Source organism: Schistocerca piceifrons, chromosome 6 (genome assembly GCF_021461385.2).
Source record: "Schistocerca piceifrons isolate TAMUIC-IGC-003096 chromosome 6, iqSchPice1.1, whole genome shotgun sequence".
Lineage (NCBI taxonomy): Eukaryota > Metazoa > Arthropoda > Insecta > Orthoptera > Acrididae > Schistocerca > Schistocerca piceifrons.
In genome coordinates, this window is record NC_060143.1 from 518,123,245 (window position 1) to 518,699,960 (window position 576,716).

Here is a 576,716-nt window from a genome sequence, read left to right on the forward strand (position 1 = left end):
GAGCCCCTCAGGAAAATAGCGGGTAGGTCGGGGAAGAATGCCAGTGTGCACTCGGTGTGCTTGCCGGGGGGTCTCGTCCGTAATGTGGAGGAGGCCCTTCCGGTAGCTATTGAACGCACTGGGTGTGACCGGCTGCAGATAGTAGCACATGTCGGAACGAATGACGCCTGCCGCTTGGGTTCTGAGGCCATCCTTGGTTCCTTCCGGCGGCTGGCTGATTTGGTGAAGACAACCAGCATCGCACGCGGAGTGCAAGCTGAGCTTAATATCTGCAGCATAGTGCCCAGAGTCGATCGCGGTCCTCTGGTTTGGAGCCGTGTGGAGGGTCTAAACCAGAGGCTCAGACGACTCTGCGACTATAATGGTTGCAAATTCATCGACCTCCGTTATTGGGTGGAGAACTGTAGGGCCCCCCTAGACAGGTCAGGCGTGCACTACACACCGGAAGCAGCTACTAGGGTAGCAGAGTACGTGTGGCGTGCACACGGGGGTTTTTTAGGTTAGAGGGACCCCCCCTTGGGCGAAACGATAAAATACCTGACGGCTTACCAGAGAGGACATTATCATCGTTGATAGAGAACGTCCGTCCTCAGAGACCAAAAACAGGAAAAGTTAACGTAATATTGGTAAACTGCAGGAGTATCCAGGGCAAGGTTCCTGAATTAGTATCTCTTATTGAAGGAAATAGTGCGCATATAGTATTAGGAACGGAAAGTTGGTTAAAACCGGAAGTGAACAGTAACGAAATCCTAGACACAGAATGGAATATATACCGCAAGGATAGGATAAACGCCAATGGTGGAGGAGTATTTATAGCAGTAAAGAATTCAATAATATCCAGTGAAGTTATTAGCGAATGCGAATGTGAAATAATCTGGGTTAAGTTATCAAAGGTGGGTCAGATATGATAGTCGGATGCTTCTATAGACCACCTGCATCAGCAACCGTAGTAGTTGAGCGCCTCAGAGAGAACCTACAGAACGTCGTGAAGAAGTTTCGTGATCATACTATTGTAATAGGGGGAGACTTCAATCTACCAGGTATAGAATGGGATAGTCACACAATCAGAACTGGAGCCAGGGACAGAGACTCTGGTGACATTATCCTGACTGCCTTGTCCGAGAATTACTTCGAGCAGATAGTTAGAGAACCAACTCGTGAAGCTAACGTTTTAGACCTCATAGCAACAAATAGACCGGAACTTTTCGACTCCGTGAATGTAGAAGAGGGTATCAGTGATCATAAGTCAGTGGTTGCATCAATGACTACAAGTGTAATAAGAAATGCCAAGAAAGGAAGGAAAATATATTTGCTTAACAAGAGTGATAGGGCACAAATCGCAGAATATCTGAGTGACCACCATCAAACGTTCATTTCTGAGGAAGAGGATGTGGAACAAAAATGGAAAAAATTCAGAAACATCGTCCAGTACGCCTTAGATAAGTTCGTACCGACTAAGGTCCAAAGCGAGGGGAAAGATCCACCGTGGTATAACAATCATGTACGAAAGGTACTACGGAAACAAAGAAAGCTTCATCATAGGTTTAAGAGTAGTCGAATCATAGCTGATAAGGAAAAGCTGAACGAAGCGAAAAAGAGCGTAAAGAGAGCAATGAGAGAAGCATTCAACGAATTCGAACATAAAACATTGGCAAACAATCTAAACAAGAACCCTAAAAAGTTTTGGTCATATGTAAAATCGGTAAGCGGATCTAAATCCCCTATTCAGTCACTCGTTGACCACGATGGCACCGAAACAGAGGACGACCGAAGAAAGGCAGAAATACTGAATTCAGTGTTCCGAAACTGTTTCACTGCGGAAAATCGTAACACGGTCCCTGACTTCAGCCGTCGCACGGACGCCAAAATGGAAAATATTGAAATAAACGATATCGGAATTGAAAAACAACTGCTATCACTTAGTAGCGGAAAAGCATCCGGACCAGACGAGATACCCTTAAGATTCTACAGTGATTATGCTAAAGAACTTGCCCCCTTTCTATCAGCAATTTATCGTAGATCGCAGGAAGAACGTAAAGTACCTAGCGACTGGAAGAAAGCGCAGGTCGTTCCCATTTTCAAGAAGGGTCATAAATCAGATGCGAATAATTATAGGCCTATTTCGCTTACGTCAATCTGTTGTAGAATAATGGAACATGTTTTGTGTTCTCGTATTATGACGTTTTTAGATAATACAAATCTCCTTCATCATAACCAACATGGATTCCGCAAACAGAGATCATGTGAAACTCAGCTCGCCCTATTTGCCCAAGAAATTCACAGTGCCGTAGACACTGGCGAGCAGATTGATGCCGTATTCCTGGACTTCAGGAAGGCATTTGATACGGTTCCGCACTTACGTTTAGTGAAAAAAATACGAGCTTACGGAATATCGGACCAGGTTTGTGATTGGATTCAGGATTTCCTAGAAGAAAGAACACAACATGTCATTCTTAACGGTTCAAAATCTGCAGATGTAGAGGTAATTTCGGGAGTACCGCAGGGAAGCGTGATAGGACCTTTATTGTTTACAATATACATAAATGACTTAGTTGACAACATCGGTAGCTCCGTGAGGCTATTTGCAGATGACACGGTTGTCTACAAGAAAGTAGCAACATCAGAAGACTCGTACGTACTCCAGGAGGACCTGCAGAGGATTAATGCATGGTGCGACAGCTGGCAGCTTTCCCTAAACGTAGATAAATGTAATATAATGCGCATACATAGGGGCAGAAATCCATTCCAGTACGATTATGCCATATGTGGTAAATCATTGGAAGCGGTAACGACCGTAAAATACTTAGGAGTTACTATCCGGAGCGATCTGAAGTGGAATGATCACATAAAACAAATAGTGGGAAAAGCAGGCGCCAGGTTGAGATTCATAGGAAGAATTCTAAGAAAATGTGACTCATCGACGAAAGAAGTAGCTTACAAAACGCTTGTTCGTCCGATTCTTGAGTATTGCTCATCAGTATGGGACCCTTACCAGGTTGGATTAATAGAAGAGATAGACATGATCCAGCGAAAAGCAGCGCGATTCGTCATGGGGACATTTAGTCAGCGCGAGAGCGTTACGGAGATGCTGAACAAGCTCCAGTGGCGGACACTTCAAGAAAGGCGTTACGCAATACGGAGAGGTTTATTATCGAAATTACGAGAGAGCACATTCCGGGAAGAGATGGGCAACATATTACTACCGCCCACATACATCTTGCGTAATGATCACAACGAAAAGATCCGAGAAATTAGAGCAAATACGGAGACTTACAAGCAGTCGTTCTTCCCACGCACAATTCGTGAATGGAACAGGGAAGGGGGGATCAGATAGTGGTACAATAAGTACCCTCCGCCACACACCGTAAGGTGGCTCGCGGAGTATAGATGTAGATGTAGATGTAGACGTTTTCAATTGGTGAGAGATCTGGAGAATGTGCAGGCCAGGGCAGCAGTCGAACATTTCCTGTATCCAGAAACACCCGTACAAGACCTACAACTTGCGGTCGTGCATTATCCTGCTGAAATGTAGGGTTTCGCAGGGATCGAATGGAGGGTAGAGCCACGGGTCGTAAAACATCTGAAATGTAACGTCCACTGTTCAAAGATCCGTGAATGAAAACAAGAGGTGACCGAGACATGTAACCATGGCACCCCACACTATCACGCCGGGTGATACGCCAGTATGGCGATGACGAATACACGCTTCCAATGTGCGTTCACCGCGATGTCGCCAAACACGGATGCGACCATCATGATGCTGCACACAGAACCTGGATTCATAAAAAAAATGACGTTTTGCCATTCGTGCACCCAGGTTCGTCGTTGAGTACACAATCGCAGGCGCTCCTGTCTGTGATGCAGCGTCAAGGGTAACCACAGCCATGGTCTCTGAGCTGATAGTCCATGCTGCTGCAAACGTCGTTTAACTGTTCGTGCAGGTGGTTGTTGTCTTGCAAACGTCCCCATCTGTTGACTCAGGGATCGAGACGTGGCTGCACGATCCGTTACAGCCATGCGGATAAGATGCCTGTCATCTCGACTGCTAGTGATACGAGGCCGTTGGGATCCAGCACGGCGTTCCGTATTACCCTCCTGAATCAACCGATTCCATATTCTGCTAACAGTCATTGGATCTCGACCAATGCAATCAGCAATGTTGCGGTACGATAAACTGCAATCGCGATAGGCTACAATCCGACCTTTATCAAAGTCGGAAACGTGATGGTACGCACTTCGCCTCATTACACGAGGCATCACAACAACGTTTCACTAGGCAACGCAGGTCAATTGCTGTTTGTGTATGAGATATCGGTTTGAAACTTTCTTCATGTCAGCACGTTATAGGTGTCGCCACCGGCACCAACCTTGTGTGAGTGCTCTGAAAAGCTAAACATTTGCATATGACAGCATCTTCTTCCTGTCGGTTAAATTTCGCGTCTGTAGCACGTCATCTTCGTGGTGTAGCAATTTTAATGGCCAGTCGTGTACACGATATTTTGCACCATAAATCACATTTGTACAGTAAAATACGAGAAATTCCCCCTTATAGTGGGATGTTAAAGCAAAATTGTAACAAATAGTCCTAAACATTTCCATGCTTTAGCAGAAGCGTAATAAATCGACCCACTCCCATACATCGCCATTCTACAGAAATAATATAACAGATTGCCCTCCACAAGACCATGTTAAAGCAAGAATGTATCAAACTGCCCTCCTCATCTACATGTTACAGCAAAAATGTAACAAACCGTCCTCATGCCACAGTAAAAATATAAAAATTGCTCCATCCATCATGATGTTACCACAAAATTTTTAACAAATGGCCCCTTATATCATCATGTTGCAAGAAAATTGTAACAAATAACCCCATATGTTGCTATATTTACAAAAAAACATGTGAGTTCCTTATATGGTGATTAAAGTAATTTGTAAGACAGGCTTGTTCTTTCCCAAATGGGGAGGTTGGATGAGAACAAAAAAAAAAAAATTGTTGTAAAAATGGTTTATTGATTTATGCATGTACAGAAATAAAAGATATGCATCAGTTCAGCCTGCATTGACCACTTCAGTAGGATGGAAGAGCTGATCTTCTAGTTGTCTTGAGGCTTTTCAGTCTCCTATCGTAGATACTGTGAGATCGGTGTATCGGCAGCAGCAGGGAAACAGAAGTCTGTAGTGGATGGCTGCAGCAAAACAATGGTTGTACATAACAATTCTTTATTATTCTTTTAAACTCAATTACATGTGCGTACCCTCATCCCAGGCGCAGCCTCTATTGTTCTCGTCATGGTGCTGCAGATTCAGCAATCATACTTGCAGTTCACGCAGGCTGCTGAGAGGCAGTCTGGTTACACGGCACACTGGAATCTGTGGTTGCGGTAACTGGTCGTAACACTTGTCATCTGCTGTCAGCAGTCGGCACCCTAGCTGTGTCATCTAGCGTTGTGGCCTTGTGTCCCAGCGATGTGACATAGCAGTGTTGCCGAAGGGACCAACCCACATCTGTTGGCTGAGACAGTGCATCAGACAGCATCCCACCCCAGTGGCAGAGAGCTTGGTGGACCTCTGTTTGTGCCTCAGACGACACAGTGGTGGCTTGATCCTGGTGACATAGACCGTGGAGGTGTCAGAGTACAGGGTTCCCAAGTGGCTGTGAGGACAGGCAGCAGTCAGGGTTTCAAGGCCTCGTGACAACGGTATCGGCGGTGTTGTAAGGACAGTGTTGTCATTACGACTCCATCTGGCACAGGAAGACTGTCATAACATAGCCTAGCTCTTCGATTGACGATGGGTTGGGACTGGGAGGAGTTGAGCAGCTATAAAGAATGTCACTGCCACATTGTTCTGTGTCGTCGAACTCTCTCACTGATAAGGAAGCTTCCCAAAGGGTGGTCAGTAGTTGAAGGCGTGCTCATTGCCTCACAGAAGCGAGCTGAGATATGGAGGCAGTCATGCAATGGAGGGAGCTCATGTCGGTGTAAGTCACAGACTCGCGATGATTGGTGATTAGAACTTGGTACTCCGCTACTGGCCCTGCTTGGTTCATTACAGGAAGATAATTATTTTTTACCATTTTGTGGACATTCTCTATTTTGTAGTAGTAGTAGTAGTAGTAGTAGTAGAAGCAGTAGCAGCAACAGCAGTTCTTTTCATGATATTCTGTAAGCACGACGTGTGGTATATACTCTGTCTTTCATCAGTGGCACTGCATATTGGAGTTATTCTCTCTGGAATTCTTTGTATAATGTCCAGGTGCCATTTCAAAACCAGTTACATCCTCTTCCTGCAAGGTTTCTCATCTTTGAGTGAAGTATCCAGCTTCAACTCTGTGGGTAGTTTGTCAACACCTTCTACTGGTTGACTTCTAATAGGGAATCCACTTTTTTGACTCTCAAATATCTACTTAAGTAACCGACCTTCACACTCTTCATGTAGTACACAGGAGGCGACCATCTGCCTTCGAACGAGATATTTTCCTACATCAGACTTGTTCTGGTAATTTTATATAATTTGCTAGCCACTGCTACGAACATCCCATTTTTTATAGTTTCTAAGGCTCAACCATTTGATGTTCTTCATATTTGAGACTCTTCTCTTCCATTTATTTCCTCATCTCAAGCTACAGTTGGAGAACTTAAACAAAATAATATGTCTAGCAGGCAAGGGAGTTGTAGTAATGTTAGTGGTTGTATGCCAAAATATTTAGAAAGAAATTGACAACAGTTGAAATGCCTCTAAGTACAGGAGAGCCTTGCTGATGATCGTAATAAAACATATTAATGTGGGGTGTGTTCAGTGATAGATATGACTGAAGCTAGTTGCATAGTGCCATGTCTGCGATGATGTACTAATAACAATAACTGCATGTCAATGCAGCATAGAGAAGACACCGTGCACGGTCCACTGTGTGAATGGATTGCCTTTGACTCAAAGGTGCTGGGGCTTTTGTTGGGCGCTTGTTAGCCATTTGGTGTTACATTACTGAGCACTCAGCACGTCATCATTTCTCAATAAAATACGCAGCCATGACTTGAACCAGATGTGAAGTGCAAAATCAGCACACTGCTTCACAGCACACACACCAGCCATCTAGAATACTCACTACTTGAAATGTGTAACACCAATGTAATTCCAAGGTTTTCCTATAAAAATAATGTTTAACCACTCCTCCATATAACAGACATCTTCAGTGATGTATACAGGGGTATATGGCTCCAGAATATCTGTTTTGCAAATTAAAGACTGTATTCACAGATATTTTAGTGGTTCTGTGGTCTTAACTTGTAATATATATAAGTTGACAGTGACCATTGCTCCGCATTCATTTTATTGATGATGAACTGACAGTAGAGGTCAGTGTATTCTTTTTTTTGGTTGTGAAGATAATATATTTATAAGGGTACAGATGTCGAGGCATATATCAACACTTCCTGCCACGAGGAAATGTAAGTATTGGCACTGACGGTGTTGAATAGAAAATAGATGAAAAAGAAATATGCTTAACGAATAATCCTTCTCTTTTTTTCCTTGGAAGTGTGGTGAATTGATTGCTGCAGCATCCAGCTGGCGTGGAAACAGTGCTGTTCAATCAACCAAAGTTTTAGACATCAGTGACTGTAAACGTACCGTATCGGTGTCATTATGATATTGAATCAGGAGTACTGCCTGGTGGTGGTATTTGAAAACCGTCGAGTTAGTGACATCAAAGCAATATTACCCATGAATGAGTGGTGTGGAATATGTGACTTGTCAATGTATATTTCATCTTCGTTAAATGGAAACGTTCACTCTCCATCAGTTACACTGGGTGATACTACAATCTCTGCAAGGGACTTCTCTAGAACAGTTGAAATATTAAACAACAGAGACAACATATATGTCCAGAAGCAGACTTAGGAATTTAATATATACCAGCTAAGCAATAAAGCATGAGGTGCAGTGTCAACTAAGGTGGCAGCCATATGTCCACCCATTCTATGAGAAGTGGTGGAGTAATCTGCTCGAGTTAGCTAGCCAAACTCTCCACCCACTGGAACAAATCATAGCTCAGCTCTACGATTCATGCTGTGCGTCAATGGAAATTGAAATGAATGAATCAAATTTGCCAGATGTGGGCTCAGAGTTACGGCCTTATTTAAGTTTGTTTATATACCCAGCGATATATAAGTCTTAATAAATAAAAAAAGTTTGAGACTTATAAATGTGTTATGTATTTCTCTATAAAAACCCCTGCATCCTAACGGTTGCCATGATGACCAAGTTCAAATGGTTCTGAGCACTATGGGACTTAACATCCGTGGTCATCAGTCCCCTAGAACTTAGAACTACTTAAACCTAACTAACATAAGGACATCACACACATCCATGCCCGAGGCAGGATTCGAACCTGCGACCGTAGCAGTCGCGCGGTTCCGAACTGAGCGCCTTAACCGCGAGACCACCGCGGCCGGCGATGACCAAGTGGACAGGGTATTGTAGTAAGTGACTGGTCCTGTAATGATACCACAAACCAGGAGAAGAAAAGGAATGATTCATTACTCTCTGATAACATACCTACACTCTTTGATTGTCAGGTCATCTGATCGCAGAAAGACTAATCTTATTTTGTCGCTGCTGACACATCCTGAGGGAATTCGCTTCGAACGTGTATATGACTTTTCAAAACCTCCATATAATCCCAAATATTATTAGAGAAAATGTTTCCTCATGGAAGCAGGTCGAGATGGAGTAAGCTACCAGACATTTAGCGAACTGATATCCCACCACCTGCGACAGTAAAACCGAACAATTTAATGACATTGTAATGAAAAACTAGGATCCAATAAGCAAATAGTTTTGTATCCGCCATCATATGAAAGCTACTGCCTTTTATTTACAGGATTCTGAAGCAGTTGGTAAGGGAATATGCGAACCTCCGTATCAAATCCAAGAGGGACACATAAATTTAAAACATATTTACTACGTGCATATAGGAGCCAAAAAGACATTCAATGAATTTGTTAACATATGCGGGGATCGCTAGAATCACACACAGTCTGGCTTCATGGTTATAGATAAAACGAGGAAACTGAATGACGGTAGATATAAATGAAACTTATATGAGTTCCTGCTTAAAACGTAGTGCGCCAACATGCAACGGATCAGTTTGCTGTAAAATATAGACAAATTTGCATGTTTGTCGTACATTTCTTCTGAGGGTGTGAAGCACATGCATTTATACATCGATGGGAAAATCAAGGCAATCGATGCAAAATTAATGGAAATGGAAGGTTGCATTGAGACAGTAGCTAGAAAAGATGAGGTGCTGAATGCCGGAAATGAAGAAGTCAATGCAGTACTAATAAATGCACTTAGTTTTTATCAGGGCAAGACATATGAAGCAGTTTCAGAGTATACATATAAGTTGCATGCCACCATAAACGTGACTTAGTATACAACATCATGTCGCTGACAAAGTGTACAGTTCAGAATGAGATTTTCACTCTGCAGCGGAGTGCGCGCTGATATGAAACTTCCTGGCAGATTAAAACTGTGTGCCCGACCGAGACTCGAACTCGGGACCTTTGCCTTTCGCGGGCAAGTGCTCTACCATCTGAGCTACCGAAGCACGACTCACGCCCGCTCCTCACAGCTTTACTTCTGCCAGTATCTCGTCTCCTACCTTCCAAACTTTACAGAAGCTCTCCTGCGAACCTTGTAGAACTAGCACTTCTGAAAGAAAGGATACTGCGGAGACATGGCTTAGCCACAGTCTGGGGGATGTTTCCAGAACGAGATTTTCACTCTCCAGTGGAGTGTGCGCTGATATGAAACTTCCTGGCAGATTAAAACTGTGTGCCCGACCAAGACTCGAACGAGGGGGGGGGGGGGGGGGTTCCTTGGCACCTTCCTGTATCCGCCCCCCTCAGCTCTCGGAGAAAGGAAACAAGTATAGTGCAGTTGCGTGTTTTTCTTTCAAGAGAACTATTTAAAAAGACGGTATTACGCAGATTTTTAACAGGCTACTTACAATCACCATTCGTCTCTCAAAATATTAAAAATACACCATACCCCCAGTGCTAGCCCACCTCCCTCCTACAAACTACCGTACGGGTACCATTGATCGTGGGTGCATGGTTTAAGCGTCTGGATGACCGTTACATTTATAACCGGTGGATAATAAGGGAATTAGGCTAATCACAGTAGCCATTAGGGCCACCCCTATCCCGTGTCTCTGTGGCGTGTCACACTAGCTGAGTGCCCGCTGCTTCGCTCGTGCGGACTCTATGCTCTGCAAAGATTTTTTTTTTGTTTTTGCTTAACTGAATTTTTATGTTGTTCAAAAATTGCAACACTTTCCAAACTTTTCACGCTAATTAAGGCCATACAAGCATGGCATTTCCCGAATGTATATCTGACCAAAATGCGATTTTTGTTCATCATGCCTTTTGCGTTCTTGTGAAGATATTTCCACAGAAAGTTGCAATCCCTTACACAATTCTTAATATCAGAACGAAAAGTGAATCAGCAATTTTCGTAGATTTAGCTTTAAATTTTTATAAACAATTTTTTTTTTAATTTTCACGACCTACTTTCCAAAAGCAGTGAAATGCATTCTTTTAAATTTCTAACAGAGAAGCCAAATACAAATTTTCATAGGTTTAGCTTTGAAGGTGATTTCATAATTAAATAATTTCGTAAAACTTTCCATCCCCTATTTCACATCTTTAGTGGGTTGGATTGCCAAAAACACCGAACACGTATCTTTTTTTAATTTCTGACCGAGAAGTCAAATTCCAGTTTATATAGATGTAGCTTTAAGAATGTTTATCAGTTTCTTTGATAATGATAACTTTCAAAAAATCTTTCACCCACTATTTTACCTCCTTAGTAGCTGAATTTCCAAAAATTCTGAAACACGTATTTATTTATTTCTGACTGAGAAACCAAATACCAGTTTTTGTAGTTCTAGCTTTATAACTGCCTTAACAGCGACGTATTTTCGGAAAGCCTTCCATCCCATATTTCGCCCCCTTAAGAGTGGAATTTCGAAGAATTTCTTCTTAATCGATGCCTAGAACATAAGATACACAACCTCTCCAAATTTCAAGTTTCTATTCTTAGCGGTTTGGGCTGAGCGATGATGAGTCAGTGAATGAGTCCGGCCGTGTTTCACCTCCTTAGGGGTTGAAGTTCCAAAACAGTGAAACGCATTTTTTTCATTTCTAACCGAGAAACCAAACACTAATTTTCAAAGATTTAGCTTAAAAATACTTTGACAATGAAAATAGTTTCATAAAACGTTTCATCCTCTCTTTGACACGCTAAGGGGTTGAATTTACAAAAACCCTGAAACAAGTGCTTTTTATTTGTACCCGAGAGATCAAATACGATTTTACGTGGATGTAGCTTTAAAAGTACTTTATCAGCTCGATAAAAATTATTTATTTAAAAAAAACCTTGCACCTAATAGTTCACCCCAATAAGGGTTACCTTTCCAAAAAAAATTTAATTTCTTTATTTTCGATCGAGAAAGCAAATACCAATTTTCGTAAGTGTAGCTTCAAAATTGCCATATTAGCGACATATTTTCAAAAAAATCTTTCATCCCCTCTTTCACCCCCTTAGTGGTGGAATTTCGAACAATCCCTTCTTAAACTATGCTTACAGTTAAAGATCAACACCCTCTCCAAAACTGAAGTTTCTATCCTTAGCGGTTTGGGCTGGGCGATGATGCGTCAGTGAGTGAGCGAGTCAGTCAGTCGCTACATGGCCTTTTGTATATAGAGATGGCGAAAGCCTCCAAAACCATAGCCCCGCCACAGACGTCTATATGCCATACTGTACTTGTTCCCTAGTGGCACAAGTATTCCGCAGTAGAACGCGACCAACGAGACCTTTTAGGCTCTGCGCGAGGGTCTGACTTACTCCACGATTTGAGTAAATCTCCACGTCGTCTGCTAAAGAGGCCTAGAATTATTTTAAATTCGACAATTTTGAGAAGGAATCCATGGTAGATTCAAGTCCTTGTTTTACGATATTTTAGACAGCCAACATGATTTTAATGTAGTATAAGCTGATGGCTCGAAACAATGGGGCATCCACAGCTGTCCAATCGTTTTATTCGACCACATGACCCAGTTTTCTAATCAGTACATTATATTTAGCGCAGAAGTGCATGTGATGAGCTGTTATCCAAGCAAGAGGACTATTACCTGCACTGATTCATTCAGTGCCCTACAAACATCGGAGCAGATGTATTCAGCGAAAGAAATTATAGAAACAGCGCAGGAGAAACTACTCCCTCTCCAACAGCGAGGGAAGCATGTATCACCTCGCTCGATACCATGTGGGAATCTGTGGAAACGGCAAAGCAGACCAAGGAGGCCTGCAGGGAATACGATGTGTCATTCCCCTGCAGGCTGTCACCTCGCTGTTGTCAGAGAGCCATGACCATTGGAGGAGGAGTGGCTAGCAATGAGGGAGGACGAGCTGCCGTCAATGAGGGCACCCAGCCGGCCTTAACCTACCTCATACCTGCCGCACCGGTACGCTACAGTCATCCTGACGTTCCTCTAAATAGAGTGAAGTCAGGTTGCGAGGTGCCGGGGCTAGCAGTGTATTTAACACTAAATTATTCTAGAATCTTCATATGGAAATGATGCTTTAAGCCCCCCTTTTCTAACTCCGACTTTTGCTGTTGCACATGGATTAAGAAGAAGCGCGAACTGACTGTAATCGACCCTACAAGTGGAGTAGAAAAGAGTTTGGCACGTGCAATAGTTTAATTTGATAGAAATTAATTTGATAAAGGAAAGTTTCATTAACGTAGTGACAAATGAAAGGGTTGCTCATCGATCAACAGAATGAAAGTTCTGCCCAAAATAACAATATGATTTATTATGACTAAACTCAAAATAATAAACAAAACACATGAAACATTTACAATATATCTCAAATTGGATACTCAAATAAATGCTGTGAAGTTGTCCATAAACTAGATCGTGATATTTATGACCAAGTGGAATGTGGAGCCCATTCCTTGCAACTCAAATCTTAAGAGAAACACCCAGCCAACCCAACATTAATTGCTGCCACAGTAGTGGGGACTCAGACAATGAACACTCAAGACAGAAGCACGTTAGAAAAGACGAACAGGCGCGCTCTGCTGAGCTCTGACTGTCACATAGCTAAATTCCCTAATCTGCCGGTGCTGCGGACATACATTACCAAGCTGTCTTCTTAACTGCAAGGACACGATCTGACATACCGGAGGTGATGGCTGGTTGCTTCGACGTCCCGTCGTGGTGATGATAATGTCGCGAGCATAGCCCGAAACAAATTATCCTGGTCTGGTTGTTCCAGACTAAAGTCTTCCTAGCCACGCAAATGCGCCTCTGTGGGACACGAAGAAGGCTCGCTACGCAATCACTGACGGTACAGTGATTGATTTTAACAAGCGAAGTCACACAGTAACTCCGATACAGTCAACTTTAGCCAAAACTGCTCAAGACGGACAACATAGGCCGCTTGTACGCAGAATGCTCAATTGCCAACTGTACTCGGAAAGTTACGTTGGAGTCGAAACTTCAGCAACTTCGTCAAACAGTTACAATTAAATGAAAGTATATCAGACAGCCAACGGAAGGCAGGCTGTCCAGAGCAGCGAGAGCTCAGTCTTGTAACCTACTCCGACCGAAAGGCGAGAGCCGACTCCCTCAAGAGCAACTGTACAAGCCGAACACAGAACATCCCCGCCCCCACGACAGTGGCCGTGGTTAAAACGTGCCAATCAGCAACTCGAAAACCGGCGGAAAATTCCACTCTATTGCCAAAGCACTACTATTCCACCAATGGAGTTATTTGGCGCCAATTTCTGCGCCGATTTTGCTACGTCACGGAGGTATCCCCTGAGCAAGCCAATCACAGTTATTATTTTGCAGAAAACGCGGGAATTTGCCCAACAAGACTGCCTGGGAACACAAGTCATTCCCACGCCTCGCTGGTAGCCCGTCAGAAAGTGTTTTCACTAACTTTCTGCGAAGTAACGAAATATCTAACCCCAGCCGCTCCTTCAGGCCCATATGGGCGTGTCGCTTCGCTCTTATGACAATGTCGGCGTCTGGAAACGATCCACTCGACTCCCTCACACCCGTGGGCATAACCCTTTCAAGATCAGCAGACTCCGCCTGTCACCAGACCACCTGGGTGACGAGAGACGCTGCGTGTGAAGTCCGCGTGTGAAGGAATAGCAACTTTTCACCACATGCAATTAGAGACGAAAATATTCATATCTTCTGAGTTCTCAGTACTAGCCTTGTAATGACAATACTCGGTTATACTTCCCCAAATCGAATTACTCAGAGTAAGATATAAACATGTGAGGGGGCAAATTACTGTGTGCATCTAAAGGCATGCCACCTCTCAAGGTACCTCATGGCCTCATACTCCAGCGAGAGGACCCACAGTCAATGTCTGTAGTATACAAATTACTGTTCTCCGCGTTTTAATTGAGTGCAGAAGAATTTTGCTGGGGACGTGACCACTACAATCAGCTGACGACAAACGCGTGTAGTAAAACTTTAAGAATTCTGTGTAGCGTCTTAGACCAGGGGTGTCCCACCCGCGGCCCCCCAGGCCAGTGCGCCCCAAATCGAGTACCAGTGCGACCCAAGAAATGAGCGTCCATCACACGATAGTTTAAAAAAAATCTGTAAAATTTCGTTTACGTATAGTTATGGTGAATACTTTCAATATGAAATGAGGTGACCCATTGTGTGATGGTGCACTCCCAAAGAAGACAGTTCCCAGGCAGCCTTGAAGTACACTATTTATTTCTCTAAGGAAACAGCAAGAAAACGCTAACAACAGAAATTGAATGCAAAAGAACACAAGATGTCGTCCTGACATAATTAGAATACTGTTACTCAGTGAATGTACACTGGTGTCCAAAACTAGAGCAACAAACAGAACTTTTGCAAGGCTGCGTTTATTTTGCTACAAACAGTGTAAACAGGTAATAGTAAAGCAGAAACTACGTAAAGAATACAGAACGTAATCAACCGCAACATCCATACGGTACACAAAAATGTTCTTCGTTTTTTTCCAACTTAACGCATCTGCACAGACATTCCGACAACTTGTTAATGTGCTCAGTATGGGGAGTGGCCACATGTGGCACCAATACAGGCCTGACAACGTCGGGCCATGCTGTGACTGATGTCATCGGTCTCATGTTGAGACAATAACGCCCATTCTTCCTGCAGTGGTTGGTGGATGCTCCATGATGCCACCCGACTACCTAGTGGATCCCAGACAAGCTCTATGGGATTCAAATCAGCAGAGCTAGCAGGCCACGCCATGCGTGCAATACCTACTGTTTCCAAGCAAACATCAACCACCTGTGGTCTATGAGGTCGTGCATTATATATTCTATTAGTACGAAGTCTGGGCCCACAGCACCTCCCAACAACCGCAAATGAGGTTCAAGATCTCGTCATGATATCTGACGGCAGTTAAATCTTGCCGATTCTCCCATACAATTTCATGAAAAGAGGTTCGAGTGGTAAACATGATCCCTGCCCACACCATTAGGGATCCTCCTCGATATCGGTCTTTTTGCACAATGTTTGGGTCCCTAAATCGTGTTCTACGTTCCCTCCAGATGCGAATCCATCGAGAATCGCTCTCCGGAGTAAACAAGGACTCATCTGTGAAAATAACATTGGCCCACTGTTCGACTGCCCATCGTGGCATGTTGATGACTCCACTCTAGATGTTCTCTTCTGTGAAGACGCGTCGGAGGTAGACATACAGCAGGCCTCCGACAATAAACACCACTCTGCCGAAGCCTTCTACACGCCTTTTGCCTCGATACAACACGTCCAGTGTGTGCTGCCAGCTCACATCGCAGATGCCGTGCAATACTAAGGCGGTACTGTCATGCCCTCACAGCCAAATAATGGTCCTCTCTTCTGAAGTCACACGTAGTCGGCCCTGCCCTGGTCTTCAGGATAGAGTTTCGGTCTCTGTAAACTGTCGCCACATCCGAGAAACAACAGAACGATTCACATTAAGGCGTCGGGCCTCATCAGTTTGCGATTTTCCAGTTTCCATTCTTCCCCTGGCCCTCCAACGCAGACTCTGGTAGGTATCCTCTCTGTGCCATACTGCACCGTCTGTGATTGTGTACACAGCGATTGTGGATGTGGTGCTACCCCGCAAACACTACCTCGATTCATAGGTGGCCTGACGTCAACGTTGCCATGGTTGCCCGTTCACCGTAATGCCATCTTCCATGCAGAGCACGATCGTAAGGACACCTGGTTGACAGTTTGTATCATTATATCGCGAATTAGACACAGGGCGGGGAAACAGCGGTTTGTTGCTTTAATTTTGCACACCAGCGTAGTTCTACGAAGGTGTAAGAGAAAATACACAGTCTGTCACCATCGATTACTCTCCAAGGTCGGAATCAGTTGTGGTCACGCTCGGCGGCGGACTGGCGTTGTCTTCAGTCCGGTAGTGCTGTGTCGGTGACTCGTTTACTCGGCGGTATACTCGGAGGCAAACGCTTAAAAAAAAGAAAGAAAGAAATGACCTTGAAAGGCCACAGGCCTGCTATCTCGCACGTCACATCTACTTGTTTAGCCTAGCAGACAGAATAAAAACGTGATGCACCTCTGTCATAAATTAAACGATCAGCCAAGATTAACCGATTACTACTTGATCCCACAATTTAAACAGAAGACAAACATGATTGCGATTTCAAAATCGTACACCCCGTGACGCTACTGGCTTGCTCCCAAGATAAAAGCAGGAGGGCATATACCCGGAGCTCCTGCCGGACACGCCTGCCAGTGGCCAGAGCTTCGCACGCCCACCTCGCCAAAGCCACTCCAACGCAGGTGAGTCGCCTGACAACCTTCGGCAGTTCGTCCTCAGATTCCCGCCTACAACATGCATTCTGTTGTGCCGGGAGTGACTGGCATATTATTATTATTATTATTTTAATTTTTTTTATTTTAATTTAATTTTATATTTTTTTAGCGGCCCGTCGCGAATTCCTCTCTTATGCCAACCTCTTCATTTCACAGTAGCACTTGCAACGTACCTCGTCAATTATTTGCTGAATGGGTTTCAGTCTCCGTTTCCCTCTACAGTTTTTACCCTCTACAGGCTCCCTCTAGTACCATGGAAGTCATTCCCTGATGTCTTAATTGATGTCCTGTCATCCTGTCCATTCCCTTTCTCAATGTTTTCCATATATTCCTTTCATCTCAGATTCTGCGCAGAACCTCCTCCTTCCTTAAATTATCAGTCCACCTAATTTTCAACATTCGTCTGTAGCACTACATCTCAGACGCTTCGATTCTCTTCTGTTCCGGTTTTCGTGCCGTCCATGTTTCAGTAACATCCAATGCTGTGCTCCAAACGCACATTCTCAGAAATTTCTTCCTCAAATTAAGGCCTATGTTTGACACTAGAAGGCCTCTCTCGGCCAGGAATGCCCTTTTTGCCTTGCCAGTTTGCTTTTGATGTCCTCCTTGCTCCGTTTGTCACTGATTATTTTGCTGCCTAGGTAGTCGAATTCCTTGACTTCATCACCTTTGTGACCATCAGTCCCAGTCAAGTTTATCGCTGTTCTTTTCCCGCTGTTTTCATTTCTGCTACGTCTCATTACTTTCGTCTTTCTTCGGTTTACTCCCAGTCCATATTCTGTACTCTAGATTGTTCATTCCCTCCAACAGATCATGTAATTTTCCTTCACTTTCACACAGGGTAGTAATGTCATCAGTGAATCTGATATCCTTTCACCTTGAATTTTAATTCTACTCCTGCAGTTTTCTTTAATTTGCATCATGTTTTTTTGATGTGCAGATTGAACGGTAGGGGCGAAAGACTACATCCCGGTCCTCACCCTTTTAAATCCGAGCACTTAGTTCTTGGTCGTCCACTCTTCTCATTCCCTCTTGGCTCTTGAAAATATTGTGTATTACCCGTCTTTCCCTATAGCCTACCCTTCTTTCTTTCAGAATTTCGATCATCTTGCACCATTTTACATTGTCGAACGGTTTTTCCAGTTCGACAGATCCTATGAACGCGTCTTGAGTTTTCTTTATAAAATAAATGGCTCTGAGCACTATGGGACTTAACTGCTGAGGTCATCAGTCCCCTAGAACTTAGAACTACTTAAACCTAACTAACCTAAGGACATCACACCCATCCATGCCCGAGGCGATTTTTCTTTAGTCTTGCTTCCATTATCAACCGCAACGTCAGAATTCCCTGTCTCTTGCCTTTACCTTTCCTAAAGCCAAACTGATCCTCATTTAACATATTCTTAATTTTCTTTTCAGTTCTTCTGTATGTTATTCTTGTCAGAAACTTGTATGCATGAGCTGTTAAGCTGATTGTGCGATAATTCTCACACGTGTCAGCTCTTGCAGTCTTCGGAATTGTGTGCATGATGTTTTTTCGGAAGTCAGTTGATATGTCGCCAGATTCATATATTCTACAGACACCAACGTGAATAGCCGTTTTGTTGCCACTTCTCCCAATGATTTTAGAAATTCTGGAGGAATCTTATTTATCCCTTCTGCGTTATTTCATCTTAAGTCCTCCAAAGCTGTCTTAGTTTCTGATTCTAGAACTGGATAGTAACATACTGGGTGTCCCAAGAGGAGTGGTCAGTATTCAGGAATATGACAGAAAGGATCATTCGAACCAAGTTAAACTAGTACACACCGACTCTAAAATGGCTACATTAAGAGCTATGAGCTCTACTTCATGCTCTGAAACAAATCAAACCTCTTTTACTGAACAAGCTCATGTTTACTAGAAATTTCTTGTTGGCTTGGTTCACACTACATTCTACCTAAATGTGGAAAGCAAAGAGGAGGAGGAGATTAATGTTTAACATTCCGTCGACAACGAGGCATTAGGGATGGGGAAAGCAACGTGTTTCTTCAAATTACCTAAGATGAAGAAGTGCCCACAGCTCTTAAGGTATCAGTTTTTCGGACTACGATTACTAAACGTTTTTTCTTTGAATGAGCGTTCTTGTCAAGTCCCAGAATATTGACCATTCCACCTTGGACGCCTATACTTCAGAATGATAGACTTGTGATACCATTTTAAACTTCAAAGACTTCCTGTAATGATGCAAACTGACGAAAATAATTGTACTATAGTAAAATTTTAGTAGCTTTTGGTAATGGAAAACTTTCACAGACTGAGGATTTTAGTCCAGAGGCAAGTTAAAGTTTAGTTCGTTTCAGTTTGTATTCCTGTTACCCCAGCAGCTCGTGGCCTTGCGGTAACGTTCTCGCTTCCCGCTCACGGGATCCCGGGTTCGATTCCCGGCGGGGTCAGGGATTTTTGCTCCCTCGAGATTACTTGGTGTTCTTGTGTTGTTTTCATCATCATTCATACCCATTACGGTCGGAGGAAGGCAATGGAAAACCACCTCCGCTAGGAGCTTGCCCAGTCGGCGGTGCGGGTCCCGCATCGTTCACTACGCTCCTCGGTGTATGGGACTTGATCATCATCATACCCCAGCTAACTTTGTTACTATATGGTTCAAATGGCTCTGAGCACTATGCGACTTAACTTCAGAGGTCATCAGTAGCCTAGAACTCGGAACTAATTAAACCTAACTAACCTAAGGATATCACATACATCCGTACCCGAGGCAGGATTCGAACCTGCGACTGTAGTGGCCGCTCGGCTCCAGACTGTAGCGCCTATACTCAAACAATCAAATGTTGTTCAGGTGAACTTTGTAAAATGTGGACTCACTTTGTAATCAATTTCTCGATAGTGGTAGTCTCCCATATAGATTTAAATATACTGTTTAGTGTTTTCATTTATTTATTTTTCACATCTTGTTCCAACAGCCCAAACTGAAGAGCAAATTTCGATGGCCATGGAACGAGTCAGTGCATGAATTTTACATCAGAAAAGTTAATAAGAGATAAAATAAAATATGCACAATTTCCATGCTGACGACTAGCAGTTAAGTATACGAGTACATTGAGTGGGCAAAAGTCGTCGGATAGCGATACACACATATACAGACGGCGGTAGTATCGCCCACGCAAGGTATAAAAGCGCATGCATTGGCGGATCTGTCATTTGTACCCAAGTGAGTCGTGTGAAAAGGTTTCCGACCTGATTATGGCCGCACTATGGGGATTAACAGACTTTCAACACGGAATGCCAATTGGAGCTAGAGGCGTGGGATATTTCATTTCGGATATCGTTGGGCAGTTCAGTATTCCGAGATCCACAGTGTCAAGAGTGTGCCGAGAATTACAAATTTCAGGCATTACCTCTCATCACGGACAGCACAGTGGCCGACGGCCTTTACTTAACGACCTAGAGCAGCGTCGTTTGCGTAGAGTTGTCAGTGCTAACAGACAAGCAACACTGCGTGAAATAACTACAGAAGTGAATGTGGGACGTACGACTAACGTATCCGTTAGGACAGTGCGGCGAAATTTGGCATTAATGAGCTGTGGCAGGGGAAGACCAACGCGAGGGTCTTTGCTAACAGCATGACGTCACCTGCAGCGCCTCTCCTGGGTTCGTGACCACTAGGCGACGGGAAAACCGTGGCCTGGTCGGACGAGTACAGATTTCGGTTGGTTCGGTGATGATATGGTTCGAGTGTGGCGTAGACCTCACGAAGCCTATGGATCCAAGTTGTCAACAGGGCACTGTGCAAACTGGTGGTGGCTTCATATTGGTGTGGGCTGTGTTTAAATGGAATGGATTGGGTCGTCTGGTCCAACTGAACCGATCAGTGGCTGAAAATGGTTACGCGCGATTATTTGCAGACAATTTCCTGCCATTCGTGGATTTCGTGTTCCAAAACAAAGATGGAATTTTTACAGATGGCAATGCGCCATGTCACCGGGACACAATTGTTCGCTAGTGGTTTGAAGAACATCTTGAACAATTCAAACGAATGATTTGGCCACCCAGATCGCCCGACATGAGTCCCATAAAATTTATGGGACACAATTGAGACTCAGTTCGTGCACAAAATCCTGCACCGGCCACACTTTCGCAATTATGGAGGGCTTTTTGAGGTAGCATGGATCAGTATTTCTGCAGGGGACTCCAGCGACTTGTCGAGTCAATGCCTTGCGGCCCATATCGTCGCTAGAATGAGTCATCATTTGTCTCTGTGCCGCTTATGTACTCTTCTAAGCCCATCACATTCCCGTGGCGTTGCCAGGTGTCGCTCAATCTCGCAGCGGACAGTGGTCACAAATCATCCAAGCTTACAACAATGGCAAGTAGTATGCCTACCGGAATATTGGTCGAGGTCCAGTGACTGTTAGCAGAATATGGAATCGGTGGGTTCAGGAGGGTAATACGGAACGCCGTGCAGGATCCCAACCGCCTCATATCACTAGCCGTCGAGATGACAGCCATCTTATCCGCACAGTTGTAACGGATCGTGCAGCCACGTCTCGATCCGTGAGTCAACAGATGGGGACGTTTGCAAGACAACAACCATCTGCACGAACAGTTCGACGACGTTTGCAGCAGCATGGACTATCAGCTCGGAGACCATGGCTGCGGTTACCCTTGACGCTGCATCGCAGACAGGAGCGCCTGCGATGGTGTACTCAACGACGAACCTGGGTGCAGGAATGGCAAAATGTCATTTTTTCGGATTAATCCACGTTCTGTTTACAGCATCATGATGGTCGCATCCGTGTTTGGCGACATCGCGGTGCACGCACATTGGAAGCGTGAATTCGTCATCGCCATACTGGCGTATCACCTTGCATGATGGTATGGGGTGCCATTAGCTACACGTCTCGGTCACCTCTTGTTCGCATTGACGGCGCTTTGAACAGTGGACGTTACATTTCAGATGTGTTACGACCTGTAACTTTAATCTTCATTCGATTTCTGCGAAACCCTACATTTCAGCAGGATAATGCACGACTGCATGTTGCAGGTCGTGTACGGGCCTATCTGGGCACAGAAAATATTCGACTGCTGCCCTGGCCAGCATTCTCCAGATCTCTCACCAATTGAAAACGTCTGGTCAATGGTAGCCGAGCAACTGGCTCGTCACAATACGCCAGTCACTACTCTTGATGAACTGTGGTATCGTGTTGAAGCTGCATGGGCTGCTGTACCTGTACACGCCATCCACACTCTGTTTGACTCAATGCCCAGGCGTATCAAGGCCTTTATTACGGCCAGAGGTGGTTGTTCTGGGTACTGATTTCTCAGGATCTATGCACCCAAACTGCGTGAAAATGTAATCACATGTCAGTTTTAGTATAATATATCTGTCCAATGAATACCCGTTTATCATCTGCATTTCTTCTTGGTGTAGCAATTTTAATGGCCAGTAGTGTATAAAAATCTGCTTGAACAATGAAATATAACAGGTTTTTGAGGGTGCATGTGCACCATAAGCTACTGGTCTGAATTGATGTATCGCCTTCGTTCAGCTAAGTTTCATGAACGCGTCATTAACATGTCCCAAAGAATAGACACCACGCATTCATATAACTGATAAAGTTAGCTGGGCAATGATTTCACCTTCTCCACTCAGTTCCGCTTCGAGCACCGAGCGGGAAGGTTCTTGTTTATTTCAGATGCCGCAGCGTCGCTTGTGTGGAGTTTTCCTCGTCAGTGTTGTTCTGTCTACCGAGTGTTTCGTAGCGCCTCGACTCCGCCTTATTTTCTGTTTAGTGTTCGTCTATTTGCAGCGGCGTCGGGCGCTCCCCTGTGGCTACCATGGTTTCCACATGTATTCCACGAAAAGGTACTGTGAGATTTACTTTCGATAAAACAACGTCACACGTGCAGTCCGCGTCTCTAGAAATCCACGATTGGCTTGTCGATACAATCCATGAGAACTCTGATCACGTCCACACCGCTTGTTTTGACGCAGACGAGAACGTGTTTTATGTGAAATTTATGGATCCCCTTCACGTTGAAAGATTACTGTCGCGAAGTGGTTCTCAAGTCCCGTTCAAGCATCGCTATAATTATGTTAACATGGTGTCACCCGCAGATGCTGAAATTGACTATATCAATTTTCGAGTCTTCATCCTCCCGCCGGGGGCTGATGACAATTTTCTAAAGGACAAAAAAAAAAAAAAAAATGGTTCAAATGGCTCTGAGCACTATGGGACTTAGCTTCTGAGATCATCAGTCCCCTAGAACTCAGAACTACTTAAACCTAACTAACCTAAGGACAGCACACACATCCATTCCCGAGGCAGGATTCGAACCTACGACCGTAGCGGTCGCGCAGTTCCAGACTGCAGCGCCTAGAACCGCTCGACCACCCCGGCCGGCTCTAAAGGACATATCGACTCCTTACGATAACTTGGAAAACGTCCGTCGTGAACGTTGATCTGCTCAACTCTGATCACAGTGTTAAAAGTGAGTGGTTACCGCGTTACCGGTCAAGAGGGAACCCGCTTCCTATGTAGTGAAAGTGGACACGTTCGCTCTAATTGCCCGCGGAGGGTTTTTGTATTAAAGCCGTCATTAGTGCAGCGTCGCAAATTGACGGTTACTGATCTCGTTCCTTCCACTCCCGACGTCGGACCTACTTCTTCTTCGGCTCATAATGAACAAAAAGTCAGTTCCGATAACCGTGTAAATGAATATCCGCCTTTACCTCCGCGACAGGTTCAGATTCCATCGCCCTCAGGAGAGTAACAAAGAAGCGACGTCGCATTCAAATTGGCGAGGGTGAGGACTTGGCTTCGCCTTCTGCCCCAACCTTCTCCGCATCGATTGTGTCTCCTGCTCCTGTCGATCCTACGATACATCCCGTCCGTGGTACGGTGGGTGGCGAAGAAGTTACCTCCAGCATCCCTCCTGCTCGCGATGTGCCTCCTTCTGAGCCGCCTGTGTGTGGAGAGGGAGCGGAGTCCCCCCTTTGTCTTTGGGTCCTCGTTACAAGTCCTCCTGCTCCTTCGTATTCAGCCGCCTACAGTTTCCTGAATTTGCAGCCTACAAAAAAATGGTTCAAATGGCTCTGAGCACTATGGGACTTAACTTCTGAGGTCATCATTCCCCTAGAACTTAGAACTACTTAAACCTAACTAACCGAAGGACAACACGCATATCCATGCGAGCTAGAACAAATCTCGAGGAGAATAAAATTAGCGACCAAGTATCATATTTTGCATTGGTAGGTCCACAGAATGCTTCCGCCTTAGTGACTGGACCTGTATGAGATGACCCTTCTTCTGTGGGGCAGGAAGCTGTGCCTATGACCCCTTCCATATCCCCTTCTGCAGAGGCCGCCATGCCACGTAGCCGACAGAAACAGCGTATACAACCTGACCGTGCGGTGGCACGTAAGAAATTTAAGAAAGAAGGTTGTGATTACGGGGATTCTGGTCCCCCGATTGATTTATTTGTGGGCTTCGCAATAGACCTTGACGCTCAGCTGCCTATCTAATTCTGCTCGGTTCGTTCCGTACATCCCTGTATAACTGTGATTAGGGACCCAAGCCTACACGTTACTTTCCTTCAATGTTAATCGTGTGGAATCAGAATTGCGATTGGCTTCGATACTCCACTTCATTTATGTGCGGACATAGTCTTCTTACAGGAGGTGTTATTTAGACATTTATCCTTACCTGGTTTTCTTGTGATCTTTAATATAACATCTGAATGTTCTACGGGGGCCGCCTTATTCTGTCGCGAAAGCATTCCTGTTGCTGAGGTGGAAATGTTGGATTCTGGCAGGGGCATTGGTTGTCAACTTTTGAATTATACCTTGGTTCTTTTATATGCCCCTTCTGGCACTGGTCGCGCAGTGGATCGTTCGCGTTTTTCTGAAGAGGAAATTGTTTATTTGTTGCTTAAGAGTCCTCCGGGCATTCTGTTGGGTGGTGATTTTAGCTGGGTGTTGGGTCCTGCAGATCAATCTCCAGATTTTAATTTCTATCGTGAATTACATGAATTGGTCCACTCTTAATGCCTGCAAGACGTCTGGACATGTAAATACCCGACGTTAGTTAAAATTACCCACTTTACTCCCACTTCTAGCAGCAGATTAGATAGGTTTTACTTATCAGACAACCTGCGCGATTGTACTCTTAATGTTGAAGTCACCTCAACTTCCTTTACGGATCACTGTACTGTGTCTATAACTCTCAATTTTGAACGGCGACCAGTCAAATGGTTTCGCACTCCGTAGATGTTAAACGTCGCTCACCTAGCTGACTCCTCTCTCGATGACGTGATGCGTGTGGGAGCGTACTCTACGGTCCACTGGGAAGTACTCTTCCACCCTTGACTGGTGGACACAGCTGGCAAAATCGAGGCTCAGGCAAACATTGATACTTTTCCGTGCTGCCAAAGCGCGAGACTTTCGGAGAACTTACTAATATTACTGTTCCATCCTGTGTGAACTTCGTGATGCTGCGGATCACGTCCCTCTACGAATTATGTAGAGGCGCGTAAAAGCAAAATTGTTGACCTTGAAGAGAATATAAATGGAAGGTTTGAAAATGCGATCCAAGACACGTTCTTTGGTGACGGAAGAACTGACTTCCATATATCATTGCTTCAGCATCAGACCCGCCGCCGACGCCCTTGTATTCATTCTCCCACAACAGATTATGGACGTATCGTAATGGAGCAAGCCGATATAGTGCGTAGCTTACGCCAATACTATGTAGACATCTACGACATCGACGAGTCCAGTGAAACCTTCCACGATCCGCCAGGCAGAGTAATGCAGACACAATTACACCTGAACATAATGAAACGCTCTTAGCTGCCTTTCAGCCTGCGGAAGTTTGTATACGTATTGTGGGATCGCCTTCTCAGAAGTCCCCGAGTCTGCATGGAGATCTCAAGGAATTATAGGTGCGCTCTTGGCCGCTGTTGGGTGCTACCTTTACCTGGAAGGTAGCAGAATTAAATTCCGACTTCGCATCATTGCCTCTGCTGCTGCAACATCACTGATGTCTCTACAAGTGCATTGCTCTGAAGAACTAGTCGATATTGTTTCAGGTGTCACCATGAAGACCTCAGTAGCAGCCATCTTTGCTATCACCATGGTGCTGAGCGTGCAAGCGGGTTACCTGTCCTGCGGGAAGGGCGAGGTGTGTCCTGAGGGTCATTGTTGCATGATCGGTAAGTGCTACAGACTCTCGCTCACCAATTGCAGCTACCGGAGGAGCCAGCAGCGTCTTTACCCCGTTCATTATAAAAAAATATAACAGATGTACTAGAGAGACTGCCTACTTATCCAACCTCTTCAGGAGTACTGCTGCGTGGTGTGGGATCTTTACCAGATAGGATTAACAGAGTACATCGAGATAGTTCAAAGAAGGGCAGCACGTTTTGTATTATCGCGAAATAGGAGAGAGTGTCACTGACATGATAAAGGATTTGTGGTGGGAATAATTAAACAAAGGCTTTTTTATTCCGGGGGGGATCTTCTCACTAAATTTCAGTCACCAACGTCGAATGCGAAAATAGTTTGTTGATGCCGGCCTATATAGGAAGAAACGATCATCATAATAAAATGAGGGAAATCAGAGCTCCCACGGAGGGATAAAGGTGTTGTTTTCTTCCGCAAGCTGTTAGAGAGTGGAATCATAGTGTGAGAGTGGTTCCAAGAACCCTCTGCCAGGCACTTAAGTGTAATTTGCAGAGTAGCCAAGCAGAAGTAGATTCGGATGTAGAAAATCTTTGACGCTCTACTGTAGTATTTTTATCATACCTTTTATAAAAGTTAGAGTGAGGTCCTAGTATTTACAAGAGATATATTTCAAAGAAGTGTGACACTGTAATATAGTTCTATGCACCTTGCAGTTGAAAGCAGGCAACAGCACTGCCAGCTACAGGGGTTCTTCTTTCGCCGACCGTGCTATAGGGTTTGGGAACCGGGACGAAATTTCTTTGGAGACGCATCTTTGAACTAAGCAAAAATGAAATGAGGAAGGGCAAAATAAAATTGGAGTAGAAGGGGGAAGAAGTAGTGGATAAAGACAAGCAGTAGTAGTAGTAGAAGAAGAAGAAGAAGAAGAAGAGGGGAAAGGATTGTAGGTCACAAAAATTGTAAAGGGGCGGATGTGTGTGAAACTAAATCACGAGGAGATTCAAAGTGGACTCTGTTGGGCGAAAGGGGGGAGTTCCACAACTAGAAACGGCTAAATACACTCTAAGACAAAAAACAAACCGCAATCGTCATTTCACTGTACCTATGCTATATGGACTGTAAGACAAAACGACGCACCACGAAGGAATTATTCAAATACGGCGGAAATCGATCTATGTGATGTACATATACAGACAAACAAATGACAGTTTCAGAACAATCGGATGGTTTATTCAAGGGAAAGAGCATCAAAAAGTAAGCAAGTCAGTTACACGCTGGCCCTCACGCAAGCAGTTATTGGTAGATTTGTTGCATGTCTCTCTGAGGGATATCGTACCAAATTCTGTCCAACTGGCTAGTGAGATCGTAAGATTGTCAAAATTCCGAGCTATTTGGAGGCACCTGCCCATAATGCTCCAAACATTCTCAGTTGTGGAGAACTCCGGCAACTTTACTGGCCAAGGTGAGATTAGGCAAGCACGAAGACAAGCAGTACAAACTCTCGCCGTGTAAAATGTAAGCCCAGTTTGGGTCGCCAGAAGGGCAACTAAACTGAGCGTCGAACAAGTTACACGCTGGCCCTTATGCAAGCAGTTATTGATAGAGTTGTTGCATGTCTCTCAGAGAGATACCGTGCCAAATTCTGTCCATCTGGCTAGTAAGATCGTCAAAATTCAGAGCTATTTGGAGGCACCTGCCCATAATGCTACAAACATTCTCAATTCTGGAGAACTCTGGCAACCTTACTGGCCAAGGTGAGATTTGACAGTCCGAGGCGCCTCCAGACAGGTCTTCGCAGGTAATCGGTGCTAAGTTCGAAGCTGGAGGCATCACTGAAGACAGTTCTACTCCAGTCAATGAGATTCCAGGCTAGATACGTGTCTAGTGACGACCTAGACAGGGATGGAATACCAACCTAACTGTCGCCTGCCGTAAGAGCGTGATGGTCTGGGGTGCCATTTTATTCCACGGTTGGACACCTTTGGTTGTCATCCGCAGCACCCTTACAGCAAAGCGATACGTCGGCGATGTATTACTCCCTGTTTCGTTGCCCTTCATGGCAAGTCATCAGCAACATAATGACCGCCCGCACAGGGCGATAGTTTCTATAGCTTGTCTTTTTTTTTTTTTTTGGAAAAATAAATGTTCTGGACTGTGCGAACGCAATATCGACTATCAAATTTATTTATGAACATAGCATCGTTACAACAATAAACAGTTCTAAAAAAAAATCAGTATGAGTTGCCAAACGTAAACAAAAATTGAGATAAGTGTATCAGGTAAGAAACTAAGAGAAAATGGAAAACTATAATGAGAAAAGAGAAACAAATGGGATTCTTCCAGCGAAAGTATTCACTGTAAGTGAAGCATCCTCTGATATCCGTACAATAACGCAACCGATAAAGTGTGGGCAAAATGTTCGCGGTACTGCGGTGAACATTGCAATCGTTGATCAGATTCCCACAGGTAGGCCATGTACTACACGGCGCCACTGAGTTGTAACTCAAAAATGGCGTAGGCAGTGTGTCCCAGGAGCCAGGCCACGGCGGTGCACTTCTTCTTTGGGTGCAGTTTAAGGTCAGGACGGATAATCCACATTGGTGTCACACTAGTAGGTGCAGTGTGGTTGATAAGCCCCACCATCAGTGGGCACAACTCCCATACTCCCCATACGTAGCGGCACGCTATACGGTGGTCTCTGGTGTCGGCAGCTCCACACTGGCTGCACGCGTTCGTCTGGCTGAGGTGAATGTCTGCTAGACGCTGCTTACAAGGGAACATCCCCATCACACCCCCCTCAGATTTAGTTATAAGTTGGCACAGTGGATAGGCCTTGAAAAACTGAACACAGATCAATTGAGAAAACAGAAAGAAGTTGTGTGGAACTATGAAAAAATAAGCAAAATATACAAACTGGGTCGTCCATGTGTAAGATAGGCAATATTAAGGGCAATATGAGGCGAGGAGCGCCGTGGTCCCGTGGTTAGCGTGGACAGCTGCGGAACGAGAGGTCCTAGGTTCAAATCTGCCCTCGACTGAAAATTTTGCTTTCTTTATTTTCGCAAAGTTATGATCTGTCCGTTCGTTCATTGACGTCTCTATTCACTGTAATAAGTTTAGTGTCTGTGTTTTGCGACTGCACCGCAAAACCGTGTGATTAGTTGACGAAAGGATGTGCCTCTCCAATGGGAACCGAAAACATTTGATCGCAAGGTCATTGGTCAACCGATTCCTCCACAGGAAAACACGTCTGATATTTTGTATACGACACTGGTGACAGCGTGTGCGTGCCGGCCGAAGTGGCCGTGCGGTTAAAGGCGCTGCAGTCTGGAACTGCGAGACCGCTTCAGTCGCAGGTTCGAATCCTGCCTCGGGCATGGCTGTTTGTGATGTCCTTAGGTTAGTTAGGTTGAACTAGTTCTAAGTTCTAGGGGACTAATGACCTCAGCAGTTGAGTCCCATAGTGCTCAGAGCCATTTGAACCATTTGAACAGCGTGTGCGTCACATGACAGGAATATGTTGTCGACCCACCTAACTAGTACACTTGGCGAATGGGTGAAAAGATTCTTCTACCTTGCCCGATGTAGGTTTTCTTGTGGATGTAATAATCACTCCAAAAAAAAGTCGCATTCTGGAGGACGACGGTTCAATCCCGCGTCCGGCCATCCTGATTTAGGTTTTCCGTGATTTCCCTAAATCACTCCAGGTAAATGCCGGGATGGTTCCTCTGAAAGGGCACGGCCGACTTCCTTCCCCATCCTTCCCTAATCCGATGAGACCGATGACCTCGCTGTCTTGTCTGCTTCCCCAAAACAACCAACCAACCAACCAAAAAAAGTGATGAAAACATAAGAGTTTTTCGCATAAACTGAAAATAAAAAGTTAAAATTTTCGACCGAGGGAAGATTCGAACTGAAGACCTCTCGTTTTGCAACTGTTCACACTAACCACGGGACCACGGCGCTCCCAGTCTCATATTGCCCTTTATAGTGGGTGTATTACACATGGACGACCCAGTTTGTATATTTTGCTTATTTTTTCATAGTTCCACATAACTTCTTCCCGTTTTCTCGATCGATCTGTGTTCAGTTTTTCAAGGCCTATCCACTGTGCCAACTTATAACTAAATCTGTGGGGGGTGCGATGGGGATGTTCCCTTGTTAGTTGGAAAGGTGTCACTGACGACTCGGTACCACAACGAACTGATGTCCGACGGCAGGAATGGGTTGTTAATATTAGCCCATGCCTGCTTCAAGACGACCGCTGGTATCCGTATTTCCAGTTTGTGCGCTGGTGGACAGCCTAGGAGAGCTTCATAGATCCGTCGCTCCGACGTATTCCGATCTGTAGCCGCCTCCAAGACATAACTGCGTGCGAGATAAAATTCCCTGACGTAGCGGATGCCCACTACTGAAACTGGAGCGCATTGTGACTGAGGCCGGTATCGATCCAATATGGCTGCCGTTGTCCCGTTCGGATGGTCGGTCTGCAGCGTTTTTGTTCGGTGGACGAGGAGTGCCGTGCACTTCCGCCGGAGATCGATCAATCCCAGTCCCCCGAGTGACCGATCGAGGTCACAGGCGGTGGCTCGCACTTTGAAGATGGAGTGTCGCCAAAGCAGCCAGTAAACTGCTTTCGTAATCGAATTTCCCAGAAGTTTCGGGGCAGTCAGCAGCTGAGCGACATACCACGCCTTGGCGAGGATCGTCGTGTTAATGACCGGCACCGCCAAGTGAAGGTTCAGACGTCGGTTGGCGTGGCAACGGCACAATCCCCTGATGGTGTGGAGGAGTCGCCTCCACGTGAGTGTCTGCATTAGTCTGAGGGCAGGCACACACCTGCAGTCCCAGCAATTTTTCGTGCTTGCCAAAGCCTAGCTTGGCCTGCAAGGTCACTGGATCTCTCCTCAATCGTGAACGTTTGGAGCATTAGGGACACCGCACTGGAACCAGCTCGGGATTCTGAAGATTTAACGCGCCAATTGGACAGAATTTGACACGATATCCGTCAGGAGAACATCCAACAACACCGTCAATCAATACCAAAGCGGTATAACGGCTTGCATAAGGGCCAGGTTCCGTAGAAATGTTGGAACACGTGAGGCAATACTGACCCTACGACTTATCTTAGAAAATAGATTAAGGAAAGGGCAAACCTACGTTCCTAGCATTTGTAGACTTCGAGAAAGCTTTTGACAATGTTGTCTGGAATACTCACTTTCAAATTCTGAAGGTGGCAGGAGTAAAATACAGGGAGCGAAAGGATTTTGTACAGAAACCAGATGGCAGTTATAAGAGTCGAGGGGCATGAAAGGGAAGCAGTAGTTGGGAAGGGAGTGAGACAGGGTTGTAGCCTATCCCCGATGTTATTCAATGTGTATATTGAGCAAGCAGCAAAGGAAACAAAGCAAAAATTCGGAGTAGCAATTAAAATCCATGGAGAAGAAATAAAAACTTTGAGGTTCGCCGACGACATTGTAATTCTATCAGGGCCAGCAAAGGACCTGGAAGAGCAGCTGAACGGAATGGACAGCGCCTTGGAAGGAGGATATAAGATGAACATCAACAAAAGCAAAACGAGGATAATGGAATGTAGTCAAATTAAATCGGGTGATGCTGCGGGAATTAGATTAGGAAATGAGACGCTTAAAGTAGTAAATGAGTTTCTCTATTTGGGGAGCAAAATAACTGATGGTCGAAGTACAGAGGATATAAAATGTAGACTGGCAATGGCAAGGAAAGCGTATCTGAAGAACAGAAATTTGTTAACATCGAGTATAGATTTAAGTGTCAGAAAGTCGTTTCTGAAAGTATTTGTATGGAGTGTAGCCATGTATGGAAGTGAAAAGTGGACGATAAATAGTTTAGACAAGAAGAGAATAGAAGCTTTCGAAATGCTGAAGATTAGACGGGTAGATCACATAGCTAATGAGAAGGTGTTGATTTGAATTGGAGAGAAGAGAAATTTTTGGCACTACTTGACTAGAAGAAGGGATTGGTTGGTAGGGCATATTCTGAGGCATCAAGGGATCACCAATTTAGTACTGAAGGGCAGCGTGCAGGGTAAAAATCGTAGAGAGAGACCAAGAGATGAATACGCTGAACAGATTCAGAAGGATGTAGGTTGCAGTAGGTACTGGGAGATGAAGAAGCTTGCACAGGATAGAGTAGCATGGAGAGCTGCATCAAACCAGTCTCTGGACTGAAGACCACAACAACAACAACAAGGGCCAGAGGTGAAACAATGCGTTATTGACTTGAGCAATTTGTGAAGCTCCTTCTCTTTAATAAATCATCCAGTTTTTCTGAAATTGTAATCATTTGTTTATCTGTACATGTACATCTACTGATTTCCGTCCCATTCGGATAACTTCTTCGTTGTGCGTCGGTTTTTGTTTTCTTTTTCGTTTTTTGTATTAGTGCGTGCACTGCAGCGGTCCATTTCAGTATGAGCATCTGTGCAATGGGCTCACAGTGGCAAGCCAGTCATACTTTCTCTATACAGATCGTTACTTAACATAAAAATGTTTTTCCTCTGTTGCCTGGTGGCACAGCTGTGAACCCTAACTGCTGTCTGACGGCGACTCCTTCTTGTTACAGGCGGCGGCAGGTTCGGTTTGCCCACCTGTTCCCTGAAGGGTGTGAGTGGTGACTCCTGCCGGCCGAACAACCAACCACAGGACTTCTGGCTGTCCGCCGATCCGGGCGATAAGGGTTCCCTGTACACGGGCGTCTACAGGTACGTCTGTCCCTGCCTGATCGGCCTACAGTGCGCCGATGGAACCTGTACCTACTAGCGGGCGTCTCAGACGCTCACCGACTCACTGCGACAACTTCATCGCCATCAGTACGAAGACGCAAACTGGAAGATTCGTTGTTGGGAATAATCAGAGGTTGTAAACCAGAGGCAACGTAAAATACGTCACGGCAGTCACATGGAAAAGCGCCAATTCGACAAAGATTTCATCTCCAACAGACCTCACAGGCCCCTCCACCCCTCCCATCTCTCGTCAACCATGAAGTCATTTTAATGAATTTGCAATTGCCTGACTGTGGATACATTATTATTGCTAATCGAGCATTATCTCTCTGCGTCATTCCTTCCTTTCTCCCTTCCGAGCCTGTATCTTACCATTTCCCATATCGTATTCAGTCGCTCAGTTCTTCGTCTGTAGTTAGTACCAACTAAACTCAGATATTGTGTTAGGAGCACTATTCGCACTGAAATTACTCATCAAGATGTGCTTCTGGAACACTTTACATGTTTTAAGGGCATCTTGCATTACGTGAAGACCCAGAGAGTAATCGAACTAGAAGAAACTACATTTCAGCATTACTAGAAATGACAGGAAAACGCATGCAAGTGTTGCTAACTTAGTCATCCCCCCATTATTTCATTCAACAACTGAGTACTTTACGTTAACCCACTATCCACACCACCACCAAAACGAAACACACGAAGCATTGTATGTGACTTTCAAATCAACCATTTAGTTACGAGATCCATCTGGCATATAGACATACCTAGCGATCGCTGCCTTTTTCTGGCCCGCACAGGTTCCTACGTCTCAACTGTGCTTTCAGAAGAATCTACCATTTTACATGTAACCAGTATACAGTTGGAATACGTTATGTAGATTATATCGAGTGAGGTGACACTACAGTTGTGGGACTTGGGTTTCACATTCTGTGCGAGACTAGTTGAAACTGACCCTCTGTCCATCCCAGTTTAGATGATCTGTGGTTTCTCTGAATCCCCCAAGACAAATGTCGAGATAGTTCTTTTCGGGAATAAAAGAGAAAGCATTGGCCGATTTCCTGCCTCATTCTTGATCCATGTACAGTCAGAGTTTCCATTCCGATACCTAGTCAGCTTTAGGTTGAACCCTAATTTCGTCTATTTATCTTTTCCCATAAACGAATCTAGAAATCTGAGAAGTATGCAGGGCGTTATTGGCATCTGCAAAGAAGACAACAACATTATTGTCATTAAATTCCATTTTAACACGGTAATGCAGTCTAATGTGGATTTCAGGTGTTGAAATTGCAGTGTCTCTCATGATTTGGAGTCGCGTCAAAACGCTCACAATGGCAGAAAATGCCTGACTCTTGCAAGTTACACACCTGGTTCAGTGATGTAAAGTACACAGAGCGACACCTCTTTTCTTACATTCCTTGTACTTTTTCTTGCTATTCTGTGGAAATCATTAAATACAAACCGTGATAAATTTCATAAAAATTTCTTCATTGGTTTCCATCTCATCATTCATCTTTATTTGGTCCCCATTCCTTGCCAATAAATTATGTGGATGGGAAATTAAATACAAATATTGTTTTTTTCTGTGAAGGGATCATTTCAGACTGTGTCCATGCTATGAAATTACTCTGCTCATGACTTAATTTTATGTTACTGTACATTAATTTGACTACCTTGTACACTGAAGCGAAGAAACATCTGTACTATTATATTTGTTTGTTAAAGGTGTTTGTAGGACAGGAGAATAATCAATAATAAAAAAGCTATATATGGTGACATAAAGTAATTTATTTCTCATTCCTTCATTTAAAATGACTGTTGGCGTCAGTGATACATTTTGCTGGAATTAATTAATTTAATGGTTGAAACCTTGTCCCTATTACACTTCAGCACATCTGACAAATGGTTCAATATATCAAAAGGAGGTTTTGGTAATGAGAACACACAAGGAAAAGAGTATTTTCCTCTAAGGTTATTATGTGCAACTTTCTCTCACTGTTACACACTTAGAGCAGATCCTCTTTGTTGCGCACACTAACAGATAACCTAGATGCACTACGTATACCCTTATAGCAACAAATTAAAGACAGCGCCAATCCCTCAGTTCCGATCATATTTTGCATGAAGTATCTCTTTGGTCTCATGTAAATCTGAAGAGTGGGAATCCGCTCCCAACTGTGAACAGCACTGTCCCACACTCGCTTTCTGCCATTTGGTTGAAAGGAACCGAGCTCAACGGTGAGTCTGATGTCAGATAGCCCACTCTAATCAGTCAGAGAATGACAGGGAAAAATGGAGTAAGGTATATTTATTACGAGCTTAGCGCGCGTTGCTTTGCTCGCATAGACTTTATGGTCTCCACGGATGTTTTTGGTTTTCATTTCATATTGTTCACAAATTGTAACTCCTTCCAAGAATTTCAAGCTAATTATGGCCATAGAAGCGATTCTGGCAACTGGAGTTCAAGGTTTTTGTTAATCATGCCTTTTGAATTCTTGTGGTGATATTTCCACAGAAACTTTAATTCGCTAATACATATTTCTTTACATGCAAACGAAGAGTGACATACCAGTTTTCATAGAATTAGCTAAAACTTTAACACAACGAAATATTTTCCTAAAAGATTTTCATCCCGTGTTTCAACCCCCGGTAGGTTTTTTTTCCAAATACAGTGAAAATTTTCAAATAACTTCCAGGAATTCAGCCAGGTAACACTTTCAGCGACCGCCGATATTTCGGCGGGAGAACACCCCGCCATTTTCAAGGCAAACTGCAACGGACAGGCGACGTACATGCAAATTTAATACCTCGGTTCTCGGACCCAAGCAGGAAAGATAACACACACACACTGAACACTAGTGCCACCAAAGATGGCCAAAGTCAGAGCTATCGAAAGTGAGACTATGAATTCGCAGGTGAGGTAGCATTGAGTCTGTCCCTCTGTTTCTTGACAAGGGAGAGAGCCGGATTCCAAACAGAGTTTAAACAGAAACCTCCATCCCTGTTAACAAGGTTGCTCGCTAATTTAATCTCAACTGCCTCCCGAATTACACTGTCCCAATAGCTGGACGTGCATGCCAATATCTCGGTGTTATTATATAACATGGAGTGACCAGTATCCAAGCAATGTTCGGCAATAGCAGATCTATTTGGCTTGGAGGTCGGAAAACACATTTCACATCGTATTTCCGTAAAATACGACCGATCTTATTGGACGTGTTTCCTACGTAAGGCAAGAAGGCAGTAGACTTAGGTGTTGACTCAGAATTATCATCAATCACCTGATGTACAGTTGGTCGATAGCGCAACGCACGTTCAATCTGTCTATCACTGTAACCATTTTGACGAAATGTAACTTCAAGATGGGACAGCTCAGCTGGCAAAGTCTCAGCGTCAGAAACGATATGTGCCCTGTGTACCAAGGTACGAAGTACCCCTTCACGCTGAGCCGAATGGTGACAACTATTAGCTTGTAAGTACAAGTCGGTGTGAGTACGTTTCCTGTAGACTGCATGTCCCAATGATCCATCATCCTTCCTCCTAACCAACACGTCGAGAAAGGGAAGGCAACCATCCTTTTCCACCTCCATCGTAAAACGAATGTTCGGGTGGATCGAGTTCAGATGTTCTAGAAAGACATTCAAATTCTCCCTACCGTGAGGCCAAACAACGAAGGTATCGTCAGCGTATCTATAGAAACAGGCGGGTTTTAAAGGCGCCGACTCCAATGCACGTTCCTCGAAGTCTTCCATAAACAAATTTGCGATCACAGGAGACAACGGACTACCCATCGCAACTCCATCTGTCTGCTCGTAATACTGGTCATTAAATAAAAAGTAAGTGGATGTCAACACATGCCTAAAGAGATTAGTTAAATCAGCACCAAACCTGGCTTCAATTAACCGCAACGAATCAGACAGAGGAACACGAGTGAAGAGAGAGACCACATCGAAACTCACTAAAATATCAGATAAACGTTGACTGTGTATATTTTATCACAGACACAGTCCCTTTGACAGTTCAGAGACGTCACTAAACCCGCCCAAAGATGTAAACAACCATGCATGAGCAGCGCCTATTAGACGGAGGGGTCCAACAGCCGATCAGTTCCAGTCATTCCGCCAGGAAGGAGGTACACGGCTCGTTTTGTATGAAATTCAACTATGCCTCTATGGTCAACACCGCGGTTCGATTGCGTCCGCATTGTTATCGTGTGCCAGGAAGCCCTCTCAACAAGAGAAGTGTCGAGGCATCTCGGAGTGAACCAAAGCGATGTTGTTCGGACATGGAGAAGATACAGAGAAACAGGAACTGTCGATGACTTGCCTCGCTCAGGCCGCTCAAGGGCTACTACTGCAGTGGATGACCGCTACCTAAGAATTCTGGCTCGGAGGAACCCTGACAGCAACGCCACCATGTTGAATAATGCTTTTCGTGCAGCCACAAGACGACGTGTTACGACTCAAACTGTGCACAATAGGCTGCATGATGCGCAATTTCGCTCCTGACGTCCATGGCGAGGTCCATCTTTGCATCCACGACTCTATGCAGCGCGGTACAGACGGGCCTAACAACATGCCGAATGGACCGCTCAGGACTGGCATCACGTTCTCTTCACCAATGAGTGTCGCATATGCCCTCAACCAGACAATCGTTAGAGACGTGTTTGGAGGCAACCCGGTCAGGCTAAATGCCTTAGACACACTGTCTAGCGAGTGCAGCAAGGTGGAGGGTCCCTGCAATTTTGGGGTGGCATTATATATGGCCGACGTACGTCGCTGGTGGTCATCGAACTGCTGTACGATACGTGAATGTCATCCTCCGACCGATAGTGCAACCATATCAGCAGCATATTGGCGAGGCATTCGTCTTCGTGGACGGCAATTCGCGCCCCCATCGTGCACATCTTGTGAATGACTTCCTTCAGTGTAACGACATCGCTCGACTAGAGTGGCCAGCATGCTCTCCAGACGTGAGCCCTATCGAACATGCCTCGGATAGATAGAAATGGGCTGATTATGGACAACGTGACCCACCAACCACCCTGAGGGATCTACGCCGAATCGCCGTTGAGGAGTGGGACAATCAGAACTAACAGTGCCTTGATGAACTTGTACATAGTATGCCACGACGAATACAGGCATGCATCATTGCAAGAGCACTTGCAACTGGGTATTAGACGTGCCGGTGTGTACAGCAGTCTTGACTACCACCTCTGAAGGTCTCGCTGTGTGGTGGCACAACATGCAATGTGTGGTTTTCATGAGCAATAAAAACAGTGGAAATGATGTTTATGTTGATCTCTATTCCAATTTTCTCTACAGGTTCCGGAACTTTCGGAACCAAGGTGACGCAAAATTTTTTCTGATGTGTGTATTTTTATTTCTAACAGAGGAGCCAAAAATAAATTTTCATAGATTTAGTTTGAAAATGCTTTGATAATCGGCCCTATTTCACTCTCTTATGGGGCTGAATTTCTAAAACATTGAAACCTATATATATTTTATTTCCAGCCCAAAAGTCCAGTACCAGTTTTTATAGATGTAGCTTTAAAAATGCTTTAGTAGTTCTTCAATAATGATTTATTTTCAAAAAAAACTTATACCCACTATTTAACCTCCGTTAGTGGTTGAATTTACAAAGAAGCTGAAACACACAGTTCTTTATTTCTGACCGAGAAACCAAGTAACATCAAAATTGCCATAATAGCTACATATTTTCAGAAACATTTTATCCCCTATTTCAACCTCCTAAGGACAATAATTTCGAAAAATCCCATCCTAAACGACGCCTACAGTATAAGATCAACACCCTCTGCAAATTTCAATTTTCTATCCTTTGCAGTTTGGGGTGGGCGATGATGAGTTAGTGAGTGACTGAGTGAGTGAGTCAGGACACTACCTTTTACATAGACAGATTTTGTCTATGCATTCATTTCATCTGGTTTTCTGGCCCTACCATATATTTAACAAGACATGCGTCGTGAGTTAACATTACAATACGAGTGGTAGATGAGCAGTACATAGTAATAGTAGTACAAAAGTGGTGCTGGTGGTAGTAGTAGTAGAAAATACAGTAACCATTACAATGTTTATAGTACATGAGCAGTACATAATAATAATAGTGATAATAATAAATCGCTCCCGCCTCACGGGCGTCTTATGAAAGCTGCACAATATTTCAACAATACAGCTGCTCGTCATCTTCAGGTGCTTACTGACGTGTTGCTGCAGTGATTCGCCAATACATCAGCCGGTTCGCTAGAAAATGGCAGGTGCCAAGGCGTGGTGCTGTAACGTCATCGTAGACGACTCATAGAACACGGCGACACCCAGTGCCCCCTGCCGGAGAAACGGTCCACGGTCTCCGCTTGCGCGACTCTGGGAAAATCGAGGCCGGAAGCCGTGGTCCAGCGCGCTCGCCGCGGGAATGTTGGGGCCCAGTTTAACTGTGCGGACTCAGATTCCCCGTTTGAGTTGACTCACATTCCTTCGTGTACGGCCGTCGATGTCTTACTACTCCCCAGTACTGGTTCCCATGCCTTTCTGAGCTGAAATCCCGTTTGCCTATTAATCAAGTCGTTCCTTACAAGTACATACACTACTGACCATTAAAATTGCTACATCACGAAGATGACGTGTTACAGACGCGAATTTTAACAGACAGGAAGAAGACGCTGTGATATGCAAATGATTAGCTTTTCAGAGCATTCACACAAGGTTGGCGCCGGTGGCGACACCTACAACGTGCTGGCATGAGGAAAGTTTCCGACCGATTTCTCATACACAAACAGCAGTTCACCGGCGTTACCTGGTGAAACGTTGTGATGCCTCGTGTAAGGAGGAGAAATGCGTACCATCACGTTTCCGACTTCGATAAAGGTCGGATTGTAGCCTATCGCGATTGCGGTTTATCGTATCGCGACATTGTTGGTCACGTTGGTCGAGATCCAATGACTGTTAGCAGAATATGGAATAGATTTGTTCAGGAGGGTAATACGGATCGCCATGCTGGATCCCAACGGCCTCGTATCAGTAGCAATCGAGATGACAGGCATCTTATCCGCATGACTGTAAGGGATCGTGCAGCCACGTCTCGATCCCTGAGTCAACAGATGGGGACGTTTGCAAGACAACAACCATCTGCACCAACAGTTCGACGACGCTTGCAGCAGCATGGACTATCAGCTCGGACACCATGGCTGCGGTTACCCTTGACGCTGCATCACAGACAGGAGCGCCTGCGATGGTGTACTCAACGACAAACCTGGGTGCACGTATGGAAAAACGTCATTTTTTCGGATGAATCCAGGTTCTGTTTACAGCCTCATGATGGTCGCATCCGTGTTTTGCGACATCGCGGTGAACGCACATTGGAAGCGTGTATTCGTCATCGCCATACTGGCGTATCACCCGGCGTGATGGTATGGGGTGCCTTTGGTTACACGTCTCGGTCACCTCTTGTTCGCATTGACGGCACTTTGAACAGTGGACGTTACATTTCAGATGTGTTACGACCCGTGGCTCTACCCTTCATTCGATCCCTTCGAAACCCTAAATTTCAGCAGGATAATGCACGACCGCATGTTGAAGCTCCTGTACGGGCCTTTCTGGATACAGAAAATGTTCGACTGCCGCCCTGGCCAGCACATTCTCCAGATCTCTCACCAATTGAAACCGTCTGGTCAATGGTGGTCGAGCAACTGGCTCGTCACAATACGCCAGTCACTACTCTTTATGAACTGTGGTATCGTGTTGAAGCTGCATGGGCAGCTGTACCTGTACACGCCACCCAAGCTCTGTTTGACTCAATGTCCAAGCCTTATCAAGGCCGTTATTACGGCCAGAGGTGGTTGTTCTGGGTACTGATTTCTCAGGATCTATGCACCCAAATTGCGTGAAAATATAATCACATATCAGTTCTAGCATAATATATTTGTCCAATGAATACCCGTTTATCATCTGCATTTCTTCTTGGTGTAGCAATTTTAATGGCCATTAGTGTAGATTGCGTCTTTAATCAGGGAGGAATTCTTGGACCCGGTGTTACTAAAGCATGGACTGAATACAGTGCGCGAAGGCTCTGGTGAGCACTGAGAGAATCTGACGAGATGACGCAATTTGGAAGCCAGTGCCGCCAAATGTATGAATGGCCTGATAAAGGGCGTAGAGCTCCGCGATAAAAAAAATCGAGCACTGCTCAAGAAGCCGATAATGAAAAGGATCATCAAAAAAATGGTTCAAATGGCTCTGAGCACTATGGGACTTAACAGCTGTGGTCATCAGTCCCCTAGAACTTAGAACTACTTAAACCTAACTAACCTAAGGACATCACACGAAGCACGACCGATGATGAGCTCGTACCTATGTGGAACTTAGCAGGGAGCAAAAAACAAAGCTGTCGAAGCAGAAAACGAAAGCGAACTTCGGGAGGCAATAGTAAAGACGGGCGAAGCCCATACTGGCTGTCAAGAGTATAGTCGAAAAACAGAGGATAGGTGACCGGGCATAGAAGACAGACGGCTCACTTAATGACTGAGGAGAACATCTCGTCAGTAGGACGACAGAAAGTCAGCAACCTCAGCATAAAGACACTCAACAGGACAAGTACAGAAGGCACCAGTTGTTAAACGTATCCCGCAATGGTGGATGGTGTTGAGACGACCTAAGATGGATGGACGTGCGGATGAAAATCCAGTTTCGAACGGACAAGGGACCTGTATAAACGGAGGAGGCTGGTCCTATCCGCTCCCCACCAGGTACTGCATAAAACACGTAGAACATTGAGGCAGCGATACAACGAGCTGCCACGTAAGAGTTGTGAGAAGATGAGAATTTCCTATCAAACGTAAGTCCCAAGAATTTCGTTGCATCCATGAACGGAAGAAGGAATTGGCCGAGATTGGGGAAGAAACTCCCGAGACCGTCAGAAGTTCATACAGACAGTCTTGTTTGCGGAAAATCGGAAGCCATTTGGATTGCTACTTTATGAATGAATAAAAAAGTAGTCCCAATTTTAATTAATGGCTGACAATATTATAAATAATTTTACATATATAAATATATCTGTATATTCACTGAAAGAAACGATGTACTAATGAGATGATATATTAATTATGCATCAATTATTTTGTAAAGAAGTATCTATGAATTAAAATGTGTAAAGAAAAGTCTGTGAAATAAAATGTAGTAGGTACTGAAAAGTAAAAGCTTTAATGAGTATAGATGGATGTAGCTTTGTTTCTTTTAAGTAAAACATTTTTTAGAGGCACAGCAGCTGACTCGATATTTGGGTCTTCGCGTTTCGTTCCATAGCTAGCCAGACGGCTATAGGACTCTACGTCTCGCTGCAGTCTGTGGCCTCTTGTAAAAAAAGCCCGCTCGTGTGGCATAACCTGTACAGGGCATAATTGGTGTTGGGGCAGTGACAGTTTCAAGATTTACTTCATATTCCATAGACCCATTGTGAGGAAATCCTCAGGGCTGTACAACATATCAAGAATACATACCGTAGTACATATCTGCAAATAATAATAATAATAATAATAATAATAATAAAAGAAATGTAGCTGAACTTCCACAAGATCCTATGTGAAATGATTCTCATGGATGTGAGATAAGTTAAAAAAATGTGAACATATTTTCGTTTAAGAGGTAATACCAAAACTTGACACAAGTGTAAAAAATATCGCTGAGGTGCAGTAGATAATTCTAAGGATATTACAGCCACGCACCATTAAACAGAAAGCAGTTTGCAACACTTATTGTGATCCAGAATGAAATTTTCACTCTGCAGTGGAGTGTGCGTTAATATGAAACTTCATGCCATATTAAAACTGTGTGCTGGACCGACGTACCCCATCCTGTGGCTAAGCCATGTCTCCATAATATCCTTCTTCTAGCGTTGGCGGAACTCAACTCCCATCCCAACATGGAAATCCACTTGGCCCGTCACATCTTTAATGATGCCGGGCCGACTTACCTAATGCCGATAATCACCGATTCGTCCTCCTCCACTGACCACCTCCTTACAGAGGGAGACCTCATATACAATTGCTGTCATAAAGTGGACCCCTCCCATTCCCCCCGTCCATTCCTACCGCTGCCAATGCTGCCTCAAGTACAATGACCATGTTACCACTGCCTGCAGGAGCCCCCTACCTGTCCCCAATACAAAGCTTCCCACTTCTTAAAGAACTGCCACAATCTCACCTCTCCCCCCTCCTGCATCACCTGTAACGAAGCCCATCCTATCTACTCCTTGAAGTGTAAAGCGAAACCTCCTTCTGTCACCCCTGAGCTCACCGTCCCTGTCTGTCCCGTTGATGACCCCATCCACCCCAATGACTCACTCTGCCCTCCCCCTACTGCAGAGGACATCATCCATTTCATCACCATTGTGCTCCAAAACATCCACCCCTTCCAACACTCCCACACCCTTTCCAAAATCGCCCTCGCTGCCCATTCCATCTTACCACCTATGCCACCTACTCCCACAACCAGGGCCACTTCACCTTCATCCCCCTCACCACCCTCGTCTAAATCTCCCCTGCCATGGTGTGACGACATTACAGTATCCTGTACCATAATATCTGCTACCTGCCCACCCACAAACTCCCCTTCCTCCACACCCTCCATCAGCACCACGTTGATGCCTTCATCCTAAATGAATCCTTCCTTCAACCCCGTATCTCCATCTCCACAGCTCCTTACACCCTTCACCGCACTGATAACTCATATCCTCTGGCATGTGGCAGGGTTGCTCTCGGCCACCTCAAACACCTCACTGTTCAGCCCGAACCTCTCCTCAACAATCCTGCCGAGCATCTCACCCTCATACTCTTCTTCCACACCCTTACCGTCACATGTGCCACCATTTATGTCTGCCCTCGTATCCCCATCCTGTACGATTTCCTGGTCCACACTGACCGCACCTTCTCCACCTATGTGATTGCCTCTGACCTCAATATCCACAGCCGTGCTCCTGCCAAACTCTATCGGTGGCATTGGTTTTTCACCACCCTCCAGGGAGACCTGGTTCCCCTCCCCCAGCACACTCAACCCGAATCCAACACCACTCCTGATGCAGTCCTTGCCTTGAGCAGATCACCGTGAATGTCCTTGACCTTATTGGCAGTGACCATGCTCCCGTCCTCCTCACTATCTATGATGATCGCCATCCCCGCCCCGCTCCTCGCCCTGACATCCCTACTAAACTTGTACACGATTACTCCTGTGCCAACTGGGATGCCTACCAGGACTCCATACACACCTAGGTTGAACACCATGACCTTACCCTACAAACTCCTGGTAATATCTCCCACACTGCTGCCTTCCTGCACTAGACCTTGTCTGACACCGTCGCCACCCATATCCCTACCAAAACCATCCACCCTCTCAGCCCAGCCCTACCCGAAAAGGCTGTCCTTCTCCTTTGTGAATCCCACCACCTTTACCGTTCTTTCCTTTGGACTCATGACCGGGACACACTCTCCTGCCACCAGCAATTATAACGACACGACTGCAACATGCTTACTTCAAAAAAATGCTGTACTTGGTGACAGACATGTACACAACTTAACACCACGCTCCCAATAAACTCCTCCAAGTATTGGTCTGCTTTCCACCACCTTACTGGGAAGCACTCTACCTCACAGTACCCTCTCCTCCTTGATGACCACCTCTTTCCTGAAAACCTCACTAAGGCCAACCACTTTGCCTCCCACCTATCTGATGTTTTTTTTTTCCATCGCAGTGATCCCCAATTTCATTATTCCCTCTTCCCCAACATCATCGTCTGTACAGATACCTCTGTTCCTCCCCTTGCTCCTAGCTTCCAGTACTTGGGCCACACACCACCATCTGAACGTAACACTCCCGTCACTACACAGGACCCCAGCCTCACTCTCCGCACTAAATGCAACACTGCTCCAGGCCATGACCACGTTACCTACTGCCACCTCAAACACTGCCCTTCCTCCTTCCTTGCAGTCCTTGCCACCCTCTACAACGTTATCCTTGCCACTGGCTTTTATACGAACCTGTGGAAAACCTCCCGTATCCTGATGGTCTCCAAACCCAACAAGCCTCCATCTGATGTCTCTTCCTATCACCCCATATGTCTCACCTCAGTGTTCAGGAAGCTCTTCGAATCCATCCTTATCCAGTGCATCCATCACCACCTCCACCAAAACCACCTCCTCCCCAACACCCAATGTGGCTTTCGACCTTCCTTCTCTGCCGATGACCAAATCCTACACCTCACTCATCTCCTATCCCTCCAGCTGAACTCCTGTCACTCTGCCATTTTTGTCTCCCTCAACCTCAAAAAAGCCTACAACCGTGTCTGGCATTCCCGTCTCCTGTTTAAACTCCAGACCTATGCTCTTCCTGTCAACTATGTCTGTCTGATTGCCTCCTTCCTCTCTCGCTGCCCCTCCTATGTTACCATCCATAATGCCGATTCCCGCACACTCTACCCCTCCGCAGGTGTGCCCCTCTCCTCTACATCCTGTACACGGCAGATATGCTCCAACCCCTCCCCCCTTCCTGCAGTATGCAGATGACACTGCCTTCCTTGCCCTCGCTCCTACCCTTTAACAGTCCCAACCCCTTTTCCAGAATCACCTTGACCTTTTTGGCACATGGTGTAACCAGTGGCTCCTGAAAATCAATCCTTACAAGACCCAGGCAGTCATTGTAGGTTGTACCACTCACTCCATCCTTGATTTTTCCCTTACCATCTGCACCTGTCCTGTCTGTTTCTCTCCCACCCTCACCTACCTTGGCCTCACCACTGACCATCATCTCACCTGGATCCCTCATCTTCGCTCTATGCAATCCAAAGCCCACAACCGCCTCCAACTTCTCAAACTCCTCTCTGGCCGGACGTGGGGGCTGAACGACTGTACCATCCCCCACACCTACAGCTTCTTAATCTGTCCCATCCTTTGTTATGCCAGTCCCACCTGGATATTTGCCCTCCCCCCCAAATTCTATAAGTCCCTCCAGATCCTCAAGCGCCATGCACTCCGCCTCGCCTTCTGTATACGCCTCCCATCCCCCATGCCGATCCTCTATGACCTAATTTGTTTCCCTCACCTGCTCCTTTTCCTCGAACATATCCGTGTCCTCTCAAACTCCCACTGACTTTATCCCACTGATCCCCTGGTTGCTCCTCTCCTCTCCAACCCCCGTCCTCTGCTGCACCTTCACCTTTGTGTCTCCCCTACCCTCCACCTCTACACTCTTCATCTCCTTTCCCTAAGTGGCTTCCATTGACTCCCTCTCCTGGATGATGACCTCTCTCCCTCCATTTATCCCTCCTATCAACTCTGATCCTCACCTCCCCCTCCCTTCCTCCGTCCTTTTCCTGGGCTCCCTCTTCCCCCCTCCCATCATGTCTTTTTTCCCCTCTTCCATGCTTACACTCTCTTTGACTCCCTTCTCTCCCCAGAGTCCTTTTGCATTCCCCTCCTCTGCCTTTTCCCACTCCCTCTTGCGTCTGCCCTGTCTCCCCTTATGGGTCTTCTCCCTCCGTCAGCTCCTCCCCCCCACTTTGTTTTTCCTCTCGTCCCCCCTTTTTCCCCTCACCTGTCAAGGTCCCCCCCATCTGCCAGTGGCTGTGGTGTGTCATCTTTGTGCCAACTTTTTAGTGCAGTGTTTTAAGTGTGTGTTAAGTGTTGTGCTTCTTTTCCAAAGTGTTGCGAACAGAAATCATACTGTTGCTGGGTGTGACTTTTCATATTTCTTGTAGACAGAAACCAGACTGCCGCCGTGTTTTGTTTATTTGGCTGTCTCCTATTTTACCTGTCTGCTTCCCGTGTATTTTACTAGCATCGCCAACCCTTTGTTTTATGTTTTAATTTCCACAATTTTCCACCATTTTACAATTTAAGTCGCCATTTTTATCACCTGCTTTTATTGTTTATTATCTACTTCTTATGTTGTTTTAAAAATTCTGTGGGCTGAAGAGTTGCGTACTAAGCTGCTGCCAGCCCGCTGCCTTCAGGGGGGGGGGGGGGGGGGATTAAAATTCAATGAAGGAAAAAAAAAAATATTTTTCAATGTAGTTTCCAAGTAGATTAATGCACTTGGACTAACGATATTCCAATGACTTGATCCCATCTCGAAAATGACTTTCCTGCAGGCTTGCAAAATAGTTGTCAACTCTGACTATCAATTCTTTGTTTGAAGTGAATCTTCGTCCACCAAGAAAAATTTTCAGTTTTGGGAAGAGATGGAATTTTTATGGAGCCATATCAGGTGAATAAGGTGGGTGTGTCAACAATTCATACCTTAGTTTGTGTAGTTTTGCCATGGTGATGGCACATTTCCGTGAGGGCACATTGTCTTGATGGAAGATGACTTTCTTCGTTGCTAAACTTGGCCTTTTTTTCACACATCTTTAATTGCAATTTGTCCATGAGGTTAGCATAGTATTCTCCAGTAATTGTTTTCCCAGTGGGGAGATAATCTACAAACAGAATCCCCTTCACATCCCAGAACACTGATGCCATGACCTTTTCCACCAAAGGTATTGTCTTTGCTTTCTTTGGTGGCAGAGAATCAGCTTGCTTCCACTGCTTCGGCTGTATTTTTGTCTCTGGGATATAGTAGTGCACCAAAGTTGCATCTGTGGTCACAAACCAGCGCCAAAAATCTTGTTCATTTCTCCTAAAAGAGGCCAAACATTGTTCTGATATGTCCATTCTCATGCATTTTTGATCCAGCATCAAGAGCCGTGGCACCCATCTTGCAGATAATTTTTTCATTTCTAATTCTTCAGTTAAAATGTGATATACCCTTTCAGATGACATCAGGCAAGCATGAGCAATTTCACACATTTTCAATCAGCTATCCTCCATTACATTTTGTACACTTTTGCAATTATTTCTTGAGTAGTGACACACCTTGGCTGACCACTGCATGGATCATAATCTAAACTCTCCTGGCCAAATTTAAATTCATTTGTCCACTTGTCAACAGTTGAATATGAAGGAGCAGAGTCCCCCAGTGTATTTTGGAAACTGGCATGAATGTTCTTTGCTTTCATATCTTTCTTTCGATTTTTTCCATCTTTGCAAATCACTTCATGGGAACAACAAGAACAGCTCTCTTCCAAGACCACTGATGTGGCATGTATTTACAGGCAACAGTCAAATGAACAACTCGTTGTGCTACTGCTGACCTCTCGTGGTGATTCCGAGAACTTTTCAAACCACCCTCTTACATTGCAACAAAGGCATGTTGAATTTTACAAGACTAGTGGATTAAATTCCATTTACAAAAGTTTTATACAACATATTTCATTAATGTGTATCGAAAGGTATAAAGAGATATTGTGAATAAAACCTGAAAAATATACTGTAAAGCAATAAAAAAACAAAATCATGCCATAAGAGTCATGAGGTACCCTCTCCAGAATTACATTTGAGTGAACGAATAACCTAAAGAGCTTTATGTTAAACAACCAAATATTTCTGTCTGTTACAAAAGTGGTCATTAAAAGTTTTAAAACCTGAGATTTTTTTTGATGAAGATTGTTCTGGTAGGACAATATAAAAATCATAGATAAAAAGCTAAAGCAATTTTCACATATGATAGTACTCTACCTCTTCACAGCAGGTCATCTACTAAAATGTAAAAAGAAAACCATTAGATTAAAAATAAAATGGAATTACATTTGCCAACTGATGTTGAAATCAATAACCATTGGGTAGATAAAAATCACCAGTCTCTTGTACAGGGAATGGCCAGTGCAGACATTGTAGCTTCTCAAGATCAACCTCTTCAAAATCCATGCAATAATTATACAGCGAACCACCTGCACTTTTCATCTCCATGACTTTTACCTTACCATTTATAACCATCCTATCCAGACAACTAATATATTAAAATATCTTGTAATAACCCTTGACTGACAACTAATGTGGAACTCTCACCTGCTAACCATCCAACAGAAAGCTCACAATAGACTAAAACTATTAAACCTACTAGCAGGCAAACTTGGGGATTACACCCCTCAACTGTTCACCACACTTACAAAACCCTGATCCAACCCATCCTCTGCTATGCAAGTGCCGCATGGATCTTTGTCCCACCAAAGTTCAATAAGTCCCCACAAATCCTTGGACATCAAGCACTCTGTCTCACTTTCTGCATATGGTTACCTTTCACTATGTGGATCCTCTACTGTCTCATCAAATTCCCACACCTCATCATCCAGATTCAACACCTCCACATCTTCTGTATTGTCTGCAAACTAGATTCCAATAACCCCATTGTCTCCCCTCTGATCACCAACCCTGGTATGATGTCATTCCTTTACAGACACGTCCCACCATACCCTATCCCAATGAAATTTTAACCAACACCTTCTTCATGACAATGAACTCCACCCCAATATTTATCCCTCCTGCCAACTTTAACTCTTCCCCACCTACCTCACTCCACATCAGGGCTCCTTTCTCCATGTCCCTCTCCATCCATCGCGATCCCCTTCCTCCTTTTACAGTTACCCTACCCACACACCAGTCTCCTCCCCATACACTATATTACGCACCTTCTGTCTTTCCACTATCCACACCAACACCTACCTTCATCTCCATAGTTTTTCTACCCCTCAGCTCTGTGGAACGTATCCTCTCCTCCTGAAATACTTTTTTCCCAGTGCAGGTTCCTCAGATCTTATGTGAAAGTGCAGTACTTCAATGTCATTTCTTAGAAGAATTTCTCACAATTCTGTGATGTGCTTTTAATGTGTATATATATTTTTTTTGTTTTTTTAGACCCCCCCATATTTGATTTTTTAATTTAAAACAGAAAATCATCCTCATGTTCTTTTTTCTTCTTTGTTGTATTTTTAAAATGCTCTTGGCTGAAGAACAAAATAATATACTGCTGACAGAGGTTGAAAATACTTCTTCAGTTGTAAAGTTCTTTTATTATCACATGACCAGTTTCAGGCTCTTATAAGACCATCTTCAGGTGTTGTAACTTGGTGCTGTGATCCCCGAGCGCCACAGTGGACATGAACTAGGCGTGGTGTGCTGCTGACAGCCCACATATGGGTCAAGGGGATGAAAAAAAAATTGGACACATCTTTTCTTTTTGACAAGCTGGTCTTATAAAAGCTCGAAAAATGGGTATTTCTTATTAGCAGAAGATCTATGATGGCCAAATATCAAGACTTCCTCCAGAAAGTCCGTAAACCATCCCTCCTTAGCTCATTTCAGCAATCTCTTATGTGCTGTGATAGAATATTTGTCCAAATGTTTGGTTCTTTAAAATAAAGTTCTTTAAATTATTACCTCATTTAAATGGCACAATTTTATGTTATTTTATTTTACAGTATATTTTTCACGATTTATTTGCAATATCTCTTTTTACCTTTTGACAAACATTAATGAAATATGTTACATAAAACTTTTGTAAATGGATTTTATTTCATTACTCTTATTATAAAATTCAAAATGCTTCTGTTCCAATGTAATCCCACAGGGGATGTGACATGTCTTTTATGACTTTATCTCCTTGTAACTTCTGTTGCTTGTTTTTATGCATTTATTAGTTTGCTACGTAATTTGCATATTCCAGCTGTACTGTATTTTAAGATTCATTTACTGTTTATGGTCCTCAATAAATGTAAAATATAGAATTTTGTATTTGTTCCTATCACAAAAGCTTGTGTCCTTTGTCACAATTTTATGCTCTGACATGTTAGTGCCTGTGTGAATCTTCTGGAAATAGTATGTTATTGCTATGTCCCCATTTATATCAGTCTGTATAATTATATTTTATACATATTACGTACCTACTTTGATTGAACCCATTTTTGTATTTTAGCACTAATGATGAATACATTGTAGATGGACCCTAGATCTGCAATCAATTATGGATTTTTGTGACTGTCTGCTGTCCCTTAAATCTGAATATTCAAAGGACAGAGTGCGCAAGGCATCCAGTGGATTCCAAATTAGGCACAAAGTACATTGTTTGTTACATTCCATTGTTTGGTGGAGTTGCACACTAACATAGCACTGTCCCAGAGAGTGTCGCTTACTTTTTATCACATGGGCTGCATGCATATTATCCATAATGTCTGACATCATGATAAACGTTGTCCTAGGTGTAAATTGCACAGCACAATGGCAGCATAACAGCAGCACTATGGGTGCCCAATACTCAGAAATGATGAAATTAGATATGAACCAAGTTGTCCAGGGTTACCAGTGTGGTTCTACAGGGTATAGGTGATGACAGTTATCAATAATCACACAACCCAGATACAATGTAGAACACTTTTACTATCACACATAGCATGCACAAGATGGGCAACCGAATATAACAAAGCCGTAACCCAGACTGTCTCTCAGAGAGTTGCTGCCCAGGGTTCTGAATGACCTCCAGTTATACTATTTGTCAGTTCAGTGTTCCAACACTGTAATTTTGATTGGTACTGATGATTCAGCTGAACTAGAAGAAATGGAACTGGGATCTTATGACCAGAGTGAGAGCCTCAGTAATAAAAAAAACTCAAAATTCCACTCATAAGTAATTGCATTTGAGGCTGCACCAGAAGAGAGTTGAATAGGGTAACTTGTGAATGTTAGTTATAATGGACAGGAAAATTCAGATTATCAACAAACTCCCCACTGATCACAAGAAATTACCAAAAGATTGACAGAAACTAAATGGTTGCTGAAGACAATCCTTTAGAATATGGATGATTGAGTATAACCAGAAAAGTAGTACCTACTACACTATTGAATAATAGGGAATTTTCAAATGTACCAGAATTAAATTCCTTTGCATAAGTCAGATGGTTGAACTTTGTAACAAATGTTCTACTTTAAATGCGATTTCTTTCTTCTGCTACTGCTAGTTTGTCTAAAACTGACATGGTGAGACCATGGCTGTGTACAATTAATGTAGGTTAATTCTTACAAAGAAGAAAACAGCAACCAGCCACTATTAATACTGGTATTTATTTAGGTAAATAGCGCCGTTACCAGTTTCAAACTGGCAAGTTCATCATCAGACGTCTGTTCACATGATTTTCAAGATACACTTTACATTATCGACTGTTTTCAATTTTTACTATTCCACTGTGGCGAAGTATTTTTGGTGTGTTGTTGCCCTACGGTAGAAAAACAATGTTAGAAGCGCCCTATGTGAAAATAACTAACCTCCTAACGATGAAATACAGCATAAATAAATATGTGAGGTTAAGTGGTTATGGTACCATAAATTTGAGATTATTAGTAATATTGTCTGAGAGGCCATTAATATGTAACATAAACACAAGTGTCCCAAAACATCTTCTTTAATTGCTTGATGACATTTAAACCATTTCCTGGTGAGTGGCTTCAGAAACTATTGGGGGACGTACAGACTCTGAAGCTAAATAAAGTAGTTACTGCTAACTGTCATACTGAGCAAAAAGTGATTATCAGATATACACAGCTTAAACAGAAAAATATTTATGTAGGTTGTGGGTTAGAATTCACTCATGGTGACTTGTGTCTGTAGTAAGAGCTGACTAAAAGTGAACTGTGTGGCTGCTGGTATAAGTGGCCCTCCTCAATGTCACAACACACTCCTCCAAGTGTACAATATTGCAGTACTCATGTTGTTAAGTAGAATGACACAACGTTCCTTCAGACAGGCATGCATTTCTGAAGGAACAGGCACTGGGGCAACGACAGCTGTTGCAAAATACATCAGCTGTATAAGAGAATTATGACAATTAAAATCTGTGCTGGACTGGGACTTTAAACTGGATTGCCTGCTTTACACCACTGGTTGTCTTAATTGCTTTGGCTACCCATGCATGACTCATGGCCAGACCCGAATTTCCATGTGTCAATGTTCCTGTTTCAATTAAAATATCCTCCCCTGTATGGGAATTACTGAGTAGCTGAGAGGTCAGCGCAACGGACTGTCAATCCTAAGGGACCGGGTTCGATTCCCGGCTGGGTTGGAGATTTTCTCTGCTCAGGGACTGGGTGTTGTGTTGTCCTAATCATCATCATTTCATCCCCATCAATGAGCAAGTCACCGAAGTGGCATCAAATCGAAAGACTTGTACCAGGCGAGCGGTGTACCCGACGGGAGACCCTCGTCACATGCCATATTATTATTATTAAAACTCTTGGTCAGTGGCATGAAATGGAGAAGGCAATAGCAAACCACTCCATTAAATACCCTAAGATTGTTCCAAGTAGAAAGCAACCATGGAAATCAACATTAATGAGGCATTAACTATTGATCATGGATCTCTGAACACAGGAGAGGTAAGAGAGATTATTAGGTCATTGTCAAATGAAATCCTTCTAAAACTACCAAGAAGATAGGAATGTAGAAAGTCAAACACTATTGAAAATGGGAAAGCTGGATGAAGTGAAAGACCATATGAGGAAGAATGAGATAAATATATTAGGTCTATGTGAGACAAGCTGGGAAGGGAATAAAGATTTCTACTGCAATGAGTTTAGAGCAATTTGTAGTGGTGATGAGGAAAGAAGAAAGCAGACAACAGCTATTGTAATAATAGGAAAGTGTTCAAATAATGTTTATCATGTTTGTCAATGGTGGCAAGAAGTAAATGGTGCATCTGTGGCCTGGGTTACAATTCAGACATATTTCCCAACATCAGCTCATGACTTGGATGAAGTTTAGACTATGAAAGAAGATGCTGAATACCTTTTAAAACTGACAAAAAACAGATAATGTTGCAATAATGGGTGGTTTTAAAGCAGTGGTTGGATACCATAGGGGCAATAAGACAGTATTGAATTTGACCTTGAGGGAAAAAATGAAAAAGGTGAAAATTTGGTATATTTCTGCGACTAAAATATGGTTATTGCAAACACTTTATTTGAAGTTTCTCATAGAAGATACATGGATGGCACAGGACAAAAGACAGTCTGAGCTAAATTATATAATAATAAAGCATAGCTATAATAATCAGAAAAAATCATGCCACAGCCATCCAGATCCAGACAAAGATACTGACCATACGCTTGTATTAGCCAAGTGCATCAACAGATTTATAAGACACAAGAAATCTGTCAAAATGAAATGGAGGGTAGAACATTTGATAGAACATCTAACAAAGATGGCTTTTGAAGAAAGAATGAATAAAACAGTTAACGGAAGTGATGAGCCAATACAGTGAAACAATATCAAGATGAGGATAACCGAACCAACAAATGAGGTTTAAGGAAAAAGAAAATGAATCCAGAAAATCTTTATTGACAATGAATAAATACTAAACCTAATTCAGGACAGGAATAATCACTGGAAGAAGAACAATGTAGATGATTACCAAAGAATTAAAAAATCATATTACAGCCAAATGAGAGAAGAAAAGGAGAACTGGATCAAAAGCATCACTGGAGAGATGGAGCAAGATCAGAAAAAGGGTAAACAGGATCAAATTTATAAGAAAATCAGAACCCTTCAGTAAATACCTAGAATGAAATCTATAGTCTCTAAAAATGAAGAGGGAATATTAGTGATAGACAGTAATGAGATATGTGCTCATTGAAAAGAATTCATAGAAGAACTGTATGATGATAAGGACTTAAAAAAGAATGAAAATAACTAATTGAATAATCAATGAGTGTGAAAGGGAATTGGACAGTCCTCCAACCACAAAACTTCAATGTGAACATGTCCTTCAGGGTCACAAAAAAGAAAAAAACAACTGGTTGACATCCCTGCAGAACTACTGAAAAAAATTAGGTGACTACATGAAACAATTATTCACAGTCATAAATGATTGCTACGAAAGAGTATTCATGCAAATTCAGAACCAATATCATACCTTAAATAGGAAAGGCAATTGACTGCACCAGAATATTATCAAGGTTATCAAATACCTACAAAATACTCCTTAATAAAGTTAAGGAAAGGAAAAGTAGACAAGTATATGGAGAAACCAATTTGGATTTAGAGATGGGAGAGGAACAAGAGAAGCAATTTTGGCCTTGTATATGCTGTTGGAGAGAAGGACGGATATTAATCAAAGAACCTGTCTCACCTTCATTGACTTAGAAAATGCTTTCGATAATGTGAACTGGGAGCTGCTGTTTAGAACTACAAAGAAAATAAGACTGGCTTGGAAGGACTGATGAATTATTAATCAGCTGTATCAGAACCAAAGCACAAAAATAAACATCAATAAGGCAGATGAAGTGACCAGGATTAGAAAAGGAGTTACACAAGGTTGTCCCCTACCTCTGTATTTATTTAAAAAGTTCATTAAGGAAGCTAATCAGATTGTGAAGGAGAAGACAAATGGTACAGAAGCCAAAGGTGGAAGGATACACTGTGTCAGATCTGCTGATGATGTTGTAATAGCTGCAGACAGAAGACAATAGCTGCTTAATGCAAATAAAGGATTGCAATGGCAAACAGGCATTTATGTATATGGAAAACATTTCAATCAGAAAACATAGGAATAAAATGCTAGAGAATCTTTTTGCAAAATCATTTGTATTGAGTACACTACTCCATAGAGGTGAAAGATGGACTTGGTAAATTAGAAAGGAGCTGACTTGACAAGAATGAGTTTGATGGGAAGAAAACCCAACCTTAAACATAAAATTATTGAAGGAAATAGAAAGGAAAAAATTAAAAATTGTTGGACATGTCATCAGACATAATACCTTCATCAGGAACATTCTTGAAGGTGAAGTGCTGGAAAAGAAAGGAAGAACATGGCCCATGATGAAGTATTTGGAAGATGCCAAGAAGAGCACAGGATCTGACAGTTTCATGGAACTGAAATGAACATCCAATGACAGTGCTTACAATGACAAGGAATTTGCTACTACCAAAGCAAAAATGCCATCAGGATAAAATTGTGTCATAAAACATAAGGAATAGCATCAATTTTTTTGGTGCACAAGATATATTAAATACCCTGACAAGGCTGTTGAATGCAATGTATCAAACAGTTCTCACTTAATAACATACATCAGAAAACACACATAATCTGTATTTAATAAAATGTATAACAAAAGTATACAATTAAAATGACAGATGTTTAATAAAAAATAATTGAAAAGCTGTTTTACAGTGTAAGACAGTCAGTATATAAGTGAGGAGACAATAAGTGGCAAGGGACAGAATGTTCTGTGTTATGCAGGATATGCTGATGGTCTTAGATGGGCAGCAATGACATACAGTGGGCCTAAATCCTATCTACTGTCTGCAGGTAAATAAAGAATCAAAATAGTGGCAATAGGAATGGAAACCACAAGGAAATGGCCACAAAATGGTATCACCAAACTCATGACAGACCCAAAAACATGTTTTAAATTTTAGTTACCCATTTCATTGTATCATTAACCTTAGTACTGTTATGATTATTTCAAATCTTCAAAGGGCAATGGTTTTTAAAAAGTTAAAAGTTTCTACCCTCATATTCTGTTTAATATTGCTTGTGACTTGAACAGAGTCTGGCTCCAGTTTCGATAAACTACTTTAACATGTTGAAATGTCCTAATATGAATGCATATGGGCATGGAACATAAAAACAAAATTTAGAAATTTTCAAACAAAAGACAAACAACACGCCTGGCTCAAAGTAATGACAGTTTACTGTAAGATAACTGTGGGAAAGCAAATTTAAGCTCTGATAAAAGTACATGCAGTACATGTAAGGACAATAAGGCCAGTAGAGAAGAAAATGATGTCAATTGTTACCAAGTGTTGGTACTGGAATAGTCCATCTGACAAAGCCAGCAGTCTAGTTTCTGTTATTACAGAGAAGAGGACGTTACAAAAGAGGGTATGTGGTCCACCCCCTCAATGAAGCTCAACAGAAAACATTGCACCCCGGTAGTTTTTGTTTTATGGGCACTAGACCATGGTCAGATGCTTATTTCTGTGGCTAGTGTTTTGTATCCTGATGCTGGAGATATTACCAGGTACTATAAAGACTCAGGCAGCAATGTCAAACTTAAGCAAGCTCAGTAAGACAAAGTGTTGACGTGTATCCATGCAACAGTTGGTTCATAATGGCAGTGGACTGCTACCTAAGATCACAGAGTTATGTTAACATGTGTTCTAGAGGATACGGTGGGGAAGAGTTGGTACTGTTTGCTTCATGTAGCACTGTGGCCCGCATGTCCAATTTCAATCCTCCTCCTCTTCTGTTAGTACTGTTTTTGTGATTTTGAATTTCTATGACCTCTTGTACATCTTAGTATAGTAATGATTTTACCATTATTCCAAAGTCACAAGTTGACCATTCTATGAGTAACTCACTTTAAAACAGCTCTTGGTAAAGTTTCTTGCAGTGTAAACTACTTGAAAATGTGCTGCTTTCTTTTGCTTCCCATAATGTTTGGTCACATTTTGGCTGTTTTCCTCCGTATACAAAGTCACATCAATACCTACCTCTGAAAAACTAGTACTTTTACTGCCCACTGATGTTTGCAATATTTTTGACACCTAGAAGTATGAGGTTTATGGAAGAAATTTGACCGGTTCCCATTCGCTCACCGAAGTTAAGCACTGTCGCGCTCGGCGCGTACTTGGATGGATGACCATTCAACTGTGCCGAGTGCTGTCGGTAGTAAAAACACAAGAACTCTATGTCAGATTAACGAAATAGGTACTTTTTAGGATTTTGATGCCGAAATAGACAAAATTAGGCGTCAACGTCGAAATACGCAATTTTAGATCCCATAGAACTAACGGTATTCAGTTTAGTTAGTCATGAAACGCATGAGTACCAACTTATATGCAAATTGGAGCTTAGGCAAAAAAATAGGTTTTAACCTAAAGATCCGTGATCTATTTTTTTACATATGAATAATAAAACACCTATAAAGAGTATTCAGTATTAACAGGGATAGCGATATAAAAAAATAAAAAAAGACCGAAATGTTAGGCAAATACGAAGCATGAGTGCATATCAACTAGCCACCTTGCTGCACGCTGGGCAGAAAATATTTTTTTCCATCTGTCGTGTAGTGTGGAAAAACTTGGAGCCACTGTCTTATATGATGAAATAGACACTTTTTAGGATATTAAAGCCGAAATAGGCAAAAATAGGCACTAACGTCGAAATAGGCTTTTTTAGGTCCTATAGAATTAACGCTATTAAGTGTAAATAGTCATGAAACGCATTAAGTACAAATTTTTATGCAAATAGGAACTCAGGAACAACTTAGGTTTTTACCTAAAATCCGCGGTCTAATGATAACAGTGAGCGGCGCGTAACGAAGCAGTTTATACAGAATAAAAACCTCATTCCGCCTCTGCAAGTCGGGCCTGAAATCCCTTGGCGGACGCGTTCACGGATTACTGCACGTCTATAGCCAATGTAGTTCACGACAACCATGTTACACTAGTGGAAGAGAACTTGAAAGGTGGCTACACTGAGTCACAGCGCCAGAGATTGCGCCGAAGACTATTATTCCGCCGCCTCCACTGGGCAGTAGTAGTTCAGGGGATGTTGAGAGCAGTCGTTGTTATGTTGGGCGAGAGAGTAGACGCTGTTTGGTTGGTGTAATGTATAGATGGAAGAAGTTGCAATTGTCAGAATATATTTGAGAAAGGAGATGGGCTTTTGATTTATGATGCTGGTCTAATGGAATATTTTCGTCAATATATAATGAGGTAAAAAGGTATTACAGTGTACTTTAATGACAATCCTTCTTGCTCACAGGTACAGTCAACAAAGCACCTGGCTCGTGTTCATTTATTAGACTTGTAATTCTGGTTTCTATGTGCAATTATAGTATTTCTGGTTTTCCAATTAGTTCATTGTAAATGGTGTTTAAAATATTTTGTCGTATTGAGAAAGAACCGAGCCAGATACATGTGTGTTGCGTCACACTACCACACACAGAACAGTTACACTTGTGCTTTGTTGTTTCGTAGCTTTTATAGTTGCAGGGGACTTAATTAATCAATTGTGTTAATGTAAATTCCTTGTCATTCTTTATTTTTATTTTATGCAGTCAGATTGCGTGCTAATGCTAGTCAGGGCCAACCAGTTACGAGGCTTCGTAACTGGTCACACAGCTACTAAAATTATTGCATTTATTCATAAATATTAGTCCTTTTTTATAATTAAGCCCCCATTCAAACTAAATTAAACTCCGCCCGAACAGGCCATGGAGGCTCAATGGTACCGACCGGCCGCCGTCCCATCCTCAGTCCGTAGGCGTCACTGGATACGGATTTGGAGGGGCGTGTGGTTAGCACACCTCTCTCCTGACTGTATGTTAGTTTACGAGACTGACTAGTGGAAGAGAGCTTATGCATTTTCATGAGGCACCGGGATGAGGATGACTCCATTAATGGTTGGTTGGTTGATTTAGGGGAGATGACCAAACAGTGATGTCATCGGTCCCTTCGGATGAGGGAAGGGTGGAGAAGGAAACTGGTTGTCCCGTTTCAAAGGAACCATCCTGGCATTTGCATGAATGGATTTAAGGTAATCACTGAAAACCTAAATCAGGACAGCCAAACACAGGTCTGAAAAGTCATCCTCACGAATGCAAGTCCAGTGTGCTAACCACTGCGCCATCTCGCTCGGTATTCCAGTAATGAAATCTTAGAAAAAGTGCAGATCCAATTCTCCCACTTCAATCCCTGTAAGGCAGGTAGTGTTGACCATCATTAAAGAAATGCTGCCAGAAGCAGTATAGATCACTAGCGCGTTATTTAATAACACTCTACAGACTACATGTGGAAACATGCAGAGGAGGTTGCCATTCCCAAACTGGGTAAGGATCCAAGACTTCCACATGACTATAGGCTGGTAAGCCTTCTGCCAGCATTTTCAGAAGTTATATACAAAATGGGTGCATGGACGCATTAAGGATGAGGGCCTCTTACTGGATGAGCAGCATGGACTTTGGATGGGGTGCTCAACGCAGCAGCAACTTCTTAAGTTAGTGGAGCAGGCAAAGTAGCATCGCCAGAAGACAGTAAGAATTTGCAGAACGACCTGCAGAGAATTGATGAATGGTGCAAGTTCTCGCAGTTGACCCTGAACGTAAATAAATGTAACATATTACGCATAAATAATAAAAGAAATTCACCACTGTATAGCTACACTATTGATGACAAACAGCTGAAGACAGCGTCTGCCGTAAAATACACTATTGGCCATTAAAATTGCTAGACCACCAAGATGATGTGCTACAGACGCGAAATTTAATCGACAGGAAGAAGATGCTGTGATATGCAAATGATTAGCTTTTCAGAGCATTCACACAAGGTTGACGCCGGTGGCGACACCTACAACGTGCTGGCATGAGGAAAGTTTCCAACCGATTTCTCATACACAAACAGCAGTTGACCGGCGTTGCCTGGTGAAACATTGATGTGATGCCTCGTTTAAGGAGGAGAAATGCGTACCATCACGTTTCCGACTTTGATAAAGGTCGGATTGTAGCCTATCGCGATTGCGGTTTATCGTATCGCGACACTGCTGCTCGTGATGTTCGAGATCCAATGACTGTTAGCAGAATATGGAATCGGTGGGTTCAGGAGGGTAATACGGAACGCCGTGCTGGATCCCAACGGCCTCGTATCACTAGCACTGGAAATGACAGGCATCTTATCCGCATGGCTGTAACGGATCGTGCAGCCACGTCTCGATCCCTGAGTCAACAGATGAGGACGTTTGCAAGACAACAACCATCTGCACCAACAGTTCGACGACGTTTGTAGCAGCATGTACTATCAGCTCGGTGACAATGGCTACGGTTACCCTTGACGCTGTATCAGAGACAGGAGCGCCTGCGATGGTGTACTCCACGACGAACTTGGGTGCACGAATGGCAAAACGTCATTTTCTCGGATGAATCCAGGTTCTGTTTACAGCATCATGATGGTCGCATCCGTGTTTGGCGACATCGCGGTGAACGCACATTGGAAGCGTGTATTCGTCATCGCCATACTGGCGTATCACCCGGCGTGATGGTATGGGGTGCCATTGGTTACACGCCTCGGTCACCTCTTCTTCGCATTGATGGCACTTTGAACAGTGGACGTTACATTTCAGATGTGTTACGACAAGTGGCTCTACCCTTCATTCGATCCCTGCGAAATTCTACATTTCAGCAGGATAATGGACGACCGCATGTTTCAGGTCCTGTACGGGCCTTTCTGGACACAGAAAATGTTCGACTGCTGCCCTGGCCAGCACATTCTCCAAATCTCTCACCAATTGAAAACGTCTGGGCAATGGTGGCCGAGCAACTGGCTCGTCACAATACGCCAGTCACTACTCTTGATGAACTGTGGTATCGTGTTGAAGGTGCATTGGCAGCTGTACCTGTACACGCCATCGAAGCTCTGTTTGACTCAATGCCCAGGCGTATCAAGGCCATTATTACGGCCAGAGGTGGTTGTTCTGGGTACTGATTTCTCAGGATCTATGCACCCAAATTGCGTGAAAATGAATTCACATGTCAGTTATAGTATAATATATTTGTGCAATGGATACTCGTTTATGACCTGCATTTCTTCTTGGTGTAGCAATTTTAATGGCCAGTAGTGTATCTAGGCGTAACTGCCCAGTGCGACCTTAAGTGGAATGACCATATAAAATAGGTAGCGGGAAAAGCAGACTCCAGACTCAGATTCGCCTGAAGAATCTTAACGAAATGTAACTCATCCACGAAAGAAGTGGCTTATAAGGCGCTTGTTCGCCCTATTCTTGAGTACTGTTCATCTATCTGGGATCCTTATCAGGTAGGACTGATAGAGGAGTTAGACAAGATCCAACGAAGAGCGGCGCGTTTTGTCACGGGATCGTTTAGCTGGCGAGAGAGCATTACGGAGATGCTAAACAAACTCCACTGGCAGACGTTACAAGAGAGGCGTTGTGCATCACGGAGAGATTTACTACTGATGTTTCGGGACAGCACTTTTCAGGACGAATCTGACAACATATTACTTCCCCCACATACATCTCGCGTATTGACCACGAGGAGAAAATTCGAGAAATTAGAGCCAATGCTTACCGACAATCATTCTTCCCACGCATTATTCGCGAGTGGAACGAGGTTGGAGGGATAAGATAGTGGTACCGAAAGTACCCTCCGCCACACACCATTAGGTATGATGTAGATGTAGATGAACACCCTCCAGCAATCTGCCAAGGCCTCGCCGGCCGAAGTGGCCGTGCGGTTAAAGGCGCTGCAGTCTGGAACCGCAAGACCGCTACGGTCGCAGGTTCGAATCCTGCCTCGGGCATGGATGTTTGTGATGTCCTTAGGTTAGTTAGGTTTAACTAGTTCTAAGTTCTAGGGGACTAATGACCTTAGCAGTTGAGTCCCATAGTGCTCAGAGCCATTTGAACCATTTTTTGCCAAGGCCTCATTGCTTCATGCCGCTGTTACACGTGCCAAAGCTTGACATACCGGCTATTAGGTAGGCTGATCAGCGTATAGCTTATGCTGAAATGTCAATGTTACGCTGTCATTTTTCCACTCTACGTGTATTTGAAAATTATTCGGTCATAATGAGTTTTTTTAAACTTTGGTGTATTTTCAGTAGTTACTGCGATGGAATCCACAGATATTTATCCGACGGGAGGCGGGGGGGGGGGGGGGGCGGCAAGTCTCTAAAATTAGCATTTTTATTTTTTTTCGAAATTTGTGGTAAGTTCCTATGGGATAAAACTACTAAGGTCATCGGTCCCTAGGCTTACACACTGCTTAATCTAACTTAAAATTACGCTAAGGACAACACACTCTCCCACGCCCGAGGGAGGACTCGAACCTCCGACGGGAGGAGCCGCGCGAACCGCGGCAAGGCGCCCAAGACCGCACGGCTACCCCGCGCGTCCTAGCATTTTTATATAAATAATCAGTTTCGAGACATGTCATGCTACTAGAACTAAATTTTAAGCAGAAAACAATTATTATATCCCAGCGAATTGAACTATATGAGAATTATGTAATAACTGACAGCTATGTAGCCCTCCCCCCTTCCGGAAAGGGGGCTGTGTGGACTAGGGAGGCAGCGATATTTGTCGAAAACCCTGTACCACCATCACCTGTTATGAGAACATTTACTGCTACCAGTGTATATGTTTACTAGTCATAACTAAGCACAAGAAGTTTTTGAATTACAGTCTCTGTGTGGATACATATATGACGTTACACCCTTAATTTGGTTTACATCCCACGAGTCCCATTTGAAAAATGAGGGCGTTCGCGTTTGTAAATAAGGTAGGAGACAGGTGCCCACGACTGCAGATACATATCACTTACATCAGTTTGTTGCATAATTGTGGCATATTTGCTCGCACATAATATGATCTTTCTGGAGATGGAACGCTACTCTGTGAGAATGAAATTGAGTTCTACAAGTGCCAGTAATATGTTTCCCACATTATCGTTTGGTTCACAAGAGCTGGAAGATTGTAAGAAGCAGATCGGTGATACGGCTACGATGTATAAGATCTGCAGGTGGTAGCCGCGCAGGGTAGCCGTGCGGTCTGGGCGCCTTGTCACGGTTCGCGCGGCTGTCCGCGTCAGAGGTTCGAGTCCTCCCTCGGGCATGTGTGTGTGTGTGTGTGTGTGTGTGTGTGTGTGTGTGTGTGTTGTCCTTAATGTAAGTTAGTTTTAGTTAGATTAAGTAGTGTGTAAGCTTACAGTTTGGTCCTACGGGATCTTACCACATATTTCCACAAAATGTTTGCGAGTGGTAGTAACAAAGACTGGCAGCTAACCCTCAACATAAACGAAGGTAGTCAAATGCAGCCATCGCCTGCAGGTCACGCAACAACCATTGTAATTATGTTCAGTATATAGACAGAATCGAGCATTATTTGATTTATTTCAACCGATTTCGATCATCATGTCGCCACTATGCCAATTAATATCTAAAGGCTGAAAGTGCTGGCCTCTGGCCATCGAGACGCCACCAAAATAAATTGAAGAGTGCGCGACCTGTCGGCTCTGTTCCTTACATAGACGAATGTAATGTAATCCGCATAAATAGACACGAGGACAGGGAACGAAACTGGCTCTGCCGTTTTGTGAGGAATAATCCCGGTATTTGCCTTCAGGGAGCACCGTATGTAAAATTGCGATCAGGGAACCTGTGAAAGGATAACAACACTAAGATGACCACAGTTCAATTAAAACGATAATAAAATAAATTTTTTTTTTTACATTTAACATAAATTTTAAAGAGTGAAACAAATAAATCAGATATAAAGGCACACAGGGCTAGCACTATAAAAACTTGAAAAGGCTTACAGTTGGTTCGTTGCGCCCCAGGCCTGGGAAAGAACTGAACTAGATTCATAAATCTAATATAGTGTAAGGACTATTACTAATTTAATTTCCTTACAATTTTACTGTAAAATCTAAAAAACACAATAAGCCTATGAGTTTACAACCGGCAAAGTGTTAGATGCCTCGAAAGAAGCTGAGTCATCGAGCCTTCATCCGACAATTTCTTTTCTATATTAAATTATTGCTTCAGCTTGTTTTTTCTCTCCCAACTGAAAAGCTAAACGCTCTGAACACTAGTTCATAAACTTTCCAAATGTAAATTACAGGAAACTTCAATTTAAGTTCTTCTATTATTAACATTAGATCTTACATTATCTGGCTGAACAAGTGCAAACGATATGCATGGTCCTCTACATCCTCAAGCAATGTTTTCTTTGTTTGTTTCGTTGGGTTTATTAGCAATAACATGAGCTGCTACAGTGATTATTTTTTTTGTAAATTATTGTTTTCTTTTCACGCTTACGAGTGGAATTGGAGCGTAACATTCTGGAATCAAAATTACAATACTATTTAGTAATAAGGAATCAATATTTTTTCATACTTTTTGTCACTTTTCGTAATTTAGATAAACAACTGAAAAGGATTTCATTCTCATCGTATACTTCCACCATCCCAGCATGACTTTATTGCAGTCTTGTTCCCCTTCGAATACAAAAGACGAATTAGTGCAAGACACACCACTCTATCAGAGGGCTTCGCCACTTTGGTTTGGCGCCCCCAGCGGCGCAGAGATTTCAGAGTGTACCTTCAAATGAGCAAGAAATTAATTACTTAGCTTATTAGTCCTTAAGTGACATGCAAGGGTCCTACTATTGTTAGTTTGCTCACTGTTGTGTGGAAAGGTGTGTGACACCGCGGCATAGCACTTACGTAGCTTTTCTCAGTTAATATGTTATCTGTATATTTAAATCTGTTTTTATTTCTTTAGCTTCAAATATTGTGTAATGAGGAAACTTAGCTCCTGTTTATCTATTACAGAGATGGCGGCAGAAAGACCATCTACATCGAGCATTCTAAAGGGAAAAGACCCTAATTTTGAGATTGGTCTTCAGGCTCGGCTTGTCGCGTGTCTAGACGGTAATAGTGACGTGGAAGAATCTTACGAAATTGAAAGCTGTCATAGCTCAGATTCTGAGCAAGAGTCAAGAGTTAGATAATGTGCCAGGGATGGAATATAGGCCTACTGATGGTAGCAATAATCGCATCGATGATGAAAATGCTCAGAGTCATAGTGGGAGTGATGATTCTTACACATGTTTTTAAGGAAAAAGTGTATCAAGTGGAGGAAGGAACAACCTCCATTGAATGTAAGAACGAGGCGCCGTAACATAATCGTCCATGTCCCTGGACTTCGACCACTGGCTAGAAGTTTGGGAGAAAATCCAGAAATAGAATCCGTTTGGGAACTTCTGTTTCCTGAAAATATCCTGTCAGAAATAATCACAAGGACAATACAAAAATATCAAAAATGAGAACAAATTATGTGAACCATCGGAGACTGGCTTATCTTCATGACCTTGACATGAACGAACTGAAAGCATTCATTGGTATTCTTGTGTATAGAGAGTTTTCCAAAACAGGAAACGGGTTCCTAGACAATATATGGAGATGGTATCTGTTCATTCTATGTCCGAAAGAACAGATACCATTGGTGACCATGCAGCGCTATAGAAAGAAACGATAATTAAATCAAGACTCTACGCTGTCGACAGGCGTTGATATACATCAACGGGGACAGTTGAAAATGTGCGCCCCGACCAGGACCCTAACATGATAGGGAGGAAAGAAAGAATGAAGACCTTGCTGCAGCAATTTCAAAGATTTTTAATCTGTTTATTGATTACAGTCAACAGTGTATTACCTTGGGAGCCACAGTGACTGTGGATGAGATGTGAATACCATTCAGAGGGCGTTGCACCTTCGTTGTGTACATGCAAAGAAACCGGCAAATATAGCATAAACGTAATGTGTCTGGCTGATGCAAGAACTCATTATCTTTATAATGCATACATCTACTATTGTAGGGGGAGTGACAGTTCAACTTTATCAAATGAAGATAAAAGGCTGAAAATACCAACTCAATCTGTACTGAGACAGGTGAAACCAATAAAAGGAACTCTTAGAAATGTGACGGCAGATAATTGGTTTGGATCCACAGAACTGGTTCAACAACTTGTTAAGAAGGAACTGTCATTTGTGGGCACACTAAAGAAGAATAAAACAGACATCCCTCATAACTTTCTTCCTCAAAGAGGAAGTTTGGAGAAGACTGCCGTTTAAGGCTTCACTGAAGAGATGTGTGTTATGTTCCGAAGAAGGGGACCCTGTAGTCCTGGTCTCCGGTGCGCATCATTCTGAGAGCCTCGATCCAGAGAGTGGTAAACCAGAAATTCTCTCTTTCTGTAACGTAACAAAAGGCGGTTTGGATCAAAAATGTGCAGCTCATACCACAAGCCGAAGGACAAGAAGGTGGCGTGCAGCAATTTATTTCGCACTGGTAGATACTGCCTGCGGAGTAAACACTTACCGCCTATACCAGTCTTTCAAGATGACTCCAGACACAACGCGTCTTGACTTCATGAAATCGTTAGCAAAGGCGCTAAAACATCCCCTTATCACACGCCGTTTGCAGATGAGAGGACTCCGACATAATACGTCTTGTCTTCACCCTTATGACACAGCGACTGCAGATAAGATGTCTTCCAAGGAATTTACCGTTTCGATAAGACGCTTACTGCAGCTAGGTGATGAAGTAATATCCGCAACTTCAGGCTCCTGGGGACACCTTTGAAAAAAGAAAAACCTGTAATTTTTGCCCTCCGAAATTGAAGAGGAAGACTAAATATCCTTGTCAACAGTGTGGGCGTCAGTATGTCTTGAACGTGCACGAAAAATGTGTAAAATGTGCTTTGAAACAAAAAAATAAGAGAGCTTTTATTCAGGTAGTCACAGACTTAAGTCTAAAGTTTAATGTGCCCATTTTTTCTCAATATGTGATATTTTTTCTTGATAATAATTACTTTTGGCAATACAATAGTTTCCAGCAAAGATGGCTCACGTTTATTTGAAATAAACTTCCGAGGCCTGACAGACCGCAGCTTGTTAATTACGTGAGAAATATTAGTCATGTTAGACCTCGTTTCTAATTCTGTTTGACGGTCTTTTATAGGACGTAGTTCACTGGTTTTGTGTGGTAAATATCATTGCAGTAGAATGCTACATCGGTACTATTCTGGGTGCCCTAGTTATGTTAAGGTTTGCAACACTTCTGCTTCGTTCCCTCACTTTGTGCAATCCGTGATTTGTGCATTCACGCTTCTATAGCGACGGCGTTGTTTCCGTCGCCTCTGACGCCACCCGTGAACGTCTTCCGCATTGCGGAGCGGTCAGTACTGCCTTGCCTGCTGCTGCTCAAACATTTTCCTGCTAGTGGCGTGGTAATGCTCTTCTCGTTCACTGGGTTCATACTTTGAAACTGTCTGGATGCGCTACTAGTCTATACAGTGTCTGGCCAGTTTGGTTTTTATCCAGGTTTTACTTCTGTAGTTTCCGCCATCCCTGACATTTTAACTATGAGCTCTCGCTTTTTGCACTTTACCTGTTTATAGCTTGACGTGAATGGTGGACACAGGCTCTAAGGCAGTTACCTTTCCGCTATTACGTGTTAAAAACAATCTCTGTAATTAATGGGCGGGCCGCTGGTGGCCGAGCGGTTCTATGCGCTTCAGTCTGGAACCGCGCGATCGCTACGGTCGCAGTTTCGAATCCTGCCTCGGGCATGGATGTGTGTGAGGTCCTTAGGTTAGTTAGGTTTAAGTAGTTCTAAGTTCTAGGGGACTGATGACCTGAGATGTTAAGTCCCATAGTGCTCAGAGCCATTTGAACCATTTGTAATTACTGTATAACACTACTTTTCAGTATCTACATCTACATCTATACTCCGCAAGCCACCTGACGGTGTGTGGCGGAGGGTACCTTGAGTATGTCGGTTCTCCCTTCTATTTCAGTCTCGTATTGTTCGTGGAAAGAAAGATTGTCGGTATGCCTCCATGTGGGCTCTAATCTCTCTGATTTTATCCTCATGGTCTTTTCGCGAGATATACGTAGGAGGGAGCAATATACTGCTTGACTCCTCGGTGAAGGTATGTTCTCGATACTTCAACAAAAAAAAAAAAAAATGGTTCAAATGGCTGTGAGCACTATGAGACTTAACTGCTGATGTCATCAGTCCCCTAGAACTTAGAACTACTTAAACCTAACTAACCTAAGGACATCACACACATCCATGCCCGAGGCAGGATTCGAACCTGCGACCGCAGCGGTCGCGCGGTTCCAGACTGTAGCGCCTAGAACCGCTCGGCCACTCTGGCCGGCGAAACTTCAACAAAAGCCCGTACCGAGCTACTGAGTGTCTCTCTTGCAGAGTCTTCCACTGGAGTCTATCTATCATCCCCGTAACGCTTTCGTGATTACTAAATGATCCTGTAACGAAGGGCGCTGCTCTGCGTTGGCTCTTCTCTATCTCTTCTGTCAACCCTATCTGGTACGGATCCCACACCGGTGAGCAGTGTTCAAGCAGTGGGCGCACAAATGTACTGTAACCTACTTCCTTTGTTTTCAAGCTGCATTTCCTTAGGATTCTTCCAATGAATCTCAGTCTGGCATCTGCTTTACCGACGATCAACTTTATATGATCATTCCATTTTAAATCACTCCTAATGCCTACTCCCAGATAATTTATGGAAATAACTGCTTCCAGTTGCTGACCTGCTATATTGTAGCTAAATGATAAAGGATCTTTCTTTCTATGTATTCGCAGCACATTACACTTGTCTACATTCAGATTCAATTGCCATTCCCTGCACCATGCATCAATTCGTTGCAGATCCGCCTGCATTTCAGTACAATTTTCCATTGTTGTAACCTCGCGATATACTCCCGCATCATCCGCAAAAAGCCTCAGTGAACTTCCAATGTTATCCACAAGGTCATTTATATATATATTGTGAACAGCAACGGTCCTACGACACTCCCCTGCGGTACACCTGAAATCACTCTTACTTCGGCAGACTCCTCTCCATTGAGAATGACATGCTGCTTTCTGTTATCTAGGAACTCTTCAATCCAATCACACAATTAGTTTGATAATCCATATGCTCTTACTTTGTTCATTAAACGACTGTGGGGAACTGTATCAGACGCCTTGCGGAAGTCAAGAAACAAGGCATCTACCTGGAAACCCGTGTCTATGGCCCTCTGAGTCTCGTGGACGAATAGCGCGAGCTGGGTTTCACACGATCGTCTTTTTCGAAACCCATGCTGATTCCTACAGAGTAGATTTCTCGTCTCCAGAAAAGTCATTATACTCGAACATAATACGTGTTCCGTATCCCTCGATTTTTCAGACCACGGTGAAGAGTTCTTTGTAAAAAAAAAACTTTTTTTTATTAATTATTGTACAGGTGACCTGAACATGTGTCCTCAATTGACGTGAAACCGGTCGTGACTTTCGTTAAACGTATTTCGCAGCCGGTGCGGCTCATTTCTCTCAAAACAATACATTCGGTTGTCCTTTGTTAGCACCACTTAAACTCCGTCATCCGTCGGGTGTAGGTCTGGTACACTGTGTCCAGTGCCACGACCGCCGCCCTTTTTTGTCGTATCTGAGCTTCTCTGCATTTTACTGGAATTTCTCAATCATCTTAGTGGGCTTGTTTCGTCATCCATCATCGCCAGGCCATGCTGGCGAGCATTGAGCAGCGACGATGCAGCATAATCGCACCATAATGGCGTTGCTTAAAAGACAAATTCGTATGGAATAGCTGAAGGCAGTCGTACTGAAAATCAGGGCAGGGAGCGGTTAAGCATTTGCACGAAACCGAAAGTTGGAGGACGGGCAGGACGCTTTGGGTACGAGAATCTGCGACAGCAGCTGCTGAGTTATGGCGCATTGTGCGGGTCGTACGTCGGCACTTTGCATGCAAACTGTGGACGCCGTCATACACCGCGGCCCCACCACGCCCACGAGCGAAGCTGGTGGCTGCGAAAGGACGCAGCGCCGCCCCCTGAGGCAACGCGCAGGGGACTCAACGCAGCGAACAAACATTAATCGATGAGTACTTCAGTTTCCTGGAAAAGGATCACCCACCTAGACGGAATATACATTTCAAGAAAAAAAAGGAGGAATTACCGAATGGGACGGAAATCGGTAGATATGATTTACATATACAGACAAACAAATGATTACCATTACAGAAAAAATTCATGATTTATTCCAGAGAAATAGCTTCACAAATTGCAAACTGAGTAAGTCAGAAACGCAATGGTCTACCTCTGACTCTTATGGAAGCATTTATTCTGCTTGGAATTGATTATCGTAGCCTTTGGATGACCTCTTAAAGGATATCGTGTCAGTGTAAAGGTTCAAATGGCTCTGAGCACTATAGGACTCAACTGCTGTGGTCATAAGTCCCCTAGAACTTAGAACTACTTAAACCTAACTAACCTAAGGACATCACACACATCCATGCTCGAGGCAAGATTCGAACCTCCGACCGTAGCGGTCGCGCGGTTCCAGACTGTAGGGCCTAGAACCGCTCGGCCACACCTGGAGGCCGTGCCAGTCTGTCCAATTGGCGCGGTAGATCGTAAAAATCCTGAAATGATTGGAGGCCTTGCCCGAAGTACTCCAAACGTTCTCAACTCGGGAGAGATCCGGCGGCCTTATTGTCCAAGGCAGGGTTTCGCATAAACGAAGACAAGCAACAGAAACTCTCGCCGTGTGCGGGCGGGCTTTAACTTGCTGAAATGTAAGCCCAGGATGACTTGCCAACAAGGGCAACAAAGTGGGGGGTAGAATATCGTCGACGTACCACCGTACTCTACGGGTGACGTGGATGATAACCAGTCCTACGAAGAGGAAGGGCATCCCAGACCACTACTTCTGGTGTCGGGCCGTATAGCGGGCGGCAGTCACATTGATATCCCACCGCTGTCCGGGGCGTCTCCAGATACGTATTCACTGGTCACCGGGGCTCACTTCTAAGCCAGACTCATCACTCAAGAAGATTCTACTGCAATCAATGGCTGGTCACTGAGGCTCACGTCTAAGATAGACTCATCACTCAAGAAGATTCTACTCCAGTCAATGGCTGGTCACCGAGGCTCACTTCTAACCCAGACTCACCACTCAAGAAGATTCTGCTCCAGTCAATGGCTGGTCACCGAGGCTCACTTCTAAGCTAGACTCATCACTCAAGAAGATTCTGCTCCAGTCAATGGCTGGTCACTGAGGCTCACTTCTAAGCTAGACTCATCACTCAAGAAGATTCTGCTCCAGTCAACGGCTGGTCACTGAGGCTCACTTCTTAGCTAGACTCATCACTCAAGAAGATTCTGCTCCAGTCAACGGCTGGTCACTGAGGCTCACTTCTAAGCTAGACTCATCACTCAAGAAGATTCTGCTCCAGTCAATGGCTGGTCACTGAGGCTCACTTCTAAGCTAGACTCATCACTCAAGAAGATTCTGCTTCAGTCAATGGCTGGTCACTTAGACTCACTTCTAAGCTAAACTCATGACTCAAAAAGATTCTGCTCCAGTCAACGGCTGGTCACTGAGGCTCACTTCTAAGCTAGACTCATCACTCAAGAAGATTCTGCTCCAGTCAATGGCTGGTCACTGAGGCTCACTTCTAAGCTAGACTCATCACTCAAGAAGATTCTGCTCCAATCAATGGCTGGTCACTGAGACTCACTTCTAAGCTAGACTCATCACTCAAGAAGATTCTGCTCCAGTCAACGGCTGGTCACTGAGGCTCCCTTCTAAGCTAGACTCATCACTCAAGAAGATTCTGCTCCAGTCAATGGCTGGTCACTGAGGCTCACTTCTAAGCTAGACTCATCACTCAAGAAGATTCTGCTCCAGTCAATGGCTGGTCACTGAGGCTCACTTCTAAGCTAGACTCATCACTCAAGAAGATTCTGCTTCAGTCAATGGCTGGTCACTTAGACTCACTTATAAGCTAAACTCATGACTCAAGAAGATTCTGCTCCAGTCAATGGCTGGTCACTGAGGCTCACTTCTAAGCTAGACTCATCACTCAAGAAGATTCTGCTCCAGTCAACGGCTGGTCACTGAGGCTCACTTCTAACCTAGACCCATCACTCAAGAAGATTCTGCTCCAGTCGACAGCTGGTCACTGAGGCTCACTTCTAAGCTAGACTCATCACTCAAGAAGATTCTGCTCCACCGAGCGAGGTGGCGCAGTGGTTAGACACTGGACTTGCATTCGGGAGGACGATGGTTCAATCCTGCATCCGGCCGTAATGATTTAGGTTTTCTGTGATTTCCTTAAATCACTCCAGGCAAATGCCGGGATGGTTCCTCTGAAAGGGCACGGCTAACTTCCTTCCCCATCCTTCCCTAATCCGATGAGACCGGTGACCATGCTGTCTGGTCTCCTTCCCCAAAACCAACCAACCAACTTTCTGCTCCAGTCAACGGCTGGTCACTGAGGCTCACTTCTAAGCTAGACTCATCACTCAAGAAGATTCTGCTCCAGTCAATGGCTGGTCACTGAGGCTCACTTCTAAGCTAGGCTCATCACTCAAGAAGATTCTGCTCCAGTCAATGAGATTCAAGACCGAAGCCGTGTCTGGAGATGCTACGGACAGCGGTAGGATACAACCTGACTGTTGCTCGCCATATGGCCTGACGACCACAAGTGATGGTGTCGGTGCCATTTCTTTTCATAGCAGGACCTCTTTGGTTGTCACCTGCGGCACTCTTGCAGCACAGCGCTAGGTCGACGATATTCTACGTCTGCTTGTTTGCACTTCAAGGCAAGCGATACTGGGCATACATTTCGGCGAGATACTGCCCGCCGACACACGGTCCGAGGTTTTTTCTGCTCGTCTTCGGGTTTACCAAATCCTAAATTGGTCACCTACGTCGCCAGATCTCTACCCAGTTGCGATCGTTAATGCATTACGGGCGGGGCCCTCCAACCATCTTGGGATGTTGATGATGTAAAGCGCCAATTGGATAGATTTTGGCAGGATAACTTTCAGGAGGTCATCCAACAACTCCATAAATCAATGCCAAGCCAAAAAACGGCTTGTGTAAGAGCCACAGACGCACCAACGTGTTACTGACTAGCTCAACTCCTGAAACACTTTCTCTTGAATAACTCATCCAATTTATCTGCAAGCGTCTTTTTTTGTGTCTTAGAGTGTATCTTAAAAAAAATTGGCTCATCGTACAGGAAATCATGTGAAATTGTACTAAAAGCTTTCTCCAAAAATTACTTTGAAAAACGATTCGTGGAAGTAACATATTAGATCTCCTGGTCACCAACAGACCCGAGCTTTCGGCTCAGTAAGAGGGGTGTTTGAAAAGTCCGTGCAAAGTCCGAGAGATGGCACCACCGGCGCATATCGAGGTCATGTTTAGCTAGTAGCATCTTTGGGAAAAAAGCACACCAAGTTTCAGCCATATTGGTCTATTTCTTTGTGTTTGGCGTTCGTGTGAATCAAGGAAGTCGAGTGGTTCTCAAAAAATGGACGAAGAAGAATTTCGTGTGGTGATTAAACATTACTATATGAAAGTCAAAACGCCTCAGGAGACTAAAGAAAAGCTTGATAAACATTACGGTTACTCTGCAACTTCGATTAGAACAATTTATAAGTGGTTTCAAATTTTTCGGAGTGGCCATATGGGCACAAGTAATGCTGAACCTTCTGGACGCCCTGTGGAGGTTACGACTCCAGAAATCTTTGATAAAATCCATGATATGGTGATGAAAGACAAAAGAGTTAAGATGCATGAGATTGCTAGTGCTGTGGGCATCTCGAATGAACGGGTACATAATATTTTGCATAAACATTTACACATGAGGAAGCTATCCGCAAGATGGGTTCCGCGATTGCTCACGCTTGACCAAAAACGGAATCTTGTGAAGTGTTGCAAGGATGGTTTGCAGCTGTTCAGGAAGAATCTGCAGGATTTTAAGTGTCGTTTCGTCACTGTGGATGAAACATGGATACATTACTATACTCCTGAGGCCAAACAACAATCTAAACTATGGGTTATCAAGAGAGAATCTGCACCAAAAAAAGGCGAAGACCAGTCCTTCGGCTGGAAAGGTTATGGCGACTGTCTTTTGGGATTCGCAAGGGATAATCCTCATCTACTATCTGGAAAACGATAAAACTATTACAGGTGCATATTATTCATCGTTATTGCACCGTCTGGAAACCGAGCTGCAAGAAAAACGCCTGCGATTGGACTGCAAAAAAGTCCTTTTCCATCACGACAATGCACCAGCACACGTCTCAGCAGTTTTGGTTGCAAAACTGATGGAAATAGGATTCCAACTCGTTTCACATCCCACCTATTCTCCAGACTTGGCTCCCTTGGACTACTATTTGTTCCCCAATTTGAAGAAATGGCTGGCAGGACGACGACGACAGTGACACACAGTACCTCCGCCACACACCGTAAGATGGTTTGCGGAGTATAGACGTGGATGTCAACGTAGAACTGTCTGTCACTTTGTGATACAGACCTGTTGAATCCTCCTCTCTTTTATCTTTCAAAGGTGGACTGTAAGCATTCGATCTCCGTCCAGTCGTCTGGTTCAGGGAGACAGCTGTGTCATCAGCAAAATCTAAATTTTCACATGATGGAACTCAGAAATTAATAGATGACGGCATAGTAATGACACCAATGAGCAATCAGTGTAGACTCGAGGAACAAATGGAAGCCCTGTACTCATGTACCGGAAACACAAGTACAGTGTGTGGAATATGTACAGATAATCTGCAGATGAAATTCCTCTTCAGCATTTTTGTTTACTGAGGATTTAAGTAAGTAACGTAAAAGTTATTTTTCTGAAAGAAAGAAAGAAATAGCTGCAGAGAATGTGAAGAAACAGAAGAAGAAATGCTCATCGAAAGGACAAATTCAGCGTGCAGAGAAGTCAAAATAGTGTTCGGGAAATTAAAAGCAAAGGTTCGAGAAACATTCATTTGTTAAACGCAGAGGAGAGGATGAATAAATGAAAATAGTACACTGATGGCTTTCACGAGAGGAAGAACAGTGTGATCACATAATAGATGAAATGAGAGTTACTTTGTAAGACTAAGACACAGAGGATCTCATACTGGACTAAGGATTTGTCAGAGCTTCGCACACCTTAAGATCAATCAGGAGTGAAGGCACAGACAACTTCTTTTCAGAATTTTTACAGTCGCTGTGAGTAGGGGTGTAGAATTTATGACACTGGAGATATGCCGTCGGATATTCAGAAGAATATCTTCTACACAATCCCGAAAATAGCAAAGCCAGCTAATTACAAGAATACAACCAGTGTAATACCTCATGCACCCAAATCGACAACAAGAATAATATACAGAAGGAAATTGAGGCTATGTTACATGACCATCATTCTAGCTTTAGGAAAGGTAAAGGGGCACCCGGGAGGCAGTTCTAACGTTGCACTTGATAATGGAAGTACAGTAAGACGTAAGTAAAAAATCAAGTCTCTTTCATGGGTTTTCGTCGGCATAGAACAAGTGATCAACGTAAAATGGTGCAAGACTGGATTTTTCGGACAAGTAGATATGGTCTAGTCGTAACATGCAGCATGTGCAAGAACCAAGAGGGAACGATAAGAAATGTAGACCAAGACAGAAGTGCTCGGATTAAAAAGGGTGTAAGAGAGGGATGTATCCCCTACTGTTCAAGAAGTATGTCAAAACATCAATGATGCAAGTAAAAGAAAGGAGTGGCATTGCTGCCCACAGTGAAACTGGGGAAGAATTATGGGCCTCTTTTTTGATTATTGTCTCATCCTCCTCGTCCCTTACTGGCGGCCGGAGGGGAGAGCAGAATTCCTAAAACGACTAATTTAGGTATAAAATGGAACAACATCCAACGATGTGGCGTGAGAACAGCTATAGAAGTATTGGGAAAAAGTAGAATAAATAAAAATAAGAAAGGCTTAAGCGTATGGAATACAGAAATAAAAGCCTACTTGAATTTAATGCAAAGTGTCTCAGAAGACTCAAGAGAAAAATACAGACAGCAACAATACAAAGCGAGAGCAAAAATAAGGAATGCACATAGAGAGAGCTGCAATAGGTCTGACACCCAAATAGAAAATGATGATATCGGACGTATGGACTTCTCTTGTAAGCAGTTGAGAAATCCGAAAAAAATTGGAGAGAGATGATGTGAAGATTGGCATAATAGAAATTCAGGATTGCGTGTAACACTATAAAACTATTTGATGCAAAGCTAATCGGGTGAAAGAAGAAGATGAGATGATGGAAACAAACGGCTTAGATCCCATAACTATAGAGGAGTTGGAATAAGCATTAAGGAAAATACAAAGCAGAAGGAATGCTGTGAATACTGAAATACGAGGAATGCTACTGAAACATCGCTTTCTGCATTTGATAAATATATGCTGGCATGGCTTGGAAATAGGATACCGTAACAGTGGAGGAAAGAAAACGTTGCATCTGCCTTACAGTAAGGAGACAGATCCAGAAAAAAAGAAGCAATGAGTATTTGGACACCGGATACAAAATATATGCCAAAATACTTAATGTCTGTCTGCAACCCATATCAGAGGCCAAGTTAGCTGAGGTTCAAATTGCGATTATGAAATACACACACAATAAATGAAATATTCCAGAAGCAAAGAGAATGTAAGCTTTCTGTGTTGTGCTCGTGAATTTAGGAAAGGCGTTCAGTGAGGTAGACAGGAAGACACTGTGGGAAATTTTACAAAGGCATGGATACCCTAAACATCTTATGTCAGCTCTAACATTCTGCGGGGAGTCTATTTGTTATAAGTCGTGTCTCCCTACCACTTTCGCGCAACGACGCTCTGAGCGTGTTTTTTAGGGAATTGACTAGTTTGAACCTGGTACCTGTTGCTGGTAAGGAGACGCCAGACCACACATGACATGTAGAGTTCAGAAGAGTTCAGTGAGACTAGCGATGATATAATCAAATACTTAATGATTGCAGTGTCAGCTCCACTGCACTCCCTGTAAAAGAATCTCAATACTAATTAAATTTAGTGGAAGGGGTTCAAGGCTTTACTATTTTTAGTTAGCTGGTGAAATAACGTCGAAAAAGCAGTTAAGTTTACCATTGGAATTTTTATTCTACTCACAAAACATTGTTTATAAATTGCACTATTGATAAAAGGAAATATTTTAATACAGGATGATAAAAACCAACTGTGTTCAACAAAAATGTGAACGAACATTCCCTGAATGGGTTTCCAAGTTCTGCAATGTATCGAAGGATGACCTATGCCATATCATATCTATAATCTAGGTTTAAATTAAGTTTCATAAAAGAGAAAACTATGAAAAATGGTCTACAGAGTCTCTCAATTATCTTTAATTACTTATTTAACTTGTCGTAAATTACAGTGGCTGATGTGGCTTCTCAATAATTATATAACAGAAAAATCACCGTGTTTCAGATTTTAACTTCTAGTTGCAAATGTGAATACCATGAGCTTTAATTGACGATCGACATTAGTATTATGCAAAAAGGGGATGTAACAGATGAGACATCTGCAGTTCTGAGTGAAGCCTTATGCGACATCACGTGCGTTAATTACCTTGTCGTTGGTTAGGCAGCGTCAGGGGGCGGCAGGCGGCAGGTGGCGCAGCTCCACACACCTCACCATCTCGGAAACAACTCTCTCCTAACTTCTCCTTACTACAATTTACCGAAGTTGGTTTAAAAAAAGGGTATCTGGCTGTGTTTTCAAGTGATCAATCAGGGTCTCAATGTTAACCGTAAGCTCCGCCTACAAAAATTCTGTCTATCCTATGAGAAACGTTATACTTTTTATGGTGGGGCAATGTTTTTAACGTTTGCAACGTAACAGAGACGCGTATAGTCTCACGCTAAAACTTTCAGCTGGTGTGGTCCTTTTAGTGTTATCGTAAGATCGCTACTGTTCTTCTGGAGGGATTTATCTTTTAACATGGGCAGGGGGGTGGTGTTTGCGGTCGGCTGGCGACGTGGGTGTCCGTCCCTTATCGTTGGGCCTCCTAGCCTACACGACTCTGCTCTCGGCTTCTGTTCCCGTTTCCTCCCTTGGAACTGCGTCTGTTTCACGGTAGGAAGGTATGACATGCATTTAGGCATTCTTGTGTTAGTCTGTGCTATTCCATTTGCTCACTCGTTGATCATATTACTTTGGTTAATTTAATGCCAGGATTTATTCACAGCTATGTCACATACTGCCGGATTTGCTATGATGTCAGGGTTTTCATGGAAGGTGTTGGATTTGCCTGACACCTTACATATCACCACCCTAGAACTTAATTTTTGCACTGAAGTTAGGCAATGATTGAATCGTTGTCTAAGTCACTCAAAAATTATTCCTTTATCTAAATTTTGTTGCCTGCTGTTCAGCCACGTTATTCTAGTTCTATGCTAGTTTGTATTACTAATTTATATTTTTATATTCTTCCACATTATTCTCAAAAATATGTTTATATTGACAAGAGAAGAATATTTTTATGCTGTTATCATTATTAATTTTTAATTATTTTCTTTCTTTATTTAAGTGTGAAGTTTGTTTTTTAAGAAGTTTGTTATCTTTCACATCGATTTTCTTAGAAATATTTTTTTTTATAAATGTAGTAATTAAGTATAATCTATTGCTAACACATTTTCTAAATACCATGTACAAGTAAAATGTTTTTGTTTCTAGACACTCATTTCAACATTGTTTCACTAACAAATAAGAATTATTTACAAGAATTGCTTGACAAAGAAATATACATACACAAGTATTTAGATATTATCCTAACAAATGGTACAAATCTTAAAAAAAGGGAAAACACCCAACAAGATAATTTTTTATCCTTTGTTTTTATAAGGAGAAAATAAGTAAAATATAGTTATTCTTTTATTTTTATGAGGAGAAAATAAGTGGCATATAGCTTTAGTGTTTATTATGCCTTACTTTTGTTCTTTATATACTGTCCATTTCAGAACTAATGACTTATTTTTATCGATAGTCTATTTTTTACTTAAGTCCATAGTCAATGAATGTTATTTTGTAGTTTATTAACTGTCTGGTGTGCTTTATTCATTTAGTTTTTCGCACGTGTCTTCTGCACAATTCCTACATCACATGCTTTCACACATTTTCAGTATCCTATGTACGTTTATGCATGAGGTTCACGAATGTTTTTGCACGAAGTTGATGGACTTGAACGAGATGGATGTGGTCAAGTATTTGATGTACAGCCTCTTTCGTCATTCCTTGTTGGTTTTGCAACTGTGTGTTGCTGTTGTGGAGGTCCCATAATGGAATGGAGCTGTGAGTGCATAATTTCGTGGTTTACTGGCTTTGTATGCGTGAAAGTCATCGTTATGTGTCGCTGAAAGCGGTCGTTTTTCGTTGTAATACTTCACAGACGACTAGTTTACAATAGGATAGGGATTTGGGAAGGTATGTCGTCTATTCTTCAGCCATATTCTTTCTTGGTCTCAATCTTGCAAATCTTCAACTTCTGTTCTTCCTGCTTTTTCTCTCCTTCTTATTTGATTCTTGGTTCTTCTCTGGGCAGGATATCGGAATATTTATTGATAACTACTCGCTTTGAAGTTCTCCTCTTAGTAACAGTTTGATAAATTGTTTGGACGTGTCAGCTCTACTTTGTGGAAGTTTTCTTCAGTTTCGTGCATCAGTGTGCTGTTTAATAGCAGTAGTGTGACTTTTACACATATTTTTTGCCAGTGGTAGCTTGCAAAAGCGGTCTTCTCGTCAGGCCGTTTTTTGCTCGCTCCACTGAGTCGTGGCGTCCCGGGACCTTTCTGGCCTTCCGTGTTGTATTGTGTCCCAGCAGGGTTCGCCTTAGCTGTAGATTTACTGCCGACTTCGGATACAAGTACCCCTTGGTGGTTTCGCTGTCCTTTCCCTTCTCTCGACGCTTCTGCCTTGTAGGAATCGTGTATTGCTAATTACATCCTTTTCTTTCTTGATACTTCTCTCATTGCAACTTGTGGGTCGTTGCATTTGCTTCTTGCTGGGGTTTTTACAATGGTTCTTACAAAAAGTTTTACTTATAATCATCTAACATATGTCTAGTACCTACATTGTTTTACGCCTTTTTAAAAAGCTTTACAAATTTCGGCGCCCTTTCCATGTTACAATTCTAAGATATTTTGAGTCTTAACTTCTACAAGAATCCTCAAATTCATTTTTTTATTTTTGTGTAGTGTCATGGTGTATAGCATTTTAGTATCTCATGCTGTTAGACTATCTACGCTTTATCCCGTCACCTTAATCTATGCTACTATTGGTGTTATTTTTGTTTTTGTTGCTGGCCGAGGTGGCCGAGCGGTTCTAGGCACTGCAGTCTGGAACCACACGACTGCTACGGTCGCAGGTTCGAATCCTGCCTCGGGCATGGATGTGTGTGATGTCCTTAGGCTAGTTAGGTTTAAGTAGTTCTAAGTTCTAGGGGACTGATAACCTCAGATGTTAAGTCCCATAGTGCTCAGAGCCAATTGAACCTTTTTGTTTTTGTTTTTATTGAAACTACTTTCTTTTCCCCACCTTCCTCTCTCTTCATTCTTCTTTCTTCTGACGATCTTATCTGCAACATAAACTTGAAATATTGTGCTAATTATTTGCCAGTAATAAAATTAATCTTCAAACTTTTTGATATGGCTCACATGGTGAAGCCGTAAAGTTTCGCCTGTTTTTGGGTTCATTAGTTCCACAGCATTATCATGAGCAATTTGGCTAATTATGACCGGTCCTTTGTATGCAGCATAAAACTTATGTATTTTGTGTTTCTGTTTTGCTGGAGAGATGGTGTGTTTTTACAAATACTTTTTGGCCTACTGAGAATGTTCTTTTAATTGCTGTTCTATTTCCTCTTTCTTTTCTTTTAATGGCTGCCTTTCTAATGTTGGAGAGTGCTGTTGCTATGACTTGTTTGTGCTGTCTATGTGGTACAATAGGAAATATAACATATTCTCTGGTTGTGTTTGGGGGTTCAATATTTTTAAGTACAGTAACTGGAGGTAGTAGTGTAGTGCTATGTGGCATTTCATTTATTACTTCTTGAAAATCTTTAACGTATATATCCCAAGTGTTGTGTCTTTTGCCTGCATTTAATCGCCATAAAGTGCCTATGTCCTTCGTAGATCGTTCTGCTGGATTTACGCTAGGTTTGTACTTGTATATGTAGATGGGTTTTATTTTGTGTTGTTTTAACGTGTTCTGCCATTCCACTGATTTGTATTGTGGGCCATTATCCGAAATTATTCGTTCCACTCGACCTACTTGTCTGAGAAAATCTTGTCTAAATGCTTTACTTATAGTAAGACCTGTTACCCATTTTAATGGTGTCAAGGTAACATATTTAGAAGTAAGTTCCAAAACGACAAATATGAAAATATATCCATTTTTTGTGCATGGGAGAGGCCCCATCAAATCTGTTGCAGCTATTTGTTTTAATTTTTTAGAGATTATTGGAAACATAGGTAGTTTGGAAAGTAACGTGTTTAGCCCTCATACATTTTTTGCATTTGACTAATACTGTTCTAATTCGTCTTTCCATATTAGGAAAATGGCTTGTTTGTTTTATTTTTAAAAAGCATTTCTTTGGTCCAAAGTGGCCATTACTTAAATGTGTATACCATATGTACTTATTAATTAGTTCATCTGGGATATAAATTAACCATTCATTCGTTGCAACATTTCGTCTAAAAAAATAAAACATTGTTTTTTACGAGATAATGCTGTCGAATGTCTGGAAAATCCTTACTTCTCCACTTGTGTTTGATTCCTAGTATTTCGGGGCCCTTGTCCTGTTCTTTGCCTATGTTTTTCAATGCTGTCGTAATGTAGTTTTCGAAAGGTACTTGTTTCATATAGTACATTGTAAACTGGTCTTCTGCTGCTTCCAAACCTATGTTATTGGATGCACCCTGTGTACATCGTGATAAAGCATCTGATAATACATTCGTTGGGCCTGGTATGTGTGTAATAGTGAAGTCAAATTCTTGTAGTATTAACATCCATCTGGCTAACCTCCCATGAGTTAGTTTGGCGGATAACAGAAATTCTAATGCTTTGTGGTCAGTGTAAACTTTTGTTTTTCTTCCGTACTGGAAGAATCGAAAACATTGGAGGCCCCATACAATGGCCAATGCTTCCAGCTCCGTGACTGAATAGTTTTTCTCGCTTTTTGTGAGTACATGACTGGCAAATGCAATTGTTCTGTATGATCTTAGCCCTGGCTGTTCGTATTCTTGGAATAAAACAACTCCTAAACCTGTTTTCACGCTATCAGTGGCCATACAAAAATTTTGTGTTAGATCAGGACGTGCTAAAATCGGTGCTGTTGTTAGTGCATTTTTCACTTTTAAAAATTCTTCATTGGCTTGTTGATTCCATACCCATGGCGTGTTTTTTTACAGTCACTGCACATAGGCGTGGTGTTGCGAGAGAGTCGATCCAAATAAATTTTTTCTAGAATCCGGTGATACCTAGAAATGCTGTGAGAGTTTTCTCATTATATGGAGTACAGAATTCTTTGATTGCCGTTAGTTTTTCTGGGTTGCGCATTACCCCTTTCTCTGAAATTATGTGTCCTAGGAATTTGACCTCTCGCCTTCCAAATTTGGATTTTGATATACGTATTTACTGTGACCCCATGCTCTTTCATGATCTGTAAAAACTGATTTAATGTTTCGTTGTGAAGTTCCCAAGAGGGTTCTGCTGTAATCATATCATCAACATAACAAGTAATTTTTACTAAAATTTCAGGACTGAGTATAGTATTAAATCTCCTAATAAACGCTGCTGATGATATGTTTAAACCAAATGGCAATCGTTTAAATTGGTTACATCTACCGAATACGATAAATGCTGTAAATTTTCTACATTCTGGGGCCAATTCTATTTGCCAGAAACTACTCCGTAAATCAATTGATGAAAATATCTTAGCACCGTGGAAGTTTTGCACCAATTCCTCTCATTTTTCTGGGCGATCTGTCTCAGTGATTATGATTGTGTTGATCTGTCTGGAATCAAGCACTAACCTGATGCTCCCATCTCGTTTTTGTACAATATGGAGCGGGCTGTTATATGTGGAGGTAGCTGGTTCAATAATATCGTCATCTAACATTTTAGATATCTCCTGGAATACTTTATTCCTGTAGCTTAATGGGATTGTATAGGGTGGCACTCTAAATGGTTTGTGCTGTTTTACTTCAAACTTGTCCTGAAAGTATTTAATACTGCCAGTCTTAGGTAAAAATACCTCTGCTTTATCTCGTAAAATACCCTCTAATTGTCTTTTACTGTCTTCTGAAATACCTTGAACTTCTTGCAATTTTTCGTCGATTTCTTTGTGGACTTCTAACATGAGTTGAGGCGATTCCCCCTTTTGTGCATACCATTCTAATTCTTCATCCTCTTTATCTCGCATCATTCTTAACTGTTTGTTTATAACTGGTATTTCTTCTAATTTCAGCTTTTGCTCAAAGAGAAGTGTGACATTCCCGAATGTTACGCTACCTTTCCCCATATCTATTTCGCTCGTCTCTCATTTAAAAAATCTGCACCTATAATCAAATCTACAGTTAGTTTAGGTATAATCACGAAGCTGGCTTCGATCTTTTGACCTTGGCACGAAAGAGTTAACCTTGTTTGTCTCGTAACTTCCGCAGTATTGTTTCTAATAGGACCTCTTACTTTAATCTTACGTGTTTTCAGAACTGGCAATTCCTCATTGGCATTACACTGCAAGAATAAATTTTCTGAGATCGCGGTCAGTTCACTTCCGCTATCAATTACAATATTGACTGGGATATGCTTTACCATGGCCTTCACAATTGCTTGAATTTGAAAGGGTTGGTTCCGTTCTTCTTCTTGCATCAACGAATCCTCCACTGAATCATACATGAGTCTTTTCAGGAATTTCCCTTGTGAATTCGAACTTTCTGTAGGATAAGCTTCGACTGCTACTTCTCTCTCTTTTATTTCCTCTTCTCTATTTCTTCCTTCATTTACGCTTTCTTCAACATCATCTACTTTTTCCTCATCCTCGTCTATCTTCTCCTTCTTCGTCGCTACTTCCACATAATCGCATTGAAATGCTCTAATTATCGCTTCATAACTTCCTTCATTATGTACGTTGGGTTGTGTGCCCACTAGTAACGTATTTTCAACTTCTGTCAACTGCGCATTATCCTCATTGAATTCGCTTTCCCTGGTTTCCATCTGAAATAGCTCTGCAATACTCATTACTTCGTCCTTTCCTCCTACATTCGTTGTGCATGCCTCTGGTTATTCATCTTCCTCGTCAGTATTCTCCGAATTAATTTCGTCCCAACACGATATTGTTATTTTCCTGTCTTCGTTTTCATCTGGTCCCTGCGGATTTGTTTCTTCCTTCTTCTCTTCTCGTGATAGGTATTTACTTCTCTGTTCAAGGTGCTGCAATTATCCTGGGTCGGTGCGTCATTCTCTTTGGCATGGGCACTTAGCTGTCAATTCGAACGTTTTTCGGGATTTGGTGGTCTTACCTTCACCTCTTCTATCTGTATCCTCTTTTCTTGCTCCGCTTGTTCATATTGGTTTCTTTATTGATAATTTGTCGGTCTATTGGTTCTCCAATACCCGTTCTGGTTGTCATTGTTCCCTCTTTAATAGTTGTTGCCGTTCCTGGGTGAATTATAGTTGTTGCCGTATTCTCTTCTAAATCCATAACCGTTTTTTTTTTTTTTTGTTGAAATCTGTTGTCGTTTCTTGGTGCGAAGTTATCACGTGGTTCGTAATTATTGTTTCTTCGTACTGTGTCTTGTGGATTCAACTGCTTTTTGCTTTCGTTTTCACGTGAACTTCGTCATTTTCTTGCGTCATCTTCCGAAAATATAAACTCTGGTTCCCTTAGAATTCCTTTAAGTGCTTCGACGTCATTGCCTCCGCGACCTATTAATGATTGCTGGTATTTCAATGGTAACTTCATCGCGCATAATTTAATCAGCTCTCCGTCACTGTATGGTACAACTAAGCATCGATTTTTCTTTGCCATTACTTCGAAAAATTTCACGGGGCTCTTCTCTCCTGGATTTTCAAAATATGGGTTCTGTAATAATTCGTACTTCACTCTGTTCTGTGCTTCGCTGGACCAATATCGTGAGAGAAACTTCTCTCTGAAATCTTCGTACGATCGGCATGTCGCTGCAACATTCTGCATGGTTTCTGCGACTGTTCCTGACATGTGTGCACATATAAAGTCTAATTTGTGTGCTAACGTCCAGTGTTCTGGTAATCCTACTCGGAATTGATCAATAAAATTTCGTGGATGTAATGAGTTTCCTTCTCGAAAGTGTTAAAATTTTCTGACTGTGAGGAAATGATCGTTGTCGTACTTCGTCATGGTTCCATATGAAATTCGCGATTCTTCGCCACTTTTGTTTCTGATCATTTCTCCTGTCGTTCTGTCCGGTTGTGGTAGATCCATTGGATATTGTCCACTGTAACTTTCGCCTACTCTTGCGTAATATCGTTAAAGTGGTACACAATACTTTTCTTCCATCGGTTGTGAACGTGTAGCTGAATGCATTGCACTGTACTCTTCGCGACCTGGCTTTCCATCGTCACGTATTGGTTCGGTATCTTGTCTGGCTACCGTTGCCGCTTCATTGCACGATCCAGACTGTCCTGAAACACATACATTTGTGGTTCTGAATGTGTTTGTGGTGCCGTTTGTTCATCAAGAATTCCGAAACGTGTTTGTTGCTGTGCAGGCTGTCTGATTTCATGTATGTTACTTTCCGCCTGTGATTGGAATCGCAAATGCGTAATATCTTCGTTAATTGCTTGTTTTTCCAGTGCTGTTACAGATATGGATGTGGTTGCAGACTCAGTGCTTGTTCGATCTTGTTCACTACGCTCTTCAATAGTTTGCAACAACTCTGTACGCAATTTCTGAAATTGTTGCTTTGTTTGCGCTTCTACTTTGACTATGCGATTATCATATCTTTTCAGCGCTGCTTTTGTGATACGTTTGTGTAACACACTGTTTTCAATAATTTCACGCGCTGTACCTGCTGCTTGTCTAGTAATTACGTTTATCTGTTTCTCTAGTTTCTTGACTTCTCCATGGGTGTTGTTACGTAATGTTTCGATCTCGTCCTGAATGTCACTACGCAATGTTTGTACGTCCGCTTGTACCTTGTCAATGTCCGTTCTCAATTGATTGTGACCTGTTATTAAGTTTCCTATCACTTCTCGAGATTCTTTTGCCTCGTCTTCAATATGACTTAGGTGTAACTGAATTTTTTTGTTTTGTTCTTTAATCTCACGTATTTGTCTCGTGGTTTCTGCAATTTGTTTCGTTGTTTCTGCATTCTGAATTTTAATTTGGTTTGCAATTTCTTTATTTTGTCTTGTCATGGTTTCCGTCATTTGTTGTAATAATTCTGCCAGATTTGTGGGTCCTATTGCGTTTTCTTCCGACGTCCTACACTCTGTACTTTCGCCCAAGTGTTGGTTTGCAACCGATTGCATTGAACTGTGTGGTGACACGCTTCTGCCCGAATTCCTTGTACTCTGTGGTGAGGGAGATATGATTACTTGTACTATGGGTTCTACGTATTCAAGACACAAGTTAGAATCCTCATCGACTGTCTCTCTACTTTCCTGCTCCTCTGTCGTATGCTGACCTACGTTTTCTATGCCTTGGCGTACATTATCCTCGTTATAGTGCGTTATCTGTCCTATTTCTCGCGATACTGCATCGTCTGCTGTACTGTCCTCTATTCTCTGTCCATTTTCATGCCGGGTCTCTACCTCAATTCGGTCAATGTCTCGATCTGCCATTGCTAATCTTTCCGAATCCCTTATTTTCTGTTTTAAAAGCAATTCATGCGCCCTACTTCTCAACATGCGCTCATACGATCTCACGCGTTTCATACACTTTTTGTTCACACGACTTGACACTTATTATACCCAAGACTGATAATCCATTCACTTACTTGTTGGGTCAGAACCAACTTGTCAACCCATGTATCCGCTATCTGTGCGCTTTCATTGGAGAGAAAACTTAATTCTAACAATATTACAATTCATAACTTAATTATGCTATTGTCTCTGCTAGAATGTCTCACTTTCTATTCAATCCTTTCTTACTATCTATCGCTGCAGCTACTGTTTCCAACTATTTATGCCTTTCAAAAAAAACATTTTATTACGAAAATTTTTTAACAGGATATTTTTCTGACTTAGTTGGGCATGTGGTCGACCTTCAATCATGGTATTTTACCATCCTGGCAGGGTCGCCATTCTCTAACGTTCTGTGTGGTGTCTGGTTGTTCTACATCGTGTCTTCCTACCACTTTCGCGCAACGACGCTCTGAGCATGTTTTTTAGGGAATTAACTAGTTTGAACCTGGGACCTGTTGCTGGTAAGGAGACGCCAGACCCCACATGACATGTAGAGTTCAGAAGAGTTCAGTGAGACTAGCGATGATATAATCAAATACTTAATGATTTCAGCGTCAGCTCCACTGCACTCCCTGTAAAAGAATCTTAATACTAACTAAATTTAGTGGAAGGGGTTCAAGACTTTCCTATTTTTAGTTAGCTGGTAAAATAACGTCGAAAAAGCAGTTAAGTTTACCACTGGAAATTTTATTCTACTCACAAAACATTGTTTATAAATTGCACTATTGATAAAAGGAAATATTTTAATACAGGATGATAAAAACCAACTGCGTTCAACAAAAATGAGAACGAATATTCCCTGAATGGGTTTCCAAGTTCTACAATGGATCGAAGGATGGCCTATGCCATATCACATCTATAATCTAGGTTTAAATTAAGTTTCATAAAAGAGAAAACTATCAAAAATTGTCTACAGAGTCTCTCAATTATCTTTAATTACTTATTTAACTTGTCGTAAAATACAGTGGTGGATGTGGCTTCTCAATAATTATATAACAGAAAAATCACCGCGTTTCAGTTTTTAACTTCTAGTTGCAAATGTGAATACCATGAGCTTTAATTGACGATCGACATTAGTATTATGCAAAAAGGGGATGTAACAGATGAGACATCTGCAGTTCTGAGTGAAGCCTTATGCGACATCACGTGCGTTAATTACCTTGTCGTTGGTTAGGCAGCGTCAGGGGGCGGCAGGCGGCAGGCGGCGCAGCTCCACACACCTCACCATCTCGGAAACAACTCTCTCCTCACTTCTCCTTACTACAATTTACCGAAGTTGGTTTAAAAAAAGGGTATCTGGCTGTGTTTTCAAGTGATCAATCAGGGTCTCAATGTTAACCGTAAGCTCCGCCTACAAAAATTCTGTCTATCCTATGAGAAACGTTATACTTTTTATGGTGGGGCAATGTTTTTAACGTTTGCAACGTAACAGAGACGCATATAGTCTCACGCTAAAATTTTCAGTTGGTGTGGTCCTTTTAGTGTTATCGTAAGATCGCTACTGTTCTTCTGGAGGGCTCTATCTTTTAACATGGGCTGGGGGGTGGTCCTGGCGGCTGGCGACGTGGGTGTCCGTCCCTTATCGTAGGGCCTCCTAGCCTACACGACTCTGCTCTCGGCTTCTGTTCTCGTTTTTTCCCTCGGAACTGCGTCTGTTTCACGGTAGGAAGGTATGACATGCATTTAGGCATTCTTGTGTTAGTCTGTGGTATTCCATTTGCTCACTCGTTGATCATATTACTTTGGTTAATTTAATGTCAGGATTTATTCGCAGCTATGTGACATACTGCCGGATTTGCTATGATGTCAGGGTTTTCATGGAAGGTGTTGGATATGTCTGATACCTTACACAGCAATAAAGAGCCTGTATTTGAACACAGATATTTCTGCAAATAGGAAGAGAACAGTAAGTATTAATTTTAAGTTAAAGATTTAGACAAAGATATGCGAATGCACAGCACCACTGCCGGATTTGCTATGATGTCAGGGTTTTCATGGAAGGTGTTGGATATGCCTGACACCTTACACAGCAATAAAGAGCCTGTATTTGAACACAGATATTTCTGCAGAAAGGAAGAGAACAGTAAGTATTAATTTTAAGTTAAAGATTTAGACAAAGATATGCGAATACACAGCACCACTCAAATGTGGCAAAATACACTTCCAACTCTAGGTATTATCGAAGGACATAGTGAATTTATTAAGAAACTGCTATTTGTTGACGACCTGGTGCATATTGATAAAGTGGAAGATGGACTGCAAAGAGCATTACATGAGTTACAGCTCTGCTCAACTCAATATAATACACAATTTTCCATAAGGAAATCAAAAGTGATCGCTTTATAGGAAGAAACCCCACAAGGGCTAAAATAATGATCAATAATGAAGTAATTGAACAAATCTTTAAATTTCGCTACTTTGGATACAACGTATCTTTTGATGACAACAGAGAAATATATGTATGTTAAATAAGTTCCAAATGATTTGGGGGACAATAGAAAGAACACTAAAAAGTAAACCTGGAAGTACGCCCAGCTGAGGTTCTATAAAGTCTCTATGCCGCTTTATGGAAATGATTCATGGATATATGGGAAAAGATAGTGTAATCAAGAGCTTTTATTTCAAGAAAATGATTTAAAAGACTGTATTATGTACGTTTTTAACAGGATTGGAATTGGAAGTTTTTTATGGCTACTTACATGTCACCATTCGTCTTCCAAAATATCAAAAATACTTCAACTCTACCCCCCCCCCTCCCCTCTTCCCTGCCCCCACCCCGTATGACCCCCTCTTGCAAACTATCGTATGGGTGTATAAGTCGCGTACAAACAGCGGAAATGAAATTTCTACCTTTGTAAAAGGATGTTCTAAACAAGAGCTATTTAGAGTGAGAAGATTGGGCAAGAGTTGCAAATATACAACCTAAGCGATAAAACACAACATAAAAAACAGATAGACCATCTAGAACGTATGAGCGAAAGAAGACTACCAAAAGCACCAATAAGATACAAGCCAATGAGAAGAAGAAATTTGGGACTGACCAAAGAAACGATGGAAATAAATCCCATGAAGTCGTAACAGCTCACTAAGGTCAAATACATGATGAGAAGAAGAAGAGGAAGGCGAATTTCATGAAGATTTTATTACATGAAACGTTTTATTACATAAAACGTTTAACTTCTTTGTTTGTTTTACAAATTGAAACAGGAGTAGGGGGCCAGGATGAGAATGTTATAGAGCTCACAGCAGGTCGCGATGACATTACAGGATGATAGACAGGGTGGTGAGAACGGAGCACCAACTTCTCGATCGTTGTGGAGTCATACAGGCAGCGAAAATAACAACAGATTGATTTAATAGAACTCTTACAGCAGCCGAACGCTTGTACTTGGCACCCGCCACCAGACAGAGATCAGAAACCAATTGTTCTTGTTGTGGTCTTCAGTCCAAAGACTGGTTTGATGCAGCTCTCCATGCTACTCTATCCTGTGCAAGCTTCTTCATCTTCCACTACCTACTGCAACCTACATCCTTCTGAATCTGCTTAGTGTATTCATCTCTTGGTCTCCCTCTACGATTTTTACCTCCACACTGCCCTCCAACACTAAACTGAAGATCCCTCCAGGCCTACAGATGTCCTACCAACCGATCCCTTCTTCTAGTCAAGTTGTGCCACAAACTTTTCTTCTCCCCAATTCTGCTCAATACCTCCTCATTAGTTATGTGATCTATCCATCTAATCTTCAGCATTCTTCTGAAGCACCACATTTCGAAAGCTTCTATTCTCTTCTTGTCCAAACTATTTATCGTCCATGTTTCAATTCCATACATGGCCAACCTCCATACAAATACTTTCAGAAACGACAGAAACGACTCGATATTAACAAATTTCCCTTCTTCAGAAACGCTTTCCTTGCCATTGCCAGTCTACATTTTATATCCTCCTACTTCGACCATCATCAGTTATTTTGCTCCCCAAATAGCAAAACTCATCTACTACTTTAAATGTCTCATTTCCTAATCTAATTCTCTTAGCGTCACCCGACTTAATTCGGCTACATTCCATTATCCTCGTTTTCCTTTTGTTGATGTTCATCTTATATCTTCCTTTAAATATACTGTCCATTCCGGTCATCTGCTCTTCCAGGCCCTTTGCTGTCTCTGACAGAATTACAATATCATCGGCGACCTTAAAGTTTTTATTTCTTCTACGTGGATTTTAATACCTACACCAAATTTTTCTTTTGTTTCCTTTACTGCTTGCTCAATATACAGGTGGAATAACATCGGGGATAGGCTACAACCCTGCCTCACTCCCTTCCCCACCACTGCTTCCCTTTCATGCCCCTAGACTCTTATAACTGCCATCTGGTTTCTGTACATATTGTAAATAGCATTTCGCTCCCTATATTTTACCCCTGCCACCTTCAGAATTTGAAAGAGAGTATTCCAATCTACATTGTTGAAAGCCTTCTCTAAGTCTACAAATGCTACAAACGTAGGTTTGCCTTTCCTTAATCTATCTTTGAAGGTAAGTCGAAGGGTCAGTATTGCCTCACGTATTCCAACAATTCTACGGAATCCAAACCAATCTTCCCTGAGGTCGGCTTCTATCAGTTTTTCCATTCGTCTGTAAAGAATTAGCGTTAGTATTTTGCAGCCGTGACTTATTAAACTGATAGTTCGGTAATTTTCACATCTTTCAACACCCGCTTTCTTTGGCATTGGTATTACTATATTCTTCTTAAAGTCTGAGGGTATTTCGCCTGTCTGATACATCTTGGTCACCCAGATGGTAGAGTTTTGTCAGGGCTAGCTCTACCAAGGCTGTCAGTAGTTCTAATGGAATGTTGTCTACTCCCGGGGTCTTGTTTCGACTTAAGTCTTTCAGTGCTCTGTCTTCACGCAGTATCATATCTCCCATTTCATCTTCATTTACATCCTCTTCCATTTCCATAATATTGTCCTCAAGTACATCGCCCTTGTATAGAGCCCTATATACTCCTTCCACCTTTCTGCTTGCCCTTCTTTGCTTATAACTGGGCTTCCATCTGAGCTCTTGATATTCATACAAATGGTTCTCTTTTCTCCAATGGTCTCTCTAATTTTCCTATAGGCAGTATCTGTCTTACCCCTAGTGATATGCGCCTCTACATCCTTACATTTGTCCTCTAGCCATCCCTGCTTAGCCATTTTGCACTTCCTATCGATCTCATTTTTGAGACATTTGTATTCCTTTTTGCCTGCTTCATTTACTGCATTTTTATATTTTCTCCTTTCACCAGTTAAATTTAATATTTCTTCTGTTACCCAAGGATTTCTACTAGCCCTCGTCTTTTTACCTACTAGGTCTTCTGTTGCCTTCACTACTTCATCTCTCAAAGCTACCCATTCTTCTACTGTATTTCTTTCCCTCATTCCTGTCAATTGTTCCCTTATTCCCTCCCTGAAACTCTGTACAACCTCTGGTTCTTTCAGTTTATCCAGGTCCCATCTTCTTAAATTTCCACCTTTTTTCAGTTTCTTTAGTTTTAATCTACAGTTCATAACCAATAGATTGTGATCAGAGTCCACATCTGCCCCTGGAAATGTCTTACAATTTAAAACCTGGTTCCTAATTCTCTGTCTTACCATTATGTAATCTACCTGAAACCTGTCAGTATCTCCAGGCTTCTTCCATGTGTACAACCTTCTTTTATGATTCTTGAACCAAGTGTTAGCTATGATTAAGTTGTGCACTGCGCAAAATTCTATCAGGCGGCTTCCTCTTTCATTTCTTAGCCCCAATCCATATTCACCTACTACGTTTCCTTCTCTCCCTTTTCCTACTACCGAATTGCAGTCACCCATGACTATTAGATTTTCGTCGCCCTTCACTATCTGAATAATTTCTTTTATTTCATTATACATTTCTTCAATTACTTCATCATCTGCAGAGCTAGTTGCCATATAAACTTGTACTACTGTAGTAGGCGTGGGCTTCGTGTCTATCTTGGCCACAATAATGCGTTCACTATGGTGTTTATAGTAGTTTACCCGCTCTCCTATTTTTTTTAAAATTCATTATTAAACCGACTCCTGCAATACCCCTATTTGATTTTGTATTTATAGCCCTGTATTCACCTGACCATAAGTCTTGTTCCTGCTGCCACCGAACTTTACTAATTCCCACTTTATCTAACTTTTACCTATCCATTTCCCCTTTTAAATTTTCTAACCTACCTGCCCGATTAAGGGATCTGACATTCCACGCTCTGATCCGTAGAACGCCAGTTTTCTTTCTCCTGATAACGACGTCCTCTTGAGTAGTCCCCGCCCGGAGATCCGAATGGGAGACTATTTTACCTCTGGAATATTTTACCCAAGAGGACGTAATCGTCATTTAATCATGCAGTAAAGCTGCATGCCCTGGGGAAAAATTATGGCTGTAGTTTCCCATTGCTTTCAGCCGTTCGCAGTACCAGCACAGCAAGGCCGTTTTAGTTAGTGTTACAAGGCCAGATCAGTCAATCATCCAGACTGTTGCCCGTGCAACTACTGAAAAGGCTGCTGCCCATCTTCAGGAACCACACGTTTGTCTGGCCTCTCAACAGATACCCCTCCATTGTGGTTGCACCTACAGTATGGCTAACTGTGTCGCTGAGGCACGCAAGCCTCCCCACCTCCCCCCACCCCCCACCCCCAACGGCTAGGTCCATGGTTCATGGGGGGAGGGGAAACCACTCAGCGATAGTAAAAGCAAAGCCACCTTAGTTCCCGCAGACTGCGACAGGAACAGCAACCTCGACCTCGCGGTAAGTTTCCACAGATTTTAGACGAAGCAAAGAAACCGGATAGCCGCATCCGCACGCTCCGAGCTTATCACCCAGCTGGAGTGAGAGCACCTCATTTCAGATCCAGCGGGCCTGCCGATAAGGTAAGGAACTGCATGGCTTGAACATGTAGCGTTTAGCGTTATACGCGTTCCTCGTGCACATCTCTACGAAATTTTTATATGGTGTTTGCCGCAATCGAATTCATTCCATTTTCGCGAGGTCCTTATCATATCAGAGAACTTAATAACACCTTCAGTTTCAAAAGACAATTAACGACGTATGTACTGAAGCAAGTATAGTGTCTATCTTTGTCTCTGTACGCACTCGTTACCCAATTACATCTTTCTTTTCAACCAGATCTTTCTCTTGAGCTGACGCAGCGTACTCAAATTTTCCTCCCTCAGATCTCGCTGAATAAAAAAACTTAAGTTTTTTACTCCTGTAGCTACTTTCTTGTGTCCGCCACTGCGACTATTATTGTTATTATAGTGGGAACAGCATCAGCAGCAGCAGTTTAGTAATAATACTGGTAGTATCAACTTAATTCGTTGTTACTACTATTTATTCACACTGTCTCTACGTGTAATCAAATCATTTTTAATTCTGGTAAAGTTATTATATTACTATTTGTCATATTAAAATTGTTATTTCGTAGATAACTACGATGTAAAAAGAAACTGTATGTGTGGAATTCAGGTCTGATGTGAGAGAGGGTTGCGTGTCATCTGGTTGTCACTGTCAACCTGTAGTATGAGAAGCAAGGAGAGGATCCTGTTTGGTGGCCAGTATTCTCTTTCCGTAACACAACTGCACGTATGTATTAAGTGGGTCCTTTATTCATAAGAATAAGATACACAACTGGCCATTAAAATTGCTATACCACGAAGATGACGTGCTACAGGCGCGAAATTTAACCGACAGGAAGAAGATGCTGTGATATGCATATGATCACCTTTTCAGAGCATTCACACAAGGTTGGCGTCGATGGCGACACCTACAACGTGCTGACATGAGGAAAGTTTCCAACCGATTTCTCATACACAAACAGCAGTTGACCGGCGTTGCCTGGTAAAACGTTGTTGTGATGCCTCGTGTAAGGAGGAGATATGCGTACCATCACGTTTCCGACTTTGATGAAGGTCTGATTGTAGCCTATCGCGATTGCGATTTATCGTATCGCGACATTGCTGCTCTCGTTGGTCGAGATCCAATGGCTGTTAGCAGAATATGGGATCGGTGGGTTCAGGAGGGTAATACGGAACGCCGTGCTGGATCCCAATGGCCTCGTATCACTAGCAGTAGAGATGACAGGCATCTTATCCGCATGGCTTTAACGGATCGTGCTGCCACGTCTCGAACCCTGAGTTAACAGATGGGGACGTTTTCAAGACAACAACCATGTTCACGAACAGTTCGACGACGTTTGCAGCAGCATGGACTATCAGCTCGGAGACCGTGGCTGCAGTTACCCTTGACGCTGCATCACAGACAGGAGCGCCTGCGATGGTGTACTCAACGACGAACCTGGGTGCACGAATGGCAAAACATCATTTTTTGGATGAATCAAGGTTCTGTTTACAGCATCATGATGGTCGCATCCGTGTTTGGCGACATCGCGGTGAACGCACATTGGAAGCGTGTATTCGTCATCGCCATACTGGCGTATCACCCGGCGTGATGGTGTGGGGTGCCATTGGTTACACGCCTCGGTCACCTCTTATTCGCACTGATGGCACTTTGAACAGTGGACGTTACATTTCAGATGTGTTACGACCCTTCATTCGATCCCTGCAAAACCCTAGATTTCAGCAGGATAATGCACGACCGCATGTTGCAGGTCCTGTACTGGTCTTTCTGGATACAGAAAATGTTCGATTTCTGCCCTGGCCAGCACATTCTCCAGATCTCTCACCAACTGAAAACGTCTGGTAATGGTGGCCGAGCAACTGGCTCGTCACAATACGCCAGTCACTACTCTTGATGAACTGTGGTATCGTGTTGAAGCTGCACGGGCAGCTGTACCTGTACACGCCATCCAAGCTCTGTTTGACTCAATGCCCAAGCGTATCAAGGCCGTTATTACGGCCAGAGGTGGTTGTTCTGGGTACTGATTTCTCAGGATCTATGCACCCAAATTGCGTGAAAATGTAATCACATGTCAGTTCTAGTATAATATATTTGTCCAATGGATACCCGTTTATCATCTGCATTTCTTCTTGGTGTAGCAATTTTAATAGCCAGTAGTGTAGCTACTTAAGCTACTTGTTGTGGTACAAGATCTTCCATAATAGTCCACAGTAGCCTCACTGCTGGTGAAATACAAGTCCCCCTGTGTACACTACTCTGGTCCCTAGGTACTGACTATCTCTGCGCTAGAGGCTGAGCTGACGACTCGACTCGTTGACTCACTGGATGACTGACTGCGGCCTCTGTTCCGAGCGGCGTTCTAAATACTGGCGACCAAGAGGGCGTTGGCGGTACGTTTCTTGCGAGTTTGTCGTTGGCCTCTCTCGCTGCTTGTGCCACACTATCGATCTTCTCATAACCTCTTTGCTGCCTGGTATGCTGGCGACGTCTTATGCCAACAGAGGGTCAGAGGCCATAATGTGATGAGGTTAAATAAAAAATAAATTATAGCAACTTGAGGGTCATTCCTGACTCTCATTTAGATGGAAACTACAAGAGATACAGAAAACCGATAAAACCATGAGAATTCCAGCTACAGTCATTTTTGCATATAGTCACAGTCATTCGTTAGTCACTCATGTCAACGATGAACCAAAGCCTGCACGCCACCCTTGTGAAAACCTGAACCAGCTTGAGAAAGTCATTGTCTGACAGCTTTGACAACAGGATCAGAGTCTGGCAAATGTTGGCCACGTAGACAACTTATGAAGGCCAAAGAGATGGAAATCTCATAGTGCTATTTCAGCAGTGTCAGGCGGATGTTGTAGGGCAGACCAACGAAATCTGACAATGAATTCCATTGTCGAAAAGCTGTTGTGAGTGCTGCTGTTATCGTGTTGCAAACGAAACCTGATCTTCCTCTCTGGTTTAGAACTTTCTGGGAATTCTTCCAGTCAGGTTAAAATACACAATTGACAAACCACTTCATTACAGTGGTGATAAGGCCGACTTAAACAACTATCGTACAATTTCCTTACTGCCTTTTTTCTCCAAACTATTTCAAAAAGTAAGATACTCAAGAATGCTGGCACACTTAAGTGTGAACAATTTGCTTACCGTATCACAGTTTGGATTCCAGAAGCGTTGTTCGACTTAAAATGCTATTTATACATTCACTCATCGAATAGTACAAGCCTTAAACAATAAAATATCGACAGTTGGTATTTTTATGATATTTCCAAGGTTTTTGATTATGTAGATCATGTACTGTCTCAGAAAAACTCCAGTTTTATGGAATTGATAGCTTCACATACAAACAAAACGCAAAATGTTGTGCTGAATAATTCAGACAGTGTCGACAGATACAAAATTTTAGTGACAGGGGAAAAAAGTCACAAAAGGAGTCTCACAGGGTTCAATTTTGAAGCCACTCCTATTCCCCATTCAACAAGCAAAACTGGTAGTTTTTCCAGATGATACTAGTATTATAATAAATTTCATTAGAGCGAAAGCAACAGCAGAGTTGGATAAGTATATATTTTCTAAACAATTATTAAGTGGTTCTCCGAAAGTGGACTATCCCTAAATTTTGAAAAACATACCAAACAAGGAAGTACTGATCTCACAGAAGCGAGCAGTAACAATAATATGTGGTGTTCTGCCACGGACGTCATGTCGGTACCTCTTCAAGGATGATTCAAATGGCTCTAAGCACTATGGGACTTAACATCTGAGATTATCAGTCCCCCAGACTTAGAACTACTTAAACCTAACTAACCTAAGGACATCACACACATCCATGCCCGAGGCAGGATTCGAACCTGCGACAGTAGCAGCAGCGCGATTCCGGACTGAAGCGTCTAGAACCGCTCGGCCACAGCGGCCGGCCTCTTCAAGGAGCTAGGTGTTTTAACTGCGTCGTCACAATATATACATTCCCTAGTGAAATTCGTCATAACTAAGCCACCAAAATTCGAGAAGAACATTGATGTCTATACTTACAAAACTAGATGGAAAAATGACCTTCACTACCTATTGTCAAAGGTGGCAGTGGCTCAGAAACGAGTTCAATATGCAGCAATAAAGATTTTTGATCATTTACCCAAAGTCTGACAAGTAGCAGAGAACGTTTTTAAATCTAACTTAAAATCACTCCTCCTATACAACTTCTTCTATTCCATTAACGAATTTCTTCTTAAGAAATGATAACCAGTGAAAGAAAATAATAAATAAAGAAAATAAAAGAGTGTAGTTGCATTAGTAGGACTAAAAATAATGAAGCATTCATTAATGTTAACACCAGTCGTGTATACATATCGTATTAAATGCCTCGTTCCACATAATTTGTATAAAAGAGTCATTCAAATGATGTATGGAACATGCAACTAACTAACTAACTATTAGAGGTTTCAGCTTAGTCAGTCTCGTCTTGTAGCGTACTGAACTGTCAGCTCCCTTAAGCTCCATAACATCCAAGGCAACCATGCTCGTGCTCCTCCATAAGATAGTGCGCATCACTTTACTGACGGCTGTGTCTTGAACGTCATCTTTGTTGGAGAAATCGAATGTTGCCACTCTACGGACTGTATTTTTGATTCCGGCTCGTGTTGTCGAAGCCATTTCTCATCTCCGGCGATGAGGGTGTCCACAAAACTTCCACATTTAGCCTCGTATTAGTCCAGAAGGTCCCGTCATATTTTCATTCGATGATTCTTTCGGCACTGCTTAAGCATATGAGGGACCCATCTCCCACTCACTTTGACAGTCAAGTTTACTTAAAATCGTGTCTGAGACATTACAGCAGACATTCAGCTTTGCAGACAATTCCTTAGCCGTCGCGAATGAGTTGATAGACGCTCTGAGTGAAGGCAGCTAAGCGGGGTGGACAGAGTCCTTCTTAATGTTACATCCATCATCACTGAAACGGAGTACCCATAACCTCACACTACTCACATCCAATGTATCGTCTCCATATACTTCCAGCAAGAATTTAAGGATTTGAATTAGTGCAGTTCGTTCAGAAATGAGGAATTCAATGACACATCTGTTTTATACGCATCTCGATGTCAGAAACCATTTCCGAACGTTGGTGTTGCCTGTCGCAGGACAAAGAAACCAACAAGAGATTAATGGAAGGACTCAAAAATTAGTAGTCAACGTACGTAATATAGTTCGAACACTGGGTCAATACGTTAGTTCCGGAAAGACCCTCGTTGAGAACAAACGGTGAACACTATGTTTCTTTATTTATCACCTTTTTATTCCATTAGATGAAGAAATCCGTCGGCTTGAATTTTATTGTGAAGTTACACTTCCTAACTCAGTATGATGTTGGTTTAAACTACATCCATTTAAAAGCTACCTTGTAATTTACTTAGAATTTTGTCGAAGGATACGACATGGTATGCAAAGCACTCTGCTTTTGAAAAATAATGTTAAGCTTTCCCTTAAGGGAGAATGCAAGCATCGTTTACACGGGACAACAGCTGCTTTTAGAAATTAATGAACAGATAAAACCACCATACACCGCGTATTACCTGCTTTGTTACTAGTTTCGGTCTTCTGAATCGAACATCTCCAGATATTCATTGCCCTCGAACTTGAAAGTTCTAAGCCCCACTCAACAAAGTGGTGTGAGTTGGATCCAACTGACACAACATTTGACGACCGTGATGAAAGGAGTTTTGGACCTTCAATGTGTTGCCATCAGGTCAATGAATGTCTGAACATCCTCACGTCGGAAGAGCAAACCAAGTAAAAATGCGAATAATACTCGTCCTGTAGCGGTTCATACATTCATTTCCGTGTCCGGTCAGCACTTCCTGTAGCGGCGTATTTGTACAGAAATATATTTTTCCTTATTAGTTTACCTGGAACAGAACGATTCAACAACAAAAGAAATACAGTGCTTTATTTTTGTGCCATGACTGGTAAATGTTGCTTCATCAATAAACAAGATACATGATACATCTGGAGTGTGCTGTCTTAATGCCCTTGTACATAAGTTAAAACGATTCTCATAATCGTTTCCATGCAGCTCTTGATGGAGATTGAAGTGATAGGGATGGAACCTATCTCGATGGAGAATGCGTAGGACATTTGCCCGACTCGTGCCACTTTCTCGTGCGATTGCGTATCAACTGCAACAGCAGCAAGAACATTAATTTCCCCATCTTCTGTCGTCACTTGTTTCCTTTTGTTATGCTGTATGTATGATACACTACAATTTTCACGTAACTGCTTGAAGAGGTTGGTAAATAATTGCCGAGTTGGTTGACGTTTATTAGAGTGTCTTGCTGCATACACTGCACAAGAACGAACTACACTCTCGATACACCATGAGCATGCTGGTTTTTTCTGCGTTGGTAAAACCCATCGTCCACTCACTACCTACTGCTTGGACTGTCACACACTAACTGACTAGCAAAGTCACACACAAGGAACACATAAGAACACTGTAAGCAAACATAACAGCATTGTGCCCAGCAGCTGCCCAGGTTCATTGGCACAAACGAGTGTCGGTGTGTAAACTTTTCGTGGCCGGCCTCTGTGACCGAGCGGTTCTAGGTGCTTCAGTCCAGAACCGCGCTGCTGCTACGGTCGCAGGTTCGAATCCTGCCTCGGGCATAGATGTGTGATATCTTTATGTTAGTTAGGTTTAAGTAGTTCTAAGTCTAGGGGACTGATGACCTCAGACGTTAAGTCCCATAGTGCTTAGAGCCATTTGAACCATATGAAACTTTTCAAAATACGATATCTCCTAACCAACTCGCATTAGAATCCTGCAAAAAACCTCACTGACATTCTAATTTACCCGATTTTTAGTTTGTTAATGTCAACAGGCATTGTTCCATTTAAAAAGCGTACGTTTGCACAAAAATACATTTTCTAAGTATTATTACGATCTGTTGATTGGCTAACAGTAGGAGCCCCTGACTACCAATCCATTCTGTGAAAACCGCCCATCAATAGCACTTTCCATTTCCGCAATATCTGTGGTGCAAATTTTAGGTGATTCACCATGTGTATCTGAACTGTTGTTGTCAGTTTGGTGTGTTGTCGATTCTGATGAGAAGAACCCTACCACCGTACTGTTCACAGTAACCCATTCTCTTGCTCTACCTTCCAATTCACAACGAATCCTTTTCCCGTTATACCATTTTCTGCTGCTGTTTTTATTACCCTATACTCGTCGGACCAGAAATTTGCGTTCTTTCGATTTTACTTCACTGATCCCCGCTATGTCTAAATTGAGTCTTTGCATTTCCCTTTTCAGATGTTCTAGCTTTCCTAGCACGTTCAAACTTCTGGAATTCCACGCCTTGCCTTGTAGAACGCTACCCTTTCGTTGTTTATTCTGTCTTTTTCTCGAGGTCACCACCCCCTTGTCAGTCCCCTTCTGGAGATCCGAATTCATCTTTGAATACTTCACTTAATTTTTTTTATTACAGAGGGCAGCCAGACCTCTGACCCAACACACTGTGCTACCGTGCCGGCATCCCTAGACCACGAGTACATCTGCTTATTAATGTTAAAATAAAGGATGAAACATTCCCAATTATTGTGGACTTAATTTTTAATGGTTCTGACAAATTCATTTACATAATCGATTATTTGTTGGATGTTTTCGAATCTCTATCTTGCCCTACAGTTGTTCACTTCATTTGGCCTCTTGGGAGCGCTAGTCTGCTTTTTTTTCTCTCTTTGTACCGGCCATCAAGTATGGTTTTGCTTGCAAGATAGAAAAAAAAAATGGTTCAAATGGCTCTGAGTACTATGCGACTTAACTGCTGAGGTTATCAGTCGCCTAGAACTTAGAACTAATTAAACCTAACTAACCTAAGGACATCACACACATCCATGCCCGAGGCAGGATTCGAACCTGCGACCGTAGCGGTCGCTCGGCTCCAGACTGTAGCGCCCAGAACCGCACGGCCACTCCGGCCTGCTGCAAGATAGCACAATTCCTTCAGCTTACTTCGTGTTCCCCAGTGCTTATGTTAAGTTAATCGCTAATCTTGCTTCTGTTACTGCGTATTACTTTCGTCTTTCAACAGTTTACTGTCTATTCATTTTGTGTGCTCATTAGACCATTTATTCCATTCAACATGTCCCGTGATTCTTCCTCGCTTTCACCGAGAACAGCAACGTTATTGGCAAATTCCATCACTGAAATTATGTCATATTAAATTTTAACTCTACTCTTAATGTTTTCTTTATTCCCGTTATTTCTCCTTCGATGTATAGATTGAAAAGCAGGGACGAAGCACGCAACCATTTTGAATCCGAGTACTTCGTTCTTACTCTTCCTGACAATAGCCCTATCACACGGGACAGAATAAACTAAATGAACAGGCACACTGGTGAAATCTAGTACATTCCACCATCAGGACACAGAAAAAGGACAAAAGTATCAGAACATGTGCATTTTCAACTTTTTCCCGGTTAGTGATTAATCGATTATATTTCAGGCATGTAACCATGCAAATTCCAGGTGCTGTAGTAATATAGATGTGAATAACTGAAGGAATTATTGCATGGAGAAATGCGGAAGAGGCTTTTATCCACGTGATATTTCAGCCCCGTTTCTTACGGCCACTTTCTGTAAGTCAAGAGTCTCTTGGGTCACATCATGGATGGCCGGAAAATTCGTGGCCGGAATATCGGCGGAAGACGTGGAATTTACAGGGCTGCATGCCCGAAATTTAATGGATTATGTCAGAACTTGTTACAGCACTAATCCAAAGAAAATATGAGTAACAATGTAGCAAAAACATCGAGCACATGTCACTGCACTGGTTTACGAAGAAACAAACATAACCTTGTAAACAGGCTCGTAAATCAGATAGTACGCCTCTATCCGAATGAACACGCCACGGGTTAACTGGGACAAAGGAATGCTTAGTGAGACCCAAGCGTGGTTTATAACCAGGTGAACTAAAGAAGAGTATGACTGACAAGGGGACTCTCCATACTGTAAATCACGTATTTTGATGCGCTTCAAATATGTTGTAGAGGCACGTACCCTGAGTACCTGGCTATCCGGTTTTTTTAGCGGCGGGCCTTGGTTTTTGAGAAAATCGATTTTGAAGTTCATTGCGTGCTTTGTACACCTGTAACATTACATAAATTCCGAGCAAGTCAGCGTAGCGCAGCGGTAAAGTTTCACGGCCACCGCGCTGGAGGTACCGTCTTCGAATCCTGCTTGTGTACTTTTTTCCTTCAAATTCGACCGAATTTTTGAATTTTATTTCAAAGAATATCAAAAAACAGTATAAGGTGTGCGAAATTGTAAAGATATATTGTTATTAATTTTTTCAAATGTTCATTCCGTTTGTGGTTTGCAGTTGGAGTTCCGAATGTACGTACAATGGTCATTTCTTGTATTACCTTAAATCGATCTCCACCCATTATCGTCCCCTCTCCCGTGAATACCGTTAGCCGTAACGGGAACCCACGCTCCTAGTTTCCCCTAATGAGGATGCGAGTTGCATTCCTTTACGTTCGCATCTAACTACAGCGTCAGTTGCTCGCAAAGCGTCTCTAGTGCCGTGCGTTAGAAAAATTCTGTGAAATGGAAGAACCAAGCGTTTCTGCAGTAGTGCAGCCAGAAGAAGATCCACAAGTAGAAGAGTTGAACCAAGAATCAAACGGCGAAATCACAATTGCCATTAAATATGCCGAAAATCTACTCCGCGAGCAGGATTCGAACACGGTACCCCCAGCGCGGTAGCCCTGAACCTTTACCGTTGCGCTACGCTGACTTGCTCGGAATATTTGTAACGTTAAGGGTATGCAGAGCGCGCAATGAACTTCAGAATCGATTTTCTCAAAAACCAAGGCCCGTCGCCAAAAAACCGGGTAGACAGGTACTCGGGGTAAGTGTCTCTACAACATATTTGAAGCGCATCAAAATCCGTGATTTACAGTATGGAGGGTCCCCTTGTGAGTAGGAGGGAAACCTGGGATCACTGGAAATAACAGGCGACAGGCGTTGTCTGCAGAGAACTAGCCGCAGCTAGACAGGCTGCATCGCGGCGGTAACGTACGTCTTGTCGCTCGATGAAATAGCAGAAATACCAGTGTTTAATGGCCGATTTTGCTGACTGCAGTGAGACATGGAATTTTAAAGCCGAAAGCATTTATCGAGTGCGAGTTGGTCAATTAGAAATGGAACGACACAGTAAAAAATGAATCAGGGAACAAACTGCTACGGTAGATATAATTATAATAATACGAAGCCCTGCAGATGTATGGCAGTTGCACCAATGAAGTACTGTAGTGGATTCGAAGAGATACAAAGAGGTGACAAAGGTAAAGGGTTAGCGACATACACGTACACAGATAGCGGTGGTATCGTGTACACAAGGTATAAAACGACAGTGCATTGACGGAGCTGTCATTTGTATTCAGATGATTCATGTAAAGAGGTTTTGCGACGTAAATTAACAGACTTTGAGCGCGGAATGGTAGATTGGACTAGACTCATGGCACATTCCATTTCGAAAATCGTTAGGCAATTCGGTATTCCGAAATCCGCAGTGTCAGAAGTGTGTCGAAAACACCAAATTTCAGACATTACCTCTCATCATGGACAACGCAGAGGCCCTTCACTTTACGACCAAGAACAGCGGCGTTTGCGTTGAGTTGTCAGTGCTAACAGACAAACAACACTTCGTGAAATAACAGCAGAAAACAATGTTGGACGTACGACGAACGTATTCGTTGGGACAGTGGGCGAAATTTGGCGTTAATGATCTGTGGTAGCAAATGACCGATACGGTTGTCTTTGCTAACAGCACGTCATTGCCTGGAACGCCTCTCTTAGGCCCACGACCATATCAGTTGGACACTAGACAACTATAAAACTGTGGCCTGGTCAGATGAGTTCCGATATCAGTTGGTAAGAGCTGATGGAAGATATCGAGTGTGGCGCAAAGTCCACGAAGACCCAAGTTGTCAAAAAGCTGGTGGTGTTTCCATAATGGTGTGGGGTCTGTTTACATGGAATGGACTGGATCCTCTGGTCCAACTGAACCGATCATTGCTGGAGATGGTTCTGTTCAGCTACTTGGAGACCATCTGAAGCTATTCATGGACGTCATATTCCCAAACAACGATGGAATTTTTATGGATGACCGCCACATCTCCGAGCCAGGATTGTCTGCAATTGGTTTGAAGAACATTCTGGACAATTTGAGCGAATTGTCTGGTCACAGCGATCGGCTGACCTGAATCCCATCGGACATTTATGGGACATAATCGAGAGGTAAGTTGCTGAACAAAATCCTGCACCGGCAACGCTTTTGCAATTACGGATGGTTATACAGGTTGGATGGCTCAATATTTCTGCAGGGGACGTCCAACAACTTGTTGAGTCCATGCTACGTCGAGTTGCTGCACTATGCCGGGCAAAATGAGAGCCGGCCACTGTGGCCGAGCGGTTCTAGGCGCTTCAGTCCGGAACCGCGTTGCAGCTACGGTCACAGGTTCGAATCCTGCCTGGGGTATGGATGTGTGTGATGTCCTTAGGTTAGTTACGTTTAAGTAGTTCTAGGTCTGGGGGAATGATGACCTCAGATGTTAAGTCCCATAGTGCTTAGAGCTGTTTGAACCATTTGAGCAAAAGGAGACTCGAGACGATATTAGGAGGCATCCCAAGACGTTTGTCGCCTCAGTGTAAACCGCTGCGGCGACGGCTTGGGGGAAGGCGTGTGGATGATATTAGGAAGTGCTGTAGCAATATAGATGTGAATAACTGAAGGCATTATTGGATGGAGAAATGTGGAAGAGGCTTTTATCCATGAGTGTAGGCTCGGAGACTCTGAGGAGATTAGAGACCAAGCAAGTGGCGCGACAGTTTGGTGCACTAAACGACCACTGCACGATCATCTCTGGTTCGTATAGCCATTAACTTAGACAGCTGCCGTTAAATTGCTGTGATAAGGCCAGTGGCTGTGGCCTATCTTCGAGGCCTCCATGACGTAAACTTTCAACAAGATAACGCAAGACTGCTTGATGGCTGTGCTGTAATATCTTAATACAGATCGTGTTCACTGTTGCCCTGGCCTGCACTTCCTACAGATCTCACTCACTGAAAACATCTTGTCACGCATTGCCGAGAAACTGGCACACCACTGCGATTGATCATATATGGCATAGAGTTGAAGCAGCGTGTAATGACACAGCCCTTTTCAGTTCTACTCACTGACCAATCAGATCAGAGCCAATGTTGTTGCCATGGTTTTCAGCTCCATACGCTTAAGGGGACATTGTATATGCTATGTCACCAACGTTAAATTATCGAATTTTGTGACCCATTACCTCGGAAACGCTTTAAGACACCAACTTACAATTTTCCATAATTATTGAATGCTCTTTTCTAGATACACTGAACTGGAATTATTACTAAAATTGTATTGTGGGGCATGTTATCTTTGTTTTTACAAAACCTCAATTTTTTGACAGAATTTTGTAAGTAAATGAACATAAAAACAAAACAACTCAGGATATTTTAATTATTCGAGTTCCATATGTGTTGAATCTCACACTTGGCATGCTGCGAAAATTTCATGTCTCTGCCATCAGTACTTCTTTAGAACATGGGTCATTTATTGCAAAAAATTTAGTTAAGAAATATTGAGGTTGAAAACTTTTTTATTACAGATTCTTATACAGACTTACATTTCTGCGTCTTTTATTCACTAGAATTGCCCTGGCCCATAGTCTGTGCCTTCTTCAGTGTCACAACAGCCCAGTGCTTGCCTTCTCCTTTTCTTTCTTGCTTCTTTTGTCTTTTGCTAAGGGGCTAACTCTGCTTCACGTACACAAAGCTCATCCAGTTCCCACAGTCCTTTAGCTGTGTTCTGTCCAAATCTTACCCCTGCCTTCTCCAGAACCTTAAGTCTTTCGTAGTTCCCACCATTAAAAGTTATTACAGCATCAGACACTGCTAACTTTAGAGTCATAAGGCCAAAAACTACATTTTTAGACAAACAGCACCACACAACATTATTGAAGGACTCATTCACATTCTGGATTTTCCCAAGTAAACATTTCTTTAGTAACCCAGGAGTTGCCAAATCTCTGTAAATAGGTTTGATTGCCTCCATTACTGCCAAAGGAAGAGAATGTTTATGTGTAAATTCATGCAGGGTGCCAGAAAATTCAGCTTGCCTATATTTACACCAAGTGTTTGGTGGAAGTTGACACAAAGCATGACATGGATTTTATCGGTTGATACTCAATGAAAGAAAGTGCTCCACACATCTCTTTTCATCTTCCCTAAATTGTCACAGTTATCTCTAATGGCCTTCCCATAATATTCCTGTAATTCATCAATTACTTTGTCCATTAGTCTTCCAGCGCATTTTATTGTCTTGCCATCAGACAGGTTTGTGTTACCCCGCTTAGTTTTTAGGTTATGCTGACGTGTTCCCATCCTTTTATTGGCGTGTCTTACACACTCAAGTTTTTGTATAGGAACAACCTATGGCTTACCGTTTTGTACTGCAATGAAAGCCTTGCTGTCTCCATCACCTATGTAACTCACATATCTGACACCTCTCTGCTTCTACGAATGCTGGAAAATGTTAACTGCTCCTTTTACCCCCATTCCGCCGCTTGTGCCATCATAATTTTTTATACACTGCTGCTTATGAAGTAATCTGTTCTTCTGGTTCACTGTACAACCTTTGTAGTACTTATTTAGAACTTCAAAATCCAAAACTTTTCCAGTGTCAATACTTATTGCAGATGTAAAACCATTTTTAGAACTAAACCCACGCTTTTGCCAGGATCCATCCACAGCAATGCTGATGTCTGTGTCACCCTCATTTTGTTCAACAGCTTCTGATGTAGCAGCAACCATTGAATCTTCAGCCACACAGCATTTACAGAGTCCGCAATTGCTGTTACATATGTCGTACACCTAGAAGGTGTTTTTGGCAAACTCAACGCGGTGCAGAGAACATTACCAGCCCTTGCACTTTTACCAATGGATCTAAGGCCATAGAACAGTCTCACATTAGTTTAATACAATTCATTACCTGAACACTTTGTGGAAGTATGAAATGCTTTTTCGTTTTTGCACTTCTGACATTTAATAATTAATTTAGACAAGTATTCTAGCTCCAATATCCTCATAAAGTTTAACTTCACCACCGCAAAGACAGCAAGAGACAGTCTCAGAAAGAAATTGTGAAAGGATTTGTAGATCAATAATGACGTTGTCCATAATATCATTACTAAGGGGCGTGATCACTTCAGAAACATTATCGTCCTTTCTTTCACTGCTAGCACACGTGTTTTGATGTTACAATGTGTGTGAATTCCTAAGGGACCAAACTGCCAAGGTCATCGGTCCCTAGACGTAAACACTACTTAAACTAACTTATGCTAAGAACAACACACACACACACACACACACACACACACACACACACACACACACACATGCCCGAGAGAGGACTCGAACCTCTGGCGGGGGGGGCCGCGCAATCCGCGACATGGCGCTTCAAACCGCACGGCCACTCCGCGCGGTACGTGTTTTGAAGTACTTCAGAAGAAGATGCAAGTGTCACATATGTTACCCGCAAATATGCTTTTCTTGAAGTTATTTTTACTCTTAGTCATTTAATTTACGTATAAAAAGCAATAGAAGTTAGCTTACTGCAAAAATAGCCGATAATAACACTACTTTCAACGAAAACTAGTATCAGAAACATAGGACTGATTTTTTTTATTCATAATGCCAACTTCTGAGACGTAGCAGTAGGCGCAAAACAAAGCAATCCACAGCCTTCTAGACTATGTAGTTCCCAAGATATGACTGCTCAACTGTGGCAGTATATGCGTAGCTGCAAAATTTGACAGTCACATGTCAACATTCGTATTATTTGAAGGTCTCACAATTGTCTGATTTTAATGTATTATGTACCAAAATGTTCAGGGAAGTCCAAAGTACATATAGAATAGAAAACAGAAAATGTCAAATTTCAACGAATTTCAGATAGGCTACAATGTCCCCTTAACTGCACACCTTGTATGTCTCCAAATCATCTACAAATAACGTAATCTGCGTACTATATTGTACAAGTGCACTAAGTAAGATTTCATTATTTTGCTGGTGTTGCAATTTTAATGTGCAAAAGCGTGTTTTCGATATTTTAGGTTAAGAATATCTCGCAAAATATTTCCAAATTCTGTTGGATAGAATCTAGAAGTCATACAGTGCATGAAATCACATAGCTGAATCTAAGTTTAGCGCTCCAACAACTGATAAAACGATCCAGGACTAGCAACAAGAAGGAAATCGAAGCATAAAATGTCACAGCAGAAGAAGTTCTCATCAAAATGGCCTGATGTACAGATCCATTTGAAGATATGGATTGAAGACTAAGCGGCAAATCGAAATTCTGACTACACACTAATGGTTCTAATAGAGACAATAAGAATCGTTATATGCGTATGCACGCTTTCATGGCGATTCCGTTAATAAAACATCCTCGGGTTTCAAGCCGCGTCGAGTGGTTTACTTCCCACGAGCTTTCGGCAGAGATATCCTCTGCCATTGTCCACTTGACAATGGCAGAGGAGATCTCTGCCGAAAGCTCGTGGGCAGTAAGCCACTTGACGCGGCTTGAAACCTGAGAATGTTTTATTAATAAGAGTTGTTAGAAAACCAGTTACTGACTTCAAAGGAAGACATAACTAGTGGTTCAGGTACATAAAACGTGATGCAATAAAGTTGTTTACAGTTACAAGGTTGCATGAAAGATGTTTGAAATTATGAGCAAAATATCCCCAACTTTCATCATTTTGTCATCCATTAATTGAAGACAACTCAGTTTGTGTAGGGATGTATTACAAACACGTACAGTCTACACTTTCAATGTCCCAAGTAATTGAACTGTTGGTAAGAAAGGGGGTAAAAATTTTAATTGTCTAGGCAAGTAGTCCTTAAACGAGACATTACACTGTTTAACCAGCTCGATTTTCAGACGAAATCGGATTGCCTGCCGTGCTGATTTTCAGATGCTAAACAATGTAAAAAGAAGAAAGTGCGAGGAATGTTAATCAACGTTCATGAAAAGGGTTAACTGGGTCAAAATGGGTTGAAAAATTGGTTTTAGATAGAAACTTCCTGGCAGATTAAAACTGTGTGCCGGACCGAGACTCGAACTCGGGACCTTTGCCTTCAGCGGGCAAGTGCTCTACCAACTGAGCTACCCGAGCACGACTCACGACCCCTCCTCACAATTTTACTTCCGCCAGTACCTTGTCTCCTACCTACCAAACTTCACAGAAGTTCTCCTGCGAACCTTGCAGGAGTAGCACAACTGGAAGAAACCAGCGTACACTCCGCTGCAGAGTGAAAATTTAGTTCTGGTTTGAGATAGTCTGAAGCACGAGACCAGGTAGACTCATCAGCATATCTGAATTATTGATCGGAAATAATATAGAGCAGCTTCAGTGATCACATCCCAACTAAAGGCAAGTGATGTCGGCATTAAAAAAACCCTTCAAAGTTGTCATGAGAGACGAATGGAATCAATGGATAATTCTTTGAGGGAACAATATGACACCAGTAAGTTGAGTAAACTAAGTGGGCATTGGAGAACTATGTGTTTACATAAAATATCCTGGAATAATATCGAGAGAAATGCTCATATTCTAAGCACGAAATTAAGGTGAACCTTACACTTGAGAACAGGCTATACATAGGGAAGTACAGCAAAAAAATAGCGTTAAAAAGGGAGACAATGCGGGGAGTCTGCCCCAGGCGATAGTCGAGTGTGCTTCCATTATTAGGCTACGTTAAATCACGCAAGCAGCGAAGGCCAAGACAGTTTCACAACTACGCCGATGAGGCTGTTTCCTGTGCAGCCGTAAGTTTCGTAAGCTGATAAGGCTCTTCCGCGTACCCGAACAACGCAAAGTGGCTCAAGGCTTTCAACTATAATCTGACTCTCTTCCCCTGAAACGTTCCGTCAACTTGAACGACAAACAATATCCTCGTTGGTGGTAGACCGCATTATTTGGACTGCGTCTCAGGGATTGTGTGTTACGGGGAAGAGCGGAGATCAATTGCTGTTCAGAGGTGGCGTTTCCATTTGGATTTTACACCGTCAGCAACTGCTATTTGTGGAGGTCTGCGGATAAGAAAAATGCTACCTGCATTCCTTACGCAACCGCATATTTTTTTACAGACATCCGCGGAGATTAAAATATTTTAAGTAACTTATCCCGTTCCATACTATGGAGTTGTGATGATAGACTTGCATCTGGGCTGAATTTTATCTGCTGAAGTCGGACCTCGTAATTCACATTACAGAGACTAAGTATGTAGAGGCCTTTCGTGACCACGTTTTAATGAAATTTTAATACATGTTCTTGATACGTTCCTTAAGTTGCACGTCTATGTCGTAATAAGAAATGTATTTTGTGAAATTTTCTGCAGATTACTTCTTCACCATTGGGAAGTCAAATGAATCTGTCGTCACATCTTGGATACTGTTAAATGTTAGCTTGAAAGTTGGCTGCTAAATTGCAACTTTTAATATTTAAGTTGCTCTTCTCACAATTCGATTTTTTTCGTATACTAGTTACTACAGACTTACTGGAAAGATGCATTGCTGTACATAGTATGCATTCCGAACAAATCAGTTATTTTTTGGCCAGTCTCTGAGGTATTTAGGGAGCTTTCTTTGAGTTCCGACTGTGCTGTCTACATCTACATCTACATGGTTACTCTGCAATTGACACTTAAGTGCCTGGCAGAGGGTTCATCGAAACATTTTCATACTACTTCTCTACCATTCCACTCTCGAATGGCCCTTGGGAAAAAGGGACACCTAAATCTTTAAGTTCGAGCTCTGATTTCTCTTATTTTATTATGATGATCATTTCTACCTACGTAGGTAGGTGTCAACAAAATATTTTCGCATTCCGAAGAGAAAGTTGGTGATTGAAATTTCATAAATAGATCTCGCAGCAAAGGAAACTGCCTTTGTTTCAGTGACTGCCACCCCAACTCGCGTATCATATCAGTGACACTATCCTATTGCGCGACAACACGAAACGAGTTGCCCTTCTTTGCACTTTTTCGATGTCCTCCGTCAATCCTACCTGGTAAGGATCCCACACCGCGCAGCAATATTCCAGCAGAGGACGGACAAGTGTAATGCAGGCTGTCTCTTTAGTTGGTTTGTCGCATCTTCTAAGTGTTCTACAAACAAAGTGCAGTCTTTGTTTCGCCTTCCCCACAGTATTATCTATGTGGTCTTTCTAATTTAAGTTGCTTGTAATTGTAATTCCTAGGTATTTAGTCAAATTAACAGCCCTTAGATTTGTGCGATTTATCGGATTTCGTTTAGTACCCATGTGGATGACCTCCCACTTTTCTTTGTTTAGTGCCAATTGCCACTTTTCGCAACATACAGAAATCCTTTCTAGATCATTTTGTAATTGGAATTGATCGTCTGATGATTTTACTAGACGGTAAATTACAGCGTCATCTGAAAACAATCTAAGGGGGCTGCTCAGATTAGCACCTAGATCATTTATGCAAATCAAGAACAGCAGAGGGCCTATGACACTATCTTGCGGAACGCCAGATATCACTTCTGTTCTACTCGATGATTTACCGTCCATCACTACGAACTGTGACCTCTCTGAGAGGAAATCGCGAATCCAGTCACACAACTGAGATGATAATCCATACGCACGCAATTTGATTAATAGTCGCTCGTGAGGAACGGTATCAAAAGCCTTCTGGAAATCTAGCAATTTAGAATCGATCTGAGATCCCTTGTCGAAAGCACTCATTACTTCATGGGAATAAAGAGCTAGCTGTGTTGCACAAGAACGAAATTTTCTGTATCCGTGTTGGTTATGTATGAATTATTCATTTTCTTCAAGGTGATTCATAATGTTCGAGTACAGTATATGCTCCAAAATCATACTGCAAATTGAGGTCAGTGATATGTGTCTGTAATTCAGTGGGTTACTCCTATTTCCTTTCCCGAATATTGGTACGGCCTGTGCTACTTTCCAGTCTTTAGGAACAGACCTTTCATCAAGTGAGCGGCTGCATATGATTGCTAAGACAGGCGCTATTATGTCTGCATACTCTGAAAGGAACCTGATTGGTATACCACATGGACCGGAAGACTTGCCTTTCTTAAGTGATTTGAGTTGTTTCGCAACACCTAAGATATCTACTTTTATGTCACTCATGCTAACAGCTGTTCTGGTTTCGAATTCTGGAATATTTACTTCGTCTTCTTTCGTGAAGGAATTACGGAACACTCTATTTAGTAACTCCGCTTTAGTGGTACCATCATCGGCAACATTTCCATCGCTATCGCGTAGTGACGGTATTGAATTTTTTTGCCACTGGTGTACTTTAAATACGACCAGAATCTCTTTGGATTTTCTACCATATTTTGAGACAATGTTTCATTGTGAACCTATTAAAAGCATCTCGCATTGGCGTCCGCACTAAATTTCGAGCTTCCGTGAAACTTAGACAGTCTTGGGGATTTTGCGGTCTAGTCGGCTCAGCATCCGCCTCGCTCAGAATGCCGGAGTGTGAGTTTGAAGACTTGTGTTCTGATGTGCTCGAGGTAGGTGGTGTTTTGGTGTCTGACGCCGTTGGCTGTTGTTCGGCTGTTGGTGATATGTAGCTTGGCTGTTTTGCGATACAGTTTGGGATGCGTATTGCAGACGCAATATTAGTATTATCCTCGCGTGGGCTATGGCACACGGTTAACTAGGAAATTACTTATTCTGAATATAGTAAAAGATAATCTCTAAACAAATGGATAAGGTTGCACGTTTGTTTTCTGTCGTATTTGATATGAGCACTGGATTGTCGTCTCATGTAACTTCCGATCTAGGTAATGTCTAACACATCTCACACAGAGTAAACGATGAACGCTAATAAAACCGACAAACTGCAGGGATGGATTCCTGACTGGAAATAGAGGGAAAGAGGTGCTATGAACATGAACATGAACATGGACGGTGTGCGGGCAACGACAATAAATCGCGCCGGAACACAGTACAGAGCAGCATCGCACCCACGTCACAACAGATGTTCAAAGTGGCCTTCATGGGATGCAACGTACTTGTTCACACGTCGCATCATGGGTTGTCGCACTCTTTCGCGCGTTCCACCTCTATCCGAATAGCGTCACAGGCGTCGGGAACATACTGTTGAAGGGTCTGCATTTCGGATGCACCAGGGGATAAAAATCCTGGGAGCTTAAGACCGATGATCTAGTAGGCCACGCTACAAGGCCTCCGCGTCCTATTAAACGTCCTGGGAAGATGTTGTTGAAGTGTCGGCGAGCTGCAATTCGAAAGTGGGGTGGGGCTCCGGCATGCAGAAACCGCATATCCTGTCGTATTGCCAAAGGAACATTCTCATGCAACCCAGGCAGAGAGTTACGCCGGAAGTCCAGGTACGTTCCTTCGTCGAGGGGTTCTGGGATAAAAACCGGTCGAAGTATGTGGTCGCCAAGAATCCCTGCCCGCGCCGGCCAGTGTGGCCTAGGCGCTTCAAAAAAATGGTTCAAATGACTTTGAGCACTATGGGACTTAACATCTGTGGTCATCAGTCCCCTAGAACTTAGAACTACTTAAACCTAACTAACCTAAGGACATCGCACACATCCATGCCAGAGGCAGGATTCGAACCTGCGACCGTGGCGCTCACGCGGTTCCAGACTGAAGCGCCTAGAACCGCACGGCCACACTGGCCGGCTAGGCTCTTCAGTCTGGAACCGCGCGACCGCTACGGTCGCAGATTCGAATCCTGCCTCTGGCATGGATGTATGTGATGTCCTTAGGTTAGTTAGGTTTAAGCAGTTCTAAGTTCTAGGGGACTGATGAGCTCAGATGTTAAGTCCCATAGTGCTTAGAGCCATTTGAACTATTTGAACCAATCCCTACCCGCAAATTGCTGCGAACCATTGCTGATGAGACGGCTCAACAAATCCCTGAGGATGGCCTGTCGCCCACAGATGACGGCTCAGCAGATTGATGATGCCAGTTCTGGTAAAAAAAAAAAAAAAGTGTGTGTAATATTATGGGACTTAACCGCTAAGGTTATCAGTCCCTAAGCTGACACACTACTTAAACTAAATTATCCTAAGGACAAACACATACACCCACGCCCGAGGGAGGACTCGAACCTCCGCCGGGACCAGCCGCACAGTCCATGACTGCAGCACCTTAGACCGCTCGACTAATCCCGCGCGGCCAGTTCTGGTAAAGGCTACTTCGTCGGTAAAGGGGACTGATGACAGAAATCCCATAATTATGATGGTCTGGTGCAAAAGCCATCGACAAAATCCTAACTGCTGAGGAAAATCTGCTGCTGATAATCCTTGTACTCGTTGCAGGAGATAGGTATAGTAGCGGCTGTCATGCAGTATACTCATATTGCATACTTTAGTGACCAGCGAGACATGTCAGTACAGAAAAGGATTCATATTCCGCACAATCGCTTTCTCTGCACCGTTAAATGCCGGGATGGTCCCTCTGAAAGGGCACGGCCGACTTCCTTCCCCATCCTTCCCTAATTCGATGAGACCGATGACCACGCTGTCTGGTCTCCTTCCCCAAAACAACCAATCAACCAATCTGCACCGTTACGTAATCTCTCACCAAAACCAGAGGCAACACGAGTTTTCTGTTATTTTGTAAGATATATGTCAACGGACACACTTGCAATTCTACAGGGTGTTTCAAAAATGACCGGTATATTTGAAACGGCAATAAAAATTAAACGAGCAGCAATAGAAATACACCGTTTGTTGCAATGTGCATGGGACAACAGTACATTTTCAGGCGGACAAACTTTCGAAATTACAGTAGTTACAATTTTCAACAACAAATGGCGCTGCAAGTGATGTGAAAGATGTAGAAGACAACGCAGTCTGTGGGTGCGCCATTCTGTACGTCGTCTTTCTGCTGTAAGCGTGTGCTGTTCACAACGTGCAAGTGTGCTGTAGACAACATGGTTTATTCCTTAGAACAGAGGATTTTTCTGGTGTTGGAATTCCACCGCCTAGAACACAGTGTTGTTGCAACAAGACGAAGTTTTCAACGGAGGTTTAATGTAACCAAAGGACCGAAAAGCGATACAATAAAGGATCTGTTTTAAAAAATTTCAACGGACTGGGAACGTGACGGATGAACGTGCTGGAAAGGTAGGGCGACCGAGTACGGCAACCACAGAGGGCAACGCGCAGCTAGTGCAGCAGGTGATCCAACAGCGGCCTTGGGTTTCCGTTCGCCGTGTTGCAGCTGCGGTCCAAATGACGCCAACGTCCACGTATCGTCTCATGCGCCAGAGTTTACACCTCTATCCATACAAAATTCAAATGCGGCAACCCCTCAGCGCCGCTACCATTGCTGCACGAGAGACATTCGCTAACTATATAGTGCACAGGATTGATGACGGCGATATGCATGTGGGCAGCATTTGGTTTACTGACGAAGCTTATTTTTACCTGGACGGCTTCGTCAATAAACAGAACTGGCGCATATGGGGAACCGAAAAGCCCCATGTTGCAGTCCCATCGTCCCTGCATCCTCAAAAAGTACTGGTCTGGGCCGCCATTTCTTCCAAAGGAATCATTGGCCCATTTTTCAGATCCGAAACGATTACTGCATCACGCTATCTGGACATTCTTCGTGAATTTGTGGCGGTACAAACTGCCTTAGACGACACTGCGAACACCTCGTGGTTTATGCAAGATGGTGCCCGGCCACATCGCACGGCCGACGTCTTTAATTTCCTGAATGGATATTTCGATGATCGTGTGATTGCTTTGGGCTATCCGAAACATACAGGAGGCGGCGTGGATTGGCCTCCCTATTCGCCAGACATGAACCCCTGTGACTTCTTTCTGTGGGAACACTTGAAAGACCAGGTGTACCGCCAGAATCCAGAAACAATTGAACAGCTGAAGCAGTACATCTCATCTGCATGTGAAGCCCTTCCGCCAGACACGTTGTCAAAGGTTTCGGGTAATTTCATTCAGAGACTACGCGATATTATTGCTACGCATGGTGGATATGTGGAAAATATCGTACTATTGAGTTTCCCAGACCGCAGCGCCATCTGTTGTTGAAAATTGTAACTACTGTAATTTCGAAAGTTTGTCCGCCTGAAAATGTACTGTTGTCCCAAGCATATTGCAACAAACGGTGTATTTCTATCGCTGCTCGTTTAGTTTTTATTGCCGTTTCAAATATACCGGTCATTTTTGAAACACCCTGTACTTACACCGTGTTGACGGGCCACTTGCGTGGAGCTTGTGTTAGGTTTAGTCTCAATAACTTGTAGAATCCGGCCCTCTAAATCTGGCGCAGGCACAGCCCACAACCTCCCTGCACGCTCCTCTGTCTAAAGGGACCCATGATCACACAAACGTCCAAATAGGGTTTGAAATGTTGTGTGATGTGATTGGTGTCTACGAGGGTACTTGCTCTGGTATAGCCGTGCTGCCTCTCGACCGTTCCATCTGCGTGGTCGTGCACAAACACCATCTCGGCTTGTTCCCGACATGAATACCGGACCGTACTGCTGCTTACAGTACGTTGGATCAGTTACACAGCCTGCAACACACGTGGAACACACGGCACGTGGACAGAGGAACTTCGTTCGTCACCGCCACCTGCCGTGTCAACGATGCAATTCCGGACACATGTTCATAGGACCTTTTTTCCTACATTTCCAATCAGGAATCCGTCACTGCAGTTTGTCGGTAAATAGTCACTCTGAAATTCTTTAAAAACTATCACTTCTTTTAATTGAGATATTTTCTGAACTGGAAGAAATGTAACAAGAACTCTCAACACAATATTATGATCCGACGCACAATTATTTTTACTACTGCAAACTGTAGAAATATTTTCGTTATAATAAGACTGCACTCTACGAGGAATCAATAACGAAAGGGCCGGCCGAAGTGGCCGTGCGGTTCAAGGCGCTGCAGTCTGGAACCGCAAGACCGCTACGGTCGCAGGTTCGAATCCTGCCTCGGGCATGGATGTTTGTGATGTCCTTAGGTTAGTTAGGTTTAACTAGTTCTAAGTTCTAGGGGACTAATGACCTCAGCAGTTGAGTCCCATAGTGCTCAGAGCCAAATAACGAATGGGGCTTTAACATGGCCGTAATTAGCTGTATCTTTTTCTTTAATGACCAGCGAGTCATGTCCGTATTGGGAAAGATTCATATTCCGCGCTATCGCTTTCTCAGTACCATTACGTAATCTCTTACCAAAACCAGAAGTAACGCGAGTATTATTTCGTAAGATATATGTTACAGTGCACATACTTACAATACGGTCTTGCTGATCATTTACAGTGAATGAGTGGTTCATACGTAACTATGAGCAATTGGTAGAACACCTGGGGATTTCTTGCTACAGTTAATATGAACAGTGGTAGTAATCACTACAAATACGATATTTCGTATTTCTTTGCATGCTATTCAGCGAAAAAGGTAGCTACAGTAATTGACGCTGCCGACATAGACAGAATGCTTTACTCGACAGAAAATGTGCTTATTTGACGCCTTGTATCTGTAATTCGTTGCAACAGATTGGATCCACACGGTCACTGCACTGCATTCGGCTATAAGTCCCAATGATTTACATTTCTTTATGCTTAATGAGATCTGGTGCCTCTGCTCATATCCACTTAAATTCGATTTCCTTTTGCTATTACATTGCAAATCGTTGTGCAAACATGAAAGTGTTACCTTTTGTAGGCAATTTTCAACAAATTCTTTGCAATCAGATCGAATTAGTAATTTGATTAAAGTGTCTTAACATCGTGTTTAATTGGGAATTATTCTTAATTCAGCGTATATCCGGACTTCCTTTCACAGAAAATCCGTCTTTAAAACTTAGAAGGAAACTTGCAAGCTATATAGTTGGTTTATCAAATGTGCTTCCGTTGCCCATTACACTAAATCAAGTTAACGTTCCACACTTCTCATTGTAATAAGTTTCGCAATTTGTTCTCGTGTTTACGAGGAACGATGATAGAGTCACTAGTTTTATACTGAACATTGTGACATGTGTGATATTACTAATAGCAGTCAGGCTATGAATGGTGTGTGCTGGAACAGCTGCCTCGAGACACCTTTCCGTAATCATGCAGGTGACCCCTGACAATGTAAATGAAACGGGAATGAAACAAGAGTGGAATGTCCTGGATGGGATAACAACAGCATGGTAAGAATACGTTGCTACTTACCATATAGAGGAAACATTGAGTCACAGAAGGCGCAACGAAAAATCAATCTTTTTCATGGTGCGTGTCTGCGATTCAACGCGTCTCCTACACTCCTGGAAATTGAAATAAGAACACCGTGAATTCATTGTCCCAGGAAGGGGAAACTTTATTGACACATTCCTAGGGTCAGATACATCACATGATCACACTGACAGAACCACAGGCACATAGACACAGGCAACAGAGATTGCACAATGTCGGCACTAGTACAGTGTATATCCACCTTTCGCAGCAATGCAGGCTGCTATTCTCCCATGGAGACGATCGTAGAGATGCTGGATGTAGTCCTGTGGAACGGCTTGCCATGCCATTTCCACCTGGCGCCTCAGTTGGACCAGCGTTCGTGCTGGACGTACAGACCGCGTGAGACGACGCTTCATCCGGTCCCAAACATGCTCAATGGGGGACAGATCCGGAGATCTTGCTGGCCAGGGTAGTTGACTTACACCTTCTAGAGCACGTTGGGTGGCACGGGATACATGCGGACGTGCATTGTCCTGTTGGAACAGCAAGTTCCCCTGCCGGTCTAGGAATGGTAGAACAATGGGTTCGATGACGGTTTGGATGTACCGTGCACTATTCAGTGTCCTCTCGACGATCACCAGTGATGTACGGCCAGTGTAGGAGATCGCTCCCCACACCATGATGCCGAGTGTTGGCCCTGTGTGCCTCGGTCATATGCAGTCCTGATTGTGGCGCTCACCTGCACGGCGCCAAACACGCATACGACCATCATTGGCACCAAGGCAGAAGCGACTCTCATCGCTGAAGACGACACGTCTCCATTCGTCCCTCCATTCACGCCTATCGCGACACCACTGGAGGCTGGCTGCACGATGTTGGGGCGTGAGCGGAAGACAGCCTAATGGTGTGCGGGACCGTAGCCCAGCTTCATGGAGACGGTTGCGAATGGTCCTCGCCGATACCCCAGGAGCAACAGTGTCCCTAATTTGCTGGGAAGTGGCGGTGCGGTCCCCTACGGCACTGCGTAGGATCCTACGGTCTTGGCGTGCATCCGTGCGTCGCTGCGGTCCGGTCGCAGGTCGACGGGCACGTGCACCTTCCGCCGACCACTGGCGACAACATCGATGTACTATGGAGACCTCACGCCCCACGTGTTGAGCAATTCGGCGGTACGTCCACCCGGCCCCCGCATGCCCACTATACGCCCTCGCTCAAAGTCCGTCAACTGCACATACGGTTCACGTCCACGCTGTCGCGGCATGCTACCAGTGTTAAAGACTGCGATGGAGCTCCGTATGCCACGGCAAACTGGCTGACACTGACGGCGGCGGTGCACAAATGCTGCGCAGCTAGCACCATTCGACGGCCAACACCGCGGTTCCTGGTGTGTCCGCTGTGCCGTGCGTGTGATCATTGCTTGTACTGCCCTCTCGCAGTGTCCGGAGCAAGTATGGTGGGTCTGACACACCGGTGTCAATGTGTTCTTTTTTCCATTTCCAGGAGTGTATATATTGAGTAGCCATCTCTCCTTCGTATGTTGTTGTTGAAACATGGATGAATCAGATGTATGGCACGTGCTGGTACAAGGCGACATGACGATCTTTCTGATTTGTATGTAAAATCAGAAACATAGCTATGTCAATGTCGCAGAGGTCAACATCGCAACCAGCGATTGCAAGATACTGCGCCTTATTGTTAATATACGGAGTGAACATAAAACCGACAAACTTTAGGGACGGATTCCTGACTGAAAATGGAGGAAAAAAGATACTGTGAACACGTATCCCGAAATGCATCGCTGCCACGGTAGACGACATTGACGAGTGAAAGTTCCTCTGACCATGTGCCGTGTGTTCCTTGTGGTGCAGGCTGTGTGATTGACGCAGCGTACTGCAAGCGGCAGAATGGTCTGGTATTCATGTCGGGAGCAAGCCGACACGGTGTTTGTGTGCGGCCTAGCAGAAGGAAACGGTCGAGAGGCAGCACGGCTATACAAAAACAAGTAACCTCACAGACTCCAATCACATCGCAAAACATACCAGTCCCTTTTTGCGTGTTTGTGGGTCCTTTCAGACAGACGAACGTGCATGGAGTGGCGGACTGTGCATACACCAGATTTGGACCATCAGGTTCTGCAGAATATTGAGACTAACCCTAGTATAAGCTCCAGGCAAGTGGTCCGCCAACATGGTGTAAGCCAAAGTACGATTACGTGTATCCTGCACGGTAACCGCTACTATCCTTGTCACCTGCAGTCCTATGGAGGTCACTCTGATCATCTGTTGTGACGTGAATGTCATGCAGCTCTGTACTGTGTTCCGGGACGATTTGTTGTCGTTGCACGCAAATCGTCCATTTCCGGACACATGTTGGTTCAAATGGCTCTGAGCACTATGGGACTCAACATCTATGGTCATCAGTCCCCTAGAACTTAGAACTACTTAAACCTAACTAACCTACGGACATCACACAACACCCAGTCATCACGAGGCAGAGAAAATCCCTGACCCCGCCGGGAATCGATCCCGGGAACCCGGGCGTGGGAAGCGAGAACGCTACCGCACGACCACGAGCTGCGGACGGGACACATGTTCATAGGACCTTTATTCCTCCATTGCCAGTCAGGAATCCGTCCCTGCAGTTGTCAGTTCTATTAATTTTCCTCCCTCTTATAGGCAACCCGTTCTGAGCGTATAATAGGCCTAATGATGGCTTACACAAAAATACGTCATTATTATAGATCGCTTGTTACGCAAAAATAGACCAAATACCGCAATACTGGCACCACCCTTTAATTTTTAACACTCAAGTCATTGTTGGTGCAGATATACGCTTATGCTATTGTTGCTGTAGTCTCAGTCTGAAGACTAATGCTAGTAGCCTCTTCTGTGCAAATATCTTCGTCTCTGCATAACTACCGCAACTATATCCCTTTGAAGCTGTTTATTACAGTGAAGTCTTGCTGAGCATGTGCAATTTTTACCCCCGCACTTCCCTTCATAACCATTTTAACTATTCGTTGACGACTCAGCAAACGTCCTATCAACTATATCTCTTGTTTTAGTTTTGCCACAAATTTCTTTTTTGCTCAATTCGATTCAGTACGTCCTAATCAGGTACTCGAACCGTTATCAAACGCTTCTACTATCTTTTTGTCTGAACTATTCGTTGTCCACGTTTCGCTTTGGTACTAGGTTAACATCCACAGAAGAGACTTTCTAACATTTAAATTTATATTCTTTTATAGAAACACTTTTCTTGCTATGCCAGTCTGCATTTCACATCCTCTCTACTTCTACAATCGTCAGTTATTTTGATGCCCAGTTAGTAGCACTCGACACTAAATAATGAAAAGTGCGAGGTCATTCACGTAAGTACTAAAAGGAACCCGCTAAATTTCGGTTACACGTCAAATCACACGAATCTAAAGGCTGTGAATTCAGCTAAGTGTGTAGGGATTACAGTTACGAATAAATTAAATTCGAACGATCACGTAAATAATGTCGCAGGGAAAGCGAACCAAAGAGTGACATTTATTGGCAGATAAAGGACTACTACAGAGAGTGCTTACACTACGCTTGTCTGTCATCTTACGGAGTATATGACTGACGGAGGACATCGGAAAACTCTAAAGAAGGGCAGCTCGTTCTCTAGTAACGAGAGAAAGAGCAGTGAGAGCCACGGATACGGTAAGTGAGTTAGGGTGGCAGTCATTAAAACAAAGGTTTTTCGCTGCGGCAGGATTTTCTCACGAAATTTCAATCACTAACTTTCTACTCGAAATGCGAAAATATCTTGTTGATCCCGCCTGCGTAGGAGAAATGGTGGTTGTTCAAAATGGTTCAAATGGCTCTGAGCACTATGGGACTTAACTTCTGAGGTCATGAGTCCCCTAGAACTTAGAACTACTTAAACCTAACTAACCTAAGGACATCACGCACATCCATGCCCGAGGCAGGATTCGAACCTGCGACCGTAGTGGTCGCGCGGTTCCAGACTGTAGCGCCTGGAACCGCTCGGCCACTCCGGCCGGCAAATGGTGGTTGTAATAAAGTAAAAGGAATCAGAGTTCGCACGGAAAGATTTAAGTGTTCGTTCTTCCCCTGCGCATTTCGAAAGTGGAACTGCAGATAAATAGCTTGAAAGTAACCGTTTCGATTAACTCTCTGCCAATAACTTGATTGTAAATTGCTGAGTAATCATGCAGATGTAGATGTAGAGTACTCATCTACTCCATCTATTGTCTCATTTGCCAATGAAATTCTCATTTAATTCGACTACATTCCATTATCCTTGTTTTGCTTTTGTTGAGGTTCATTTACAAACCCATGGGTTACAACCACCCCCTACTAAAACTACTTACACGTACTTGTAGTGAGTATTACTAATATTTGCTATTCAATGTTCAAGAGGAGATATTACATCAGTACTTATCTTTATTTGCCCTCAGCGTCTACGGAAAAATTACTGATAACAGTCTTCGTCATATCAATGTCCATCTGTGTTTTTTGTTAGAAAAGACTGAAAAACTTTAGTTGATATTTAACCGTAACATTTTTATTTCGACAATTTTTAATCACACGTCTTGATTACATTAAGATCTGTTCTCAAAATCACTACATACAATAATTTTTACCCAGAATAGAGACATTTTAGTAACACTTTTCCAAAACGAAAGACATTCTATACGCGCTATACAAGTTCTTACAGAACTCAGCCTGTCTGGCCCACACTGAGGGTTCACCAGAATTGCAGTGAGTGGTCTGACGCAAGTTTCGATATATACATATGAAACAGCACTGCTTCCGGAATGTTCTAGAAACTTCAGTGCATCAAAACAGTAAGTTGTACAATTTCTACTTTTTGCAACAGTTTCAACAGTTCTGAAGCAAGTAGAAACAAAAGCCGTTTAAAGAGTTACGAAATAAATTCAATAATTTTCATAATGCACCATGCCACAAAAATTGTTTGCATTTAGTTTTTACATCGAAATAATTTATTTCCGAAGAAGCTAAGTGTATTATTGTAATGATGGTTCTTAGTTTGATGAACAATAAGGTCCTGTTTATCGTTACATAAATTGGGAAATAATCATACATACGTGGCATTAGCTATGAACGATTTGAAGCAAAAATGAAAACCAGATATACGTTTTGCGCCGCCCGTTGTGGACGAGCGGTTCTAGGTGCTTGAGTCCGGAACCGCGCTGCTGCTATGGTTGTAGGTTCGAATCCTGCCTCGGGCATGGAAGTGTGTGATGTCCTTAGGTTAGTTAGGTTTAAGTAGTTCTAAGTTCTAGGGGACTGACGACCTCAGATGTTAAGTCCCATAGTACTCAGAGCCATTTGAAATATTATACGTTTTGCATGGGTACATGCTCTATTTTAAATTTGGGTCGTTATAAATTTGTAGGATAACTAATTTGCTTAACTCAATATTGTAACACAGAAACACAAAAAAAATGTTACTAATTTAAGGAAAAATTTAGAACAGTATAAAATTTCGGAAATGCACCAGCCTGTTGCGTAATTAAGTGAAAAACATAAATTTCGTACTTTACAGCTGATAATTGAAATAAACAGTACCGAAAAGAAGATGGAATCAGAACCTTCGGTTGACCCAGTTGCGTAAATTTTGGTTTATTACAGCGTCTTCAGACTGTGCTTCGCGAGTCCCAGGGGAATTGCGGTGGTTTCATAAAAATAGCAATTTGGTTTATTTGCTTTCTGGCATATGCGCTAGTAGTGATATCTAGCGAGCCTACAAGTAAGTGCTGTTACTATGGCAGCGTGATAAATGGCACTCTAGTATTGTGGAAGAAGATGTTGGTTTGATAAAGATATGCATTTCGTTTCCCCGTTCTTCACATGGTTGTGGAAGACAGTGACTTTCAGTTGAGTCAAGAGTTACAGTATGCGTTTGTGGACCATGTAACTGATCTCAGTGACTACTTTCTGAAGTAGTTTCCAGGCGTTGATCAATGTAACTGAGTCAAATATCCTTTCAGTAAAGAATTTCCATCAACACTTAGCACTGAAGAACAAGTCCCTTCTTCTCGTCAATATTTCCCACGTGTTTCCGTCCACGTCAGTGCTACTGAAGACCTTTCCATTTCTTATCTTGTCATTAAACCTTCAGCATTCTTCTACAGCAACACACCTCAAGCGCTTCGATTGGCTGCTTTCCCGGTTTTCCTACAATCTATGAACCACTTCCATACAATGCTGTGCTCCAAATGTACATCCTCAGAAATTTCTTCCTCGCATATAGGTTGACACCTCGGGCTGCATAGGACGGGGTTGGGTGACCGCTCTAAGAGCAATTCAATATTCACCAAACAATTGGCACTGATAGAATATAACCTTACCACTTACGCAGTTGAATCTACATACTGTGAGGTAAGTAGTAGGGAGCTGCGGTTACGATGACATTTTTAATATCAAATTGATATTTAAATTAATTAAATTGATAAATTAATCACGCCCGGCCGCGACCACCCCCGCCCCAGATGACGTCACGTGTTTTTCTCAGCCTGCCCGTGTGCCCCACGGAAAAACATTGAAATGGAAGCACGGCGAACCTGTTAAACAATCTCTTACCAATACCTTCTTTGTAATGATCCCAGACACTAGAACAAGACTTTAGAATTGATAGCACAGTTGATTTACGTAAAATGTAATAACCTCAATCCGTCAGGAGCTCATCTTGAATAAAAACCACCCGTTTCTTGTTCTTAACCGTCTCTTATATCATCACAACAGATTCATATCTACTATACACTGATAAGGCGTGCTAACCTCCTCGACATTCGCGCATCTGGAGAAATCTTGTGCTCTTGGATGGTTGTGGGACAGCAGTTACAGCCTCGGTTCGCACTGTTACTACACGAAACGTGGTACGTAGCGGTCTGCTTCTGGTCAACTGCATATTAAATCGGTTCCAGTGCTGCAGGGAGCGTTGGTCAAAGACAATGCGAGGATGTCTTTCGGTCTCTAGCTTTATCCTAAGAATGCGAGAATGTCCTGTGACTCCCATCCAAATAGAGAAAGATCGTAAATTATGCACTACGATCGAAGTGCTAGAGATATGTAGGTCGCTGTCTGGTATATTTTGGTGTGTATGTTCGAGAATTAACAATGAATGAACGTATTGGACAGTCGCGATGGTAGTGGTGGGGCTGTTTAATGATGATACAGAAATTGGTACACATGCTGCTGCGTCAGTGGTCAGTGTTGAAATTATGATAAAATTACTAAAATTGATCATACTGTCAACAATGATGCTCATCATTACAGTACATCGATGGTGTCTTTTCCATCCCAGCACTCCCTGGTACGCTGTTGATTACCACATAATGACTGACTCACATGGCTTGTTTGAGATGGAGAAAGAGTCTTGGTGGAGGAGGCAACACCTACCGGGGATGGTTAACACTGGAACAGTGATCGTGTGCATGGCAGCAATATGAGGATTCACTCAAACAGAACACAGCGCCATCAGCTGTCCTGTCACTGTGAATGATGACTTTAAATGTACAGGTCGTCAGTCACCTTCAGACAGCGGTTTGGGAACGCTCCACAATGCCTCAAAACTCTTCCAGTTTCCTTATGTTGTGACTGTCTTTTATTTCAATCACACAGTACGTGGGTGCGTTGCGGCATCAGCAGCACCAACATGATTTACACCATGCAATGTCTAGTTTTCTGGGAAAGCCAGAGGACCCAAACGTCTTAATGTCAGTTTAGAGTCTGACACAGACGTCGAAATCATGGCAGAAAAAGAAAATGTATGGCAGTGTACAAAGTGTGTTACACCATAAAAAGCAGTGTATCAAACAATGAAACAGGGACCCTCTCCTGTGATTGATAAACTGTGAGAGGTGGTTCTCATGCAGTACAGGCGCTGAAGCTTTACACTTCTCTGTGCAAGCGACATCCACCAGTGGTGACCTGCTCCAGTGAATCAATACCTGTATATTTAATAGGATTGCTGCATATGCTCGATGCCGGCACATAGATGGTATTCGTTTTCGATATATCAGAAGAGGGAGATGCGGTAAAAATGTATTGGATGAAGTTAGCGGAGCTTCTACAGTTCGTAATTTTTCTCTGTTGGATGGTACATAATAACGATGATAGAATGTTGGGGTGATAGACATGAATGGACCCTGAGGGATGCGGACCTGCAGTACCTGTATGATGTTTCCCGATAAGAAACACCACCATAACTGTTCCTACAGTCTATCATACTACGTCATGTTGCAGGAGCAGGCTTCGTTTGGCGCTGACCTTACACATCGTTCCCATTTTCACCGAGAGGTCAAAACACGGTCCTATAGCATTAACTCAGCTCACTCTGTTTCTACACGGGTTGCAGAATGCGGTGGATATAGCTCTCTCCGACTTCTGGGTAAAATTTATCTTGCTATCAACTGCAGTGTGTATTACAGTACGTCATTCCATATCAACGACGTCTTTCCTATCCCGACTGTCCACTGAGTACGCTGATGATTACCGCATAATGATTGACAGAACATCAAATACGTGCTACTTGACACTGTGCAACATGGTATCAAATATAGAGGTCATCACCTCCATACAGTTGTTTGGTAGCTTTCCTCAGTGCCACAGACTGGTCCTATTTCCATTTGCGATGCCCTGCAGAAGTTTTTATTTTTTTTCTCCAGTAAGGTGACAGTACCTCTTTTTATTTATTCTACCCCAAGCGTGTTGTGAGCAGCACCTACCAACGATGGTCAACACCAGAACAGTAATCATGTACATGACTGCAAAATGAAGGAACAATGCTTTTCGAAATGGAACACCGAGATATCCGCTACCCTATCGATGGTGAAGATGAGATTAACTGTTCGGGTTATCACCTTCAAATAGCTGTTGGAAGCGCTCTACAATACCGCAAACTCTTCCAGTTTGCATATGTCGCGATGTCTTTCACGTTTTTGTCAATGAGAAACGTCGATATGGCCACCCTACAGTACAGGAGATGAAACTTTACATCGATCTGTGGAAGCGAGTTCGATCACGACCAAGATGCAAAGAGACTGTCTAAAAAATAGTGCTGGAGTTTCTCCTGTTCGGGATCCTTAGCAGATAGGTTCGAAAAACGTGACTCGTTTCGAGATATGAGAGTGGTGCGATAATGGTTCACCAGTGGCTGTAATCATTAAAAGACGTCTCTACAAGATACAAGTTCGTGGCAGAATGGATAGACTTGATTGCAAATCACAGTCAGCATTTCTACCTGAAAGCGTAACACTAGCAGTGACTCGTGTGTGTCGCTGTAGACTCAAGACCACTTTTTATGCAGGGTGACGGTAACATAGTCGTTACGATCGTGTTTTTAATAGCGCAGTTCTTACGCAAAATGTATGTTGTGGGCTGTAGAGTCCCTCTGTGGTCAGCTTCAAATGTCAGTTCTCAGTAGTGTTCCTAGAAAAGAACATCGTCTTCCCTCCGCGGATTCCTATTTGACCTATCTGGTGAGTGCAATCCAACTACTGCCAAATATATATATATATATATCATTTGTAATAACCCTGTATATATATATATATATATATATATATATATATATATATATATATATATATATATATATATATATAGGGTTATTACAAATGATTGAAGCGATTTCACAGCTCTACAATAACTTTATTATTTGAGATATTTTCACAATGCTTTGCACAAACATACAAAAACTCAAAAGTTTTTTTAGGCATTCACAAATGTTCGATATGTGCCCCTTTAGTGATTCGGTAGGCATCAAGCCGATAATCAAGTTCCTCCCACACTCGGCGCAGCATGTCCCCATCAGTGAGTTCGAAAGCATCGTTGATGCGAGCTCGCAGTTCTGGCACGTTTCTTGGTAGAGGAGGTTTAAACACTGAATCTTTCACATAACCCCACAGAAAGAATCGTATGGGGTTAAGTTGGGAGAGCGTGGAGGCCATGACATGACTTGCTGATCATGATCTCCACCACGACCGATCCATCGGTTTTCCAATCTCCTGTTTAAGAAATGCCGAACATCATGATGGAAGTGCGGTGGAGCACCATCCTGTTGAAAGATGAAGTCGGCGCTGTCGGTCTCCGGTTGTGGCATGAGCCAATTTTCCAGCATGTCCAGATACACGTGTCCTGTAACGTTATTTTCACAGAAGAAAAAGGGGCCGTAAACTTTAAACTGTGAGATTGCACAAAACACGTTAACTTTTGGTGAATTGCGGATTTGCTGCATGAATGCGTGAGGATTCTCTACCGCCCAGATTCGCACATTGTGTCTGTTCACTTCACCATTAAGAAAAAATGTTGCTTCATCACTGAAAACAAGTTTCGCACGGAACGCATCATCTTCCATGAGCTGTTGCAACCGCGCCGAAAATTCAAAGCGTTTGACTTTGTCATCGGGTGTCAGGGCTTGTAGCAATTGTAAACGGTAGGGCTTCTGCTTTAGCCTTTTCCGTAAGATTTTCCAAACCGTCGGCTGTGGTACGTTTAGCTCCCTGCTTGCTTTATTCGTCGACTTCCGCGGGCTACGCGTGAACCTTGCCCGCACGCGTTCAACCGTTTCTTCGCTCACTGCAGGCCGACCCGTTGATTTCCCCTTACAGAGGCATCCAGAAGCTTTAAACTGCTCATACCATTGTCGAATGGAGTTAGCAGTTGGTGGATCTTCGCTGAACTTCGTCCTGAAGTGTCGTTGCACTGTTATGACTGACTGATGTGAGTGCATTTCAAGCACGACATACGCTTTCTCGGCTCCTGTCACCATTTTGTCTCACTGCGCCCTCGAGGGCTCTGGCGGCAGAAACCTGAAGAGCGGCTTCAGCCGAACAAAACTTTTTTTCTACGTATCTGTAGTGTGTCGTGACCATATGTCAATGAATGGAGCTACAGTGAATTTATGAAATCGCTTCAATCATTTGTAATAGCCCTATATATATATATATATATATATATATATATATATATATATGGCAGTAGTCTTTCATTGCGGCGATATCTTTTAACGAAATTTCAATCTCTCAGCTACACAGGGCGAGACGGGCTCTCACGATGTCTTTCATAAACGCTACTATGATATAGCTTTGCGTTGCTAAAGGGGGACCTGTCATAGTGTACAAAACATCTACGTTCTCTTGAATTATAGCTTCTTGTTGTCAAACGTAAAATGAACGTGTTTCTTCTTTTCCGACATGTGAGCCAATGGTGTAAAAGACTGTATGAAATGTTTTTAATACCCACTTGAATTACAGTTTATTTACAAACATTGAACGCGAGAGACGCTCTCAGGTCGTGTAATTTGTACAACAAGCTGAAAGAAATTGCTTAATGTAGATTTTTTTTCTTTAGAGTTGATATTCTTGCTTTTTCGTTAGTCCGATGACTGTTTCGAGATGACGTGGACATTCTGTGGTGATCGGTAAATGAAGATCCGTTCCTCACTTACGGCGATTCAAATAAAGCTTTAAAACCTCTAAGACGAATACAGTCAACGGGACTAGAAGAACAAGTGTAGATCCCAGAGAGCTGAACAGCTAGAAACAGGCAAACAAACATTCGTCTGGAAGACTTTTTGACTTGGAGGAATCTGTCGAACGGTTACATTGTAGGCCGATGTTAGTTTTAATACTGCAACTAGGAAATCATTTCTGTGCTCACCTTGAAATTTATTGTTAGAAATGGCACCTCATGATGTAGTTACTGAGTATGAAACGTTAAGTGTACAGTTTGTTCCACGAATCGAGAACTTTCCCACTCAGGGACGTACGATATTATTTTGTAGTGTCGTTCTAAACTGTGCTGGTTTGTAGCACAAACGAGTACTTGGAATCTGTGAATACAATTAGAATTAAAAATTTCTCGTCCCCACGGGCGCGTTGCAGTTAAATGCGGATCTGTTAGCAGTCGTCTGTAGCGTACAACTGCCCTTAGCAATACCGTTGAAATGTTAGCCTGTCGCAAGATGACAGTTACATCCACCGAAGACAAGAGAACGCGTGTTAAGTGCGCGAACACGGTACACTCACTTCTGGAGAATGCCTACCAAGTGCACGTGACCTTATATAGGTTCACATCATATCTGAGTCATGTGTAACACCGGATTGCCTTCCCGTCAAAGGCAGCAAGCTAGCATCACATTTAAAACTACGAGCGTTATGCAGAAAGTAAGTTTTCTAGTCAGATAAGAGAATACAAAAAGTAAATGCTGTACCGCCGACTGGATAGGCATTTGGTGTAGACGTAACTGAAATTCATGTTGGAACTTCGATCATTTCCTCGTGTCGAAGAACTGTTTCCTGTAATGATAACGAAGTGATAACACTTCAATTGAGAGCATCCTGGAAAGCTTAAATCTAATGTCTTATCGGCAGCCGGCCGTCGTGGCCGAGTGGTTCTAGGAGCTAGATGTTAAGTCCCATAGTGCTCAGAGCCATTTGAACCATCTTATCGGCAAGGAAAGCCTTCAGGTGCAAAACGAAAGGGGAATTTGGATTTAATGTCCCGTCAACGAGTTCAGTGGAGAAGGAGCGAAAGCTCGGATAGATACATGAGCAGATGCACTTTTCGCTCTAAAGAGGTTTAGTGAACAAATCCTCACGCATGTAGAACGTCTACAAGTATTAGAAGGGTACTAATTTTCTTCCCACATATTCTAAATGAAATGGTCTTCAGAGGTACAGAATACCTCAAAAATCTGAAACAACTAAACTTATTATAAACATGAAAACGTATATACATTGAAGTTTATAAGAAGCCATGTGTCATCAAACAGGGACACGTTTGCTACACTACAGTGATCACAATATTGTAAAAATAGTTAAAATGGCTCTGACAAGGGAACCTTCCCATCGCACCACCCTCAGAGTTAGTTATAAGTTGACACAGTAGATAGGCCTTGAAAAACTGAACACACATCAATCGAGAAAACAGAAAGTAGTTGTGTGGAACTATGAAAAAAATAAGCAAGATATCCGAACTGAGTAGTCCATGAGGAATATAGGCAACGTCAATGAAACTCTGGGCTAAGGAGCGCCGTGGTCCTGAGGTTAGCGTGAATAGTTGCGGAGCAAGAGGTCCTTGGTACAAATCTTCCCTCTACTGAAAATTTTATTTTCTTTATTTTCGCAAACTTATGATCTGTCCGTTCGTTCATTGACGTCTCTGTTCACTGTAATAAGTTCAGTGTCTGTGTTTTGCGACCGCACCGCAAAACCGTGCGATTAGTAGACGAAAGGACGTGCCTCTCCATTGGGAACCGAAAACATTTGATCGCAAGGTCATAGGTCAACCGATTCCTCCACAGGAAAACACATCTGATATATTCTATACGACACTGGTGACGGCATGTGCGTCACATGACAGGAATATGTTGTCGACCCACCTAACTTGTACACTTAGCGAATGGGTAAAAAGATTCTTCTACCTTGCCCGATTTAGGTTTTCTTGTGGATGTGATAATCACCCCCAAAAAAGTGATGAAAACGTAAGAAAATAAAAAATTAAAATCTTCACTCGAGGGAAGACTTGAACCTAGGACATCTCGTTCCGCAGATGGTCGCGCTAACCACGGGACCACGGCGCTCTTTCAGTCCCACTGCCCTTGATGTTGCCTATCTTTGCATGGACTACTCAGTTTATATATTTTCTAATTTTTTTCATAGTTCCACACAACTTCTTCCTGTTTTCTCGATTGATCTGTGTTCAGTTTTTCAAGGCCTATCCACTGTGCCAACTTATAACTAAATCTGAAGGGGGTGCGATGGGGAGGTTCCCTTGTGAGCACTATGGGACTTACCTTCTGAGGTCATCAGTCCCCTAGACTTAGAACTACTTAAACCTAACTAACCTAAGGACATCACACACATCCATGTCCGAGGCAGGATTCGAACCTGTGACAGTAGCGGTCGCACGGTTCCATACTGTAGTGCCTAGAGCCGCTCGGCCACTCTGGCCGGCCTCAATACTGTACTGAAGATGTGCCGATGTCAGATTTTACATGACACTCACCTTAAACTGGTTCTAGTAAGAAATTCATCTATGACCACCAATAAAATATTTAAGCTCCTCTTAAACTGCCTTTCTATTTGCACCGAAAATTTTTATAGCTGCTGCCATTTTATTGTGCCCTCCTGAATAATGGACATCTTTCTGGGCCAAAGTCAGTTATTTTCTTCTTGTTTTGGTTCCATCAAATGAGCTGTTGGTTAAAAAAAGTGTTACGAGTGTATAATTTTGATAAATTTCATTAAGGAATAAATATATTCGAAAGCAGTAGCCGCTGTTCGTTCAACATGTCCCTGCACGACGTTTCTGAATTCAAACCAGAAATAATTCGTATTACACGCTTTTGGACTCAGAAAACATCAGCTTAGATTTATGGGTTACCAAAAACATTGTCCCGTATGCAATTATGGAATTAAAGGTAGCGAAGTAAGCCAGCTTTCTCATTTTGGTGTCACCCACCTCTGACATCAGAATTCTGGAAGCATGGAAAAACGAATCGTTACTGTCAAAAATGGTTCAAATGGCTCTGAACACTATGGGACTTAACATCTATGGTCATCAGTCTCCTAGAACTTAGAACTACTTAAACCTAACTAACCTAACGACATCACACAACACCCAGTCATCACGAGGCACAGAAAATCCCTGACCCCGAAGGGAATCGAACCCGGGAACCCGGGTGTGGGAAGTGAGAACGCTACCGCACGACCACGAGCTGCGGATTCGATACCGTCCTTTCTGATCAAATCTTTGAGGGGAGCGAATGCAAGCCTCCCTAGAAATTACACAATGGATTTTTGGCCTAATTTTCATAGCCAAAAGAGTGGAAAAATGGGCGAATGTGGTATCAAATTCACTAGAATTAGGTCTAGTTCTTCAGAGAAATATTTAATTGCTTGAAAGAAGTGGAGGTAATTCATAACAAGAAGTCGAAATTAAAATGTAAAATAAAACATCTGAAAAAGACGGTCAAATGTTTTGTGAAATTATTTGCGTGAAAGTAAGAAATAAAATAGATTAGACCAGTGGTCGTTAAACTGCGGCCCCAATCAACTACTCAGCTGTTTCTTTTTTTTGTAATATGCACCTAGAAACTAACAGGTGCATCTAAAATCGTACAACTAACGTTAAAAGATTCTTAAAGGTGGAGTTCATCTGCTCAGCAACAAACAAAAATGCTTACAGGAACAGTAATATTCTAAGATGTCCTTAGTTTCAACTGACGTTTGATGAATTCGACTGAGAGCTAAATAAAGATGGCCGCTTATTTCAGAGACCTAAAAATAGTGGTTAATGTATGTGTTTAATTGTTTGTCTTCCAAAACTGACATCTCACGGGCATGCGCGAGTCGTACCAACTTAAATTTTCGCACGGAAGTAACACGGATGCGTGAATGTGCATTGGAGAGACGGTCGTCTTCAAACGGGATATTTATGTGTAGCAATGGACTCTAATTAACGCTGTTGTAATGAAACGTATGTCTAGAAGAAACCTGTCATTTAGATCATTTATAAAAGCTTTTATGTTCCAATGAAATGTAAGTGCAAATACTATTCTTAAATAAACCCATTCGTAAACATAGCAAAACCAACGACACATCACCAAGCAACTAAAGAGTGAGCCGACAGGGATGGCCGTGCGGTTCTAGGCGCTACAGTCCGGAACCGCGTGACCGCTACGATCGCGGGTTCGAATCCTGCTTCGGGCATGGGTGTGTGTGATGTCCTTAGGTTAGTTAGGTTCAAGTAGTTCTAAGTTCTAGGGGACTGATGACATTCGAAGTTAAGTCCCATAGTGCTCAGAGCCATTTGAACCATTTTTGAACTAAAGGGTGAGGCAGCCCTGCTATATCCAGAATGAATAAATATATCAAGGTGCGGTTTTCGTCAAGCTATGGCGGAAAATATGGTGAATTTCCTGACGTTCGCAGTGTAAGTTGGCTGTTTAGGTTTTTATGTTGGTAACGCCATGCAGCGCTCTATATGAAAATCACTGACTGTGCTGTGTGCAGCCTGTGGCTGGTTTGCATTGTTGGAATTTGCTATTGTAGTGTTGGGCAGTTGGCTGTTCACAGCGCGTAGCGTTGCGCAGTTGGAGGTGAGCAGCCAGCAGTTGTGGATGTAGGGAGAGAGATAGCCGAGTTTTGAGAGCGGATGATCTGGACGTGTGTCCATCAGAGACAGTAAATTTGTAAGACTGGATGTCATGAACTGATATATATAATGACTTTTGAACACTACTAAGGTAAATACATTGTTTGTTCTTTATCAAAATCTTTCATTAGCTAACTATGACTATCAGTAGTTAGTCCCTTCAGTTGTTAGATTCTTTTATTTAGCTGGCAGTATTGGCGCTCGTTGTATTGCAGTAGTTCGAGTACCGAAGATTTTTGTGAGGTAAGTGATTCATGAAAGGTATAGGTTACTGTTAGTCAGGGCCATTCCTTCGTAGGGATTTTTGAAAGTCAGATTGCGTTGCGCTAAAAAAATATTGTGTGTCAGTTTAAGCACAGTCATTTATAATTTTTCTAAGGGGTCGTTTCAGCAGGTAATTTTTATCGTTTATAGTAGCCGAATTACGACAGCGGTTTCGCTTTTCCCAATGGAGATATATACTTTTTATTCTGAAGCAGTTGAAAGAAGCTTCTAAGAGAACTAGCACGACATAAGATGTACGGGTCTTGATCAGACAGTATCAAGATCACAGATCTGTAAACGTGTCCCGCCTTCAGGGGAAGAGGTCCCACAAACGTCTGCCCTATTATACCAAACTAGCTCAGTGCCCGCTGCTTCACTCGCGTAGACTGTATGGTCTGCAATTTTTTTTAAATTTTCGTTAAGCGAATTATTATGTTGTTCATAAATCGTTATAAATCGTAGCACCTTCTAAACTTTTCACTCTAATTAAGGACATACGAGCATGGTCTTTTCTGAAATAACTTCTAATTAAAAAACGGTTCTGGTAGCTGGAGTTCAAAGTTTATGTTAATCGTTCTTTTGTGTTCTTGTGGTGGTATTTCCATAGGAACTTTCACCCCCTAACATATATTTCTTTGTATCTAAACGAGAAGTGAAATACCAGTTTTCATAGATTTAACTTTAAACCTTTTTAATATAACGAAATACTTTCCTAATTTTCATCACCTGTTATAACCCCGTAGGAGTTGAAATTACTAAAACTGAAGCACATTTTTTGTTTATTTCTAACAGAGAAGCCAAATACAAATTTTCATAGATTTAACTTTGACAATACTTTCATAATTGTTTCATAAAACTTCTCATTCCCTAGTTCACTCCAGTAGGGGGCTGAATTTACAAACACTGGCACACGTATTTTTTATTTGTAACCGAAAGCAAATACCAGTTTTCGTAGATGAAGCTTTAAAAACAATTTATTAGTTCTTTAACGATGATTTATTTTCAAAAAACGCCTTCACCCACTATTTCACTCCCACAATAGTTAAATTTCCAAAAATGCTGAAACTCTTATTTCTTAATTTCTGACCGAGAAACCAAATACCAATTTTTGTAGGTCTAACTTCAAAATTGCGTTGATGGTGACATATTTTCAAAATTCTTTCGTAAGAGGGTGGAATTTCGGAAACTCTCTTATTAAACGACTCGTATAGTATAAGATTAACACCCTCTGCAAATTTCAAGTTTCTGCCCTTGGTGGTTTAGCCTGGGCGATGAGTCAGCCAGGACATTGCCTTTTATATATAAAACTTTGTGTTCTGCCTTACGGCAGGTCTTTCATGGGGGAAGGCCTGTCAGAGAGGTCCACCGCACGAGCGTCTAGGGAAGTGATTCCAGTGGTGGTTTCCCGTTGCCTTCCACTGATGATGTTGAAATGATAATGAGGACAACACAACACAACACCCAGTCCCTGAGCGGAGAAAATATCCGACCCAGCCGGGGATCGAACCCGGGCCTCTTGGCGTGACAGACCGCCGGCCTGACGCTGTCGTCCGTTGGGGTGGATATATACAGGGTGAGTCACCTAACATTACCGCTGGATGTATTTCGTAAACCACATCAAATACTGACGAACCGATTCCACAGACCGAACGTGAGGAGAGGGGTTAGTGTAATTGTTTAATACAAACCATACAAAAATGCACGGAAGTATGTTTTTTAACACAAACCTACGTTTTTTAAAATGGAACCACGTTAGTTTTGTTAGCACATCTGAACATATAAACAAATACGTAATCAGTGCCGTTTGTTGCATTGTAAAATGTTAATTACATCCGGAGATATTGTAACCTAAAGTTGACGCTTGAAACCTCCGACGTTCAGTTGCGTGTTGTAACAAACACGGGCCACGGCCAGCGAGCAGCATCTGCAGGGACATGTTTACGATTACGACCGTGTTTACGAGTGTGGCTGTAGTGCACTGTTGTGGTTTGGTCTAGCTGTCGCAGTGTCCGCATATAGCGCTTGCTGCTATTGTTATTCTGCATTCGTCTCCGCACGCAGACCAACTGTAGTACACAGTGTTACCAGACGTCTGTGATAGTGTAGTGTTGTAGGAACTGTGACCATGGTGTATTCGAACTCTGAAAAGGCGGAGATGATACTCATCTATGGCGAGTGTCGACGAAATGCAGCTGAAGCCTGCAGGGTGTATGCAGAACGGTACCCGGACAGAGAGCATCCAACGTGCCGCACATTGCAAAACATCTAACGCCAACTGTATGCAACAGGTATGGTCGTAGCATGCAAACGGGTCTGTAACAGGCCCGTCACAGGAGAAGCTTGTGCAGTTGGTGTATTAGCTGCTGTTGCCATGAACCCACACATGAGTACACGGGACATTGCGAGAGCTGGTGGACTGAGTCAAAGTAGTGTCATGCGCATACTGCATCGTCACCGCTTTCACCCGTTTCCTGTGTCGCTACATCAGCAATTACATGGTGAAGACTTTAATCATCAAGTGCAATTCTGTCAATGGGCATTAACAGAGAATGCGTTGCAGTTCTAGCTGTTTACCGATGAAGCGGGTTTCACAAACCACGGGGCAGTGAATCTACGGAACATGCATTACTGGTCCGTGGACAATCCTCGCTGGCTCAGACAGGTAGAGCAACAGCGACCGTGGACTGTAAATGTATGGTGCGGAATTATTGGCGACCACCTCATTGGTCCTCACTTCATTGCAGATGCAACATACGTCGTGTTTGTACAGAATGATCTGCCAACGTTGCTCGAAAATGTCCCTCTGGAAACGCGGCGACGTATGTGGTATCAGCATGATGGTGCACCTGCACATTCCGCGATTAACACTAGGCTGACCCTTGACATGATGTTCGACGGGCGTTTCATAGGACGTGGAGGACGCATAAATTGGCCAGCCCGTTCTCCTGATCTTACACCTCTGGACTTCTTTCTGTGGGGTGCGTTAAAGGAGAATGTGTACCGTGATGTGCCTACAACCCCAGAGGATATGAAACAACGTATTGTGGCAGCCCGCGGCAACATTACACCAGATGTACTGCGGCGTGTACGACATTCATTACGCCAGAGATTGCAATTGTGTGCAGCAAATGATGGCCACCACATTGAACATCTATTGGCCTGACATGTCGGGACACACTCTATTCCACTCCGTAATTGAAAACGGAAACCACGTGTGTACGTGTACCTCACCCCTCATGATAATGTACATGTGCGTCAGTGAAAAAGACCAATAAAAAGGTGTTAGCATGTGGACGTAATGTGCTGTTCCCTTTGGATCCCTACGTAATTCGGTGCTCTCCGATACACACGATCGAACAGCGGAGGAGTGGTACTCAAGCGTCAACTTTAGGTTTCAATATCCCCGGATGTAATTAACATTTTACAATGCAACAAACGGCACTGATTACGTGTTTGTTTATATGTTCAGATGTGCTAACAAAACTAACGGGTTTCCACTTAAAAAAACGTAGGTTTGTGTTAAAAAACATACTTCCGTGCATTTTTTTATGGTTTGTATTAACCAATTACACTAGCGCCTCTCCTCACGTTCGGTCTGTGGAATCGATTCGTCAGTATTTGATGTGGTTTACGAAATATATCCAGCGGTAACGTTAGGTGAGTCACCCTATATATATATTCTCTGAAGAGCGTCTGTCATTACGTGTGGAAAATGAAGGAACATCCGTCATGTTGGAACCATACTGATTGCCTTATGTCGAGTGGGATGCCTTGCGATAACTGTGGCAGCAGCACACCTTAGGAGCTCGTTATACTTGAGTGTATTTAGATTACCATCAGTAAAACAGGGACCATTAATGCGGGTCTTGTAAAACATGCACCAAACGTTGATAGACCAAGAGCGTTGTTTTCATCCACTTCTTTGAGTCAGCGTGGATTTTTAGCTGACGATTAGTGCATATTGCGAAGATTGACTTGACCATTGTTTGTAAATGATGTTTCTTCCTTTTGCATAGATACGCTGCATCATTTTGCACATTTGGTGGATCACCTACGGGGAACTGTAACCAGTTTTGGAAGTTATTGCTATGAAGCTGTAGATGCAGCGAAATGATACGGAATGTAGGGACCTGATACAGTATATACATTGTGAATGTCTCAGTAGCTGTGCGAGGAAGTTTTTCTGTTGGCTGCAACAGCAGAAGACAGACTGATGGGCTTTAAGTAAACATAAGAACCACATTTGTGCTGCGTGTTTGCTTATATCTGATGTAATAGGTCTGACGTTTGTGTAACTTCTTCTCCTGACGGCGGGAAACTGGTTTGCTGCGCAGTTATCCTGATACTATTTGATCAAGTCCGAGGGCGGCCAAGGTTTCGGGTCGCGGTCCATGCCCTGACTCGAGTGCCATCGTGCTCAGCTTCACTTCAAGTTTCTTCACCTCCCCCGCCCCCACCCCTCACAACAACGCCATTCCCATACCTCAGTGTGTTTGAGGGGAGGGGGGGGGGGGGGGAACTACGATCACGCCGCATTTAAATGGCACTGCAGTCTCACTGCGTACGACTTGGTTTTATATTTCACATTTCTCAACAACATAGACAAAAAACAAAACAAGTTTTCAGTATTATTCAGTTATTTGTGGGGCGCTGAAGACATAATTGTTATCTGAAACAAGCTGTCGGCATACGGAAAGACGTAAACATTTTCACAAATTTTCGCATTCAAGTTGCCAACTAATCACGACTTGTTTAGTTTCATAATCGATAAGAGGTCTTTCACACAAATATGTCTATCGAAATGTTGCAGTACTTTTCAACCTTAATATGGAGACGTTGAAACTCTGCCTGAGGAAAGCAACGTAGACGTCCGGGACAATTTTACAGTGAAAGGATTTGTCATTAAACGGGGATTCCATTGCAGGTCAATCAATTATATCTACACATGCACAAGGTTGCTTTCAACTGAAACGGCGAACCGCCTCGGATACATCTCGAAAACTGATGTAAGCTGTAAGACTGTCAGTGTCCTCAAAACGGTTAGTAAACTATCTTCGTAATTCTTCCAAGGTCACAATGAATTCCTCAAAGCTATCGATTTCCTTAACGGCAGTGAGCTTAGGGAACTGGACTGTGTTTCTCAAAATGCGTCACTGCTATAACCCGTTTGTCTTTTTTTTTTGTGGTTACCAAATGAGAAAGAAGTTGTTCCTCATCTTCCAATATCTTACTGTGGGCAGTCTGCAGTCAATCCACTTAACGTGCGATGACTGCAATCCATTTCTGATGTTCTAACTTTCGTTCCTGCACTCCTTTTTCCTTCATAAATTCAACAATAGCGGCTTTTAAATCGAAAAATCATTCCAGGCTTGCCCCTTGACTTAACCAACGCACATTGCAGTAATATATAAAGTCTCCAAACTCCTCGTTCAGTCTAATCGAAAACTGTTCCGATTTACTGGAATAATGTATGTAACTTCGAAAATTTTAATGTTCCTACCACCAATATGTTCACGTGTTGCATGACTGCAAGTTTAGCCCAGAGTGCTTCTTCATCAACATCAACAGTGAACAGTGAATCCCATATGTCAATGGTTGATATTCTTTGTTCTTCTATTGTCAAAATCTTTAAACTCTTTTTGCACAGTATTATAATACCATTTTCTAGCAAATATGCAGTCCCCTTCGCTTATGTGACTGCATAATATATATTGAGAATTCTCACCCCTCTCTTCTGCCATTTCCATGCATTTTTAAGAACTTTTGAAGATCGATCGTTAGACTGCCTCTTTTTTGTGCAAACATCCAGATGACGCGTGAGCTTCCCTCATACCACGACCAAATAGCGAAGGGTAAACACCATTGACATCACGATTCTGCCGAACTGAAGAGAGTTGCACCGATCGGAAATTGCACACCGCGATACTATATTAAATGTCGCGCTGTACCAGCTATTTCCGGGAATGAACGAGCAATGCCGAGACAGGCGGAGCCACCCGTGGTGTATTGTCGTCTGGAAATGGGAAAAGTGCTAAATAAATATTTTCTTCCTTGTGAAAAGAGACGAGGTGACAAAGCACAGAATCCAATAAACTAAGATAATAGCCGTATCCGTGATGCAACAAAATCAAAGAATGTACACTTTTCATTGTTAACATTGTGCAAAGACTGTAATACTATTAACACTTACTTCTGTTAGCGTCTTTGGAAGAATAAGAAGCAAACTTGTACGCTAACATTGTATTACGTAGATGGAAAGGTTTGTGAAGTAATAATTTCCGTTTGTTTTAAGAGAATCATTGTTCAGTAACATAAAATAACTGATTTTATTTAATGTTCATATGTGTGTAAAGCACATTTTCTCCGAGTTATTGTCACCTTCAGTTTTGGAGATGTACGTTAGCTGTTGGTAGCAATCGCTGCAGCATTCTCTAAATTCACCTAAAGCTGGGCGTGGCGCTCACATATTCGCTAAAAACTAGTTTCATTAATCAAGAGAAGTAAAATCTGCAAGCAATAGAAGCACATACGGTCAGAATTTTAAACTGCTTCGGGTACACCAGGACGCAGCTAGCCGCATTATGTTAAACGACGCAGCTCATTTTATTTTGCCGTTCTCAGCTACTTGTAAATGTTGTCTAGGGCATTAGCAGCCGTACATGCAGAAACCACATTTACCCTGAAAATAAGATAGCTCATGTATTCCTATTTAATCTGCTGTTTAAGAGAATAGTCGTCGTCAAAGTGTTATGAAGCTAGCCACATCTTTAAGCAAATAGTCATTGTTGTGAGACGTTCGACGTAACTTCTACTTTAGCTACTACTGCTACACGCGCAAACAAAGTTGACACTCGGCGCGATGGCTCATGGGAGCGACCGTAAAGGCATTTCCCATTTACAGTCGCTCCCATCAGCCAACGCACCCAGTGTCAACTTTTTTTGCGCGAACAAACGTGTACTATTACGTGAAATGGAGATCGTTTTCTTAACACTGTTGTATAGTCCAGCTTATATGAACTTCATATTAAACTTAAAGAACTTTCAAAACAAAGATATTAATAATAACAACAACCATTCACCTTTTATGTTTTTTGTCAAGTTTACAGAAATTAAAGTGCAACATTTTTCGCCTTTATTTATCGCTTACATTTTTAATAAGTTGCGATTTATTTCAGTGGCCCACACACTCGGCCCGCGTGAAGTTTGGCACGCCGTGGCCGGCCCTAAACAAGTCCCATTCTGTTATGTCGTACAGGTTCTCTTAAAATCTTCTTTCAAATTCCACAGAAGAAAGTATACAGTTGCACTAGGTAAATCCAATTCGACGACTAAAAACGATAAAAGTTACTTGTGAACATCAGGAAATTTACCATATTGTCCGCCATAATTTGCAAAAACCACACCTCAATATATTTACTCCTTCTGGATTTATTTGAGGCGTCCTGTCTTAGCCACGTAATCCTGTATGGTGCCACAACTGTTACATGGCCGAAGTTGGCAGCGGTCTTTAACAAACCACAATCAACAATAAATGTTTCGGATGGCGCCAACTTAAAAAAAAAATACCGCGTAGTCTCCTGTTGCGTGGCCAAGACATATTTTTGTCTTTATTCTCAATCAGCAATTGGTTTGCTGTACCTGGTTTCTTGCATCAATTGTTTCTTTAATCTATTTTATTTCTTACTTTTAGACTAATTATTTCACAAAATTTTTGACTGTATTTGAACTTTTTTTCCAAATGAATCATCGCAGTATTTGCCTTAAGCTACTTTGGGAAATTTATAGAACTTGAGTGTGAATGGTCTGACGAAGATCCGAACCGCCGTTCTCCGGAATACAAATCGATTTTCTTACCTCTGCGCCACATCGTTCGGTGGCATCGGAAAGAGGCGATTAGGTCGGTAATGTAGAGGAGAATCAATAACAAGTTCCCAACCGAAGTTTTGAATGAGTCGTTGCATTGTAGTCGGCTGCAAGCATGGGCTTTATCGCGGATACAGATAAAACTCCGTTTCGACATGACGTCGCTTGTTTTGGAGTGAGCGACGCGGTTTACGTAAAGTGTCGCTACAAGTATTGGTGACGACAGATTTCCATACGACAGAACATCTGTCATCTTTAGGTCGAATCTGTCCCTCAAGGCCGTGCGCAAGTGCTTCCAACTGGAAATTTGTGGTAAGGTCTTGTGGGACCAAACTGCCAAGGTCATCGGTCCCTAAGCCTACACACTACTTAATCTTACTTAAACTAACTTACGCTATGGACAACACACACACACCCATACCCGAGGGAGGACTCGAACCTCTGACTGGGGGAGCCGCACGGACCGTGACAAGGCGCCTGAGACCGCACGGCTACCCCGCGCGGCGCTTCCAACTGGCGAGAATCGCTCTCACTTTGGACTTCGATCACGGATGGGTGGCTACATCCAGTCCGTGGATTGCAGTTTTGTTTCCACTCACGGTGCGATTCGAAAAAAAAAAGCCAAAAGCAGTAACGCACTCCTCTGAGGAGTATCCTACGTTGATGATTATATGCATCGCATCTACTCAAAGCTCCAACATGGGATTAATGCCACGGGAAAAATGGTCATGACAGAAAATACGTCTTCTTCACGATGGCGATGTGCTACTGAGAAAGAATTCTTTTCTCTCTTTGTGGAGTATAATCTTGGTTGATCGTTAAGTGAGAACAGAACTCTGAGCCAAAGAGGGTCTCAAACCGAGGCACTTGTTTATCTCAGACAATAGCCTACCAAAATCGTTGCTCCGACAATTACTCAAAGCTACAATTTATCACAGGCAGTGCGCAATCTACCAGCGGAGGGTGTTCTGTTTTGGAACACTGTTTGGTGTTTCGTCTCTAGCCAGCTCTGTAGTAGAAGTTAAACGTATTTCCTCACTCCATTCGGAAATGACAGCATTCACCTTGTATGTACCGTAGCGTTTTCCTGAAATCACAAAAATTACTCCGGATAAGTAAGGTTTTTACAAATCTGAAAATCTGTTCCAAGGTGCAGCGTGGTCAGGTACCTACGAACAAATGTTCTGTTCAAATTTAGAAGTGTTCAGTCTAGAAAATCTCGTTAATACTGTATCTAATAGTCTGTGTATTACATTAATTCTCTAATACACACCAACAATCTGTAAGTGAAATCAGGTTAGTGAGAGGCATCATTAAAAATCTCTTACAATTTGAAAACATTCCGAAATATAAGGTGTTGGCAACAAAGATATTATTATTTTCAAGATAAGGAAAACAGTTGAAACATAAAAAAAATTCGCTTAATTTGCAAATATCATGTGTCCCATAGAAGACCTTCTGTTTCAAGGTCAAGATAGTTTATGACCAACAATGTATGGCTTAACTGTCGCCTTTTTGTGTAGCTAGTTTCAAAAATACACAGAATTTGGTTCACCATAAAACTCTGTAACGGAAGAATTAACAATATTTTCCAAATAACTTTAATATGCTATACACTACATAAATATTTAGAGCTGCTAATATTTACAAACGCTGCAAAAATAAAATCTCATATCACACAACAACCAAAACAGTATAAAACGCCGGAAATTGTCTGTGGCAATGTGTAACGCTCATTCCTGCGTCACCAGATTGAAACGTCGACCAGAAAACATCATGTGTTCCTGGGTACGCTATTCTCCAGGTACAACATTCTCCCATACATACTTTGTATGAATTTGGTTAGCGAAAGTTGGATCTAAGGAGACAATAGGATGCAAAAGTACTCTCAAATCGCATTCTGCATCGCTCAGAGAAATTGTACAAAAAAAAAAAAAAATATATTGTCACTGTGAACCGTAAGGTATTTTTAATCTTCACTTCTACCATTGAGTCCTATCCTCATGAACCATGGACCTTGCCGTTGATGGGGAGGCTTGCGTGTCTCAGCGATACAGATGGCAGTACCGTAGGTGCAACCACAACGGAGGGGTATCTGTTGAGAGGCCAGACCAACGTGTGGTTCCTGAAGAGGGGCAGCAGCCTTTTCAGTAGTTTCAGGGGCAACAGTCTGGATGATTGACTGATCTCGCCTTGCAACACTAACCAAAACGGCCTTTCTGTGCTGGTACTGCGAACGTCTGAAAGCAAGGGGAAACTACAGCCGTGATTTTTCCTGAGGGCATGCAGCTTTACTGTATGGTTGAATGATGATGGCGTCCTCTTGGGTAAAATATTCCGGAGGTAAAATAGTCCCCCATTCGGATCTCCGGGCGGGGACTACTCAAGAGGACGTCGTTATCAGGAGAAAGAAAACTGGCGTTCTACGGATCGGGGCGTGAAATGTCAGATCCCTTAGTCGGACAGGTAGGTTAGAAAATTTAAAAAGAAAAATGGATAAGTTGAAGTTAGTCATGGGTGACTGGAATTCGAGAGTAGGAAAAGTTAGAGTAGGAAACATAGTGGGTGAAAATGGATTGGGGGAGAGAAATGAAAGAGGAAGACGTCTGGTAGAATTTTGCACAGAACATAACTTAATCATAGCTAACACTTGGTTCAAGAATCATAAAAGAAGGCTGTATAAATGGAAGAATCCTGGAGATACTAGAAGCTATCAGATAGATTATATAATGATAAGACAGAGATTTAGGAACCAGGTTTTAAATTGTAAGACATTTCCAGGGGCAGATGTGGACTCTGACCACATTCTATTGGTTATGAACTGTAGATTAAAACTGAAGAAACTGCAAAAAGGTGGGAATTTAAGGAGATGGGATCTGGATAAATTGACTAAACCAGAGGTTGTACAGATTTTCAGGGAGAGCATAAGGGAACAATTGACAGGAATGGGGGAAAGAAATACAGTAGAAGAAGAATGGGTAGCTCTGAGGGATGAAGTAGTGAAGGCAGCAGACGATCAAGTAGGTAAAAAGACGAGGGCTAGCAGAAATCCTTGGGTGACAGAAGAAATATTGAATTTAATTGATGAAAGGAGAAAATATAAAAACGCAGTATATGAAGCAGGGAAAAGGGAATACAAACGTCTCAAAAATGATATCGATAGGAAGTCCAAAATGGCTAAGCAGGGATGGCTAGAGGAAAAATGTAAGGATGTAGAGGCTTATCGCACTAGGGGTAAAATAGATACTGCCTACAGGAAAATTAAAGAGGCCTTTGGAGAAAAGAGAGCCACTTGTATGAATATCAAGAGCTCAGATGGAAACCAAGTTCTAAGCAAAGAAGGGAAAGCAGAAAGGTGTACGGAGTATATAGAGGCTCTATACAAGGGCGATGTACTTGAGGACAATATTATGGAAATGGAAGAGGATGTAGATGAAGATGACATGGGAGATACGATACTGCGTGAAGAGTTTGACAGAGCACTGAAAGACCTGAGTCGAAACAAGGCCCCGGGAGTAGACAACATTCCATTGGAACTTCTGACGGCCTTGGGAGAGCCAGTCCTGACAAAACTCTACCATCTGGTGAGCAAGATGTATGAGACAGGCGAAATACCCTCAGACTTCAAGAAGAATATAATAATTCCAATCCCAAAGAAAACAGGTGTTGACAGATGTGAAAATTACCAAACTATCAGTTTAATAAGTCACAGCTGCAAAATAGTAACGCGAATTCTTTACAGACGAATGGAAAAACTGGTAGAAGCCGATCTCGGCGAAGATCAGTTTGAATTCCGCAGAAATGTTGGAACACGTGAGGCAATACTGACCCTACGACTTATCTTAGAAGACAGCGTAAGGAAAGGCAAACCTACGTTTCTAGTATTTGTAGACTTAGAGAAAGCTTTTGACAATGTTGACTGGAATACTCTCTTTCAAATTCTAAAGGTGGCAGGGGTAAAATACAGGGAGCGAAAGGCTATTTACAATTTGTACAGAAACCAGATGGCAGTTATAAGAGTCGAGGGACATGAAAGGCAAGCAGCTGTTGGGAAGGGAGTGAGACAGGTTATTCAATCTGTATATTGAGCCAGCAGTAAAGGAAACAAAAGAAAAATTCGGAGTAGGTATTAAAGTCCATGGAGAAGAAATAAAAACCTTGAGGTTCGCCGATGACATTGTAATTCTGTCAGAGACAGCAAAGGACTTGGAAGAGCAGTTGAACGGAATGGACAGTGTCTTGAAAGGAGGGTATAAGATGAACATCAACAAAAGCAAAACGAGGATAATGGAATGTAAACGAATTAAGTCGGGTGATGCTGAGGGAATTAGATTAGGAAACGAGACACTTAAAGTAGTAAAGAAGTTTTGCTATTTGGGGAGCAAAATAACTGATGATGGTCGAAGTAGAGAGGATATAAAATGTAGACTGGCAATTGCAAGGAAAGTGTTTCTGAAAAAGAGAAATTTGTTAACATCGAGTATAGATTGAAGTGTCAGGAAGTCGTTTCTGAAAGTATTCGTATGGAGTGTAGCCATGTATGGAAGTGAAACATGGACGATAAATAGTTTGGACAAGAAGAGAATAAAAGCTTTCGAAATGTGGTGCTACAGAAGAATGCTGAAGATTAGGTCGGTAGATCACATAACTAATGAGGAGGTATTGAATAGAATTGGGGAGGAGGTTGTGGCACAACTTGACAAGAAGAGGGGACTGGTTGGTACGACATGTTCTGAGGCATCAAGGGATCACAAATTTAGCATTGGAGGGCAGCGTGGAGGGTAAAAATCGTAGAGGGAGACGAAGAGATGAATACACTAAGTAGATTCAGAAGGATGTAGGTTGCAGTAAGTACTAGGAGATGAAGAAGCTTGCACAGGATAGAGTAGCATGGAGAGCTGCATCAAACTAGTCTCAGGACTGAAGACAACAACAACCATTGAGTCTGTCACCAAAGACCACTGCAAATTGTCTTCCTTAGCATGCATATTTCTCAGCTCCAGACACCCTCTTAAGTTCCTTACATAATTTCAGCAAAGTTCAGAACGAAAGTTGGTGGCTGATGGATTCCATGCTTCCTATCTAGTATCAAATCACACATCCTTTTTTCAACAATGCAGTTTAATGCTGAACACTTTAAACTAAAGTAAACTAAACTCCGTCCGGACAGGCCTTGGAAGGCCCAACGGCACCGACCGGCCGCCGTGTCATCCTCAGACCACAGGCATCACTGGATATGGATATGGTGGGGCGTGTGGTCAGCACACCGCTCTCCCGGCCGTATTACAGTTTACGAGACCGGAGCCGCTACTTCTCAATCAAGTAGCTCCTCAGTTTGCCTCGCAAGTTCTGAGTGCACCCCGCTTGCCAACAGCGCTCGGCAGACCGGATGGTCAAACACCCAAGTGCTAGCCCAGCCCGACAGCGCTTAACTTCGATGATCCAACGGTAACCGGTGTTACCACTGCGGCAAGGCCGTTGGCACTGAACACTTTATAGTGATGCGCAAACCTTATAGTGATGTTCTTTTAGAAAAGATATGTGCAATACAGATGCATCTGTGCATTGCGAATAAAAGTAATAATAATAATATTTTTTGAGTCATCAGTCTTGTGACTGGTTTGATGTCTCCTACAAACAATTTCTCTCCTGTGCCAACCTTTTCATCTCACAGCAGCCCTTGTAACATCCATCCTCAGTTATTTGCTGGATTATCCCAGTCTCTGTCTCTCACTTCAGTTTTTACCCTCTTCAGATGTATTCCCTGATGACTTAACAGATGTCCTACCATCCTGTCCGTTAGTCTTGTCAGTGTTTTGCGTAATTATGTCCCATAATTACGTCCCTTTCCTCGACGAGTCTGCGGAAAATCTCCTCATTCCCTAAGAGTCCACTTAATTCTACTGTAGCACCACATCTCAAATGCTTCCATTCTGTTCAGTGCCGGTTTTTCCACAGTCTACGTGTCACTACCATGAAATTCTGTCCTCCATACGTACATTCTCAGAAATTTCTTCATAAAATTAAGGCCTATGTTTGATACTATTAGTAGCAGACTTGTGTTGGCCAGGAATGCCTTTCTTGCCAGTGATAGTCTGCTTCTTACGTTCCCCTTTGCTCCGTCCATCATGTGTTATTTTGCTTCCTAGTTAGCAGAATGCCGTAACTTCGTCGACTGCGTTATCAGCGATTATGATGTTAAGTCTTCCCCTGTTCTCGTTTCTGCTAGTTCTCATTATCTTCGTTTTCCTTCGTATTTCTCTCAATACGTATTCTGTACTCATTAGACTGTTCATTCCATTCATCACATCCTGTAATTCTTCTTCACTTTAACTGACGATTGCAATGTCATCAGCGAATCTCATCGGCATCCTTTCACCTTGAATTTTAATCCTATTCTTGAACTTTTCTTTTATTTCCTTCAGTGCTTCTTTGACGTGCGGATTGAACAGCAGGGGCGAAAGATTACATCCCTGTCTTACAACCTTTTTAATCCGAGCACTTCGTTCTTGGTCGTCCACTCTTATTGTTCCCTCTTGGCTCTTGTACATATTGTATAGTACTCATATTTTCCTACAGCTTACCCCTATTTTTCTCAGGATTTCGAACATTTTGCACCATTTGACACTGTCGAACGCTTTTTCCAGGTCGACAGATCTTATGAACGCGTGTCTTACTTTTTCTTCAGTGTTGCTTCCATTAGAAATCGCGTAGTCAGAACTGCCTCTCCAGTGCCTTTACCTTTCCTAAAGCCAAAATGCTCATCATTTAACAGCTCCCCGTTTTTCTTTCAATTCTTCTGTGTCTTCTTGTCATCATGAGCTGTAAAAGTGAACGTGCAATAATTCTCGTACTTGTCGACCCTTGCGATCTTCGGAATTCTGTGGATGATGTTTCTCCAAAAGTCTGATGGTATATTGCCAGTCTCGTACATTCTACATACCAGCGTGAATAGTCGATTTGTCGCCACTTCCCCCAATGATTTTAGAAATTCCGATGGAATGTTATCTATCCCTTCTGCTTTATTTGATTTTAAATCTTCCACAGCTTTTCTAAATTCTGTTTCTAATACTGGATGCCGTATCTCTTTCCTAGCGACTCCTGTTTCCTCTTCAAAATGGTTCAAATGGCTCTGAGCACTATGGGACTTAACTGCTGTGGTCATCAGTCCCCTAGAACTTAGAACTACTTAAACCTAACTAACCCAAGGACATCACACACATCCATGCCACAGAAGTTATGCGCCCCCCCCCCCCCCCCCAAAAAAAAAAAACCATGGAAATCGCATGGGGAGAGATCGGTACTCTATGGAGTGTAATCGAAACAACGTTCGCAATATGAAGGCGGGCATTATCTTCGAACAGAATGATGCCATCCGGCAACATTCAAGGGTGTACCGGCTACGATTTTTGCAAAGTGTCCTCGTACCGCTGTGAGTTAACTGTGGCTCCGAGTAGCAGAAACTCAATAAGCAGCGGGCCCTTGCCGTCGAAGGAAAAGTTCATCGTGACTTTCCCGGAGATGGCGTGCATGTTATACCGACTGCGCTGCAGAAGTTCCGCTGGGAAGCCCTTACACATCCTCCATACAGTCCGATCTCTCCCTGTGCGATTTTCATAGTTTTGGAGTCTTCGCAAACATTTCTCCACAAGAGCATTAAGGGTCTTGTCTCACAATCGGATACGTGTATTAACAGTTATGGCGATTCCGTCTGCGGTAGTAAACAGTTTACCACTTCTTTTCCACCTGTCTTGTTTTCGTTTGACTGCGCCTTATAACTTCAGTATCGACGCTGAAGGCTTGACTATGGTGTAGAGATTGGCAAGCTCGTTCATCCTTGGGAACTAGTTCACTGGCGATTGCTCTTTTTTGGGAACCGTTCGTTTTTACTCGTTCACCGTTCATTGTGCTTGGTACATGATTCTTATGAAAAACTGAAAATTAGTAGCCTAGGTGACTGAAGATGGAAGGCGCCAAGAGGGGAGTTGCCTCCCCCTGGAGTACAAAATTTTTATTCATAACAGAATTCTCACACAGTTTAGCCAACTGTAGCGTTGTGTGGCTGATCGCAGTGAAATAATATAAGGTGGCGCACGAAAAACTGGCCCCGAGTACAGACTGCTCGCCAATAATGCACGATTTGTTGACCGCTACGAGCAGAATAGATAAACATGTAATAATTAGGCAGTGAAGAAATAACAAATAAGGTAATCCAAACAACTTCGAAACAACAAATGACGAATGGTAAGCGACAATGAGCAGTCTAGTACTCGGGGCCGATTTTTCGTGCGCCACCCTGTGCCACTGAAATAATATTGTAGGAGTTATCATATTCTCTTTACAAAATGTGACACCATACACTCGATTACGAAGCGCGGGCTTCATTCGGCTGTAAGTCGGTCTGTCTTGGATAACAATGAACATGCTCTTTTACCTGGGATCAAAAAAAGACGGAAAATGGCCACTCGTGTGTGCCGTGCCGCCGTCTACGTCTACATCTACATCCATAATCCGCAAGCCACCTGACGGTGTGTGGCGGAGGGTACCCTGAGTACCTCTATCGGTTCTCCCTTCTATTCCAGTCTCGTATTGTTCGTGGAAAGAAGGATTGTCGGTATGCTTCTGTGTGGGCTCTAATCTCTCTGATTTTATCCTCATGGCCTCTTCGCGAGATATACGTAGGAGGGAGCAATATACTGCTTGACTCTTCGGTGAAGGTATGTTCTCGAAGCTTTAACAAAAGCCCGTACCGAGCTACTGAGCGTCTCTCCCGCAGAGTTTATCTATCATCTCCGTAACGCTTTCGCGATTACTAAATGATCCTGTAACGAAGCGCGCTGCTCTCCGTTGGATCTTCTCTATCTCTTCTATCAACCCTATCTGGTACGGATCCCACACTGCTGAGCAGTATTCAAGCAGTGGGCGAACAAGCGTACTGTAACCTACTTCCTTTCTTTTCGGATTGCATTTCCTTAGGATTCTTCCAATGAATCTCAGTCTGGCATCTGCTTAACCGACGATCAACTTTACATGATCATTCCATTTTAAATCACTCCTAATGCGTACTCCCAGATAATTTATGGAATTAACTGCTTCCAGTTGCTGACCTGCTATATTGTAGCTAAATAAGGGATCTATCTTTCTATGTATTCACAGCACATTACACTTGTCTACATTGAGATTCAATTGCCATTCCCTGCACCATGCGTCAATTCGCTGCAGATCCTCCTGCATTTCAGTACAATTTTCCATTGCTACAACCTCTCGATACACCACAGCATCATCTGCAAAAAGCCTCAGTGAACTTCCGATGTCATCCACAAGGTCATTTATGTATATTGTGAATAGCAACGGTCCTATGACACTCCCCTGCGGCACACCTGAAATCACTCTTACTTCGGAAGACTTCTCTCCATTGAGAATGACATGCTGCGTTCTGTTATCTAGGAACTCTTCAATCCAATTACACAATTGGTCTGATAGTCCATATGCTCTTACTTTGTTCATTAAACGACTGTGGGGAACTGTATCGAACGCCTTGCGGAAGTCAAGAAACACGGCATCTACCTGTGAACCGGTGTCTATGGCCCTCTGAGTCTCGTGGACGAATAACGCGAGCTGGGTTTCACACGATCGTCTATTTCGAAACCCATGCTGATTCCTACAGAGTAGATTTCTAGTCTCCATAAAAGTCATTATACTCGAACATAATACGTGTTCCAAAATTCTACAACTGATCGACGTTAGAGATAGAGATCTATAGTTCTGCACATCTGTTCGACGTGCCTTCTTGAAAACGGGGATGACCTGTGCCTTTTTCCAGTCCTTTGGAACGCTACGCTCTTCTAGAGACCTACGGTACACCGCTGTAAGAAGGGGGCAAGTTCCTTCGCGTACTCTGTGTGAAATCGAACTGGTATCCAATCAGATCCAGCGGCCTTTCCTCTTTTGAGCGATTTTAATTGTTTCTCTACCCTCTGTCGTCTATTTCGATATCCACCATTTTGTCATCTGTACGACAATCTAGAGAAGGAACTACAGTGCAGTCTTCCTCTGTGAAACAGCTTTGGAAAAGGACATTTAGTGTTTCGGCCTTTAGTCTGTCATCCTCTGTTTCAGTACCATTTTGGTCACAGAGTGTCTGGACATTTTGTTTTGATCCACCTACTGTTTTGACGTAAGACCAAAATTTCTTAGGATTTTCTGCCAAGTCAGCACATAGAACTTTACTTTCGAATTCATTGAACGCCTCTCGCATAACCCTCCTCACACGTCCTTTGCACGTGTCATAACAAAAAATCTTGCCTTTTTACAAGTATTTCTTCTGCTGTTTATCGAAATAGTGAAGTAAGCCGATACGCCGTTTTGTTACCTGAAAAGATGCATGTATTACATACCATGTAATTTTTATGTAGTTTACGTAATTACAAAATGCATTTTAATTACCGGTCGTGGACGCTAAATAGAATACGAAAAGAACCAGACGTTCAGAGTTCAAAAAAGGTTTGAAACAGATCCAGAATGGGCGTGCGAAGCGAACGAAACGAACAACAACTCGATACTGAACTATGAGCAGTCGGCAGTGGAACTGCCACGAGTGGCCACGCGAAGAAGGACGAGTCCGGCCGAGCGAGACCGAGACCGAGACAGACGGGAACGTGACCGAGGCTGGAACGAGACCGGCCGACGTGCCGTTCGCGAACGAGACCGACCGTTTCCCGTTCCCGGGAACTATAAGCAGAAATCCGCGACCGAAGTGAACTATGAAAGACCTTTCCCCAGAATTCGTTCCTCGCTCGTTCCGTTCATCTTGGTGAACCGTTCCTTTGGACCCGTTAGTTCGCGAACGACCCGTCTCTACTATGGTGCGACCAAAGGATGTAATCATAATATTTACCATGACAATTGCTTAAGATAGGACCTTAGGTCTCATATCTCGCACCTTGCATACAGCAAGTCAGCCTAGCAGGTAGAATAAAAACGTGATGCACGAAAATAAACCACTACAGTCCCTGAAGAGGTCCGTGTTACTGGTCCACATCACATGCATTGCTCCTCTATGGTGAATTAAAAGCTCAGTCAGTTTTAAGATTAAGTGATTGCTACTTGACCCCAGAATTTAAACAGAAGACAAACACGCTTACAGTTTCAAAACCGCTCATTCCGCAGCCGGCTTGCTCTCGAGATAAAAACCGGAGGGAAACACGGGCAAACAAACTAATCCGCCGGAAAACAGGCGCAGTGAGCAGATAGCGCCCTCCTGCAGCCCCCATCCGCCTCGCTACCTTGGCACCGCCCGCATCCTCGCCAGTATATACCCGGAGCGCCGGCCCCGCACGCAAAGCAGTCCCGTCTGTTCGCGGCCAGACACCACCGCCCACTTAGCCACAGCCATTCGCTCCAACGCAGGTGAGTCGGGTGAGAGAACCTTCGCCAGTTCGCCTCACTTATCGTTAGGGACGGTTCGGCACGAAACAAGAATAAGCAATAGCATTTCACGGCATTCGGGTAGGGTCACATGACACCCCTCGCTTCCTACTTTGGAGACTCCGTACTGGATTTCATTGTATTTTGTTGTTTTTGGATTAAAACATGCGTGATATGACAACAGGCCGTTTCAAGTCAATGGTGAACTGATGATTTATCACAAACGTCACTCTTGGTACGATTTGTTACATCTGAATGTCAGTTAACTACACATCAACAATGAAAAGCCTTCAGGAGAGCGCAAGATAAACAGTAATAATGCTGTGAACTGCCTGTGAACAGCGTGATCTTATGGTTATAGACATGTAGTCTTCGTGGTGGAGGAAGTAGGTTGGCGCTTTGCTATATGCTAATTTTTTCCAACATTTTCGTGCTTTCAACAGACTCTGGTCCTTTCTCATACATTAAATACAAGTGTGTTTTGCAATACTCGATGTTATTAGGTACAGGGTATTCGAAAATGCCAGTTAAAAACTTATAGGACTTGTAGAGGGGAGTGAGTAGATGAAGTTTTTAATTGGAACCTATGTCCGGAAACATAGCGTTTCCATGCTATAACCATTTGAAAACATGTGACAACGCGACCACTTTTACGAGTAACTGATTAGGCGTGACCCAGTACATCACTTGTTCTACAGTTCCACTCACCAATAGCCAAAGAAATTGCTCGTGTACTCGTCGAAGAGTTCTCTTCAACGTGATGCAGTACGAGCTCTCCATATTCAGGTCGTCCGGCGTCTCCTTGGAGACCACTGTCATGCCTGCTGACGGAGGAGGTTGGTTGGTTGGTTGTTGGGGGAAGGAGACCAGACAGCGTGGTCATCGGTCTCATCGGATTAGGGAAGGATGGGGAAGGAAGTCGGCCGTGCCCTTTCAGAGGAACCATCCCGGCATTTGCCTGGAGTGATTTAGGGAAATCACGGAAAACCTAAATCAGGATGTCCGGACGCGGGATTGAACCGTCGTCCTCCCGAATGCGAGACCCTGGATTCTGCAAACGCGTACTCGACCATGTTCCTCTAACATTCAAGAAAGCCCATCCGATGTAAAAAAAAAAAAACCTCCATAACTACCCTGTTGCATACCTACAGTGTACAGTGGGACAGTTATTGAACTATATGAAATAAAATCGCCGTAACTTCTGAACGGTTTGCGTTAGGACGTTCAAACTGCACGGTTGGCCACGGGGCACTATAGGAATTAGTATGATTCAGATGGCTCTGAGCACTATGGGACTTAACATCTGAGGTCATCAGTCCCCTAGAACTTAGAACTGCTTAAACCTAACTACCCTAAGGACATCACACATAACCATGCCCGAGGCAGGATTCGAACCTGCGACCGTAGCGGGCGCGCTCCAGACTGAAGCGCCTAGAACCGCTTGGCCACACCGGCCGGCTGAATTACTATGCGCATGCATGGATCGGTTTAGCGACGAAGCCCACTTTCATTTGGATGGGTTCGTCAATAAGCAAAACTGGCGCATTTGGGGGACTGAAAGTCCTCATTCCTCGATCGAGAAGTCTCTGCGCCCTCGGTGGGTGACTGTGTGGTGTACAATGTCCAGTCACGGAATAATCGGTGCGATATTCCTTGATGGCGCGGTGGCTACCGTATGGTATGTGAAGGTTTTGGAAGATGATTTCATCCCCGTTATCCAAATTGGCCCTGATTCGACAATAAGTGGTTCCTGAAAGTCGGATCTGGAAACCATCGGAGCAGGATAGTGTTTGATGTCCTGGAGGAGCACTTTGGGGACCGCATTCTGGCTCTGGGGTACCTAGAGCCCACTGGCACGGGCCTTGATTGACCGCCGTATTCTCCAGATTTGAACACATGCGACTCTTTTTTGTGGGGCTACATTAAAGACAAGGTGTACAGCAATAACGCCAAAACCATTACTGAGCTGAAAGCAGCAGTTCAGTATGTCATCGACAGCATCGATGTTCCGACACTTCAGCGGGTCAAGCAGAATTTCGCTATTCGTCTGTGCCACATCATCGCCAATGACGGCAGGCATATCGAACATGTCATAACCTAAATCCGAATCTCTGTAGTGACGTTTGCATGTTGAATAAAGTGTGTGCACGCCGTAGTTTATAACTAATTTACGTTTATTTTCATATAGTTCAATATTTGTCTCCCTGTACCTAGCAAAAACAGTTTTCAAACGACTGTGGTACGGAAACGGTGTGTTTCCGGACATGGGTTCCTATTCAAAATATTATGTACTCGCTCCCCTCCATTCCTAGAAACTTGTAACTGGAATTTCTGAACAGACTGTACAAGAGTTAGCTCTCTGAGGGAAGATTTGCTTCGATTTCATTATTTCAGTCCGATTAAAAAACGAAAGATGAAACTCCTGCAAGCGAAGCGACCAGCAATGATATTTGTACTCTAGTTTGTAATAATACTTTGCTGTTCGCTTCGAACATTTCACAGTGTTTCGAGAGTGTAGATTGGCAGGAACCGAAGAATACAGCTTCAATTGCTGCGACTGAAACACGCAGCAATCATGTTTCTAGTCTCGCTTGTCAGAAATACTTTGCTTTTTAACTTCACCTTTCACAACTCGCCAAATGATCATTTAGGAGCAAAGTAAGAACACACAATTGTAGCAAGCAATACTATGCGCCAAGACTGCTATTCAATGCATTGAGTGCTATAAATTACAAAAAAATTTAGGTGAATCTTACAGTACGTGATTGTTCCATAAGCAGAAACCAGCAACACGACCACTCACGTATTGAAAATAAGGACAAACCTTTACTTCCCTCCCCTTGTTCACAAAAACAGCGGCAGTGACAAAATTTCATGAGTCATTTGCTCACGAGTTGTTACTGCAGTGTTTCACATATAAATGTTCTGCTTTCTTAATATCTACACAGGGCCTACAAAACACTAAAGACAAAAATGTCTACACCACTCCGCACACAGGCTCTTACGAAACGAAGCAATCCTATTGTTTCTCTCTACTCTCAAATGCTATTGGTTATTCTTGTTTCGGGCTGAGATGCCCTTAACGATAAGTTGCCCTCTCTGGTTCTATAGTCTGTCGTGCTGGCTGTGACTGGTATAACTAGATACGTAACATAATTTGCAATATTGGACATGTAGAGTAACGATTTTAAACTTTTAAGTCTTCCTGGTAACGATGCAAATTGACGAAACTAATCGCACCATAGAAAACTTTCACAGATTTATGAGTTTTCGCTTGATAATTTCAGTCCAGAGGCGATTTAGACATTTGTTCGTTAGATTTTGTATACCTGTTACCCCAGCTACCCTTGTTTCTATACTGAAACAGTATAAATATGTTGTTGAGCTGGGCTTTGCAATATATTCACTTACTTATCTAATAAAGCTGTCCATAGTGATATTTTCCCAGACAGGCTTATGATACGTACCTCAACCGGTAAAAATGGAACCCTTTGTAGGATCACTTTGTGCTCCGTCTACCTGTTACTGTCCGACCCTTAGGATCCCTTTTTTTCAGGGACAGGTAGAGGTATCATTTTGAAATTTATGTCGCATACTAAGGTCTACAGTCCCGTGGCGATGTAAAACATATATGCTTCTAAGCCAACGCAATCAAACGATACGACTATTTACGCCTCGTATTTCGATAGTCGTAAATTCACTCATCAAAAACCAGACTACTTGTCATTGACCTAAAATAATAAAATTTGGCAGGAAACTAGGTTTCACAGTACAGGTAAATGAAAAAAATCCTCCTTAAAAAATCAGAAGATGGAGTACTCAAACAATGAATACGTCGATAAGCTTTCGATGCATCCAATAACCAAGCTGTGTCTGTAAGGACCCTTTTTACTCAGGAACAGGTAGAGATATCGTGTTGAAATTTATGACAAATACTAAGTGCTATTGTTCCTTGGCGGTTACATAATTTAAACTTCTAAGTCAATGCAGTCAAAAGATACGGCCATATATATCACACTTTATTACTCGCAAACTCACTTATTAGAACGGATGCAGGATGAAGAAAAAATACCGCACTTGCGATTACTCATGCAGATTAAAGACACAGTTTTATCTAGCAAAATTACCTTGGGTGCATTTTGGAAAACGTATTAACATGGAGAACTGGCTAAACTATCACATTGTGCAGCGCATCGGAATGGCAAGAGCAACGTGTATCATCCCACACCACTTTGCAGCCACCGTAGCGCACTGAGGTACTTACTCAACTGCTCCTCTTTCCGGACGCGGATTACTTCCTGCAAGCAAAGACGAACTCTGTGAGGTGGATTTGTGGACACACGCAACACTACTTGTTCATTGATGGCGAGAAATGTATCCTTGACTTTTGACAGTTTCTTAATGAACGCCACTGTCCAGTTGTCCGCAATCCAAAATACAGACAATTTTTCTCCAATTTCCTCTGCAGTGTCTTCCTTAACCCATCCCAGGGCTTGATGTTCCTGTCATGAAGAGTTGATCCCCACCTCTTCCAATCTTGGAACCGATATATTCAGTGGTATTCGGAATTTTCTTCTTAGTCTGACGTCTTGCTGCGCCCTCCTCCTCGCGTGATGCGTGTTTCCTGAAATTCTCGGTGGTATTAATGACAAACATAAATAAATAAATAAAAATAAAAAAGAACGAAAAGAAAAATAATTAAATGAACAATGTACAGTGTACCTCTACTCCACGCCAGAAGACGGCGTTCCACCTAGCGGAAGACGATGGACATTTTATAAATAAAGCGATATGGACTGACTAGCTTCACTCGTGAAGCTATTTTCAACTTCCACAACAGTCACTATTGGTCTTGACACAACCCGCATGTCATGCGTGAATGTGGCTTTCTGGCACGTTTCACTATAAGTCTGTGTGCTGGAATCGTGGGAGAAGTGCTTTTGAACTCTTACCTATTGCCTGACAAGTTGAATGCACCCCTGTAATGTACTTTTCTTTGCAATACTTTGCCTGACACATAAGGAAACGTTCCACTTGGCGTTCGGTGGCAGGTATAGCTTCAGTATGAAGGCGCACCTCCACACTTTGGAATGAATGTGTGTAACTCTTTAAATGAAGCTTTTCCAGGGAAATGGATTGGTCGTGGAGGTCCAATGTTCTGGCATCCACGTTTCTCGGACCTTCATTCACTAGACTTTTATTTGTGGGGTCACTTAAAGGACCAAGTTTATAGTACTCCATCCACGGACATACACGATCTAATAGTTCGCGTGCATGACGCTTCAACAATGGTGGATGCGGGTTTGTTGCGTAGAGTCCAACATAGTATGATACACCGAGTGACGAAGTGTTTCTAAATGTAAGGTGGTCGCTTTGAACATCTTCTCTAAAGAGAACGTTGCTCGTACGGTACGTACCACCTCTGTGAAGATAAGGCTGGACTTCAAACGTACAGAATGGAACTATTGTACATAGCATAATGTGTAGTCTAGTGCGGCTTACCTATAGTGCTTTTTGTATCTCATCGGATACAGACGATGTTAGTGTAGCCACTGTCATTTTCAGTTGGTTTTATTTGTATCACGGACGAAACACAGTGGACGTTTACCACTGTACGAAGTTCACGTTATGTCTTAACGTTAAATAAATGTAACGCTAACCGAAAGAAATATACAAGATACGCATTGCGGATGCAATTTATACTTTAGCTGAAAGAAATAAACAAAAGCGTTTGCTACGAACGCCACTCGAACAGGATAAGTCCACAGATCCTTTCCCCAAGGCAGCTCCTCGGCCCATTGAGTTAATGGGTTAGCTGTTGCACATCGTAGAGAAAATGCTGCCTGTTATTGGCCACGTTACACGCAGTTATATCGTTGCCAGAGCCTCGTTTTTGAAATCGCGTTTCTATTAAACCTATTGGCGAGACTAGGTTTTGCTAGATGCGCTTTTGTCTTGAACTGAGCTGGGGAATCGTATGCCGACCTCCAATTGCGGCATTTATTTGTCCGCCATGTTTACAAATCTGTCCTTGTGGTCGTGCGGATTCGGCGTGGTAGCTCAGCGTGATCGGTCATGGGAGAGGACGGTAACAAGAAACTAAGTTTTTATCGACAGAATAAAATAGATGTCATGTGATATCCTCGATCGGATTCCACGTTAAAATCAAATGGTTCAAATGGCTCTGAGCGCTATGGGACTTAACTGCTGTGGTCATCAGTCCCCTAGAACTTAGAACTACTTAAACCTAACTAACCTAAGGACACCACACACATCCATGCCCGAGGCAGGATTGGAATCTGCGACCGTAGCAGTCACGCAGTTACAGGCTGTAGCGCCTAGAACCGCACGGCCACTCCGGCCGGCCTCCACGTTAAACTGTAGGTCCCCTCTCCTGGTTGGATAAATGGGGTACCTTTGGAACATACAAGTCGTCGAAGCGGCGTCCAGTAGGTACATTTGTGCCAGGCTATTGAGCTAAAAAGGATAATTATTATTATCTATATACACTGAAGAGCCAAAGAAACTGGTACGCTTGCCTAATATCGTGTAGGGCCACCGCGATCACGCAGAAGTGCCGCATCACGACGTGACAGGGACTCGACTAATGTCTGAAGTAGCACTGGAGAGAACTGACACCATGAGTCCTGCAGGGCTGTCCATAAATCCGTAAGAGAACGAGGAGGTGGAGATCTCTTCTGAACAGCACGTTGTAAGGCATCCCAGATATGCTCAACAAAGTTCATGTCTGGGGAGTTTGGTGCCCAGCGGAAGTATTTAAACTCAGAACAGTTTTCCTGTAGCCACTCTGTAGCAATTCTGGATATGTGGGGTATCGCATTGTCCTGCTGCAATTTCCCAATTCTGTGGGAATGGACAATGGATATGAATGGATGCAGGTGATCAGACAGGATGCTTACGTACGTGTCACCTGTCAGAGTCGTATCTAGACGCATCACTCCAACTGCACACACCCCACACCATTACAGAGTCTCCACCAACTTGAACATGCATTCATGAGGTTATCTCCACACCAGTATCATCCAGTCATCTACAGTCCAATGTCGGTGCTGACGGGCCCAGGCGAGGCGTAAAGATTTGTGTCGTGCAGTCATCAAGGGTACACGAGGGGGCCTTCGGCTACGACAGCCAATATCGATGATGTTTCGTTGAATGGTTCGCACGCTGATGGTCCAGCATTGAAATCTGCAGCAACTTACGGAAGGGTTGCACTTCTGTCACGTTGAACGATTCTCTTCAGTCGTCGTTGCTCCTGTTCTTTTTTCGGTCGCAGCGATGTCGGAGATTTGATATTTTACCGGATTCGTGATATTCACAGTACACTCGTGAAATGGACGTACGGGAAAATCCCCACTTCATCGCTACCACGGAGATGCTGTGACCCATCTCTCGTGAGCCGACTATAACACCACGTTCAAACTCACTTAAATCCTGATAACCTGTCATTGTAGCAGCCATAACCGATCTAACAACTGCGCCAGACACTTGTTGTCTTATATAGGCGTTGCCGATCGCAGCGCCATATTCTGCCTACTTACTTATCTCCGTATTTGAATACGCACGCCTATACCAGTTCCTTAGGCGCTTCAGTTTCTGTGGAACCCTCAGACCGCGAGTCCAAGACGTACTTGTCCGATTATACACTGACGGAAAAAACCTCAACACAAAAAAATAGTTAATGTAGAGTAATGAAACTTCGGGAAAGGTAACATATTTAAGTGATTAATACTGCAAGATTACAGTTTAATGCAAGCTCAAGGTAGTCCATTGCAAATTTGCACGTTAATAACTGGTGTAACCGCCAGAATGTTGGATGCAAGCACGCAAACGTGAAGACTTTGTGTTTTACAGGCGGCGGTTGTCATTTTGTGGGACGGATTCCATGCCTGCTGTACTTGGTCGGTCAATACGGGGACGGTTAATGCTGGTTGCGAATGGCGCTGGAGTTGTTGTCCGATGATGTCCCATATGTGCTCGATTGGAGACAGATCTGGTGATCGAGCAGGCCTGGGCAACGCATCGACACTCTGTAAAGCATGTTAGGTTACAACAGCAGCCTGTGGATGAGCGTTATGCTGTTGGAAAACACCCCCTGGGAAAATCGCACCCCAAACCATAACTCCATTTGTAGTCCCAGTGTACCTAGCACACAGACAGGTTGGGTACATGGTCTTAACTGGTCCTTCTAACCAATACAGGGCCATCACTGGCATCAAGGCAGAACCAGCTTTCATCAGGAAACACGACAGTCCTCCATCCTGCTCTCCAATGAGTTCTCGCTTGACACCACTGAAGTCGCAAATCGTTTTGTGGGCGTCATACTGTTATCTCGCTAATTCATATTTATTGCACTGAGAACTGTGGCAACCAGTCCGATTAAAATTTGTTATTGAAGATGAGGCACTGGAACAAGTTTTCCGGTTAGATATTTAGGCTGTGGTATCAACTTAAGTAACGATAATGACGTACAGAATAGGAGCACTAAATTTCAGCACATATATGGAATTACAAATAATACCTGAAAGATCAAGACGAGGAAAGACATAAAAAAAAGTTTTGCAAAACAATGGCTGTGCCTGTCTTGCTCCGTGGCAGTGAAACTTATACTGAAAAGAAAATAAAGACAAAAGCGCCATGCAAGAAATGAGATTTTTGAGATCTGTTGAAGGTTGCTCGAGAAGTTAATTTGTAAGAAATGAGAATATACGTTGAGATCTAGAAACATAGACTAAATGACAAAGTGGAAGAATAAAAGGAGAAACAGAGGCAACATCTTAAACACATGGAAGAAGACAGAATTCCAGTCACTGTAAAGAAGTACAAGCCCCCAGGAAAACGAGAAGAATAGTGACTTTCAACAGTACTAATAAAACAGCTCAAAATGTAAAAGTATTCTTATACCACAACCTTTTATAAACCTAGGAAGCAACTGCATTACACATCACCTAATATCCGGAACTGTTATTTCGCAGCCAAATAACAGTATAATTACGTACATCCGCAATGAATTTTTACATTGCAGTGGAGTGTACTTTAAACTGAAACTTCCAGAAAAGTTCAGACTGTGTGCCAGACCGACAATCGAACCCAGAACCTTCGTTTTCCAAGGGCAACTGCTCCACTGAGTGAGCCATCAAGACACCATTCATGATCCACCCTCACAACTTAACTTCCAACAGTACCTCTCGCCCAGTTCTTTCCAAATTTCGCAGAAGTTACGTCGCATAATTTGCGGGACTGCTACTCATGGAGTTGAGTGCCCATTTGTAACAAAGTTTTAGTCAGCAGGAAAATTTCAGTATAGTTATAGTTGATGAGGTTGCAAAACTACGTCGGTTATTGTTTTACCTGCCACATGTCTTTAACTGAAAGGAGACTACCGTGGCAAAAAAGCAAACGGGATGAAAGAAAAAGTAGAATATTCTATATTCAAAACTGAAGATGTAGTTTATAGCATTTATATAGAAATGAATACATTAGGACAAAGTACACAGAAAAGGGGGAAACACACAGTACATCGAAATAACTCGTTAAAACCGGTTGTCAAGGAATCTGTGTCTTCGCTCGTGGGTCTTAAAGGAGGAAAACCTGTTGTTTATCTTACTGCCTCCCGGACATGAGAAAATACAGTCCCAAGAACGACGCCAGATAAATTGTTTATCACTTCTTCTCCGAACACTACATCAGAATACGACGTAATAAATATGTGGCAATAGAAAAGCTGATGACACGCGCCATCACAGCGTACCAATCCAAACAGTTTATAGGTACAACGCAAAGAAAGAAATCTATCAGCTTCTGAAAGAAAAAGGATCATTTCAATCGGAGTTCCACGTAAAATAGTGTTACAATAGCGCGGAGGAAGTAATAGGTAAAGATGCGGTAGAAGAAATCTCCAAACAATGTTCTCAAAACACTAATAGCTTGCATTCTGTAATTCTCCATACACCAACCGATTTAGAATCTTATCACGAGCTCTGATCGTTCCTTTGGACGGCTCTGATCACAGCTTGTTTTATAATAATTCAATTTTTCTAGTGAAGTGCATCAAACACGGAAGGCTAGCATCAGATCGCACTTTTCTCTGCGGGCGCGCGGATGTAAGTGACAAGACGGGTAATAGGCGTCCACACTGACTGTACACTTAAGTATCTAAATTCATCGGAGAAAAGTAGAAGCAGGTTCACATTTTTTTTTGTGTGAATTTAAAATCTTTACTCAAATTGAGAACCATTCTGAATATTTTCGGCAGGGGATACAATCCCTTTCCTATTTCCTATGTAACCTAACAAAGCTGGCTGTAATGATATGAAGTGTTCGTCAATTCTGTAAAGAAATTATCGGCTAACAGATATGGTCCAACAGCGCAGTGCTTTTCCAACATTGGTACTACAGAATGTTGCATGCCTTTTTGTTCCACGGAAGTGATAAAACCAGACAAGGTGGTTAAGCCAGAGGTCTCGGATTCAGGAGAATGTTTGTTTAAATTCTCATCCGGCCATCAATATTTATGTTCTTTCTTGTGATTTCTCCGAATCACTTAAGACTAATTGCAGGCTGGTTCCTTTGAGGGAGTACGGCGTATGTCCTTCCCCAACCTGAGTTTGTGCTCCATCTATATTGACGCCGTCGCCGACAGAATGCCAAACCTTAATCTTTCTTCCCCTCTTCGACTGGACAATATAAACTATTTAGTTCACTTACCAAGTTATAAGGGCGACCAAAAATTTTACATTGAACCAGTATTACCATTTTTACATGCCCAGAAAAGCAGTATGATAGAAAATCGACTTTATCAGCCATTTGACTTCCGTTACTGGCTAAGGCTTGCCCCAATCTACTCATTACTATCATCATCTGAACACATCCAAGTCGGTCCTGCTTGTTGTCCAATGATATCCAGCCACCATCCCACAGGTTGCCTTTCCAGACTATCCTCATTGCTTGGAACCCAGCGGAGAATTTTCTTGGTCTACGGAAGAAAATACATTCGACAAACTAAATGTCCCGCCTACCTCCATTTCACTGTGATTGCACTCACAATTAAGCATCCCACTCCAATCTGTTCACAATTTGTTTGCTTCACTCACTCCTGGTACAAGGTGGGCAAATAAAAGTGGCCCGGAAAATACTTCACGCACCTTAAGGCAACCCAGTTTACACCATCTGCGACAAGTTGGGTTGCCTTTCTTAATGTGCATTTAGTACTTTCTGGTCCAGTTTCACTTTGCCCTTCCTGGAAATTCAGTAACGTAACTCTTAAATTGTTCTCTGAGGAGGCGTCACGCCTTTAAGTGTTTAGGCTTTAAAAGTCTACGTCTGTTTGTCATGTGTCCATGCACGCAATACCTTCTGACTGCAACTTTTAATTTTGAGAAGCATCGAAAACTTTGCTTTTAAGCTCCTACTTAGGTTAGAAAAAGCAGTCCAACCACTTCAGCTCTTCTGTATATTTCTTTTTCTGTTCATTGTCATTGTCGTCATCCGTCCTGAAAACATAAGCTCATCAGTTGGGTCTTTAACTCCGCTGCTAGTATGTACGGTTCTCTCCCCGATATCCTGGCCTTACATTATTATAGTGCCATAGAAACTGATTTTGTGTCTGCTTTCAAACTTGCTTTACCAAGCCGTCGTTTTCATTGTTAGAATCTATCTGCACTAGAGATAAACAGTACTTCCTTTAGGACTGCTAAGAACAGTTTTGGTGATATGGATTTACCTTGCCTGATCTCATTCAATTTTGAATTTCTCATATCATGATGAGGTGTAGTGAAAGCTGTAGACTCGCATATACTCATACACTACGCTCAGCATATTCACATTAGATGCTATTTCAACGGAAACTATTGTAATTTCTATTACTGTATTCTTCTTAAGAATCTGAGCGATCGAGCCACGTTGGTTACCATGTTCAGGTATTGACAAATTTGACATTTCTTTAAAATCAAGCAGAATGAAGTCTTTCCGTTTGGAGCTGACCAAGCCACTGCCACCCTTTGAAGGATGTTTCGTCACATTCGTTTTTAAATATTTTTTTTTAAACAGAGACCATACGACACAAGGGCAAGGAAACGATTTCCTAACAGGCATCATTCATCACGACGATCGTTTTTTCCTCTCGATCGACGAATGCGGGAGACTGTTTAATTAGAAAGAAGAAACAAGGGACCTGGCAACATGAGGACCACTCCCACACCCAATTTTGAATAAGAGGCGCTGGAACATGTTGCAGTGGATCCCACTAGAAGTACTCGAAATGGGCGCTGCACATACTAGCGTGAGGCGAATACTCCATGAACAAAAATTACACCCATATCACCCAGAACGAGTCCATGAAATGCTTGTAACTGACTTGTCACCAAGAATCGCACTGTGTCAGTGGTTGCACCAACAATGAATTGATCGAGCACATTTCCTCCAAATAGAACGAGGCCTCATTTGATCATGCTGGTATTTCAAACAGCAGGAATAGCCATGTGTGGGATGAGGAAAACCCCTCACGATGTAGTAGAGTCAAACCATCAGGTACGTTTCGCTGTGAATATCTGGCCTGGCATCGTAGGTGACAATCTCGCTGGGCCATATCTCCTACCTGACCGTCTGAATGGCCACCTGTATTTGAGATTCGTGCAAAGAAGTCTACCTGAGTTGCTGGAGACCGTTCTCTTGGCTGTTCGTGAGAGGATGTGGATAATTGCACAGCCTCACTTCAGTGTGCATGTCCGCAACCATCTCATTCTGGATTGGAAGGAGAGGTGCTATTCCATGGCCTGCGAGGTCACCTGACCTGAATTCCCTTGACTATTTCCTGTGGGGACATTTAGAGTCATTTGTGTATGAGACCCTAGTGGCTGTTGTAGTTGTTGTGGTCTTCAGTCCTGAGACTGGTTTGATGCAGCTCTCCATGCTACTCTATCCTGCGCAAGCTTCTTCGTCTACCTACTGCAACCTACATCCTTCTGAATCTGCTTATTGTATTCATCTCTTGGTCTCCCTCTACGATTTTTACCCTCCACACCGTCCTCCAATGCTAAATTTGTGATCCCTTGATGCCTCAGAACATGTCCTACCAACCGGTCCCTATTTCTTGTCAAGTTGTGCCACAAACTCCCCTTCTCCCCAATTATATTCAATACCTCCTCATTAGTTATGTGATCTATCTAATCTTTAGCATTCTTCTGTAGCACCACATTTCAAAAGCTTCTATTCTCTTCTTGTCCAAACTATTTATCGTCCATGTTTCACTTCCATACATGGCTACACTCCATACAAATACTTTCAGAAACGACTTCCTGACACTTAAATCTATACTCGATGTTAACAAATTTCTCTTCTTCAGAAACGCTTTCCTTGCCATTGCCAGTCTACATCTTATATCTTCTCTACTTCGACCATCATCAGTTATTTTGCTCCCCAAATAGCAAAACTCCTTTACTACTTCAAGTGTCTCATTTCCTAACCTAATTCCCTCAGCATTACCCGACTTAATTCGACTACATTCCATTATCCTCGTTTTGCTTCTGTTGATGTTCGTTTTATAGCCTCCTTTCAAGACACTGTCCATTCCGTTCAACTGCTCTTCCAAGTCCTTTCTGTCTCTGACGGAATTACAATGTCAACGGCGAACCTCAATGTTTTTATTTCTTCTCCGTGGATTTTAATAGCTACTCCGAATTTTTCTTTTGTTTCCTTTACTGCTTGCTCAATGTGCAGATTGAATAACATCGGGGACAGGCTACAACCCTGTCTCACTCCCTTCCCAACAGCTGCTTCCCTTTCATGTCCCTCGACTCTTATCACTGCCATCTGGTTTCTGTACAAATTGTAAATAGCCTTTCGCTCCCTGTATTTTACCCCTGCCACCTTTAGAATTTGAAAGAGAGTATTCCAGTCAACATTGTCAAAAGCTTTCTCTAAGTCTACAAATACTAGAAACGTAGGTTTGCCTTTCCTTAAGCTGTCTTCTAAGATAAGTCGTAGGGTCAGTATTGCCTCACGTGTTCCAACATTTCTGCGGAATCCAAACTGATCTTCGCCGAGATCGGCTTCTACCAGTTTTTCCATTCGTCTGTAAAGAATTCGCGTTACTATTTTGCAGCTGTGACTTATTAAACTGATAGTTCGGTAATTTTCACATCTGTCAACACCTGTTTTCTTTGGGATTGGAATTATTATATTCTTCTTGAAGTCTGAGGCTATTTCGCCTGTTTCATACATCTTGCTCACCAGATGGTAGATTTTTGTCAGGACTGACTCTCCCAAGGCTGTCAGTAGTTCTAAGGGAAAGTTGTCTACTCCCGGGGCCTTGTTTCGACTCAGGTCTCTCAGTACTCTATCAAACTCTTCACGCAATATCGTATCTCCCATTTCATCTTCATCTACATCCTCTTCCATTTCCATAATATTGTCCTCAAGTACATCGCCCTTGTATAGACCCTAGTGGATACGGGTTGGAACTAGTTACCAGAATTGTAGCTGCTTGAGATGTGATTCGAAACACACCAGGAATTTTTGTTAGGGTGCGTCAGAATCTTGTTCGCTGATATCACGCTTCCATTGAGATTGATGGCTGTCAGTTTCAGCACATATTATAAGACACAGTACAAATGATACGTTCATTCTGTCAGTGACGGTATTTTCAATTAACAGTAAGTAACGTAGATAAAAAAGAGCACAGCAATGCGATTTTATTCCTATTATCTCCTTAAGCCGGCTTATTCGAATCCAGTTTCCCCTACCTCAAATTGTTCAGTGGATCATCTTCTATGTCCTGTTAAACTTTTGCACGCTCTTAGTGAAGCACCCTGTACATCCTCATACATTTGCGCTCGGTTGCATATACGCTGCAGCAACGCCATCAAACAAAAACTTTTGATCGCCCACTTCACAATCAGTGCAATTTAGCAAGTGAGAAATAGGTCAGCGATTATTACATGTGAAAAAATACATTCGAGATAAAACATTATGACCATCTGCTTAACAGCGTATTTGTCAACCTTTCCAAAGGAACACAATATAGCAACAATTCAGCGCAGAATATATTCGAAAGGTATGTGTTACACCGGAGCCAAGGTAGCCCCTAAGGGCCGGCAACCCATATTACACCACAGTGGACGAGGTTGTCTATGCCCAAGGCGTACCAAAAGCACCATGGTAAACACCGACTATTTACATACATGATAATGGAAACAGACATTCCGAGCACTATTTCCTGCAGGGGGAGCTCGAACCACGGCCTGCAGGAAGTATCACTACGCCAAAACCTGATTAGCTGGAGACAGTTATTTAGGGGCTGGAACCTGCCCCAAAGTTCAGTTCACGCCGGATGCCGACCTCGTGTACTGCGACCATTGAAGATTACGTCTTAGTCTCTGAATTGGACTGTTACTAGTGTGTGTGTGTGTGTGTGTGTGTGTGTGTGTGCGCGTGTGTGTGTGTGTGTGTGTGTGTGTGTGTGTGTGTGTGTGTGTGTTTTACCACGAACCTTTGTGGAAAATTAGAAGTGAACTTTTGTTTTCCTCAATTAGAAGACTTTTACTGGCATCGTTATTGTTAGCTTTCGTTTATTGTTTGGTCATCAACCTTGTGAACTTACATCAATAAAAGTTGTGTTTGTGAAAAATTGCGGATTGTCAGTCACAACAGTATGCAACACCAGATGTCTACGCACAGATCACACTCCCGTAAATTACGGCGGTTTATGGGTGCGGAGCTGGAACTCATTGGAGTTCCAGACGTGTTCCACTGCATTCGGATCAGGGGAATTTGGTGGCCAAGACATGCTTGTCAAACCACTGTATGACGACTAAGATCCAGTGTCCACTGCATTTGTAATTCACGATATCGTTTGGTCAACAGGAGAAGACTGCACCTGCCATCCGAGAATGAATAATGGACTTCCTGAAATATTCTGTTTCATCCCATATCATTTGTCAGAGACTAGCAGCAGTCGGACTAGGGAATTACCGCCTCATGGAAGGGTTGTCATTAACGCCAGAACACAGACAGCTACTGTAATAATTGTTATTTTATTGTTATCAATCTAGATGTAGGCCTTAGACCATTTTCAAGTACAAAAACTTATTTAAATGTCAAAAGACATCGAACTGGTATGAAGTACAAGACCCCGGCAGAAAACCATAGGATTTGTATTTCATACCAGTCTGATGCCATTTGACATGTAAAACAGCTTTTTTACTTAAAATGGCCTTGAGCCATGCTGCGGCTTGCGTTGGTGTTGTTTGTAGGTTTCCGTCCTCTATTGGAGACGAGACCGTATCGGTTAGTTGAGATGGTTGCGCTTGTTTATCTTCTTCTCGTGTTGACTGGTGCCACTTGGTTTCGCAAGTGTTGCATGTCCGCTAGTGGCAGCAGCGGCGGTTATCGATATGTAGTAACAGTGGCTCTACCTTTGGGGCGACGTCGTTGTTCTTCTGGGTCGTGTCAGTGTGCAGTTCGGTTGGGGACTGAGCAGGAGCGAACACGCCGGGAATGCTGGTGGCACACATGGACTCCCGGATCGAAGGCCTGTGGTCACGACCTCGTTGTAAACCGGATCCTGCAAGCTTTAAGTTGAGTGCATTTGGATTCAAGTAAAGAAACCTCCACCATTTTGAGATCGTGCGATTCTCCAGTGACTTGGGTTCGTGTTGCTGCTCGTAGTGTTGCCAAGGTGAAGAAAAGCGAGTGGAATGCTTGGGGAAGGCGGATATGATTAGCTTTCCTGGACTTCTAATTACTATTTATTGCGTTGAGTTTGTTACTATTTGTTAAGTTCAACCAACAGTATTTTTCCTGCCTCTTGGCCGCAAACGCCCCAGTTACCTGCCCTGGGCATTAGTGTATGTAACAGAAGTGTACATTTCCTCGCCTTCCCGCTGCTGTCCAGTGAGGCGTTTAGTTTTGACAGCTTTGTTGGTTGTAGGTTGGTTGGCGGTTCTTCTACTCTGGTGGTAGTGATTCCTTCCTCGTTCCAGGCACTCTATGCAGAGTATTCTGCGGGCTGAGTCCAGACCTCCGGTCCCGCCTTTGGCGTATTTTTACATCCTTGCATTTGGTTTATCGGACGCCAGGTAGCCTCAGCAAGATTATCGTTAGTCATTCGTTAGACTGTCACTAGTCTGAGTTACCATCTTATGAAGTGAATGCAACTCTTGGCTGACTATCTCATCGCTCTCGAAAGTGTTTTTTTCCTACTCAGAGGACGATTCTTGGTGTACCGTCTGTGACTGGCCCTTGTGTTTTATTATTCTATTTCCTGTTTTATTGTATGTTTCTAAATTTTTTATATAATTGCCATTCTTGGCGTTACAGCAGGTTTAAATGATTGTGCTACCACGTTTACCATCATTTTGTCTCACCCGTTTGGTGATCAGTTGTTCGTCCTTTTAAATTAACCTTTGCTGTTGTATTTGCTGTTTTACAGTATGTTCGTTAAATTTTTTTATAATTGCCGTTCTTGGCGTTAAAGGCCTTCAGCCGTGACTGTGGTTACTTGCCTTAAAATTCTAATTGGGATCACAATGGCTTGTTTTTAAAACATTGTTTGCTGTATATTGGAAGATTATTTGCTGTTTCTGTATTTTATGCTCATTTGGTAAATTGTAACGCACTGAAAGCACTATTAATTACACAGTTGTTTATTCCTTCATTAATAACGTGTGATATGTTTATTTATTGCTGAGTCTGGAATTACTGTTTTAAAATAACCATGTGTAATTGCCAAAGGGAACGAACAGTAACTGATCGTAACGGAATCCTGCCTTCCTTGACTACCAGGTTCCAGGCCTATAGCCGAAATCTGGATTGTATAACAATAAAATAAAAATAATTACAGTCGTATGGCTGCAGCGTCATTCAAAAATGATTACCATGACTACGGCTCCAGCCAAAATAAAAATTAACAGACAGCTGTGTTGGGAGTGCTGCCGTGGTCGGGGGCATGGACTGCTGACGAATGGCGCCGTATTGTAGTCAGCGACGAGTAGCTGTTCTGCACTACCGTGAATGATCATCATCGAAGACTACCGCGGCGACCTGGGGAAACGTTATATTTTCATATTATTAATATAATCATCAAACATCAGTAGAAAAAATTCTTAACAGCTTAAGGACTCGACCAAACTGGTCTTCGTCTCCCTGGTTCGTCACGTTACTGTGTAGATAAGCCAACTCGACTACAAAACTCAACTGTATGGCTCGTTGTCGTACACGGTTGCCCCGCATACAGTTTCAGAACCATATATTTTAAGAAGATCAAAACACCTCTTCGACCTTGATATTTCACCATTTTGTTCTATCGCCGAACTTCAATGTTTGTATTTCATCTGTATAGAGGAATACACCGTATTCTGCATACTTTACTACACTAGCTCCACCGTGTAAAACTGAAAGAAGACTCAGGAACGCAAACTTACTGTCGACACCAAGATATGTGTAAACGGAAAGGGTTGCTGACAATTGACAACGGATACCGGACAAGTATAATGCATTCATTTTCACACTGAGGTGACAAAAGTCGTGGGATGCCCTTGATAACGTGGCGGAACTCCTTTTGCCCGGCACAGCGTAGCAAATCGACGTGGCACGAACTCAACAAGTTGTTCGAAGTCTCCTGAGCCATGCCGTCCATAATTGTGAAAATGTTCCGGATGAAGGGTTTCGTGCACAAATTGACCTCTTGATTATGTCCCATAAATTTTCGATGCGTTTCCTGTCAGGCGGTCTGTACAGCTCGCTCGAAATGTCCAGAATGTTCTTCAAATCAATCTTGAACAGCTGTAGCCCAGTGACATGACGCATCGTTGTTTGGGAACATGAAGAACATGAACGGCTGCAAATGGTCTCCACGTAGCTGAAAGTGATCATGCCCAATCAATAATTGGTTCAGTTGGACCAGAGGATCCAGTCCATTCCATATAAACACAGCTTGCACAGTGACTTGTTGACAACTTGGATCCTTGGCTTCGTGGTGTCTGCACGACACTCGAAACCTGCCATCAGGTCTTACCAACTGAAATCAGAACTCGTCTCACCAGGCCACGTTCTTCAGTCGTCTTAAGAGTCCAACCGGTATCGTCACGGGCGCAGAAGAAACTCTGCACGCGATGTCGTGCCCCTAACAAAAGCACTCGAGTCGGTCACCTGCTGCCATAGTCCATTAACGTGAAATTTCGCCGCACTGTCCCAACGGATACGATCGTCGTACGTCCCACATTGATTTCACCTGTTATTTCACTCAGCGTTGCTTGTCTGTTAGCACTGACGACTGTTTCTGCTGTTTTTTCACTCAATGGTGCACGTCCGTTAGATCTGACAACACTAAGCAAACGCTTTTGCCATTGGCCACTGCGTTGTCAGTGGAAAGAGATAATGCCCGAAAATCGGTATTCTCGGCAGGCTCCTGACACAGTGGACCAAGAAATATTGAATTCCCTAACGATTTCCGAAATGGAATGTCCCTTGCGTTACCTCCAACTGCTATTTCGTGATCAAAGTCTGTTAATTCCTGTCGCGCGGCCATAATCACGTCAGAAACTTTTTCACATAAATCACCTGAAGACAAATGACATTTCCGCCAGTGCCCTTCCCTTTTACACCTTGCGTACGCGATACTACCGCCATCTGTAAATGTGTATATCGGTGACCCATGACTCTTGTGAAGTGGGTGTATATTGTGATGGGGGTTGGAGGTGTCCATTTCTGTAGTTCATTAACGGGTGTAAGAGGGGCGTTTGAAAAGTCCGTGCGAAGTCCGAGAGATGGCACCACCTGCGCGTATCGAGGTCATGTTGAGTTGGTAGCATCTTTGGAAAGACCGCACTCCAACTTTCAGCCATATTGGTCTATTTCTTTGTGTTTGGCATTCGTATGAATCAAGGAAGTCGAGTGATTGTCAAAAAATGGACGAAAAAGAGTTTCGTGTGGTGATTAAACACTACTTTATGAAAAGCCAAACGTCTCAGGATATTAAAGATAAACATTACGGTGACTCTGCACCTTCCATTAGAACAGTTTATAAGGGGTTTCAAAATTTTCTGAGTGGCCATATGGGCACAAGTGATGCTGAACGTTCTGGACGCCCTGTGGAGGTTACGTCTCCAGAAATCATTGATAAAATCCACGATATGGTGATGGATGACAGAAGAGTTAAGGTGTGTGAGATTGCCAGTGCTGTGGGCATCTCGAATGAACGGGTACATGATATTTTGCATAAACATTTGGACATGAGAAAGCTATCCGCAAGATGGGTTCCGCGATTGCTCACGATTGACCAAAATCGGAATCGTGGAAAGTGTTGCAAGGATGGTTTGCAGCTGTTCAGGAAGAATCTGCAGGACTTACAGCGTCATTTCATCACTGTGGATGAAACATGGATGCATTACTATACTCCTGAGTCCAAACAAGAATCTAAACAATGGGTTACCAAGGGAGAATCTGCACCAAAAAATGCGAAGACAATTCCTTCGACCAGAAAGGTTTTGGCGACTGTCTTTTGGGATTCGCAGGGGGTAATCCTCATCGACTATCTGGAAAATGGTAAAACTATTACAGGTGCATGTTATTCATCGTTATTGGACCGTTTGAAAACCGGCTGCAAAAAAAAAAAAAAAATCGCAGGCGATTGGACAGCAAAAATGACCTTTTCCATCACGACAATGCACCAGCACACACCTCAACAGTTGTGGTCGTAAAATTATTGGAAATAGGATTCCAACTCGTTACACATCCCCCCTCCCCCCACCTATTCTCCAGACTTGGCTCCCTCGGACTAGTATTTGTTCCCCAATATGAAGAAATGGATGGTGAGACAAAGATTTCATTCAAACGAGGAGGTGATTGCAGCAACTAATAGCTATTTTGCAGACGTGGACAATTCCTATTATTCGGAAGGGATCAACAAATTAGAACAGTATTGGACGAAGTGTATAAGTCTAAAAGGAGACTATGTCGAAAAATAAAAAAAGGTTTACCCCAAATACGTAAGTAGTTTTTATTTTTGCACGGACTTTTCAAACGCCCCTCGTACAAGGAAGCGAAAGAGAAAAGATCGAGTACTCTTTTTCGACAGTGTTCTGTAAAGGTTCACATATCCCAATATTGCAAAACAACGCCGAAAACGCTGCTATGCAACAAATCGGTATGATTTCCCGTGAACAAGCTGTCAACCAAAGAATATAGTATTTACTGACGCCGCTGTATTACGCCTTTCATGCGACTGAGCAGAATCAGAGATGGTTATTTTCAAGAAGTACGTGAGCATTTTTAAATTAATAAAAAGTCTACTACGGATACCAGGGAGGGGTCAAGTGTGGGGCTGATCCCCCCCTCCCCGCATCCCTTGCAGACGGCTATGCATGTACATGTTCTACTGATGTGATTCGATTATACAAAAGTAGAAATAAAAGTAGAAATAATGTGTCTGAAGTATCCAGTAAAAGAAATTATACTAGCGAAACAACGTGTGCAGTACACGTTTGCACACTCATCGTGTAGTGCCTGGCAGAGTGACGTGCCCGCAGTCAACGCTAAAGAAGCGTGACAGACGGTGCCACACACACACACACACACACACACACACACACACACACAGCATGTACTGCACTGCTTGAGAAAGCTCTGCTCTTGCGCGTCCGACTCACAGATGACGCCGTTTCCAGGAACGTTAAGACACGCTAGTTACTCGTTGCTCGTGAGGAAGTCGTCGCCTACGGGCTTTATTAGACAACAGCGTGCATAGAACTCTTCAGTCCACCGCATCGGCCTGTAAGCTACAACACATACCACCAGCGACGTATAGGAGAAACTCCGACTGTTGTTTTTTCTCTCACCTGCGGGAGCTGGTAAGGTTTAATGCGTTTTCTTCTAGTGGTTTCTGAAGTGCAGTTAGTTCTGCACGGTAGTCAGAAACAGTCTGCGAAGCTTCTAATGGTGTTGTAGTGTACGCTGTACTGAGAAATAACTGTCAAGGAAAACAGTCGATGCGTTGCGCCGTTTTCGAGTTAATTAGCATCGAGGTTAGCCAATCGGGCCGTTATGAGCGCAAATTCAAGCGACCCGCCAGAGATGGTGTTGCCGAACATATTCTTCGTTTGTTTTAATAAAACCGAACAAGAGTGCCATACAGAAATTCAACTTAGGTCGGTAATAAGAATCTAACCTGAACCAAAGTCTCAACGGTGTCGTGAGAATACCTGACACCAATTGCATCTGGCGGGCTGCCTGATTTTTCGAGCGCAACGGCCATATTGGCCAACTTTGAATACTAATTAACTCGGAAACGGCCCAACGTATCGGCTGTTTTTCTTGACAGCTACTTCGCAGCACAACCTACCCTGCAACACCATTACAAGATTTTCAGACTGTTTCTGACCACCTTATATTTATTTAACATACTAGGATGACGCATAGGTTCAAAGCGTTTTTGTTTTGCATGTTGGTAGTCCGGTTGCTGTGGGTTTATTTATCGACTGTCATTTTTTACCTGTAGTTCACTGTTACTACTTGAGTTTACATATTGTGGTTTGGAGGTAATGAGTGGAGCTGTGGACGCTAGAAAATAGAGTGCCAAGTGAAGAAATTGGAACATTTCCAGCATAATTTTCGGTTAGCATTCAGTAGAGGGATGACAACGGAGGAGGCAGCCAGAAATTGTGGACGGTATATGAGGATAATGCCATTGGACAGCCGGCCGCTGTGGCCGAGCGGTTCTAGGCGCTTCAGTCTGGAACCGCTCCACCGCTACGGTCGCAGGTTCGAATCCTGCCTCGGGCTTGGAAGTGTGTGATGTCCATAGGTTAGTTAGGTTTAAGTAGTTGTAAGTGGCGGGGACTGATGACCTCAGATGTTAAGTCCCATAGTGCTTAGAGCCATTTGAACCGTTTTTGAGCCATTGGACAGAGCACGGCAAGAAAATGGTTTTCTAGTTGTAAAGAGGATCATTTGGACATTAGCAACTACCCAGTAATGACATTGGACAGAGGACGGCAAGAAAATGGTTTTCTCGTGTTAAAGAGGATTCTATAGACATAAGTGGCTATCCATGTTCAGAAAGACCATCGGGGTTTAATGATAGTTCAGATGCATTAGTCCACAATGTTCCACTTCAGGGTACTCGAGAAGTGGCAAATGTGAAGAACTGCGATCATTCCACCATCGTGCTACATTTTCGAACAATGGGGAACGTTCAAAAATCAGGCGTATGGGTGCCGCATGCTCTAAGCCAAAATCACTAAAATCATCGGTTGGCCACATGTGCATTTCTGCTTACTCGTCATCAACTGACTCGCGCCAACACCGACCATTCCTATCCCGTATCGCTACTGGTGACGAGAAATGCTATCTTTATGTTAACAAAGGAAAAGAAAGAAATGGTTGAGCCCAAACAAAGCAGGAGCTCTCCATTCAAAGGCCTTCGCGTATTCACAAATGGTAATGTTATACATTTGGTGGACTTACCCGAGGTGTACCCATCACTGCTGATATTTACCGTCAACAACTGAGACATCTTGCAGACAAAGTCCAAGAATAACTATCAGAAAGACTGCGTGAAGTGATGTTACTCCACGGTAACCACCGCCCGCATACTGCCAGACACAAAAAACACTATCTATAACACCCTACAAGGAACTTCCTTCCCGAATGGAAATGCGCTCCGAACAAGGCTTGATGAGTTCTTCGCCTCACAACCACCTCTTTCTTACTGTCGTGGAGTCGAAAAGTTACCCTTCCGTTGGCACACTGTTGTAAATGGTAAAGGAGAATATATTATTGATGAATATAGTCTGTGTTATGTGTATCTGTTGTGTTTATTAAACGTACTAAAAACGCTACGAACTTAAGCACGAACTTTATGGAACTAATTTCCCTGACACACCCAGTTCGTTAAAGAATCGAACTTTCACGTACAAAATAGCTTCTGACGGCTATTTGCTTTACAAATGAATTAATGTGTTTAATAATTGGCGTTAAACACGTAACACACCTTTTAAGAAAAGCCAATTTTCCGCGCATTCCAAACTAATGTCATTCCTCGTTATCTATGTCTCGTATAATGATATTTGTTGCAGGCATATTCAGTGACATATGTTTATACTGCCTGAAAAATGTGTTGCGGATAGAGTCAGTAACAAAAGAGAAATAAATTAAAACGTATGACTGATGCTGAAGTTTTGCGGCATGAACAACGAAAGTGCAATAAGCGATAAACTTTTTCCCTTTGATTACTGTGTAGAATGCATCAGCGAGAAAAAGTTCCGAAAAGGTTTGAAATTATGTGTAAAGTTTGTTGCAGGTCATTAAGAGTTCTCCTTCTCAAATTGTGGATGAATATAGTCTGGGTAATCTGCGTGTCCTGAGGTATGCTGCCTCATAATGTATAGTAAGAGTCTAACTAACTTCAGTACTAAACTTACTGTGTTCAATGTGTAACGTAAGATTACACCCCTTAAAGAGTAGATTTTGATAGCATTTTAATTTTTTAATTCGGTCAATAATTATGTGAATCACGAAAATCAAATTTTTGTTGCCCCTGGCAGCTGTTACGTAAGTAACTGGCATCTGCAGCCAGATGAAGGGTTGACCGTTTTAGCCGCTTAATAGTAAAGATCATTTTTATGTATGGCGACGGCGCTATATACTCGCAGATATATTTAACATGTGGCCCATGGGTACTTCATTTCTGACGATGCTCGCGGCTGTCGAGTGAAACATGTAAACGAAAGAAAGTTACATGCGACTTGTTGCTGCCTACAGGTTAAATATAGATCACGATTAACCAATGAAAACACGCAGCAACTCATTTCCGTAGTCATGCTCTCATCTACTGATAGTTCATTACTAAATCATTAACAGATGCGAACCTCTATCCGAACGGGCCTTGGAAGGCCTAACGGTACCGACCGGCCGCCGTGTCATCCTCAGCCCACAGGCATCACTTGATGCGGATATGGAGGGCATGTGGTCAGCATACCGCTCTCCCTGCCGTATGTTTATGAGACCGGAGCCACTACTTCTTAATCTAGTAGCTCCGCAGTTTGCCTCACAAGGGCTGAGTGCATCCCGCTTGCCAACAGCGATCGGCAGACCGGATGGTCACCCATCCAAGTGCGAGCCCAGCCCGACAGCGCTTAGCTTCCGTGATCTGAAGGGAAGCGGTGTTACCACTGCGGCAAGGCCGTTGACAACAGATGCGGAACAGCATTCACTAAACCGCTTGGACAAGAAGCCTTTGTCTCGCATTGCAGTCATGAAGTAGAATGATTAGAACGAAAATTTCTCGTCTGTCATTTATGTCTGTCCTTTTCGTCCCTTCCGGTACATTACACAACCATTCGATGTGCACAATGCCGACCATTATTCTGCAATCCTTCCAACCGCATCTGTTTATCCTTTCAGCAGACTCTGCGGAACAGTTTGTGTAGTGATACAGTAGTAGTACCAACTGAATGCACTGAGAAACTGACAGTCTCGCCCAATACGATGATAGCAGAACATGAGTAATAGTTCTCTCTGCTAAATTTCTAGCATGTTGTCTTTACACTTATATGAAAAATGTTCTATCAAACAATTGAGTAACCTGTTGTGATTGTCTCCCGTTTGTACTTTAGACGTCTTTTCAGTTCCGTGCTGGTAGACAGCTATTTCGAGCCCTGCCAAGTTTCCTTCTCTTCTTACCTATGCGTAGTACCTCCAAGTCCCCCTTCATTCATTTTAGTGGATGGTCTATCTCAAAAAACTGCTGGGCCACCACTGATTTCTCATAGTCACTTAGCCTAAAATCCCAAGAAAAACACGTATCAAAGTAGAGAGATAGTCGTGTACTAATAAGGAGGAGCAGGATAAGATTGGTGTTATATGTCCCATCGACAACGAGGTAATAAGAAACGAAACACAAGCTCGGAATAGGGAAGGATGGAGAAGGAAAGCGGCCGTGCCCTTTCAAAGGAACAATCCTGGCTTTTGCCTTAAGCGATTTAGGGAATCACGGAAGCCTAAATCAGGATGCCCGAACGCGGGTTTGAACCGTCGTCCTCCGGAATGATGTGCTAACCAATGCGGTATCCGATCGATGTGCTCTACTAAACCAGGATAAATGGGTCCTCAGTAATGCGATATAGTAGTCTCACCCATCACCTGAGTAGTTCCCCGCTTCCACGTCAGAAGAATTCTGCTGGATTTAAGGTGAATGAGTCAAAAAAATGTTCAAATGTGTGTGAAATTTTATGGGACTTAACTGCTAAAGTCATCAGTCCCTAAGCTTACACACTGCTTAACCGAAATTATCCTGAGGACGAATACACACACCCATGCCCGAGGGAGGACTCGAACCTCCGCCGGGACCAGCCGCACAGTCCATGACTGCAGCGCCCTTGACTGCTCGGCTAATCCCGCGCGGCGGAATGAGTCAAGAAATCTGAAAGCTTCTTCGGTTTCGAAGAACACCTGCGGAAGAATTTTGAAAATACAGGCAGCTTCTGGAGTTCGACAGAAAACAGGGGATGTGGTTCAGCTACCAACCAAGGTCTTCAAGAGCTGCTTTCATCACTTGAACAGCACGCAGTGGTGTATCATAGTGTTGCAGCAACAGCAGATGCCGGCTTGTGTTGTTCATTTTTATTGAAGCGCAGCAGCCAGCCGTCTGGGTTGTTAGCAATAAACGTAACCGCTTAGGGCTACGTTTGTACGAAAGGATTTTCCGTATACAACACCTTTTTTATCTCTCCGAATACTGATTTAAATCATTTTTTATTGGCTTAACTACAGCATTTACCGTCACCAACGACGATCTTGGATAGCAAAATGTTATGTTATGTAGCTGAATGAATACCATCAAACATAAGTATAAAAAAGATCACATGGAGAGCTTTGACGTCTCTACTGCATTTTCGAAACTAGTCCATAAAACACCAAACTGTTATGACTGTTGAGTGGTCGTAGCCGATAACATGCGTTAATTTTCAGGTTGAATAACGAGAATCATCATGGACTGACGTGTCAGACAACCGGTAATTTTTCTGGAAATGCTGAATTTTTCACATGACAAAGGCCTTGTTTCAGCCTAACGAACTTACCTCGCCGCACTCTCTTCGATGGCAGCCTCTGCGCAAAGTGCATAAATGTTTTCAGCCGTCTGCTTTCTCTCTGCTCTAACATACATATTTGTTCTTTTTTTAAATTCATTTTTATTTTTGATTTTTTTAGGGTTCCAACTTCAGGATCACCTCGGTGTCTGTCGATCCTTCTGTTAAGATCCTTTATCTCAGAAACAAGTAGATGTACGAAGCTGTTATTTATGTCGTGTACTAAGATCTATAGCACCTCGGTGGTGAATAAATAAAAGCTTCTAATCAATGCAAACAAAAGATAGGCCACTAATGCCACTAATTTCGATACTTTAAAACCGTCTCATCAAAATCTGTATGAAGTATCTATCCACAAGTCTACCCTGATGGTTTAACGGTAAAGAACGTGGCTAGAAACCGGGAGGTCGCGGTGTCGAATATCGTTCGGAATACGGAATTTTTAGTCCTGCTACCCTTGGCCTCTCAAAAATGGGAGGATTTTCCAGAAACAACACGTACTTGGAAGTGCACGTTTAACCGTAGATCCCCTTTCCCCGATTATGTAAGTGGCGTAAGTCAGGGAGATGCAAGTCGTCGAGGATTTGCACCACGCGATTCAGTCACACGAAATTATTACACTACTGGCCATTAAAATTGCTACACCAAGAAGAAATGCAGATGATAAACGGGTACTCATTGGAAAAATATATTATACTAGAACTGACATGTGATTACATTTTCACGCAATTTGGGTGCATAGATCCTGAGAAATCAGTACCTAGAACAACCACCTCTGGCCGTAATAACGGCCTTGATACGCCTGGGCATTGAGTCAGACAGAGCTTGGATGGCGTGTACAGGTACAGCTAGCTGCCCATGCAGCTTCAACACGATGCCACAGTTCATCAAGAGCAGTGACTGGCGTATTGTGACGAGCCAGTTGCTCGGCCACCATTGACCGGACGTTTTCAATTGGTGAGAGATCTGGAGAATGTGCTGGCCAGTGCAGCAGTCGAACATTTTCTGTATCCAGAAAGGCCCGCACAGGACCTGCAACACGCGGTCGTGCATTATCCTGCTGAAGTGTAGGGTGTCGCAGGGATCGAATGAAGGATAGAGCCACGGGTCGTAACGCATTTGAAATGTAACGTCCACTGTTCAAAGTGCCGTCAATGAGGACAAGAGGTGACCGAGACGTGTAACCAATGGCATCCCATACCATCACACCGGGTGATACGCCAGTATGGCGATGACGAATACACGCTTCCAATGCGCGTTCACCGCGATGTCGCCAAACACGGATGCGACCATCATGATCCTGTAAACAGAACCTGGATTCATCAAAAAAAAAAAATGACGTTTTGCCATTCGTGCAGCCAGGTTCGTCGTTGAGTACACCATCGTAGGCGCTCCTGTCTGTGATGCAGCGTCAAGGGTAACCACAGCAACGGTCTCCGAGCTGATAGTCCATGCTGCTGCAAACGTCGTCGAACTGTTCGTGCAGATGGTTCTTGTCTTACAAACGTCCCCATCTGTTGACTCAGGGATCGAGACGTGGCTGCACTATCCGTTACAGCCATGCTGATAAGATGCCTGTCATCTCGATTGCCAGTGATACGAGGCCATTGGGATCCAGCACGACGTGCCGTATTAACCTCCTGAAAACAGCGATTTCATATTCTGCTAACAGTCATTGGATCTTGACCAACGGGAGCAGCAATGTCGCGATACGATAAACCGCAATCGCGATAGGCTACAATCCGACCTTTATCAAAGCCGGAAACGTGATGGCACGCATTTCTCCTCCTTAAACGAGGCATCACAACAACGTTTCACCAGGCAACGTCGGTCAACGTCTATTTGTGTATGAGAAATCGGTTGGAAACTTTCATCATGTCAGCACGTTGTAGGTGTCGTCACCGGCGCCAACCTTGTGTGAATGCTCTGAAAAGCTAATCATTTGCATATCTCAGCATCTTCTTCCTCTCGGTTAAATTTCGCGCCTGCAGAACGTCATCTTCGTGGTGTAGTAATTTTAATGGCCAGTAGAGTGTATTATCATCTACGTACATAATTGAATTGGAACGGAACTCTCAGAGAGCGTGTCCTACTCACAATTGTTCAGTTTTTTTATTCTTTTTGTGCTTTACTTCGTACATGAAACAAGTTGCCTCAGATCTTAAAAATGTACAGGGGCCGCAATAATGTACGGAAACTTCTCGAGAAATGGATTCTTGAACGTAAAGGCAAATGTTAGTCAAGCCTGCATGTTGTGCTGTTGTATTTGACCACGAACGGCACTGAGCATTGTCCTAAATACGAGTACGTTGCAAGTGTCAGTCGCTGTCAGAACAGCGTTCCGTGTAATTCTGAATGCATTACGTCGCAGCTAAGTGAATTCAAACGTGGGCAAATTCTTGGTGCTCGTGTGGTGGTCAGAGTCGAAAAACGCGCAGATGGCGATTCCACTGCCGGCAAGAGTCACCTCGTTTCGCAAATCTTGCCGCGGCGATTCCCACGCTGCGTCTCGCATTCCTACGCGATGTCCGTCCTCCAGACCCGCAATACGAGACTGGAATTCCCTGAAGACGGCAGCACGTTCGCCAGATCGCGATTCCGGTGATGAAGCGCTGTAATAGCTGCCCGCCAAGGTCACAAATAATGTGCGACTCGTCCGTTTCCGGACGTGGACTGTGGCGAAGCAAAACACTCCTCTGTTTGCTCGCGCTACGGCGATTCAGACTGTAGACAAACTTTGCCTTGTAAAGGAAGTGGATTGAACGCTTATTTGTTCGTGCTGCAGTTCCGCGGCATCGTTTATGTGTGGATGTTAATGGCGACCATTTCGAACACCTACAGAGATGTTTTTAAGTTAGACTTTAAGCTACACTTTCACCAAAAATGAGAGAACTCCTTCAATTAGTTTGCAAGTAATGAACTTTTAAACAGTGGATACATTTTCTTGGACCCCTCGGTGTAGAAGATCATTCTTCTTCTTCTCTTTCGTTTGTCCTTCGAGGTTTAGGTTAACGAAATCCTCTTACATAAGATGGGAAAGGAAATGGAAACATGGAAGGGCGGACCGACGTTAATCACATCACTTTTTTCTTTTGTCAGTTCACATTTATTTACGGAACATATTACGGTAATGAACGGAGTACAATCTTAACCAGTCTTCAGAAAGACGAAACATGAAAGTTAAGTGCCAACAGTTACAAGCCAGCAAGATTTTCTTTTACATGCATGGAATGAATACAATACGGAAGCGATAGCAAGATAAATAGAAAAGCACAACAAACATTGGGTTATAAAAAATGGTTCAAATGGCTCTGAGCACTATGGGACTTAACATCTGAAGTCATCAGTTCCCTAGAACTTAGAACTACTTAAACCTAATTAACCTAAGGACATCACACACTTCTATGCCCGAGGCAGGATTCGAACCTGCGACCGTAGCGGTCGCGCGGTTCCAGACTGAAGCGCCTAGAACCGATCGGTCACACCGGCTGTCAACAGACGTTGATCACTAGAGAAAGTAAACTTAGTTTCCAAATATTAGCACAATAAGTACGGGCTTAAATAGTCTGATTTAGAAAATCTGAAGGTTAATCAAAAATCGGACAATATTACCCATTTCAGGAGAGACGTGAAATATTTGGCGGAAAATATTAACGTAACAGCTTGTAAGTAAAAGCGTAGGCTAAACAAACTTAAGAAATACGCTGCTAGCGCGGACAGCTCCACTAAAGTAATGTCGGGCAGCCACAAACACTCCCGAAAAACACCATGCCGTTGTGTAACAGCAACAGATCCTCGCAGCCAAGTCCCGCTCCGCACAGTAGACTCGCAACTCATAAAACTAGGAGCTGTTAACAAACGCCATTCAGCTGAACCATGAGCTAAAAGGTACAAGTTAAGAAAACGTAATTCGCCCAGGCCTTAACAACTTAATGACATAAAACCTTTAAATCTGCCATAATAATCAAACAATAACGTTACTCAAAACTGCACAGCAAACACTGCTTAACAACATAAAACGGTAAAATGATGGGGTAATAAGCGTCCCCTACAAAACAAATTAACTGAATAGGGTGAAATCATTTATCTCAGAAAGTTGCTCGAAATAGAAAAAGAATAAATCACCGAGGCTTCACAGCGAGGCTGAAATTTCCATGAGAAAGAGGAGCTTCCCTTTAGAAGACGGTACTTAACTGCTAGTATTTACAAGTAAGGCTCTCTTCCATGGCACTTAGATTTCAGAACGATATAAAACACAATTTGAACAACATGCAATAGCTCGAGGCTTGCTAGGCCTAAAGCAAGAAAGGATTTTCCGTTGGGGTTGTCTCCCTTGGCCTTTCGAGTTTCTCCTCCACCACGAGGCATTGGTTCATAGACATCTACATCTACATTTATACTCCGCAAGCCACCCAACGGTGTGTGGTGGAGGGTACTTTACGTGCCACTGTCACTACCTCCCTTTCCTGTTCCAGTTGCGTATGGTTCGCGGGAAGAACGACTGCCGGAAAGCCTCCGTTTGCGCTCGAATCTCTCTAATTTTACATTCGTGATCTCCTCTGGAGGTATAAGTAGGGGGAAGCAATATATTCGATACCTCATCCAGAAACGCACCCTCTCGTAACTTGGACAGCAAGCTACACCGCAATGCAGAGCGCCTGTCTTGCAGAGTCTGCCACTTGAGTTTGCTAAACATCTCCGTAACGCTATCACGCCTACCAAATAACCCTGTGACGAAACGCGCCGCTCTTCTTTGGATCTTTTCTATCTCCTCCGTCAATCCGATCTGGTACGGATCCCACACTGATGAGCAATACTCAAGTATAGGTCGAATGAGTGTTTTGTAAGCCACCTCCTTTGTTGATGGACTACATTTTTTAAGGACTCTGCCAATGAAAATCAACCTGGCACCCGCCTTACGAACAGTTAATTTTATATTATCACTCCACTTCAAATCGTTCCGTACGCATACTCGCAGATATTTTACAGAAGTAACTGCTACCAGTGTTTGTTCCGCTATCATATAATCATACAATAAAGGATTCCTTCTCATTTAATCTCCAGAAAGGAGGGTTGCCTCATCTGCCAGCTTCGCCATTCCGAAGTCTTTCTTCTCCGCCGTAGCTGCCATTAAGGTCTTCACCCGTAACCCTGGACATGGGTTTCGGTTTTATATGCCACGGGATTGGGTCCCTGCCTGAACTCAGCCATCCTATCACTCCGTCCTACTGAAGTTTAGGATGCCCACCCCCGCGACGTGGACGTGCCAGACAGGAATTACCCCACTGGAGGAATAGGGAAGGGGACTCTGCCTCCCTGGAGCCGGGTTAATGATTGTGTATGGTGCCACAATCAATGCTAGTAATGGTATTTGGAAGTATTTGGTGGTAATGGTATTTGGAAGAGACAGAGGAATCAAAGGGAATATTGCTTTGAATGGAGAACCCCACCCAAAGTGGTAGACAGTTTCACTTACTTAGGGAGTGAAATATCTAGTGATGGAAGAATAACCAACGAAATTAATAGGAGGTTACAGAAGGGAGGCAAGTTCTAATAAACAATAAAACACCTGATTTGGAAGAAGGGAGTTTCAGGAAAAGCAAAACTGCTTATGTATAAAAGTTATTACTTCCCTGTTTGCACCTATGGAGGAGAAACATGGACAATGACAGAAAGGGACTGGAGCAGACTGCAAGCAGGGGAAATGAAATTTCTCAGAGCAGTTAAGGTAAAAACAAGAATGGACAGAGTAAGGAATGTAGATATTAGAAAGAACCTTAAAAAAGAAAGTACAAAGGAAGAAATCGAAAAAAAGGAGATTAAGAGGAAATTATGGAAGAACTAAAGATGGACGGAAAAAGACCTAGAAGGCGACCAAGAACACGGTGGAAAACGGGAGTGAGAATGTCTGTGGAAAGGAGAGGTGTGACGTGGCAGCAAGTGGAGGAAGAAAAGTGGTGGGAGGACCGAGCCAAATGGAGAAGACCCGTCAGCACCCAGACCTGGCAGTAGCTGGAGTGGGATCCAGATATAGTATAGACATAGTTCGACAAATTTCCTGAAAATAATTAAAAAATTAAACAATAAATCCCAGAAAATATCCCAAGGCATTAAAAACAACCACTTAATAAACCAGATTTACCACAGAGCTTATGAACAGTTTAACAGCACTAAATACCAAAGCTCATTAGACACGAGGGTAAAGACAAATGCCCTACCCACTCACAGGAAAATAACCCTAATTTCAGAGGTACCAGATTTATGGTACCAGACAGCTTTTGACGTAAACAACTAACAGTAAAGCAAAACTTCAAGTAGCACTTATAATGGCGAGCAGCCACCGTTACGCGTGCGGAACAAGCATTAACCATTAAATGGAGCAAACTCAAACAGACCAGTTGTGGTTAGAAATAATTACAATGGGCGAATTTTGCTTTTGTGATAGATAAAGCGAGAGTCACAGAGGCGGGCACATCTCAGCGCGAGCGATACCAACCATTGTGACACAAAGAAGTTGTTATTCCATAATTTCAATCAAGTGCAAAATTCCAACATCCAAAAGCGCACAGCATGGACATAAGGGAAGACAATTCAGCTGAAGCACATTGAAGGGTGCGGTGAGAACTTCGATGCAGCCACTAACGGTACACTCACAGCCACCCGATCTCCGTACAAGCAGAGCCAACGGCCCACCCAGCCGTCGGGTCGACCAATGTCCCTGTTGCCCTCTCGCCACATACCCAAACACACTCCTCTGGACACACTCCTGCATGTTTTCAAGATAATGCACCGGAAGCTAAGGGTAATTCCTGCCATCTAGCGGGACGCCCACGGGTGAAGGTGGAAGGAAAGGTGAAATGAAGCCGCCACAGCTAAGTTACGATAAACATTCTCCGGTTTCACAATCTTATATTCGTTCAGACCATATAGCTGAGTTTTAATCATTTCACTGCAACTCCAATTTACTCTTTGATGAGGAATAAGGGAATAACACGCAACACAGCAACTTTTGTTTTGGGGAAATAGGATTTTGCAAGTACTGCGTGTGTTGACAGAATCACACTATCTGATCAGATGTATCCGGGTACCCATATGTAATGTGGAATTGGCCACTAGGTGTCATGAGAGGCGAAGGCAATATAGGAGGTGGGAACTACTGTGTTCTCGGCGGAGAAGCAGTCGATCAGGAGAGTTCAGTGACTTCGAATGAGGACTAGTCACTGGAAGGAAGGAAAGAAAATTAGAGTTTAACGTCCCGCCGATAGCGCGGTCATTAGAGACGGAGCAATCCCTGACTACGAATGTATAGGGAAGGAAATCAGCCGTGCTTTTTTGATTGGATATCGCCTGAGGAACGAACCCACCAGCGACATTTCAACGTTTATAAAGTTGCCCAAGTCGACTGTTGGCGGTGTGACTATGAAATGAAAACGCGAAGGAACAACCACAGCTAACCTAGACCAGAGAAACCCCACATAGTGACGGACTGGACCGTCGAGCATTGCAGAGAACGGCCGTAAAAACAAGCGCATGAAGTCAGCGACAGGAATCGCTCGTGAATTCCCAAGTGCTACCAGCAGTCCAGCCAGCATAATCACTGTGCGTAGGGTGTTAAAAAGAATGGGGTATGACGATCGAGCAGCTTCTCGTAAGCCACACACTTCTCGCGCTTGAGGTGGTCCACAGAGGAACGCCACTGGACATTGGATGACCGGAAACGAGTGATGAATCTCGCTATACCTTGTGAGAATCCAATGGAAGGGTTTGGGATTGGCGAATGACTGAAGAACGATACCTTCCACCATCTGTAGTGCCAACAGTGAAGTATGGTGGAGGTGGTATTACGGTACCGGGGTGTTTTCAGTGGTTAGGGTGTGGTCCTCTTACTGTACTTAACAATACAGAAGGATATGACCACATTTTACAGCACTGTGTACTGCACACAGTAGAGGAACAGTTCGGAGACGACGATTAATAGTATCAGAATGACAATTCACGCTGCCATAAAGCAGCGTCTATGAGGCAGTGGTCTGTGGGTGATAACAGTCCTGAAATGATCTGGCCTGCCCAAAGATCAGATCTGAATCCAATAGAAGACCTTTGGGGTGACTCACAGCATCGACATGGGTCCAGGACCCATCCGTTCAAAGTCGCTACCTTCTCTAGTTTCGTCTCTTGAGGAGGAATAGGCTGCCATTCCCTCACGGACATTCAGATGTCTCGTTGAAACTGTGGACAAACCCAACATTAACGTCTACTGACAGGGGTCAGGATACTTTTTATCGGAGTATATTGATTCAAGAAAATGTTTAGCTTCTTTGTTCAGTCTTCTTTGTTTAATCTTTTTCTTCTGTCGTGCGTTAGGCCTTCCTCGCCCTGTTCTGGCTACATTTGCTCCTTCCATCTTTTTACTGGTCTTCCAGTTGTAACACGCCCGGGAGGAAAGGGGGTAGATATGCAGTGCTAACAAAAGCTAGCCTTTAGCACTCGAGACTCTACAACACTCCCTAGACACATCGACGGTACTGGATATTTAACGGCCCATGTGCCTAAACCGATTGATCTGCTGCTATCTGCACTGCCTGCTATGATGTGTCCTGTAGTAACTATTGTCTAGCAGGGAGGGGAGCCAATCACACCAACAATACCAAGTTGATCTGGTAGAATTCGCTGTATTCTCTTAAACACTCGCACAGGGTGGGGCTGCACTGTTCACAATTAACATTATTCCACAATGGACGTGATCAGTATTTGTACTCCAAGCACATGTCCGCTGTGACGTATAAGGTTGCTGTCTAAATGATGGCATCCAATGCAAAAGCACGGTGCATATAACACAAAATAATCACTGTTCAACGGATGTTTTTATCGGTCGACGATTGGCACAGTTCTTCCAACAGTACTAAACAATTCAATAGCGTGACCGAATCGCTACGCGAATGTTCCATAAAATTTCGGGTATGATATACGATATGCGTCTCTTTCACTTGATATCTTCCCGTCTCCTCCAAATCTATTTTGTTACGCAACCTTCCCTTCTACAAGAACCTATGAAACCTTCCCTTAGGATTTCTATCTCTTGCTTAATAATAACAAATGAAATCTTCCCTTTGAAATTAATTCTCTTTCTCAATCTTCGCATAGAAATTTAAATGCTGCTTATTAAAAGTGATTTGCTGATTATTTCGACGAAACATAGAGTGTGTCGTCGTCGTGGTCCTCAGTCGTTACCTGCAATAACCCAAAACTGTTCCTTACCCTTTTTACTGTTACTGTATCGCCATCTGACTGCTACATCGAATTGCGACATGAATATACTTACTCTGTTTTACTATACTCTATTAGCTGCTGGTGGGCTGTCATAATAAGTGTCTGTATTTATTACCAAAGCTGACGTTATTCTTTAATTAATTTGACTGAAGTTACGTAATTCATAGCTAAACTTTTTCTTGACAACAATAAACTTTTTCAAAGTTTTACGTTGATGGTTTTTGGGATGGATTATCATCAGTAATGCAATATTGCTGGCAAACATTAATTATATTCTGAATGAAATGATTTTACAAACGTTTAAATGTGAGTTACTTTTTACAATAATCTTACAACTAGCGTTGCGCAAACATACCTTCAGTAGTCCTGAGTTTCTCAAAAAAATAATTCAATAACATTAGTTCATCTTATGATAATAGTTAGCTGATGTCTCTGTACATCCGTTTATAATCTCTTGTAAATCATAGCTGGTGGCTGGCAGGCACACCGCTCCTCTCAAACCTCTCGCTTCAGACGTACTACCGACTCGCTTCACATCTTGCTTACTACTGACTTTCTACGAACACTAAAGTGCGGTCTCTCCCGCCAACAATGCTTTCTGGTGCAGACAATCCCTGCTACCATTACAAAATGTATCAACGCGCGATCTTTTCCGCTGTTTTCTTAAAATGGCTTCAAATGGTTCAAATGGCTCTGAGCACTATGGGACTCAACTGCTGTGGTCATAAGTCCCCTAGAACTTAGAACTACTTAAACCTAACTAACCTAAGGACAGCACACAACATCCAGCCATCACGAGGCAGAGAAAATCCCTGACCCCGCCGGGAATCGAACCCGGTTTCTTAAAATGTATCCATATGCGGTCTCTCCCGCCCTTTTTAAAATTATATCAATGTGCGGTCTCTTCTGCCAACAATACTTTGATGCAGACATTCCCTGCTACCACAGTTATTTCCAAAATGACAAATATTAATTATTCCTACTTAATCCTATCAATAAAATATAAACATCTTTCATAAATAGTGGTTTGACAATGGACAATAGAAATATACACGTCTTAAACACTTAGAAATTGCAATTAGGATGATATCAGTTCACATTATTTTTCCGTAACTGTCGCGACGCGGTTGATTGTTCTCCCGAGATGACGCAGGAAACCGAGAAACATCACCTTTTGGATAAACAATGATACTGCAACGCGAATACTGGAATTAAACGCAAAACTTGTGTGGCAGACATTTTCAATTACTTCACCATAACTTGTAAGATGTGCGCTGCAGCCACGGCATCAACCGCAACATCCGCCTACACTCCACGAAAGCTACGCCTCGACTCTCCACTGTTGAGCTACGCTCGACAGAGAGGCAACTATCGATAGTCAACAGTACAATTCTATGCTTACACAGTCTTCCAATGCATCTTTTACGTTGCAGAGTTGTTGTTGTTGTTGTTGTGGTCTTCAGTTCAGAGACTGGTTTGATGCAGCTCTGCATGCTACTCTACCCTGTGCAAGCTTCTTCATCTCCCAGTACCTACTGCAACCTACATCCTTCTGAATCTGTTTAGTGTATTTCTTGTACTAATGTGGTAGGCGTGGGCTTCGTATCTATCTTGGTCACAATAATGCGTCCACTATGCTGTTCGTGCCGGCCGAAGTGGCCGTGCGGTTAAAGGCGCTGCAGTCTGGAACCGCAAGTCCGCTACGGTCGCAGGTTCGAATCCTGCCTCGGGCATGGATGTTTGTGATGTCCTTAGGTTAGTTAGGTTTAACTAGTTCTAAGTTCTAGGGGACTAATGACCTCAGCAGTTGAGTCCCATAGTGCTCAGAGCCATTTGAACCATTTGAACTATGCTGTTCGTAGTAGCTTACCCGCATTCCTATTTTCCTATTCATTATTAAACCTACTCCTGCATTACCCCTATTTGATTTTGTATTTATAACCCTGAATTCGCCTGACCAGAAGTCTTGTTCCTCCTGGCACCGAACTTCACTTTCCCACTATATCTAAATTTAATATATCCATTTCCCTTTTTAAATTTTCTGACCTACCTGCCCGGTTAAGGGATCCGACATTCCACGCTCCGCTCCGTAGAACGGCAGTTTTATTTCTCCTGATAACAACGTCCTCCTGAGTAGTCCCTTTCCGGAGATCCGAATGGGGGACCATTTTACCTCCGGAATATTTTACCCAAGAGGACGCCATCATCATTTAACCATACAGGAAACCTGCATGCCCTCGGGTAAAATTACGGCAGGGGCTGTCAGTGTGATATGCGTTCTGAATGTTGTATTTGCAGATTTTCTGATTTGCAAGCAGGGTTATTCATGTTATCAGCATTAATGAAGTACTGAAATTTTCTTTGAGACACCAACATTACTTCAACTCAGTTTTGTAATATCATGTGCTGCTTTACACCTTTGTAGGTCAGTTGCAAACCACATATGTACAGGAGTGGGATTATGTTCTTATAGGCTACATTTTTTTATCGTTAGATGTAAGTGTCTCTCTTATGTAACAAACTTTTGGCTGCATGATGGTACATACATTAAAAAAAATTTAAAAAGAAAGTTACACCATCTATCATCCTGTTTCCAAAAACCTGTTGTCCATGTTACTAAGATATAATATCGCTAAGGAAGTCTTTATAGACCGGACTGCTACACTTGTTATGAAAACACTTGTGATACCACCACCCTGAAAGTCTGTGTCTCTCTCTCTCTCTCTCTCTCTCTCTCTCTCACACACACACACACACACACACACACACACACACACACACACACACACACACACAACAACAACAACCACAAGTTCAGTGACCTAATTTTTTGTATCCAATAAGTTTAATATTGAGTTCTAACATTCCTATTTCACTGTCAAGATATTGTTTTCATTATCTGCATCCGTATCTTAGAGAGATTACCACTGGCTACAAAAGTTACTAAACTGCCAGTACAAAATGATACATTTGTCTCTGACTGTGAACCAAATACAAGTACTGCAGAAATCGCACCCTATGGAAAAATTAGATGCTTTCAGAAATGTAGCTGTTTGAACCTTGCTAACTTACCAGGAGGAAAGGATATGGGAAGGGGCTTAGGATCCAGAAGCGCATTTAATTTTCACTCTAATCAAGTGCGACTTCAGTTCCATTACGGAGGCTGTACAACATGATGGTATAAAAATGTACTCTCTTTGACTTCTTTAAAACGCTTTCACGAAACAACTGTATCTGTAACAACCAGATGGCGAATCAAATCCTGTACAATGAATCCTAGGTATGAAAGCAGGCAACTGACTACTAACTTAACGTTGAGCTGCCTATTCTCATTTACAGAATACTTTTAGTAGATAGTGGCTAATACTCCTACATACAGAATAACTATGTCAAAAACTCGTTCATGCAGATTGTTTACGCCTGAACATGAAACACGCATTTATTTTAACTTTGTATTCTCTATGTATACGGCATTCGATACTCTGCTAAACGTGGAGCAGGGTTAAAAGTAATTATAGTCTTCATATTCACACGACCGACTGGCTAATTCTTAACTGATGAACCCGCATGATACCTAGGAATCTCAAACCAAAGATGGCATATGTAGAAAAAATTATTTCTGAAACAAACTTACTGGGGTTGCTTTGTTTAATCCAACCCTGAATGGCAGTTTCTTGTCGCCTAATTTACTCGCCCATTGTTCCATGTCCCAATATTTCCCAATTTGTGATCGTATTATCGAATACAACAGGTTCTTGAACAACATTCAATAAACTGTGACCTAATTCTGTTACCGACGTATCACCACAATCACTCATTTTCAGGTTTGAACTTAGGTACACTCGCGTCGTCTGCTTGTACTTGAATGCGAAAACAAATGACGCTATACATTCGATATGACCGCAGTTGAATTATTCGATCCATAACTTTGCAAAAAATCTTCTATGTTAACTTAATTAACTTCATGTTTTTCTGTTATCGAGAATGTATTTTCAGCTGCTTTAGACGTGATCGTTCGTGTTGACAGGGGAAAGTAGCGCACACTGCACGTACTAATAGATCTGAGACAAAATTCGCATCACGGTGTAGTAATTAAGCCGCGTTTCCACTGTCTATGAAAATTTGCATATGCATTCACCCACAAATTGTCAGTTAAAGGGTGAAAAACGTTCTCTGTCGACCTAAGCTTATTTGCTGTGTCTGCAGCCGTACTGAGAAAAGCATCTTAGAACTCTATGAGCCTACAACTCATGACAAATAATAAAGTTTGCAAGTTAGCGAAGTTGCGCAGCAGTTGGCACATTGGAGCCGTATACGACTGGACGACGGTTGAGATCCCCGACATGCTATGCACTTTATATTTTCCGTGACTTCCCTAAATGACTTATGGGAAATTCCGGATTGGTTCCTATGAAAGGACACATACGGTTTTCTTCCCCATGCGTTTCTAATAGCATCGCTGTCGATGTGATCGTAAAAAATCTAACCTTCTTTCCTTCTTCAATCTCATATGGGACTTGCGCGCGCGTGCCCACACACACACACACACACACACACACACACACACACACACACACAGACCGAAAAAGGCAGCAGTGATGAGCGCAATGTCTGTTGCGGGTTCACCGCTATCTGTAAATCATTTTTCGCTTTCTTCGCCTTCATTTCTCGAAAATGCGAAGTACGTGCAGCAATGAAGAATGTCGCCACGAGAAGTTACTGATCGAGTCTCAGAAGAGGCGACAGTTTGCGCGCACTTGTGTGGATAATCGGCAACTGAGACAAGGCTAAAGCGTGTGCTGGACGCTCATTGTTATGTGATGAGGACTGCGAGATAACTTCACGGATATCGGCGGAAGGACGAACAAAGAGTGAATCGCTGGCTTGAGTGCGTCCTTTCACGGAAGAGTTGTGTTACAAATCGCGCTGTCCCAGCGCCAGGTGTTTAAAACAAAGGGCGTCGCTATCCGACGTTCGTGAGTGGACTTGGAGAGAACCACAGGAGCACCTCGCAGCGTCTGTCCTTCTCACACCGGCCGTGGTGGTGGCGTAGTCGATCCGCATCTTCACCTGTAAGCAACTATAAGTTGTGTGAAAGAGGCTGCATTGCATTGTGCCATATAGGAAAGTTTCTTTCCGTTCCAGCAACTGACGGGGTACGGGATTAGTGATTACTTTGTGCCTCCGTGCGTGCAACAATTAGTGCAATCAGTCTCTATGACAGCAGTGCACTAATAGGAGAAGAGCATTTAGTAGCTTAAGCACTGGAAACAGATTACTGAATTTTCGCGGGGTAACAAGCAGCTTAACAAATGTCAAAAAATGGTTCAACTAACCTAAGGACTTCACACACATCCATGCCCGAGGCAGAATTCGAACCTGCGACCGTAGCGGTCGCGCGGTTCCAGACTGTAGCGCCTAGAACCGCTCGGCCACTTCGACCGGCCCTATACCCGTTTCTTTCACGCTTCGATGTATTTGACGTTTTGAAGGTAAGCCAGGAAAAGTTTACAAAACATTTGAAATTGTGTTTATTGTTGCAAATCCATGACTGCCCTCTTTATCAAACACTGGACAAGTACAGTCTACGAAATTTGCACTCCGTTTTAAGCAAAAGTTAGTTTTCACGCATCTCAGTGTTTATGACATCATACATGGTAAACCTTTTGTCGTACAGTTAGAGAATTTTGCAGGTACATTCAGGGGTATATTTGGCTACTGTCTCTAAACTTTGTTCCGAACAGATGGCTCTGAGCACTATGGGACTTAACATCTGTGGTCATCAGTCCCCCAGAACTTAAAACTACTTAAACCTAACTAACCTAAGGACATCACACACATCCATGCCCGAGGCAGGATTCGAACCTGCGACCGTAGCAGTCGCGCGGTTACGGACTCAAGCGCCTTGAATCGTTCTGCCACCGCGGCTGTATAAACAGCGAAAATTTAGTAAGCGATAATTTTTTCTTCGTTTCATTATCTACATCTACAACCACATGGATACTCTGCAAATCGTTGATGGAGCCACCATCACAATAATTCTCTATTATTCCACTCTCGAACAGCTCGAAAGAGAAAACGAACACTTACATTTTTCTGTGCGAGCTCTGATTTCCCTTTTTTTTATTATGATAATCGTCTCTCCCTACGTAGCTCGCCGTCAACAAAATATTTTCGCATTCGGAGGAGAAAGTTGGTGACTGAAATTTGGTGAGAAGATTCCGCCGCAAGCATCGAGTACCCTGTACAAATGCTGCATTTTTACATTTCACGCTGTATCATTACAATATGAACCCGACAGAATTGATCTGGAGCCGAGTTAAGGGATTTCTCCAGAGAAATAAATGTGGTGTCACTGCCAGACACCACACTTGCTAGGTGGTAGCCTTTAAATCGGCCGCGGTCCGTTAGTATACGTCGGACCCGCGTGTAGCCACTATCAGTGATTACAGACAGAGCGCCGCCACACGGCAGGTCTAGAGAGACTTCCTAACACTTGCCCAGTTGTACAGCCGACTTTGCTAGCGATGGTTCACTGACAAAATACGTTCTCATTTGCCGAGACGATAGTTAGCATAGCCTTCAGCTACGTCATTTGCTACGACCTAGCAAGGCGCCATTATCAGTTGCTATTGATATTGTAAATAATGTACAGACAAGAGCTACGTTCAACATTAATGGATTAAAGTTAAGTATTCCACCAAGTACCACCGTTTTTCTGAAGTCTAAATACCTTGTCCTGTTCCAGACCTCACGCCAGCCTGCGTGAGCTAAAACGCGTTCCTTTCGGCTTCCTCTCATAGTGGGTTGGCTCTCTTGCCAATCCGCAGCAATAATAACACTGTTAAGCTGGAACTAAAGCAGGCAGCCTTCTCACATGTCACTGCCGACCGCTGGAGGGATATAGAACGGCATGTCATAAAAGAAGAGGAGAAAATGCGGCGGCTGGGTGGCTTCGTTGATTCTGCTGTTGATCGACTCGTTATAAAACGTAGAAAATGATAATTCCAGTTGCGCGGGATTAGCCGAGCGGACTAAGGCGCTGCAGTCATGGTCTGTGTGGCTGGTCCCGGCGGACGTTCGAGTCCTCCCTCGGGCATGGGTGTGTGTGTTTGTCCTTAGGATAATTTAGGTCAAATAGTGTGTAAGCCTAGGGACTGATGACCTTAGCAGTTAAGTCCCATAAGATTTCACACACATTTGAACATTTGACAATTCTAGAACTGAAATGTGTTTTTCGGATAAGGGAGGAAATAAGTGACTACTAGACAACTGACTGTAATTAATACCTTCAGTAGCTTCAGTATTAAACAACACGGTCAAATCGCCGCAGGATGCTTTTGTATCACACATAGCTCCCTCAAAAACATTATCCTGAGTTTAAGTTAGAAATTTGCATCAATCTTGTTTGTAATTAGAATGCCATGTTAGGTGAGAAAGAGAGCGTTTTATGGTTTCCGTCTGATCGCCTAAGAAGCGGGCGACATTGCTGGAGTTTTGGCGAATATTGTTTCATTCTCTTTAAAAGTTAAAGGACATTCGAAGCTATATTGTTTCTTTGCTCGTCTCTTTTTACGTCTCAACTGCAACTGCTCACATTGCAGGTTACCTGGATCAGGTGGGTGGCCAGAGCTGTCCAAGTTTAATCCGCCGTTGAAACTGTTCATCTACATCTACATGGATACTCAACAAATTACATTTAAGTGCCTGGCAGAGGGTTCATCGAACCACCTTCATAATTCTCTATTATTCCAATCACGTATAGAGTTCAAAATGGTTCAAATGGCTCTCAGCACTATGCGACTTAACTTCTGAGGTCATCAATCGCCTAGAACTTAGAACTGATTAAACCTAACTAACCTAAGGACATCACACACATCCATGCCCGAAGCAGGATTCGAACCTGCGACCGTAGCGGTCGCTTGGCTCCAGACTGTAGCGCCTAGAACCGCCCGGCCACTCCAGTCGGCACGTATAGAGTGCTGAAAGAATGAACACCTCTATCTTTCCATACGAGCTGTGATTTCCCTTATTTTATCGTGGTGATCGTTCCTTCCTATGTAGCTCGGTGTCAACAAAATATTTTCGCATTCGGAGGAGAAAGTTGGTGATTGGAATTTCGTGAGAAGATTCCGTCGCAACGAAAAACGCCTTTCTTTTAACGATTTCCAGCGCAAATCCTGTATCATTTCTGTGACACTCTCTCCAATATTTCGCGATGATACAAAACGTGCTGCCTTTCTTTCAACTTTTTCGATGTACTCCGTCAGTCCTATCTGGTAACGATCCCACACCTCGCAGCAGTATTCTAAAAGAGAGCGGACAAGCGTAGTGTAGGCAGTCTCCATAGTAGGTCTGTTACATTTTCTAAGTGTCCTGCCAATAAAACGCAGTCTTTGGTTAGCCTTCCCCACAGCATTTTCTATGTGTTCCTTCCTGTTGTCACGCATTATCGCCCAGTCTCCGAGCGTGCAACACAGCGTAAGCCATATTCTTACGATCTTACTTGGCTGTACTGGGTGCAGCTTGGCTTCCGGTCCACGTGAAACGAAATCGAATGAGATTCAAGAAAACGGGGAGGAATATATGGCGCAATGTTTACATCAGGTTTAGTCGTATTATGAACAGAGTGCAGAAACACTGCCCAACATATCTGCGCAAAGCTTCATCGGATTTTCACTGTGGTTTCCATATCGCGCCCGATAGGACCTTACTTTTCGAATATCGCTCGTACAAAGAGATAGTTCGCGGTGCCGGATTCCCCACGTTACGTAGAGAAGACACGCAGCCAGCTGCTGCGCAATGGGCTGGTGACGTAACGCGCGAGGGAAGCACGCTGAGTCGTCCGCGGGCAGGCACCGGACAGAAACGCTGAGCACCTGCAATGCTACGACCCCCACGCTGCAGCCAGGAGGCCGTTCCCACACGGGGAGGCTCGTTTGCGAGGCCGGTGGTTAGCTAGAGAGGAGGGGGCTAGCTGATGGCTGTAGCTGCTGGCTGCCGGCTCCCGCGTGACGTAGCGAGACCTTGCCCGCGCCGCCGGGCGGCCAGTTCCGCGGGAAATCCTCGCGACCGGGTGCGCATGCGCCCTCTCGTCTCGTGAGGCGACAGTTCACCACTTGCCGCCGGCGGCTCCAGCGCGCGTGGCCACGGCTGATGCTCGCAGCCCAGGTACGTAGAGCGCCAGCGGATCGTCTTCTGCGTGCGTTCTACACCACCGATTTTCTGGCCAAATTCGACTACTCGTCACAGGTGCGCGTCACAGGCCTTGTAAATCAGCGGCCAACCACATCTCGAGTGGATCAGTGACGTCAGTGATCAATTTGTTCCGATGTGTCGAGTTCTAAAATCTTTAATATGACGCAGACCGGGCATGTACAGAAATAGGAGCTTCGTCTGCTAACACATGGACATAATCTATAATCTCCGAGCTCACTCCTGTCATTGTAATGGGTCTTCTATTTCTTAATCTCTATCTTGTTGTTCGCTTTGTTTTCCTAACACATTGCGGAGATTGCTCGATGCCCTTGTATTTTAACATTTTGTATTACTTCTTTATTACACTGTGTTAACAAAAGTCATGTGATACATCAATTATTAAAAAACAGTCTTAATCGCATTTATTATTATTATTATACCGCCAACCGGTTTCAACCCGACGTAGGGGTCATCTTCTGGGCGTTTACACTGTGAAATTATAGATATCCGTCAGAATGACTCCATTATACAACAGCTAAAGTTACGTAAATTTGAAATATGTTACCCATTGGTCGACTGCTGGTGGTGTCACTCCTGTCTACATAAGGGCGGGAAACTGCGAGACTAACCCTTCTTATGGGCTCAAATAGCGGGCTGAGATCACGTGAATAGACAGCAACACCCCCAGCGGCGAACAACGGCATTTAATACAGTTTATTACATGTAATTACTAGCCACCTTGGTTTAACATAGATGTAAGTGACAGTAAATAACAGAAACGGAACCATTCCATTTAAAAAGAGTTACAATTATAGTGTTAATTTAAAATAATAACAAATGTTCCATAGTCAACTCGTAAAATTCGTAAACATATGTTACATTATGTGCCATAATATAAATTAAAACAATTTTTGACACACAAAAACTGGTGTCGCCTTGTATTATAATATATCTATTCGTACATTTACGTAGAAAACATTTGAGTCAATTTACTAAAACGGCTAATATGTAAGGATTACAACGCCCTCTACTCCTTGTGGTGAGGACGATGTTGCCATGGATTATAAAACGTATATCAGGCGCCCTCTGGTCTGTGTAGCGAGGACGCCGTCGTCATGGTAGCAGCTAGTGTGTTCGTATGGTGTTATCTTTGCCCTGGCCATAATGGCTGCAGATGGTCTCCAAGTAGCCGAACAGTAGCCGAGTCAGTGATCGGTTCAATTTGAGCAGAAGATCCAGTCCATTCCATGTAAACAGAGTCCATACCAATCTGGAGCCACCACCCACTTGTTGACAACTTGGGTCCATGGCTTCGTGGGGTCTGAGCCACACTAGAACCTTACCATCAGCTCTTACCAACCGAAATCGGGACTCGTCTGAGCAGGCCACCATTTTTCAATCAACTATGGTCCAACGGACGTGTCACGAGCGCAGGAGAGGCACTGCAGGTGATGTCATGCTCCTTGCAAAGGCACTCGCGTCGGATGTCTGCTGCCAAAGCCCCGTAGTGTCAGCTTTCGTCCCACAGTCCTAACGGATACGTTCGTAGTATGCCCCACATTGATTTCTCCGGTATTCCACGCAGCGTTGCTTGTCTGTTAGCACTGACAATTACGCAAACGCCGGTACTCTACATCTACATCTACATGGATACTCTGCAAATCACATTTAAGTGGCAGAGGGTTCATCGAACCACCTTCACAATTCTCTACGTCGTTGAGTGAAGGCTGTCGGCCACTGCGTCGTTCTTGGTGAGGGGCAATGCCTAAAATTTAGTGTTCTTGGCACACTCCACGGATCTCGGATTATTGAATTCCCTACCGATTTCCAAAATGGAATGTCTCATGCGTCTAGCACCAAACGGCTCTAAGCACTATGGGACTTGTGAGGTAATCAGTAGGCTGGACTTAGAACTACTTAAACCTAACTAACCTAAGGACATCACACACATCCATGCCTGAGGCAGGAGTCGAACCTGCGACCGTAGCGGTCGCGCGGTTCCCGACTGAAGCGCCTAGAATCGCTCGGCCACAGCTGTCTTGCTCCAGCTACAGTTCCATGTTCAAAGTCTGTTAACTCCCTTCGTTCCATCACGTTGGAAACCTCTTCGCATGAATCACCAGAGTACAAAAGACAGCTCTGCCAATACACTGCCCCTCATATACCTTGTGTACGCTATACTACCGACATCTATACATATACATATCGCTCTCCCATGACTTGTCACTTCACTGTAAGTCACTTTCGACTCTGTCTGTCTGTTGAGTACAATTTTGAAATTGATTTTGAACTAATTTCCCGACGGGCTACAGACTTGAATTTTTAAATGGCTCTGAACTGGATGTCAATGCAATATTAACACACTTTCTTGTCTATCTGATCCACCTAGCTCCCATAGGGTGAGGGTGGAGTTGAAAGGGTTGGTAACGCCTGATATCTCAGCTGCCCTGTAGGACTGGTGTGTTGTGCACATAGTATCGGAACGCGACCCAGGTAGTACGGCACGAGGAGTAACTCGATGACGGCTGCTAGACGGCACTGCTACATCAGTGAGCGCTAGTGTCGCCTCAGCAGCAGTAGAGTCGTGTCACCGCACGGCCACGCCCACCTCGCTAGCCAGTTAGTGCTCGCAGTCACGTTCTAAAGTTCGCGGTCAGGTTTGTTCTCGCTACACTCTAGTTTCGTTCTCATTACACATGTCTGGTTTGGTCTCTGATTTCACTATGCCTTAGGTTTCCACACTTGACTCATTTTATTCTGCAGTGTCGTCAGTATCGTCCATTTTTCTCTTGTTGTCCCGCTGTTCACAGTCAGCTAACTCCTGTCTACAGTTGCTGGCCGTTCAGCCAGTCTATTATTACATTAATATAATACATTTTTAGATCTGACTAAAATGTCTAAAATAGTTTCTCATTGCCCCATATAGATTTCTAAACCCACACGGATAGTTCCAAAAATTTGTGAATGCGTATGATTAATGTATAGCTATGAAAATACTTGTAACTTTTATAATAAGAAACATCGGGCACAGTAGATAATGGTTAGGATATGAACAATTCATGTATCAATTGTGATCTGCACGTGGCACATACATTTCATTACAAATGTTTACAGGTATTCTCAGAGCTATTAAAAATTCACAATCGCATATTTTCAGAACAATGAGTGTGGGGATAGGAGAAATTATTTTATACTTTTCAGTCTGATTTAAAAAGGCATTATATTAAAAATTTATTTTAATTTTTCCTTCTAGCGCTCTTCCTCAAAGAAGACGAAATATCAAAGCAGTAAAGTAAACACATTTAACAATACTTGGACAATAAAATAAATAAATAAGAACATAAATGAATGAACATTTTAATGAAAATTGTTTCAACGGTGAAATAACAATTGGCACTCAAAACGAAAACGAGGGATAAAGTAAAAATTCGATATTTTCAGTGTTCTAAATATTGTTTGCTGTGTACGTACGTGTAAATTTTCTTGATCAACTAAATTTAGATGTTTTGAAATGTTAGGACGACCCATTTTATATTCTTCCAGTTTTCAGTAATGTGGAAAAATTATGATATGACATTCGACAAGAACATCCACTATAAATTTTGCTTTTGTCATTAGTGAACTCGATTACCTTTCTTGTTCTTTCATTCTGTTACTATATCTCGAATCAATAAAAAAAGATGGCCCCTCATAACCTCACTTTCATTGTTCAGGTGCCGAAGTGCACAGAAGACAGCTCTAACAACACATTTTTGACAGTGTCGTGTAAACGAAAACGATCAGTGATTATTCATGTTTAGTGTTGTTATACTGTTTAACGTGAAGGGGGCGTAAACAGCCACACATGTTGAGTGGTCACTGTGAAGAACACAGAGATGCCAAGTACGAATGTGATACAGTGTTATCAGCGCCTGACAGAGTGTGAAAGGGGCCTTGTTGTGGGGCTTCACTTGGCTGGCCGGTCGAATGATGAAGTCTACAGATTTTTGAGACACTCAGATGCGAGAGTGGCGAGATGTTGGTCCACATAGATACGCGACGGCAGCCATACTCTTCATCAATGTTGCAGTCTGCCACATGTTATCAAAACAAATGAGCATCTCTGTACTGTACACGAAGCACGTATTAAACCTTAACGTCTGCGACGCCACCAGAGAAGAAGTAATGGACTCCCTGCAACATTCTGTAGCAAGCCACACCATCGGCTGAAGACAAGTGGCTGCCATTCTAGGGAACTACCGTCCTATGCGTGGACTGCCGTTAACAGCACAACACAAGCGGCTGCATTTGGGGTGGTGCTGAGACCGTAAACCATGTACTGTTCACGAATGGCGTCGCAATACGTTGTGCAATGAACTGCAGTTTTGTACTACCCCAGAAGACCATCGTTGGCAAATATGACCTGGAGAGCGGTCGCATTCTTCCTTTGTTTTGGTGAGGCACAGAAGTGCTAGGCTCGGCGTCATGTTGTGGGGAGCCGTTGGGTACGACGTCAGGTCACAGCTGGAAAACCCTGATGGTACAACGGTATCTCACGGACATCCCGCATCATCATGTGTTACGTATCTACATCTACATCTACATTTATACTCCGCAAGCCACCCAACGGTGTGTGGCGGAGGGCATTTTACGTGTCACTGTCATTACCTTCCTTTCCTGTTCCAATCGCGTATGGTTCGCGGGAAGAACGACTGCCGGAAAGCCTCAGTGCGCGCTCGTATCTCTCTAATTTTACATTCGTGATCTCCTCGAGAGGTATAAGTAGGAGGAAACAATATGTTCGATACCTCATCCAGAAACGCACCCTCTCGAAACCTGGACAGTAAGCTATACCGCGATGCAGAGCGCCTCTCTTGCAGAGTCTGCCACTTGAGTTTGCTAAACATCTCCGTAACGCTATCACGCTTACCAAATAACCCTGTGATGAAACACGCCGCTCTTCTTTAGATCTTCTCTATCTCCTCTGTCAACCCGACCTCGTATGGATCCCACACTGATGAGCAATACTCAAGTATAGGTCGAACGAGTGTTTTTTAGGCCACCTCCTTTGTTGATGGACTACATTTTCTAAGGACTCTCCCAGTGAGTCTCAACATGGTACCCGCCTTACCAACAATTAATTTTATATGATCATTCCACTGCAAATCGTTCCGCACGCATACTCCCAGATATTTTACAGAAGTAACTGCTACCAGTGTTTGTTCCGCTATAATATAATCATACAATAAAGGATCCTTCTTTCTATGTATTCGCAATACATTACATTTGTCTATGTTAAGGGTCAGTTGTCACTTCCTGCACCAAGTGCCTATCCGCTGCAGATGTTCCTGCATTTCGCTGCAATTTCCTAATGCTGCAACTTCTCTGTATACTACAGCATCATCCGCGAAAAGCCGCGTGGAACTTCCGACACTATCTACTAGGTAATTTATATATATTGTGAAAAGCAATGGTCCCATAACACTCCCCTGTGCCATGCCAGATGTTACTTTAACATCTGTGGACGTCTCTCCATTGAGAACAACATGCTGTGTTTTGTTTGCTAAAAACTCTTCAATCCAGCCACACAGCTGGTCTGATATTCCATAGGCTCTTACTTTGCTTATCAGGCGATAGTGCGGAACTGTATCGAACGCCTTCCGGAAGTCAAGGAAAATGTCATCTACCTGGGAGCCTGTATCTAATATTTTCTCGGTCTCATGAACAAATAAAGCGAGTTGGGTCTCACACGATCGCTGTTTCCGGAATCCATGTTGATTCCCACAGAGTAGATTCTGGGTTTCCAGAAATGGCATGATACGCGAGCAAAAAACATGTTCTAAAATTATACAACAGATCGATGTCAGAGATATAGGTCTATAGTTTTGCGCATCTGCTCGACGACCCTTCTTGAAGACTGGGACTACCTGTGCTCTTTTCCAATCATTTGGAACCTTCCGTTCCTCTAGAGACTTGCGGTACACGGCTGTTAGAAGGGGGGCAAGTTCTTTCGCGTACTCTGTGTAGAATCGAATTGGTATCCCGTCAGGTCCAGTGGACTTTCCTCTGTTGAGTGATTTCAGTTGCTTTTCTATTCCTTGGACACTTATTTCGATGTCACCCATTTTTTCGTTTGTGCGAGGATTTAGAGAAGGAACTGCAGTGCGGTCTTCCTCTGTGAAACAGCTTTGGAAAAAGGTGTTTAGTGTGTCGTGTGTCGTGTGGCAGTTTCATGATGCCATTTTTCAACTAGACAATGAATGTTCACAAATGGCAAGTATCTCTCTCTATAAACCGTCTATGTGATGTCGATGTTCTCCTGTGGCCGGAAGGATCGGCAGCCCTGCTCTCGATAGGACATGTATGGGACTAGCTCGGACGTCAACTCTCTCAGTATCCAGATAACTGGGGACCAGTTACAACACGGTTTGGTGACACCCTTTCCAGCCGAATCATTGCATGAATTCAGGCATGAGGAGCTGATAAGTGGCCTCATACTGCCAATATCTTTGAGAATGTGACTATTATGTAGTCACTGCATCAAATTCACTAATCCTCACAACCAGTGGGGCTTCATGTAGTTTCCTCGTCTCCTCCTGGGTACTCATTTCTTTATTTTGAGGCCGTGATCACAGAACTACCATATGAGATATTTGCGCGGTTAAACTAATGCCCCCGTAGGCAGGCCTTGATCATCGCATGCCGGTCCGGCCCCTTACAAGGACATTGAAGCAGGTGGTGTATCGGTTTCCGCCGGGAGTTAGGTGTTACGAGCGATAAACCTGTGCGCCATTCCGCACTTCTGTTTGGTGTGTGAGCTGTGCAAGAACTGTAACTGAAACATTACAAAGCAAAAGTAGAGATTAGAGTGGCCAATACTGATACTGTTCCTCGATGTCAATAGTGCAAACGGATTTTTACAGCATGAAATGTTCTTTTTTTCGGGCGAAGCTTGGCTGCATTTGTCGGGATGTTTGTACTCGCAGAACAATCGACGTCGGAGTTCTGAAAATGCTTGCAAGTTACATCAGGAGCCTTTACATAACGTAAAAACAGGAGGACAGTATGGTATTGGTGCAAGTGCAACGCGAATTAGTGGAACGATTTTTTTTCCAGCAAACTGTTACTTCCCTTATGTATGTAAACAACTGTAAAGTTTTTTTTCAGATAGACAACTAACTACTAATAAAAAGACCCACGGTTATTTCACGCAGAACGATGCCAGTCCACATGTGACGTAATTACGAGGTGTTTTTGATGACAGGCACTATCTATTTGGCGCTATATCTGGAAAACATGGTGGATCAAACATTTCGAATTCCGATTCATGGGCAAGGGCATCCCTGTGGGACGGCCCAAAGTCGTCAAAGAGAATCGTTTTGTGTGCCTGTCTAGTCTGGTCTTCATTCGACTCTGCTTCACACGACTCAGTAGCGAAGAGTCGTAGTATAAACTGGTGTACGCAAATATTGATCGCATATTGAGATATCTGATTGTTGTAACGATACTGAAGAGAAACGAAGAAATAACGGAGCAGCTTTTCGTTGCGACTGATTCATCAGCTCTAGGCGATGAGCCTCAATTACATCCTTGAATGGCGCTTTTGCTGTGTAGGTCAATACAAAAGCGAAATAAAGACAGTTGACGGACTTTCATTAATACCAATCTATATTTTCCACTGCCTCCGTCTGCGGAGTAATCATAGTATGAATTTGTTACAGAAACGAAGGCTTCTGACAAAATAAGCCACTAAAAATAGATGTTAAGCAGTCTTATTGCGTACAACCTATGTACACGATCTTCACACATTTTCAAAGACGCGAGTTTTGAGGTGAACGTTGCTGACGTATACCATCCTACGATGAACGTATACTATGTAGTCATTCTTGTTGCTGATGTTACTGTTTGAGAATATGGTGGTGTCTTCGACAGATCGTAGCTGGAGCTAGTATATGAAGAGACAATAATTTAACACAACGTAGCAGACACACAGTAGACTGAAGTGGCAAGAAAAACGACGGGATTTAGCAACAGAACAAATGGCGTTATTCGCATTACTAATACGCGATTACAGTGGTGGTCTTCTGATCAATGATCTCGTAAATGAGCAATGGATAGAAAGATATTGCTGGATCACTCAAAGCTTGTAAATCTGATGTTGCTTCTTGAAGAGTGTCGGAATATTCAGTCAGATCTGCTTATTACTGTGTATAAAAATCATATTTTTGTTATTTAACCCAAGATCATCAGAAGAGTGGTTATAGATGAAACACTGTCCAAGTGTTCATAAAATATCTCACAAGTGATGTGGAAAATCTGGATAAGGTGGTGTTTCGTCCACTTACCATTAATCAGGTATAAGGTTATTAAATTTGATTTGTGATTATGAATACAGGGCGAAGCAATGAATTACAATTCGTACCAACGCTGGGATACGAACCTGGGTCTCCTTCTTACTAGGGAGATGTGCTAACCACTGCGCCACCCTGGCACTGCAGCTAACAGCTGCGCGGCTTGCCGTAGAACGTCTCCCTCCCTAACACAAACGCCAATTCACGCCTCAGCCAATTTTGATGTTCCCCTTTTTAACTCATATCAGGGAGAGTTACTAGGGTAAGCCATACAGCTGTGTTAGGTTAGAAAATGTTGTTACACTTGACCATGAGATAGACATAAGTCGCAGACAGATGGTGCACAGATTTCTTCTTTTGGGATGGGGGGGGGGGGGGAGGGAGGGGGAGGATCAGCAAAAGCATCAGGCACCCTAACGCCAATAAAACTGCCAGTCCCGATGCGTAACAATGCCTACACCCTATGAGGAAGCAAGGAAGATTAAAGTTTAACTTCCAGTCGATAACGCGGTCATTAAAGACGGAGCATAAGCTCAGATTGTGTCTGTGGTGTCACCGCCAGACACCACACTTGCTAGGTGGTAGCTTTTAAATCGGCCGCGGTCCGGTAGTATACGTCGGACCCGCGTGTCGCCACTGTCAGTGATCGCAGACCGAGCGCCACCACACGGCAGGTCTAGAGAGACGTACTAGCACTCGCCCCAGTTGTACAGCCGACTTTGCTAGCGACGCCACACTGACAAATACGCTTTCATTTGCCGAGACGATAGTTAGCATAGCCTTCAGCTAAGTCAATTGCTACGACCTAGCAAGGCGCCGTATTCAATTGATATTGAGATTCTATTAATGTATCATCAAGAGCGATGTTCTACAATTATGGATTAAAGTTAAGTATTCCAGAAGCTACGTACTTTTCTTTATAGCATTCATTACGTATCCTATTTCAGACGTCACGCCAGCCTGCGTGAGCTTAACGCGTGCATTTCGGCCTCCTCTCTGAATTAGTGTGCGTAGTGTTGGCTAACTGCCAACACTACAGTGCCAAAGATGGAAAAGGAAATCGGCCGCGTCCTTTCAAAGCAAACACCCCGGAATTTGCCTGGAGCGATTTAGGGAATTCACGTAAACGTTAATCTGGGTTGTCGGACGTGGATTTGAACTGTCGTTCTCCCGAACGCAAGTTCTATGTACCAACCACCGTGCCACCTCGTTCGCTGACCCTGTAAGAGTAATATCTGTTTACTATAATTATCAATAGTCTCCTCTTTGGAAATTAAATAATGTTCTTTTCTTTCTTTTTCTACTGAAAATTAACGTCTTAATTATCTCAAAAGTCATTCCACTCCATTCTCAAACTCTATGGCACTGGTACAGCAACCGTGGTAATGTTATAGAAAGAATTCAGTCGTGGCTGCAATAAAGAATGATCTTTCCTCTACTAAAATTACATATGCTGCATGGCCTGTCACCTCAAATATTAAGGAACCTAGTAACTGTAAATTCTTTAGCTATCCAGCTTCCTAGAAAAGAATTTATATAAAAGAGTCGTCTGTACTATCAGTACAGACTCCTTCTCCGCAAGGGAGTACAGGCACACCTGTAACACATCCGCTCTGAGAACCAACAGTGACTACACATGCCTCAACAACACTGTTTTAAAAATTACAATTTGTTTTCTATCTTCTTCGCCGTTGGATGCGAGATTGTTCCCGTGGTATTATCTTCCACGTCAGCACATTCGCCCGGCAACCAGCTTAGGTCGTGACATTATCTTTGGCGGCCAGAATACATGAATACGAGAGTATTCGCGTTGCAGGCCTGCAGGAACAGGGATTAACCTTCCGAAGAACTGCGCTATACAGCAAACATGAGCTGTCATCTTTGTGTCAGTGCCTGTGCTAGTGGTATAGGGAAATTGTAATGTGTCACACGTCGGGTGTAGGTTTTAATACAAATATATGTCCGAAGTGCGGGGACACGCAACTGAATTGAAGCGTAAAATTTTGTTTAGCAGCCGCGCAGGTTAGCTGCGCGCTCTAAAGGACCTTTTCACTGTCCGTACGCCTACCCCCGTCGGAGGTTCGATTCCTCCCTCGGGCATGGGTGTGTGTGTTGTCCTTAGCGCAAGTTAGTTTAAGTTAGATTACGTAGTGCGTAGGCTTAGGGACCGATGACCTCAGCAGTTTGGTCCCATAAGACCTTACAACAAATTTCCAAATTTTTGCTTTGCGAGTTATTATTTAATTACAATGTTGAAATTTAAATGACGATATTCTGTGTGTTCCCGTCAGAAGAGAGAAACGGAAACTATTTAATGTTATTCGTTAAGCGCCGAAGTATTTTAGGGATGATTTCAATTTTGATGTACTGTTACTCCACAATTTTTCACCAAGATGGCGATGACCGTTGGACACGTTCCTCTGTATGAAGGAGGTCGCCGTCAGCAGAGGGATACCCATAATACAGGGTGTCCGAAAAGTCTTTCCCTGATTACATAAATTGATAACTCAGGCTAGAAGTAAGATACAAACCTGAAACTGGTGTCTAATTGTTTACAAACTATGGTTCAAATGGCTCTGAGCACTATGGGACTTAACTTCTGAGGTCATTAGTCCCCTAGAACTACTTAAACCTAACTAACCTAAGGACATCACACACATCCATGCCCGAGGCAGGATTCGAACCTGCGACTGTAGCGGTCGCGCGGTTCCAGACTGTAGCGCCTAGAACCGTTCGGCCACTCCGACCGGCTTACAAACTGTCAAAGTTTTTTATTTTTCACACATCAGTAAACTTCCACATGAGCGCCCTTGGTAGCACGTAGCACATCTAGGCGATATTCAATTTCCGTCCACACATTAGCCAACATCACTGGAGGGATCGATTCAACGACTGTGGTTATCCGTTGCCGCAGGGTTTCAAGATCTGGTTAACGTGTTCGGTAGACCTCGTCCTTGACATAACCTCATAAAAAGAAGTCTAATGGGGTTATGTCAGGAGAGGTTGGAGGCCAAACAGTTGGCCCATCACGACCAATCCATCGCCCAGGAAAGGTCATATCGAGATAGGCACGGACGTCCAAACCCCAATGAGGCGGTGCACCGTCTTGCTGAAACAAGACATCGGGGTGATACTGAAGCAGCTGAGGAACAGCATACAGTTGCAACATGTCCAGATACACTGCAGATGTGATGGTAGCCTCATCGAAGAAGAATGGCCCGATAATTAGACCGTGCAATAGCGCGCACCAAATATTCACCTTTGGACTGCCTCTGGTGCACTCCATGGCATCGCCAGGGGGTTGTGAACCCCAGATTCGCACATTATAGCGATTCACTATTCCACTGACAAAAAAGGTCGCTTCGTCGGAAAAGGAAATTCGTCTGAGATAACCATCATCGCCCTCAATACGCATTTCGACTGCAAAGTCATATCGACGTGTACTGTCATTGGGCAACAAGGCCTGAACGATTTGCACTTTGTATGCACGAAACAATAAACGTTTGGGTAAAATGTCATGGAGAGAGCTTTTTGGCAGCTGTAATTCACGTGAGGCCCTGCGCACCGATTTCTTCGAACTTCGCAGAAAAGACTGCCTTACAGCTTCCACCCTGTCTGCTGAGGTTCTTGGTCGACCAGACCTCGGAAGCTCAGCAACGGATCCTGAGTTCTTGAACTTCTCATACCAGGCTTTAATGCTTTGGATTCCTTCCAAATGTTGTCTGGAAGTGTCTCTGCACTATGGTTGGTGATCGTGTCTCATGGTTCCGCAGGACACACTGTGCCTTCTCGTGATTGGTTAACATGGCTTCTTGGGCACTGCACCTCATACACTACTTACGTACTGCGAACCTAAAACAGAAAAAAAAACCTTGATAGTTGTAAACAATTCGACACAAGTTTCATATTTGTATCTTACTTCTAGCCTGAGTTATCAATGTATATAATCAGGGAAAGTCTTTCCGGACACCCTGTACATGGGTTGCATAAAAATGTGGAAACACTTCGATAAATGCTTCCTTGAGAACAAATACAGATGCTAGTGAGGTCTAGAGGCCGTGCTGTTGTATTTGGCCACGAACGGGACCTGTGCAATGTCCTCAGTACGTTTCACGTGTCAGTAGTGGTCAGAAAAGTGTTCTGTTTATGCATTATGGTGAAGATAAGTCTATTAGAACGTCGTACATTGCTGGTGATCGTATGGTTGACGCTCCGGTAACAAAGACATAAAGCCCAAGTATTTGGTGTTCAAAGTGGCTCCGTTTCGAAGATATACACAGCATAGAGGGAAAACGAAAAATATTGTCCGGCAACTGACAACGCGGACGAAAGTGTATATCGAGTGATCGTGACAAACGGTCACAGAATTCGATTGTGACAAGAAATAAGAGGAAGGCAGCAGGAAAGGTCGCTGCAGTGAACCCTGTGAGCACTAAAACAACACTAAGGGAGTTCCATAAGCAGAGACTGGAATTCCAAAACGATTCATAAGTGACGCAAATGCCCGCAACAGGAAAACCTGTTGTCGAAGCCATAAAACTAGGAATATGAAGCAATGGAAGAAAGTCGTTTGGTCGGGTGAGTCTTATTTCACACTGTTCCCAACTTCTGACCGTGTTTACGTCCCAAGAGTGAAACGTGGTAGTGGTTCTGTGATGATTTTGCCAGCCATATCGTGTTATTCCAGGGGCACCGCTGATAGCCTGCAGGTCGGATTAATGCCAAAGATTTTCTGACAATTTTGGATGATCAGTTCCATCCCATGTTTCAATGTTCGATCCCCAATGGTGATACTGTGTTCCAAGACGGCAGAGCACGCGTTCACACAGCTCGTATCACTAAGGACTGCTTTTGCGAGCACAGGGATGAGTTGTCGCATATCCCCTGGCCATTACAGTCACCACACCACAATATCCTTTGTCGTCTGCTTTGGCGCGAAGGATATATGATCGCTATCCACCCCCATCACAGTCACCTGGAGTTGATCCACTACTGCGCAGGAAGAATGTGAAACGTCACCTTAGAAAATTATGAATGACTGTGCTGGTAAACCTCTTACGTTATTTGATTTTCAAATAGCTGAGCAAAATTGAACGTGCTCAGACATTTCTCTCTTTACTTATTCTGATCATCAATAAACAGACACACAATGTTTTTATTTTTTTTAGCACAACGCAATTTCACTTTCAATAATCCCTACAAAATAATGGTCCTGGCTAACAATAACCTATACCTTTCATGAATCACTTACCTCACAAAAATCTTCGTTACTCGAACTAATGCAATAGAACATGCGCCAATACTGACAGCTAAATAAAAGATTCTAGCTACTGAAAGCGTAAACTATTGATAGGCATACTTAGCAAATGAAAGATTTTGATAGAGAACAAACAATGTATTTACCTTAATAGTGTTCAAAAGCCATTTTATACCACTACTGGCGGCTCACCTCCAACTGCGCAACGCTACGTGCTGTTCACATCCAACTGCCCAACACTACAATAGCAGATATTCCAACAATGCAAACCAGCCACAGACTGCACACAACACGGTCAGTGATTTCATACAGAGTGCTACGTGGCGTTACCATCATAAAAACCTAAACAGCCTACTTACAAATGGTATAAGATTCCCTGGAAGCCGGCCGGTGTGGCCAAGCGGTTCTAGGCGCTTCAGTCTGGAACCGCGCGACCACTACGGTCACAGGTTAGAATCCTGCCTCGGGCGTGGATGTGTGCGATGTCCTTAGGTTAGTTAGGGTTAAGTAGTTCTAAGTTCTCAAATGTTAAGTCCCATAGTATCGAGAGCCATTTGAACCATTCCCTTAAAAAAAAAAAATAAAAACTCAGGACCAGTATTTATCCTTCAGTGAAAACTAGAAGCTGCTTTCCTATACTGCGTCAGGCATGGTAACGTATTGTGTTTGTAGTGCTTCTATATTTCTATCCACCCGCTGTGTGATGTTGTTGGCCTTACGAGCAGCCAGGTAAAAGATCTACAAGGTTCCCTCAGAACGCACTTCTAAGAGTGACCTAGTTTGTTTGTAGGATCGTACATTGGGGGTAGTAATAGGAAATAGTGCCAAACACAACAAACAGTACGTCGATTTCTTGCTGGGACCGATCTTTAAACATGACTCGACAGGATCACTGGACCTCATCCTCGTCAGTTATCTGTGTACCCAGCCAACACGCAACGTCTGTGTCGTGTACATAATGGAGCTCATGCTGGCCGCCTTATTGTCGAAAGTCCTGTAGCGTCCGCAGCTTGGAATAATGCATGCGACGTGAAAGCAGCCACAGGCCGACGACGTTCTCTAGACAGAACAGCAGGCTCCATTCTAGAAAACATATTCAGGAATGGAAATCACGCAACATTGTAACTGTGAACGGTTTCGAGCGATGTCGATCTATTAGTTAGTGCCAGCTCTTCAGTGTACTTACAGATCCAAAGTAATCACTCAATTTCTCGATCTGTGTGTAGGTTCACTGCCGGAAATAAAATGCGACAACCTCAAGGACAAGATCATTTTATTGAAAAATGAAGTAACAGATACACTGCTGGCCATAAAAATTGCTACACCAATAAGCAATGCAGATGATAAACGGGTATTCATCGGACAAACATATTATACTAGAACTGACATGTGATTACATTTTCACGCAATTTGAATGAATAGATCCTGAGAAATCAGTATCCAGAACAACCACCTCTGGCCGTAATAACGGCCTTGATACGCCGGGGCATTGAGTCTAACAGAGCTTGAATGGCGTGTACAGGTACAGCTGCCCCTGTAGCTTCAACAAGATACCACAGTTCATCAAGAGTAGTGACTGACGTATTGTGACGAGCCAGTCGCTCGGCCACCATTGACCAGACGTTTTCAGTTGGTGAGAGATCTGGAGAATGTGCCGGCCAGGACAACAGTCGAACATTTTCTGTATCCAGAAAGGCCCGTACAGGACCTGCAACATGCGGTCGTGCATTATCCTGCTGAAATGTAGGGTTTCTCAGATATCCAATGAAGTGTAGAGCCACGGGTCGTAACACATCTGAAACGTAACGTCCACTGTTCAAAGTGCTGTCGATGCGAACAAGAGGTGACCGAGGCGTGTAACCAATGGCACCCCACACCATCACGCCGGGTGATACGCCAGTATGGCGATGACGAATACACGCTTCCAATGTGCGTTCACCGCGATGTCGCCAAACACGGATGCGACCATCATGATGCTGTAAACAGAACCTGGACCCATTCGAAAAAATGACGTTTTGCCATTCGTGCACCCAGGTTCGTCGTTGAGTATACCATCGCAGGCGCTCCTGTCTGTGGTGCAGCGTCAAGGGTAACCGCAGCCATGGTCTCCGAGCTGATAGTCCATGCTGCTGCAAACGTCGTCGAACTGTTCGTGCAGATGGTTGTTGTCTTGCAAACGTCCCCATCTGTTGACTGAGGGATCGAGACGTGGCTGCACGATCCGTTACAGCCATGTGGATGCCTGTCATCTCTACTGCTAGTGATACGAAGCTGTTGGGATCCAGCACGGCGTTCCGTATTACTCTCCTGAAACCACCGATTCCATATTCTGCTAACAGTCATTGGATCTCGACCAACGCGAGCAGCAATGTCGCGATACGATAAACCGCAATCGCGATAGGTTACAATCCGACCTTTATCAGAGTCGGAAACGTGATGGTACGCATTTCTTCTCCTTACACGAGGCATCACAACAACGTTTCACCAGGCAACGGCGGTCTATTGCTGTTTGTGTATGAGAAATCGTTGGAAACTTTCCTCATGTCAGCACATTGTAGGTGTCGCCACCGGCGCCAACCTTGTGTGATTGCTCTGAAAAGCTAATCATTTGCATATCACAGGATCTTCTTCCTGTCGGTTAAATTTCGCGACTGTAGCAATTTTAATGGTCAGTAGTGTATATTGCAACAAATTCAGACCAAATGAAACAAGTCACAGTAAACTGCGCCGAAACAATTGCATCAATACACAATGTACACTGCCGGCTGTGGTGGACGAGCGATTCTGGGCGCTTCAGTTCGGAACCACTGCAACTGCTGGTCGCAGGTTCGAATCCTGCTATGGGCATGGTTGTGTGTGATGTCCTTAGGTTAGTTAGGTTTAAGTAGTTCTAAGTTCTAGGGGACTGATGACCACAGATGTTAAGTCCCATAGTGCTCAGAGCCATTTGAACTATTTTTGTAGTATCACTAGCTGCTGTATCAATAACTTATCAATACTGATAACGTAAGGCCCTGATGAAGGCTAGCTGCAACGCTGGCCGAAACGTTGGCGCATTTTAAATTATGACGATGCGGTCTGATACCCTGAAGAATTTTATTGAAGAATACTGATACCATTTACGTAACTACTGAAATATGTCTTTTCGTCATGATAAAGATTTCGGTGTATTCTGTTAAAACATCGCAACTAGTTCTTAGCTGCCTACTATACTGAGAAAACATGCGCTCAAATGAGTGGTAAGAACTCCAAGTACAGACGGTGACGTTCGCGAGGCGCAAATTGCCTTCGCAATTCACGCGTTCAGAAAATGAGCCGCCGGTCCACAGCTTACAGTCCTGCTGTCTGTAGGCTAAACAACACTCCCCTCCCTATCTGTTCCACTGTCGCTTCTCGATGTTTACATCTCTCTTTCCAGCATGTCTCAATAGCATGGTTCCTTTCCGAGTGTTACAGGATACATTCTGTAATGTTTTATAGATTGCCATCTTCGTTAACCTGTGAAATCTTATTTTTTTCCTCTGATTAATATGCGAAATATTTGTTTTACTGAAGTAAGTGTAACTCTTTCGTGTACAATTTATTTAAATTACACAGGTCTACAAATTTATATTTGGCAGTTTTTTCTTAATTATTTAACAATTTCTAATGTTTTTGTTATGCTAAGTTCAGAAATGCTTAAAGGTTTTCCTCTATGAGATAAGGGAGTGTTTTTCACAAGAAATGATGAAGATTCAGAAAATTCTTACGCAACCCACACATTCAAAAATACTTTATTAAAAAAAGCATGATAAAGTAAGGTACTACGAACATTATAATGAAGTATTATGTTCAAAAAATGGCTCTGAGCACTCTGCGACTTACCATCTGAGGTCATCAGTCCCCTAGAACTTAGAACTACTTAAACCTAACTAACCTAAGGACATCACACACATCCATGCCCGAGGCAGGATTCGAACCTGCGACCATAGTGGTCGCGCGATTCCAGACTGAAGCGCCTAGAACCGCTCGGCCAACGCCAGCCGGCAAGTATTATATTCTTCAGGACTAATACAAAGGTATAAATCTTAATTGTCTTCTTTTTCCCCACATATATACGTTGCGTTTTCGTCTATGCACTGACTAAGGACACATCCGGCAGTAGTCAGCTGTCTGTCCTGCTGACGTCCTACCGGCATTGGTAGCCCCCATTCCATTTCTCCCTGTTCCTCCCGCACAGTAGTTAGATATTCTAGGAAATAGCTGACGCCGGATTTCAGAATGTGCAACTGTAAGCTCATTGGTGTATCCAATACTTTCAAAAAGAGCTGTGCTCAACCGAACCTGAGGTTGGGTAGTTTTGGTATCTAGGATACATGACGTAGTAAACGGTGGAATTACTGATATACTGATAGCATTGGTAGGGAAAGAAATATCAATGATTGTGTGAGAGAGAAACTGGGAGCCTATGACTTCTTTGTTTTGTTTGTTTGGTTTGTTTTTTAATTAGAAACAATATATAGTTCAGTGTTAGTCTACTGCACATATGCAATCCTTACAAAATACAGGTTGTTCGGAAATTTCCGTTACAAACTTTTAGGACTTGTAGAGGGGAGCGAATACATAATATTTTGAACAGGAATAGCTACATACGAATGTCTTACACAAATTCTAAATCTGAGTCAAAACTGCATACGATTTAACATCTTTAAGATCTTTACGGGAAATTACACCCAAAAATACACCACAAAAACCTTGACTATTAAGAAAAAAATTTCATTGGCTATCAGTGTTATTATGTCAAATATGGTGTATCCCTGGGGTTCAACGATTGTGGTATGGCTCTTCAAATGGTTCAGATGGCTCTGAGCACTATGGGACTCAACTTCTGAGGTCATTAGTCCCCTATAACTTAGAACTAGTTAAACCTAACTAACCTAAGGACATCACACACATCCATGCCCGAGGCAGGATTCGAACCTACGACCGTAGCGGTCCCGCGGTTCCAGACTGCAGCGCCTAGAACCGCACGGCCACTTCGGCCGGCTATGGCTCTTCCTTACCACCTATATCCTCATGATTGGTCTTGTTTAATCAACGTACAAATTCACAACTTGATTCACGCCTGTAATTAGGGTCGAGTATGATTTTTCACAGACTACACTGAACGGAAGCCCTTTCCTTAGGTTTCACAGTTTAGACCGAGGCGAATGGAAGCGAATGGAAGCATTTGCAGACAATTCGTTCGTGCTCACTACCATTCGCTGATATCTGTGAAAAAGCGCTTACCCTAGAGGGGACGGAAACCAACACTAGTACATTGCTTCATTATTTTTTGGTGCTGCTAATCGGAATACAGGGTATAACACTATATACACAATAATTAGAGCCACGATCCAACACTTTGATTTTCAGAGAAAATTAGTTTGCATGGTGAGTGCACAGTTTTTGACGAAGTTAACAGATTGGTGAAGGAAATGAACAATTTAGGATTCTCAGTGGGTAGTCTGGTTATTAGCAACTGAAGACATTTACGTTAGTTATGGTTTCGCGTTTCAGTAGCTGGTATTTGTTTTTTATGTCTGCCCTGACAGATGCGAAGCACTTTCAGGATTTCATTAAAGTACTTATAAATGGGAAATGTGCTTACAACCTGTCGCGTAGGTTACTTGATAAAATGTGATATACAATTTGTTGGAGGGCAGACAGCGTGATCCCGTGTAAACAATTTTTACTTGCCATCAAAACATCTGTAACATAACAGTGATATGTCAGCTTTGTAGTTACAGATACGGTGAACGTAAGCTACGAGAACTGTCAGTCATTCGTATGTTTTTAATTTTACCAATCATAATAGATACACATCATCACTTATTCGCTTTAAAGAAATTGGCTGTGCTGCGTCCTTTTGATAAAACGAATTACAAAGTTTGTGCTTATTCACTCTGTTCCCTCCTGATGCAAGCACCTAATGAATTTATCGTTTTCACGTCCCCATTAGGACGTTTGACTGCTTCGACAGTTTTTACTAATCACATTTCTTTTTCGTCTACATTTTTGCTGTGGCTCTCTTAAATCCCAGAAGCAACTCAACCATGTACTGTTCAATCAGCTACATTACATTCTCTTTGGACCTCTCCATCGCTCACGCAACTCATGTCAAAAATAACAACAAAAGTAGAAAAGATAGCAGGTGATAGATTCCTTTGCCGGCAGGAATGGCCGAGCGGTTCTAGGCGCTACAGTCTGGAACCGCGTGACCGCTACGGTCGCCGGTTCGAATCCTGCCTCGGCATGGATGTGTGTGATGTCCTTAGGTTACTTAGATTTAATTAGTTCTAGGTTCCAGGGCACTGATGACCTCAGAAGTTAAGTCTCATAGTGCTCAGAGCCATTTGAACCATTTTGATAGGTTTCTTTACTGCTGGTACGGAAGCGGAGGAAACGCGAACTTCAAATGATGGTTCGAAAAAAGACCGACAATCAGGGGAACATGAGCGAACAGAAGCAAATGGGAAACGAACATGCCGTTTCTTCAAGCGCGCCTATCGTTTACACCAGAGTTTTCTCGATCACTGTTGCACGTTCGCCGGCCGAGGTGGCCAAGCGGTTCTAGGCGCTACAGTCTGGAACCGCGCGACCGCTACGGTCGCAGGTTCGAATCCTGCCTCGGGCATGGATGTGCGTGATGTCCTTAGGTTAGTTAGGTTTCAGTAGTTGTGAGTTCTATGGGACTGATGACCTCAGAAGTTAAGTTCCATAGTGCTCAGAGCCGTTTTTTTTGGTTGCACGTCCGCTTCTGTTCGATTCGGTGAAAAGGGGCATTAGAGAGACTGGTGGGTAGATTAATTGCACCGCCACAAGAAGGAAACAGCCTAACAAGAGACCACGTGACAACTTAGCTTCTGAACAGCATGTTCAAAAATGTTCAAATGTGTGTGAAATCTTATGGGACTTAACAGCTAAGGTCATCAGTCCCTAAGCTTACACACTACGTAACCTAAATTATCCTAAGGACAAACACACACACACCCATGCCCGAGGGAGGACTCGAACCTCCGCCGGGACCAGCCGCACAGTCCATGACTGCAGCGCCCTGGACCGCTCGGCTAATCCCGCGTGGCTGAACAGCATGTATGACACACTTACGCGTAATCTAATCGTAGAATATAGTGATAGTAAAAGTAAGTATAAAATTTTGGTCTCCGTTAGTTAGTAAACGTATCCTGTACTGGATACAGGCAACAAAACTTCTGGAAGGAAGAATCCAAACGTTGAAAATTGACGTTCGCTGACGAGTTTACATGTTAAGGCGTGAACCGCACCGTCAGATAATTGTTTTCCGATCGTTGTTTCACATCTACAGAGAGTCAGTCTGCTGTTTCGATTCAGTCAGCGCGTATGACCGCTTCTCGTTATTTAAATACACGTGGGAAACTTACTGAACTGTGCAGTATTTCTTCTTCTCTTCGACCAGACCAGACGTCATTTTTAAAGCAATTACGAACCTGAAAACACAAGCACGTTTGAAGTGATCATGCGTTTACGTGGGAACGATTATCGATTGTGGAAGACGAAATCCCGATATAACCAAGCAGAAGCGGCATTAGGAAATAATAAATCCGGCTTCTGTAGACCCAAGTAAATTTAGTGCTTACCTACTCAAAGAGCCAAAGTAGCTGGTACGCCTGCCTTATATCGTGTAGCTCCCCCGCGAGCAAGCAGAAGTGCCGCAACACGACGTGGCATGGACTCTACTAATGTCTGAAGTAGTGTTGGGAGGGAACTGACGCCATGAATCCTGCAAGGATGTCCATAAATCCGTAAGAGTACGACTGGGTGGAGATCTCTTCTGAACAGAACGTTGCAAGGCATAATTGACATGCTCAATAATGTGCATGTCTGGGGAGTTTGGTGGCCAGCGGATGTGATGAAGAATGTTCCTGGAGCCACTGTGTAGCAATTTTGGACATAGGGGGGGGGGGGGGAGTCGCATTGTCCTGCTGGAATTGCCCACGTGCGTCAGCATGCATAATGGACATGAATGGATGCAGGTGATCAGACAGGATGCTCATGTACGTGCCACCAGTCACAGTCGTATCTAGACGTATCAGGTGTCCCTTATCACTCCAACTGCACACGCCCCACAACATTACAGAGCCTCCACCAGCTTGAACAGCCCCTGCTGATATGCAGGGTCCATGTCATGAGGTTGTCTCCATACTCGTACACGACCATCCGATCGATACAATTTGAAACGAGACTCGTCCGACCAGGCAACATGTTTCCAGTCATCAACAGTCCAATGTCGGTGTTGACGGGCCCAGGCGAGGCGTAAAGCTTTGTATCGTGCAGTCATCAAGGGTACACGAGTGGGCCTTCGGTTCCGAAAGCCCATCTCGATGATGTTTCATTGAGTGGTTCAAATGGTTCAAATGGCTCTAAGCACTGTGGGGCTTAACATCTGAGGTCATCAGTCTCCTAGACTTAGAACTACTTAAACCTACCTACCTAAGGACATCACACACATCCATGCCCGAGGCAGGATTCGAACCTGCAACCGTAGCAGCCGCGTGGCTCCGGACTGAAGCGCCTAGAACCGCTCGACCACCGCGGCTGGCTTGAGTGGTTCGCACGCTGACACTTGTTGACGGCCCAGCCATTGAAATCTGCAGCATTTTGCGGAACGGTTGCACTTCTGTCACCCTGACGATTCGTTGGTCGCGTTCTTGCAGGATCTCTTTCCGGCCGCACCGATGTCGGAGATTTGGCTCTGAGCACTATGGGACTTAACATCTGAGCTCATCAGTCCCCTAGACTTAGAACTACTTACACCTAACTAACCTAAGGCCATCACAAACACCCATGCCCGAGGCAGGATTCGAACCTGTGACCGTAGCGGTCGCGCGCTTCCAGACTGTAGCGCCTAGAACCGCTCGGCCACCCCGGCCGGCACCTGCTTACACTTAAAAATATAAAACAATGTGTGAATAATTGAAAAGCTCATAGACATTCACATTTCATCATTTTTAAGTGCTTTTATGTCAGCCAGAAGATGGTCATCACTGTCTATAACTGCTCATCGTTACAAACAAAGGATATAAGTTTCCCTTATGAGTCCGCGATCATTGTGAACATTTTGCGAGTAAAACCGTCAACATCGATTAATAAAATTTCTTTATTCACTACACCGTTTCGGCCACTGCCATCATCAGATGCCAAAACTCTTAGAACTTGCTAAAGAAGGTTTAGTATTAGTATTGAAGCCTATGCCTAATCAGGGGCTTCAGTATAATCTCGATTCTTACTTATGACAGCTTCCCATCGTCTTGGTAACTTCTGTATTTCGGATAGGGCACCTTCATTGTTGAGCTGTCTGATTTCTCGGGTCACCTCACTGGAAGCTCCATCAGTTGTATCAAATCGTTTTCCACGAATTTGTTCCTTTCATTTAGGAAACAAATCAAACTCTGATGGGTTCATGTCAGGACTGTGTGGTGGATGGGGAAGTATTTACCATCCTTATTTGCCGATCGTTTCTCTCACTGGTGGGGCAACGTGCAGGTTTGCATTTTCGTGCAAAATGAGTACGCCAGCTGCAAGTATGTCAGGCCTTTCTTGACGAATTTTCGGGTGCAAAACATTTTGCAGTAACAGCTTGTGGTATGCACCTGTTATTGAGGTTCTCTGTGACACTCTATAGCTACGACTCCATTCGTGTTACATGTCAAGATAATGACCAGTTTCACCTTTGACTGTTGGCGCAGGAATTTTTTTGTGCGTAGAAATTCGGAACTTCTCCATTGCGACGGCTTAGACTTCAGTTTTGGCTCAAAATTTCGTACCCATGTCCCATCAAGTGCAACAGTTGTTTTCAGAAACATTTCTCCTTCGATTTGATAACGCCGAAGCAATTCTTCTGCGACTTTTTCGCGATCTGGTTTCCACTCTTCAATTACATCATGCGGAACCCATATGGCGACAGCTTTTCTCATCTTTAAATTTTCTGTTATGATTCTGTGTACTGAAGTTGTTCCTTCCGTTAGGAAACGAATCAAACTCTGGTGGGTTCATATCAGGACTGTGTGGTGTGTGGGGAAGTACCGGGTGACCAAAAAGTCTGTATAAATTTGAAAACTGAATAAATCACGGAGCAATGTAGATAGAGAGGTACAAATTGACACACATACTTGGAATGGCATGGGGTTTTATTAGAACCAAAAAAATACAAAAGTTCAAAAAATTTCCGACAGATGGTGGTTCATCAGATCAGAATATCAATAATTAGCATAACAAAGTAAGACAAAGCAAAGATGATGTTCTTTACAGGAAATGCTCAATATGTCCACCATCAGTCCTCAACAATATCTGTAGTCGAGGAATAATGTTGTGAACAGCACTGTAAAGCTTGTCCGGAGTTATGTTGAGGCATTGGCGTCGGATGTTATCTTTCAGCATCCCTAGCGATGTCGGTCGATCACGATACACTTGCGACTTCCGGTAACCCCAAAGCCAATAATCGCACGGACTGAGGTCTGGGGACCTGGGAGGCCAAGCATGACGAAAGTGGCGGCTGAGCACACGATCATCACCAAACGACGCGCGGAAGAGATCTTTCACGCGTCTAGCAATGCTTTTTTTTGGTTCTAATAAAACCCCATGTCATTTCAAGCATCTGTGTCAATTTTTACCTCTCTATCTACATTATTCCGTGATTTATTAAGTTTACAAATTTATACTGACTTTTTGATCACCCGGTATTTCCCATCCATATTTGCTAAGCGTTTCTCTGTCTGGCCTCATATGCAATCTCCTCGCTCGTTTTTCGTCTACCCTCTCTCAAAATGTCATTAACAATAACCTGAGAGCTGTAGGCTTTTGAAGTTTATGGCCTTCCACTTCTTGGGTTGTTATCAGTGCTTACCTGACCTTCAAGGAAACGAGCAGACCACCATGGTACGCTATGATCTACTACAGTATTCGCACACACCTCTCTCAAAGCGTTGTAAATTTCCATTGGGTACTTTCCACCTGCTGTCCGCGTGTGGAATGGGGAAGACGCGCCATCTATCAGAGTTTGACCGAGGCCATATTGTGATGGTGCGAAGGCTCGGCACGAACATTTCGGAAACCGCGCATCTTGTTGGATGTTCGAAGAATGCTGCGGTAAGCGTCTTCAACAAGCGGCGAAACCAAGGTGAAATCACGTCCAGACGTTGTGGGGATGTGTGGCCACTCTTCATTACAGATGTCGGACGTCATAGGCTGGGCACACTGGTAGAACAGGACAGGTGGCGAATTGTGGCGGAACTAACATCAGTCTTTAACACCGGGCAGAGTACAAGTGTGTCTGAACACAAATTGCACCGAACACTCCTAACAAATGGGCCTACGCAGTCGACGACCCATGCATGTGCCAATGTTACTACCACGACATCGGGAAGTATGACTGAAATGGGCATGTGACCATTGGCACTGGGTATTGGCGCAATGGTAGAGCGTTGGATGGTCTGATGAATCCCGATACCTTCTTCATCATGCCAAGGGGCGTGGGGGGGAACGGGAGGGGGGGAGGTGGACGTATCCGTCGTCTTCCAGGGGTACAGCTACTTGACAACTATACTGCGCAACGGAGAAAAACTGGAGGCTGCTCCTTCATGTTCGGGGAACATTCACGAGAACATCCATGGGTCCAGTGGAGCTCGTACAAGGCACCACGACAGCCAAGGAGTATCGTACACTGGTTCCCGACCATGTACAGCAGTTCATGACGATCGTGTTTCCCAACGGTAGCGAAATTTTTCAGCAAGATAATGAGCCTAGTCACAAGGCCAGGAGAGTGATGAAGTAGTTCGAAGATCAGAGTGACGAGTTCCAATTGATGTGCTGGCCTCCGAATTCGCCAGATCTGAAGCCGATCGAACACATCTGCTATTTAACTGATCGTCTCATCACATCTTATCGGCTCACTCCCTTGATTTTACGGGACTTAGGTGACGTGTTGGCAGATGCGGTGCCTCAAGCGACCTATCGAGACTTCATTGCTTCCATGCCACGACGTATCGCCGCTGTTCCGTGCCAAATGTGGACATGCCATCAATTAGGTAGGCGATCATAATTTTCCGGCTGATCAGTGTACGATCGTCACGCCTAAAGTCGCGCTCACATCTTGACATGAATTTCAACTTGATCATGCCACCGCAGTACTCGCACGTACGCTGTGCGCAGGACTTTTGAAATAACCCTCTTAATCGAATTTTGAATTTGTTTCTTTTAGTATTACGATACTAGCAGCAGAAATCACCATAGATCCATGTGAAAAAGCGAAATTCATACTGAATCTCCGCAACTAATATAGATACTGAAAGAGAATTAAACGTAACTTAGTAAGGATTTTTTCTCAGTTCATTTGAGTGAAAACAGAATTAAGTTATCTTAAACAGTTTAGGAAATACCAAAGGTGAACAGCAGTGTTTCTAAAAACAGCCTTCCGAAATTCCTCCACCAGTGCAGACGAAGTAAATATTCCAGAATTCGAATCAACGACAGCTGCCAACATGAGTAACTTAGAAGAAGTAGATATCCTCGGAGTAGTGAAGCGACTTAAATCACTTAATAAAAGCAAGTCCACACTGTATGCCAAATAGGTTCATCTCAGAATTTTCTGATGCAATAGGTCCATACTTAACAATCATATAAATCCTATCGCGCGAAGAAAAATCCCTGCCCGACGACTGGAAAGTTGCACATGTCACACTACTACTCAAGAAAGGTAGCATGAGTAATCAACTAAATTAGAGGCCCATATCATTAACGTCGATATGCGGCAGAATTTTGGAGCATATATTGTGTTCGAACATTATAAACTACCTCAAAGAGAACGGTCTATTGACACATAATCATCACGGATTTAGAAAACATCGTTCTTGTGAAACTAGCTCTTTACAGACACGGAGTGAAGAGTGGTATCGACAGTGGATTTCAAACTGATTCCGTATTTCTGCATTGCCAGAAGGCTTTTGACAGTGTTTCATACAAGCGGCTTGTAGTGAAATTGTATGCTTATCGAATTTCGTCTGAGTAATGTGACTAGGTTTGTAATTTCTTAGCCGGCCCTAGTGGCCAAGCGGATCTAGGCGCTACAGTCTGGAACCGCGTGACCGCTACGGTCGCAGGTTCGAATCCTGCCTCGGGCATGTATTTGTGTGATATCCTTAGGTTGGTTAGGTTTAAGTAGTTCCAAGTTCTAGGGGACTGATGACCTGAGAAGTTAAGTCCCATAGTGCTCAGAGCCATTTTTTTTGTAATTTCTAATCTGAGAGGTCACAGTTCGTAGTAATTGGCGGAAAGTCATCGAGTAAAACAAAAGTGATTTCTGGCGTTCCCCAGGGTAGTGTTATAGGCTCTCTGCTATTACATATATAAACGATTTAGGAGACAATCTCAGAATCCGTCTTACGTTGTTTGCAGATGATGCTGTCGTTTATCCTCTAGTAATGTTATCAGAAGATCAAAACAAATTGCAAAACGATTTAGAAAAGACATAGGTATGGTGCGAAAATTGGCAATTGACCCTAAATAATGAAAAGCATGAGGTCATCCACATGAGTACTAAAAGGAATCGCCGGCCGCTGTGACCTAGCGGTTCTAGGTGCTTCAGTTCGGAACCACGTGGCTGATACGCTCGCAGGTTCGAATCCTGCCTCGGGCATGGATGTGTGTGATGTCCTTAGGTTAGTTAGGTTTACTTAGTTCTAAGTCTAGGGGACTTATGACCTCAGATGTTAAGTCCCATAGTGCTTAGAGGCATTTGAACTATTTGACCTAAAAGGAATCCGTTAAACTTCGGTTAATGATAAATCAGTCAAATCTAAAGGCCGTAAATTCAACTAAATACCTGGGAATTACAATTACAAAAAACTTAAATTGGATAGAACACATAGAAAATGTTGTGGGGAAGGTAAACCAAAGACTTATGCGTTTTATTGGGAGAACACTAAGAAAATGCAATAGATCTGCTAAAGAGACTGCCTACACTACTCTTGTCCGTCTTCTTTTGGAGTACTGCTGCGCGGTCTGCGATCCTTACTGGATAGGATTAACGGAGTACATCGAGAAAGTTCAAAGAAGAGCAGGACAGTTTGTATTATCGCGAGATAGGGGAGAGAGTATCGCCGACACGATCTACATCTACATCTACATTCATACTCCGCAAGCCACCTGACGGTGTGTGGCGGAGGGTACTCTGAGTACCTCTATCGGTTCTCCCTTCTATTCCAGTCTCGTATTGTTCGTGGAAAGAAGGATTGTCGGTATGCTTCTGTGTGGGCTCTAATACAGGATTTGGAGCGGACATCATTAAAACAAAGACGTTTTTTGCTGCGGCGGTATCTTCTCACGAAATTTCAACCACCAGATTTCTCCTCTGACTGCAAAAAATTTTGGTGACGCTGACGTACACAGGGAAAAAAGATCGTCATTATAAAATAAGGGAAATTAGAGCTCGCACGGAGAGATATAGGTTAGGTGTTCGTTTCTTCCGCGCGCTGTCGAGATTGAAATAATAGAGAATTATTGTGAAGGTGGTTCGATGAACCCTCTGCGAGGCACTGAAGTGTCATTTGCGGAGTATCCATGTAGATGTAGTAGAATCATTCTGTACATTGCAACTTGCTGTTGGGTGACTTCGACTAATGTTGTTTTTTCAAACGAACCTCTTGTAGGGTGAGATGTTAGTCGACATCTCTCGACAGCACACCGCAAGACGAATTTTGCATCCAAATGCGGATGAGAATGTATTTAAACCAGTTTAGCAATTCAGTGGAAGTATACCTCAAGTAGGTGTTTATAGTGCGACCATGACCCCGAACATTTATGATTCTAGAATGTAGGCTTTCACGGCCGGTGTTGTCTTCAGTTGAAACTTCCGCGCTGAGAGGCCGTGGTCGATGTATAAAATTTCTACCTGACGTTTCGTCTCCGTCTGCGGGAGACATCTTCTGAGATCGTCCGGCTACTGCCATTGAGGCTCCAGGTACTATCTTTGGAAGGCGTCAGCATCCTCGATTAAGAGTAATCGATTGTCATTCTGCTGGCGCAACGTCGACATCCATATTTTGTACAACTTTAAAACTTCCTCTTTTCTATTAAAATTGTTATGGTGTTTGTGAATTTCTATTGCTTCTCTATACATGCGCGCATGATACTGGGACGTTCGTCCTAGAACGCTTGTCTCATTAAATTTAATTTCGTGATTACCATCTCGAAAAACATGCTCAGCTGCGGCTAATTTTTCGATGTGTCCTAAGCGACATTTTCTTTTATGTTCGGCTAAGCGGTTGTTCACACATCTTTTCGTTGTTCCAATATATACTTGTTCAAAACTGCATGGAATTTTGTATATCCCAGGTGTTCCTAGGGGATGTCAGGTGTCTTTTGCAGTTCTTAAATATTCCTTAATCTTTTTGGTGGGTCTGAAGATTCTTTCGATCCCATACTTGGCCAGAACTTTCCCGATACAGTCCGTGACCTTATTAATGAACAGTAGGAAAACTTTTCCAGTAGGTGACTGTTGTTGCTCTGGACTTCTGGCTTCTTTTCTTCTTTGATGGAGGGCTCGGTCAATTTCCTTGCTGGTATATCCGTTTTTCATAAAGGCTGGCCGTAGGTGATTCAGTTCATCTTGTAAGTAAGCCGGCTCGCAGATTTTGTTGGCTTTGTCCACCAAGGTTTTCATGAAACCTCTGTTTTACCTAGGATGATGGTTAGATTCCTTGTGGAGGTATCGATCCGTGTGAGTGTTCTTTCTATATACCTTGTGGCCCAGCGTCCCATCCACCCGTTTAATTGCCGACACATCCAGGAAATTGAGTTGACCGTTGCTCTATTTCTCCATCGTAAACTGTATCTTCGGGTTAATGCTGTTCAGATGCACCAAGAAGACATCCAACTCTTCTTCACCTTGAGTCCATACTACAAATGTGCCATCAACATAGCGGTACCATTTAGTAGGCTTTTTACTGGCAGTCTGCAGCGCTCGCTGTTCGAAGATCTCCATAAATAAATTGGCAACAGCTGGACTGAGAGGGCTTCCCATCGCCACCCCGTCGATCTGTTCGTAAATCTCGCTGTTATACTGGAAATAAGTTGTCGTCAGGCAGTGTTTAAATAAAGCCACCATGTCAGTCGTAAAAATATCTGCTATACAGGGTGTTACAAAAAGGTACGGCCAAACTTTCAGGAAACATTCCTCACACACAAAGAAAGAAAATATGTTATGTGGACGGGTGTCCGGAAACGCTTACTTTCCATGTTAGAGCTCATTTTATTACTTCTCTTCAAATCACATTAATCATGGAATGGAAACACACAGCAACAGAACGTACCAGCGTGACTTCAAACACTTTGTTACAGGAAATGTTCAAAATGTCCTCCGTTAGCGAGGATATATGCATCCACCCTCCGTCGCATGGAATCCCTGATGCGCTGATGCAGCCCTGGAGAATGGCGTGTTGTATCACAGCCGTCCACAATACGAGCACGGAGAGTCTCTACATTTGGTACCGGGGTTGCGTAGACAAGAGCTTTCAAATGCCCCCATAAATGAAAGTCAAGAGGGTTGAGGTCAGGAGAGCGTGGAGGCCAGGGAATTGGTCCGCCTCTACCAATCCATTGCTCACCGAATCTGTTGTAGAGAAGCGTACGAACACTTCGAGTGAAATGTGCAGGAGCTCCATCGTGCATGAACCACATGTTGTGTCGTACTTGTAAAGGCACATGTTCTAGCAGCACAGGTAGAGTATCCCGTATGAAATCATGATAACGTGCTCCATTGAGCGTAGGTGGAAGAACATGGGGCCCAATCAAGACATCACCAACAATGCCTGCCGAAACGTTCACAGAAAATTTGTGATGATGACGTGATTGCACAATTGCGTGCGGATTCTCGTCAACCCACACAAGTTGATTGTGAAAATTTGCAATTTGATCATGCTGGAATGAAGCCTCATCCGTAAAGAGAACATTTGCACTGAAATGAGGATTGACACATTGTTGGATGAACCATTCTTAGAAGTGTACCCGTGGAGGCCAATCAGCTGCTGATAGTGCCTGCACACGCTGTACATGGTACGGAAACAACTGGTTCTCCCGTAGCACTCTTCATACAGTGCTGTGGTGAACGTTACCTTGCACAGCAGCAACTTCTCTGACGCTGACATTAGGGTTATCATCAACTGCACGAGGAATTACCTCGTCCATTGCAGGTGTCCTCGTCGTTTTAGGTCTTCCCCAGTCGCGAGTCATAGGCTGGAATGTTCCGTGCTAAGACGCCGATCAATTGCTTCGAACATCTTCCTGTCGGGACACCTTCGATCTGGAAATCTGTCTCGATACAAACGTACCACGCCACGGCTATTGCCCCGTGCTAATCCATACAACAAATGGGCATCTGCCAACTCCGCATTTGTAAACATTGTACTGACTGCAAAACCACGTTCGTGATGAACACTAACCTGTTGATGCTACGTACTGATGTGCTTGATGCTAGTACTGTAGAGCAATGAATGAGTCGCATGTCAACATAAGCACCGAAGTCAACATTACCTTCCTTCAATTGGGCCACCTGGCGGTGAATCGAGGAAGTACAGTACATACTGAAGAAACTAAAATGAGCTCTAACATGGAAATTAAGCGTTTGCGGACATATGTCCACATAACATTTTTTCTTTATTTGTGTGTGAGGAACGTTTCCTGATAGTTTGGCCGTACCTTTTTGTAACACCCTGTATATAAAATAGCATCGTTTACAGGCACCATGGTGAACAAAGACACTACATCGAAGCTAGCAAGAATATCACTTGGGCTGACGTTAATCTCCCTCAGTTTTTCAATAAAATGCGCCGAGTTCTTAATGTAACAGATTGAGACGAAACGTCAGGTAGAAATTTTATACATCGCCCACGGCCTCTCAGCCCGGAAGTTTCAACTGCAGATTTATGATTCTCTCATAAAGAGCTGGATATGCGGAACGTGCGAGTCAGAAAACTGATGCAGCTGAGCCGGAGAACAGCTCATCTGGTGTACAACAAAGTGGGCGGGGCAAGGCCACAAAGCGCAGCTCGAGGTCAAGACGCAACCGCCATAGCAAGCAGACAGCACGACAGGAGTGTCGCAGGCACGTTCTCGCGACCTCGGCGGGACAGGTTGAGTGCGCGGCGCAGCCAGCGGAAGAATAACGCTGCCCATTTACAAGTGCTGACATTCCCGGGCCATGTACTCCAGAAGTTTATCACCGCTCCACTGTTTGTTCATAGGTTGTGAGATGTAGGTGGTCTTTTCAGCTGCCACGCGAGTCGCTGCGACAGACAGTGCGTCTATCTCCTTCTTTTCTTGATCATAAGTGCTAATCTGTATCACTAATCAGCTAAAATGGTCAAACGGTTACCAGATCGCAGATGCAGTAGCAGTTATGGATCGTATTTAAAAGTGAAAATACTGTCACAATCTACTCGTATAACGTCGCAGTCTGGCTAACTAGCAGTAGAGCAATATATATTGATGTTACCCAAAGAAAGCAGGTGTTGACAGATGTGAAAATTACCGAACTATCAGTTTAATAAGTCACAGGTGCAAAATACTAACGCGAATTCTTTACAGACGAATGGAAAAACTACTAAAAGCCGACCTCAGGGAAGATCAGTTTGGGTTCCGTAGAAATGTTGGGACGCGTGAGGCAATACTGACCCTACGACTTATCTTAGAAGCTAGATTAAGGAAGGGCAAACCTACGTTCCTAGCATTTGTAGACTTGACAATGTTGACTAGAATACTCTCTTTCAAATTCTGAAGATGGCAGGGGTAAAATACAGGGAGCGAAAGGCTATTTACAATTTGTACAGAAAAAAATGGTTCAAATGGCTCTGAGCGCTATTGGACTTAACATCTATGGTCATCAGTCCCCTAGAACTTAGAACTACTTAAACCTAATTAACCTAAGGACAGCACACAACACCCAGCCATCAAGAGGCAGAGAAAATCCCTGACCCCGCCGGGAATCGAACCCGGGAACCCGGGCGTGGGAAGCGAGAACGCTACCGCACGACCACGAGATGCGGGCATTTGTACAGAAACCAGATGGCAGTTATAAGAGTCGAGGGACATGAAAGGGAAGCGGTGGTTGGGAAGGGAGTGAGACAGGGTTGTAGTCTCTCCCCGATGCTATTCAATCTGTATATTGAGCAAGCAGTGAAGGAAACAAAAGAAAAATTCGGAGTAGGTATTAAAATCCATAGAGAAGAAATAAAAACTTTGAGGTTCACCGATGACATTGTAATTCTGTCAGAGACAGCAAAGGACTTGGAAGAGCAGTTGAACGGAATGGATAGTGTCTTGAAAGGAGGATATAAGATGAACATCAACGAAAGCAAAACAAGGATAATTGAATGTAGTCGAATTAAGTTGGGTGATGCTAAGGGAATTAGATTAGGAAATGAGACACTTAAAGTAGTAAAGGATTTTTGCTATTTGGGGAGCAAAAAAACTGATGATGGTCGAAGTAGAGAGGATATAAAATGTAGACTGGCAATGGCAAGGAAAGCGTTTCTGAAGAAGAGAAGTTTGTTATCATCGAGTATAGGTTTAAGTGTCAGGAAGTCATTTCTGAAAGTATTTGTATGGAGTGTAGCCATGTATGGAAGTGAAACATGGACGATAAATAGTTTAGACAAGAAGAGAATAGAAGCTTTTGAAATGTGGTGCTACAGAAGAATGCTGAAGATTAGATGGGTAGATCACATAACTAATGAGGAAGTATTGAATAGGATTGGGGAGAAGAGAAGTTTGTGGCACAACTTGACTAGAAGAAGGGATCGGTTGGTAGGACATGTTCTGAGGCATCAAGGGATCACCAATTTAGTATTGGAGGGCAGCGTGGAGGGTAAAAATCGTAGAGGGAGACCAAGAGATGAATACACTGAGCAGATTCAGAAGGATGTAGGTTGCGGAAGGTACTGGGAGATGAAGAAGCTTGCACAGGATAGAGTAGCATGGAAAGCTGCATCAAACCAGTCTCAGGACTGAAGACCACAACACAACATAAGAAGTCTGCTTGGGCTGCGCTGAAATCCCACCGAGTGCGTATTATTTGTCTCGATCAAGTCAAGCAATTACGTGCTCCCCGGCGTATTTAAACACAGTTACACGTAGGGATATATCAGTTGCTATTCCGGTATTAGTCATAGCTTCATTACCTACACAACACCAATATCTCCACTAAAGTTTTTTAGTTTACTAGAGCCAGATAGTTCGTAACAGAGCGATAATTTGTTAATGCGGCAAAGAGTACTTACGCACGCCGCGTTCCTTGGACAATCAATGTCGCCGCACAGATAATTGTTTACTGAGTACACAATACTGAATGGGTTGAAAGAAGTTATTAACGAAGTAATAACACTGAACGCTGGTTTATTGCACTGTTTTCACATCCGAACACTGCCGTAAGGAAGTAGCTTTTCCTATCTGGGTGGAATTAATGACGTATACTGAAGTCCAAGATATTATGCAAGTTCCAGAGTCCATTAACTGATTTTACGAAAGTTAATTCTTTTCTCAAAATTCGGTTTCAAAGTTTAGTCTCTATATCGGTCCATCATTAATAGTTTATGACTTTGCGTAATGTCCAGTCTTTTGTGGAAAACATTCAATTTAAGACAATTTCGAATCTTTCACTGTCTGGATTCTACGTGGTGTCCTATTTGAAGTTACTGATTTACTTCTTACAAGTTCAGTGCGTCGTAGTAGATCGCAAATCTTTAACGTCCAAAAAAAAAAAAAAAAAAAAAAAAAACACGCTGAGGTACGACTTGATCCGGCAAACTCTCGTAACACATCGTTCGTCCTACTCCGTGATTTCTTTGCGATCTACTATGATTTTATTTTGAAACTAATGGGATTCTATCGTTTTTATTTCTTTCTCTTTCTAAACGCTAAGCTACTTGGTACTGAATTTCTTTTCTGTCCACGTGCTACTATTCAAGCAACATTATTCCAAATGGGACTTTGTTTTTTTTTTCTTTTTTTTCATTTATAAAATTTGGAACTTGATTTTTAGTACTTTAGGGCTTCGGGATACTATTTGTATATTCTTCATTTTCCGTCTAAAGGAAACGGCGTTACATCCGCCCCCCGGACAGTAATGAGCGCAATCCGCTTTGTTTCTACAGTGGGGTGCGATGATTGTCGGACTGTCATTGGTACTTCCTTATTGCATAGTACAAACTTCATTATAATACAATGGTATTTGTCAATATTTTAAACTGTGGGCATAACAATGTTGCCCGTCTAAGAATTTCATATCTTTTGAACTAATAATTTAAGTATTTCATGGTTAATACTATGAAGACCTTAGAAATTTGCCTGTTTAAATATTTCACATTTTAATTATTCTGATATTAAAGTATTTCGAGCCTAAGAAAGAGCTCACTAAATAATTCAAGGTTTAAATATTTCCATTTATGGTTCAATAATTTAAGAATGGCCTAGTTTAACTGCCGTGTCTATAAATTTCATCGCTAAATCAATTCACAATATGGCATAACAATAATATTACGAAATATGTACAATCTTTATTTTTCGTTTTTTTTCTGATGCTACACTCGGAGAGTGGGCAGACAGTACGTCTGAGACAACGGTCTACATACGGCGCTCAATTCCCCCTCGGGTCGTTTTGCTCGCAAGAGAGTTGGACCAGACTGTGCTGGCTGTAATCACAGTCTGATCAGCTGCTACCTCTGCTGCCTCTCGGATGACTAGGCAACGGGAACCCCAGGCGACGTGTAATCTCCTCATCTGCTATCTCTTGAATAGGCTGGTAACAGGATTGTGTGTGTGAAATCTTATGGGAATTAACTGCTAAGGTCATCAGTCCCTTAGCTTACACACTACTTAACCTAAATTATCCTAAGGACAAACACACACACCCATGCCCGAGGGAGGACTCGAACCTCCGCCGGGATCAGCCGCATAGTCCATGACTGCAGCGCCTAAGACCGCTCGGCTATTCCCGCGCGGCTAGTAACAGGATTCGGCGTCTTCGATCAATCTGCCGCCTCTATATTGCCGAGCGGCGGAAGTTGAGGTGTCTTGTTTGTTGCTGGCTAATTGTTAATGTAGCCGATATCTGTTAGTCTCTGACGCGCCCATCTTGTGTAATTGTTGGCCTGACGCAGAAGCATCAAGCATTGTTGTTGACTGTAGCTCTGATTCTTCTTCTTCCGTGAACTATTGTGTTAGACTTTGTTTTCTCAGTCAACCAGCTGCGTCTGTTTTCTTCTTTTGCTGTTGGTTATATCGATGATTGCTTCAATGTGAAGTATTTGCATATTGACTGTATCGTACTTGATCTGGACGAATTGTCATCGGATCTGTCTTTCTTCTAATCAGTCAAAGAAACTGGTACAACTGCCTAATATCGTGTAGAGCCTTCCGCGAGCACGCAGAAGTGCCGCAACATGACGTGGAATGGACTCGACCAACGTCTGAAATAGTGCTGGAGGGAAATGACGCCATGAATCCTGCAGGGATGTCCGCAAATGCGTAAGAGTACGAGCGGGTGGACATCTCTTCTGAACAGCACGTTGCAAGGCATCCCGGATATTCTCAATAATGTTCATGTCTGGGGAGTTTGGTGGCCAGCGGAAGTGTTCAAACTCAGAAGAGTGTTCCTGGAGCTACTGTGTAGCAGTTCTGGACATATGGGGTGTCGCATTGTCCTGCTGGAATTGCTCAAGTCCGTCGGAATGCACAATGGACATGAATGGATGCAGGTGATCATACCGGATGCTTACGTACGTGTCACCTGTCAAAGTCGTATCTAGGCGTGTCAGGGGTCCCATACCACTCCAACTGCACACGTCCCACACCATTACAGAGCCTCTACCAGCCTGAACAATCCCCTGCTGACATGAAGGCTCCATGGATTTGTGAGGTTGTGTCCGCACCCGTATACGACCATCCTCTCGATACAATTTGAAGCGAGACTCGTCCGACCAGGCAACGTGTTTCCCGTCATCAACAGTCCAGTGTCAGTGTTGATGGGCCCAAGTAAAGCTTTGAATCGTGCTGTCATCAAGGGTACACGAGTGGGCCTTCGGTTCCGAAACCCCATATCGATGATGTTTCGTTGAATGGTTGGCACGCTGACCCTTTTGGTGGCCCAGCATTGAAATATGCACAGTTTGCGGAAGGGTTGCACTTCTGTCACGTTGAACGATTCTCTTCAGTCGTCGTTTCGTTGGTCCCGTTCTTGCAGGATCTTTTTCCGGCAGGAGCGATGTCGGAGAGTTCTTACCGGATTCCTAATATTCACGGTACACTCATGAAATGGTCGTAGGGGAAAATCCCCACTTCATAGCTACCTCGGAGATGCCGTGTCCCATCACTCGTGCGCCGACTGTAACACCACGTTCAAACTCACTGAAATCTTGATAAGCTGCCATTACAGCAGCAGTAATAGATCTAACAACTGCGCAAGATACTTGTCTTATATAGGCGCTGCCAACTGCAGCGCCCTATTTTGCCTGATTACGTATCTCTGTATTTCAATACGCTTGCCTATGCCTGTTTCTTTGGCGCTTCAGAGTATAATCTAACGGTAACGTTTGAACACAGGAAGTCAAGTATTACATTCAGAAATTGTACGTACGCGAGATAAACATCAAAATAAAATAAAAATGTTGCTGCAATGATACTGTCTGTCATAGGAATAAGCACTAACGATTGTACTTGTATAGAAAAATAGGAGGATTCAGATCCTGCGTAAGATCTTGAACGTGATAATTCCAATAAAATCTTCACAAGTTGTGAAAGACATTTGACGTCCACAAGCACACTTCGCCATTTCGGGCTATAGGTTAAGACCAGCCTTGACGTCAGTGGGAACGCCGACAAGGGGACCAAGGAGGACAAACATGACACCCCACCTATTCCTGCGTGATCGTGTGAATATGCCAGCAGCATCGCAACGGCACGAAAACCATCCAGTGATAATACGTTCTGGGCACCACTTTCATTTAAGCTCTAAATACCAGTGACAGTTGGGGCTGGGAGGAGGAGTGTGGCTGTGTCGACACTCCCTGCTATTATACGGAGACTCTCTGACTAACAAATTAAATCCGTGTTAAATTAAATGTAATAGTGATTTTCCTTCTTTGGTTGTAATCATCATCATCGGTTCTCCAATCCATTTGCCCGGGTCTGAATTACGAGCGCTCTCCACATCCGTCTGTCCATATACTCGTACAATAATCTTCTCTCGGGACTGTATCCCAACTGACTCCTCCTTTTCCTGTATCCCCCATCACTTGGTCCAGCCATCTTCTCCATAATCTTCTTCTAATCACATCTGAGTATAGCCATTATTTTGTTCTCCTTCCCTCGTCCTTTCATTTGACTTGCCAAATCCATCTCTAATAGGACCCTGTGACTTACTTTCAAAAATGTGTACGATGTACCTTCTTCCCTTAATTTCTTATTTCTTATCATATCCGCCCTAGTTTTATGGACCATAGTTCGTAAGGAGTTCATTTCTGCGGCTTGCACTTTGTTGTCGACCTGTTTGGCTAAATGGCTCTGAGCACTATGGGACTTAACATCTATGGTCATCAGTCCCGTAGAACTTAGAACTACTTAAACCTAACTAACCTAAGGACATCACACAACACCCAGCCATCACGAGGCAGAGAAAATCCCTGACCCCGCCGGGAATCGAACCCGGGAACCCGGGCGTGGGAAGCGAGAACGCTACCGCACGACCACGAGATGCGGGCCGACCTGTTTGGTTGTTGTGTAAATTTCTAGACGACGTGTTGTTGAGTGTTTGGGAGAGGTAGTATCTTTCGAGTTTGTCTGAATATCTCTTAACCTAAGGCAAACCTGGCTGACTGGCACACATCAGACATCCAACTCTCACTTGTTATCTTCTAGAGTTATCACCTGGGCAATGATACTAGTCAACTAGACGCACGGTGTGAGGGGAACCTGATGCCTTGCAGGTTTGACAAGGCAGGGGACTACCAAAAGCTAAGGATGCAAACCTCAACCGATAACGTCCAGCAATGTTAGGCCTCGCAGGCCAGCTGAAGGACAAATGACTGCCTTAGACTGCAAAACGAGCCTCTTTTGCTTTTGGTGGTAACTGTTATTTCCGCAGTAAAGTAATGTTGCAAACTCAACACCTGTACTTAAGGATGACGTGTGAGAGAATGTTTTACATCTACATCTGCATCTACATGGATACTCTGCAAATCACATTTAAGTGCCTGGCAGAGGGTTCATCGAACCACCTTCACAATTCCCTATTATTCCAATCTCGTAGAGCGCGGAAAGGATAAACACCTATATCTTTCCGTACGAGCTCTGATTTCCCTTATTTTATCATGGTGATCGTTCCTCCCTACGTAGGTCGGTGTCAACAAAATATTTTCGCATTCGGAGCAGAAAGTTGGTGATTGGAATTTCGTAAGAAGACTCCGTCGCAACGAAAAACGCCTTTCTTTTAATGATTTCCAGCCCAAATCGTATATCATTTCTGTGACACTCTTTTCCATATTCCTTGATGATACAAAACGTGCTGCCTTTCTTTGAACTTTTTCTATGTACTCCGTCAGTCCTATCTGGTAAGGATCCCACACCGCGCAGCAGTATTCTAAAAGAGGACGGACAAGCATAGTGTAGGCAGTCTCCTTAGTAGGTCTGTTACATTTTTAAGTGTCCTGCCAAGAAAACGCAGTCTTTGGTTAGCCTTCCCCACAACATTTTCTATGTGTTCCTTCCAATTTCAGTTTTTCGCAATTGTGATACCTAGGTATTTAGTTGAATTTACGGCTTTTAGACTAGACTGATTTATGGTGTAACCGAAGTTTAACGAGTTCCTTTTAGCACTCATGTGGATGACCTCACACTTTTGGTTATTTAGGGTCAACTGCCACTTTTCGCACCATTCCGGTATTTCTTCTAAATCGTTTTGCAGTTTGTTTTGATCTTGTGATGACTTTATTAGTCGATAAACGACAGCGTCATCTGCAAACAACCGAAGACGGCTGCTCAAATTGTCTCCCAAAACGTTTATATAGATAAGGAACACCTAAGGGCCTATCACACTGCCTTGGGGAACGCCTGAAATCACTTCCGTTTTATTCGATGACTTTCCGTCAATTACTACGAACTGTGACCTCTCTGACAGGAAATTGCAAATCCAGTCACATAACTGAGACGATATTCCATAAGCACGCAATTTCACTACGAGCGGCTTGTGTGGAACAGTGTCAAAAGCCTTCCGGAAGTCCAGGAATACGGAATCGATCTGAAATCCCCTTGTCAATATCACTCAGCACTTCATGTGAATAAAGAGGTAGTTGTGTTTCACGGGAACGATGTTTTCTAAAGCCACGTTGACTGTGTGTCAATAGATCGTTTCCTTCGAGGTAATTCATAATGTTCGAACACAATATATGTTCTAAAATCCTGCTGCATATCGACGTCAACGATATGGGCCTGTAATTTAGTGGATTACTCCTACTACCTTTCTTGAATATTGGTGTGACCTTTACAACTTTCCAGTCTTTGGGTACGGATCTTTCGGCGAGCGAACGGTTGTATATGATTGTTAAGTATGGAGCTAATGCATCAGCATACTCTGGAAGGAACCTAATTGGTATACAGTCTAGGCGCTACAGTCTGGAACCGCGCGACCGCTAAGGTCGCAGGTTCGACTTCTGCCTCGAGCATGGATGTGTGTGATGTCCTTAGGTTAGTTAGATTTAAGTAGTTCTAGGTTCTAGGGGACTGATGACCCCGTAGTGCTCAGAGCCATTTGAACTTTTTTTTTTTTTTAATACAGTCTGGACCAGAATACTTGCTTTTATTAAGTGATTTGAGTTGCTTCACTACTCCTAGGATATTTACTTCTACGTTACTCATGTTGGCAGTCGTTCTCGATTCGAATTCTGGAATATTTACTTCGTCTTCTTTTGTGAAGGCATTTCGGAAGGCTGTGTTTAGTAACTCTGCTTTGGCAGCACTGTCTTCGATAGTATCTCCGTTGTTATCTCGCGGAGAAGGCATTGATTGTTTCTTGACGCTAACATACTTCACATACGACCAGAATCTCTTTTGAATTTCTGCCAGGTTTCGAGACAAAGTGTCTCAGCAGTGTTGTCGGTAGGTGCCCCGGCCTAGACTGCGGGTCCGAGGGTGGCGACGGCAGCGCCAGTGGTAGGCGGCGGTAGTAGGCGGAACAACGGGCCATTATTCCGCTACAGGCCCTCCGTCTGCATGCGGCAAACGACGCCCACCATGGTCGCCAGCTCGGCATAGTCCCGCTCTATTGTGCGCTTTGAGGACTCGAAAATTGTAGTAGGTTGGAAAAGTGGGGCACATCCGTTCTTGGTTACTGGTTCGATGACTGGAACTATTATGGGTTTGAAACTTCCCAGCAGATTAAAACTGTGTGTCGGAGGGAGATTCGAACTCGGGCCCTTTGCCTTTCGCAGGAAAATGCTCTACTAGTTGAGCTACCCAAGCACGACTCGCGACCCATCTTCACACCTTTAGTGCCGCCAGTACCTCGTCTCTTACCTTCCAGACTTCGGAGAAGCTCTCCTGCAGAATGAATTGGTGATTGGAAGTACCACTCAGTCAGCCTGAAGGAAGAGACGAAACTAATTTAGAGGGTTGCTGTGTACCATCATCAAGACAACTTGACGTGTTTGTTAGGTTGTGACTGATCGGTAGGAACCCTGTTGAATACTACATAGGTTTGTTGCATATATTCCAATCTCTGTCTTTCATTGCAGTTTTTGCCCTCTACAGCTCCCTCTAGAACCACGGAAGTTATTCTCTGATGTCTTAACACATGTCCAATCATCCTGTTAGAAGAGTAACACTGTTGCTCGTATGCCGACTCGCCAAATATCCTTCTTGTTCAAATCTTGTTTGTATCGTAGTTTAGTCTTGATTTCTTGTTACACCTGAAGTCTTGTCCCAAATTAGTGTACATGCTTGGAGGTATGAACCGTCTATGCAACCAACTGAAGGCAGTCTGTTTGTTGCCATACGCGTTTCGCTTCATTTATTTGGAAACCATCATCAATGGCCTGTAATACATGTTTTCTTTTTTACCTACCATAAATGTATTATGTGGTAGATCACTGGGGACAGGTGAAAATGTGTGCCCCGACCGGGACTTGAACCTGGTAGGGGCACACATTTTCACCTGTCCCCAGTGATGTATATCAACAACACAGCAGCTAAGGGTTTCGATTTAACTATCATTTCATTCTAGAGAAGCTGCACGGTCATCAATGGTATCTGTTCTTTCGGGAACAGATACCATCTTCATATTTTTTATTAGACTATGGCTGAATAATTCTACACTAATAAAACCAACATAATTAGGTTTTATCATCCTGAATCATAAAAGTTTCACATACTTAACGTCAAATATTAGACACACTAACCCACCTGTAAAGTAATCGCACTTTGAAGTTGCTTTCTACATGAGAGTCAGATTATTTAAAGAATCAGGATTACGAGGCTACAGGTACTGTAACAAATTTACCGTAGTGAGGTAGTTCTGGAGTGCTACAATTGGCCTTATGACCCCTCTTACAGATTCTAATAAACTGCGCCTCTTTCCTATCTATACATGAAAATAAGCCAGCACCATACTACTGCATCGCAGCATAAAACTTTATTTAGCTGCGCTCCACAGTATCTAGATAATTAATTAAGTACAACATGCCGTTCAAACCACTATAGATTCCTAAATATCTAAAAATAGTAATTATTTACACACAAATTTATTTTTCGGAGAATACTACTGGCTTCATCTAATTACCCAGCATGTACGTTAGCGTTGTAACAGTTTCATATCTCTTCTTGAGCTGGTACTTTTAACATCGTCGCCCATTAATTGAGATTTAATTATTTTACTTGCAATTAATATGAAAGGTAATTTCGGGTTGTGAACTCTTTTTATGTTCAAATGAAAAGCAATGGCGGCAACGTTATAAAAAACGGAAGCCTCTGTCATTAAATGACTGACTTAATTCTGAACTTTCACGAAAGTTAATGCGATTTCTTCTGAAAGTTTTCGCTTGGAGAGGAAATATTTTGGTAAAATATGTTACTGACCCTGAATTTAAATACGTTTCCTTGCGGAAGTTTGTATTAAATTTATTCCTGATATTAAAGTGATTGCAGGTTCAATAGTATTTCACAGCAAAAGACTTCGGCGCATGAAATGGTGCACGTAAACTATAATAACCAAAAGAAATGCTTCCGCATTTAAGAAACACACAAAATTATGAATCTATAAAGGGAGGAGAGGTTTGTAAATGAAATATGGTTAAACTTTAACAGTATATTTTAAGGAAATAATTGTCAACTTACTCTATTCGCCACAGCAAACATTTGATGGCTAATATTTTAAACAAAAGATCGTCTACATGAAACGCGCGATGTTCAAATGAACGCACTAGATGTTCTGATTACTAATAGCAGTTGCAGTTGCAAACAATCAAGTAACAGTCCAAGAAACATCTCCTACGACCATTTCATCAACCCGCAGAATTAATTGCGTAACATGAATCAAGTTAACCAAGAGAGTAAAGAGCAAAAAGGAAAGAGCAAAAGAGAGCTGTTCCCTTGTTTCACTACAATTTATACTAATTACACGTTATGATTTACACATTATGATCTTTGTATGATTACCGATATATTATCCAGAGATGTCTGTCATAGTTACATTATCTGGGGTAAATTTCGCGAAAACATTTGTGACATTATAAACTGTACCATTTGATCAAGTGCATCAGTGAAAGCCATAACTTACAGGGAGGCGTTTTGAATACTATTTTAAAACTCAAAACTGCCCATCACCTTTTCTTCGCGGTGGTACGTGGCTACCGTTTCTGTACCCTTGAAAGTGGCATATAACATATACAAAGATGAAGATTGTAGCATAAAACAGAAAATTTCGGGACAAGAAAACAGTCGTGTGAAGTTAGCACCCCTTTTTCGAGAAATATACATTTTTTTCAGAGTTCTTGATAGATATGGCATAGTTCTAGAGTTCTTTGTACAAAATTTCAATAGTTCTGCAGAATTTAGCGAAGAAAACAACAATATTCGAAAAAATTTTCGTATCGAAAACGTTCTTTGGCAATTTCCGCAAAATGTAAATAAGTACAAGAGTTCAGAACACAGTTCTGAACAGAGCTCCAAGAGTTCTTTCGAAAATCCAAGTAACATTTTTTTGTGCAGCTAATAGTTTACGAGATAATTGCATTTTAATGAGAAAATCTTTTCACTTACTGTGAAGTTGGCACCCTTTTTTTCACAAATGTATACTTTTTTCAGATTTCTTGATAGATATGCCATAGTTCTAGAGTTCTTTGTACAAAATTTCAATAGTTCTGCAAAATTTAGCGACGAAAACAATATTCGAAAAAAATTTCGTATCAAAGACATTCTTCGTCAATTTTCGCAAATTGTAAATAAGTACAACAGTTCTGAGCACAGTTCTGAACAGAACTCGAAGAGTTCTATCGAAAACCCTATTAACATTTTTTTGTGCAGCTAATAGTTTACGAGATAATTGCAATTTAAGGAGAAAATCTTTTCACTTACTGTGAAGTTGGCACCCTTTTTTTCAGAAATGTATACTTTTTTCATATTTCTTGATAGATATGCCATAGTTCTAGAGTTCTTTGTACAAAATTTCAATAGTTCTGCAGAATTTAGGGAAGAAAACAACAATACTCGAAAAATTTTTCTATCGAAATCATTTTTTGTCAATTTTCGCAAAAATTAAACTGGTACAACAGTTCTGAGGACAGTTCTGAACAGAACCCCAAGAGCTCTATCGAAAATCCCAACAACATTTTTCTATGGCGATAATGGTTTGAGATAAATTGATTTAATATGGGACACACTTTCTTTACGGAAAATATAAATATATTCGTACAACAGTTCTGATGACAGTTCTGGACACCACGTGAAGAGTTCTATCGAAAATCATAGTGAAATTTTTTTGTGCAGGTAATAGTTTAAGAGGTAATTGCAACTTTGCAACTTAATTAAGAATTCCATAAGAGCTCCTACTGTGAAGCTGGCACCCTTTTTTTCAGAAATGTATATTTTTTTCAGAGTTCTTGATAGATAAGTCATAGTTATAGAGTTCTCGGTACAAAATTTCAATAGTTATGCAGATTTTAGCGAAGAAAACGACATTGTATAACAAAGCTGATTCAGGAACCCTTTCCTTTTGATACAATTCTTCCTGTTGCCACAATAAATCACTTGTGCAAAGATTCCAACTGTACTGATCATTACAAAAATACAACCATTGACCAGCGGCGCACATTTCTTGCAGCGTTGTACAAAGCATTCGGCTTATCCGCTGTGAAAATACCACACTTAACGCTATTTTAAAATTTACGGTGGATGGCTTCCGTTTATCTACAATGTCAGCATCTATCGAATTATCTTCATGCAAACGTGATGCCTGGATCACTCACTTCCCCTTTTAGGTACGGAGGAAACTAGAGTTCAGTCTTGTGAAAGTCAAAAAAGGAAATGTGGGCAGCCCTTCTTTTACTGATAGCAAACTCTAGAGAAATCTCCACACTTGTTTTTCTTCATCATGCCAACAAAAGAAAAACTCTCCCTTCATAGCTCTATTATCATTCCAGTACTAGTAAGCCAGTTGTCCGCTTTCACATTTCGACCTGACTGATATATAGGTTTACACAGTCACAGAACAACATCAAATTGTTTATTGCTCAGTTGGTAAGTCCTTCTTGTTGCAACACAGCGTATATTTCCAAATTGTACAGGTAAAATACTTAAGAATCCACACTTAAGAATCCATACTCGTTTGTTTTGATTGATACATATTGGCGAAAACTGTACCTTCCACAGAATCCTTCCAGCTTCTTGCCTACTGTAACATTTTCTCCAAGGGTGTAAGATTTGTGGTAGTTGCGTACAAACACAGTAAATATTTCCCGAATAGCTGTTAGCTTGTCTAATTGTCTCCTTTCATCACGAATAGCGCGACTGTAAAATCTAAGTCTCTCCAGAATAAATTTGAAACGTTTTATGTTCGTTTGCGAGGTGAAATTTTTCAATGCCATCACCATCAGTTCCACACAGATCTTCCAGGCTTTATCTGTTACTTTTGTTAACAACAATTAAAAACAAGAGACTGATGAAGGCTTTCAATTCAATATCATCTATTGATTTTACCCCTCTCTCACGCTGAAATGAGGCTTTGATGCTCTCAAAATTCTGATTGGAATACAAAACTACAATAGACAAATATCGTTATCTATGAGGTAATTACAGCATCACAAATGCTGCTTTGGCTGCACCTATTGGTACAGGTAAATTTCGAATAATATTATGCTCTTCGAACAATATGCTTCGAATTTCTTCAACATTTTCTAGTACTTCCCACTTAAAATAATAAAATTCCTATAAAATAACGCAACCAGGCGCAGTGTATTAATCTGATATTTGACGTTCAGACAGCGGACACTGACTATTAAACAGTTCAAACAGAATTTAAGTGCAGTTTACATTCTGGATTAGCTTTGTACTACTTACTACGTTGATAAATAAACTAATCGCTGAAATGAAATACGAAAGGGCACAGTGGATAAAAACGAGCAATCGGCTCATATCTCATCAAGAGAGCATTAGCGTCGATACTGAATCATACATACAACAATGAAAGGCACACATGAAGTGTATATTTTTAGAATCAGGAAGAACCAGATGAATTTTATCACGTAAAACAGTAATTGTTTTGAACTCTCATGACATCCAGGACCCACTAACAGCTAAAAATATGCCCAGGACCCTCATGGATGAAAGTTATATTGCAACATCACCAGCCGCTAGGATACATAAAAACATGTGCTGTGTGTAACGAATAAATTTGAAATTGATGTCGTTAATATTGTTGCAAACATTTGTTCTAGTTAGAAAGGAAGTGTGGAAGTTTGATGAGTTACACTACAGCGAGAGTTAAAAGTCTTTACAATGTATAGAAATGTAAGTATATTTACTGAATATATATTACAAACGAACTAAGTAGTATGTTTAAAACCTAATTCAATACATGACTGATAGAGGTGTTATAATGTTGAGGGGATACAGTATTAAAGTTAATAAGAAGTCCGAAATTTGTAAATAAGAACCTCGTTTATTTGGTCCTCAATAATCCGGATTTCCGGTTTATCCGGATTCATATTTTGTGTCCCTTGGTATTTTTCTCTTTTTTTTCTTATAACACGAAGATGTGTAGTCGGTGAGGTACATAGGCTGCTTATCACCAGGCCGGTAATTTAGTCTAGTACTGAGTGATAAGGAACTCGGAGTGTGTGAATGACATTGTTTCTCAAGTATTGTACATTAATATAACGGTGTATTGATGCCCATCAAGTAAGTTGCATAGTAACCACGCCAACAGCACTCCACCACAGCTCATTGCACCTCTGGTGCGATTCTCGACAGGTGTGACACCATCTGGTTAGTGGCGCGTGTGAATGTATCTGCTCTCTCAGCCATCTGTTTGTTTTGCACTGACTAGCCTTCTCTCCTTGAATCATCTAAGCGTGCACATCCCACGCTTCCACCTACAGTTACTACAGTCAGTCTTAAGAAGGTGTACTGGCATTTGTATAGTGCTGAACATTTAGACTTTTTGTATTTAGTAGAATATACATCCGGTTTTCGATTTTCGGTTTTCCAAAATAAAAGTGAGAATTTACGATCGTACTCATAGCTGTACTTCCAGCAGTACTTCATCTCCTGCGTTCCCAATTTCGTAGAAGTTGTCCTACGAAAATTGCAGAAGAAGCACTCCTGGACGAAAGGATATTGTGACGATATTCTTTGGTCACAGCCTGGGGTTAGAGACCCGGTCCGGCACACAGTTTTTATCTGCCAGTAAGTTTCACATCGGCGCACACCCACTGCAGAGTGAACACACAATCTATTTCATAATCTACTGGCACCATAAAAATGTTATGAGGGTTTTTAAAAGAACTCTTTCGGTGCTATCCAGAACTGGCAGCAAAAGGGTTGTGCCAATTTATTATAATGTAGACCAAGTGGGTCTCTCGAAAATGCTATTATCTCATTAACTGTTATCCCCACAAAAAATGTTATTACAGTTGTCGGTAGAACTCTTAGGGTCGTATTAAGAAATGCCGTCAGATCTTTTGTACGAATTTATTACTTTTACATGACAAAAGTGAGTCCCACATTAATTATCTCATATAATGTCATCGTCACAAATAATGTTATTATAGTTTTTGGTAGAACTCTATGGGTGATATTCAGAACTGTCATCAGAACTATTCTACGAATTTTGCTATATTAGATAAAGTGAGTATCAGATTAAAACAATTATTGTATAAACTATTATCGCCACAAAAATGTTCTTATCATTTTCAATGCAACTCTTCCGGTGCTATCCAGAACTGCCAACATAACTGTTATACAAATTTATTTTTTCCAAACTGACAAATAATTTTTTACCATACCAAAATTTTGCCGTGTTATTGTTTTCTTCCCGAAATTCTGTAGAACTATTCGTGTTTTGAGCAGGGCAATCTAGAACTATTGCATATATATCAAGAACTGTGAAAAAAATTTATATTTATCGTAAAAGGGGTTCAAACTTCACGGGAAATGCTCATAAGCATTCCTTAATAATGGCAGTTACTACGTAAACAATTACCTGCACAGAATATGTTACTAGTTTTTTCGATAGAACTCTTACAATGCTATCCAGAGCTGGCATCAGAGCATACGAACAGACATAATTTTTTTTTCGAGTAAGAGTGCCCCACAATTAATCAATTACCATACAAACTATTACAACCACAAAAAATGTTATTATGATTATAGATAGAAGTCTTGACGTGTTAACCAGAACTGTTCATCAAAACTGTTGAACGAATTTACTTTTTCTGTGGAGAAAGTGGGTCTAACATCAAAGCAGTTACCGTATAAACTATCATCGCCACAAAAATATGTTATTAGGATTTTCGATAGAGCTCTTGGTGTTCTGTTCAGAACTGTTGTCCGAATTTACTTTTTGCGAAAATGAATAACGAATGTTTGCTATACGAAATTTTTTTCGAGTATTGTTGTTTTCTTCGTTAAATTCTGCAGAACTATTGAAATTTTGTACAAAGAACTCTAGAACTATGCCATATCTATCAAGAACTCTGAAAATAATATACATTTCTGAAAAAAAGGGTGCCAACTTCACAGTAATTGAAAAGATTTTCTCCTTAAATTGCAATTATCTCGTAAACTATTAGCTGCACAAAAAAATGTTACTTGGGTTTTCGATAGAACTCTTGGAGTTCTGTTCAGAACTGTGCTCAGAACTGTTGTACTTATTTACAATTTGCGAAAATTGACGAAGAATGTTTTCGATACGAAAATTTTTTCGAATATTGTTTTCGTCGCTAAATTCTGCAGAACTATTGAAATTTTGCACAAAGAACTCTAGAACTATGGCATATCTATCCAGAAATCTGAAAAAAGTATACATTTCTGAAAAAAAGGGTGCCAGCTTCACAGTAGGAGCTCTTATGGAATTCTTAATTAAGTTGCAAAGTTGCAATTACCTCTTAAACTATTACCTGCACAAAAAAATTTCACTATGATTTTCGATAGAACTCTTCACGTGGTGTCCAGAACTGTCATCAGAACTGTTGTACGAATATATTTATATTTTCCGTAAAGAAAGTGTGTCCCATATTAAATCAATTTATCTCAAACCATTATCGCCATAGAAAAATGTTGTTGGGATTTTCGATAGAGCTCTTGGGGTTCTGTTCAGAACTGTCCTCAGAACTGTTGTACAAGTTTAATTTTTACGAAAATTGACAAAAAATGTTTTCGATACGAAAATTTTTTCGAATTTTGTTTTCTTCGCTAAATTCTGCAGAACTATTGAAATTTTGTACAAAGAACTCTAGAACTATGCCATATCTATCAAGAACTCTGAAGAAAATATATATTTCTAAAAAAAAGGGTGCCAACTTCACAGTAAGTGAAAAGATTTTCTCATTAAAATGCAATTATCTCGTAAACTATTAGCTGCACAAAAAAATGTTACTTGGATTTTCGAAAGAACTCTTGGAGTTCTATTCAGAACTGTGCTCAGAACTCTTGTACTTATTTACATTTTGCGGAAATTGCCAAAGAACGTTTTCGATACGAAAATTTTTTCGAATATTGTTGTTTTCTTCGCTAAATTCTGCAGAACTATTGAAATTTTGTACAAAGAACTCTAGAACTATGCCATATCTATCAAGAACTCTGAAAAAAAGGTATATTTCTCGAAAAAGGGGTGCTAACTTCACACGACTCAAGAAAACTGTAGAGAAATGTAGGAAAGCCAGCAGGGGACTGACGGTTCGTAAGGGCTAATCACTGGAAAAATCACTGGAATTGTAACAACCGTAAAATGTTTGGAAGTAACAGCCCAGAGCGACCTTAAACGGAACAAACACATAAAACCAGTAGTAGAAAAAGTAAGTTTCAGAATGACAATCACAAGAATAATTCTAAGAAAGAGGATGTCATTTGCGAAGGAGGTACGAGGTGACTTAAAAAGGTAAGTTACATATTATTATGGCAGGTCAAATAACTTTTCTGAAATACTGTTCCATACTTCAAAGTGGCACAAGTGCGTGATGCTGTTTTCAAACAATAGCCAAGACTTTCCAAACGATAGTCGGGACGTTTTAGCAATGGTTCAGTTCCACGACGGTAGGAATTCTTTCCATCGTCACGGAGCCATTCGAAAACCGCCGTGTGAACGTCCTCATCGTCGAAATACACTATGTGATCAAAAGTATCCGGACACCTGGATCAAAATGACTTACAAATTCGTGGCGCAAAAAAACAAGGGGTGCAAACCCCCTGCATGAAAAACACGACCATACCATAACACCAGCGCCTCCGAATTCTACTGTTGGCACTACACACGCTGGCAGATGACGTTCAGCTGGCTTTCGCCATACCCACACCCTGCCATCGGACCGCCACATTGTGTACCGTGATTCGTCACTCCACACAACGTTTTTCTGCTGTCCAGTCGCCCACTGTTTACACCAACCGAGGAATCGTTTGGCATTTACCAGCGTGATGTGTGGCTTATGAGCAGCCACTCGACCATGGAATTCAAGTTTTCTCACCTCCCGCCTAACTGTCATAGTACTTTCAGTGGATCATGATGCCGTTTGGAGTTCTTGTATGATGGTCTGGATAGATGTCTGCCTATTACACATTACGACAATCTTCAACTGTCGGCGGTCTCTGTCAGTCAACAGACGAGGTCGGCCTATACGCTTTTGTGCTCCACGTGTTCACGTTCTCACTTCACTATCGCATCGGAAACAGTGGACCTAGGGATGTTTAGGAGTGTGGAAATCTCGCGTACAGACGTATGACACAAGTGACATCCAGTCACCTGACCACGTTCGAAGTCCACGAGTTCCGCGGAGGGCGCCATTCTGCTCTCTCACGATGTCTAATGACTACTGAGGCCGCTGATATGGGAGTACCTGGCAGTAGATAGCAGCACAATGCACCTAATATGAAAAACGTATGATTTTGGGGGTGTCCGGATACTTTCGATCACAGAGTATATCTGCGATTGTTGTCAATCAGTTCCTAGACGGCCTGGACATTGTCGTCTGGCGGCGATATCGATGGCGTTCTTTCCCAGTAACCATTACTCACTTCTATGCGGCCTTAGTCAAATTGTTGGCATCATTTCAATACAACAGGACGCGAGATTACATTTTGTCCATATACCGCCGAAATCTGTGTGCAGTTTAGACGTTTTGCCCACGTGAATCGTACTGTCTCTCGTACTTATGGAGTACGTTTCCAGTTGCTGCCTCATGGAGATGGTCATAACTCCTGTGGCAGACGTTATTTAAGAAGCGTTGACTATCACGTGGAAGTTTACTGTGAAAATTTCGAGAGCGTACGTCCGAAGAAGAGTCGGAGGATATACTGCTTTCTACCACACACGTCTCGTGAAATTACTCTGGGAGCCCAATGGAAATCCGAGGTATTCGAAGAATACGGAGGCTTACTGGCAATCACTCTTTCGCATGCTATTTGCGATTGGAGCAGCAAATATGTAATATGGAATATAGACGTAAATGATGATTGAGAAGATCATCCAGCCATTTCAAATACTAGAGCCCAGAAAACTGATATATTTCTTTTCCGTATTAACGGGTTCATTACACTGATAAGCCAAAACATTACGACGATTGTCCACGGCAAGAGCGAATGCTGCATGATGGCAATGAAAACGCGTGACGCTTTAAGGAAAGTTTATTAGCAGGTCAGAGAAAAATAGGGAATCATTCTAGCGAGGGTGCGAACCGCAATTGGACAAATTCCCTGATACGAGCGACTGTGTCAAAGGGCAGACTGTTAAGGCCTGGCTTCTGCGAATGGGCATCTCGGAAACAGCGAAACTGGTCGGCGGTTCGCTTGCTACGGTTGCGAGCATCTAATGTAAGCGACTGAAGGACTGTGAAACCGCGAGAAGACGAGAAAGTGTTGGAAATCCACGCCTCCTCATCACAGAACGCGGAGACCAGAGGCTTGCCTACAACGCAGAGCAGGGTAGATAGTGATTTGTGGCAGATCTCATATCAGAGTGCCTTACCGGTTCAGGCATTTCAGAACACACCTTTCAGTGTACATTATTGTACTTGGGGCTCTGCACCAGACGACCCCACGTCTTCCCATATTGCCCTAACAACATAGTAAATTAGGATTGCAAGGGCTACGGGATCATCGAGATTGGACCGTGGATCAACAGAAACGTGTCGCCTGGTTGGATGAATCGCTGGTCTTGTGGTCGTGTCCAAACATGCCGTCAACCAGGCGAACGACTGCTCGAAAGAATGCACCGTGCCATGGGCGCAGGTCCGTGTAGGTTGTAGTATGCTATGGGGGCATTCATATGAGCATCCCTGGACCTGTGGTAGGAGTGTAAGGTGCTGTGACATCTGCGAATGACGTGAATATCATTTCGGACCACCCGCATCCCTTCATCGTTGATGTCTTCCCTGACGCCTCAAACCTTCCCGTCTCCTGTATATCTCATTTGTTATGCAACCTTCCCTTCTACAGTAACCTATGAAACCTTCCCTTAGGATTTCTATCTCTTGCTTAATAATAACAAATGAAATCTTCCCTTTGAAATTAATTCTCTTTCTCAATAATAATAAGTGCAGTCTTCGCATACAAATTTAAATGCTGCTTATTAAAAGTGATTTGCTAATTATTTCGACGAAACATAGAATGTGTCGTCGTCGTGGGTCTCAGTCTTTACCTACAATAAGCCAAAACTGTTCCTTACCTTTTTTTACTGTTACTGGATCGCCATCTGACTGCTACATCGAACTGCGACGTGAATATACTTACTCTGTTTTACTATATTAGCTGCTGGTGGGCTGTCATAATAAGTGGCTGTATTTATTACCAAAGCTGACGTTATTCTTTAATAGCAAAGCTGACGTTATTCTTTAATTAATTTGACTAAAGTTACGTAATTCATTGTTAAACTTTTTCTTGACAACAATAAAATTTTGCAAAGTTTTACGTTGATGGTTTTTGGGATGGATAATAATCTGTAATGCAATATTGCTGGCAAAAATTAATTATATTCTGAAAACGATTCTTCAGGTATTTACTGTTAGTAATGAAATGATTTTACAAACATTCAAATGGGACTTACTTTTTACAATAATCTTACAACTAGCATTGCGCAAACATACCTTCAGTAGTCTTGAGTTTCTCAAAAAAATAATTCAATAATATTAGTTCATCTTATGATAATAGTTAGCTGATGTCTCTGTACATACGTCAATAATATCTTGTAAATCACAGCTGGTGGCTGGCAGGCACATCGCTCCTCTCAACCTCTCGCTTCAGACCTGCTACCGACTCACTTCTTATCTCGCTTACTACTGACTTCCTGCGAACGCTAAAATGCGGTCTCTCCTGCCAACAATGCTTTCTGGTGCAGACAATCGCTGCTACCATTACAAAATGTATCAATGCGCGGTCTTTCCCGCTCTTTTCTTAAAATGTATCCATACGCGGTCTCTCCCGCCCTTTTTAAAATTATATCAATGTGCGATCTCTGCCGCCAACAATACTTTGGTGGAGACATTCCCTGCTACCATAATTATTTCCAAAATGACAAATATTAATTATTCCTACTTAATCCTATTTATAAAGTATAAACATCTTTCATAAATTGTGGTTCGACAATAGACAATAGAAATATACACGTCTTACACGCCGATGGCCAGAATCGTGTTGCAGTGGTTTGAGGAGCATGATAATGAAGTCACGTAGATCTTTTGACCATCAAGTTTGCCTGGACTAAAACCTATGGAACACATCTGATATCTGGGACACTATAGGACTTCGTCTCCGCACCCAAAAGTCCCTGGGCCGCAATTTACGGGAACGTCTGGTGCCACATACCTCCGTAAACCTATCGAGGGCTTGTCGAATCAATGCCGTGCAGAATCGCTGCAGTATTGCGCTTCAAAGGTGTACTAACTCATCAACGTGCATAGCATGTGGAGGAAAAATGTCATATTTCAGTGCTGCCAACATTACTAGAGATTAACAACATGTTGGGATGTGAGGAGGGTCTGCAACTGTGTTCCACGCTGAGAGCGGTTGCGCACTAGGCGCTCGTTAAGTCACGGAGCATTACGCTATCACGGCAGGACGGGAAAACGACGGTAGACACAATGAAGGAATAACTTCGAGACAAAAACAAGCAGCAGGGCACGATAAGACACGAGGCGGTATTCCCTCGGGCGTAGGCGGCTGCTCTGGCTGCTTCTCGGAGACACTCACGTGCCGCCAGTCGTGATGCGTTAAGGCAGTGTGTCAAGAGTGTGACCTTGTCCCTCGCATGCTAAGCAGCTGTGCGGCGGAGAACCTGCTCCCGTCGCTTTCAAGTGGGCCGCGACTCAGCGACTGAAAAAAGAGAGGGTGCCAACAGCGAGGACGATAAAGTACACGGCCAGTGGCTTCTACGGACACCTTTGCTTGACGTTGTTGTGCACAGAGAGAATGTAGCACCAGGAAATTGTTGGGAAATAAAGGAAGATCTTCAGATACAGGACGAACATTCTGGTGCGTCAGCTGACAGTTGACGCTCAACATACACTAATGGCCATTAAAATTCCTACACCAAGAAGAAATGCAGATGATAAACGTATTTATTGGACAAATATATTATACTAGAACTGACATGTGATTACATTTTCACGCAGTTTGCGTGCATAGATCCTGGGGAATCAGTACCCAGAACAACCACCTCTGGCCGTAATAACGGCCTTGATACGCCTGGGCATTGAGTCAAACAGAGCTTTGATGGCGTCTACAGGTACAGCTGCCCATGCAGCTTCAACACGATACCACAGTTCATCAAGAGTAGTGACTGGCGTATTGTGACGAGCCAGTTGCTCGGCCACCATTGACCAGACGTTTTCAGTTGGTGAGAGATCTGGAGAATGTGCTGGCCAGGGCAGCAGTCGAACATTTTCTGTATCCAGAAAGGCCCGTACAGGACCTGCAACATGCGGTCGTGCATTATCCTGCTGAAATGTAGGGTTTCGTAGGGATCGAATGAAGGGTAGAGCCACGGGTCGTAACACATCTGAAATGTAACGTCCACTGTTCAAAGTGCCGTCAGTGCGAACAAGAGGTGACCGAGACGTGTAACAAATGCCACCCCATACCATCACGCCGGATGATACGCCAGTATGGCGATGACGAATGCACGCTTCCAATGTGCGTACAGCGCGATGTCGCCAAACACGGATGCGACCATCATGATGCTGTAAACAGAATCTGGATTCATCCGAAAAAATGACGTTTTGACATTCGCGCACCCAGGTTCGTCGTTGAGTACACCATCGCAGGCGCTGCTGTCTGTGATGCAGCGTCAGTGGTAACCGCTGCCATGGTCTCTGAGCTGATAGTCCATGCTGCTGCAAACGTCGTCGAACTGTTCGTGCAGATGGTTGTTGTCTTCGTGGTGTAGCAATTTTAATGGCCAGTAGTGTAAATAAAGTTTTAAGGCTTACAGCTGACGATTTCATTTTTACGGACAATATTTCAACGAAAGACATAATCAGCTTCATCTTTATGTAGCGCTCATTACTCCTCCAGCTCCATTTATAGCTATTATTTTATTTGCATCAATTTCGGTGTCTCATTACATCATCTTCGGGCTGTTCTATGATACCAGCTGATCATGTGGATATCGGGCGTGAATGGCAGCTGTACATCTATTAGCGTAAGGAGGAAAGTAGATTGAGCATAGCCGACATCAACTTTTGCACCCTCTATGAAGTCATAATGATGGTTACTCGGTTTCCACATGACCATCTGATATCTATAGGGCGAGACGACCAATGATCTCTTCAGTGCAGAAGGCCGACAGGCTCGAAGTCTTACGGGAATCGGCGACATGCCGCCGGTAATGAGGATAATGGGCTTATGGGGACTACATTAGCATCGTGTGGATAAGTTGGGAATTTGAATCTGACGGGAGGCGTGCTGGGATAGACAGTGCATTTGCAATGACCGTTGTGTCCAGTTAGCTCAGTGCTCAGTGCATCTGCTTACTTAAAAGGAGACCAGGGCTCGAATCCCGGGCAGGCACAAATTTCCAACTTTCCCCATTGATTTCAATTAATACCTGCTCGCAGCCAGTGTCGGTAATTCCTTTGTGTCTTAAAATAAGATCTGTAAATATGGCAGAAGGTGTGATCCTTAAGGACCCTTCACAGCACTGAATATTTATTGCACGGTAATAAGTAATGTGCGATAGTACTGACCAACTAAGAACGGTATCGACTGTTTACCAATATGTTAAAGAAGATTGTAAAGGTTTAAAAATATTGACGCTCTTTCAACATATTGTGCAGTATATTGTACCGTGTAAGGGACCGACAGAAACACATTCTCCTCCGCGAATAACTTTAAAAAATGTACATGGCAAAAGATCAGAAAGTGGACTGGTAGATGTGCATGAAAGGATCATGTACTACTTTAACCTTTGAATTCATAAAAGAATATGACCCCGGTTTTTACTACCCTGAAACATTACCCCTTTGTATGAAATCTGAGCTACATGTGAATAAAGATACAAAGGAATTATGACATGTAGTTGCTAGTGGGTATTGATTTACATGAATAGGGAAAGTTGAAAATTTGTGCCGGACGGGGAAACGAATCCCTTCCGTCAGGCGCAAATTCTCAAATTATCCACACGCTACTGACGTAATGCCTCTGCCCATTATTCTCATTACTCGCGGCGTTTCGCCGATTCCCGATGTCAGAAAGAACAGGCACCATATATACAAGTGAATAAACTGCAGTCTCACTAAGTTTGTTGTAAATTTAGTGCAGGCAACATCTTTCTCAAATGGGTGTTTAAAAACAAGAGTTAAACTAAGAGAAAGGCGAAAACGTAATCCCGACAAAAGAACTCCTGCAGCTACTAACTATACGTGTGTTTGAATTACACTTTTTACGTATAATTCGTGCTATACAAATGCGATTGCACTTTGTTTCCCACAACACCTAGCAAATTGAAAAGATCACAGCCAGTGTGATAGCAACATTTTAACGTCGCCTCCGCAACTACATGTCTAGAAACTTGGTGGTGATCCATTATGGATGTGGGACAGCGGCTGGTCAATATTTAACAAGTAAAATCGCCAAACAGTAACGCAGTTAGAGAAGTTATTTTATTTTAGTTACACAACCAGTTTCGGCAATTCAATATGCCATCATCAGTCCCCATGTGCACCTCACGTACAAACGTTCAAATGAGTCGTTATCGGCATACTGGAGCAATCGGTATCTGGATTATGTGACCAAGTTACCCAGCGTTGACAGACAGTTGTAAATAGTGAATGAGAATAATTATTGATGACTGAAGTCTCTATTACGTGTATCGATTGTGCATATTAAGCATATGGAAAAACGCTACGAATTTGTGCACCAATTCATTGCAAGGCACCGCACGGTTCATGGCGGAGGGTACCTTTCATCACAACTATTCCACTTGCAAATGGCGCGACCCCTAATTTCTCTTATTTTCATGGTTCTTCAGCGAAATGTACGTTGATGGCAGCAGAATCGTTCTGCAGTCAGCTCAAATGCGAGTTCGATAAAATTTTGTCAACAGTATCACTCTCCTTTTCTCCAGGGATTCTCATTTTAGGTCATGTGGCATCTCTGTAATGCTGGCATGCTGATCGAACCTACCAGTAACAAATGTAGCAGCACGCCTTTGAATTGTTTCGATCCTTCCTTCGTGTTGCTATTGCTCTGCAGCGTTACGCCTAGATATTTAATCGATGAGACTGTGTCAAGCTGCACACTACTAACGCTGTATTCTAACATTACGGGATCATTTTTCCTACTCATCTGCATTAATTTACATTTTTTCTATGTTTAGACCAAGCTGCCACTCATCACAGCAAGTAGAAATTTTTGTCTAAGTCGTCATGTATCCTCCTATAGTCACTCAACGACGATACCTCCTGTTCACCACAGCATCATCAGCAAGCAGTGGTAGATTTCTACTCATCCTGTCTGACAGATAAGTTACGTATACAGAAAATGATAACGGTCCTGTCACACTTCCCTGGGACATTACTGACGGTACCCTTGTTTCTGATGAATACTCACCGTCGAGGAAAACGTATTGAGTTGTGTTAGTTAAGAAGTCTTAGTCACTCACATATCTTGGAACCAAATTCGTATGCTAAGACCCTCCTCATTAATAGTCTGGCATGGGGTACCGCGTTAAACGCTTTCTGGAAATATAGAATATAGAATCTTCCTGTTGATCTTCATGGTTTGCGGGATATCGCACGAGAAGAGGGCAAGCTGAGTTTCGCACGAGTCATGCTTTATAAATCCGTGCTGATTTATGGGCAAAAGCATTTCTGTCTCACGGAAAATTTTTATATTCAAACTCAGAATGTGTTCAAGAACTCTGCAGCAAACTGATGTTAAGGATATCGGTCTGTAATTTTGCGGCTCCATTCTTTTACCCTTCTTATGTACAGGAGCCACCTGCTCTTTTTTCCAGTCCCTTAGGACTTTGGACTGGCAGAGAGATTCGCCATTAATGCAAGCTAAGTAATGGACCAATGCCGAGCTGGCAGCCTTCTCCATCCAGACCTGGTGACTTATTTGTTTTCAACTTTCTCAGCTGTTTCTCTACGCCAGTGATGCCTCCATGGAGAGCCTGTGCAACAAGCGATGGCATGTTTGTATGGACCTTCTTCGTGAACCATTTCTTATACGTGGAATTTAAAACATCAGCTTGTCTTTTGCTGTCCTCTGCTGCCATCCAAGACTGGTCGATGAGTGACTGGATAGAAGCCTTCCAACAGCTTAGCGGTTTTACGGATGACCAGAATTTTCTCAGATTATCGGCAATATCTCTCGTTAAGATATAACAGTAGAAGTGCTGGCATGCTTCAGGCATCCATCTTCTTACAAACGCACGAATTTCTACTAACTTTTGCCTGTCGACATTAGTGTGTTCGTTGTTGAAACGAGAGTGCAACAGTCTGTGCTTCCTCAGTATTTTCCGATTTTTTTTTATTAAAACGGGCCAAGAGAAATCTACTAGTATCAGACAAAGCCTCTATTTGAGGAAGAAATTTCTCAGAATGAACAATTGGTAGTGAAACATGGACTGTGGAGAAACCGGAACAGAAGAGAATCGAAGCATTTGAGATGTGGTGCTACAAACGAATGTTTAGAATTAGATGGACTGATAAGGTAAGGGATGAGGAAGTTCTCCGGAGATCAGCTAGGAGGGGAATATATGGAAAACACTGACAAGAAGAAGGGACAGGATGATGTGACGTTTGTTAAAAGATGAGGGAATAACTTTCATGGTACTACAGGGAGCTGCAGAGGCTAAAAACTGTAGAGGAAGTAAGAGACTGGACTACATCCAGCAAATAAATGAGGATGTAGGTTGCAAGATGTACTCTGAGATGAAGAGGTTGGCACAGGGGAGGAATTTGTGGCGGCCAGCATCACCTAAGACTGATGACTCTAATAATAATAACAATAATAATAATAATTATTATCCACTGGTGTCCAAAATTAGAGAAACAAACGGAAATTTTGCAAGGTTACGTTTATTTTGCCACAAAACAGTATGAACAGGTGATAGTAAAGTAGAAACAATGTAAACAATACAGAACGTAAACATGCATAGAGGTAGACAATCATGTTCGTTGTTTTTTCCAACTTGTCGAATTTGCACACACATTCTGACAAGTTGTTAGTGTGCTCAGTATGGGGTATGACCAACTCTGGCAACAATGCAGGCCTGATATCGACTGGGAACTCTGTAAATCATGTCTGATGTTGCGACAATAACGCCCGTTAGTCCTACAGACCTACTGGCAAGTCATGGAGAGTGGTTGGTGGATGCAGGTGTGATGCGACGCGTCTCCATAGTGCATCCCAGACATGCTCTATGGCATTCAAATCGGGAGAGCGGGCAGGTCACACCGTGCGTGCAATATCTTCAGTTTCCAAGGAAACATTAACCACGTGTGCTCTAAGAGATCGAGCATTATCGTCCATCAGTACGAAGTCTGGGCGCACAGCTCCTCGCAACAACCACTCGTGAGGTCCCAAGGTTTCGTCACCAGTAAAACCTTGCTGATTCCCCCATACAATTTTGTGAAGAGGTGTTCGACTGGCCAATATAATCCCTGCTCGCATCATTAGGGATCCTCCTCGATATCGGTCTGTTTCCACAATGTCTGGATGCCGAAATCGTGTTGCACGTTCACTCCAGATGCGAATCCGTCGAGAATCATTCTCCAGACAAATTCGGGACTCATCTGTAACAAGACCATTGACCCAGTGTTCGACCGTCCAGATGGCATGTTGACGACTCCGCTCTAGCCGTTCTCCTCAGTGAAGACGCGTCGGAGGTACACAAACATCGGATCTCCTACAGTAAACACCACTCTGTCAAAGCCTTATGTACACCGTTTGCCTCGAAATAACACGTCCATTGGATGCTATGAGGTCAGATGCCAGTTGCAGTGCAGTACCTAGGCGGTGCTGTCGTGCCCTTACAGCCAAAACTGGTCCTCTCTCTCTGATGTCAGAAATGGTGGGACCTGGCCTGGTATTCGGGATAGAGTTTCGGTCTCTGTAAACGCCACGTCCGAGAAGTAACAGAATGATTCACGTTAAGCCGTCGGGCCACATCAGTTTGCGACTGTCCTGCTTCCATTCTTCCTACGACTCTCCACCACAGGGAGGCTGGTAGGCGTCTTCTGTGCCAAGGTGCACCGTTTGTGGCTGTGTACGCGGTGATTGTGGATATGGGACTACGCGGCAAACAGTATGCCATTTGAGAGGTGCCATGACGCCACGGCTGGAGTGGTTGTCCGTTGACCGGAGTGCCATCTTCCGTGCAGGACACATTCGTACGGACATCTGATGACAGTTTGTACCATTATATCGTGAATTAAACAGAGGACGGGGAAATAGAGGTTTATTGCTTTAATTTGGGACACCAGTGTTTTAAACCACGGTAGGTCTTTTCTGTCCTTAATCCATTTACTCATATATTAAAATTATCCAGGCTAGTGCCCATTTACAAGAAAGGAAGCAAAAATTGCCCATCTAGCTATCGCCCAATATCTCTGACACCTATTTTATCTAAAGTTTTGGAATCCATCATCAACTCCCAGTCGTTGATTATCTGACATGTAATAACATTATTACTGCGGTACAATTTGGCTTTAGGAAGGGCAAATCCACAGTCCATGCCATTGACTCCCTGATTAAAAAAGTGCTTAATGCTTATGAAGGAAAAAATTTTGCTCAAGCTACCTTTTGTGATCTTAACAAAGCCTTCGATTGTGTGGAGCACATTTCACTCCTCAGCAAACTAGTGTATTATGGAATCACAAACAGTGAAGTTGACAACATCTTCGAACCTTTCCTCAGCAACCGTAAACAAATTGTTTGTATTGGTTAACAGAGATCACAGCTAGCTGAAGTTAAGCACAGTGTGCCACAAGGCTCAGTATTAGGACCTCTGCTATTTATCCTAATGACAAACTATCTACCATCTTACATAAATACTCCCTCCATTCTCTATGCAGATGATACCACTTTTTTTAGTATCCGCTCAGACATGGATATGCTCCAAACTGTCACAAATGAGACAATTTCACAAGCATCAGTCTGGTTTCGAGCTAATGGGTTGCTGCTTAAGGAGAGTAAAACTCAAAAGATTCTATTTAGTTTAAGAGATCTGCCAGTAGCAGACTTCATGGATAGTGTGTTAAGTTCTTAGGTATTGTTATAGATAGTAAATTGACTTGGGAGCCACATATTAAATACATTAGTGCAAGTCTGTCTAGAGTGGTGTATTTGTTAAGGATTTTAAAAAACCATGTACCTGCGGCCTATGTAAGATCGGCCTACTTTGGTTTTTTTTTTCAAAGCAATATATCTTATGGGCTTTTAATATGGGGCAATAGCTGACACCTACAGGACATTTTGGTGCTTCAGAAGAAAGTAATTCGAATTATCACAAACAGTGATAAACTGGCCCACTGCAAACCACTGTTTATCAACTTAAAAATTGTAACTGTTATAAACTTGTATATTTACACTGCCCTACTGCATATAAAGAGCAACTTATCAGAATACCAGCGTAGAAGAGATGCACACTCTCATGGAACCAGAAATAGTGGCCATCTTGACATACCTTACTACAGATTATCAAAGTCACTGAACAGCTACGAAGTGGTGGGTATGAAGATGTTTAACAAACTGCCACTAGAATGGGTAGAAGCTCCATTAGATTTATTTGAAGACAAATTATTCAGTTGGTTAGCTACGAATCCTTGCTACTCACTTCAGGAATTTTATGACTGTAAAATATCATAGTGGTACCGGTTTGGAGAGTACAGCTTAATTTCTTTAACTGAGTAATTTACGATGCAATGTTTTCATATTATTTGATTTTAAATGCTGTATTTTATGGAAAACCAACAGTGACATATTGATCTTCATGTATATACGCTGTATAACTTGTATATATGTAACTTGACTTTGTCAATTGCTGTAATAGCTAAACGACAATAAAACTTCATTCAATTCAATTCAATTCAGTACATACTTGTCCATGTCGCGATTTATAATCAGTTTAAACTTTGCCCATAATTCCTTTACGTCCATCATATTGGAATTAAATGATGTCCATTCATTGTCTAAGTGGGAAACTAACAATTGCAAGTGCATAACTCTTGAAGAATGTGTCCGCTGGTGTTGTTGCAGGTGCCACCATGAGGACCGCTGTAGTCGCCATCTTTGCTGTTACCATCGTGCTGAGGGCGCAAGCACAGTACGAGCCCTGCGGCAAGGGCGAGCCATGTCCCGATGGCGAGTGCTGCATCATCAGTAAGTACTCCAGACGACCCTTCCTGGTACAACCTCGCTCACGTTTCGCAGCTACCGGAACAGCGAGCAGCGTCTTTGTTCCATTTTTCGGCACAAAACTGTCTGTAATTCATGTTAGGAACTGAACGGTGGCATAGCTATGGTAGAGTCGGCGAAAGAAGATCAATGCAGCGGGATCATCGGAGATGATTCACACATATACCGCAACCAATCAGATGATGTAACTTTTTTTACTTCTCTGTGACAGCGCCTCAGTGTAGTCACAGCTCTGCAAAAGACTATTGTCTTCCCTACATCGGTTGGGCCTGTATTATGCTGTAAAATATATTTCCAAATCCCCACATATTCAAATGAACCTATATGGTTCCAGAGACCTTTTCAAGTCTCAGACATCTATGCAGACTGAAGTTACGAAGGAAAATTTGTATGAGGTCGGCATTCGAAACCGAGTGTCCTGCTCAGTAGGCAGGTGTGTCAACCACTATGCCACCCTTGCACAGTGGCTTTGCACAATATTTGGATTGAGGAAGGAGGCATGCTACGCTAGTCCATGCAGTTGTACGAAGTCACTGCACCAGGGTGGTGTAGTGGTTAGTGCATCTAATGAGCAGGAGACCTGCCTTCGTATCCAGACCTTCATACAAATTTTAATTCATCACTTTGGTCTCCATATACAGGGTGGTCCATTGATAGTGACCGCGCCAAATTTCTCACGAAATAAGCATCAAACGAAGAAACTACAAAGAAGGAAACTCGTCTACCTTGAAGAGGGAAACCAGATGGCGCTATGGTTGGTCCGCTAAATAGCGCTGCCATAGGTCAAACAGATATCAACTGCGTTTTTTTAAAATAGGAACCCCCATTTTTTATTACATATTCGTGTAGTACGTAAAGAAATATGAATGTTTTAGTTGGACCACTTTTTTCGCTTTGTGAAAGATGGCACTGTAATAGTCACAGACGTATAAGTACGTGGTATCACGTAACATTCCGCCAATGTGGACGGTATTTGCTTCGTGATACATTACCCGTGTTAAAATGGACCGTTTACCAATTGCGGAAAAGGTCGATATCGTGTGGATGTATGGCTATTGAGATCAAAATGCCCAACGGGCGTGTGCTATGTATGCTGCTAGGCATCCTGGACGACATCTTCCAAGTGTCCGGACCGTTCGCCGGATAGTTACGTTATTTAAGGAAACAGGAAGTGTTAGCCACATTTGAAACGTCAATCACGACCTGCAACAAATGATGATGTCCAAGTAGGTATTTTAGCTGCTGTCGCGGCTAATCCGCACATCAGTAGCAGACAAATTGCGCGAGAATCGGGAATCTCAAAAACGCCGGTACTGAGAATGCTACATCAACATAGATTGCACACGTACCACATTTCTATGCACCAGTAATTGCATGGCGACGACTCTGAACGTCGTGTACAGTTCTGCCACTGGCCACAAGAGAAATTACGGGACGACGACAGATTTTTTGCACGCGTTCTATTTAGCGACGAAGCGTCATTCACTAACAGCGGTAACGTAAACCGGCGTAATATGCACTATTGGGCAACGGAAAATCCACGATAGATGCGATAAGTGAAACATCAGCGACCTTGGGGGGTTAATGTATGGTGTGGCATTATGGGAGGAAGGATAATTGGCCGCCATTTTATCGATGGAAATCTAAATGGTGCAATGTATACTGATGTCCTACGTAAAGTTCTACCGATGTTACTACAAGACGTTGCACTGCATGACAGAATTGCGATGTACTTCCAACATGATGGATCCGCCACATAGCTCGCGTGCGGTTGAAGCGGTATTGAAGAGCATATTTCATGACAGGTGGATTAGTCGTCGAAGCACCATACCATGGCCCGCACGTTCACTGAATCTGACGTCCCCTGATTTCTTTCTGTGGGGAAAGTTGAAGGATATTTGCTATCGTGGTCCACCGACAACGCCTGACAACATGCGTAAGCGCATTGTCAGTGCATGTGCGAACATTAGGCGAACTACTCGCTGTTGAGAGGAATGTCGTTACACGTATTGCCAAATCCATTGAAGTTGACGGACATCATATTGAGCATTTATTGCATTAATGTGGTATTTACAGGTAATCATGCTGTAACAGCATGCGTTCTCAGAAATGATAAGTTCAGAAAGGAACATGCATCACATTGGAACAACCGAAATAAAATGTTCAAACGTACCTACGTTCTGTATCTTAATTTGAAAAACCTACCTGTTACCAACTGTTCGTCTAAAATTGTGAGCCATATGTTTGTGACTATTACAGCGCCATCTATCACAAAGCGAAAAAGTAGTCCAACTAAAATATGGTTGGTTGGCTGGTTTTGGGGAAGGAGACCAGACAGCGAGGTCATCGATCTCATTGGATTAGGGAAGGACGGGGAAGGAAGTCGGCCGTGCCCTTTGAAAGGAACCATCCCGGCATTTGCCTGGAGCGATTTAGGGAAATCACGGAAAACCTAAATCAGGATGGCCGGACGCAGGATTGAATCGTCGTCCTCCCGAATGCGAGTCCAGTGTCTAACCACTGCGCCACCTCGCTCGGTAAAACTAAAATATTCATATTTCTTTACGTACTACACGAATATGTAATAAAAAATGGGGGTTCCTATTTTTAAAAAACGCAGTTGATATCCGTTTGACCTATGGAAGCACCATCTAGCGGACCAACCATAGCGCCACCTGTTTCCCCCTTCAAGCTAGACAAGTTTCGTTCTTTGTAGTTTTTTCGTTTGACGCTTATTTCGTGAGATATTTGGCCCGGTCACTATCAACGGACCACCCTGTATACATCGTAGATATTTGAGACACGGAAAGGTCTCTGGAACCATATAGTTTCCTTTGCTTAAGGTATCTGTGCCTGGGTTTCAGGCAGGATCTCCCATTTCATTCGATGTTGAGGAGCTGTTCCAATATTGCTGGAGAGCCTCTGCAATGCTGTTTGAGTTTAAAGGGAATACCAAATGGTCTGAGGCATGAATAGGAATTTGGATGGAGGACGGAGGTGTGCTACAGTAGCCTGTGCAGTTGTACAAAGGCACTGTGCTAGGGTGGTGTAGTGATTAGCAGATCTACCTTGTGCGCGGGAGATTCCGGTTCGAATCCTCGTCCTGGTACAAATTTTCATTCGTCGCTTCTATCTGCATATATACAGCCACACAGATTATAAAAATGTGAAATGCTGGTACAATTTTAACCGGTATAACCTCCAGAATGTCGAATGCTAGCATGAAAATGTGCATGGATTGTGTTGAACAGGTACTGGATTTCGGTTTATGGAATGGGGTTCCATGCCTGTCTCACTTGGTCGGTCAGTAGAGGGACTGTTAATGCTGTTTGTGGATGACACGGGAGTCGCCCGATGACATCGCATATGCTCTGTATTGGAGACATATCAGGTGGTCGAGCAGACCAAGGCAATGCAGAGAATCTTCGGTTACAACAGCGGTCTATGGGCATACGTTATCCTGTTGGAAAACGTCCCCTGAATGGCAGCACGCCAGGTCTAATCACCAGACTGACGTTCAGATGTGCGCACAGGGTGCGTGGGATAGCCACCTGCTCTCATACAAAATCACACCCCAGACCGTAACTCTAGGTGTAGGTCCAGTGAGCTTAGCACGAGGCAGGTTGGTTGCAGTCCCTCAACCGGCCAACACACGCCAAACACTTGCACCGATTCATAAAAAGCTTTCATCAGAAGACACCACATGTCTCCACCTTGCCCTTCAATTAGCTCTTGCTTGACACCGCTGAAGGCGCAAATTGCAGGGACTGGGGTCAGTGTACGCACGCCACAGCGTGGCTGGTTCGGAGTTTTCTGTCAAGTAACCGATTTGCAACAGTTCGTTGTGCCAATCTGGTGCCAGCCGCTGCTCAGATTGCTATTGCAGATGACACGCCAGAGCCGTACGCCGAACCCGTGTTCTTCCATCTCGGTAGTGCCACGTGGCCTTCTGGAGCCCGGTCTTCTTGTAGCCGCACATTCTCATGACCACCACTGCCAGCAGTCATGTAGAGTAGCTACACTCCTGCCAAGCCTTTCTGCAATATCACAGAAGAAATTAAAGCTGTGAGGACAGGGCGTGAGTCGTGCTTGGGTAGCTCGGTCGGTAGAGCACTTGCCCGCGAAAGGCAAAGGTCCCAAGTTCGAGTCTCGGTCCGGCACACAGTTTTAATCTGCCAGGAAGTTTCACATCAGCGCACACTCCGCTGTAGAGTGAAATTTTCATTCTATAAAAATGTATGTATGCTATTCCACATCTCCTCGTAAACCACTGAACCATTCAACCAAACTTGGTCACGTATCACTTACTGCCTGAAAAGAATTGCTGTGGGGGTAATAACCATCTGCCTATAACAGGGGAAGCGGTGGGGGGTGAAACAGAAGACTAGCCCACTACGTGCGAATACCCACTCTTTACTCAGGCAATTTTTGAGAATGAGAGCTCTAAGCGACTTGCGACAGACTTTACACACAATTTTAAACCATTACTAAGCTTTTCCTGGCTGACAACCTCCACAAAATGACAAAGGAAAATAGTTCGTCTCTTACTATGTTGTTGCTGCTGAGCCACAAAAACTGCCCCATCAGGCATAACGTTTTAATTTATTACTTCTTTGCTATTAATAGTATTCGCAGAACATTTCACAGACAGAGGCAAATGTACCTGTAAAATTATAACATTGCACGATAAAATGTTCAGGAGACATGACGTCATAAAGATTTAGCTGCGTGAATACGAAACTGCAGGGCGAAATTCGCTACAGATACGGCTAAAATACGCGTAGAAATATGTATTAAATGTAAAAAATATATGTGATAAGTGCATACTCTGACAAAGATGCAAGTAAAAAGCTACTTCTAAAACCTTGGATGGATTTCAATCAAACCTGGTACACATGTTACACGACTGGCCATTAACATTGTTCACCACGAAGATGACGTGCTACACGCGCGAAATTTAACCGACGGGAAGAAGATGCTGTGATACGCAAATGATTAGCTTTTCAGAGCATTCACACAAAATTGGCGCCGGTGGCGTAACCTACAATGTGCTGACATGAGGAAAGTTTCCAACCGATTTCTCGTACACAAACAGCAGTTGACCGGCGTTGCCTGGTGAAACGTTGTTGTGATGCCTCGTGTAAGGAGGAGAAATACGTACCATCACGTTGCCGACTTTGATAAAAGTCGGATTCTAGCCTATCGCGATTGCGGTTTATCGTATCGCGACATTGCTGCTCGCGTTGGTCGAGATACAATGACTGTTAGCAGAATATGGAATCGGTGGGTTCAGGAGGGTAATAAGGAACGCCGTGCTGGATCCCAACGGCCTCGTATCACCAGCAGTCGAGATGACAGGCATCTTATCCCCATGGCTGTAACGGATCGTGCAGCCACGTCTCGATCCCTGAGTCAACAGATGGGGACGTTTGCAAGACAACAACCATTTGCACGAACAGTTCGAAGACGTTTGCAGCGGCATGGACTGTCAGGTCGGAGACCATGGCTGCGGTTACCCTTGACTCTGCATCACAGACAGCAGCGCCTGCGATGGTCTACTCAACGACGAACCTGCGTGCACGAATGGCAAAACGTCATTTTTTCGGATGAATCTAGGTTCTGTTTACAGCATTATGACGGTCGCATCCGTGTTTGGCAACATCGCGGTGAACGCACATTGGAAGCATGTATTCGTCATCGCCATACTGGCGTATTGCCGGCGTGATGGTATGGGGTGCCATTGGTTACACGTCTCGGTCACCTCTTGTTCGCATTGACGGCACTTTGCACAGTGGACGTCACATTTCCGATGTGTTACGACCCGTGGCTCTACCCTTCATTCGATCCCTGCGAAACCCTACATTTCAGCAGGATAGTGCACGACCGCATGTTGCAGGTCCTGTACTGGCCTTTGTGGATACAGAAAATATTTGACCGCTGCCCTGGCCAGTACATTCTCCAGATCTCTCACCAATTGAAAACGTCTGGTCAATGGTGGCCGAGCAACTGGCTCGTCACAATACGCCAGTCACTACTCTTGATGAACTGTGTGTGGCGTTCGCTGGGTTATTCAGTGGTTTGGTATTTAACTAATTTGTAAATGGAAATGATAATCTTGTTTTATTACATTGAGTAATTACTAAATAATTTTTCTCCCGGCTGAATATTTGATCAAACTTCTAAAGAACTCCAAGTTAACGTCGTGTTAAAGTGTTGTCTGTAAGTTGTGTAAGTGTCACTAAATCACAGTTCATACAACAGATTCTATACAACTATGGAATATGATGGAAACAGTTATCTTCAGCAAAATGATCATTAAAACTACAGAATATCAGCCGTGCACAACACTGACGTATGTTACCTGAAACAATATTATTCGCAACTCGTGCGTAATTAATTTCGGCTCCATACATCAGCTAGAAAAGTTTGTTATAACGATCGTGCTATGAGCACTGTTTTTAAAGAACCAATCTGATTCGAATTATTTTCATTCAAATGAGTTCGGGACCACCGGTGCACAGTTATTTTTACACATTGGTATTACGTTCGGCATTTATGCAGAGTTGCGTAATTTGAATATGCCGCTGAGATAATTGTGAAGATGGCGGCAGACAATTGATAGAGACTTTCTATTGTTAGACCAAATAAGTAAATATTTGAAATGATTATTTAACTCTATAAACTATATTTCCATATTGTGCACTATTTAGACCTCATCAAGCAAACATTTGATTTGTTTCTAAGGAAGACACAGACAAAAACGCGATACAAATCGCTATCATCAATGGCTGCGCTCGTTGCAACGGAAAGAAATAATTAACACAGATAATGCTTACTAAGTTACAAATAATTATTCACTCATATTTATAGTAAAAACGAACTCTATTTTCAAGTAATAATTAACAAATAATTACAATTTCTTAACAGACCTCAGTTTGATATGCATCCGCAATCTACATAAGCCAACCAACAAAAGGTAAAAACAAAGGAAGACAAACTCAGATCATAAAAGGAATTTACAATTATCATTATCTTTGTATGATACACATCGATATGTCTAATTGCATCATAGAATATTATATAAATAATTAATATTTATAAGTTTTCACTGTTTTCTCATACGTCGAATACATAATGTTTATATCTGTTAGAGACATAATTTCCTCTCGTCGCACTGTAGCCAAAAATTTATCTCGTGGTTGTTACATGTGGTATCGTGTCGAAGCTGCATGGGCAGCTGTACCTGTACATGCCATCCAAACTCTGTTTGACGCAATGCCCAGACGTATCAAGGCCGTTATTACGGCCAGAGGTGGTTGGTCTGGGTACTGATTTCTCAGGATCTGTGCACCCAAATTTCGTGAAAATGCAATCACATGTCAGTTCTAGTATAATATATTTGTCCAATGAATACCCATTCATCATCAGCATTTCTTCTTGGTGTAGCAATTTTAATGGCCAATAGTGTAGTTATTATCTCGAAGGGAATACTGTGGAAGTAAGAATCACCAGCCTGTTGTTGTGATGGGTGTGCTAACTTGGTGATGGAGAAAGAAGGTGGACAGGAGGAGATGGGCAGAGAGGGTGAAGGAGTAGATGCGACATAGTTAGGGGGAGGAACAGGTGGACAGAGAGACGGGAGGAGGAACTGGACAGGGAAAGGGAAGAGAATGCTACGGACGGAGAGAGGGCAGGAGAAGGGGATGGTAAGAGAGAGGGGGGGAGATGATGGTCAGAGTGACAAAGAGAGAGAGAAGGGGGAGGATATGGACAAAGGAAGCAGGGAGGAGGAGGAGATTAACTTAGAAGATGAGAGCAGATAATGGGAAAAGAGGAGTGGACTTAGAGGGGGACCGGAGATTATCAACAGAGTGAAGGTGAGGAGCAGATGGACAGGGAGAACGGAGGGAGGTGATGGATAGAGATTGGGGGAGGGGGGAGGACAGGGGGGGGGGAGATCAGATGGATTAACGGAAGAATGGAATAATAAGATACTCAGGCAACCACAGGTACTCAGCTAAAATCTTTTATAAGCGACATTTCGTAAAATCTTTGGGGGTGCACTGTGGTAATTTTATTGTATCTCTTATAAAAGTTAGAGCTGGTTCATAAGAAATATGTCAAGGAACTTTGACCACGAAATGCAGATATTCACACTTCGCGGTTGAAAGCTGGCAACAGCAGTGCCATCTGCCAGGGCCCTTCTTTCGCCGATTCTACTGAAGGTTGCGGCAACTAGGGCGTCTTTTTTGTGCTGGGCATCAATGTAATTGGCAAAAATACATTGAGGAAGCGCAAAATAAAATAAGAAGAATGAGGGAGAAGGAGAAGTAGACATAGAAGAAAGAGAAGGAGAAGAAGGGAAAGGATTGTAGGGCACTAAAATGGGTAGGTGGCAGATGCAGATGTCTGTGAAAGGAAATCACGAGCTGATTCGAAATGGAATGTGTTAAGCAACAGTGTGATTTCAGCAGGAGGGAGAGACGGGGGGGGGGGGGGGAGGGGGGGGGTCGGAAATTTCCCTTCCGCTCAAGTTACCCTACTTCAATCACTGGATTTGAATAATTATTTTTGGCAGCAATGTACTCTGCTATTGTTAGTCGCATAGCTGGCCGTCCGCAGAAGTGCTGACCCCTGTGATGTTGTAGCTGGTCAGGATTCCAATATTTTAGATTGTACATGATGCCGTGTGATACCGTCCAAAGTTGAAAATGAGACAAATTAGCTGAAGAGTCTCGTGATGTGCAATTTCTGTATTTTGCAGTTTAGTAGCCTGCTGCAAACTTCTTTTTGAGTGGTTAGTAGATCGAGGTTCAGGATTAGTTTTTGATCTAAAGATAGCTGTAATTAACTTTTTTCTGTCGGTCATAGCTTCTTTCAGCAATAGCAAAGTCGGGCCTCGTGGTCTTACAGGAAAGCCCGCGCCTGGCTACTCAGGGGTGTGGGAATCCTGCATATTTCCGTCTGGCTTTAACCTGGCCTTCACCTTACAGTGATGTGAAGATTCGCCAAAAATGACACGCGGTTTGCATTCAACTGCAAACTGTACGTCTCATTTCCCTAGCAGCATTACAACGGTCGGTTAGCGACATGCAAATCGCCGTCGTCACCCGTCTGATTCACTTGCACCAGACCGTTGAGCAACGTGGGTTTGTTATCCTTACACGTCTGACGGCGATTTGTTAATGTGAAAAATACTGACTTGTAAGTTTAACTGTAGTACACAGTCCTCGTTAAATTGTAATTCTGCCTGCCGCTGACTGAATTAATAAAAAAACATTGCCCGTTGTATGCTGTATTGTGCTTTATTAAAGTCGAGCTACTAGCTAATTTCAGCCGTGAGACATTATCAAGCACATTTGCTATGTCATGTATTATACATCGCCCTCATCACATTCTTTTATGTCACATACATAAAACAGAAGTAGTACTCCATCGTAACATATTCTAAGTGCTGCAGCCTGACAACTAAAACACCTGTTACGGTGTTGTCAAAGATGCACTTACTTCCGATATTGTAAAGCTACCGACAGCCGTGCAACTTAAATTTATACTAGATGTTAACAGATTTCTCTTTTCTAAAAAAGCCATTCTTTATTTTACTCCTCTTTACTTCTGCGACAGTCATTCATTTTTGCAGCCCAAGTAGAAAACTCTTTACCACTTTCAGAGTTTCGTTTCCTAGTTTAATTACCTCAGTGTAATCTGAACTGATGCGAATTTATATACAAGTTCAACCAAATTTTGCAATAACTTATTTTATTTAATTGCAAGAAAATGGACTAATAATGGTGTGGAACTAATTTCTGGTGCGAATTAATTTTTCCTAGAATTTGTGCTGTGCTGATGGGAGACATGCAGAAAAAGTATCAAGCGAGGGGGAGGGGGGCATTACTTTATACCCATGTTGTAATCTAGTCGTTAATTTATATTTTAAAATTTTGAAAAAGAATATATATATTGTTTTAACGATTTCTTAATTTTTTAAATTTTTCAGTAAAACGTAACCCAAAAAATTAAGTCATAGTAGTGAATGTAACTTTTCGCGCCCGGCGGGATTAGCCGAGCGGTTTTGGGCGCTTGCAGTCATGGACTGTGCGGCTGGTCCCGGCGGAGGTTCGAGTCCTCCCTCGGGCATGGGTGTGTTTGTCCTTAGGATAATTTAGGTTAAGTAGTGTGTAAGCTTAGGGACTGATGACCTTAACAGTTAAGTCCCGTAAGATTTCACACAAATTTTTTGAACATAACTTTTCGCAACAAATGTCACATTCATACTTTCAAGTTCAGGATTCTTCTTACAAATCAATATAGCTTTAAAGGTTTAATCTGCATTAAACTCAACGACAATTAACGATATTTGTATTTTTTTTAAATCGTTTGCAGTTGTCATAAAGCACCATTCCTCTCTGTGCACTCATTACAGAAAATGCTTTGGTATTGTTAAGAATGTCCTGAAAGATATTTTCAGATTCTGGACCATATTTATACATCAGTGTTCATTTAAAAATTTTGTTAAAAACCTAACGATAATAACGATATTTGTATTTTTTAATTTAATTTTATTTTTTGTGGTCGGCGTAAGGTATACTCCCCCGCCCTTGGTATTACGCATTGTGGAAAATACATTGGTGTTGCTAGAGTTAAGTAGCTGTTCTGCATGCTTCTAAACAAGTTCCAGGGTTTTAGTTTTTTGTCTTTTTTAATTTTCTCACCCTCATTTGCTCCATTTTTTCGCTGTTTAGTTTGAAATCAATTTTTTTAGCCCTTTGCCGTCCCTAAAATTTTGGTGCCCTAGGTGGCAGCCTAATAGTGTTGCCTAATGATAGAAACGGCCCTTGTGAGGCAGATATTTTTCGACAGGTTATGCGTACTTTTGTTGTTGTTGAGGATTCGAGACGTTCAGCTCCAAGCTGATCTCTACCTTAGCAGCATATAAGGCAACTCAGCTCGCTTCTGTACTAGAAATAGCTAAATGCTGTATACCGTAGCGGACGACGTATGGGCAGCAGCGCGATGTATCCAAAGCGGCGGCCGCCGGCCATACTTTCCCTATACAACCTTTTAATTAATATAAACATGTTCTTCCCCTGCTGCGGACGGCGCAGCTGTGAATCCGAACTGCTATCTTGACTATTCCTTCTTGTTACAGCCGGCGTCAGATACGGCACGCCCTCTTGTCACCCTCTGCGCGCCAGTGGTGACGCCTGCCGGCCACACTCGAAACCGCAGAACTTCACGCTGTCTGCCGGCCCATTCGAAGCGGCTACTCTGTTCACGGACGTCTACTGGGCCGTATGTCCCTGCCAGTCGGGCCTGGAGTGCGCCGGTGGAACCTGCATCTAGCTGCCTCAACCGCTCACCGACTCACCGCGACAACTTCATCAGCATCAGCAGGACGAAGCGAACTCGAAGATTCATACTTTGGAATATTCAGAGAGTAGAAAACCAGTACAACGTACAATACGTCACGGCAGTCAAGTGGACGAACGCTGTTTTGCCACAGGTTTCATCTGATATCACCGTTGCCACCATCCTTTCCGTCTGTCGTCAATCACGAAGTCACTTTAATGGAATTGTAGTTGCCAGATTGTGGACACTTCCAAGTGAAAAACGTATCTCACCTTAATACATTGTAGACTGTTATTGTCAATCGACTATCATCTCTCTGCACCGTTCCCACCCCTCTCCCACCTAGGCTTAATCTCATCATGTCTCATATCGCGCTCAGTCGCTGAGTTTTTCATCTAAGCACTGTAGTTAGTACATATTAAACCCATTTATGGTATTCGGAGCATTATTCACGCTTAAATTATACATCGAGATATGCTTCAGGAACACTTTAGATGTTCTAAGGGCACTTCCTATTAAGGACATTTCAAGACATTAATCGAACAGAATACTCTACCCATAATAAAGCATCACCTCGAAAACGAAACTCTTCAAGCGTTATCTGTCAATCTCAAATCACCGCTCCCTTTTTCTGGTGCACTATGTTGCCCAAGACTCAGCCCTAGTGTGAGAAGACAGTATCTGTCGTTTTACACGTAAATAGTATACGACTGGAATACATAATGTAGAATGTATCGAGTGAGGCTACGCTGCGAATGAGGGACTTCGGTTTCGTATTCCAGGTAAATGTCGTTCAAATTAAGTTTCTGTCCATCTCAGTTAAGATGGTCTTTGGTCTCCCTGAATCACCCAAGTCAAATGCCGAGATAGTTCTCTCCAGGAATAAAAGAGAAAACCTTGGCCGATTTCCTGCCACATTCTTGATCCTTGTACAGTCAGAGTTTGTACTCCAATCCCCTAGGCATCGTGACATTACGTTGAACCCTAATTTTGTCCCTCTATGGATTCGCGTTAACAAATTCAGTAATCGAAGTACACAGGGTGGTATTGGCCTCTACAAAGAAAACTACTACATCACTTGTCAATAAAATCCCTTTTAACACGGTCATACAGTCAAATGTGCATTTGTGATCTTGAACATGTAGTGTCTCTCATGTTGAAAATGTAGTGCCTCTCATGATTTGGAGTGATGCTCAAAATGCCAGCATTTTCCACTGATTTTATCAGTGAGATCCCGTGTCCGACAATTTTTTTTGCAGAAAATGGTTGATTTTTGAAACTTACGCACCTGTTTCAGCTATTTATAGAATACATCGTGACACTTCTTTCCGTAGATTCCTTGTACTTTTGCCCCTTATTGTCTGGAAATGGTCAAATGCTAACCGTGATAAATTCCATAAAAATTTCTGCTTGCGTTTCCATCCCATCATTCATCTTTACTAAGTGCCCATTCTTCGCCAATAAATTACGTGAATGGGAAATTAAATAAAAATATTGCTTATTTACGCAAATAGATTGTATCGCACATTGACCATGCTATTAACTTACTGTTAACTTGCTGTGGCTTACTTTTAAGTTGCTGTATAGTAATTTGACTATTCTGCACACTGAAGTGAAGAATGAGCTCCACTATTATATTTGCTGTGTACAGTGTTTGTAAGACATGACACCAATCAAGTATAAATAAAATTGTATATGGTTTCACAAAACTGGATATTTCTCATTCTTTCGCATAAAAAATGACTATTGACTGGATTGATACATTTCATCCGAGTTCATTCTTTTGAAGATTAGAAGCTTGTGCATGCTGTATTATGGTATATTCAGTTGTTTTGGCACTGAATTTACACATATTGTCAGTATATGTTCAAAAATATCGACCTTCACCGACTGCGCCGTCCACGCTGCCCGTGAAAGTAAAGGAAACATAGGACAGTGTTTAAGAATGACGGTAACATGCTCAAAGGAAAAGGAAGTTGTTGGGAACTTATAAGTTTCAATAAGTGCCCCGTTTACAATTCTGTTAATTACGTACGAGGCAATAAGTCTCCCTAACGTATTTAGATGTGTTTGCTTTACTAGCGCTCGTAATCATATCATATATATCACTTCTCAATTGTTTTTCTTGGCGGTACGCCATATCTCGCGTATTTCTTAATCGCAATTAATGACTGAAACGTCATTTCCAAGATTTCGTTCACCACTTATGACGAAATGTACACAATTAGCTTAACGTTATTGTTTTCGTTAAAAAAACTTTATTTTGAAGACTTTTTATAAAGCCAGTGTAGAAGATGCCATCTGTTGATAGTCTATTTAGCTAACATGCGTGACAGCTATTGCTGTTGTTTCGATTCTTTATGCAAGTGTAGTCTATGACGCGATTTCGGTCACAAACGTGGATGTAGTGAATTTAGAAGGATCCATCAATCGACAATCTAATTTTACCATTATACACTACAGCAGTTGGTGTTGTTTACTTTATTTAAAAAAGCGTTGTGTACTGCGCAAATGAACTGAATTATATCAACGTTCATCATCACAGGTAAGCACGGTTACTTTATTTAACTTTTAACTAGTCATTACTTCACAGGGTTTTTAATGTTACGTTACATTTCTGATAACCTCAGTACCATTAATCCACATATTTACTTTTATAACTTAATTCTTCGTTAATTAACAGCGTTTACAAAAGGACAATTACACTTCTACTAACCTCAGTACCATCAAAATTTATAACCGCTGTTATTGTCTTTACGATAGTTTTATTACCACCATATTCAACGCCACAGAAGTAAATGAACAAAATGGTTCGCGGTTCTGTTCAACGGCGATTCTATGCCCAAAAAATTATGATTGTACAACAGTTAACGAATACATCATCTCCAATTCGTTACCAGGAGAGGCAGTGATTTAAACAACTGGCCATTAAAATTGCTACACCACGAAGATGACGTGCTACAGACGCGAAATTTAATCAACAGGAAGAAGATGCTGTGATATGCAAATGATTAGCTTTTCAGAGCATTCACACAGGGCTGGCGCCGGTGGCGACACCTACAATGTCCTGACATGAGGAAAGTTTCCAACCGATTTCTCATACACAAACAGCAGTTGACCGGCGTTGCCTGGTGAAACGTTGTTGTGATGCCTCGTGTGAGGAGGAGAAATGCGTACCATCATGTTTGCGACTTCGATAAATGTCGGATTGTAGCCTATCGCGATTGCGGTTTATCGTATCGCGACATTGCTGCTCGCGTTGGTCGAGATCCAATGATTGTTAGCGGAATATGGAATCGGTGGGTTCAGGAGTGTAATACGGAACGCCGTGCTGGATCCCAATGGCCTCGTATCACTAGCGGTTGAGATGACAGGCATCTTATCCGCACGGCTGTAACGGATCGTGCAGCCACGTCTCGATCCCTGAGTCAACAGATGGGGACGTCTGCAAGACAACAACCATCTGCACGAACAGTTCGAAGACGTTTGCAGCAGCACGGACTATCACCTCGGAGACCGTGGCTGCGGTTACCCTTGACGCTGCATCACAGACAGGAGTGCCTGGCCAGCACGTTCTCAGATCTCTCACAAATTGAAAACGTCTGGTCAATGGTTGCCGAGCAACTGGCTCGTCACAATACGCCGGTCACTACTCTTGATGAACTGTGGTATCGTGTTGAAGCTGCATGGGCAGCTGTACCTGTACACGCCATCTAAGCTCTGTCTGACTCAATGCCCAGGCGTATCAAGGCCGTTATTACGGCCAGAGGTGGTTGTTCTGGGTACTGATTTCTCAGGATCTATGCACCCAAACTGCGTGAAATTCTTCAACTTTTGTAGTCCTGTCTTCCTCAGTTGCGTGTAATATTACGGTATATTGATAATTTTTACTTATGGACCATCTGACAGAAACTGAATAAAACACAATTTTAGTGCCATACGCGTTTCGCCTTTATTTTCTGCAAGGCATCATCAGTGGCCTGGAATGTGTACATATGATAGCTATTTTATTTACATTTTTGTCACTGTGCCTATAGGTTATAAACAGTTCTGGTGGTTGCTATTTCCTATTAAATAGTAATGTTTTGAACTGTACTTACAGGTTGCGTGGACAATTTCTTACATATTATGCTCCTGTTACATTTTTGGTGTTGTTCTTCTTCTTATGAACGCCAATTTGCGGTTTTTTCCCACATTCCACAGCACTATGCACTAAACGCTTGTTTTAATGCAATGTTTTTGTTTCTGTTGCCGACTGTCAAATGTTTTTGCCAAAGATCGAAACTTATGAGTGTAATTATTGAAGTATCTGTGGTCTGTTCGTGTATGCATTTGTGTGTGCGTTTGTGTATGTGTGTGAGTGTGTGTGTGTGTGTGTGTGTGTGTGTGTGTGTGTGTGTGTGTGTGTAATATTTTATTTTATTTTATTTATTTATTTATTTTTTGTGCTGTGTGTGTGTGTGTATGTGTTTTGGTGTCATATATATTTTTTAAATGCTGTGTGTGTGTGTGTGTGTGTGTGTGTGTGTGTGTGTGTGTGTCTGAATTTTGGTGTGGTATAATTTTTTTTCTATTTTTTTCTACTCTCTTTTTTGTGTGTGTGTTTATGCGTGTGTGTGTGTTTGTGTGTGTGTGTGTGTGTGTGTGTGTGTGTGTGTGTGTGTGTGTGTCCAGATGGTGTGGGGAAGAGTTTTTTTTGTTTTATGTTATCATTTTCTTTCTTAAGTGTAGTAGGGAGCCTGTGCTGATGTGTGTTTGCTCATTTATCACATGTTTGTTTTCTGCTATGGCTTTCTGGATGTGGAAGTTTTCTTGTATTTGTATAAGATGTTTGTCATGGTTGCTTAGTCTCATTATTTTCATTTCTTGTTCCATGTTTGTAGGATGATGGTTGTAGTGTTTTGAATGTTCTGCAAATGTGGAATGGTTTGTTTCATACTTCCAGCATCTGATATGTTCTTTGTATCTTGTTTCAAAATTCCTGCATGTCATGCCTATGTATACTGCATCACAACTTTTACATTCAAGTTTATATATTCCTGATTGTTGGAATTTGTCCCTCTTGGTAGCTGGCTGGCTTAGGTGTGATTGAAGGGTTTGCCCAGGCTTATATGCTATTTTGAAGCCCTGTCTCTTTAGGATCTTTGCAACTCTGTGTGTTAGTTTATGTGTGTAGGTCATGGTGTACCATCTGGTTCTTTTCTATGTGGTGTTGTCATTGTGTGTGTTTGTTGAGTGTGTTTGTAAGCTTTCAGCTTGTGAGTTCTTTTGTATTCTGGAAATGTTGTGTTTGTTTTTTATTTGTGTTTTTATTTTTTGATTGAGCCTGTGTACCACATGTGTGTCATACCCGTTGTTCCTAGCTATTTGTATGATTGTTCTCATTTCTTGTTCATAGTTTCTCTTGCTGAGTGGGATTCTGTTTAATCTATGTAACATGTGTCTTAGTGCTGCAAGTTTCTGGCTGTGGGGGTTGTTGGATGTGGAATGTATTATTGTGTCTGTGGCTGTTGGTTTTCTAAAGATGTTAAATGTATGTTTGCCATTTTCTTTTTTAATTTTAATGTCAAGAAAATTTATTTGATTTTCTTTTTCAAGTGTGAATTTTATGTTCTGATGAGCTTTGTTTATTTCTGAATGGAGTTCATCTATTTTCTCACTTGGCTCATCTACCAGACAAATAATGTCATCCACATATCTGTACCAATATATGATTTTGAAACTTTCATTTGTGGTTATCTTTTCAAATATCTGGTTTTCTAGGTGACTGATGAAAATGTTTACTAGTATTCCTGATATTGTGGATCCCATGGGCAGTCCATCAGTTTGTAGATAATAACTTTCTCAAACTGAACGTAGTTTTGTTCAGTTGTCAGTCTGAGCATATCTGTTATTTCTTTTATTGCGTCTGTGATGAGGTTGCTGTGGGACGAGAGATTTTGTTCTATGATTTCTATTGTTTCTGTGATAGGGATGGAGGTATACATATCTTCTATATCGAATGAAATCAGTGATGCTGTGTGTGGTACCTGTATGTTCTGTATGTTTTCTATTAGGTTTCCTGTGTTTATCACTGTTCTGTTGTTATCTACTTTATAGTGTTTTGTAACTAACTTTTGGAGGTGTTTGGCTACGCGGTATGTTGGGGCTTTCTTGAAGTTGATAACAGCTCTCATTGGCATTCCGTCTTTATGTACTTTCGGTTGACTGCGGAGTGTTGGTGCTTGTGGGTTTTTCTGTGTTAAGTAGTATTTCTGTTTTTCTGTGAGTGTGTGTTCAATGTTTTTCCGTGTTCGTTTCACATTTGCCTGGAATCGTGTAGTTGGATCTGACTTCAGTTTTTGTATGGCATTGGTGTTTATTTATTCCTTGGTTTTTGTGATGTATTGCTCTTTATCCATGAGTACTGTTACATTTCCCTTGTCTGCTCTTGCTATTAATACGTTATTGTTTGTTAACTTTTGTTTTAACCTTTTCATAGTGGCTGCTTCTGTTTGGTTGTTCTTATTGTGTGTCTGCTGTGTTTGTTTTAGTATGCCTTTTATTTCTTCTTTTACCAGTTCTCTTGTCAGTCCTATGTTTATTTCACAATTATTTTGTTGTTCTTCACGTGTAAGGATGTGTTCAGTTTCTACTATGAGATTTGCTATGTATTGATTGTTCACTTTGCTATTGGTGCAGTGTTTCAAACCTTTTTCCAAGAGCATTTTTTCATTTTCGTGTAGTTCTGTCTCTGATAGGTTAACTAAGCGTGGGTGGAATGTGTGTTGGTGTTCTTGTGGTTTCACATTTAAAATGTAAATGTATTTTTGCATCTTTTTTACTGTTAGTTTCATTATCTTCTGTTTATGTTTGTTTTGTAAATGTTTCAATGCTGTGTATGTGTTGTGTTAAGTTTTTTCTACTAGTGCCATGAAAACTGCGGCGTTTCCTTCATTTTTGCCAATTCTAAATAAGTCTCATAGAGCATCATGTTTATGTGTTGTTTTTTCGAATACAGCATCTTACCTTCATGTAGTAACCAATATCGTTCTGCAAATGATTTCGACTTTTGTGCCACTGTAGAGCTGTTTTTAACCTTTACATTAATGTAACTTGGAATTAAATCGTTCTTTTTGCATGTTTTGTTGAATTTTATGTGCTGTATCATCTTATGGAGTCTCAGGTGTATTTTCTTGAACCTGTTGTACACGTTCACAGGGAATGCTTGACATAGCTGTATTGACATCTTCAACTTTTGTAGTCCTGTCTTCCTCAGTTGCGTGTAATATTATGGTATATGATAATTTTTACGTATGGACCGTCTGACAGCAACTGAATAAAACACAATTTTAGTGCCATACGCGTTTCGCCTTTATTTTCTACAAGGCATCATCAGTGGCCTGGAATATGTACATATGATAGCTATTTTATTTACATTTTTGTCACTGTGCCTATAGGTTATAAACAGTTCTGGTGGTTGCTATTTCCTATTAAATGTTACATATTACGCTCCTGTTACATTTTTGGTGTTGTTCTTCTTCTTATGAATGCCAATTTGCGGTTTTTTCCCACATTCCACAGCACTATGCACTGAACGCTTGTTTTAATGCACTGTTTTTGTTTCTGTTACCGACTGTCAAATGTTTTTGCCAAAGATCGAAACTTATGAGTGTAATTATTGAAGTATCTGTGGTCTGTTCGTGTATGCATTTGTGTGTGCGTTTGTGTATGTGTGTGTGTGTGTGTGTGTGTGTGTGTGTGATATTTTTTTTTTGTGCTGTGTGTGTGTGTGTGTGTGTGTGTGTGTGTGTGTGTGTGTGTCTGAATTTTATGTGAAAATGTTATCACATGTCAGTTCTAGTAAAATATATTTGTCCAACAAATACGCGTTTATCATCTGCATTTCTTCTTGGTGTGGCAATTTTAATGGCCAGTAGTGTACTTATGTTCTGATTCTGTCCAACTAGAAGAGAAAAAGCAATGTTCAGGAATACCACAAAGAATTTTTTACCTCCTTGAATCCGATCAGTTTCCCGCCTCATCAATTGCTTTTAAAGAAAAATGATGTTATTATATTAATAGAATAATCCTAACGCTTATCAGTCAATTAATGTTGTGATTAGTGGTAACTCACTCAAGCGAGTTCATCATTGCTAAATTCACTGCCTACGATAAAACTGTGCTCAAACGCTGCACTAATCTCACGCCTTCTAAGTCAATCATGCCTTTCCAAATAAGACAACATTCCCGATAAAACTAGGCTTCACTATGATTATTAAAGAAGTACAAGGTCAAACGCTTCAAAGGGTAGATTTGTATTTAGCAGAACCTGGTTTCTCGCATGGACAGTTATATGTGGGTTTCTCACGAGATGGCACAGCCAGTCATATGTATTTTGTGCTACAGACACATACAGCCAAAACGACTAAACGATGATCACACTATAACTACTACCATTTTTCTAAAAGAAATTACATACAGAAGCTTAAAAAAATTAAATTTATATGACAACGCCTGTATCTGCTTTTTATGTTTTACAGTTAACCATAATGCACGTAATGATGTCGATTTTTACAGTGAGACTATAATTTGTTACTGCTATTAGTGACTGATCAGGATAGACTGTAAATTATTTGCACAGAGCAACTAGTATGAATTAAACACTAGATTATGTCGACCTATCCTCGGGAATATTAATAAACAAGATAATATTTTTCATTTTATTTTTGCCCATACTCACATAGGCCTACGTAACTGCGTGCCACGAGCTAAATAACTGTTTCATATTCACTCAGGGAGTTGAGAGGGCATTTGCTTATATTATGGTTGAACGCACAAAGAACAAAGTTTAATTATGACAATGCTGAACTTCATTTTTCTTTTTACAGTTCGGTATTCACTATTGTACTTTTTGGGTTTTCAGTGGGGTTAGCCTTCGCTGCACACAACTCCCCATCCTGCAGTGTTGCCACTCCACGTATATTGTTAGAGAGTTTCCCAAGTGCGATAAGGCACACGACTTTACCACAGCTGGTAATTCGTTAATTTGTCATCAAGAGCACACTGTAGTCACTTGCCAGTTGATGTTAAGTAATCACAACTTTATATGGCGACAGAAAAATAAAGGGAGAGAAGTTTAAATTGCGATCTTCTTCAATGAATATGAAACTCGAAATGTGTAAGTTGGAATGAATGTCACTTGAATCTCAAGTTAAATGTTAATATGCTTCACAAAGAAGATTTTAAACTTAATTAAGAGTGCCTTTGAATGGATCTAAGCTTTCAGGATTGTCCAGCTGTGCCTATGTTTCGTAATTTTGCTTGTATGATGTAGGTCCGTACAATCGCCGCAATGATTAAATGGCAGTGATATTAAAGCTGTAGCCTCCCGACTCCGCACCGCTGCTGCTGCGTGCCGCTCTCCTGAAAACCTTATTTATTTCTCACGTTAGACATGCATGACCACCTACGCTCGTAGCACACTCTGGAATGTATGACTGTAGTCGGCTCAGTTTTGGGGGGAGAAAATATTAGTAAACTACAGTTCCATTGCAAAGATGACTTATTGATACGGAACTGGACCGCACTGAGGCTCGAACTGACACTCACAAAGCCGCAGAAATGAATTTCTGCTTATATGTAAACTAAATGCACAAATTTCCGAAGTTCTTAAAATGGTGAAATTGCTCACATTTGAATAAATTTATTTATACGATAGTTCTCTTTAACAAAAGAACCACTCTCGTATTTCTATTCACAAGATACTATGCCTCAGTGCTCAAATAAGCTTAATTCTCTAACTAAAATGGCTGTCGTGCAGCAATACGTTTAGATCCGCTTCCACAACCCGTCTTTCTATTCCAGTATCTCAAGCCATAGTAAAAAGTATTATCAATCCAGTGTCAAGGACGCTATTTCAGCAAAGAGTATCATCACCCACACTGAGTGTATTTTCGCAGCTACTTTCTTTCGCAGCTGCAAATACGTTAATTCTCAAGCGCGCGGATTGCGGTGAATTGTCTGTGCCGTAACACACAGTGAACACAGCTCACAAACTTAGCACGCTTTTTATCTCTCAAGTCCTGTCATTACAATAAAGTGTGCTTGATGCCTACATAATGGGTTAATTTCATAGCAAGATACTGGGCTTTTAGTTCTGAATATAACTCATTACAGGCGAAAGTAGTTAACTGTAATCTATCCATCATGTGCAGTCAGGACATTTGTGAGTAAAAGAATGTATTTCAAATTCATCGCAAACAATGTCAAATTTCATACTGCTGCTGTAGTTACAGTTGTATGTTTCACCACAGCGACGCGAGAATTTACACGTAATTTGGAAGACGACAGCAATTTTCCTCTATGTTTCATGAGTTGTCCACAGTGTCTGTCTGCATTGCTGGTACACACCGATATACCCGCCCCGTAGTATTATAGCACGCCGCTAGAGTGCAGCGCATCTCCACTTCATCAGTGGGTTGCGTCATTTTGTTTTCGTTGCTCTAGCTGCTTGCTGCGGTACTACGGTGTGGGAATTTCAGCGAGTACCAGGGCTGCAGACATGTAACTATTCAGCAAACAAACAAAGCATTAATTTTAGCTTTTCGTGACTGTAACTGAAACTTTATGACTACCCTTCGTATCTTCCCATATTGCACATGTTACATCACTGACAATTCCAGACTGTTGTGTCATTCACTCTGTACCTATAGCCAATTCGTTTATAAGACTAATCGAGTGTATGAAAGTGTGCAGTTACCACAGAGATCCAATCAGAAGGAAAACAGGAAAACTGTTACTGCATGCAGTATTTACAGGTCACAGAGAAACGAAAAGCAGATGCGGTTTTCAATTAAGTTTATGATGAACAATTTCAACTTTCTTCGGAAGTGCCGTTCTTTATCAAGCTAAGAACTGCACTGCGCTGTTTTTAAACTGGTCACCAGAAAATTCACACATGAATACAAAAAGTCCACGAGAACTGCATTTTTTAATGTACTTGCTTTGCCAGAAGTTTTGCTTATAACTGGAAAGACTCTACAATAAATGTGTCAAAATCAGATTCTGATTCAAAGCTGCGATGTATTTTTCTATGATGAGCGTCGTGCCTCAGATTGTCACTAACCAGCAATTGCAAACTGTGGGCTGGTGTGCCGTGAAGATGCATAAGCCTCCATGCATGGGTTGTCTGTGTCCCAGTCAGTAACTACCGTATACTGGCGCTCCTGGTCTTACGCGCACTGCTCTGCGTATTGCTGCCCTTGCGTCTCGGTACAGGGTAAGTCCGAGAGGGTTGGACCACTTTTCTTCTTCAGCGAAAAAAATGTGTGTTTTTCAGATTTTTTTGACTTCCGGCAGCATGGTCATATACTGTAGAATGTCATATGAATTTAAGTACAATATATTACTGGGACACCACCATTTAAAATACTGGAGATAAGATAAAATGAACATATACATTAGTGGCCTGTCTCACCCATAGGTGTAGTCTATGGGTGATATGGACCAGTCTACTGGGGGGATGGACCATATGAAAATGGCTATAAATGAAGGAAAGAATGAATTCAGATAACATATTTTTATTTGGGATGTGTTGTAATGGTTACAGAATTATGCTGTTAAACATTTTATCAGTTCATTAAAAATCTTGATTCAACATTGGCGTTTCTAATGAGTTGTTAGGTTTACTCAAACGCCTGTCTTTCTCTCACCACAGCAGTTACACTTGTTACCAAATGCTGAATAACATTCATGTGACCACCGGGAACAGGAAACAAACTCAATCCAATCGTCATTTTTATTTGTTTCGTAATAGATTTCACTACACCCAACACATTCATCTTCATCCCATTCATCAACATTATTTTCATAATTTTCTATAATGTCTGCACCTGGTGAACACAGTGAACTATTCGCAGTCTTTCTCTTTTTTTAACTTCTTCAGACTGTTTTTATCTCCACTAGTATTTGCCTTTAGTGATCTTTTTGTGCCCTTTTTCTATTGCCTTTCTTTTCTTATCCCTCCTTTTCTCTACAGTTTCAATATTTTCAGCAGAGTTTAGCCCTTTGGATACAGTTGCTGCCTCTTAAAACTCTTGGTTTTATCAGGAGAAGAAACGAATGACGTTTCTTCCAGAAGTTTTGTCTGTGTTGGCTTAGGAGCAGTCAGTTTTGAGGTGGTAATCCTGGAAGTTTCAGGTTTAGAAAGAGTGGAGTCCGAAGTTGTGTCCATGGAGGAATTTGACTTGAGCAGATAACTCTGCTCTTTTAACGAGCTTTGAAGTGGATGGTTGGCCTGTGTGCGCGAGTCTGCTCTTCTCTTTGTTGGCACAGACATATCTTCCGACAAATAAGCTTAGTCTGGGACTGAAACCATTTTCTGTGAGATTATTCCACATGCCTTGAAGCTGAATTTAATAGTGCTCCTTCTCTTTTACACTAAAACTCGTGATCCGTATCTCCTTATTGTCTGGGAGAGATATACCGGGTGATCAAAAAGTCACTATAAACTTGAAAACTTCACGGAATAATGTAGATAGAGAGGTAAAAATTGACACACATGCTTGGAATGACATGGGGTTTTATTGGAACAAAAAAAAAAAGTATTGCCAGACGCGTGAAAGATCTCTTGCGCGCGTCGTTTGGTGATAATCGTATGTTCAGCCGCCACTTTCGTCAAGCTTGGCCTCCCAGGTCCCCAGACCTCAGTCCGCGCGATTATTGGCTTTGGGGTTACCTGAAGTCGCAAGTGTATCGTGAGCGACCGACATCTCTAGGGATGCTGAAAGACAACATCCGACGCCAGTGCCTCACCATAACTCCGGACATGCTTTACAGTGCTGTTCACAACATTATTCCTCTACTACAGCTATTGTCGAGGAATGATGGTGGACATATTGAGCATTTCCTGTAAAGAACATCATCTTTGCTTTGTCTTACTTTGTTATGCTAATTATTGCTATTCTGATCAGATGAAGCGCCATCTGTCGTACATTTTTTGAAATTTTGTAATTTTTTGGTTCTAATAAAACCCCATGTCATTCCAAGTATGTGTGTCAATTTGTACCTCTCTATCTACATTATTCCGTGATTTATTCAGTTTTCAAATTTATACTGACTTTTTGATCACCCTGTACCATACCGACGCCGGCCATTTTACTTTCGTTTCATGCCTACACCTTTGTCAACGTTGCAGCAAAAAATTGCTTCAATATTGTGCAAACTAAGCCATAATATTAAAATAAGGTAACTACAGGATAAAACTTTTCGGGTTGCTAAAACAGAGATCGTGATAACTCCCCAGAACTAAAACGAAAATGACAGCATTACTTTTGCACCACGTTTGATCACAAAAGGACTTCCTCACATGTAATGGGAGCTGCTGTATAGCGGCGCATTTTTTAAACACGCCACTGATCTGTCTCACCAAGTGGTCCAACTCTTAGCCGAGTGTGAGAACACGAAGAAAGTTGCGTTTTGACTCCTAACACAGCCAAGCGCCAATGTAGGTGAAAATTTGGTCAAGTGTAGTTACGACAGCAAATACACACGGAGAACGCTGTTTAATCTGTCAGTCGCTGTTAACAGTACCAGCCCCAGCAGAGCGTCGCACATACTCCGCCTGTTCTGCAGCTTTTGCCATATGATTTTAAGTAAACTATTCAGTAAAAAGTTTTTTCGCCTTCTAGAGACTCGCTGATGAGTTTAAGGTGAACTGCCTATATTCTCTCTAATCCTTCCAGACCGTCTGGCTACAACTGTGTACATTAACTTTTACTGTGTCTTAGCTGCAACAGAAGTATTTTTTTCCCAATGGAAAACTGAGGTACACATTTGTGAATATCAACCTTCTCATCATGCGTAAGTGCTACCAACTGTTGGGCATCACTACGAAAATATCAGCAAGTCATTGTAGCAGTGCGCAGCAGCTCGCAACCATCAGAATACACAGTTGCTGTTAGTTGGTTGTATTCCAAAATAACGAAATATTGTTATTTTGCATGGTGATTATCGAATGACCATTTTACTACTTATTACAATAGATAATATTCCGTAATTATTTATTTTAGTCCATAAATGAAGTCAACGGACAAAGTGTTTTTTGAAAACGGGTACATAGTTTTGTATAAATCTTCTATCTACAACCATCAAAAAGTCACCTAAGAGCACTGCACGTAAAGGAAAATTTTCCTTCCTCCAGAAAAAATCCAGGTCTGAAAGTGCTAAAGATATGGTTATTCAGACATTTCGAAATCAACGCACTGTACAAAATTCGTATAGTTAGAAATGAAAAAATAGGAGTCTCTGTCAGTTTACATTTGGCTTGGAATGAGTTAACATACTGAATTATTCCTTCAACTTAGAGGAGATCTTTATCTACTTCCAAACTCCAGAAAATCGATCATAAATAATGCAATCGTTTCCACCGACACGTGCAAATAATATCTCAAAACTGTTCAGTACACCAAAACGAATTTTTGGCAAACGGCAGCATGAAAAGAAAAGAGTATTTTGCCGTAGTATGTGAACTTTCTTACGTCATTACACACTTGGAGCAGGTCGTCAACTTCTCTCTGTTAGACACACTAGCAGATAGCCTAAGCATGCACAAGATAGGTATACAAATTTTTGTCTGGGACCCACTATCACAGAAAGAAATTAAAAACGGCTTCAGTCCCTCAGTTACAACCAAGGTTTCCGTGAGGTTTCTATTTCGTGTAATGTAATCCTGAAAAGTGGAAATCCACTCCTAATTGTGAATGTTAGTGTCCAGCTGTCACTTTCTGCCATTTGGCTGAAAGGAAATGAGATCTACAATGAGTCGAATGTTAAATAGCCCATTCTAATCAGCTGGTCAGAAAACGAAAGGATAAAAAAAACTGAGTATGAGATATTCATTATTTAGTCTATGCATTAATTTCGCGTGGCCTTCAGACCAACTCTTACATTTAACAATACGTCCTTATTGAGCTAACATTACAAGTGGTCATGATCGGTACAGAATGGTAGTAGTGGCAGAAGAAGGAGGAGATATAATAAACATTACAATATGCTTAGAACATGAGCAGTACATAATAATTAAACAATAATTGTTATTACATACAAATGACTTTACCCAGAATAATATCGATTTGCAGGCATCGAACAAATGGATCATGCAAGCAGGTTTGCTAGCAGAAACTGGGGGGATTTCTGACAGCGATATAAGATCGGGTCATTGCAACCAGGAACCACTTGAGGTACACAATGAAAGAGCAAGATACAGACGATAGCTGCAGAAAGTGTGAGGATTGGAAGGGGACCATATCACACATTACATCTGGATGTAAAACCATTGAATCCAACAGCATATTTGAGAAGGCATGATGACGCTAGCAAACTAACCTACCAGGCGATTAGACAGTTGTATCAATTAACAGATACGATCCTCTCACTGTTGAGGGGAACGGAATTTTCATTATTGACTGGAGTCAGCACAAAAACCAATGAAACAATACTTTCTAATAGACTTCAGCTATCATCAAAGCTTAGTAATCCACCTTCCTCACAGACAGCCGGCTGCTGTGACCGAGCGGTTCTAGGCGCTTCAGTCTGGAACCGCGCGACCGCTACGGTCGCAGGTTCGAATCGTGTCTCGGGCATGGATGTGTGTGATGTCCTTAGGTTATTTAGGTTTAAGTAGTTCTAAGTTCTAGGCGACTGATGACCTCTGATGTTAAGTCCCATAGTGCTCAGAGCCATTTGAAGCATTTTTCCTCACAGACATCGTTGTCACAACAAGGCAATTTTCAAACTACCTGGAATGAAAAGATGGCTGATTGCAGCGTACCACAGATGAGGCAAACGCCTTGAGGAAACAGAAGTCTGTACAAATAACCCCTGTGGTAATATCGAACACTGGTGTTTTCACAGAGCGGACTGTGAAGAGCCAGCAGGACCTGAAACTACCTCTTTCGCTCTGCTGGCAACGGTAGAAGGCACCTGTACTGAAAACTTGCAGAATAGTTCGTCTGGTGCATGGAGAACATAATTAATTTGGTGATAAATTGTTACTTAAACCATTATCATTACCAGCGTATCAATTCCACGGGGAAAAGAACGTTGTAATAAATAATAATAGATGTTGTTGTTGTTGTGGTCTTCAGTCCTGAGACTGGTTTGATGCAGCTCTCCATGCTACTCTATCCTGTGCAAGCTTCTTCATGTCCCAGTACCTAGTGCAACCTACATCCTTCTGAATCTGCTTTGTGTATTCATCTCTTGGTCTCCCTCTGCGATTTTTACCCTCCACACTGCCCTCCAAAACTAATTTGGTGATCCCTTGATGCCTCAGAACATGTCCTACCAACCTATCCCTTCTTCCATACATGGCTACACTCCATACAAATACTTTCAGAAACGACTTCCTGACACTTAAATCTATACTCGATGTTAACAAATTTCTCTTCTTCAGAAACGCTTTCCTTGCCAGTCTACATTTTATATCCTCTCTACTTCGACCATCATCAGTTATTTTGCCCCCCCCCCCCCCCCCAATAGCAAATCTCCTTTACTACTTTAAGTGTCTCATTTCCCACTCTAATTTCCTCAGCATCACCCGACTTAATTCGACTACATTCCATTATCCTCGTTTTGCTTTTGTTGATGTTCATCTTATATCCTCCTTTCAAGACACTGTCCATTCCGTTCAACTGCTCTTCCAAGTCCTTTGCTGTCTCTGACAGAATTACAATGTCATCGACGAACCTCAAAGTTTTTATTTCTTCTCCATGGATTTTAATACCTACTCCGAATTTTTCTTTTGTTTCAAAGTAATGAAAATATACTGCCAGAAAAAAATTAGTACACCCTTCGAGAGCTTTCCAGTTCACTCAGGATTTATTGTTGCAACAGTGCTTGTGGAGTACACGAAATGAATACATTTACAGTTTAATAGCACAATCGGTTCTCGGGTTGCAGATGTCGTCCAATGCTGACACACCCATATTGCTACGTGGTGTAGCCTCCACAGGTGGCGCTGACTTTGGCATCCTACCGATCGTAAAAACGGCAAATACTGTCCTGGGATACGTTTGCCACACCTGCTCGACCTGTTCACATAGTTCTGTAAGAGCTGTTGGTTGACAAGTCGCGCAAATCACTTCTCATCCCATCACATCCCACACTTGCTCGAGTGGGAACAGGTCCAGAGATAATGTGGCCACAGAAGTTGCTGCACGTGTTGCATAGCACTCTGAGCTTCACAGGTAGTGCGTGAGCGAGCATTATCCTGTGGGAACAACACATCATGTTCCTGTTGCAAGAAGCATGTACCGAGTGCTAGTTAACTTCTCCACCAGGAACACCAGAGATGAACGAGAATGTAGTTTATCGGACCCCAGACTGTAAGGCTTGGGGTGGGGCCAGTTTGCCACGAACGAATGCACCGACGAGACAGTGCTCACCAGATATACGTCATACGCGCAAACGACCAGTGCAAGCAGAATCTGCCTTCATTGCTGAAGACCACGTCGCGACATTCAATCTTCCAAGTGATCCTCGGATGGCACCAGTCCAGTCATGCACGTCGATACTGTGACGTGAGTGGAAGACGGGCTAGAGATGTGCATGCTTGTAGTCCCGCTGCTAATAATCGGTTCGCAACAGTTCGTGTTAACGCGTCTGGCCCCAGAATCCCTCTCATGTGTGCTGTGCTAGCTGTACGATCTGCCACTGCTATCTTTACAATACGCGTCCAGAACCTCGTCTACAGCTGTGGAAAGGTCACATGACCACTGATACCAGCGTCGCGGCACAAATGAAGCGCCGGCCGGGGTGGCCGAGCGGTTCTAGGCGCTACAGTCCGGAACCGCGCGACCTCTACGGTCGCAGGTTCGAATCCTGCCTCGGGCATGGATGTGTGTGATGTCCTTAGGTTAGTTAGGTTTAAGTAATTCTAAGTTCTAGGGGACTGATGACCTCAGAAGTTAAGTCCCATAGTGCTCAGAGCCATATGAACCATTTGAACAAATGAAGCAATATGTCCAACATGGGTGGCAGTTCTCCAAAAGGACCATCCCGCCACTCGGAAAGCCACAATTTGCCCTGTTTCAGACTCGTTCAGTTGGCTACAGGAAGCGAAGATACATTTCCGTGGCATGGTTTCCTGCTTTGCTTTCTTCACACGTTTGTACCACACCGAGCCTTCTGGCTGCGAGCATTCCCTCTAAAGCGGTGGCACAGATGGCGCTCTGGTATCTACGCCGCAATCTGTGGGCGAATGAAGTTGAAACCGTTATCAGTACATCTACAGGGTTATTACAAATGATTGAAGCGATTTCACAGCTCTACAATAACTTTATTATTTGAGATATTTTCACAATGCTTTGCACACACATACAAAAACTCAAAAAGTTTTTTTAGGCTTTCACAAATGTTCGATATGTGCCCCTTTAGTGATTCGGCAGACATCAAGCCGATAATCAAGTTCCTCCCACACTCGGCGCAGCATGTCCCCATCAATGAGTTCGAAACGGTAAGGCTTCTGCTTTAGCCTTTTCCGTAAGATTTTCCAAACCGTCGGCTGTGGTACGTTTAGCTCCCTGCTTGCTTTACTCGTCGACTTCCGCGGGCTACGCGTGAAACTTGCCCGCACGCGTTCAACCGTTTCTTCGCTCACTGCGGGCCGACCCGTTGATTTCCCCTTACAGAGGCATTCAGAAGCTTTAAACTGCGCATACCATCGCCGAATTGAGTTAGCAGTTGGTGGATCTATGTTGAACTTCGTCCTGAAGTGTCGTTGCACTGTTATGACTGACTGATGTGAGTGCATTTCAAGCACGACATACGCTTTCTCGGCTCCTGTCGCCATTTTGTCTCACTGCGCTCTCGAGCGCTCTGGCGGCAGAAACCTGAAGTGCGGCTTCAGCCGAACAAAACTTTATGAGTTTTTCTACGTATCTGTAGTGTGTCGTGACCATATGTCAATGAATGGAGCTACAGTGAATTTATGAAATCGCTTCAATCATTTGTAATAGCCCTGTACTATGCCCCAGGTGACATACACCGTCATCGGATCAAAATCGGCGCCGCCTTCCCACGTGCACTAATTTTTTTCTGGCAGTGCACTACCGTATATTCATTATTATATTACTTTGGAAATAGCAGACAAATTAACACTATGCAGTGTCAATAATTCAAAAACAGTCTTAATCGCATTTATTATTATTATTATACCGTCAACCGATTTCAACCCGACGTAGGGGTCATCTGGGCGTTTACACTGTGAAATTATAGATATCTGTCAGAAAGACTCTATTATACAACAGCTAAAATTACATAAATTTAAAATTTGTTACCCATCTGTCGACTGCTGGTGGTGTCACTCCTGTCTCCATAACAACAGGAAACTATGCAAGACTACCACAAGGAGTAGAGGGCGCTGTAGTCCTTCCATATGAACCGTTTTAGTAAATTGACTCAGATGTCTTCTACGTAAATGTACGAATAGATATATTATAATACAAGACGACACCAGTTTTTGTGTGTCACAGATTGTTTTACTTTATATTATGGCAATAATGTAATATATTTTTACGAATTTTACGAGTTGACTACGGAACATTTGTTATTATTTTATAATTAACACTATAAGTCTAACTCTTTTTAAATGGAATGGTTCCGTTTTCTGTTATCTACTGTCACGTAAAAAATTATGTTAAACCAAGGTGACTACTAATTACATATAATAAACTGTATTAAATGCCGTTGATCGCCGCTAGGGGTGTTGCCGTCTACTCACGTGATCTCAGTACGCTATTTAGGCCCATACGAAGGGTTAGTCTCGCATAGTTTCCTGCCGTTATGTAGACACGAATAACACCACCAGCAGTCGACCGATGTGTAACATATTTTAAATTTACGTAATTTTAGCTGTTGTATAATAGAGCCTTTCTGACGGATATCTATAACTTCAGAGTGTAAACGCTCAGAAGATTACCCCTACGTCGGGTTGAAACCGGTTGGCGGTATAATAATAATAATAATGATAATAATTGCGATAAATACTTTTTTTGAGTTATTGATTAATCATACTAATCGGTGCTTCTCTCCACAACCATGTTGTCCAAAAAACTATGCAGTGTGTCCGATGGGAGTGCCATGTGGGAATACCTGTAACAAATTTCTGCCGAGGAATATTCTATGTCACAGATCCCCCCTTCAGCTAGACCACTGTGAAATTAAACACAATGGAAGATTTGTATGCAAGTGGCCTATTTCGAGACCTGAGCAGTGAAACTAAAGTTTAAGATTTATTGCACTCCAGAATACTTCTGTTGTCTCCCGCATTAATAAGTAAAATCAATAAATCGTCAAGGAATTGTATCGTCTGAAATAAGAGACGATATTCAAGATAACTATAGATTTATTACAAATGAACTAGAGTGACATCAGACATAAACAGAAGTAAACAACAATAATTACATTAAAGCACCTGTCTAATAATACAAAGTACATCTGATATACGGTTGACAAAGTAGGGGAATGGGTGGAAAATTAACCACGCCTCTGTTTTTAAATATGGATAACGTGATCTGGCTGACTCTACTTCAGGTGACAGTGACTGTGAACTGCAAAGTTGCGAGCTACCACAATATACGTAAATTGAACAGTGACTGCTCCTGTTTGAAAGAGGAAAATTCATCTTCAAGGTTGCTATTGCGCCAGAGCTGCAAAATGCTCGCCATACACCTGCAGGAGTATGCAGTGCTGCCACCACTGCATCGACTCGAACGGTTGATCTCCATCTTATTCTCTCGTCCCAGGACCCATGACCATATCTCCAGATCGAAGTCCATAACCACGATCTAACGTGACCCACGTCAAAAGTTTGAATCTTCATCTCACTCGCCCGATAAAAATTTCTCTGTCTCTTCACTATCATTTCCAAAAACACTCCATATGGAGTACGCTCAAAGAAACTGAAACTATCAATCTAAATGCGGCAGCACTTCTTTACACCAGTCCCAGATTCTCCTCTCGCCGTATAGCCTTCCTCGAGGAGACACACAGATTCCTTTCCGCCTATCCTACTTCGACCATAGATACTAGTAGACTGGCCTTGCTGTGCAGTAGCTATTGGGCTGGTGTGGCTCCAACATAAACCACGTGACTGTTGGCAAAACGTGGCGGGATTTCAAATCAGCGGTCTGCCATCCTATGTTTGTATCGTATTTTACTCACATTTCTCAGTTGACTGCCAAACGCTTCCAACAAAAATTACTTTTTTATTTGCGAAAAATTATGTCAGAACTACATTTGACCTGGATTTATTCACAGTTGTTGTGGTCTTCAGTCCGGAGACTGGTTTGATGCAGCTCTCCATGCTACTCTATCCTGTGCAAGCTTCTTCATCTCCCAGTACCTACTGCAACCTACATCCTTCTGAATCTGCTTAGTGTATTCATCTCTTGGTCTCCCTCTACGATTTTTACCCTCCATGCTGCCCTCCAATGCTAAATTTGTGAGCCCTTGATGCCTCAAAACATGTCCTACCAACCGATCCCTTCTTCTAGTCAAACTGTGCCACAAACTTCTCTTCTCCCCAATCCTATTCAATACTTCCTCATTAGTTATGTGATCTACCCATCTAATCTTCAGCATTCTTCTGTAGCACCACATTTCAAAAGCTTCTATTCTTTTCTTGTCTAAACTATTTATGTCCATGTTTCACTTCCATACATGGCTACACTCCATACAAATACTTTCAGAAATGACTTCCTGACACTTAAATCTATATTCGATGTTAACAAATTTCTCTTCTTCAGAAACGATTTCCTTGCCATTGCCAGTCTACATTTTATATCCTCTCTACTTCGACCATCATCAGTTATTTTACTCCCTAAATAGCAAAACTCCTTTACTACTTTAAGTGTCTCATTTCCTAATCTAATTCCCTCAGCATCACCCGATTTAATTTGACTACATTCCATTATCCTCGTTTTGCTTTTGTTGATGTTCATCTTATATCCTCCTTTCAAGACACTGTCCATTCCGTTCAACTGCTCTTCCAAGTCCTTTGCTGTCTCTGACAGAATTACAATGTCATCGGCGAACCTCAAAGTTTTTATTTCTTCTCCATGGATTTTAATACCTACTCCAAATTTTTCTTTTGTTTCCTTTACTGCTTGCTCAATATACAGATTGAATAACATCGGGGAGAGGCTACAACCCTGTCTCACTCCTTTCCCAACCACTGCTTCCCTTTCACGCCCCTCGACTCTTATAACTGCCATCTGATTCCTGTACAAATTGTAAATAGCCTTTCGCTCCCTGTATTTTATACCTGCCACCTTCAGAATTTGAAAGAGAGTATTCCAGTTAACATTGTCAAAAGCTTTCTCTAAGTCTACAAATGCTAGAAACGTAGGTTTGCCTTTTCTTAATCTTTCTTCTAAGATAAGTCGTAGGGTTAGTATTGCCTCACGTGTTCCAACATTTCTACGGAATCCAAACTGATCTTCCCCGAGGTCCGTTTCTACCGGTTTTTCCATTCGTCTGTAAAGAATTCGCGTTAGTATTTTGCAGCTGTGACTTATTAAACTGATAGTTCGGTAATTTTCACATCTGTCAACACCTGCTTTCTTTGGGATTGGAATTATTATATTCTTCTTGAAGTCTGAGGGTATTTCACCTGTCTCATACATCTTGCTCACCAGATGGTAGAGTTTTGTCATGACTGGCTCTCCCAAGGCCGTCAGTAGTTCTAATGGAATGTTGTCTACACCCGGGGCCTTGTTTCGACTCAGGTCTTTCAGTGCTCTGTCAAACTCTTCATGCAGTATCTTATCTCCCATTTCGTCTTCATCTGCATCCTCTTCCATTTCCATAATATTGTTCTCAAGTACATCGCCCTTGTATAAACCCTCTATATACTCCTTCCACCTTTCTGCCTTCCCTTCTTTGCTTAGAACTGGGTTGCCATCTGAGCTCTTGATATTCATACAAGTGGTTCTCTTCTCTCCAAAGGTCTCTTTAATTTTCCTGTAGGCAGTATCTATCTTACCCCTAGTGATATGCGCCTCTACATCCTTACATTTGTCCTCTAGCCATCCCTGCTTAGCCATTTTGCACTTCCTATCGATCTCATTTTTGAGACGTTTGTATTCCTTTTTGCCTGCTTCGTTTACTGCATTTTTATATTTTCTCCTTTCATCAATTAAATTCAATATTTCTTCTGTTACCCAAGGATTTCTATTAGCCCTCGCCTTTTTACCTACTTGATCGTCTGCTGCCTTCACTACTTCATCTCTCAGAGCTACCCATTCTTCTTCTACTGTATTTCTTTCCCCCATTCCTGTCAATTGTTCCCTTATGCTCTCCCTGAAACTCTGTACAACCTCTGGTTCTTTCAGTTTATCCAGGTCCCATCTCCTTAGATTCCCACCTTTTTGCAGTTTCTTCAGTTTCAATCTGCAGTTCATAACCAATAGGTTGTGGTCAGAATCCACATCTGCCCCTGGAAATGTCTTACAATTTAAAACCTGGTTCCTAAATCTCTGTCTTACCATTATATAATCTATCTGATACCTACTAGTATCTCCAGGATTCTTCCAGGTATACAACCTTCTTTTATGATTCTTGAACCAAGTATTAGCTATGATTAAGTTATGCTCTGTGCAAAATTCTACAAGGCGGCTTCCTCTTTCATTTCTTCCCCCCAATCCATATTCACCTACTATGTTTCCTTCTCTCCCTTTTCCTACTGACGAATTCCAGTCACCCATGACTATTAAATTTTCGTCTCCCTTCAGTACCTGAATAATTTCTTTTATCTCGTCATACATTTCATCTATTTCTTCATCATCTGCAGAGCTAGTTGGCATATAAACTTGTACTACTGTAGTAGGCATGGGCTTTGTGTCTATCTTGGCCACAATAATGCGTTCACTATGCTGGTTGTAGTAGCTAACCCGCACTCCTATTTTTTTATTCATTATTAAACCTACTCCTGCATTACCCCTATTTGATTTTGTATTTATAACCCTGTAATCACCTGACCAAAAGTCTTGTTCCTCCTGCCACCGAACTTCACTAATTCCCACTATATCTAACTTTAACCTATCCATTTCCCTTTTTAAAATTTCTAACGTTTCTGCCCGATTAAGGGATCTGACATTCCACGCTCCGATCCGTAGAACGCCAGTTTTCTTTCTCCTGATAACGACGTCCTCTTGAGTAGTCCCCACCCGGAGATCCGAATGGGGGACTATTTTACCTCCGGAATATTTTACCCAAGAGCACGGCATCATCATTTAATCATACAGTAAAGCTGCATGTCCTCGGGAAAAATTACGGCTGTAGTTTCCCCTTGCTTTCAGCCGTTCGCAGTACCAGCACAGCAAGGCCGTTTTGGTTAATGTTACAAGGCCAGATCAGTCAATCATTCAGACTGTTGCCCCTGCAACTACTGAAAAGGCTGCTGCCCCTCTTCAGGAACCACATGTTTGTCTGGCCTCTCAACAGATACCCCTCCGTTGTGGTTGCACCTACGGTACGGCCATCTGTATCGTTGAGGCACGCAAGCCTCCCCACCAACGGCAGGGTCCATGGTTCATGGGGGGGTTATTCACAGTACCATTTATAAAATCTATTCACAGTACCATTTATAAAATCTAAAAAAATACATCGAACGCCCCTCTCGTGGGCAGCGGGACGAAATTACTATAAACTATCAATTAAAGTAAAATGTCGTTAAAATTCTTTCAAACAGTAAGAGTGGGCTCGTCTTAAAACTTTAAACATTGGATTCGCCGCGTTTTGAGCTCTAGTCACTTATAAAAGAAAATGGGATATGGGAATTATGTCAACTATAGGTGCCAAAATTGTCGACTTTAGGAGCAGGTCCATTTTAGAGTATCAATTTTAGGTGCACTTCAAAGGTTCAGTTCCTACTATTTTTACAAAAGTTTAAACTATCAGTTAAAAAAAATGATATTTTAGATGAAAGGTGAGACTTTGAAGTTTCAGAAAATTATTTTGGAGCCTACATTTATTTAATTGTATTAGAAGATAGAAAAAAATTCTCTTCATGTGTCGACTATAGGTGCTCTTACCTTATTATAATTTCACTTGTATATACAAAAAGGTGCGTATGTGCAGATGGCTTAAAGTTTTTCCGTTTCAGGGCCTGTATCCAAAGCTGCCTTCGGTTGTCATCCTTAGGGAACCTATGAGTAGGAACGAGAAACAGTTATACTTACTTCTGTAACCGAATTGTCACAGATACTTTCCAAAATGTTGTATGAGTCTGATTTTACAGGCATCACTTTCAACACTTTAATTTACCTGATACTCTATTTTAAGTGTAAAAAACATATAAAAGTCACGTCAGCAGATTTCAATAAACGCATCTGCACTATCATAGAAACACTTACACGTGGAATGTAATGCCATTTCCCCCGACAAAACGCTGAGTACAGCCATAAGCGCAACACGAAACAACCATGTTTTGCCAACATTCACGTGACTTTAGCCCAGAGATGTTGGAGCCACGAAAATGACGCCAGGGCCAGTCCATTATATTTATGGTCGAAGCTATCCTATCACTTTCCGCGACAGAGAACAGATATCCTCTGGTATGTCTTCTGACGTCATCACCGGATTTCCTATCAAGGCACCGTTTCTCTGCTCACAAGGGAAACTACTTGGCGTGGGTGCCTACATGACTCCTAAAAACGCAACATCTTTCTGGGTGACAGTGTGCCGGCAATCCTGCTGGGCCGGCCCATTTCAGCTACTGAAGTAAAATTTTTCACAATCCTTACAGCAGGAGGATACCAGCTGAAGACTGCACTCTCCTCGACAGGGACAAATTGTCAGAGCGCTGATCCATCATAACTCGGGTAAAGAAGTTGTAAAAGACTATGCTGCAAACCTTTGAGACAAGGTGCTGTGGCCCACTAAGACCGGGTAAAGAAGTTGTAAAAGGCTATGCTGCAAACCTCTGTGACAAGGTGCTGTGGCGCACTAAGAGCCCTTCTCTGCACATGGCTGGGGCCCCTGCTGTGTGAAAGTAGCGACCAAGTCTCCCAGGCCAGGCCGCCTGTGCCCTATCTTTGCTCTCTGAACTGACACCAACAAAGCGGCCGTTTCGGCCAAGGATCCTACGTAGAAGATAGGGCCAATGCGTTCGTCAGCGATCGCGTGCTTCCGCGTGACGTCGCTGTGGAGAAGCGTCAGTAGCGCAAGACGTATTCTAATTCCGCTCGTACTAGCATTAATTTACGAATCCTGAAGGGTAATGAACTTAAACCTGATGTAAACAAACAAAAACGCGATGATTGGCCAGAATCTGTAGCACACGTACACTAGTGCTGTTACACCCCTGGGAGTAGGTCCTACTTACCCGGTGGATTCCGATCATTTAACGGAAACTTCGTCTTCTGTTCTGCCTCTCCAGTGCTGTAGTGAAATGCGATTCCTTCCTCAATACGATACGATGAAGCAACGGGTTACTGCGAATTATCTTCGGGTAGTCACATGATGCAGACAGCTTCAGACGCTACGTCGTCTGTCTCTTCTTTATCTGATGATGATGTTTATCGCTCCTGGTAGTTTGTCGCATTCCATGGTGTGGAGTGAGGACGCATCCCTCCCCAATGCGGACCTTGATGAGCCCCCTACCATTCCGTGTCAAAAAGTTATGTTGTCAAGGTGTGTGACAACGTTCCCATCCTGAGCGTACAGCTCGGATTGAATCTGCGGACGACCGCTTTGGCCGAGCGGTTCTAGGCGCTTCAGTCCGGAACCGCGCTGCTGCTGCGGTCGCAGGTTCGATTCCTGCCTCGGCCATGGAAGTGTGTGGTGTCCTTAGGTTAGTTGGGATTAAGTAGTTCTAAGTCTAGAGGACTGATGACCTGAGATGTTAAGTCCCATAGTGCTTAGAGCCATTTGAACCATTGAATCTGCACCTTCCGGCAGAGGGGAATCATATCCTGTACCTTTGTCTCCACCGTCTACCGATACTGTGAAGAGTGGGACGTGATGCGTAATTTGTTGTCTAGTTCTACTTGCATGCCTGACATGTGTTAGCTAATGCAGGCATGTACTTACCTTACCCTAAATGTTAACAGTATAAGCTCTCCATTACGGCTTGCTGCATTACGATAGTTTATTTGTGATTCTCAAGTTGATGTTGTGTTTTTGCAAGAAGTGTAATTTGATGAGTTTTGTCTCTCTATATATTCTATGTTTTTTAATGTTACACCAGAAAGTTGTAATGGCATGGCCATACTTTATAGGGATGGTGTTCCGATGACAGACTTTGAAACGCTGGATAACGGTCGGGGCATAGGGTGTCCGTTTTATGATCTCGCCTTACTTTTTCTTTATGCTCCATCTTGATCTGGTCGTACATATGATCGCTCGCGCTTTTATAAGGTTGATGCCATTTATTTACTTTGTCAAAATCCACGAAACATATTGATGGGGGGAGATTTCAACTGTTCGTACGTCCTGTGGATCAGACTCCTAACTATAACAACTATTGCCGTGAACTCAGTGATCTAGTGGCGTCGTCGAGTCTACAGGATGCTTGGATCTGCAGATATCCCACATTAGTGCGTTTTAAGTATTTTACAGCTACTTCTAGTTGTCGACTGGACCTTTTTTATTCGTCTGCTTCCTAATGTAGCCATCTTTTGTCAATTGCTGTAAATCCTGCCAGATTCACTGACCACTGCTATTTCAATGGCTCTGAATCACATCCTGCAGTGGGTACATATTTCTCGTCCTATTTGGAAGCTAAATATTTTATATCTGGTGGACCCCTCTCTGGATGATATCATTGGTGCAGTCTGGGGGCGAGCAATCCATTCTCAAGTGTATTACCCTCAGATATGGAATGGTGGATTGCCATTGCCAAACCTCGGCTTCACACTGCACTCATGCGTTTTAGCGCTAGTAAAGCGATTAAAATGAGGACGACTTAGGAATTTTGTTACACTGTCCTTCGTGATTTTTAAGGCAGTGCTCGAGATGCCCCTTTAAGAATTATCGAAGTTCACCGCATCAAGGAGAAACTCCTGAAACTCAAAATACTACAATTAGATGGTCTTCGTTTGCGATCCCAGCCACGTTCGGTTCTCCATGATGAGTTGGCGTCTATGTATCATTTAATTCGGCTTCGAACGCCATCTCAAAGGATGAGAGTCAGTACAATTCGTTCTACAGATAGACGTGAGTGTCGCCTCAACCCGAAACTACGCGTGAACTTTTCCAGTATTTTTCCGATCTTTAAACTACAGTGGCATCAGACAGTATACTGTCTGCTCATTTTACTTCCCTCCTTGATGGTTTTGCTACGCCAGCTCTCCATGAAGAGTTTTCGGTAGCTTTTCACCTTGATGAGGTATCTGACATTGTAGTTCGCTCTCCTTCCTGCAAAGCGCCGGGTTTTTTATATTCGATTTTGGCCTCTGATAGGAGATAACAATAACATATACGGTGAATGAAGTGGTGCAAGTAGTACACTTCCTGCCCTCTTTTAAGGTCGGAAAAATTGTAATTCCCAAAAATACTGGACGACTGTCGGTGAATCATGTCCTATCGATAATGCAACACAATTTTGATTATAAAATGGTAGCGCGGGCGATAAACAGCCGCTTGTTGGTTTTGCTTGCTGACATTGTTGCGCATTATCAAAGTTGTCTCCCTGGCCGTACTCTCCTGATTCACGTTGCTGAGTGTCGTGATCTCATGTCGATTGCTTCCACTGTTCCTGTGTCGGGAGCTTTACTTTTTATTGATTTTTATCATGCGTTTGACCGAGACAGTCACGATTTTCTGTTGCGACTGTTGGTTTTGATGATGCCGCACGGCGAATATTCACCTGCCTACCTACTGGCAATCAGGCATCTATTGACGTGAATAGCCGTGTGTCGAGGTGTCCTGCAGGGGAGTTCTCTTTCTATGTCGTTATTTGTGCTATTTCTGGAACCCTTACTGTGATCCAAAAACTGTTCGGTGGGATGGCTGGTAGTTATTGGAAGAAACAATCATCGTTCGTGCATATGCTGACGACGTTATGGTAATGTATGCATTTTGACATCTTACGGGAGCACAGCTAAACGACTGGGAGTGTCGGTAACTCAATACGTGGGGATTTGACGCGTTTAGATTCCATGAGCTGTGGAGGTCGCCCGCTGTCGATCGTTAGGCGTTATAACAGATCACTGTCCGATGAAGATGGCTTCTTTAAATTGGTAGTGCGTCTCTGACAGGATTCGAGGAGTGATCCTTGAACATGAGCATTGCTCTCTGTCGTTACTGCTTAAGGTTCAGACTATGGAAAATTATGTGGTGAGCAAAGCCTCTTTTGTTGCCCAAAATTTTCCCCTTCCTGCGATGATGTCGCGACAGCTACAATGATGACCAGATAAGTTTATCTGACTAAATTATATTTTTCTGGTGCGCTATGACGTTATTGTGAGATCCTGGTTGAGGGACAATTTGCGCCTCCCTGATGTACGGGCCAAGGCTTCTGCTTTATTTTTTAATGTGTCTTAAGTTCGCCTGTTTGCCTATCTCTGGCCTGCAAGCTTAACCCCTTCAATAGATGCTGGTAGGATAAATAATAAGTTAAGGCATATTCGTGAATTTTTTATGTCAGTTATTTGGGGATTGATATTCTTTCCCAGTCACATCTCTCTGTCAAAACGCTGCTATGCCATTGGACTTTTCCAAATCATGCTTCTCCCTAACGCCAGAGAAAGACTGGAAGATTGTTTGGTCCAATGTCAGCATACCTATTTTTCCAATGGAAGTGGCATCCTCACAGTACCAAGTCGTTCATAACCTTCTCCCCACAAATGTTCGACTTTGTCACATTGGCCTTAGTGAGACAGATGGGTGCTACCATTGCCATGAAATGGATACATTGTGCCATCGGTTGGTCGCCTGCGTATACAGACATTGGAGTTAGCTTCACCATCAATTGGCCTTTCTCGCCAGGATAACAGAAGAGGGAATCTCCAATGAGATTCTCTTTCTACCAATTCAACATTCTTTTCCAGAATGAAGAACAGTACAGTTATGTGGTTTGTCAGGCACTATGTTCATTATGTGGTAGGGAGCTAGTATGAGCCAGACCCTCGTACCTTTTACCTACATTTGGTTACAGTCCATTGGATATACCAAAGGATGCCACACTACCATGAGCTTTTTCGCGAATATGCTGTATCTGGTGTTTAATCATCAAGGAGTTGGATGAAATGAGGAATGCCTATTGTGTTAGAATGTTTCATTCTTGATATCTTGCTTTTAGTAAAACTGACAAAAAAAGGATATGTTGAGTTAACTGTTCCTCTTGGTATTTACATTATGGTCTCTTTTTAGGTGTATTGGTAGGGAGTTTATTTCATTTTTGGCTTCCTGTTTGTTTTTCTTTCTTTTTTTTTTTGTTTCATTAATTTAAAAAATCAACAAAAATTGTTGCTGGCCACGACTGGAAATGAATTTTGTTGTTGTTGTTGCTAAGTCTGATTTTGTTTCTTTTCTTTTTGAATGGCAGTTGTGAGGTTTCAACAAAAAAATTAATGAAGATAAGAAATTAGAAAAATGCCAGTATCATGTGTAGAATGGGCATAGTGACGGGTGAAGGTGGGTCGGGGGTGTCGTGGTCAGACATCGAGATTCGACCCCTGCCCACCTTCTCTCCACTCAGCCTGAAGCTGACTGCATCTGTCCCTTGCTCTTCAAGACTTGCACCTCAGTGGACGAACTTCCCTTGGTGGGGCTCCTGGCCATCTATGCCTTGCGATCATTTCATTTCACTGATAACTCTAAGCAAATGCTGCTGCTCTCAGTTGTTATGTGAAGGCTGTCAGGCACAGTGTTGTCTGTAGTGAGAGGTAACACATGAAATTTGGTATTCTCAACACACTCTTGACACTGTGGATCTTGGAAAAGTGAATTCCGTAACAATTTTTGATATGGAATGTCCCATGTGTCTAGCTCCAACTACCACTCTATGTTAAAAGTCTGTTAATTCTTGTCATGCGGCCATAGTCATGTCAGAAACTTTCTCACATGAATCACCTGAGTACAAGTGACAACTCTGCCAAAGCATTGCCTTTTTATACCTTGTGTACACAATGCTACCACCATCTGTGTAAGTGAATATCACTATTCCATGACTTTTGTCACCTCATTGTATTACTCACTATGTGAAAAGAAACACTGTAGTGGTAAAAATCGCCAACCTCCCATTGGCGTGAGGATGATGGACAGAGAAGGAGTGGAGGCGGAGGAGGTGGACAGAGACAGGTGGGAATGTGAAAGAGGGGAGTGGTAGATGCATAGAGAGAGGGGGAGGGGCAGATGGACAGAGAGATGGGAGAGGAAGAGATGGACAGAGGGGGCAGGAGGAGATGGGCAGAGAGAGAGGATATAGACCAATAAAAAAATGGAATAAATAAATATCATGAACCTAAAGTTGGTAGTGTCGAATGCAAATGGCAGCTGCACTACATCTGCCATTTTGAAATTCACACTTTGTGGTCAGTTAATCTGCATAAATACTGATGATCATATCAAGTCTTTTTTAGGATCAATCATGTAAGACAGTACTTGTCAGTTAGGTAATACTGTTCCACTATACCACAACTGAACAGTCACATACGAACACAGTATTTACAAATGGAAAAAAAGTCACCCCAAGTCTGGGTGAAATTGTTTCTCATAATTTCGGTTGTGCTTCTCAAAATATTTTTTGTGACATTACTGCATCATTTATATATTTTTTGAGAAGCATACAACTGAATATTTGTGAATTTTACTGAAATACAATGGAGTCCCCAAAAATGTACCAGTCTCATTGCAAATGAAGAATTTATTTCTTTCTTTCTCTTGATAGATAATCAAAGTGGTATGAACCTTTAGGAGAATGCTAAAGGCCATGCTGTGTATATCATTAATGAAAATAATGTTTTAACTCCAGATTTTATATGTCATCTTGCACTTCATAAAATAATTTAAACTTCTGCTGTGTGACACATAGAAATGTTAATTGAATCAAACAATAGAAAATCCGGGATGGAATGTAACAATACGAGAGAAGGAAAGTTGCTACTCACCATATAGTGGAGATGCTGAGCCGCGATAGGCAAAATAAAAAGTTCACACAATCATAGCTTTCGGCCATTAAGGCCTTTTTCAGCAGTAGACACACATACACACACGCACACAAACACACACTCACGCAAGAGCAACTTGCACACATATCTGCAGTCTCAGAGAGCAGTGTAGTTTCAGAGCAGCAGGAGTGTAAGATCTGTGCCCTTCAGGTGCAGTTACAAGATGCAAAGGAAGAACTAGATAGGTTGAGGAGGGTGAAGGGTGTTGGGAAATGGGAACTGGCAGTCAGTAAGAAGGCAGCTAGGAGGAGGATATATTCAGACAGTTGTACTTCATGTATACACAATAGATTTGACCAACTGTCAGAGTTGAGTGGAGAGGAGCCTATTGTGGAGGTAGGTGTAGGACACATGCAGCAGTCCTCAGCAGTTAAGAAGCCTAAGTCAGCTGCAAATTCTGACAGAAAGAAGAAGGTTCTGCTGCCAGGTAGTTCGCACAGTAGACGTGTGGGCCAGCAGTTGAAGGAAGTGTCGGGGTGTGAGTACCAGGTCACCAGCATTGTGAAGCCTAGTGCAAGGTTGGCTCAGGTGACTGACAGCATATGGGAGTTATGTAGGAATTTTACGAAAGAGGATCATGAAGTGACTGTTGGTGGAACAGGGAATAGTCCGGATAGGGACAGGGAATATGATGAAGTAGTGACCTGGTAAAGATAGCTACTCAAACTTCTTGCAACTGTTTCAGCGACATGATCGGCGTCATCTTAATGCTGCTGTTAGGCATGTTAATATGATGCTGGAGAAGGCACTGATGGTGGAGGACATGGCTCACATTGCAGTGGTGCCAGCAGAGTCTATCAATAGTTCGAGTTTCACTAGGCACGGCCTGCAGCTCAATAGGTATGGGAAGGAGAGGTTGGCGAAGCTTAAAGGTGACAGTGTAGTGGATGGTGGTTGGATCACTCATGGAAAAATTCCTGTGGTAATTGGTGTCAAAGCTGCCCTTTTTTTACATTGAAGTCATCTAATATGTATACCTGCTTAAACAAAGTCCCTCTAACAACAGAATCATCTTCAGAGGAAGTCAGGTATCCAAGCAGAGAAGGAATTAGCATATTTCATCAAAATATAAGAGATATTTGAGATAAAGTTAGTGAACTGCTTATAGATGTTGACTCTGACAATATTGGTATATCAAAGCACTACTTAAGTCATTTGACAATTCAGTGGCTTCCTTTACCAGGATACAGATTTGCTGGCTGTTTTTCAAGGAGTTCTGTGTGATGTGGGGAAGTGGCCATGTATGTAAAAAACAGTATTCTGTTTGAGTCTATAGACGAGTCATGGCACTGTGCTGAAAAGGTATTTGAAAGTTGTGCAGGGGTAGTTGACTTTAGTGAAAGTATTCTAATTGTTGTTGTTTATAGGTCCCCTAACACTGACTTCAGAGCATTTCTGCTCGAGCTAGAGAAAGTTCTTGGTTCACTTTATATGAAGTACCAAACATTTGTTACATGTGGTCACTTCAATATTAATTTTGTATGTGATTGTGCAAGAAAAGGGATGTTGGTATATCTCCTAAACTCATAAGATCTGATGCAGACTGTTTTTTTTCCAACCAGGGTGCAGGGGAACAGTAGCACAACCATAGACAATATTTTTATTCATTCTTCATTACTAGATGTGCATTGTTAGTAAAAGGGTGAATGGCCTTTCGAACCATGATGCACAAATTTTAACACTAAAAGGCTACTGTACTCAAACAAATGTTATATATTATTACAAACTATGTAGAAAAGCTAATCCAATGACAATAGAGAGCTTTTTAAACCTTGTTAAGGAGCAAGAGTGGCAGGATGTCTGTAGTGCTGATAACAAAGGTAACAAACATAAAGCTTTCCTTTAAACATTTCTCATGCTCTTTCAGAGTTGATTTCCATTAAAACTTTCTAAACAGGATACTAGCAGTAAAAGGCAGCCTGGGTGACTGACTACTGGGAAAAGGATATCAAGTATAACAAAGTGGGAATTATATCAAAATGTCAGAAGAAGTCACAATCAAGCTACAGTAGCCCATTATAAACAGTATTGTAAGGTGCTTAAAAATGTGATTAGGAAGGTAAAGAGTATGTGGTACCCAAATAGAATAGCTAATTCACAGGATAAAATTAAAACCACATGATCAGTTGTGAAGGAAGTGTCTGGTCAACAGCACAAGGTTGACAATATAAAGTCAGTTCATAGTAAAAATATATCTGTTACTGATAAGTCAGATATACACTCCTGGAAATGGAAAAAAGAACACATTGACACCGGTGTGTCAGACCCACCATACTTGCTTCGGACACTGCGAAAGGGCTGTACAAGCAATGATCACACGCACGGCACAGCGGACACACCAGGAACCGCGGTGTTGGCCGTCGAATGGCGCTAGCTGCGCAGCATTTGTGCACCGCCGCCGTCAGTGTCAGCCAGTTTGCCGTGGCATACGGAGCTCCATTGCAGTCTTTAACACTGGTAGCATGCCGCGACAGCGTGGACGTGAACCGTATGTGCAGTTGACGGACTTTGAGCGAGGGCGTATAGTGGGCATGCGGGAGGCCGGGTGGACGTACCGCCGAATTGCTCAACACGTGGGGCGTGAGGTCTCCACAGTACATCGATGTTGTCGCCAGTGGTCGGCGGAAGGTGCACGTGCCCGTCGACCTGGGACCGGACCGCAGCGACGCACGGATGCACGCCAAGACCGTAGGATCCTACGCAGTGCCGTTGGGGACCGCACCGCCACTTCCCAGCAAATTAGGGACACTGTTGCTCCTGGGGTATCGGCGAGGACCATTCGCAACCGTCTCCATGAAGCTGGGCTACGGTCCCGCACACCGTTAGGCCGTCTTCCGCTCACGCCCCAACATCGTGCAGCCCGCCTCCAGTGGTGTCGCGACAGGCGTGAATGGAGGGACGAATGGAGACGTGTCGTCTTCAGCGATGAGAGTCGCTTCTGCCTTGGTGCCAATGATGGTTGTATGCGTGTTTGGCGCCGTGCAGGTGAGCGCCACAATCAGGACTGCATACGACCGAGGCACACAGGGCCAACACCCGGCATCATGGTGTGGGGAGCGATCTCCTACACTGGCCGTACACCACTGGTGATCGTCGAGGGGACACTGAATAGTGCACGGTACATCCAAACCGTCATCGAACCCATCGTTCTACCATTCCTAGACCGGCAAGGGAACTTTCTGTTCCAACAGGACACTGCACGTCCGCATGTATCCTGTGCCACCCAACGTGCTCTAGAAGGTGTAAGTCAACTACCCTGGCCAGCAAGATCTCCGGATCTGTCCCCCATTGAGCATGTTTGGGACTAGATGAAGCGTCGTCTCACGTAGTCTGCATGCCCACCACGAACGCTGGTCCAACTGAGGCGCCAGGTGGAAATGGCATGGCAAGCCGTTCCACAGGACTACATCCAGCATCTCTACGATCGTCTCCATTGGAGAATAGCAGCCTGCATTGCTGCGAACGGTGGATATACACTGTACTAGTGCCGACATTGTGCATGCTCTGTTGCCTGTGTCTATGTGCCTGTGGTTCTGTCAGTGTGATCATGTGATGTATCTGACCCCAGGAATGTGTCAATAAAGTTTCCCCTTCCTGGGACAATGAATTCACGGTGTTCTTATTTCAATTTCCAGGAGTGTATGTACAGTCTTTCACAATGATTTTCTGGTCATTTCTGATGAATTCAATAAAAAGCTTAGTTTCTACAGGGAATCATGTAACTCTCTCGGGAAATGCCTTTCCGAGATTGATGCCTGAAATACTCCTCTGTGGTACTGACAAGGGAGTGACTGAGTCAATAATTAAATCACTGAAGACCAAGGGCTTTCATGGATATGATGGAGTGCTTAGCAGGATATTAAAGTACTGTGCTGCATGTGTTAGCCCTGTACTTAGCCATATTTGTAATTTTTCCTTTGAGATTGGTCAGTTTCCTGAACGATTAAGGTACTCAGTAGTAAAGCCGCTTTATAAAAAACGGAGAAAGGGATAAGTAGACGATTTTAGATCTATTTCTATGCCATCAGTATTTGTTAAATTTACTGAAAAGGCTGTGTATTTAAAGATAACTGATCATTTTATGTCACCTAACTTGCTGTCGAATATACAGTTCAGCTTTAGAAGTGGTTTAACAACTGAAACAACTTTTGTCCGGGAGGTACTGGATGGATTAAACAAAAGGTTTCGAATGATAGGCATATTTTTTGATTTAACTAAGGCGCTTTATTGTGTTGATCACAAAATATTGCTCCAGAAGTTGGACCATTGTGGAATGGGGGAGTAGCTCGCAATTGGTTCACTTCTTACTTTAACAACAGACAGCAAAACGTCATTATTCACAGTGTTGAGAAGGGCTGTGATGTGGGGCTGAGTGGGGCATGGTCAAATGAGGGGTGCCCCAGGGATCAGTGTTGGGGCCACTGCTGTTCCTTATTTATATCAATTATATCCCTCTAGTATTTCAGGTAATTCTAAAATATTTCTGTTTGATGATGACACTAACTTGGTAGTAAAGGATGTTGTGTGCAACATTGGCTCTGTTTCAAATAGTGCAGTTCGTGAAATATGTTCATGGCTTGTAAAAAATAAACTAAGCTAAATCACAGTACAACTCAGTTTTTACTGTTTCTAACACACAATTTACAAAACCCAACGTTTTAATTTCACAAAATGTGCATCTGATCAGTCAAACTGAACAGTTCAAATTTCTAGGTGTTCAAATAGATAGTAAACTGTCGTGGAAAGCCCACATTCGCGATCTTTTTCAAAGACTTAATGCTGCAATTTTTACTTTTCAAACGGTATCTGAAGTGATTGTTCAACACTAAAATTAGTCTACTTTGCTCATTTTCATTTGCTTATGTCATACGGTATTATATTTTGGGATAGCTCTTCCCATTCTCAAAGGATATTTTTGGCTCAGAAACGGGCAGTTAGAGCGATAAGTGGTGTCAGTTTGCGAACCTCTTGTCAAGCCCTGTTCACTAGTCTAGGTATTCTGATATTGTCGTTTCTTGTTAACAATGTCAGCGTATTACCAAGAATGAGCAGCTTTCACTCAGTTAATACTAGGCAGAAATCCAATCTGCATGTGGATCGCACATCCTTGACTCTTGTGCAGGAAGGTGTGCAGTATACTGCTGCATCCATTTTCAGTAAGCTACCACAAGAATTCAAAAATCTTAGCAATAATCCACACACTGTCAAATCGAAACTGAAGTGTTTCCTCATGGGTGACTCCTTCTATTCTGTCGAGGAGTTCCTAGAAAAATTAAACCAATTCATATATATATATATATATATATATATATATATATATATATATATATATATATATATATATGTGTGTGTGTGTGTGTGTGTGTGTGTGTGTGTGTGTGTGTGTGTGTGTGTGTGTCTGCTTGTGTTATGTGTGTGTGTGCGCGAGTGTATACCCGTCCTTTTTTCCCCCTAAGGTAAGTCTTTCCGTTCCCGGGATTGGAATGACTCCTTACCCTCTCCCTTAAAACCCACATCCTTTCGTCTTTCCCTCTCCTTCCCTCTTTCCTTATGAAGCAACCGTTGGTTGCGAAAGCTTGAATTTTGTGTGTATGTTTGTGCATCTATCGACCTGCCAGCACTTTCGTTTGGTAAGTCACATCATCTTTGTTTTTAGATATATTTTTTCCACGTGGAATGTTCCCTATATATATATATATCCAAGAAGTGCCTGTTTATGCTCTTCCGATAATGGTCCTCTCCGTCTCTTGGACATTGATGCCATTTTAAAACCTTTGTAGTTGTTCACCAATCTTCTAAATTTGTTCCTGTCTGGAATTTCTCTCTGTGAGATACCAATCTGCCTAAGACCTTTTTCACATTCTTCGAAGCATCTTGGCCTTTTTTTCTTAGATTGAATGGAACTCCAAATTCTTTTTGTTAGTCGGTTACCATCCATCCTCATGAGATGACCATAAAATAACAATCATCTCTTCTTAATGGATGCTGTGATAGCTTCTCTCTTGCTACACAAGTCCTCATTTGCTCTCATTCACCATTGTCCATCAACCTATCTATTACCTACTATTTTCCTTAATATCTTACACTCTCGCTTTTGCTTTTCCACCTGTTCAGCTTGACCTTGTCTATTCATGGTCAAAGTTTTGGACGAATATAAGCCCTCAGGTTTTACAACTGTATTATGACGTCACAACTTGGCCTCTATACTCATAGACTTTTTGCTATAGTTATTCTTTGTCAGTTGATATGCTTGGTCTAACTTCCTCATCCTGACATTAATTGCTTCTTCTTCTAATCCATTCTCCTGGATGACTTCACCGAGATACCTGATATTCTTAACTCGTCCGATTTTTCCCAGACTGGTGATCATTCATTCAGGTCCACCACAGATGTTCGTCATATATTTTGCCTTTTGAACAGAGATCTGGAGTCCAACTTTTTCAGCAATTTCTGACAGCCTATCGATCTTGTTGACTGCTAACTCTAAGTTGTTAGCAAAAATGGCCAGGTCATTCGCAAAGGCCAAGCAGTCAGTGTACACCCCTTTGTCCTTAGGACCAAGTCTGAACCACTCTTCATTTGTTCCTTCTTGGGCTAACAATTTTCTCCACTCTCGAATGACCTTTTCCAAGACTCAGTTGAAAAGGAGTGGGGATAGTCCATCTCCTTGTCTTATGCCCATTCTGATTGTAAAGGGTTCCGATGTCTCACCCATAAATTTTATTTTTGACACTGTGTTAGTGAGAGTTTGTTTGATCAGCTTTCTTGATGTATCATCTATCCCAAACTTTTCCAAAATATTCATTAATGACTGTTGGTCGATGGAGTCATATACCTTCTGAAAATCAACAAAAATGACCTCGTTGTTATTTCCTCCAGTTTTTTTGTACCTGATGATGTTCTTCAGGTTAAAGATCTGTTCTGGGCAAGAACGGCCCTTTTGGAAACCAGCTTGATATTCCCCAATCAGTTGGTCAAGATGACCTTATATTCTGTTCTGTATCGCTTTGAAGAGAATCTTATATGGAACAGATATTAATGAGATGCCCCTATAGTTATTGACATTCTTTTTATCACCTTTTTTATGTAGTGGATGGATTAAAGCTGACTGCGATTCAGCTGGTATCATCCCAGTTCCCTAGATCTCCTCAAAAAGTTGGATTAGTACATCTAGAATTTCATTATTTGCCAGCTTCAGTAGTTCTGCCTCTATTGAATCCTCTCCAGCTGCCTTATTATTCTTAAGGTTGTTGATGATCTCCTTGATCTCCTCTTTTCTAGGTGGAGATGAGTTGGGTAGTTTGTGCATCGGGGCACATACAGGGAATCTTCCTTTCAGTTCATCACAATTAAGTAGGTTTTCAAAATAACAAGACATGATCGTGCAGTTTTCTTTGTTGGTCAGGTCGAGCTTTCCATTTACGTGTCAAAAACAAAGACTAAGGGCTTGGTATCCTTTCAAATTTGATTTGAACATCTGGTAGAAGTCTCTGGCATTGTTTTTCCAGAAATCCTGATCAATCTGTTCTAACTGCTGTTTCTAATACAATCGCTTAGCCCTTTGTAGAGCTCTGGCTGCATATTTTCAAACTTCATGGAATACATCAAAATCTTCAGGTCTCCTGGTCGATTTCCACTTTTTCCATGCATTTGTTCTTTGGGCCACCACCTCATCACCTCATCACAAACCTCATTCCACCATCTATGCTTTCTCTTTTTAGCTGTCAGGATTGCAGCATTAGCTGCTTGTTGGATCTAGGAGGCAATGTCCGTCCATTTATGGGATTCAAATGTCAGTTGCTGGTGGTACTGTTCCAATATTTTTTTATTGATTTTGAGCTTCGCAATGTCATATTTTTTAATTTTATTTCTGGTTTCTACGGCCTTATTGAAAGGGATGAAATTCATTTTGATCTTGGATAGGTAATGATCTGAGTCAAACTGGGCACCTCTCTGTACTTTAGCATTTATTATATACTTAACTGCTCTCCTAGAGATTGCTACATGATCAATCTGTTTCTCTCCACACACATTGCCTGCTGATCACCAAGTCTTCTGTTTACTTGGCTTGTGTCTGTAAAATGTTGACATTATCTGAAGATTGAAGGATCGACACAGATTGACGAGTCTTACACCATTTCTGTCAGTCATCTTTTGAGCAGGATACTTTTGAATTGTTGAATTTTTTTTGTTTATAAACATTTTATTTTATTTATTATTACATTTATGTTGTAATTTCATGTACTGACACATTCCATGACTTGGAGATTTGCTCCTCAATTTGGTCCTACGGAATTAGTCATGTAAAATAAAATAAAAAATTGAGCTGTGTACTTGCATTATAAATTAATGGCCCCTAGGCTTCTAGTTTGTGTTTTGAGGAGGCACAAATCTCTACAGAGCTGAGTCTTAGCACCATGGTGGAGTTACTATAAATATATTTAATGTAAATAAACCTCTGCTGCCATTAGTTTGCAGGGTCATTTCCTACCTTAAGTAAATGGATTTTCTGACCTGATGGTTGATATCACACTTTCAGTCATCACCCTGAGCAAAGGACAGCGACAATTATGACTGAGTTATTGGATATCTAATTCTGTACATTAATGTCAATCATTTTCCAGTTGATAACTTAATTAAAACTACAATTGTTTAAAATTTTGAAGAAAGTTTTGCAGGCAGGTAAAAGGAAAAAACAAGCACATTATACTATCAATGTACCAATCTGTGTTCATGTCACCAAGTTTTACAGTAGAAGTAACTAGGAAATAACCATTGTTTAGTAGCTGAAGGAAAAAATTTTGTTTACCACATTTTCTGGAGGAATACATCTCAAATATTTGCCTAGGCAACTCCTTTTGTACAAGTTCATTTCTTCACCGGCCCCCACTCACTGGTGTAATTAGTATTAACCACATATACAAACAATCAATATACTGATTTCTACACAAATTCATCTGCATGAACACTATTCCAATGACCTCCTTTGCTGAAATCCTGAGTGACTAAATTCTTAAGTGTGAACAATATTTGAGACGAAGTACTTTTTATTATGATTAAAGTTCATTGGTACAGTGTTAATTAATTTGTGACATACAAATTGAATATAAAAAAGAAATTCCACTCAAGGCTGGAGAAAGATAAAGTTACCTGTAATACAATTGATGTGACTTTTTAATTTGACATGATAGTTTGAAATAATGCTGAAAACTTGTCACTTCTGGTTCTCATGGTACTCTGTTCTGAAGACCTGATCAATGTTTTTAATGAATTGCCACCGTTATTGAATATGACGAATCACACTAATAATTGGTAGCAAATGACAGTACTATAAATTATGCTCCAGTTTTTTTGAAAGAATTTCAGTTTTTATTTGAGACAGAACATTTCTACACATTCTTCCTGATGTTTTAGCAAAAGATGTTTTGTATGTCCCATTCCAATGGAAAAATAATTCTGACTCCAGTGAAACTGATTGTTTTGTTCTGGTGGGACATAGCTTTGCAAATTATTTTCCAGCATGCCAAATGATCAGTTACAATATGCTTAACAAAATAAAAATGAATAGCCAACTTTGTAAAAAACTGACATACTCAGAACTAGCTTAGCGTCCACTGCTTCACTCATGCAGCCTGTATGGACTGCACAGACTTTTGTTGTTCTTCACAGATTTTTTTATGCTGTCAACAAATTACATCGTCTTATAAACTTTTCACCCTAATGAAGGCCATAGAAACAAGGTCTTTTCTGAATGTACTTCTGACCAAAAAGCGACTCTGGTAGCTGGAGTTGGAGATCTTTGTTAATCCTGCCTTTGGAGTTCTTGTGATGATATTTCCATAGGAACTTTCATCCCTAAAACACATTTCTTTACAAGACAAATACCAATTTCTAGAGATTTAGATTTAACAGAGGTTTAACGCAATGAAAAATTTTCATCCCCTACTTCACACCTCTCAGGGGTTGAATTTCCAAAAATCACTGAAACAAATTTTTTTATTTCTAACTGAGAAGCCAAAAACAAATTTTCAGTAATTTAGTTTTAAAAATGCTTTTGTAATAAAATATTTCTGTAAAAACTTTCATCCCCTATTTTACCCCTCTAGGGGTTGAATTTCCAAAAGCAGTGAAACATGTATTTTTTGTTGAATAATTGGGTTTCTGCTGCTTATTCTTCCCTGCATGATATTTCAACTGTATGTCTCGCAGTATTCTTCAGGTGTTGTCTGATACTGGTTCCAATATGGAACGAGTCTGGTATTTATGCCTATGTTGTGTTACAGGGTGCAGTGCCCTTTGAACATCTCAAGAAGATTGTCCATTTTTGTAGAACACAGACTGTAGATGTAGAAGATGATTCAACCTGAGCGAGAAGGAATTCGACGTGACTACCTTGAAAGTATTGAACAAGGGTCTTAATTTTGCAGTAACCCACAGAAATGTTCCTGTTGCAGCCTTCGTCAATGCAGCAGAGCAGGTGACCCTGAAACTTCCTGCTAGTGAGGCTGAAGAAATCCGACAAGAGATGCGTCGTGTGCTCACTAAAACCAAGCTGCCCAAACCAAACATTGCCAGTGATGAGAGGTTGGCCCTCAAACAGCTCCGGGAAGATGACAACATTGTGGTGTTGCCAGCAGATAAGGGGAATGCTACCATTGTCCTAAGGAAGGCAGATTGTGACAGGAAGGTGCGACAACTTCTGGATGACCCGGTATACACACCAGAAGAAGTGGATCCCACAGACAAGGTAGATGATAAGATCAGGGTTCTTATAAAGGAAACTGGCCTTCCAGAAAAGATCATTAAACAGCTAAGGGCTAAAGCACCAGTACTAACCACACTTAATGGCCTGCCTAAGAGACACAAGGAAGGGATTCCTCTACGTTCAGTAGTCAGAAATATTTGCACAGCCACCTACTTCACTGCTCAACACATTAAGAAGATGCTCGCTCCATATGTGGGGAAATGTGCCCATCACATTTGCAACTCAGAGGATTTCCTACAACACCTCAGGCAGCTATCGATCAAGGACTCTAATATTATGGTCAGTTTCAAAGGGTCTCCCTGTTCACCTACATACCACTGAATGAGTCACTTAAGCTGATTGGAGAACAGTTAGACGGTGCTCTCCTGGACTTACTCAGGCACTTATTGACCTTGACATACTTCCTGTATGGGGGTCAATTCTGCAAGTAAATGGAAGGGGTGGCAATGGGCAGCCATCTCACAAATGGTGGGCAATCTCTTTATGGAAAGATTTGGAGAGGAAGCACTTATGTTGACCCCAGATCAACCAAAATGCTTTTTTAGGTACTTGGATGACACCTTTGTGATATGGCCCCGTGGGAGGGAAAAGCTCAATGTTTTCTTGGACCACCTAAACTCACGCCACTCCAACATTAAATTCACCATGGAACTGGAAGGATGGACTACTCCCTTTCCTAGATGTACTAGTTAAGAGAAAGCAGATGGTATCTTTAGTCACAGTGTGTACCGCAAACCATCTTACACTGACTTGTACCTGCAAGCCAGCAGTTGCCAAAACCCAGCACAGAAAAATGATGTACTCAGAACTCTGGTGCACTGGGCATGAACTCTGTCAGATCCTGTTAGTTTGGCAACAGAGACAGAACATCCGCAATCTGTGTTCTACATTAATAGATACTCTTCTTGAGATGTTCAAAAGGCACTGCACCCTGTGTCCCTACCAGAGGTTCCTGAAGAGGTACAAGAAGAAATGCAGCAGGTTGCATATTTGCCTTATGTTGAGCCAATTTCTGCCAAAATCAACTGAATTCTCCTCAAAGATAACATCAAAAGTGTGTTCCATCCATCAACCACGATTAAGGCTCTGCTAGGGAATGTGAAGGATGACATGTGTCTACAGAAACTGGGCATTTACCGTGTACCATGTGAACGTGCTATGGCATACATCAGCCAGATAACCAGGACCATTGACATCAGGTGCAAAGAGCAACAAAGGCACACCAGACGGAGACAGGCAACCAAGTCAGTGACTGCAGAGCATTGTTTAGAACTCAATCATTCTATGAACTACACTCCTGGAAATTGAAATAAGAACACCGTGAATTCATTGTCCCAGAAAGGGGAATCTTTATTGACACATTCCTGGGGTCAGATACATCACATGATCACACTGACAGAACCACAGGCACATAGACACAGGCAACAGAGCATGCACAATGTCGGCACTAGTACAGTGTATATCCACCTTTCGCAGCAATGCAGGCTGCTATTCTCCCATGGAGACGATCGTAGAGATGCTGGATGTAGTCCTGTGGAACGGCTTGCCATGCCATTTCCACCTGGCGCCTCAGCTGGACCAGCGTTCGTGGTGGGCGTGCAGACTACGTGAGACGACGGTCTAGGAATGGTAGACCGATGGGTTCGATGACGGTTTGGATGTACCGTGCACTATTCAGTGTCCCCTCGACGATCACCAGTGGTGTACGGCCAGTGTAGGAGATCGCTCCCCACACCATGATGCCGGGTGTTGGCCCTGTGTGCCTCGGTCGTATGCAGTGCTGATTGTGGCGCTCACCTGCACGGCGCCAAACACGCATATGACCATCATTGGCACCAAGGCAGAAGCGACTCTCATCGCTGAAGACGACACGTCTCCATTCGTCCCTCCATTCACGCCTGTCGCGACACCACTGGAGGCGGGCTGCACGATGTTGGGGCGTGAGCGGAAGACGGCCTAACGCTGTGCGGGACCGTAGCCCAGCTTCATGGAGACGGTTGCGAATGGTCCTCGCCGATACCCCAGGAGTAACAGTGTCCCTAATTTGCTGGGAAGTGGCGGTGCGGTCCCCTACGGCACTGCGTAGGATCCTACGGTCTTGGCGTGCATCCGTGCGTCGCTGCGGTCCGGTCCCAGGTCGACGGGCATGTGCACCTTCCGCCGACCACTGGCGACAACATCGATGTACTGTGGAGACCTCACGCCCCACGTGTTGAGCGATTCGGCGGTACGTCCACCCGGCCTCCCGCATGCCCACTATATGCCCTCGCTCAAAGTCCGTCAACTGCACATACGGTTCACGTCTACGCTGTTGCGGCATGCTACCAGTGTTAAAGACTGCGATGGAGCTCCGTATGCCACGGCAAACTGGCTGACACTGACGGCGGCGGTGCACAAATGCTGCGCAGCTAGCGCCATTCGACGGCCAACACCGCGGTTCCTGGTGTGTCCGCTGTGCCGTGCGTGTGATCATTGCTTGCACAGCCCTCTCGCAGTGTCCGGAGCGAGTATGGTGGGTCTGACACACCGGTGTCAATGTGTTCTTTTTTCCATTTCCAGGAGTGTATAATGATGCCAAGATTTTAACATAAAACAGTGAGACACTGGGACAGCATCATCAGCGAATCTATTGAGATTAAAGTCACAGAGAATCTCATTAATTGGGACACCAGCTTCCAGCAGAGTTCAGTTTGGAACCCAGCACTCGAGCTTCTGAAGACACAACAGAAGCAACATCAAGGCTTCATAGGACACAAGTATGAAGATGATAGCCCAGTACATGTAACAAAGGACACATGTGAAATGGTACCTCAGACAACAGACACAATACCTGACGATGATCTTCCAAGTCTTGAAAGGCAATCTGAACACCATAGGCCTGAAAATAACACTGCAGCCACTCCTGGGGAGCAAGGACTTCAGATAGAACACCTGAATGAATTTTTTATGAAATAGGCTTGGCATGGAATAAACGTGTTACATTATGTACTGACTGTGCAGAGGCAATGGCAGAAAGAACAGCTGCATTTCATGATAAAGTTAAATCTGCAAGTAACTATCAGTCCTTAATACGTTTACTAATTGCATGATTCATTTAGAAACCTTGTCTGCTATTAAAATTTCTTCAAATCTGAATTCTGTGTTAAGAAATGCAATTATTGTTATTAGTCTGATTAAAAGTGATGCATGTAACAGTCATCTCTTGGGAAATGTACATGGTAAAATGGAATCTAATTTCAGTACACTTTTACTGTAGATGGAAGTGTGGTTGCTATTGAGGGGACACATTCTAAAAATTGCTCTTAGGATTAAAAAATAAAGCACTACTATGTTTTCCCAAACATTATGACTTATTTTAGAACATAGGTTAAGGAGAGGTAGAGCGAAAGGCTATTTATAAATTGTACAGAAACCAAATGGCAGTTATAAGCATTGAGGGGCACGAAAGGGAAGCAGTGATTGAGAAGGGAGTGAGAAAGGGTTGTAGCCTATCCCTAGTGTTATTCAATCAGTATATTGGGCAAGCAGTAAAGGAAACAAAAGAAAAATTTGGGGTAGGAATTAAAATCCATGGAGAAGAAATAAAAACTTAGAGGTTTGCCAACAACATGATGGTCATTCCCCATCAAATCATCCAGAAATTTTAGGAAATGACACCCACTGTTATGCAAATCCTTGAAATTTTGGGAAGTGGAAGTTTACCTAGACATATTCACATGTCCAAAATGTAAATGTTGCAGGTCAATTACTTTTTCACTTATGATACAAAGAAATTGTATAGATTCAAGAATTCCGGCTTTCATAGGTGAGCTCCTTCATAATTTAAATATGCAATAGTTCCTACAGTTTTTGCAGTGGTAGCTTGAATTTTTTTTTTAGTTAAAAAGGAAGGTTTATATTTTTATAGTCATGCTTCTTGTAGTGAATATCCATTATCTACAACTCAGAAAAACTGTAAGTAATTTCTTTTAAACAAAATCCATGCATGGACATTATAATTTTTTAAGGTATTGCCCCCTCATAGATACCTTCGAGAAATTTACAATATTATTATAAATATTCGATTATGTCACACAAAGAGAATCAGTTTGTAGAAATAACGGGAAGTGTGAAAAACAACATTATTGTAAAATAAATATTGAAGTTGCTAATTTATTACAACCATGTCACCACTGAATTACTGAAGTTGGCTACACTGGATTTCCCTAGGAACAAATCATATCTGAGAACACTGTTTTATTGCCGTTGCATGTATTGCATCATCCAGTACCATTGTTTTGAATCATGTGTTCACTGAGCATGCAGTTCTGAGTTCTTGTACTGAGTTTTACTGAGAGTCAGTTATTGGTTAAAAATTCAATTGTTGCAGTTTTTAACTATTCATTCCAAAACAAAAGTAAGTCCCCTAATGTTACAATAATAATGTGAAATACTTTTGTAATGAAACAATGGGATAGAATGATTTTTCATTATTTAATTACTTTTTAAGTTACACCAATCATCATCTGAATTATTTATGACAAATATTGGTTTTATGACTGAAGTAGAATGGAAAGTACAAGTAGACAGTGTTTTCTTGGACAGTATCTGCAAGATATTTGTGATAATGCCCTGACTTGTGTAAATGAACTGACCAGTGAAGAACAAGAACTTGTATTATGGCAAAGCAACAGTCATTAATACTGTGATTTAAGTGTTTCATTTGTGTGTGTTAAACAGATTCTCTCTACAAAAGAAAATTTGCTGTGATGCCTTCAAGCTCCACAAATGATCTGTTTCATCTGGAATGAGTGAAATTAGTTTGGAAAAGGCAAAGACCTTCAAAACGAGAGGCTTTAGCATTATTCCTGGGGAGAAAATGTGCCCAACCTGTATCAAATTTATTAATGAGAAACAAGCAAGTGATGACTCATCACCAGACTATATAAATGACAGTAATGTGAAGGTGCAGACTCCTGAAAAAACTGGGCTCAATACTAGCTTAACTAGCTTAGGAGTATCTCCTGCAAAGCTGCATTCAGTTGCTCGGCAGAGTCGGTATACAGCAGCCAAATGAAAATTGGAATCAGCAGCTGGAGCTATGAAAACTAAAATTTCACATACATATCAAGCTGAGCTGGCTGCTGATGCAAGCATTATCCCTGACAGTGATTTAACAGAACTGGAATAAAAGGCAAAACATCATGATGAACTCATGGACAAAATCAAACAGAAAATTGAATATGAAAATAATTGTGAAAAAATTCAGTTACTTATTCTTGTGCCAACAGCTTGGTCTTGACAGAAAGTCAGTTCCAAATTTCAGGTTTCTGAATATTTGGTACGACAAGCAAGAGCTCTTTTAATGGAGAAGGGTATTTTACCAATGGCTGAGCGGAAAAGAGGAAAGACATTGCCACGTGATACAGTGCAAAAAGTAAAAAAAAGCCAAAGTGAGCTCCAGCACAAAAATACCTATGACCAAAAGCTTCTTGTTTTAAGTATTTAACTGAACTGTATTCTCTCTATAAAAAAAATGTATCCTGAAGACAAAGTAAGATTCTCAAAATTTGCTTCTCTTTGACCCAAACAGTGTATATATCATCAAGAACACATACCATATGTGTGTGCATTTACCACCAAAACGTTAAATTGCTTCTAAATTCCATTTCCATTAAAGAAACATACCAAGATCTAATAAAAATAATAATATTTGATATAAATAACCGAGCCTGTATGCTTCCTCTGTGTGAAAAATGCCCCACCAGCTTATTGATTCAGACCCACTTAGAAAATAGAAGACTATGATCCCAATGAGATGGTTCATTACAGTCAATGGGTATCAGCTGATAGAATGACTTTAAGTGTTCAAATGACTTCTCTACAGGATTCTGTGACACACTAATTAAGAAAATTGAAAAACTTACTCCACACTCTTTTATATGTCAATCACAATCTGATTATCTGAAGATGGAGAAGGAAGCACTTGATGAAGGATCAGTGTTCATTCTAATGGATTTCAGTGAAAATCTCAATTTTGTTGCTCAAGATGAAGCACAAGGGTACCATTGGAACAATGGCTGCTGCACTCTTCACACTGTCCATATATATTACAAAAAGGACAAACAGTTGCATGCAAAAAGTATTTGTATCGTTTCTGATGATCTAGAACATGATGTTGCCTTGGTGTACCAGACTCAGAAGACTGTACTGAATTTTTTTAAGTGTGAATTTCCAGAAATTCATCTTGCATATGTTGAATATTTCACTGATGGTCATGTTTCACAATATAAATATTGTAAGAATTTCAGAAATATCTGCTAAAATGAACACCACTTCAACATAAAATACACCTGGCCCTTTTTTGCTACCAGCCATGGCAAATCTCCCTATGTTGGTATTGGTGGCACTGTTAAAAGACTTGTCACAAAAACAAGTTTGCAAAGAGTTTATAAAGATCAAATACTTACAGCTTCACAGGTACTTGAATTCTGTCACGAGAACCTGCAAGGCATTTCAGTTCTCTCTGTTTCGAAAGATGAAATGGTACAAGTCAGACGTTATCTTTCTCAGCGCTTCAAAAGTGCAAAAACGATTCCTGGAACACGATCTATGCATCACATTTTACCAATTTCACCAACCAAGACTGGAGCAAAAAGGCTGAGCTGTGATATGGATTTTAGTATCGTGCATGATTTTTCAGATGCACTTCCACCACTAATTCCAGAATGCAATGTGCAGCGCAACTGCTATGTTGCATGTGCATATGACTCTTCTTGGTACTTGGGATTGTTGAGAAGGTGAATTGTGAAGAAGAAGATGTTACAGTACGGTTCATGCATCCTCAATGACCATCCCTGTCTTTCTATTGGCCTGATAATGATGTTTGTGATGTTTCTTTCTCTCATATTCTGTGTGAAGTTTATATCACCACAGCAACAGTCTGTGCTTATTCTTTGAGAAAAAAGTCCTCAAAGTTGGTGGAAGAGTGACTCATTTTTGGTGTGATGAAACTTTATTATTTGTAGATCATTTTCTAATTTTTCCAGTGTTTTCCAGAGCGAGGCAATTGTCCAAAATATTTTTTCTAATTTAACAATAAAATAAAATTAAATTAATTTATAAAAATTTAATTGAACAATTCTAACATGTTTTCAGAAATACATGTCCAAAAGGATATTCAGGGGAAAAAAATTGTCAGCATAACATTTTTTGTTTAAAAACTGCAGCCAATTTTCAAATTTTTACAGTTTGCTTTGAAGTAACGTATTGCATCGAACTTTCAGCAGTTTCTACCAACAGAATGAACATAAAGCAACAAAAATTGACAAAAGTTCATAATATTAGATACAAAAGCAGTAGACAAAATCTCAGTTCACAACTAGATAATGGGTGTCATAGACTGGATGACTTGACATGGAATGATCCATAGTAATTCTGTCAGAGATAGTAAAGGACCTGGAAGAAGGAGAGAGGAAGCAGAGAGGATACAGCAAAGAAAGCATTTCTGAAGGAAAAAAAATTTGTTAATATTGAGTACAGATTTAAGTGTCAGGAAGTCTTTTCTAAAAAATTTTGTATGGAGTGTAGCCATGTATGGAAGTGAAACATGGACTGTAAATAGTTTAGACAAGATGAGAAGATAAGCTTTTGAAATGTGGTGTTACAGAAGAATGATGAAGATTAGATGGGTAGATCACATAACTAATGAGGAGGTACTGAATAGAATTGGGGAGAAGAGGATTTTGTGGTGCAACTTGACCAGAAGAAGGGATCAATTGGTAGGACACATTCTGAGGCATCAAGGGATCACCAATTTAGTACTGAAGGGAAGTGTGGAGAGTAAAAATTGTAGAAGGAGACCAAGAGATGAATACAGTAATCAGATTCAGAAAGATGTAGGTTACAGTAGTTACTTGGAGATGAAGATGCTAGTACAGGATAGAGTAGCATGGAGAGCTGCATCAAACAAGTGTCTGGGCTGAAGACCACAACAACAACAACATAAAGGGAAATGCCTGACTGACTGATTGATCAGTGGCCATTCCCAAATGGTCAGGTGTTAAAACTTGAAATTTGCGGGGGTTGTTGATCTCATACTCTAAGCATCATTTCAGAAGGAATTTTTCAAAATTCTGCCCCTAAGGAGGGAAAACATGGAATGAAAGGTTTTCTCAAAATATATTGCTATTAAGGCAATTTTGGAACTAGAACTATGCAAATTGGCATATGGTTTATTGGCAGGAAATAAAAAAAATGCCGCATCAGCATTTTTGGAAATTTAACCACTAAGAGATTAAAATATGGGGCAAAAGTTTTTTTTTTGTAAATAAATTATTATTTTAATACTACTAAACCACTTTTAAAGCTACATCTATGAAAACTGATATTTGACTACTTCAATGGAAACAAAAAATACATGTAATTCTTCAGGTTTTCCCAGCAAGGCGTTGTCATGTTGAATAATTGGGTTTCTGCCAGTTATTCATATCTTTCCTGCACAATATTTCAACTGTGTGTCTCGGAGTCTTCTTCAGGTGCTGTCTGATACTGATTCCAGTGTGGAACAAGTCCGGTGTTAATGCCTACATTGTGCTAGGTGCTCCCTCTGCAGTCTGCACTGTGTCCGGAACTCTGTCTGCAGTGTGCACCAACCAATAGCAGTGGCTGTAGCATTTCCTTCTGGCTGCGGCTGTTCCTAACACTGTGTGCGAACTTTGTGGTTATCATCCATTGTCAATATTGCTGAATTAAGTTCTGAACAACATCCAAGTCATGCTAGACATTTTATTTTTGGACTGTCATCATTTAAGTCCTTCTGTGATTTAGGACATCCCGTTACCATCGTGTGGCTTGTACTCAGTAAATTCTGGGTAGATTTCTAGGTGTATGTGGCAGTAGATGTGACACGATTCCTGTAAATTAAAAGCTGGTGGTTTGTGGGCTCAGAGTTGGCATCCAATAGCATCTAAGATGTTTTCCATTTGGTTCAGATGAGGCAAATTTGGTGACCAAGACAAACATGAGGTCACTATCATGCACCTCAAACCATTGTAGCACAATTCTGGTCTGATGACACAGACGCTTTCCCCCTGGAAGATGTTATGATTGTTTTGGAAGACATCAAAAGTGAAGGGACGCAGATGGTAATAATGTTCACATAGTCTACAACCATTTTAGTGCCTTAGATTACTACCACAGGATCAATGGAAGCCCAGCTGTAAGTCACTCATAGCATAATATTGCCCCCCCCCCCCCCCTCACCAACCTGCATGCATTGTGAGGGGCATGTTTCTAGGCCCAACCATCAGTCTGGTGTAACAAGAAATGTGATTCATTGATCCAAGCTACATGCTTTCACTGAACTGCAGTCAAATCTCAATGATGCCATGCTCACTGCACTCACAATTTGCTCTGGCCTAACGACAAGTGCTGGCATGAAGATGAAGAATGAAGATCAGAGAAGGCTGTGAGATGATGTCAGCCAACAGCCCGCTAACAAGGACGGCACCATGGCAGGAGTGACCTCTAGCCAAAGAGAATATAAGCACTGCTCCTGCCAGTCTCACCCGCACAGGAGTAGATCAGGAGGAGAAGACAGACATTAGCAGAGAGGCCTGGATGAGCAGTGATATTAAGAATACCAGTGAATTATGAGTGAGTGTGAATGCCTAACTTACATGGGCATTGTATATAGTGAAGGACACTGACCTGTTTGCATGTTGCCCATCACTTGCGACAACTCATTGCAAATCCAAAGTTAAGTATTGTCAGTCTTCTTTATTGTAACAAAAACTATTAATGTGATTTGCTTGAATTGTTGTATAGCTATCCGAGAAGGCAGCATCCTTTAGGCACCCTGTAAGAGACGAGTGGGCAGGACCCCACACAATTTATGATGGGAACACATAGAGGTTAACTGCTTTGGAGCCCCATGTTCAACAGTCAGTGCTGAATGGTATGCTCCAAAACATTTTTGCCTGTACCAGCAGTGCACTATCAGATCTGCCACAAACTACTGCCTATCCCACTTTACGGTATGGGCAAGCCTCTGACATTCATATCTTGCTATAAGTCATGGATATCCACCACTTTTCAGCCTACTTGTGGTTTCACTGTCCTTCAACCACAATAGTGCACAAACAGGTGACCTGCTGTACTGCTTCTGAGATGCTCGTTCCCAGGTGCCAGACCATAACAATATGCCCTCTTTCAAAGTCCATTATGCCAGTGGATTTCCCCATCTGCACTCCATGTCATCACTAGAATGATCTGTCATAGTCTCTGCCTTTCATATATAATTTCCTTATTAGTCATGTGCCTGTAACACCACTAGGTGGCATTGTCTCACAGCAGGTAGTGGTCATAATACCTTCCCTCATCAGTGCACCTTTTATAGTTAGATGGCCCCAGTACTGCAGGATCTACAGCTTCAGTATTATCTGTTGCCATTGTCTCTGATATATTTGACCACTTATACATTGCTAAGATATTTTGGAATATTTTTGGCTCTAGAACAATGAACTTGACACAGTTGACTTGTTCATTTCTGACTTTGTACAGTGAACCAGGGTTGAAACAATGGCCTATGTTTTATATATACTAAATTTCTAAACAGACAAAAATTGTGAGTGAAACTGAATAAGTTTGCTAGATAATTTAATATAACAGATTACATACTGTTTGTATGCAGCAACAGTAAACTTCAATGCGGTTAGTTCACGAATGTGAGTGTTGGAACCTGACAGGCAGCAACTAAACATTGGGGAGAGTGGAGGCACTAGAATGGCGAAATGTCACAACAAATGAGTTAGAATGATTATCGTTACTGGTGACTATGACTGTATGCAATGATATATGACAAACGAAATGAATGGATGTAACCAATAAAGTTATTAATCTTTTACTGCACAGCAATGTTGACACTGCTGTCAAATGTGAAGGGTAAGATTAAAACTTACAAACAACCGCTTTTTCAGATCATTATACGAACTCTAGAAATGTCCTTACAACAACCAGTATGAGAAACTGTAATGTACAGAACTGTTTTGAATGTAGCCAGCATTTACAGAACCAGATGATTCTGTTTTCTTGTTTCATTTTGCTGCTGCACGGGTCAATGTAGCAGGTAGTGATGGGAGATGTGATGTACTGTTAACTAAATATTTGTAAATGAATGTATTTCTTTTAGATTTAAAAAATTACTGTCAATACAAAAAAATCACATGACTAAAAACAATGAAAATTTTAAGGAAGTGACTTACTTATACTTTTCCATCTCCTGAGATTCCAATAATTCTCTCCCAGTGATTAGCTTCGGAGAGGGATATAATGTGAGACTACACTTTAATATGAAGTTTATGCTACTGCATCACTATTTTATTCATGGTTGAAGAAGGTGACATTTTTAAGAAATTGATCTTAACAAAGTCAGACATAATTTTTAATGTGTTGGCTATAAAGAAGAAAATCTTTGCTTATCATAATAGTTTTTTAATGATAAAGTTTTTTGCAGCTTATAACTGACACAAGCAGTAGGTACAGACAGTTAAAAATGGTTATGTCTGTTCGAAAGAATAACTTTTCTGATTCCATTGCTAAGTACTGTTAGAGATCTGATGAAATGGTTTCACTACATATTCATCTACATCTACATTTACGTTCATATTGCACATGTTAATGTAAAGTGCATGGCAGAGGGGACTTGGTTCCAATGTAAGCAATTTTCTGTTGAGGGCAAAACTGTCTCAATATGCCTCCGTACCTGGTGTACGCTCTCCCATCAGTTTTCGTGACACCTACAGAAGAAATATGATACAGGCAGTAGAACTTCTATCTTCCTTAAATACCCAGTCTGTAAATTTGCTCACATTGTTTCATGAGAAAATCTGCACTTTCTTCCAAGTGGTTCATATCTGAGTTCTCTGAGCATGTTTGTTAAGCTTTCATATGGGTCATACTGACTTTTTACACTCCTCCCCACATGAGTCTGATATCGTCTGTTATCTGCTGCTATTCCTACAAGAAAAGAACTCCAAAGGCTAAAACAGTACTCTAGAATTGTTCTGTAGCATCTTGTATGTGGTGTCCATTACAGAGGCACAGTAATTTTGCAGAGCCCTTCTCACAAAGTTAAGTCATAAGTTGGCCTTAACTTTAAATCCAGTCACTGTTGATTTTTAATTGGCTTTTTACTGAGCTCCCACTAATAATGTTAATTCCCAAATCCAAAACTCCCATGGATACAAACTATCTGATCAAAAGTATCTTGGCATCCCTTTATGAAGCAGAATTGACCACTAGATGTCTTGAGAGGCAGGCCTGTCAGTACAGAAGGAGGCAGAGAGTATTGTGTCAGAGGAAAAAGTCACTCATGGGATCCAAAGTGCTGCCAGCAGCCCAGCTAGCACAACGACTGTGCACACAGAGTTAAAAAGAGTGGTACAAAATGGTCAAGTAGCTCGTCATAAGTCACACATTTCTGTAGTCAAGACAATGCTACGTGACACTTGAGGTGCTACATGAGTGATGCCACTGGGTGGTGGATGACTGAAAATGACTGATATACCCTGTGGCAACACAATGAAAGACTTTTTGTTTACTGAATACCTGAAGAATGTTACCTGCCATCATATATAGTGCCAACAGTGGAGTACAGGAGTGCTCATGTTATGGTGTGGGGGTGTTTCTCATGGTTAGTTGTGTTCCCTTATTGTGCTTAATAGAACTATAAATGTGTAAGTAAGAGTACCCATATGATAGTTTGTAAGGGGACTGGACTTGAGTTTATGGAGTATTTTTAATATTTTGGATGACGAATAGTGACTTGTAAGTAGTCATAAAAAAACATCCAGGTCTGACCCTGTTAAAAACCTGCATGACACGAACTTCTAAATCCTTTTCTTGAAAGACAAACACCTGACTACACTATATTTTTTTCTTTCTCTGATAGCTGCCCTCAGCCCCCCTCCACCCTGCCACAGGGCATGGGTGCCTTGAGTGGGAGGATAATAACACATTTTAAAGCAGCATGTATTGCGGACAGTAGAGGACAGTTTGGAGACAATGACTTATTGGCATGATTAGACACCCTCCCATAAAACAGTGCCTATGAGGCAATGGTTTGTGAACAATAACATTCCTGAAATGGACTTCCTTGCTCAGAGTCCCAAATGGAACCCTATGGGACACCTTTGGGATAAGTTATAACACTGGCTGTGCTCCAGACCCCAAAAGTGCCCTGAGCATATTCAAGCCATCATAAAGGTGTCCAGATACTTTTGATCAGATAGTGTGCTTATCTTACAGACATTTGTTGCCCACGGCTGCAGGTCAATTGCTTCATAAAGCCAGTGTAGCCACCTTCATCTAAAGCAAAAACAGAGCAGCACCATCTTGGACACATACACACAGCAGTCAACTGCCACGACTCTCACCACGAAAACTGCTGATACGTGTGCTATCACCAAAAAGGTTCCCCATCAGCTGGAGCTGCTGTGACTGGTGGCATCATTCTCATTATGTCAGACAAGCCCTACGTCAGATAGACAACAAGTCTTATGTCTCAAATTAAGTATGATGTAAGTTTGTTGTTGATGACTAATAATGTAGATTGTTCAGTGCATTCAAATGATGTTCAGAATCCCTCACAAATTGCTGATTCTTGTTGCATGCAAATTGTTTATAATGTTTTGACTGAACCAGTAGAAAAGGGTGGAAAGGACCAAAACCTACAAAAACAAAGATCACTATAGAAATACCAAAATAAAAATCAACAGAATGTAATCATGATGCACATCAAGTGATTCCATTTGATCAGGGTATTACAAAACTGTAATCTGATTTTGTCTAAGCAAGGTATTATGAAAGTTATTAATGTGTCTTTATTGGTGTTTTAATTAATTAACAGCAAGGAAAACATTATCTTTTAAATGAAACTGGCTGTCAGAATCAAGATATTTTGACCTCCTGCTTTTACTGAAATACATCCATTGCTTCCAAAGGCTTTTTCTTGTTGTTGTTGTTGTGGTCTTCAGTTCTGAGACTGGTTTGATGCAGCTCTCCATGCTACTCTATCCTGTGCAAGCTTTTTCATCTCCCAGTACCTACTGCAACCTACATCCTTCTGAATCTGCTTAGTGTATTCATCTCTTGGTCTCCCTCTACGATTTTTATCCTCCACGCTGCCCTCCAATACTAAATTGGTGATCCCTTGATGCCTCAGAACATGTCCTACCAACCGATCCCTTCTTCTGGTCAAGTTGTGCCACAAACTTCTCTTCTCCACAATCCTATTCAATACTTCCTCATTAGTTATGTGATCTACCCATCTAATCTTCAGCATTCTTCTGTAGCACCACATTTCGAAAGCTTCTATTCTCTTCTTGTCCAAACTATTTATCGTCCATGTTTCACTTCCATACATGGCTACACTCCATACGAATACTTTCAGAAATGACTTCCTGACACTTAAATCTATATTCGATGTTAACAAATTTCTCTTCTTCAGAAACGATTTCCTTGCCATTGCCAGTCTACATTTTATATCCTCTCTACTTCGACCATCATCAGTTATTTTACTCCCTAAATAGCAAAACTCCTTTATTACTTTAAGTGCCTCATTTCCTAATCTAATTCCCTCAGCATCACCCGACTTAATTTGACTACATTCCATTATCCTTGTTTTGCTTTTGTTGATGTTCATCTTATATCCTCCTTTCAAGACACTGTCCATTCCATTCAACTGCTCTTCCAAGTCCTTTGCTGTCTCTGACAGAATTACAATGTCATCGGCGAACCTCAAAGTTTTTATTTCTTCTCCATGAATTTTAATACCTACTCCGAATTTTTCTTTTGTTTCCTTTACTGCTTGCTCAATATACAGATTGAATAACATCGGGGAGAGGCTACAACCCTGTCTTACTCCCTTCCCAACCACTGCTTCCCTTTCATGTCCCTCGACTCTTATAACTGCCATCTGGTTTCTGTACAAATTGTTAATAGCCTTTCGCTCCCTGTATTTTACCCCTGCCACCTTTAGAATTTGAAAGAGAGTATTCCAGTCAACATTGTCAAAAGCTTTCTCTAAGTCTACAAATGCTAGAAACGTAGGTTTGCCTTTCCTTAATCTTTCTTCTAAGATAAGTCGTAAGGTCAGTATTGCCTCACGTGTTCCAGTGTTTCTACGGAATCCAAACTGATCTTCCCCGAGGTTGGCTTCTACTAGTTTTTCCATTCATCTGTAAAGAATTCGTGTTAGTATTTTGCAGCTGTGGCTTATTAAGCTGATAGTTCAGTAATTTTCACATCTGTCAACACCTGCTTTCTTTGGGATTGGAATTATTATATTCTTCTTGAAATCTGAGGGTATTTCGCCTGTTTCATACATCTTGCTCACCAGATGGTAGAGTTTTGTCAGGACTGGCTCTCCCACGGCCGTCAGTAGTTCCAATGGAATATTGTCTACTCCGGGGGCCTTGTTTCGACTCAGGTCTTTCAGTGCTCTGTCAAACTCTTCACGCAGTATCATATCTCCCATTTCATCTTCATCTACATCCTCTTCCATTTCCATAATATTGTCCTCAAGTACATCGCCCTTGTATAGACCCTCTATATACTCCTTCCACCTTTCTGCTTTCCCTTCTTTGCTTAGAACTGGGTTTCCATCTGAGCTCTTGATATTCATACAAGTCGTTCTCTTATCTCCAAAGGTCTCTTTAATTTTCCTGTAGGCGGTATCTATCTTACCCCTAGTGAGATAGGCCTCTACATCCTTACATTTGTCCTCTAGCCATCCCTGCTTAGCCATTTTGCACTTCCTGTCGATCTCATTTTTGAGACGTTTGTATTCCTTTTTGCCTGTTTCACTTACTGCATTTTTATATTTTCTCCTTTCATCAATTAAATTCAATATTTCTTCTGTTACCCAAGGATTTCTACTAGCCCTAGTCTTTTTACCTACTTGATCCTCTGCTGCCTTCACTACTTCATCCCTCAAAGCTACCCATTCTTCTTCTACTGTATTTATTTCCCCCATTCCTGTCAATTGCTCCCTTATGCTCTCCCTGAATCTCTGTACAACCTCTGGTTCTTTTAGTTTATCCAGGTCCCATCTCCTTAAATTCCCACCTTTTTGCAGTTTCTTCAGTTTTAATCTACAAGTCATAACGAATAGATTGTGGTCAGAGTCCACATCTGCCCCTGGAAATGTCTTACAATTTAAAACCTGGTTCCTAAATCTCTGTCTTACCATTATATAATCTATCTGATACCTTTTAGTATCTCCAGGGTTCTTCCATGTATACAACCTTCTTTCATGATTCTTAAACCAAGTGTTAGTTATGATTATGTTGTGCTCTGCGCAAAATTCGACCAGGCGGCTTCCTCTTTCATTTCTGTCCCCCAATCCATATTCACCTACTACGTTTCCTTCTCTCCCTTTTCCTACACTCGAATTCCAGTCACCCATGACTATTAAATTTTCGTCTCCCTTCACAATCTGAATAATTTCTTTTATTTCATCATACATTTCTTCAATTTCTTCGTCATCTGCAGAGCTAGTTGGCATATAAACTTGTACTACTGTAGTAGGCATGGGCTTCGTATCTATCTTGGCCACAATAATGCGTTCACTATGCTGTTTGTAGTAGCTTACCCGCATTCCTATTTTCCTATTCATTATTAAACCTACTCCTGCATTACCCCTATTTGATTTTGTGTTTATAACCCTGTAGTCACCTGACCAGAAGTCTTGTTCCTCCTGCCACCGAACTTCACTAATTCCCACTATATCTAACTTCAACCTATCCATTTCCCTTTTTAAATTTTCTAACCTACCTGCCCAATTAAGGGATCTGACATTCCACGCTCCGATCCGTAGAACGCCAGTTTTCTTTCTCCTGATAACGACATCCTCTTGAGTAGTCCCCGCCCGGAGATCCAAATGGGGGACTATTTTACCTCCGGAATATTTTACCCAAGAGGACGCCATCATCATGTAATCATACAGTAAAGCTGCATGCCCTCGGGAAAAATTACGGCTGTAGTTTCCCCTTGCTTTCAGCCGTTCACAGTACCAGCACAGCAAGGCCGTTTTGGTTATTGTTACAAGGCCAGATCAGTCAATAATCCAGACTGTTGCCCTTGCAACTACTGAAAAGGCTGCTGCCCCTCTTCAGGAACCACACGTTTGTCTGGCCTCTCAACAGATACCCCTCCGTTGTGGTTGCACCTACAGTACGGCTATCTGTATCGCTGAGGCACGCAAGCCTCCCCACCAATGGCAAGGTCCATGGTTCATGGGGGGGGGGGGGGTTTCTTAATAAGTGTTAAAATTATGATGAACAGTTTTCCGACATCAGGCTTTGTAAGATTAGTCGACACAAGCCCTCCTCCACAAAACCTATTATGTAACTATATATAAAAAGTGATTCTAACTTCCAATACAGGCCAGTGAAGCTGGCAGTTATTTATGAAAGACAAACCAAACATGAAAACTTGAAACACACTTAGAAAGCTGATAAAACAATGTAAATAAGAAGATTGATAGGGAAAGGGCCAATAATTTCAAGTAATTCTATGGTGAGGCTAAAAGTGTCTGTTATATTACATCAGAAACAACTTTTCATACTAAAAGCTTAGTTTATGACAGATGAATAAGTTCTCATCTGAAGTAATCAAACTGGAATAAACTGACCAGTCACAAGTGATCTCACATTTATGAAAAGTGTGGTGAGCTGAATAGAATTATATCACAACGTGCTACTGATTTTCTGTTTGTTCCATCTCACACTGTTTCATAGTGTTACCTCTAAATATATGAAGGATGTCACAAGCTTTTGAAGTTTATCAGTAGTCTTGCAATCTAACACTATCAACTTTTTTCTCTTTGTGTCATATCTTATCTTGCATTTATTCATTACAACAAATGGAAATTTTATGAATGCCCAGTAAAGATATGTTCCTGTAGACAACATGAAACAGCTGGATAGTGCTGCGGATCCTACTTGCTAAACTGTTTATGTATATTGAGTATATTAACCCTATTACACTTCCTTGGGGAACTCCTGATGTCACATTCATTTCTGCCCAACATTCCCTGTCAAATAAAACATACTGGATTCTATTAACCATGAAGTCTTTGAGACATACAAACATCTGTGAAGATAGCAGTAATCAGACACAGTATTACACAAAACTTGAGAGTAAAAACTTCTTACTATTTTAAAACTATTAACTTATGAAGATTTTTGACACATCCAGTGAGAAGTGTAACTGAAATTTAAAACAAAGAATGGAAACACCAGTTTGGAATATCAGCATTGTAAAGGAATGGATAGATTGCTACTCACTGCAAAGATGACACATTGACTTGCAGACAGGCACAATGAAAAGACTGTTACACTTTTAGCTTTTGGCAAATACCTTCTTCAGAAAAGGAAACACATACACACACACACACACACACAGACACACACACACACACAGACACACACACACACACACACACACATTCATTTGGTCTGAGATGCTGGAGATGGCAGTCATGTGTGCATGAGATGTGCTTCCCTGTGTGAATGAATGTGTGTGTGTGTCCTCTTTTGAAGAAGGCTTTGGCTGAAAGCTAAATGAATAAGAGTCTTTCTGTTGTGCCTGACTGCAACCCAAGAAGTCGTCTTTATGGTGAGTAGCAATTTATCCTTGTCCTTATATTGTTAAAATTTAAAATATGTTTTGTAAATCTGTCATCATTATGTGCTCATTTTCTGTCGTCAACATTTTGATACCCCATTTGAACGCAGACAGTGAGCAGTGTTCAGGTCTACAGTATCAGTCATTGCAGCACACAGGATAATTATATTTAAGCCAACAATGTGGATCAGTGTTGAACTCCTTTAGTGAATGTAGGAATTCACCTTGTTAACTACATTTCTTATTTGCAAGGAATGTGAGAATAAAGAAAGAATCTGCATGAGCAGTTTTTCCTAAGCCATGCCAATATTTCTAGAGAAGCTTGTTTTTGTCCACATCTATTATGATATTTGAGCAATGGGTAGATTTTAGTGATATTGGTCTATTTTGGTGTCCACTTTTTTATCCTTTTTTGGAAACAGATGTGACGTGTTCTTTTCCTGTCATACAAGACTTTTCAACAGCTAACAAATGAACTAATTCTGTAGTGTATTCAATGAAAATCTCTCAGTAATTTTGTCAGGGCCTGACACATTGTTTGCTTTGAATAATCTTATAATTTGATTTTCAGTATGAGGTGACATTTTGCAATCTCTCTCATCTTTGTCCATGTGCAGTAATCAAAAATTGGTATGAGATAGTATCCTTGTGTTGGAATACGATTTTGAGTCTGTTAATTGCTTTTACATGTGGCCAGAATTCCTAGGATTTTTTGATAGGTCTTTCACCAGGGCTGACCTTGGGAATTATGTATGCCTCAAACAAAGCCCTTTTCGGAGGTAATGGTTGCCATTAAATTTCATTTGCCAGCTGCCCTACATACTTTTTTTCAGAGCACAACAGAAGTCTGCATTATTGGATGTGGTAGAAACTTGATAGAGCATACAAGGAGAAATTAAAGTTGCTCTATGTAAATACAGACCGATATTTAATAACATGTTTTGTAAAATCAGAGCAGAAAAAAATATGTTCCTTCATTTCGATTTTGTGGTTCTTTGTTGTTCAATGAAGTATTTTTGAATCAAGAACTGAGTTATATCAAACCTGTGTTCTAAATAGACTTGAATCCAAAGGCTTGTCATTTGTGGAAATTGTTCATAATATGCAAGGGTCCAGGTTCAAGTCCAGATCTGTCCACAATTTTAATCTGTCAGGAAGTTTCTCAGTGGTGCATGTTCCACTGTAGAATGAAAGATTCATTCTGGAAACTGTGATATAGTTTATTTTTCATTAATGTGTAAGTCAGACACTTTTATTTCAGTAGGTGTACAAGTGCAGGTACTGCTGATAAATGGTAATGCCTTTCAGGACAATAAATGATACATATGTCCTTTTGCTATACTTGTTGATTCCATTAACATTTTACAGTATGTATGTTGCCTTCAGAAATTATAGCATGCATTTCTGTCAGCAGTTAGAAATTCTTCTGAAAAGTCATATAAATATTACAGGAATATCTGAAATATTTAATTCTTTGTCCAGAAATATACAGTTAACATTCTCACATTTGTTGTATCCCCTGTGAAGCATATTTTTCTCACTGTCCAGCCATATAAATAGACATAAAAACAGTCTATTTTAAACAACATCAGAGGGATCTTATAAGTAAACCTTTCAAATATATAATTAAAAATGTTTCCACATCCATGGTGGTTAATAACATAGACAATAATGAACATTTTCATTTTTAGAATGCAGATGGGTCTCGCTATTAGAATACATCCACTGAATACTGTAAAAAATGTTGTATGCTTTGTGATGTAGACCACATAGAGGAGGGGAAAAGCTATGACTGAGTATGAGCACATTTGTACTAAAAAGGAGTAACACATATAATGGACAAATATAATGCATACATTATTTGTTATAAATTTAAAGGAAAATGAATGTGTTTGTTTTGAAGAATTGAAGAGGTAACAGCTGTAGTATCTCTCTCCATAAGTGGCACACTATGTTGCCCAAAAACTTGCAGGGGTGGAGTAGCTACTTGAATTACATTTTTAATTATAAATACTGAAGGAATGTTTTTTATGTAGTAATGTGATAAAGTTGGTAAATTTCTCTGGATGGAATCAACTGCACTTTCTATTTTCTGATTTGGACTAGTATTCGGCTTTATTATAGTACACAGTAAGTTCTACACACAGGCTAATTTACTTACATTCTCTCAGGCTGCATACAGTCACACATACCAATATATTTTATACATACATATATATACACATATATATTCCACAACCTATAATGCAGGGGTCATTAAATTGTGAAAACCATACTGTTTGTATAAAAAGTATAGTGTATTACTTGTCTAACCTCCAGTAAATAATTTTGCATATAAAAATGCATTTACTGGTCTTAAACATAATTTTCTGAGTAACATTCTGTTTACAAGGTTGCAGAATTAATTATTCATTACATTCATATATATATATAAACAATACTCTCTTTTTACAAAACAGATTAAAGCCAGAAATACATGTCATTAGCAGTCACATCTCATTCTCATTTGCAAACAGGAGGGTATGGATGATCTATTCCATATGTTAAAAAAAAGTTTGTAAAAATGATTATCTTACAAAAAATTCTAAAGGAGTGTAACCTTTAACATTGGCTTCCCACATGAAGAAAACAACAGGAATCCTAAAATAAAATAAACTGTCTAAGAATCCTGGCATCTCGAGAGAATTTGCACTGTGAAGGAAAGTGTTCTCTCTGGCTTGATTTATGAGTTGAATAATCTTGTTCATAGTGTTTCCCAATGGGAAACTTTAATAATAAATGTTTATATGAAATGTATAGTGATTTCATGTTTCTGTCTGCTTGGTCATCATTTCTGCGGTTGCTGCACAAGTTGCTTCTCATGTCTTTCTCATTTATAAACTGCATTTTATGGATCACCAATAAAAAAGAAAAAAATATGCAAGTAATTCACTGTGAGATTGTTCCTGACTGACAAGATCTGTAATTATTTAATACACTAACGGTTTTAATAGTTAAAGGTGGAACATCAGGAGATCGAAACTACTTCATCATGGCAGCTGATAAATGCAAATGGTGCATATGACCTCTTCAAAACTAGAAGAAACTGAGAAAAAAATGTGGTGCATCCAAAAGCATTTTCTGAGAAATGGAAGAACTCATTACATCAAACATTGTGCTATTTAGCTGCAGTGAAAACTTCCCACCACTTCTTTAATGACTAAAATTTATATATATTTCCAGCAGTTATTTTGTCTATTTAGTCATTTATAGAATGCAGATCTTCTTCTGCCAGAATTTGCTAAACAGATACAGATGTAATTTCGCAGACCCCATTGGTGCTTTATTATATCACCCAGTGGTGTTTTTATAAATTGGGAAGCAGTACACAATATTGTCAGTTGTTGTAGCAAAATAGCTCTGCTTGGTTAAAATTATATTCATCAAAACTGTTTGTTTCTGAGGAAGGGAAGGCATATACATATATATGCATGGCACTTTTTAACTTTTATTCCAGTAAAAATCACTGGATAAGCCACAATGAAGGTGAATAGATTAGTGAACCTCAAAAGATACTATTTATTTGCATATAGCAATCTCTTACAGTCCTATTGTCACTGATGTGTATACAAAACGAACCTCTTTGGCTACACCCTATTAGGCTATGCCCTATCTGATAAAATTCTGGTGCCTATTCATATGATACAATGCTCTTCATCTCCAGAATCATGATATGAAACACCAACATTACAACTTTTTAATGGTATATTATGAAAACTTTATTGTGGGTAGTATTATTTTAACAGCTTACATCTTAAAGAATGAATGCAGCTTTTGGCTTAGAGTAATGGTGGTAGCCTGCTGACACAGCAACTGTCAGTTACTTAACCTCACCATACAGAATCACTGCTGTAATATAATTTCTAACCACAATACTTGAATGAACAGTGAGGCATGTTATGGAAATACAGAGAACTGCAGATAGGAATTAAGTTAACCTCCAAAACTTCTGTAGTATTATATAGGATATATGCACACAGACCTTTTTTTTAAGAAAATGAACAATGTATGGGGACAATAGTGATTATAGCTTGAAGGAGATTTCCTTGCAAGAATGTTCTTTTTTAAAGCACATTTCTATTGAACAGAGTTGTGTAACACAAATAAGGTAGGATTATGGAGGAATTTGTTTGACATTTAACACTTTTTTGTGAATCCATACAGTAACATATTTCTCACAAGTGTGGAGTTTGGCAGTCTGAAACAGAATAACATACTGATTAGCAAATCATATATTTAACAAGAAAAATAATTCATGATACTTTGTACCTACTTATGGTGTATATGAGGAACTAAGAAATTTTGACTGTTCTTATTATATTTTTAAACCAATATTTTGACAAAACTGCAAATTCTACCTGCTTTTGACAAATCACAGTTCACAAATTATTATTAAAATACATTCTGTGTTTCAGTAAAATGTTTGCAACAAATTTTGTATTTAAGTACCCTGTATTTGCTACAGGATCATTTTTATTTTGTTTCCTGTTGTGTCTCTCATTACACTTTAAGTTCCTATTTGTTTTTCCCTTCTTTGCACCAAACACAAGTTCATTAGAAAGGAGTTCTGTTCTAAAAGTTATCAAATTTTGTTTAACTTGAACAGTTGTGCTCATATGCTCTGTTTCAGATAGAGGAAATACCCCAGCCCCTTCTCTGTCTCAAATACTGTTAGCACTTATTTCTGTTTTTCTTTTGGAATAAGGTATATTCAAATGTGGATACAAAGAACATACTGTAATTCATAACTTTTAACCCGATTGTGCCGCCATGCAACAATTAACATTTAGAAAGTACTGGTTAACAAATACTGTAATACTGAGTCAACGTATGAAAATGTTGACTGGCAACACTACTGAATTACTGAATTAGAAGAAACTGGAGTGGTGGATATTGAATATCAGATTTTAGATAGAGAACGGTCAGTGCCGAACCAAGGTCCAAGCTACACAAGGGGCCACTTGGAACGCCATGCTGAGAAGGGCACCGGAGTCAAAATCATTACAAACTGGACAAAGCTCCAGGGTCTGATGGAACCCGTAACAGAGTCTGTACTGAAGTTGTAACTGGGTTAGCCCCTCTTCTAACTATAATCTATTGTAGACCCCACAAACAGAAAACTGTAGCCAGTAGTTGGAAGAAAGCACAGGACTCATCTGTATGAATTCCACAGAACTACTGTCCAATATCCTTGAGATTGATTTGTTGTGGGAACTTAGAAGATATTCTAAGGTCAAACATAATGAGATATCTTGAACTGAATGATCTCCTCCTAGTATGGATTCCAGAAACATTGGTCATGTGAAAACTAACTCACATTTTTCTCACAAAACATACTAAAAGCTTTGGCTCAAGGTAGTCCAGTAGATGCGGTATTTTTTGATTTCTGAAAAGTAACTGACTCTGTACCACACCTACACTTATTGTCCAAAGTTCAATGATACGGGGTATCAAGTGAAATTTGTGACTGGACTGAGAATGTTTTGGTAGGGGGGACACAGCATGTTACCTTAGATGGTGGGTCATCACCAGATGTAGGAGTAACCTCATGTGTGCCCCAAGGAAGTGTGTTGAGACCCTTACTGTTCATGTTGTATATTAACTACCTTGCAGACAATATTAACAGTAATCTCAGACTTTTTGCAGAGGATGCAGTTATTTATAATGAAGTACTGTGTAAAAGAAGCTGCATAAATATTCAGTCAGATCTTGGTAAGTTTTCAAAGTGGTGCAAAGATTGGCAACTTGCTTTAAATGCTCAGAAATATAAAACTGTGTGCATCACAAAACAAAAAAAAAAAAAAACATAGTATCGTTTGACTATAATATTGATGACAACTGGAATTTGCCAACTCATACAAATACCTGGGTGTAACATTTTGTAGGGATATGAAATGGAATGAGCATATAGGCTCAACTGTGGGTAAACCAGGTGGCAGACCTCAGTTTATTGGTAGAATACTGGGAAATTCAGTCTACAAAGGAAATTGTTTAAAAATCATTCATGTGACCCATACTACAATATTACTTACGTGTGTGGGACCCATACCAAATATAACGAACAGGGGATAATAAATACGTACGGGAAGGGAACCGCGAATTGTCAAAGATTTTTATGAGCCATGGGAGTGTCACAGACACGCTGAAGAAATTAAATTGACAGACTCTTGAAGAGAGGTGTAAAAGTCAACTAACACAGTTCCGAGAACCAGACTTAAATGACTCTAGGAATATACTACAGCTCCCTACATATCACTCACATATGGATCATGAGATTAGAATAATAGAATAATTACAGAACACACAGAGGCGCTCACTCATTCTTCCCACACCCCATATGTGAATGGAACGGAAAGAAACCCCACTAGCTGGTACAATGGGATGTACCTTCTGCCATACACATCATAGTGGTTTGCAGAGTATGGATGTAGATGTAAAGATGATCCTAGTGCAGAATTTGTATACGGGGTGTATCAATAGAGCACACAACTGTCAGCGATACAAAATGAAGTATCCTAAGGAAGAGTCAAACAAATGTATGACAGAAATTTCAATTAGTTTGTGGTATGAAAAGTTACCATATCAAAGTGTGGAATATGTCAGAGACATACTAAACAGAATTGGCATGACCATATTTACGACTAGAAGAGTTAAGTATGTGGTGGCTGTATCTATGGCAAACAACATCACAAATCTAACTGAACAAACACAAAGATAGCTGAGAATACACTCAATATAATTAATGTTGAGTTGTGTGAAATGAATATCTTGTCATTAGGGGAACAAGACATATTTATTTGTTCAAAGATTATTTTCCACACTTCAAATATATTTATTTTCTGAAGATTAAAGACAAAGCTGTTTAAAAATTAGAAACTTCCACGAAAATAGTTGAAAATCAATATGGGAAGAAACTGGAGACTTCAGAGTCAGGCGATGGTACCAAAATGATGAATACTCATCCTAAAATACAAGATGAACTTAAGAGTTTTTCACATGAAGATGAACACACATAGATTTCAACAAAGCAGAACAACTGAAGGAGACACCACACAGTTTTCAAGTCAGCATGATCAACAACATATGCAGGAAACATGAATAAAAATCCGTGGGTCAAAATGACAAGTTTGCTATCTTCACACTAAACCAAACTGATGTGTGTTCAGTAAAAGGAAAAAGTCACACTGTAATATCACCTGGACATAAAATGGAACTTTCAAAGTTGAGAAGTTCTGGGGGTGAATGCATTATTCTAATTGAAGATCGCTAATGAAGAAAGGCCAGAAAGAAATCAAAGAAAAGAATCTTTGTCTTATATTATTTGGATTTACCCTCTTACAGAGTCTACCTACTTCATGAAAAAGACATTTTGGCCTCTGATAATGACATTTTTTGAGTAAAAAAAAAAAAAATCAGTAATAAAGAAGAACTACTGAAGTTAAGATTTTTGCAAGGACAAGATGAAGGAAACCAGAAGTCTGATAATTCACTTCATGATGTCTCAAAAGACAGTAGCATAGATCAGATAACTTAGATAGAGTCTCACCACTCAAACTTTATCTTTGAAACCTTGGGATACCTAACAGATTTGCAGGCTACGACATGAATCTTGTACAACATAGTAATATCACAAACTTTGTATGATAGAAAAAGCTGAAGACATTCTGTTTCAGTTATCCTGAAAGTAAAAAAAAAACTAACATAAAGTATACTCTGATAAATACAAAACTGAAAACTTGGAGTACTGAAGAACTTCCACAGAATGTAAAACGTTTAAACTGTTGTTGCGTTCTGCATTGAAAGCAAGATGGATGCTTTAAAGCTGGATTAGTTGCAAGAGGTTCCGAGCAGGAGGAACGAATACGCTATTTATAAATTTTTACTTCCGTGGTGCACTGCAAATTGATTAGACTGCTTCTTCTTAATCTTACAGCTACGAAAATAAAGAACATAATATTTGATGTTAAGACATCATTCTTATAAAGTGATCTGCAAGAAGAGTTTACATGAATCAAGCTGAAAGATGCAATGATGGTATAAATAGATTTTGTAAATTGAAGAAAATTTTATATCACCAGAAAAAAACTTCAGAGATTTAGAACATGAGATTTTCAAATTTTCTTATAACATTTGAATATGTAAATCCAGGTGACAATCACTGTATCTATTACAATGGATATAAAGCATCATTATAACATTGTTTGGTGAGGATGAACTAATTACAGGAAAAAAGACAGACAGCATTAGGGAAGTTGTGAAAAAGTGGTGCCAAAAGTTTGAAATAATATTTGACTGTATGTTTTGGAATCAAATGTCCTATTTTGGAATGAAAATTAAAGTGATTTCACAGATAATTTTTTAAATCAAACTATATTTATAGAGAATGACCTGGGATGTTTTCACCTTAATAACTTCAATCCAGTAGTTATACCTGTGGAACATGGAATTGTGACAGAAAATAAAATTTTGTGAATGATGAGGCACTGGACGCAAAAGAATACTGCTAATAAGCTATCAGCAGTCTATTGTACCTTGCAATAATATTTCACCAGGAGATCAGTTTTACTATTACTTGCTTAAACAGAGTTTGTAATAAACCAATGATGAGTCACTGGAAAACAGTGTGACACATTTTTCAGAAACTCTAATGTCTGCTGTATTCTTTAGATTAGATTAGATTTACTTTCATTCCAACTGATTCGTAGTGAGGAGGTCCTCCAGGATGTGGAACATGTCAGAAAAACAACAATACATGACAAATATTTACAACTAAAACAAATAAGCTAATGTACCATTCCACAGGTCCCAAGTGGAATGATTGTCATTTTTTAATGAACACTATATAAAAGTCATTTTACAAATACTAATGCACTGAATTTAAAATAAAAAAGTTTTTATTTATTTATAAGGTAATAAACATGTAATACAACTACTATAATACTTATTTACAATGAACACATTACTGCACTGAAATGGTGCAGAAGTTAGATTGTACTTACACACACACACACACACACACACACACACACACACACACACACAGATTTACAATATTACTGCACTGGAATTGCGCAGAAGTTATATTGTATATACTCTTTGTCTTTAAATATGTCTGCTTGTGTCTGTATGTGTGGATGGATATGTGTGTGTGTGCGAGTGTATACCCGTCCTTTTTTCCCCCTAAGGTAAGTCTTTCCGCTCCTGGGATTGGAATGACTCCTTACCCTCTCCCTTAAAACCCACATCCTTTCGTCTTTCCCTCTCCTTCCCTCTTTCCTGATGAGGCAACAGTTTGTTGCGAAAGCTTGAATTTTGTGTGTATGTTTGTGTTCGTTGTGTGTCTGTCGACCTGCCAGCACTTTCATTTGGGAAGTCACATCATCTTTGTTTTTAGATATATTTTTCCTATGTGGAATGTTTCCCTCTATTATAACCACACACACACACACACACACACACACACACACACACACACACATATATATATATATATATACACACACACAAATCAGTTGGTTTTACTGAGAAATTCATCAATGGGGTAGAAGGAGTTGGCCACCAATAAATCCTTTAGGCTTCTCTTAAACTGAATTTCATTGGTTGTTAAGCTTTTTATGGCTGCTGGCAAGTTATTGAAAATGTGTGTTCCTGAATAATGCACACCTTTTTGTACAAGACTAAGTGACTTTAAATCCTTGTGAAGATTATTCTTATTTTTAGTATTGATTCCATGAATTGAGCTGTTGGTTTGAAAAAGTGATATATTTTAATGACAAATTTCATTAAGGAATAAATATATTGGGAAGCAGTAGTTAGGATCCCTAGTTCGCTAAACAGGCTTCTGCAGGATGTTCTTGAGTTCACACCACATATAACTCTTACTGCATGTTTTTGTGCCCAGAAAACTTTAGCTTGGCTTGATGAATTACGCCAAAAAATAACCCCATATGACATTATGGAATGAAAGTAAGCATAGTATGCCAGCTTCTTCATTTTTATATCCCCTGTGTCTGACAAAATTCGCATTGCAAACAGAGATTTGTTAAGAGGCTTCCGCAGTTCTGTGGTGTGCTCCTCCCAGTTGAATTTATTATCAAGCTGTAATCCCAAGAATTTAACACTGTCCACTTCTTCTATCTCCTTGTCATCGTATGTTAGACATATACTCGTGGGACACCCCTTACAAGTTCTGAACTGCATGTAGTGTGTTTTTTCAAAGTTTAGTGACAAAGAATCGGCTAGGAACCAGTGATTAATGTCCACAAATATTTTATTAGCTGATCTTTCTAAGACTACGCTTGATTTGCTATTTATTGCAATGTTTGTATCATCGGCAAACAAAACGAACTTGGCATCTGGTAATGTTACTGATGAAAGGTCATTGATATACACAAGAAAAAGTAAGGGCCCCAAAATGGAACCTTGTGGGACCCCACATGTAATTAGTTCCCAGTTGGATGATGCCTGATAGCTTGATACATGTCTCTTTCCTAATAACACCCTTTGTTTCCTGCCAGAGATATAAGATTTGAACCATTTTGCAGCATTTCCTGTTACACTATAATACTCTAATTTACTTAAAAGGATATTGTGATTTACACAGTCAAATGCCTTTGACAGATCACAAAATATACCAGTTTCCTTCATTTTTTTGTCTAATGAATTAAGCACATTTTCACTGTAAGTGTAGATAGCCTTCTCAATATCAGAACCTTTTAGAAATCCAAACTGTGACTTTGACAGTATGTTATTTGAGATAAGATGGTTATAAAGCTGACTGTACATTACTTTTTCGAAAATTTTTGATAGTGCTGGCAACAGTGAAACTGGACAGATATTTGATGCTATTTCTTTATCTCCCTTCTTAAACAGTGGCTTCACTTCAGCATATTTCAGCCATTCGGGAAATATTCCCCTGATAAATGACTGATTACACAGATAGCTTAATATGTTACTTAGCTCAGAATCACATTCTTTAATTAACTTTGTTGATATTTCATCATACCCACTAGATGTTTTTGATTTTAAAGATCTTATGATGGACATTATTTCTGTTGGGGCAGTGAGGGTCAAATTCATATTATGGAAGTTGCTTGAAATTTCTGGTCTGAGGTATTCCATAGCAGCATCTACCAAACCTGACAACCCCATATTTTCGGTAACAGTTATAAAATGTTTATTAAAAAGTTCTGCAACACTATACACATCTGTCACCAATGTATCATTTACTCTTAACGCTATTTGTTCATCCTCATGTCTGGTTCTACCGGTCTCCTCCTTCACTATATCCCATATTGTCTTTATTTTGTTATCTGATATGACTATCTTTTCCTTGTAATATATTTGCTTTGTCGTCCGTATTACAGTCTTTAATATTTTGCAGTATTTCTTGTAATGAGCTATAGCATCAACATTGGAACTGTTTTGGTTTGACAAATACAGTTTTCTTTTTGTTTTACAAGATACCCCTATTCCTCGAGTAATCCATGGCTTTTTTGTAGACTTTGCTCTAACCTTGGTACGTTTTGGGGGAAAACAGTGTTCGAATAAGGTAAGCACTTTATTAGCAAAAGTGTTATATTTTTCATTCATGCCATGAGCACTGTAAACATCAGTCCAGTGAATGTCTCTGAGGAGTGTCCTAAAATAATCAATTTTTGGCTTACTTATTACCCTCTTGAGCTCAGATTTAACAGATTTTATATCCTGTTCAGTATTAACATTTAACAGAAGGAACTGCATGTCATGGTCTGAGAGGCCATTGACTATTGGTTTTGTAATATAATTTTGTTTATTGGACTTTTCTATAAAGATATTATCAATGGCTGTTTGTGAGCAAGTGGCTACCCTAGTGGGGAACTTTACAGTGGGAATTAAGTTGAATGATAGTGTTACTAACCCAAATAAGTTCTTATTGGGAGAGTCTTTAAGGAAATCTACATTGAAATCACCAGCAACCACTATTTCTTTGTTTTTGGTTGTTAAATGGGCCAGTACAGCTTCAAGGTGGTTTACAAACAGATTAAAGTTACCTGCAGGTGCTCGATATACACTTAATATTATGAAGGATTGTTTGTGAAATTCTAATTCTGTTGCACATGCTTCCATATGCTGTTCTAGGCAAAATTTATGAATGTCTATATTCTTAAATTTATTGATGGAAGCTCAACACTGCTTGCATTACTGATCTGATTAGGAGTTGATGTCGCTGTCAGATGTTCCACCAGTGCAGTTCTCATCACAAATGGTGGACTCATTGTCTGGTACACTCAAAAACAATGTGTATGTTGACTTCAACAGCTGAAACAGAGTACCAAGTTGCTATCTTTTTGATAGATGATATATTCTGGATATTGTGTTTCCAACGAGAACTTAAAATTTCTTGTGTGAATCGACCGACAGAACTTTGTGTTGACAATCAAGCTACCTTACATGTGTTCAAGAATACCTATGACAGAAAAATAATATCAGCATATTGAAATTTCTGAACATACAGAAAAGACTGTCAAATTAAAACATGTTGAGAGCTCCGATCTGACTGAGCGAGGTGGCACAGCAGTTAGCACACTGGACTAGCATTTGGGAGGACAATGGTTCAAACCCATGTCTGGCCACGCTGATTTAGGTTTTCCATGATTTCACTAAATCACTACAGGCAAATGCCAGGATTGTTCCTTTGAAAGAGTACGGCCAATTTCCTTCCCAACTCTTCGCTAATCTGATGGGATGGAAGACCTTGCTGTTTGGTCCCCTCCCTCAAATCAACCAACCAACCTCAAATCTGATGGATGAAATGTTCAAAGAATTAAGGTGAAAAATAATTAACTGGGAGTTTTGAGAGTTAATTATTTTCCTGTTGTTATGGATTGTGCATGATGTTAATATGTACATTTGGTGTCTTAACTTGTAGTTTTGAAATAATTGCTCTTTGATTTATCTCTCTGGCAGTCTTATTAAGTATGCTGTGTGGCAATGTTCTGTGTTCTGCTATTTGGGCACCAAAATAACTGAGGTTGGCCGAAGCAGAGAAGGTATAAAGGGCAGACTGGTAATAGCAAGAAAAGAATTTCTGAAAAGAAAGTTCTTAACATTCAGCATAAATGAAGAGTTAAGAGTCATTTCTGAGGTATTTGTCTGGCATTTTCAGCAGTGAAATTTGGACAGTAAGCAATTCAGACTAGAAAGTAACAGAAGCTGCAGAATGTAGTGCTACAGTAGAATGTTGAGGGTAGATTAAATAAACAATGAGGAGGTACTGAAGTGAATTGTGGAAAAAAGAAATTTAAAGCACGACTGAACTAAAGGAAGAGATTATATGATATGACATATCCAGAGACATCAAGGAATTGTCAATTTGGAGATGGAGGGAAGTGTGGGGAGTAAAAACTGTACATGGAGACATAGGCATGAATATAGTAAGCATATTCAAATGGTGTAGACTGCACAAGTTATTCAGAGATGAAGATGCTTGCTCAGGACAGACTAGTGTGGTATGGTGCATCAGACCAGTCTTCGTACTAAAGGCAAAAACAGCAATGTTATTAATTAAAGTGTACTCATTTAAACATGGTTCAAATCATTCTTTTCTATTAAAGTTAATCAAGGCCACTGCCCACGTTAAACTCTGCAAGTGATCTATCTGAGAAACATCACAATTTTCAATACTATGACCAGGTCCACTGAATTTACTGCTAAGTAAACTTAACATAGCTTGTAAACTGTGATAATTAAATCTAAGCATAGTTTATTTTTCTGTTTGCTTCTCAATGCTTCCTCTGCATACCAATGCAGGGGTGAGAAGGAGGAGGACTGCAACCAACCACCCTTTTTGTTGAATGATGAGCGTTTGTATTTTCCAGTTCCATAGTTTGAAAGTCACTTAGGATTTTCCATTAATACAATAGTGATCTTATGTGAGTCCTTTTACATTGAAGAGCCATGACATGCCATGGACTCATCTAATGTCTGAAGTAGTACTGGAGGGAACTGACACATGAATCCTGTAGGATTGTCCATAAATCCGTACGAGTATGAGGGGCTGGAGATCTCTTCTGAATAGCACGTTGCAAGGCATCCCAGATATGCTCAATAATTTCATGTCTGGGGAGTTTGTTGGCCAGCGAAAGTGTTTAAAATCAGAAGAGTGTTCCTGGAGCCACTTTGTAGGAATTGTGGATGTGTGGGGAGTTGCATTGTCCTGCTGGAACTGCCCAAGTGCACTGGAATGCACAATGGATATGAATGGATGCATGTGGTTAGACAAGATGCTTATGTACATATCACCTGTCAGAGTCCTAGCCAGACCTATCAAGGGTACCATATCACTCCAACTGCACACACTCCACACCATTACAGAGCCTCCACCAGCTTGAACAGTCCCCTGCTGACATGTAGGGTCCACAGATTCATGACGTTGTCTCCATACCTGTACACATCCATCCGCTCAATACCATTTGAAATGAGACTCATTTGAGCAGGAAACATCTTTCCAGTCATCAACAGTCCAATGTTGGTGTTGACGGGCCCAGGCAAGGCATAAAGCTTTGTGTTGTGCAGTCACCAAGGGTACAAGAATGGGCCTTCAGCTCCAAAAGCCCACATTGGTGATATTTCATTGAATGGTTCACATGGTGACATTTGTTGATGGACCAGCATTAAAATCTGCAGCAATTTGCAGAGGGGTTGTGCTCCTGTCACATAGAATAATTCTCATCAGTTGTGATTGGTCCCATTCTTGCAGGATCTTTTTCTGGCCACAGCGATGTTGGAGATTTGATGTTTTACTTGATTCCTGATATTTACGGTACACTTGTAAAATGATTGTATGGGAAAATCCCCACTTCATCACTTCCTCGGAGATGCTGTGCTCAATCACTCGTGCACCAAGTGTAACAGCACGTTCAAACTCACTTAAATCTTCATAATCTGACATTTTAGCAGCAGCAACCAATCTAACAACTGCGGCAACACTTGTTGTCTTATATAGGCATTGCTGACCTCAGTGCTGCATTCTATTGACATATCTCTGTATTTGAATACGCATGCCTGTACCAGTTCCTTTGGTGTTTCACTGTAAAATACCAATGCTCAACCTTGTAACATTGACAAAGTTGAAATACATTATCAACTACTGTGATACAAGTAAAGGAGGCTTATTAACAATAAACAGTGAAAAGGCTTTTGTAAAGATGCATGTTACTGGCTTAGTAGTTTTAGACATGACGTATGTCACAGCAAAATTGATGTATTTCTGTTTTGGTACATTGAGTGCAGATTTAGATATAAATTTCTAATGAGATGTGACATCTGGGCAATAAGCTATAGATACATCAAATAAGGGCTTCTTTCTGTTCTCTTTTGCATACACTTAACATGAGAGTCATATTTAGATAATCATTCATACCTTCATCACCATAGACATTAGTGTGATGTAGGATGTAGAAGTACCTATCAGATATCTACATCTACATCTATCCTCTGCAAACCACTATGAGGTGCATGACACAGGGTACATTCTATTGTGCCAGTTATCAGGGTTTTTCCTGTTCCATTCACGTATGGTGTGTGGGAAGGATGATTGTTAGCATGCCTCTGTGCATGCAGTAATTATTCTAATCTTATCCTCACAATCTCTACATGAGTGATATGTAAGAGGTTGTAGTATATTCCTAGAGTAATCATTTAAAGCTGGTTCTTTCAACTTTGTTAGTAGACTTTCTCAGGATAGTTTGCAACTATCTTCAAGAGGCTTCCAGTTCAATTGGAAATTGTTATACTGTTGTTGTTGTGGGCTTCAGTCTGAAGTCCTGTGCAAGCCACTTCATCTCTAAGTAACTACTGCAATCTGCATTCTTCTGAATCCACTTACTGTATTCATCTCCTGGTCTACCTCTACAATTTTTATCCCCAACAGTTCACTCCAGTATTAAATTGGTGATCTCTTGATGTACCTGAATGTGTCCTATTAATCAATCCCTTCTTTTAGTTATGTTGTGCCACCAATTTCTTGTCACCTCTATTCTCTTCAATGTCTCTTCATTACTTATATGAGCTACCCACCTAATCTTCAGTGTCCATTGTAGCACAAAATTTCAAAAGCCTCTATTCTCTTCTTTATCATCCATGTTTCACTTCCATACAAGGCTGCATCCCCCAAAACTAGCTACAGAATAGTCATCCTAACACTTCAATGTATATCTAATGTTAACAAATTTCTCTTCTTCAGAAACACTTTTCTTGTGATTGCCAGTACATATTTTATGTCCTAGCTACTTTCGCCAACATCAGTTATTTTGCTGCCCAAACAGCAAAACTCATTTCCTAATCTAAGTCCCTTACCATCATCTAATTTAATCTAACTACATTCCATTATCCTTGTTTTGCTTTCTGTGGAAGTTCATCTTATGTTCTCCTTTCAAAACACTGCCCATTCCATTCAACCGCTCTCCCGAGTCCTTTACTATCTCTGTCAGAATTATGTCATCGGCAAACCTCAAAGTTTTTATTTCATCCTCCTGGACTTTAATACTTACTCCAAATTTTTATTTTGTTTCCTTTATGGCCTGGCAATGGTCTTGCCGCAGTGGATGCACCATTTTCTGTCAGATCACTGAAGTTAAGTGCCATCGGGCGGGGCGTGGCCAGCACTTGGATGGGTGACCATCCCAGCCACCATGCGCTGTTGCCATTTTTTGGGGTGCACTCAGCCTTGTGATGCCAATTGAGGAGCTACTTGACTGAATAGTAGCGTCCCTCCTATCTGCATCCTTAGCTGAGGATGACACGGCAGTCAGATGGTCCCAATGGGCCACTTGTGGCCTGAAGGCACAGTGCTTTTTTCCTTTATGGCTTGCTCAATGTACAGACTGAATAACATTGGGGACAGGGTACAGCACTGTCTCACTCCCTTCTCAATCACTGCTTCACTTTTATGACCCTCGACTCTTATGACTGTTTTCTGATTTTTATGCAAGTTGTAAATAGCCTATCACACCCAGTATTTTACCACTGCTACCTTCAGAATATCAAAGAGATTGTTTCAGGTAACATTGTAATAATCTTTCCCTATGTCTACAAAGTATTACATCATGTATTCCTATATTTCTTCAGAATCCAAACTGCTCTTCCCTGAGTTTAGCTTCTACCAGTTTATCCATTCTTCTGTAAAGAATTCATGTTAGTATTTTGCAGCCATAAGTTATTATGCAGATAGTTCAGAATATTCACATCTGTCAGAACCTGCTTTCTTTGGAATTTGAATTATTACATACTCCTTCAAATCTGAAGATATTTTGACTATCTTATACATCTTGCACTTAGGATGGAATAGCTTTGCCATGGCTGCCTCTCCCAAGGCTATCAGTAGTTTTGACAGAAAGTCGCCTTCCCCAGGAGCCTTGTTTCAAATAGGGTCTTTCAGTGCTCTGTCAAATTCTTCTTGCAGTATCATACCTCCCATCTCATCTTCATCTACCTTCTCTTCCTTTTCTGCAATATTCTATTAAAGTCTCTCTCCTTTGTACAGGCCCTCTATATACTCCTTCCACCTTTCAGCTTTCCCTTCTTTGCGTAGTACTGCTTTTCCATCAGAGCTCTTGATATTGATGCAGCTGCTTCTCTTTTCTCCAAAGGTCTTTTTAATTTTACTGTAGACAGCATCTATCTTTATTCTACTGAAATATGCTTCTGACATCTTCTCTCTAACAATTACTGCTGAGCCATTTTGCAGTTTCTGTCAATCTCATTTTTTAGAAGTTTGTACTCCCTTTCTCCTGCTTCAGTTGGTGCATTTTTATTTTTCTCCTTTCATCAAATAAATTCAGTATTTCCTGTGATAGCCAAGAATTTCTACTAGGTCTTATCTCTTTACCTGTTTGATCCTCTGCTGCCTACATTATTTTATCTCTCAAAGCTACCCATTTGTCTTCTACTATATGTCTTCCCCTGTTCTACTTATATAATCAGTCTGAAACCTTGCAATATGTCCAGATCTCTTCCATGTATACAACCTTCTTTCATAAGTCTTAAACCAAGTATTAGCAATGATTAAATTATGCTGTGTGCAGAATTCTAACAGGTGGCTCCCTCTCTCATGCCTTTCCCCCATTCCATATTCACCTACTATTTTTCCTTCTGTTCCTTTTCCTACTACTGAATTCCATTCCCCCATCACAACTAAATCCCCATTTTCCTTAACTATCTGAATAATTTCTTTTATCTCATCATACATGTCTTCAATCTCTGCATCATCTGTGGAGCTAGTTGACATACAAACTTGTACTAGTATGGTGGGTGTTGGCTTAGTGTCTACCTTGGCTACAATTATGCATTCACTATGCTGTTTATAGTAGCTTAGCCACATTCTTAATTTCTTATTCATTATTAAAGCTGCTCCTGTATTACCCCTATTTGATTTTGTATTTACAACCAGTATTCACTTGATCAGAAGTCCTATTCCTGCTGCCATTGAACTGCACTAATTCCCACCATATCTAACTTCAACCTATCCATTTCATCCTTAAATTTTATAACCTATGTGCCCAATTAAGGTGTATAACATTCCATATTCTGACCCATAGGAGATGTGAATAGTGGAGTATTCTACCTCCAGAATATTTTATCCAAGAGGATGCCATCATCATTTAACCATAAAGTAGAGCTGCTTGCCTTCAGAAAAAATTACAGCTGTAGTTTTCCCTTGTTTTCAGCCATTCACAGTACCAGTACAGCAAGGCCATTTTGGTCGATGTTACAAGCCAGATCAGTCAGTCATACAGATTGTTGCCCCTGCAACAACTGGAAAGGCTGCTGCCCCTCTTCAGGAACCACATGTTGGTTGGCCTCTCAACAGATATCCCTCCATTGTGGCTACACCCATGGTTCATAGGACAATAGTAAAATCATAGTGCACTAATGGCTGTGAGACTATAAGGGTAGATAGCTGCTCAACAGGAACATCTAAATCAGACACTAAAACTAGCTGTTGTAATCAGAGATACCTTCCTACAAGGGGAAGGAGAAAACATAGGGGTCAGCTCATTCTATTGGGGGAGACAGATATGTCTATGGCCAACAATAGCATTACATACTGAGACTACATTGCTGGTCATTATTACTGGTATCAACTCTTTCTTTCATCAACTTTCAACATTTCCTACCACATTGCACTATTTCTGATTGTTATCATCTTCCATTCTCATCCTCTTGCTGACATCAAACATCAACATTCCTTATGCACTGCTGATTAATGCCAATTGCATCACTCAATACATATTTGACATACTAAATTGTGATCCACAACTATGTTGCTTGATGATGGGAAGAATAAAAAATATTGGTGTGAACAGTGACATGACATTTTCATGCATCAACCCCATCATGTTCCAAGTATAGGTGTCCTTTTTAGCCAACCAAAGTTCTAAATCTTGCACTTGATTTGAATTCATTTGTATGATCATAGGGTCAATACCTTTGTCATCATTTCACTACAGCATCACCCCTTTGTCACATTTGTTTTATCTGGTACTCTTTGTCTTGATGATACACCTTACTGGATTATTACCTTCAACTCTCTCATAATTTCATAAATACCTCCATCCAAATTAGGTCTATTAACCACCAACTGTGCCCAAACTTCAACAGTTGTTGTTCCTCCCACACCAACAACACTCATCATAGCTTTACACCCATGGATGGAACATACGGAGTCTTGTATAACTCTTCTCTTTGCCACAGCCTTCAGACAGTAACTACCACAACTTCCCTCCCCCCAACCTCTCTCTGCCCAACCCCCCAAAAAAGATACAGTTTTACAAAACAAATCTCACACATTTAATCCTTTCCACACTGCTAACTCATCAGCCATGCCCACTAAGCAGCCACAAAGGAGCAATCATCACTTAGTACCACCCCATCTAGTGCCTGATTAAGCTCCTAATTACTTCTATTGCCCATCTCCACTCATTCCTGCCCTAAATATGCTTCCAACTCTGTACCTGCCCCGCTCTTTGCCCCTCCAGCCCCACAAGATTCCTTCATCCCACAATCTCTCTCATCCTCCAGGGAGACAAGTGAGCCATAGGTCAAACAACATCAGAAGGCTATCCTTGGAGTGGCTTGACAAACAAATAGTTCCTGAAGAGTGGCAGAAGAATTTAAAAAGTTGAAAGGATGGATAACTGAGAATATGTACCTCTTCTGTATGGTTTAATGACGATGGGATCCTTCTGGGGAAAACTGTCCTCCATTATTACCTGTAGGTGGAGACTACTCCAGATCATGTTATCATCAGAAAAAACAAATCTAGTGTTCTATGGGTCAGAGAATGGAATGTTAAAACCTCTTAATCATGTAGGTAAGTTAAAGAATTTGAAAAAAGAAATGAGTACATTGAAATTAGATGTAATGGCAATTACTGAAGTGAGTGGCAAGAGGAATGGTATTCCTGATTATGTGAGCACAGTGTTACAAATAAAAAAATTTAACAGAGTTAATGGAACAGCATGTCTAATAATAAGCAAGAAAATAGGAATGTGGATGCAGCACTTGCACAAGCACAGAGTACAATTTCATTATGGTATAAGAAGACAGGATATTTTGCAGAGACCTGTAGGCACTGAACATTCTAATAGTTTAAATGTAATGATAAGATTGAGATTTAGAAACAAGGTTTTTAATTGCAAAATATTTCAAGGAACAGATGTGAACTCTGGTCTTAATTTATTGATTATGAAATAAAGACTTAAATTGAAAATTAGAAAAAAAGGAAAAAGGGATAGACACACGCAGTAGTGACTCCTAAAATATGAGATTGACGTCACTAAAATGCGGATCAGCAAAGGAGGAAGGGCAAGAGTACAAATAAAATCCATAAAACATGCATGACTCCAAAAGAGATATATGCTGCTTGTAGAACAATTGAAGAAATATTTAGTGAAATGAAAAGCAACTGTGTGAACAGAAGAGATAAGATGGCAAAGCACTACTTAGCAAAGAATAGAAGAGTGAGAAGTCGGAAAATATAGAGAAGTACAGTATGAAGGAGAGATATTTGAAGACAATATTATGGAAGGAGAAAAGGATGTGGATAAAGATGAAATGGTGTATGTAAACCTGCGAGAAAAATTTGACAGAGCACTGAAATACCTGAGCTGAAACATAATTTTTGTAGATTATAAACAGTGGTTGATAATGTTGCTTAGAATACTGTTTACAGCATAAAATATGGGAAGCTGGCAAAAACTACTTCATCTCTGTAGAAGTCATGCAGAAAACAGACTACTATCCTAAGAGTTGAGAGACATAAAAGTGAGGCGGTAGTTGAGAACAGAGTGGGGGCAGAGTTGTAAAATACCTCCCCCCCCCCCTCCCCCTCCTGCACCACAAATGTAAGTCAGTCTGTACACTGAGCAAACAGTAAAGGAAACCAATGACAAATTTGGTAAGAGAATTAAATTCAGGAGCAGAAATAAAAACTTTAATATTTCTTAAGACACTGTAATTTTTTCAGAGATAACAAAGGACTTTGAACAGCAGTTGAATGGAATGTATAATGCTTTGAAAAAAATGTTATAAGATGAATACAAATAAAAGTAAAACAAGTGTAATGAAGTTTAATTGAATTAAGTAAGGTGGAATTAGATTTGGAAATGAGACAATGAAAATAGTAGATGGGTTTCGTTATGTGGACAGTAAAATAACTGGTGGCAGCAAGAAGAATCTGCCAACCTCTTCATCTCAGGGTAGCATTTGCATGCAACCTACATCCTCAATTATTTTCCCAGTGTGTTCCAATCTCTGTCTTCTAATCTCTGTCTTTTTTACCTCTACAGCTCCCTCTACTACCATGGAAGTCATTCCCTGATGTCTTAACATATGTCCTATCATCCTGTCCCTTCTTCCTGTCAGTGTTTTCCATATATTCCTTTCCTCTCTGATTCTGTGCAAAACCTCCTCATTCCTTACCTTATCAGTCCACCTAATTTTCAAAATTAGTCTGTAACACCACATCTCAAATGCTTCAATTCACTTCTGTTCTGATTTCCACACAGTCCACGTTTAACTACCATAAAATGCTGTGCTCCTAACGTACATTTTCAGAAATTTCTTCCTCAAACTAAGGTCTATGTTTGATACTAACAGACTTCTCATGGACATGAATGCTCTTTTTGCCAGTGCTAGTCTGCTTTTGACAGTCTCCTTGCTGCATCCGTGTGCTGCCTAGGTATCAGAATTCCTTAACTTCATCTACTTCATCACCATATCCTGATGTTAAGTTTCTCACTGTTTTCATTTCTGCTACTTCTCATGACTTTTGTCTTTCTTCAATTTACTTTCAATCCACATTCTGTACTCATTAGACTGTTCATTCCAATCACTAGATCCTGTAATTCCTCTTCATTTTTACTGAGGAGAGCAATGTCATCAGCAAATCTTAACACTGATGCCCAATTAATGCTGTTGAACATCTTTTTCCATGTCAACAAATTCTATGGACGTGTCTTGGTTTTTCTTTAGTCTTGCTTCCATTATCAACTGCAATTTCACAATTGCCTCTCTAGTGTCTTTACTGTTCCTGAAGCCAAACCAATTATCATCTAACATGTCCTCAATTTTCTTTTCCATTCCTCTGTATATAATTCTTGTCTGTAACTTGGATGCATGAATTGTTAAGCTGATTGTGCAATAATTCTCGCGCTTGTCAGCTCTAGCAGTCTTAAGAATTGAGTGGATGATACTTTCCTCAAATACAGATGGTGTATCACCAGATGATGATGATCATCATCATCATCATCATCATCACCAGACCCATACATCCTACATACCAATGTGAATAGTTGTTTTGTTGCCACTTCCTCCAATGCTTTTAGAAGTTGTGATGTAATATTATCTCTCCCTTCTGCCTTTTTTGATTCTAAGTCCTAAAAACCTCTTTTACGTTCTGATCTAGTACTGGATCCCCTATCTCTTCCCTAGTGCCTCCGCTTCTTGTTCTATCATATCAGGCAATTCTTTTCCCTCATAGAGGCCTTCAATGTACTCTCTCCACCGATCTGCTCTCTCCTCTGTATCTAATAGTGGAATTCCCATTGCCTCTTAATGTTACCATTCTTGCTTTTAATTTCACCAAAGGTTGTTTTGACTTTTCTATATGCTGAGTCAATCCTGACAATCATTTCTTTTTCAATTTCTTCATATTTTTCATGCAGCCATTTTGCCTTAGCTTTCCAACACTTCCTATTTACAGATGCAGAGAGGTTTTGAAATGTGGTGCTGCAGAAGAATACTATTGATTAGATGAAAGTATACAAAGTCTAAGATGGAATACAACATTATTTTGTGAAAATATACAGGAGATGTTGAGTCACAGACAGACACAACAAAAAGACTGCTACACACTCAAGCTTTCATCCAAAACGCCTTCTTGCAAAATAGGAAAAACACATGCCTTCACACAGCTCACACACATATGCCCAGTGTCTCTGGCCATTGTGGCTGAACTGCAGACAGCTACTATGCCTGATGGGAGCAGCAGTCCGGTGTAGGTGGTGTGGCTAAACAAGAGGCATGGGATGTGGAGGGGGTGGAATAAGAGGGTAGGAGTGGGAAGAGGTGTAGTGCTGCTTGTGGACAAATGTAGGGATGTGGTTGGGATAAGGTAGGGGTGCTGGATGCAGTCAGGAGGTTCATTAGAGGGACAAATTAGCAGAAAAGAAGAGAAGTACAGAAGCAGAAAAGACTACAGGTGTGTCAATAGAATATAAGGTCATGAAGTGCTGCAGTGGGAGCTGTGAAGGGGATAGGGAGGTAGAGGACAGTGACTAGGGAAGGTTGAAGGCAGGGAGGTATGAGAATGTAGGATATGTTGCAGGTAGAGAGATCCCACCGGTGCTAGTAGGAAGGATCCAGATGGTGCACGCTGAGAAGCAGTCACTGTAGTGAAATACATTGTGTCGGGCAGCATATTCAGCAACTGGATGGTCTAGCTGCCTTTTGGTCACAGTTTGTCAGTGGCCATTCATGCAGACAGACAGTTTGTTAGTTGTCATGCCCACACAGAAAGCAGCACAGTGGTTGCAGCTTAGTTCTACAGATTTTACGGCTGCTGAACTGAGGAATATCCTACTCTCTATCCTTCACATCCCTCGTACTGTGATATTCCACTGCCCACTAAACCTACACAATATCATTGCCCACCCTTACTCAACCCCTGCCATCAACACCTTGCTCCATGTCTCATATTCCTGCAATAGATTTAGATGCAAGACCTGTCCCATACATTCTTCTGCCAACACCACCTACTCCATTCCAGTCACAGGAATCTCCTTTCCCTTCAAAGACAGGGCTACCTGTGAAAGAAGCCAAGAAATCTACAAACTAAGCTGCAACCATTGTGCTGCTTTCTACATGGACACAACGACTAACAAGCAGCTATCTGTCCGCAAGAGTGGCCACCGACACGCTGAGGCCAAAAGACAGCTGGACAACCCAGTTGCTGAATATGCTTCCCAACACAATGTGTTCCACTTCAATGACTGCTTCTCAGACTGCACCATCTGGGTCCTTCCAACTAACACCAGCTTTTCAGAACTGCACAGGTGGGAATTCTCTCTGCAAAATATCCTATGTTCCTGTAACCTCCCTGCTCTCAACCTTCGCTAGTCACTGTCCTCCACCTACCTATCCCCTTCACTGCTACCACTGCAGCAGTACACGGCCTTCTATTCTGTCAATGCACCCCCTAGTCTTTTCCCCCTTCAGAGAAGAGGGACAATGATAGCCGGCCGTGGTGGCCGAGCGGTTCTAGGCGCTACAGTCTGGAACCGCGCGACTGCTACGGTCGCAGGTTCGAATCCTGCTTCGGGCATGGGTGTGTGTGATGTCCTTAGGTTAGTTAGGTTTAATTAGTTCTAAGTTTTAGGGGACTGATGACCACAGATGTTAAGTCCCATAGTGCTCAGAGCCATTTGAACCATTTTTTTGGACAATGATATTGTGTAGGTTCAGTGGATAGCAGAACATCACTGTAGGAGGGATAGGAAGGACAGAGGGTAGGATATTCCTCATTTTCACTACCCTTCCCCTGTCCTAAACCTCCTGACTGCATGTAGCACCCCTACCTTGTTCTAACCACATCACTGCATTTTTCCATAAGCAGCACTACACCTCTCCCCACCCCTACCCTGTTATCCTTCCCCTCTCCACCCTACGCCTCCTGCTTAGCTGCACCACCTATGCCAGATTGCTGCTCCTATCAGGCGCAGTTACTGTCTGCAGTTTGGCCAAAGATATGGGGCATGTGAGTGTGAGAATGTGTGTGTGTGTGTGTGTGTGTGTGTGTGTGTGTGTGTGTGTGTGTGTGTGTGTGTATGTGTTTTCTATTTTGGAAGAAGGCCTTTTGGCCAAAAGCTTAAATGTATAACAATCTTTCAACTGTGTCTATCTGCAAATCAATGTCTCCTCTATATGGTGAGTAGCAATCCATCTTACAGATGAGATTAAACAATAGGAAATCCAGGATGGAATGCTATAGATGAGATTGGCAGATGAAGTAATTAATGATGAGGTACTGAACTGAACTGCAGCAAAATGGTCTTTATTGTGCAGTGTGACTAAAAGTATGGTTACACTAAAAGGAGGCTTCAAAGATTGGTTATTTTATGATGAAGTGAATTGTGTGTGTGTGTGTGTGTGTGTGTGTGTGTGTGTGCGTGTGTGTGTGTGTGTGTGTGTGTGTGTGTGTGTGTGTAAGTGTGGGAGGGAGGAACTGATTTCAGATAAACTGGAATATTATCTGAAGAATTTAGAAACCATTGTTCTATCAGTCAGCTATGTGGTACACGATCATCAATGGAAAAAATAGCAACCAAGAAACAAATGATGCAATATTTACCAGAGCCCTAGTTTCACATGTGAAACATATGGTCTCACTTACATGTTAACTCAAAGGTTCACCTGTGGAATTGCATCTGAAATCTGCCATTACATCCAAAGGAAACTTATAATCACAGATTGCACAACCCCAAATTGCATTAATGATATGGAAATGATAAGGCAGCCATGATCCAAAAACAACATACCAATCTGGGTTATTAGACACATGGCTAATTCATAATTTACAATCACTTAGCCATGTGTAATTATTATTACTCACACATACAATTAGAACATCAAATAATAATATTCCATGAGAACTAAGGACAATTATTTGGCAATTGGCTCAACACAACGCTCACACGACCATATTTAAGAATAAGAGGGTGAAGAAGAAGGAGAAGGGAGAAAAGAGAAAAAAAGTAAGAATGAGAAGGAAAAAAACGAGAATGAAGTGTTATAAAGTGTCGAGAGTTTATTCACTTGATGAAAGAAAACAAAAAGGAAGGAAGGAAGATAGATTTTAACGTCCTGTCGACATCAAGGTCATTAGAGATGGAGCACAAGCTCGGATCATGTCAAGGACGAGGAAGGAAACTGGCCATACCCTTTCAAAGAAACCATCCCAACATTTGTCTGGAGTGATTTAGGGAAATCACAGAAAACCTAAATCCGGATGGTTGGACATGGGTTTGAACCATAGTTCTCCCAAATGAAAGAAACCCTAGATACATCACAAGCAACATTTGTCTTATACTTCTGAAAGTTGATTGTTTGTTGTAGTTCTCTATGCACTACTATTTGTAAAGTTATTATTAATAAGTATTTTCAAAAAAGCTTGTATATAGTAAGCAGGTTGAAAGGGATGTGGGATGTAGTAGTTATGCACATATGAAAAGACTTGCATATGATAGACTAACATGGAGATCTACATCAAATCAGTCTTCAAACTGGTGACTGCAACAATAACAACTTCGATTCAACTGCGCAACAGTGACAGCGATGCAACGTCATAACAAAGTATTAAGAAAACTAAATAATAAAAATTGGAAATATGAAATACCAGAATACTCCAAATAACAATAAGCAACTCATCTTCCTCACAGACACTGCCATACCCAGCACCCATAATTTTCAAACCACCTGCAGTGAGTATTTGGCTACATACAGGGGCCTGGCAAATGAGATAAAGACCATGTGGAAACAGAAATCAGAACATATCATCCCTGTAGTAGTATCGGGACACTTGAGTTGTCCCAAAATGGACTGTGAAGGGCCTACAGGACATAAAACTGCATCCTGCAAGTATTACCAACTACAGAACACATTTGTACTAAACAATTGCAGAACTGTTCATTGGGTTCTTGGCAGACACAGCTAATTTAGTGGTAATAATATCTTGGACAGGAGAAACAGAAAACTTGTAATGATTCATCTTGTGTGAAACCCATGCAATGATATAGTGATCCACTTGGTCAGAATATGAGGACCATTAGCCAAAACCAGTGGTTAAAAATGAACAAGGCAAAGTACTGCAGGACTTATGATTTCAAACTGATTGAATAATGAAACATAATATGCCAGACATGACAGTCATGAAGAACAAGAAAATGTGGGCCATCAACATCACTTACAAGGGCAACAACATAATCAATGAAAAGTGGTTAGAAAAAGATACAAGATATGAATGCATGAAAATCAAGTTTCGGCAGTCTGGCATAAACAAAAAGTGAACACAGCAGTTCTTGATAACAGACAAGGAAAGAGGAAAATGATGGCCATAGTCTATTTGCAGGAACCCTCCTGGTATTTGCCTGGTTCAGTTTTGGAAAATTATGGAAATCCCAAATCAGTTTTGCTGTATCAAATGAACAAACCTGAATCATCTTCTGATGAACTGCTTTCCTACTTTTTCATAGATTTCAATGAGTTACAGATACCATGACACAATTAAACATACTCAAAAAACTTATAATTCAACAATATTATTTGCTGTTTCATTCATTAGGAAGGATTACCTTTCCATAGCACAATTAAGTGGACTTAAAGTAATATTGCATGGAGTTATAAGTTTGCCAAGATGGAACTCACAGCTTGGGACTGAAATCCAACTATAATCAAGGAGTTTGCTCACAACACAGAGATTGGTCCTCTTTCTTGTGTCATTGCTGTTCTCCTTAAAAAAGTCCATGGTATCAATCACAAGTAATATAAGCAAATGAAATAACTAAATTTGGATGTATCACTATTCTAATTATAAAGTTAGCTGCTTTCATTTTCTGTGAGAGATCATTAATATATGCCTTGTAAGAGAACTCTCAGCCTCAGCAAACTGGTATCCTCAGCTTCAATGATAACGCTGTGTGGTGTCGTGGTCTTCAGTCCAAGCACTGGTTTGATACAACTCTCCATGATACTCTGTCCTGTGTAAGCCTCTTCATTTCCAAATAAGTATTGCAAGCTACGTCCTACTGAATCTGCTTACTGTATTCGTCTCTTGGTCTCCCTCTATGATTTTTACCCCCCACACTTCCCTCCAATATGAAGAACGTAGTGATTCCTCAGAACATGTCCTATCAACCATGCCCCTCTTGTAGTAAGTCTGTGCCACAAATTTCTTTCCTCCCCAATTCTCTTCCATATCACCTCATTAGTTCCATGATCTACCCATCGCATCTTTAGTATTCTTCTGTAGCACTAGATTTCAAAAGCTAGTCTCTTCTTGTCTAAACTGTTTATCGTCCACGTTTCACTTCCATTCATGGCTATACTCCACACAAATACTTCCAGAAAAGACTTGTTGTTGTTGTTGTTGTTGTTGTGGTCTTCAGTCCTGAGACTGGTTTGATGCAGCTCTCCATGCTACCCTATCGTGTGCAAGCTTCTTCATCTCCTAGTACCTACCGCAGCCTACATTCTTCTGAATCTGCTTAGTGTATTCATCTCTTGGTCTCCCTATACGATGTTTACCCTCCACCCTGCCCTCCAATACTAAATTGGTGATCTCTCGATGTCTCATAACATGTCCTACCAACCGATCCCTTCTTCTAGTCAAGTTGTGCCACAAGCTCCTCTTCTCCCCAATTCTATTCAATACCTCCTCATTAGTTATGTGATCTACCTATCTAATCTTCAGCATTCTTCTGTAGCACCACATTTTGAAAGCTTCTATTCTCGTCTTGTCCAAACTATTTATCGCCCATGTTTCACTTCCATACATGGCTACACTCCATACAAATACTTTCAGAAACGACTTCCTGACACTTAAATCAATACTCGATATTAACAAATTTCCCTTCTTCGGAAACACTTTCCTTGCCATTGCCATTCTACGTTTTATATCCTCTGTACTTCGACCATCATCAGTTATTTTGCCCCCCAAATAGCAAAAATCCTTTACTACTTTAAGTGTCTCATTACTTACTGACACTTAAATCTGTATTCAGTGTTACCAAATTTCTCTTCTTCAGAAACGCTTTTCTTGCCATTAACAGTCTATGTTTTATATCTGCTCTACTTCAGACATCATCAGTTATTTTGCTGCCAAAATACCAAAACTCATCTAGTAATTCAAGTGCCTCATTTCCTAATTTAATTTCCTCAGCAACACCTGATTCAATTTGAATAAACTCTGTTATCCTTGTTGTGCTTTTGTTGATGTTCATCTTCTATCCTCCTTTCAAAACACTGCCCATTCCATTCAACTGTTCTTCCAAGTCCTTTGCTGTCTCTGACAGAATTATAATATCATTGGTAAACCTCAAAGTTTTTATTTCTTCTTCCTGGACTTTAATTCCTACTTCAAATTTCTCTTTGGTTTTCATTATGGCTTGCTCAGTCTACAGGCTCAATAACATTGGGACAGGCTACAGCCCTGCCTCACTCCCTTCTCAACCACTGCTTCCCTTTTATGTCCCTTTGTTCTTATAATTGCTGTCTGGTTTCTGTACAAGTTGTAAATAGCTTTTGCTCCCCATATTTTATCCCTCCTACATTCCGAATTTCAAAGAGAGTACCCCAGTCACCACTGTCAAAAGCTTTCTTTAAGTCTAGAAATACTATAAAAATAGATTTGCTTTTTGTTACCTATCTCCTATGAGAAGTTGTAGAGTCTGTGTTGCCTTGCGTGTTCCTACATTTCCTAAGGTCAGCTTATATCAGTTTTTCCATTCTTGTGTAAAGAACTTAGTTGGTATTTTGCAACCATGACTTATTAAACTGATAGTTCAGTAATATTCACACCTGTCAGAACCTGCTTTTTTGGAACTGGAAGTCTGAGGGTATTTTCCCTGTCTCATACATCTTACATACCAGATGGAAGAGTTTTGCCATGGATGGCTCTCCCAAGGCTATCAGTAGTTGTTACAGAATGTCGTCTACTCCCGGAGCCTTGTTTCGACTTAGTTCTTTCAGTGCTCTGTCAAATTATTCTTGCAGTACCTTATCTCCTACCTCATCTTCATCTAATATCCTCTACCTCATCTTCATCTATGCCCTCTTCCATTTCTCTAATATTGTCCTGAAGTACAGACTCTCTATATACTATTTCCACCTTTCAACTTTCCCTTCTTTGCTTAGCACTTGTTTTCCATCTGAGCTCTTGATATTCATATAGCTGCTTCCCTTTTCTCAAAAGGCCTCTTTAATTTTCCTGTAGATGCTATCTATCTTTCCCATAGTGAAATACGCTTCTAAATTCTTACATTTATCCCCTAGCAATTCCTGTTTAGCAATTGTGCACTTCCTGTCAATCTCATTTTTTAGACATTTGTATTCCCTATTGCCTGCTTCATTTACTGCATTTTATATTTTACTCTTTTGTTAATTAAAATTCAATATCTCCTGTTTTATCCAGAGTTTCTACTAGGCCTTGTCTTTTTACCTATTTGATCCTCTGCTGTCTTCATTATTTCATCTCTAAGGCGACCCATTCATTTTCCACTGTATTCCTTTCCCCTGCTCTTGTTAATCGTTGCCCAATGCTCCCTCTGAAACTATGAAAAACCTCTGGTTCTTTCAACTTGCCCAGGTCCCATCTCCTACCTTTTTGCAATTTCTTATGTTTTCTTCTACGGTTCATATCCAATAAATTGTGATCAGAGTTCGCAACTGTCCCTGGAAATGTCTTACAATTCAAAATCTGTTTCCAAAGTTTATGTTTCACCAGTATATGATCAATATGAAACCTTCTGGTGTCTCCACATGTACAACCCTCTTTCATGATTCTTAAACCAAGTGTTAGTAATGATTAAATTATGCTGTGTGCAAAATTCTACCAGTCGGCTTCCACTTTCATTCCATTCCCCATGTCCACATTCATCTACCATTCTTTCTTCTCTTCCTTTTCCTACTATTGAATTCCAGTCCCCAATCACTATCAAATTTTCATCTCCCTTAACTATCTGAATGATTTCTTTTATCTCATCATACACTTCTTCAATCTCTTCACCATCTGCGGAGCTAGTTGGCATATAAATTTGCACTAGTGGGGTGGGTGAGGGCTTCATGTTTGCCTTGGCTACAATAATGCTTTCGCTATGCTATTCATAGTAGTTTTCCTGCATTGCTGTTTTCTTATTCATTATTAAACCTACTCCTGCATTAACCCTGTTTGATGTTGTATTTGTAACCCCATATTTACCTGACCAGAGGTCATATACCTCCTGCCACTGAACTTCAGTTGTTTCCACTATATCTAACTTTAACCTATCCATTTCGATTTTTAAAGTTTCTAAGCTACATGCCCAATTAAGAGATCCAACATTCCATACTTCGACCTGTAGAATGCCAGTATTGTTTCTCCTAATGACATACTGCTAAGTAGTCTCTGCCCCGAGATGCGAATGGGAAACAACAGTACCTCCAGAATACTTCACTCAAGAGGATGCGATCATCATTTAACCATACAACAGAGCTGCATTCCTTTGGGAAACATTATGACTTTAGTTTTCCCTTGATTTCAGCTGTTTGCAGTACCAGCACAGCAAGGCCGATTTGGTTGACGTTATAGGGCCAGACCAATCAATCATCCAGACTGTTGCACCTGCAACTACTGAAAAGAATATTTCCCCTCTTCAGGAACCACACATTTGTCTTGCTTCTTAACAGATATCCCTCCACTGTGGTTAAACCTACGGTACAGCTATCTGTACAGATAGGTATAGTGTCATAAATGTAAGAAATCTGAATGGTAGTGCAAACAGAGGAAACAAAGAGAGGTGGTGTAGTGATAAGACACTGGACTCCAATTTGAGAGTATGGTGGTTGAAATCTGCATCCACCTAACCATGTTTCAGTTTACCATGCTTCCCCCAAATCTGAGTTGGTTCCCTTGGAAAGGTCATGCATGGCTGATTTCCTTCTCTGTCCTTCTTCGTTCCAGCCTGTGTTTTGTCTTTTTATTTTTCGTTCTTTACCTTGCCACTGACAGGACATTAAATGTTAAACTTCCTTCCTTAATTGTAGCTTTGTATAGTGTTCGAAAAACTGATTGGCTAATATCCTGCAGCTCTTATAAAGAACTATAGCTTATATCTCTAGGAAATGAGTCAGAAGAACTATAGCTTATATCTCTAGGAAGTGAGTCAGCAAATCCAAGATAACATCATTTGAGGTTAAAGGAGAAAATAAATCTTGTATGTTGCTAAGACATGCCTACCTCCTTAATCCTTCTTGTCATCATCGGGATCCTTGAGAGTATGCCACTGTGCAATGGGGCGCCGTGGAGATGCAAGCATGTCGGACCAGTGACGAAGTTCAGTACCACTGGCATTGTACCCAAGAACAACCTTACCAATGGGTTCCGAGGTACCAATACGATCATAATCCACCACAGTTATCACCAGCTGCACTTTCTGAAAATTAAAATGAAATATAAAGTTAGTATCATATAAAAATTTAAACAGTATTCCTGATATCAAAGACTCTCAGACAGAATAAGATGATTTCTTTTAAAAATAACTAACATGTATTCCGTGAAAATAATTTGAAGTCTATGTACCAAGATGTTCACATTCTGAGGAGATAGAAGACTTCTATGAAGCTAAGAAACATTCAATTGCTGAGCCAGATGCTGTCGCCTGTCCTGTTTCAGAGGAAACCACTCAGCCTGCAAGATCTGAAAGTCACGGAGGGTGGGATTACTGGTAGTTGGGAGCTCCAACGTTAGGCGCGTTATGGGGCCCCTTAGGGACTTGGCTGACAAGAAGGGAAAGAAATCCAATGTGCATTCTGTGTGCATACCAGGAGGAGTCATTCCTGATGTGGAAAGGGTCCTCCCGGATGCCATGAAGAGCACAGGGTGCAGCCAACTGCAGTTGGTTGCCCACATTGGTACCAATGATGTGTGTAATTTTGTATCAGAAGAGATTCTCTCTGGTTTTGAGTGGCTAACAGAAGTGGTAAAGCTGCTCATGTGCAACATAGTCAACAGGGCCGACTGCAGACCTCTGGTACAGAGCTGAGTGGAGGGTCTGAATCAGAGGCTCAGACAGTTCTGCAACCGTTTAGGCTGCAGATTCCTCGAGTTGCGCCAAAGGGTGGTTGGGTTTCGGGTTCTGCTGAATAGGTCAAGTGTCCACTATACACAGGAGGTGGCTACATGGGTAGCAGGGGTGTGTGGCATGGACTGGGCAGTTTTTTAGGTTAGAGGGTCTCGGGAAAACACAAGAAGGGCTTCAGTCACAAAGGGTGCAGGCCGAACACAGGAAGAATGTAGATACAGGAACCATTGGTATAACAGCTGTAAATTGTCATAGCTGTGTTGGGAAAGTACCAGAGCTCCAAGTGCTAATAGAAAGCACTGATGCTCAAATTGTTATAGGCACTGAAAGCTGGCTAAAGACGGATATAAGCTCAGCCAAAATTTTTGCGAGGAACCTAACGGTGTTCCGAAAGGATAGGCTAAACACAGTTGGCAGTGGCGTGTTTGTTGCTGTTAGAAGTAGTTTAACTTGTTGCAAAATTGAAGTAGATACTTCCTGTGAGTTAGTATGGGAAGAGACCATTGTTGGCAACCAGAATAATATAATAATAGGATCCTTTTACCGACCTCCCAAAAAAAATTCAGATGATACAGTTGCTGAAAGGGTCAAAGAAAACTTGACTTTGATTTCAAACACGTACCTGACACATACAATAATAGTTGGTGGTGCCTTTAATTTACCCTCGATATGTTGACGAAAATAGATGTTTAATTCCGGAGGTATGCATAAAATATCATCTGAAATTGTGCTAAATGCATTCTCTGAAAATTATTTCGAGCAGTTAGTTCCTGAGCCCACGCGAATAGTAAACGGTTGTGAAAACACACTTGACTTCTTAGCAACAAATAATCCTGACTTAATAACAAGCATCAAAACTGATACAGGGATTAGTGAACATAGGGTTGTCGCAGCGACACTGAATGTTGTAATCCCCAAATCCTTCAAAAATAAGCGAAAAATATACCTATTCAAAAAAGCAGATAAAATTTCACTTTACGCTTTCCCTGAAAGACAATCTCCACCTATTCCAAATTAACAATATAAGTGTAGACTAGATGTGGCTTGAATTCAAAGAAATAGTATCGGTAGCAATTGAGAGATTTATACCAAATAAATTAACAAACGATGGAGCTGATCCTCCTTGGTACACAAAGCGGGTTAGAACACTGTTACAGAAACAATGAAACAAAAATGCGAAATTTAAACAGACGCAAAATCCCCAAGATTGACACTCTTTTACGGAAGCTCAAAATTTAGAGTGGATTTCAATGCGAGATGCTTATAACAGTTTCCACAGTGAAACTTTGTCTCAAAACCTGGCAGAAAATCCAAAGAGATTCTGGTCGTATGTGAAGTATGTTAGCAGCAAGAAACAATCAATGCCTTCTCTACATGATAGCAATGGTGACAATATCAGAGACAGTGCTGCCAAAGCAGAGTTACTAAACACAGCCTTCCGAAATGCCTTCAAAAAATATCCGTACCCAAAGACTGGAAAATTGCACAGGTCACACCAATATTCATGAAAGGTAGCAGGAGTAATCCACTAAATTACAGGCCCATATCATTAACGTCGATGTGCAGCAGGATTTTCAAACATATATTGTGTTCAAACATTATGAATTACCTTTAAGAAAACTGTCTACTGACACACAGTCAACATGGGTTTAGAAAACATCGTTCCTGTGAAACACAACTAGCTCTTTTTCACATGAAGTGTTGAGTACTACTGACAAGGGATTTCACACTGACTCTGTATTTCTGGAAGGCTTTTGACACTGAACCACACAAGCAGCTTGTAGTGAAACTGCGTGCTTATGGAATATCATCTCAGTTATGTGACTGTATTTGTGATTTCCTGTCAGAGAGGTCCCAGTTCGTAGTAATTGACAGAAAGCCATCGAGTAAAACAGAAGTAATTTCTGGCATACCCCAAGGTAGTGTTATATGCCCTTTGCTATTCCTTATATATATAAACGATTTGAGAGACAATCTTAGCAGCCATCTTAGGTTGTCTGTAGACGACGCTGTCATTTATCAACTAATAAAGACATCAGAAGATCAAAACAAATTGCAAAACGATTTAGGAAAGATATATTGTGGCCAAGAGAGATAAGAAGCCCTCGCCTACCACAGTAGTACAAGTTTATATGCAAACTAGCTCCACAGACAAACGTGTGGTTCCTGAAGAGGGGCAGCAGCCTTTTCAGTAGTTGCAGGGGCAACAGTTTGGATGATTGACTGATCTGGCCTTGTAACACTAACCAAAACGGCCTTGCTGTGCTGGTACTGTGAACGGCTGAAAGCAAGGGAAAACTACAGCTGTAATTTTTCCCGAGGGCATGCAGCTTTATTGTATGGTTAAATGATGATGGCGTCCTCTTGGGTAAAATATTCCAGAGGTAAAATAGTCCCCCATTCAGATCTCCGGGAGGGGACTACTCAGGAGGACATCGTTATCAGGAGAAAGAAAACTGGTCTTCTACGGGTCGTAGTGTGGAATGTCAGTTCCCTTAATCGGGCAGGTAGCTTAGAAAATTTAAAAAGGGAAATGGATAGGTTAAAGTTATAGTGGGAATTAGTGAAGTTCGGTGGCAGGAGAAACCAGACTTCTGGTCAGGTGAATACAAGGTTATAAATAAAAAATCAAATAGGGGTAATGCAGGAGTAGCTTTTATAATGAACAGGAAAATAGAAATGCAGGTAAGCTACTACAAACAGTATAGTGAATGCATTATTGTGGCCAAGATAGACACAAAGCCCATGCCTACTACAGTAGTACAAGTTTATATGCCAACTAGCTCTGCAGATGATGAAGAAATTGATGAAATGTATGACGAGATAAAAGAAATTATTCAGGTAGTGAAGGGAGACGAAAATTTAATAGTCATGGGTGACTGGAATTCGAGAGTAGGAAAAGGGAGAGAAGGAAACATAGTAGGTGAATATGGATTGGGGCTAAGAAATGAAAGAGGAAGCCACCTGGTAGAATTTTGCACAGAGCATAACTTAATCATAGCTAAAAATTGGTTCAAGAATCATAAAAGGAGGCTGTATATGTGGAAGAAACCTGGAGATACTGACAGGTTCCAGATAGATTATATAATGGTAAGACAGAGATTTAGGAACCAGGTTTTAAATTGTAAGACATTTTCAGGGGCAGATGTGGACTCTGACCACAATCTATTGGTTATAAACTGTAGATTAAAACTGAAGAAACTGCAAAAAGGTGGGAATTTGAGGAGATGGGACCTGGATAAACTGAAAGAACCAAAGGTTGTAGAGAGCTTTAGGGGGAGCATTAGGGAATGAAGGACAAGAATGGGGGAAAGAAATACAACAGAAGAAGAATGGGTTGCTTTGAAAGATGAAATAGTGAAGGTAGCGGAGGATCAGGTACATAAAAAGATGAGGGCTAATATAAATCCTTGGGGTAACAGAAGAGATATTGAATTTAATTGATGAAAGGATAAAATATAAAAATGCAGTAAATGAAGCAGGCAAAAAGGAATACAAACGTCTCAAAAATGAGATCAACAGGAAGTGCAAAATGGCTAAGCAGGGATGGCTAGAGGGCAAATGTAAGGATGTAGAGGCACATATCACTAGGGGTAAGGTAGATACTGCCTATAGGAAAATTAAAGAAACTTGTGGAGAAAAGAGAACAAATTGCATGAATATCAAGAGCTCAGATGGAAGCCCAGTTATAAGCAAAGAAGGGAAAGCAGAAAGGTGGAAGGAGTATACAGAGGGTCTACTCCAAGGGCAATGTTCTTGAGGACAATATTATAGAAATGGAAGAGAATGTAGATGAAGATGAAATAGGAGATATGATACTGCATGAAGTGTTTGACAGAGCTCTGGAAGATCTAAGTTGAAATAAGACCCTGGGAGTAGACAACATTCCATTAGAACTACTGACGGCCTTGGGAGAGGCAGGCCTAACAAAACTCTACCATCTAGTGAGCAAGATGTATGAGACAGGCGAAATACCCTAAGACTTCAAGAAGAATATAATAATTCCAATCCCAAAGAAAGCAGGTGTTGACAGATGTGCAAATTACTGAACTATCAGTTTAATAAGCCATGGCTGCAAAATACTAATATGACTTCTTTACAGATGAATGGAAAAACTGGTAGAAGCCGACCTTGGCGAAAATCAGTTTGGATTCCGTAGAAATGTTGGAACACGTGAGACAATACTGGCCCTACAACTTATCTTAGAACATAGATTAAGTAAAGGCAAACCTACGTTTATAGTATTTGTAGAGTTAGAGAAAGCTTTTGACAATGTTGACTGGAATACTCTCTTTCAAATTCTGAAGGTGGCAGCGGTAAAATACAGGAAACAAAAGGCTATTTACAATTTGTACAGAAACCAAATGGCAGTTATGAGAGTCGAGGGGCATGAAAGGGAAGCAGTGGTTGGGAAGGGAGTGAGACAGGGTTGTAGCATATCCCTGATGTTATTCAATCTGTATATTGAGCAAGCAGTAAAGGAAACAAAAGAAAAATTCAGAGTAGGAATTAAAATCCATGGAGAAGAAATAAAAACTTTGAGGTTCGCCGATGACATTGTAATTCTGTCAGAGACAGCAAAGGACCAGGAAGAGCAGCTGAACGGAATGGACAGTGTCTTGAAAGGAGGATATAAGATGAACATCAACAAAAGCAAAACATGGATGATGGAATGTAGTCGAATTAAATCGCATGATGCTGTGGGAATTAGATTAGGAAATGAGACGCTTAAAGTAGTAAATGAGTTTTGCTACTTGGGGAGCAAAATAACTGATGATGGTTGAAGTAGAGAGAATATAAAATGTAGACTGGCAATGGCAAGGAAAGCATTTCTGAAGAAGTGAAATTTGTTAACATTGAGTATAGATTTAAGTGTCTGGAAGTCGTTTCTGAAAGTATTTGTATGGAGTGTAGCCATGTATGGAAGTGAAATGTGGATGATAAACAGTTTAGACAAGAAGAGAATAGAAGCTTTCAGAATGTGGTGCTACAGAAGAATGCTGAAGATTGGATGGGTAGATCACATAACTAATGAGGAGGTATTGAATAGAATTGGAGAGAAGAGAAATTTGTGGCACAACTTGACAAGAAGAAGGAATCAGTTGGTAGGGCATATTCTGAGGCATCAAGGGATCACCATTTTAGTATTGGAGGGCAGTGTGGAGGGTAAAAATTGTAGAGTGAGACCAAGAGGTGAATACACCAAACAGATTCAGAAGGATGTAGGTTCAATAGGTACTTGGAGATGAAGAAGTTTGCACAGGATAGAGTAGCATGGAGAGCTGCATCAAACCAGTCTCTGGACTGAAGACCACAACAACAACATGTGAATGGTGCAAAAATTGGCAGCTGACCCTAAATAACGAAAAGTGTGAGGTCATCCACATGAGTGCTAAAAGGAATTCGTTAAACTTCGGTTACACAATAAATCAGTCTAATCTAAAAGCCGTAAATTCAACTAAATACCTAGGTATTACAATTGCAACAACTTAAATTGGAAGGAACACATAGAAAATGTTGTGGGGAAGGCTAACCAAAGACTGTGTTTTATTGGAAGGACACTTAGAAAATGTAACAGTTCTACTAAGGAGACTGCCTACACTACGCTTGTCCGTCCTCTTTTAGAATACTGCTGCACGGTGTGAGATTCTTACCAGATAGGACTGATGGAGTACATCGAAAAACTTCACAGAAGGGCAGCACATTTTGTATTATCGTGAAAAATGGGAAAGAGTATCGCAGAAATGATACAGGATTTGGGCTGGACATCATTCAAAGAAAAGCGTTTTTCGTTGCAACAGAATCTTCTTACAAAATTCCAGTCACCAACTTTCTCCTCTGAATGCAAAAATATTTTGTTGACACCGACCTATGTAGGGAGGAACGATCACCACAATAAAATAAGGGGAATCAGAGCTCGTACGGAAAGATTTACGAGTTCGTTCTTTCCGCGTGCTATACAAGATTATAATACTAGAGAATTGAGATTAACCCTCTACCAGTCACTTAAATGTCATATGCAGAGTATCCATGTAGATGTAAATGTAGATGTAGATGTAGAGATCGCATAAAATATTTCTTTATTTAAGACAACCAGCTTCGACAGATTTTTGTGTCATCTTCAGGTCTTAAAAATCTGTTTTGTTGCAAAATGTGTTCATTTTACATGGACCCAAACATCATCAAGTTGTCAAGTGGATAATATTAACATGTTTCACAACAAAAGATTTTTGAGATATGAAGCTGACAGCAAATTCTGTCGAAACTGCTTGTCTTAAATAAAGAAATATTTTGTGTGATCTTGGCTGCTGAATGTTGTTTAGCAAGTAAACACAGATGGTTCCCTCAGTGCTCTAAAAATCAGAAAATTCAACATCTGTGAAGAATTACAGAAACTGCCAAATCACAGAAAATCCCACTATAAGATGTCATCCAAAGATTTCAAAACATCAACTTATACTTACTTGAGGGAAAAAAAAAAAAAAAAAAAAAAAAAAAAAAAAAATTATATATATATATATATATATATCTCTAAAAACAAAGATGTAGTGACTTACCAAATGAAAGTACTGGCAGGTCGACAGACACACAAACAAACACAAACATACACACAAAATTCAAGCTTTCGCAACAAACTGTTGCCTCATCATATGTCTGCTTGTGTCTGTATATGTGTGGATGGATATGTGTGTGTGTGCGAGTGTATACCCGTCCTTTTTTCCCCCTAAGGTGGGTCTTTCCGCTCCCGGGATTGGGGTGGCTCCTTGCCCTCTCCCTTGAAACCCACATCCTTTCGTCTTCCCCTCTCCTTCCCTCTTTCCTGATGAGGCAACAGTTTGTTGCGAAAGCTTGAATTTTGTGTGTATGTTTGTGTTTGTTTGTGTGTCTGTCGACCTGCCAGCACTTTCATTTGTTTTTAGATATATTTTTCCTACGTGGAATGTTTCCCTCTATTATAACCACATATATATATATATATATATATATATATATAAAACAAAGATGATGTGACTTTCCAAGTGAAAGTGCTGGCACATCGATAGACACACAAACATACACACAAAATTCAAGCTTTCGCAACCAACAGTTGCTTCGTCAGGAAAGAGGGAAGGAGAGGGAAAGACGAAAGGATGCGGGTTTTAAGGGAGAGGGTAAGGAGTCATTCCAATCCTGGGAGCAGAAAGACTTACCTCTCCCACATCCACACCGGCTGTTCAGAGTGTCCTCCTACAGGCCAACCGCAAATTAGAACAGCATGCCACCCTCCACCTCAAAAAACTATCCAATCTCCTGGTTTCCCACCTCCGGAAAGGCAACTCGCTCACCCTTCACAACCTTTCCAGCAAACCTCAACCTCCTCTCATTGCACACCGACCCAGTCTCTCCCATCTACTCAATCTCCCACTTCCAGCTCCACTCCCCCCAAAACCTCAAAACTCCAATCAACACAATCTGGAACCACAACACCCTAATTCAGTAGTTAAACTTTCCTCCAAACCTCTCTCCCAATCTGAAACCTCTGTCCTATCCAAAGGCCTCACCTTCAGCCCCACTCCCAGATTCAACCAAACAGCCCTCGTCAAAGATTTACTGTCCTACACTTGTACTCCCTGCTGGAAATATCACTTTACCATGAAGAAAAATGATCCTAATCCTGCTCCTAATGATCCAACTCCCCAAGACACTATCCAAATTGAACCCCACCTGGAACAGTTCCGCTCTCTGTCACAGCGGGACCCACCTCCTATTCCTCAAAATCACCCTCTCCAAACCTTCCAGAAATTTCTGACTTCCAGCCTTGCCTCTCAATCCTTCTTAAAAAACCTTAATCCTACTCCAAACATCACCACTGCTTAAGCCCAGGCTATCCATGATCTGAAGGCTCACCGATCCATCATCATTCTTCTGGCAGACAAGGGTTCCACGACCGTGGTACTTGATCGTCGGGAGTATGTGGCTGAGGGACTGCGTCAGCTTTCAGACAACACTACATACAAAGTTTGCAAAGGTAATCCCATTCCTGATGTTCAGGCGGAGCTTCAAGGAATCCTCAGAACCTTAGGCCCCCTACAAAACCTTTCACCTGACTCCATCAACCTCCTGACCCCACCGACACCCCGCACCCCTACCTTCTATCTTCTTCCTAAAATTCACAAACCCAATCATCCCGGCCGCTCCAATGTAGCTGGTTACCAAGCCCCCACAGAACGTATCTCTGCCTACGTAGATCAACACCTTCAACCCATTACATGCAGTCTCCCATCCTTCATCAAAGACACCAACCACTGTCTCGAACGCCTGGAATCCTTACCCAGTCTGTTACCCCCGGAAACCATCCTTGAAACCATTGATGCCACTTCCTTATATACAAATAATCCACACATCCAGGGCCTCGCTGCGATGGAGCACTTCCTTTCACGCCGATCACCTGCGACCCTACCTAAAACCTCTTTCCTCATTACCTTAGCCAGCCAGCTTCATACTGACCCACAACTTCTTCACTTTTGAAGGCCAGACATACCAATGGGAACAGCCATGGGTACCAGGATAAAACCCTTGTACACCAACCTATTAATGGGTCACTTAGAGGAAGCCTTCTTGGTTACCCAGGCCTGCCAACCCAAAGTTTGGTACAGATTTATTGATGACATCTTCATGATCTGGACTCACAGTGAAGAAGAACTCCAGAATTTCCTCTCCAACCTCAACTACTTTGGTTCCATCAGATTCACCTGGTCCTACTCCAAATCCCATGCCACTTTCCTTGATGTTGACCTCCATCTGTCCAATGGCCAGCTTCACACGTCCGTCCACATCAAACCCACCAACAAGCAACAGTACCTCCATTATGACAGCTGCCACCCATTCCACATCAAACGGTCCCTTCCCTACAGCCTAGGTCTTCATGGCAAACGAATATGCTCCAGTCCGGAATCCCTGAACCATTACACCAACAACCCAAAAACAGCTGACCTGGTACAGAAGCAAATAACCAGAGCCACTTCCTCATCCCCTCAAACCCAGAACCTCCCACAGAAGAACCACAAAAGTGCCCCACTTGTGACAGGATACTTTCCGGGACTGGATCAGACTCTGAATGTGGCTCTCCAGCAGGGATACAACTTCCTCAAATCCTGCCCTGAAATGAGATCCATCCTTCATGAAATCCTTCCCACTCCACCAAGAGGGTCTTTCCGCCGTCCACCTAACCTTCGTAACCTCTTAGTTCATCCCTATGAAATCCCCAAACCACCTTCCCTACGCTCTGGCTCCTATCCTTGTAACCGCCCCCGGTGTAAAACCTGTCCCATGCACCCTCCCACCACCACCTACTCCACTTCAGTAACCCGGAGGGTGTACACGATCAAAGGCAGAGCCACGTGTGAAAGCATCCACGTGATTTACCAACTGACCTGCCTACACTGTGAAGCTTTCTATGTGGGAATGACGAGCAACAAACTGTCCATTCGCATGAATGGACACAGGCAGACAGTGTTTGTTGGTAATGAGGATCACCCTGTGGCTAAACATGCCTTGATGCATGGCCAGCACATTTTGGCACAGTGTTACACTGTCCGGGTTATCTGGATACTTCCGACTAACACCAAACTGTCAGAACTCTGGAGATGGGAACTTCCCCTTCAGTATATCCTCTCTTCTCGTTACCCACCAGGCCTCAACCTCCGCTAATTTCAAGTTGCCGCCACTCATACCTCACCTGTCTTTCAACAACATTTTTGCCTCTGTACTTCCGCCTCGACTGACATCTCTGCCCAAACTCTTTGCCTTTACAAATGTCTGCTTGTGTCTGTGTATGTGCGGATGGATATGTGTGTGTCTGCAAGTGTATACCTGTTCTTTTTTCCCCCTAAGGTAAGTCATTCCACTCCCAGGATTGGAATGACTCCTTACCCTCTCCCTTAAAACCCACACCCTTTCGTCTTTCCCTCTCCTTCCCTCTTTCCTGATGAAGCAACTGTTGGTTGCGAAAGCTTGACTTTTGTGTGTATGTTTGTGTTTATTTGTGTGTCTATCGACATGCCAGCGCTTTCGTTTGGTAAGTCACATCATCTTTGTTTATATATATATATATATATATATATATATAAAAACAAAGATGAGGTGACTTACCGAACAAAAGCGCTGGCAGGTCGATAGACACACAAACAAACACAAACATACACACAAAATTCAAGCTTTCGCAACAAACTGTTGCCTCATCAGGAAAGAGGGAAGGAGAGGGGAAGACGAAAGGAAGTGGGTTTTAAGGGAGAGCGTAAGGAGTCATTCCAATCCCGGGAGCGGAAAGACTTACCTTAGGGGGAAAAAAGGACAGGTATACACTCGCACACACGCACATATCCATCCACACATACAGACACAAGCAGACATATTTAAAGGCAAAGAGTTTGGGCAGAGATGTCAGTCGAGGCAGAAGTGTAAAGGCAAAGAAGTTGTTGAAAGACAGGTGAGGTATGAGTGGCGGCAACTTGAAATTAGCGGAGATTGAGGCCTGGCGGATGACGAGAAGAGAGGATATACTGAAGGGCAAGTTCCCATCTCCGGAGTTCGGATAGGTTGGTGTTGGTGGGAAGTATCCAGATAACCCGGACGGTGTAACACTGTGCCAAGATGTGCTGGCTGTGCACCAAGGCATGTTTAGCCACAGGGTGATCCTCATTACCAACAAACACTGTCTGCCTGTGTCCATTCATGCGAATGGACAGTTTGTTGCTGGTCATTCCCACATAGAATGCATCACAGTGTAGGCAGGTCAGTTGGTAAATCATGTGGGTGCTTTCACACGTGGCTCTGCCTCTGATCGTGTACACCTTCCGGGTTACAGGACTGGAGTAGGTGGTGGTGGGAGGGTGCATGGGACAGGTTTTGCATCGGGGGCGGTTACAAGGATAGGAGCCAGAGGGTAGGGAAGGTGGTTTGGGGATTTCATAGGGATGAACTAACAGGTTACGAAGGTTAGGTGGACGGCGGAAAGACACTCTTGGCGGAGTGGGGAGGATTTCATGAAGGATGGATCTCATTTCAGGGCAAGATTTGAGGAAGTCGTATCCCTGCTGGAGAGCCACATTCAGAGATACCAACAATTAAAGGGAACAGCCATGGGCACCAGGATGGCCCCCTCGTACGCCAACCTATTCATGGGTCGCTTAGAGGAAGCCTTCTTGGTTACCCAAGTCTGCCAACCCAAAGTTTGGTACAGATTTATTGATGACATCTTCATGATCTGGACTCACAGTGAAGAAGAACTCCAGAATTACCTCTCCAACCTCAACTTCTTTGGTTCCATCAGTTTCACCTGGTCCTACTCCAAATCCCATGCCACTTTCCTTGACATTGACCTCCACCTGTCCAATGGCCAACTTCACACGTCCGTCCACATCAAACCCACCAACAAGCAACAGTACCTCCATTATGACAGCTGCCACCCATTCCACATCAAACGGTCCCTTCCCTACAGCCTAGGTCTTCGTGGCAAACGAATCTGCTCCAGTCCGGAATCCCTGAATCATTACACCAACAACCTGAAAACAGCTTTCGCATCCCGCAACTACCCTCCCGACCTGGTACAAAAGCAAATAACCAGAGCCACTTCCTCGTCCCCTCAAACCCAGAATCCCCCACAGAAGAACCACAAAAGTGCCCCACTTGTGACAGGATACTTTCCGGGACTGGACCAGACTCTGAATGTGGCTCTCCAGCAGGGATACGACTTCCTCAAATCCTGCCCTGAAATGAGATCCATCCTTCATGAAATCCTCCCCACTCCGCCAAGAGTGTCTTTCCGCCGTCCACCTAACCTTCGTAACCTGTTAGTTCATCCCTATGAAATCCCCAAACCACCTTCCCTACCCTCTGGCTCCTATCCTTGTAACCGCCCCCGATGGAAAACCTGTCCCATGCACCCTCCCACCACCACCTACTCCAGTCCTGTAACCCGGAAGGTGTACACGATCAGAGGCAGAGCCACGTGTGAAAGCACCCACGTGATTTACCAACTGACCTGCCTACACTGTGATGCATTCTATGTGGGAATGACCAGCAACAAACTGTCCATTCGCATGAATGGACACAGGCAGACAGTGTTTGTTGGTAATGAGGATCACCCTGTGGCTAAACATGCCTTGGTGCACAGCCAGCACATCTTGGCACAGTGTTACACCGTCCGGGTTATCTGGATACTTCCCACCAACACCAACCTAACCGAACTCCGGAGATGGGAACTTGCCCTTCAGTATATCCTCTCTTCTCGTCATCCGCCAGGCCTCAATCTCCGCTAATTTCAAGTTGCCGCCACTCATACCTCACCTGTCTTTCAACAACTTCTTTGCCTTTACACTTCTGCCTCGACTGACATCTCTGCCCAAACTCTTTGCCTTTAAATATGTCTGCTTGTGTCTGTATGTGTGGATGGATATGTGCGTGTGTGCGAGTGTATACCTGTCCTTTTTTCCCCCTAAGGTAAGTCTTTCCGCTCCCGGGATTGGAATGACTCCTTACCCTCTCCCTTAAAACCCACTTCCCTTCGTCTTCCCCTCTCCTTCCCTCTTTCCTGATGAGGCAACAGTTTGTTGCGAAAGCTTGAATTTTGTGTGTATGTTTGTGTTTGTTTGTGTGTCTATCGACCTGCCAGCGCTTTTGTTCGGTAAGTCACCTCATCTTTGTTTTTATATATAATTTTTCCCACGTGGAATGTTTCCTTCCATTATATATATATATATATATATATATATATATATATATATATATATATATATATATATATATATATATGCCCTGAATATATATGCCCTGAAATGAGATCCATCCTTCATGAAATCCTCCCCACTCCACCAAGAGTGTCTTTCCGCCGTCCACCTAACCTTCGCAACCTCTTAGTTCATCCCTATGAAATCCCCAAACCACCTTCCCTACCCTCTGGCTCCTACCCCTGTAACCGCCCCCGGTGTAAAACCTGTCCCATGCACTCTCCCACCACCACCTATTCCAGTCCTGTAACCCGGAAGGTGTACACGATCAAAGGCAGAGCCACGTGTGAAAGCACCCACGTGATTTACCAACTGACCTGCCTACACTGTGAAGCGTTCTATGTGGGAATGACCAGCAACAAACTGTCCATTCACATGAATGGACACAGGCAGACAGTGTTTGTTGGTAATGAGGATCACCCTGTGGCTAAACATGCCTTGGTGCACGGCCAGCACATCTTGGCACAGTGTTACACTGTCCGGGTTATCTGGATACTTCCCACTAACACCAACCTGTCAGAACTCCGGAGATGGGAACTTGCCCTTCAGCATATCCTTTCTTCTCGCTATCCGCCAGGCCTCAATCTCTGCTAATTTCTAATTTCAATTTGCCGCCGCTCATACCTCACCTGTCTTTCAACTTCATCTTTGCCTCTGTACATCCGCCCCGACTGACATCTCTGCCCAAACTCTTTGCCTTTACAAATGTCTGCTTGTGTCTGTGTATGTGTGGATGGATATGTGTGTGTGTGTGAGTGTGTACCTGTCCTTTTTTCCCCCTAGGGTGGGTCTTTCCGCTCCCGGGATTGGAGTGACTCCTTGCCCTCTCCCTTGAAGCCCATATCCTTTTGTCTTTCCTTCTCCTTCCCTCTTTCCTGACGAGGCAACCATTGGTTGCGAAAGCTAGAATTTTGTGTGTATGTTTGTGTGTCTATCGACCTGCCAGCGCTTTTGTTTGGTAAGTTTCATCATCTTTCTTTTTATATATATATATATATATATATATATATATATATATATATATATATATATATATATAGAGAGAGAGAGAGAGAGAGAGAGAGAGAGAGAGAGAGAGAGAGACACCAAGCAATTACTTCATCCTTCACATGTTTTGTGCCAAGAAACATCAAATCATTCTTTTTCTTCAATGGAGTGTACATCTCCACCGTTGAGACACCCCCCAGGGGGTCCACAAGTCCTGTGGATACGTGTGTGGCGAGCACGGGATCCCGAGCTAGTGCAGCTCTCTGTCCTTTCCAGGCTGCATATCTTCCTTTTCCACATCCTTCCCTGTCCCCGATTCTTCCCCCTTCCCCTTCCCTTCCCCTTCTCCCTCTCTTTGGGAGTATGCTTCATGCCTATGTTCGGAGACGGATGCTTGTGACTGTAAGACATGGTTTCTCTTCTTCTATCTCTGTACTGGAAAGTCTCTGTTCTTACTTTGTGCTTCTCTTTTCCTTGATTCTTCTCTTTACCTTCTTCTCCGTGGTGGTGTTTGAGGATTCTTCTCCTTTTCCTTTTCTTTGTTCCTCCATTTCTCTTTCTTTCCATGCTGTGCGTGTCTGAAGGCCGACCCACATGTTCCCACATGTAGCCGGTGACGGGGTAACACGTAATTCCCCACCTTCATCTTTAAATGACATTATTTTTGCTTTTAGTTGTAACTTTTTCATTTGCGCTATTTCAGTTTCAGATTATGTGCCATTGTTACTTCTATGGCGTCCATCCTGCATGGAAATGACACAATTTTACTTATGTCATTGATAACAGTCTTTCATTCTATTACCACAGGGACTGACACAGACCTACAAGAATGTTATTTTTAACCTATCTCCATGCTATGATATGGCATTAAATCTTACGCTTCACAAAAGTGCACAACGAAAAATGCAATAGTGCATTGAAAACAGTTTTAGCTAAAACTGAAAATGATGTTATTTAAACAATTTATTGATGCTCTGGGCCCATATTAGAAGAAGTTAATCATCTTCATCTATTTCCTCTTCTCTTTCCTTAATACTGTCTTCAAGTTTGTTTCCTTCATATGGTACTTTTTATATATTAATTACTGAAGGCCTTCTTCTTTCCTTAGTAGCCTAATGGCTTGCCATCTGATCTCTTGATATTTACACAGATGCTTCTCTTCTCTTTAAATATTTCTTTAAGTTTGCTATAGGCAGTGTCTATCTTTCTCATTATTATGCATGGTTCAACAGCTCTACACTTCTCTTGTGGCCAATTTTGATTTACTGTTTCACACTTTCTGTCAATCTAATTTTTTAGACATTGTGCTTCCATTTGCCTGTTTCAATTGCAACATTTTTAATATTTTCTTCTGTCATACTTTAAATTCAATAAATATATTCTGTGTACCCAAGGATTCCTACTGGGCTCTATCTTTTTGCTTACTTGTTCCCTTGTGCCTTTCAACACTTTATCTATCTGAACTATCCACTCATCTTACACTGTATTCCTTTCCCCTCTTTAAGTCAATTGTTACCTAATTCTGCATTTAAAACTCTTGACAGCCAATGATTCTTTCAACTAATGCAAGTTACAGCTCCCTAATTACCTACCTTTCTGTAGTCTATGCAGTTTTAACATTCATAAATAAAATATGATCAGTATCCACATTTGTACCTGGAAGGATTTTGCCATTTAAAATCTGGTTTATAAATTTCTGTACACGAATTACATAATTTATGTGAAACCATACAGAGTCTCCAGTTCTCTTCCACACATATAACGATCTTCAATGATTCTTAAACCAAATATTAGTGATGATTTGACTATGCCCATGCAAAATGCTGCCAAGTGACTGACTTTTCCTTTCTTTCCATTCCTCTGGTTCATGTTCTACTGTTTTTCCATCTGTTTCTTTTCTTACTACTTAATCTGAGTCCTTCATTGTGTCCATTAACAATACAAATACTTTCTTTTATCTAATCATACATTCATCACCTGGAGAGCTGATGGACATGTGAACTTGTAATACTGTGGTGGATTCGGATCCCTGGGAGGGGGCTACTCAAAAGGATGCTGTTATCAAGATAAATAAACCTGGCTTTCTAAGGGATGGTTGAAAATAGTTACATTCCTTAATCAGATAGGTAAGTTAGAGAATTTAAAAAAAGAGAAATGAATAGGTTAGATATAGAGGGAATTAGTGAAGGGTGGTAGCAGAGAGAACAAACTTGTGGTAAGCTGAGTACAGGATCATCAACACGAAACCAAGTAGGGGTAATGAAGGAGTAGTTCTAATCATGAATACGAAAATAGGAATACAGGTGAGCTACTACAAACAGTGTAGATATCACATTATCATACCCATGGTAGAGAGCTAAATGACAGAAACATAATGAATATAATAAATGTCACAACACAGAACTATAGATTTGTGAGTCAAAATTGGTATCCAAAGTAATGCAAAATAACTTATTTACTCAAGCATCTCATTATAGCCTACATAATACTGTAAATAGCTTTCATGAATATTGCTCACTCAAAGCAGAACCAAATTGTTTATGTGCCAAGAAACAGAAGAAAAATGTTATCAATTGACATACACTTTACCTGTAGTAATTACAAATTATTTTAAGGGTGTATTATGATAAATTCTACAAGAATAACTACTGTAACATCCTTATGGCAGATGGGAAGAGGTGTACAGAAAAGACAAAGTGATGCTAAGAAAGAACTAATGGTAATTTCAGTCTTGAATCCAGCAACAAAAGAAATGTAGCATGGAAAATAATTAACATAAAAACTATATTCAGATCTTCAGGAGTTTACTGCCAAGGTGAAGGTGGCCATGTAAAATGATTGAAATACCAGCAAAATGGTAGGTAATCCTCTACGAGTTGGACTGTAGAATGTCAGGAAGTGTGAATGGGTTAGGAAAAGTAGAAAATCAGAAAAGGAAGATACTGAGGCTCAATCTAAATATATTGGAGTCAGTGAAATGAAATGGAAAGTAGATAATACAGGTTTCTGGTAGATATATATGGGGTAATATCAGTAGCAGCAGAACACTGTGTGACGTGAGCTTTATTGCTTATGAATATGAAGCAGGTTGAAAAGCGAGTTCACAGCAAACTTTGAAGTCAGGGCAGCCACAGCTTTTATGTAATATTTTGGAAAGATAAGACCGCTTTAGCTGCAAGTCCTAAATGAATAGACATGATCAGTTTGCAGCATTTTAGCAGCATCAGCAGGTGAAATTAAATCAAGTCACGTTCACATCAAAAAAGAGAACTCATAGTATCACAGGAACATTCTATGTGATTTTCTTTTTTGACATCTGCTACTTGCAGAAAATTTGCTGATTATGAACAATGGGTCATCCCATTCTCCTTTTTAATATTCACAGGAACATTCTATGTGTTTTTCTTTTTTGACATCTGCTACTTACAGAAAATTTTCTGATTATGAACAATGGGTCATCCCATTCTCTTTTTTAATATGAACATGACTTGATTTTATTGCATCTGATGATGCAGCTAAAATGCAATGAAAATGGCAATGCCTATGAATAAAGGACTTACAGCTAAAGCGGTCTTGCCTTTTCAAAATCAAAAGCAAGCCAACACCATCACAGATAACTTCCATATACACAGTGATGACACAAGTAGAACATGAAGAGATAAAGAGTGTATATGAGGATACTGAATGGTTAACTCAGTATGTAATTTAATTGGACAGATAAAAAATCTACTCGCCAAGTGGTGACAGAACACACACATAAAAGAAAGTTTCAATTAGACAAGCTTTTAGAGCCAGTGGTTCCTTCTTCAGGCAGAAGGACTGAAGTGGAAGGAAGAGGGGTGAAGGAAAAGGACTAGAGAGGTCTAGGAAAAGGGGTAGATTTCGGGAAAGTCACCCAGATCCGCAAGTTAGGGGATACTTATCGGACGGGATGAGAAGGAAAGAATGATTATTGGGGGCTGCATCAGATGAGATTTCAATCTCATCTAATGCAGTCCCCAACAATCAGTCTTCCCTTCTCATCCCATATGGTAAGTATCCACTGACCTTTGGTCCTGTGTAACTTTCTCAAAATCTACCCCTTTCCCTAGTCTTCTCCAGTCCTTTTCCTTCATCCCTCTTCCTTCCCCTTCAACCCTTCTGCTCAAAGGAGCAGCCACTGGCTCTGCAAGCTTGCCTAATTAAAATCTTCTTCTAAGTATGTGTTCTGCCACCGCTTGGTGAGTAGATTTTTTATCCATCCAATTAAATTATTTTGTTGAAAATTGTTTTCATTCTTATAACTCAGTATGTAAATAGAGATGAAAATCTAATAAAAAATGGAACTCAGAGTTAGTGGGAAACACAGGTTCAATTGCAGGAATGAGAGAGGAGAAACACTTTTCAATTCTACAGTAAATATTTGCTGGTAATAAGAAACACACTGTTCAAAAATCTCATAAGAGAAGGAAGTGTACTGGGGAAAAGCCTGGAGACCTGGGAAGATAGGATTAAATCATGGTGAGAAAGAGATTCCAATATCAGATGCTGGATTGTAAGACATACCCAGGAGTAAATATAGGCTCAGATCACAATGTAGTAATCATGAAGAGTACACTGAGGTTTAACAAAATCATTAGAAAGACTCAATGTGTCAAGAAGTGAAATATTAAATACTAAGGGATGATGGTTTGCACTTGAAGTTCTCTGAGATTGTAGATACCATAATACTGACTATGACAGAAGCAGTTCACTTGAAAAAGGATGAACATCTGTAAAAAGGGCAATTACTGACATTGGGCAACTATAGGTACAGGAGATAACTGCAAAAAGACCTTACTAACAAAAGAAACACTTCAACTGTACAGTGTTTGCTCAACGTAGCTGAGTGGTCAGTGTGACAGAATGTCAATCCTAAGGGCCAGGGTTCAATTCCCAGCTGGGTCAGAGATTTTCTCCACTCGGGGACTGGGTGTTGTGTTGTCCTAATCATCATTATTTCATCCCCAGCAATGCGCAAGTCACTGAAGTGGCATCAAATCGAAAGACTTACACCCGGCGAACGGCCTACCCGACGGGGGCCCTAGTCATATGGCATTTATTTTTATTTAACTGTACAGTGAAAGAAGAAAGTATAGAACTGTTTAGCAAAAAACAAGAATGCAGCAATATAAGTGGCTTGGGAGTGAAATACATAGAAAGTGGAGAGAAGCTAAAATGCAATGCCTAGAGAAAAAAATGTGAAAATCGAGAAGGGAATGATTGTGAGAAGGTGAGTTTCAGCATACAGAACAGTCAAAACAGCCTTTGGTGACATTCAAAGCAAAGGCATCATAATGAAGAGTGCAAAATGAATTCCACTGTTAAGGAAAAGGAGAGAGCGGATAGTTAGAAGGAATACCAGGAAGGACTCTACCAAGGGGAGAAACTGTCTCCTGATGTGACAGAAGAAGTGTAAGTCGATTTAGAAAACGCAGCTCTACTAGTATAATCAGAGTTTAACAGATCTTTGGAAGACTTGTGATTGAATAAGGCAGAAAGGATAGATACATTCCTTTGAAATTTCTAAAATCACTAAGGAAGTGGCAACCAGACAACTGTTCAAGTTGGTACTAGTATGTAGAATCTTTGAGACAGCAGAGATACCAACATACTTTTGGAAAAATATTGTCTATGCAATCCCAAACATAAGTAGGGCAGATAAATGCGAGAACTATTGCACAATCAGCTGAACAGGCCATGCATCCAAGTTGCTGACATGTATAACATACTGGAGAATGGGAAAGAAAATTGATGATCTGTTAGATGATGATCAGTTCAGCTTTAGGAAAGATAAAGGCACCAGAGAGGCAGGTCTGATGTTGCTCCTGATAACAGAGGTAGGACTTAGAAAAAAATCAAGGCACCCTCATAGGATTTGTCAACCTAGAAAATGATGATTTTAATTGTGCAAAATGTTTGAAATCCTCAGAAATATAGATATAAGCTAGAAGGGAAAAAAATGGGCAACACACAATATGTACCAAAACCAACAGGGAACAATAAGACCAGAAGACCGAGAGATAAGTGCTGATGATAATACGAGCCAAACAATGACTCAGAGAGTTTTCAGTATAATACTGTCTTCCTTCCACTTGAAATTTTATGATTCCTTGATGCTACAGGATGTGTCCTATCAACCACTGCCTTCTTAGTGAAATTGTGCCTCCAGTTTCCTTTGATTCAGTGCCTCTTCATTAACTATTTGCTGTCTGCCTGATAGCTGAATGGTCAGTGTAATGGACTGCCATCCTAAGGGGCCTAGGTTTGATTCCTGGCTGGGTTGGGGATTTTCTCCAGTCAGAGACTGTGTGTTGTGTTGTCTTCATCATCATTTCATCCCCATCCAGCATGCAGGTTGCCCAATGTGGCGTCGAATGTAATAAGACCTGCACCAAGATGGCCAGACCTGCCCTGTAAGGAGCCTCCCGGCCAATGACGCCAAACGCTCATTTCATTTCCATTATTTGCTCTACCCATCTACTATTCAGCATTCTTCTGTACCATCACATTTCAAAAGCTTTTCTTCTCATCTGAACTACTTATTGTCCAAGGTTCACACTAATTAAAGGCTATATCCCATGCAAATACCTTCAATACAGTGTACTAAGACTTAACATTTCTATTAGTTGTTAACTAATTCCTCTTTTACAGAAATAATTTTCTTGCTTTTGTCAGTCTTCATTTTACATACCCCCTACTCCACCTACTATCTGTTATTTTGCTGCTCAAATAGTGAAATTCATCTACTAATTGTAGTGCCTCATTTCCTAATCTACTTTCCTCATAATCACCTGTTTTAACTCAACTGCATTCCATTAACACTTTCTTTCTTCATCTTCTAATTTAATTCAGAATTGCCTGATTTAGTTCAACTACATTCCATTACCTGTTTTACTTTTGTTGATTTTACTTTATAACCTTTTTCCATGATACTATCATTCTGTTCAACTGTTCTTTGAAGACTTCATGACCTTTGCCATCTCTGACAGAATTACAATGTCATTGGCAAACCTCAAAGTTTTCATTTCTTCTCCCTGAACTTTTAATTCCCGGTCCAAATTTCTCTTGGTTTCCTTTACTGCTTGCACAATGTATAACACTGGGGATAGGCTTTGACTCACTCCCATATTAGCTACTGCTTCTTCTTCATGTGCTTTGACTCTTCCAACTGCAGTCTAGTTTCTACACAACTTGTAACTAATCTGTCACTCCCTGCATTTTATCCCTACTACATTCAGTTTTGAAGAGCACTGTCCAATCAACACTGTCAAAGTTTTCTCTAAATCTACAAATCTAATGAACACAGGTTTGCCTTGCTTCAACATATCTTGTAAGATAACTTGTAAGGTGAGCATTGCCTTGTGTATTCCTAAATTTCTCTGGAATGCAAACTGATCTTCCCCGAGGTCAGCTTCTACCAGTGTTTACATTATTCTGCAAATAACTCTTGCCATTATTTTGCAATGAAGACATATTAAACTGATGGTTTTGTAGTATTCACATCTGTCAGCACCTGCCTTCCTTGGAACTGGAATTATTACATTCTACCTGAAGTCTGAGGGCATTTCCTCATGTCATTTATCTTGCACACCACACAGAAAAGTTTTGTCATGGATGGCTCTCCCAACGATCCCAATAATAGTAAGGGGATGCTGTAAAGATGTGCATGTACACCCATGGATATCTGCTTTGGCACACACTTTTTTCTGGAAAGTCCATTGTTGAAAGTGTCAAAAAGAGTTATGTTTGATGTATCAAAGCCTAAAGTTTCAGCAATAATAAGTGTAAACTCTGGAGATGATAAGCATTCTAATTGTATATAAAAACTGTCACAAAACATGGACATATTCTTGCAGAATCATGGGAGATATATGGCAAACACTGTAGAAAACAGTTTTTTAACACTCTTGAGGTGCGTGGAATCATGAATCCTGGTACTTAAGTTCAAAAAATGTTAGTAGGCTGTCATCTTAAAAGCACAAAAAATGATTATGTGAACCTAATAGATGGTGTAGCATGCAATGAAGGTTATGATTTATGCAAATATGCAAGGAGAAATTTTTGGCACTTCATCACTCCAAGGTATTTGTTGTGAACATTTCAAAGAGACATGATTTGATCTATGGTCATATGCAAATGAAGCTACCTTACAAACAAACAATAAATTAACAAAGACTTGCAAACATTTTGTGTTACAAGTGTAAGCAATTTTAGCAGAGAGTTGTTTACTAATCACAGAATACAGCAAATATGCAAGAAGAAGACACAGTGACTGCACACTCAGAACTTATTCCCCTTCAATCATTATAGCAATCAAGGTAATTTACAGGCTCAGAATATTCTAAGAGCAACAGTTAACAATGAGCCTGTTTGTTTCAATGCTCTCACATATTTTAGGGAATTTTTGTAAAATCAAGTACTCGAAAAGCCTTTGACATTCAGAAAGACTGTGCAGTGTGGCACTTTGAGGCATGTGCAACTGAAATGGTATTTCAGATAGGTAGGGTCACAATTTACTACATTTAAGTGGTTCTATCTGCAGTGGATGCGGAGATTCAACACATATTATGTGTGTTTAGCAATAAGAGGAGTCTCTATCAGGGGTGAAAAAAGGAAATGCATATCCACCCACACACACATACATAAATGTACGTCAACAAAAAATAACCTGGACAACTAGAAATGCTGCATTAGATTAAGCTGATTAACCCTTTTTGCAGGTGCATTTTTTGTAACAACTTAGTGAAGATAATTTTTTTTCTGTTCTATTAGAATCTTGATCAACTGACTATATTTATTTTTTGATAACTTTAATTTTGTGATTTAGGACCAAAAACTATGGTGGTACATATATCACCACAGCACCTTTGTGAAGGATTGAAACTATGGTGTAAATGGATTTCCCACTTCCCTTTTGTGAGCTGTTAGGTGATGCCATTATATGTAAAAAATAATGAACAGTGTTTTCGGTTTTTATTTAATGTTTTCTTTTAACTTATTTAAAAAAATAGTTGTCACTGATATTAAAGTTTACTTAACACAATGTGAAAAGAATCCTTGAAACTTTATCATGCAATAAAGGTATGATCTGATGCAGGTACACTGCAGAAGCAAAGCAATGTGCTCTGACAACAGTAGTGGTCCCATGACAAACAGAAATTGGTTGTTGTAGCAGTTTTCATACACATGGTGCAGTGTAGTATCACACGATTTCAGGCATAGACAGAGGTTATAGGACTTATCGCAAAAGCTTTGGGATACCCCAAAGTTGGTGGTGACAGATCAATTTTGTGGTAAGTATACTCGCCAAGCCTCTTCCAGAAACTATTTTGGTGGTAACCATACTTCCCAGTAACCATTAAAACACCGTTATATGCTGGGATATATACTTCCCACAGTCCTGAGGACTATATTTCACAACAGTGGTTTGTAAGTCACATATATGGTAAACAAAAATGAAAATATAAAGCTGTGCACAAATGAAATAATAATTATTAGGTGTTACTGCATATTTGCTACAATGTTAGTGCAGTGGAGTGCCACTAGATGCCAGGAGTGTACAGAAGTGCAAACACATATTCCCTCAAAAGCTGTAAAGAAATACTTTTAGTGGGGAATATATCCACCACGGTCCACGAAAGGGTTAAATACCTTGCTTAACGCATCTCATTACTGCAATTTCAAATTTTAACATTTACTTTCATTAGCTTTTTGGGAAAGAACATTTTCCTTGGGTAATAGTATATGAATCCATAAACTTCCACTTACAATCTATGGCGTTGAGTAACAGCTGTGAAGAAATTGGTCAAAGATAGTAGTTACACATTATCACACCCAAGATGCAGTGGGTATTAATAAACAAGTGAATGGTCAATTTTCAATAACAGCTTTTCTCAGTGGTTTGTAACTCACATATATAGTAAACAAAAATGAAAATCATAAAGCGGTGCACAAATGAAATAATAATTATTAGGTGTTACTGCATATTTGCTACAATTTTTAATGAGTCATTTAAAACTGAAATTAATTAGTGTAAAAAGTATGTACAAACCTGAATTTGTTCAAATGGCACCTCAAAAGTAAACGATTCATTATAGTAAGGGTTTAATGTACACTTCTTGATACTTGTCTTCTTTTTCTTGAGGCGTTTTCCATTCTGCATCAGTGCTATCTTTACATATGGGTCTGTAAAATGAAACAATTGTACTCATAACTATAAAAATAAGCATGTTGACATATAACTCTGTTTACCATGTGTTTGAAGTTATTTTGAGGAATAATGAACATATTTATGACAAGTCCATTTTTGCAGTCAGAAATAATATTAATTTCATTTGTCTTTAACGTGAAACATACACATTAGTTAAAACTAGTTACACTTCTAAGTGAATCAAAGAAAACACCACACACAACTCACTTGGAATAACCCACTTTCACCCAATAAAAGTAATAACCACAGTTTTATAGTTTGTAAAATTACAAGTCTTGTAGTTGAAAAAGTTCTTGAAACATTACAAGGGCAGTATTCAGTTTTATAATTTGTAAAATTGCAAGCCTTTTAGTTGACAAAGATCTTGAAACATTAAGAATGGCAGTATGTCTCACAGAGTGACAGACATAAATATGATTAAAAATCACTGAATAGTAGATGCACTGACTTGTTAACATGCACACAAACAACATTAAAAACTGTTTAGTTTTTGGACAAGTCCTTTCTCAGGAGGCATGAGGTGTATCGGTTAGGAATGTGGGAAGGAGAGGAAGCAGGTGTATGGGATAAAAAGAAACACACAGGCCTGGGTACCAGTGAGTTTGTGCAGCACACAAAGATAATAATGCAGAGGGCTAGACTGGTAAAGCATTACAGCAGAGGAGGGGGAGACCGTGAGGATGATGTAGTAGGTGCAGGGTGATTGAATTTAAGGTCTTTAGGCAGGATGGAGGTGGGCGTGGAGCAGGGCTATTAACAGGAATTAAGGCCAGGAGGATTACGAGAATGAAGAATATGTTATAAACAAGGAAACTTCAAAAAGAACATGTTGCAAGGGCAAATTCCAACTAATCAGTTCAGAAAACTTGGTGCTGGGGAGATGAATTCATACAGCACAGGTTTTTAAGCAACCACTGAAACTGAGTATGTGCTCTCAGCAGTGTTTTCTGTCACTAAGTGATCAACGTTGCTCAAGCCATAGACAGAGAGTGACCATTGATTCAGGTGAATAGATGGTTAATGGTTGTGCCCACATATAATGCTGTGCAGAAATTGTAACAACACAGCTGGTATATTTCATGGCTGCTTTTGCAGGTGACCCTGCCTATGATGGGATAGGATAAGCCTAGGAAGAGACTGGAGTAGGATGTGCTGGGCAGGTAGATCACACAGATCTTGCACCTAAGTCTTCTGAAGCGATATGTTACCAATGTGGTGGAGGGTTGGGAGTGGGTGTAGCATAGGGGTAGACCACGATATTGGTTGGGTGGTGTAATACCACTTCTCAGGAGGGGTGGGAAGGATTGTGGTTAATTAAACCTGGGGTGAGTCATTTTCTCCAGTCCTATTAAAGCACATTTGATTTAAAACAGCCCAGCTAATCAAAAAACATACACCCATTGTCAAAGACTGTAGTGAGACTCACAGGTGATGCTGGAAATAAGAAAACCAGTGTTAATGTAATGGCTGTGTGTGTACAATGTGAAAGAATAAATGTCAAATACCCTACACTAGATAACATGGAACAGCTTTCTGGTCTTGAACAAAAGTAATCACCTTGTTCAAATATTTTTCATTTACATGTTGATAAAATCACAGGCAACCATATTAAAATGATACAATTAAGATACTTATGTGGAACTAGTAAAATAAGCTTTTATAGGAAACTCACTGTTCTGACTTATCAAATTTACCACATCCACGTTGTAAGACGAAGCAGAATATTGCACTGTGACAGTCCAATAAGAATGCAGAATCAAGATCACACAGATTAAATTCCGGTATATCCTCCTGACATATTTAACAGCCGGCTTTGTAGAAAATGAAGAAAAGAAGATTAAACAAAAGCTATCTTACCATCTTACTATCAACTACATGATATCAGTATGGTGCACAAGTACAAATACTTGAGCAAATGGAGAGGACAGACACAAAAAGCTGAAGATATAAATTTCATATACTCTGGAGAATAGATCTTGTTCATGTTACTTGTTACTGCTGCTGCTGATGGTGGTATTAGCAAGCAAGGCCATGCAAACAGCAGCTCTTCATATGTACAGTAAAAACTGCTGACGTTCCGGCAAGTTAACAAAATTTCTTTCCTCCAAACAACTTCCTCTTTGTCAGAAACAAGTTTGACAAATTCAATAATATGATGAAAAGTACAGTTTTGACATTAAGCTGATGTTCAGTGATAAATCAGAATTTCACTTTGCATAAATCATAAGTCCCATATTGAATGCATAAAATTATTTGTATCAGAAAGGCTTCATTTCACAACTGAACATCTTTAGGGGCATCTGGAGCCAACGTTTTCAGTGGCATGTTTTTTTACAAAAATGAATGGATATTTTTTTTTCTTTAATGATGTCAGTTACCATTCATTACCATTATTCTAGGAAATGAATCTGACAGTGGACTTGAGTCATCAAATTATGTAGTGCTCCATCAAATTTATAGGATAATGTTTGTGAATGCATAAATTAATCTGTACATATTATTTTGAGTTGCAGGCAACCACAGCAAAACCTACACATTTTTATAAGAAGACAGAGAAACACCACTCTTGCTGTAGAAAGCTTTGATTTAAAAAAAACTTTCTACATTCAGAGTCATATTTTTGCCTTCTTATAAAAACCTAAATAAGAATTCACTACATCACTGGTGGGATATATCTTGCCAAGGATTAAGGCCTATGTGGTTACTATCACAAAATCTCCATAGGCTGCAATGGCAGCAGTCATTTCTGTAGTCATGACTGACATGTAGAAATGCAGAAAAGCTGAAAGGCTACTTGATACTTAAGACAAAGTGGTAATTGTATCATTTAATTTACCTCTGTAAAAATGTCACCTCTTGACATATTTCACGGATTTTGTCAACACAGTGTATGTCTATGTCAAGGAAAGTGATCATCTGGCATTGCAATAGTTGAAACTGTAAAGGTTACTTGTGTAAGTAATGCTTTTTTTAATTCTCTCTGCCTGAAAACTTATATGTAAAATCAATGAAGAAGGAAAAAACAAAAATGCATAAATTTACTGCTGCAACCAACAGTCAAAGAAAACATTTTACAAAAGTACTACAATTTTTTTTAATAGGAAAGCTATAATTGTAACCTGAAAGTCCTCCCACGTCCATCTTCTTCAGGTTCTTTGCTTCTAAGATGACAACTGTGAGCTTGCCTGCTGTTGGCACATACCGTAGAGAGAAGCAGATGTCTCCCAGCTTGTTTTCCTGTTAGCATTAAATTCATTAAACATCATCTTAATGCTGAAAACTGACTAGTATGTCTTCCAGGCTGGTAGTATTTGCTTTACAGTAAATGAATGGTTGTTCTTTATCAGTGAAATGATGTGGTCATAAAAAATTTAGTTTCTTCCATACCTCTTTTGCAGACCCAAGTTGACAGGGGAAAAAGAAATAGGTGGCATGTCTTATGTGAGTATAGAGAATACTATACTCAGAAAAGAGAACATGATAGAAACAGAAAATACAGATTTTCAACATGATATCACTGAAGTACACACATGGCACAAGTCTAAAAGGCAATGCTAAAAAACTAATAGGCTGTTGGGCCTACCTTTGTGTTTAACGTAGATAACCCATTAGAGCTTCATGAACAAGTGGCAGTAGCCTACATGTTTTCATCACACTATGGTATTGTTATTGTTGCTAGAGTGATTTTCTATGTAGCTAAAGCTCCATTGTGACCCATGAATGTTACATGGTGCTTCAGTCAAAGTTTAAAGTGCATAACTCACTGAGTTCTACCTAATCTTCAAACTACAAGGTATAATAATATTAATATACTCCCAGATGTAAAAATGATGTCTTCCAGATTTTTTCCACACTGTGGGAAGCATATTATTACTCAAATATGAGGATGTGTTGAAAAATAATGCCACTGAATTTTTTATGTGTAAGTTCTTAAAGCTTTTTAGATAAAATAAATGTAACAATCATTCTGCATCATTATTCTTCATGTCTACTATCTGCAGCCCTCTGCCGGAAAAGGGCTCTGAATGGTAGCATGGTGGTGTGTACCATAACTATGTCATTACATGGAAACAGCATGCTGTAATCAAGCTTCGAATTCAAAGAGTTCATCCACACATGGTGCAACCTCTCCTACAGTGTGACAATGCCAGGCCACATGCTAGTGCTGTGAAATATGCAATATTGTGATGCCTTGGGCTCCCTGTTATTGGTAATCTTCCATACAGTGCCAATGTGGCCCCATTGGATTTTCATCCATTTCTGAAACTTAGAGAATACCTTCAAGGATTTCACTTTGATAGTGATGAAGTGGTGCAAGCAGAGATGAGGTTGTTGTTCCATCAATAAAGTCAAACATTCTACAGTGATGGTATCAAGAAATTGGTCTCTTATTGTGGGAAATATCTTCATCACCAAGGTGACTACATAGACAAATAAATATGTAGACATGAAGAATAAACATGTAAAATGTTAATAATGCTTTGTTTATTTAAAAAGCAATAAGAGTTATCACATAAAAAATTCTAAGGCCCTGCTTTCCAACATGTCCTCATATTTTGATGCAGTCAGAGCTCATCAATACATTGTATAAAAGTAATGGTGAGGTCACAGTTTTTTTGGGAAATGGGTGTATGGCCTCCCTCCCCATGTCCCCCCTCCATGGAAAGACACAGACCATCAAAATTCATTTAACAGCATTGAAAAACTTCTTCAAGGCAGTTTGCACCTTCCAGAAAGTGTGCTGTTACTAAGTAATATTGAAACTAACTTAGCCTGAGCACATAAATGTGGTTCCAATGGGTTAGCATGTGTCATATACAGTGCAAACATCTATAGTAAGGAAGCTCAAGGCAAAACACTGACAACATCTTGGCCACCATGACATTTTCACAGCTATGGAGCCTATAAGCCCATGTTGTGTCAATGTTGATGTCACTCCCTAAATAAATTACTTTACAATGTAAACAAGATTAATTAAATCTATCTTGGAGGTTGAGAAGAACAGGTACTGTTTCTCATGTCCATGTGCAGAAGCAGTATGTTGGCACTCTGTGCCATGGAGCCTAAATGATACATACTTCCAGTGACTAGCTGCCACCGTCTGTGTCAGTGATATGGACATTTGACAATGCTTGCACACAGAGCAAGTAATGTAGGTGATAACTGATTGAAGTGAAAAGCACACTTGGTTTTGACACACAAACAAATGAAAATACTAAGAAAGTACTGATGACACATGGTGTCAAAGATAAGCATGTATAAACAGAACAGAAGACTGCATTCCTACTGTAATTTGAATATTGCCTCTATAAAAACCAGTTAGCCTTTCACCAGTAATGGAAGACTTTTCCAGTATTTAATGGTTATGAAACTGCCTCTAAGGATCATAATTAAATCATAAGTGTAACAGGAGTTCCAGGACACTCTTTATAACCACACTGATCAGCTGAACATTATGACCACCTGCCTAATAGCTGGAATGTCCACTTCTGGCATGGATAACAGTGGCAACACACCTTGGCATGGAAGCACTGAGGCCTTGGTAGGTCCCTGGAAGGAGTTGGCATCACATTTGTGCACACAAGTCACCTAATTCCTTAAATTCTGGGAAGGGGAGTGACGACTCTGATGCCACATTCAATCACATCACATATGTGTTCAATCGGGTTCAGATCTGGTGAGTTGGGGGGTCAGCACATCAATTGGTACTCACCACTGTGTTCCTCAAACCAATCCATCACACTTCTGGCCTTCTGACATGGTGCATTTTCTTGTTGACAAATGCCCCTGCCGTCGAGAAACATGATCATCATGAAGGGGTGTATGTGGTCTGCAACCAGTATACAACACTCCTTGGCCTTCGTGGTGCCTTGCATCAGCTCCACTGGATCCGTGGATGCCCACATGAATGTTTCCTAGAGCATAATGGAGTTGCTGCTAGCTTGTCTCCATCCTGGATCTCAGGTGTCAAGGATCTGTTCCCCTGGAAGACGACAGTTTTGCACCCTCCCATCGGCATGACAAAGAAGGTATTGGGATTCATCAGACCATGCAATGTTCTGCCAGTGCACCAACCTCCAGTGCTGATGGTCATGTGCCCATTCCAGCCATAGCTGCTGATATCGTGGTGTTAACACTGGCACATGCACGATCGCCAGCCGCAGAGGCCCATTGTTAGGAGCGTTTGATGGTGCACTGTGTGTTCAGACAAACTTGTAGTTTGCCAAGCATTAAAGCCTGATGTTAGTTCCACCACATTTCACTGCCTGTCCTATTTTACCAGTCTGCCCAGCCTATGACGTCTGACACCCGTAATGAGGGGTGGGTGGACACCCAACCCCATGATTTCTGGACATGGTTTCACCTTCCTGTTGCCACATGTTGAAGACGCTCACCACAGTACTCCTTGAACACCTGACAAGTTGTGAAGTTTCCAAAATGCTCATGCCAAGCCTCTAGCTTATCACAATCTACCCTCGGTCAGACTAGATAGATTGCGCACCTTCCCCATTCTACACACAGACAGCACACTCACTGACACTACTACATGCACCATGCGTGTGTCTGACTAGCGGTTATTCCTCGCCTGGATGGGTTTATATTGATAGTAGGTTGGTGGTCATAATCGTTCTGGCTGATCATTTCATGAAAAGCTCTTCATGAAATGAGTACCTTCATCAATTTCTTAGACATTTCTCTCATTCTTGCAGCTAATAGAGGAACTGCAGATAAAAGTAAATTAGCAGGGCCTTAAATCAGGTGCAATATTTTTAATACTGAATACTAAGTTATTAATTGAATAATGACACACAGATTCCTGATTATCATTAAAAAAGTAAATTATGACAATAACAGAAATTTTTGAAGTTGAACTTCTTATTTAAAGAGAGAAAATAAAATCTGCTGTGGCTTGAGAATATCATAGCTGATAAATGAAAATGCTATGAATGAGACAAAAAGGGGATGATAAATCATGATGAGGGAGGGACAAGAAGGGTATTAAGGGGAAAGTTAGTTGTGAAAGAAGAAATATTGCTAAATCTACAGAATAAATTACTATTGGAAAGTCTCAGATACAGAGCGTTATAGAATGTGACTTGTGGAATGGCTGTTCATTGTACCAGCTTGCACGCTGGATCCTCTCATCTGTCACTGTTGCTTTTAGGGTTGTCCTCAAACATCTGTTGAGACTGGGATTTTATTAAACCTCCTTCAAGTTCCTCACCCTTTTGTCATTAACCCCCCCCCCCCCCCTTTTTCACATCTTACCGCTATCCCATCATTATTTTCTTCTTCTGGATGCACCTCATCTTTTCTTCTGCATCCTACAGCTTTCTCACTAACTTCTGGCTTTTTCTGATTTCCTGTATTCCACCTGAAATCATTCACTAATGATTTTATCTCTTTCACTGATTTTTTCCATATTCTGTATTCATGACATTCTTTTTATTAATGATGTTGCTGCTTTTTTAATTTGCTAGTATTACTTGTTTATTACACTTGGTCTGTCTAATTAATGAGCTGATTAAATGTTGTTATTATAATTCTTTTAATACAGATAATTATTGTGATTTCAGATTATTTGTGTTTAGTCAATAAGGATGCAAGATGAGGTTGATGAAGAAATACTTTCAATCAGTAAAAGTCTTGATAAGATCTTCACCCAATGCCTCCTCTTCCTTTCCTGTTATTCATATATTTGTTTTAGTTTGTTCCTACTGTTTGTGTGTAAAACCCCTCCTGACTTCACTGACTTCAGTTGACTCAGTAGCTGTCTTCATATTATTGTCCTTATCCCTTCCTTTAGGTTCAAGTGGATGTACATCATTGCAATAGTTATGCAGAGATGAAGAGGCTTATACAGGATAGGTAGTTTCAAATACAGCACCAAACCAGTCATTGAACTGAAGACCACAACAATAATAGCAGCAGCAACAACATGCCATTCCCCTCCCTCTACAAGCTTTCTGCAACCTTGTGTCATCTTCCTCCCCTTCTGGTCTTCCTACATACATATTCTTCTCACATCACATCAATTCCAGCAATCTCTTGATATCAGAATTATGAGTTGAGTAATATGTCAGATCTTTTTCCAATGGATAAAAATGCTAGTTCAAAAATCCAAGCAGTCATCACTAATTTTTGATACTATTCAACACTCGGTTTTGAAGGTGAGTTGAGGTCTGATCCTGAGCATTACAAACAAACTTATTTATTCATATCATTGTAGATGTTAAAAGCTAATAAGGTTATTCTTTACAAACGTTTTAGAGATGATTTATCAGAGAGTGCGATTCATAGTAGCTGTAATGTTTTTGTAGTTTAATTTGCATAAATGATTATAAGGGCCTTTTTTATAAATATTTCTTTCTGCTTTCACACCAGATGTTTGTGTTTGCTATTTTTATAATTTACACAGTAGTCCACTCGGGTGCCTTAAACTTCTTGAACTGCTATCCGAGTCTTTATAGCCTCTGATGTTTTCTCCAGCATTAAGATATGATTGTTAGGTACAGAAATAAACCTTGCACCATGGCCTAATACTCTTAAGACAGAAATCACCAAGGACACATTCTTGAACTCTTTTTGTACTAAGGATAAAAGAGAGCCGAGAAGAGAGTCACAGACTGAGTGAATGGATACAACAAACTAAAAGAAAGACAGTAGAGACTGAGAAAAATGAAGACGGGATCATTACCATTAGATTTTAATTTGTGATGTTTGGGCATCTAAGGATAGCCAAGCTTTTATGGTCTGCTTCATCTCAGACAGCCTTACTTGGAAGGAGGACATTAGTCATTTTTAAAGAGTTTTAGTACATAATTTATGATTCGTATAATGCAGCCAACCAACTGCAACAAGATTTTACTACTCTAACCGGGCTTTGACACTGACTGTGGGTGTCTTCATCAGAAAATCCAAGTAACTACATAAAGTAACAGATGAAATGATGTATGAGCAAAATGCTCTCATCATATAAAATACTTCATAAGAAGATAAAGTCTGATGCCACCTCCAGTGCCTGTTTCCTCTTGCATCACTTAGTGGCATATAGTGTGCTATGCCATGTAGCTATAATTTTCCTGATAACTAACAATTTTATGTCAGTTCCAATGTCTGTAATTTTTTATGGTTTAAATATTATCTTCTTCCTAAGTATTTTATTTGATGAGAGAAATTTGCTCATAAATATAATCATCTGTTACTAATTGCATTTGTTGGGTTTCTGATGAAGACTCACATATCGGGGTCGAAATAAAGGTTAAAACAAAATCTTGTTGCAACCGGTTGGCTCACACAACTTATCTCATTTTCTACTTAACAGGACTGTGGGATAGTTAAAATAAAACACTGACATATAGAATGCACTACAACCAGCCTAGAAGTCTGTTTTATCTATACTATACACATTTTATAGTTTGTGTTAAATGTGTAATGAGACACATACTATCACTTTACATCTCAAAGTGATTCACAGAAAGACCTTAGCACGCACTTATGCACAAGAATGATTTATTGTTGAAGGACTCATAATGTTGCATTTTAAATAAAAGCTGAACTCTTGATACCTGATTTCCGAAATAACTTATGTAGTCAAACAGAGGAATGTTCAGTATGGAACAACAATATGGAAAGGATAGACTACTGTTCACCACATAGAGAAAGCACTGACACACACATAGGAAAAATGAAAAGAATGCTAGATATATTTATATTCTGGATTATGTCCTTCATAGAAAACATAGAAAACACAAACACAAATCACACACATGGCCACTGTTGTCCCCAGGCACTAAGCCCTGACTGCAACTGAGTCTGAGGTGAGCAGCAACCTAGTTGGCATATGGAAATTGGGGATATGGAAGAGTCTCATAGATAGGAGAAGGAGGGATAGCAGGGCATGAGAGGGGGGGGGAGTGTGCTGCCAGTAGGAGTATGCAGGATCATGATGGGGAGGGGGGGGGGGGCGGGGCAGATGGTAGCTGCAACATCTGGAGGCTGTGCTGCAGGAAGAGGGGGAGTGGGACACCTATGCACATCCGTTGGCTGGATAGAAGGCATGTATGGTACTGGAGCAGGAACAGGGAAGGGAATAGGCAAATGGAGGACACAGACTAGTGAAGGCTGAAACTAGGGAGGTTACAAGAATGAAGGATATGCTCCAAGGGGAGTTCCCACCTGTGCAGTTCAATAAAGGCAGTGATGGTGGGAAGAATCCATATGGGACAGAATATGAAACAGCCACTAAAGTGAAGCACATCATATTGGGTGGAATGCTCAACAACTGGGTGGTCCAGCTGTCTCTTGCCACTGTTTGTAGTATCGCGATGACCATTCATTTGGACAGGCAGCATTTTAGTACTCATGCCTATGTAGATTGTCGCACTGTGATTATAGTTACATTTGTTGATCACATGACTGCTTTCACAGGTGGCCCTGCCTTTGATGGGATATGAGATGCCTGTGACAGGACTGGAGTACATCGTAGTGAGAGGATGTATGGGACAGGTCTTGCATTTAGGTCTATTCTAGGGATGTGAGCCACGAGTCACGGGGTTAGGAGCAGGGCTGGAGTAGCAGTGTACAAGGATATTGCTTAGGTCGGGTGGATGGAGGAATACTCCTGTGGGAGGGGTATGTAGGATAATGGGGAGGATATTTCTCATTTCGGGGCATGATGAGAGATAGTCAAAACATTGGAGGAGAATGTAATTCAGTTGCTCCAGTCTGTGTGGTACTGAGTCACAAGAGGAGTGCTCATTTATGGTTGGATAGTGGGTATGTGGGGGATGGTAGCTGACTGGGGAGGCAAGTCATGGCGATCTGTTTCTAGATCTGTTTGTGATTCACATCCACTGCCCCCAAATAATTCACCTGTTAACTTTTCAGAATTTGCTAACCTCAAACCTTGGCTCACCATCATTCCATAAATCCCTCAACATGGAAGCAAACCTCACATCTGCAGACGGAACCGCAATCCACCACTTAAGAACTGATCCTGATCTTATAATCCTCTGTGCTGACAAAGGCCCCACCACTGTGGTTGTGAACCACTAGTATTAGCTGGTGAAGGGACTCTGCCATCTGTGACAAATTCCAGCTGCAAGCACTTTGCCTCATGGCTCATATTCATACAATAGTCCTAGATTCTAGACCTGTATCATACATCTGCCAGGTGAGGGAAATTCCACCCACAAGCTCCTTGCCCCATGGCTCAAATCCCTACAATAGTCCTTGATGCTCCACCAGCTGGAGAAATTCCAGCTACAAGCCCCTTGCCTCATGACTCATATCCATACAATAGTCCTAGATGCTAGACCTGTATCATACATCCTCTCACTACCACCTACTTCAGTCTTGTCACAGACATTTCCTACTCCATCAAAGGCAGGGCCACTAACTAAGCTGCAACCACTGTGCCACATTATAAATGGGCTGTCTGTCCACATGAGGCCACCACCAAACTGTTGCCAAGAAACAGCTGGGCCAACCAGTTGCTGAGCAAGCCGCCCATCGCAATGTGCTTCGCTACAGTAAGTGCTTCAAACCCTGTGCCATCTGGATTCTCCCCACCAACACCAGCTTATCTGAACTGTGCTGGTGAGAATTCTCTCTGCAGCATATCCTTCATTGTCACAACATTCCTGAACTCAACCTCCCCCAGTTCCCTTCCCCCACTTGCCTATTTCACTTCCTGCTCACACATCAGTTTCAGTACTACACTCCCGTTCCATCCCATCAACTCACATACACAGCCCTTTTCCCTTCTCTCTTTCTCTACCACCCCCCCCCCTTTCTGCCTACTCCCAGCCCCAAACCTTTTCCACACTCCAACTACCTATTCCTCCTAGTATGCTGCTCATCTCAGACACAGTTGCACTCAGGGCTTAGCATCCACAAAATGATGATGACCATGTGTTGTGAGTTGAGTTTGTGTGAAAATATGTGTGTTTTCTACTTGTGATGCAGGATGTAGTCCAAAAGATGAACATCTGTAGCATTCTTTGTCATAGTGCCTGTCAGCAACTCGGTGCATCCTCTTTGTGGTAAGTAGCAATCTACCTTTTCCATATGTTATGCAGCAATTTATAATACCACAGTAATAGCTGGAGTTTTAAAGTAAACAGTAAAAAACTACATACAGGTCTCTTTAATAAGTAAATGTTTGAAGAGCACTGTCCCCTAATTTATAATCTTTTACTTAAACAAGACTGCATTACTTCCAGTATAGAACAGCACGACACTTTCAAGTTTATATACTGAAGTTCAAAATGTTCACTCAGCTGGTATGCAAAAATGCAACTCTGCTGGTGCCACACAGTTAGAAGATGCAGAAATTGTTTTCTTCAGTAAGAACTATTTTTGGAATAAGATTTTTACTGTTGTGTAGACAAGTTAATATAGAAATTGTTTTCTGTTGTTCAGATTTTGTTTGTCTCTACAGCACTGTGATGATGTAAGTCAAAGATACTTCCATTCATTACTTTGAAGCACACTGGACAAAAAATTAGTCAAGCTCAGGGAACATCAAACTAATACCATGTAACACCACCTCTGTCTTTGATAGTGGACTCAGTTTGATGAGGAAGTGAGACCAAGAGTTTTTCCAGGTATGCCGTATCCAACTGAAGAACCCATAGGTTAGATCCTGTGATGCTACTGTGTTATGGGGATATTGATTGCTACAGTTCAGACACTGTTTCAAATAGTCCCACACATATTCTGTGGAAGCCCAGAGATGTGACAGGATGCCTGGGTGTTGGCAAATAAGGAACATATGCGTCCAGCTTGTGAACATGGCTGCTGTCGTTTTGGAAGACTATATGGTCCACAGAATGCTCATCATCAAGAAGAAAGTGCAACACTTGGTCACCAAGAATGTCAAAATAAATATTCTAGTTCATGTTCAAGGTAACCTGAATGAGTAAGCCCAAGTCATGGTATGAAAAAACCCTCCCCAAACACATTAGACCACACTACATGCCTCTAGTCATCTACTGTGCAATATCTGTGTTGTGTGGCCTACTGAAACCATGCAGCTCTATGTGCATCTGTGAGAAATGGTTTTTAATAAGGTACATGACTTCAAATGTCCATTGCGTACAGCTCAGTTCACAATGTTCACACAGAAACTTGTTGAGAAGAACCTGCACTCACTGACAGCAGCAAGTCTTGTCCAGTTTTGAAACAGGCTGTCATTGGTAAATCATGATACTCATCTCTGTTCCCTGTTGTCGGGTTCTTTTCTACAACTACTGTTCACACACTGTGTAAGATGGCTGCAGCTGGTACATCAATCCTTATAGACATGTTTGACAGTTCATGTAGATACACTAACAAACTGGACAACAGCATTCACAGTGTGGGTATGGGTATGTCCAAATACAATAACTCTTTTCTACCATTCTGTCATATTGGCCCATCTTCTGAGCTGGTTCTGCACAGCTCACTGGCACATATTGCCATGATTTACATCAGTAGTTGAGAGTTACATGACCACTGGGCAGCAGTTCAGCACCATCTATAGGGCTCCCAAATGGCCTGTCTGTTCTTCAAATGGGGTGACTAATTTTGTCCAGTGAGCTTAGTTAATTTTATAATGTGTACAGCCAAAGTCAGAAGAAATCATATTATTTTGGTTACGTCCATTACTATAAACTGTAGCTATGACTGTTTTGTATGTACAAATGTGATATGCTAAATTTGTAACTTAAAGTTGTTTTCTATTTGTAATCCCCCTATCACAATATTACTGAATAAACAATGTAACAGTATCTGATAATGCATTCTCCAGGTTTGTTATGAAGAAAGTTTGTTGTAAGAGGGGTAAGTATCTATTCACTTTACTGACGTAATTGCAGAGATATAATAGAACTGATTTTCAAAGGGATTTCTGGTTTGTTTTTTCTGTATCTACACCTTCTATTAAGTTCTCCAACAGAGGTTTTAATAAGAACTGCAGTTTTAATAAAGACTAAACTTTGAATAGACTGTGTTTCCTGATTGACAAGTTTGATTTAGGTTTTTCATGGGTTTCCAGTTCCATTTGTTACCTGCTCAGTCTCTGTTAGATATGAACTGTCAAAATTAATATTACAAGACATAAGGTAATGCTAGTTTTACAATTATATCTGATGTCAAAATCCAATGTAAATTAACTTGTGTCATATCAACAGAAAATATTTCTGCCAGTTCCACACAAATGCACTATAATGCATGTGATAAATCTGTTAAACATGGGTTCAAATCTAAGCACCAGATATTAAAATAATGAAGATAAAGGGCATAAAATTGCAATGATTTTTCATTGAAAGGAAAAATGCAAATATTGTATGGATAATTTTTGCTGAATGTTGCTAATATTTAACAAGGAAGTGGGCAGCCACATTTTTTTTCCACTGAAACAATCCCTGCTATTGCTGTCACAGTGATATTTTCTAGCATTTGCCATAAAAATGCTGTTGATAGTAAGTGTCCCATTACTCTGCCATATTCTTGATTAGGTTGCTCAACTGCAAATTTCAATAATAAAATATTATTGAGTTACAAACTGAAACATATTTTTTTAAAATCTAGAATCAGGTGACCAGAAGTGCAAAATATATATATATATATATATATATATATATATATATATATATAAAAAAAAATGATGTATCTACTAAATATATTAGTTTAAAATGTTTTTTATTCTCTGAAAGCCACTGGAGGCACTGAAATGTGGATGTGAAAAATATTTCCAGTGGTTTCTCTTAACAAGCAGACAGCTACACATACTACAATTGCAGAATTTCCTAGGGAAAGTATTACATATTCAGGACACACTTCATTTGATTGTGTACAATTTATACTTCCGAAAAACTGATGTTTTATGAATTACTAAAAGGCATTCCTAGTCACTTAACAAAAATCATAGTTCACCAGCTATTATCATTCCTCAGAATCTTTTTTTTTTCTTTTTTCAAATAAAATATCCCATAATGGTTATATAATTTCCCTAGGAAAACTGCACTTTCACTAGTGTTGTGTCAAGAGGACCAGAAATTTTCATCCAGTTTCAAACTGACAAAGCTTCAAATGCTGTTAGCATGCCTGTAACACTCCATCTGCCTCCTAGTAGTTGTTTCATCTCAGTTTTTATAAAATTTTATTTTGTTTAAAAGCAAAACAGTAACAGAATAACTAATTTTCTTGTTGAAAATAGTAGTCTTAGTGCATATTTTCATGTGGGTTTTGTGAACATGATATGTATGCCGATTATAAATTAGTTTACAAAAGTAAGCTTTAATTGTGAAAAGTGTAAATAACTTACAGAAATGTCTGATGCAGCACTGAATGCAGTATAGCTTCATTTTATTCCCAACTAATACATTAGTTCCCAATATTCACACTAGGTGGCATGCATGAACTGGTTATTCTAACAGACATCATGGAGTTGTATAACAGTGCAGAACGTGCGCAGTGTTGGTTAAGGTTTCATGAATCCAAATCTGCTACTACAGTTCAGTGACAAAATATCACAAGCTGCCATCTCAATGACAAACTGTTATTAACTGGTACAATAGTTTCCCTGAAACTGGCTGTGTACCACATAGGATGACAGGTCAGGGTCAGCCAGCAGTCTCTAACACAGCAACTGAACAAACCTGGCAGTCTTACATTCATAGTCTGAGTAAATCAATGAGACATGCCAGCTTATAATTGAATATTCTTAGTGTTACAGTGTGGAAAGTATTAAAAAAAACTCATTTGTGAATGCCACTTAGTGGGAATGTCAGGCACTAACAATGTTAGGTGGGCATAGAGCCTGAAGATATATTACATTCAGTTCTCTATCAAACATTTCTGTAAGTTATTTACCCTTTCAATAGTTAATAGTTACTTTTTATAACTAATTTATAAACACCCTATATAAAGATTAATTAGGTGTTGGTAGCTTATTGCTCAGCTGATAATACAATATAATTAATGGTGAAGAGATTTAAGAAGTGTAAGGGATAAGTTGAGAAAAAATGTCTGCAGACTGTTATATACCAGAAAGAATGACGTAGAAGTGTCACAATTCACATAATATTTGATTTTACAAGGGAAGCATAATGAAAAATACTGTCTTCCTTTTGAGTTCAAAAGGTACAGTGGATTGGAAATGACATGAAGAGTACAGACGCAGTAATATTAATAATAGTCATAATCAGAAGAAGACAAGCTTTGCTCTGACAAATAAAGTCAGATAGATGAGCACCACTGTGCTACCCAGTCAGCTTAAATTTTTTTAAGCCATTTGAATGGGAAAAACATTTCTTTCTTTCACAACTGTGCTTCATGGATACGACATAAGAAGGACTATCATTAATGCTAGACAATGTGTAGCGTATCTCAGAGAAGCAATTTTTAATTGTTTTGCACTACTAACATACTTCTAGGACATGTAGCACATATTTGACAGTTTTCTTCATGATAGTGATATTTAGATGAATTATAATATTGTTCTTGTGACTAACTGTGTTACCAGGACATTGAGAAATATTAAAAAAGTGCTCGCCAAGATAAACTTGTTTTCTTGTTTTAGTGATATTATACGAACCATCTGCTAGAGTGCCAACAAAGTGAGATTAAAGACATACTAACATTTCATTTTGTGCAATTATATATATATCTTCTGAAAAGGACAAATCCTTATGATTATTGAATGGAAATTTCAGTTCCTCATGTACCTACATCTATACCTGCTTCATATTAAAGTATCTACGTAATTTAAACACAGAAGGACACAATTACTTTATTATCATAATTGAGAGGCAACAACAATATTGTGGAAACAGATAATACGAGAGCCTTTCTAAATAAAGAATTCTTCTGAAGTCTACATACGTGAACACATGTTTCTAGGACAACTACACACGCACACACACACTAGAGACAGAGAGAGAAATACAGTGAAAGACAAACACATATATTCATGACTGGGTAGGGGAACAATCATTATCTAACTACAAAAACCCTATCATTTCCACACCCACTGCACTATTTTCTTATTCATTGTCACATTTTGAATGGCTAGATGCATTCTGCTTGAAGCTAATGCAGTAACATTGTAGAGCATTCTATACAACATTATTGTTTGTTAATCACTCCCATTTCTCAGGAGTTAATAATTGAATATTTTTTTCCTATTTAGTTTTACTGGAAAAACAAAGAAAGGATTCTGCTTACAAATTATCAACAGTATGTTTCAGCTTAAACATTTTTAATTTCATTCTGTGAAATGGGCTATCAGTCAGAAAAAAATTTCCATGCTGTGATGCTTACTGGAAATGAACTTTACAAGATACTTTCAAATAGACATATATTTCATCCGAATGTAGGGGATACCCACCCAAAAACTGCAACAAATCTAAAAAGGATTTGATGGATGGAAGCTATTACAGCAACATGACATTCAGTGTGGAACGATATTTTTGGTGTGAATAATGGTAATACGAGAAGCTTAGGAAATCAGTCGAACACACAGATGGACACAAACAGGTACATTTACAGTTTACATGAACTGCTACTGTGATCTTGGGGAAATCAAAAGGGTAGGGGTATTTGTACTAGCTATTTGGTTATCTGGTCATGTGGAAACCAATTTTTGTGTCACTATGACATGTCTAACAACAGAATAGCTTGGTGTAAGTGGGAAGTAATAATGATGATTGAATTTTAGTGATAATGTAAGGTGCTGATAACACAAGAAACAAAAATATAATGCAGTAGCCAGCCATGCAAAGAGTAGGAAAGCATTTCTAATGAGAATTAAATTTCCTGGAATCTGAGAAGCCACAATAAAAACCAAAGACACAAAAGCAAAGCAAAGAAAGTTATTTACAGGAATATGTCACACATGCCACTAGAACTCAAGTTAAACTATTATCTATCATTAATTTCTAATTATATATTTACAGAATTAAACTGCCTTTAATGGTAATGAGTTGCCCAAACACTATAAATATAATTCTGTGTCCACCTCAGTGGACCAGTTTTCTCAGTGTTCAGTGTTTTGAGTTAACCTATTTTTGATACAAGAATACTTACGTGTTTTTTTAGTTTGAAGCAGCATGCAAATGAGTCGAAGAGCACAACCATTTACACAGGCCAAAAGCAGAGTAGAGTAAATTTTGGGGAGAAAAGAGAGAGAAAAAAGAGTCAACATGGATTAATTAATGAATAAAAATGACTACTTTCAATGTTGGCCTTATATGTGTAAAACTTCTTCAGATTTAGACAAAGGTGTTCCACTTTTGTTTTCAGCTTTTTGTATGTGCTTGGCTGTGCATTTCCTTGAAAGTATGTAAGCTATTTAAAGCATATTACATATTGCAAATATCAAAACATAATAACATATGTTATCAACAAAGAATTAAAAAATCAGAATTAAAACTGTAAATGTTATTTGTGCTTCAAACCACTACTGTATCTTGAATTTTGAAAAACTGTTTGCTATTTCATATTTTTATATTATTTAAAAGAATTTTTGGCTGAATGTCAGCACCAGGTGAGGATGATGATATAGAGAGGAGAAAGATGACAGTAAAGAGCAACTACTTTGTTCTCAACTTTCTTGGCAGCTTAAATTACCATGTTTTAAAATTTGCTGTTTTCTGTGCTACCTGAAAACATTTAATGAACATTTGTTACTTGGTTCCTATTTTTCTCTGCATCTCTACTAAATAGTCTCCTTTTAGACTTTTACATTCTTCTACACAATAAATGGCCTTCCCACTCTCTATCAAAATGACCCTCAACTGCCTGAATATATAATTTACAACCCATGGATTACAGTGAAACTGACTAAAAATCTCAACATTCTCATGACTGAAAAAATATCAAACTTGCACTGTTCTTTATTTAAAAGTACATTGATTGCCTTTTAATGAAATGGATAAATTTAATACATATCCTCTTCCAAATATATGGTTAATTTTTCACTGAATTTTACTTATTTTTAATAGCTTTCATAGTATGTTCAGATGGAGGGTGAACCAGACCAAGTGACGACAGCTGAGACTGTAAGAGTCAATTTCACAAAATCCACATAGAGAAAATAGTACTTTTCTCCAAGCACTGTTGTGACTGTTACATCACAGTATTTAAATTACAGATATTTCTTTTTTCATGTAGAACCATGCATAGTATAGTTAATCAGTACCTTGTGGAAGTCACCAGTGTAATGATTTTAACAGAACTCATTAAATTTCATGCAGTTAAAGATTTAAGAACTAAAATTTAACAAATATGAAAAATATAGTTTGTAATCATTAACTCCTACAGCATACAAAACAAAATTGGGTGTGTCTTGCACACGGCAAAAGGCTTAAATATCCCTGACAGAAAAAAAACACAATATGTAACTGCTGTATTATTATTTGCAAAATCGTGCTGCTGTCAAACTTGACCATGTTGATGTTGAATATAATATTGTTTTAAATAACATAACAGAAATGTACACAAAAATGCACTGCTTTTGTTCATTTTACCTTACGATTTAAGTTTACTAGTTTGCTGTATGAAATGTATAGGTAACCAGTCAAAGATAAAAGTAAAATCAAACAATGGAAACTCCAGGTTGGAATATCAACAATGAATGAAAAGATAGTTGACACTTACTATAAAGACAGGCACAATTAAAAGACACTTCCACATAAGCTTTCAGTCAGCCGTTGTCAGAAAAAGAAACAGGAACAAACACCATCCACTTGCACAAACAAGCACACCTCCAGCACACATGACCACCAACTCTGACAGCTTGGACCAGAGTGGCATTCCGGTCCGAGCTGCCGGAGTTGGCGGTCATATGTGCCAGAGGTATACTTGCTTGTGCGAATGAATGGTGTGTGCTCCTCTTTCTTTTTCTGACAAAGGCTGTGGCCAAAAGCTTATGTATACGTGTCTTTTAATTGTGCCTGTCTGTAACTGAAGGTGTCATCTTTATGGAAAGGAGCAATATCTTTTCCAACAAAGTTCAAAAGTAAACTTCTTACTAGATTAAACACAAACAAAAGATGGCGAAAACCCTACTGTAAGGAATTGGTGATTTCCTCATAACAAAAGAGAGGAAATGGAGAAAATTGAACTATCAGGAATAGTTATGAAATTCATATAGAACTCTGGGCCAACAACACACAGCAGGAAAAGAGAGATAAGCAACTATGGTGTTTTGTTAACTTCCCCTTGATTCAGATCTGTTGTGTTTCATTAGTCCTGTATGAATTGGTTGTATGTCAGTATATAGTTCTATTCTTTCCACTATTTTGTTGCTAAACACTGTTTGTGTTTGGTATATGCAGCTATCTGGAATCTATAGTTTGTTTTCTATACTTGATAACTTTAATTTCAGAACCAAATATCTAGTTATAAATGATGCACCAGGGAAGAGGTTCAGTTCACATCATTCTAACCGAAAGCATAAAGTTATAGTGCAGAAGGAGCTTCAGAAATATCATAATGGAGTACAAGTACTTGTAGAGTGCCTCAGGGCTCTGTTCTGGGCTGCTTATTTTTACAAATGACCTACATCTTTTTAGGAAGTACTGTAAATTTAATGACTTTACTGGTCTTACCACAGTATTGGTTGATAATTCAGTAAACGAACTCAAGGTGTCAAAATAAGGTTTGGATATTATGAAATAGCTTATCATAAAAGGTCTTTCTTTCAATCTCAGTCAAATAATTTTATTCAGTTTCTACCTACTCTTAAAAATGATGAACAATGGGAGTAAAATTTTGCCACATTAAATAAATGAATTAATAAAAGTTGTAGAAACATTCTGGTAGAGTGTAAATACTTGGAGACCACTCAGAAAAAAGCACAAGCGATGAGTCATTGATACACACACAAAAAGAGAAATAAAACTTACCAGCTTTTGGAGTAATCTTTTTTTGAGTGAGAGTAAAATACACACAGAAAACGCAGACACATACACATGCCTATGGCCCTATATGGTGCCAGCTGGGTGAATGAACTGTTTCGCTCAGCTGACACCACGTAATGTCATAGCATTATATGTGTGTGTGTGTGTGTGTGTGTGTGTGTGTGTGTGTGTGTGTATTTCACTCTAGCTTGGAAAAGGATTACTCTGACAGCTAGCAAATTTTCTTTCATTTTGTGTGTGCCTATCGATGATTCAATGATTCTGCTTTTCGCTGAGTGGTATCCTTTAATCTAAAAGTGTTTATTCAGCAAGTTACATCTTACAAGGAGAGGTGTAATCAACGTTTTGAAACTATCTATACGGTGATGTAGGTTAAGATCCCAGCCATTCACCTTCGTGGTGCCACGTTTGCAAGTAACTGACAGAAAAAAGAATTAAGAATTTGTGTGGTACTCAATAGTGTTAAACAAGTTGCATTATATGGTCTATGGATAGGATAACAGCTTCACATGTAGGAGATTGTGGTTTCATATCTCATTAGGTACAGTAACTTCTATTTCTATTTTTAAATCTTTATCAAAATGACATTCATTTAAATGTAATTTTTTACTTCCATTCCTGTGTCACATCATTTTAATCACCATATGAACTTTTTCATTTGTTCCAGTTTTTCATTATATCATTCTTTTTCCTGCAGGAATTTTTGTGAATGCAAATTTAATTATATTTACCTATTATAATATTCAATTATTTGCAAATTTTGATCTATTAGTTAAAAAACAAAAGACAAAATAATCTATTTATATTTGTGCAGTGGTGTGAAAAATGTATTTGTGTTACCAGATGTGCACATTTAAAACATAACCTAAATACCTATTGCACTATGGACAAAATAACGCAGATCAAAGAGAGGACTATAAGTAGAACTAAAGTCAAGCAAAATGAGATATAATGAATACTGTAATATGGATGATGAAACAGGGTGATAAGACAAAAGAAATTAAACTGAAATTAATACATAAAATTAATTAAAAAACACTTGAACAAAGATTTCATGATAGGAACAAAAATGAGAGCAAATGAAGTTCATATTGTGGCTGAAAAGATGAGACAAAGGAATGGAATTAAAAAATTATGTTTAAAACAATTAACTGAATTAGAGTCATGATAAAAGTCATCTTGATAAAGATTTAAAAATAAGAAGTTACTGCACCAGACAAGATTTGAACCCATGGTCTGCTGCATATGAAGCTGTTATCCTATCCACTATACCACACAACCAAACTAATAACACAACTTTTTTAATGCCATTGAATATCACACAAAATTCCCAATTTTTTTAATCAGTAACTCGCAAACGAGGGCTGTAGGGGAGAGACTTTTGGAATGCAACAGGTGATCAAAAATGTGCCATTAACTTTGCCGGAACTTTCACAGACACACAGTTTCCTGCTCAACTTGTTCAGAAAAAGATTTTCTGCACAATTTCTTCCAGTGAGACCACAAAAACCCTTGGCACTGTGATGCAGTTGCTGTCAAGTACTTTATTTTCCATTATCACCTAAGTGGTGACACACTCAACCACATCTGTTGCCAGGTGTTTGACTAACACTCTTGTGCCCTAAGAATAGGAGTAACCGACCCCAAATACCATCCCCAGCTCCAGATGTGATATTTTGTCATTCACCCAGCCTATGCAATGTTCTAGTCAATCCTTATACTGCTTCTGCTTGCAATCTTACACTTACCTGTTGATAAATCAGATGTAAGCTCTGTTCCATACACTCAACTTTTACCCTTAAATCAGTCCAGTCACAGGAACTTTACATAGGACCACACATGAAAGTGGCCACATTATCTACAGCTGTGCTGCAACCAATGCACCACATTCTGTGTGGGTGTGACAACGAATCAGATGTCTACCCACATAAATATACATTGCCAAATTGTAGCTTACAGCAAACATGACCACAAGGTTTCTGAACTACACTGTGATATCAACAGGGCTGTTTCAGTGCTCATGCTGCTTTGATCATCCCAAACTGAGCCTCCCTCAGTAGTTCATGGTTGGGAGAGGTGGGAAGTGCAAGGGGAGAGAGAGGACTGTTACTGCAGCAGAGTGGGCAGAGAATGGGGAGGTGAAGGGACTGCTACTGCAGCACATCAAGTATTTCTGGAATACCCCTCACCTAAACTTCTGTATGTGCCCTCCTCATCTGCTCCATTCCTGTTCTCATGCCCATTTTCCACTGCTTTGCCCTAATCGTTTGAACTCATTCCTTGTCATTTATATTCACCCTTCCTCTCTCCCAACTCAACCACATTTTAACAATGCATGGCCAATGTTAGTTTGTAAGTTTGACTGTGTAACATGCACACTAGATAGACTTATACTATATACCTGAAAATAACAACATTGTCAAAACTGCATAACAGTGACAGAATATAGAATAGAAGTATACATCACGCCAAGTAACAAAAGCCATAAATAAAATGTGTTTGGGCAATGGACCTCTTTGAGACTCAAGTATTAGAAAAAAATTAAGTAAGCATGATCTTTGTGCAGTCCTTTAAACACTCTCAGAATAGACAGATTTTACATATATTTTTCATAATTTTCTCATGACTAAACCATGGTGGAATCATCAGAAATGAAATAACAGTAGTCCACATATGATTCACATTGATAAGAAATGAATAAATATTCAGAAGAATAAAACAGAATTTTGTGCCCGGATCTGTGTTTGTTACCACCAATAATTGGTTTTACGCAATGTGAAACCAAGTAGAGCAGAGTTTAAATGTATCATTGACAAATGGTATTCCAAAAACAATCTATCAGAGTTGATATCATACCAATATTTTCCAATAGGTGAAATGACACACAAAGTGAATGAGCAATATGTGGGGTGAATGAACAGGTCAGGGAAGAGGTTGTCCTTAAAGTTGATGGCTGAACATTGGCTTGTTGGAATACAGATAACGGAATATATTGTAACGATATCAGAACTTCAAGTTCCACAACTCGGAGTAGCTAGATGACATGACACTCAATGTCACGCCATATCATCTCGTAGTTGTTTCAGCTGTATGAATATGGATAATGTATTTTGGATTATAATGTTCATCACTATAGAGACCCACATGTATTTGGCCATTGCCATAGATCATCTGAAACAGTGCAGTGGTTAGACACTGGACTCACATTCGGGAGGATGACGGTCCAATTCCGCGTCCGGCCATCTTGATTTAGGTTTTCTGTGATTTCCCTAAATCGCTCCAGGCAAATGCCGGGTTGGTTCCTTTCAAAGGGCACACCCAACTTCCTTCCCCGTCCTTCCCTAATCTGATGAGACCGATGACCTCGCTGTCTGGTCTCATTCCCCAAACAACCCAACCCAACCCAACCCAATCTGAAACAAAACTGATCAGAAAAATGAATTCTTGTCATCTTCCACGCCATTCTTCATGCTTTCAAACCCTTTGTAGCTGGAAACATCTTTGGTTTGCTGACACAAATCTCCTATCTAAAGGAGTTGGCCTGCAGCTATTATATTTAAACGTTTCAATCCTAAACAAACTGTTTGTTAAGACCAAACAATGCACTATCTATGCAATTCTGATTCTGTGTTTCTCATCTGTAATTTTGTAGTGTCCTACAGCAATTGCCATTGGTATAATGAAAATATATTACTAGGTCTCTTTACTTTTATCTAGCAAAGTAAACAGTCTTAAGTTTTAGGCAGGATGTGACTGATTAATTACTTCCTTTGTTATTTTGTCACAACTCCAACATTCACATTGCTTTGACATAATTCATTGTACTCATATCTCTGTTGATAGACTGTCACAATATTCATGTCTACTGTGAAGGAAATCTCTCATTATTTCTTAAGAGACACAGTACGATACATTATGCAGCTAATACTAGCGTTATATAAATTGAAGGTGCCCCCCACGAACCATGGACCTTGCCGTTGGTGGGGAGGCTTGCGTGCTTCAATGATACAGGTAGCCGTACCGTAGGTGCAACCACAATGGAGGGTGTGGTTCCTGAAGAGGGGCAGCAACCTTATCAGTAGTTGCAGGGGCAACAGTCTGGATGATTGACTGATCTGGCCTTGTAACACTAACCAAAACGACCTTGCTGTGCTGGTACTGCGAACGGCTGAAAGCGAGTGGAAACTACAGCTGTAATTTTTCCCGAGGGCATGCAGCTTTACTGTATGGTTAAATGATGATGGCATCCTCTTGGGTAAAATATTCCGAAGGTAAAATAGTACCCCATTCGGATCTCCGGGCGGGGACTACTCAGGAGGACATCGTTATCAGGGTCGTAGTGTGGAATGTCAGATCCCTTAATCGGGCAGGTAGGTTAGAAAATTTAAAAAGGGAAATGGATAGGTTAAAGTTATAGTGGGAATTAGTGAAGTTCGGTGGCAGGAGAAACAAGACTTCTGGTCAGGTGAATACAGGGTTATAAATACAAAATCAAATAGGGGTAATGCAGAAGTAGGCTTAATAATGAATAAAAAAATTGGAATGCTGGTAAGCTACTACAAACAGCATAGTGAACGCATCATTGTGGCCAAGATAGATACGAAGCCCACGCCTAACACAGTAGTACAAGTTTATATGCTGACTAGCTCCACAGATGACAAAGAAATTGATGAAATGTATGATGAGATAAAAGAAATTATTCAGATAGTGAAAGGAGACAAAAATTTAATAGTCATGGGTGACTGGAATTCGGTAGTAGGAAAAGGAAGAGAAGGAAATGTAGTAGGTGAATATGGAATGGGAGTAAGGAATGAAGACGGAAGCCGTCTGGTGGAATTTTGCACAGAGCATAACCTAATCATAGCTAAAACTTCAAGAATCATAAAAGGAGGTTGTATACATGGAAGAAACTTGGAGATACTGACAGGTTTCAGATAGATTATATAATGGTAAGACAGAGATTTAGGAACCAGGTTTTAAATTGTAAGACATTGCCAGGGGCAGATGTGAACTCTGACTACAATCTATTGGTTATGAACTGTAGATTAAAACTAAAGAAACTGCAAAAAAGTGGGCATTTAAGGAGATGGGACCTGGATAAACTGACAGAACCAGAGGTTGTAGAGAGTTTCAGGAAGGGCATTAGGGAACGATTGACAAGAATGGGGGAAACAATATAGTAGAAGAAGAATGGGTAGCTTTGAGAGATGAAATAGTGAAGGCAGCAGAGGATCAAGTAGGTACAAAGATGAGGGCTAATAGAAATCCTTGGGTAACAGAAGAGATATTGAATTTAATTGATGAAAGGAGAAAATACAGAAATGCACTAAATGAAGCAGGCAGAAAGGAATACAGACGTCTCAAAAATGAGATTGACAGGAAGTGCAAAATGGCTAAGCAGGAATGGCTAGAGGACAAATGTAAGGATGTAGAGGCAATTATCACTAGGGGTAAAATAGATACTGCTTACAGGAAAATTAAAGAGACCTTTGGAGAAGAGAGAACCACTTGCACGAATATCAAGAGCTCAGATGGCAACCCAGTTCTAAGCAAAGAAGGGAAAGCAGAAAGGTGGAAGGAGTATATAGAGGGTCTATACAAGGGCGATGTTCTTGAGGACAATATTATGGAAATGGAAGAGGATGTAGATGAAGATGAAATGGGAGATATGATACCGCGTGAAGAGTTTGACAGAGCACTGAAAGACCTAAGTCAAAACAAGGCCCCAGGAGTAGACAACATTCCATTAGAACTACTGACAGCCTTGGGAGAGCCAGTCCTGACAAAACTCTACATTCTAGTGAGCAAGATGTATGAGACAGGCAAAATACCCTCAGACTTCAAGACAGATTTGAAAATTACCGAACTATCAGTTTAATAAGCCACGGCTGCGAAGTACTAACATGAATTCTTTACAGACGAATGGAAAAACTGGTAGAAGCCGACCTCAGGGAAGATCAGTAGAAATGTTAGAACACGCGAGGCAATACTGACCCTACAACTTATCTTAGAAAATAGATTAAGGAAAGGCAAACCTATGTTTCTAGCATTTGTAGACTTAGAGAAAACTTTTGACAATGTTGACTAGAATACTCTCTTTCAAATTCTGAAGGTGGCAGGGGTAAAATACAGAGAGCAAAAGGCCATTTACATTTTGTACAGAAACCAGATGGCAGTTATAAGAGTCGAGGGACATGAAAGGGGAAGCAGTGGGTGGGAAGGGAGTGAGACAGGGTTGTAGCCTATCCCCAATGTTATTCAATCTGTATATTGAGCAAGCAGTAAAGGAAACAAAAGAAAAATTCAGAGTAGGAATTAAAATCCATGGAGAAGAAATTAAAAATTTGAGGTTGGCCGATGACATTGTAATTCTGTCAGAGACAGCAAAGGACCTGCAAGAGCAGCTGAACAGATTGGACAGGGTCTTGAAAGGAGGATATGAGATGAACATCAACAAAAGCATAATGAGGATGATGGAATGTAGTCGAATTAAAGTAGTAATGAGTTTTGCTATTTGGGGAGCAAAATAACTAATGATGGTTGAAGTAGAGAGGATATAAAATGTAGACTGGCAATGGCAAGGAAAGCGTTTCTGAAGAAGAGAAATTTGTTAACATCGAGTATAGATTTAAGTGTCAGGAAGTCACATCTGAAAGTATTTGTATGGAGTGTAGCCATGTATGGAAGTGAAATGTGGACGATAAACAGTTTAGACAAGAAGAGAATATAAGCTTTCAGAATGTGGTGCTACAGAAGAATGCTGACGATTAGATGGGTAGATGACATTACTAATGAGGAAGAACTGAATAGAATTGGGGAGAAGAGAAATTTGTGGCACAACTTGACTAGAAGAAAGGATCGATTGGTAGAACATATTCTGAGGCATCAAGGGATCACCAATTTAGCATTGGAGGGCAGTGTGGAGGCTAAAAATTGTAGAGGGAGACCACAAGATGAATAGAAAAACAGATTCAGAAGGATGTAGGTTGCAGTAGGTACTGGGAGATGAAGAAGCTTGCACAAGATAGAGTAGCATGGAGAGCTGCATCAAACCAGTCTGTGAAATGAAGACCACAACAAACAACAACAAATTGAAGGTGAAAGGGGGAGGAAGGAAAGGAAATGTAAGGGGCTATCAATATCAGCTGCATCGGGACTTTATGTAGAATCATGTATGAAACAACAGACACAACACATTCATATAATTTTGGGTGATACAAAGTGATTATGTATATCTTTCAATCTTCATTGCTATTATCAGTTTGTAGACTTTATTTTTAGTGTCAAGTGCATCACATAGCTCAGTTGGTAATGGAATTTCATTGACATTATATTTCTTCTATTACAAATGTAAGTTTTTTTCCAGTGTTCTATGTTACTGTGTTTGCCCTTTGTTTTGAATTTGGTGTTTGCTCCTCTTATCTGCATATGATCAGCATTCTCTTCCTCTTCCACATTCTGTCACATAATTGCAGCTTATTTGTGCAACAAATCACCTTTTGTTAACTATAGCCTGTTTGCTGTCTGCAAAATTCTAAACTCTGAAACAACTTTACCAATTTCATAACAGAAAATGAGTGAATTGGCCATAATTTCAATGAAGAAACAGTGTTATCTGTGTAAAAGGCAGTGGGAGAATTATATCAGAATGGGAAAACTAGACTGTGATTCTACTAGAGCAAATGAACTCTTATATTGCTAGATCCATAACACACAGTATTAACTTTTTTATTGTTTGCAACATGAGTCTCTCTCTGTCTCATTGTTTCACTGTGTTTCTATAATTTCGCACAATTTTATGATGACCCTGGCATTTAGTCTCCAAATAAATTGGTGGGTGCAAGTTATGACTGATTGTTTGCAAATTGAAAAGTGTAAGATAAGCATATTTAATATCACAGATAAATGAATTTCAAGATTGTTTTCTGCAATATTCTTCAAATTACCAGAGATAATCAGTACACCAATAATTGTTATGTCACAAAAAGTGTAATCAGAATTTTACTGTTTGTTATCACTGTGAAAGGAAGAAACTTGTTTAGCAGCTTGATTTTTTAAAAGAAATCTACAATGATACAAATAAGCAGCACATTTTTGTGGAGATTTCTCTTACATCTAAAACACTATTTGAGAATGCAAATAAAAAGTTTGTTGCATATAAATTTAAATTTTAATTAGACTGGAAACATGCAGGTGGTATGAACTGCAAGCATCAGTAACAGAATCAAAATGTAATATTCCATAAACAATAAGGTTGAAAATAGAAAATAATCATTTCAGTTAATTCAGAAATGTCCATGAGCATATTAATATTTAGAAGTAAGCATGTTCTTGCAAGGAGAGTGCAAAGCATTCTGCAAAAATATTAAGGTGTAATGTTCTATGAATTATTTGGATTTAACTTGTATGATTTTCCAATGTTGATCTCTTATACTTCTATTAGGCAGCAGTATATCTGGACTGTGTCTTTTTTGGTAGCACAGACAGTATCCACAAAAGGAAAAGAGATTGAGATATTTTTAACTAATCAAAGGAAGCACTAACGTTTTTTTATTCATGATACTTATATTCTTTGATGCATATTTAAATTTTGAAACAATTTTAATTAATGCTACACATGGATTTTGAACTGAAATTACTGAAAAGAAAACTTTGTACAGAACATCATTTGTAGCTCAACTTCTCCTCCAAAATTTGGCTTTCACAATCAATCTGTGTTCCCATACAAAGATACATTCTTTGCATATGCAATGAGTTAATTAATCAGAACTCAAGATATGGCCTTGAAATGACAAAATGCTATTTAGTGCATAGTAATGCACAAAGATTAACAAAACAATCTAACTGCTTCCTAATCATTAGAAGCCATTTCAAAACAGCTGAGAAAGAGAACAGGCAGATACTTAGTGGCAACTTACCATTGAACAGGTGGAAGAATGAACGCTTTGATATTACTTATGAATTTTTCAAGCATTACCAATTTTGCAAGCAAAACTTTGAAAAGTGCTAACATGTGCACACTGTGAAGAATTAGTAAGATTACTTATTAATATATTAGCATTCCAAAAATTGATTTTACTTCATAAATGAAAACTAAAAAATGAGGATGAATGTGTTTCTTGATGAAATATAACAAATCCTACATGAGTCTGTAGGAAGTATAAAAGGCAAAATGGACAAGTCTGAAATATTTGAAGATTTTTAATTTGGCTATAGGACAGGTACAGCATGGAAGCAGAATGAGAGTTGAAAGAGTAACACCAATGATGAATATTTTGGAGAACTGAAACTGACAAAAAGGAATTTTAAGGCTTGAGAAATATTCCTTCAGTGCCATTCTCAACTGTTGTTGCTATTACATATTTGTATAGTAATTAATTTTCATGGGATGTGTAAACATTGTATCCCAGAAATGTCAGTTTATGTTTAGTCTGCCATTTATAAGGAAACTATTTACTCCTAAAACATCTCTTACATTGTTGTCACTGACGGGATGCACATGTCTGAGGAAACATCTATAATAAATTGTAAAAAATATTAACAGTTTTAAACAGAAAAACTTCTCTAATGAGCTAATATTTATGTATAGTTTACAGAATATTTCCCTGTCCTGCAATGAATGTAATTACTTTAGGAGGTCTATCACCACAATGACTTTAGTGTCAGTGAGTTTGACTTAGTTACGTTTATTTACAGCTTACAGTGCATTTCCCTGTTTTGTAATAAATTTAATTATTTTAAGAGATCATTCATAACAATTACTTTAGTGTCAATGAGGCTGATCTTAGTTAACTGGACTTTCTAACTGTAACACACCTGGGACATGTTCTGTGAAGTATATAACTGAGTCTACACAGCGTTATGGAAATGTTGTTCATCATGTAATAAAAGTATCTGGAGTCCATCTGCATGAAGGATCTACTGTTATGCAGTTCCCAAAGATTTAGCCACATAATGGGCAGTAAATTATTCATTACAGAAAATGAGATCAGAAGACCTTTTTGTGAACTTTTTGTCAAAATAATATTAACATGAACATCAGATGAAATGAATGTTTTATTCAGTCTTGAAATTTATATGGCGTTCAGCCATAATGATAAACCTCTGAATTGCACAGGATGGCTTCTTGGACAACACTACTTTCATAACATAAGGATGTGCGCCTGGGACTGAGTAACTGGGTGGTTATAATTCGGGTGCAGCTACTCACAGAACTCCAGTGTAGCTTGTAATTATCATAAGGCAGAAAAACTTGCTAGATATTCTAATGCATTAAAGTGGCACTGATTTATACAAAAAAAAATTATTTCCAATTTTGGCCACCAGGTGCAAATCTGCAAGGTGCTGCATCCAAAAAATGACATGATCAACAGATGCTCACAGCAGCTCCAGTGGAATCTGAGCAACATGTTCCTGAATAGTGGCCTTCAGATCAGGTAGAGACTGAACATGTCCATGGTAAATGCGTTCTTTTAGATATCCCCAGAGTCAAAAGTCACATGGATTCAGTTCAAGTGATCTTGCAAGTCATGCATCTGGAAAACCACTGGTCTGGAGATAATACATTCATGGAAGGTTGCATTAAGCAGATCTTCCAATGGGTGAGTGACATAAGGTGTTGCCTCTCCTTGCATGAAAACAGCAGTTTCCACTCAGTTGTGTTCTTCCAAATTAGGAATCACATGCTGTACAGGGAGGACCTGATAATGTGCAGACATCACAGTACATCTAAAAGGCCCTCTGGGCATATTTTCCTCAAAGAAGAACACTCCGAGAATAAAGATGCTTGTGAAACCATACCATACAGTCACATATGGTAAGTGCAATGGCTCAAATTTGGCAGTTCTGTGTATCTGTGTATTCACTGCATCCTGTAGTGTAAAATGTGCCTCGTCACTCCATAAAATACTGCCTAGCCACATTAACTTTGATCTGTGCCAGAAACCGAAGAACAAATTCAGCATATTGCTATGGATCAAGATGCTTCAGTTGTGCACTGCCTAAATCTTGTACAGGTAACAGCATGAAAATAGACTGCAAATCTTTCCATACTGTTGACAATGGGATGCACAATTCTTGTGACACTGCATGAGCATTACCACTACCCAGAGGAAGTGCTGCATGGCTAGTTACAGCAACAGCAATGTCATCAGTAACCTCCACTGGGATAGGACACCTTCCTCTTCCATGTGTCACACCAAGCTCACCTGTGTTTTCGAATTTCATTATCATTTTCTTTAAACCATTTAATAACATTGGTCCCTCTCCTCAGACCTTTCAGTCAGTGATACTCTCTCAATGCAACACTGTAATTGCTGCCATTCACACAAATTAGTTTCTTTAACAGTGCACTCTCTCTCTTTTGACTTGTCATACTGTTCACTCACATTATGACTCATCAGATAACAGTGTGGATGTCATATAGTCATACACACATATACAGTACACCAGGCAGCCACACTAGAACTGACTTTTTTTCCAGCATGCATCAATTCCGCATTAATGCATTAGCATTTCTACCAAGTTTCGCTGCCATTCGATAATTACAACCCGTACTGGACCTCTGCGAGTAGCTGCCCAATAATTACAATCACCCAGTATGTATCAGCTGTAGGCAAATATTGCACACACCTATACGACAGTTTTGAATTTGGTGATTCTACACTGTTATTAACAAACAGTTTCTAGTATAATATAAGGAAAGTAACCACATAAATCTTGAGGTATTTATCAATTTTCAGCCCAGAGAAAACCAAAAGGGACTCAATTAGAGATGGTATTTGTTCTTGTTCGAGATGTTCATGCACTCTCAAGAAAATGCCGTCAGTGCTGCATCATCTGAATATATGTGTGGAACAAGTTCACAACTCACAGCAGGACCAATTTGACAATATGTACAATTTTAGAAGATTTACTTTCATTGCAGAAATCCTTTAAAAGACTACTAAAGATATTATTCACATGATTCCAATAATATTAAATTAATAAAACACTGCAATTGATGACATCTCCATCATCTGTTAAATGTTGTTAACTCTTTCACTTTTTTTTATACATTTGCACTGCAAATGCAATTGCTGAACATTTACAGACAATAACAACCGGAAAATTTGCACACAAGTAAATAAATTTACTTTTGGATAAACCAGAGTAGCTTGAAACCATGGAATCCACTGTTCACAACAAATTCAATTTCATGATAAAAACTATTTTGTCCCCTACAGTCAAAGTTCCTACAGATCCATTAGCATAAAAGAGACAACTGCAGTGCAAACAAGTGTCAGAAAAAATAAAGTCAGTCTGGCAGGCAGTCTTTTGTCTAAAACTGCTCAGAAGCTGCACCAAGAACTTCATACTGAAGAAATTCTTGGTGTAATTGAGACACTAAACTTGTCTTCTAATCTCTGGATTGAACACTGATCCAGTGCCAAAATAACATATTTCAGCATCCACACAATCATTTCTATGTTTTGTTTGGGAGAAAGTGAACTTAGCTGAGACAGAGAAGATTTATCTCAACCAGTAACTTGTTTCCTTTGTCTGAAAGCTTTAGGACAATGAAGATAAATATGTTTTGATAATGTATCGAAAGATTTTATATTCAAATGATTCAAAGAAGCTGTAGAAGAAAGAACTGTATTTTGCAGACAAAGGTTGTTACTTTGGAGAGAAATTTTCTATCATAGATGAGACAAACTTGGAGAGAGTTGTAATAATGCAGAGACATTATGCAGTATAACCAGCACACAACAATGGATGTCAGCGTGAATCCTATGGGAGAATACACTAAACTAACACAAACTAACCCGGGAAGTGTTGTCTGAAAGACACTCGTTTTTTTACATCATCAGATTAAAAAGACACTGAATTTATTGCCCAAATGTAGCACTCTTGCTAAAAATTGACTGTGCAAGGAGTGTGTAGAGTCCATTTGAATTTATCCACCCAGAAAGACATGCGTTTCAAAGCAGTTGGGATATTTGGAAATGACTAAGAGGAAATTACCTACCTGTCCACCTTCACCCTCAACACTTTGCAACTCACGCCACTCTTCAATTGTTTGTGCCAAATCAACTTGGCACAATGGGACTTTTACCTCACCAATCTGATCATGCTTTGAGAATCGATCAAAATCAAAAATAGCAAAAACCAGTGTTTTATTCATTGCTTCAGCATATGGCACACCCTGTAAAATACAATAAAAATTGTTTTCATTCAAACTCATTTGATTTTTGAATACATTTTATCTAATGATATAACAGTTGTGGAAAAATTTTCAGTAAAACTACACAATGTGCATATAATAGTTTGCTGTTATAATTGTACAAGTAAAAAAAATGACAGAATAAGCTAATTACTTGATTTTATACAAATTAAAAAAGGACATAAAATTCCATAACAAAACTTATGCCAAATACAGCTAGGAAAAAAATCTCAATTTAACATAATGAATTGTAGTGATAAAAGGTACCGTATTTACTCGAATCTAAGCCGCACTCGAATCTAAGCCGCACCTGAAAAATGAGACTCGAAATCAAGGAAAAAAATTTTTCCCGAATCTAAGCCGCACCTGAAATTTGAGATTCGAAATTCAAGGGGGGGAGAGAAGATTTAGGCCGCACCTCCAAATCGAAACAAAGTTGGTCCACTGTAATATGAGACACAATTTAGGTCGAATGAATGACGATACAGCTACAGTAGTTTGTTTCGAGTCGTAAGCATAGCAGTTAAGCTTTACCAGGTAGCCATTGCAATGCGTCAGGCGTTCCATCCGTATTTATACTGGTACCCTTCCTTTTTCAAGTGCTTCGTCTGGGTTGAATTGATTGCTTATTTTTCTTTGATGTGATAAGTGCCGTTACTTTGTTATAGGTGTTTATGTCACTCAAAGCTGAAAATGCATTGTTGTACTGTGTCACGCATTGTTTGTCGCATTCTGATAATGAGTGTTTACGACCTGTCGCCGTCGCGGCATGGCTTGCTTTTGTACGCGCTACCCGCCGCTTCCAATTGAAAAAAAAAAAAAAAAAATAAATAAATAAAAATAAATAAATAAATAAAATCATCTCATTAGCGAAACAATGGCAAGAGACTGCAATTTGTTGTTACTTACAGTGCTGCTTTCTTTGATAATGATCAACTAGAACCAAATAATAGACTGGGTATGATAGAAGATGTTGTGAAGGAGAGTTTAGCGAAAATTTTTCTCCGGTTGAATATCTTTGCAGATGCCTCTTTAGTACATTACCTTCTGCACAGAAATTAGTCATTTAAGATTTAAAAATCTAGTCAGTTGTCGTGCTTCATTTCTGACTGTATCTCTAATCGGCTTAAGAATAATACTAATATAAACATGGCATGATATGTATATTCTTCCGCGATTGCTGTTGTCTCACTCTAGTTTTGTAGTTTATTAGGCAGACAGGATTTAAATGAAGTAGCAGCAAACACAAAAGAAAACGTGGCAAAATGTTTATATTCGTATTATTCTTATAATGAAGAGAATACTGCATGTGATTCACAATTCATAAAAGTTCCTATTAGCAACCATCTCTTATCACAGGTAGGAAAAAATTCAGAACGTAGAGTTGGCCATATTGACAAACATCCCAAACAGTCTTGCCAGTCGGATTTTCGTAGTACATTGAAAGGCTGCTACATTCGAAGATGAACAATATGGAATTTGAATTTACTTCGTTGGATAATGTATGAAAATGCAGTGGTCGAAACTCGGGGCGGAGAAAAAAAGCTCATCTTCCATCTTTTTCTTTTCTTTTTTTTTAAATTTATTTACTGTCGCAGAGGTTTTGGCGCCAGTATTTATCTTTGGCCTGCAAAGCATGCCTGTGTAGCGCTACATATATTCGATGGCACAAGTTACTTGTGGCGGCACCTACCAACATTTTACAGAACTTCCGCTTACTTTGCACTCGATTCTAAGCCGCAGGCGGTTTTTTGGATTACAAAAACCGGAAAAAAAGCATGGCTTGGATTCGAGTAAATACGGTAAGTCATGTGTCAAAACATGAAGTATTTACAACCTTCCAGACTTCTTTTTCTTTGTGCAGTAACTTAACAGTTTTGCACTTATCTTGGTCTCTCAGGGTTCTGTATGTGGTACAGTCCACAAATAACCTCCGTATACTCATTTTAAACTTGTCAGCAGGTCCTATGACTTTATCTCTGAACTTCCCATCTCTGTATACTCAGAGACTCAACTCCTGAGTCTCCACCACTGCCCATTTAACTGTAAACTCATTGCTAGAGTCTAGTCAGGTACAAGTGGACTCAACTAGCATAAAAAGGAGAGCGAGTACATGAGTTTGCAAGTATAACCGTGGACTCACACCATTGCTGTTACAATTGCAACTGTTGGGCATGTGATCGGTCCCAATCGGATCATGCAAAAGCTGTTGTGTTTCTATCTTCAGAGTTTTCAAGGAGCTCTCATTATTTCTCCATAAATTCTTTTTCTATCTCCATTCCAACTTGCCCTTGGTCCTGTGGTGATTCATTCTGTGGCAGTACTTTTGTTGAGTTTCAGCTGACAATGTCTGCTGGACTAATAAGATTCTTTCTAAATCACTTTTGATCTCATGGATGCAGCATATTTTTGTGTAAGTGCATGCATATGTGTGTGTGTGTGTGTGGGGGGGGGGGGGGGGAGATATACAGGGTGTTCAAAAAGAAGTGTCAAATACTTTGAAAGGTGGTAGTGCTCATCAAAACAAAACAAAAAATAAGTCTCATGGGTATGGGAAGGCATACTTTCTTATATAAGTCCAATAAACATGGGACTGGAAATGCATACTTTCAGTGAACAGTGTGTACAGGAAGTGTCTGACATGGTGTCCATTCATGAAAATGCACTTCTCTGCCTCTGGTGGAAGGAATAACACACTCTTTGAATTATACCCAGTTGTTGTTGTAACTGCTGGCACTCATTGAAGATGCAATCCTGTAGTGTCTCCACATCATTGATTGGTATGGCATAGACCAATTCCTTCAAGTGTCATCATGCTCAAAAGTCTAGGGGTTCACATCTGGGGAACGAGCAGGCCAAGGTGTGGGGCCCCCGACCAATCCAACGGTCCTGAAATGTATACAACAGATGTTTGCACACATTGTGACAAACGTGTGCTGGTGTGCCATCATGCATGAATCACATTTTTATTCATTGTTGCAATGGCACAGCCTCCAGAAATATAGGCAATACATTAATGAGAAAGTCCAGGTAATGCATGCCAGTTAACCTTTCTGGTAGCATGTATGGCCCCAATTAATCTATTGCCAAGTATGCCTGCCCATACATTGATTGAGAATTGCGTTGATGCCCTCTTTCCGAATTGCTTCGGGGTTTACATCTGTCGATACATACTGGTTGTCGAAATTCACAACATCTTCTCTTGTGAACCCTGCATCATTGGTAAATAAAATCTTGGATGTGAACGGTGGTTCTGCAGCACACTTCTGCAACAGCCATTTACAGAACTGCCACCTGCCATGATGATCCTGTGGCCTTATGGCCTGAATGTGCTGTAGATGATATGCTAACAGTAGTTGTTCATGACATACTCCCTCCTCCCCCCCCCCCCCCCCCCCCCCCCCCCCCCCCAAGATAAAACAGTGAAACACGCTTTCTGCTGCTGATAATCATTACACACTGATTTCAGGGGTCTCTACCACTGAACGTGAGACATGCTTCTTCTACTGTCAGTCTTCTGAGGTGAAAGGGTACCTGTGTCCCTCAGACACTGGAAAATCTTACCAAACAGATTATCAGAGGACACTCTGTGCTGTGGATATTTTTCAGTGTGGCGGGCACAGGCTCATAGGCTATGTCCATTTGCTAAACCATAGCAGAATATTGTATCCGCCATTTCAGCTGTCAAGTAGTAGAATTCCATTGCTAACAAATGGTGGAAGAGAGAAAATGTAAATGTACTACACCATTTGTACGTAGAGACAGCTTAATAGCAGTAAATGCATAAGTGAACCCGCATTTGGAAGAAGGTAAAATACTACAATTTGTACCCATGGTTGACAGTACTGTACAAGAAGGCACACAAACACGATGAAACCTAATGTAGCCTAAAACACAACTCGAATGACACAACTGACTGCAGACTACCTAATGTTAGGTAGAGAACTGTGAGTAAGACATCATAATAGCCTGCTGACACATTTGACAGGGCACTGATTCAACAACTATACTAATATCCACAAGCAAGCGACACATGTCCTTCCTATAAACACTTGTTTATCTCAGAAAGCTGTTTCCGGACCCATATTTATTGGATTTATTTTTCTTGTTTTGATGAGTACAACCACCTCTGAAAGTACTCTACATTTTTTGGACACCCTGGATATAAGGACTATCCCAGCAGGTATCAGACCTGATGTATATTTATTTATTAATTGTTCTGTGGGACCACATTTAGGAGAAGTCTCCATGGTCATGGAACGAGTCAATACATGAAATTATAACACGATTGTAGAAACAGATAAAATGAAATATAAGAAACATATTCAGGTGACAAGTCGTTAGTTTAAATAAAGAAAATCAAGAATGTAACACTGGAATTTGCTTAATTTTTTAGCTCTTCCAGGAGCTCCTCGACAGAATAGAAGGAGTGAGCCATGAGGAAACTCTTCAGTTTAGACTTAAAAGTGTTTGGGCTACTGCTAAGATTTTTGAGTTCTTGTGGTAGCTTATTGAAAATGGATGCAGCAGAATACTGCACTCCTTTCTGCACAAGAGTCAAGGAAGTGCATTCCGCATGCAGATTTGATTTCTGCCTAGTATTAACTGAGTGAAAGCTGCTAACTCTTGGGAAAAGCTAATATTGCTAACAACAAACGACATTAAAGAAAATACATACTGTGAGGGCAATGTCAAAATTCCCAGACTATTGAATAGGGGTCGACAAGAGGTTTTCGAACTTACACCATACATAGCTCGAACAGCCCGTTTTTGAGCCAAAAATACCCTTTTTGAATCAGAAGAATTACCCCAAAAAATAATACCATATGACATAAGCGTATGAAAATATGCGAAGTATACTACTTTTCGTGTTGAAATGTCACTTATTTCAGATACTGTTCTAATGGTAAATAAAGCGGCATTTAGTTTCTGAACAAGATCCTGAACATGGGCTTTCCACAACAACTTACTATCTATCCGTACGCCTAGGAACTTGAACTGTTCCGTCTTGCTTATAACATGCCCATTCTGTCTGGTCAGTTCTTGTTGAATTGTGGGTTAGAAACTGTAAAAACTGAGTCTTACTGTGATTTAGCATCAAATTATTTTCCACAAGCCACGAACTTATATCATGAACTACATTATTTGATAATGTTTCAATATTACACACAAGATCCTTCACTACCAAGGTGGTGTCATCAGCAAACAGAAATATTTTTGAATCACCTGTAATACTAGAAGGCATATCATTTACATAAATAAGAAACAGCAGTGGCCCCAACACCGACCCTTGGGGAACGCCCCATTTAACAGTGCCCCATTGGGACTGAACATCATTACCACTCTCAATATTGCAGAGGATTACCTTCTGCTTTCTGTTCTTAAAGTAGGAGGCGAGCCAATTGTAAGCTACTCCCCTTACTCCATAATGGTCCAACTTCTGCAGTAATATTTTGTGGTCAACACAGTCAAAAGCCTTCATTAAATCAAAGAAAACACCTAGCGTTCGCAACCTTTTATTTAATCCGTCCAAAACCTCACAGAGAAAAGAGACTATAGCATTTTCAGTTGTTAAGCCATTTCTAAAACCAAACTGTACATTTGACAGCAAATTATGTGAATTTAAATGCTGCAGTAACCTTGTATATACAACCCTCTCGATAACTTTAGCAAACACCGATGGCATACAAATAGGTCTATAATTGTCAACATTATCCCTGTCTCCCTTTTTATAAAGTGGCTTCACTACCGAGTGCTTTAATCGGTCAGGAAACCGACCACTCCTAAAGGAAAAGTTACAGATATGGCTAAGTACTGAGCTAACATACGTGGAACAATACTTCAGTATTCTGCTAGATACCCCGTCATATCCATGAGAGTTCTTGGTCTTTAGTGATTTAATTATTAACTCAATCTCCCTCTTGTCAGTATCATGGAGGAGCATTTCAGGTAACAGTCTCGGAACACTTTTTTCTAAGAGCGCTATATGATTCCCTGTTGGGACTCGGTTTCTATTTAGTTCACCTGCTATATTCAGAAAGTGATTATTAAGTACTGTCATATATGCGACTTATCAGTAACATGGACATCCCCACTACGCACTGATTCTATATTCTTGATCTGTCTCTGCAGACCAGCCACTTCCTTTACGACTGACCATATGGTTTTAATTTTATCCTGAGACTTAGCTATTCTATCTGCATACCACATACTTTTTGCCTTCCTAATAACTTTTTTAAGCACCTTACAATACTGTTTGTAATGGGCTGCTGCATTTAGATTTTGACTGTTTCTAACGTTTTGATATAATTGCCACTTTGTTCTACAAGATATTCTTATCCCTTTAATCAGCCACCCAGGCTGCCTGTTTGTGCTAGTACCCTGTTTTGAACGTTCTAACGGAAAGCAACTTTCAAAGAGCACGAGAAAAGTCTTGAGGAAAGCATTATATTTATCGTCTACTGTATCAGCACTATAAACATCTTGCCACTCTTGTTCCTTGATAAGGTTTACAAAAATCTGTACAGCAACTGGATCAGCTTTCCTAAAAAGTTGGTAACTATATTTAACATGTGTTGCAGCACAAAAATCTTCTAGACTTAAAATTTGTGCATCATGATCTGAAAGGCCATTCACCTTTTTGCTAACAGAATGCCCTTCTAATAATGACGAATGAACAAAAATATTGTCTATGGTTGTTCTACTGTTCCCTTGCACTCTCGTTGGAAAGAATACGGTTTGCATAAGATTATATGAATTAAGGAGGTCTACCAGCATCCTTTTCCTTGCACACTCACTTATGCAATTAATATTGAAGTCACCACATATAACTAACTTTTTGTATTTCCTATAAAGTGAACCAAGAACCTCCTCTAACTTTAGCAAAAATGTTGTGAAATCGGAGTCTGGGGATCTATAAATAACAACAGTAAGAAGTTTAGCTCCACTAAATTTAACCACACCTGCACAACATTCAAACATCTTTTCAGTGCAGTACTTTGAAACATCAATTGACTCAAATGGGATACCGTTTTTCACATACATGGCTACTCCCCCACGCTGCAAAGAGCTCCTAGAAAAGCTGCCAGCCAACCTGTATCCTGGTAAAGGAAGCCTCTGAATTATCTCCTTATTTAAGAAGTGTTCAGATATACCAATAATTTCAGAGTCAACATCTATAAGCAGTTCTCTAACTTTATCTCTAATACCTTGTATATTTTGATGAAATATACTAATTCCCTCATTAATCGGATACCCAAGCTTTGTAGAAAGTGGTTTCTTTGTTAGAGAGACTTCCCTTAAGCAGGAATACCTATCAGCTGACTTCAATCTAAAAAAGGTACAGCTCTAACACCCACAACTACCGGAATTTTCCCATGAGTGATCCCACCACCCCCACCTATGCTGTCACCTATAAGTTTTGCCAACCTCCCCTTCCCATACCTGTTGAGGTGCAGGCCATGTCTAGTGAAATCCGTCCTACTGATAGACTCCACCGACACCACTGAAATGTGACTCATGCCTTTTGTCATCAGCGCACCCCCAAGTCTCAAGTTATTACGCCTGACGGCTGTATTAAGATGAGGCCGATCGTGACGCTGAAACAGTTCCACGAAATGCACATTCGTGTTGCCAGTCTGAGTGGCTACCTTTTCCAGGTCACCATCTATGTCATACTCCCCATCCCTATCAATACTATTACCAGCCCCACCCACAATCACTACCTGATCCTCTTTAGTAAAATCCCTACATAACCCCCCCTATGTTAAAAGTCACCTGAGCCAATCCTGCATTAGGTTTCACAATGCTGGTGACCTGGTACTCACTCCCCAAAACTTCCTGCAACTGCTGGCCTACACCTCTACCATGAGAACTACCTAACAGCAGAACCTTCTTCTTTCTCTTAGACTTTGCAACTGTCCTAGCCACCGTAACTGCTGAGGTCTGCTGCATACTTCCTACATCTACAGCTACTAGAGATTCCTCTCCACTAGACTCTGACAGTTGGTCATATCTATTACAAACACCAATAGTAAAACTATCTGAAAATCTCCTTCTCCTAGCAGATCTCTTGCCAACAGCCAGCTCCCATTCCCCAACCCCCTTCTCCCTCCTCGTCCTATCTAGCTCCTCCTGTGCGTTTTTCAACTGCACCTGAAGGGCACAGATCTTACGCTCCTGCTCCTCTATCAACTTACTCTTGCTACATAACCTGCAGTTCCAGGAGAGGATCTCACCAGAATGCCCACTGGCTTCCCCACTGCATTCCCCCCAGTGAAAATACTTCGAACAAGTCTCACACCGCAATCCACTACTCACGAACCTACGGCAAAGCCCACACTTCTCACTCATGGTAAAATTTTACAATTATTGAAACAAGAAAACAACTTTATCTAAGTTCTGCTACTACAATAAGAAGATGTTAAAAACTGACTACAATAATCACAAACTTGCTCTACAAGGGAACTAACTACTATTATTGACAGCATTAATCAACAACAAATGAGAATATAACAAAATACTAACACAGAAAGAAAACAGTTGTTGCTTCAAACAAATTCTATGGTAGAAAGTACCAACGTTATAAAATTAAGTTTGAAGTTTGAAAAGGCTATGTTGTTTAGTATGTGTGAGAGCTCTCAGTGAATAAGAAAAATATATAAAACTAATCACTGTTATGTGATAAAGTACTTTCATTTGAAAGGTCTTTGTCACAAACTCTGGGGCAGTCTGCTCCTTCATTTACAATAGTAAAATGTTGGATGGCAAACTTTAAGCAAGGTCATATGACCCGCCTATAAGAACATCTCAGTGGTCAACCAAATGACGTGACCATGCCAGAAATTGTGAGAAAAATCCAAAAAATGGCAGACATCATAGACATTTTAAAAAGTGTTGTACACCACTTACTGTCTGAAAATTTGGACATGAGAGAGCTGTGTGCAAGATGGGTCCCAAATTTACTTGCAGAGGAACAACAGCAGCAATGTGAGGGTTTTCCAGTTGAGTGTTTGGCAAGTTTTGCTCCATTAAAGCTGAGTTTTTGCTTTGATGCATATCCATAGATGAAACTTTGCATGTCAGATGAAGTAATAGTCAAAATAGCGGACTGACAGGGGAGAATCGGCTCCTAAGGAGGTGAAGACAGATCCATCTCCAGACAAGGTGATGGTGGCAGTTTTTTGGATGCACATGGGTTAACTTTCATTGATTATTTTCAGGAAGACAAGCAATCAATGGTGAGTATTACGTAAACTTATCACAGAGTTTGAGTGACAGACTGAAGAAAAAATGGTCACATTTAGAGAAAAAGAAAGTTTTGTTTCTTCATGACATTGCACCAGTCCATACATTCATTATCACCATGATAAAAATCAATGAGGTAAAGTTTGAACTGCTTCCTCATGCACAACATGCTCCAGATTTACCCTCCTTTGATTATATTCTGTTTACAAATTTGAAAAAGCTTGCCAAGAAACTTCAACAGAAGAACACGTTCTTTGTGAGAACAATGAACAAGATTCACTGAGAAATCCCCAGCTGTGGAAAGAAGAACAATTCTAAGTTACATTCCACAATTATTTTTTTAGGAAGAGTGATAATCCAGAGTGCATCCAGTTTGTGGTCATTCTTTGTTTCATGATTTAAATATAAATGTGCATGTTATTTGAAAGCTGAGAAGGCTTATAATGATAACCAAGTTTGGTATAAGTGTGCAGAGGGGCTCACATCCAAAAATGTCATATACTAAAGGGACAAATAGGTGAAGTAAAAATGACGAAGACGGTAGAAACTGAAGAGGGACTCATCCAAAAACGTACTATACTACAGGAGCAAACATGTAAAATAGTGTATTTATTGTATCAAAAGGAACATTTGCTCTAGAAATCTATAAAATTATGAGGAAGAATTACTGGCAAGTATTTTCCTTGGGGAAGTAAGACATCTTTATTCCTCTCATCCTCAAAACAGGTGAGGCACTCTCATGCAGTGGGTCTGAGTGACCTGCCCTTCCTTTTGATCCTTTCCCAATCTATCCCTCTCTCCTTCACAACGAAGAAACTATTAGTTCCAAAAGCCAGGTCATAAAAATCAATGGAGACAGTGTCAGAAGAATGAATGAAAGTAAAAGATGATTATTTATATGAAACTGAACTGTTGGGTAGTTGTGATGTAGTGACTTATGGCTGTGATATGTTTATATATGTAAACATATTTCCACTCAGCAACTGGAAGGTAACTTCCCATCACAGTGACTTTTGAAAGATCTCTCATAGCCTTTGGTTTTGGGTCATTTTTCCCTTTCTGTTAAAATTTTTCAGAGATGCCAACTTTTAAGAAGGCCAAGTAGTAATGTACTGGATAGTACAGGCAGAGGACATGGGAGGGGGGTGCATGGGCGGTAGTGGCAGGATACTTTAATGCATCACTAAATCAGACATTGCTGAAAAACCAATGCACCATTGAAACAAATGCAGTATATTCAAAGATTGCTATGTACAGAGGAAAGAGAACTGTGCAAGATAAACTGCATCATACCTGGTTATACATTATCATGAGTGAAGTCATACACCAGTTATGGTATTTGGTGTAATCAAAATTCTATGAGGTGCAGAAAAGGACAGGTATACCAACTGTTCACAAAAAATGTGAACAGAAATATTGTTGAGAATTCAAATTGTAAAGAATGATTTTCTCTTGTGCACCCTTTTAAGTGCTTTATGTACCTATGTTATATACCTATAAAGCAACAAAAAATAATAAAAATGGTAATTTTTGCCATGTCATTCATGAAGTCATAATTATTGGAGGAAATTTCTAATTATTACAATGTTTGCATCTCTTCCTTTTTACAACCTTTCCTGGTCCTTATTTTCTCTTTTTCTCTCTTGTTAAAGGATGTGCCTGAAAGCCTTAGATGATGCTATCAACTATATCTAACATATTTCTGGCAAGTAGTGTTTATTCATTTTTGCTTGGTCATAAAGAAATTTCAAATATTTGCCTGCATAAAACATATTTAGGAAGTAGGGAAACTCAAAAAATGTGTCTCTCAACACTTGCATGAAAGATTGCTCTGAACTGCAGGCAGCAGGCTGTATGGTCTCCCATAACACTAGAACAGCAAAAGGTGTCAAAGGACACCTTTCAACTTTTATTTATGCAGTAATGAATCCTATTTTTAACATTTTTCTTTCAAACTTTTTGACCATTCTTCATTTCTTATACTTTTGACAATAGTGCAACACAATTAACAAAATTTTCTTGATTTCATGGAAATTTCATGAAGTTGAAGTTGACCTAGTGAAGCGAAGATGATCAAATGATGTTAACTCATTTTTAGAATATTGTTGTTTTCACAATTAGAAAGATACTGGTTAACATCTTGATTTGATCAACATTTGCTTGCTCAAATGATGAGAGGTGTATTTTCAGAAGGATTTTCACAGTGCACACTGAAACATAGCTTTTCAGCTGTATTTTGTGTGTTCCTGTTGTCACTCACTTTATCAGTTAGAGAGGATCTGTAACAGGCTTTTGCAATTATGTTGCAACAGTGTGATCTTAGTAATGATTAGCCTTTGCATAGTCTGGGAAACTCAAATATTAAATAAGAAAGTGACTTTTCAGATTCAAGTGGTGATTATCTACCACAGTCAATTGATGATGAGGATAACAAGAGTGAGGGGGAGTTTTATCAGAAGATGTCTCCCCATCTCATTTCTTTCCACAACAACATCAGGAGTTAACTGGCACAATAGTGAAGATGGCAGTTAGAGATGGAACGGAATGTGAGATCACTAACACACCACTGCCAGGACGAGAGGGTGCTTTGAACATCCTGAACATCAGAGAGGGAGACCACTGCATATCGCTGCCAAATAATATATGACTGTCAGTAGTGCCTTGTAACTTATTTTTGATGAATCAGTGCAGCATTTCATAAAAAACACACAGAATTAAATGCTTGGAATAAAATAAGAAACTGCACTTGGATCGTATGCTGGATGAACTGAAGACAATGAATGGTATAATTTACATCAGAGGTGCTTTTCATGCTAGAGGTTGTAAACCTTTGATTCCATTCTTGGAGAGCTAATTTTACTCTGTCATCAAGTTTGATCTTACTTACTTAGTATGGAACAAGTTAATACAAAATTATCTGCACTGTTAGAACTGATGGGCAGTTACTTCCAAGTAAATTAAGGTGCAGGTTTACCCAGTTTATACCAAACAAATCTGACAAATATGGATTCAAGTTTTGGGCAGCTGCATAAATGGCATCCTAGTACATTTGCAATTCACTCCCATACCTTGGTGAGGAGATAGGCGAACCAGCCATTGGGAGAGTACATCATTCCGTCTCATGAAGATATTTCTAAACCAAGGACAGAGTGTGACAACAGCAACTTCTTCACATCTCTTCAGCTTGCCAAGAAACTTCAACAGAAGAAAACGTTCTTTGTGGGAACAACGAACAAGATTCACTGAGAAATCCCCAACTGTGGGAAGAAGAACAATTTTAAGTTACATTCCACCATCATTTTTTGAGGAAGGGTGATAATTCAGAGTGCATCTTGCCCATGCACCAAGGGAAGAAGAATAAGAATGTCATTATTTGCATCACATTATATCCTGAAGTAGCAGTGACCAAAGAAGGATAGAACAAACCAGAAACTGTTACCTTCTATAATGTCACGAAGTGTGGTGTGGATGTTATTGATCAAATTATTTGGAAATATTAAAATGGTTACTTAAATGAAATGAGTGATCTATGTCTTTTACAATATCCTAGATATGGCAGCAATAAATTTGTGGAATATTTTCATCAAATAACCAAAAATAGCCTGAAGATGAAAGCATTCATTCTTCAGTTGGTAAATAAACTCATAAATGGGAAACAACGAAGAGGGAGACAGGAGCTTTAAAAGAGCCAGTGGAATACAGAAATACAGGGAGTGCATAAAGAAAGATACTCTGCATGAGTAGTTACCTGTTCCCTATGAAATATGATCGAAATCCCGGAACATCATGTTATTGTTTCAGTGAGTGTTGTATACAGCTAGTGGTTCATACTATATACATTAACATGACACTTTGTCAAAATAATTCCACCAAATATATTAAAAAAAGATGCTGTGACTTACCAAACAAGAAAGTGCTGGTAGATAGACACAATAAAAAACACACAAACACACACACAAATTTCAAGCTTTCACAACCCACGGTTGCTTCATCAGGAAAGATGGAAGGAGAGGGAAAGACGAAAGGATGTGGGTTTTAAGGAAGAGGGTAAGGAGTCATTCCAATCCCGGGAGCGGAAAGACTTACCTTAGGGGGAAAAAGGGACAGGTCTACACTCGCACACACACACACACACACACACACACACACACACACACATATACAGACACAAGCAGACATATTCAAAGGCAAAGAGTTTGGGCAGAGATGTCAGCCCAAACTCTTTGCCTTTGAATATGTCTGCTTGTGTCTGTATATGTGTGGATGGATATGTGTGTGCGTGCTAGTGTATGCCCGTCTTTTTTTCCCCCTAAGGTAAGTCTTTCCGCTCCCGGGATTGGAATGACTCCTTACCCTCTCCCGTAAAGCCCACATCCTTTCATCTTTCCCTCCCCTTCCCTCTTTCCTGATGAAGCAACTGTGGGTTGCGAAAGTTTGAAATTTGTGTGTGTGTTTGTGTGTTTTTTATTGTGTCTTATCTACCAGCGCTTTCTTGTTTGGTAAGTCACAGCATCTTTTTTTAATATATTTTTCCCACATGGAATGTTTCTTTCTATTATATTAATATCATTAATTCCATCAAATGCAGTACATGTCAGTATGCAAATAATCGACATAGAAACACAATCTTATGAGTGGATGTGAAACTGTCTGATTAATTAAAACCCTTAAACATACTTTAAATACAGGGAATTTTTTGGAAACAGTTTAGTAATTTCCGTAACATTTCCAGTAATTTCATAAAGCAGGGTCAAAGCTATGCCTTGGTGGGAGCATTAAAAGAAGCAATTAACATGGACTAGCGTTAAAAATAACAGCGTAACGGCTTGAAATGGCATGAAAAATGTCATGCTGGGAGTAGTCCACTTTCACCCTCTTCAACATGCCCACTGGCCTGGAAGTGTCCAGAGTTTAATTAGTCTATCCAAAGTTCAAGTTCTCAACATAAAGCAAATATAAAAATTTCTATTTTAATTTTATGTGTTTATGACTGGGAGAAGTGATGTGTGCTGTCTAATGAATACTGCTCAGTTTCTAAACTACAATGTCCAAGGCAATTAAAAAATTATTATGGTGTTAAAAATTTGTAATTCTCATGGTGATGACAATTTTTCCATTAGCATATGGAGAATAGTTGACAACAGTTCATAATAGGAGACATGCTCTATGATATACATTATTTGTAAAGGAACTTCTAATGGAACAGTGACTACGGCACAATAAGTGTAAAACAAAGCTTAGGGACAGCTAGAGATACACTGAATAAAATGCTGAGTTTGTCACTCACTCATCCATCATACACTGGAGACCACTCAAAGAAAAACCCATGCCTAATTATAAGAAGGAATCATTTCATACCCAATACAAGATGGGTAGCAGAAATGATCCACAAACTATTGTCCATGTCACTGACATCCATCTGTCATAGAATCTTGAAACACATTCCGAGCTTAGAGATAATGAAGTACATTCCAAAGAATGATCTCTACAACAAGCAGTGTGAATTCTGAAAACTTTGTTATTCTGAAATCTGGCTTGTATTTTTCTCACATTACACCCTGAAAGCCATTGATCTAGACAATCAGGTGAATACAGTATTTCTCAAGTAGCAAAAAGCATTTGACTCAGTAACACACCATCATTCATTGATGAAAGTATGGTCATATTGGGTATCAAGTCAAATTTCTGACGTTATATGAGATTCCTTGGTAGGATGGAGGCAACATATTATCTTGCTTGGAGAATCGTTGACATATGCATAGAGGTGAAAATGGAATGCCAACAGTACAATGGCAGAAGGACTGACAGCTTTATTTAACCTTACTATTTCTTTAATTTTTTGTGTAGCTGCATTCACATTTGGATTGATAATGTCTAATTTCATGTGTACTTTTTGATATTCAAATCATTACTTCTGTTAAAAGTACATTATTAGTCAAAATGTATAATACAAAATACTGATGTATATAAACAGTTTTCTAGAATCCTGCAAGTGCAAATCACATTGGTTCATTACAATTGTTATAACATACCTGAGTTGTTCTCATATGGTTGATGAAATAATTTCATAGTATAACATTAAAAATGTAAATACTGTAATATTATTTCATTAATTATAACTTCATACATGCTGTGAAATTGTTTCATTAATCACATGAAAATGATGCAAGTATGTTATAACCACTGTATGAAGCCACTGTCATTTGTACATACAAAATGCTAGAAAACTGTTCATATACTTTAACATTTTGTGTTATACATTACCTGAATTTCTATGGCCCCTCTGTACATCCTAAAATAGTAATGATTAGATCTTGATAAAACTAAAATACCAGATAAGTGAATTTGGTGGTTCCCTTGTCCCAGTGCATGTTCTGCTACTGCTGATTTATCTGTACTGCACACATGACAATTGATCTTGTGTTCTTAAGGCATGTGTTAATGCTTCTTTTTGTAGTTCATACGTACACATGACCACAAATACAAGGGTTTTTATACACTCCTGCTGGATACACTTTCTTAGGATGTACAGATGGGGCGTAGAAATACAGGAGCACAAAAACAACTTTAACAGCATAAAACTGTAATCAGACAATTTCTCGACCTTAGCACAAAATAAAACAAACACTGCCAAATCTTCCCCACTACAATCTCAATAAAACACTTCAGCATGACACTCCAATCTTAGGCAGCAGTCTGACGACGTAATGAACTGACCACTTTGTGGATACACATAAATGAGCTTAATATGCTGAGCTTGTTTGAGACTGTAACTGCTTTGAAAGTTTTAAAGCCTCTGCTGACGTCTTCAGTATTGGAAGACAAAATATTCGGCAGAGAATTATGCCTTGGACCATGGCCTAGTGCCCATGAAACAAAAATCGCCTACATTGAAAATAATGGCTGTCAAAGCCAGCATTCTATGCACTTTTTAAATTGGAGTTTAAGCTGGCTACCTTAAAGAGGTTTTGGAATTGGTTAATTTTATGATCACCCATTTCAACTTTCTAATCTCTAGAAGAAATGTCTTTCTTTTCATTCTTATGCACTTCTGAACAAATATAAGTTGTGCAAGGTGTCTATTTGTAACACATTTACTGTTTCCTTCCATCTGCTGCAATCCACTGACATAGGCCGCCAGTAGGAAAATATAGTGTTGTGGATACTGCCAAGATTTGAATACACCAGCTGATATGCAAGCAATGTAAATGACAAGTACTACCATACTCATTGCTGACAACAGCACAACAGCATAGTTTATTTCATTCAAATTTTTGTCTCTGGTGACACTTAAAGTGTACTGGAAAGTCATTCAATACTAAAATAGTTATCTCTATGTACAATCATGAGACAAACCTTAAATGTGAACGTTTCATTGAAGACAGGACTCAGTGTTTTCCGATGCACTTTTGTTTCAAACTTCTTTTTTTTATCAGGTAGTAGATAGACTTTCACATAGGGATCTGATGTTCCTCCCATGTCAAGTGCAGGTAGATCCTCTGCCTGGATTACAGTTACAGCCAAGCTATTTGAATTGAAGTCATACTCAAGCTGCAAAATGGTAATTATTATTTTATTATTATGATTTAGACACTTCTAAGATTATTATTTAATAAGAATTATCAATTAGCATGCTGCAATGGTAATTATTGTACACACACATTTGTGGAGAAACTTCACAGTATTAAATATTCTGCAACTTTAATTTAGTATTTAAAAATGGCAACTTGGTTTTGGAAGGAATCTAAACTTGCATGTGTGAGGAAACAATCTACATACCTAACATTATGTAGGTGTTGGTGATTCTCTGCATATTTAAAAAAAATACTACCCTGGAATGCTACAGCTAAACTATATCCTTTGCCAGTGCTTTGACTATATTTTATCATCTTCTGAAATGAGGAATGTTCTCACCAAAATTCTCCCTGTTCTTTTCAAAATGATATTGTACCACCTACCCAACTTAATAAATGTACTGATACATCCTTATGGCACCTTGTCTCCAAGTCCTTGACACATCAATCATATCTATGTGAAATTGTGAAATTGCTAGTTTCAGGACTTGCCAGTGTGTTTATTCAAATCCTGCCACTAGTACTCCTTTTTCTATTAGAGGCAACCTGCTATACCAGTCATTTTGTATATCAATGTTTCTGCAGCCATTGTATGGTTTTTTATGCAAATGTAAAGACCAGCCACCGAAGGTGCAACTTTTAAATTTGGTCAAAAACAAACTTGACCATGAGGCTTCAGAGAGCACTGCTCAGCTCACCACAGTCAACTTTACAACTGCTTTACAATAGGTGCCACCTGTATCTTTCATGTTGTGAATTGCATAGATGGAAACCATCAATCATACAAATCGCTTGGCCTTGCCCTCCGTTTGTCCCTACTTTCTGCCTACCTCTCCCTTAGCTTATTTCTAACCTCTCTCTGCTTTCTCACCATCATTTTACTTCAATCCAAATTCACTTTATTTGGATGCCTATGAATGTATCTTCCAAGACCTACTTGGACACTCTCTTATACTATGTATCTTCCACACATCTAAAGGTAATTTTTATGGTCTCCTCTACCCTGCAACCATATGTGTATTATACCACAGCCCCACTGATGGAGAAGGAACTACTAACTACTACTGTCATTCTCTCTCATCCACCCCACCCCTTCTTTCCACAGACACACACCCATCTTGATTTCTACATTCTGCCCCTGCGCTGTACCATGTAGTGCTGTCTTTATCTCTGGAATTGTAACATTTAGAATTTAATCATCTAGCAGACTGAAGCTAATGCATGACGATACCATGGAAAGGAGCTATACTCATTCTTTATTGACATAATAGAGTATGGATTATCTTTTATTATGTAATTCAATTTGAAAAGTATTTCAGTTTTATTGGCAACATGTTGATTTCCAGCGACTTACATTTTTTAGCAGAACATTAGTAACAATCTAAATCACAATACCTTTTATTTTTATTGGTGCTGGCTGGTTTTAGTTATTCATAACCATCATCTTACCAAAATTGATTTGAGTTGGTGATGGCTACCTTTTGGTAGTACAAAACTGTTCTGAACACTGGCTCCTCATGTGGTCTGAGTAAATTAATTTTGGCCTTATGATGGTTGTGATAATTAAAACCAGTCATAATCAACAACATTAAAGGAACTGTGATTTAGACTGTTGCTATTTGTTCTTATTTTAGTTTTACATACTTTCGTTCATGTTAAGATTCACAAGTTTTTTTGTTTTTCTTAATTTATACTGTAAGTTGTATAGGCATTTGTAATGGTAGTTTATAATATTTGAGTTGATTTACTTACTTCAGTTTTTTGTTTAATAATAACTAAACATTTATGTTAACACACTTCGAATGTCAGTATTTCTAAATCCTCATAACTGTTTTCTGTTGATCAGAATTATGCTTCAAATTTAGTATAATAAATACACAATTTCTAGAAGTAATCTTCCATGCAGTAAATCCAGAACATCCTAGAATTCTTAATACAATATATGCTGTGTGATACCATTGAAATAATATATAGTAGTATTTCAATTTTCATGAACAATTGGTTTGGATTCCCAGCAAATGTTTTCAATCACATGTCTCATTGTTTTGTATGATCTCATAGGATTCTTCCATAGTACAAGTAGTAATAATCCAATAATACTCATGTAATCAAATAAACTGATTTTATTCAGATTGTTACAAAACTACATCATGACAAAAGAAAGTAAACAAGGAACTGTCAAAAAGTAAAACAAGCAACAAACATAACATCGGCATGGTTTGGCCAGTAGATCAAAGAACAATATAAACACTTTTTATTAATCTTTATCCACAGATGATACCTCCTGTAATCTTATTCTTTCTTTATGACTTGTCAACATATTTTGCTTGTTTAGCAATTTCTTATGGATATTTTCTTTCCCATTTTACTCCACAATTTGTTTTCTCTTCTAGTTCATTTACTTTGTGTCCCCAATAACATGGCATTCATCTGTGATACTGCTATGTGTACTCACGAGACACTATCCTATGTCAGCTTATTTATGGGCCATCTGGAAGAATCCTTCCTCTCCAGTCAATAGATATAACCCCTTATCTGGACTCATAGTATGGAAAACTTTTGCTCTTACCTCCATAACATCAACATCTACTCCCAAAATCTACTTCAGCTTGTCCTTCTCAACTCAACGAGCCAACTTCCTACATCTTCCGTGCCACGTCCTCCTCTGAAACCAGTACTTCTGTTAACCAGCCACTGACCAGCACTCCTCTGATCTCCTAATATCACCCTGGCGATTGAAATGCTATACCATGTTCTACATCAGTGCTTCAACTACCTCTCATTGTGCCCTGAGATGACACCCTACCCACATCACCCAAAGTTGTGTTCTGGGAACCACCCAAACTACGGAATATCCTTGTCCATCCATATTCTAATCCTGCTCCCAGTCCTTCACCTCTTAGGTCATCCCTTTGAGACTGATGCAGATGCAATACCTGTCCCATACATCACTCACCACCTCCCACTGCCGTCCAGTCACAGGCATTTCCTACCCTATAGCAGGCAGGGACATCAGTGAAAGCAGCCATGTTATACAAGGACCAGTCACATTAATGTGATGTCCGAGTTTGACTTCAATATGCAATAACCACTCACAGATGACAGGTGGCAGCACTAGCAGGGAGAGTATATAAAGCATGTTGGGGGATGTGGTAAACAGCACAGTCGCTGTTGTAATGCGGAAGCAGAGTGATTTATCTGACATCCAAAAGTGCATGATCACTGGTTTGAGGACCAGCAGCCAAAGCTTTTATGAAATAGCTAAGTCTGTAAACAGTTCATGTGCTGCTGTGGTTAAAGTATACCATGCATGGCAAGATGGCACTATCCAAGACCAGCACCAAGGCAACTGTGGTGCACCATGGGCCATAGATAACAAGGGTAAATGACAGCTGCGGAGATGTATACGGGTGAACAGACATGCAACTGTTGAGCAACGGACCACCTAAATGAACCCTGAAGCTATCAACAGTGTCTCTCAACAATCATTCAGAGAAAGTTGCTGTGTACAGGTCTCTGTAACAGCATGGCACCGAGTTCAGGCACCCATGCTGTTCATCAGGGATGAAGGCTGGAATTTGCATGCCAATACCACCCAAGTGAACCAAGAGTGTCTCCTCAACAACCATTCAACGGATGTTGCTGTGTATGGGCCACTACAACAAGGCATCTAGTTCATGCAACGATTCTGTTCATCAGCAATAAAGGCTGCAATTTGCATGCCAATACCGCAACTGGATGTCCACGGAATGGCAACATATGCCCATTCCAGATGAATCACATTTTATATTCCATTAGACACATGGAAAACACACTGCAACAGTGCTCAGAAAGTTTCAGGCCAGAGGAGGGAGTGTTATGGTCTATGAAATTTTTTTGTAGCATTCCTTTGGTGATATCATCATTCTGGAAGGCACAATGTATCGTACATATCCTTACAGATAATGTTCACTCCTACATGCAGTTTGTTTTTCCTCAGCCTGATGTAATCTACCTGCAGGACAAAGCAACAAGTTACACAGCTTGCAGTATATGCATGTGGTTCAAAGAGTACCAGCATAAGTTTGCCACATTCCCCTGGTCACCAAACTACCCAGATTTAAGCCCAATCGAGAACCTGTGTGACAACATCAATCAGGCTGTTCGTGCCATGGATTCTCAACTGAGAAACCTACAGCAGTGCGCCACAGCACTGGAGCTGGAATGGCTCCACATCCCTGTCAATACCTTCCAGAACGTGACCAATTTTTTTCCTGCACGTCTAGCAGCGGTCCATTCTGTAAAAGGTGGTGATTCAATTTATTCAGGCTTTTGATTGGTGCAGTTACTGCAGAGCATTCAATGTGCATGACAAGTAACTAACTGTCTACTTGCATGAATGACCACTGCCAAACTCTGGCAAACAGCAAACATGACCATTGAGGTGCCAAACATGCAGCACATCACAACACAAATGACTTCAACAGCTTCTTCACTACGCAAGCCATTTGGTTAGTCCCTTCCAGCACTAATTTCTCTGAAGTATGAAGGTGGGAATTGTATCATCTGCATTTTCTGTGCTATCGCAATCTCCATGGCCTAAAACTCCACCAACCTGTTTCCCACGCCTCACTTTTCATATTTCCTTCTCTCCTCTGTCCACACCACTCCTTCTCCATCCGGATCACGTATTGCCTTCTCCCACTACTCTTCCTCCCCCCTCCTACCACCCATGTAGGCATTCTCTCTCTCTCTCTCTCTCTCTCTCTCTCTCTCTCTATCACTCTCACTCCTTTCTCCCCATCTGTCTCTCCTTCCCCTCTTCAGTCCCCTTCTGTACCCCTCTCCCGTCTCCCTCTCTCTCTTCCCTTCCTGTCTCTCTTTCAATTCCACCTCCTCTCCTTTGTGCCTTTCCATTCACCCCCTTCGTTTTCTATGCTGTCAGAGCTCTGAACTTCTTTCTTGTTGTGTAGCCGTTTCATCATCTATGGACAAACTTGCCTCAAATTATCCCATTACACCCTCCCTGCCTTCTGCGTCCTTCCCTAGCTCCTCTCCTCCTCCATCTCCCCAGGCGACCGCTACCAATAAGCAACAGTCAGTCTCGCCATAGCCATGGGTGTGTGCATTTGGGTGTTTGTGTGGTTGTGTGTGAACATCCACTAAAGAAAGAGCAAATATACTTTGGGGCTAGTAAAAATAGTTTCCTGCTGCATGCTACACATCAGTTAGCTGTAGGTGAGTGGTTGCCTTTCCTTTATTTTACATACTATTTCAATTTTCTTATTTATCCCACGAACAGTGAACTGTGAGCTGTGTGAGCTAAAGACCAAGTTTCCACCACTATTTTGTAATGTGCCTTGTTACCTCGAGTTATCTTGTAAACATCTCTGTTTTAATTTGTACAGTTTGTGCATTATATGTTTCAGACACTTACAGGGTGAGGAAAAAAGGAGTTCACAACTTTGGAACAACACAGGAATTTACTGAGATAACTTACAGAAGAATCAGTAGATGTGTCACTTTGTAGCAAACAACCTCAAATTTGATTCATGAGGAGCATCAGTACCCTCTTCTGCCACCAGGTCCTGCGTCCAGCCATCCTGATTCAGGTTTTCCGTGGTTTCCCTAAATCGCTCCAGGCAAATGCCGGGTTGGTTCCTTTGAAAGGGCATGACCGACTTCCTTCCTCGTCATTCCCTAAAACCGATGAGGTCGATGATCTCGCAGTTTGGCCTCTTCCCCCAAAACAACCCAACCCCAACTGCCACCAGAAATACCAGCATAGTGCACAGTTAAAATGGCCACTTTCACTGGTGTGGAGAGTGCTCGCTGTGTGTTTAGTTTCATGAAACAAACTCTGCAACAACCATTAAGTGTAAAATTCTCACTGAACACACCAAGGAACCCCCAATCAGGCCTACAATTTCCTCTGGGCACAAGAACTTTTTTGAGATGTATTGTTCACAGCAACATGATACGAGGTCTGTTCAAAAAATTCTGGAACTATGTCCACAAAATTTTTCTATCCTTACGTTTTACTTACTATTCATGGTCTCCTTAGAAATAGTCTCCTCCACAATTGATGCATGACTCCCAATGCTATTTCCACTTACAGAAACAGTCTTGGCACACCTCTTGCTGGATCGCACGCAGCACCATCTGTGAATTTTCTTTTATCTCATTTATAATTGTAAATCTCTGTCCTTTTAATGGGGTTTTCAACTTTGGAAATAAAAATGTCCACAGGGGCCAGGTCTGGAGAGTATGGAGGATGAGGCAGCACAGTGATTTCATTTTCAGTGCAATACTCATGCACCAACAGGGATGAATGTGCGGGTGCATTATCACGGTGCAAGAGCCATAAATTGTCTTCCCACATTTCAGGTTGTTTCCTTCTCACATTTTCCCACAGGTGTTGCAACACGTCCCAATAGTACCATTGATTACCTGTTTGTCCCTGTGGCACAAATTCATGATGAACTAATCCTTCAAAGCCAAAGAAAACTATCAGCATGACTTTGACATTTTACCTGGCCTGACAAGATTTTTTTTTATTTTTTGTCTTGGAGAACCTTTCTTGACATATTGTGAAGATTGAGCTTCAGTCTCAACATCTTAACTGTACCCCATGTCTCATCACCAGTTATGAGCATCTAATTCTCATTCACGAACATCTAATTCTCATTTGTGCAATTCAAAAGCTCTTCACAGATTGTGAGGTGAAGGTCTTTCTGGTCTTGACTCATGAGTCATGAGGCAAGCTTGGTGACACCATGATGTATTCCAAGATTCTGTGCCAGTCTTCGACTGGCATGCACAATTTCATTGATGTTGCTGACATTAGCATTTCCGCTAGATGTAGAAGGGCATCCTGAACGAGGTCATCCTTAACTTCCATTCGGCCATTGTTAAACCATGTGAACCATTTGTAACACTGAGTACGGCTTAAGCCCTCATCAACGTAGGCTTCCTGCATCATTTTGTGTGTCTCTGTAAAGGTTTTCTTGACTTTCATCCAAAATTAATGCAGACACATTGGTCCTCTAACTCTGCCATCTCGAAATTCACAAGCTGTGTGACACAATGTTCTACTTATTACAGCAGCGAACAATAACTAATAGACTTACAACAATGAAACTTTGGGAAGTCACATATTAAGCACAGGCATATGCAGGGATACCAACTGCTTTTCGCTCCAACACACTGGCGCAAAATTACAAATGTTCTGGAATTTTTTGAACAGAACCCATAAATCACCAGGCACCCATGCAATGACGGTTGTGTTGAATGGGTTAGAGACAGATTTGCCCGCAGTCCTCAAAAATCAATATAATGTGCATCTATGATACTGTCATTCCACAAAAGACTGTTCAGCAAGTGCTCCATAAACGTTTACACTTCAACCATACACATTCTCAATGGCACAGCACATTAGTGATGCAGCTAAGACTGCTCATGGGGAATTCTGTGCAGAAATGTTGCATTGGACAGAGGAAGATGAGACATTCCTGAACACAATAAACTTCTGCGATGAGTGAACACTTCATATTAGTAGCATGGTGAACACCCAAAACTGCAAAATAGAGGGCAGCGAAAATCCACATGCAACTCTGGAACATGTTTGTGACAGCCCCAAAGTTAATGTGTTTTGCGCCTCTAGCAAACTGAAAGTGGATGGCCCTTTGTTCCACATGGAGAAAACTGTCACTGGTATTGTGTATCAGGATATGCTTGAAAACTTTTTAATTAGACATACTGTTGAAGATGACTGGGATGATGGTTTACCACCAGCAAGATGGCGCACCATCTCATTTCCTCACAGAAGGTTGAGGTTTCTTCAATAATTGCTTCCCACGTCAGTGGACTGGCTGTGAAGGCCACCTCACTCCCCAGACTTGACATCACTGAATTTCTAACTCCGGGGTTTCATTAAAGACAGTTAATATGTCCCTCCTTACCTGAAAAATCAAATCTACACTACTGCTGCACAGATTATGCACAATTTGGTGCAACGAGTGTGGGAGGAAATTGATTACCGGTGGGATGTATTCCACATCACAAATGGTAGTCACACTGAACCAAAATGGCACTTGACAATTTTGTATGAAATCTGGTGTTATTTACTACAAAAGAGACATCTGCTGATTCTATAAGTTATCTTGACAGACTTCTATCTCATTTCAAAGTTGTAAAGTCCTATTTGACTCACCCTGTGTAAGAACCAGGGAACTGAACATTAATAAGACTAATGCTGTTCTTGACAATGCAAATAATGTATTAGATAATGTATTTCTTCAGCTATATACAGTGAGCTCATGTTGTTAGAAATTTTTTATAAAATGCAGGGAAACTTGAAGATGATGAATGGTTGGTGCAAAGAGTCACAGCTGTCTCTCAGCTATAAGAATGTAATCTAACAGATATCATCTGGAACAGTTTCCAGACACTCTCTAAGTCTGTTTTGCATGTAAACTGCCTTACAACAAGTATGTCTGTTCACCTCCACACTATGAAGCTGTGTTGCTATTCCTTCATTTTCTTTTTGGCTTTGTACCTTACTCTGAGAGAGAGAGAGAGAGAGAGAGAGAGATATGGAGAAAGGGAGGGAAGGAAAATATATTTAGGAGTAAAAGAGACCACTCAGAAATATGAGAAGCACTGAATCATTGACAGGCCCACACAAAAGAAAAAGAAACATGCTAGCTTTTAGATTAAATCCTTTGTCAAGGTAGAGTGCACCACACACACACACACACACACACACACACACACACACACACACACACACACACACACACACACCTGTGTCCCTACATATTGTGCCAGGTGGACACCTAATGCAAGGACAGTGTTTCAGTTGACAGTCTACAGTGGGGTATGGGTTAAGCTGGGTGGGATGGCCACAGGGGGGGGGGGGGGGGGGGGGAAGAAAGACAGGAGGCAGGAAGAGTGGTTGGGGGTGGGTAGCTAGTGGCTCGAAGGGAGGCAGCAGGAAGGGTTGGCAGGTGCATGGGTTAGGTGGGTGATGCATAGGTAACGTAGCCGATGGGGTGTAGCATACAATATAGGTGACATGAACTGGGAGGGGGTGACAGGACAGAGGAAGAAATACTATTGGGTGGAGGGTATGGGGACAGTGGATTAATGGAAATGAAGAGGAGAAGGGCTACATGAGCAAGGAAGTGTTGCAAGCATAGCTCCCATGGATCCAGACAGCCTGGTTGTGAAATGGCAACTGAAATGAAGCATGTTGTGTTCAGCTGCCTCTTATGCCACTGGGTGGTCACTTTGTTCTTGATCACAGTGTGATGGATAGCTGGTTGCCATAGCGGCAGGAAAATCTGTGCAGTGATTGCAGCGGAGTTGGTACGTGACATGGTTGCTTTTGCAGGTGGCTCTGCCCCTGATGGGGTAGGATAACCCTGTGATCAGACTGGAGCGGGAAGTGCTGGCTGGGTGGATTGGACAGATCTTGTGCCTGCGTCTTCATAGGGATAAGATCCCTGTGGCAAGTGGGAGTGGCATAGGAATGGACTAGGATGTTGTGCACGTTGAGTGGGTGATGGAATATCACTTTACACCAAAAAAATTACTTCCATACAACCAAGCCATCCGTGGGCAGTGTATAAACAGTGATGAGAACTCTCTTGCCCAGTAAGCTGAAGGTCTCATGAGGGCCTTTGTGGACAGGCATTACCCTCAAACACAGTCTGCAAACAGATTTCCTGTGCCACATCCTCACACATCCCTAATCCTCCCAACACCCCCAAGAATCAAATACAAATGAGCCACCTCCTCATCAAACAACTGAACCATATGATAAAAAGGAAAGTGGCAACTTTCTTTTTCATAATATTGTTACATTCCATCTTGGACTTTCCATTGTTTGATTTTAACTGAACCATATGCTTTGATTATCTGTCATTATGTCCAGAAATGAGATACATTCTACCCAAAATACTTCTCATTCCCCCTAAAGTGACATTCCATCACACGGCCATCATATACAACATCCTGGTCCATCCTTATGCCACTCCCAACCTCAACTGCGGGATCATATCACTGTCAAGTTGCAGGTGCAAGACCTGCCCAATCCACCCATCCAGCAATTCCTACTCCATTCTTGTCACAGGCTTATCTTACCCATAAGAGGCAGAACCACCCATGAAAGCAGCCATGTCACATACCAACTCCAATGCAATGACTGCACAATTTTTTATGTCAGTATGACAACTTACCAGTTGACACTGATGAATGACCAAGAACAAAGTTAACCACCCAGTGGCACAATATGCAACTGACCACAAGATGTTCAATTCCAATGACTTCTTCACAACCTGGGCCATGCTAGGAGGATTGCAGGAGCGAAGTATATGTTGTGAGGATAACTCGCATCTGTATAATTTAGAAAAGCTAGTGATGAAGGGAAGGATCCAGATGGCCCAGGTTGTGAAGAAGTCATTGGAATTGAACATCTTGTGGTCAGTTGCATATTGTGCCACTGAGTGGTTAACGAACAAAGTTAACCACCCAGTGGCACAATATGCAACTGACCACAAGATGTTCAATTCCAATGACTTCTTCACAACCTGGGCCATCTGGATCCTTCCCTTCATCACTAGCTTTTCTAAACTATACAGATGCGAGTTATCCTCACAGAATATCCTTCACTCCTGCAATCCTCCTAGCCTCAGTCTCCATTAACTCACTGCACCCACACCTCCATCAAACAGTTTCCCCTTCCTCTGACCTGTCACTCCCTCCCGAATCCACATTTCCATCACCTTCATCATGCACTTCCCTCCACTGGCTCCAGTGCCTATGCAACACATGACTAAGAAATGCACCTATCACCCCTCCCTCCTGCATGCCTATCCAATAAACCTGCTGTCTCCCTTTGAGCCACTAGCAACCCATCCCCAAGGACAAAGGAGGGAGAGAGAGAGAGAGAGAGAGAGAGAGAGAGAGGGAGAGAGAGAGAGAGAGTGTGTCTGTTACTTGATGCTTCCATTATTCAGTTAAAGGTCTCCTTTAGTCCTAAATATTTATTTTGTAGAACTTCCCTTCCTATATTTGGAGAGAGACTATAAATAGACAAAAAGAAAACAATATCTTTCTGTTACACTATCAGTGATCAGACACTAAACTCAGTCACATCAGTCCAGTACCTTGAAATATATGCTCGCAGTAATTTCAAGTTGAATGACCATGAAATGTAGCCATAAGGACACAGATACCAGACTGAGCTTCTTTTAGGGAAAGTCCTAAGGCAGTGTAGTTCACTAATTGAGGAGGTTGCTTACAAAACTTTTGAATATTATTAAGTGATCTGACAATTACCAAGTTGTATACACACAGAGGAGATTAAATGAATGACTAAACACAATCATCATAAGTTTTTTAGTCAACAAGAGAGCATCACAGAAAAGCTTACACTAGAAATAGCTGCATTTCAATAGCAGTCAAGAAAAATTACTTCCACAACCTATATCTGTTGTAATGATCACAGAAGGAAAATTAATTGTTTAGGTGAATACAGGTGCTTGCTGCCAATCTTTTTTGTTAAATACAACTTGTAAATGTGGCATGAAGGAAGCAAAACAAATTTATACACCTTGTGTCCTCCACAATGCAGTGTAGGGCAGTTTTCAAAGGACATATGTAGATATACACATGCATATCAGCATAGTATGAGAATAAATGAACACGTCCTAAAAGAAACAGGATCAATTTACCTTATATTGAAGACGTCCAAGTTTAACTTCACTTTGTTTACTTTCAGCTTCATCTCCCCCCTCTTCAGCATTTTCGGTAAGTTCCTCTAGATCTGGTTGAACCTACAATCATACATAAGTTGTTTTATATGTAAGTCAGATATTATAACCTTTAATCAAGTTCCTAAAAAAGTTGTTGACGTTCTGTGGTCTGTGGGTTTATTTTGAAATCAGATGGAGTAGAAATTGTAGTTTTCTTACATTTTTGACTGATTTGTATTTTAGGTATTGAAACATTAATTTATTTCAAAGTTTACTTTAAACTACACTAAGATAGTTTCAAATTTTAGTACAGAATTTAACAACAAATTGTAATATGTGTTTAACATTCCTCATTACTTGTTCACAAGATGTTAAGAATGTACAAGTGGAATCTCTTGATATTACCTGAAGCACAAGCAAGGTCATTAATGATTTACCAAATGTGAAAACAGTTTCAGTATGTGACATATAACTGACAAGTATGTACTCATAAAAACATTGTACACACAATTTTAAAGGCATACAAAATATTGTCAATACATCCTCAGACCACAGATATACACTCTCTAAGCTATGATCTACCTAATGTCATAACTTAAATGTTAATGTGCTATGCTATGTTTTTTTCTTGTATCTAACATAAATTTCCATTTCATTTGCCACTCTAAATCTCAAAGTGCAAAGGATGCTTTGTATCCAAAGCAACTTCTACTTTCCTTGTACTTCCTTCTCTTTCATTCCTTTCATTTATTGCTATTAATTTTGTTTTACTGTAGATCACTCTCCAAGTAATTACTTATCCATGGTGAGACTGTACACATATTTTTAACTAAACGTTTCTACATTTTTCATGATATACATTCCTACTATTATTTTAACAAACAAATATATGGAAAAGCAAGCAGTCAGCTCAAGCTGATTGATGCATAACATAGAGAAACAATTAACATCACAGAGATGTTACGTGTATCTGTGTGCTGTGGATCTGTCAGCTTCAGATACATAGTTACTTCTCTTATTTTTGTTGATTATTTTTATCCTGGAATTTACAATATTGTATTATTATTATTTTAACGTATTTTGAGACATTTCCTTGTTTGTTATTTAGTTATTGCTATATATGGAGCCATTCTAGTGAGCTGTATGTGAATCTATTAACTGTAGGTTTATACACATTGTTGACACATTGACGTGTACACTATAGTGTACAAATTCAGTAATCCATTTTAAAAGTACAATAGTTTCAAGTTTTACACATTGATAAATGTAAGTATAACTGACCATATCTGTTAACAGTTATAACTGTAAGTGGCCAGCATCATAAATAAGAATTTACTAAAATACCACTGAAACAATAAGCTTATTTTCTTTCAAAGATAAAAGAAGCAAAAGGAAAAAAAAATCTGAGAAGCTAGTGAAGTTATTGAAAATGCAGGATATAAAAGACATTATTATGCTGAAAATGAATGGGGATGGATGAGTGTAACGAGTTATGTGTATTGCTTGTATGACTCCTGTTACATTTTATAAAGAATCAAATGTGCCAAAATGAAATACTACAAAATAGACTCAACTCTTCTAATTATAAAGTAACAACAGGCTGGTAACTTTGAAAGAAAGTTAAAGAGAATGATGGCTTTCAAAAGGAATAAACAGGAAGAAGCTGGTAGGATTATGACTATTGATGGATTATCCAAGACAGCCATACATGACCTGCAACTCCACTGACACACACCAGGATACAATGAGAGGGAAATAAAGAATTAAGAGTGAGATGTAAAAAAAAAAAAAAAAATCTGACAAAAATTCAGAAGTTAGAAGTGGCAGGGAGGGTATTAACATGCCAGAAATTAAAAAAAGGAGAGAGCAGGAATAGTATGTAGATGAGATGAAAATGTACAGTGGCATAGAAAATGGAGTTGTAAAGCAAGAAGTGGGGAGGGGGGAAAAGTGAAAGGCAATAACAATAAATTACACCACATAAAAGAGAAGTGTAAGCAGAGAACTGAGACAAAATGAATGACAAGAAACAAAAATTTACACAAGTTTCCATCTTCGAAGTTCTAAGCTACCAGTGCTGGAAAGAAGAACCTGAATAATTTATGTTGTATGAAAGACATTGAGATGATGGCTATTGTATGAATATGCTTTATAACATGGTTTTGTATGCTACTAGTGTAGAATTTCTATTTGCAGCTCCTTATTTTTGCTTATAACACAGTAGGTGCCATGATGATATAAAAAGCTGATAGTGCTAGCACATCATCACATTTATGGTATGAGTTACCTCCCAGGTCTTCCTTTGATAAAACATATGTTAATAGTGAAGTGTAGGGTTCAAGCACCACAAGCCTTTTTGTCTTTTTGTTAATAGTAATGGTCCAAGAACCGCAAGCCTTTTTGTCATTTTCAATTAGTAACTACTGAGTGCCATGTTGTTGGAAACACATACCCTTGTAATATACAAAAGTCTACTATTAATGTCCCTGTCTGCCACTTAGTGCCTCCTCTATGAGATGAATAGTAATCCATCCTAATTCATGTTGTTGATTTCCTTACAAAGACATTCTACTGGCCATCCACCTTTTGATGAGTGCCTACCACACCATATTCAGCTGACAACTACCGTCTACGTTAAGGACATTGTCTATTATTACTTTGCATGAAGGTTATGAATAAGAAACTCATGAAATATTGCTACAAGATGACACTGTCAGTTGACTGATATCCCGAGAAGATTTCAGCAATGAAATTCACCAAGAAAACCTGCATTCCCATATACATTTCTGTAATTTATTTTATGACACCTGAGAAGGCATTACTAAATTGTATAATTGAAAAATTGTGCATTTATGCTCCTGTGTTGTTGTTTACCTCTTTTCCTAAGATTTACTGGCTGGGGCCATAGGATACACACTGGCCGAGTGACAAAGATAATAACCTAATACTCTGCTCTATTATCCTGCCAAATCACAATAAGTCAAAACTCTTAATGAAACACTGTGCACGTGTATCTGTGCATGTGTGTGTGGGCGTGCATGGTGTGTTGGAGACTGCTGGTAATGTAATAAATCCAGTTACATAACACGAAATTACAAAATCGGTTTTACTTGTTTATTATTTTGCTACATGTTTAAACTTGATCAATTTTCTTCTCCATTTCACTTTGCTTCCAGGTAATCACATTCTCAGGACTACAGAAATGAAATACCCTCTTCAGCAAATATTTGAGCAACTACTCTTTGTCTCCTCATTTAGATTTCAGTCCCATAATATAATCTGACAATGTCTTTATATGTTACTTACTATGCTGGGTTTGCAATTGGTTTGTTTCATCCAAAACTGTACACTTTCTTGGCCATGCAACATCTTTATGATGCCATACAGAAATTATGGCACTTGTCACTGTGTCTGTGTTAAGAAAAGCATTCCATAATAAATGGAAATGTGTGAATCTTTTTAGACAAAAGAGTGGGTAATAATATGGCATATTGGAATCCTGAATAAAACCAACCTGCTTTCAGAAAAGATGTGTTGTATTACTAGTTGAATGCACCTCATAGAACAAAGATGCAGATCAAGATGACAAGTGTGTCAGGATGCCAAGCAGTAGTTATAAAAGAAAATGAATTTCATGTTTATAGAATAAACAAGAAGGATGCACATTCAAACAGTCAGCAATCTAATGAGATTAAATTACCAACCATTGAAGATCTGGGGGGGGGGGGGGGAGCTTTAGGTAACAAACATTTGCCAATGACTGATACCTCACTGTTTAACCCAAGAACGACAGGCGCGGTGTTTGCAATTCTGCTAACAGAAGCTCACAGATTTTATTTTGGCATGTCAAAATTTATAGTAATGAAACATGACTGCAAAAAATTTGATTCAGATATAAAGTGGAGCTTCCCAGTTTAAGTAGAGTCAGCATTAATGAAGTGAGCAAGAAATGTGGGCTATGTATCAAGTGGATACATCTTCAATATCACACTTGAAGAAGAAAAATAACTGAAGGCTGTTATGCTTGGGTTTGATTTACTAAACATTTCAAAATCAGGAGAAAAGGTCAAAATTGAGAATATGTGGAATCCTGTTCCACTAGTACAGTATGCTTTCTCACAGGATGACTATAAAACAAGCATATATTGATGAATCCCCTGTCACTATACTTACAAGTATTCCCCAAATCTGATCACATACAGGCTGTCTGGTACTTGTCTAATGGTAGTTTGATTTAGTCTTTATTTCAATATGACTACTTAGTTTACACTTGTGACTGCCAGCTACTAGTTTACTGCTTGCAGATCATGTCTCAGGAAGGCATCATCTATTTTGCTTCCAGTGTAGACCTAGCTTATTGCAGTAGCCACCAGAAAGATCGCGGGAGGCGCACATCGGCATGGCAGGTCACGGACGGTAGCTGCTGTAAGTAGAGTCCCGTTCACCAAAGGGCATACGAGAATTCGGCCGCAACCTCTGCCGGCGGAACAACAACAACAACTCAGGCAGCATGGGCCGTGCCCCGTCAGTTCACATCAGGCATGCCTAGGAGACAGTTCCCGGTCTACACTAGGTGAACTGCGACGGAAAACATGAACCATGTTTCTACACAAATGGCAACGAGTAGGGTCGTTCTTTCGCATGTTGCATCATTGTTCTGGTTTCGCAGCTTATCCACGGCATGGAGGATTTACTGCGGGTTCTGGTTGAGCAGCAGACGGAGCTCATGGCCACCATGAAACAAGTGCTTCCAGCATTGCTCTCCATGCAGTCTGCTCCAGCACCATTCTCTCCTCCCTTTCCCTTGTATGATGAGATGGCGGAGGATTGGGATGCATATGAATATCACCTTCAGCAGCATTTCCAGGCATTTCATGTTGCCGATGATGAGGTATGTCGTGCTCTTTTCTTGTCTTGGATATCTCCCTTGCTGTATCAAGTTTTGCGACAGCTAGCACCGTTGCAGGAACCCTCATCCTTGTCTTTTGATGCATAGTGTTCATTGCTGTCTTCATATTATCGCCGCCGTACGCATGTTGTGGCGGCTAGGGTCGAGTTCTATCAATGCAAGAAGCAGCCCCATCAGTCTTACCGGGCGTGGGCCGCTACCCTGAACAGTCTTAGTCACAAGTGTCATTTTGTCACGGAGCAGTCGCGAGAGTCGTATGTCCACGTTATGGTGCGAGATGTCATTGTTTGTTCGGCCCCTGATAGAGAGGTCTGGCAACGGGCCCTGCAGTTGGAAGACCCTTCCCTTGAGGAAGTCCTGTCCATTGCTCAATCGTATGAAGTCTCTCACGCCGCTGGTCAACAGTTGGAAGCGTGGTGTGACGTTGCGGTGGTTCAGGGTGGCACGGCCACTTCCACTGCGTCCGGAGTGGAAGACGTGCGAGCGGTACAATCCGGCTGTTACAGCCGTTCCTGCATGGTGTGTAAACAGAGTTCCGGCCGCCGGCCCCTGTTACAGTCCTGTGCATCGTGCTATATACATCATGATTGGTCAGAGTGCCCCCAGCATTGGGCCATTTGTCACAAATGTAATAAAAAAGGACACATTGCTAAAGTTTGCCGCTCAGCCTCAAAAGAATCGAAGGAAGCAGGTACAGAGGACATGGACGTTGACATTCAGGAAGTTTCATTGGGCCAGGCTCCCGACGCATCGGCACAAAAACTCTTTATCGAGGTGTCTGTTCGGTCTCGTCGATTATAACTGCAAGTAGACACGGGCGCGGCAGTTTCTTTGTTGAATGCACAAACTTACTCCCACCTTGGGTCGCCCCTGTTGGCGCCAGTTTACCAGCGTCTAAGCGGTTATGGTAAACAGTTCATTCCCCTACTGGGTCAATTCACTACTGACGTGACCTAAAAATCAGTCACTCAGCCTATTACTTTTATTGTTGTCAATGATGCAAGCTCCGCTAACCTTTCTGGCTTGGATGCCTTTCAAGCTTTCGGTTTTTCTATCGCTGACACCATACAGTTGGTCTCCGACGACGTTCCCTATCAATCATTGGAATCTTTGATCTCTGACTTTCCGGATATCTTTGAGGAGGGCCTGGGGTGTGATTCAGACTTTGAAGCTCACTTAACGTTGAAGGCGTTGGCTCGCCCATGTTTTCTACGTCCGAGGCAGATCCCCTTGGCTCTCCGCCCTCAGGTGAAAGAAGAGCTTGACCGGCTGACAGCCCTTGGGGTCGTTCTTCCCATTTCTTCTAGTGAGTGGGCTTCGCCCCTCGTTATTGTCAGGAAACCCTCAGGAAAATTACGTCTTTGTGGCGATTTCAAGGCCACCATTAATTCCCAATTTGTGGTAGACACCTATCCTTTGCCTCGTGCTGATGAATTGTTCTCTGCCATGGCAGGAGGCCAATATTTTTCGAAAATTGATCTTTTGGAGGCTTATCATCAGATACCACTTGATGAGGACTCCAAACGGCTGGCGGTTGTCAACACCCCGTTTGGCCTTCACCAATACCAGCAGTTGGCCTTCGGAATATCCAGTGCCCCGGCGATATTCCAGCGTTATCTTGAGCAAGTTATGTTGATAATCCCTCATTGTATTAATTACCTGGATGACATAATTGTCACAGGCCGCAGCATGGAGGAACACTTGCACAACCTTCGCACCCTCTTTCTCAAATTCAGGTCCGTGGGCTTGCGTTGCAACCTGCGTAAGTCAAACTTCTTCCAACCGTCCATTGAGTATGTGGGCTACACCATATCTCGGTACGGTGTCCAGCCACTAGGAAGTTTGGTCCAAGGTATTGTCGAGCTTCCGCGACCCACTTCGCTGAAGGAGTTACAAGCTTTTTTAGGCAATATTGCCTATTACCACCGGTTCATTCCCGGGGCTTCCACCATAGCCCGGCCCCTGTACTGCCTTCTACGCAAGGGTGTTCCTTTTGATTGGTCGCCTGCATGCGAGCGAGCGTTCACCTTGTTGAAGGGCCTCCTCACGTCAGCGGCTTGTTCGGCCACTTTTGTCCCCCATCAGCCATTGGTCCTGGCTACCGATGCTTCGCAGTATGGGGTGGGGGTGGTCTTGGCCCATCACAACGTGGATGGTTCTGAGCAGCCACTGGTGTTTGCGTCTAAAACTCTTAGTCCCGTGCAGGCCCATTACTCCCAGGTGGAAAAAGAGGCTTTGGCCATTGTCTACGCTGTTACCAAGTTTCACCCTTTCTTGTATGGCACCAAGTTTCAGTTAATCACTGACCATAAGCCGTTAATATCATTATTTGGCCCCACATCTCAGATTCTGGATAGGGCGGCCCACAGACTACAGCGCTGGGCCTTGTTCCTCTCTAAGTACCATTATGACATTCATTTTCGCCCTACCGGACAGCATGCCAACGCAGATGCTCTTTCCCGTCTTCCGGTGGGCCCGGATCCTAAGTTCGATTGAGAGGAGATCATGTGTTTTCATTTGGATGTGGCGTCCCGCCAAGCGGTTGATGGCTTCCCGATCACTAATTCTCAAGTCACCAGGGAAACGGCAGCTGACCCATTTCTCTGGCAAGTCGTTTGCCTCATTCAGCAGGGGTGGTCATCCCAACCTCCAGGCCGGGCCTTGGACCCTCTTTGTAATTATTTTGTTCTATGAGACCAGCTCTCTGTCTTGGAAGGAGTTCTGCCTCTGTCTACCGATGATACAGCTCCTCGTGTGGTTGTTCCTGCAAGTTTGCGAAGGGAAGTCCTCACGTTATTACATGAGGGGCACTGGGGTGTTTCCCGTACTACAACCTTGGCTCGCAGACATGTGTACTGGCCCAGTACTGAAAGAGAAATTGAGCACTTGGTGGCCGCCTGTTCCCAGTGTGTGAGCCAACAGGCATCTCCCAGGTCAGCGTTCTCTTCATGGTTGCCTGCAACCGAGCCATGGGAATGTGTTCACATCGATTTTGCGGGCCCGTTTGTCAATGGCTGTTGGCTCATTGTCATTGATGCTTATTCCTGATTCCCATATGTGGTTCGCTGCTCCTCCACCACTTCAGAAGTTGCAATTCAGGCACTAGCAAAAATCTTTTCTGTGGAAGGTCTGCCAGTCACCCTGGTCTCGGACAATGGACCTCATTTTATTTTGCAGACCTTCCAGGATTTTTGTAGGCGCTTCGGTATTCGGCACATTTGCTCTCCCCCCTTTCATCCACAATCAAATGGGGAACCTGAGCACATGGTGCACACATTTAAGATGCAGATGAAAAAGTATGTGCACGAATTTCCTGCGGAGGAGGCGTTGACGTTTTTCCTGACGGCATACCAGACCACACCGATGGGAGAATGCAGCACCGCAGTGTTCCTCCATGGGCACCAACCTAGGACTCTGCTGCACCTCCTCCGGCCTGGTCCTCGCCAGTCTTCGCAAAATGGAGTACCCGGCTTTTCACCAGGTATGTTGGTCTGGGCACGTGGGTTTGGTCACAATCCAAGTTGGATACCGGCGGTGGTCCTGCGCTGAAATGGCCGCCGGCTCTATACCTTGCAGTTGGGGGACCGGCAGGTACATTGTCACCAAAATCAGCTACGTCCACGTTTGGGCTCCCACCCTCCGACCCCTCGGGCACCAGCTTCCCCATTGCCGGCACACGTGTTGGTTTCTCAGGGGACACTACTGCCCCTCCCCCCTGGGACTCCGCCGCACTGCGATGGTTCTCAGCCTTGGCAGCCTCCAGTAGCTCCAGCACCGGCATCGCCATCATTAGAGATGCCCCAGCGAGAGCCGGCCCCCCTCGTAGGCCCTGTTTCTCAGGAGGCAGGTTCACCTGTGGTCGTCCCTTCCACATCGTCCCCGCCACTGGGTCTTGCCCCTCCCAAGGTGGACCAGGATCCGGAGCTCGATGGCTTGTCTCCCGTTCTGTCCCGGGCTCTGGTGATGGGACGACGGGGGCCTCTTCATGTGGGTCACTTCCAGCCGTATTCGAAGGTTCCGGCTCGAGGGTTGGCCGATCCCCTCAACTCCAGCCTTCTGATGGACGTGGAGATCATCGTTCTTGCAAAATGCTCCACCTTCCGATGCAGTGGATCACAGTGGCTTCACCCCCCCCCCCCCCCTCCCCCGAAGGAGGAGGAGTGCAGTAGCCACCCGAAAGATCACGGGAGGCGCACATCGGCACGGTGCATCATGGATGGTAATTGCTGCAAGCAGAGTCCCGTCCACCAGAGGGCATGCGAGAATTCGGCCGCGACCTCTGCTGGCGGAACAACAACAACAACTCAGGCAGCATGGGCCGTGCCCAGTCAGTTCACATCGGGCATGCCTAGGAGACGGTTCCCGGTCTACGCTAGGTGAAGTGCGACAGAAAATGTGAACCGTGTTACTACACTTATCTACATTACAAACTGCGTAATTTTTTTACATGTTTTCACTTTCACGAGGCTTTGTCTCACAATCAATTTATGTTGTGTACATTTTTAATTGTGTGTAGTATTTTATCACACATCTTTTTCTTTCTTTTTAATAAGATTATCTGCTGATGACTTGGTAATAAATAAAAACTGATAATAATAGCATTTGAGTAACCAGAGCTTGAAATATTTAAGAAAACATGAACCTACATAATTTCTTTCTATTCTCAAAAATGATGAAACTGTCATTGCTTATCTTGCGAAGCAGTTCTGGACCACCTTCTCAATTAAACATACTTTGGAACCATGCACAAGTTTCACTTACTCATTATTTGGAGAAAATGTAAACACATATTTTCAGGAATAAAAGAACTTGCTTTAATGACATAATACCTTTGTTGACCATCTTAAGTGTTTGAGATTAGAACTCACAAAGCCAAACCCTCAGATTTGAAACTTTTTCTTGTTTTGGATGACAATGTTACTTTTACAAGTGTGGTAGAATAAAAATATAATTTGCTATCAATTGCAGTTTAGTTACATAATTACAACGTGTACAACTTTGCTTCTGCCATTTGCCGATAGGTGACAAAAATGGTAAGTAGCAGTTGAAAGAAACAGATCGCAACCTCATTCAACCATAAGTCAATTTGTGTTTGTATCATAAAGTTGTTCTTGATTGAAAATGTCAGTTTATGAGCCTAATTCTCATTTGGGGAAGGTGTTACTGCTTTGTTTCAATATGGAGAAAACAGCGAGAGCTTCATCGAAGTAAGGACACTATTAGTGAAAGAACGTGTCGTTAGTAGTTTCAACGCTTCAAGAATGGTGATTTTAATGTTGTTGACAGGCACAGTGGTGGAAGAGAGAAAGTTTTCGAAGATGCAGAATTGGAGACATTGCTGAGTGAAGACTCGCGTCAAACTTAAAAAGAATTGGCACGATTAGTGGGAGTGACACAGCAAGCCATTTCAAAATGTCTCAAGGCTATGGGCATGGTTCAGAAAGAAGGAACTTGGATCCTGTGTGAGCTGAAACCAAGAGACGTTGAACGGCATTTGTGTGTTTGTGAACAGTTGCTTCAGAGGCATTAATGGAAGGGATTTCTGCATCACATTGTGACCGGGGACAAAAAATGGGTCCATTACGATTACCCTAAATGCAAAAAATCATGGGGAGATCCTGGTCATGCTTCCATGTTGATGGCCACACCGAATATTCATGGCTCCAGTGGTGGGACCAGCTCGGTGTCGTGTACTATGAGGTGTTAAAACCAAGTGAAACAATCACAGGTGTTCGTTATTGAACGCAATTAATGTGTTTGAGCAGAGCATTAAAAGACAAACGGCCGCAATACAGCGAGAGGCACGATAAAGCAATTTTGCAGCATGACAATGCTCAACCCCACGTTGCAAATGAGGTCAAAACGTACTCGGAAACTTTGAAATGAGAAGTCCTACCCCACCTGCCATATCCTCCAGACATTGCTCCCTCTGACTATCACCTGTTTAGATCAATGGAACACGGCCTGGCTGACCAACAATTCCGATCTCATGAAGAAGTCACAAACTGGATTGATTTGTGGATCACTTCAAAAGATGAACAATTTTTTCGACGCCGGATTCATACACTGCCCAAAAGATGGGAAAAAGTAGTGGCCAACAATGGAAAATACTTTGAATGATACATGTGTAACCAATTTGTTTCATTAAAGCCTCAAATGTTGGGGAAAAATGGCGGAAGCAAAGTTGTACACCTTGTATAATCAAGATATGAAAATTTTATTATATTGTATGGTCTTTATTCTCTTAAAAGAACAATGAAGGGAGGCATAAGGAAGAGTATTTCCTTCTGTATTCTCAGTCTCTATTCCCAGTTTTCTTATAATATTGCTATGATATGCTCATCTCATACCTTAAACTTCAAATATGAAGTTAAGAATGAAAGGTGTGAGGTTGTAAGTGAATGTAAAGTTAGAGTATTTAATTGGATTGAAAACAGAATGCTCCAGTTATCATTTCAAACATTCCTCCAACAGTAGCCTTGAACGTGGGAGAATGGTAATTTAAATACCCATCTGGCCATCCATATTTATGATTTCCATGGATCTGTGTGCTCTACCTCTAATGACCTTGTCATTGACAAAACAAAATCATTCCATCAATATATCTAATTTTGGCTAATTAGAACTGTACGTAATTAATAACAACAAAAATTTTTAAAGACACCTCATGTCTAAATGATAGAAACTGTTTCTTTTATTTAATCACTCTTTTCTCAATATTTTTCAACAACATGCTCTTTTTACATATATATCCTGATATACCATTTTGAACGACTCTTGAATATTTAGCACAGTTAACTGCACAATTTGATAATTGTTGTAGACTTTTACTATATTATAACCATTCAAATTCTAGTTCCTCTGTCAGCACAAAGATGACAGGCTTGTCATTTCAATATACTGTTGTAAATTTTAAATGAAAATGTAACTAATTTATGAAAAATTTCTGCAACTGAATAAATTCATTACTACAGCTGCTCATTATAGTTAGAAAACATTATTTCATTCTTCTTCTTTGATTCCAACAGACATTTCTGCCTAAGGCCCATCAGACCACCACCTGTTTCCGGGCTGTTGTACACATTCTTCTTCATGTTGCATAGCTATCTTAGAAACACAGTTATAAGAACTTTTAAAATACTGTCAATGTTTATAAAAAAGAGAATGCTTAGTGTAAGCTCTCTACTTCTTTTACAATGAGAATGGTTACAAGACAACTTCCCAAATTTTATTTTTTTATCCTGCTTTAACTTCTGTCTTTTTGTACTGGTGCTGCATTTCTTTAACTTGCATTGGTCAGAATCATGTTTTGTCTCTTCTCTCTACCATCTACCCGAAGCAAGGCGAATGCAGAAATGTTTTCTGTTACATAATGGAAGTCATAATACCCATTGTGTTACATATTTGGTAAGTAGTTATAATAAATTATTATGAAACTTGAAACAGGAAAAAAAATGATGGGATTATAACTGTAGCCTCTGGTACTTTTTACTTGGAGAATGATCATCTTGTAAGGTATGTTGTCAAATACAATGAAATTTTTAATCATAGGCTTTTTGAAGTTTGACCATACTTTCTTAACTGAGTAATGAAGTTGTAATAAATAAATTAACATTAAAAAGAGAAAGGAAAACTGATACTGAGCATGGAATATTAAAAAGAATTTAAATGTCATGCAGTGTTTGGTACCCATAAGCTGTGTTGGCAAGAAAATTTGTAACATTAGCGAGTAACAACAGATCTCTTTGGATAAGTATCATTCTATTGAACACATGACCTCATAATAATTGCTAGTACAAGCCGTGCAATAAGTAAATCATGCCTGATTTCAAGCCTTTTGACTAAATGCATTTTTTCGGATCCTGGCAGTGCTTATGTGATTAAAGTCCAGCTCATATTAAAAACCAAGAACCTGTCATGATGACAGAAACAGTAATGGCACAATGATAATATTCTACAAACTATGAAATCATTCTTTCTGGTCATGGAACAGTGCAACATGTCTTTTGAGAGTACTGGAACCATGCTAACATATCATATTTAACAGATCTAATACTGGAGATAAACAAAAACTTAAGCCAATCAAGAACTATCTCCTATGAAGGATGGAGAATGGTTTTAAAGATTATCCAGCTTCATGGAATGCAGCTACATGCAAGTTGTTCATCAGTTGCTATATGTAAAATGCTGTCTTTTTTTACTTATATGCTACACATCTCATAGAGAAAACTACTTTCAATTTTGCAGCATGTGATTTCTGTAGTCTTTTGATCTTATTTTCTTTTTTTCTTTTGCCACACAAGAAAAAATGAAACAAAAAATGAAAGCTAAATTTTTTTGTTAGAAACAGAAGCTCTAAGTACATTATAGAAGCCTCTCTTAGAAAGAAGCTTCAGTAATATACCTCTGTTCTTTGGGGGACTGGTGTAACTGATTATATTTGTCACTGTGTTGCTTGTAAAAGATGTTTAGTGGAGGAATAACTATAATGTAGCGTGAAATACTAGAATATGTAAGTATTGTTACGTTATGAACAATATAGATATAAGTATGTATACCTGTGACTGTGTGGTGACAGAAAAGATTTGAGAGATTCCAACTGCAGAATATACAATCACTTGAAAACAAATTAAAAATTTAAAAAGAGTTCATGGTGTCTACCTTAAGAAAATACTTATAAATGCCAATCAATTGTCACTATACAAACCAGGACCCTCCATATAGTGAAGGATGGCATTGCAAATACGTCAAACATTAACAAATGAGTAGGAAAGTGTAAAATAGAAATAGAAATTAAATGGTCGTGATACATCACTGATAACTTTGACTGCAACAAAAATTGAAAGATAATACTTGTTGCGCAATACATATGTTACAATGCACTTGATATCATGAAATAAGGTTCTTGAACTCATTAAAATGCATGAAATGTAAAAGAGAAATCTATGAAACAAGCATATTCATATATTTATGAGTAAAGTATATATGATAAACAAGTTGCAAGCTTTTTCTTTCATTTTTTGTGTGGGGAGGCGGAGAGCATGTATTTGTCATTCGAAAGGAGAAATGAAACTACTGAGATTCACACAAATGTCACAAATAGATACCTCACTAAGTAGGCCACAAACATCTATACACAAGTTGTGGAAGGAACTTAGTTTTAAAAGACTACTTTTTCTCAACATCTGAGGACAATATTTTCACTAATCACCCACTACAATCAGAAATTAACAGGTGTAAATATCAGAGAGGGTTTATGCACATATATCACATCCAATGCTCTTTTGCTTTTCATGTACTGAAAAAAGTAAAGATGCAAAGTTTTGTGGTTGTTGGTCAACATTCTGCCCATCCTCAATGCCCAAAGTTTGTGGTACTGTTTCTGGGAATCTCTGTATTAGTGTTGTATTGAGCTGACCCAGAAATGTCTATAAGTCCTTTGTGAGTTCTGAATTCATAAAACAAAATTTATCTCCATTGACTTGACCCACTCACTGCACTACACATTCACTCACAACTGACTTCTGCTCTTACTCATCTTCAACATACACATCTCTTTGGTCTTCTCTAAATTATATGCATCACTCTATCTGGATTAAAACCTTCAACTCCCTAACATGGTATAACACTGCAGGACTCATCAGTAAAAACAGCATTCTCCATGAAGATGGAAGTTGGATTACCAAAATATTGAGTCAAGTTGATTTTAGGATCGAGCAGCAAACCCGAAGAGACTTATTACACCAGAAAGCCTACGAAGTCACATAACACTGCATAACTTGCACCAGGAAAGAGAGTCAATAATATGTGTTATGTTAAAATGCTCACAGTCAAGCTGTATTGGACTATTGGCACTGATTGGGAAAATAGTAATTGAGAGTGCACGAGTTTCTGCCACATCACTAGTGACATGATGGTGCTATCAGAGTCTGAACAAAAATATTGGGTCTGTAATACCATCAGAGTGCCCACAGTTCAGTGACATACAAACATGTTCAGAAACTTGAATTACAGGCCATTGCTGTGACAGAGAGGGAGCATCTTCATTACCATGGCAAATGAAATGTCAGCATGACAGCTGTGCTCATGACAGGCGACACACAATATCAACACATTTGATTGCAGCTATACTATGGGTTCCTGGCACTGTCATTGAGGGGTAACATAGTTGGCTGGTAATTAAAAGTGTCTTGACTCCTGGATTTCATCCTGGCCACAGCTTAAATTTTGAATCATGTTTGGAAGGAAACCCAGAGAATCAGGTAAAGCACTGTTTCACATCTCTGGTATTCCTCCTTTACCACATATCTATGTTATGATTATCTGTATTTTTTAAAAGTCAGGGTAGTTGGGAAGGACAGCATACTGAGAAAAAAAAGAGTAACACATCCCTGTGACAAAACAGTACTTTTCACAAGGAAGTTAAACTTTATAACAAACTTTCCATGAATATAAAATCAAATACTGAGGTCAAAACATTCGAGAAATCTGTAAAGTTGTTTTTACAGCATCCCTACTCTTATACTCTTATTCAATTGAAGAATACAAATATGTGGGGAAACCTCTGTGAAATGGACAGAGGGCTTCAAAAGAAGAACAAAGTTCAGATATAAATATGGTCATTTTTTCTTATTTTCTTCACCACAGACATTATTTTGTGTTAAGTGTTTGCTTTGTTTCTGTCTTCCTGTTTTCATATTTCCAAAAAAATGGTTCAAATGGCTCTGAGCACTATGGGACTTAACTTCTGAGGTCATCAGTCCCCTAGAACTTAGAACTACTTAAACCTAACTAACCTAAGGACATCACACACATCCATGCCCGAGGCAGGATTCGAACCTGCGACCGTAGCGGTTGCGCGGTTCCAGACTGTAACGCCTAGAACCGCTCAACCACCCTGGCCGGCTCATTTTTCCAGCTTGGTTCTACAGGTACTTTTCTTTTCTTTTCAAACAATGTCTTCTGATGGCTAAATGAAATGCTGAAGATGTCTACTATTAGCTCTAACATAGGCTTCTAAATGCCGCATCATGGATTGTCTCGCTGACTTCCATATTCCAGGTATCAGATGAAATCATTCTTGAACATGCTGGCAAAGAATGTCGACATTTGCAACTGTTCTTGAATACTACATCCTTTAAATTCCCCCTAAAATAAATATCCAATGGACTGAGATCAGGAGTTTGAGCTAGACAAAATGTTGCTGCCCGACAGCCTATTCACTTATTTGGGAAATGCTGGCTTAAAATTGTTCTTGCTTGTAGTGCCTCTTGTGCATGAAGAACATGTTCTGATGTCAGTGTAGTGGAACTTCTTCTAGGAAAACATTTATATGTTCCATAAAAAAATCCAGTTTAGCAGCCCATACATTAAAGCTAAACTGTTGTTGATTCTTGCTTCCAAAACTGCAAAAGAATACATAAGTGTTGTGAAAATTCTGCATTCCATTCCTAGTAAATTTTGCTTCATCACTGAATAGTATTGTAGACAGAAAATGTTGGTGCAGGGCACACATCGCCAGTAACCAAGTACAAAACTGTTTCCTGGGTTGAAAATCTGTTTCAATAAGATCTTGCCAATCTGAAGATGGTATGGATATAGGAGTTACTCTCATAACAGTTTCCACACTGTTACTTGGGTCATGTTCTCAGTTTCTGCTGCCATTATTGTCCTCAATATGAGAAAGTACTTAAACACCTAAATCAGGTGCCCTGACTGTAGCTCATGTATTGAATTCCATCAAGTGTGTGTGTGTGTGTGTGTGTTGATGTAAAATACATTTAGTACGTGATGGGGTACTTAAAAGAACACAGATCTTTCCTAAGAGCTATGTACTGTTCATCAGTTTTTTCTTTTTCTTTTCAGAACACAAATTTCACATGTTAAAAGTACTGCCATCATACATAATACATTTGTTCATACATTTTGTCTGCAGTGATGGGGAGCAGATCCTCCCTCATTTTTTTCTTGAGCACTTCTATGCCAGTAAATCAGTACCATTCCATGCCCCTTCTTATTCTTGGGAACAAGAAGAAATCAAATTGAATATGAATACCCTTCCAGGTATCTTGAAAAATGTTATTTGTTTTATCACAAACTAGCTTTCAGTTTCCTAGGTCATCATCAGGAGGCAACTGCATGTCACAACTACATATACAATGTTGCACGATTCATACAGATATAATTGATAGAAATAGAAAACATACTAAATGATGAAAGCAGAGTGTTTACAAAAGAATGTATTTTTTATATCACACAGATTTTTTAATATTTTTCAGCAAATAAAAAATAAAGGTTTTCATGCTCCCAGGGAATCAATAATTTAACAAAATTTGCAAAAACTGACATAATGTCCTTTGAGAAAGTCCAAAATGAATGGTTGTAAAATAGAATTTTTATCACTTGTCTTGATTGCATTAATTTTTAAAATGACCAATTTCAGTTCAATATGAACCATCCTCAGATCTAATTGTGTAGGTTACAAGATTTCAACTCATCCCTCTGTCAACAAAATTTACATGCTACGTCATAGCATAAAAATATTAATTTTTTATGTTACACAGAAATTTTTACATTTAACAAAATATGAAAATAAAGGTTAAAAGTAATTATTGTATGCTAACTGAAACTTAATTAACACAGGGAAAAAAAAAAAAAAAGGAATCCGTGCTTGGTCATTTAAAACTAAGCTGGCTTTCTGTGTCATACTCCAAGTGGTGTCATGTTCCTGCTTTTCTTAACAGTATGTAAAACATCACAGTTACAATGTATGTGTGGTTTCTGCTGAAACGAGATCCACAAAGATTAAATCTGTCTTCCCTAGTATCCAGCTTCTCTCATGTTTCAGTAACATAACTGCCACTGATTGGCCAACATAGTGCTTGCAGGCCATTTCACATTTGCTGCTCAGTGCCAAAGATTTCACTTTGTTTTTACTATTAAATAATAATTTAACTACACTGCTGTTCTTGTAAAACTCAGCTCTGTAGTACTGACTTTAACTTTTTCACAAAGCTATTGTTGTGGTTGGCAGGAGAGCCAACACCATGTTACTAGAGGAAGCCAAAAGGCACGCGTTTTAGTTCACGCAGGCTGGCGTGAGGTCTGGAACAGTACAAGGAAATTAGAATTTAGAAAAAACGGACGTAGCTGGTGGAATACTTAACTTTAATCCAGTAATGGTGAACGTCGCTCTGGATGGTACATTATTCACAGTATCAATAGTAGCTGGTAATGGCGCCTTGCTAGGTCGTAGCAAATGACGTAGCTGAAGGCTATGCTAACTATCGTCTCGGCAAATGAGAGTGTATTTTGTCAGTGAACCATCGCTAGCAAAGTCAGCTGTACAACTGGGGCGAGTGCTAGGGAGTCTCTCTAGACTAGAAGTGCCGTGTGGCGGCGCTCGGTCTGCAATCACTGATAGTGGCGACACGCGGGTCCGACGTATACTAACGGACCACGGCCGATTTAAAGGCTACCACCTACCAAGTGTGGTGTCTGGTGGTGACACCACAGCTATCATTTTGCCAACATGTGAATTCGTGTAGCAATTTTTGTAACCACTGACTAGTTGCATTTGGTCAGAATACACAGGTGATGTAATTTTATGCATTTTCCTTTCTCATAGGTATTATCAATCAGGTTACAGCTATAGCCATTACTTAAAGTGTTATGTTTAGTAGCCTGTAATTCAGTGTGATAGGCACTGTCAAGGAACTGCATCACTTCACACCAGTTCTATTATCTTAATCTGTCTTTCAAATTGAATTACAGACTGCCAGACTTATCATTTTCAGTCAGGACCAGCCTTAGGCATGTGCAAAAGGTGCAACTGCACACGGCCCTGTGCTTCTTGCAGACCAATACAAAGAATTACAAGCATATTTTTAAACCCACCTGAAATGTTGGTATTATAGATAAATTGAAAAAAATAAAGTAAGGTGTTTCTGAAAATACTTTTAATTTTTAACACAAATGTAATTTAATTGAAGTATATACCCATTGTGACATGACTACATGGCTACTGGTCACAGAAAACCATCATTGCATTGGAGTTGAGGGAACCACGGAATGTGATAAGGACGCATGTCACAGAAAGCTACAGTACTGCCTCATCAGAGTTGCGTGAACCGAGGAGTATGATAAAGATGCATAATAGTAATATATACTGTTAACATATGGATATTGCTCATTTGTAAATTAAAGAGATACAGATTGTCTCTCAGCAACCCTCTGTGACCAAATCATTGTTGTGGCTAACAGTCAAGCATACATTGCTTGGTCAGCAGGTATCTCTCACTGAAATATGTTTTTCCTGTGTTGTGGAGTAAGAAAATGCTACAACTTGAACAATTTTTGAACTCACAAAAATCTGTTTTCGAAAAGTTTCTTCAAACGACATCTTCACAAATTAAGTATGAAACTGAAGTATGCTTCAATGATGATGGCATTAAAAGTAGCCTCTCATCATATGGTGTTTTAGATAAAAATGAAAATGAAATATTGGGATGTAAACCTCCTCTTATCCCATATTCAGGTAGGCCTCCCACTAACAATCGTGAAATAATCATAAACCTGGACCCAGACACTTGGCCTAATATGTTAACATCCTCTGTGATAGATGAAATCTGTCAGAAAGGGCCCTACTAAAATTATGAATTTTAATTCTTTAAATGAGAAGAGAACAATATGTTCAGCTCATTTTTATGTATCACTTTACCCAATGGAGAAAAATGGAATCAAAAATGGCTTGTGTATTTGAAATCTATTGACAAAGCTTTTTTTGTTATTGTTATAATCTTTTTGGCTCTTCTTCAAAAAAGCTATCGAGTGAAGATGCTGAGTCGCAGGAAGGCACTACAAAGAGACTGTCGGAAAGTTAGCTTTCAGCCAACAAAGCCCTTGTCAAAACACACACACACACACACACACACACACACACACACACACACGGCCACAGTCTATGGCTCCAGCTGCAAGATACTGTGGTCGTGTGTGTGTGTGTGTGTGTGTGTGTGTGTGTGTGTCAAAAGCTAAATTTCTGACAGTCTTTTTGTTATCCTTTTCTGTGACTCAGCATCTCAGTTACATGGTGAGTAGTAACTATCCATTTCATAATATTGTTACATTCGATCCTGGGTTCTCCATTGTTTGATTAATTAAGTTATCAAGTAAAGGACTCTGTGATTGGGTTCATTTAGGAAATAGACTTAAAGAGCATGAACAATCATTTAACTACACAGAGGATACAAAAAAAAGGACAGAATGTGAGATATGGTTGAAATAAAAAATTGGTATTTATCGAATTGACCTTGAATCACTAGAATAAAAGAAAGAAAATTGGTGTCAGGATCTAAAGCGAATTACACTCACCATCAGATACCTGACTCAGCATGATATGGTCTTCAGAGGAAACAGCATAAAGCTCTAAGAAGATAATAATACTAATTTCCTTGGTATGACTTAAATGACAGTAAAATTTGACCTTCATTTGAAGGAACGTTTAAGGTGAGTAAAAACTCAAAAAAATTATGAGCATTATCTTGGAAAAAACATTCAAAACGAACCCATAAATTTGCTTGCCAACAAATGAAAAAACAGCATTGTCAATTTTGTAAAAGAAAGTAGATACTTTTCAGTTATACCTTATTGTACTCCTGATGAACAGGACAGCAACTTAGCTTCAAGGTACTCTATGGGCAAGTAGGATAAAGGGTGTCAAAGCCATAAGGTTCCAGGCAAGAAATGTAAGCAATTCCCTTCTTTAGGTGAACAAAAGCATTGATGAATTGAAAACAAAGAGTGAAGCACACCCACTTGTTGTGAACAAATTACAAAACTTCCAGATTACTGTAGGTGTTGTCATATGATATTATCTTCTCTTTGCCATTAATGCAGCAAGTAAGACACTTCAAGCATAAAACATGGATGTGAAAGTAGCAATTAAATCGCTTGAACATTTAGTAAACCTTATTGAGAATTTCTATGAATTAGATTTCTTTAATGTGCAGGTAACTGCAAAAGACAAAGCCAAAAGTTTACAGATTGAGCCAAAATTTCAAGAAAAAAGAAATGGCAAGAAGATGATGCAATCTGATTATGAAATATTTTTCTAATCTGTTACTGACACAGTATTAAAAAGTTTGAAAGAAAGGTTTGGGTAACTGGCTAAGTATTCCAAAATATTCAGCTTTTTGTTTTCTCCAGGAAGTGACAGAGAACTGAAAATACTACATAAAAACCTTGAGAAAGAGCTACATGTAAACATAAATAGTGAAAATTAAAAAGACATTGTTGCATCAGAATATTTGACAGAAATCAAAGTGTCCAAAGAAACGGCCCAAGGATAACTCCAATGCTAATATTGTAATACATAAATGAAATTGGAAACCCATTTCACAATGTTTACTTTGCATGATTTTCCTAATCATGCTAGCGACCATCACCTCTAACGAAAGGAGATTTCAGGTTTGAAGATGATCAGGAATTATTTCACAAGCAACATTTCGCAAGAACACCTGCCCTCTGTTACTGTGTTGTCAGTGGACCACAACCTGGTTTCAGAACTGAATTTTGATGATATTGTTGATGAATCTGCTATCAAAAAGCAAGGAAAAATATTTTGTGTAAAATGTGAAAAGCAGAAAAACCTTAGTGTCTATAAATTTCAAATAATTCAATTTCACATGAATGCATTTGACAGTGCATCCCAAAAAATATCTGCAAAGCTTATTTGAATTCGAATTTCATTAAATTTGTATCTTGGTAAGATAGTTTTTGCAATTAACATTTTATTAATTACCATACCTATTAAGATTCCTTCTCCCATGGACTATTTTCATACCACAACCATAGATCTGCTGTTACAACAATCTTTTGTTATATTGGTAGTTAGTTGACAATAAAACTTACAATTCTTCTAAACAAGGCAAAGGTGCAACATCTGTGTTGGAGAAGGGATTCAAAGAGGGGGAGGAGTTAATGACAGATGCACAAGAGCCCCATGGAGATTGAGTGCACTGGGCCCAATGCCAGCTAAGGGAAGTTCTGCTTTCAGTAGTGGCTATAGCTCTGATCTGATTGATAATATTCAATTAAACAGGAAAATGTATGAAATTACACCTCTTATATAGGACAGCCAAGAGAAACCAGCTGGTCATTATAAAAACTGGTGCACTAGCTCTTATGTTGGCAAAATTTTGGATAGCCTTGCAAAAAAGTTAAAATCCCAAAACACAGACCCACATTTTACAATAACAGCAGTAAGACAAAATGAGACCATTGTGGCAGAGTGGCATGTATTAAATCACCTGAAAGCACTGTGGGCAAGTATATGTTGATCAGTTAGACAGAGCTGTGGCAATTAGGTTACTGGAATCTGCGAGAAGCTGGAAACTAGTAAAGACTGGTTCAATCTTTGCAGAACATCTTTTAACAGAAAACAACTAAAATGATGTAGATTGTGACACTGTAGATACTGTCAACAAAAGCAGAAAGATGAAATTACTAGAAATACTTTAAATCAATAAATATATGATGCAGAATTCCAGCTTAGTTTTAAATGATCAACACAATTTCCTTTCTCCGCTGTGCTAACGATGTATCTATGATGCAACTTTTATATTACAACTGTTTTTCAAATTTGTTTTTTGTATTTTGTTAAATGCAAAAAATTAATAATCTCTTTTGTGTACACTCTGTATCTCATCATTCTGTGTATCTCTGTATCAATAATATTTGTATAAGTGACTTATCATTTTGTCTGTGGCTGCAACATTCAGTAGTCACTTGGTGACCTAGGAAGCTGAAAGCTGGTTCATTGTCAAATAAATAGTGTACTTCGAAAATTCGGAAAGTGATTCCTATTTAATACAACTGTCATGTTCTGTTAGGTACTGATGGGAAATTCATTTAATAACAAGAAGTCACACTGAATCATGCCATGTTTTGCCAAAAACTGGCTCACTGGGATGTATGTATGAGGAGGCACATTATGATGATGGAGATGGCAAAAACTGTTACCCAACCATTTTAGAATGTCAAAATAAAAAGCTTTAATAACAGAGTGATAAAAAAAATAACAAATAAATAAAAGAATATTTGCATTGTCTAGATCTTTGGCTTCACACTTGGATGAGCTTTTATATGTGGGGTGACAATGACATCTTCCACTGGCTTGAATGTTGTTTGGTTTTTGGGGTGTAACCATAGTACTATAACTTGTCACAAGAACTGATTTTGGAAAAAAATTCTGAGTCAGTTTTCCACTGTCCTTTTAAAACACAGCACTCTTCCAAATGAGTATCTTTTTGCACAACTTTGGCAGTAACCCTTGTAATTCCCATATCTTCTGTTGAATTTTGCTGAACCAGTCTCGAAGACAGTCACATTAACTTGTCCATGTATTCAGTGGATTCGTGACTCTCTTCATGTCTCTGATTCATCAATCAAGAGGTGGCCACTTTTTAAATCTGAAAACCAATCACCATTTACCATTTTTCCATAGCAACATTTTTGTTAGCTTTAGTAATACCACAACAGTAATAAGATGAGAGCCAAACGACTGTTTTTTATATCTAAAAAAACTATTCATGAGGGGGAAATCCTTCCCAGGCAATGCCAGACGCAGTACTAAATTTGCAAGTTGTGTGATGCAGAAAAATGCATACTATGCAAGTTCTGCCCAAGTGCTGTTCTGGGATTTTTCGAATATCTGTCTATGATATGTTCTGCATCATACTTTTTTACTATTTACAGACTCCACACTGGCACATAATGTGCAACTGAATGGCTAGTTTTCAATGAGAAAGTATTGAATTAGCAATGTAATGCAAAAGATAACATCAATAAAATTTTCTTTAGTACATATTTCAGAATTCTAAGAATCAAAACGTGCTGGTTTTTTGATTTGTAAATTCTGCAGTGTACCTTTTTAAACATAGTTTTATAAATTATATTTTCAGTATAAATGGTTCAACTGTGTAGCTATGTAAGACAAACTTCATGTCTCTGATTCAATAAATAGTTTGAGAGATTTAATGGAATTTTTTATATCTTTTTCAGTCAGTTATGCAAGATCAGATATTTTATTGCCAGTATGGATGCAAGTGTGGCATAATGAAATATTTTCTGGTGGCATCTGCTAATGTGACTTAAAATTGTGCTTAAGCTACAAGTATGTGTAAAACACTAGTAAATCCAAAAATAAATATGGAAAAAAGTTTTAGTGGAGAAATGCAAATTGACCTGGTTAAAATTAAAGCAGCAAAAAAGAAAATCAAAGTGAAATAAGTAGAAAATAGTACCTGTTTCTTGCTATGTTCAAATCTGCATATTAATGAAGATATCTAACTAGCTACAAGCATGTTTCTGACTTCCCTGTGTCTGCAAAGTTCTGGACCATCTGAAATGTAGTCTTGCTACACACTCCATATTAATATTTAGCAAAAGTATTAGATGGTATAACCTTCCTTGTAGTGAATTCATATTTCACAAAATGTACAGAAAATGGTATTAAAAATATTTAAAGAGATGTAACATTTTTTGGGGGGGAAAATGCTTTGTTTTATTACCATGTTTATGCTTTGTTGATGTATTGATTATGGCACTATTAGAAGTATGTAACATGTAGTTTACAATTTGACTGCCCAAAGAATAATTCTTGACAACATCAAATGAAAAATGAAAGAAAATATAAAAGAGTGATTGTTTCCACAGAAATATGTGTCAGCCTCAAATAAGTATATTTTGTAACCAAAATATTCGGAATGATCAAAAATTCTCAAATGACTTGGATGAATACCTGTCTCAATAATGATGATAAAGTAGCACACAAACGTATGTTTCCAATACTTACAAATTGTCTTATGACATTGAACACTAATTAAAAAAGATATTACAAACTAAAATGTGATACAATGTATTGAAGATACAAGTTAATCTTGTTAGAGATTCATAATTTTAGTGCAGTGTTTTTCATCTTTAACCTGTCGTTGCAGGTACTGTGATTAAAATTCGTACCAGAGAACACTTCTTCATACACTGTCTTCATCTCTCACATGTACTCATACTTTCCTATAAAGTGATTTCCTGCATTTCACCATTGTTCTCTCTTTTCCTCATAATCCAGTATTACCTCAGATTTATTTCAGTCTTTTACAAATCTCTTTGTTAGGAAGAAATGTAGAAAGCCTTAGTATAAGAGTCAAGAAGCATCAGTGTATTAGATTTCTCACTAGATAGCACACTAAGCTACACAGGGAAATCAGCATGAACATGTGTAACATACGTAATGAAGTGTACAGCACATTACAGACTGTGCACTTTTTTAAGTGGAAGGTATTTTTCTTTAGGGTTGTCTTGGATGAAACTTATTGTTCCACAAAAATCATGGACAACACAGCTGTCATTTTTAATGAGAAAGAAGAGGACTGCAGTGAGAGAGCTTGCTTAAATAGTGTTTTCCAAGTCTGCTAAATTATTGAGGAGCATAGGAAGATAATCGTCCCACATACACAGCCTTTATCGAGTACAACAAAGCTTTTGATTAACTTAACATAGTTAAATAATGGGAAGTTTTAGAAAAGAATAGTATACCTGAGTGTATAGTAAGTGTAAAAATCAAAGAACAAAAACTAAATCTCTTTGTGAGAACTATCTCCTGGTGAGTGAGACAAAGGTGTTCCTTATCACCCACAATATTTAATTTACACACAGTTGGCCTCATAAAGACATGGTAGAATAATGTGGTGCACCATTATGAGGTTAATAATAAAGTCATAAATATGCTCCTGTTTTGAGATGATCAAATATTCTTAGAGGACTTGGAAGGTATGTTACAGAGCTCAAGTGGATCCTTGCACAAGGTAGCAAATGACTGTAATATAAGAATATCTACAGATAAAACTGAGATAGTGGCATTCCACGGTAATGAGCATTTAAGACCAAAAATAATAATTGATTATAAAGCACTAGAGCAAATAAGTACTTTCAAGTACCTAGCATGTGAGATCTTATATATTACATCCAATAATTATATCTAAAAAGAAAGATGATGAAACTTACCAAACAAAAGCGCTGGCAGGTCGATAGACACACAAACAAACACAAACATACACACAAAATTCTAGCTTTCGCAACCAATGGTTGCCTCGTCAGGAAAGAGGGAAGGAGAAGGAAAGACAAAAGGATATGGGTTTTAAGGGAGAGGGTAAGGAGTCATTCCAATCCCGGGAGCGGAAAGACTTACCTTAGGGGGAAAAAAGGACAGGTATACACTCGCACACACACACATATCCATCCACACATACACAGACACAAGCAGACATGTCTGCTTGTGTCTGTGTATGTGTGGATGGATATGTGTGTGTGTGTGCGAGTGTATACCTGTCCTTTTTTCCCCCTAAGGTAAGTCTTTCCGCTCCCGGGATTGGAATGACTCCTTACCCTCTCCCTTAAAACCCATATCCTTTTGTCTTTCCTTCTCCTTCCCTCTTTCCTGACGAGGCAACCATTGGTTGCGAAAGCTAGAATTTTGTGTGTATGTTTGTGTTTGTTTGTGTGTCTATCGACCTGCCAGCGCTTTTGTTTGGTAAGTTTCATCATCTTTCTTTTTAGATATATTTTTCCCACGTGGAATGTTTCCCTCTATTATATTCACATCCAATAATTAAGCATACAAATTTCAAAAATTGCATTTATATGGGTCACAGACTTGGACTCTTAGTTGCCTATAAGTGTAGGAGACTCTTAAGATCACTAGATGAGTACAGACTCACAGGTCTGATACAGAATAGTAAAATTAGAAATGAACTGTGCCCCGAAAGCAGACTTCAGAAAACAGAGAAGTACAGAAAGGGATGGCATGAATGCATTCAAAGGATGTCAGGTAAATGAACACCGAAGTTAACATACAAATGTATACCTCAAGGGAAAAGAAATATTGGGCTTCATAAGAAGAGATGGAAAGATCAGCTGCAGGCTACTAGAAACTGTAACGGGCATGGATATTTTTATTAAATAATTTTCATAGGCATCTTTCCTCGCATGTTGTCAACCTGTTAGGATGTTTATAGTTTTGTCAGAAATATTACTGCTATTTAACAACAGCAATGTTTGAGAAACTATAACAATACACTAAGACATCTGATGATGTAGTAGAAATGCCAGAAATATGTTTTATTCATTAAAAATATCGGGTTGATCATAGCCTGCAGCTAATAAGATGTTGCCCAGTAGGATCATTAGTATTGTCAGTCTGATACACTGTACAGCAAATCAGGTCTGCGAAGTTCACTGTGCCAGTTCCTTATGACGATGCAAGCCCCAAATATTCCTATGTTTTCTCAATGTAAAGACAGTTTGTGAGCATAGTTTAATGGGAAATCTAAATCTTAATGTAGATTCATAATTTCCATGTACAGGTCAAGAAAAGAGGAGACAATAGTGACAATAGCTATGATGTTCATAAGATCAAAATGAAATAGACAAGCAACATTGTTGTCTTTAATACACTAAAATCAATGAGGGACTAGAAGAAAACATTACAGTACCGATTATAAAAACTACGTACAAAGAAGGTTTAAGATAGATAGGAAAGAGCTTTAGCACTGTGAAATGCCATCTTGGCTCAGAGGAGGGAATGGGTTTCAGCTGGACTGAAATGAGCACTAATGTTAAGTAATAATGTCAATTAGCTCTTCAGTTGTCAAGTCAATGTCCACAACACAGTTATGAGTGAAACGTAGATAATATAGTAAAATGAGGGGGATTTTTGTTTGAGTTTGTGTACTTACTGGGACATGGCTTACCCAGCCTCTGAAATTGTATTGGCATTAAGCGTCTAATATTAACTGACACATACAGTATTTACTCAATTATACAATGACCCTTCCTTTTTTAAGAGGCTCCTTTAGAAAAATTTGTGTTTAACATATTCTGACTAAACAAAATTACAAACATTCTCTGCCTAAACAGTTAACATAACCTGTTCTAAACTCATGCCATTTATTGATTGTCCACATTCTGATAATACATGGAGAAATGAAATAAACAAAAACAAACCATTTACAACCATTTTTATCTTCACTGTCTTTTTTGTTTACTTAGACTGTCATCTGTTGTATCACTATTTTTCATCATCATTATCACCGTCATCATCCTAACAGGACAGTTGTAAATTCATGCCCCTGCCCCCCTTAATTCTTGTCATATTGTGAGACGGTGAGCAATTACAACATTGCAGCATGAAACACATTAAGTACACCACTGGCCTCAATCTAAACTTTTAGCATATCCTGCAGAAATGTATGCTATTGGTGACTATTTGTCCAATTTTAAAGTCAGTTCGATTCTGAATGCAAATGGACTCAGGCAAACTGCAGTTTAAAAGTGGAAAATGTTCATAAAAAGCAAAAGTGCCCAGCATACATTGCCATGGTTGACAACACAATGTAATTTCTGCTCGTTGAAGGCCAAATTGTTTCACTGTGCCCCATCCAACATTTCGTAATGCTGTTCTTGAGCAACAGTGAAACATGGACGGCAATATCTTCCAGACTGCATGTCATATGTGACAACAGCAGTTTGGTTTGATAAAAGATCGCAATTATGATTCAGTCCAATTTTCAAACCCTTGATGCAGTTATCTCCATTGATGCTATCTCCAAAACGAGACTTCCAGTTATAATTTAATCTTAGGATAATAATTACAGCAGTCAGTTTAATGTGATTTATTTCATTTTTTTTTTAGAAATTTAATTCTGGTTCAATTTTCTTTCTCATTTCATCTGAATGTCATCAAGTTACTCAAAAGCTGATTAAAACTCGTAACATTTTTCCACAATATTCTAATACATGAGAAGTGACTGAATTTCTCATTTGAGCCCAAGTGAAAAATTATTACAATTTCTCATAAACAAATAATATATTTACTTGGGATTAGAATCGAGTAATGGTTTTTGAAAGAGAAGATTTTCGGTTTTGAATGTTCCCTTTACTTAAAAAGCAGCACAAATGTATGTATACGGTATCCATATGTATGAGAATTTATATTACAAACCTGTTCAAATACAACAAAAGTTTGTAAGTTGATAGAATTTAATGTTATTTCCTATGGTGTTTCACAAAATCGTCAATTTTTAAGCAGAGCATTAGACTTTTGCTGCTAGTACACAGTTTCTCGCATATCTCTTGCGTTGGTGACACAAGTCAAATGTGACGTGACTGATCAAGCAAGGTTGATACTGTACTGAGCACTTCAGCGTATTGAGAAATCTCGAGTCTCTTTGAATGCAAGCATTATTTTCTACGCCTTATCCTTTGGGTTGTTCAAAACGAATCTGTACGAGTCCTCAATAGTGAAAGATCATCTGTAAAAGTAAGAAGATCCCTATATTAATCTATTAAACAATGTAAAAACGTTGACCTCAGCAGCATTTCGTAATCTGTGGATATAAGATGACCATGTATTTTTTGAATGACGAATCTGGGAAAAAAGATCTGGTCTTATCATCAGGTAAATTCAGTACATAATATTATGGTCTTCTGGAATGCAGAAGAATGAGATTAAATAATATGGCACCCATGGATATATAAGTACAGATGTTAAGGATTTGTGGCATGGTGGCCTATAATTTATTAAATTGGTGTTGTCAAAACTCAGAGGTTTCTACATGTTCTTGAATCATCCTGAGGTAATAGAGTACTGCAAAATTTTGTGCAAAAGATGGTGCACTATTTGCCTAACCTTTGAACACATGGAAAAGGATGAAAATATTCTCTACAAATAACATATGCTGCTTGTTGTACAACATGTTTTCATCTGCAGTACTCTTCCAGCAACGCATCTGGTAAGTCACCCCGATAAAATTGAGATAAGATCCAAATGGGATCTGGCTGCTGTGTGAGTCAATGTTTTGATTTATACTGGCAACAGCACATCTCCTAGTATTGTGGTATGTGCTTTTCAACAAAATGTTGATTCTTTAGCTGATGTAATTTGGCAGAAATAAATTTTATATATGTTTTCGATCTTCATTGCTTAATTCTTTTACAGTAAGAAATGGTACCTATTTTCATAGTAATGTAAGGAAACATAAAACTCAGCAGATACATCTGATGGTTTGATAGTCACCAGTAAGGAAAAACTGTTTCTCAAGAGAGATACTATTTAATCACAGTATGCTCAACAGAAGATGGAAAAAGGCATATAATGGTTTTATGTCCCATGAGTAATTAGGTCATTAGAACTGAATTATAAGATTGGATTGAACAAGGATGATAGAGGAAATTGGCCATGTCTTGTATTATATATTTAATTGTATTTGCAATATTACAGACTATTTAGTCCAAGGAGACAGTTGCCCTTGCTATATCCTTTATCAGCACCGTTTTCAATATCCTAACATATATTAGAAATTACCTTTATACTGTATGTGTCCCTCATTTTAACCAGCTATACTGAAGAAAATTCTACATTTCTGATGAAGTGAATCAGTGATAAGTCAAACAATACTTAGCTTCACCTGGAATTTTTTTTCTAGTATGGAAATCAGATATTTACTGATTTCTAGTAATGGATATCACAGAAACAAATATAATTTATGCCCCATGTAATGAGAGTCTCGAGTATTAAATCATGTGATTGCTATGTTTTCAGTAAATTTCCTGTTATTCTGGTTTTTTACTTCTTAGTACGATAACCAATGACTGATGATTCTCATATGATATTTGCATATGGTAAACACAGGGTACACCTTTTCTTCGCCTTAATTTTAGTTTATACTTTCCTTGAAATGTTTTCTTATTTATATGGGAAAGATCTTTTTAATAACATAGTGGTAGTACTGTAAGGTACTTTATGTTTTATGAGTAATAAAGCTGTTTTCTGTTTAACTCCAGATGGTATAATACACATTGTACGCATGACCATGCAATTTTTCCCTCATGATTTATGTCTGGATTAACACCATTCTACCTACCATAATTCTATTATTTTAATTGCTGATCTTACGTTGTCTTGGTAGATATGTACCAATATATTGTCTAGGAAGAGATAAGTGTTATGTATAGAAATAAGATGAGGAAAATCAGTGTTGAATTTGTTATTTGTTATTATATGTTTTTATTTTGGTACAGTGTGTTACTTTGTGCCCTATGATTCTTTTAAGGCAGCATGACAAGATAAAATTTTCTTGGTTTTAAAATCACACTGATTCCAGTGAACTGTTAAGCTTTGGAGAGCTGTCACCTTCAACATATTTAGAAGTTAAAAGGGCTGACTGTCAGGGATGTTATATACAAGGTGCTCAGAAACAGTCTGCAAAGCTTATAACATTGTTGCAAGGTATGTTGCGCTGAGAAATAATAGTTAAGAAAAAAATTTGATACTTGCACCGTTTCGAAATTAATTAGCACTGAAGTTAGCCAATCAGGCCATTGTGTTTGCAAATTCAAGTGGCCCGCCACATACAATTACTATCACTTGTTCTAACAGTGTAGCTGATAGTGTATGTGACTGCTCAGGCTTTGGCTCGGGTTTGACCTTTACTACTGTTCCATGTCGAATTTTTGTATCACTCTCTTGTTCATTTTTAGGAAACCAAATGAAGAGCATGTTTCGAAACAGTGACTCTCGCAGATTGCTTGAATTTGTGTATGCAGTGTGCCGATTGGCTAACTTCAATGCTAATTAAGTGGGAAATGGTCCAACCGTCAATTTTTATTTCTCAGGACAACTGATCCTGCAGCACCCTTACAAGTTTTCCAGACTGTTTCTGACTGCCCTGTATGTTTGCCTTATATAGGCAAAGCAGCTGAAACCGGAACTTACATGGGGAGTTAAGATTTGATCACAGATATGTAATTTCAATACATGTTGATCAAAAACAAATTGTTATACTTAGTGGCTATATAGAAAAGACACATCACTTTACAAGATAACCCTGGCTCCTCACAATCGATGATGTCACTCACTTGTCAGTGTCATCATCGGTCTGACCTGCTGCAAGCAACTTTCTCTGTGCATGCATAAAATCAATCCAGGACTTTCTGCTTTGCCTGTATAAGATGGACGCCTTGCCATTCCTATACATCATTAGTTGAATTTGTGAAAGTTATGGTGGCAGCTGTCGATATTACATGATTTTTATCTGGAATGGTGTGGTCTGAAAATCGAAATGATTTTAACTTATTATTCTACTTCAAAATCACTGCAGAAACACTATTGTTTCTTGTGCCACTTCAGTGCAAATTCATTAGAGCTATCTTAAAAAGCTCCGAAAACCTCTACAATTATCTCACATAACATGAAATAGCCATTGATAGTGGAGCAAACATCTTAGCCATTGCAGCCAACACTCTTATTTTATTTTGCAGTCCATAGGACAGAGACACAGGGAGTGAGTAAACAGCAGAAAGGGGCATGCACGCGCAGGCGGGCGGCATGCTGCAGGGTACCTTCTCCTTGTACGCTGAGCCAAGTAACTGTACCGACTTGAGGTCGACCGCCCCTTTCAGACCCTTCTTGCCATCCTTTGTCCTCCTCTTGCGACAGCATCGTCGGATGCAGCACACACAGATGCAGAGGAATATCAGGCAAACACCTAAAACATTAACAGTATAGATCTGTGACATCCGAAATCATTATTCTAACACATAACACTTTAAAAATAATTTCATTCTTATTAGAAACAAATGATTTTTTATTTCAGCTTGATTCTTGACAAAACATATGGTCTAACAAGCAAAATAATCATTTATTGATAATATAATGTAAATAGACAGGTAAAAAAATCTACTCACCAGGCGGCAGCAGGGAATACACATGCAAAAGGATTTAACTGTTACAAGCTTTTGGAGCCAGTGGCTCCTTCTTCTGGCAGAAGAGTTGAAGGGAAAGGAGGAGGGGTGAAGGAAATGGACTGGAGAAGTTTAGGGAAAAGGGTACAATTTACAAAAATCACCCAGAACCTTGGGTCAGGGGAGACTTGCCGGAGGAGACAAGACAGAAAGACTGATTGTTGAGGACTGCACCAATTGAGATTTGGGGGGCATTCAAGTCTCGTCCAGTGCAGTCCCCAACGATCAGTCTTCCCATCTCATCCTGTCCAGTAAGTCTCCCCTGACACGGGGTTCTGGGTGACTTTTCTAAATTGTACCCCTTCCCCAAAACCTCTCCAGTCCTTTTCCTTCACCCCTCTTCCTTCCCCTTCAACTCTTCCACCAGAAGAAGGAGCCACTGGCTCCGAAAGCTTGTAAAAGTTAAATCCTTTTGTGTGTGTGTTTCCCTGCCGTCACTTTGTGAGTAGATTTTTTTATCTGTCCATTTACAAAACATATGGTCAGTAACTCTTAACTGCTTACTCACAATCTTTCACAGTAAGCGAGAAAAATTTCTTCCAAGATAAGCACATCATATCACTCAGTTACAGTTTATCATATAATTATGGAACTACTGTTTAATCAGAAGTTTCTGTGGATTATTCTGGTTTGTTGTAAGCAGGTGTAGTTGCATTAGTTCAGACTTTCTTATGGGAGCATAAAAAGAGCTGGGCTCTCTATGTCATATTACTCAATGTATCAATATAAGATTCTAATAGGCAGATGAATGTTGATGAATTTTGGTTCTCATGTAATATGATTGAAACTCTTTAGAACTCTTGCTAAATCAGTCTTCTTGGTCACTGTTGCAATATTTGTAAGAATAATAAAATCTAATGAGAATGGCTGTTGGAAGTTGTATGACATTCACAGTCATCTTGCGGAAGACAGGGAGACTAATTGTCTAAGAAACACTCTTGATGTTTTGGAATGAGGCAAATGCTGTGTGATGTCTGGCATAAGTCAATGAAAAGTGCTGGAGTTAGACAAGGATCAGTGGAGAATGACCCATGGTTGTGATATCTTTGAGAACTAGACATTAGATTTAGTGGAGCTACTACAATAATTCTTAGTGAATCAGCATATCTTGTCTACTCACTCTTAGAAATGTGCTGTTATTTTGTAAGCTTATTATAAACTTTCCAGCAATTTGTAGCATGTCATATACATTGCTTGTGACCCACACAGTCAGTGAATGGCTGAGGAGGTCACCTTATCTGGTGGCTTTCCTTTTTTCAGGACAAAAAGTAATTTTGTGATTCAAATAGAGGACTGAAGGAATGATCACTCAATTCCTAAATTATTCTCCATGAGAAGAGTATCAGGAGCCAGCCAGCTGCTGCCAGGATTCCAGCCAGTGTTCATGCAGAAGAGGAAAGTGATGAAGAAGTAGAAGAAACACAATGCATGGCACAGCTTTTCCTCAGTTAACAAAAATGGTATTCAACTATGTTCTTCTTTCAGTTACGCACTACTGTCTTTTCTAGAGCACAGAAGCAAGTCGTCAATATTCTGTGTGCATAATGTACATGTCAACTTGCCCAGAAACACAAACAGTACCATCAGTCCCTCATATCCAGAGAAACTGCAGAAGTACAACTCCTTTAACCCTCACCTGGCCTCTAGTTGCCTGTTGCTCACACCAGCTTCACTTTGCTTTTCATAAATTTTTGCACATGTTCCTCTTCAATAATTGAAAATAGAATGTTCAATCACAGATCTTTTACATAACCTTTCAATTATAATTTCAGAAGCAAAGTGTCATTTGCTTACTATTTTTTAAGTGCTCTGCCAATACATCAGATGAATTCTGAAGCAGATTCAATTAGACATGAGAGCGACAAATAACCACAAATAAACTTCTCAACAAAAGTTTTGCACCACCTGCATATTTGTGAACATGTGTTGGCTTAAATTCAAGGGAGTAGAGAATGAAAGCAAAAACAGTATGAAATAAAAAAGAAATTCTTTACTGTGAAATAAAAACAGACCAATAACAAAAAAGAAGGCAATGTATTCAAATGAGCACAAATGTGAAATAAAAATCTGCTGCTGTGTTGTAACGTGCTGTCCACAAGGTGCTAGTTGCCTTTGAAGCTGCTCCCATGTTTTGGTGACAGCTCTCCTGACATCATCCAGTGTGTGAGGGGGGGTTACTGTCATAGTATGCTGCTGTTTTCTGCTAGTCCGAAGTGTGTTCAACTGGGTTGACATAAGCAGACCACAGGCCGTTCCATTCAATTGATTCCTGCCTTGTGGAGGGGGATGGTTATGGAGATGAAGCCATCACCAACATGTTGACTTGAGCGTTGGACATTAGGTTGGAGGATCTTGTCCGTATTTCATACAGTTTTCAAACTTTCCACAGTAGCAAAGAGAATCTGACATCTAGCTGAAAATATGATGAACAACTATCCTGCTGAACTCAGACGGAAATAGCATGTCTGAGACATGTATTAGCACATGACTACCTTCACACTCTCCTATGATGATCTTCAGGAATGGGACAAATCTTACATTCGTTGGAGATGAGAACCCAACAACACTGATCCAGGTTCCATTCTAAGTATTCTCTTGCCAACCTTCTACACTCATCAAGGTACCGCGGAGTTTGTCCTGCTGTATGCAATGGATACCTAGATGACAAACAGATAATTTCAAAATGGTTACATATTACTGGAGTCAACACAGCTGCCTCGAAAAAGACAGTATGTAGTTCTCTTGCAGTCTGCTTTAGGTAGCTGAAAGCTATAATTTGTCCGCTGCTGTCATCAGATGGTGTTGTTGACCTTGATCAACCACTAGAAGGCATATCTTCAATGTTTTGTGTGTCATGACTGTGAATGAATGTTTGAATCATGTTGCTGTGGTGTAAGCCAGGTCAGCATGCAACTTCCCACAGAGCATCTTTGATATAGGCAAATTGGACAGATGCCAACATGCCAGACACAGAAAGCATGTGAATAATGAGGGAAAGAACTTTGTGTGTAAGATGGGAAATGAAATCCTTACAAGCAGAGAGAAAATGAACAGCATAATTCAATGTATGGGACCAGCGTCATAAACCAGTGTCACCAGTATCATCAAAAACAGCAGTGCCTTCAGTACCAGAACCATCATGTGAAACATTACCACACACAGCACAAGCAGTAGCTCATCCCACACACAACAGAAAGATAACTCAGCATTTTTCATGGAGAATCACATGTGAGAAAAGTGGTCAGAACTGGATGAAACATCTCTCTCATGTATTCAAAATGAGCCCCCAGGATCCCAAGCAGAACTAACTAGTATAGTGAGAAAAACTGCTCCAAACAAATGTACAAACACAGTTGTGAGCAAGTATCAAACTTTGTATTCCATCAAAATATAAGAGGTCTAAAGAGTAAAACATACCAACTGCTAATATGCCTAAAAGATGAAGAATATGGAAGTGAACCTGATATACTGTTTTTCTCTGAACACTGATCACGAATGGAATCCACATGTTACAGATGAAGAACTTTTGTTTAGCTGCTCATTATTGTAGATTTAATATAAGAAAGGGTGGTGTTGCAATATTTATTAGAAATAAAATAGTGTATCAGTTTCTAGATTTAAGCAAATACTGTGTCAAACAGCACTTTGAGGTGTGTGGCATCAAGATAATAGCAGACAGCACAACAGTTATTGTGCTGTCAATTTACTGGATGTCTAAATGTTTTTCAGAGCCATATTGAACTACTCTTGTCCCATCTGTCTAGAAAAACTAAATCTTTCATTGTAAAAGGTGACTTTAATGTGGACTTTTTAACAGAAAATAGGAACAGAACAGATCTTGAACACCTGAGTCATAGATGGCCCAACTAGAATAACAGCCAGTTCAAATCTTTAATAGATACATATTTGTAGATAAGAATGCACAATGCTCGATTGTGGCGGTATTCCTTGTAAGGAATACTGGAAACTCTCCCTCCCACCCTATGCTTCAAATAAAGCACTGAGGATGCTTATAAAAAAAAAAAAAATATTATAAACAGCCACTTTGATCATGATGGGCAGTTCCTCACCAAAAACCAAATAATGTACAAAGAAAAATAAATTTCATTTGTAAATACATTACAATTATAGATGGACACATAATGCAAAACTTTAAACATCAGCTACAGCATGAGGACTGGTCTCCCGTATATGCTGATTTTGACATAAACTCCAAATTTAATATATTTACCAATGAAGCTGCAAGTCTGTTTGATGAAACATTTCCTAAAAAAGTTAGGGAAAATCTGTTTAAGTCAGTTCACAGGCCTTGGATTACTAAGGGCATCAAAAATACTTGTAGAGTGAAAAGGGAGCTTTATGTAGCAGCGAAGGGATCAAATGATCCACATAAGATTAGGCATTACAAATTGTACAATGCAGTTCTTAACAAAACCATACAGGCATCAAAGAAAATGTTCTTGAAGGCAGAAACTGATCACTCAAGCAATAAACTAAGAACTATCTGGAATTTTGTAAAAAAGGAAGCAGGGAAAAATGCAGTTTATGGTGACAATATCCAAATTAAAAATGAGGATCATCTTGTTAGTTATCCAAAAGCAATTGCTGATCTATTCAACAAACATTTATTAACAGTAACAGAGCAAATAGGGTCACAAAGCTTAAGTTATGCCACTAATTGTCTGCAAGCTAATGCACCCAGCGCAGTACAACAGATCCAGATAACAGCAGTTACTATTCCAAAAACTGGAAAAGTAACTGAATCTCTGAAATGTAAAAGCTCTACTGGAGTTGACAACATGTCTAGATAATTATTAAAATACTGCTGCAGCCATGTATGTAAAATACTTTGCCACATTTCTGATACATCACTTAAGCAAGGAACAGTTCCCGAACGGCTTACGTATGTAGTGTGAAACCACTGTATAAGAAGAGAGATAAGCCAGACACTGCAGATTATAGGCCAATCTCAGTACTGACAAGTTTTTTTCAAGGTTTTAGAGAAATTAATGCCTGCTAGGATTGTCAAGCATCTCAGTGAGTATAAGGTCATCAGCAAAAGTCAGTTTGGATTTCAGAATGGGTTATGAGCAGAAGGTGCAATATTTGCATAAAGTCAGTTTGGATTTCAGAATGGGTTATGAGCAGAAGGTGCAATATTTGCATTTACTGCTAAGATTTTGGGGACTATCAAAAAAATATGACAATGGTTGGAACATTTTGTGACCTAACAAAAACATCTGACACACAAAGCTACATATCTAGATATACAGGGTGTTTAAAAAATGACCGGTATATTTGAAACGGCAATAAAAACTAAATGAGCAGCAATAGAAATACACCGTTTGTTGCAATATGCTTGGGACAACAGTAAATTTTCAGGCAGGCAAACTTTCGAAATTACAGTAGTTACAATTTTCAACAACAGATGGCGCTGCGGTCTGGGAAACTCTATAGTACGATATTTTCCACATATCCACCATGCGTAGCAATAATATGGCGTAGTCTCTGAATGAAATTACCGGAAACCTTTGACAACGTGTCTAGTGGAATGGCTTCACATGCAGATGAGATGTACTGCTTCAGCTGTTCAATTGTTTCTGGATTCTGGCGGTACACCTGGTCTTTCAAGTGTCCCCACAGAAAGAAGTCACAGGGGTTCATGTCTGGCGAATAGGGAGGCCAATCCACGTCGCCTCCTGTATGTTTCGGATAGCCCAAAGCAATCACACGATCATCGAAATATTCATTCAGGAAATTAAAGACGTCGGCCGTGCGATGTGGCGGGGCACCATCTTGCATAAACGACGAGGTGTTCACAGGGTCGTCTAAGGCAGTTTGTACCGCCACAAATTCACGAAGAATGTCCAGATAGCGTGATGCAGTAATCGTTTCGGATCTGAAAAATGGGCCAATGATTCCTTTGGAAGAAATGGCGGCCCAGACCAGTACTTTTTGAGGATGCAGGGACGATGAGACTGCAACATGGGGCTTTTCGGTTCCCCATATGCGCCAGTTCTGTTTATTGACGAAGCCATCCAGGTAAAAATAAGCTTCGTCAGTAAACCAAATGCTGCCCACATGCATATTGCCGTCATCAATCCTGTGCACTATATCGTTAGCGAATGTCTCTCGTGCAGCAATGGTAGCGGCGCTGAGGGGTTGCCGCGTTTGAATTTTGTATGGATAGAGGTGTAAACTCTGGTGCATGAGACGATACGTGGACGTTGGCGTCATTTGGACCGCAGCTGCAACACGGCGAACGGAAACCCGAGGCCGCTGTTGGATCACCTGCTGCACTAGCTGCGCGTTGCCCTCTGTGGTTGCCGTATGCGGTCGCCCTACCTTTCCAGCACGTTCATCCATCACGTTCCCAGTCAGTTGAAATTTTTCAAACAGATCCTTTATTGTATCGCTTTTTGGTCCTTTGGTTACATTAAACCTCCGTTGAAAATTTCGTCTTGTTGCAACAACACTGTGTTCTAGGCGGTGGAATTCCAACACCAGAAAAATCCTCTGTTCTAAGGAATAAACCATGTTGTCTACAGCACACTTGCACGTTGTGAACAGCACACGCTTACAGCAGAAAGACGACGTACAGAATGGCGCACCCACAGACTGCGTTGTCTTCTATATTTTTCACATCACTTGCAGCGTCATCTGTTGTTGAAAATTGTAACAACTGTAATTTCGAAAGTTTGTCCACCTGAAAATGTACTGTTGTCCCAAGCATATTGCAACAAACGGTGTATTTCTATCACTGCTCATTTAGTTTTTATTGCCGTTTCAAATATACCGGTCATTTTTGAAACACCCTGTAAGTAGTGTATAGGCAAGTGCCTTGATCTGTACCTTTCAAACATAAAACAGGAAGTTGTACTGGATAATTGAGGAGGTGTCTCAACATCATCGGAATGGGGTACTATCACATGTGGAGTGGCTCAGAGCTCTGTTCTGGGCCCCCCCTTCCTTTTATTTTTTTTTATTAATGATGTACCTTTTGTGCAGAATACTGTAATTCACCATCTTTGCTGATGATACTACACTACTTTTTGATAATTCAATAGAAAAACTTTAGGTGTCATCTAATAACATTTCTAGGGATATTGTGAACTGATTTACATAAATATTCTTTCTGTTCATTACACAAAAACAAACTGTATTCAGTTTCACACAACCCCTACAGAGAAAGAAATAGGAGAAAAAACAGGTGATCTGCAGACAGCTAGAGTGGATAGTTCAAAATACCTGGGCTTAAATATGGTAGGAAACTAAACTGGTCAAACCTGGATCTATACAAAGGACTGGATTCTGCGACTTACACTTTACACACTGTCTGCTCTCATAGAAATGGAAACCATTAAAAAAGCTTATTGTGGTTATTTTCTTGCCATTATGGCATCTGGAACCATAGTTTGGGGAAATCGACCATATGCGAGAAAATTGCTGTGTGTGCAGAAAAGAGCCATAAGAATCATGAGTGGAGTCTACCCAAGAGCTACAAGCAGAAATCTTTTGCAGGAACTAGAAATCTTCACATGAGCTGCACATCACATATTCTACATGATGTGTTACACAAGGAAGAAACCTAACAGTGTGTATCATAGTCATGATACTAGAAGAAAAGACAGTACCCACTATGAGCATGCAAACCTGAGTATGGTAGAGAAGTGAGGCCACTTTAGTGACAGAAATATTTGTAATGCCCTCGCTTCACAAATAAAGTGTTTAGTACATGATGTGCTCTTGTATGGCACTGAGAATACCAGTTTATTTTCATCTTCATTACACTAGTGGCTGTACTTAGCCATTTCCTGTGTTCAGAAGAGCACTGATAAAGATATTTCTGACAACAAAAACCAAAAATTATGCAAGTCATCAAGGCAGTGCAAATATTATTATTAGTGTGCATAATATAAAGCCATGTGATCTTACTGACTTAGAAACTGAATTGGAAACAATTGTTCAGTTCACTTAATTATACTTTGCTTGTTGAGACTGCAGGAATCTTCACGAATATGAGGACTACTTATGCTGTCTAAAGCTATTGTTCAACTGCAAGCTGAGAAATATATTTGCAGATGTTGTGCTGCATATACATATCTAGTAAGTAAGAAAATCACATTAGCTTTCAAGCTTTCTCTCTTTTTTCTAGTCTCCTTTTCCACTCTCTATCTCTTTTCCTCAAAATGTGTTAAGTATTCTACGTGCCACCTATCACTCATCTGCAGGTAAATGGTTGCCTGTCCTCATTTATGTTTCTTGACTTCATCCTGGAACTTCCATTATCACAACATAATTACACTTGGTTTATTTTTAATACAATTAGAAAATATTTTTAATATTCTCACTTTAGAAGAAAATAAAATAATCATAAAATGAAACAGTGCACATATCTACAAAGATACTTCAAGATAAACATGCCATTTTATCAACCAGTGCACACTTGTACAAATATGCTTTGCTTTAAACATACCTATTATTATGGCAACAACAGCCCAATATGGAATGTGCATTTTATCAGCTGCTTGATGGGCAATATCATCCATAGTTTTGGCAAAATCTCCAACTTTGCTTTTGGTTGTTGGGGCTGCAGTTGAACTGGAGAATTTCTCTTCAGGGCTCACAGTAGTCTCTGTAAGAAATTCACAACAAGTTACATATCATACCTCTTTTAAGTGAAACGTGAGATGTGGTGAGACATAGTTAAATTCTAGCTTGGAACAACTTAGTTTCCTTCAAAATATAATATGAGGCATAGTCATAAAGCCTTAATTATAACCTTGAAAAATAAGGCAACATAATTAATTATTGTTTGTATGCAGGTAGATGTGTACCAGCAAACATATAAAAAAATAATTGTGAACCATATTTTTCATGGTGGTAGTTAGAATTTTATTGCTATCCCTCATACATATGCTGCATTTTAAAAACAACATGATCTTACACTGGAATTCCACTGAGTGATGTGTTTTGTTTTCCTAGCTGGTTAAATACATAGTATCAAGTTAGACTATAAAAGTCCTAATTACCAATACACTGACTACATACCTATATGATACTGCTAATTTTTAGATCCGATAATGGCTGAAAAGCCAAAACCTGTAATCAGTTTTATAAAATATTATGTGAACAAGAAAATGACTTTTATAATCTAACCTGATTCCAAGTTCACCAGTCTTCTCAGGAGTACTAATGACCTCATTTCACAAAATTATGTCAAGTTAGGAGATGTTATGAAATGACTACAATGGCTAATGTATCCAACAAAATCTTCATGTAATCATATTGGAGTTTAGATATCACTACCTAAGAATAGACCAAGGAATGATCTGATATAAAGGAATAGTATGATACAAAAGTACCATTGCAATACTCCCTGTACATCAATGGGTAAAATTCACTTATATTCATTGAGCCTGTTTTCATGTATAGGCTCCATCTCCATTTTGAAAACACTTTTCTACTCTAGCATTTTGACAGCGGTGTAAAATATTTGCAAGAGAAATTGATACATTGCTGATAAAATGAGCCATTGCATTTTATACATTACTCCTAGATGCTGACAGAAATTTATCTGGGGAGAGGGGGGAGGGGGGGGGGGTAAAGCTTCTGAAATTCTCATTTTTTAAATATATAACTTGAAATTGCATATATAACTAAGTTAATCAGTCTGAAGACTTGTCATGCTCCAACCATTTAATCCACAGTGTATAAATGAGATTCATTATAGACCCCAAATGACTGATTATTATTACTCAATCCATATTTATTCTATGTAACTATTTATTATTTTAATGCCATTAGTACACACTAAGTGCATATTTTTATAACTTGAGTATGATTATTGATTTCACCTTTTTTAACATGATGAATAGTTGTACCTTCTGATCTAGTGGTGAAGCAGTTGACTGGAAACCAAGGGGTCATGGGATTGAATCTTGGTTGGACCTCGGATTTTTCAGTCTGCATTTTAACCTAGCTTTCACCTCTCAGTGATTTGAGGAATCACTAGAAAAAAAAACATGTGGTCCAGATTCCATGTTGAACAGTAGGCGCCCTTTCTCCAGTTGGATAAGTGGGATATGTTAGGGACAAGCAAGTCGCCACAGTGACACCCAATTTAAAAACTTGTACCAGGCCAGTGAGCCATGTGAAATTACTATTATTACTCAAACTAAGATTCTCATTACATTTAAAACATAACGAATTAAGGTATAAATATTTGACAAAGGATATTTTTATTTATGCATCAACAATGTAAGGTTGACACTGACAATTAAAAATATGAAAGAGAAAAATTTGGCCAGTAACTAAATGTCATTGGCTAGCAGCACCTTTCAAAATTGACAAATCTGAAATTGACTTAAAAACTTTGATGCCATGTGTAACACATTTCAAAAATACTTTTTCACATTATGTCGAAATATTTCCCATAAAAAGAAAGTCCAGACAGACACACTTATACCAAAATTTCCTCCAGTTTAACAGTTGTAAACACAGTTTAAGATCAAACCATTCATAATAAAAATCAATTACTGAAGTTTGTAAGCAAGAATTAAAATTCATTTTTTTTGGTAATATGGAGAACACTGGCTTGGCAATAAGACTGATGGAGGAGAAAGAATTCTTGAGCTCTGCAATAAATTTCAATGAGTAATGGCAAATATACACTTCAGAAATCACAAAAGGATGAGGTATACTTAAAAATGGCTAGGAGACAAAGGAAGATACCAGTTGGTTTACATCATAGTTAGGGATTGCAAAAACAAGTACTGCATTTTAAGGCTTACCCAGAAGGAACTGCAGGCTCCGGTCACAATTTAGTAATTACTAGAAGAATGCTGAAACTGAAGCAAACTATCAGAAAGAATAAACTTTTGAAGAAGTATTGAGTACACTGAAATGCTGAGGAATGATAACGTGTATTTGAAGCACTCTAAGCTGTAGATATGACACTGAAGGTCACAATAGGTAGTTGAAGTATGGGCATATATTAAAAGGGTACTCATGGAAGTTGGAAGGAAAATATAGATATAGGAAAAGATATTGTCAAGAAATCATAAGTGTCAAAAGAAACACTGCAACTGATCAATGAATGAATAAAACAAAAAAGAGTGTTCAAAAAAGGAGAGTACTACAGCAATATATGTAACTTAAAAAAGAATCAATAAGAAGTGAAAGGAAGCTAAAGCAAAATGTCTGCAGAAATAAAATGTGAAGACTACACAAAAAGGTTACAGGGAGGGCAGATCTTCAATAAAAGGCCCACACCATGTTTAGGTTACTCTCAGGAAATTACTGTAGGGATTTTGATATGGTTTTCACTAAGACATAGACTGATTCATAAGGAAGGTTTCTGTGTATAATATATAAATATTTCCTGCAAATTTGATGAACTATGATGAATTAATGTCCTGAGTCACTGTGAAGGCAATGACATTGCCCTCTAGTGGTGAATGGCAGAACTCTTTGGAATCACCCACACATCTTATAAATTAAAATCCCCTGCAAATTTTTCTGCCTGTATGTGAAGGCTAACCTCTGGCACTACTGAAGGTATTTTGATATGGTTTTCACTAATAGTCTGATTCATGAGGAAGGCCTGAGGTCATACACAGGAGCTACTGCTACTGGGTGGCTAGAATGATTTGTGATGCAGCCAAGTGACCATAACTCACACCAAACTTAGACTGTGGTCAGGCAGACCAATTGGCATGGTAGCTCACAGCTCCTGTCATTGCCACGAGATGTCATTCCAACTGTCAATTAAATATGGAACAGCTATTATTCCAGCCTTCTTAAAATTTTTGTTGAGTGCTCTGTTTAAATTGTTCAAGTTATATGAAAGTAATGACATTCAATTACCTAACATGTTCTCTGAATTTTAATCATAACTCTATGCTGTGGCCATAAACAAAACTATACTGTTATGCCAGGCAAGTCTCCCAGCTGCAGATACATGGTACTACCTGCAAAAATTTGGGGTGGGTTGCTAGTTAAGTGTAAAAATGTTAAAACAACTTTTTGAAAATTTAAAAACAAAGGAATCGAATTAACATGGCAAAAGGGATCCCACTGTTAAATCCAGAGGGTAGAACAGATACATGGAAAAGCATAGTGAATGCTTCTACAAAGGCCTGGTTCGAGAACATGTTCCCACACAAGTAATCATCAATGGCTTCCCCCACCCCCCCTTCCTTTGTAAACCTTCACCCACATGTTAGTTACTATTACTAATTATCATATGTACTTTATACAAATCTTGTGTCCCTGGCACTCCTCTCAAATGGCTGTTACTAATTGTGATACATCCCATACAGAAATCTTAGAGTTGTGGTACCTCTGGTGACCCTCTCAGCTTGGAAACCCAAGCAGTAGCTTGTGTCATCTGGGCCTTAAACCAGCTCTGCTTCTACAAAGGGTGGGAATTTGTCTCATAACATGATAGAGGATGGAATTGATGTCGATTTGGACATAGTGGAACGAATATTAGAATTCGGCCGAGTATCAGAGATCTTGCAATTAAACATGACAGAAGGAACGAAACACAGTAAAACAAACCTACTGAGTAAAATGCCTGCGTTCTTCAGCATTTACTGTAGTTGCTCTGCCATGTAAAACTTAAATGTAATCTCAAAAGGCCTCCATGTGTCTGTACAATACTGCTCACAAACAGAAGGCATGCTACTGTGCTGTGCAAGTTTAGCAAGTGGAGAGATAAAACACAGTGGGTCTTCTTCAAGGAATTGGTCTTTTTCATGGAACTGGTAACAGATGTCATCCAGGTATACTAAAACACTGTATATAATGTGCTGATGAGGGAGGAGAGAAATTTCCGACAAACTGGTGACTGCTTCTACATTCTGGGTTTCTTAGCCTGTACTTTCTTGGAACTCAACGAGGAAATGTACAGTTAAGTGACAGACAAAAGTTTATGGAACTCATTCTGGTATTGCTTCTGCACACTGCCCCTGGAGTTCTGTACTATAGTTATGATATTCGCCTCCCATGGCTATTCCCTAGTAGAAGAACCTGTGTCCTTTTACTCCTGACAACTACTAACTTAGCTTACACTATTTTCCTTGTCTTGTCTTATGTTACTGAACTCATTGGATTGTCGATACACTTTCGTCTACAGCCTCCAAAGCAGTCAAGTTATTGGAGACATCTAGACTAAACCTAGCGAATTTGCAACATCTCTTGCCGAGTCTGATGCATTTGGTCACAGTCTAGTCATTTACCTTGTTCCTCGCCGGCCGCGGTGGTCCGCGGTTCTAGGCGCTCAGTCCGGAACCGAGCGACTGCTGCGGTCGCAGGTTCGAATCCTGCCTCGGGCATGGATGTGTGTGATGTCCTTAGGTTAGTTAGGTTTAAGTAGTTCTAAGTTCTAGGGGACTGATGACCATAGATGTTAAGTCCTATAGTGCTCAGAGCCATTTGAACCATTTTTACCCTGTTCCTCGCTTTACTGATGCCGACTGCATATCTCAATTGTCCTAATTTTTTAAAACTCGACATAATACCAAATAGAAGTGTGCGACCTTTTAAACTTTAATATAACAATTTATTAAGTCCGCGATCGCTGAAAAATTACGATGTTCACATTACCGATTTCAGCGTTTGATTTCTATCTTCAACTTTGATTAATTTACTAACAGGTTCCTCGAGATATATCCTATTACAATTTCATTTAAAGCATTCTGAATATCACGATTCTTAATTTAAATTATGCCAATGAATGCATCATATCGTCACGTATTAAAAAAGGCTTCAAAATGCTCAGAAGGCCTTAACTGAAACCATGTGGATCTTGACGTAGCTGTTTGATAATTACTCGCATCTGAAGATAACAATCACGCGCTGAAAACGGTAATGTGAACGTTGTAATTTTTAAGCGATCTTGAATGTAATAAATTGTTATGTAGTGTCCTAACTCTGACTGTGGTACTGCAACATCAGCTTTGAATTTTAAGATCAACTGCTCTTTCTCCATAATCGAAGAGCAACACGCACTGCTATAGTACAGCGCCAAATGCTCCTAGCCAAATCTTCGTCCGAGCTCGTTGCTTCATAATACCTATCATGAAACGCACAGTCAACAGTTTCTCACTACCCTGCGGCTTGTTCATTGTTATGACTTTTTGGAGTAGAAATACTATTTAGTTCACCGAAATATTGCGATTAGGCGACTTACTGCTGTTTCACGGTTTCATTTACCAAAAAACGAGAGACGATTCAGGTCACATAGACCTGTGTATCTGATAAACAATACCGAATCCGCTAAATGTTACTTTTTGCACGAAATATAAAGTTTCGTGTGCAGTATATTTTTTATCTACCAATACAGTAGACTGCGATTAGGTTAAGTTGCGTTCGCGAAATGAATATATAATGAAAACTAACTTTTTAAATATAGTAGGAGCATAAAGTAATTTCTCATTTTTAAGTTCTAAATTCAGCTCGCCACTGCTCTAGTATACGAAATATAAATGACGCATTAGAAAATAGACACTATTGTTTACAAGAATACTTAGCTTTCATGTCCTACAAAGTGTTGTTGTCTTACAACTGTTATCAGTTGACTTTTAATTACTTGTAAACATGTATATGCTAACATTTCTACAGCTGCACTGAAACTAAACTTCTAACTAACTATCACTTCTACAACAGTTTTTTTTATAAATATCAAACTTTTTCTGCAGTCCCAAGTTTCAGCTATTTGTAGCCCCATAGCGTCACTGCCACCAACATTCATGTGGTGACGTCCCGCTGTGAGCTATTCAGAGTACCAGTACCTTTTTTTAAAACTCCATTATGTATGACCGATGTACCCCCATGCTCTAAATTTTTGTGTGTTATGTACATTATCCTATCTGAAGTTTATGTTTCTACAAAAAGTTGGCTGATTTGTACAAAGTTTTGTTATTCTAAGTGAATACATCCCACTATGGTTTCTGATTAGGGATAGGAGAAAGGACAGGATCCTGTTTCATGTCTCATGTGTGTTACCTTCAGTCTGCTACTTTTGTCTGTTGTGTGTGTATAACATTTATTTGTTTTTCACTGCCTGTTTAGCAAATCTTTTGATTAATTGTTTGTCATATGTGTTCTACATAAATTCCCTATGTCTCTTTTCTATTGTGATTCTTGTATGTAGATGTGTTTATGGATGAGTATTCTGTTTAAATATGCATCCGAAGATTGCTTGTTTGTGTGTCACTATGTAGGTTGCTGTGGATTTTTAGTATATTGTGAAATTACGCCTCAGAAACGGAAAATGAAACATTGTTTGTGAAAAAGTTTTCTTATTTTTTGACCCAAATGATAATGTAATGTTCTCAGTGGGCGCATGCAAAAACAATTAATTAGATAGGAGCAGAAGTACTATAAAATTTTTCGTTGATTATGCTGTTGACTGCAGGAGAGTATCATCGTTGGAGGATCAGATGGCATGCAGAAAGACTTGAGCGAAATTTTCACTTGGCATAACAATAACAGTTCTTTTTAAATATGAATAAAACCAAAATAATTCCTCCAACACTGAGAAAGAAGCTGACAGCATCCAATTACGAGACTATGTTGAAGATCTTGAGCATGTCATATCATGAACATTAACAGTAATAATTATTAACATCAACAGTAGTAATTATTCGAACAGGCCACATTAAGAAGAGAATGGTTTGCAAACTACTTTGTCTTGTAGACGAGAGCATTTCCACATCTAGAATTACATTTGCTTGTATTTTTCTTAATTCAGTTATATATCCGCTTCTAATTCAATAAATTTTGCCCTGCAGCTCAGATACATTCAAACTTTGTGTTCTGATTGCATGTGAAGGCCTCATGAGCAGCAATATAGTGCTTATTTTTGTAATCAGCATAACTGAAATTCCACAAACACCTATGTAAAGCATAGATATCCAAAATGCGAACATTATTCTCCGTTCCTCACTGCGTATTTCAATTTGTCTACACTTTGCGAACACACATAACCTCAAAACTCATGCAACTAGTGTCGCCAAAGTTGGAACACGCCGAAAGTGTTGTTTAGTTTCACCGATGAGTTGCGCAAACGCGCGGCGCGCATGCGCAGTGGCCGGTAGCGCAGTTGCCTGTAATCTAGTGTCGTCGTGTAAACTAGGCGTTATGCTGCCACCATCGAATTTCTCGCATAGGAACCATGAGAATAAGAAGAGAGACATTAGGTATGTGTAGAGGCTTAGTTATTTTCTTTCTATATCTACATGTACATCTACATAAATACACCGCAAGCCAACGTACGCCGCGTGGCGGAGGGTACCCTGTACCACTACTAGTCATTTTCTCTCCTGTACCACTCGCAAATAGAGCGACGGAAAAACGACTGTCGATATGCCTTTGTATGAGCCATAGTTTCTTGAATCTTATCTTTGTGGTCCTTACGCGGGATGTAGGTTGGCAGGAGTAGAATCGTTCGGCAATCAGATTCAAATGCTGACTCTCTAAATTTTATCAGTAATGTTGCTCGGAGAAAAAACGTCGTCTTTCCTCCAGGGATTCCCATGTGAGTTCCCAAAGCAGCTTCGTAACGCTTGCGTGTTGATCGAACCTACCGGTGACAAACCTAGCAGCGCGCCTCTGAATCGCTTCAGTACCTCAAATCCGACTTGGTACGGATCGCAAACATTTGGGCAGTATTCAAGAATAGGTCGCACCAACCGTCTCTGCTCTAACGTTCTTGCCCGTCATGCCAGAGCTTGACTTTATGCCAGAACAGAATACACATTTACCAACACTGTCATCGGATGTATGCAGTGACTGGTATGTTTTGACAGCGGGGTCGGTAATTGAGAGGGTAGAGAGTGTCAGGACCCATTTGGCGATGTTTCCGTGTCACGACGCGTGCCTAGTAATTGCGAAAGGGAATGTCTGACCTGGTGCTGGACAAAGAAAAAAATTGTCCTCATTACCAGGACTGCGCCAGACTTCATACTGAAAGAATTCAGTTTGGTACTTGAGTGTTGATATTTTGTCGTAGCAAAAAAGTAATTATTACACATAGATTCTCAAACATTTAATAATTTACATCGTATACGCAAAATATCCTAACGTTGGAGAATGGCTTTATTAACTTCGACAACAATGGACAGTGTTAAATAAACTCGTCCGGAAATATCGAAAAACATTCCGGAACTTCCTCAAGTCTGATCTGGCTGCACCATAACCATTAGTTATCTACACGCGTGACCGCGCGAGGTGGGTTAACACACCTGGCTCGTAATGTGGAAAGCAGTGATCCTACCACGGGCATGGATGTGTGTGATGTCCTTAGGTTAGTCAGGTTTAAGTAGTTCTAAGTTTAGGGGACTGATGACCTCAGATCCATAGTGCTTAGAGCCATTCGAACTATTTTTGAAAGCAGTGATTCAAATACCTGTCTGACAACCCAGATTTAGGTTTTAGATTTCTCTCTAAATCCCTTAAGGTAGTTGTCAGGATGGTTCCTTCGATAGGAACGGCCGATTTCCTTCCCCTATCCGAATTTGTGCACCTTCTCTAACGACTTCATCGTCGATGAGACGTTAAACATTAATCATTCTTTTCTGTACACATGGAGCCAAAGTGTTTCCTTAGTTTCAGGAATGTCTTCAAATTTTTCAGGTATCGATTTTCAAGCGGTTTTTATCTTTCAAGCAGATTTTTAGTTTCAAATAGGGTTTTAGTCTTCAAGATTTTATTTTCAAGTAGCCATTAGTTTTCAACACTATCCATCCAAAACATTTATCCAACCAAAAGTTCTCGTTTTCTGGAAAATTTTAGTTTACAGGAAGATTACCGTTTAGTTTGCAAGAGGATCTTAGAAACTAAACTTTTGTTGAAAACTACGTAGAATTTTAACTCGAAAATGGTTTTAGTTCTCAAGGAGATTTTCAGTTCTCAAGATTACTTTAGTTCTGAAGAAGAGCGAGGTTTCTGTTGTATTGTGGTTCCTTCATACACTTAAACCATTGGTTGGGTTGTTACCCTTCTTTTCTCTTGTTACCAGAAGGAACGACTCCAAGAAAAGATTTTTGTCGGTTGCCAACACCGGCGAAGGTAATTTTTTATGGCGAGTGCAAGGGGGGCTAGAAGGAAAGGAAGGAGGGAAAAAAGGTAAATAAATAAACGAAAAAGTAGCAAAAAGCGCCCGCTCGCAAAAAACGGATTCATTTCCCGCATGAGGGCAAAAAAAAAAAAAATTATATGGTCATATCATGCAAATATTCATCACTGCTTTAATTAAGTGCATCTTGTTCTAGCGGATGCTGAAGAGTTTCGTTGTGTTGAGTTTCAAGCTTCCACCGCTAACCCAACTTAGATCAGGCTTTTACATAACACGACGCATTTTACTTTTTAACTTGAGCTGTAATAAATTATAATCAATTTCGAAAAAGTCTATACAATTCAGTGCCTGCGACAACGAGCACTTGTCAGTTCTGATTGCTGGTAATCCGAGCAATGGTAAAAATCTCACAGAGACTGGGCTACCACCTCTGAAAAGTTTACTCAACTTGCCTTTTACTCCAGAATGAGATTTTCACTCTGCAGCGGAGTGTGCGCTGATATGAAACTTCCTGGCAGATTAAAACTGTGTGCCCGACCGAGACTCGAACTCGGGACCTTTGCCTTTCGCGGGCAAGTGCTCTACCCAGGAGAGCTTCTGTAAAGTTTGGAAGGTAGGAGACGAGATACTGTCAGAAGTACAGCTGTGAGTACCGGGCGTGAGTCGTGCTTCGGTAGCTCAGTTGGTAGAGCACTTGCCCGCGAAAGGTAAAGGTCCCGAGTTCGAGTCTCGGTCGGGCACACAGTTTTAATTTACCTTTTACTATTAATAAGTAAGTCACTAAGTCAAAAAATTTAAATAAAGTTTTTGAACCACTGTCTACTTTGTGTACTGAAACAGTGTTTTCACTTTTGTTTTCCCTTACGGGTGAGTATAAGGCACCGACTTTTCCAGATTTTACCACAGCTCGAATTACCAGCAATCAGATCTGACAACAGTCCCTCGTTTCAGGCGCTGACTTGTGCAGGATTTCTCGTAATTGATTATAAATGATTACAGCTCATGTTAAAAAGTAAAATTTGTCGTATATAGGGAAACTCTGATCTGAGGTGGCTTAGTGGTGGAAGCTTGCAAATTAACGAAAGTCGAAGGAACAGTGCAGTAGTATGAATGGGTGTAGCATTAAAACATGTATGAAAGTCTTACATAAGTGAGTTGGAACATGATAAATATGTATCGCAAAATCAGTTCTGGTGAGCAAGGTTGCTCTATTCGAGCGAACAGATGAACTGCGAATGTTCTGGTTGGCTGATCGTTTCGCTTACCGTTCTACGTCGTCTGAGGGCGGGGGGGGGGGGGGGGGGCATATTAACGAACCACTTTATTACCCATGCAAAACGAGTTATCTGTCTCAACAAAACTGGATTTGGGTTCGACCTTGCGGAGGTGGGTTGGCTTCCGTGCCTCGATGATACAGATTACCGTACAGTAGGTGCAAACACATTGAAGGGGTGTCTGTGGAGAGACCAAACATGGGGTTCCTGAAAGACGCAGCAGCCTTTTCAGTATTTGCAAGGGCAACCATCCTGATGATTGAGTGATCTGGTCTTGTAACATTAACCAACATAGCCTTGCTGTATTTCTACTGTGAATGGCTGAAAGCAAAGGGGAAGCTACAGCAGATATTTTTCCAGTAGACCTGCAGCTTTATTGTATGGCTAAATGTTGTTCGCATTCTCTCGGGTAAAACATTCAGGAGGTAATATAGTCTCCCCATTTGGATCCCTGGTGAGGTCTACTCAGAAGCAGAGCTGCCATCCGTCCCAGTATATTGGGACCGTCACCGTTATGGATCTTCTTGTCCCGTCATCTCGACAAGACCCAATTTTGTCCCGATTTTGGAAAATACTGTTATGAGCTTGGCTCAAGTACTAAAGTAGCGCCATCTGTTAGCGCAACATGTAAATCAAGTCTCATTTTTATTCATGCCAACAGGTTTATATTGTCAACGTCGTCTCACAGATGGCGTTGAACGTTGCGTAGCCTGTATCGACGACGCAAAGTACCTTGTAGCTCTAGCGCCATCATTCGAGAAAATACCAGATTTCTCCAGTAGTATGGAGCTGGAACTATGTAAGCAGCACCACGCGGAAGAATCTACATCTACAGCTACATGGTTACTCTGCAATTCACACTTAAGTGCCTGGCAGAGGGTTCATCGAACCATTTTCATACTTCACTACCATTCCACTCTCGAATGGCGCGTGGGAAAAAGGAACACCTAAACCTTTCCTTTGGAGCTCTGATTTCTCTTATTTTATCTTTCTACGTAGGTGGGTGTCAACAAAATATTTTCGCATTCGGAAGAGAAAGTTGGTGAATCGGGCAGTTCCCATCTGAATGGTGATCTTTCTAAACGTAATACGAACAGTGAGTGGAAGTGAGTAGTGTTTGAAGTGTTTACTGCGGGTATGTAGGGCGTGAAGTGTATAGTGACGTGTACTTCGATGACTGAAGTGTTATTGTTGACTGTTTACCATCTAATAAACTTATCAGAGCTTACGAAAATGACTAAGGATGGAAAGAGAAAGTATCACTTTTCGAATGATTACACAAAAGAGTGGTCTTTTGTCAAGAAAGGACGTACGGCTCAGGAAGCGTTGTGTGAAATTTGTAGCTGTTTCGTCTCAGTAACTCACAGATGTAAGGTAGGTGTGAAGCATTACATTTCTACGAAGAATCATACGAATAGGTTTTCGGTAGCATGGACATCAAAGTCTATTTCTACGCTCATGATTAAAGAACATACCTAGGAAGAATCGCTCGTTGCTGCTGCAGAACTAACAACAGCTTATGAAATTGTCAAGCATCAACAGCCCTTCAGTTCTCTTGACTGTACCGTAAAACTGAATGCCGCTATATGTATCCTGACTCCAGAGTCGCCGCAAAGCAATCTGCAGCCAGCACCAGAGCAACAGCGATTATTAAAAATATTCCCGCACCACACTCCGTGACCGAATGCATAAAACAATTACAAGAAGTTTCTTTCTGCGGCATAGGAGCCGACTCATTAAACCGGCTGAAAAGATGTTTCCTTTAGTTATTCAATACTTCACTGAAGCTGACGGAATCCAACTGTTGAAGTTTGATTCGCTGAATAACGAAACATCGGAGACAACTGCAAAGTTTGGTCTACACAACTTACGGCAACTGCAAATTCCATTAGACAAATGATTCGCTTTCTCTGGAGACAATAGCAATATTAACTTCGGGAGGCTTCATCGACGCAACCAGCGGAATGAGTTTCACCAAATTAAAGAACTAGTAAAATTGTAAAAACTGTAGAAGGAATTGGTTGGCCGCTCATATTCTCCACAATACTATATCAAGCGCTGCGGGAGTCTGAACTGTCGGCATTGAAATAGTTGTCATGAAAAATATTTAATTCTTTTTCAATATACACGGTAAGGACAAAGAAAATGAAAGAGTTGTGCTTATACATTGACGTCAATCATCAATCTCTTTTATCGTACTCAGAAACAAGATGGCTGTCGTTAATGCCGCCTCCTGAGAGAATTATTAAGCTCTGGATTCCATTAAAACAATTTTTTTGACGCCGAAGACAGGCCATCTAGAATAATTTTAGAGTTTTTCAGTAGTCCGATCAGTGAAGTTTACTACATGTTACTGCAGTCAAACTTGGTTCCGTTTGAAAAAATATATAAAAAGCGCGGAGAAGAATAAAGTCTCGACAATTGAAGCAAGAAATATATTTATCGGCACTCAGAGATGTCTGAATGAAAGAAAGATTGCCAATTCTATTGGCATGCAAACCAAGATGAATTTGAACAGTTCGAAGAATGAGAACCCTAACCAAGAAATAATTAATATAGACTTTGAAATTTGAGGAAGAGACAATGACTTTCTATACCATAGCTTTTGTTTACTTAGAGAAAAGGGCTATTTCTTTTAATAAATATTAAGTATTTGATTGAATGACGCTATCTCAAACGTCATACTGGGTGTTGATTGAAAACACTATTACATGCCTGACTAAACATAGTGGGAAGATTTCAGGTGAGAATTGTTTTCATGAATATATGTATCTGAAGAGCTTTTTAGAAACGAAGCGTCACTCGAAAGAATGGAAGTCGAAACACTCCGTGGAAAAAAGTGGATTTACTTTCTTAAGGAAACCGGAAATTCTGAATGCAAATGTCAGCTGCAAAAATTATACGAGTATTTGTTTTCTGTTCTCGCACACAACGCCACTGTGGTAAGAGTATTTTCGTGTGCCACAACAAGTGCCATGTAACTGCGATCTAAATAAAAAGTAATTATATTACATAAATTTTTTGTTTCATTTCTATAGCCTCGTCTCAGTGTGTCCCGACGAGGTTCCGGTTAGGTTTTGTCATCAGGAGAAGCAGAACCGACATTAGACAGCTCAGAGAGTGGAATATTAGATCCCTTAATTGTGTAGGTTGGTTATGGAGTTTAAAAAGGGAAATGGATAGGTTGAAGTTAGATATAGTGCGACATGTCATTCTGCATCTTGTGGTGCAAGCAATCTAATCTTATCTAATCTAGATATAATGCGAATTAGCGAAGTGCGGGTGGCAGGAAGAACAGGACTTCTCGCCAGGGGAATACAGGATTATAGAAACAAAATCAAACAGAGGCGATGCGAGCAGGTCTAACAATGAACAAGAAAATAAGAGTGCAGGGAAGCTACTACGAGCAAGATAGTGAACATTTCATCGTAGCCAAGACTGATCCGACGCCAGTTCCCACCGACATACTAGAAGTTCACTTTCCAATCAGCTCTGCAGATTATCAAGAAACTGAAGACTGTTTGAAGAAATTATTCACATTGTTATGGGAGATGAGAATTTAATTGCAATAGGAGGCTGGAATCGACAATAGGAAAATAAAAGGAACAAAAATAGTAGGAGAATAAGGACTGGGGAAAAAGAATGAAAGAAGAAGCCGCCTGGTAGAATTTTATACATAGCTGGGTTTGTGCACAGGAGAGGAAGAATGAATGGGAAGACCTCGTCCGAAGGCGTTTCTGCTCTGATGGGGATATACACACTGCAGATGCAAAACACCACGAGAACTGCTATGAGAAGTTTTTTTTTTATAGGTTCAGTACCTATGTCGACAAAAAGATGACGCCATGAGGATGGAGGAACTTGTCTATCAATGGAGAAGATATTCAGTTACATAGCTGGAAATGACGAGGGCCAGTTCGCCTTACACGAGCCGCTGCAAGTTTCGCAAATAATACCTCATAAAAAGACAGTCAAGGACAGAAAGAGAGGAAAAATGGGGCTGCATTGTTATTAACACCAGAAAAACAGTTCTTTGCTGTCGAAGTTCAAGCTGTAACACGTATATTGTGTATCTGTGATGTAACATTATTGATACTTCACATCATATATGTAAGTAATATTGTTTTCTAAAGTTTGTATGTTTTCATATTTGTGTATTCTGCTAAATGTTATTACGAAATGTATTTCCTGCTGTATGTTAAATGTATGAAACAACTATGGAATATCGCTGGGTTATGCGTAGGGATCTTAGAATTGTTAGCGAGAGGAAAACGTGGAGGGAAGTTCCTTTACGCATGGGAGGTGAACGCGCCAATATGAGAGGTGGAAGAGCGCAAAACTAATGCGCCAACTGTAGCGCAGTTACTAGTCTATGGCCAGCCATTGATGTGAAAAAAAGTGGAGTGAATAGCGAAGCAACATCGCCTCTTAAGTCTATTACACAAGTCTCTGGTGAAATTGGCATTTGTGTACGGCGAAATCGCATATTGTGGCAGGCTCTGAAATGCATGAAGGGCCCCGGCTGCATAAAACTGGCCAGTGGTGCTGTCACAGTAGCTCAACTTTTCGACCATCCTCAGACAATGTAATAAATAGAAATTCTTATATTTTAATGAATCAGCATTTCCGTGATATTCGTTTAGTTAAGTGTCAATTTGAACAATGTGTCAGGCATTCATTACTGACCTGCATCATTCACACTATGTTAGGTTACTAATCCTACTTCATAAATAGTTCTGAGTGATCTTAAAAGTGAAAGTCTTTATATGAACAATTATTTACATCACTAGGTAGAGTGTGCAAAATTTGAGTGGAGCTAGGTTTCTAACCACAGTGATAATACAAATTTTAACTATTCCACATGTTCAAACAAGTGAATAAATATATAAAATACTTTCTAACATCAGAGATAATGAAATTTTAACTTTCCACATGTTCAGACAAGTGAGTAAATGTTGTTGTTGTTGTGGTCTTCAGTCCTGAGACTGGTTTGATGCAGCTCTCCGTGCTACTCTATCCTGTGCAAGCTTCTTCATATCCCAGTACCTACTGCAGCCTACATACTTCTGAATCTGCTTGGTGTATTCATCTCTTGGTCTCCCTCTTCGATTTTTACCCTCCACGCTGCCCTCCAATACTAAATTGGTGATCCCTTGATGCCTCAGAACATGTCCTACCAACCGATCCCTTCTTCTAGTCAAGTTGTGCCACAAACTTCTCCCCAATCCTCTTCAACACCTCCTCATTAGTTATGTGATCTACCCATCTAATCTTCAGCATTCTTCTGTAGCACCACATTTCGAAAGCCTCTATTCTCTTCTTGTCTAAATTATTTATCGCCCATGTTTCACATGGTAAATACATTAATATTTTCTAACCTCAGAGATAACACAAATTTTAACTGTTCCACATGTTCAAAAAAGTGAGCAAATACATAAAATATTGGGTTAAGTTTACTTACTTTTGCTACGAGAAATGCTACAAACTATATTTTTTGTAATATGTTATTCTGTATTTGAAAAAATGATCCAGAGCCTATGTTACAACAGAAATGGCCAAAATAATAATGAAAGAAATGATTGCAAAAGATAACGAGTCAGTATGATGCTGGAGGTCGTCGACATGGCAGATTCAACTCAGCAAAGTGTGGGAGAAGATTTGAACTGCATCAGTCATTCGGGGCAGTGACGAAAGCAAACGGTCGCATACGTTATCAGCTGAATAGGCACAGAGAGACATTGTTAGCCCACAAGTAAAGGCGCCCATACACTATCAATCTTGTTTGCAGCATTCACACTTTTCTTTCCACGAGTTCGTCAAGCAAGTCCATACATGTACCAACAAAGTTTGTCAATTTAACCTCACTTTTGAAGCAGACACTGTTCGTATGATGCAGGATTTTTACACTAGTGGGAATGGCTACGAATGCAGACTAAGCACGTGTTGCAATGCCTTTAGCACTTTCTCTAAAGAAGAAAAACGAAAGAAGATGGTTCAAACTGAGACAATCTAGTAGAGGAAATATTACACTCAGAACCTCGTGATTACATCAGCTTTCTCCAGATAGACTAGTTAGAATTCCTCTGCCCTCACATTGAAAAAGAAGACACAAGTGTGCGAAAATTTATCCTCTTCTACTTTGCCCTCTAAAGAGAGTTCATTAAAATACCACAAAGAGTCAACATACATCATACATGGAAGGACTGGAAAGCTTCGATTTCTTTATTTTACTGTACTCCTGCTTGTATTTTGCGTGTAGAATATTGATTTTGTTCTTAATCTCTGCCTGCGTAAAATATGGCTGGGAAAGATGCAATACCTCTACCATTTTGTAACAGACAGTTCTGTTTTGTATTTAACCTTGATCGTACTTTTCATAGTTGTGGAAACTCGTAATAGAATGAGATAAATTGTAATAAAGCCTTTTCGCTAAACGTGTTGTGGAACATCAATGCAAACAGCATTTATCCATTATCAAATATTCTTATCAAATGAATGAAACATGCTGTACATGCGACATACACATCAAACAGTGCCATACATGGTCAAATATTTAAAAAACAGTTTTAACAGTTGTTTGATCGTATTCGAGAGCCTTCAGAGACGCGAATGTAACAGAAGTAGAAAGTCCACACATGGAATAATATTAGATAAGCATTGCGATACTGAGCAGTCGTTGCTGTAAGTGTCCACTGAGACGAGTCCCTGCAGGTAGGCGATAAAAATGAATGTGAGCACCGAAGTAGAGCTGTCTCAGACAATGGGTGTGGCAGGCAGATCAGCTGACCAAGTGAACACAGTAGCTATGGTGGTGAGACAGACAGATGGTATCGCTGCAGATAGTTTTGAATCCACTCCAAAATATACTGCTACCGTGCCAGTCGGGAACGAAAAAGCATTTGTGAATAACAACAATTAATCTAAAAACGGATCTGAGTAGTTTTGCGGAAATCACTTTTCAGGAATGCATAATTGGTTAGAACTGATTGTCGGTCTTTATAAAGGTTTAAAGTAATGAGTATGGGAAGATATGAATAAAGAAGCTACAGAAAATTATTTAGACACATAGACAAAGGAAAGTGCATTATAATGTGAAATGTGATGTCTTTCCATATAAAGGAGGAAATATGTGCAACCATAGGAAGTGTCACGCAAAATACTCTTGACGCTTATGTCATAAAGGTGGTAGTAGGGAAACAAAAAGTGCCGCTGAAGTATGTGAGCTACAGAGAAAGATGAAATTGTTATTAATGAAGTAAAGAATGTTGCAAATGGTAGGTGAGAGGATAATGAAATTACTAGCACTGTAGATGAAGTATCTCTGGACAATGAAGAAAATGTGAAAGGAACTGTTGTAGAAAGGTGAGATGATGTAGTTCCAAATGACTTCATATGTGTGATTGAAATGAATGACAGTTATGTAATATATGAAGTTCAAGCCGATATTTTGTGAGGCGATGATGATGAAAGCACGATTGGAGTACCTGAATCTATAAAGAACGACAATGCTGAGTCACCTGACTTACTAGCAATGCAAAACTAAAAACTGAAACCAAATTAGAGAAAACGAAACCTCTAGAAAAACTACCTATAGTTAACCCCAAGTAATCGTCGCACAAAATATGGCGATCAGAGAAACAGAAAAGCCTCAAAATAAATTTGAGCTGTGAATGAACAACACGTCCTTGACTGTATGGTCTACTAAGACTTGTGGCAGGATCTGGAAAATACAAAGAACAGAGCAAGAAAACAAACTCTTGTGCCGATAAAATTACAAACACTCCTAAACACTGGGTCACAAATCAGTGCATTTTTTGAGACTTCATTTGAATACATAAAAAGTTAATGGCTACTAGTTATTACACCTGCAACAGCTATCACAGTTATATGTGCAACTGGGAAGGCCAGTAAACCTGTAGGCCCAATTCCTTACCTACATTAATATAAAAGGATATCAATTTGAGCATGTCGTCTTGGCTTGATAGATGGCTAATGGCAAAGAAAATGTAATTATTGACTGCACAGACAAAATCGTTAAGATAGCTGTCAGGAGGTTTAAAAATGGAATTTGAAGCGTTGTAATGCGAGAATAATTAACAATTTAAATCTGTGAAAATAGAAGTTAATGTGGAGATGCTAGTCTGGCTAACAGTTTTGAAAGTTACCAAGGACAGTATTGTACAAAATGATGATGACTTTAAGGAATTAGTTACTGAAGCACCAGATCTTACCAGTGTATAGGAATGTGAACTACACGACATTCTGAAGAGAACTGTGATCTATTTTCTGAAAAATCAAGGCTCATTGAAAACTTCATGCACCTTATGGAAGTATAACCTCACTAACAGTTTTTTGTGCATCATTACCCAGTTTCATTCCCTAAAAAAGAAGCAGTTCAACAGGAAAGTGATAAAATGTTAGAACAGCGTGTGATTGAAAGAAACAACAGTGAATATAATAACCTGCATATTAAACAAGAAAGACATACTTGATGCATATATGTTGAAAAAAATAGTAAAATGAAAACTGATCATCCTGAATATCTTGATGAAATGCTACAGAGATTTTACAATGCACGCTATGTAACTAGACTTGGTTTTACAGATGGCTAATGGCAAATTGCTTTAGCTCATGAATCATGAAATATACAACTTTTCTCTTTGCTGGTAAATGTTATCCTCATAAACTGGTTTCTTTTGGTCTTAATACCCTTGTTGCTGTTTTTATACATGCATTAGATTCTATCTTGTGAAAAGATTAACTTTTTATGTAGATGACTTGCTGGCTGCAATGCAAGAAAGGAAGGAACATTATCAATTGTTAAACGAAGCCTTTAAAGATCTTCAAGCTGGCGTAATTACTTTGAAATTTAAGAAATGCGAGTTTCTTAGGAAATAAATTAAATTTCCGGGGCATGTAATGACCAGCTCTGGTACTGGTAAGGATCCTGAAAAATTAACAGCCAATGTCAACAGCCTGCCACCCAAAAACATGAAACAACTTGAAGAATATCTTGGTCAGTGTAGATTTTATCACGAATTTGCATAGGGGCATGCTTTCAATAATTTGAATCTGAACAACCTACTCAGGAAACATAATGCTCCTGTGTCGTCCAAAGAATGTCATTCTGCTTGTGAAGAACTGAAAAGAAGGAATTAATAAAAAGTAATATCTTGTATCATCCAGATTCATATGAGTGCTGACAGCAGTTTTTATGGTGTAGACACAGAAATGTTCCAGGAAGTAGATGACAGACGAAAATATACATACAATTATTGTTTGCAATTGGAAGCTTGACCAGATCTGAGAAAATTTGTACAATAACTAGAAAGGAAACCCTGGTGATGTTAGAGGGTTTAAAAAGTGTAGGAATTATCTGTGAGGACACAAGGTGATCACACATATCGATCTCAAAGCCCGGGCGTTGTTGAAAGATTGTTGTGTTTTGCATTAGAGGTTACCCGGCTGGGTGCTGTTCCTACACCAATTCGATTGTGAAGTCTGTTACCTTAAACATGCAGATAATTATGTGGCCGATGCTTTATCTAGAGTGCCAAAAAATTCACCTGAATCAACGAACTTAGAGAATATGGTGCTGAGGAAACATTTCAGATGCTATATTTGAAAGCCATAAATGGCAAAAAGATAATTGTGGTTATAAATGGAAATATGGAACCAGAGAAAAATAACAATAAATGTTGCAAAACTAATCATTCTTTGACAACAAGAAGTACCCCAGACAGAAAGAGGGGCAGCAGCCTTTTCAGTAGTTGCAGTGGCAACAGTCTGGATGATTGGCCGATCTGGCTTTGTAACATTAACCAAAACTGCGAACGGCTGAAAGCAAGGGGAAACTGCAGCTGTAATTCTTCCCTAGGCCAGGCAGCTAAATGATGATGGCATCCTCTTGGGTGAAATATTCCAGAGGTAAAGTAGTCCCCCATTCGGATCTCCAGTCGGGGACTACTCAGAAGGACGTCGTTATCAGGAGAAAGAAAACTGGCGTTCAACGGATTGGAGCGTGGAATGTCAGATCCCTTAATCGGGCAGTAGGTTAGAATAAAAAGGGAAATGGATAGGTTAAAGTTAGATATAGTGGGATATATGGAAGCTCGGTGGCAGGAGGAACAAGACTTTTGGTCAGGTGAATACAGGGTTATAAATACAAAATCGAATAGGGGTAATGCAGATGTAGATTTAAAAAACAATAAAAAAATAGGAGCGCGGGTAAGCTACTACGAACAGCATAGTGAATGCATTGTTGTAGCCACGATAAATACGAAGCCCACGCCTACCACAGTAGCACAAGTTTATATGCCAACTAGCTCCGCAGATGATGAAGTAATTGAAGAAATCTATGACGCGTTAAAAGAAATTATTCAGAAAGCGAAGGGAGACGAAAATTTAATAGTCATGGGGGACTAGAATTCGATAGTAGGAAAAGGAAGAGAAGGAAGAGTAGTAGGTCAATATGGAATGGAGGTAAGGAATGAAAGAGGAAGCCGCCTGGTAAAATTTTGCACAGAGCAGAACTTAATCATAGCTAACACTTGGTTTAAGAATCATGAAATAAGGTTGTATACTTGGAAGAGGCCTGGAGACACTGGAAGGTTTCTGATAGCTTATATAGTGGTAAGAGAGAGATTTAGGAGCCAGGTTTTAAATTGTAAGACATTTCCGGGTGCAGATGTGGACTCTGACCACAATTTATTGGTTATGAACTGTAGATTACAACTGAAGAAGTTGCAAAAACGTGGGAATTTAAGGAAATGGGGCAAGAATAAACTGAAAGAACCAGAGGTTGCAGTGAATTTCTGAGAGCATTAGGGAACGATTGACAAGAATGGGGGAAAGAAATACAGTAGAAGAAGAATGGGTAGCTTTGAGAGATGAAATAGTGATGGCAGCAGCGAATCAAATAGGTAAAAAGACGAGGGCTAGTAGAAATCCTTGGGTAAGAGAAGAGAAATTGAATTTAATCGATGAAAGGAGAAATTATAAAAATGCAGTAAATGAAACAGGCAAAAAGGAATACAAACGTCTCAAAAATGAGATCGACAGGAAGTGCAAAATGGCTAAGTAGAGAAGGCTAGAGCACAAATGTAAGGATGTAGAGGCATATATAACTAGGGGTAAGATAGATACTGCCCACAGGAAAATGAAAGAGACCTTTGGGGAAAAGAGACCATCTGCATGAATATCAAGAGCTCAGATGGAAAACCAGTTCTAAGCAAAGAAGGGAAAACACGAAGTTGGAAGGCGTATGTAGAGGGTCTATATAAGGGCGATGCGCTTGAGGGCAATATTATGGAAGTGGAAGACGACGAAGATTAAGATGAAATGCGAGAAGTGATACTGCTTGAAGAATTTGACAGAGCACTGAAAGATTTAAGTCGAAACAAGACCTCGGGAGTAGACAACATTCCTTTAGAACTACTGATAGTCTTGGAGAGCCAGCTATGACAAAACTCTACCATCTGGTGAGCAAGATGTATGAGACAGGCGAAATACCCTCAGACTTCAAGAAAAATATAATAATTCCAATCCCAAAGAAGGCAGGTGTTGACAGGTGTGAAAATTACCGAACTATGAGTTTAATAAGTCTCAGCTGCAAAATTCTGACACGAATCCCTTACGGACGAATGGAAAAACTGGTAGAAGCCAACCTCAGGGTGAATCAGTTTGTATTCCATAGAAATGTTGGAACAACTGAGGCAATATTGATCCTACGACTTATCTTAAAAGATAATTTAAGGAAAGGCAAACCTACCATCCTAGCATTTGTAGACTTAGAGAAAGCTTTTGACAACGTTGACTGGAATACTCTTTCAAATTCTGAAGGTGACAGGGGTCAAATACAGGGAGCGAAAGGCATTTACGATTTGTAGAGAAACCAGATGGCATTTACGAGAGTCGAGGGGCACGAAAGGGAAGCAGTGGTTGGGAAGGGAGTGAGACAGGGTTGTAGCCTATCCCAGATTTTATTCAATCTGTATATTAAGCACGCAGCAGAGGAAACAAAAGAAAAATTCAGAGTAGGAACTAAAATCCATGGAGAAGAAATAAAAGCTTTGAGGTTTGCCGACGACATTGTAATTCTGTCAGAGGCAGCAAACGACTGGAAGAGCAGTTGAACGGAATGGACAGTGTCTTGAAAGGATGATATAAGATGAACATCAACAAAATCACAAGGATAAGAGAATATATTCAAATTAAATAGGTGTTGCTGAGGGAATTAAATTAGGAAATGAGACACTTGAATTACTACAGGAAATATGAGGTTTAAACATTTTGGCGAATGAAAAGCTAACTTTACTCAAAACGGAGCGCAAAATACCCACACTGTACTCTTACAGCTTTTGATAATGAGAGCTCTTCATTAGTCAATGGAGGAGTAACCCGAAACTGATAAAAAACATAATCATAAAACTTCCTGGGAGATTAAAACTGTGTCCCGTACCGAGACTCGAACTCGGGACCTTTGCCTCTCGCGCGCAAGAGCTCTACCAACATTTTCTTTTTTTATTTCATTTTGTTCGTGATTGTTCGTTCTATTTGTTCGAGGCGGACGTCCCATGACGCTTGTTCAAGTTCATCGCCGTTCCATTAAATCATTTTTTTTTATTACAAAGGGCGGATATCGCTCTGACCGAACACGCTGAGATACCGTGCCAGCAGCCAACTGAGTTACCCAAGCACGACTCACAATTTTAATTCTGCCAATACCTCGTCTCCTACCTTCCAAACTTCACAGAAATTCTCCAGCGAAACCTGCAGAGCTAGCACTCCTGGCAGAAAAGATATTGCGGAGACATGGCGTAGCCACGGCCTGGGAGATGTTTCCAGAACGAAATTTTCACTCTAGAGCGTAGTGTGCGCTGATGGTCCCGAGTTCGAGTCTCGGTCCAGCACATAGTTTTATTCTGCCAGGAGGTTTCATATCAGAGCACACTCCGCTGTAGAGTGAAAATTTCATTCTGGAAACATAATTATAGTTTCACGTCCGCGCCTTAAAGGTTATACATGCCTAACATCAAATATTTAACACATTAACTCATTTATTAAATAGTTAGCCATTCAGAGCTGTCTTGAACATTGGGGTCGAGAGATTAGTGCTGAAACTCTCCTTAAGTAATAACTCTTAGCCGGCCGCAGTGGTCGAGCGGTTCTAGGCGCTACAGTCTGGAACCGCGCGACCGTTACGGTCGCAGGTTCGAATCCTGCTTCGGGCATGGGTGTGTGTGATGTCCTTAGGTTAGTTAGGTTTAAGTAGTTCTAAGTTCTAGGGGACTGATGACCTCAGAATTTAAGTCCCATAGTGCTCAGAGCCGTTTCAACCATTTTGAATAATTCTTATGTTATCGTTTTCTAGTGCATCCGTTTGAACCTTTTTGAATAACTCTTATGTTATCGTTTTCTAGTGCATTGTAGCGAGATATTTGCAAACTTAGCACGGTTTCATTACAATGGATAGATCTGGCAATGGAGTGTACAGAAAAGTAAATTTAACGCTATAGAAACCTTGATATTGAAAAGGAGTAAACGAAACTAAACTTGACAGATTGGGAGAGGATGTGATATTGTTTCGGTGATTACAAACTCGAAACAAATTTGCAAAAACTTGGCAGTATGACATCACTTATCAGTATGACCAGGTCTGGATGCATGCACTGATTCGGTTGAGAAGATTGTTACAAAGCCGTTGTATTCCGCCCTGAGGCAAACAAGTCCACAACTGTTCTAACAGATTCTTGATATCCTGGATATTTAGCACTGGTCCGGTGTTAATGACTGAGCTGGTCCCACGAACGTTCTATTAGTGACAAGTCTGGGAATCTTGCTGTCAATCGCAGTACCTCAACAACATGGACACAGTGGTGTGTGTGGGCGAGCAATGACCTGTTGAAGAATGGCTCCACAATACCGGCGCATGAAAAGTAACACATGCGGACATGGAATAGCCATGACGTACCATCGTTCCCCCCTACCAGCCATGACCTGAACTCATACCCGATGGCTTCCCACATCATGACGCCAGCTGTAAAACCGACGTACCTCTCCAAAGTACTGGAAGAATGGTACCTCTCGCCAGGTCTCCGCCAACGAGGGTCGTCCGGTGTGGTGCGGTACTGCGATTAGTAGTTGAACGCAGCGCGATGCCATTCATCAGCTCATGATTCCATGTGACGGTACCACTACAAATGGAGGAGTTTGTATTGTGGTGTTAACAAGCCTACGAATGGGACAGTAGTTACCTAATTCGACTGTTTCTAATCTCCAACCAGTGGTGCAGGATCACACAGACCGCTGCAGTATGTCCATTAATTGTTTTCGGATGGAAGACACAGTTGTGAAGAGATTACGGTGTGCTTAGTGCACAATATGGCGATTCTGCCTGTTGGTGGTCAGGCGTGGTCGACTGGAACGTTGTCGATAAATATGCCTGCCCTCACATTGCCATGCAGTCCAGCATCAGGCCCCTGTCGCACCCGAATGGCTCACAAATTTGGACACTGCACGACTCGACCAGCCAGCCAAATGGAGACCCACAGTGAGGCCCCATCCAAACACTGTCAGGTGCTGACAACGCCGTCTGGCTCGAGGTGTCCGTGTCCTTCACAGTGAACACTCAACATCTGACGCTGTTCACCGCCCTTACACACAGAGGTGACAAAAGTCGTGGGATAGCGAGATGCGCATATGCAGATGGCAGTAGTATCCTGTAGAAAAGGTATGAAAGGGTAGTGCATTGGCGGAGCTGTCATTTGTATTCAGGTGATTCATGTGAAAAGGCTTCCAAAGTGCCGGCCGGGGTGACCGAGCTGTTCTAGGCGCTACAGTCTGGAACCGCGCGACCGCTACGGTCGTAGGTTCGAATCCTGCCTCGGGCATGGATGTGTGTGATGTTCTTAGGTTAGTTAGGTTTAAAGTTCTAGGGGACTGATGACCTTAGAAGTTAAGTCCCATAGTGCTCAGAGCCATTTGAACCATTTTTGAGCTTCCAAAATGATTAAGGCCGCAGGACGAGAATCAACGGACTTTGAACGCGGAATGGGCTATGGCAGCAGACGACTGACACGAGTGCCTTTGCTAACAGCGCCACATCGCTTGCAGCGCCTGCCCTGGGCTCGTGACCATATCATTTGGACCCTAGACTACTGGAACACCGTGGCCTGGTCAGATGAGTCCCAGCTTCACATCTGACGCTAGGGTTCGAGTGTGGCGCAGACACCACGAAGCCATGGACCCAGTTTGTCAGCAAGGCATTGCGCATGCTGATGATGGCTCCATAATGGTGTGGGCTGTGTTCACATGGGATGGACTGAGTTCTCTGATCCATAACAGGTCATTGACAGGAAATGGTTGTGTTTGGCTACTTTGAGACCATTTGCAATCATTCGTGTACTTCATGTGCCCAAACAACAACGAACCATGTCACTGGGCCACAATTATTCGCAAGTGGTTTGAAGAACATTCTGGACAATTCGAGGGAATGATTTGGCCACCCAGATTGCCCGACATCAATCCCATCGAACATTTATGGGACACAATCGAGAGGTCAATTCGTGCACAAAACCCTGCACTGGCAACACTTTCGCAATTATGAACGGCTGTAGAGGCTGCATTGCTGAGTATTCCTGCCGGGGACATCCAACGATTTGTTGAGTCCATCCCACTTTGAGTTGCAGCACTGTGCTGGGCAAATGGAGGTCCGATACGATATTAGGAGGTGTCCTATGACTTTTGTCACGACAGTGTATACCCTACAAAGCCGGGTAACAATGATAAACACGAAGAACACTAATGCACTCCGTCCTATCCGTCACAGAGAATTGAAACTCTCATCTTTTAAATACCAATTGATGGTGCTTATGTGTACGAAGTTACATTGACAAACGGTCGTGTCTTCTGAGTGTTTCACTTACTTTGTCTCGCAGAGTTTATTTTGTCCTTTGGGACTGTTGCACATCTCACTACGAGCCACCCCTGACGGAAACCATAGAAGACCTACAACCGGATGGTTGATCAGTCAACTGCGCTTCACTCTTCCAGAATGTGAAGCTAGCGCCCACACTGCGCCACCTTGCACAGTCTGTCGTGTTGGTTGGTTATTGCGAAATCTATAGAACATATCAGTTTATAAAAACAGCACCGAATAAGAGGTTTAAACTGGCGGGTACGCGAGAATAACGCTCGGCTTTTGATGTTCTAATTCAGTTCGTAGGAGGTCCATGATTAAAGAATTTGTTGCTAGCGCACTCGAGCAGATGTAATTTCGATGGATTGCTCACACGATGCCTGCGATATGTAAGCTATAAGAGAATCTCAGACCAGAGAGCAGTGTTGTATGCAGTAAGAGCAGTGTCTGTAGCAGTAGGAGTAAGTAGTAGCGTGCAGTCTGGTGTATCGAGTTGGCTGGGGCGGTCGCGTGGAGCGATGGCGGTGCCTCAGCGTTGTAGTATAAGGTAAAGGCAGCCTCGCGCATATGTGGTATTGTTATATCAAGTCCCATGTAAATGCTCTTAATAATAATCTTTCTTATAAAAATTAACCTTGACAATTATTCAACTCAATTTAAAGATTTTACTAATTTCTCCAATCCATGGTCATCCTGACTATTGTAAAGAAAAATCAGTTGTTTCTTTTTATACATGACAAATCTATCGGCCAGCATTGCACTGAGCTGTGCCAGAAAAATTTCTTATAGGAGCAGATATATACGCGGTATCTGGCGACCTTATTGAAGTAAGAATTTTCAGTTTATTCAGAATGAATTTTCAAGGCCATGACGCAGCACTGCCGTCGTCCAAAATTTCCCAGTTTAAATTCGCAGTCAATTATTGAAAGGTTATAAGTGAGCCACAATTTTATTGAGAGGTTAGTCACCTTGTATAATTGGTAGGTTACAGAATTCATTTATTGGGAGGCTACGCTGAATGTAAATTATAAATATTTATACACTCCTGGAAATTGAAATAAGAACACCGTGAATTCATTGTCCCAGGAAGGGGAAACTTTATTGACACATTCCTGGGGTCAGATACATCACATGATCACACTGACAGAACCACAGGCACATAGACACAGGCAACAGAGCATGCACAATGTCGGCACTAGTACAGTGTATATCCACCTTTCGCAGCAATGCAGGCTGCTATTCTCCCATGGAGACGATCGTAGAGATGCTGGATGTAGTCCTGCGGAACGGCTTGCCATGCCATTTCCACCTGGCACCTCAGTTGGACCAGCGTTCGTGCTGGACGTGCAGACCGCGTGAGACGACGCTTCATCCAGTCCCAAACATGCTCAATGGGGGACAGATCCGGAGATCTTGATGGCCAGGGTAGTTGACTTACACCTTCTAGAGCACGTTGGGTGGCACGGGATACATGCGGACGTGCATTGTCCTGTTGGAACAGCAAGTTCCCTTGCCGGTCTAGGAATGGTAGAACGATGGGTTCGATGACGGTTTGGATGTACCGTGCACTATTCAGTGTCCCCTCGAAGATCACCAGTGGTGTACGGCCAGTGTAGGAGATCGCTCCCCACACCATGATGCCGGGTGTTGGCCCTGTGTGCCTCGGTCGTATGCAGTCCTGATTGTGGCGCTCACCTGCACGGCGCCAAACACGCATACGACCATCATTGGCACCAAGGCAGAAGCGACTCTCATCGCTGAAGACGACACGTCTCCATTCGTCCCTCCATTCACGCCTGTCGCGACACCACTGGAGGCGGGCTGCACGATGTTGGGGCGTGAGCGGAAGACGGCCTAACGGTGTGCGGGACCGTAGCCCAGCTTCATGGAGACGGTTGCGAATGGTCCTCGCCGATACCCCAGGAGCAACAGTGTCCCTAATTTGCTGGGAAGTGGCGGTGCGGTCCCCTACGGCTCTGCGTAGGATCCTACGGTCTTGGCGTGCATCCGTGCGTCGCTGCGGTCCGGTCCCAGGTCGACGGGCACGTGCACCTTCCGCCGACCACTGGCGACAACATCGATGTACTGTGGAGACCTCACGCCCCACGTGTTGAGCAATTCGGCGGTACGTCCACCCGGCCTCCCGCATGCCCACTATACGCCCTCGCTCCAAGTCCGTCAACTGCACATACGGTTCACTTCCAAGCTGTCGCGGCATGCTACCAGTGTTAAAGACTGCGATGGAGCTCCGTATGCCACGGCAAACTGGCTGACACTGACGGCGGCGGTGCACAAATGCTGCGCAGCTAACGCCATTCGACGGCCAACACCGCGGTTCCTGGTGTGTCCGCTGTGCCGTGCGTGTGATCATTGCTTGTACAGCCCTCTCGCAGTGTCCGGAGCAAGTATGGTGGGTCTGACACACCGGTGTCAATGTGTTCTTCTTTCCATTTCCAGGAGTGTATTTATATTGTTGGGAGGTTTCGGAACTTAACTGTGGGGAGGTAACAAGTTCTCTCATTTTTTAAGGTGGTACTTGTTTGGCTTTGAGTTAACGGATGTTGCAGAATCCTAAAATAGATGATATGAGCGAGAAGGGCGAACCGCCGTCACCGCGTGAGGTCCGCGTGGGCAGGCGGGCGGAGCGCGAGGCTCAATATCGATAGGCGACCTCCGGCGCCCCACCACCGCCGCTATTCAGCCAAGAACACCGCCGGGTCGACACGCCAACGACGCCCTAGAGTCGATAAGGCGCGCTCTGCCGTCTCAGCTCGCAGCGGCGCCTCAGGCAGTTTGCCGGCGACGCCGAAAGACGCAGACGGCGCCTTGCTCAGCGTTTCAGTAGGGTTTAACGACGTAGGAACGGATGACTGGAAATAAACGTGCAAATCACTGTCGGCAGTAAACGGAACGTTACCACTTTTATCACTTTTCCAATTGGTCTCTTAAGTGTGTTGTGGGACTTATTTAGAATACACTGATGTGACTAAAGCCACAGATGGCGGTAATATCGAGTACAAAAGTTATAAATGATCAGCGCATTGGTGCAGCTGTCATTTGTACTCAGGTGATTCGTGAGAGAAGGTTTCCGACGATTATGATCGCACGACGGGAATTAAGAGACTTTGCTCACTGAATGGCAGTTGGAGCTAGACAAATGGTACATTCCATTTCGGAAATCATCGTTGTTGTTGTGGTCTTCAGTTCAGAGACTGGTTTGGTGCAACTCTCCATGCTACTGTATCTTGTGCAAGCTTCTTCATCTCCCTGTACCTACTGCAATCTACATCCATTGAATCTGTTGAGTGTATTCATCTGTTGCTCTCCCTCTACGATTTTTACCCTTCACGCTGCCCTCCAGTACTAAATTGCTGACCCCTTGATGCCTCAGAACATGTCCTACCAACCGATCCCTTCTTCTAGTCAAGTTGTGCCACAAACTCCTCTTCTCTCCAATTCTATTCAATACCTCCTCATTAGTTATGTGATCTACCCACCTAATCTTCAGCATTCTTCTGTAACACCACATTTCGAAAGCTTCTATTCTCTTCTTGTCAAAACTATTTATCGTCCACGTTTCACTTCCATACAAGGCTACACTTCATACAAATACTTCCTGACACTCAAATCTATACTCGATGTTAACAAATTTCTCTTCTTCAGAAACGCTTTCCTTGCCATTGCCAGTCTACATTTTGTATTCTCTCTACTTCGACCATCATCAGTTATTTTGCTCCCCAAATAGCAAAACTCCTTTACTACTTTAAGCGTCTCATTTCCTAATCTGAGGAACCGCGGGACTGCTACGGTCGCAGGTTCGAATCCTGCCTCGGGCATGGATGTGTGTGGTGTCCTTAGGTTAGTTAGGTTTAAGTAGTTCTAAGTTCTAGGGGACTGATGACCACAGACGTTAAGTCCCATAGTGCTCAGAGCCATTTGAACCATTTTTCCTAATCTGATTCCCGTGGCATCACCCGATTTAATTCGACTACATTCCATTATCCTCATTTTGCTTTTGTCGATGTTCATCTTATATTCTCCTTTCAGGACACTCTCCATTCCGTTCAGCTGCTCTTCCAGGTCCTTTGCTGTCTCTGACAGAATTACAATGTCATCGGCGAACCTCAAAGTTTTTATTTCTTCTCCATGGATTTTAATTCCTACACCGAATTTTTCTTTTGTTTCCTTCACTGCTTGCTCAATATACAGATTGAATAACATCGGGGATAGGCTACAACCCCGCCTCACTCCCTTCCCAACCACTGCTTCCCTTTCATGTCCCTCGACTCTTATAACTGCCATCTGGTTTCTGTACAAATTGTAAATAGCCTTTCGTTATCTGTGTTTTACCCCTACCACCTTCAGAATATGAAAGAGAGTATTCCAGTCAACGTTGTCAAAAGCTTTCTCTAAGTCTACAAATGCTAGAAACTTAGGTTTGCCTTTTCGTAATCTATTTTCTAATATAAGTCGTAGGGTCAGTATTGCTCTCACGTGTCCCAACATTTCTACGAAATCCAAACTGATCTTCCCCGAGGTCGGCTTCTACCTGTTTTTCCATTTGTCTGTAAAGAACTTGCGTTAGTATTTTGCAGCCGTGGCTTATTAACCTGATAGTTCGGTAATTTTCACATCTGTCAACACCTGCTTTCTTTGGGGTTGGAATTATTATATTCTTCTTGAAGTCTGAGGGTATTTCGCCTGTCTCAAACATCTTGCACACTAGATGGTAGAGTTTTGTGAGGCCTGGCTCTCCCAAGGCTGTCAGTATTTCTAATGGAATGTTGTCTACTCCCGGGCCCTTGTTTCGACTTAGGTCTTTCAGTGTTCTGTCAAACTCTCTTCGCGCTGTATCATATCTCTCATTTCATCTTCATCTACACCCTCTTCCATTTCTACAATCGTTAAGAAATTCAATATTACGAGATCCACGGTGAAGAGAGTGTGGCGAGAATATCAAATTTCAGGCGTTACCCCTCACCACGGACGAAGCAGTGGCCGACGGCCTTCACTTAACGACCGAGAGCACCGTCGTTTACGTAGAATTGTCGGTACTAATAGATAAGCAACTCCTTGTGAAATAACCGCAGAAATCAATTTGGGACGTACGACGAACTTATCCGTTAGGATAGTGTGGCGAAATCTGGCGTTGACTGGCTCTGGCAGCAGACGACCTACCTTTCCTAACAGCACGACATCGCCTGTAGTGCCTCTCCTAGGCTCGTGACCATGTCGCTTGGATCCTAGACGACCGGTAATCCGTGGCCTGATCAGATGAGTCCCGACTTCAGTTGGTAAGACCTGATAGTACGGTTAGAGTGTGAGTGTTGTGAGCAAGCCACTGTGCAAGGTGGTAGTGGCTCCATCAAAAAGGTATGGGCTGTGTTTACATGGAATCGATTGGGTCCTCTGCTCCAACTGAACCGACCATTGACAGGGAATGATTATATTCGACTATACGGAGACCATTTTCAGCCATTCATGGTCTTCATGTTGCCAAACAAGGATGCAATTTTTATGGATGACAAGCTCCTTGTTACCGGGCCACAATTGTTCGTGATTGGTGTGAAGAACATTCTGGACAAACCGAGGGAATGAAATGGCCACCCAGGTCGCCCGACGGAAAACCCGTCGAACATTTATGGGACATAATCGAGAGGTTAGTTCGTGCACAAAATCCTGCACCGTCAACATTTTCGCGATTATGGACGGCTATAGTGGTAGCATGGCTCAATATTTTTTCTGAGGACTTCCAAAGACTTGTTGAGTCCATGCCACGTCGAATTACTGCATTATGCCGGGAAAAAGGAGGTCCGAAACGATGTTGGGAGGATCCCATGGCTTTTTCATCTCTACGTATACTATCTCCTCTAGCTATTCTTCACTACTCTTGTCATGTAATAATTGTGTTTTATCGGGACTGTTAATTTAATTTAGACTGTTATAATCGCAATGTTTTCTTAGAGTTAAACGTCAATGTTTTTCTTGTTTGTTTTCTTTCATTTATCTACTGTTTCGCTTTTATTTGCATTATCACTGCGCTCTTGAACTTGTTCACGAATATTGTACCTCCTTTGTCAACGACAGTCATTTAAAGTCTGATGATGACCTTGTAAACCGAAACCGGTTAACAAAATGAATTAATACATTAGAACATACACGATATTGTGCTCGTAATTTCTAACCATTTACAGGCTGTTTCTAAAATAAATGTGAAAAATTAGAGGGCTGATACAGTGGGTCATAACAAATATCCTTCACATAGCAACACATGGCTGCATCCCTTAACGTTCAGTCCTAGGCTTCGTTGAGGAGCATCGCTTCCCGCCTGGGACACAGGCATACAAGCTGCCATCCGAATCGTTATGGTAGCAGGTCGGCAGACAGCGTTTTCAATTTCTCTGTCACAGCAAGATAAAAGAAAAGTGGGGTTGAGGTTTAAAGGGAAGGGTAGTTGACGTTTCATATCCTAATTTGCAAATAGGTACATAAATTTCTCGAAATTACATCCTTCTTTTTGAATGGACCTTGTGTAACGAGGCCTGAGTGATTGTAGCACCCTTTCAAACAACCTGGAAAATTGTGGGATTGCATCGAAGCTACCATAATTCGCGGTATCTGCTCTTCATCGGTCTAGGTGTTCCGTAAACGACAGATTTCAGGTGGCCCCGGACGAAAACATCAAGGGCCGTAAAGTTGGGGAACGTACAGGCCGTGCCATCGGCCCATCGCGCCCTTTTCAGTTCTCACCAAAGGTCTCATCGGAATTATTTCACACCGCATGAGCGAAATTTACAGATGCATACCATGTTGGTACCATATACCCTGTCGCACGTTGAGTGGGACACATTCCAATAACTCTGGCAATGTTTGCCTGAAGGAGATTAGGTATCTCTTTGTGTTCAGTCGTCGGGGGAGCATGTATGGACCAATCAGATTATCGCCTAACAAATGGCTCTGAGCACTATGCGACTTAACTTCTGAGGTCATCAGTCGCCTAGAACCTAGAACTAATTAAACCTAACTAACCTAAGGACATCACACACATCCATGCCCGAGGCAGGATTCGAACCTGCGACCGTAGCGATCACGCGGTTCCAGACTGAAGCGCCTTTAACCGCACGGCCACACCGGCCGGCTATCGCCTAACAAACCAGATCAAACGCTGAAGCTCTCTTTGTGACTAAGAACAAAGGCGGCGTGCGGATTTCTTGTGTCCACACGTACTGAGTGTGGCTGTTGAACACACTTTCTTTTTTTTAATTTTTTTATTTTATTTTTTTAATTGAATTTAATTTTTTTTCTTTTTTTCTTTTTTCTTCTTTTTTTTTTTTTTTTTAACCGCTCGGCCACTACGGCCGGCGAACGAAGAGACACGCTTCATATTTGCGGAAGCTATAGGCAACGATAATTGGGTAACAGAAGAAAGGCCTGACTCTGTATATGGGGAAGTCATAGCACATTTCGATGATATTACAGGCTAAAGTTTCCGGCCAGATCTGCGCTATTCGGGAAGCTAACAGTTTAATCCATTACAGCTTGGCCACTTTTAGATGATATTAAAGGTTACGTTGCCGGTCAGATCTGCGCTAATCGAGAAGCTAACAGTTTTTTCTTTTTTTTTCTTTACCGCCATCCTCTAGTGTCGACGCAGCACGTAAAGCAAGGTGCTGTTAGTAGCAAGACTTATTGCCATAAACCGAAAATAAAAGCGGAGGCATACTCTGCTATGCCTCAGGGGGCGACGACACACTACTCAGAAATACACCTCTCTCTAAGGTGTGAGGCAAGTGATGAGTTTAGAAACTAAAAAGGGAGAAATAAATAAAGACAGAAATGAAGGCAAAATAAAAAAAAAAATAGGGATGGCAGCACACACAAATGAAAACGAAAATTGGCGAGATAATCCCATCGCCTATGAATTAACGAAGAGAGATTACGTGTTTTCTAATTTCCCAATAATTTTCCATACAAGGTTCACACAATTCCCATGTTACCAATTGCCATATCATCAGTATCATAGAACAGTCTACTCATCGTAAAGGCTGCCTCATCCGTAAAGAGTACAAAGTGTTGGAGTTCAGGTAGAATGGTACACTTCTACAAAAACTAACTGGCAGAAGTCAATGCGACTTGGAAAATCTTCTGGATTCAGGGGTGAATTTTCTGAAGGCAGTAAGAGTGTAAATCATCTTCATTCCACACACGCCATCGTGGAATGACTTCTACCCATTTCTCGAGGAAGACTTAATGAGCTTGTTTACAGCAGTTCTAACGTCTCCTCTTCAAACTCTGATGTACGCACTGTGTGTTGACGACTGTGTCAGTCCGTCCTTCGCACCTGTATCACAAAATGAATGTATCGGGTTTCGATACAGCCTTTAAATGCACGTGCACCATTACGAAATCTCGTCGGTGGACAACTCAAAATGGTTCATATGGCTATGAGCACTATGGGACTTACATCTGAGGTCATCAGTCCCCCTAGAACTTAGAACTAGTTGAACCTAACTAACCTAAGGACATCACACCCATCCATGCCCGAGGCAGGATTCGAACCTGCGACCGTAGCGGTCGCGCGGTTCCAGAATGCAGCGCCTAGAACCGCTTGGTCACACCGGCCGGCTGGACAACTAACCTCAAGTGGACTTGTGTCTCTTAGAGATCTATGGGCGGCGCTCAACATGCATCGATCTGACTGTCTGCAATTTGGGAACTGTAGAACGTACAACTGTTGAGCAGCGAGAGCATTTCCATCGATCGCCCCGTAATTACAGCGTACATCTGGCCTTTCGTTCCAAGAAAAGGCTCCGTTTTCCGTCTGCTCCACACAGTACTAAACAGAAAGGAGTCCTCATTGGATTTCACACATTGACGAAGCGCGAACCAGCCTCTGCAGTGTACACAGGCGCCGCCCTCTGTGCGACATCAAATCAGACAGGCATTTACACTGCCAAACGCAATGTGTTCGCATACCAACAAATGGCGAAAGAAACTCCGTGGTGTTGACCTGCCCTAAGTGTCTGATTACATGTCGACTCGGATGCCGAGTTGTGAGCCTACCTCCCCGGCAGCGCGTGACCCTGTTAAATGACGCCTAGCGCAGAACGCTAACCGATGCGGACGTGAATTGCTACGTGAAAGTTGCTTGTTATGACCTACTCTACGAGTCCTCTCATTTTTTACATTCATTCTAGGAACACCCTATATATGTTTTTAGATACTTTGGATGTTTATAGCGGGCAGTAAAATGAAACGACACAGATGGAAAAAAGTAACTGAACTGTTTATTATTTCGCCGGCCGGTGTGGCCGAGCGGTTCTAGGCGCAACAGTCTGGAACTGCGCGACCGATACGGTCGCAGGTTCGGATCCTGCCTCGGGCATGGATGTGTGTGATGTCCTTAGGTTAGTTAGGTTTAAGTAGTTCTAAGTTCTAGGGGACTGATGACCTCAGATGTTAAGTCCCATAGTGCTCAGAGCCATTTGAACCATTTTTTGTTTGTTTATTATTTCACAAGGAATCGCTACAACTGTTGGTACATTTATCCCACTCTGAGATTAGACGCTCAGTGCCTTCATGGCGAAACGTTTGTGGTTAAATATCAGATGTCTGAACATGCTTCCTGTCCAATCCAAATTCCCAATTTGTCGCACACTTCTTCCATAGTGCCCCCTGTCCATTTTCCTCACTGATTGCGGCATCTGTCATGATTTCCCGCAAGAGGTCGGACTTGTCCAAAAGAAAAGTCGCCGTTCATATAATAGTAATATTAAATCTTGACGTCACTTCATGCTATCTTCAGTGCAGATGCACCCTAAGTCCGACTTCCTGAGGGAATCAATTGAGGTACTGCAACCAACGAGGAAAATTGATATTGTTACACTATGGAACAAGTGTGCAACACACTGGGAATTTGGGTTGGAAGGGAAACGTGCCCAGATAGCCGAAGCGGTTAAGGTGATCCTTCGCATAAATTCCGTGCGGGATTAGCCGAGCGGTCTTAGGCGCTGCAGTCATGGACTGTGCGGCTGGCCCCGGCGGAGGTTCGAGTCCTCCCTCGGGCATGGGTGTGTGTGTGTGTTTGTCCTTAGGATAATTTAGGTTAAGTAGTGTGTACGCTTAGGGGACTGATGACCTTAGCAGTTAAGTCCCATAAGATTTCACACACACATTTTTTGAACTTCGCATAAATCGAAAAATCTGGGTTCGAGTTCCAATTCGGCATTGAATTATTTCATTGCTCTCATTCTGCTTTCACTGGTATTTCTCTTTCGTGAGTCGCAAAGGACTTTACAACTCTGGAATGATATAGAAATTTATTGAGGTAACTTATGAATCGGTAGATGTGTTATTTTGTAGCAAACAAACTCAAGACTCGTATAAAAGTTTCAAGTGTCATTTTGATTTCGTGTAACTGCTAACTGCAATGCGACAAGAATCCCACCAGTAATCAATTTCTTTCCACACTTGTAGCAGCAAACCGGGTGTAACTTCTACAACGGCAGCGTAGAATCGATTTTTCAGGTCCGCTAAATTGTTCGGTAGGTGAGAGACATTCACGCAATCTTTAATGAAACCGCAGAGAGAGAAACCCAGTGGTGGCAAACTAGGGAGCGAGGTTACCACGCTATTGGCCTTTCACGGCCAGTCCAACTACCTGCGAAGCGATTATCGAGGAAATCTCGAAGTTCCGTCAGGAAATGAGGTGGTGCACCGTCTTGCTGGTAGTAAACCATCCTATCTCCGTCATTTTCGTCGATCTGTGGAATTAAAAAGTTTCCAAGCCTATATAGATACACAATACCAGTGACAGTTTTCTCCTTAAAGCAGAAAGGGCCTCACACTTTCAGTTTGCTAAGGGCAAAAAACACATTAACTTTGGGGGTAACACAAAAGTTTGCCAGGAATGCATGTGGATTTTCGCTGCCCCATGTTCTGCAGTTTTGGCTGTTCACCATGCTACTGATATGAAACGTTGACTCATCGCTCAAGGTTATTGCGTTCAGGAATGTCTGGTCGTCCTCTGTCTGATGCAACATTTCTACACAGAATTCCCCACGAGCAACCTTATCTGCATCGCTAATGACATTGTGAATGTGTACGGTTGCAAAGTACAAACGTCTACGCAGTACTCGACAAACAGTCTTTTGTGGAATTCCAGTCATGCGAGACGTATGTCGCGCTTATTCTTTTAGACTGCAGGCAAAGCTCTCCCTGATCTGTTCGACATAATCATTAACATGCGAGCGACGACATGTCTCAACAATGTTCTTGTGCCAAGAGTAAATTGCAAGCCTGCTTGGAGGTTCCTTAGCGCATTCGGTGCAAAATTTACGCCGAACAGTGGTTGCAGAGTTTGTTTCATGAAACCAAAACACACAGCGAGCAGGCTCCACACCAGTGAAAGTAACTATTTTAACCTCTATGTGGGCTCTGCTGTTGGTGGAACGGGGTGCTATGCACTACATGAATCAGACTTTGGAGAAAAATTGTGTCACGAAAATTTAACCCTGGATAGCTGATGCCAGTAGGAACCAAAATGCCTAATGTCGTGTAGGTCGACAACGCACCATTTGTAAACTACGGAAACTTGGCGCCACGAGCTCCGATTGGCCGTGGGATTGCACTGTTGCCGTTCGTCGGTTGACGGGCAGCGCTATAGTTGTCGATTCACACATACAAACGTCCCGCACCCCGCCACTGCCACAACGTGATACGCACACGTGTCGAATAGGTCTTGCTGTTTGTCTCCACCTCACGTCAGAGGCGTTGACACGTAAGCTTCGCTTCGGAGCACAGACTCGTCAACTGCGATTCAATCATACAGTAAGCATGGCGGCATAGTATTCGTTTGACGAACAACGAAACACGGTCTTTGTTTATGGACTAGCCGACGGCAATGCTCATGAAGCTCGATGTTGTATGAGGAACGGTACCCAGCAAGACGCCACCCACACCCGCTAGTTAGTGGGATATCATGGTGATGCTGGAAGATCTCGAACACGACGGGATGCTGCATTTGAAGAGACTGTTCTCGAGCGTTTCGAGGAAGCACCTACGACAAGTACTCGAGCGGTTGGGCACGGCATGGGGGTCACTCATCGGTTAGTCTGGGAGGTTTTGAGGGATAACGGCCAGCAGCCATTTAGTTTCCACCCTGTCCAAGATCTAAATCCTGTGGCGGACTATGAATACAGGCTAGAGTTTTGCCGGTGGTTTCTGCGACGTATTGCACGATCTCCCGACTTCTCTGCCGTTGTGTTGTTTACCGACGAGTGCACCTTCCATGGGGATCGCTCGACATTAGGGTAGGCATTGTGGTTGACCATCTGATTGGGCCGGTCCGTATACTTCCTCGACTTACTGGGCCAAATTATCTTCACTCATTGCAAGAAACTCTACTCAGTCTGCTGGAAGATGCTCCCCTGGAGATAGGGCTCGCATGTGGTTGCAGCATGATGGGGCGCCCGCACATAACAGTCGTGCTGTGCGCGGATATTTAAATGACCTCTTCGATGGCCGGGTAATCCTCACACCAGCAGACTTCTTCCCGTGGGAATTCTTCAAGGTTCTAGTTCACCCACCCAGACGCGAACCACCTAGAAACGAAGAGAAATTAATGGATCGCATTCACCACGCCGCCAGTCACTTCAGAGCAATGCCAGGAATCTTTGAAATAGTTCGGCAAAACACCGTTCGACGTTACCAAGCTTGTGTCGCGTCAGAGGGTGGCCAGTTCGAACACCTGCTTTAAGTAAACGTGTCCTAGCTACAAAAAAGCCCTTTTCAGGGCCAACATAATTTGTAAAAGACTTTCTGTACACGAACTAACAACTGTCGACGGGTTTGTTTCCAGTACGTCTTATTATGAAACTGCAATGGATGTGTCGGGACTCCGGCGGATTCGCCCCCAGGCCCGCAGAGTGGAAGGCTGGCGCGCCACCACCGAGCCTCGGATACATCGCGATCGCCGGCAGGCAAAGCATTCGCGATCATGCGTTGTCCATAGCATCCAGCAACAGGGTAATGCCGCGGCCAATTGGAGCGCGTGGTTCCAAGTTTCCGTAGTTTAAAAACTGTGCTTTGACGACCTACACAACATTAGTAATTTTGATTCCTACTTGCATCAGCTATCTTGGGTTCAAATTTCGTGACACAATTTTTGTTTTTCTGTGGGAACACTGAGGGATGCGTACCCCTAAACGTTTTCGTCGACAAAGTAATTTTTTTACGATGTTTAGACCTTGGAAGTGCGCCAAGTATTTATTTCACGGACAAAAATAATTTATTTCATTTTTTCGTGTTGGTAATTCCAATACGAACGGTAGCAGTGCAGTTTTTGGATGGGAAAAACGATGCCATTGACTCTTTCAAGCATTTCGAAGCTGCGGCAACCGTTCTCGACAACTGTATCGCTGGCAGCCAGTTTCACAAGCATGTGGTGCCCTCGCCCCCTAATAGTGGGCGATGGTGGTGCTAAACGGATATGCGCTCGCTCAAACGCCGAGCTACCAATAGATGTCTCTACGGTCCCGCTACCATCATCCTTCGCGATTTATTGCCATCTTTGTTTTGTTATTCTTCATTCGTTTGCGTTTTCTGTTCCGTTCTTGTCGGTTGCTCGAAGTTTTGGAGTGTGTCCTGTCTTTCGTTGCAACTTGTAAGTTAAGTTGGAAGTGAGAGGTGAGCAGTAAACTAGGGGTTGATGGGAATCGCATGCTTCATTTGAGGTGACGTAAACTGAAGTTCAAAAACGGCTCTGAGCACTATGGGACTTAAAATCTGTGGTCATCAGCCCCCTAGAACTTAGAACTACTTAAACCTAACTAACCTAAGGACACCACACACATCCATGCTCAAGGCAGGATTCGAACCTGCGACCGTAGCGGTCGCGCGGTCCCAGACTGGAGCGCCTAGAACCGCACGGCCACACCGGCCGGCTAAACTGAAGTGTTCGATACCACATTCTCTTGTATGTTTCTCGGTATCGCCTGCTTCATTTGAGCAGCATTTCAACTGAAGAGTCCGATACCATTTTTTGTGTAGTTCGTCATGTTAATGACGTTATGGCTAAAAGCAGATGGGTGGTATCCCATGCTTATATCCAATGTCGGAGTACCCTCAAACTTTTTTAGGAAAAAAGCATATATATATATATATATATATATATATATATATATATATATATATAAAACAGATATCACATATTTATTACTAAATGATTTTTAGTGTAGTCTTGCTAAGAGCTTCGCTTCTGCCAAACTGTAATGGTTAAAATAGATTATGATGAATGTATTCTTCAAATTTAGAAAATACTGGAATTTATGTCACTGATCTCCTATAACCAGTGCTGTGGAATGCAGCAGTCATGTGTGTATTACCCTAAACATTATTATTATTGACATGTGAAATAATCCGGTGTACTGCCGGATGTTTGTGTCGCTCTGGCACAGTATTTCGGCCACGTAACTCGTTGCCTTCTTCAGGTGCTACCTGAGACTACCGTATTGGAGGATCTTGTCCAGTATTTATGCCCAGAGGGCGCTGGGTGCTCTCTCTGCCGTCCGCGCCCGCCTGGCGCTGCTTGTAGTGTGTTGTCTCTTCCCCAGTGCTCCCTCGGACGTACGCGCCCGACTTGGTTGCCATCTGTGGCAGCTGTCTGAGGCCCACCCTGTGTCGAGCGTTCCGTTATATTGTGCCAGAGGGACACAAACATCTGGCAGTAGACCCGATCATTCCACATGCCAAGATCCCGCCGGGAAAGCCTGAAGAGTCACATTATTATTATTCTCAATTCAAAATTCGGAACAGTTAGTGCTCCCCAAAAGGAAGTGGTACCCCCTGGTAGAGGCGGGCCCATAGCATGTGTTGCAGGTGGTGCTCGTACCTGCGGTGGTGGGCAACTGCTGGTTGTTGCCGGCGAGGATGTTGTGGCCGTGGTGGGGCAGCGAGGGCACGGCCGTGGTGGTGGGGGGCAGCGCGCCGCCCCCCGCCTCCTCCGCCACCGTCGTCGCCTCCGTCGAGTCCTCCGTCGGCTCCTGCTCGCCCGCCTCCCGCCTCCACAGCCTCAGGGACGGCGCCATCTTCTGCTCTGCTGCGTGTGACTTTCTTCACTGCAACACACACGACGTCTGGCGGTCAGTAAATGGTCGCATTTGTTCGCGGTCAATAAAATGTCGACAATGCAGCGTATGAAGTGAACTAAGTAACGGTTCTGACATATTAATGCACATTTATTTTTCCTTTGTCGTTTTATTCCCATCGCCCCACATGGATAGGGAGTGGGCTGTCAGCGGACGCATGACACCGCTCTACACCTACATGACAATAAAATTTTTAAAACATACTGTAAAACTGGACAAAGCAGATGACAAAACGAATGTTCGAGATGATAAAAAGACATATATATTCAATTGGATAATATAAAAGGCGGATTTGTTTATTGATTAAAAGTTTGACACAAGGATAGCTGCATAAGACAGAAAAGTAAAAAGTCGGTGAGTTGACTGATTAAGATAGAGATATAGACGAGTAAGGTGATGAATGCACCTAGAGGTGAGGGTATCATCTGGACTGCCCCAGGGAAGTGTGGTAGGTCCGCTGTTGTTTTCTATCTACATAAATGATCTTTTGAATAGGGTGGATAGCAATGTGCGGCTGTTTGCTGATGATGCTGTGGTGTACGGGAAGGTGTCGTCGTTGAGTGGCTGTAGGAGGATACAAGATGACTTGGACAAGATTTGTGATTGGTGTAAAGAATGGCAGCTAACTCTAAATATAGATAAATGTAAATTAATGCAGATGAATAGGAAAAAGAATCCCGTAATGTTTGAATACTCCATTAGTAGTGTAGCACTTGGCACGGTCACGTCGATTAAATATTTGGGCGTAACATTGCAGAGCGATATGAAGTGGGACAAGCATGTAATGGCAGTTGTGGGGAAGGCGGATAGTCGTGTTCGGTTCGTTAGTAGAATTTTGGGGAAGATGTGGTTCATCTGTAAAGGAGACCGCTTATAAAACACTAATACGACCTATTCTTGAGTACTGCTCGAGCGTTTGGGATCCCTATCAGGTCGGATTGAGGGAGGACGTAGAAGCAATTCAGAGGCGGGCTGCTAGATCACGCGAGTGTTACGGAAATGCTTCAGGAACTCGGACGGGAGTCTCTGGAGGAAAGGAGGCATTCTTTTCGTCAATCGCTACTGAGGAAATTTAGAGAACCAGCATTTGAGGCTGACTGTAGTACAATTTTACTGCGGCAACTTATATTTCGCGGAAAGACCACAAAGATAAGATAAAAGAGATTAGGGCTCGTACAGAGGCATATAGGCAGTCATTTTTCCCTCGTTCTGTTTGGGAGTGGAACAGAGAGAGAAGATGCTAGTTGTGGTACGAGATACCCTCCGCCACGCACCGTATGGTGGATTGCGGAGTATGTATGTAGATGTAGATGTAGATGTAGATGTAGACTGCCAAGAGGAGGGGTACCATGGAAACATAGCAGTTGAGGTCGTGCATAAGAGAGTGTTTGTGTGGACAGGTGCTTGGATGAGAAATTCAGGAGAGTGAAGGGGGATGCTGTTCCCGACCCGCTCTTGGGGTTTGAGTGGAGAGGAGTGGAGAGAAGGGGAACAGAAAGGAACCCTGACCGGAGGAGGTGAGGTGGGTTCTTTTAGATTTGGTTGGATGGGTGGGTATCAGGGCGGATCTCATCATCAGATAAGGAAAGGCGATTTCGTTGGAGGAGTATGAATGTGTGTGTGTGTGTGTGTGTGTGTGTGTGTGTGTGTGTGTTTGTGTACCTTCTGCAATAAACAAAGATGACCCTAAGATTGGACATGGAGCATGACATTGGTCCGAGGGGCCATCAGTAAGTAATGAAACTTACTTTTCCTCGGCCAATTGCCGTTGAAAAAAATGCGCATTTTGTGGGGGGACATCGTGGAAGATACCCACTTCAGCCCCTATAGTTTCACGAAGTTCCGATAGGTGACGGCGCTACACAGAGCCTTCAAAATGGCGTCTGTAATGGGGCTGTGTTCCAAACAGAGAACTATCTTTAAGTTTCTTTTGGCGCAAAGCGAGAGCATCGTAAATACTCACAGATGCTTGCAAAATGTTTACAGAGACCTGGCAGTCTACAAAAGCACGGTGAGTCGTTGGGCGAGGCGTCTGTCGTCACCGCAACAAGGTCGCGCACACCTGTCCAATCTTCAGCTTACCAGCCGGCCGCACTCAGCTATGTTGAAACGAGCGGACACTCTCATTCGAGGTGATCGACGGATCACATTCAGACAACTCGCTACACAAGTGGATGTGTCTTTTAGTAGTGCTGACACATTCGCTCACCAGTTATGTTCTGAAAGGTGTGTACCCGTTGGGTTCCTCACCACCTAACTGAAGACCATAAAGAGCAATGGCTGGTCTTGTGTGTGGAATTACTGCGCGTTACCAGGCTGATCATGACAATATTTTGTTGAACATTGTCACAGGTGACGAAACATGGGTTCATCGCTTCGAACCTGAAACAAACGGAAATCCATGGCGTAGCGTCCCAGAAGCCCAAACCTCGCACCTTACGACTTCCATACACTTGGCCGAATAAAGGGTGCATTCCACGGAAAGCAGTGGGTGAATTACGGGGAGGTTATTGTTGCAACAGGACGTCGGATCTGACGTCAATCAGTAAAGTGGTGCCAAGCAGGCATATAAGGTGGCGTAAGACTGTCGCAGTGAACGGGGATTATGTTGAAAAATTTGTAGCCCAAAGAGTGGGTAATAAAGTGATGTATTGGAAACCTGAATAAAACCAACCTGGTTTCATAGAAAATGTGTTGCATTATTTATTGAACGCCACTCGTTTATACAGGATGAGTCAGGAGGAAAGGTACATGCTTTGACCGTCAGTGAGAGAGCACTTCGATTTCCTGCTGCTAATAAGGCGAGTACACCGTTCGCTTGTTACACATTTTTGCGAGCTTCAAACAGGTACAACTTATTTTCAGTTATCTGGGTAGTTACTATTTTATTTTTGTAATTTCTTGCGTGTTGGAGTGCCTACTAGACACAACCGTTTATTTTAATAACAGTGTAGTGTACAGTATCGCCGTTGCTATCGACCCTCGTATCGTACAGGCTTTTGTTTGTTTGGTTAGAACAGCTCAGTGTCGGTTAGACCTTTAGTGAGAGAGCACTTCGATTTCCTGCTGCTAATAAGGCGAGTACACCGTTCGCTTGTTACACATTTTTGCGAGCTTCAAACAGGTACAACTTATTTTCAGTTATCTGGGTAGTTACTATTTTATTTTTGTAATTTCTTGCGTGTTGGAGTGCCTACTAGACACAACCGTTTATTTTAATAACAGTGTAGTGTACAGTATCGCCGTTGCTATCGACCCTCGTATCGTACAGGCTTTTGTTTGTTTGGTTAGAACAGCTCAGTGTCGGTTAGACCGTTAGTGAGAGAGCACTTCGATTTCCTGCTGCTAATAAGGCGAGTACACCGTTCGCTTGTTACACATTTTTGCGAGCTTCAAACAGGTACAACTTATTTTCAGTTATCTGGGTAGTTACTATTTTATTTTTGTAATTTCTTGCGTGTTGGAGTGCCTACTAGACACAACCGTTTATTTTAATAACAGTGTAGTGTACAGTATCGCCGTTGCTACTGACCCTCGTATCGTACAGGCTTTTGTTTGTTTGGTTAGAACAGCTCAGTGTCGGTTAGACCTTTAGTGAGAGAGCACTTCGATTTCCTGCTGCTAATAAGGCGAGTACACCGTTCGCTTGTTACACATTTTTGCGAGCTTCAAACAGGTACAACTTATTTTCAGTTATCTGGGTAGTTACTATTTTATTTTTGTAATTTCTTGCGTGTTGGAGTGCCTACTAGACACAACCGTTTATTTTAATAACAGTGTAGTGTACAGTATCGCCGTTGCTACTGACCCTCGTATCGTACAGGCTTTTGTTTGTTTGGTTAGAACAGCTCAGTGTCGGTTAGACCTTTAGTGAGAGAGCACTTCGATTTCCTGCTGCTAATAAGGCGAGTACACCGTTCGCTTGTTACACATTTTTGCGAGCTTCAAACAGGTACAACTTATTTTCAGTTATCTGGGTAGTTACTATTTTATTTTTGTAATTTCTTGCGTGTTGGAGTGCCTACTAGACACAACCGTTTATTTTAATAACAGTGTAGTGCACAATATCGCCGTTGCTACTGACCCTCGTATCGTACAGGCTTTTGTTTGTTTGGTTAGAACAGCTCAGTGTCGGTTAGACCGTCAGTGAGAGAGCACTTCGATTTCCTGCTGCTAATAAGGCGAGTACACCGTTCGCTTGTAGGGTAAACATAGTCATGTGTAGGGACTGTGGTTGTTATGAGCGGACGCAAGGAGAATTGGCCACTCTTCGGGGGCAGGTGGAGGCTTTGTCTGTTAGGCTCATCGAGCTCGAGGCGCAGGCGTCGGCTCGTAGTGGCGTTGGGGCAACTGTGGTGAGACCTATGCCTACTTCGGTGGCCTTGGAATCGCATGGAACCCCTGATGTCGCTGCGTCTTCCGGCAGTGAGCATCTTACCGGTCAGCCATCACTCCAGGGTGAATGGCGGACAGTGGTGGGCTCGCGCGTGCCTGGCCGAAAGGCGAAGGTGGGATCTGGCCGCGTGGCAGCTGCCTTACCCCTTTCCAACAGGTACGGGGTGCTTCCTAGTGGTGATGACATCGTTTCCGAGCCACCACAGGATGCCTCGCCTGTTGGGCCAGTGGCCGATTCTCCGGCAAGGTCCCGACAGTCACAGAGGGCGGGCCTATTAGTTATAGGGAGCTCCAACGTTAGGCGGGTTATGGAGCCCCTTAGGAAAATAGCGGGTAGGTTGGGGAAGAATGCCAGTGTGCACTCGGTGTGCTTGCCGGGGGGTCTCGTCCGTAATGTGGAGGAGGCCCTTCCGGCAGCTATTGAACGCACTGGGTGTGACCGGCTGCAGATAGTAGCACATGTCGGAACGAATGACGCCTGCCGCTTGGGTTCTGAGGCCATCCTTGGTTCCTTCCGGCGACTGGCTGATTTGGTGAAGACAACCAGCATCGCACGCGGAGTGCAAGCTGAGCTTAATATCTGCAGCATAGTGCCCAGAGTCGATCGCGGTCCTCTGGTTTGGAGCCGTGTGGAGGGTCTAAACCAGAGGCTCAGACGACTCTGCGACTATAATGGTTGCAAATTCATCGACCTCCGTTATTGGGTGGAGAACTGTAGGGCCCCCCTAGACAGGTCACACACCGGAAGCAGCTACTAGGGTAGCAGAGTACGTGTGGCGTGCACACGGGGGTTTTTTTAGGTTAGAGGGACCCCCCCTTGGTCGAAACGATAAAATACCTGACGGCTTACCAGAGAGGACATTATCATCGTTGATAAAGAACGTCCATCCTCAGAGACCAAAAACAGGAAAAGTCAACGTAATATTGGTAAATTGCAGGAGTATCCAGGGCAAGGTTCCTGAATTAGTATCTCTTATTGAAGGAAATAGTGCGCATATAGTATTAGGAACGGAAAGTTGGTTAAAACCGGAAGTGGACAGTAACGAAATCCTAGACACAGAATGGAATATATACCGCAAGGATAGGATAAACGCCAATGGTGGAGGAGTATTTATAGCAGTAAAGAATTCAATAATATCCAGTGAAGTTATTAGCGAATGCGAATGTGAAATAATCTGGGTTAAGTTAAGTATCAAAGGTGGGTCAGATATGATAATCGGATGCTTCTATAGACCACCTGCATCAGCAACCGTAGTAGTTGAGCGCCTCAGAGAGAACCTGCGGAACGTCGTGAAGAAGTTTCGTGATCATACTATTGTAATAGGGGGAGACTTCAATCTACCAGGTATAGAATGGGATAGTCACACAATCAGAACTGGAGCCAGGGACAGAGACTCTTGTGACATTATCCTGACTGCCTTGTCCGAGAATTACTTCGAGCAGATAGTTAGAGAACCAACTCGTGAAGCTAACGTTTTAGACCTCATAGCAACAAATAGACCGGAACTTTTCGACTCCGTGAATGTAGAAGAGGGTATCAGTGATCATAAGTCAGTGGTTGCATCAATGACTACAAGTGTAATAAGAAATGCCAAGAAAGGAAGGAAAATATATTTGCTTAACAAGAGTGATAGGGCACAAATCGCAGAATATCTGAGTGACCACCATCAAACGTTCATTTCTGAGGAAGAGGATGTGGAACAAAAATGGAAAAAATTCAGAAGCATCGTCCAGTACGCCTTAGATAAGTTCGTACCGACTAAGGTCCAAAGCGAAGGGAAAGATCCACCGTGGTATAACAATCATGTACGAAAGGTACTACGGAAACAAAGAAAGCTTCATCATAGGTTTAAGAGTAGTCGAATCATAGCTGATAAGGAAAAGCTGAACGAAGCGAAAAAGAGCGTAAAGAGAGCAATGAGAGAAGCATTCAACGAATTCGAACATAAAACATTGGCAAACAATCTAAACAAGAACCCTAAAAAGTTTTGGTCATATGTAAAATCGGTAAGCGGATCTAAATCCCCTATTCAGTCACTCGTTGACCACGATGGCACCGAAACAGAGGACGACCGAAGAAAGGCAGAAATACTGAATTCAGTGTTCCGAAACTGTTTCACTGCGGAAAATCGTAACACGGTCCCTGACTTCAGCCGTCGCACGGACGCCAAAATGGAAAATATTGAAATAAACGATATCGGAATTGAAAAACAACTGCTATCACTTAGTAGCGGAAAAGCATCCGGACCAGACGAGATACCCTTAAGATTCTACAGTGATTATGCTAAAGAACTTGCCCCCTTTCTATCAGCAATTTATCGTAGATCGCTGGAAGAACGTAAAGTGCCTAGCGACTGGAAGAAAGCGCAGGTCGTTCCCATTTTCAAGAAGGGTCATAAATCAGATGCGAATAATTATAGGCCTATTTCGCTTACGTCAATCTGTTGTAGAATAATGGAACATGTTTTGTGTTCTCGTATTATGACGTTCTTAGATAATACAAATCTCCTTCATCATAACCAACATGGATTCCGCAAACAGAGATCATGTGAAACTCAGCTCGCCCTATTTGCCCAAGAAATTCACAGTGCTGTAGACACTGGCGAGCAGATTGATGCCGTATTCCTGGACTTCAGGAAGGCATTTGATACGGTTCCGCACTTACGTTTAGTGAAAAAAATACGAGCTTACGGAATATCGGACCAGGTTTGTGATTGGATTCAGGATTTCCTAGAAGAAAGAACACAACATGTCATTCTTAACGGTTCAAAATCTGCAGATGTAGAGGTAATTTCGGGAGTACCGCAGGGAAGCGTGATAGGACCTTTATTGTTTACAATATACATAAATGACTTAGTTGACAACATCGGTAGCTCCGTGAGGCTATTTGCAGATGACACGGTTGTCTACAAGAAAGTAGCAACATCAGAAGACTCGTACGTACTCCAGGAGGACCTGCAGAGGATTAATGCATGGTGCGACAGCTGGCAGCTTTCCCTAAACGTAGATAAATGTAATATAATGCGCATACATAGGGGCAGAAATCCATTCCAGTACGATTATGCCATAGGTGGTAAATCATTGGAAGCGGTAACGACCGTAAAATACTTAGGAGTTACTATCCGGAGCGATCTGAAGTGGAATGATCACATAAAACAAATAGTGGGAAAAGCAGGCGCCAGGTTGAGATTCATAGGAAGAATTCTAAGGAAATGTGACTCATCGACGAAAGAAGTAGCTTACAAAACGCTTGTTCGTCCGATTCTTGAGTATTGCTCATCAGTATGGGACCCTTACCAGGTTGGATTAATAGAAGAGATAGACATGATCCAGCGAAAAGCAGCGCGATTCGTCATGGGGACATTTAGTCAGCGCGAGAGCGTTACGGAGATGCTGAACAAGCTCCAGTGGCGGACACTTCAAGAAAGGCGTTACGCAATACGGAGAGGTTTATTATCGAAATTACGAGAGAGCACATTCCGGGAAGAGATGGGCAACATATTACTACCGCCCACATATATCTCGCGTAATGATCACAACGAAAAGATCCGAGAAATTAGAGCAAATACGGAGACTTACAAGCAGTCGTTCTTCCCACGCACAATTCGTGAATGGAACAGGGAAGGGGGGATCAGATAGTGGTACAATAAGTACCCTCCGCCACACACCATAAGGTGGCTCGCGGAGTATAGATGTAGATGTAGATACTTGTGTTGATTCTGAACAAGAAACTCCTAATAAACAATTCCCTTTTTCTTCACCAATGAGTCAACATTTACCCGCAACAGAATCAACAACACATGCAACTCTCACGTATGGGCAAATGAAAATGTGCACGGTACTGTGGAAACGAATTTTCACCGACGTTTCTCAGTCAACGTGTGATGACCAACTCATCGGTCCAGTTGTTTTAGATAACCGTGTCACTGGGACACGGTACCTTTAGTTTCTTCAAAATGTGTTACCAGAATATGTGGAGGATATCCCTTTGGTAACACGAGCTATTATTTACTTTCAGCATGACGGAGCTCCTATACATTCCGTACGGCCAGTGACACAGTATTTCAACACAACGTATCCTGATCGTTGAATCGGTCGCCGTGGAGTCATTGCTTGGCCACCGAGGTCACGCGATCTTACCCCACTGGATTACTGTTTGTGGGAGTGGCTGAAGGGCGATGTCTACAAGCGCAGAGTGGACACAAGAGAAGAACTTCTCGCTCGTATGTTAGATGCTTGTGGCCAGGTAAAGGAATGCAAAACTGAGCTCCGATCGGCGACGCAACACCTGTCTACAAGAGCAGCAACATGCACTGAAGTTGACGATGGACTGTTTGAACACCGCCTGTGAGGAAACGTACACAATTAAACAAACCATAACATAACAGTATCTTAGTTTACCGTCAACTGCACCTTTCCCGTTCCTAGCTGTTTTCATTGGTTTAACCGGAGACGGTTAAGAAAATGGCATATGTTTATTAGAAGTTTTTTGTTCAGAATCACCAGTAGTATCACCCGTCAAAGCGTGGACCTTTCCTCCTGACTCTACTGTATACATACGGCGATTGAAAAAAATGTTTACACACTGACATGGCCCCATTGGACGTACAAAAGAGATAGGTAATCACTTAGGAACTGGGAGTCACAAAGGCCAACCGTGGCTGCTAAATGGCGTTGCAGTTATGTAGTCACGTCCTACAAATGGGCGCCCATTACAAAAGATGCTCAAAGTTTTGTCCTGATGCATCGAGATACGCCTAACGTGGTCACTCCATAGAATGGCGCACACTCTCGGAGATATCTAGTGCATCCCGAAGACATCCTGCTGCCGCGACAATTCTGTCCACTAGGTCCTCCGGCGATGTGACATGTGTTTCATACACAAGGCCCTTGAGACAGCCAGCCCCCCCCCCCCCCCCCCACACACACACGCACACACAGGAAAAACCGACTGGAGACAGATCAGGTGGTCGTGGTAGCCAAGAGACTGGCCCATCGTGACCAATCCAGCGGCCCGGAGAGGCTGAAATTCACAGTGCAGAAGTCAAATGCAGCGACGATCAGGGATGGGAACATCATCAGCATGTCCAGCAGAACCTCTCACAGAAACACAAGGTACGTGCGATCGTCAAGGCGGTCCGGGAGAATGCGCGGCCCAATTAAACAATCTCCAACGATACCAGCACACACGTTAAGGGTAAATTTGCATTGTGAGGCATGCGTACGTGTAGCATGTGGGTTCACATCCGCCCACATATACAGGTTGTGGACGTTTATCACACTGTGGAGTGAGAACGCAGCCTCATCGATGATGACGAAACTCCCTGTTCAGCCTCGGTCTCAAAATGGAACTGCGGATAGCGAAGAAGTCAGCGTGGTGTGGGATGAATATAATATGGATTGCTGCAAAATAAAATATTTACAGACTTACAAAAGTTGAACGTTTATACCAAAAAGTTACCACACGTTTTGCGGCCAAAATAACAAAGCGAACCGCTAGAATTAAAAAAAAATGGGCCTCCACCAGCTGAGATGCAACTATCTCAACAAATTGATTGAACTGGAACATGCAGAACTGTTCATTAATTTAGAGATAAAATGTTGTTACTAAAAATGTTCGTGAAATTTACATAACTTGTAGATCTTCATTCTCGAGGTGTAGCCTCGTTGCAAATACTGCTGAGCCCCTCTGCTGTGCTGCTGTACGTGCAAAACTAATCTTGTAATGCGCGAAATGAATTCCAGGTACAGATTTTCCGCAAGATTGCTTTATTCGCACGCAAGATGTTCGGCGTCGAGAAAATATGTAAACAAAGTTCTACATGCTGTTCTGCTGATGGTTGGTAACAAACTGCCCCCTTGCTGTACGCAAACCGCTTGTATTTATACGATTTACAACCATAATTGACAATCAGAATTTACAAATTTTACGAAATGGCAATTAAAAGTGTGTAATAAAATTAATTCACATGCACAAAAAAATAACTGAAATAATGCTTTACAATTTTGTTTGGACGCGGACATAATTTCGTTAAGAACTCCAAAGTAATTTACAGGTTTCCAAAAAAAACAAAAAACAAAAAAACAATACATTTATATTTTAGTTAATTACAGTGGAAAGAAAGAATGAAAAGTGTTCTTACCATATGTATCAACTCCAAATAATGTTAATCAAAAATAGCTAGCCGATTTGTCGAAAATAAATTTGTAAGTTGAAAATGCACTTTCTTTATGCAGGTCATTGAGGTTTTTGGTAAATATTACTGATCAGACTCAGCAGCGTAGCAAATTTAGATCAATTACTTAGTGATTATTGAAAACAATATTCCTAGCATGCTCACAAACTCGTTATTCAGCGGAGAATACAATAGCAAACTCAGATTTTACGTAAGTTGCCTCAAATAGATTAATTACTGGTATAGGTGCAGGGTAGAATTGTACATTAAAAGATTAATTAAGCATAAGACAAACGTAGCCGCTTCAGGGGGTGGCAAAGATGCTTAAGGGGCTGTTTCATTACATTCTGCAGTCGATTCCTGCAGAAACCACCACGCACATACCGTCTGCTGGTTTTAGTCCCCCAGTTGCAATGCCTGGAGGCGTTTGAAATGAGACTGAAGCAGTCCTTTGTCGTGTACAATGCGCCAGACGTTGGATTGGGAGATATCAATGGCGCCGTCTACACCTAGTGTGGTTGTTGACGGCGTACGCTGCACCCTTTCGAAAACTCGTTCTTTCCCTGCGACTGTACGTGTTGTTCGTTGGCGGCTAGAATCCAGCTTGTGCACATGGAAAGAGCTGGTTTCGCACAATCGGCAATGCAGGATGGCGAATGATGTGTGGCACGGAACCTTTCTATCAGGACATTTCGCACGATACAATCCCACGGCTTCTCGTCTATTGCAGTTGGTCATGCCACAAATCAAACGCATCTCACCCATTTCGCGGTAGGTGTAGCTAGCCACGTGACTCCCAACGCGTCCACGGAGTGAATGGCGACGATCTCCCTGCGCTACGCCCGTGTTTGTATGGCAACGCCCTCTCGTGACCGTAACGACCTCTCGTGGTGTTTGCGACCATCGATTCCTATGCGCTTACTGATCCTTGTTGTATATCTGGTGTGCCATATCAGCTTGTAAACGTATTTTTTTTTTCCAGCCTGTATACATCATTGACATCACTGTCTAAAGTCCTATGTGAAAATATTTTTTATGCATATGATTCTTTAGCTGTAAAATACCTGTATGCATTCAAAAGTGGAGGCCCAGTCGATAATCTCTGTAGCTGCCCACTCTCTGTTTACCCACTAACTCTCACAACTGTCAGAAAAGAAACGAAGACAAAAAAACTTTACAATTCGAGCCACAGAACCTAACAAGTTTTGTCAACTTCTCTGAGCTGGTAGTCTATGGCTACCCCTATTTTTTATAATATAAAATAGTGATATACGACTTATGACATTGTTGTATACAAGCGAAATTCCGTTGCATTTATCTTTTCAAAACTTTAAGCTAAGTTCATCCCACATATTGAATACTAATTATTGAGGCCCCTGTGAAACGTTGCACAAAATCCTTCGTCTTTTAGAACGGAATATCTCCGTAGTATCGATGTAATGACATTTAAAATCTGCAGAGTGCTGGCGGACGAACCTTAACGTCGAGCCGTAGTCACATTGTTTTTAGACTCAAACTATGGTGTAGACAAAAATTCCGTTCGGCGTATTTGAAAGCTTCACTCCACAGATGTTGCTACTCCATTCTGCAGCGCTCTTTTCCCATCCGTGGAAAAAAATCACACAACAAAGCTCGATGCTTGTTACTGACGAAGGAACTGCAGCAACCAATCCTTATTTATGTTATTAAATTTATTTTGTTTCCCTTTACCGGTTTGAAATTTTGTCACACCCAACTACAAGTGGAGTACATTTTTATATTAGATAAGACAAACAGCAAGCCTGATATCCGTTCTCAGCAGTCGTGCGCAAAAGCTACGATGAGCACCATGAAAACAATACAGGTGTTCAAAATGAAGGTATTTTCACACCGTATTGATGATTGGTTTGACAAAGGACTCGAAATACAAAAATATTCTAAATGAGCAGAACAATTCAGTTGCGAGGCTGCTTCTTACTAATATTTAAACTTACAATTACTTTTTAAGCGTTTCTCAACATCCATACAATCCAGACTACAAGAAAAACAGGAAGGAGGGAGATACTCGACTGTGCATTAGACGCGTCAGCGCGGAGCTACAAACAACATGAAAAATTCATCTGGCAGATATCAGTCAACTTTCCTGTCGATGTCCCAGCCCTCAAAGCGCACACGTAGCTTGACTGATGGCCCGCTCGCGTGTCGCACTGCTTGACAGACATTCACCTCCCATTACTGCCACATCGAAACGATGTGCTTTAGTTTATCGTAACGTTGCTTCGCTAATGTCTTTCTATTCCCGTCAGTGTACTCGAAAATTGTGAAGTAACGTTAAACAACATTACGTTTAGAATTGTCGTTGGATAACAACAGATTTTCCGTTATTTGCTCTCTGCTTTCAATTGTTCGTTAGTAAGTGCATTTTCAGCACCCCTCCTCACTTATTAACGAAAGTGAAAGCGGAACTAAAACGGAGGAAATGGAAATGTTTGCGGTAAACCACACAAAGAAAAATTAATATTAAATCGTTCGATAGTCAGGCTCGATAAGGCGTCGAGTCATTGTCAGTCATTACACTGCTTGACAATCGCTGAGCAACAGAGGCATCGTTGGACAGGAAAAAAATTCAGGCAATGATGGACGTCATGAAACACAGTTCGTACCTAATACTAATGGTGTGGTATACTTTTATGAAAAATGATACAGGTTTCACCACATGGGAACGTAAGATAACAGACATAAGCAACGTTCACGATCGACACGGGTGAGAATCCCTACAGAAAAAGTCGATATCACATTCTCAGGGATGTACCCTCCTCAGGCACTAATGGACATTTTTTTGCACCTGTTATTCATGCTGCCTATCAAACCGTTCAGGAGTCCTTGGGGAACATTGTTTCCCTCCTATCTCAAGGCGGTTTTCAGTCCTTGCACGATTTGAGTAGGGGTCGTTCGTTGAGAAACACGTCTGCCAAGAGCATCCCAGGCATGTTCTGTAGATTTTAGGTCCGGGGAGTAAGCAGGCTATTCCGTACGTTCAATATCTTCACTTACCAGTGTGTCCGATTCCTCATCGATTCTACGTGCGCTGCCATTGCCGCCCATAAAGAGAAAGTCGAGACCTTCCGCACCCCTAAACAGATGGACATAATGCAGAATACCTTCCTTGCACTACCGTTGTGTTGTAACGGTACCTCGCACAAAGATATACAGCAGTGTTCAGCCACTGTGTATAAAGCCTGCTCACACCATAACGCCTGGTCTACACCAAAGACGTTCATGAACATTTTGTGGTGTGTAACATGTTACCCTCTTTCTCCACACTAACTGGTGGCCGTAATCACTTCTACAGTGATGCAGGATTCGTTGGACATCATCGATCTGGGCCACTGTTGCTGACCCGAAACGACATGCTTCCTACACCAATGAATACTTTCTCGACGATGGCGCTGTTGAAGTGGGATGCATTTAACAGACTTGCGGGCATACAAATCAGCCTGGCTTCATCGTCGCAAAAAGGTTCTGACAGACACACGAGTACCAGTAGCGCTTGCAAGGTCTGCAGCAATCTGCCTATGAAGGAGATTTCTGCTCCTTTTCGCCATTAGGGCTACGTATCGATCCTCTTGCGGTGTGGTTGTCCATCTACAACCACCGGCACGCTTCTGCATAGTATTTCCACCTTCAGTGGCCTTTTTTAATCGCGGCATGACACTTTTCGACATACCTATTACTATGGCCACAATAGTGATACTGTGACCGTCTTCGAGCCACCAAATTGCACGTCCACGATCGTAAGCACTCATGTCTTGCAGACATAATGTCGTACCAAGAGGGCCGGCCGTGGTGGTCTCGCGGTTCTAGGCGCTCAGTCCGGAGCCGCGCGACTGCTACGGTAGCAGGTTCGAATCCTGCCTCGGGCATGGATGTGTGTGATGTCCTTAGGTTAGTTAGGTTTAAGTAGTTCTAAGTTCTAGGGGACTGATGACCACAGATGTTAAGTCCCATAGTGCTCAGAGCCATTTCGTACCAAGAGAAATGGCGGACCAAACGATTTCACAACAGCCTTCGTCAAACACCGAATTGTATGAAGTGTCGAATACATATAGAGCGTTCGTGCACAGTTGCAGTTGACCACGTCCCGTTCTCTACATTTCCTTTCGCTATCTGTGGTCGGGTGTTCCGTAGCAATTCAAATGGTTCAAATGACTCTGAGCACTATGGGACGTAACATCTGAGGTCATCAATTCCCTAGACTTAGAACTACTTAAAGCTAACTAACCTAAGGACATCACACACATCCATGCCCGAGGCAGGATTCGAACCTGCTACCGTAGCAGTCGCGCGGCTCCGGACTGAGCGCCTAGAACCGCGAGACCACCACGGCCGGCCCCCTTGGTACGGCATTATGTCTGCAAGACATGAGTGCTTACGATCGTGGACGTGCAATTTGGTGGCTCGAAGACGGTCCGCAAATGTTCTGGCCTAACAGTGCAACAATGGCGAGCAGGAGAAAACCTTTCGGCCTTAATGAGACTTTGTGTTCGTACATCATCCGATTTTCTTACTATGAACGTATACTCTAAAACAAAAAGAACGAGCCACCACGAAAGAATTATCCGAATGGGACGGAAATGGGTAGACGTGATGGACTGGTACATGTACAGACAAACAAATTATTACAACCTGAGAAAAATTTGATGACTTATTCACTAGAAAGAGCTCCACAAATTGAGCAAGTCAATAACGCATTGGTCCACCTCTGGCCCTTGCGGCAGCGGTTATTCAGCTTGGCGTTGATTGGACATCCTCCTGAAGAATATCGTGCCAAGTTCTGTCCAATTGGTGCGTTAGATCGCCAAAATACCGTGTTGCTAGTCAAGGTGTGGTTTCACAAGCACTAACAATACAGTGAGAACTACCACCGTGTGAGGGTGGACATTATCTCGCTGAAATGTAGGCCAGGATGGCCTGCCAAGCTGGGCAGCAAAATCGGGCGTATAATAGCATCGACGTGCCGCTGTGCTGTAAGGGTGTACGACATCCAAAGAGGCCCTGTTATGAAAAGAAATGGCATTCCAGCCTGTCACTTCCGGTTTCGTCTGTATGGCGAGCAAGTCAGGTTGGTATCGAGCGAAGTCCGGGGCATCTCCAAACATGTCTGTGCTGGGTGTCGGACCTCAGTTCGCAGTGGGACGCTACACTGAAGACAATTTCACTCCAGTAAATGAGATTACAGGCCGAAGACGTGTCTGAGAACGTCCCAGATAGCGGTGGGATATCAACTCGACTGTCACCAGCCATTCGGCCCGACAACCAGGAGTGCTGGTCTGGGGAGTAATTTCATTTCTTACAAGGGAACCTCCACATCGCACCCCCCTCAGATTTAGCTATAAGTTGGCACAGTGGATAGGCCTTGAAAAACTGAACACAGATCAGTCGAGAAAACAGGAAGAAGTTGTGTGGAACTATGAAAAAATAAGCAAAATATGCAAACTGAGTAGTCCACGTGCTAGATAAGCAACATCAAGGCCAATTACAGCTCAGGAGCGCCGTGGTCCCGTGGTTAGCGCGAGCAGCTGCGGAACGAGAAGTTCTCGGTTCAAGTCTTCCACCCAGTGAAAATTTTAATTTCTTATTCTCAGTTTGTGTCAGACTCTTATGTTTTCATCACTTTTTTGGGAGTGATTATCACATCCACAAGAAAACCTAAATCGGGCAAGGTAGAAGAATCTTTTTACCCATTCGCCAAGTGTACAAGTTAGGTGGGTCGAAAACATATTCCTGTCATGTGACGCACATGCCGTCACCAGTGTCGTATAGAATATATCAGACCTATTTTCCTGTGGAGGAATCGGTTGACCTATGACCTTGCGATCAAATGTTTTCGGTTCCCATTGGAGAGGCTCGTCCTTTCGTCTACTAATCGCACGGTTTTGCGGTGCGGTCGCGCAAAACACAGACACTAAACTTATTACAGTGAACAGAGACGTCAATGAACGAACGGACAGATCATAACTTTGCGAAAATAAAGAAAGTAAAATTATCAGTCGACGGAAGACTTGAACCAAGGACCTCTTTTTTTTTCTTTTTTTTTTCATTTTGTTCGTTATTGATCGTTGTGTTTGGTCGTTGCGGACGTCGCAAGACATCCTGCTCAAGTTCGGTGGTTGATCCTTCCACTCCGTTTTTTATTACAGAGGCCAACCGGCTCTCTGGCCGAACACGCTGAGCTACCAAGCCGGCGACCTCTCGGTCCGCAACTACTCACGCTAACCACGGGACCACGGCGCTCCTTGACTCCCACTGTCCTTGATGTTGCCTATCTTTGCATGGACTACCCAGTTTGTATATTTTACTAATTTTTTTCATAGTTTCAAACAACTTCTTCCTGTTTTCTCGATTGATCTGTGTTCAGTTTTTCAAGGCCTATCCACTGTGCCAACTTATAACTAAATCTGAGGGGGGTGCGATGGGGAGGTTCCCTTGTTAGCAGGATCCCTTCGGTTTTCATCCGCAGCAACCTTCCAGTACAGCGGTACGTCGACGGTATCCTATGCCACGTTTTATTGCCCTTTATGGCAAGCCACCCTGGGTTTGCATTTCAGCAAGATAATTCCCCCCCGCGAGAGTGTCTACTGCATGATTTCGTGCTTGTCAAACAATACCTTGGCCAGCAAGGTTGTAGGATCTCTCACCAGTTGAGAACGTTTGAAGCATTATGGGCAGGGCCCTTCAACCAGCACAGTATTCTGACGATCTAACGCACCAACCGGACAGAATTTGGCATGGTGTTCCGCAGAAGGATATCCAACGACTCTGTCAATCAACGCCAACACGAATAACTGCTGCCGTAAGGGCCGGAGGTAGACCAACGCGTCATTGACTTGCTCAATTAGTGAAGCTCTTTCTCGTGAATAAGTAATCTAATTATTCTCAGGTTGTAACAGTTTGTCTCTCTGTACGTGCACGAGTACATCACATCTACCGATTTCCGTCCCTTACGGATAATTCTTTCCTGGTGCGTCTTTTGTTTTTTGTCTAGGAGTGTACTTTAATCCCAGTACCTTCGGCATCCAGTCGTACTGAGCGAATGATATGAGAGGCTGAGTACATCTTGATCGTGCGTCCACATCTACATTAGTAGCTCCAAATAGCCCCAAGACGGTACTTTTTGCCATATTATACACGCACACCGAATGACAAAATTATTCATTCCCAGGGGACATCACGCTAACGTCTTGTAACACCGTCTTTAGCCTTGATAATGGCCTTAATTTGGCGATAAGACAGTCAGCTTTGCTGTCGATGTCCCAGCCCTCAAAGCGCACACACAACTTGGTTGATGGCCCACTCGCGTGTCGCAGACATTCAGCTCCCATTACTGTCACGTCGAAACGGTGCGGTTTCATTTATCGTAACGTTGCTTCACTAATGTCTGACCGTTGATGTATTAAAAAACACAACAGGTATCTTCAGATGTATCATATCCATCTGGAACCACTCATTCATGATTAAATTCTGCAGAGCTCCAGATCGTGCGGATGCTGAGGTACGGTTCACCCACTGTTTCAGCGAGATACATTTACTATGGGATTCAGGCCAGCTGACTGAGCACGCTAGTCGAGCCGCGCGTTCGTCAAGCCAGGAACGTATGTATGTAGCCCTGGCCTCACCTTGGAAGTCGAGAGTTTCCACAGCATATTCACCAAGAATACGTAGACGAAATGGCAATACTCGTCATCGAGAGTCTATCTATCCACCTATTTAAAGAAGAGTGTCCGTTTCTTTGTTTATTTATTTGTAATTAATACAAATGTACAGTTTTATTGCGATCTTGATGAAATTTTGCACATTTTTACCTTCAATGCATGTGGAAGATAACTTTCTGCGAAAGATTTCGTAATTTGACTCGAAACATGTATGTATGTAATATATAAATGGGAAAGGTTGTTACCAGAAACCTCTCAAGAACAGAAAGAATAGTCTTGGTTGGACAATATAGGTTTATTTAATTCACATGTGACGCCTTTCGCCTGCTCTAGGCATAATCAGACAATCGATAAAAGCTTCTGTCAATCGTAACTAAGGTGCCGTACATTAAGAGTCCGAAAGAACTGTGAGATAACAGCCAAAAAGCCATTGTCAAGCCTCATAACATCCCACCATCAGTCCCAGTTCTTTGCGACTTTTAATCACGGTTGGCGCCTCGGTTGCGAGTAGGAAGAATTTTATCGGTGACATAATGAAGCATTTACAATGGCTACCTGGCTGTTACCTCCCAGTTCTATGGGACTCTTTTACGTTTGTCGCCTCCGTTACGATTAACAGAAGATTTCATCGATTGTATGTCCATCTTTTTAGATATGGTTTCAGGACTCAGCTGCTCGATAGAGGATGTCAAATGAAACAGCTTTCAGCCGTCAATTTTCAATCTGATTTTATTTGGCAACCAGTTTCAGCGTTTTACTTGCCATCTTCAGGCCCCTGACCGACGTGTAGGAAGAATCTACCTCGCTTGTGATCAAAACACAGTCGACAGGTGATGGTTGACCTGATCACTGTAGCAAATATCTTCTAATACCAGTATTGCTGGCCCCTGTTTTGTAAAGATGGCATAGAAAGCTGAAGTAGAAGCAAGGGAATTTGGTAAGGAAAAAGGTACCTTTGCATAAAGCATAGTACACCTGCTTTCACATAGCATGTTCAGCTAGAAAAAAAAAAGAAAAAAAAGCTACACAATCTGCATTTGAAAACAGATCCCCACACACCCTGCCATCACGCAGTTGGCTTCATAAAACCAAAAACTGAAAGAAAAAGAAACATGCGAAGAAAAAAATTATCGTCGAGTAAACAGGTTATCTGCGCTCTAAATGAGAATTATGCAGAACCATTCTCTGATACGTTAGTTACTGTCTGAGTAATCCTCAGTGTTTGTATGATTTACGCATTGAAGGTTTATGATTCCTAAGTTGCAACTCTAGGCGCTTCAGTCAGGAACCGCGCTGCTACTACGGTCGCAGGTTCGAATCTTGTCTCGGGCATCGATGCGTGTGCTGTCCTCAGGTTAGTTAGGTTTAAGTAGTTCTAAGTCTTTCGAAGTCTAGGGGACTGATGACCTCAGATGTTAAGTCCCGTAGTGCTTAGAACCATTTAAGTTGCAACTGGCAATACTGATTGTATGCTCTCAGTTTCAAACAGATTGGGAGCTTAGCTTTGAAAACTAAAAAATAAAAAGCAAATAAAAAGACTATAGCTTGATACACGTAAAAATATCGAATGCAATGCTTTACTAATATCATGAATCAGGATAGGTTTATACTGACCACTCGAATAATGTACTACCGGTAATCTTTAAGTTTTCTGATTATCGAACACAATGAGTATAGTCTACATCTACATTTATTCTCCGCAAGCCACCCAACGGTGTGTGGCGGAGGGTACTTTACGTGCCACTGTCATTACCTCCCCCTCCCGTTCCAGTCGCGTATGGTTCGCGGGAAGAACGACTGCAGGAAAGCCTCCGTGCGCGCTCGAATCTCTCTAATTTTACATTCGTGATCTCCTCGGGAGGTATAAGTAGGGGAAAGCAATATATTCGATACCTCATCCAGAAACGCACCCTCTCGAAACCTGGACAGCAAGCTACACCGCCTCTCTTGCAGAGTCTGCCACTTGTGTCTGGGTAATTTACAGTGCCTCAAGTCTTATATACAGTTTCTAACGTTAATACAGGGTGGCGCAGATGGATCGGGTGGTTTTGAAGTGGACTGTACGTCTGGAGGGGGGGAGCCAGGTGTTCGGCGACTTCGTCCTGTGGTGGGGGGGGGGGGGGGGGGACGGGAAGTTTCAGTTGCAGGCTGGCAGTCAGTCGCGATGGCTACGTGGTCCGTTGAGCATCGTGTTTTCGCAGTGGAAGAGTTCATACGCAATAACGAGTCAATTGTTGCTGTGACGCGTGCCTTTCGCCGGCGTTTCAACATCCCACCTCGCGGTAGTGTTCCTAAGCGAGATACGATATTGAGTTGGGTGCATAATTTCCGCACTACTGGTTCATGTGCTCCAAAATGGACGCCTAGACCGCCAACAATAACAACGCCTGAGAACGTGGAGCGTGTGAGACGCGATGTCACTGCGAGCCCACGTCGATCAACGAGACGTCGTGCTCAAGCTCTTGGAATGTCACGTCGGAGCCTTCAAAGGATTCTTAACGAAGAACTGAAATTCCACTCCTATAAAATCCTGTTGGTACAGAAGATTCTCCCAACAGACCATCTTCAAAGGCTTCAGTTTAGCCAACAGATGTTGGAGTTATTGGAAGATGTAAACCTGATTATCATGATGTCTGACGAGGCTCACTTTCACATTAACGGATACGTAAACAAGCAAAATTGCCGTTACTGGGCCGACACTAACCCAAGAGATCTACACCAACGGCCTCTCCATAGTGACAAAGTGACGGTTTGGTGTGGGGTTTCTAAGGTAGGGATAATTGGTCCTTACTTTTTTGAAAATGAAAGGGAGCAGGCGGTTACTGTTAATTCGCAGCGTTATGTGAACATGATTGAAGATTTTCTTCTCCCACAACTTGAAGAGAACAATTACGACATGGGCAATATGTGGTTCCAACAAGACGGGGCAACTGCACATACCGCTAGGATATCAATGCAAGCTGTACGCGCTCTGTTCCCTGGCCGTTTGATTTCCCGTAATGGAGATGTCCATTGGCCCCCTCGCTCGCCGGACCTCACGGTATGTGACTTTTTCTTATGGGGCTATTTAAAAGCAAGGGTCTACATGAACAAACCCCGGACCATTCAGGAGTTGAAGGCAGCAATTCACACCGAAATCACATCAATTCCTGGTGATGTGCTTGAGCGGGCAATGCGGAACGTTAAGGACCGACTCCAAGAATGCTCGAGAAGGGGGGCATTTGATGGATGTAATTTTTAAAAACTAACATTACTATTTTTTTGTTAATAAACTTCCATTGTAACTACACGTTTTGCACTTTATTTCAATCCAATACCTTTACAATTGACAGTTTGACAAGTATTTTAAAACCACCCGATCCATCTGCGCCACCCTGTACTTGACTTACTACGTTAAATCTTCAGCGTAAGATTATTCCTGATAAGGAGTAGATTTAAATTCGATCGGTAGTTGTGCAGAATACTCGAAGGCGCTAAATTCGGTCAATGAAATTAAATAATCGTATGGCTTTGCTGGCCGGGAGGCCCCAACAGGCGAAGTTCGGCCGCCGAGTGCGAGTATGGTTGCAGTCGACTCCACATAGGGCGACTCGCGTGCCGGTGATTAGGATGAAATGATGATGAGGACAACACAACCCCCAGTCCACGAGCGGCCGGGAATCTAACCCGGGCCCGCTGCATGGGAGGCAATCACTTTACCATCCAGCTAAGCAGGCGGACTTTGGTAAATAATTATACGAAATACTTGAAAGCGTTAAATACTGCAAGTGGGACTGGGTGTCGGTTTTACCCTTGTAGTAATATAGTTAGCGTAGTGGCATAATGGAACAGTTCACTTTGCAGTACAGGCTAGCTCGTGAAATACAGAAAAAGCAGAGAACAAAGAGATCGATCACGAATTTACGGGACAAAGAGGAACGGTAGAAGTGTGGCCAAAGAAAGGTCTTTCCTCTTCCCTCGTTAGTCGTGCCCTTGTTGGCCGTGTTTATTTTGGTTTCGCTTTGCACTAGCGGCCTTTGAGCGGCGCTGCATCCTGTTGCTATTATAGCTAAGGCACGTCACATGTGGGATGGCGGTCTCGTTCCCCGACACAGAGCGGGTTTTATCGACCCACGTTCCGTTACCTTCTTCCGGGTCTTTCTCCTTTTGCGATCACACTACCTTCAACGCACGTCTAAAAAGTATGGTACATGGATATGCATATGTGTAAATAGCTGCGTTTGTCAAAGTTCGCGCCTGTGGGTTCACATGGAGAGTCATCTAAATCTACATCTATACACTGAAAATAATCGTGAAGCGCATGGCAGAGGGTAATCTCCATCGCACCAGGCGTTATAGTTTCTTACCGGTCCTTTCGTGATGGAGCGAGGGAAGAATGGCTGCTTAATGTCCTTGAGCTCGCTGTACTTCTAGATGTAGACTATATGTAGTTCGGTTTAGTCTAATCTTGTCTTCGCAGCTTCCACAGGAGCAGTACGCAGTAAGTAATCACTGGTGGAGCACTTGATGTCACGCCTCTCATTTTCATGGCGCTCCGTACTGCCATTCATATGTACTTTTAATATTCCGAGTTAGTCCTTTCTAGCATGGGTCCCACACTCTTGAGCAATATTCTAACATGTGTCGCACAAGTAGTTTGTAAGCAGTCACCTTTTTAGATTGCATTTCCTCGGCCTCCTAGTAATGAGCCGGACATAAATTGACCAGAATGAAAAATGCTTCATCTAGCGCAAAGACATGCAAGTATGACCTGAGCAAAGTTAGGGATGAAAAGGACGGAACTATCTTTTCAGCTTATCTGGCAACTTCGAAGACATTTCAATCAAAACATCTTAATATATTCCTGCCTTTTTAATTGCTAGTATTAGTACTCACGTCGTGTAATGTAATTTACCGTGCCAAGTAAAATATGATGACACATGATATGTCGTATAACGTGACACAAGCCATCATGTCAACCACTAGCATTTGTCAAGTTGTGCAGTATGACACAAAGTGTTATTTAGCTTGGGATCCACACATCCCCGCTCTGGGATACTTCCTGTTATAGATGCACACCCACTCTCGGGTATTTTCTGTTTTGGGTGAATCCTGCTCTCTAGAAGCATATGTATTTTTATCTATTTGTTCTTACATCCCTCACCATACGTGTAAGGGGGGGGGTCGACAGGGAAAAAATAAACTCTGCCTATCACCCAGAAATCAAAAAATTGTTTTAGCGTCCCCCCATTAACAAATCTACCCGCAGAAATTTTATCCACCCAGAAATTTTTTTTTCAGCTGTTACATGTAAGCTCTCCGGCCATACGATCATATACACGGTGTCCTACATGAAACCGGTACACCTCACGAACCGGCTAATCATCTCTAGTAGAATTGCTAATGAAGTGGCTCGAAAGTTGGCTACACTGGAAAATTGAGTGCGGCTGTGTTGGTGAGTCAGTTGTTGTGAGATGCTTGCATTGTTGAACTGTTACAGGAATAGGGCAGTTTGTATTAGAAAAGTGAATTGATATTGTGGAGTGTTACAGAAATACAGGGTATATCAAGGAATGTATAGACACGTTTCAAGCGAAGGATCCTGGTAGGCACTCCCCACGACCAGCACTGTTCAAGATCTGTACAAGAATTGGAGGGCTGTAGGAACTGTTCAGAATGAACAGAGGAATAGGCGACCGACAGTGAGGACCTCTGAAACTACAGACAAAATTCGCTTGGACACAACGAGAAATCCTCGCAAGTCGATAAGGAGGTTATCACTGCAGGTAGGTGCATCTCGTATATCGTGTACTAAAAGATATGGAATTAAGTCCATCATGTGAATGTGGTGCGAGATTTGAAATTTGAGGATCACGAAAAAAGAATTCGTCATTGTAACTGGCTGTTGACATCAATTGCTAACGATTACTTGGACCCCTTGCTTTACTTCATGACAGATTAGGGACGAGGCCTGGCTCCATTTGTCAGGTCACGTAAACTACTAGAACTGCAGATGCAGTTGAATGAGGAACCTCTCCACTCATAGAAGATAGGTGTTCGGTATTTTTTCAATTACACCGAAAACAGTCCCAGGTACCTAGAGATATGCTCAATTAACAGATGCAGAGAGGCTGTATGCAGAATCCAACAAGACTGATATACCTCGATGGGGACAGTTGAAAATGTGTGCCCCCACCGGGACTCGAACCCGGGATCTCCTGCTTACATGGCAGACGCTCTAGCCATCTTTTTTTTTTTTTTGCTCTCATTTTGTTCAATATTGTTCGTTGAATTTGTTCATGGCGGTTGTCCGATGGCACTCGTTCTGGTTGTTCGTTGATCCATTCACTCAGTCTTTGATTACAGAGGGTAGCTAAACCCTCTGACCGAACACGCTGAGCTACCGCGCCGGAATTCATCTGAGCCACCGAGGACACAGATGAATAGCGCGACTGCAGGGACTTATCCCTTGCACGATTCCCATGAGACCCACATTCCCAACTGTCCACAATCTACATACGTAATGTAACTATACATATGAAATAGTTGACCCGTGGTCTAGGGGTAGCGTCTTTGATTCATAATAAAAACGTTCGATCCCCGCCACAGCCTAAATTTTGATAAATAATCAGCATTGGCGGCCGAAGACTTCCGGCATAAGAAGTCAGCCTCATTCTACCAACGGCCTTGTCAGAGAGGGTGGAGGAGCGGATAGAGGTTCAAGGCACTCTCTTGTCCTAGGGATGGGAAATTGCCCCTAAAGGCGGAAGAATCAGCAATGATCAACGACATGAGGATGCAGCAGGCAATGGAAACCACTGCATTAAAGACACGTAACGTATATCCACAGAACATGTGGCCTGTAATTGAAGAAGTGTCATGATGATCTCTCCATTGGCAAAAGATTCCGGAATAGTCCCCCCATTCGGATCTCCGGGAGGGGACTGCCAAGGGGTAGGTTACTATGAGAAAAAGATTGAATAATCAACGAAAGGATAACGTTCTACGAGTCGGGGCGTGGAATGTCAGAAGCTTGAACGTGGTAGGGAAACTAGAAAATCTGAAAAGGGAAATGCAAAGGCTCAATCTAGATATAGTAGGGGTCAGTGAAGTGAAGTGGAAGGAAGACAAGGATTTCTGGTCAGATGAGTATCGGGTAATATCAACAGCAGCAGAAAATGGTATAACAGGTGTAGGATTCGTTATGAATAGGAAGGCAGGGCAGAGGGTGTGTTACTGTGAACAGTTCAGTGACCAGGTTGTTCTAATCAGAATCGACAGCAGACCAACACCGACAACGATAGTTCAGGTATACATGCCGACGTCGCAAGCTGAAGATGAACAGATAGAGAAAGTGTATGAGGATATTGAAAGGGTAATGCAGTATGTAAAGGGGGACGAAAATCTAATAGTCATGGGCGACTGGAATGCAGTTGTAGGGGAAGGAGTAGAAGAAAAGGTTACAGGAGAGTTCTTTAACAAGTTTCAGCTAGTAATAGCGAATACCCTGTTCAAGAATCACAAGAGGAGGAGGTATACTTGGAAAAGGCCGGGAGATACGGGAAGATTTCAATTAGATTACATCATGGTCAGACAGAGATTCCGAAATCAGATACTGGATTGTAAGGCGTACCCAGGAGCAGATATAGACTCAGATCACAATATAGTAGTGATGAAGAGTAGGCTGAAGTTCAAGACATTAGTCAGGAAGAATCAATACGCAAAGAAGTGGGATACGGAAGTACTAAGGAATGACGAGATACGTTTGAAGTTCTCTAACGCTATAGATACAGCAATAAGGAATAGCGCAGTACGCAGTACAGTTGAAGAGGAATGGACATCTCTAAAAAGGGCCATCACAGAAGTTGGGAAGGAAAACATAGGTACAAAGAAGGTAGCTGCGAAGAAACCATGGGTAACAGAAGAAATACTTCAGTTGATTGATGAAAGGAGGAAGTGCAAACAGGTTCCGGAAAAATCAGGAATACAGAAACACAAGTCGCTGAGGAATGAAATAAATAGGAAGTGCAGGGAAGCTAAGACGAAATGGCTGCAGGAAAAATGTGAAGACATCGAAAAAGATATGATTGTCGGAAGGACAGACTCAGCATACAGGAAAGTAAAAACAACCTTTGGTGACATTAAAAGCAACGGTGGTAACATTAAGAGTGCAACGGGAATTCCACTGTTAAATGCAGAGGAGAGAGCAGATAGGTGGAATGAATACATTGAAAGCCTCTATGAGGGTGAAGATTTGTCTGATGTGATAGAAGAAGAAACAGGAGTCGATTTAGAAGAGATAGGGGATCCAGTATTAGAATCGGAATTTAAATGAGCTTTGGAGGACTTACGGTCAAATAAGGCAGAAGGGATAGATAACATTCCATCAGAATTTCTAAAATCATTGGGGGGAAGTGACAACAAAACGACTATTCACGTTGGTGTGTAGAATATATGAGTCTGGCGATATACCATCTGACTTTCGGAAAAGCATCATCCACACAATTCCGAAGACGGCAAGAGCTGACAAGTGCGAGAATTATCGCACAATCAGCTTAACAGCTCATGCATCGAAGCTGCTTACAAGAATAATATACAGAAGAATGGAAAAGAAAATTGAGAATGCGCTAGGTGACGATCAGTTTGACTTTAGGAATAGTAAAGGGACGAGAGAGGCAAATCTGACGTTACGGCTAATAATGGAAGCAAGGCTAAAGAAAAATCAAGACACTTTCATAGGATTTGTAGACCTGGAAAAAGCGTTCGACAATATAAAATGGTGCAAGCTGTTGGAGATTCTGAAAAAAAGTAGGGGTAAGCTATAGGGAGAGACGGGTCATATACAATATGTACAACAACCAAGAGGGAATAATAAGAGTGGACGATCAAGAACGAAGTGCTCGTATTAAGAAGGGTGTAAGACAAGGCTGTAGCCTTTCGCCTCTACTCTTCAATCTGTACATCGAGGAAGCAATGATGGAAATAAAAGAAAGGTTCAGGAGTGGAATTAAAATACAAGGTGAAAGGATATCAATGATACGATTCGCTGATGACATTGCTATCCTGAGTGAAAGTGAAGAAGAATTAAATGATCTGCTGAACGGAATCAACAGTCTAACGAGTACACAGTACGGTTTGAGAGTAAATCGGAGAAAGACGAAGGTAATGAGAAGTAGTAGGAATGAGAACAGCGAGAAACTTAACTTCAGGATTGATGGTCACGAAGTCAATGAAGTTAAGGAATTCTGCTACCTAGGCAGTAAAATAACCAATGACGGAAGGAGCAAGAAGGACATGAAAAGCAGACTCGCTATGGCAAAAAAGGCATTTCTGGCCAAGAGAAGTCTACTAATATCAAATACCGGCCTTAATTTGAGGAAGAAATTTCTGAGGATGTACGTCTGGAGTACAACATTGTGTGGTAGTGAAACATGGACTGTGGGAAAACCGGAACAGAAGAGAATCGAAGCATTTGAGATGTGGTGCTATAGACGAATGTTGAAAATTAGGTGGACTGATAAGGTAAGAAATGAGGAGGTTCTACGCAGAATCGGAGAGGAAAGGAATATGTGGAAAACACTGATAAGGAGAATGGACAGGATGATAGGACATCTGCTAAGACATGAGGGAATGACTTCCATGGTACTAGAGGGAGCTGTAGAGGGCAAAAACTGTAAAGGAAGACAGAGATTGGAATACGTCAAGCAAATAATTGAGGACGTAGGTTGCAAGTGCTACTCTGAGATGAAGAGGTTGGCGGGCCGCATCAAACCAGTTAGTAGACTGATGACAAAAAAAAAAAAAAAAGACATACGTAATGTGCCCATCCACTCATTACTGTCGCGCACTAAGGTGACTATTCCCGTAAGAGTTCGGGCAATGAAAATCAGCGGATGGGCAAATATCTGTTAGGTACATTACGTATGTAGATTGTGGACAGTTGGGAATGTGGGTCTCACGGGAAGCGTGCAAGGGATAAGTCCTTGCAGTCGCGCTGTTCGTATGTGTCATCAGTGGTTCAGGTGGACAGAGCGTCTGCCATGTAAGCAGGAGATCCCGGGTTCGAGTCCCGGTTGGGGCACACCTTTTTAGCTGTCCCTATCGAGGTATATCAGTGACACCTGTCGGCAGCTGAGGGTTTCAATTAATTATCATTTATTCTAGAGAAGCAGCAAGGTCATCAAAGGTATCTGTTCTTTCGAGAAGAGTTACTATCTTTTAATATATAGTTAAATGGCTACCCGGCCATTGACCTTCGCCTGTGCGAATGCGCACAGGTTGCCCGAACTCTTATTGAACTCTTACGGGAATCATCACCTTAGTGAGAGCGAGTAATGAGTGGAACATTACGTATGTAGATTGTGGACAGTTGGGAATGAGGGTCTCACGGTAAGCGTGCAAGGAATGTCACTGCAGCCGCGCTATTCATCTGTGTCCTCGGGGGCTCAGATGGATGCCGGCACGGTAGCTCAGCGCGTTCGGTCACAGAGTTTAGTTACCCTCTCTAATAAAAATCTGAGTGAATGGACCAACGAACAACCTGAACGAGTGTCATCTGACATCCGCCATGAACAAATTCAACGAACAATATAGAACAAAATGAGAGCAAAAAAAATATAAATAAATAAATAAGAAGATGGATAGAACGTCTGTGATGTAAGCAGGAGATCCCGGATTCGAGTCCCGGTCGGGGCACACATTTTCAGCTGTCCCCATCGAGGTATATCAGCAACACCTGTCGGCAGCTAAGGGTTTCAATTAATTATCATTTATTCTAGAGAAGCTGCACGGTCATCAATGGTATCTGAGCTTTCGAGAACAGTTGCTATCTTCATATATCACAATTAAGTGCCTGGCAGACTGTTCATCGAACAACGTTTAAGCTAGTTCTCTAGCGTTCCGCTCTGAAACACCGCTTGTGAAAAACAAACACTTAAACCTTGCCGTGCAAGCTTTGATTTCTCTTATTTTATTATGATGATCATTTCCCCGTGTATGGGTGGGCACCAAAAAAATATTTTCACACTCTGGGGAGAAAGCTGGCGATTGAAATTTCATGAGAAGGTCCTCCTGCAGCATACTTAGCTTGTTTCGATGCATAATTTGTTTTTGTTGAGTGGCATGTTGGCAAAGGGGTGTCTTACATTCAAATGGTTTACTCCTTTTCAATATCAAGGTTTCTATAGCGTTAAATTTACTTTTATGTACACTCCATTGCCAGATCTATCCATTGTAATGAAACCGTGCTAAGTTTGCAAATATCTCGCTACAATGCACTAGAAAACGATAACATAAGAGTTATTCAAAAAGGTTCAAACGGATGCGCTAGAAAACGATAACATAAGAATTATTCAAAATGGTTCAAACGGCTCTGAGCACTATGGAACTTAACTTCTAAGGTCATCAGTCCCCTAGAACTTAGAACTACTTAGACCTAACTAACCTAAGGACATCACACACATCCACGCCCGAGGCAGGATTCGAACTTGCGATCGTAGCGGTCGCGCGGTTCCAGACTGAAGCGCCTAGAACCGCTCGGTCACTCCGGCCGGCGTGTCTTACGTATCAGAGTATTTTTTATGCAGACACTATATTGTGCAGTTTTGGAGGGTGTTTTCGTCTATGTTTCCTTAAGATACTGGCTGAGGTTGGATCCGAACTAAACATTTACGATACTGCCAACCTCAGTAAACAAATGCTCGGTAACGGTTGACGAATGTTTTGTGTACTCCGTTTTGCCTTGTGTTGTGCGTTGATCGATGTTTTCATTTCAAAGTTTGAAATGAGTGAAGAGGCTAAATATGGTTCATGATCGGGTTCGAGTACGACCCTCATAGCACCAGAAGGGTCTGGCGATCCCGTATGAGCATTAGTTTAGTTCTGTTTTCGCAGGAGCGTAGAACACGGGCATAGGATGCCAGTCCTGCGAGAGGGATGCGGCGCTTGTTCCCCGCTCAGCTCCTCTCCTCTCGGGCCGGCCGAGTTCTTGTTTATGCAACAGCTCCCGACTGCCCCCGATGTAGTGTTCGAATATACGTTTGAAGACTTTGCTGTGTGTGTATGTGTATCAGAAAACGTAGTTTATGTGCACTATGTGATCAAAAGTATCCGCACCCCCCCCAAAACACACGTTTTTCATATTAGGTGCAGTGTGCTGCCACCTAATGCCAGGTACTTCATATCAGCGACCTTAGTAGTTATTAGACGTCGTGAGAAAACAGAATGGGGCGCTCCGCGGACTTCGAATGTGGTCAGGTGATTGTGTGTCACTTGTGTCATACGCGAGATTTCCACACTGCTAAACTCCCTAGGTCCACTGTTTCCGATGTGATAGTGAAAAGGAAACTAATCGTACAGCACAAAAGCGCACAAGCCGACCTCGTGTGTTGACTGACAGAGACGCCGACAGTTGAAGAGGGTCGTTACGTGTAATAGGCAGACATCTATCCATACCATCACACAGGAATTCCAAACTGCATCAGGATCCACTGAAAGTACTGTGACAGATAGGCGGGAGGTGAGAAAACTTGGCTTTCATGGTCGAGTGGTTGCTCATAAGCCACGCATCACGTCGGTAATTGCCAAATGACGCCGTGCTTGGTGTAGAGATCGTAAACATTGGATGACTGAACAGTGGAAAATCGTTTTGTGGAGTGACGAATCACGGCGCACAATGTGGCGATCCGATGGCAGGGTGTGGGTATGGTGAATGCCCGGTGAACGTCATCTGCCAGCGTGTGTAGTGCCAACAGTAAAATTCGGAGGTGGTAGTGTTATGGTGTGGTCGTGTTTTTCATTAAGGGGTTTGCACCTCTTGTTGTTTTGCGTGGCACTATCACAGCACAGGCCTACATTGATGTTTTAAGCATCTTCTTGCTTCCCACTGTTGAAGAGCAATTCGGGGATGGCGATTGCATCTTTCAACACGGTCGAGCACCTGTTCATAATGCACGGCCTGTGGCGGAGTGGTTACACGACAGTAACATCCCTGTAATGGACTGTCCTGCACAGGGTCCTGACCTTAATCCTATAGAAGACCTGTGGGATGTTTTGGAACGCCGACTTAGTGCCAGGCCTCACCGACCGACATCGATACCTCTCCTCAGTGCAGCACTGAAGAATCGTCTGCCATTTCGCAACAACCCTTCCAGCGCCTGATTGAACGTATACCTGCGAGAGTGGAAGCTGTCATAAAGGCTAAGGGTGGGCCAACACCATATTGAATTCTAGCATTACCGATGGAGGGCTCCACGAACTTGTAAGTCATTTTCAGCCAGGTGTCCGGATACTATTGATCACATAGTGTACATATGTGTTCTTTAGTTTCCAATGCAAGAATGGAAATATTTTTGCGGTATTTTGCTATTACAAAGGAGTGCCAGAACTGGAAAATAATGGTGTACCGAAGTTTCAGATACAGGAACAGCAATGTTCGTCAGCCGGCCTGGGTTGCCGAGCGGTTCTAGGCGCTACAGCTTAATAGAAGAGATAGACATGATCCAGCGAAAAGCAGCGCGATTCGTCATGGGGACATTTAGTCAGCGCGAGAGCGTTACGGAGATGCTGAACAAGCTCCAGTGGCGGACACTTCAAGAAAGGCGTTACGCAATACGGAGAGGTTTATTATCGAAATTACGAGAGAGCACATTCCGGGAAGAGATGGGCAACATATTACTACCGCCCACATATATCTCGCGTAATGATCACAACGAAAAGATCCGAGAAATTAGAGCAAATACGGAGACTTACAAGCAGTCGTTCTTCCCACGCACAATTCGTGAATGGAACAGGGAAGGGGGGATCAGATAGTGGTACAATAAGTACCCTCCGCCACACACCGTAAGGTGGCTCGCGGAGTATAGATGTAGATGTAGATGTACAGTCTGGCTACCGCGCGACCACGGCGGTCCCAGGTTCGAATCCTGGCTAGGGCATGGATCTGTGTGATGTCCTTAGGTTAGTTAGGTTTAAGCAGTTCTAAGTTCTAGGGGACTAATGACCTCAGAAGTTAAGTCCCACAGTGCTCAGAGCCATTTTTGAACCAATGTTCGTCACCATTTTACTGTTAGTGGTGGGGACTAAAAGTATCAAGCAATACAGTTACATATGTAGGTGTGCTGTAGCTTCCGAATTTGTTCATTGTTCGTTTTTTGTAATGTTTATGTTGTCCCCCCCCCCCCCATATTTTCACCGCTATCCCGATTGTTTGGGGCGGAATGAAAACGTCAGGCTATGTAAGTGTAGGAGAGGTTGGTGTGGGAAGTGATGATAGTGAGGCAGCAACAGAGACATTGTATTTATGGCCAGAGCAACAAACAGAAATTGGAAATGTTGTAGAAATGAAACCTTCATCAAATACTTTATTGTCTCTTAAGTCACTATTATTATTAAGTTACTTGTGTAAATTAACTGTTTTTTAAAAATATTTTCGTCCAGGGTGGAATGGCTTCTGAGTCTATAACCGTGCAAAACAGAGAGCACGCAGAATAACGTGGTCGGTCGATGTGCAGTCGGCAGAACATGCACGTGGAGAGCAGCAGTGGTGGGGGTTACGCGCAGGCGCTGTGGGAAAAACGACGATCCCTGTGCTGGAGGAGAAGTGCAATTCTAAACCGATGGTTACGCTCAAATTTTTTGAAGTGGAGCCCCTCCACACCCGCACTTGGATGGTGGCCATTCAAAAAGATCTCAACTCTGCATTGGTTAGTATCTAAAAATCATTCTGCAGAAAATGCAGCAATTTATTTTTACCTGGCTTGCTAATTGTTCGTAACTTTCAGAGAGGTGTTGTGAGTGGCGCATTTTGAGGAAAAGCTACACATTTCTTAAGCTGCCAGACTAAAATCTCCTTCTTTTGCCAAAACCCAGAGGAGTTTATACAGTGTCACCTCACTAACATGTGCAGACCCAATTGCGAGAGAATTCTGAAACAGTAGTTTATTAAGTGAGGAACTGAGAAAAATTAAGGTCAGTAGCTTGTGAAAAAGCTCATCCTCGGAACAAAATAAACATGTAGTGTCTTACCTTATGTTGTTCCAAAACCCATAGCGTTTCTCGTTTCACAGGCTATTGATGGCCCTTATAAATTGCATTCCTTCATCGAAAAAGCGTGTAGTTAGTGGAATAACACGGTATATAATGAAGTTTCGCGTAATAACAATGGCTGCAAAATATTCTCCTCTTTGCGTGCTATCAATTGCCAAAATCTCTTTCCGGTATCTCAAACCGTTTATGAAATGTGAGGAATGTCGTGGATATTTCACTCTTGGTTTATCGCTGGCACGGAGCAATCGCAAATGAGTGTGCTACTACAGATCAATTTTCTCGCGATTGGCGACAGATAGAGACCTGCGCCCATATCTAAAGAAAAATTCAATATCTTAGCTAAATTTCATATGCAGCAACATATTATCTAATATACACCAAACGCAATCCATAGCGACCCCTATTTTTCACTGCAAACTTTTTAGAATTTCGCGCAGAGTCTTACTTCGGTGTGAATGTCACAATAACTATGACCATTAACGAAATGATGGGTACATCATCACAGACCTGAAATATAAAGCTGTAAGTAACACAAAAAAGAATTTTTTATCGAATAGCTTGTGTCAAATAGTTTAAGAAAAATTGCAGGACGTGCGTCTCGATTTTGTCATCGCCGACCTGCCAAAACATGGTAAACATTGCTGCCCTCCCCTTCCGAACAAACGAATGAACTCGCCCAGGGCTTTGAATGAAAATTTGCCACAGTGCGTCGGTCACGGTATTAACGAGCAAAAAGACGGAAGCAGTCACTGGCTTTGTTACGTAATTACAATGCACTTCGATGGTTATTCCATAATCTTCAGGTGGTACATGCCCAAATTACATTGATTTACATTCCGTTGCCCAGCTATAAGTAAAGTCATCGTGATGTTTTCAATCTTGTTGCAATTTGTTCTGCATCGAAAAGATTGTCCTTATCTACGGTACTAAACGAGTAACTTGGGGAACAGTACCCAAAACCATTTGCAGGTTGCCTATCAAACTACCTTCAGGGGCAGTAAATATTTTTCGTAATTATTGACAAACTTTAGAAATTTAAAATGATGTCATAGTCTTCTCACTAAGTGGTATAAACTTTTGTTAAACGTTTAACACAATAAGGCAACTGCTACAGTTAGAAACTGCGTGTTTTTCTCGAAGCACGAACTGATGGCGTGCAAATGCCCGGACTTGATTCATCCCGTATTTGAGAATGATAGCATGCAGGGACTTTCGATAAACTGTACACGTTATTTCAAACCTTCTCAAAACTTTTTTCTCGCTGACACCCTCATAAAATGACGAAAGTGAAAAGTTTATAGCTTACTGTTATACGTGGTTCGATTCTTTCGCTGGTTTTTACTACAACTTTACTTGTTCCTACCACTGTAAACAGAAATCAACGTTGTTTACTGTTCCTCAAGGAAAAGTAATGCTGCCATGAGCTATTTCAAGTTAATAAAATGCAACGTTACACAATTTTCAGGGGTCGTGACAAATCAGATAATGACTGATGAAAAAATGGCAAACAGAAGTTCTGTAAGCTGCAAATATATAGAGCCACTCAATGAAATTTTATCTCGTTAATGCAGATACATTAATGCGCACAATAACTGCAAGTATCGTTACAATAATTACGCAGTACACAGACCTAAATTTAATATTAACTACAAATCGTGATGTCTGTTACAATGAATTTATTAGCGTAATTATTTAAGGTTAATAAATTAATGTTATAAATTACATTTTGTCCTTCATATTTATCCATGTGCGCTCAAGGCTAGGCCCACCCATCTTATAATCTGCCCCACCCTTCACCCACCCATGTAACATGTTAGAGCCGCCACTGCCCAGAAACCAAGGACTAATTTAGCCACTCCAACCGTGGTGCCAGTGCAAACGAAATTACCAGCAAGAAATCTTTTTACGTTAGTTTTTGAACCACATTCACAGAAATGCTAACGAGATCCACGTTTAAATATATGCCTGGGCCACACAATAAGTATCGGCTAAGTTCTAAGACAAATTGCCACGTATGTAAAAGTTTAACTTTGTTGTTTCCTGCACGATGATAGTCATGTACCATATAATGACGGTTTAGTGATTTTATTTTAATTCCAGCGCAGTCAAGAAAATTCTCATTTAGAACAACGAGAAGGTGATATGAATCCCATTTTCCTTCAACAGAAGGTCAATAATATTAATACCTCTGGAATGCCACACATATATGAGAAAAGACTAGGTTGATCGATCCCTCAAAAGTTTTCAATAGACATTAAGATTGCTTGATCTCCTTGAAGATAAACAGAAAAACTACATACCTGGCACGACTATCATGATTGTTCTTTCAATTTCTTAGAACAGTTTCGGCATTTGTGTGTAGGTGGCGACGAAGCAATAAAGAAATATTTTGTTAAATAAATATTTCTCAAAAAGCTTCCTTCACAGCCTGTGTTCTTGAACCAGCGTGAGTGCATTTTTTCATCCCACTGGACAAGAACGACTCGTTAGCTTCGACGAAATACTCCGTTAAGAAGTCGATCGCGTCCTTGTTTGATTAAAATGTCTTCTCACCATCGAAATAGTCGAGCTAGTGAATATAAATAAATTATTTAGGGGTAAAACAGTGCAGTAAGGTGAATGAGGGACCACTCCTAATTAAAATAGGAGAATGTTCACCTATAATTTTGCTGTTTGTGGCCTAGAGTATTATCGCGACAAACACGTGTCTTTTGTTTCGAACGGTCCAGTAATGAAACTCGTAGGAAAACAGTTTTGTCCTGTCGGTGTGACAGAAAGCGTCTGGTTTTCACTAGGAAAAAAAGCCGTTACACATTTCCACGGTTACGGTTTTTACGAGGATGCAGGAGTCACGGATCAGAGCGAAAAGTGCCTAAGCATTGCTGGATTCAGTACTGAAATGTTCATCCGCATCCAGGTTTGGCCAAGAGTCAGCAAACTTGGCACACGGTGCCATAAGATTTCATCATTTCCAGTTCTCATTGTAGAATGCAGTGAACTCGTTCCGTCTGGGTGTCTACGATATCGGCTATTTCGTGCGTATTCATAACGCAACCTTACAATAACTTTTTAATGATTTCCTGTATGACGTTATCAAATGCTCGACATGATCACAGTTCAAATGTGTTTATACCACCAGGTAGAAAATCATGAATTCAGATACTACTTAACCGATACCAGCGCGCAATACAGTTCTTTTTCTGTAGTGTATCGAACCTGTGAAGTGAATGTGTTTAATAACAACATGGAACTATTGCTTCTTCAAGTGATACGCCACCGTATCAAG

General features: G+C 41.5%; 2 protein-coding genes and 1 non-coding gene across 6 annotated transcripts in view; 1 reads left to right on the forward strand and 2 right to left on the reverse strand.

The window, feature by feature from the left end:
* The first annotated feature begins 26,015 nt into the window (after positions 1-26,015).
* Positions 26,016-276,978, forward strand: LOC124803427. The gene is made up of 5 exons (XM_047264610.1): positions 26,016-26,130; positions 32,702-32,840; positions 154,946-155,112; positions 263,784-263,906; positions 275,092-276,978. Exons 1-5 carry the CDS (start codon positions 26,016-26,018, stop codon positions 275,283-275,285), a joined length of 738 nt encoding a protein of 245 aa, XP_047120566.1. The 3' UTR covers positions 275,286-276,978.
* On the reverse strand, positions 110,274-110,348 carry Trnaq-cug. The gene has a single exon. It is a non-coding gene; the product is annotated as a tRNA-Gln (tRNA).
* Positions 276,979-338,326: 61,348 nt separating the features above from the next.
* The window catches only part of LOC124802909 (synaptotagmin 1-like), a 1,021,155-nt gene continuing 782,765 nt past the window's right edge, over positions 338,327-576,716 (reverse strand). For 2 of the 4 annotated variants that reach the window (XM_047263975.1, XM_047263976.1), the window contains 10 exons: positions 539,889-540,114; positions 498,197-498,355; positions 489,319-489,464; positions 456,933-457,034; positions 444,998-445,192; positions 428,201-428,377; positions 397,399-397,516; positions 394,121-394,254; positions 369,451-369,646; positions 338,327-341,118 (listed from right to left, as the gene is read on the reverse strand). In XM_047263975.1, the coding sequence (XP_047119931.1) occupies positions 369,455-369,646; positions 394,121-394,254; positions 397,399-397,516; positions 428,201-428,377; positions 444,998-445,192; positions 456,933-457,034; positions 489,319-489,464; positions 498,197-498,355; positions 539,889-540,084 (1,419 nt within the window). In that variant the 5' untranslated portion in view covers positions 540,085-540,114 and the 3' untranslated portion in view covers positions 338,327-341,118; positions 369,451-369,454. The remainder of the gene's footprint in view (positions 341,119-369,450; positions 369,647-394,120; positions 394,255-397,398; positions 397,517-428,200; positions 428,378-444,997; positions 445,193-456,932; positions 457,035-489,318; positions 489,465-498,196; positions 498,356-539,888; positions 540,115-576,716) is intronic. The other 2 variants (XM_047263978.1, XM_047263977.1) reach the window with 2 other exon arrangements.

Coding starts and splice junctions, on each gene's coding strand:
- LOC124803427 (XM_047264610.1), top strand. CDS start 26,016: ATGAAGACCTCAGTAGCAGCCATCTTTGCTATCACCATGGTGCTGAGC. Junction 155,113..263,783: donor AGCCATTCGCTCCAACGCAG/GTGAGTCGGGTG, acceptor GTGTTGTTGCAG/GTGCCACCATGAGGACCGCT. Junction 263,907..275,091: donor TGGCGAGTGCTGCATCATCA/GTAAGTACTCCA, acceptor TTCTTGTTACAG/CCGGCGTCAGATACGGCACG.